Genomic DNA, 502,433 nt, shown 5'->3' on the forward strand with positions numbered 1-502,433 from the left:
GTCCTGCCTGTCATGCCGGAGACCCAGGTTTGATGTCCGGTGCCTGCCCATGCAAATCAACAACAACAACAAAAAGCAAAGAAGCCATTAGTAACCTCGGCAAAGGCAGTTAGTCTCCCTAGAATGGTGAGGGCAAAAGCCTAAGGGGGATCACTTTAAGAAAGAGATTAAAGAATATTCTACAAAACAACTGGTCCATGCTCTTCAAAACCAGCCACAGTGCCCAAAACAAAGCAATGGTAAGGAAGTGTTCAAGATAAAGGGCACAGCAACCGATACAATGCACATTTCTGATCCTGGATCAGAAAAAATTACAATAAAGAACATTTTTGTAGGTGCCAGACAAAATGGAATAAGCCCATTAATGCCCTCTCTTCCAAGGAGTACAACTAAAAATTCCAGATCAAAAACCGAAAAAAAAGCATCTGCTTGTGTACTCAAAAAAGTTGGAAAAAAAATTTAAATTTAAGAACAGGCAGATTGAAGGAGGATTCTCACTTAGAGAAGCAACCTGTACAGGGTGAGGTTCCCACTTGTTTTATTTTCCTATTTTCTCCTCCAGTGTGACTGGGGTGACTTCCCAACAGAGATTCAGGTGGATACCCAACAGAGATGTAGGAGTAGCTGACCGGCATCAAAAACTTATGAAAGAAAATCTGTCTTTCTGTCCACAAGACCAGGAAAAGGGGCCTCTGTGAACCAAAAAGTATGGGGAGTGGAGAGATTAGAGAGGAAAGGGGCAGAGAAGAGAGTCCCCTAACTCTGTCAGCCCGGGCTCAGCTGCGCATACATGGAACAGACACAAAGCAGCATTGCAAAGGCCTAACAAATTGATCTGACAATAGACCCACAACAACTCACATAAGGTAGGCCAGATCTCACCGTCTGAACTTAACCATGCTCAGTGCGTTGTGATCATAAATAATTTCACAGGGAAACTTGCACTTATATTTTTACCTACATTCTCGTGGAATCCTAAGCAAATTCAGAAGAAAGGTAGTGACATTCCAGTTTTCACCCCAGTTCAAGGGTATCGGCACTGCCACTGTTGCCAGTACTTGGCCTATTTCTCACGACCCAGGGCTGTGCCCAGCACTTGACTCTTCATTTCATCAGCACGGCAACTCCACAAGGTAACTACTATTATTGGCTTCAGTTTTATATATAAGGAAACTGAGGCAAAGCTACATTTTAAAAATCAATGTAATTCAACCGACCAATAAGCTAAATGAGAAACTCATACAACCATCTCATTAAACGCAGAAAAAGTTTTTGAGACTAGATGAAGTAAACTCATCAAAAAGTCCCATTTACCAGAGATTCACCTCTACAGGAACGGATGAAGTTTAAGGACATGTTTTTCTGGGGTACACAGCTTCGAGCCATTTCAAGGAACACTGGTGAAATCTGAATATGGTTTATATTTCCAATGTTAAATTTCCTGTATTTGATCACTAGACTATGTTTTGAAAGAGAATATCCTTGATTTTAGGAAATACACAAAGAAGTATTTGAGGTATAATGTCATGCAATGAACTTTCAAAGAGATAAGCAAAAGCAGCATGTATGTGTGGGAAAAATGTCAAAGCAAACTTGGTCAAAAGATAATAAGAAGTAATCACAGGTGAAAGGTATTGGAGAATACACTGAAATATTCTTGCCCCTTTCCTAAGTATGAACATTTTTCAAAGTTAAAGGGTTTTAGAAATAAATGATGGGAGGAAAGAAATTAGAGACTGTGAAAACAGATGATTTTGATAAGTTCTGCTATGAAATGAAGCAAAGAAATCTAACACTGGATGTGGCAAGAGACAGGACCCCAGGAGGTTTGAACTTTACCTTGAAAACAAGAAATAATATGGTCTGTGGTGAGGTGTTATGCAAATAGAATAATCTAATGGAGGAAAATTTTGAATAAAGTCAAAACGTTCCTACAATTAAATCTGAACTCTATATCATTAAGCCTCTGACCACTTCTCCAACATCATTTTCTACCCCTTCTCCCACCTCACAGGCATCCAACCCCAATGGCCTTTTTTGTTCTTTTTTTTCTGTCCATGGACCACAGCCTGCTCCTGCCTTCCCTGGGATCACTGAATTTGCTTCACCCTCTGTCTGGAACACTTTTCCAAGCTCTTGTAGAAACTAGCTGCTTCTCATCATTCTCCTCTCAGCTCAAATGCAACTCTTCAAAGAAGCCCTTCTTGAATACCCTACCCAGCCAATGCCACACAGCTTATTTTATTATTTTCATAGCTCTTACCATAATACATAATTATGTTGTGTGTTTTCTGGTCTGTTGTTCATCTCCCCTCAAGCACTTATTTGCTTTTACTTCCACTTTCCCAGCATATAACTGACATACTTTTGTTAAATCAGTTTTTGTTGAATGAAAAAAAATTTTTTTAAATACACTGGTCTGCTGGAGTCCAGATGGCTCCATATGGGTTCCACTCCATGTCCCTGAAACATTAGTTTCTTGCATAGGTTCCTGGTTACTCTCCTGTTCAAAACCTTTCAACGACTCTTACTGCCAACAAGTTGAGGTCTAAACTCAGCCTACCATGCAAAATCCACTAAGCTCTGGCTCCTGGCTAGCCTTACCTCTTTTTATCCTCTTCACACACCTGAAGACAGAATCACCCTGGAATTTTTGCTGCTTAAGAAATCTGTCCTTTACTACCCATATCTCTTCTCTACCTGAAAAGTCTTTCTACCACACCTCACTTCCCAGGCCAAAATCTAACCTTTATTTCATAAAGCTTCTACCATCAGAAAACTTCCAAATGGGAGCCCTTTCCTCCATGGATAGCCCCAAATACTGAATACTTGCTGAGTGCTCATTATGTGCCAGACACTGGGCAAGGTACTTTCCATTTCATCTCGGTTAAGCTGCACAGCAAACCTGAAGATAATGTGGTAAGGGCACATTAGCATCTGCAGTTTATGGATGGAGAAACTGAGGTCTAGAGAAGTGAAGGAATTAACTCCAAGCCACCGAATCAATGGCGCAGTCAGGATTCAAATCCATGTCTGTAGGCTTCCAGAGACCAAGCTTTTAATCACTGCCACAATTAACTATATGGCCTTTTGCTAATTAGCCATAGTTTCAGTTGACAATAACTACAGTTTGTGGATGCTTTTAGAACTAACAATATCATTTCAAGGATAAAGGGTATGAAACCTTGTCATGGTCACGTTTGTATCAACTTTGCCAAGTGGTGGTTGTCTGGTTGGCCAAGTGCTGTCCTGTCTGTTGCAATGAGGACATTTCATAAAATTAGATCATGATCAGGTCAGCTGCATCCACAGCTGACTCCATTTGTAATCAGCCAAAGGGGAGTGTCTTCTGCAATGAGTGATGCTCAGTCTAATCATTGGAAGCCTTTTAATGAGGGTTCAGAAGAGACAGGCTCTCTTCCTGCTTCAGCTGGTGAGCCTCTCCTGTGGAGTTCCTCCAGACCCTCCATCAGAATTGTCGGTTTCACAGCCTGCCCTGTGGATTTTGGACTCTGTGTTCCCACAGGCACATGAGACATGTCTATAAATTTTATATTTGCGAGTGTCCCCTGTTGATTCTGTTTTTCTAGAGAACCCTAACTAATAAATCTTGATACCAGGAGTGGCTCTTAAGAAACAGAATCTTAAAAGTGGGTTTTTATGAATGTTTTCTACTCTGACTGGACTCAAAGGCACTAAGTACTCTGATTCTCATAATCAGAATGACACTCCCAATCCACGGAGTGAGTTGGCAAAAGAGATAGTCAAAATATCACCATTCAGTTCTCCTAATGCTTCGCTTGTATGAAGCCAGGCTCTGGGGGATAATGTTCTTGACACCTTTACAGAGTTTTGTGGAAATAAGAGGTATAGAGATGTTGGCTGGTTGTTGTTAGATACACTGGCTACATTAAGGAGTGAAAGGGATGGGCTTAAGGTTTCAAACGAGAAGCTTAAGCACCGTCTGACAGATGTAGAAGTTTCTATGAGCATCCTGAAGGAAAGTCTTATTTCCCATAGCCATAGACTTGAGATCTTTGAAAATCAGACTCAGAATCTTATTGTTAGAGTAACAACTTTACAACACAAATTGAAATCTCAATGTTGCATTGTGTCTGCCGTTAAAGTGAGGGCATTGATTGGAAAGGAATAGGACCCTGAAAAATGGGATGGTGACATATGGATTGATAATGATGTCAGGGGTGAGGTTGAAACCCTAGGTTATGCTGAGTCTTCTCTAGATAACCCTGTAATAGTTTGCCCTGAGGTCATAACTGCCCCACCCCTCCAGCCTGCTTTGAGGAGTTGGCCACCCAACCTCCTCCTGAAGGGATTAGCCCTAGAGTAATTAATCCTTTTTCACCAGATGAAACTGCAAATGAAGGCCCTGAAGCAAATGGCTTGGAAGATATTTCTGATTCTTTTCATGACCACCCCTTATTTCTTCCAGACCTATAACTAGACTAAGTCCCAACAGGCCCCTAAAGGTGAGGTACAAAGTATCACACATGAGGAGATATGTTATATTCCAAAAGAACCGTGTGAGTTTTCTAATTTATATAGACTAGAAATCAGGGGAATATGTGTGGCAATGGATTCTAAGGGTGTGGGATAATGGTGGGAGAAATATATGGCTGGATCAGGCTGAATTTATTGATGTGGGCCCACTAAGCAGAGATTCGGCATTCGATGTTATAGCTCAAGGGGCTAGAAAAGGTATTAACAGTTTGTTTGGATGGTTGGTTGAAACATGGATCAAAAGATGGCCAGCATTACCTGAGCTTGAAATGCCAGAACTGCCCTGGTATAATGTAGATCAGGGGATCCAGAGACTTAGAGAGAGTGGAATGTTAGAGTGGATTTATCATGCAAAGCCTGCTCTTATACACCAGGAATGTCCGGAGGATGCACCTTTTACCAGAACAGTGAGAAATAAATTTGTGAGACTAGCACCATCATCCCTGAAGAGCTCTGTAGTTGCACTTCTCTGTAGGTCAGATATTACTGTGGGAATTGCTGTCACTGAGCTGGAATCCTTAAACACAGTGGGGATGACAGGATCCCGAGTTGGCAGAAGCCAGGTGGCAGCACTTAATCGCCAAAGACAGGGTAGACGTGGCTATTATAATAGACAGCAAACTCAAAGCAGGAGTCAAAATAATCTGACTTGCAGAGATTTGTGGCACTGGCTAGTAAATCATGGGGTACCTAGAAATACAAAAGTAGGGAAGTCTACCAAATTCTTGTTTGAGCAGTATAAACAAAAGAGTTCTAGGTCAAGTGAACAGAAGTCTAACCTGAATTACAAAACACAGAGTCTCGGCCCCTTAATCAATTTCCAGACTTGAGACAGTTTACACACCCAGAGCCTCTTGAATGAAGGGGAGGCCAGGTCCCTCTGGGGGAGTACCCTGTTACACTGCCACAAATTTATACTGTTAATCTTCCTTCAAGCCTTCCCCAAGGAGATCGATGGGACTTTTACCAGGGTAACTGTGCATTGGGGAAAAGGAAATGATCAGATATTTCAGGGATTATTAGACACTGGTTCAGAAGTGACATTAATTCCAGGGGGACCAAAATGTCACTCTGGTCCACCAGTCAGAGTGGAGCTTATGGAGGCCAGGTGATCAACAGAGTTTTAGCTCAGGTCAATCTCACAGTAGGTCCAGTGGGCCCGTGGACCCATTCTGTAGTTATTTCCCCAGTTCCAGAATGTATGATTGGTATAGACATACCGAGCAACTGGCAGAATCCCCACGTTGGCTCTCTAACTTGTGCAGTAAGGGCTATTATGGTGGGAAAGGCCAAGTGGAAGCCACTAGAACTGCCCCTACCAAGCAAAATAGTAAAACAGAAGCAATACCAGATTCCTGGAGGGATTGCAGAGATTACCGCCACTCTTAAGGACTTGAAGGATGCAGGGGTGGTGATTCCCAGCACATCCCCATTCAACTCTCCTATTTGGCCTGTGCAGAAAACAGATAAGTTTTGGAGGATGACAGTGGATTATCGTAAGCTCAACCAGGTGGTAACTCCAATTGCAGCTGCTATTCTGGATGTGGTATCATTGCTTGAGCAAATCATTTCATCCCCCGGTACCTGGTATGCAGCTATTGATCTGGCAAATGCTTTTTTCTCAATAGCTGTTAGTAAGGCCCACCAGAAACAGTCTGCCTTCAGCTGGCAAGGTCAGCAATATACTTTCACCGTCTTAGCTCAGGGGTATATCAACTCTCTAGCCTATGTCATAATCTTGTCCACAGGGACCTTGATCATTTCTCCCTCCCACAAAACACCACACAGGTCCATTATGTTAATGATATCGTGTTGATTGGACCTAGTGAGCAAGAAGTAGCAACTACTCTAGACTTACTGGTAAGGCATTTGCATGTCAGAGGATGGGAGATAAATCTAACAAAAATACAGGGGCCTTCCACCTCAGTGAAATTTCTAGATGTCCAGTGGTATGAGGCATGTTGAGATATCCCTTCTAAGGTGAAGGAAAGTTGCTGCATCTCGCCTCTCCTATGACCAAAAAAGAGGCACAATACCTAGTTAGTCTCTTCGGATTTTTGTGACAACATATTCCTCATTTGGGTGTGCTACTCCAGCCCATTTACCGAGTGACCAGAAAAGCTGCTAATTTTGAGCGGGGACCTGAACAAGAGGAGGCTCTGCGACAGGTCCAGGCTGCTGTACAAGCTGCTCTGCCACTTGGGTCGTATGATCCATCAGATCCAATGGTGCTGGAAGTGTCAGTGGCAAATAGAGATGCTGTCTGGAGCCTTTGGCAGACCCCTATAGGAGAATCACAATACAGACCCTTAGGATTTTGGAGCAAAGCCTTACCATCTGCTGCAGATAACTACTCTCCTTCCGAGAAACAGCTTTTGGCCTGCTACTGGGCCTTAGTCGAGACTGAACGCTTAACCATGGGCCACCAAGTTACCATGAAACCTGAGTTGCTATCATGAGCTGAGTGTTGTCTAACCCACCAAGCCATAAAGTTGGATGTGCACAGCAGCACTCTATTGTAAAATAGAAAAGGTATATATGAGATAGGGCCAGAGCAGGTCCTGAAGGCACAGGTAAGTTACATGAAGAAGTGGCCCGAATGCCCATGGTCTCCACTCCTGACACATTACCTTCTCTTTCCCAGACCAGAGCTATGACCTCTTGAGGAGTTCCTTACAGTGAACTGATTGAGGAAGAGAAAACTCGGGCCTGGTTTACAGATGGTTCAGCATGATATGCAGGTCCAAAAGTGGACAGCTGCAGCACTACAACCCCTTTCTGAAGTGTCCTTGAAGGTGAGTGGTGAGGGGAAATCCTCTCAGTGCACAGAACTTCAAGCAGTGCACTTGGTTGTTCATTTTGCTTGGAAGGAAAACTGGCCAGAGGTGCGTTTGTATACTGACTCATGGGCTGTTGCTAATGGTTTGGCTGGATGGTCAGAGACTTGGAAAGACGATATGTGGAAAATTGGTGACAAAGAGGTTTGGGGAAGAAGTATGTGGATAGACCTTTCTGAGTGGGCTAAAAACATAAAGATATTTGTGTCCCACGTGAATGCACACAAGAGGGTGACTTCAGCAGAGGAAGGTTTTAATAATCAAGTAGATAAGATGACCCGTTCTGTGGATACCAGTCAGCCTCTTTCCCCAGCAACTCCTGTCGTTGCCCAATGGGCTCATGAACAAAGTGGTCATGGTGGTAGGGATAGAGGTTATGCATGGGCTCAGCAACATGGACTTCCACTTACCAAGGCTGACTTGGCTACAGCCACTGCTGAGTGCCCAATCTGCCAGCAGCAGAGACCTACACTCAGCCCCCAATATGGCACCATTCTCTGAGGTGACCAGCCAGCTACATGGTGGCAGGTTGACTACATTGGACCACTCCTTCACAGAAGGGGCAGCGATTTGTTCTAACTGGAATAGACACATACTCTGGATATGGGTTTGCTTTCCCTGCATGCAATGCTTCTGCCAAAACTACCATCTGTGGGCTTACAGAATGTCTTCTGCTAAGACATTGCTTCTGATCAAGGAACACACTGCACAGCAAATGAAGTGTGGGAATGGGCACATGCTCATGGAATTCTCTGGTCTTACCATGTTCCCCATTATCCAGAAGCAGCTAGATTGATAGAACAGTGGAATGGCCTTTTGAAAACTCAATTATGGTGCCAACTAGGTGGCAATACCTTGGAAGCCTGGATTAATGTTCTCCAGGAAGCTGTATATGCTCTGAATCAGCATCTGCTGGATGGTGCTGTTTATCCCATAGCCAGGATCCATGGGTCCAGGAACCAAGGGGTGGAAATGGGAGTGGTACCACTCATTATTACCCCTAGTGATCCACTAGGAAAATTTTTGCTTCCTGTACCTGCGAGCCTGAGCTCTGCTGGTCTACAGGTTTTAGTTCCCAAAGGGGGAGTGCTTCCAACAGGAGAAACAGCAATGATTCCATTGAACTGGAATCTAAGACTGCCACCTGGTCACTTTGGGCTACTCATGCCCCTGTGTCAACAAGCCAAGAATGGGATTGCATCATTGTCTGGGGTAATTGACCCTGACTATCAGGGGGAAATAGGACTATAACTACACCATGGAGGCAAAGAAGAGTTTTCTTGGAATATAGGAGATCCCTTAGGGCATCTTTTAGTGCTACCATGCCCTGTGATTAAAATCAATGGAAAAATGCAACAACCCAATCCAGGCAGGACCACCAATGGGTCTGAAACTTCAGGAATGAAGGTTTGGGTCATCCCACCTGGCAAAGAACCATGGCCAGCTGACGTGCTTGCTGAAGGCAAAGGGAACATGGAATGGGTAGTGGAAGAAGGTAATCATAAATACAAACTACGACCACGTGATCAGTTACAGAAATGAAGACTGTGATGTTGTTTTGTTCCTGTTATACTATTTAAGTTGTAAGATATCAACTTTAAGAATGAATATTACTCAAGGACTTGCACCCTATTCTGGAGAGAGTTAATGTGTTTCCAGCTATATGCAGAACAGTTGAGTATTGTTAGGTGAATGAAAAAAAAATGTGTGTTTTAATTTTTTTTATTTAGAAATTAGGTACGGTTTAAGGTGATATATATAGCTGCCAGGTTGACAAGGGGTGGACTGTCATGGTCAGATTCATGTGTCAACTTGGCCAAGTGGTGGTACCTGTTTGTCTGGTTGGCCAAGTGCTGGCCTGTCTGTTGCCATGAAGACATTTCATAGAATTAGATCATGATCACGTCAGCTGCATTCACAGCTGATTCCATTTGTAATCAGCCAAGGGGAGCATCTTCTGCAATGAGTGATGCTCAGTCTGATCACTGGAAGCCTTTTAAGGGGGATTCAGAAGAAATAGGCTCTCTTCCTGCTTCGGCTGGCAAGCCTATCCTGTGGAGTTCGTCCAGACCCTCCATCAGAATCGTTGATTTCAAAGCCTGCCCTGTGGATTTTGGACTCTGCGTTTCTGCAGCCATGTGAGACACTTTTATAAATTTTATATTTGTGAGTGTTTCTTGTTGATTCTGTTTTTCTAGAGAACCCTAATACAAACCTCAATACACATTAGCTCTTGTCAGTCTATGGAACCCCTTACTGCTGTATGCCGTGTGTTTATTGTGCATCTGGAGTCTTCTCTCCCTTCCTGGGCTGTCATTCCCGCTCTGGGTCTACACACAGGACACTGGAGGGTTTATCAATCAAGGCTCCATCTGGGCCCATATATAATTTCACAAGAAACTTTCCGCTTACTTAGTTCTTTTACCTACATTCTCAGGGAATCCTAAACAATCTCCTGAGGTAGGTAGTGAGATCCCAGTTTCCACCCCAGTTCAGGGATATCAGCACTGTCACTGCTGCCAGTACTTGGCCTACTTCCCATGACCCAGGACCATGCCAAGCACTTGACTCTTCATTTCACCAGCATAGCAACTGTACAAGGTAGCTACTATTATTGGCCTCAGTTTTATATATAAGGAAACTGAGGCAGAGTTGGAAAAGCTGTCCAACTTCCTACAGCCTTTGAGGGTTGAGCTAGTATTTGAACCCAGGGGATCTGGCTCCTGAGTCCGTGCCTTTAACCACTCAGCCATATTGTTTTTCATCCTATAGATGCTGTGTTAGGCAGAATAATGGCACTCCCCCCGAAGATGTCCATGTCCTAATCCCTGGAATCTATAAATATGTTAGATTAAATGGCAAAGGGGCAGTAAAGAATCAGCTGAACTTGAGATGGGAAGATTACCCTGGATTATTTCGGTAAATCCAATGTAACCACAAGGAAGTGGAAGAGGGAATCAGAAGGTCAGATGCAATGCTGTCGGCTTTGAAGATGCAGGAAGGGCCACAAGCCAAGGAATGTGGGCAGCCTCTAGATACTGGAAAAGGCAAAGAAATATATCTTCCCCCAAAGCCTCCCAGAAGGAGCCTAGTCCTGCCAACACTTTCATTTTAGTACAATGAGACCCATGTCAGAGTTCTGAGTGCCAATAATGTAATAAATTCACGTTGTTTTAAGCCACAAACTTTGTGGCAATATGTTATAGAAGGTATAAGAAACAAATACAGATATGAAAACAACTTATATTTCTTTCCTGCTCAAAGATGACCAGTCTACAGGATCAAAAGACCCCTGCATCCCAAATAGTCTCCTTTTATCCCTGTCAGGAGATCCAGCCTGAGCCTACCCAGGGCTTTGTCTGGCTACAAGGTGAAAGCAGATATTTTATCCAGAAGGTCCAACGTTACTGCAAGTAAGAAACCAAGCTGGGAGAAAGCAACCCAGGCCTCACCAACTCCAGGGACTCCTCCCTGTGTCAGGTCCCACCTCCCTGCGGCAGAAGAGCAGAAATGCATTACCAGGAAATCAGGTCCTCCAGGAACAGTGGGGAATTTGGTTGTCCTAAGGAGCAACTGGGTTCAGGAAGTGCCTTTATTGAGGAAGTGAGTGGGAGAGTGCAGGAAAGAGAGAGAGAGATCAAATTTGCATTAGGGGAAGACAGGGTTTTAATTACTCCTTTTCTTAACCTCATTGTACCTTGAGGTATTTTAACATTACTCTCCCTGGCAGCTGGGATTGACTGATTGTCTCTTGGCATTCAGAAACCCTGATTAATGTAAAACTAACCAGTCGTTCTGAACTCTGGGGAATTAATCACTTAAATGTGGGAATTACTCAATAAACCATTCAAACACGCAATAAACCAAGCCATTAAAAATTAATCGCTCAACACCCTGGCCGTGTAAACAGGGCTAATAAGATCCTGGCAGCCTGGAAGGCGGAGGAGAAGGAAGAACGGGGAATACAACACCTCTCACCAGCCACCTCCTGGACACACCATTGTCCAGGCTGCGCATCACAGACCCTCAGAGTCAATGGTGTCTGGACCCTAGGAACCCGCACCCCAGCCCTCGGACAAGGTCAGGCAAGTGGCAGGCACATGAGAGAGACGCAGCCCTCACAGCTGTTGCCAAGAGTTGGCAAGGTTAGAGAGCCAGGACTTTCAGGAAGTATTTGTTCAGCATCTGTTACGGGCCAGGCCCTGTGCTGGGCTCTATGGATACAGTCAGGAACAAGACCACATGGTCTGTCCTCAGCAAGCTGACATCAGTGTATGTGTAGGGGTGTGTGTGTGTGTGTGTGTGTGTGTGTGTGTGTGTTAGAGGAAGGCAGAGCATATACCTGTTTTATAAAACATGGGCTATAAAGAAAAATAAAGCAAGAGAAGGAGGCATAAAATGAAGGGGGAGGAAAGAATTGGTATTTTGGATGGACTGGTCAGAAAAGGCTCTGTAAGGAAATGCCACTTGACCCCGAAACAGTGAGAGCAGGAAGCGCAAGACAGCTGGGGGAAGAGTCCCAGGCAGAGGTCCCAACAAATGCAAAAGCCCCGAAGTGGGAGCCTCCCTAGTGCAGAAAGAAGGTGGCCCAGAGCCAGAGGGAGAGGGAGAGGGAGTGAGGGCCAGGGAGGGGGTTGTTTTTTTAACTTGGGGTGGTGGTGATGAAAGGACAGCGAAGGGTGCTAAGCGCAGAGCCTGGGAGCTTGTTAAGAAATCGTAAAGACTTTGGCTTTTATCCTTAGGGAGATAAGTGTTGAGCTATTGAAGGTTTCAGAGCAGAGATGAGATGGTCCGCGTGATCCCCCCCGCCCCACCATGGTAAGAGGATCACGCTGGCTGCTGGGTTGATTGCAGATGACAGGAGCGGAGGTGGAATCAGGACGACAGTTAGAAGGCTGCTGCAATCATCGAGGCAGCCTTTTGTCGCCCGTACCCGGCCTGTCTCCCTGCCCAGCCAACAGCCCCCAGACCCGACTTTGGGCCTGGCCTTCCCCCATTTCAGTTCCTGTGGCGGGCATGGGATTTACTCCTTTCTGGGTCTCAGGGGCGTGTCCCGACGGCCCTAACTAATGTGATTGGTTCAGGGAAGAACCGTGTGACCAATTTAAGCCAATGAGGTGAGGCACCATTAACCAGGGGCTTCTGGGAAGCGAGCGGTTTTGTTCGTCACAGGAAGGTTGCCCCGGCCCTTCTGAGAAGCCGTGGGGTCCTCCCCCGAGAGTGTGGGCTTTAAGTCAGTAATGCCTCATTGTGTCCCCTCTCGCGCCCTCAGCAGATGTTCCTGCCTACCTGCCGTCTCAGAGTCTCTTCACACGCGTGCGGCCTGTGGCAGTTCACACGTGAGATAATAAGGAAGCAGTCGGGTCACCACAGGCTGCCGGGCGAAGACTCCCCCCCCCCCCCCCCCAGCCGTCCTCCTGCACACCCAGTCCCTGCCACGGAAGGAGGATGAAAGTTGATGTTTAAGAAACAAACAAAAAGCCTCGGGGAAGCCACTGGGAGGGAGATGAGGGAAGCAGAGCCCAAGGGAAAAGGCGGGGAGGACCACCGCGAGGGGGGCATCCACGTTCTCTCTTCTCACCTACATCACTCGGGATGGGCAGCAAATTTGAAAACCCAGGAGAGTTTCCATATAACACCTAAAATGCCAACACTGATAAAAGAAGAAACAGGAAAAGTGAGCAGACTAAACCATTAAAAAACTGAAACAATCACCAAAGATGCCACCACCCGAAGGACCTTAAGCCTGGATGGTTTTGTAGGTGAGTTCTTCCAAATCTGCTATCCCTATCTTATTAAAAAAGAAAGTAAGTTGCCAAACTGATTTTATGAGGCTTAATTTCAAAATTGGTTAAGGGCAGTATAAGCAAAGACAATCACAGGTCCATTTCACTTAGGAAAATATTCACAAAAATCCAAAATAAGATACTTGCCACCTAGGTCCAAGAGTGAATAAAAAGTTATCTGGCAAAGAGGTAACCTTGTGTTATGGTTAAGAACTCAGACTCACGTCAAAACCTCGGTTCAAACCCCAGCTCCATTCCTTACTAGCTGTTGTACTCTGTTAGTCCCAGGTAAAACAGGATGGTACCTGCGCCCTGGACCCCCCCCTACCTTAAGTATGTACATGCACAAGCACACACACGTGCGTGCACATGCAGAGCCTCTGCCACTCAGGATTGGTGCTCGGCATCGGTACAATGTGACCCCTAATTCAACAATCACTCTCATGGCTAACACTGTTGAGAGAAATGCTTCACCACAGCTCCTGCTCAACATCATAGAAGCAAGAAGGGACCCAAATCCAAATGCTCTGCTGGTTTTTAGTTTGTGCTGCTGCTGACATCAGTTGGTCTGAGCTTCAGGGAGGGTTTGAGCTGCAAAAGCACTTTGGTAATAGAAAAGACAGTCTTAACCAGCTTGTCAAATCTTAGCATGCATGAGATAGTTTCCTGCAAAATGAAGGATCATCCCCCAGAAGCATGGTGCATCCATTTTCCTGCTTCTTGTCATCCTCTAACCCGTAGTAGACGTACTCAGGAATTAGCTGAATTAGCAGAGTATTCACGGGAGCTCTACATGGCAACTGAGGGACATTTTGAAACACTGATTAATTCAAATGACTCATATTTGTATATACCTAGATCTAGATGTAATAAGCATAAAGCATGCTACCAGTTATTTATATTGGCCACTAGATGGGCATTGAATGCTAGAATTTTATTTTCAAGGGTAAATTTTTGTTTTAAAATTTTATTTATATTTTTCTTTCTACTTTCATAGATAACTGAATTTTAGGTGGAAGACATTTTGAAAACTTAAGAGATTCTGTTTGTAGTTGAAAGTTTAATTTTGTGCATTTGAACAAAATTACATTTTATTTTTTAACACTTTATGTCACTACTATTAGTAGAACAAAAACTACATAAACATCTTGAATAAAATTAGTTTTATGGAATTGAAGGCAAGAAAAATAATTTTATGGAATATATAGTTTATGAATTATATATGACTTTATTACTGATCCAAATATCTCAGACTCAACAGAATACCAAAATGTGCAACAGTAATTAAATTCTGTCATCTTGGGTGTCTCGTAGACTTAATCTTTATCAAGGCATATTTTTCGATAGGATGATAGAATGTATTTTAGTTAACAGTTTGTTAGCTTTCTTTGTAACTTTAAATACTTAGAATTAATATTTGTGTATTCATTTACACTTTTGCTTTGGCCCTGAAAATGTTAGTGTTGGCCTGACTAACTGTGTGACTTTGGGCAAATAAATTAGCTTCTCTGTGTCTAATAAATAGTGCCTAGCATATATCATTGTTATGAGGATTAAGGTAGTAAATATTTATAATGCACTTAGAACATAGCTTGGCGCATGAAAAAAGCTTCATAAGTTCTTTTAGAAGGTAGGGTTTAGCACAGAAGTGCCAGAATTATTTTGATAGATTCACAAAAGCCTTTGATCAAATTCAACATCTATTTATTAAAAAAAAAATCTTAAACAAGGAATTGAAGAGCATCTCCTTAAACTCTATAACTAAACCCTACAGTAAATGCCACCCCTGGCTGAGACTGCTAGCTTCAATCCTTTTAAGATTGGGACTAAGGCAAGAAACCCATTACTGTTCCTAATACCCGACATTGCACTGGAGACCCTGGCCAATGCAATGGGACAAGAAGAAATAAAATGTAAAGCAATTAGAAGAAGAGAGAGAAAACTATCATTGTTCACATTTAAGATAATATCATCATCTAAAAAAAATTCCAACAGAATCTGAGTGTGTTAAAAACACTTTAAAAATTAGTAGCATTCTTCTTCTATACTAGCCATCACCAACTAGAAAACAAGAAAATGAGATACCACTCCTGTTATCAGTAAAAATATAAAATATTTCACGATTGACCCAAATACGTGACTTATATGAAGAAAAATTAAAAATTACAAATAACAAAAAAGGAAACCTAAACATCATGTTAACATTTTAATATGCTAATTCTCCCCCAAAGTAATCTAGAAATTCAATGCAATTCCAATAATAATTACAGCTGGATCTTAAAAGTTGGTCAACTAATTCTAAAATTATATGGAAGAAGAAAAGGTCCACTAACAGCTTAATCTTGAAAAAGAAGAGCAAAGTATATAGCCTCCAAGGTATTAAGATATGTCATAGAGGTATGATAATAAAAATAAAAACAATTATGGCAGACAAACAAATGGAAGAGACAAGATAGCTCAGAAACAGAACCTCTTTACATGGAAAGTTGATGCATGATAAAGTTGATTCCTGAAACCAGAGAAAAAAGAATGAATGGACTGGGTTGAAGAGATGGGGTGGAACTGATTTACAGTGTGGCAAAAAATAAAGTTGAATGTTAACCTTACAGAGAAACACAGAACAGCATCCAGATGGAAAAGTCCCGAGTACAAAAAGCAAAACTGTAAAGCTAACTCTGAAGAAACTGTGGGAGAATCTTTTTGGTCTTGGTTTAGAAAGGATTTCCAAAAACAAAACAGACAGGGATGTAAGGGTAGTTCAGTGGTAAAATTTTCGCCAGCCATGTGGGAGACCCAGGTTCAATCCCCAGTCCATGCATTCCCCTCCCTGTCCTGCCCCCCCCCAAAAAAAACAGAAAACATTCACATACACACAATTTGTAAGGCATAAGAAAAGATAGCTTTAACAACTTAAAAATGATGGGTCTCTGTTCAATGAAAACTTAGGCAGATACAACTGAGAGATATCAAAATGGGAGAAGATCCTGGCAATGTCTAAAAGTACCAAGTAAGGAACTCTTAAAAAACAAGAAGAAGAAACAAAAGTGGGGAAGTGGTCAAAGGATTTGACTAGCTGATTTGGAGACCAGCATTCCAAGCAGCCAGCATGCATGTGAAGAAATACTTAACCTCACTGTTGTTCAGCAACGCAGAGTAGGTCCATGAGATATTTTACTCACATCAGATGAACAAAACTGGAGACCTGATAACAAGTGCTGGCAAAGACTAGAATAAAGGGAAGCCCCTGCCCTGCTGCCAAGTGGGACCTTCTGGAGGGTCACTGGATGGAGTTTGGTAAATTCCACGTGTATCTCAGTGACTTGGTACTCCCACTCATTGGTAGCCATTCCCAGAGAAACCACCAGGCCCAGGCCTCTGGCTGGAAATGACAAGGACACACCCCATGGCACTTTTTGAGGGATGCACCTAGGAGAGAGACTGAGAGGCAGAATGGATGCAACCCTTTCCAAAAAAGGAAAGTTTTGCTTTGTTAGTGGACATAATAGCAAATTAGACATACCACTAAAATGGTGTTGAGTGGGAATGGTGAGAAATAAAATGTGCCCCAAAACAGCACAGTTCTAGTAGTGTAGAGTCACACAAAAGCCCACCTATTGTATATAGACACACACATATTCCAGGACAGAGAATAGGCACATGTGCCCCCACTGGGAAGATATAAGAGCAGGAATTGGGAATGAAATATTTTTAAAAAGTGAAAAACAGTGCACTTGAGCAGACCAATGGAGAATCTCATGAAATTGCTTCACTGGGGGACAAAAATAGGATTTAAAACAAAAACTAGTTTTGGTTCTAAGCATGTGTGGAAGGAATGCAAGGCTGTCGCATGAGCTTCAATCGATCCAGGTAGAAATTAGGGCATCAGACAAACAAATCTCAAAACCGTACAGGAGTTTTCACGTTCTTTCTCATGCTCTTCTCTTCCCTGTCCACCTTTCCAGTGCTCAGCTTCCACCAGATGGGCTGTTACCCTTCCTCTGAGAGCCTGCACTGCACCACCACCCCCTCCAAGATGTCGTCTCCCCAGCATCGAGGGGTCCCCTGCCCCGCCCCACCCCTACCTATGCAAATTGCACATTTGCTGGCCCTGCTCCCTGGAGATGATGAGCTCTCCGAGGCACAGAGCCTGCCTCATCCTCACCCGCTCAGCTCTGTTTCCCCAGCACCTCACAGGTGGCAAATGTTTGAGGAGCAAAGTGGCGGTGTGCACTCAACATCCTGCAGCACTTTCACTGCATAATTCAGGAAGAGACAGAAGGCAAAGCAGGGGCTGATTAAGGCTGTTCAGATATGCTGCACATTTTCCAGAATTACGAACCAATACGACCTCTGCCTTCTAGGCAGAATCAGCCTAATTAGCTAATTCTTGGCGATCCTGGGAGAGAACCCAGGCGCCCCTATAGTGAAGACTCTGTGGGAAATAACTTGAATCATGAATTTTACTCAAGGGCTTGACAACACAGACAGCCTTAATGGCGGGGGGGTGGGGGGTGATTCCTCCCTCACCTCCATACTCTGCCCAATTCAGATTTGATAGCATTTCAGTCTCTTAGTTACTCCAGGTCCTACCTCATCTCTCCCGTAGCCACGTCAGACTTATTGCTTCCCCATCCCACCCACCCCCACTTCTGCTGGTACCTACACCATGCCATGCATTGTGCTAAGAGCTTTACATACAACGCATCATTTAATTCTTATGATTATCCAGAAAGCTGGGGATTTCTCTCCCCACTTTATAAGATGAGGAAACTGAAATTTGAGGAAGTTACACATAGCCCATTAAGGGGAGGAGACTAGAGCGATGCCTGGGCCCAAAGGCTTCTGGAATATTTTCTCATCCGCACACTACATTGTGCCCAGTGGGGAGAATGAGAGGCAGTCTGATTTTCTGATAAGTTTGAGAATTGCTATATACCTCGCCCTGGCCCCCTTAGAGACTCATTGTGCTCTGTGGCATACATTGTTTCCCACCCTCATTTGGTTACAGAACCATCCTTTCAGGGACCCTCGTGTCCAAAACATGTCTTAGAACTACTGATGTGGTGCTGGGTCTGCTCCAGAAGAGAGGCACTTAGTTCCTCACAATCATGATCCCATAGGAGAGACGGGTGGGTCCTAATACTACCGCCACTAAAGGGCCTGGGTGTGTTATCAGCATCTCTCAGATCTCCACAGCAGCCCGAGCAGGCTACCACTGCCATCCTGCTTTTAGAGGTGCAGAAACCAAGGCTCCAAGACATTGGGTCACTTGCCCAGGACCAACTGATAGGCAGGAGAGATTCAGGTCTCAGCCCCCAGTCTGGCAGTAAGTCTGCGCTCTGTCTGCTGAGCCACATGCCTTCTTAGGAGTAGGTGCTCCCAGTCTCCACTATGAGCACACTGCTGAGGAAGCACAAAGCCAGACCCAGAGCAGCATCAGTTGGCTGCACTCAGGCATTGGGTCCCGTGGTACAGATCAGAGCTCAGGGGCCACAGTCGGTGGCAGCAGTGGACTGTGCCATCCCTCTCAGCCCTCAGGGCTGTTCTCCTTGCCCCTGGAGTGCTGGTGATATGCAAAGACTATCATTTTGGAAATCCCCAGCTTGGAAGTTAAGTTAGCACTTGGAGAACAAAAAAATACTTCATAAACTGCCACCTAAACCTCCTTAATGACAGTGGCCTAAATCGGGGGCCAGCTGTCAGCTGTCAAAGAAGAACCCACCTCTAAGAGGTTAGAAGAGAGGTTAAGAAACATGCTGTCGACTTTTGGAGCCAAACAGACCTGGTGTGTTTGAACTCTGGATCAGCCACATGGTAACATACCTGTAGGTTGGAAAGTTCTGGCATCACCTGGGCCATGATCCCTACACACATCTCATTTTTTCTTGATATCAGTGTTGTGATGTATGTGTTTCTCCCCATCTATCCCAAATGAGATTGAAGGCAAAGCCAAGCGAAAAAACTGGATCAGAATCTCTTGAGATCTAACAAGGCTAACCCCAGGCAAGTTGTCCATCTATCTTGAGCCTAAGTTTCCTTTTCTGGGAAATAGGGAAGTGAGGTTTATCCCTTGGTGGGGGGGGCGGGGGGGAGTAAATGAGATGATACATATGTAAACAAGGCTCATTGAAGGCACCTGTCTATGCTATCACTACACCATCAACTCCAGCAGCACCCCCTCTCTGCTAGGGAACATTTAGGACAGAGGAGCCCCACCCCATAAAACACACCCACAAAGCCAACATTTTTCCTCCATTAAAAGGAAGCCCATCAAACTATCTCCTGCTCCTCTTCTCTCTTATCCTCCAGAAAACAAAACTTCTCCCAGGAGAGTCAGTCAGGGCATGCTCAGCAGCCAGGACTGCTGGGGGACAGGCAGGATCTGCTATCCCATTGCTGAGTTCAACATCTCCCCCATGGTGAGACACCCTGGGGAGAGAATCATTTCCCAGCAGCCTCCACTGAGCAGATTGAGCCGACTGATGGGCTCCCTCATCATCTAGGAGCTCAGCATTTAAAGGCCCCAAGAGGGTTTCTAGGGGTTCAGCTCTGGTAAGAAGAGGGCACCAGGGGAATGAGATCTGCACAATGCTGTACCCCATACCAGTTTGCTTGGTGCACGAACAGCCTTGGAATTGCCCAAGGTCATCCTGAGGATGAAAACAGTCACACGTTCAAACCCAACCTGCCATGTGCATGTATTACATGCACTATCTTGAACTTGGGAAAGAAAATCGCGACAGTATTTTGGAACGAAGGGCAGGTAAAGTCCTTATGAGGTCATCGGGTCCACATGGCCATCTCTGTACGTATCTAACTTAACTGACATGGGAGCATCACCCTCCTTTTTAATTTCAGTTTCACTGTCTGATTGGCGCCAAAGGGAATCTGTAATCCCAGCTCCCTGGTGTGTGCTACCACATTCCCTCTCCAAGAGTTTTCTTTTTTTATTGCTCCTAAATCTTTTCTGGTATAGCTAAAGCTTCCCTCTTAGTCCCAAGTAATGGAGGGAAGGGAAAACTAAAAATAGAAGGGAATTTACATTTGTGGAACACCTGTTATATTTTACTACATTCTTACTTAATCCTCACGAGAACCCTGCCAGGTAGAGCATTTACAGTTGAGGAAACAGGCTCAGAGAAGCCCACATTTGCACAGACTGAAGACTCCTTTTCCCAGCCTCCCTTAAAGCTAAGTATGATCCTGAAAATGGTCCATGAAATACAAAGGGGGAAGACTGAAGTTGTACCCATGACTTCTAGAAGATGTCCTTCATGGGAGAAAGTGCACCCTTCCTTGTTCCTTCCACCCTTTTGCTGAGTGAAATCCAGACACAGGGTGAGCTCCGAGAACCATCTCGAAGCATGAGTGACTCTGAGAATGGAAGCTATTGCATGGGAGAGTGAAGAGGAAGGAAGGCTGGACCTGACACTCTGCAACCCCATATCACCTCAGTGTTGACCACCTCTAGACTGCTTTAACGGAGAGTGAAATCAGCTTCTATATTGTGTAAACTTCTTATTTCAGGTTTTTGTACATTAATCCTAATCTGATACAGGGACCTCCTAGGTAATCCTCCTTTTGTAGACTTTATCAGCACCAGCATTCAAAGGGTCTAAGGGAATTGCTAGTGTTACTATCTAAGCACAGCCTCCCCAACCCCACAAAAGCAGTTCAGATTTCAAAAGTGCTGTTTTCTCCATCTGAGGTAAGAACTCTGTCCCACCTGTAAGAGCAACTCTCTAAGACTCTGAAGCTGCCTTCAACTTCCCCCATGATAGCGACATCAGCTTCTAACAACCAGAGATTCCCTTCCCATGAGAATTTATATTATACAACTCCATATAATAAGAAACAAGATACAACTACAACTAAAGGGGATATAATATAGCAAAGGGAAAATAGGGAAAAAATAAGGCCAAGAAGGCCTCTAAACTTGCTGCAATCTGACCAAGCTTCCTAGCAGCCAAAGCAAAGAGGGAAACGCAACTATTTCATAGTGACTGTTATTGCTCAATACCTATTTTCCAAGTTTCCAGGCCTGAAAGCCATTTCTCCTGTGAGGCCTAGAAGGCACAATGCAACTGATGGATAATGCCAGCAGCAGTCATGGTGGCAAACACAATAGAGTCTTGACATGAAATGTGTTTAATTCTTCCAACAATCCGGGGAACTGTTGTTTAATTGCCATCCCTATTTTACAGATGAGGAAACCACTACACTGATTTCTGGTTCTCCTTGACCTTCACCTCCCTGGGTGACTAGTGGTGATAGAATAGGGTTCTCTGTTTTCATCTTCTCTTTTATCTTCATCCCTACTGGGGAAATCTCCAAAACTGTGCCAACAAAGACCACTGCTAGGAGAGGAGAGCAGCTTATCTGTTAGGCAGACACTCTGTTAAGGAAATTGCCTTCATGAACTCCTAGGATGAAACAAGAAGCAGGGCCCTGGGGAAGGCCAAAGGATTGGAGTTTGAAGGGGGATGGAAATAGATAAGAAGGGACTCTCAGCCACCCATCCAAGGCTCAGAGGGAGCAGAAAAGCAATGTTTTGCACAAATTCCTGTTTTGCTCACGTGGTTATGAGAAGCCTGGGCTCTTTCCTCTACCTGATGTGACCTGAAAACCCTTACAGAAAGTTGAGGTCAAAACCACGTTACACAACGTTCAAGTAGTTCTTTTTCAAAGGGCATATGTTTCCACACATTTGATCAAACCAGCCAGAGTCCTGTGAAACCTACCTCTGAGCCTCAGTTTCCCTATTTGTCAAGAAGGGATAAAAACACATCTTCTAGAATGGTAGGAGGAAATGGGATAAGGTAGGTAAGGCACTGGGCAAGGATGCACATATACAGCAAGAGCCTAATAAGTGCTTCATTTGCCCTTATTAGCTGCACACTACTCCAGCATATAGAAGAAGGGGCACTGAGGGGGTTGAACTGGGATGACAGGCCCTGGCTCTGGGTCAGTGAGGGAGGGGTGCCAGAAAGTTGGTGAGGGGTGGGAATCCTAAGCCAAGGAAGCCTCAAGTCACGCATATCACAGATGGCAGAGAGATGGGTACCATGAACACATCTTGTTTCCAGTTGGAAGAAATCAGGTTGGGGGCGAGATCTTATTTTTTCCTTCTCTCTTCCTTGTGTGATGCGTTTCTGACACTAATCAGGGATCCATCCTCCTGGGAGCCAACAATAATGATTAATGGTGTTAAATATAGCCAGAGACTGCCGGGGCAAAATTAGGCACCATGCATAAAACATCACCCTCCTCGTTAGGCAGGCAAATCAGTGGCTCCAGGGCCTGGCACCCATGGACCATTGCCCACATTGGGGTGGCCTAATCCAGCTGGCGTCTTCGCCACATCACCATCCACAGAGAGGTGTCCACCAGAGATGCCTGCCATTCAGGTCATACCCACAGGTGCCCCTTCTGGACCTTGGAGCCATTATCACACCCCTGAGATGACTCAGAAGAAAGGAATCACTGTCAAGAGGTGATTCTTGTCCCAGCTCTTGTTCTTGCTAGCTGTGTGGTCCTGGGCAAGTCACTTCCCATCTCTGAGCCTCAGTTTCCACTTCTGTGAACAGGATTTGGTCTTTGTAACCAGAGGTAGAATAAAGGTATAGTGGGAGCCTGGCATATAAGTAGGTACTCAGAAAATGTTAATTCTTTCCCTCCCACAATCTCCTACATACCAAAAATAGTTGTGTGACCTAAAGCAAATGACTTAACCTCTCAGAATCTTGTAGTTTCTGACCTACAAAATAAAGGTAATGATGTCTACCCTATGGGGCATGGAAATGAATAAGGTAAGGAAGGTAAGCACATGACATGCTCAACACATCCATTCATTAGCCTTAGAGATATACTTAGTCCCTTCTAGATGCCAGGTGCTGTACTAGGTACTGGGGATACAGCAAAGCCTGAGACATTCTAGTCCCTGCTCTCACGGAGCTTTCAAGTAGTGGGGAAATAGGCAAAAATTAAATAGACAGATAAATACAAATTGTGAGCTATTTCCTAAAGGAAATATCTTGGGCTAAAATAAAATGTAAGAAGGCCTGGGAGGAGGCTGCTCCAAGGGGAGACCCATGAGAAGGAGCTGGCCCTTCTAGGGGTATGGGAGAAGTTATTTCCTTTCCAGAAATCATTTCTCCAGGCCTCCCCCCACCCTACATGAGTGTCTCTCCCTTCTACATCAGCAGGTCCCCACATTCTCAGGGGTGGCTGGGGGTGCCACAGGAGTGAGGGGACCAAAGGTTTTAATAACTCATTCCACTAGAGGCAGAGGTCTCCAAACTTTTGATTATGCACATGTCCCAATATATATTTGTTTATAATTATAAACATGCACTGCCTTCCTAATATTATGTACATCTTTAAACATACACAAAAATACACCTTTAGAGGAGTAGATGAGAACATAAATAGCAATGGAAGTTCTAATTCTGTCTCCCTGAACTCCCGCATCTTCTCACACACCCCTATAGGTACATGTACCCTATTTTGGTGACCATCGATCAAGAGAAGCCCACAGCCTCAGGGATGCCCAGGAGGTCAGTTGGCAGACACAGGTCCTGCCCCTCCCGCTGTAGATGCACCAGAAAGAAGGCAAAGTTTCCACCAGCGCAACCTGCTCCTCCACCCATGTTCCCTCAGACCATGGACTCTGAGTCACTCTCCTTTTGCATTTGGCCTTCTGCACGGCGGTGGCACACCGCGCCACGTTCCCATCCTCCCCTTGAGCCCACTTCTCCCTGTGGCACAGGCTGGGCTCCTCGGGTAGGTCAAGCCCTCCTGCTGGTCCTCCACCAGGAATTGCCCCACCCCCACCCCCACCCCTTCTTCCTCACCAGGCCAACCCAGCAGCTGTCCCTGTGAAGCACATAGAGAAAATGATCGCTGTATGGGGTAAATGGCTGAGGTGTGGCCCATGGCCAGGGGAGATCTCCCTGGGGGGCTCTGGCCATCCCTGGTCCCACCTGGCTGCTCTGAGGACTAATGGCATCAACACCTAGACATACCTGTATCCCGACTGGGAAACTCTGAGCTGGGGTAGCAGCTCCCCTAACCCCACCCCATCCCCAGCAGCCTATGCCCTGTCATGCCAGCTGTCATGGTCTGTTAAGATGCTGGGCTCCTTGAGGGCAGGACCATGTCTTGATTAGCCTGTGTCTGCAGTCTGAAGCCCAAAGCCTGTGCACATTATACACATGATAAATGTTTGTTAAACTGAACTGTGGGTGTGGAAGGAAAGCTAACACATGGGGGCGAGGAAGCCTTTGCCAACATGGGAAACCCAGAAAAGATAAGAAAAAAAGCCATTTCTAACTATATAACAAATCAGAACTTTTGCAGGGCAAATGATACCATAAACAAAGTTAACAGACAACTCGATATCTTTGGCAAAATAACTGCTGTGCAGAAGGCAAAAGAGGATTAACATCAACGCTCTACAGATTGCACTGACAAATTGACAAGAAGGGGACAAATGGCTCTCTGGAAAAACGAGCAAAGGATTCGCAAGTGGGTCCAAACGGCCAAACAGATGAAAAGCTGCACAGACATACTGCTGGTCAGGGAAATGCAAATTTCAAGTAACAATGAGATCTCACTTTGTACCTCTCAGCCTGCTCACAATTAACAAGACCAATAACACCTCTTGCTGGTGGGATGCAGGGAAAAGACTACTCTCAAATTACAGGTGCAAATGTGAAATGTTGCAGCCTCTGGGGAAATCAAGCAAGCAACAGCTATTAACATTAAAAGTACACAAACTTTTTGACCCAGCCATTCAATCCTAGAAAAACCTGAGGATGCATGTGCTAGGAGGTTTATCTCACTGCTGCTTAATGTGAACAAATGTGAAATTAAATGGATGCTATTCAATAGGGGAACAGTCAGCTAAATTACCATGCATCCACTCTGGAATATTAGACAGCCGCTGCAAAGAATGCATTTGAGCTACAGCCATCGGTGAAGGGTTTCCACAGGGCATTGTTGAATGAGAAAAGATCCAGGGATATAAAAATATCCATATTTGTTTGCATATGAATATAAGACCCAGGAAATATGAAAAGATCAATGATTACAGGGTGAGGGTGATGGGGATGACATCATTGAAGAAGGGTTAGGGGATAAAAGGAACAAAGAAAAATAATTGCCCAGAAATGTTTACTCTACCGTAACATTTGTGCATTTCTATAAAAGTGTTTGTCTATAAAAAGACATTTACATATGAATGTAAAGAAAATCCGTTTACATGTTCCCCTCCCTTTTATCCCTCTTGATTCCCTGCTCACTTTCATTCTGTCTCCCGCCCTTCTCTATCCAGACACTGCAGACAAGAAAAGCCAATGGATTCTGAGCAGGATGCCAAATACCTTACTTGCTTGGTACCCTTTATTCTCCAGAACACAGCCTCGAGTCACAAGGATAAAAAGGGCATCTGGCAGCCAAAAGAGGGAAGTGGCTTTGGTTAATAACTCTTATTTTATATCATTTTCATAAGCTGTCCGTTTACTAACCTCACTGCAGCAGATATACTCAAGGGTGACCTCTAATGACCCCACCCTCATTAGAGGGTGAGACCTGAAGTTTGAGGTGAGACCTGAAACTTGCATTGAATGAGTAGTCAGTGGCAAAGGTGATGGGGTGCCACCTGTGGACCTGTGGTTGTATCATTACAAAAGACCCATCTTGCCAGGCCGAAGAGATGCTCTCCTATTGGCCTTGGAGATGCAAACAGGCCATAGGGAGGGCAGAGGCAGGGGTGGTGGACCAGCTCTAGGAACTAAGGGTGGCCCCAGACAACTCACCAGACAAGAAACCAGGCCCTCAGTCCTACAGCCGAGGAAGCGCCCCTGCCCCCAACCTGAAAGGAATGTGGAAGGAGGTCTTCCCCACCCGAGCCTCCAGAGGAGAACGTAGCCCAGTCAACACCTCAAGTGCAGCCCATGAGGCCCCACGCCGAGAACACTGAGCCAGGCCTGGCTCCCAACCCCCAGAGATGATGAGATGGTATGTGTGGTTTTTGACCACTCAATATATATAAATTTGTTGCACAGCAATAGAAAACTAACATATGCATCAAATTAAGAAGAGAAGAGTATCTTGAGAAAAATATACCAAGAACTGTTAAAAACTCGCAAAATTGCTCTTAGGATGAAATACAGCAGATATAAACTAGCCAACTACTGTTTGGGGCCATTGTGAGTTAGAGGCAAAGGAAGCTACAGGCATCCCTGCCACAGTGGAAGTTTATCTAAGACCCAGAGGCACCAGGGAGGAGGTGAAGGGGTGGAGGGAGCAGTGACGAGTTGAGCGCTCACTCGCTGTAAGGAGTTCACCTGTGTTTACTCATTTAATCCTAGACAATTCAAAAGATAGATGCGCTTATCATCCCCTGGAACAGAAGGCAACAGTCCAAATCCTCTTACCAGAACTGCTAGCACACCGCAGAAGGAACCTTTCAGTCCATGTTGTTCTCTTTGAGTTTGTACCCGGGAGCCAGAGGCTGAAGGGAAATTGACAGTCCCACCAACAGCAGGCGCCACTTCCATTTTACAGGGGAAGGAACAGAGGTTCAAAGGTGACACAGCTCATCAGTGGCCCCACAAATGTTCTCATCGACTCTGCAGGCGCCCACTGTGTTTTGTCTGACAGCTGGTGCTCTAAAAGCCCTGTGCCAGCCCCCTGGGGCTCGGTCTCCCTCACCTGTGAAATGGGGAGAAGCAAGGTGCTTATCTCAGGAGAACAACGTGAGTTGAGGTATGCACAGCATTTAGAACAGGACCTCGCAGGGAAAAGTGCTCAGTTCCTTTCCAAACTTTCTATACTGCTCTCAGAAAAGAAAAAAAAAAGCATAAAAGTTCAATCTCTGAATAATTCTATTTCCGAACAGTAATAACTCCTGTGAAAGTGGGTTATTGCAAATAATTTTTCCAAGCATATGCTATTTCTTTTCACCTACAGTGGTCAATGTAACCAGCTTTCTGACATTTCTAGGAAGTGCTTCCTGAATCAGAGACGAGACATGCTATGAAATGGTTAAACAATTTGCCCCATCTACAGAACAAGAAGCAAAATGGAAGATGGACCCCTGTGCAGACCTAAAGGGAGACCCTAGTCCTGCCCCCAGGAACCCCATTTTTCTAGTTATTAATAGTTCTCAGGCCTCCAGCCAACTGGCCAAGACATCCCCTAGGTACCAGCCCAGGCCAAGAGCTAGTTCTCATTGCAGAATCCCAGGCCAGTGGGGCCCAACAGAAGCATCCCCCAGAAAACAGAGCTTCTCCTTGGAAAGGAAGTGAACAGAGGAGGAACTTGTCTGCTGAAGAAGCCTGAAGACGACACCTCCAGCAGCACTGCAGCTGGTTCTAGAACCCTAAAACCTACGAGAAACGAAGTACTCACCTATGGGACACACTAGGGGGACAGAGTTGCAGAAGCCAAAGAGCTAAAGGGCAGCAAGGATGGGACTCCTTTTCCTCTATTCTGAGCCAATTCAGTATAGGACACAACATTAAATAATGAATTTTTAAAATAATGAACACCTCTTCACAGAACACCTCCTATAATCCAATGCATGGGCCCAATTGAGATCACAGGACCCATAAAGGCCAGTACTTCACCCTGCCTGCCCAGCTCCATCCACACTTGGACACAGGCTGGCTCAGGCCTTGCTTCACACAGATCTGGTGTCAAAGGCTCTTGAAATATGTGCATTAGTAAAGTGCTCACGGTTTAAGGTTTTCAATGAACTTTCCCCTCCAGAAGCAGACTTACACAGATGGTCACTGCAGAATTGTCCACAAAGAAGGAAATGAAACAAAGCAGTCTACCCAACAATAGAAAATCAGTTAAGCCAGGCACCTCTGCACAATGGAATTCTATGCAGCCAGTAAAAGCATTTCATGAGTATTTATTCATATGAAAAGGCATTTAAATACTTTCAGTTAAAATGTAAATTATACTATTACATGCTACATTTAGGTCACATCAAATGCAGAGAAAAAGGATCAGAAGGTCATAGACCAAGGCAGTAGGCAACTGCAGCTGTCTCTGGGTAATGAGATTAAAGGGCTTTTTCTCCTTTTCCTTATCTCCACTTCCCAATTTTTTCCTACCATGAACAGATATTGCTTTTATAGTTGAACAGAAAAGATATAAAATATGTAATTTAACTTTTCAAACCAGAAAATTTGAAAAGCTCTTGTAATCCTCACATCCAGTAGCTAATGCAATGGCCTTACTAAGCTCACCCCTGACCTCCAAGTTGCCAAATTCAACTTGAGCTGTCTGCAGCATGGGGGGCCATTTCCTCCACTCTATCCTTCTAAAATTTTTCTTCTCTGGCTGGGCCCCAAGGGCCCAGGCATGCGCTTTCTGGGAGGGGAAGAATATGCCACCTGCAGTTATACATGAAAAGTGTGTATTCATTATATGCATTTTTCTGGGGAAGAATCTGAAAAATTCAGATCTTGAAGATGCCTATGATCCTTAAGAGGATGAGCCACTGTGCCAGCCCTCTAAGGCCCCCTTCCACCACCTGCCTCCTCTTCATTCCATCAGGCTCCTTCATTGGTGGCCCATTCTCCAGATCTTCCTTCCATCAGTATCTTTGGGGACCTGTCCTCTGCCCCCAACAGTCCCACCAGCCAGAGATGTGTCCTCAAGAGCACTGGTCCCCTTTGTCTTTGGGACCTCTGAGAAGTCAAAGAAAGTGATGTATCTTTCCATGGGGAGATGCACACACCAGGTTTGTATATGGATCCAGGTAATGGCAGCCCTCCTGAAGCCTACCCATGATTGGCCCCTGTACTGGGTTGAAGAGTGTCCCCCAAAAGCTCATGTCCACCCAGAACCCCAGAATGTGAGTTAATTTGGAAATGCTATCCAGCCAATCCTAAAGAACACCTAGGGCAGTATATAAGATTCCACAAGATTTCCATGCACTAGAGTAACTTTCCAGAAACCTACAACCTCCAGATGGGTCCCTGGTTCAGATAAGTCCTGAAACCTAGCCCAGCCTCCCCAGAACATCAGATAGTTCCATCTCCCTACCCCATATTAGTGACCCTTCCAATGTGAAAAATTTAGAATCGCCATAGCCCAAACAACCCAAAAGAGAGGGATGGAAAGATCAAAGGTGATGATGGGAGTTATACAGAGAAGATAGGATTTAACAAATGAATATGAATGTGAATCAGTAAATTAATACCTCCTTTAGTCTCCAGTATTTTAGAGCACCTAGAAGCAAAAACCTAAAATTGTGAAATTGTAACCCATGTTAAACTCTGAAATATGTTCTACAACTAATTGTTGTGCTGTGCTTTGAAATTTATAGCTTTTTTGTATATATGTTATTTTTCACAAAAAAGGAAAAAAAGTTTATTGTGATGATTAAAAAAATATTTAAGCCCTCTAGCCTCCAATATTCTGGAGCAGCTAAAAGGAAAAATATGAGAGGATTGTACGGTAGCCCATGACAAACTCTGGGATCTGTCCTGTAACTACTTGTTGAAGAGTGCTTTGAAAACTATTGCCTTTTTATTTCTTTGCTTTGTATATATGTTATGCTATATAAAAAAAATTTTTTTTTAAAATCTTATTTCCAGACTTGTAAAAAATAAATATGTGTAGAAAAAAAAAAAAGAGGAGAGGACACAGAGGTGACGGCCACATGAACACAAAGGCAGAGATTGGAGTGATGCTGTCACAAGCCAAGGAGCAGCCACAGCCACCAGAAACTGGAAGAGGCAAAGTCTCCCCTGGAGCTTCCGGGAGGACTGCACCCTGCTGGCACCGTGATTTCAGACTATTTCAACATTTCAGAGTTCAGATTTCAGACCTCGATTTCCAGCTTCTCTCCAGAACTATGATAGAATAAACTTCTTGTGTTTTAAGCCATCCAGTTTGTGGTTCTTTGTTACAGCAGCCCCAGGAAATTAATACAGCCCCCCCAATCCCGGAGAGCCCCTAGAGCCCAATTTAGAACTAGTCCTTCCTAAATCTGAATCTCCGAGCCAGCTCTGCCCAGACACTCCGGAGCTGTCCCATGGCGCTTCAACCTCAATCTGTCCCAAGTGCGGCTCAAGTCAGCCCTCCACAGCCACCCTGCTCTTTCTCTAATGCCCCCTCCTCCATTCAGGCCTGGCACCATTTACCCAGTCGCTGAAGCTAGCAATCTCAGCCACTACCAACTCACACCTCCCCTCCCCTCCCACATCCAATTAATAAAACAAAGTAAAAATTAGATTACTTCCAACACGCCTCCAGTCTGCTTTCAAGAGGGCTGTGTGGTTTGAAATTCTAATTTGCTTTCCAGGTCTTAAAATAATTTCAGAAGAGTCCCAGAGAAGCAGCCCTGCCCCCGGCCTACATCACCTGAGCAAGATTAGACAACGGGAGTCCAGGGCTAAGATGCGTCAGCAAAATAAGGAGGAAAGGACAGTGCACAGACACTGGGGGAATGGGAGCTACTCTGGCCCTGCACAGACTCTAGGTGCCTTCTAGGGCAAGACCCCAACCCTCTTTGAGCCTTAGTTTTCCCATCTGTAATATTAGATGGGAGCCATTGCAGGGACTGTCCAGGCTAAAGCCACTTCTTCGCTACTGCCAGTCTCTAAACCAGAGGGCCCTTATGCTTTTTGAGTTCATTGACTCTGGCAGATTCCCTAGTGCTCACTCATTGCCAGGTCCCCATTTCCAGACACTTACATGGAAGACTAACTTTCCAGCCCCAGGTGGGGCCATGTGACTATTTGTCCTATGAAACATGAGCAGGAGTGAGCACTGCTAGGCTAAGGCATTTAAAAGCTAGTGGGCTCTGAATTCTAGCCTTGGCAATTTTACTGTTATTTCAATAAGTCTCACAACTTCTGGGGGCCTCATATTTCCATCTGAGAATAAGTACCTATGAAGAGGTCGCAATCTCTTCTCAAGAATAACTCAGGAATACTGTGAACGTAAAATCAAATGATAAACATGAAAGCTTTGAAAATTAAGTCATCATGAAGAATATATAAATTCCTTTATTACCATGATTTTACTAAATAAAAACTTTCCAATTAAAGGGGGAAAAGCTAGTGGGCCACCCCCATAACCTGCCTCCTTTAGCGGTGACCACCATGGCCCCGTGTTGAGACGATGGAGCCACAGATCAAACCAGCCCTGGATCTCTGAGATACAACATGAAAGAGAGCTACCCAGCTCATGTCAGACTTTGCATGGCCAAGAAACAAACTTGGTTGTTTTAAGTCACTGAGATTTCAAGACTTATTTATTAAGGCAGCATAGCCTAGCCTAGTCTGACTAACACAAGCACCAGCTCCTTTTGAGGATTTGATTATAGGAATGTGAACAGAAAGCCAAAGGGGCTTTCCAAATTCACCCAGCTACAAAATAGCACAACAGCAAAGCAGACAGTGGGGCAAAGAGCTTAGACGTGGAGGGATGGGACTCCAAGATTGGCACAAGGTACAGAGAAGAGGTCAGGAAGGCTCCCCAGTGAGGTGAATGGCGAAGAGGCAAGAAGGAGCTGAGAGAAGGAAGATCCAAAAGAGGATCAGTAGGTGCCAATGTCCAAAGGAGATATCAAATACAGGGTTATGACTCAGTTAGTCCAGCTGGAATCTCAGTTGAAGGTGTGAGATGGGGGATGGAGAGGCAAAGAAAGGAGCCATACACAATGGGGGACCTCCGGGGCCAGAGGCCATTCCAGGAGACTGCCCACCTCACCTCCAAACAAAACAGCCTGAAAAGGGGTAGGCTGCCACAGACAGGACCTGCCAGAAATATGCCCAACTTCTCCAAAGCCTGATGAGGCCAGGATGCACCCCCACAGCAAAGCTTCAACTTTCAGATACATTCAGTGGGCACAAGGTGTGCCCAGGACAGCCCCTCCCCACATTTAGAGCAAGAGAGGCCTTTAGATGACTGGTCATCCCCTTTCCTTACATAGAGAAGATGGGGGGCTCAGAGTGGGGAAGCAACTTGCCTAAGGCCACACAGCACATTCACAGAATGATTTTATAACTAGAATGCAGATCTGTCCACCAAGAATGTGGTTCTTTCTTTTACTACCCTGCTTTTTGGGATTGCAGGGTCCTTGGGATTTCTATAAGGAAATGTTTTGCCAGAATTTGGCCATTTTCTGAATCAGGAGACCTGCCCAATAGTACCTTTTCAGCCAACTGGACATCAGTTCTATGGTTTTTTGTGCACAGAGGAAGGGGAAGCTGATCTGAGTCTTAGCAGGTGCTGAATTTACCAACCCTAATGGAGGGCCAATCCTGGGGTATGAGACCAGGAAACATTTCAGCCTTGCAGCCCCTCCAGGCTAGTGAGACACCACTGTGGAAGAGCAGCCCTTTGCACCAAAACTAGAAGAGTCCCAAGGCTCAGTTCCTGGATAAACCAGGAACTGCTCACCCAGCCGCCCAGAGCTGCCCAGCCATCTCAACACAGGGAGCAACTTGTGGCTTGCAGTTGGCAAATATATGTCCTTGTATCAATGCACATCTCAGGATAGAGCAGTTCCCCCTCTTCTCCAAAACCAGCTGAGACTGACAGAGCCTGGCTCCCATGCAGCTTCCGTCTTGTTTGTCAGGGCTGCTATGGCAAATACCACAACCAGGTTGGCTCACACAAGAGGCATTTGTTCTCTCATGGGGTTAGAGGCTGGAAGTCCAAAATTAAGGTGGTGGTGAGGCCGTACCTTCTCCAAAGTCCGCAGCCTTCTACTGATGGCAGGCCTCCTCACGTGGCAAACTGGATCCGGCTGCTTCCAACTTCTGGCTTCTACTGATTGACCGTGTCTGAATTTCCTCTTTCTAAGGCCTCCAGTCTGGAGAATAAGGCCCGTCTTGATCCAGTTTGGCCTCATCTAAATAGGTCTTCAATCCCCAACAGCCTCCAGAGCATCTGAGAGGCAGCACCACCAGCATGTCAAAGAAGGTCAGAGGAAGAGGCTCGGGCTTCCGATGGCCTATTCTGCCATTTCTCCCCCACAGCCAAGGCAGACGTCACTAATCAATCATTGGACCCTTCCCCACTGAGCCCGAGCACAGCCCAGAATCCCTCCTCACAGCGCCCCAGGGAGCCGCGGCCAACACATCAGAGTTGGCTCATGCAATGAGTGCCACTTCCCATGCCTGCTATCAGAGGCCAAGGAGCTCAGTTACGAGGGCTGCCTTCCACCTCTGGGCACGGATTTGCCTGGTGGGTGAGTGAAAGAATCAGAACACACTTAGAAGAGGGAATGATGCAGGCCTGGGCCCTGGGATAGAGACTTTCAAACAGCACTCTGCTGACCAGGAGAAGCTGCTGCTTGGGGAGCTGGCATTTCTAGGATATAAGCACCCAGTTATCACTCCAGAGGTGCTAAAACATTCCTTGAGAACCAGGATGACCTTCTGAGAGTTTCTGACCCAGTACAACATGCATACTATTTGCATTCTTTAAGGGATGGGCTTGTTCCGCCATGGTTAGGCTTAGAGACAGGAAACAAAGGATAGGGACAAATAGGTCCCCCCCAGAAGAAAAAGAGTAAAAAGTGAGATTGCTTTAGGGATTCATGCTAAAACCAGACCCATTAAAACCCTCACTAGTGAGCTGGGTACAGGAACATATATTGAAATTGCCAAGTTTGCAGATGGTGTTGAATCTGTGGGAGAGGGAAAATGAGGCCATCAGGAACACATGGCAGGAAGGAGGGAAAAGGAAGGCACGGAAAGGAAGCTGAGTTGCGTGCACAAATTCAGCAACTGTGGGAAAGCAGCCGTCCAAGCTCCTGCACTTGTCCACACACAAGGGAGTGGGCAGGGGGCCAAGACAGGAGCAAGGAGAGCTTAGAACCATGATAGAAGTCCTCACTGCTGGCTCCAGGCCCCAAACAATTCTAATTCATCACCCCAGAAGGGCTCTGGGAAGGACTCAGGTCTAAATCCATGATCATGATGATCTTCTAGGTCCACAGTGGTGCCTCTCAGAGAGACACATCTTGCCAAATTGTGATGGAAGGAGAAAGAATAAAGGTTGCTTGGGTCACCCTCTCGCTCAAGCTTCTGCCCACAACTCCAAAGCCTTCCATGGCTCCCCATGACCTTCAGGGCCAGGCCACAACACTAGGCTGGAGAGAAGTAGCAAAACGAAATGAGCCCAGCCTCTGGGGGCAAATCCTATCCCCATCACTTCCCAGGCTGTATGGCCAGGGACAATCACTTCCCCTCTCTGACATTCAGTGTCTTGACAGGTGTATTAGTTAGGGTTCTCTAGAGAAACAGAATCAACAGGGAACACTTGCAAATATAAAATTTATGAAAGTGTCTCACGTGACCGTAGAAACGCAGAGTCCAAAATCCGCAGGGCAAGCTGCGAAGCCGATGACTCTGATGGATGGCCTGGATGAACTCCACAGGAGAGGCTCACCAGCCAAAGCAGGAATGGAACCTGTCTCCTCTGAGTCCTCCTTAAAAGGCTTCCCATGATTGCATTTAGCATCACTAATTGCAGAAGACACTCCCCTTTGGCTGATTACAAATGGAATCAGCTGTGGATGTAGTTGATGTGATCATGACCTAATCCCATGAAATGTCCTCATTGCAACAGACAGGCCAGTGCTTGCCCAATCAGATGAACAGGTACCACAACTTGACCAAGTTGACACCTGTCCCTAACCATGACAGTCCACCCCTTGTCAACTTGGCACCTATATATATATATATATCACCTTAGACCATACTTAATCTCCAAATGAAAACAAATAAGCACACATTTTTTCTTTTACCTGACAATACTCAACTGTCCTGCATATAACTGGAAACACATTAAATCTCTCCAGAATAGGGTGCAAATCCTTGGGCAACATTCATTCTTAAACTTGATATCTTACAACTTAAATAGTATAACACGAACAAAACAGCATTACAGTCCTCGTTTCTGTAACTGATCACGTGGTCGAAGTTCATATTTATCACTACCTTCTTCCACTACCCATTCCATGTTCCCTTTCCCCTCAGCAAGCACTTCAGCTGGCCGTGGTTCTTTGCCTGGTGGGGTGACCCAAACCTTCATTCCTGAAGTCTCAGAGCCATTAGTGGTCCTGCCTGGATTGTGTTGTTGCAGTTTTCCATTGATTTTAATCACAGGGCATGGTAGTACTAATAGACGCCCCAGGGGATCTCCTATATTCCAAGAAAACTCTTCTTTACCTCCATTATGTAGTTGCAGTCCTACTTCCTTCTGATAGTCAGGGTCAATTACCCCAGACAATAATGTAATCCCCTTCTTGGTGTGTTGATCCAGAGGCATAAGTAGCCCAAAGTGACCAGGTGGCAATCTTAACTTCCAGTTCAGTGGTATCACTGTTGTTTCTCCTGGAGAAAGCATACCCTGTTTTGGAACTAAAACCTGTAGACCAGCAGAACTCAGGGTAGCAGGGACAGGAAGCAAAAATTTTCCTAGTGGATCACTAGGGGTAATAGTGAGTGGCACCACACCCACTTCCACCCCTTGGTTCCTGGATCCATGGATCCTGGCTATGGGAGAAACAGCACCATACAGTGGACGCTGATTCAGAGCATACACAGCTTCCTGGAGAACATTACCCCAGCCTTTCGAGTTTTTGCCACCTAGTTGGCACCGTAATTGAGTTTTCAAAAGGCCATTCCACTGCTCTATCAATCCAGCTGCTTCTGGATGATGGGGAACATGGTAAGACCAGAGAATTCCATGAGCATGTGCCCATTTCCGCACTTCATTTGCTGTGAAGTGTGTTCCTTGATCCGAAGCAATGCTATGTGGAATATCATGATGATGGATAAGGTATTCTGTAAGCCCACGGATAGTAGTTTTGGCAGAAGCATTGCATGCAGGGAAAGCAAACCCATATCCAGAGTATGTGTCTATTCCAGTTAGAACAAATCGCTGCCCCTTCCATGAAAGGAGTGGTCCAATGTAATCAACCTGCCACCGTGTAGCTGGCTGGTCACCTTGGGGAATGGTGCCATATCAGGGGCTGAGTGTGGGTCTCTGCTGCTGGCACATTGGGCACTCAGCAGTGGCTGTAGCCAAGTCAGCCTTGGTGAGTGGAAGTTCATGTTGCTGAGCCCATGCATAACCTCCATCCCTACCACCATGACCACTTTGTTCATGAGCCCATTGGGCAATGACAGGGGTTGTGGGGAAAGAGGCTGACTGGTATCCACAGAACGGGTCATCTTATCTACTTGATTATTAAAACCTTCCTCTGCTGAAGTCACCCTCTTGTGTGCATTCACGTGGGACACAAATATCTTTATGTTTTTAGCCCACTCAGAAAGGTCTATCCACATACTTCTTCCCCAAACCTCTTTGTCACCAATTTTCCACATATCGTCTTTCCAAGTCTCTGACCATCCAGCCAAACCATTAGCAACAGCCCATGAGTCAGTATACAAACGCACCTCTGGCCAGTTTTCCTTCCAAGCAAAATGAACAACCAAGTGCACTGCTTGAAGTTCTGTGCACTGAGAGGATTTCCCCTCACCACTCACCTTCAAGGACACTTCAGAAAGGGGTTGTAGTGCTGCAGCTGTCCACTTTTGGACCTGCATATCATGCTGAACCATCTGTAAACCAGGCCCAAGTTTTCTCTTCCTCAGTCAACTCACTGTAAGGAACTCCCCAAGAGGCCATAGCTCTGGTCTGGGAAAGAGAAGGTAATGTGGCAGCAGGAGTGGAAACCATGGGCATTTGGGCCACTTCTTCATGTAACTTACTTGTGCCTTCAGGACCTGCTCTGGCTCTATCTCGTATATACCATTTCCACTTTACAATAGAGTGCTGCTGTGCACGCCCAACTTTATGGCTTGGTGGGTCAGACAACACCCAACTCATGATAGGCAACTCAGGTCTCATGGTAACTTGGTGGCCCATGGTTAAGCATTCAGTCTCTACTAAGGCCCAGTAGCAGGCCAAAAGCTGTTTCTCAAAAGGAGAGTAGTTATCTGCAGCAGATGGTAAGGCTTTGCTCCAAAATCCTAAGGGTCTGCGTTGTGATTCTCCTATAGGGGCCTGCCAAAGGCTCCAGACAGCATCTCTATTTGCCACTGACACTTCCAGCACCATTGGATCTGCTGGATCATACGGCCCAAGTGGCAGAGCAGCTTGCACAGCAGCCTGGACCTGTCTCAGAGCCTCCTCTTGTTCAGGTCCCCACTCAAAATTAGCAGCTTTTCTGGTCACTCGATAAATGGGCCGGAGTAGCACACCCAAATGAGGAATATGTTGTCGCCAAAATCCAAAAAGACCAACTAGGCGTTGTGCCTCTTTTTTGGTTGTGGGAGGGGCCAGATGCAGCAATTTATCCTTCACCTTAGAAGGGATATCTCGACATGCCCCATGCCACTGGACACCTAGAAATTTTACTGAGGTGGAAGGCCCCTGTATTTTTGTTGGATTTATCTCCCATCCTCTGACACGCAAATGCCTTACCAGTAAATCTAGAGTAATTGCTACTTCTTGCTCACTAGGTCCAATCAACATGATATCATCAATATAATGGACCAGTGTGATGTCTTTTGGGAGGGAGAAACGATCAAGGTCTCTGCGAACAAGATTATGACATAGGGCTGGAGAATTGATATAGTGAAATTCTCCAATATACTGTGTAAGTATATTGCTGACCTTGCCAGCTGAAAGCAAACTGTTTCTGGTGGTCCTTACTAATAGCTATTGAGAAAAAAGCACTTGCCAGATCAATAGCTGCATACCAGGTACCAGGGGATGTATTGATTTGTTCAAGCAATGATACTACATCTGGAACAGCAGCTGCAATTGGAGTTACCACCTGGCTGAGTTTACGATAATCCACTGTCATTCTCCAAGACCCATCTGTTTTCTGCACAGGCCAAATAGGAGAGTTGAACAGGGGTGTGGTGGGAATCACCACCCCTGCATCCTTCAAGTCCTTAAGAGTGGCAATAATTTCTGCAATCCCTCCAGGAATATGGTATTGCTTCTGATTTACTATTTTGCTTGGTAGGTGCAGTTCTAGTGGCTTCCACTTGGCCTTTCCCACCATAATAGTCCTCACTGCACGAGTTAGAGAACCAACGTGGGGATTCTGCCAGTTGCTCAGTATGTCTATGCCAATTATATATTCTGGACCTGGGGAAATAACTACAGGATGGGTCCGGGGGCCCACTGGACCCACTGTGAGACGGACCTGAGCTAAAACTCCATTGATCACCTGGCCTCCATAAGGCCCCACTCTGACTGGTGGTCCAGAGTGACGTTTTGGGTCCCCTGGAATTAATGTCACTTCTGAACCAGTGTCTAATAATCCCCGAAATATCTGATCATTTTCTTTTCCCCAATGCACAGTTACCCTGGTAAAAGGCCATCGGTCTCCTTGGGGAAGACTTAGAGGAAGGTTAACAGTATAAATTTGTGGCAGTGTAACAGTTTTCTCCCCCATAGGGACCTGGCCTCCCCTTCATTCAAGGGGCTCAAGGTCTGTAAACTGTTTCAAGTCTGGATAAATAGGTACATGGGGTTTGGTCAAGCCAAAAGCTGGATAGCATTTCAAGAAAGAGTAGTCTTTGACCATGTTGAAAGTCTCATGATGAGGGCCTTAAGAGGTCATTAGGTTTAGCTATAGGAGGTCAGCAGGTGACCTTGACAAGAGACTGTAGCCATCCTAGTTCCAGCCTACAATGGTTTCTTTTCTGATGTCACCTCTGGCTCCACCTAAGCTTTTAGTGCCAACTATACAGCCCCAGCTGGTTGGTACCCCTGGCCATTGGCTCCTCTCTGTTCACTCCCCTCTAGAACCTCCCACCACTCCAGCCCCAACCCTCAGTTGATGAGCTTCTGGGTCACTTACATCCTAAGAGTCAACTCTCCCCCATTTCTGGCAGAGAAAATGAAGACCCAGAAGTAATCAGCAGAGGGAGGCAGCATCGGCTGCCCCTTCCCCCAGGGTCCTTGTCCCTGCCCCTGCTCAGACTTCCTGGCTCTGCCAGCCCTGGGTCTCTAATTTTCTGGGTGTCTTGCTTCTGGGGCCTCAGTTTCCCCACCTGTATTTTGAAGGAGTCAGACTCAACTCTGATAATCTTAACTCTGATCAGGTTAAATGCTCTTAACTAAGTGTGGAGAGGATGACCCAGGAAGCCAAGTCTGTGGGCCCATTCTCCTGAAACTCTCTGGAGGAAGCATTTCCCCAGCCCCTTCATGACAGTCTGTCCTCAAACCCAGGCTCCAGGGCTGATGTCTTCCACATATGCATGAGATAGATGAGAAGAGTAGAGGAGGCAGAGCCTGACATGGCAGGTGCATCTGTCTGGGTGAGAGGGGACATGTATCACCAATGATGGGAGCAAAGATACAGCAGCAAAACCCCAAGGGAGACAGCCCTCAGCCACCTTCCAGCAGCCTCTGAGGCCAGCTGCTTCCATCAGTACCTCTCCCATGGCTCAAAGCCTTGCACTCTCAACTGCCATTGAGGCAGGGACAGCTCTGACCTCATCCTCTCTACCCTTTGCTCACTGCACTCCAGGCTCCCGGGCTCCTTTCTGTTCCTCAAACACTCCTGGCATGTGTCTACCCCAGGACCTTTGCCATTTGCTGTTCCTTCTACCTGAACACCGTTCCTCTAGATAGCTGCACGTCTTGCTTCTTTATCACCCTGAGGTCTCTTCTCAGATGTCACCTTCTCAGGTGGCAAACCTGACCCCTTGGGAATTAAAGTTTCAAGCCTCCTGTGCTAGTATGAAACTGTTACGTACCCCCAGAAAAGCCATGTTCTTCTAATCCGATCTTGTGGGGGCAGACCTATGATTGGGTGGGACCTTTCAGTTACGTTCTTTCCATGAAGTTGTGACCCACCCACTTCCAGGTGGGTTCTTAATCCTTTTACGGAGCCTTGCATGAAGGGAATAAAAGACAGAAAACAGAGAAAGCGCCTAGAGCCATCACAGAGAGCTGAGAGATGACACCAACTGACAGACATTTAGAGATGCAGAGGCAGAGTGCCCCAGGAGACCGCAGAAGCTGAGAGAGCCATTTGAAACCTGGAACCAGGAGAGAAAAGCCAGCAGACATCACATTTGCCTTCCCATGTGACAGAGTAACCCCAGATATGACCAGCCTTTCTTGAATGAAGGTATCCTTTTGTTGATGCCTTTATCTGGACATTTTCATGGCTTAGAACTAATAAATCCCCCTAATAAAAGCCAATCCATTTCTGGTTATATTATGTTACAGCAGCTTTAGCAAACCAAAACATCTCCCTGAACACTTTCCAGTTTTCTTGTCCTCCTTCCCTGCTTATTTTTCCCCATTACACTTATTACCATCTGACATATTGTATGTTTTGTTTATTTGCAGCTTGTCTCCCCTCATATGTAAGTTCCATGAAGATGGGGACAATTGTCTGATGTTTATCAAGCACTTGTCATGTGCTGGGCTCTGTCTGGCCCTGGAGACACCGCAGTGGACAGGGCAGCTCACACCTCTGCCCCATGATAAGAACCAAAGTGCCCAGCTTGGCTGAGGACAAGGGTGCTATAGCAATTCCACCTACAGAGTGATTTGCCTCATCAACAAAATGAGGCAAAAATGCAGGACCCAGGACCAAATGCAGGAGGTAATTATTTGTAAAGCTGCCAAGTCCTGGGTCCTAGCATTCACCACCAGCCCCACCATGGCCAAGCGATCCCAGACTTTGGCCTCAGAGAACCCTGGGTTTTGGTTCCCCGCCTGCCCTCTGCATGTGCTTACCCATTGCCCTGGCCTGGAAGAGGGAGGGAAGGGCCACTTCTAGGGGTGTTGTAAGAACCGGGGTACTGAGGCAGTGCCCCTACTATCTCTGATTGTTCCCTGTTGTGACGCCCTCATCATGACCCTGCCATGTCAGCATCATCTCCCCACTTTACACATTAGAAAACGGAAGCTTAGAAAGCCTGTTAATTTCACAATAACCAGCATCTATTCCGCATAAGCCAAGCACTGCTCTACACACTCTCCATAGATTATCTCAGTTAAGCCTCATTAAGCCCAGGAGAGAGAGCCTCATATTATCACCCATTTTACAGAAAGGGAAACAAGGGCACAGAAAGGTCAAGAATGCTACCCCAAATCCCACAGCTGATGGGGAGCTGAAAGAAGTCCTGGCTGTCCCGTCCTCTTACCCACCAGGCTACTCTGCCTCCATGTTATGTAAAGCAACAAGGAGGGAACCCAGCACCCTAGAGCTCATTCCAGATGTGAAACTTATATTCTCTAACATATAATAAACATATATAAATATGGAAGTGGGGAGTCTTAGCTATCACCTACTCCTTGGCCTGGCTATTTCAGAAACAGCTATTTTATATTCGCACTCGCCAAGTAAGTGCTCCCCAGGCATTCTCACTACCCCTGTCCCCACATTTCACACGGAAGGAACCAGAGAGGGGAAACGACTTGCCTAAGCACAGACAGCAAGGCAAGACTGAACTGCAGCTAAAACCCAAGGGCCCTGACTCCCCGCCCAGTGCTCTCCTAACATCAGACGGGCCTGGCAGCCACCCCGCAGGCAGCCGGGAGCTGCTTGCACAGGGAAAGGCCCCACGTGCATCTCCTAAACACATAAAACAAGTCTCTAGGCTTCGTTATTAATGTCAATAATATCCCAGCAAGAAGGCATGCTCCCCACATCCCTCAGGGGCTTCGGGAGACTGCGTCTGTGGTGTGGGACGCAGCAAGGACAATAACCAATTGACTCTTATTAAAACTCCAATAATGGTGGTGTGATTGCGGCTTTGATAAGCGTGCTGCTCTGAGTGGGGGGTCAACCGCATTAGGAAAATGTAATTAGACTAATAAATTCCAGGCAATCCTTTTTTCCTCTCTCTTTGCTCCAAGGAGGAGCCACTCACGGAGGTCCCACGGTGGGCTCTGTGCCAAGGAAGGTGGGTCCTGAGACCGCCTGTGTCAAGCTGGAGAAGGACCTTCTCGGCCGGGGGACATGGAGCAGGGGGAACCAACCAGCTGCCTGTCAGACACGCCAGAGAACTGGAGATCCCCGGCAGCCTCTCCTGCTAAATACCACTGCCGAAAGGGAGCCTTCCGCCTCCTGCTACCCCATTCGGCCCCTTCTCCCTTGTCAAGCTCCATCTTGCACGAACTACTTGTTCACTGGCTCTGTGAGTTCAGAGCTGCCCTAACCACGTTGATTTTGGTCTCCACGAAGGAACGAGCGGGATCGGGGACTTATTAGAGGCTCCAGGGTGGTGCTTTGAGGTCCCCAAAGACCAGCCACTGGGGGTCAGAGTGGGGACAGATCTTACTAGAGGGCCCCAAGTCCCAGGCCCCCAAGTCCCAGGGCCCCAAATTCTGCCGTGCAAGCCCACCTTCTGGGGGTGAGGGGAACCTTACCAGGAAGGCGGTATTGAGGCCTCTTGGTTCCACACCCCAAAGACCCTCCCGCCCTTCACAGCTCCTGACTTGTCTTCGAAAATGCACTTTTGTTCCAACACATTCCATAAACTAGGGAACAGTCTGACCCTAATGCGAAGTTTGCATTTGCGTACACAGGGCTCTGTCCACAAGGAAGAGACGGTGAACCCAGAAAGCTGCGCCCCCTGAGCCAAGCAGGGTACACTCAGAAGGCACACACGGTGCCAGCACCCGACCTGGGGTCACCATGCCCAGTCCCCTCTACCTCCCAGCAACTCGCCTCTGTCACCCCACCACCCACCCTCCCCTTTCCTCCTTTATATTTTCTCCTCTGCCCTTTTTCTCTCTCTCTCCCTCACTGGGCGCAGGCAGAGCGGCACGCACCTCTACACACAAACTTCAGACATGTTTCAAGATTCAATGCCATGTGTGTTTTACTAGGTACGTATTTCTTAAAGCATCCAATACGTGACAATGTGCTACCACTTTAGGAATTCCCATCTTTTTGGCGTCACTGCTGTTTTTGAGTGTTGTGCCCCTGACCCCATTTTCACCAAAGTCCTGAGGTTTTTATTGCGCAATTTTGCAGCGTCTGATGATTTTTAGGGACGCATATGTCACGTCATAGCAGCACGGCTCTTTCATGGGCACAAACCGCCCTGAGAGGCAAGGGGAGTGCGATGGAGGAAGGAGAGGAACGTGGGGTCCAGGGCGGGCCAGGACGCACCAACGTCCCAGTAAGCCCGGGCTGGCCTCTGCGCTTGAGGTTTTAGGTCCACCGAGCACCTGCTCTCGGCCAGGCTCCATGCCAAGCACATCACAGACAAGGTCAAGGCAGGACAGCCGAGTGGCCAAGAGAACAGTCTTCAGAGTTAGAGCTCCTGGGTTCAAGTCCCGACTTTCCTCCTTCCTTCCTCCTGTGGGTCCTCAGCCAGGGACCTGGGCTCTGAGTCTCAGTTTGTCTGTCCACAAAGTGGGGATACAAGTCATGCCATGCCCCCCTGGCAGGCTGCTGTGGGGAGTAAAGAGATTGCACATGTGAGTCATTCACGCAGAGGGTTCTACACATGAAGCCCCGGGGAACTGGGAGATCAACCCTGGCCCACCGCTGCCCGCGGGCCTGAGCCGCGCCCCTGTCAAAGCCCACCCGTTCTCCCAGCTGCTCTTCCCAGCAGTCTCCCTGCCCAAGACCCCACATCTGCAGGATGAGAGTCCCCTCCCGCTTTGCTGGATCCCTCTGGAGGCTGCCCCCGGGACCGCAGACAACCCACCAGTGTTCTTGCCTCTGCGCCTCAGGGGAAGGGGCCCGGCCCTCCCTCCGGGTCTGTGAGCACCTGGACTCTGCCCCCAACACTCCACCCCTCCCTGCAGATGCCAGCACCGTGGGGACAGGGGAAGACTCTGCTATGACAAACTGCTGGTGGACAGACCACATTCCAAAGGTCCAGCTCCTCCCTGAGTCCCCCCACCCCAGGACACCCAACCTGTCCCTGGGCCAGGGGTGGACTCAAATGAGCCCTGCTTGAGCACCTCCTGTGTCAGGTACCACGCTAGATATTTTACATGCATGAACTCGTTTCATCCCCTGAGCTACTCCGCCAGTTTCCCTCACTTTAATGATGGGGAAACTAAGATTTCAGAGAGTCCAAGCAATGTATTTACCCAGGTCACAAAGGTAGGAAGCAGCAGAGCTGGGATTTGAAGCCATGCCCAGGCGCTGTGTTGGCACCAAGTCACACTTCCCTATGCTAAGTCAGGGGGTCTGGCCAGGTGTCCAGCTCAGCCTCTATCCTTGGACCTGTTAAATGATGGGGGCTAATGGGTGCTGGCCTCATACATGCTGCTGGGTTGTTTGAGAAGTGAAGAAAAGGATGAGATGCTTTGAGAATTAGAAAAAGAGATGGTGGAAGAACAAAAAAGTCTCCCCTGCTGCTCAGAGCTGCAGGAATCTAACTGGTATCCCAACACCCCAGTGTCCACCTGCCCAGTGAATGGGTGTCCTCCAGGAGAGAATGTCAGGGGATGGCTGGCCTCTGTTCCCCACTACACTTGTAATGACAGGAGCTGCTACCTACTGCCCAAGGCAGTCAGTTCCCCCACTGCATGTACCTCCAGCTGCTCAAGGTTGCAGAACTAAAAATCCATCCATCCTCTTAGGATTTCTTTGGGATAACATAGGACAAATCTCATCTTCCCTACTCATAGAGGTTACTATGCACCCTGCCTCCCCTTGCCCAAGTCGTCTCTTTTCTGGGCCAGATTTTTTACTGAATTCAACCTATCCACCTGCATACACAGAATAATGCTGAAGATAAAGGCAATACCAGGGACTAACATTAACAAACACAGTCAAAGCATAACGCTCTATCAGGGGTTGGCATACTATGCAGCTTGCCGCCTATTTTTATAGGACCTGCATGCCAAGAATGGTTTTTCCATTTTCAAATGACTGAAAAATATCAGAAAAAGAAGACGATTTCACAACATAAGAAAAGCATATGAAATTCAAATTCCATTGTTCATAAATAAAGTTTTATTGGCACATGGCCACACCCACTTATTTATGAATTGCATCTGGCTGCCTTCAAGTCACAATGGCAGGGTTGAGCAGCTTGACAGAAACCATCTGGCCCAAAACTGTCTACAATGTCTACTATCTGGCAATTCACGGCATCTTCCAAATCCTCACAATAACCTCCAAGGAGGTTCCCTACAAGAACCTTCCCTTACAGACCAAGAAGTAGAAGCACAGAGGTGTTAAGTAACTAATTCAAGGCCAACAGCTTCAGAGTGGTGGAGCCAGGATTCAAATACAGGCAATTTGACTCCAAAGTCTATGTCTTACCCCTACCCTATTCATCCTGGTCAGAGCCCAGAAAGCAACCCAGGGAGGCCATGTCCCTCCCCTGCTTAGAGTTCATCACCCAGTTTTTCTGTGCAGAGTGGGAATGACCTGATCTCCACTATGACCCCTAGATCTTCTTCTGACCCTTCTGATTCTTTTAGGTCTTTCCCAAGCCCACTCTTAAAGACCCTAAACTCCCTGTATACCAAAAAAATCGATCTGCAAGCACCCTCCAGACTGGGGACTGAGGCATTACCAAATGTGATAAAATTGTAAGGGGTCTCTAAAACATTACAAGAGCCAATAAACCTTCCACTTTGGCTGCCCCCTGGTTTCTGATAAACCTGTCCTCCCCTCACCCCCAACTTCCCAGAGGTAGAAAGCAGAAGTCCCTGGGCCTGTGGCCTGTGTTATGGAAAACACATGTCCATCCCCTACTTTCCTGTCTCTGAATATACGGAGCTCTGTTGCCATAGAAACCAGAGTAGGCTACATCTGCAGCAGGAAGGATTAAAGATAGACATTAGGAGATGTAAGTGATCTGGAAAGGGACAGCACAGATTCCTTACCCATGATTAAAGCTTCTCAAAAAGGCTTTGCCCCATTTATTAAGTCTGAGCTTAGTTGTACACTATAAATTACCAAACTCATTGATAACTACTAATCAATATTTCTAAAAGGCAAATATTTTATTTTTATTTATATGCATATTCATTGCAGCCCTATTCACTCAGCTAGATGAAACTCAAATAGCCCAGTTCAGGGATTGCAAGCAGCTGACCCACAGGCCAGGTTCAGTCCATGGAAATGTTTTTACCACCCTATGAAATCTCTTCAAAAATATAAACTAAATGGCTAACATTTTTAACATTTGGAATATTTTCCACCATAATTCAGATTTCTGGCATTAAAAAATGATAGGGGACTCCCAGGAAGACAGCTGAATAGAGGAGCTCGAGATTAGCCCTGCTCCAAGAAAAGTTAGAGAAGGGATGGAGGGTGACTGAGGCAGCAATTCATGAGTGTGGCTGACCTGGGAGAGCCTTCTGCACCACATGTGGCAGCCCTGGTTGCAGAGGCCAAGGAACTGAGAGGTAGAAAACTGGAGCCTGGCTGCAGGAGTGCATGTTTGGGAGCTCAGGACTAGGAAGTAAGCCAGACCGCGTTCCTTGGGCATGCTACCCTCACCACGCAGCCCTGTTACCAGTGACTCACCCCACACCCCACGCACCTGAACCCTGTCACCAACTCCCATTACCCACGCTCCAGGTGCCCCCACCCCACCAGCCCCTAGTGCATGCACCTGCCCCCCACCCCCACCCCAAGTGCAGCCCAACCCAGCTCTCCTGAAGGCTGTGTGCAGCGCATAAAGGCTACAGGCACTAACCTCCATATCCAGGTTACCCTGCCTACCCCACCCCACCCCCCACCATAGTGTCAACAGCATCATTCCATCCTACCCCACCCCCAACCAGCTCTGCACATCCCTTTACAGACCTCCCAGGCCCATACATGCGCACGGACCCCCAGTCACGTCATTCAGCTCTGGGAACCACACTTAACACCAGTCCTAGACTTGTGCATGCATACAGCCCTCAGCCTCATGTCCCAGCTCTGAGAAAGTGCCGACCTGCACAGTCAGGTCACATCTGCCCCCAATCCACAAAGGTGTAACAGCACCCTGGTGCCACAACTCTATGCATGCACACAAAGGGCCCTGTGCCTTAGACCAGTGCACACCAGGGTTACGCCCCCCAGACCACTGCACCCACACAGCTACATCCTCCCTGGCCGCTGGTCACCCACGTTCACAAGCATCAGCCTAACAACCCCAACCTGTGCCCATACCTGCCCTGAAACAAATCACTGAGTGCCCATCCCATGCCCTGCTCCCTGCTGTGCAGCCATCCCACAAACACAAGGCCTTAGAGTACTGAAAGAAATCAACTCCCAAAGTAAATCACTTAAGATATTTACATGCCACGAAGACAGCAGCAGATCACTAAGCATATCATAATGCAGACAGATATACCCTACCTAATGACCAAATTAAAACACCAGAGGAGACACAGACGCTGGAGCTACTAATCAAAGATGTTCATACAACTCTACTTAATAAAATAAGTGGGATAGCAAATGTCATAAAGGAGATCAAGAAGATAATAGAAGAGCACAAAGTGGAATTTTAAAGAATAAATAGAAAAATAGCAGATATCACAGAGATTAAAGGCCCAGTTGACCAAATAAAAAAATATACTAGAGGTGCAAAGCATGAGATTTGAAGAGACAGAAGAAAGAATAAGTGATGTAGAGGACAGGATAATTGACTTCAAAGATTCAAAACAGCAAATGGCAAAAAGATGGAAAAAAATTAAACTGGAACTCAGGGAAATAATAGACAAAACAAAGCATACACATATAAGAATCATTGGTGCCCAGAAGGAGAAGAGAGGAGTAAAAGGCTAAGAAGAGTGCTTGAGGATATAACGGGGGAAAACTTCCCAACCCTCATAAAGGACATAAATACACAAGTCAAAGAAGCCCAAAGATCTCCAAACAGAATAAATTCAAAAAGGCCTCTACCTAAGACACATATTAATCAGTCTGTCAAATGTTGAAGAAAAGCAGAAAATCCTGAAAGTGGCAAGAGAAAAACAATCTACTACATACATGGGAAATCAAATAAGACTGAGCTGAGACTACTCAACTAGCACCCTGGATGCAAGAAGGCAGTGGTAAGATATATTTAAGATCCTGAAAGAGAAAGACTTCCAGCCAAGAATTCTCTACCCAGCCAAATTGTCCTTCAAAATTGTGGGAGAGATTAAAGTTTTCACAGACAAAGAAATCCTGAAAGAATTTGTAAAAGAGACCAGCCCTACAAGAAATCCTAAAAAGAGTTCTGCCAGCTGAAAAAAAAAAAAAAAAGACAGGAAAGGGAGGCCTGAAGGAGGACACAGAATTGAAGAGTACCACTAAGGGTAATTTAAAGAATACAAAGAGAAAGAGGGAAAAGAATATATAGATCTGACAAATAAATTAAAAAGATAAGATGGTGATGAATATGCAAGTATGTGATGATATTGTGAATTACTGATTATATATGTAGAACGGAATGATCATATGTTAAGAATGTTTGCGTTTCTTTCTTATCATTTTTTTTAATTTAAAAATTTTTTAAAAGATGGTGGAATGAAGAAATGCTTTTACAGTAATAACTTCCCAATTTATGCCCTTTATAATGGATAAAGGGCATAAATATGCAAATCAAAGAAGCCCAATGAACTCCAAATAGAATAAATCCAAATAGGCCTTCCCCAAGACACATACAAATCAGTCTGTCAAATGTTAAAGAGAAGCAGAAAATCCTGAAAGCAGCAAGAGAAAAACAATGTATTACATATAAGGGAAATCAAATAAGACTGAGTTCAGACTACTCAACTGGCACCATGGAGGCGAGAAGGCAGTGGTATGATATATTTAAGATCCTGAAAGAGAAAGACTTCTGGCCAAGAATTCTTTTCCCAACCAAATTGTCTCTCAAAACTGAAGGAGAGATGCAAATTTCAGAGACAAACAAATGCTGAAAGAATTTCTCAACAAGAGACTGGTCCCAGGAAATACTAAAGGGAATTCTGCTAGGTGAAAAAAGAGACAGAAGAAGGAAGTCTGGAGGGAAGCACAGAACTGAAGAGTACTGTAAGGGTAACTTTAAGGATAAAAAGAAAAGCCAGGAAAAGAATACATAGATCTGACAAACAAAATCCAAAGGATAAGATGGTGGATTCAAGAAATGCCTTTACAGTAATAACTTTTAATATTAATAGACTGAACTTACCAATTACAAGATACAGATTGGCAGAATGGATTAAGAAACATAATCCAGTCTTTTTTTTCCTGCAGGACCCACGGAGGAGGCGGCCATAGCTCGGGGAGTACTTGGGCCATTGTCTGGTGCAGTTGAGGGGCATACCAGGTCTGGCTGAGCCATATCAGAGTTCAAGGTGAAAGGGAAGATGTTCCTTCTAGCTTATAGTGAAATGTGACAGGAAAGAGATAAGTCAAGAACTGAACTCTTGAATTCCGGAGAAGATGGCGGCTTAGTAAGACGCATGGATCTTAGTTCCTCCTCCAGAACAGCTACTAGGGGAGTAGAAACGATACAGAACAGCTCCCAGAGCCACGACAGAGATCAAAAAGACAGCGTACCCCATCCTGGAATGGCTGACTGGCTGAGAGAACCCGCTCTGGTGAGATCGCCGAGGGGCGCGGGTTTCACCGGGCGGTGTGGCAAGCGGCCGGAGTTCCTCCCTTCCCTCTTCCCGGGCCAGCTGGGAGAATTGGACAGGCGGTCCCCTCAAGCCGCGGCGGCTGGCACCCACACCACGCGCGGGCCCCTGGACCAACTGAGAGAATTGGATTGGAAATCCCCAGGCCGCAGAGAACGGTGACGGGGGTGGGGGGCCCTTCCAAACACGTGACTCCCCGGGAACGGTGCACTCTCCCGGGCGGGCCGCGGCAGCTGGCGCCCTCCCGCCACGCTTGGTGCCCCGGGCCGACTAGGAAATTCAGACAGGCATTCTCCCGGGCTGTGGCGGCCGGCGACCCTCCCTGCGTTCGGACCCTGGGCCGGCTGGCACTCTTCCAAGCCGCTTCGGCTGGCGAACTTTCCCGATGGCGAGAGTTTTCCAAAGTTAAAGGACGCACAGCACCTTTTACTGGTGGGACCCGCAGACAAACGTGTGCCACGAGCACCACCTACTGGGCAGGATAAGAAAAACAGAGCCCAGAGATTTCACAGAAAAATCTTCCAAATTGTTGGGTCCAGCACCCAGGGAAATCTGACTAAATGCCCAGACGCCAGCAGAAGATAACGGATCACGCTCAAAAAATTGAAAATATGACCCAGTCAAAGGAACAAACCAATAGTTCAAATGAGATACAGAAGCTGAGACAACTAATGCTGAATATACGAACAGAAATGGAAAACCTCTTCAAAAATCAAATCGATAAATTGAGGGAGGACATGAAGAAGACATGGGCTGAACAAAAAGAAGAAATAGAAAAACTGAAAAAACAAATCACAGAACTTATGGAAGTGAAGGATAAAGTAGAAAAGATGGAAAAAACAATGGATACCTACAATGATAGATTTAAGGAGACAGAAGATAGAATTAGTGATTTGGAGGATGGAACATCTGAATTCCAAAAACAAACAGAAACTATCGGGAAAAGAATGGAAAAATTTGAACAGGGCATCAGGGAACTCAAGGACAATATGAACCGCACAAATATACGTGTTGTGGGTGTCCCAGAAGGAGAAGAGAAGGGAAAAGGAGGAGAAAAACTAATGGAAGAAATTATCACTGAAAACTTCCCAACTCTTATGAAAGACCTAAAATTACAGATCCAAGAAGTGCAGTGTACCCCAAAGGGATTAGACCCAAATAGGTGTTCTCCAAGACACTTACTAGTTAGAATGTCAGAGGTCAAAGAGAAAGAGAGGATCTTGAGAGCAGCAAGAGAAAAACAATCCATCACATACAAGGGAAACCCAATAAGACTATGTGTAGATTTCTCAGCAGAAACCATGGAAGCCAGAAGACAGTGGGATGATATATTTAATTTACTAAAAGAGAAAAACTGCCAACCAAGACTCCTATATCCAGCAAAATTGTCCTTCAAAAATGAGGGAGAAATTAAAACATTCTCAGACAAAAAGTCACTGAGAGAATTTGTGACCAAGAGACCAGCTCTGCAAGAAATACTAAAGGGAGCACTAGAGTCAGATACGAAAAGACAGAAGAGAGAGATATGGAGAAGAGTGTAGAAAGAAGGAAAGTCAGATATGATATATATAATACAAAAGGCAAAATGGTAGAGGAAAATATTATCCAAACAGTAATAACACTAAATGTTAATGGACTGAATTCCCCAATCAAAAGACATAGATTGGCAGAATGGATTAAAAAACAGGATCCTTCTATATGCTGTCTACAGGAAACACATCTTAGACCCAAAGATAAACATAGGTTGAAAATGAAAGGTTGGGAAAAGATATTTCATGCAAATAACAACCAGAAAAGAGCAGGAGTGGCTATACTAATATCCAACAAATTAGACTTCAAATGTAAAACAGTTAAAAGAGACAAAGAAGGACACTATCTACTAATAAAAGGAACGATTCAACCAGAAGACATAACAATCATAAATATTTACGCACCGAACCAGAATGCCCCAAAATACGTGAGGAATATACTGCAAACACTGAAAAGGGAAATAGACACAAATACCATAACAGTTGGAGACTTCAATTCCCCACTCTCATCAATGGACAGAACATCTAGACAGAGGATCAATAAAGAAATAGAGAATCTGAATATTACTATAAATGAGCTAGACTTAACAGACATTTATAGGACATTACATCCCACAACAGCAGGATACACCTTTTTCTCAAGCACTCATGGATCATTCTCAAAGATAGACCATATGCTGGGTCACAAAGCAAGTCTTAACAAATTTAAAAAGACTGAAATCATACACAACACTTTCTCAGATCATAAAGAAATGAAGTTGGAAATCAATAATAGGCAGAGTGCCAGAAAATCCACAAATACGTGGAGGCTCAACAACACACTCTTAAACAACGAGTGGGTCAAAGAAGAAATTGCAAGAGAAATTAGTAAATACCTCGAGGCGAATGAAAATGAAAACACAACATATCAAAACTTATGGGACGCAGCAAAGGCAGTGCTAAGAGGGAAATTTATTGCCCTAAATGCCTATATCAGAAAAGAAGAAAAGGCAAAAATGCAGGAATTAACTGTCCACTTGGAAGAACTGGAGAAAGAACAGCAAACTAATCCCAAAGCAAGCAAAAGGAAAGAAATAGCAAAGATCAGAGCAGAAATAAATGAAATTGAAAACATGAAAACAATAGAGAAAATCAATAAGACCAGAAGTTGGTTCTATGAGAAAATCAATAAGATTGATGGGCCCTTAGCAAGATTGACAAAAAGAAGAAGAGAGAGGATGCAAATAAATAAGATCAGAAATGGAAGAGGAGACATAACTACTGACCTCACAGAAATAAAGGAGGTAATAACAGGATACTATGAACAACTTTACACTAATAAATACAACAATTTAGATGAAATGGACGGGTTCCTGGAAAGACATGAACAACCAACTTTGACTCAAGAAGAAATAGATGACCTCAACAAACCAATCACAAGTAAAGAAATTGAATCAGTCATTCAAAAGCTTCCTACAAAGAAAAGTCCAGGACCAGATGGCTTCACATGTGAATTCTATCAAACATTCCAGAAAGAATTAGTACCAACTCTCCTCAAACTCTTCAAAAAAATTGAAGTGGAGGGAAAACTACCTAATTCATTCTATGAAGCCAACATCACCCTCATACCAAAACCAGGCAAAGATATTACAAAAAAAGAAAACTATAGACCAATCTCTCTAATAAATATAGATGCAAAAATCCTCAATAAAATTCTAGCAACACATTAAAAGAATTATACATCATGACCAAGTAGGATTCATCCCAGGTATGCAAGGATGGTTCAACATAAGAAAATCAATTAATGTAATACACCACATCAACAAATCAAAGCAGAAAAATCACATGATCATCTCAATTGATGCAGAGAAGGCATTTGACAAGATTCAACATCCTTTCCTGTTGAAAACACTTCAAAAGATAGGAATACAAGGGAACTTCCTTAAAATGATAGAGGGAATATATGAAAAACCCACAGCTAATATCATCCTCAATGGGGAAAAATTGAAAACTTTCCCCCTAAGATCAGGAACAAGACAAGGATGTCCACTATCACCACTATTATTCAACATTGTGTTGGAGGTTCTAGCCAGAGCAATTAGACAAGAAAAAGAAATACAAGGCATCAAAATTGGAAAGGAAGAAGTAAAACTATCACTGTTTGCAGACAATATGATACTATACGTCGAAAACCCAGAAAAATCCACAACAAAACTACTAGAGCTAATAAATGAGTACAGCAAAGTAGCAGGTTACAAGATCAACATTCAAAAATCTGTAGCATTTCTATACACTAGTAATGAACAAGCTGAGGGGGAAATCAAGAAACGAATCCCATTTACAATTGCAACTAAAAGAATAAAATACCTAGGAATAAATTTAACTAAAGAGACAAAAAACCTATATAAAGAAAACTATAAAAAAACTGTTAAAAGAAATCACAGAAGACCTAAATAGATGGAGGGCATACCATGTTCATGGATTGGAAGACTAAATATAGTTAAGATGTCAATCCTACCTAAATTGATTTACAGATTCAATGCAATACCAATCAAAATCCCAACAACTTATTTTTCAGAAATAGAAAAAACAATAAGCAAATTTATCTGGAAGGGCAGGGTGCCCCGAATTGCTAAAAACCTCTTGAGGGAAAAAAACGAAGCTGGAGGTCTCGCGCTGCCTGACTTTAAGGCATATTATGAAGCCACAGTGGTCAAAACAGCATGGTATTGGCATAAAGATAGATATATCGACCAATGGAATCGAATAGAGTGCTCAGATATAGACCCTCTCATCTATGGATATTTGATCTTTGATAAGGCAGTCAAGCCAACTCACCTGGGACAGAACAGTCTCTTCAATAAATGGTGCCTAGAGAACTGGATATCCACATGCAAAAGAATGAAAGAGGACCCATATCTCACACCTTATACAAAAGTTAACTCAAAATGGATTAAAGATCTAAACATTAGGTCTAAGACCATAAAACAGTTAGAGGAAAATGTTGGGAGATATCTTATGAAACTTACAATTGGAGGCGGTTTTATGGACCTTAAACCTAAAGCAAGAGCACTGAAGAAGGAAATAAATAAATGGGAGCTCCTCAAAATTAAACACTTTTGTGCATCAAAGAACTTCATCAAGAAAGTAGAAAAGACAGCCTACACAATGGGAGACAATATTTGGAAATGACATATCAGACAAAGGTCTAGTATCCAGAATTTATAAAGAGATTGTTCAATCAACAACAAAAAGACAGCCAACCCAACTACAAAATGGGAAAAAGACTTGAACAGACACCTATCAGAAGAGGAAATACAAATGGCCAAAAGGCACATGAAGAGATGCTCAATGTCCCTGGCCATTAGAGAAATGCAAATCAAAACCACAATGAGATATCATCTCACACCCACCAGAATGGCCATTATCAACAAAACAGAAAATGACAAGTGCTGGAGAGGATGTGGAGAAAGAGGCACACTTATACACTGTTGGTGGGAATGTCAAATGGTGCAACCACTGTGGAAGGCAGTTTGGCAGTTCCTCAAAAATCTGAATATAGAATTGCCTTACGACCCAGCAATACCATTGCTGGGAATCTACTCAAAGGACTTAAGGGCAAAGACACAAACGGACATTTGCACACCAATGTTTATAGCAGCGTTATTTACAATTGCAAAGAGATGGAAACAGCCAAAATGTCCATCAACAGACGAGTGGCTAAACAAACTGTGGTATATACATACGATAGAATATTATGCAGCTGTAAGACAGGATAAACTTATAAAGCATGTAATAACATGGATGGACCTAGAGAACATTATGCTGAGTGAGTCTAACCAAAAACTAAAAGACAAATACTGTATGGTCCCACTGATGTGAACTGACATTCGAGAATAAACTTGGAATATGTCATTGGTAACAGAGTCCAGCAGGAGTTAGAAACAGGGTAAGATAATGGGTAATTGGAGCTGAAGGGATACAGACTGTGCAGCAGGACTAGATACAAAAACTCTAAAATGGACAACACAATAATACCTAATTGTAAAGCAATCATGTTAAAACACTGAATGAAGCTACATCTGAGCTATAGGTTTTTGTTGTTGTTGTTTTTTTTTGTTTTGTTTTTTGTTTTTACTATTATTATTACTTTTTTTCTCTATATTAACATTCTATATCTTTTTCTGTTGTGTCGCTAGTTCTTCTAAACCGATGCAAATATACTAAGAAATGATGATCATGCATCTATGTGATGATGTTAAGAATTACTGATTGCATATGTAGAATGGTATGATTTCTAAATGTTGGGTTAATTTCTTTTTTTTCTTTTTTCTGTTAATTAATAAAAAAAAAAAGAAACATAATCCAGCTATATGCTGCTTGCAAGGGACTCATCTTAGACAAAAGGATACAAATAGATTGAAAGTGAAAGGATGGAAAAAGATTTTCCATGCCAGCTGTAACCAAAAGAAAGCAGGGGTAGCTATACTAATATCAGACAAAAGAAATTTTAAACGTTAAGACATCATAAGAGACCAAGAAGGACACTATATACTAATTAAAGGAGATATAACAACCATAAATGTTTATGCTCCCAATCAAGGAGCTCCAAAGTACATGAGACAGACAGCGGCAAAACTGAAGGGAGTGATAGACGTTTCAACAATAATAGCAGGAGACTTCAAACATCACTCTCCTCTATAGATAGAACAACCAGACAGAAGACCAACTAGGAAATAGAGATGTTGAATAATTTGATAAATGAATTATACCTAACAGACATATATAGGTCATTGCACCCCAAAGCACAAGGATATACATTCTTCTCTAGTACTGATGGAACATTCTCCAGGATAGATCATATGCTGGGGCACAAAACAGGTCTTTATAAATTTTAAAACACTGAAATTATTCAAAGCACTGTCTCTGATCACAATGGGATGAAGCTGGATCTCAATAAATACCAAAGAATGAGAACATTCACAAATATATGGAGATTAAATAGCACACTCTTGAACAAACAGTGGGTCAAAGAAGAAATTGCTAGAAAAATTGGTAGCTATCTGGAGAATGATGAAAATGATAATGCAACTTATCAGAACTTACGGGATGTGGTAAAGGGCAAAGGCTGTGCTGAGAGGGACATTTATTGCCCTAAATACCTATATTTAAAAACAAGAAAGAGCAAAAATCAAGGACTAACAGCATACCTAGATGAACTTGAGAAAGAACAGCAAACTAACCCCAAAGCAAATAGAAGAAGAGAAATCACAAAGATTAAAGCAGAGAGATGGTGGGAGAACAATAGAACATGAATAGAAATGAAAGGGAGAACAATAGAAGAACAAAAGGAATCAATAAAACCAAAAGTTGGTTCTTTGAGAAAATCAATAAAATTGATGGGCCACCAGCAAGACTGACAAAGAAAAAAAGAGAGAGGATGCAAATAAACAAAATCAGATATAAGGGGTACATTACCACAGACCCTGGAGAAATAAAAGAAATCATAAGAGAATACTATGAACAACTATGTGCTGACAGACGAGACAACTTAGATGAAATGGACAAATTCTTGGAGACACACAAGCAAGCTATACTGATTCAGGAAGAAATAGAAGAACTCAACAAACCAGTCACAAGTAAAGAAATTCAAACAGTCATCAAAAATCTTCCTACAAAGAAAAGCCCAGGGCTTCAAGGGGAATTTTACCAAATATTCCAAAAAGAACTAACACCAATCCTGCTCAAACTTTTCCCAAAAAAAAAATGAGGAAAAAGGAACTCTACCTAACTCATTTTATGAAGGTAATATCATTTTAATACCAAAACTGGGTAAAGATGTCATAAGAAAGGAAAGCTACAGGCCAATCTCCCTAATGAACACTGATACAAAAATTCTCAAAAAATGTTAGCAAATCAAATGCAACAGCACATTAGAAGAGTTATACACCACGACCAAGTGGGGTTTATACCAGGAATGCAAGGATGGTTCAACACAAGAAAATCAATTAATGTAATACAGCACATTAACAAATAGAAAGGGAAAAATCACATGATCATCTTGACAGATGTTGAAAAAGCATCCAACAAAATTCAACATCCTTTTCTGATAAAAACACTCCAAAACATAGGTATCAAAGGTAACTACCTCAATATGATACAGGGAATATATGAAAAACCAATAGTCAGCATCATACTCAAAGGAAAGAGACTGAAATCTTTCCCCCTAAGATCAGGCACAAGACAAGGATGCCCACCGTCACTACTATTATTCAACATTGTGCTAAAAGTTCTAGCTAGCGCAATCAAGCAAGACAAATAAATAAAAGGCATCCAAATTGAAAAGGAAGAAGTAAAACTCTCATTTTCACATGATATGATATTATACTTAGAAGATCCTGAGAAATCTACAGCAAAGTTACTTGAGCTAATAAACATATTCAGCAAGGTAGCGAGATATAAAATTAATGTGCAAAAATCAGTAACACTTCTATACATGAGCCATGACCTAGCTGATGAATCAGTTAAGGAATAAATTCCATTCAAAATAGCAACTAAAAGAATCAAGTACTTAGGAATGAACTTAACTAGGGATGTAAAGCACTTATACACAGAAAACTACATAACATTGCTAAAAGAAATTAAAAAAGATCCAAAGGGATGGAAAGACATTCCCTGCTCATGGACAGGAAGGCTAAATATAGTTCAGATACCAATTCTATCCAAAATGATCTACAGATTCAACACAGTACCAATGAAAATGCCAACAACCTACTTTGAAGATTTGGAAGAGCTAACTATAAAATTCATCTGGAAGGAAAAGAGACCCCAAATAGCTAAAAGGATCCTAAAAAAAGAAGAACGAAGTGGGAGGATAAACACTCCCTGACTTTAAAATCTATTATAAAGCCACAGTGGTCAAAACAGCATGGTAGTGGCACAAATATAGAAGAATTGACCAATGGAATCAAATTGAGAGTGCAGAAATAGACCACCAAATCTATGGTCAACTGATTTTTTAAAAAGGCCCCCAAATCCTCTGAACTGGGACAAAATAGTCTTTTCAATAATTGGGCATGGAAGAACTGGATATCAAAAGCCAAAAGAATGAAAGAGGACCCCTATCTTACACCCTCAACAAAAAATTAACTCAAAGTGGATCAAACACCTAAATTTAAGAACTAGCACCATAAAGCTTCTAAAAGAAAATGTAGGAAAACATCTTCAAGACCTAGTCATAGGAGGTAGCTTCCTAAACTTTACACCCAAAGCACAAGCAACAGAAGAAAAAATAGATAAATGGGAACTCCTCAAAATCAAATGCTTCTGCATCTCAAAAGACTTTGTCAAAAAGATGAAGAGGCAGCCAACTCAAAGGGAGAAAATATTTGGAAATCACATATCAGACAAAGGTTTGATTTCCTGTATATACAGAGAAATCAGACAACTCAACTACAAAAGAACAAATAACCCAATTATAAAATGGGCTAAAGATATGAATAGGTGTTTTTCTGAAGAACAAATACAGATGGCTCAAAAGCACATGAAGAGATGCTCATTTTCACTGGCTATAAGGGAAATGCAGATCAAGACTACATTGAGATGCCACTTCACACCTATAAGAATGGCTGCTAGTAAACAAACAGGAAACTATAAATGTTGGAGAGGATGTGGAGAAACTGGGGCACTTATGCAGTGCTGGTGGAAATGTATAATTGTGCAGCCACTATGGAAGACTGTTTGGCAGTTCCTTAGGAAACTAAATATCGAGTTGCCCTATGAGCCAGCAACAGCATTACTTGGTATATACCCAGAAGAGCTGAAAGCAACAACACAAACAGACATCTGCACACCAATGTTCATAGTAGCATTATTCACAATCACCGAAAGATGGAAATAAACCAAATGCCCATCAACAGACGAGTGCATCAACAAAATGTGGTATATACATATGATGGAATATTATGCAGCAGTAAGGCAAAATGACATCCTGGAGCACATGACAAGATGGATGAGTCATGAGGACATAATGCTGAGTGAAGTTAGCCAGACACAAAAGAATAGATATTGTATGATTCCCAATGGGTCTATAAGTAATATTACCATATTGAAGATGAACAAGATTGAAAGGGTCATATAGACCTACTTGTCCCATTGATTAACTCTAGAAATATGAATGAGTTCTCACAAGAATTACTTCAAAGATATGATTCTTGTATAAAGAGTGTTTAAGTCCAGGGTACAGGGGAAAACAACTATTGCATGCTATGTGCTATATTCAAAAGGAAACCATCAGCACTACCACAGCAACAGCAGAGGTAAATACTGGGGTAGGTACAGGAATCAAGAGGAGGTTTAGATTTCCTATTTGGCAAGGGTGTGTTTATCAGTTTTCTTTCTCTTGGGAATGATGAAATTATCTAAAATTGAGAATGTTGATGGACTGTGGACTTTGGACCCTTTACATGATGCCTGATGAATGCAGGTGGCTGAAGGATGCACTGACGGAGAAGTAGATTGGTGAACGATGGTGTATACTTATGAACGATGTGAATGAACATGTGGGACAATTGGCGAGACAAAATAAGCCAGAAACAACAACAATGGTATGGTCACCTTTAGAAAATGCTTATAAGAAAACAGGGGCCTAGATTGTAAGCTTTTAGAGCAGATACATTAAGTCCAGAGTAGTGGTTATTATTTCTGGATTTTGAGAGGCTGTTTTATATATATATATATATATATATAATGTGGTAATTAGATTCAGTTGTCAACTTGGCCAGGTGAAGGTACCTAGTTTTGTTGCTGCGGACATGAGCCAATGATACGTGAACCTCATCTGTTGCTAATTACATCTGTAGTCGGCTAGGAGGTGGGCCTGCTGCAATGAATGACATTTGACTTAATTGGCTGGTGCTTAAATGAGAGAGCTCAATGCAGCACAGCCCAACCAGCTCAGCATACCTCATCTCAGCACTCATAGCTCAGCCCAGGCCTTTGGAGATGCAGAAAGAAATCACCCTGGGGAAAGCTGTTGGAACCTAGAGACCTGGAGAGAAGTCCAGCAGAGACCATCCTGTGCCCTCCCACGTAAGAAAGAACCTCAGCGGAAAGTTAGCTGCCTTTCCTTTGAAGAACCAACAAAATAAATCCCCTTTTATTAAAAGCCAATCCATCTCTGGTGTGTTGCATTCCAGCAGCTAGCAAACTAGAACATATAACATGATATTTAGAGATTAGAATGAAGCCAAATAGGTAGGGGTTAAAGTAATTCAGAACATAGGGGTAAGGAAGACAGTGTCTATATGTTGTAGCTTGCTAGCTGCTGGAATCCAATATACCAGAACCAGAATGGCTTTTAAAAGGGGAATTTAACGAGTTGCTAGTTTACAGTTCTAAGGCTGAGAAAATGTCCCAATTAAAACAAGTCTATAGAAATGTTCAATCACAGGCATCCAGGGAAAGATACCTTGATTCAAGAGGGTCAATGAAGCTCAGGGTTTCTCTCTCAAGCGGAAGGGCACATGGCAAACACAGTCAGAATTTCTCTCTCATCTGGAAAGGCACATAGTGAACACGGTCAGGGTTTCTCTCTCATCTGGAAGGGCACATGGTGAACACGGCATCATCTGCTAGCTTCTTCCCTGGCTTCCTGTTTCATGAAGCAACCCAGGAGGCATTTTCTTCTTCATCTCCAAAGGTTGCTGGCTGGTGGACTCTGTTTCTCGTGGCTATGTCGTTCTGCTCTGCTCTCTGAATCACTTGCATTCTCCAAAATGTTTCCTCTTTTATGGGACTCCAGAAACTAATCAAGACCCACCCAAATGGGTGGAGACATGCTGTCACCTAATCCAGTTTATCAACCACTCTTGATTAAATCACATCTCCAGGGAGATGATCAGATTACAGATTCAAACATACAGTATTGAGATTATTCTGCCTTTACGAAATGGGATTTAGATTAAAACATGGCTTTTCTAGGGTCCATACATCCTGTCAAGCCAGCACACTATATTTTAAAACCACATGTTCTCTTTGAGACCAATGGAAGAAAGGTTTATTTGGTCTGGAAATGAAATTTTCTGTAGTGTATAATCTAATTCAACCTATCTGTATAGCTCATTTGAACAATTGAAACACAGGGAGCACAGAATAAGAAAGAGGACCTTTATTCCTACACAGATTATTGTAATGCCTGGAAACATCCTAGAGTGTATTAACCAGATAATCAAAAAGTATTTGGCAAAGTCCCCTGAGGGATGGGAGAAAAATATAGAATTATTAAACCTTACCATCAGGGAATCCCCTGATACTGTGTCACACTTTAGGGACACCCAAATCAATTGGTCATGCAGCTTACTCCTGTGAAGTTTATGTAAGTAGTGGAGCTTAGACTACCTACAGGCATGCCTAAGAGTTACTTCGGGAGGACCTCTTTGGTTGCTCAGATGTGGCCTCGGACTCTCTAAGTCCAACTCTGCAAGTGAAATCATTGCCCTCCCCCCTATGTGGGACATGACATCCAGGCATGAAAGTCTCCCTGGCGATGTGGGAGATGACTCCCAGGAATGAATCCAGACCTGGCACCATGGGATCAACAATTCCATCCTGACCAAAAGGGGAAAAAGAAGTATAGTTAATAAAGTATCAGTGGCAGAGAGAGTTCAAATAGAGTCAAGAGGCCACTCTGGAGGTTGCTCTTACACAAGCTTCAGGTAGACCTTGCTACCTATCATAACCTGCTAACCCCCAACCAGGACCATTCCAGCCAATCCTAAAGAACACCTAGGGCAATATATAAGATTCCACAAGGGTTCCATGCACTAGAGTAACCTTCCAGAAACCTATAACCTCCAGATGGGTCCGTGGTCCAGATAAGTCCTGAAACCTAGTCCAGCCTCTCCAGGACATCAGATAGTTTCATCTCCCTACCCCATATTAGTGGCAGACCCTTCAAATGTGAAAAACTTAGAATCGCCATAGCCCAAACACCCCTAAAGAGAGAGATGGAAAGATAAAAGGTGATGGTAGAGTTATACAGAGAAGATAGGACTCAACAAATGAATATGAATGCTGAATCATTAAAGTGATATCTCTTTTAGTCTCCAGTATTTTAGAGCAGCTAGAAGTAAAAACCTAAAATTAAAAAAAATTATAACTCATGTCAAACTCTGAAATATATTCTATAGCTAATTGTGGTGCTGTGTTTGAAATTTATAGCTTTTTTGTAAATATGTTATTTTTCACAAAAAAAAGGGAAAAAAGTCAAAAGACGAGGGAAGGAAAGGCTGAGGAAAAAGAATTGGGGCAACAGTGTAGGGCAGGGTGCAGGCTGTCCCAAGACTTTACAGCTAATGATTCTCTAACAAAGACTAAAGAGTCTCAGCCAGTCCTGGGATCAAATCTTTTCTCTGCTCACTGTGTGACCTTGGCCAAGTGAATTAACCTCTCTGAGCCCATCTCTTCATCTGTATAGCAAAAGTGATGACAGCACCTATCTGGTGGGGTTGCTTGAAGGTTACATAAGACTCCAGCAAAAGACTTAGTACAGTATTGAGCACATAGTAATGGATCGACCAAAGCAATATATTCTTCCTAGAACTCGGCCTTCAAACTGCCATCGCTCCACTCCAACCAGACATACACACCCTCCCAAGGCCAAACTCCTCAGCCTGGTGTTCGGTTTTGTCTTCAGCCTGCAGCTCCCACCCCACCTCCCCATTCCCCGCTGGCGGAACATCAGCTGGTCTCCCTGTCCCCACTAAATCCAGCAGGCCCGGCCCAGCCTCTGTTCTGTGACCCTGCCCGTGCAGTGAGCTTCATTCAGAGCATCAGCCCCACCTCTCCTCCTCCTCTTCAAAGACAACCCAGCCAGACCCACTGTTTCCACAACCTGTTGCCCACGCAGGACCCTCTTTCCACCCTGAGTTCGGCTCACTCGTTTGCTCCAAGGGTGCTGGGCCTGCTCTTAAACATTCCCTACACTGACAGCCTCTGTCGCCAGGATCTGCAGGACAAGCTCAGCCATCTCTGAAACCCTCCTTTAGGGGATATTAGATGTGGTGCCAGTTAGAAAGGATTTATGTACCTTAGAAAAGCTAGACCTTAATCCTAATACAATCTTGTGAAGACAGCTGTTTCTTTTAAACCCTATTCAGTGCTGTATGCTGGGAACGTGATTAGGTTATCTCCAAAGCGCTGCAACTTACCCAATTGTGGGCATTAACCTTTGAGGGAGCTGTGACTCCACCCATTCCAGGTGGGTCTTGATTAGTTTACTGGAATCCTTTAAAAGAGGAAGAATTTTGGAGAGAGCTACACAAGAGCCCACTGAGAGCCCACACAGCCAGAGACCTTTAGAGGTGAAGAAGGAAAACGTCCCTCGGGGAGCTTCATGAAACAAGAAGCCTAGAGAGAAAGCTAGCAGGCACCGCCATGTCCGCCATGTACCTTTCCAATTAAGAGAGAAACCCTGAACTTCATTGGCCTTTCTTGAATGAAGGTAACCTCTTGTTGGTGCCTTAATTTGGACATTTTGATAGACTTTCACAGCCTTAGAACTATAAACTTATAATTTAATATATTCTCCCTTTTAAAAACTGTTCCATTTCTGGTATATCACACTACAGCAGCTAGCAAACTAGAACAGATGTTTTGCAGTCTCTGAGCACTCCACCCCCTTCTTTTGATCCCAGCACCCCCAAATTCCTTTCCAGAAATGACAGCCCCCCCCCCAAAAATATATATAGCCTTGGCAGGATTGTTGATATGGGCCCTGAACCCTGCCAGGCTGTGACTAAAGCCCAGCCTCTCTCTAGGGGGTTGGAATCCAAGTTCTGCAAGAGCCCTAAAAGCCAGCTTGGGGGCCCCACATCCTGGGAAGGGCTGGGAAGTACTTTGGGCAGATCTTGCTACCAAGAACCCAGACCTACTCAGGGTCTGTCTTTTCCAAGTTAGCCCTTCAGGCCAACCGTGAATTTTAAGAGCTTCCTTCTGATCAATTCCTTTTCTGCTGAAGCTGGCCAGAGCTTACTTCTGTTGCTTCCAAAAAAAAGAGCCCTAACTGATCCTCTGACTCTTTTAACACCTGCACCCCTGAACTGAACCTGCAGACACTCAATCCCATCTGAGAGACTCGAGGACAGCCTTTCTGCCTAAACAGAGAGGCTAGGGCCCTTAGTGCTTTCCAGAAAAGGACAACCCACTGACTGCTTAAGTTAGCACATTCCGTACCAGCAGTAAGAGAATGTGAGTAGAGAAGCCAAGCAGGGCACTGCCTTTGGTTTGAAAAATAATAATGAATAAAGGTAATGATGAAGTGTAACTGAGCAGATTACATATAAAGTTGGTATTTCTGCAGACACTTAAAAACCTAAGTAGGATAGATATGGTATATACAGATCTTCATTCAAATTTCAAAGGACAAAAGACTTACTACATGCCAAGAGTCTGATGGAAAAGATAGCCCGGTGGGCACAAATGAGCAGCACCCATGCGTGTAGGGACAAAGGAGTTCAAACCCACCCATCGGATGTGCTGGGAAGGCCTGAGCCATGAGATCAGGATGCATAGAAGTCAGCTCAGATTTCTAAGAAGAGGCTACTTAGCACACCCCTAGGCCAAGTCGCCAGCCTGGTCCCTGCCCTGTAACACAGCAATTGTCTCCCACTGGTCCCCCTACCTCAGCCTTACCCCTTACAGCCTCTCCTCAATCCAGTGCAACCTCCAGGGTCTCCCCACCCTTACTACTCTGACCTTACCTCCTACCATTCTCCTTGCTGATTCCCCAGCATGCCTTGCACACTCGTGCCTCAGGGACTTTGCACATGCTGTTTCCTCTGTGTGGATGCTCTCGTGGCTAGCCCCTCACTCCCTCTGGTCTCTGTGCAACCTGCCCTGACCACGCCCATCTCTGTATCCCCTTCCAGTTCATTTTCTTCATAGATTCCCAACCTGAAACTACATTATTTTCTGCTTATGGCTTATCTCCCCAGTTAGACTGGACGCTCCACGGTGGCAGGAATCTCATCTGTTTTGTTCAAGGCTGTCTCTAGCACCTAGAATGATACTTGGCACATATAAAGGACCCACAAGCAATAGTTACATGAATGAGTATGCGAACTCTGAAAGGAAAAAGGATGGCACCTCCAGGAATGCTGACTTCCTGGGCAATAAATGCAGCAGGCTCATTGAGGGTGTGGCCTCCGGGGACTGCCTGGGTTCAAACCCCAGCTCTATCTCATTCTGCCACCCCGCCCTCAGGTAAGCATTCCCTCTCTGGCCTTTTCTTTCCTCATCGGTAAAATGGGGGCTATGGCAGAGTAACTTGGGCAGAAAATAAGAACACATGTGTAAAGTGCCCTGGAGGACTGAGGAGAAAGGACAAAACATTAAATTTCCCCATCTGGGGAATTCCTGATATTCTCACAAGCAGTGGGAACAACCGATTCAATAGGCTGAGCCCTCAATCTTAGGGCTTGCCCTATGAACTTATTCCTGCAGAGGAGAGGTTTTATGCCTAAGAATCACCCCCAGAAAACCTCTTTTGCTGTTCAGATGTGGCCTCTCTCTCTGAGCCAACTCAGCAAGTAAAATCACTGCCTTCCCTGCTACATGGGACATGACTCTCAGGGGTATAAATCTCCCTGGTAACGTGGGACAGGACTCTCAGCAGTATAAATCTCCCTGCTACATGGGACAGGACTCTCAGGGGTATAAATCTCCCTGGTAACGTGGGACAGGACTCTCAGCGGTATAAATCTCCCTGCTACATGGGACATGACTCTCAGCGGTATAAATCTCCCTGCTACATGGTACATGACTCTCAGCGGTGTAAATCTCCCTGGTAACGTGGGACAGGACTCTCAGCGGTATAAATCTCCCTGCTACATGGGACATGACTCTCAGCGGTATAAATCTCCCTGCTACATGGGACATGACTCTCAGGGGTATAAATCTCCCTGGTAACATGGAACAGGACTCTCAGGGGTATAAATCTCCCTGCTACATGGGACATGACTCTCAGGGGTATAAATCTCCCTGGTAACGTGGGACATGACTCTCAGGGGTATAAATCTCCCTGGTAACGTGGGACAGGACTCTCAGCGGTATAAATCTCCCTGGTAACGTGGGACATGACTCTCAGCGGTATAAATCTCCCTGCTACATGGGACATGACTCTCAGGGGTATAAATCTCCCTGGTAACATGGAACAGGACTCTCAGGGGTATAAATCTCCCTGCTACATGGGACATGACTCTCAGGGGTATAAATCTCCCTGGTAACATGGGACAGGACTCTCAGCGGTATAAATCTCCCTGTTACATGGGACATGACTCTCAAGGGTATAAATCTCCCTGGTAACGTGGGACAGGACTCTCAGCGGTATAAATCTCCCTGGTAACATGGGACATGACTCTCAGGGGTATAAATCTCCCTGGTAACGTGGGACAGGACTCTCAGGGGTATAAATCTCCCTGCTACATGGGACATGACTCTCAGGGGTATAAGTCTCCCTGGTAACGTGGGACATGACTCTCAGGGGTATAAGTCTCCCTGGTAATGTGGGATATGACTCTCAGGGGTATAAATCTCCCTGGTAACGTGGGACAGGACTCTCAGCGGTATAAATCTCCCTGGTAACATGGGACATGACTCTCAGGGGTATAAATCTCCCTGGTAACGTGGGACAGGACTCCCAGAATGAGCCGGGACCCAGCATCATGGGGTTGAGAAGGCCTTTTTGACCATAAGGGGAAGAGAAAAATGAGACAAAATAAAGTCTCAGGGGCTGAGAGATTTCAAACAGAGCCAAGAGGTTATTCTGGAGGTTAATCTTATACATCATATAGAAATCCCTTTTTAGTTTGTGGTGTAACTGGGGAAGTAGCTCAAACTGTTGAGCTGTGTTCCAGTAGCCTTGGTTCTTGAAGATGATTGTATAACTATATAGCTTTTATAGTGTGACCAGGTGATTGTGAAAACCTTGTGTCTGATGCTCCTTTTATCCAGGTTATGGACAGATGGGTAAAAAATAAAGATAAAAAATAAATAAATAATAGTGGGAGATAAAGGGTAAAAACATGGGTAATTTGAAATGCCAGTGGTCAATGGGAGGGAAAGGTGAGGGGTATGGCATGTATGAGTTTTTTCTTTTTTCTTTTTATTTCTTTTTCTGGAGTGATGCAAATGTTCTAACAATGATCTTGGTGATGAACACACAACTGTGTGATGCTACTGTGAGCCATTGATTGTATGCTATGGATGGACTGTATGTGTGTGAAGATTTCTCAATAAAAATATTTTTTAAATGGGGGCTATGGGTTAGGGTTAGGGGTTAGGGGTTAGGAGTTAGGTTAGGGTTAGGGTTAGTGTGTGGGTCACTGGGAAGATAAAATGTGTCGGACACACAAGGTGATGAGGACGATGTTGACACACTGCCAGTACCCTACTACTGTCCCACCAGCACCCCACGACCCACGCAGTTTCTTGCTGCTCTGTAGTAAACTTCAGCTCGGCAGTAGAACCATCCAGAAGTCCTTCCTCTTTCATAGAGCACTTGAGCAGAAGGGATATGAGCCAGCATGAGGGCACATGGCCATGGTACAAGAGACCTGGGTTCAAGCCAGGCCCCACCACTCACACACTGTGCAATTTGGGACAACCACAATTCCACTCACTTGACATCCCCACACTCAATCAGGTGGGCACCAAGCACCCATCCCAGCCTCCTGGGGCCCCCGAGAGGCTCCAGATAGTTTCGGGGACAGCAAGGAGGTGGGGTGGGTCGCGACAAAACACCTCGCACGGTTAGTCATTGTCATAAATGCAGAGCGCCGCAAGGTCACATCTACAAGCTTGAGAGCCCAGAGCTCAGAGGGGGGCCCTCCAACACACGCCGGCAGCTCCCTGCTCTCTCCGGAGGCGTCAGCAGTGCCTGCAAAGCCTCAATTACAAGGGCAAGGGGTGTCACTGCTTTTTACATTTCGGTCACAATATCATCCAAGAGCCGAGTATTATACAGGGGAAATTATAGTAATTACTCCTCAGGAAGACTGGCTGCATGAACTTTGGCTGATAGGAAACCTGGGATGAGAGTTAGCTCCCTGGGAGTGGAGGGAGGTCTCCAGGGGGACCTCTGCCTCACTCAGGGACCTAAGGAGACAACGACACCAATTCAGACTTAACTGACTCCCACCTCTGGTCAAGCCAAGCAAGCAGGAAGCCTGGTGGCTAAGGGTACAGGGGTGGGTCAGACCCACTGGTTTTGCCCTCCCTGAGCCCCTCAAGAGCCAGACAGCATCCTCGGAGGCCAGTGGAGTAGAGGATATCATAAACAGGTGAAGAAATGGACACAGCATGTGCAGGGGGCAGAGTTCCACGTGCTGTGATGGAAGTAACAGGACGGTGTCCAGTATCCAGGTCACTGGGCCAGGGTTTAGGGCAGAACTTTCTGAGCTGAGACCTAAAGGATGGTGAGAACCAGCCATGACAGCGGCTTGGGCAAGCGACCCCTTTCCCTGGGCCTCCGTTTCCTCATCCGTTGAATGGGCATAATTATCTAGCCCACTTTCTGGGGTTATTTTAAGGATTTGATGAGTTAATAGACCCAAAGCACTTAGCACACTGAGTCTGGTGAACAGTTGGAGGTTGAGGGGTGGGAAGAGAGGAGCTGCTACCTCAGAGAGCTGCCTTAGGCCAGTCCTCGTCCCCAGGACTCAGTGGTGCCCGAACCCAAGTAAAAGCCCCTGCCTCATGGGTCTGGGCTCTAGTGTGGTACTTAGACAGTCATAGCGATGCCCTCACCTTCCCCCAGGCCCACCATCCCCAAGGACCAGGGCAGGAAGCAGTCATACCCCCAGGCCTCTGCAGAGCCCCAGGCTCACTGTACCTTCCTGCTGCTTTCTAAGAAGGAGGCGTCCTGTGCCTCTGGCTGGCCCCATTTTACCCTGGATCTGGACCCCAGCAGCAGCCCCTCCTGCCCCCCCAACCCATGCCCCTTGCGTCTAGAACCCTGCAACTTCACAGTCACCCACGGAGAGCTGTGTGGCCCTGGCTCCTGATTCAGAATCTCAGTCATGAGCCCTGGGACGCTTGTGACAAAAGACAGATCCCCAGCCCCGCCCAGGGGGCCAATTCTGCAGGTCTGAGGAAGGCCAGGTCTTCCCTGGGACACAGCGATCCTGCAGCCTGGGAACCACGAGTGGACCCACTCATCTAGCGCACTCACCCATGAGCTCACCCACAGATGGGATTACATCCCCTGCCTGAGCCCCCGAGCCCAGCACAGGGCCTGGCACACAGCAGGGGCTCAGCAGGATGCAACGCTCGTCCAAGAGCATGGAGAGAGATGGAGCCATTTCAATACCCACTCTGGTCCCCACCTGAGGCCACCACCAGCCCACTGTGCAGCCACCAAGCCAGACAGAGGGGTGACCTTCTCTGCACACAGCCTCCTGGCATAAATAGAGGGAGGGGAGGGGGAGAAATACCTGCCTCTGAACCTCAGTTTCCTCATCCTGAGAATGGGGCACTGAGTCAGCTCCCCTAAGGTTGGGAGGATTCAAGGCTTGCAGGATTTAGATTCTCCGAGGCAACGGCTCCTCAGACACCATCCAGCCAAGCCCCTCCCAGGGTCTCCTTTCTCCCACCTGAACAACAGCCCTGGCTCCTGCTTGCCTACCCCCAGCAACAGGATGCTCACCACCTCACTAGAAAATCCACCACATGGCTGACTGCCAGGAAGCTCTCATTTTTGAAGTTGACCTACATGGACCTTATTCCACTTGTGCCCTTTGGCCCTGCCCAATGGAAAGAAGGATGCCCTGGAAGGTGGGCTCCTTTGGCATCAACCTGGTACCAGCCCCGGCCTCATCCCTCAGCACGGGGTGGCCTGGGGCAAACGACCTCTCTAAGTTTCAGCTTCTGCATGTGTAAACTTGGGGAAATGATGCCATGCCCCAGTATTATGTCAGGGTGTTATAGGAGTGAATAAAATAAGGCAGGCTGACATCCCGACCAAACAGGGGAAAAGAAGTATCAGTGGCAGAGAGAGTTCAAATAGAGTCGAGAGGCTACTCTGGGGGTAGCTCTTATGCAAGCTTCAGGTAGACCTTGCTACCCACCATAACCTGCCAACCCCCAACCAGGACCATTCCAGCCAATCCTAAAGAACATATAGGGCAATTTATAAGATTCCACAATGGTTCCAGGCACTAGAGCAACTTTCCAGAAACCTATAACCTCCAGATGGGTCCCTCACTTTTCAGAAAAGTCCTGAAACCTAACCCAGCCTCTCCAGAATATCAGACAGTTCTGTCTCCCTACCCCATATTAGTGACATACCCTTCCAAAGCGAAAAAATTGAAATTGCCATAGCCCAAACACCCCTAAAGAGAGGGACGGAAAGATCAAAGATGATGGTGAAGTGATACAGAGAAGACAGGATTTAACAAATAAATATGAATGCTGAATCATTAAATTGCTCTCATTTAGTCTTTAGTATTTTACAGCAGCTAGAAGTAAAAACCTAAAATTCTGAAATTGTAACCCATCAAACTCTGAAATAAGTTCTACAGCTAATTGTGGTGCTGTGCTTTGAAATTATAGCTTTTGGTATATATGTTATTTTTCACAAAAAAAGAAGGAAAAAAAGTCGATTGTGATGATAAAGAAATATTGAATCCCTTGTATTAGGGTTCTGTAAAGAAACAGAATCAACAGGAGATATCCATAAACATAAAATTTATAAAAGTGTCTCACGTAACCGTAGGAACATAGAGTCTAAAGTCCACAGGGCAGGCTGTGAAGCCGACGACTCTGATGGAGGGTCTGGACAAACTCCACAGGAGAGGCTCGCCGGCCGAAGCAGGAAGAGAGCCTGTCTCTTCTGAATCCTCCTTAAAAGGCTTCCAGTGATTAGATTAAGCATCACTCATTAAAGAAGACACTCCCCTTTGGCTGATTACAAATGGAATCAGCTGTGGATGCAGCTGACATGATCATGATTTAATTCTGTGAAATGTCCTCATTGCAACAGACAGGCCAGCACTTGCCCAACCAGACAAACAGGTACCACCACCTGGCCAAGTTGACACACGAACCTGACCATGACATCCTCTAGCCTCCTATATTCTGGAGCAGCTAGAAGGAAAAATATGAGAGGATCATATTGTAGCCCATGACAAACTCTGGGATCTGTCCTGTAACCACTTGTTGAAGAATGCTTTCAAAACTATTGCTTTTTTATTTCTTTGCCCTGTATATATGCTATACTATACAATAAAAAAAAGCTATAAATAAATAAGGCAGTCTGAGTGCTGAGCCCAGGGCCGGGCATGTGACGCAGCTCTGCCCATCAGAGGCAGCTCGTCGTAGGAATACACGAGGGTAAAGGGATGGATTTTGTTTTCAGAACAGCTGCGAGGCCTCCCTCCACTTTTCTACTTCACTACTTCTCTCATGGGGGCTACGAAGGGGGGCAGGTTGGTTTGACAAGTGCAAACAAGGGAGCTGCCCGCACCCTAGAAAGCACCAGAGCTCCGCATTCCCAGCCCAATGTGCTCAGGCCACCAACCCAAGGAGGTTTCTCCAAGAGGCAGCTTTTCCCAGGTGGATTTGGCATCTGGCCCCCACCAGGCCCCCACCACCTGGACACAGGGTCCCAGAGTCAGGTGTCACCTTGGGTTGCTGTGCAGGGTCGTGGAGAGCACACAGAAGGCTGTGGCCATCTCCATGGTGGTCTAAGTGGAGGGCCAAGAAAGGGAGACGATGCTGGGCCTATTAACACACAAGGCCCCCCAGGGAGCTGGCCCCAGGGAGCTGGCCCTGGCACAGATGGAGGAAAAACAACTCAAGACATGTAGAATTTTTTCAAAGGAATATTCAGCTATGAAAACCCGGGCCCTTGTGCCACGCAGGGGCCTGGAAACCAAGTGGGGCTGGTGCCTGCTCGACCACGTGTAGGTGAGCCAAAGGAGGAGGCTGGATAAGTTCATAGGTATTAGGCTCCTGGGATGGGGCTGGACAGCGTCTAAAGAGGAGCCCCGGAGCCCACCCCTAGGATACGCAGGCTGGAGCTGCATGACTGCATCTGATAAGTTAAAGATCCTTTTGTTTTCTGGGGGAAGCCAACACCCCTGTCCATGGCCATCCAAGCATCAGAAAGAAACAATGTCCTAAAAGAAAATTCTGATTTTCAGGCTGACTTTGACACCACTATCCCTGGCCTTGCCCCAGATTCTTATTCCTCCAAGCTCTACTGAGAGCCAATTCGCTGCCAGGCATGGGGCTAGAAGAGTTCTCAGCCTCAGCACTATTGACATCCGGGACTGCCTACTTGTTTGTTGAAAACAGCTGGGTGTTTACCAGCATCCTGGGCCTCTGCCCAGTGGCAATAGCCGCCCTCCCGCACCCACTAGTGACAACCATGAATCTCTCCAGGTGTGCCAAGTGTTCCCTGAGGGGAACTGTCCCTGGTTGGAAACCACTGGAGTAGAGGGAAAAGCAATCAAGGAACAAGTCTGATTTTGCCACTCTCCGGCTTCAACCCTTCCCCAGTGCCCCGGGACCCTTGGAATGAATCCAAGCTCCATGGCCCGGCACTTGAGGCCTCTGTGACTTGGCTCCTCCATCTCAAGGCCCACCATGTCCCACCCCAAACTTGACTCTCTAACAACAGCAAAGCAGCCATCATGATTTCCTGATGCGGGGCCCTCTTTCCTCCTTCTGTCTATAAGGGTTTAAAGATTCCACTCAGATGTAACCTCTTCCAGGAAGGCTTCCCTGCTACCTCTTCCCCCAACCCCCACCGAGGTTAATAGCACACTCCATGGCCACCATATCTAACTCCATCACGCCACTAACAAAAGCATCCTGAGGGCAGGATGGTGCCCTAGACACCAACTTGCCCACTACAGTCTCATGGATTCTCTCAGCCTCCTTTCCCTCGGTTGAGAAGGGAAATCCAAGTTGAAAGTGATATTTTAAACTCCCAAGGCCTTATGGGGACAGGGGAACCAAAACCTCAGGGAAACACAAAGGGACCTACAGGACGGAGGACCACAGGTTCACACCCACGGTCAGCCACACTGGGCCAGGACCTGGACCACAGCTGCCCACCAACGAAAGGGCCCAGCCAGAGGCTCCCTCATGGTGGCACTGGTCATGGGGCTGGTTCCACCATGAGCTCAGCCTCCACCTTCCTGCCACATAACTCTGTGTCCCTCTTTTGTTATTTGGGCCGGGAACACATTGTCAAAAATAAGTTATCATGATAGAAAGCACTAGATGAATCTTGTGTCATTTAACCCTGGTGACCACCCTTTGAGGTTACCAGCCCCACTCAGCCAACAGGAAAGTGGAAAGCGGAGGCCACACAGATCAGCTGAAGGTCATCAGCTGGCAAGGCACAGGGCTCCATCTCAAACCAAGGCTTCCCATGGGCAGACCCCACCCCAAGTCTCCCCGACGACGCATTCTCATTTAGGGGAGAGGGAAAAGAGATTTAGGAGAAAAGATTCAGGAACATTTGCTTTTTTGCACCTTCCCCTGCCCAAAGCACCAGTGAGAACCCTGAGTCCTGGGGACCCTCTCCAGAGAAGTCTTCTGGTTAATAAGGAGCAAGGAAGGGAAAACCATAATCAACCTCCTATGGAAACTTCTCCAACCAGAAGAAGGCTTCGTGCCACCCTCCACGGAACAGAAATCACCAGTCTTGCTCCCAGGCTGGAGGCTGGAGGCCACTACTGGGACTGGGAAGGGCAGAGGGCGGCCACGACCCCTCCCTCTGGCATCTCAGCAATGGGGCTGGAGTACCAGGATTGCTCAGAGCTGCGGGCTCCAGGCCAGGGGGCTCCCAACACCCACAGGGGGACACAAGATCTGCCCCACCCCGAGTCTGCAAAAGGAGACCCAGGGGCGTCATCTCCTGGGGGGGTGCTTTCTGAAGACCCCACCCCCATCACCCTGTCTCCCGGTCACAGTACTGCTTGAGTTCTGAAATGTATGCATATGTTGGTTTGCCTGTTTATCTTCCATCTCCCCACTGGACCGAGTCCCCACGAGAGTCTGGATTCTGGTTGTCTCTGCCTCTTCCAGCCCTGGGACAGCAAATGGCCAGAGGGGATGTTCAAGAAGCTTGTGTTGGATTAGTTTTACCGACAAGAAGTCCAGGCTTGGAGTCCTAGAACACACTGTGCCCGCTCCGCCCCAGGCCAAACCTAAGCCTGTGTCTTCGCTTGTAAAATAGGGGTGACAGTGGCTGTGCCGTCTTTGTGCCAAATCCTAAAGGGGTATGGGAGCAGGAGGGACAGAGACGGGCCTGCACACACAGGCGCTGGCCCAGCTCAGCACCCAGGACCCCACCCAGCCCACATGGCAGCTGCCCTGACCAAGCCCCTCACCCCCATGTCTCTACACACCATGACACCCCAGCAGAAACGAAGCCACCAGCACCCCATTGTAGGCTTTTTCAACCCCAAACATTCCAGGGGGGCACATTCCAGAGGGCCAGGTCACTCCAGGCATAGAACCTCCATCCTGCCAGAGGCCTCAGTCAAGACACTTGGAACAGTGAGGCGCGCACCTCTGCGCCCCCTCTCCTAGGGGGACCCTAAAAGGGGAATAAGGACTCGGGGACCGTCCCTGGTCAGGGCGCGCTCTCAAACACACACACACCCTCGTCCACTGAGGCTGGACCCCACAGGGTGACTCCCGACACAGGGGAAGCCTGAGTCCCGGAGGTCGCCGACCAGCCCAGGTCCCGCAGCACAGCTGGGAGCCCTCGTGTGCTCTCCCCTCCACGGCCGCCTCTGGCCCAAAGGATCAGGTCGCCACAGAAAACCCCAGGCTTGGGAGTCACGGAGGGTAAAGACGTGGCGCCTCAGCCGCCAACCAGGCCAGAGTGGGCTCAGCAACTCAGGCAACGCCCGCCGCCAACTCCAACAGCTCTCCCACCCCATCCCACCCTGCTTGGCTCCAGGCAACTCCTGACACCCTGCGCAACTACTGCTAAACAACGCCCCCCAAACCGCAGGGCAGAGAGAAGGGGGTCCGGGACGAGATTACCTGCCGGGAAGTCAGCCAAGGCCTGTGGGAAGACTGAATCGCGGTGCCTCCTGGGCACAGGTGTGGGCCTTTGCACAGCTGAGGCTAAGGAGCACAAAGCAAGAGTCTGGGAGCCTGTGCACAGGCTTGTGGTTTTAAGGGGGCAGAGGGGGTGCTCCAAGGGGCAGGGGGCAGGGCAGACAGGGAGGGACAGGGAGCAGCCACTTTCCTTTCCCGGCCTGGCAGGCAGGAACCCCGCTACAGGTCCGCTATTTGATCCCAGAGTCCGAGGCTCCACCAGGACTCAGGCTCTGAAACACTCTCTCTGGGGCAGCGAATTTCCTCTCCACCCTCAGTCCCAGGAACTCAGCTATGTCTGACTCAAGCCAGACCTTTGTCAGCAAGGGCCACCGTACCAGCTTCCCTCATCACCAGGAGTCCGAGTGTGCCCCCAAGGTGCAGTCTTGCTCTGGGCACCTCGAGGAGGGTGAAGGTAAAGGGGGGCCTGCTAAAGCTGCGGCCCTCCAAGGAGGCAGGGGCATCTGGGATGCAGGTGACCTCAGGCGAGCGCTTCGGGCCCCCAAACTTTCCTGGCTCCTTGATGGTGAAAAGCCCAACCTGTGGCCTGTCTCCCAGATGCTGGGAGGTTAAAACAAGCGCTAGAGCACAGTAACATACTGATGGCAGCACGGGAATGAGCCCACATTCCCTTGGGGACGGCACTTGGTGACTATTTTTCCTGTTTAAAGACAAAGCTACAGAGTCCCAGCAAGATTGCAGAGGCTGGTCGCACAGCCCATGGCAAGAAGCAGGCTCAGAGCCATGGCTGGCTCAGGCTGGGTGGGTAAGTGAGGAAAGTAGAAACATGCATTTATTAAGCACCTACAGTGTGCCTGGCATAATACTGGGCCGTTTTGCCTCCAGGGTCTTTCCAAATGCCCTAAGGACCCCAAAGTTTAAATCCTACAGCCTCTCTGCTTTCCTTCCTCTGCAGCGAGGGACCCTCCCCCACCAGCCCAGCCACCTCCTGGGACGGGAATCTGGCTCGCTGAGAGATGGACATCCACAACCTTATTTAAAAGTCACTACTGCACGTAATTAGAGGCACTTACCCCCTCAGATTCATTTTTCTCCTCAGATCAGCTTTATAGCAAGTAATAACTCTAAATTCCTTAACAGATGGAAATTTCATCTGACTAATCATGGCCGTTTGACTTGCTGGGGTGCGGCGGTTCGGGGCTCAGACTGGCAAGGTACCAATCAAGAGGGCTGTCAGGGGGCTGGGCAAAGAGCCCAGAACCCAAGGCCACCTTGAAAGTCCACTCCTCTGGGGAAGCCATAGAGGGTGTCAGCACATTCCTGGGCCTTGGCAGTCACATCCCCACCTTCTGGGTCTGGAGATGCCTCTGTGCAGGGCACAAGACCCTCTTCCACTCTTATGACCTCCTGATCTCTAGACACATAATGGCTTGTGCCAGGGAAAACGGGGACACTCTGGCTTCACCACCCACTGTGCCCCACTCCATGCCAGCCCCGTGCCAGCACCCCATGCTCACCATCCTGCTCAGTCCTAGCTACAACCCCTTGGATGCATGTGAACATGCCCATTTCTCAAGCTAGGAAATAGGTGACAGAGAAGTCACAAGGCTGAGCCCTCATCCCAGCAATTTCAAGTTGGTGCCTCCCCTGTGCACTCACACAAGGGCTTTTAACCCTTCTAAGACCTGCATCCAATGCCATCACAGCTATAAAAAGCGGCCCCACAAAACTTTCAGAAACTCTTCAGCATTCTCAAGAAAAAATTGAAGTCCTTTAGCCTGGCCATCACAGAGTGACCACATTCAAGGCATTTATCCAAGACATAGGAAAACACATTACACAAAAAGCCTTGTCCATTCAAGAATGTTTGTAGCAGATTATTCATAACAGCCTAAAATTGGAAACATCAAGGTGAAAATGGACTATGGTTTTGCGTGTTCACATACACATGTATTGGCTTGCATCCAATCAGGAGAGAAAAACTACACAACAATTTTAATAGGGAAAGTTTCATATAAAGCAATATTAACTATAATATGAGATTGAATTAATAGAGGATTGGCTAAAAAGAAGTAAAGAGAATGCTAAAGAATATAAATATCGCAGGTACAAGGACAGCCACTACCCCTAGGGCAGAGACAGAACCTTGAGGAAGAGCTCCTCACCTTCAAGTTGAGATAGGAGTCCCCAAGAAAGAGCTCCCCAAGGCTGCAACAGAACCCTAAGGAAGCACCCCCAAGGGCTGAGTTAGAGCCCCCAGGGATGAGCCTCACCCCCACCCTGGGCTGTAACAGAGCCCCCAAGGACCAGCCCCCCACATCCCTCAGGCCTGAGACCCACACCTTGAGGAAGAGGGGCTGGCTGTGGCTCACAGCTTGGCAGAAACAATCTGGTGCCATTCCATTGGAACTTGCTAGAAATCCACCCTGTGGAATTTACCAGAAATTTTCCCTATCGTTTGCCAGAAAACCTGCTCACTGGAGGTGTCTCAACAGAGAAGCTCTACTACAAAACGGCCTGATAAGGGGTGCTGGGTGTCACTGCTGGCCACTGGGTGCCACTGGGCCCATGCACCGCTGGAGCTGGGTGCAGAGAAGCTGCATATGCTGCAGGAGCTGATGAGCCCTGGAACCAGGAAACTGAACTTCCTGCTGCAGGTCTCTCCAGCGCCTCTACTGGCAGAGCCTGGCATGCCGGCTGGCCAAGGGGAAAAATTTATAGGGCCCAGATCCATTTTCACCCATCAGGCAAAAAGGGAAAATTTGGAGCCAAGAGACAATAAATCAATAATCATAAAAGCCCACCCCTTTGACTTCTCAGTTTCCGCATGAACCTTCTACACATATTTGAACTCTGTACCTCACCACAACTATGTATTTCTACCTAAGAAGATATTGCTATCTTTCTTACAAATGAAGATGTCCCACACTTCCCCAAAATGAGACACCCAGTCCCAAGATTCATTCTGCCATTACTGACTATATCTGTCACTCCTTAAATTGAGTCACAGTCCCAAGGAATATTCTATTACCTAAAGTCTAAACTGTAAAGTTCATTTCCAAAATCTTGCACATAAAATAAAAATGATAAGGAGAAGAAAATGGTTAGTTGTTACACATGTTTATCCTAATTACTCATTCAGGAACTGGAAAATAACCTCGGGAGGGTCCATGGACCAGCTGGGCCCACTGTCAATCCAACTAAAACTAAACCTCCATCTGTCTCATGACCGTCGTTAACCTCCACTCTGACTGATGGCTAGAGTGGTATTTTAGGTCCTCGAGAATTGGTGCCAATTCAGAGCCAGTGTCTGATAATCCCAGAACTGTCTGGGTATTTCCTTTTCCCCAATTCACAGTCACTCTAGCAAATGTCCACAGGTCCCTTTAGATGAAGATTCACAGCATGTACTTGCCACAATGAGTAAGCTCCTTCCTCTAGGGGACACAGTCACCCCTATAATCAGGGACAGATGGCTCTGTGAACTGACTTAAGTCTGGAAACTGGACCTTCTATTTTGGCAACTCAAATTAGGTCTTAGCTTCCAGAGTAGAGCTTCGTATATTATACATATTGAGTAATGCTCTAGTATTTATTTTATTCTTAAGGACACTGGGACCATTTGGTCATCATCAAAGATCTCTATGGGCCAAAGCATTCAACTTGCCCCTTGTCATGGTCAGGTTCATGTGTCAACTTGGCCAGGTGGTGGTGCCTGTTTGTTTGGTTTGGCAAGTGCTGGCCTGTCTGTTGCTATGAGGACATTTCATAGAATTAAATCATGATCACGTTGGCTGCATCCACAGCTGATTCCATTTATAATCAGCCAAAGGGGAGTGTCTTCTTTAATGAGTGATGCTTAATCTAATCACTGGAAGCCTTTTAAGGAGGATTCAGAAGAGACAGGCTCTCTTCCTGCTTCCACCAGCAAGCCTCTCCCATGGACTTCGTCCAGACCCTCCATCAGAGTCTTCGGCTTCACAGCCTGCCCTGCAGATTTTGGACCCTACATTCCCATGGTTACATGAGACATTTTTATAAATTTTATATTTATCAATATTTCCTGTTGATTCTGTTTCTCTAGAGAACCCTAACTAATAAATCTTGATACCAGGAGTGGTTCTTAAGAAACAGAATCTTATAAATAGGTTTTTATGAATGGTTTTCTCCTCTGACTGGACTCAAAGGCACTAAGGACTCTGATTCCCATAATCAGAATGACACTCCCAATCCATGGGGTGAGTTGGCAAAAGAGATAGTCAAATTATCACCATTTGATTCTTCTAATGCTTCACTTGTACGAAACCAGGCTCTGGGGGATAATGTTTTTGACACCTTTACAGAATTTTGGGGAAACAGGAAGTATAGAGATATTGGCTGGTTGTTGTTATATATACTGTATATGTTAATGAGTGAAAGGGATGAGCTTAAGACTTCAAACAAGAAGCTTAAGTGCCGTCTGACAGATGTAGACATTTCTGTGAGTGTCCTGAAGGAAAATCTTATTTCCTGTAGCCGTAGAATTGAGATCTCTGAAAATCAGACTCAGAATCTTGTTGTTAGAGTAGCAACTTTACAACATAAACTGAAATCTCAATGCTGCATGGTGTCTGCCATTAAAGTGAGGGCATTGATTGGAAAGGAGTGGGACCCTGAAAAATAGGATGGTGATATATGGATTGATAATGATGTCGGTGGTGAGGTTGAAGCCCTAAATCCTGCTGAGTCTTCTCTAAATAACACTGTAATAGTCTGCTCTGAGAACACAGCTGCCCCACCTCCAGCCTGCCTTGAGGAGTTGGCCACCCAACTTCCTCCTGAAGGGATTAGCCCTAGAGTGATTAATCCTGTGTCACTAGATGAAACTGCAAATGAAGGCCCTGAAGCAAATGGCTTGGAAGAAACTTTTAATTCTTTTCATGACCCATCCTCACCACCCCTCATTTCTTTCAGACCTATAACTAGACTAAAGTCCCAATAGACCCCTAAAAGTGAGGTACAAAGTATCTCACATGAGGAGACACATTATATTCCAAAAGAACTATGTGAGTTTTCTAATTTATATAGACAGAAATCAGAGGAATATGTGTGGCAATGGATTTTAAGGGTGTGGGATAATGGTGGGGGGAATATAAGGCTGGATCAGGCTGAATTTATCAATGTGGGCCTACTAAGCAGAGATTCTGCATTCAATGTTATAGCTTGAGTGGTTAGAAAAGGTATTAATAGTTTGTTTGGATGGTTGGCTGAAACATGGATCAAAAGGTGGCCGACATTACCTGAGGTTGAAATGCCAGAACTGCCCTGGTATAATGTAGATGAGGGGATCCAGAGGCTTAGAGAGACTGGAATGTTAGAGTGAATTCATCATGGAACGCCTGCTCATATACCCCAGGAATGTCCGGAGGATGCATGTTTTACCAGAACAGTGAGAAATAAATTTGTAAGACTAGCACCATCATTCCTGAAGAGCTATGAAGTTGCACTTCTCTGTAAGTCAGATATTACTGTGGAAACTGCTGTCACTGAGCTGGAATCCTTAAACACAATGGGGATGACCAGATCCCAAGTTGGCAGAAGCCAGATGGCAGCACTTAATCGCCAAAGACAGGGTGGACATGGCTATTATAATAGACAGCAAACTCAAAGCAGGAGTCAAAATAATCTGACTTGCAGAGATTTGTGGCATTAGCTAGTAAATCATGGGGTACCTAGAAATACAATAGATGGGAAGTCTATAAGTTTTTGTTTGAGGTGTATAAACAAAAGAATTCTGGGTCAAGTGAACAGAAGTCTAACTTGAATTACAAAAAAAACAGTCATGTCCCCTTAATCAATTTCCAGACTTGAGACAGTTTACAGACCCATTTTGTAAAGGCAGCCATTTCTTCTAATCGCTATTCAGTATTGTATGTTTGAAACTTTAATTAGATCATCTCCCTGGAGATGTGATTTAATCAAGAGTGGTTGTTAAGCTGGATTAGGTAGAGGCATGTCTCCAACCATTTGGGTGGGTCTTGATTAGTTTCTGGAGTCCTATAAAAGAGGAAACATTTTGGAGAATGAGAGATTCAGAGAGAGCAGAGCAGAATGACATAGCCACAAGAAGCAGAGTCCACCAGCCAGTAACCTTTGGAGATGAAGAAGGAAAACGCCTCCTGGGGAGCTTCATGAATCAGGAAGCCAGGAGAAGAAGCTAGCAGATGATGCTGTGCTCACCATGTGCCCTTCCAGATGAGAGAGAAACTCTGACTGTGTTCACCCTGTGCCCTTCCACTTGAGAGAGAAACCCTGAACTTATTGGCCTTCTTGAACCAAGGCATCTTTCCCTGAATACCTTACATTGGACATTTCTATAGACTTGTTTTAATTGGGACACTTTCTCAGCCTTAGAACTGTAAACTAGTAACTCATTAAATTCCCCTTTTTAAAAGCCATCTGCTTCTGGTATATTGCATTCTGGCAGCTAGAAAACTAGAACCCCCCCATATCCCTGGCTTCCTTTACAGTAAATGTGTACATCTTGACTTTGTCAGTGACATGCTGCCTCCTGGCCTCTGCTGCTCTGAGATCTCATTATCCCTAGTGAAACCAGAGAGTCCATATTAAGTGAGGGAGCAAATATGGTCATCCCCAGCCTACAACAGAGAGCAGCCAAAGAGCATTTCAAGGATGCAGGCGCTCCCCATACAGTTGTGTTTCCCAAAGCCTTAGTGTAGGGACTGTCTTCTGGTCTTTCTCACATAGCATAGCAGAGGATATGGAGAGGTTGCACATGATACGTCCACATACCAAACATCCTTGTCTCCCTAACCTTTGGATTCCCTCTAACACATCACGGCTTATGAACCTTACTAACTATAGGCCACCATTGAGTCCAAGTTTCACCCAGCCAGGCAAGTAAGCTGTTAGAACCACCTCCACCTGTACAAGCTAATAATGAAATCCAGAATCCCTGGTAACTGCACCCATATCAATGAATTCAGCTCTCTCTAGTGTTGTTATATTCTACCTTCTTGGGTCTAATATCCCTAGAATCAACTCCAATATGTTCCCCAGTTTCTCCTGATTTTTTAGGAAAGTCTTGCAATTCTTTTGGAGTTTACTCCTAGGTATTGGTGTGTACCCCTCATCCTGTGATTGATTTGTGATGTGCCAAACAAGGCTCATCTAGAACCACAGTGATGCTGCACCTGAACTTTAGGGCGGTCACGAGGATTATGAGGACTACAGAGGAGGATGGATTCTTTTGAGGGCTCCTGAGTGCTTCAGACAGAAAATGACAAGCTCAGGTTCATTAACTCTCACCTCAAGTCAGAGAACTTCCGTGACAACCCTTAAAGAAGCTCTTATCTCTAGCAGCTCTAGTGGTAATACTGCCAAAAATCAAACAGTATTAACAGTCTGGGTTGCTGAATTACAACAGCAATTGAATTAACATCTTAACAAGCTTCTCATATGAAAATTAGCATATTAATTGAGAACAAATGGGGTCCTGAAATGTGGAATGAGAGTATCTGCTGGATCCAGATGAAACTGACCATATTCAACTCCAAGTCCCTCTGAACCTCCTCATCAGTGGAAGTAGCTTGGAAAAGCCCCTTGGAGGGCTGAGGTAGGCACCACAAGGAAGAGTTCCTCCCCAAGGCTGAGGTAGAACCCCACAAAAGAACCCCCACCCAAAGCAGATGAAGACCCCACCCTGACCCTGGGCTGAAGCAGAGCCCTGAAGGACCAGCCCCACACACCCCTCAGGCCTGGGACCCACACCTTGTGGGGGAGGGGCTGGCTGTGGCTCTACTGTGTGGCAGAAACAGTCTGGTTCCATCCCATTGGAACTTACTAGAAATCCATCCTGTGGAACTTACAAGAAATCTTCCCTGTCATTTGCCAGAAGACCTGCTTACTGGAGGTGTCTCAATAGAGACGCTCCACTACAAAACGGCCTGATAAGGGGTGCTGGGTGTCACTGCTGGCCACTGGGTGCCACGGAGCCTGTGCACCACTGGAGCTGGGTGCAGAGAAGCTTCATGGCTGCAGGAGCTGGTGAGCGCTGGAACCAGGAAGCTGAATTTCCTGCTGTCGGTCTCTCCAGCGCCTCTACTGGCAGAGCCTGGCATGCCAGCTGGCCAAGGGGAAAAATGTAAAGGGCCCAGATCCATTTTCACCAAGTAGGCAAAAAGGGAAAATTTGGAGCAGAGAGATGATAAATCAATAACCAGCTCTATGGAATACTACTCAGCAATGAAAAAGAGGGACTTACTGATATATGCAACCACATGGATTAATCTTACAGCTATTATGTTGAAAGAAGCCAGATGCAAAATGTCACATACTGTAAGTTTCATTTATACAAAGTTCAAGAACAGATAAGCTAATCTACAGTGACAGAGTCAAAAAATAGGTTTCCCAGGGTGAAGAGTGGATTTTACCTAAAAGGGGGCACAGGAAAACTTCCTGGGGTAATGGAAATATTCTCTCTCACCATTAGGGTGGTGGTATATGAGAACCAATGTTTGTGAAAAATCTTCAAACTGAATACTTAAAATCTGTGTATTTAAATGCAGGTAAATTATATCTCAGTTTTTAAAACATAGCTCCCAAATTTTGGTTTCAAATCCAGTCACTCTGTGTGGTTGTGAAAACCTTGAGTCTGATGCTCCCTTTATCTTGGGTATGGACAGATGAGTAAAAAAATAGGATAAAAAATAAATAATAGGGGGAACAAAGCTTAAAATATATTGGGTAGATGGAAATACTAGTAGTCAATGAAAGGGAGGGGTATGGTATGTATGAGTTTTTTCTTTTTCCTTTTTATTTCTTTTCTGGAGTGATGCAAATGTTCCAGGAAATATACAACTGTGTGATGAATGAGTCATTGATTGTACACCAAGTATGGAATGTTCATATGTTAAGAATGTTTGTGTTTGTATGTTGTTTTGTCAATAAAAATTTTTTTTAATTCTGTCACTGCACACTGCTAGCACACAACAAGCAAGCAACAAATATATTTTTTAATAAATAAATGGGTGCCTGAAAAACCCACGCTTTTTACTCCCCTCACCTCAACCCCTGACAGTTCATCAAATCACAGCTACCGTCCCACTCTTCTCGGTTCCCAGAGCTTCAGTGCTTAGTTCTGTCAAGATTTTATCACAGTGATGTCAACTTCAGAAAGCCAAAAATAGAGGGGACCAATGAGAACTGCAGTAACTAGCATGGTGCTGAGGATTGTATCCCTGGCACTGACTATTTTCAATACTCAAATATTCCCAACAACCTTTGCAGCGCTTACTGCTCTCCTCCCCATTTTACAGATGAGGAAACTGAGGTATAGTTGGTCTCAGCATCCACATTCTTAACCAGTTTGTCTCTGGAGTCAGATTGTCCTAGGCTCAAATCCCAGCTCCACCACTTACCCACTGTGGGTTTTCCACAAGACAGCCCATCACTCGGAGCCTTGCTCGACTCATCTTTGAAACAGGGATATTAATAAGTTCCTCTTGGGTTGTCATGATGGACAAGTGAATTTATTCCAATAGAAAGTTTAGCTCAGTGTCCAGCCCAGAGCAGACCCTCACCAAGGATGAACAACGGATGTCATTGATTCTAAGGTGCTCATATTTTCACATGTTCGGCATCTTATAATCAATGGCATCTCACAGTCTCCTTGGATGTGACAGCCCTGATACAGTTGTCACTGCCTAAGCAAGAGCAAAGCTGGCCAAGGCTGCTCATAGTATTGTCACATCCATGGTTAAATATAAAATAGTTCTTTCAGCAAGAATAAAACAAATGTAGGATGAGATAAGAAAGCATTGTGTCATACTAACTCGGCAGCTGCTTTTCTTTCTTAGTGGGACATAAATTAATGGTGTGGCTTACAGTTAATGGACTCCTAGATTTGATGAAATGTATATGGTATGATTAGCATGATTCGGTCTTTCCTACTGCAGAAGATTGGATTGTCCTTTATTTTTCCTGCCTCTCTATTAGAGAGTTAGACATTCACTTCTTTGCCATGTGTTTTTGCAGTGCCTCCCAACAGAGTAGGCAAAGTAAATTTCCCCACCCCACTGATGTGGGCTTGGCTGTGTAACTTACCTTGGACTGTGGCAGTAGGGACAATATGCCAGTTCAGAGATGAAGCTTTTAGAGATGGCACATGTTCCTACACAGCCATGAAAACAGCTCCTGCGTAGCCACTGGTACAAACAGAATGACAGTCATGTGAAGCTGACTTAAACCCAACCTGCTACCTGCAGCAGAGTGACCCCAGCCAACCCAACCACCTATGAGCAAGAGAAGTAAGCGCTTGATGTTGTAAGCCACTGAGATTTATGGGCTATTTGTCATGCAGCATTAACATAGTACCAATAGCTAATGCACTCACTAAACTAGGCATGTTTGAGGGCAAGAACCATAGTATATTTCCCTCTATATTCTCAGTATCTAAACTGGCACCAGGACATAGCAGGTATAAGTGGAACTCAGGAAGATACAATGGAAAAAGATAAGCTTTGGAGCAAGACGAACCTGGGCTCAAATCCCAGCTCTGTCACTTAAAAGTTTGGTGACCCTGAAAGAGGCCCAAGATGGCAGCTTAGTGAGGCGTGGAATTTAGTTCGTCCTCCAGAGCAGCTAGTAAATAGCCAGGAACAGTACAGAATGACTGCTGGGGCCACACCAGTGACAGGACACACAGCGTACACCAGTTTGGACAAGCTGGACCAGCTGTGAATCCACCCAAAACAGTGAGTCCCCCAAGCCACAGAGGCCGGTGCCCTCCCCCACAGGCACAGCAGCTTGGTTCCCTGAGGGGAAAAGAAAGAGACTTCACTAGCAGCAGGGGCTTAGCTCAACCATGCTCCAATTGCGGAATTAATTAACAAATTCTAACTACTGAAAATAGGCCTCCCAGCTCAGATAAACCTCAGACAAGAGCTAAAGGTACTAGGAGTTTTTGCCCCAGCAGAGAGGGGGCAAAGCTGATGGGGAAAAAATTAATAATAGTACAGAGGCTTTTTGGATTGGACAGCACCAACTACTTGAAAAGGACTGGACCCTAAAAAGAGGGGGAGGATACATAGAGCCTGGAGATACATAGAGCAACCTAGGCTCTTGATTAGCAAACTGGAGGAAAGGGGCCCTGCTCAGCAAAGGATTTTTTTTTTTTTTTTTGCTTTGTTTCTACTACTTAACAGCTCATTAGACAGAACTGCAAGGCTTCTCAGGCTCCAACTGCCCCGGGCAAGGGCGGAATTAAGCTTTCCTGAGAGACAAAGTGGCTGGTCAGGTGAAAGGAGTTACTTCCTTGAAGGCTGTGCCTTTTCCCGGGAGAGGGGTGGGGGCCAGCTCAGGTGGAATCCCTCCCTCAAGGAATTCAGACCCCTGGGTCTGGAAAACTGAAGCCATTAAAGCTAGACTATGACCTCTCCTCTGTCTCAACCATGCACTCAGCGGGGAGAGTCTGGTGAACTTAAAGGTACCGCATCATCTTATGCTGGTGGGACCCGCAGGCAGACAAGTGCCACATACCAGGCAGAATAGGAAAGGCACAAAGTTTAGAGGCTTCATAGGAAAGTCTTCCAACCTACTGTTTTCACCTCAGGGAAAACTGATGCAGGTGACTCTTTCCTCCTGAGAGGAGGCCAGTCTGGTCTGGGAAAATCTGACTGGGGTCTATAATGTCTAAATAGACCCTCCTTATAAAAAAAAAAAAAAAAGGCTCCACACAGACAAGGCAAGAAACAGAAAAACAAGAACTGAAAAATCCTGATCCATTAAACAAAACCTATGCTTGAGGTCTAGACAAAAAGAAGAAATCAAAAGTCTGAGAAAACAGATCACAGAACTTATGGGAATGAAAGGTACAGTAGAAGAGATGAAAAAAAAAAACAATGGAAACCTACAATGATAGATTTGAAGGGGGCAGAAGAAAGGATTAGTGAACTGGAGGACTGGACATCTGAAATCCAATATGCAAAAGAAAATATAGGGAAAAGAATGGAAAAATATGAGCAGGATCTCAGGGAATGACAACATGAAGCACACGAAGAAACATATTATGGGTGTCCCAGAAGGTGAAGAGAAGGGAAAAGGGGAGAAAACCAATGGAGAAAATTATCACTGAAAATTTCCCATCTCTTATGAAAGACATAAATTACAGTTCCAAGAAGTGCAGCTTACCCAAACAGAATAGATACAAATAGGCATACTCCAAGACACTTACTAATCAGAATGTCAGAAGTCAAAGAAAAAGAGAGAATTTTGAAAGCAGCAAGAGAAAAGCAATCCATCACACATCCAAGGGAAGCCCAATAAGACTATATGTAAATTTCTCAGCAGAAACCATGAAGGCGAGAAGACAGTGGCATGATATATTTAAGATTCTAAAAAAGAAAAACTGCTGACCAAGAATTCTATATCCAGCAAAATTGTCCTTCAAAAATGAGGGAGAAATTAAAACACTTTCAGACAAAAAAATCACTGAAAGAATTTGTGACCAAGAGACTGGCTCTGCAAGAAATACTAAAGGGAGCGCTACAGGCAGATAGGAAAAAGTAGGAGAGAGAGGTGTGGAGAAGAGTGTAGAAATGAAGACTATCCATAAAGGTAAAAAGAGGGAAAAAATGAGACATGATATATAAAATCCAAATGGCAGAAAGGTAGAAGAGAGTACTGCCTTTACAGTAATAACACTAAATGTTAGTGGTTAATGGATTAAATTCCCCAATGAAAAGACATAGACTGGCAGAATGGATTAAAAACCAGGATCCATCTGTATGCTGTCTACAGGAGACTCATTTTAGACCCAAGGACAAGCATAGGTTGAAAGTGAAAAGTTAAGAAAAAACATTTCATGCAAACAACAATCAGAAAAGAGCAGAAGTAGCAAGACTAATATCCAACAACTTAGACTTCAAGTGTAAAACAACTAAAAGAGACAAAGAGGGCAGTGCGACAGTGGCTCAGTGGCAGAATTCTCTCCTGCCATGCCAGAGACGCGGGTTCAATTCTGGTGCCTGCACATGAAAAAAAAAAAAGAGAGAGAGAGAGAGAGACAAAGAAGGACACTATGTATTAATAAAAGGAACAATTCAATAAGAAGACATCACAATCATAAATATTTATGCACTGAGTTAGAGTGCTCCAAAATACATGAGGCAAACATTGAAAAGAGAAATAGACACATCCTCCAAAATAGTTGGAGACTTCAATTCCCCACTGTTCTAGTTTGCTAGCTGACGGAATGCAACACACCAGAGATGGATTGGCTTTTAATAAAAGGGGATTTATTTTGTTGATTCTTCAGAGAAAGACAGCTAACTTTCCACTGAGGTTCTTTCTTATGTGGAATGCACAGGATGGTCTCTGCAGGTCTTCTCTCCAGGCCCCTGGGTTCCAGCAACTTTCCCTGGGGTGACTTCTTTCTGCATCTCCAAAGGCCTGGGCTGAGCTGCGAGTGCTGAGATGAGGAATGCCGAGCTGCTAAGCTGTGCTACATTGCGTTCTCTCCTTTAAGCACCAGCCAATTAAGTCAAACATCACTCATTGCAGCAGACACCCCTCCTAGCCAACTGCAGGTGTAATTGGCAACAGATGAGGTTCACGTACCCTTGGCTTATGTCCGCAGCAACAAGACTAGGTATGCTCACCTGGCCAAGTTGACAACTGAATCTAACTAACACACCCACTCTCATCAATGGACAGAACATCTAGACAGAGGATCAATAAAGAATTAGAGGATTTGAATAGTACAATAAATGAAGTAGACTTAGACATTTACAGAACATTACACCCCACAACAGCAGGATACACCTTTTTCTCAAGTGATCATGGCTCGTTCTCAATGATAAACAAAGCAAGTCTCAATAAATTTAAAAAGATTGAAATCATACAAGTCACTTTCTTGGATCATAATGGAAGGAAGTTGGAAACCAATAACAGGCAGAGGGCCAGAAAATTCACAAATATGTGGAGGCTCAACAACACACTCTTAAACAACCAGTGGGTCAAGGAAGAAATTACAAGAGAAATCAGTAAATATCTCAAGGCAAATGAAAATGAAAACACAACATATCAAAATTTATGGGATGTAGCAAATGCAGTGCAAAGAGGGAAATTTATTCCCTTAAATACCTATATCATAAAAGAAGAAAGAGCAAAAATCAAGGAATTAACTGTTCATTTGGAAGAACTAGAGAAAGAACAGCATACTAACCCCCAAAGCAAGCAAAGGGAAAGAAATAACGAAGATTAGAGCAGAAATAAATGAAATTGAGAACATGAAAACAATTAAGCAAATCAACAGAACCAGAAGTTGGTTCTTTGAGAAAATCCATAAAATTGATGGACCCTTAGCAAGGTTGACAAAAAGAAAAACAGAGAGGATGCAAATAAATAAAATCAGAAATGGAAGAGGAAACATAACCAGTAGCCCTGAAGAAATAAAGGAGGTAATGAGAGGCTATGATCAACTTTATGCTAATAAACTTGACAATGTAGATGAAATGGACAATTTCCTAGAAAGGCATGAACAACCAACATTGACTCAAGAAGAAATAGACGACCTCAATAAACCAATCACAAGTAAAGAGATTGAATCAGCCATCAAGAAGCTCCCACAAAAGAAAAGTCCAGGACCAGATGACTTCACATGTATTCTACCAAGCATTCAAGAAAGGATTAGTACCAATCGTGTTCAAACTCTTCAAAAAAATTGAAGAGGAAGGAAGGCTACCTAACTCATTCTATGAAGCCAACATCACCCTCATACCAAAGCCAGACAAAGATACTACAAGAAAAGAAAATTACAGACCAATCTCTCTAGTGAATATAGATGCAAAAATCCTCAACAACATTCTTTTATCTATGGTATGAACAGATGAGTAAAAAATATGGATAAAAAATGAAAAAATAATAGGGGAACAAAGGATAAAATAAATTGAGTAGATTGAAATACTAGTGGTCAATGAGAGGGAGAAGTAACGGATGTGGCATGTGTGAGTTTTTCTTTTTTCTTTTTTATTTCTTTTGCTGGAGAGATGCAAATGTTAAAAAAAAGATCATGGTAATGAATATACAACTATATGATGATATGGTGAGCCACTGACTGCACACCATGTACAGAATGTTTATGTATCAAGAATATTTGTATGTTTGTTTCTTGAGTACAATAAAAATATTTAAAAAAAAAAAAAAAAAGTTGGGTGACCCTGAGCAAGTTGTCTAGATTTCCTTAGCCTCAGTTTCCTCATCAGTAAAATGGGGAATCCCATATCACAGGAGTGTTGAGAAAAAAAGCAAAGTGTGTGCAGGGTCCTGGCTTAGTACCTTGCACCAGTAGACACTCCAGGCGCACACTGGTTCCCCTTTCCTTGGTAGATATTTGTGATCAAATATATGTCTGAGTCCCCTGCAACCCATTTCTGCATCCCAGAACCTGCTAGAAATATCTCTTCCAGATGTTCCTGGCACCTAGCATGCAAAATCTAATAGAGAGGGCATCCCTGGAATAGAAGGTCCAGCAGGAGCCAAGAGAGGCTGTTACCAAGCTGCTCCTAGCAGCCTCCAGGGTCCCCCTTTGCTAGGCTCTATTTCCAACCCTCCTGGCATCCAGGTGCCCGAATTCGTGTTGGCAGCTGTGCCTTATGGTAGAGAGCTGTGTTCTCCCAGAATTTTCCACCCCAGTTATCCTTGTGAAAAGGCAAGGGTAGAGAAGTCAGGAGAATGAGTAGGCTGCCCATGTGAACCAGGCAGGGGGACAGGGGTGGGCCAGGTCTCCTGGCAGGTGATCTACCAGTCAGGGGGCCTATAAACACAGGACATGCCAGCATGTCCCAGCACACCAGCTGTCCCAAGGTGTTGGGACAGAGTCCTCAGCAAAGAAGTCTGACTCTGCCTACTGTGTAACCTCAGGCAGTTCCCTTAACCTCTCTGTGCCTCCCTTTCCTTGTCCAATGAGAACAACCTAACAAGACTCTGTGGTTTGGAGTCACAGCTCTGCCTGAGAATCTAGTGGAAGCCTCTCAAGAAAAATGCATATACTTTTAGCAGGCAATCGGGACCCTGGAGCAGATACCCCCAGAGGAGCCGTCAGATGAGAACCTGAGAGCCCTGTGTTTTCTGGTGTGGCCCATCTCTCATTCAGTCCTTCTCCAATATCTCTTGACCAAGGAAGTCCCAGATAGCCAGGGAGACAAGCCTAGTGGACCGTCCTCATAAGCTTCTCTCTCTCCATGACCTGGGAATCATCTGGTTCCTGGCCTCCTCCATCCCTGCTCATAAATTAGCCCTTTGTTGCCATGGTTTTCCTGAGCTTTCTACAAAAGAGCATGTCCAGAAAGCAGCAGCAAATCAGATAATTGGCCAACCCTGGGCTGACAGGGTCCTCAGAGGTGACCTACACACACATACACACCCCAATCCCATGTCTTAGCTCCCACCCCAGCACACACTGTGGCTGCACCCTCTGCCCTCTGCCCTCTGTCCCTCTCCCCTCTGTACCTGCCATTCCCCTTCTGGCAAAGCCTTCAGTGCCTGCCAAGGCCAGTAAGGCTTCGGGGGCATAAGTGGCTAAAGTTGAGCAGCTGGAGAGCACAGGGACATGGACCCTGCCACACCCCCTGTATGTGCCCTGGAGGCTGCTGCTGTAGTATTACTGATGATGCTGCCTCGGTTTCGTTACATCTCACGCAGCGTTCAACATCTGCTGGGCACCAGGCAAAGGTCTTGCAGGAATTTAGTCCTTGCAATAAACCCACAAGGTCCATGTTATTTTCCCTGTCTGTTATTTATCCATGACTGTGTAACAAATTACCCCCAGAATTTAGTAACTTAAGACAACAAGACTTTATTATCTCCTGCAGCTTCTGAGGGTCAGGAATCCTGGAGTGGCTTAGCCAGGTGGTCTTGGATCTCCCAGGAAGTTGCAGCCAAGCCCACGCCAGCACTGTGGCCATTTCAGGGCTCCCAGGGGCCACAGGGGCACTTCCAGGCTCACTTATGGAGTTGGTGGCCTGCTTCAGAGCCTCCCTGGCTACTGGCCAGAGGCTGCAGTTCCTTGCCCTAGGCTTTGCCCCAGATTCTGCCTGAGACTCTCAGGACATGACAGCTGGCTTCCCCCAGAGCAGGCGATCAGAGAGAGAGAGCAAGAACAAGAGTCCAAGATATAAGTCACAGCATCTCTTAAAACCTAGCCTTGGAAGGGAAGCCCATCACTTCTGCCATATTCTATTGGTCACACAGACCAACCCTGGTACAGCATGGGAGGGGACTGGCTAAGGGTCTCAATACCAGGAGATGGGGTCATGGGGGCCACCTTGGAGGCTGGCTCTCACACCAACTCAGAGAGCTGACGTGAGTCACGCAAGGTCACGCAGCCATCATGTGATGGAGTAGAGGTGTGAATTCAGGACTGTTCAACTCCAGGGTCCATACCCATAACCATATATCTGCTCCCCTCCCCAGCCTCAGTTTCCCCAAATGTTAGAGGAGGGAGTTAGATTGGATAATCTTTAAGTGCTCTTCCATTTGGAAAGTTCAGCAGCTTAATAAGTCAGGTCCAGCCCTGGGACCTGGACTTCCAGCCACCAGGCCCTTATGCACTTCAATGTAGGAGTTCTCTAGCCCTGGTAGCTTTTCTTCTGGGTAAAGTTGCCTGGTGCAAGCCTCAAAGCATCTCAGGTCTCAGTTACCTCTTCTGGGGAACAGGAAGAAGGGAGGACATGAACAAGACCTGATGATGCCAAGTGCAATGACGATGGTGATGAAGATGACGATAATGAGGCCAGGGATGAAGATGATGATGGTCGTAGAGATGACGGTGGAGCTGATGATGAGAAAGAACATACTTCACGCACTTCCCGTGTGTCCGGCACCAAGCCTAGGACACGTTTGCATCGTTGTATTTCATTTTTACATTTTTGCCGCTCAATATGCGGCTCATGGACTAGCCGCAAGGGCATGACCTGGGCACGTGTCACAAAGGCAGAGTCCCCCCTCCGCACCCCGGTGACTGGTGCGCACGGCTGGGTTTGCGACGCGCTGTTTGCAGCTGGAAGGGGAAGAACCAGCTTTGTCCCTACCCTGCAGCAGACGAACGTGAGGCTTAGAGAAGTGTCCTGGCTTGGACCCGGTGAGCCCAGAATCAGGGTCCGTCCAGATCCTCACGCCAGGCTCCTCCCTCCACGGCCCAATTGGCTGGTGCGTCTGTCTGGGGCCTTGGGGGAGGCGAGGGTGCAGCCGGCCGGGGCCGGCCCCGTGGAAGCATCCTGCTGGGGATGCCCGCTCCACCGTGCAGCCCACAGCTGCTCAGCTGGCAGGGCCGCTGGCGGGCAGCCGAGAGGAGAAGCAGCCCGCCTGGTGAACGGTGACCTTGTTCCAAATTACTCCAGGGGAAGGACACTCCGAATCAAATGATAGCACTCGGAGCACTGGCACACAAACATTTCTGAAAGAGGAGGGGAAAATTAAGTCTTTGAAATAACATTAATCATGATAATGTTTTTGCGCCTTTTCCCTCCCTCAGTGCTTGCTGGATGTTCTTTCTCAAGGTAGGTTTAACCCTCGGGTGCTCCGGCCCTTGCAGAGTCCCCTGTGCCACGTGTTCTCCTTCCTTTGGCCAAGTCACTAGGGGCCACACCTTTTCCCACCTCTCACCTGCCCACCTGGGTCCAGGTGTCATTCCAAGGCAGAGTCAAAACTCGGGCACCAAGTAAGTGAAAAAAAGAAGGAAATGAACCAGACTTAGGATTCAATGACAATGCACTCTGATGATCACCTGACTTTAAAACCAAAAAGTCTCACACTCCAGGAACCCCCTCAGCCCGGGAAAACCAGGAAGGTTGGTGACCCTGAGTGGGATTCTTATAAACAGAATAAAACCCACTCTGTCCTGAGGGAGCAGCTGCTACTCAGGCTCAGGCTGAATGCTGGCACTTAGCGGGGAGGGGGAAATAACGGCAACAGGAGCTCACACACAAGGCCCTCACTTTATTCCAGGTGTGATTTTAGATGTTCTACATGGAATTAATTTAATTAATCCATACAATGACCCTATGAGGTAGGTACTACTATCAACCCCATTTTATAGATGGGAAACTGAGGCATACAGCACTTCCCTTAAGACTCACAGCTAGAATAAGAACGAATGAAAAAAATTAAAAGAAAAAAAAATAGAAAAATAAAGACTCACAGCTAGAAAGTGGCAGAGCCGGGATTTGAACCCCTTCAGGCTGGCTACTTGGAGTAGAATACCATGATACCCCGCCTTCACTTTTTCAAGAGAAATTGAGAAACCACCTGGTTTTTCAATGTTGGCTGATGATTAAGGAAAAATAATATTTATGTGCATAAACAAATGATACTTGGTGTTAACTCTCAACTGCCAGCTTATAATTGCTGCTCTTAGAGAATTTCAACAAGTCAGAAATCCGACTGAGTCCTCTGCCAGCCACACCACAGCCTCTGCTTTCTGATAGGAATGCAGATCTTACAACCGTAGTGTTTAGAGATGCAGAAAATCAGAGAGCATCAGAGCCCAATGGGAAGTTAGGGATGCCGGCACCCAGGCCCTCATTTCACAGATGCACCACTGATGTTCAGAGAGGTTAAACAGATCTCCTGAGGTCACACAGCAAGCCTATATCAGGGCCAGGATGGGAACACATACCTCCTCACTGGTCATTCTTCAAATCGAAGACAGAAGGGTCAATTTTGTCTCTCTCCACTGTATGTTTTTCTCCACACCTCCAACTTTGTCTTTCTGTCCGTCTGTCCAACCAGTCAGCCGACCAGCTTGGCCCAAGGTTTACCTGAAGAAATATGTCATGAGGGGCTGGAGCCACACACTTTAAGACTTCTTCCAAGTCTGCTTTCCTGGGTCTGTGCTCCCCAGGGAATGCAACGGGGCAGGTGTGAAGTTTTTCTGCCAGAGAGGGGGTTGGGGACTGAGAGGCCGCCAGGGATCCCAGAGGGAAGAGTGCAGAACGAGGCTGTGGAAAGCTGATGGGAGATTCAACATTGTAGCAGGAGACTGCGGGAACAGAAGGACTAAGAAGTCAGCCTGGCTGCGTAGAAAATCAGGCCTGTCCCAGGGAGGAGGGTGCAGGAGGGACACACCTATGCCCAGCCTCAGTTTCCCTTCTGAGACTGCAAAAGCTCTGGGAGGCAGGACCCAGCCCACCTGCTCCCTGCCTGGCGCAGCTTCCGGAATCAAGCAGGGAGGCACTAGTTTCCCCATCAGCAGCTTCAGTAAAAAATCAACAGTAAAAAATCAACAATGACAGCTGACCTTCTGTTCCATCATTGTTAGTATTCTTTGCTTTTTTTAATTACACCTCCTTTGTGGGTTTTTTTGTTTTTTTTTTTAAGTCCTGGAACCAAATTGGACCAGGCCAACCAAGAATTAATTTGTTGCATAATGGGGTGGTGTGTGAAACTGGGCATTTGGGCTCCAGCTGCCTAGAGAGGAGAGGAAGAGGCTGGGCTCAGCCCAGAGGCCAGAGCAGAGGCAGGTGGAAGGTGATGAGGGGTCACTGCTCAGCTTTTCAGCCTCTTTTGCTTTTCTTTTGGAGAGCCTCTGACATGGTTATTCTTCCTACAGCTGCCTATGAGCACCTATGGGACTCCTGCCCTGCTGGGGATTGGAGATGCACCCACGTGCAAGGCTCACATCCGAGGAACTTGCAGTCCATAGAGGCATTGAGGATCTTCAGATTCTGGAGGAGAAAAAAATGTGGGACCATTTATAGCTCAGGGTTGGCTCCAGAGGTCCCTCTCAGCCTGAGACTTAGTGCAAGGTTATGTCACTATCCCTAATTACATTTTATCAAAAGACTGCAGGAAGGAGTCAAAAATGACTCACATAGCTTTCAATGAGGCAGGCACTCCACAGGAATAGGCTCATTTAAACCTTAGAGTGCTAAGATTATGCCCATTTTAGAGGTAAGAAAACCAAGGTTCAAAGGAACATGCCTAAAACGAAGAAGCAACAAAGCTGTGACTCAAACTCAGACCCGAATGAGCCCCAACCCATTCTCCTGACCACCAGGCTGCCCACCCCACCCCAAAAGCCACTGTACACTGAGCACCCACCCGCCCCGTGGAGCTGGTAGCTGAGGGTCAGACTGCACTCCGGCCTGGAATGTCACAGACTAGAGACAGTGAGTGGGGGTCAAGGCATGTGCAGATGGCTGGGGGGACTGAGGGCCATGAACCTGGCCTGGGCAGGCTCCCTGCTCCTCCCCACCACCTGCCCATCTCCTCAATCCGCCAGTGGCCCTTTTTGTTCTCTTCCTTTCTTCTTGATCCTGTCACTGCCAGGAAAATGAATTTTCCCCTCTGTGGAACCAAGACTGAAGGAAGCAGCACTTTTGGATGTCAGCTTCTGCTTCAGGGTACAGACGGAGTTGGAACCCAGAGATCATGGGAGTCTTGGAGGGACACTGGGAGTCCCTTCTCAAGAAAATACAATTCTTTTTCTTATCATTTAAATAAGTCTTTTTGTTCAAAGTGGAGCAGGGCAAGAATCACCTCCCCACCACATATCCAGTGCTGTGCAGGATGCCCTTTGAGGGTTGTTCTGGAGAAGCCTTTCCTCTCTTCCAGAAGTGGTCAGGTCAGTTGATGTCCCAATGCCCCAAGCCAGGAGAGGCCCTCAGAGCAGCCAAAGAACCTGGCTCGGGTTTCCTCTTTCCTCTGCCAGGAAGGACAATGTATTAGTCTCCTAATACTGCTGGGATGCAAAACACCAGAAATGGAATGGCTTGTAAAAAGAGAATTTATTATGTTACAAGTTTACAGTTCTAAGGACATAAAAATATGCAAATTAAGGTACCACAAGAGGTTACCGTTACTCAAGAAAGGCTGACGCCATCCAGAACACCTCTGTCAGCTGGGAAGGCACATGGCTGGCATCCGCTCGTCCTTGTTCCTGGTTCTGTTGCTTCCAGCTTCTGATGCCAGTGGTTTCCTCTCTAAGCATCTGTGGGCCTTCACTTAGCTCCTCTTGCACACACCTGGGGTTCTGGCTTGCTTAGCCTCTCAGGGGAAGGCACATGGCAATGTCTGCTGGGCCCTCCCTGTGTCTAGGCATCTGCTCTCTCCATCAGTTCTCCAAGCATCTCCACACATCTGTGTCTCTGTCAGCTCTGAAGCAACTGCTCTCCAAGCATCTGCATCTGAAGTTTCTCCAGAATATCTCCCCTTTTAAAAGACTCTGGTAAACTAATCAAGATCCATTTTGACTGGGTGGAGACACCTCTCCATCAATCAAAAGGCCACACCTGGACATATCACATTTCCATGGGGATAATCTAATCAAAATTTCCACCCTGCAATACTGAATTACAAGAACTGGATCAGGATCAGCATGTGGCTTTCCTGCAGGTACATAATACTTTCAAACCAGCAAAGATACTATCCAGGGTGTCTTAGGGTCTCTCTCCCACTACCAGGTCAGCAAGTTCTCCCAAGCAGCAGCTGACCTTCCACTGGCCAGAAGGAGCAGCCAGGACTGTCGTCTCTCCTCCTCCCTCAGCCCAGCACACAGCTCTGCCCTGGTGTCAACACTGCCAAGGCACGCAGTGGTTGCCTTGGAGGGGAACATTCCCAGGAAAGGAAAGTCCACTGAATCCATTTCCTATCTGCCCAGGCTTGACTTTTCCAGTGTCCAACTCCAGTTTTCCTTTAAAATCAGGTCAACACGAAGTTCAATATATAACAGCCTCAGTAAACAGTCTGTACAAAACAACCTTTAAAAAGAACACAAACATTAAATTGAACAGTGGTTGTCTTGGAGAAGGGGGTGTGTGGCCAGTAACTTTCACCTTCTACTCTTCTGTATTATTTTAATTTTTCACTATAAGCAAATATTAATTTTCTAATAAGGAAAACAAAATAAATTATGCAAAAGCAGACAACAGCCAGAAGAGCTGATTCCTCTAGGGAACCCCCTAAAGAGTTTCCAGTCTTGGTTTGACAACCAAAGGTCTAGAAGAGGGGTGAGCAAACTGAAGCCCCATGGGCCACATTTGTAAATAGTTTCACCGAAATACAGCCGTACCCACTTGTTTATGTCTTGTGAAAAGGGCACTTTTCACACCACAGGAGATCGCATAGCCTGTAAAGCTGAAAAAATGTACTATTTGGCCCTTGACAGCAAAAGTTGGCCACACTTCTAGATGAGCATAACTTTTCAAAGTAAAATTAGGCAGTGCCCAGTACCAAGGCGGGAGCCTCTGCATTTACATGCTGGTCATCTGGGCATCACAGAATCTTGGGTCATTCAAGATTCAGAGGTCATCAGTCCATCCTCTGCCACCATTCCCCGTAGATGACTGTCCCGAATACCTACATAGAGTGATATACAACCACCCTTTGACAGGGGAAAGTCCTTCCTTAAGTCTAACCTAATCCTCGTACCACGGAACAGACCCTTGGCCCAACCCTAGCCCACTTTGTTGGGCCCCTATTGTCATTGGCTGCGGTTTGGGTTTCATTCATGCACCCTTCAAGTCAGCAAGACCTCAACCATAAGGATGATGGCGCTGTGAACAGCCAGCCCCACTCCTCCCCCTCTCTGGGCTCATGCCCCAGGTAGGCACACAAGCAGGGCTGACCAACAGGGTCCACCACGCCAGCATCATGAGGGAACTGATGACTTTGGAAGCAATTGCTACCACTTCTAGAGGAACGATTACTTTAGCGTGGCATAAATACCCATCCAGACCCATTCCGCAGGGGTAGATGAAAGTACAGGAGCATCTAGGCTGATTTATCTTGGCCAGAGGAAGCTGGAGAAATTCATTTCCCCCCTAAATGATCCTCTCCATCCAAGTCCTAAAGATTCTGTAATTTTCTAGCAAGGAAATGGATTTCCTCCTCTTCCCCGTGGCAGACGGTTTGCATTCTTATGCATGCCATCATCAAGGTGTTAATAGTAGGCTCTAGGCTGCAGCCCCCAACCCTTTCCTGGCTTGGGGAAGTAAAGCTAAGCCTCTACAGCATGCCAGGACCATGCACCCCTTCAGAGCTGGGTCCAGTCAGTCCTGTCTCTTCCTAGAGCCAGGACTGGGACCAAGACAGGAGTGACTGGCTGGCGGGCTCCAAAAGGGATTTGGTTGTCCAGGCCTAGAATCTGTTGAGAGTGCTTGACTCAGAGTCCCCTAATTGTATATTTGCTAGTCTGTCTTTCCCACTGGGGGTGACTTTGAAAACAGGTACTGTTCCAGATTTAACCCTATATCTCCAAGGCCTGGCTCTTTATTTGTGATAGAGTAAGTTCTTGCTGTTCATTGAATGAATAAATGGATAGATGGATGAATTAATGAATAAATGAATGACAAATGGATAGAAGGCTGGCTGGCTGGCTGGATGGATGGATGGCACCTTAGCCATTATTCAGTTAATTATGAATTCCTTTAGCGTAAGGACTATGATTTATTTATCTCCATAACCTCAGTGTCTGAGATGCCATGGGCAACCAATAAATGTTTGTTGAATTAATGTATTAGAGAATGAACAAAGTCACTGCCTAACCAGTCTTGAGGACAGGGCTTCCTGATGTAATCAAGACCAGACAAGACCAGACAGGCCCAATGAGAACTATAACCCTGAGTCCTACTCACTCCAGGCCCAGAGTGGGAGGCAGGATGCTACAGTCTGCTTTACAGACTCTTCCAGGAGGACATGGAGAATTCTATATCCATTGGCAGAAGGGAAACAAGTCAAGATGCTTCCAAAGGAGTTTTAGGGCTTTAGGCTTAAAATGTACTGTGGCATCCATCAAGAGGAGGGGGGTGGCATTCCCTGTTCAATGACTGAAAGAATAAATGTTGTTAAGATGCCAGTCCTACCGAAAGCAATTTACACATTTGATGCAATCCCAAGCAAAATTCCAACAACCTTCTTTGCAGAAAGGAAAAAGCCAATCATCAAATTTATATAGAAGGGTAAGGGGCCCCAAATAGCCAAAGCCTTCTTGAAAAAGAAGAATGGAGTCAGAGGACTCATGCTTCCCCATCTTAAAACTTATTATAAAGTCACAGTGATCAAAATAGCATGGGATTGGCACCAGAACATATATGTAGACCAATGGAATCAAAGAGAGCTCAGAAATCAACCCTTGTACTTATGGCCAATTGATTTTTGACAAGACAACAGAGACCACTCAATTGGGAAACAATAGTCTCTTCAACAAATGGTGCCGGGAAACTGGATCTCCATTTGCAAAAGAAGGAGGACACCCTACTGTGCTAGTTTGCTAGCTATCAGAATGCAATACACCAGAAACAGAATGACTTTTAAAAAGGGGAATTTAATAAGTTGCTAGTTTACAGTTCTAAGGCTGAGAAAATGTCCCAATTAAAACAAGTCTATAGAAATGTCCAATCTAAGGCATCCAGGAAAAGATACCTTGGTTCAAGAAGGCCAATGAAGTTCACGGTTTCTTTCTCAAGTGGAAGGGCACATGGCGAACACAGAGTTTCTCTCTCATCTGGAAGGGCACATGGTGAACATGGCATCATCTGCTAGCTTCTTCTCCTGGCTTCCTATTTCATGAAGCTCCCTGGGAGGCATTTTCCTTCATCTCCAAAGGTCACTGGCTGGTGGACTCTGCTTCTCGTGGCTATGTCATTCTATTCTGCTCTCCCTGAGTCTCTCATTCTCCAAAATGTTTCCTCTTTTATAGGACTCCAGAAACTTATCAAGACCCACCCAAATGGGTGGAGACATGTCATCACCTAATCCAGCTTAACAACCACTCTTGATTAAATCACATCTCCAAGGAGATGATCTGATTACAGTTTCAAACATGTCTTTTCTAGGGGACGTACATCTTTTCAAACCAGCATACCTATCTTATACCTTATACAAATGTCAACTCAAAATGGATGAAAAACTAAACATAAGAGCCAGAACTATCAGACTCCTAGGAGAAAACATAGGGAAGCTTCTTCAGGACTTTGTGCTAAGTAATGGTTTCTTAGGCTTTATATCCAAAACACACACAACAACAATAAAAATAGACAAATGGGAATTCATCAAAATATAAAACTTTTGTGCCTCAAAGGATTGAATCAGGAAAGTAAAATGACAACCTACACAATGGGAGGAAATATTTGGAAACCACATATCCAATAAAGGTTTAATATCCAGAATATGTAAAGAAATACCTCAACTTAATAAGACAAACAAACCAGTTGTAAAATGGGTAAAAGACTTAAATAGCTATCTCTCCAAAAAGAATATACAAATGGCCAAAAAGCACATGAAAAGATGTTCAACATCATTAGCATTAGAGAAATACAAATCAAAACCACAATCAGATACCATTTTATATCCATTAGTGGCTATTATTTTTTTTTAAAGGTAAATTACAAGTGTTGGAGAGAATATAGAGAAATATGAAACTTCATTCATGGCTAGTGGCAATGTAAAATGGTATAGCCACTGTGGAAGAGTTTAGAGGTTCTTCAGAAAGTCCAAGAAAGAATTATCATATGACCCAGCAATCCCACTTCTAGGTATATACCCAAAAGAACTGAAGCAACGACAAGGACAAATATTTGCACACTAATGCTCATGGTGGCATTATTCACAATTGTCAAAAGATGGAAGCAACCCAAGCATCCATCAGCTGATGAAAGAAATGTGGCATATGTATATATACAAAAAATATTACTCAGCCATTAGAAGAAATGAAGTTCTGATGCATGCAACAACATGGATGAACTGAGTGAAATAAGCCAGACACAAAAGGACAAATATTGTATGATTTCACAGATATGAAATAATTAGAATAAGAAAACTCAGAGTCAGAATTTAGAATATAGGTTACCAGGGGCTGAGATTGGGGTAGGAATGGAAAACTAATGCTTACAATACACAGACTTCCTATTTGGAATGATGGAAATGTTTTTGGTAATGGATGGTGATGATGGTAGCACAGCATTATGAACGTTGTGCACTAAAATATACATCTGAGTTAAAAGAGGAAATGTTAGGTTGTATATATAGTAATAGAATAAACAAATTTTTAGGAGGACTTGTGGGAAGATGGCTGACTAGAATGGCTCGAGATTAGCCCTGCTCCATGGAAAGGTTGGAAAGGGGATAGGAGGGCGACTGAGGCAACAATTCGGAAATGCAGCTGATGTAGGAGAGCCTTCTGCACCACATGCAGCAACCCTGGTTGCAGAGGCCAAGAAACTGAGAGGCAGAAAGCTGGGGCTTGGCATGGAGGTGTGGAGCCCACAAGAGTGCTCGGATGGGAGCCTGGGACTAGGAAGTAAGCCAGTCTGCATTTCTTGGGCACGCTACCCTCACCAGCACAGCTCTGTCACTGGAGACTCACCCCACACCCCATGCACCTGAACCCCATCAGCCTCTCCCATTCCCCGCACTCCAGGCACCCCCACCCCACCAGCCCCCAGTGCACGTACCTGCCCCACACCCCACCCCAAGTGCAGCCTAGCCCACTTCTCCTGCACCCCTCCTGAGAACTACCTCCCCCTCCCTGTTCCCTGCAGGCCATTGCCAGCACATAATGGCTGTGGACACTAACCTCCATACCCAGGCTACCCCCACCCCACCCTGCCCCACCCATAGTGTCGCAAAGCCTCACCCTGCCCCACCCCCCAGCTCTGCACATCTTTTTATGGAATTTCCAGGCCCATGCATGCGCACGGGCCCCCAATCATGTCATTCAGCTCTGGGAACTGCACTTTACAGCAGTCCTAGAACTGCACATGTGCACAGCCCTCAGCCTCACTTTCCACCTCTAAGAAAGTGCAAACCTGCGCAGCCAGGTCACATCTGCCCCCAATCCATGAAGGCATAACACCGACCTGCTGCCACAGCTCTACACATGTACACAACAGGCCCCGTGCCTTAGACCAGTGCATACCAGGGTAATGCCCCCCAGACTGGTAGACCCCCACAGCTGTATCCTCCCTGACCACTGGGCACCCATGTTCACAAATGTGCTGGTTTGAAATGATGTATGGACCCTAGAAAAGCCATGTTTTAATCCTAATCCCATTTTGTAAAGGCAGCTGTTTCTTCTAATCCTTATTCAGCATTGTATGTTTGAAACTGTAATTAGATCATCTCCCCGGCTGGATTAGGTGACAACACATCCCCACCCATTCAGGTGGGTCTTGATTAGTTTCTGAAGTGCTATAAAAGAGGAAACATTTTGGAGAATGAGAGATTCAGAGAGAGCAGAGAATGCTGCAGCACCACGAAGTAGAGAGTCCACCAGCCAGCAACCTTTGGAGATGAAGAAGGAAAATGCCTCCCAGGGTGCTACATGAAACCAGAAGCCAGGAGGAGAAGCTAGCAGATGACACCATGTTTCCTACGTGCCCTTCCAGCCAAGAGAGAAGTTCTGACTGTGTTCGCCATGTGCCCTTCCACTTGAGAGAGAAACCCTGAACTTCATCAGCCTTCTTGAACCAAGGTATCTTTCCCTGGATGCCTTTGATTAGACGTTTCAAAGACTTGTTTTAATTGGGATAATTTCTAGGCCTTAGAACTGTAAACTAGCACTTATTAAATTTCCCCTTTTAAAAGCCATTGCATTTCTGGTATGTTGCATTCCAGCAGCTAGTAAACAAAAACAGCCAGCATCAGCATAACATCCCTAACCTGCGCCCATACCTGTCCTGAAAAAAATCACCATACTGAGTGCTCCACCCTGTGTCCTGCTCCCCTGCTGTACAACCATCCCACAAACACACATCCTTAGACTACTGAAAGAAATCAACTCCCAAAGTAAATCAATCAAGATATTTACACGCCGTGAAGACAGCAGATCACTAAGCATATCACAATGCAAACAGATAGAGCGCTACCAATGACCAAATAAAACACCAGAGGAAACACAGAAGTTGGAACAACTAATCAAAGATGTTCATACAACTCTACTTAATCAAATTAGTGGGATAGCAAATGACATAAAGGAGATCAAGAAGACAATAGAAGAGTACAAAGTGGAATTTGAAAGAATGAATAGAAAAATAGCAGAAATCATGGAGATTAAAGACTCTGTTGACCAAATAAAAAACATACTAGAGGCACACAACACCAGATTTGAAGAGGCAGAAGAAAGAATAAGTGATATAGAGGACAGGTTAATTGACTTCAAAGACTCAAAACAGCAAATGGCAAAAAAAGATAGAGGGCAGGCCACGGTGGCTCAGCAGGTAAGAATGCTTGCCTGCCATGCCCGAGGACCTGGGTTCGATTCCCGGTGTTTGCCCATGTTAAAAAAAAAAAAAGAGAGAGATGGAAAAAAATTGAATTGGAATTCATGGAAATGATAGACAAAACAAAGCACACAAATATAACAATCATTGATATCCCAGAAGGAGAAGAGAGGATTAAAGGGCTAGAAAATGTAGTTGAGGATATAATGGGGGAAAACTTCCCAACCCTCATAAAGAACATAAATATATGTCAAAGAAGCCAAAAAAACTCCAGACAGAATAAATCCCAATAGGTCTTCCCCAAGGCACATAATAATCAGTCTATTAAATGTTGAAGAGAAGCAGAAAATCCTGAAACCAGCAAGAGAAAAACAATCTGCTATATACAAGGGAAACCAAACTCAACTGGCACCATGGAGGCGAGAAGGCAGTGCTGAGAGGGAAATTTATTGCCTTAAATGCCTATATTAAAAAACAAGAAAGGCTAAAAATTGAGGATTTAACAGCAAACCTGGAGGAACTTGAGAAAGAACAGCAAACTAACCCCAAAGCAAATAGGAGAAGAGAAATAACAAATATTAAAGCAGAGATAAATGAAAGGGAGAACAAAAGAACAATAGAAAGAATCAATAAAAGCAAAAGAAAATCAATAAAATTGATGAACCACTAGCAAGTCTGACAAAGAAAAAAAGAAAGAGGATACAAATAAACAAACTCAGAAATGAGAAGGGGTGTGTTACCACAGACCCTGAAGAAATCAAAGAAATCATAAGAGGATACTATGAACAACTATATGCCAACAAATTAGACAACTTAGACAAAATGGACAAAGTCCTGGAGACACACAAACAAGCTACATTGACTCAGAAAGATATAGAAGACCTCAACAAACCAATCACAAGTAAAGAGATTTGATCAGTCATCAAAAGTCTTCCTACAAAGAAAAGCCCAGGGCCAGATGGCTTCTCAGGAGAATTTTATCATCATTCCAGAAAGAACTAACACCAATCCTGCTCAAACTTTTCAAAAAAAATGAGGAAAAAGGAACTCGACCTAACTCATTTTATGAAGGTAACATCATTTTAATACCAAAACCAGGTAAAGATGATATAAGAAAGGAAAACTACAGGTCAATCTCCCTAACGAACATGGATGCAAAAAAAATCTCAATAAAATATTAGCAAATCAAATTCAACAACACATTAAAAGAATTATACACTATGACCAAGTGGGGTTTATACCAGGAATAAAGGATGATTCAACACAAGAAAATCAATTAATGTAATTACTGCACATTAACAAATCAAAAGGGAAAAATCACAATTATCTCGATTGATACTGAAAAAGCATTTGACAAAATTCAGCATCTTTTCCTGATAAAAACACTCCAAAAGATAGGAATCAAAGGTAATGACCTGAATATGATAAAGGGAATATATGAAAAACTAAAAGCATCGTACTTAATAGAGAGAGACTGAAATCTTCCCCCTAAGGTCAGGTACAAGACAAGGATGCCCACTGTCACCACTATTAATCAACATTGTGCTACAAGTTCTGGCTAGAGCAATCAGGCAGGGCAAAGAAATAAAGCACATCCAAATTGGAAAGGAGAAAGTAAAACTCTCATTATTTGCAGATGATATGATACTATAGTTGGAAGATTCTGAGAAATCTCTGGCAAAGTTACTTGAGCTAATAAATAAATTCATCAAGGTGGTGGGATATAAAATTAATGTGCAAAAATCAGCAACATTTCTATACACAAGCAATGACCTAGCTGAGGAGTCAGTTATGGAATAAATTCCATTCAAGATAGCAACTAAATGAATCAAGTACTTAAGAATGAACTTAACTAGGGACGTATAGGACTTGTACACAGAAAACTATATAATATTGCTAAAAGGAAACAAAGAAGATCCAAAGGGTTGGAAAGACATTCCCTGCTCATGGACAGGAAGGCTAAATATAGTTCAGATACCAATTCTATCCAAAATGATCTACAGATTCAACACAGTACCAATGAAAATTCCAACAACCTACTTTGAAGATTTGGAAAAGCTAACTATCAAATTCATCTGGAAGGGAAAGAAACCCTGAATAGCTAAAAAGATCCTAAAAAAGAACTAAGTAGGAGGATTAACACTCCCTGACTTTAAAACCTATTATAAAGCCACAGTGGTCAAAACAGCATGGTACTGGCACAAAGATAGAAGCATTGACCAATGGAATCAAATTGAGAGTGCAGAAATAGACCACCAAATCTATGGTCAACTGATTTTTGAAAAAGGCCCCTAAATCCTCTAAACTGGGACAAACTCGTCTTTTCAATAATTGGGCATGGAAGAACTGGATATTAAAAGCCAAAAGAATGAAAGTAGACCCCTATCTTACACCCTACACAAAAATTAACTCAAAGTGGATCAAACACCTAAATTTAAGAACTAGCACCATAAAGCTTCTAAAAGAAAATGTAGGAAAACATCTTCAAGATCTAGTAATAGGAGGTAGCTTCCTAAACTTTACACCCAAAGCACAACCAACAGAAGAAAAAATAGATAAATGGGAACTCCTCAAAATCAAATGCTTCTGCATCTCAAAAGACTTTGTCAAAAAGATGAAGAGGCAGCCAACTCAAAGGAGGAAAATATTTGGAAATCACGTATCAGACAAAGGTTTGATTTCCTGTATATACAGAGAAATCATACAACTCAACTACAAAAGAACAAACAACCCAATTATAAAATGGGCTAATGATGTGAATAGGTGTTTTTCTGAAGAGCAAATACAGATGGCTCAAAAGCACATGAAGAGATGCTCATTTTCATTGGCTATAAGGGAAATGCAGATCAAGACCACAATGAGATACCACTTCACACCTATAAGAACGGCTGCTAGTAAACAAACAGGAAACTATAAATGTTGGAGAGGATGTGGAGAAACTGGGACACTTATGCACTGCTGGTGAGAATGTGTAATGGTGCAGCCACTATGGAAGACTGCTTGGCGTTTCCGTAGGAAACTAAATATCAAGTTGTCCTATGACCCAGCAATAGCACTACTTGGTATATACCCAGAAGAGCTGAAAGCAACGACATGAACAGACATTTGCACACCAATGTCCATAGCAGCATTATTCACAATTGCCAAAAGATGGAAACAAACCAAATGCCCATCAGCAGACGAGTGCATCAACAAAATGTGTTATATACATACGATGGAATATCATGCAGCCATAAGGCAAAATGGCATCAAGCACATGACAAGATGGATGAGCCTTGAGGACATAATGCTGAGTGAAGTTAGCCAGACACAAAAGAATAGATACTGTATGAGTCCACTTTTATGACCAGCATAAAGGTATAATCAGAAACTTATAATATAGAAGATAAGGGACTTAGAGATACATAGAAACTAGAGATGGGTGAACCATTACTAATGAGATTGAACTCCAATGTAAGGGAATAGATAGGAGTGAAAGTGATTCGCTAGTAGGTCTAGAATTAATATTACCTTATTGAAGACGAACAAGATTGAAAGGGGTTGTACAGACCTACGTGTTCCACTGACTCACACTAGAAGTATGAAGAAGTTCTTGTAAGAATTATTTCAGAGATATGATTCTTGTATAAAGACTGTTTAAGTCCAGGGTACAGGGGAAAACTGCTATAGCGTGCTGTGAGCTATGTTCAAAAGGAAACCGTCAGCGCTACCACAGCAACAGCAGAGGTAAGTAATGGGGTAAGGGACAAGAGTTAAGAGGAGGTTTAGATTTTCTCCTTGGAGAGGGTGTGTTTATTGGTTTCCTGTCTCTTGGGAACAATGAAATCATCTAAATTTGAGAATGTTGATGGTCTGTAGACTTTGGGCCCTCTGCATGATGCCTGACAGAGAAGTAGACTGGAGAACGATGGAGAATAATTATGAATGATGGTTGTACTGCTACAAAAAGAAACAAAGTCATGGGCCTGCAATGATGTGAATGAACATGTGGGACGTTTGCTGAGAAAAAAAAAGCCAGAGACGAAAAACAACCATGGTATGGTCACCTTTAGAAAATGCTTATAAGAAAACAGGAGCATAGCTTGTAAGCTTTTACAGCAGACGCATTAAGTCCCGAGTGGTGATTATTATTTCTGGATTTTGAGAGACTTTTATATACATAACCTGATATTTAGAAATAAGAATGAAGCCGAACAGTTTGGAGTTAAAGTAATTCAGAACATAGGGGTAAGGAAGACAGTGTCTTTATTTCAGAACCACACATACTCTTTGAGACCAATGGAAGAAAGGTTTATTTGATCTGGCACTGAAATTTTTTGTAGTGCGTAATCCAATTCAACCTATCTGTATAGCTCATTTGAAAAATTCAAACACAGAAAGCACTGAATAAGAAAGAGATCCTTTAATCCTGTATACATTATTGTAATGCCTGGAAACATCCTAGAGTATATTAAGCAGATAATCAAAAAGTTTTGGCTAAGTCCCCTGAAGGAGGGGAGAAAGAATATGGTACTATTAAACCTTACCATCAGGGAATCCCCTTATACTGTGTCAAACTTTAGGGACACCCAAATCAATAGGCCATGCCCTCAATCAAGAGGCTTACTCTTGTGAAGCTTATGTAGGTAGCAGAGAAGCTTAGACTGCCTATAGGCATGCCTAAGAGTTACTCTGGAGGACCTCTGTTGTTGCTCAGATGTGGCCTCGGTCTCTCTAAGCCCAACTCTGCAAGTGAAATCATTGCCGTCCCCCTACATGGGACATGACATCCAGGGATGAAAGTCTCCCTGGCAACGTGGGCAATGACTCCCAGGGATGAATCCAGACCTGGCACTGTGTAATCAACAATTCTATCCTGACCAAAACAGGGGAAAGAAGTGTAATTAATAAAATATCAGTGGCAGAGAGAGTTCAAATAGAGTCGAGAGGCTACTCTGGAGGTTGCTCTTACACAAGTTTCAGGTAGACCTTGCTACCTATCATAACCTGCCAAACCCCAACCAAGACCATTCCAGCCAATCTTTAAGAACACCTAGGGCAATATATAAGTTTCCACAAGGGTTCCATGCACTAGAGTAACTTGCCTGAAGCCTACAGCCTCCAGATGGGTCCCTGGTCCAGATAAGTCCTCACACCTAGTCCAGCCTCTCCAGGACATCAGATAGTTCCATCTCCCTACCCCGTATTAGTGACAGACCCTTCCAATATGAAAAATTTAGAATTGCCGTAACCCAAACAACCCCAAAGAGAGTATGGAAAGATCAAAGGTGATTGTGGAATTATACATAGAAAATAGGACTTAACAAATGAATATGAATGCTGAATCATTAAATTGCTATCATTTAGTCTCCAGTATTTTAGAGCAGCTAGAAGTAAAACCTAAAATTGTGAAATGTAAACCATGTCAAAGTCTGAAATATGTTCTACAACTAATTGTGGTGCTGTGCTTGGAAATTTTTACCTTTTTTGTATGTATGTTATTGTTCACAAAGAAAGAAGGAAAAAAAGTTGATTGTGATGATAAAAATGTATTTAAACCCTCAAACCTCCTATATTCTAGAGCAGCTAGAAGGAAAAATACAAGAGAATCATATGGTAGCCATGACAAACTCTGGGTTCTATCCTGTAACCACTTGTTGAAGAGTGCTTTGAAAACTATTGCTTTTTTATTCTTTGCTTTGTATATATGTTATACTATACAATAAAAAAGTTAAAAAAAATTTTTTAAATCCATGGAACTGCACTATGAAAACAGTGAATCTTAAGTTAAATCATGGACTATAGGTAATGGTACAATAATAAAAATAGGTTTTCAGTTGCAACAGATGTGTCACACCAATGGCCAGTTTTTGGAGAATACAGCCAGTGAACGTGATGAGTCTCCCCTACTGCCCCATCATGGGCCCCATGCCCAAAAATAAGCTCGCTGTTTGTCCCAATCCCTAGATTTCCATCATCTTGATGGTCTTGGGGATGAACAAGGAAACCCTCTGGAGCCAGGGCAGACCTTTTTCTCTTTGTACCACAATTTGCAACATTGGTGCTATGATCCTGGACATGAGTTTCATGAAGGCAGGGATCTTTGTTTCACCCACTGCTGCATTCCCCAGTGCACATAGTTGGTGCCAAACATCTATCTATTGAGTGGAAGGATGGATGGACGCCCAGAGCTACCAGACTCGAGAAGCGACTTCAGTAGCTGCAAGGGGAGAGTCCCAGCTGCCTGGGCCCTGAGTCCGGGGGTGGGTTCTGCTGGGAGCCAAGTCCAAAGGTTGCCCCGTAGACCTCAGGGTGGCTCTTTGCCTGCACTAGTAGAAAATGGCTGCTGTTCACTCATCCCAGCTGCCCTTGGTTGGCTGAGTCCAGTCACTCTCAGCTCTTTACTGCCCATTAATCATCTGAGAACTGTTTAAATTACCTGATGCCTGCTCCCATCTTAGACCAATTAAATTAACTTCTGGGGTCCTGGGCTTGGCTAGAGTCTTGAAAGCTCCACCGGTGATTCTCACATGCAGCCGGGACTGAGGACCTGTCATCTAGATTCTAGAACAGTGGATTCCACAGCGGCAACCCTGGACCGGCAGCAGCAGCATCTGCATCACCTGGGGACGTGTTAGAAAGGCACATTCCTGGTCCCACCCCAGACATGATAAATCAGAAACTCTGTGGCTGGGGCCCTGCAGTCCATGTTTTAAGAAGCTCTCCAGTGACTGTGATGCACCTCGAGTGTGAGAGCCTCTGCCCTAGAAGTATGTCTCCAAAATCCCTCCAGGGAGGTCATCATTCACAGGGGTCCTGAAGGACCAGAAAGCAGCTTGCAGGAAAGCTGGATTGCTGTGGGCCTGGGGACTCAAAAGTAATGCTCCTGGGATGTCGATAATGATAGCGGGAAAATATGCTTGCCTAGCTGAGCTTAGCAGTCTACTCTTTGTACTTAGTTCCCAGGACATTAACGAGACCTTCTCAGTTCTGCTTACAGAAATGAGATGACAGAATAGCATCAAGAACACCCTGTGGCCCAGTGAGTCAGTGACTTCCTCCTCCAAATGCGAAGTCTGATATTACTGAGGGTCAGCCAAGAAAAGAGACACGAAGACCCTGCATGTAAGAGCTAGCACATCAATATCTAAATCTCATCACTGATGCTGGAGTACCAAGATGTGCTTAAGACAACAAAGATTGAGAAATTGCTTGTGCCTTCCTCACAAAGATCCAACATCACTGCTGATCTGAAGAGAATGAATTACATGGACATGACTTAGTTTTTAACCCCTACTCCCTTTCCTTTACCTACTAAAACCCTAACTGGTTTGAGGAAGATTCCTCCACTTCCTTGCTTGGATACTTGCAATAAATCACCTTCTCACTAAGAAAGATGTGTTTCCCTTCCTCGGGGCTGGAGCAGGTGAGCTTTGTCTTCAGCAGGCAGCCCAGCTTACAGGAACAAATGTGGCGACTGCAACAGGACTCAAGCTGCTTCGCGTAACCCCGATCCATGTCCCGTCAGCTGCAAGGCATCCCTGCTTGATTGCTCGGCTCCATGCCTAGCAGCTGCCCGGGATTTCCCTGGAGGACAGAGGACAGTGAGTCTGGGGGAGGCTTTCGCCGCTGACGGACACCAGGTGCTTTGCGGGAAGCCGATTTTGAGACTTCCTGTGTTAGGTAAGTGTTTGTTCTCTTCCTCACTTTATTCCTGTTAACTTGTTCATTTGCTTGTGCTGCAAGCTTGGATTGATCTGGGGCTTGTAAATGAGGACTGGAGCCCTACTATCTGTGACCCCAGACTGGTGGCACTCTGTCGGTTTTATATTTTGTGTTTTTGAATTGGGGAAGCCGTTTGTCATTGAAGAGCTCCAGTTTGCATGTTTTGTCTTCATGATTTCTGTTGGTATCCACCAGCTATGGGAAACTCTTAGGAAGAGCCAGCTGTGTCCCCTCTTGTGTGTGTTTTAATTACTGGTCTAAATTTGGAGGGGAACCACTTAAGAAAAACAAGTTAATTTTCTATTGTAATATTACATGGCCACCATATAAATTAGAGGATGGTGAGGAGGGGCCAATGAATGGAGTTCCAGGAAGATGGTGAAATAGGAAAGGTTTAGTTCATCCCTACTCCAAGGAACAGCTAGAGAAGTGCGGGAAGGCAACTGGGATGGCAAATCCAGGGTGTAAGTGACCCAGGAGGGTCTTCTATACCATATAGGGAAGCCTGGTTGCAAAAGTTGAAGAACTGAGACACAGAGAACCGGAGACCATCGAGCCCAGTGCAATCAGCCTAACGCACCCCTTTCCGACAGAAGTCGGGAGCCCTCAGGAGTGCACCGGCAGGGAGAAGGGGCTAGGAAGTAAGCCCAGCCGCGTTCCTTGAACATGCTACACTCATGCGCGCAGACCCGGCCCCGCAATCCATGACTCTCCCAACACCCCAAGCACCTAGACCCCGTCACCCACCCCCAACTACCGTGCTCCAAGCACCCCCGCCCTGACCCCCACTCCCCGCATCCGTGCACTCAGGGGCGCACACACACCTGCCCCAGCCCAACCCACCTCTCCTGTGCAAGCACACAGTCTCGTCACGCCCCTCCAGAGACCAGGGCACTGGCACCCAACCCCCTACCTCCACCTCCCCCTCCTTGCCCCCTGCAGGCAGTCACCAGCACATCCAGGCTGTGGGCACTCACATTCATACCCAGGCCACACCCACCCCCAACTATACATTCGCACAACGGCACCCCTGACCACTGCACACATGCATATCAGTGTTAAGCCCTCCCAGATATGCACATGCACACACTCATACCCCTGCCATGCCCCCAGCTCTGGGCAAGTGCTGATCTGCAGATCTGGGCCACGCCTGCCCCCAGCCTACACAGAAACAACTTCAGCATGGCCCACTGCCCCTCAGCTCTGCACATGCGCATGCCAGGGCCCCACTCCCTACACCTGCACACACCAGACCCCACCCCCTAGACCCATGCACAACAGGGCCCCGCCCCACAGACACACGCGCATGCACAGCCACACCCTCCCCACTGGGCGCCTACACATTGGTGCACTGACCTCTTTACCCCTACACCCCAGTCTTCTGTCCTGCAGATGTACACAACCTTGCCCGAGACAAGTGCCCTGCTCCCACCTGGCAGATGTTCATGTGCGCAATTGTGGCACATAGCTACCCCCACCCACCGCACTCATGCCAAGCCCCACCCACTTGACATTAATCCCCCCATGTCCCACAATCCCTGCCACCTGTACCCCGCCCCTACACATTCACACATCTGTGTCTCAGGCCCCCTGGACACCTCCCCCTACTCAAGGACACACTTGTGCCCTGCCCACCCTGTGCCCTGACTTCTGTGCCACCTGACCCACACCCTGATGCCCACGACCCCCATGCTCCCCATGCCCACCCACATCCTGCCCGGGCACCAGTGCCAGTGCATCTGCTCAGACCCCCATCTGCCTCTCACCACACCCTACTTCTGTGTCCCCCACGCCGCACCCTTCTCCTGTGCTCCAAGGCCTGCCTGGACTGCACCCCCAACCACAGCTCCAGCACTGCACCTCCAGAACCCCACACCTCAGGTTCACAGCACCAGTGTAGTGTCCCTGGTCCACGCCTATATCTGAGCCACAGTCATCCCTGCACTGTTGTGCCCCACATCCTGCTGTACATCCATCCCACAAATGCAAAGCTTTAGACTCCTGAAGAAAATAAACTTCCAAAGTAACCCTATCAAGATATTTACATGTCCTGTAGGCAACAGAAGATCACTAAGCATATCAAGATGCTGACAGAGAAATCCCAGCCTAATGACCAATTTAAAACATCGGAGGAGACACAGACTTTGGAACAACCAATCAAAGATGTTCACATAACTCTACTAAATAAAATAAATGGGATGGCTAATGACATAAAGGAGATCAAGAAGACACTAGAAGAGCATAAAGAGGAATTTGAAAGAATAAATAGAAAAATAGCAGATATCACAGACATTAAAGATGCTGTAAACCAAATAAAAAATATACCAGAGACACACAACAGCAGATTTGAAGAGGCAGAAGAAAGAATAGCAAACGAGAAGACAGGGCAACAGATTTCGAGCACACAAAAGAGCAAATAGCAAAAATGATGGAAAATTTTGAATTGGATATTAGGGAAATGATGGACAAAACAAAGCACACATATTAATAATCATCAGTGTCCCAGAAAAAGAAAAGGGCTAGGAAGATTAGCTGAGGATATAATGGGGGAAAACTTCCCAACCATTATAAAGGACATAAATATGCAAATCAAAGAAGCCCAATGAACTCCAAATAGAATAAATCCAAATAGGCCTTCCCCAAGACACATACAAACCAGTCTGTCAAATGTTAAAGAGAAGCAGAAAATCCTGAAAGCAGCAAGAGAAAAACAATGTACTACATATAAGGGAAATCAAATAAGACTGAGTTCAGACTACTCAACTGGCACCATGGAGGTGAGAAGGCAGTGGTATGATATATTTAAGATCCTGAAAGAGAAAGACTTCTAGCCAAGAATTCTTTTCCCAACCAAATTGTCTCTCAAAACTGAAGGAGAGATGCAAATTTCAGAGACAAACAAATGCTGAAAGAATTTCTCAACAAGAGACTGGTCCAGGAAATACTAAAGGGAATTCTGCTAGGTGAAAAAAAAGACAGAAGAAGGAAGTCTGGAGGGAAGCACAGAATTGAAGAGGACTGTAAAGGTAACTTTAAGGATAAAAAGAAAAGCCAGGAAAAGAATACATAGATCTGACAAACAAAATCCAAACGATAAGATGGTGGATTCAAGAAATGCCTTTACAGTAATAACTTTTTAATATTAATAGACTGAACTTACCAATTACAAGATACAGATTGGCAGAATGGATTAAGAAATATAATCCAGCTATATGCTGCTTACAAGAGACTGATCTTAGACACAAGGATACAAATGGATTGAAAGTGATAGGATGGGGAAAAAAATGTTCCACACAAGTTGTAACCAAAAGAAAACAGGAGTAGTTATACTAATATCAGACAAAATAGACTTTAAATGTAAAGACATCATAAGAGACAAAGAAAGACACTATATATTAATAAAAGAGGCAATTCACCAAGAAGAAATAACAATCATAAATGTTTATGCTCCCAATCAAGGAACTCCAAAGTATGAGACAAACATTGGCAAAACTGAAGGAAGTGATAGATGTTTCAACAATATAGTAGGAAACTTCAATACACCATTCTCCTCTATAGATAGAACAACCAGACACTGGATCAGCAAGGAAATAGAGAAGTTAAACAGTTTTATAAATTAATTAGACTAACAGACATATATAGGTCATTACACCCCAAAACACCAGGTTATACATTCTTCTCTAGTGCTCATGGAACATTCTCCAGGATAGATCATATGCTGGGGCATAAAACAGGTCGTTATAAATTTGAAAACGCTGAAATTATTCAAAGTACTTTCCTTGATCACAATGGAATGTAGCTGGAAATCAATAACCACCAAAGAACGAGAACGTTCACAAATATATGAAGATTAAATAACACAAGAGCTTAAACAACCAGTGGGTCAAAGAAGAAATTGCTAGAGAAATCGGTAGCTATCTGGAGATGAATGAAAACAAGAATACAACATATCAGAACTTATGGGATGTGGCAAAGGCATGCTGAGAGGAAAATTTATTTCCCTAAATGCCTAAATTTAAAAAGAAGAAAGAACAAAAATTGAGGACTAACTGCTCACCTGGAGGAACTTGAGAACAAACAACAAACTAAACCTAAAGCAAATAGAAGAAGAGAAATAACAAAGATTAAAGCAAAGTTAAATGAATGAGAGAACAAAAGAACAATAGAAAGAATCAATAAAACCAAAAGTTGGCTCTTTGAGAAAATCAATAAAATTGGTAGGCCATGGGTAGCCCACAGTGGCTCAGTGTCAGAGTTCTCACCTGCCATGCCAGAGACCTGGGTTCGATTCCCAGTGCCTGCCCATGTTAAAAAAAAAAATTGGCAGGCCACTAGCAAGGATGACAAAGAAAAAAAGACAGAGAATGCAAATAAACAAAAATCAGAAATAAGAGGGGCGTCATTACCACAGACCTTGAAGAAATAAAAAAAATCATAAGAGAATACTATGAACAACTATTTGCCAACAAACAACTTAGATGAAATGGAAAAATTCCTGGAAACACACGAACAAGCTACACTGACTCAAGAAGAAATAGAGGATCTCAACAAACCATTCACAAGTAAAGAGATTCAATCAGTCATTGAAAATCCACCTATAAAGAAAAGCCCAGGGCCAGATGGCTTCACAGGGAATTTCATCAATCATTCTAAAAAAAACTAACACCAATCCTGCTCAAACTTTTTCAAAAAACTGAGGAAAAAAGAACACTACCTAACTCATTTTATGAAGCTAACATCACTTTAACACCAAAACTGGGTAAAGATGCTACAAGAAAGGAAAATTACAGAACTATTTCCCTAATGAACATAGATGCAAAAATTCTCAACAAAATATTAGCAAATCAAATCCAACAGCACATTAAAAGAATTATACACCACGACCAAGTGGGGTTTATACCAGGAATGCAAGGATGGTTCAACACAAGAAAAGCAATTAATGTAATACAGCACATTAACAAAATGAAAGGGAAAATCACGTGATCATCTTGATTGATGCTGAAAAAGCAGTCGACAAAATTTAACATCTTTTTCTGATAAAAACACTTCAAAAGGTAAGAATCAAAGTTAACTTCTTCAATATGATAAAGGGCATATATGACAAACTGATAGCCAGCATCGTACTCAATGGAGAGAGATTGAAATCTTCCCCCCTAAGATTGGGAACAAGACAAGGATGCCCTCTATCACCACTATTATTTAACACTGTACTATAAGTTCTAGCTAGAGCAATCAGGCAGGAAAAAGAAATAAAAGGCATCCAAACTGTAAAGGAAGAAGTAAAACTCATTATTTGGAGATGACATGATTCTACACTTGGAAAATTCTGAGAATTCTACAACAAAGTTACTTGAGCTAATAAACAAATTCAGCAATGTGGCGAGAAATAAAATTTATATGCAAAAATCAGTAATGTTCACCTGCCATGCCAGAGATCTGGGTTCGATTCCCGGCGCCTGCCCTTGCAAAACAAATAAATAAATAAATAAATAATTTTTTAAAAAGCCAGTAATGTTTCCATACACAAGAAAGGACCCAATTGAGGAGTCAATTAAGGAAAAAAAATTACGTTCAAAATAGCAATTAAAAGAATGAAGTATCTAGGAATGAACTTAACTAAGGATGTAAAGGACTTGTACACAGAAAACAACATAACATTGCTAAAAGAAGTCAAAGAAAATCTAAATAGGTGGAAGGTTAAATGTAGTTAAGATGTCAATTCTACACAAATTGATCTATAGATTCAACTCAGTTCCAATCAAAATTCCAGCAATATACTTTGAAGGTTTGGAAAAGCTAGTTACCAAATTCATCAGGAAGGGAAAGAGACCCTGAAGAGCATCCTTAAAAAATGAAGAATGAAATGGGAGGATTAACATTTCCTGATTTAAAAACTATTATAAAGCCACATGGTCAAAACAGCATGGTACTGGCACAAAGATAGAAGTATCAAATCAAATCGACAGCACAGAAACATAACACCAAATCTATGGTCAACTGGTCCTCAACAAGGCCCCCAAATCCAATGACCTGGGACAAAACAGTCTTTCAATAAATGGGCATGGGAAAACTGGATATCAATAGCCAAAAGAATGAAAGAGGACCCTTACCTTACACCCTATGCAAAAATTAACTCAAAGTGGATCAAACATGTAAATATAAGAACAATTACCATAAAGCTCCTAGAAGAAACTGTAGGGAAATATCTTAAAGAAAAATAGATGAATGGGAACTCCTCAAAATCAAATGCTTTTGCACCTCAACAGATTGTCATAAAGGTGAAGAGGCAGCCCACTTAGTGGGAGAAAATATTTATAAATCACATATCAGATAAAGGTTTGATATCCTATATACATAAATAAATCATACAACTCAACAACAAAAGAACAAACAATCCAAATATAAAATGGGCTAACAATATAAATAGGCATTTTTCTGAAGAGCAAATATAGATGTCTAAAAAGCACATGAACAGATGCTCCTTTTCATCAGCTATAAGGGAAATGCAGATCAGGACTACAATGAGATATGACCTTATACCTATAAGAATGGCTAATATTAAACATACCAGAAGCTACAAATGTTGGAGAGGATGTGAAGAAATTAGAACACCTAAGCACTGCTGGTGGGAATGTACAATGATACAGCCAATATGGAAGACAGTTTGGCGGTTCCTTAGGAAACTAAATATCCAATTGCCCTATGTCCTGGCAATACTGCTACTCAGTATATACCTAGAAGAGCTGAAAGCAGTGACACAAACAGCCACTTTCACACCGAGGTTCATAACAGCATTATTCACAATCACCAAAAGATGGAAACAATCCAAGTGCCCATCAATAGATGAATGGATTAACAAAATGTGGTGTATACGTACAATGAATTATTAAGCAGCAGTAAGACAAAATGACATCCTGAAGCACATGACAAGATGGATGATCCTTGAGGACATAATGCTGAGTGAAATAAGCTATACACAAAAGTGCAGATGCTGTATGATTCCACTTTTATGACCTGGTAAAGGTAAAATCAGAGGCTTATAATACAGACTATAGGGGACTTAGAAATACACAGAAGGTAGAGGTGGGTGAATGGTTAGCTAATGAGGTTGTACTCAAATGTAAGGGAATAGGTAAAAGTGAAGGCAGTTCATTAGTAGGCCTATAACTAATACCAGCTGAAGGTGAACACGATTGAAAGGATTTTTATAGACTCATTGTCCCGCCGATTAATACTACAAATACAAATAAGTTCTTGTATGAACTACTTCAAAGGTATGAATCTTGTACAAAGAGGAGGGTGTATTTATTGGTTATCTTTCTCTTGGGAACAATGAAATTATCTAAAATTGAGAGTGTTGATGGACTGTTGACTTTGGACATTATACATGGTGCCTAATGAGTGGACGTGGCTGAAGGACGCACTGGCTGAAAAGTAGATTGGCAAACGATGGTGAATACATATGATCGAATATTGTGCTGCTACAAAAAGGGACAAAGCTGTGAGGCATGCAACATTGTGAGTGAAACTGTTTTAACACATTATGCAGCTAGATGTGTTTTGTAAAAGGATTAACAAATGAAATGAGATACCATAAGTCCTCACTTTTCTTGAGCTTTAGATGGATGCAGATATCAAAGAGAAATGTAGGGTGCATGGGTGGTTCAGTGGTAGAATGCTCACCATCCATGCGGGAGACCCGGGTTCGATTCCCAGACCATACACCCACCAAAAACAAGAGAGAGAGAGAAATGTAAAATATTGGGTTTAAAAGGCTCTGCTAGGGAATCTAAGAAAAAAAGACCCTTTAGAAAACATGTTGTTTCCTCCTCCTTCCCCTCCTGCTGCATCACCTCTAGCCCCACCTTACAAGGAGGAAAGGGCAGCAGGAGGCACAGTCGCCCCCTCCCACACCTGACGTGGTATGCAGTTTGGTCAGGGACCCGCTGCTTCCAGGGCGGGGCTATTTCCAATGGGACAAGTCCTACTAGGAATTGATGATCAGGAAGCTCTCATGGTTACATCTTAGTTCACACCCCATTTTCTACCTCTGACCTGCTCAATTGGAAAAACAACACTCCTGGCTATAGAGAGGACCCTGATCCTCTGAGGAGATTCTTTGTTTCAACTTTGCCACCCATACTCCTAATTGGGTGGATGTACCAGCACCATTAGATGTTCTGTTAACCCCTGAGGAGCAAAGAATGGTGCTGAATGGTCTTAGGTAAAGCGAGACGAGACACTGAGCTTTTGACAGAAGGAGCTCCCCTGAACCCCACTTTGCTTCCCCTGGAGAAGCTGTCCCTGAAGCTGGGACCCCAACGAGGCTGGAGAGCTTGCCCCTTTAGACCATTTCAAGGTATGCGTATTAGCTGGGTTAAAGAATGGGGTGTCAAAACAAAAGTCCCTTAATGAAATGCAGGAAGTGCACCAAGTGCCTACAGAAAATCCCTGAGTTTTCTTCGAGTCTTTTTTAAAATGTAATTTTATTGAGATATATTCACATCCCATATAATCAGACAATTGTACAATCAGTGGTTCACAGTATCATCTTACAGCTATGTATTCATCACCACAATCAATTTTTTTAACATTTTCATTAACCCCCCCAAAAAAAGTAAGAATAAAATAAAAAACAACACCCAGAACATCCCATATCCCTTATCTGCCCCACCCCCCCTGCATTGTTTATTTAGTTTTTGTCTTTATTTTCTTGTTCATCTATCCATACACTGGATAAAGGGAGGGTTAGTAAAGTTTTTTCACTATCACCATGGTCACACTGCAAATGCTATAAAGTTATACAATCATCTTTAAAGAATCAAGACTACTGGATCAAGGGTCAACAGTTTTAGGTATTTCCTTCTAGCTATTCTAATACACTAGAAACGTAAAAGGAATATCTGTATAATATGTAAGAATAACCTCCAGAATGACTTCTCGGCTCTATTTGATATCTCTTAGCTACTGAAACTTTATTTTGCTTCATTTCTTTTCCTTCTTTTGGTCAAAAAAGTCTTTCTCAATCACACAGTACCAAGGCCAGACTCATCCCAGGAAGTCATGTTCCACGTCGCCATGGAGATTTGTACACCCCTAGGAATCATGTCTCATGTAGGAGAGGGGCAGTGAGTTTACCTGCAGAGTTAGCTTAGACAATGAGGCCACATCTGAGCAACAAAAGAGGTCCAATGGAGGTGACCCTTAGGCATAATTATAAATAGGCTTAGATTTTCCTTTGCAGAATAAATTTCATTAAGGCAAGCCCCAAGATCGAGGACTTGGCCTATTAAATTGATAGTCCCCAATGCTTATGAGAATATCAGGAATACCCCAGGTGGGGAAGTTTAATATTCCCTCATTTTCCCCAGTCCCTCAAGGGTACTTTGCAAATACCTTTTTATTTTCTGCCCATTTCTTGAATGTATTGGGGCATCACACTAGCCTATACAAACCAACAGGATCTCACCTTCTGTTCAAGTTTCCAGTAATTATGGTGTTCAAATAAATTGACCATTCAAGTTAAATTAGATAGTGTGTTACAGAAAATATAAATTTGCATCAAATAAACATCTCTCCCTTTGGTCTTACATGGAAGTTGAAGTTTAGAACACTATCAATATAATCCTTTAGCTTTTAGTCTGATTTACCTTGGTCCTAACCAGATCAGCTTCATTCATATCTCTTATTGAAGATCAGACTTCAGAAAAGGCAGCTTTTTAAACAGTTGCTGTATGGGATAATGGTGACTTTCATAGCTGCAGAACTCTACCTCTGAGTCTCAAGTGTCATATAGATAACCGAAGTTTCAGAAAACAGCTAGATTATACCTACAGAGCTTAGTGCCTCAGAATTTAGAAGTAACTATTACAACTCAGGAATAGATGTGACTGCTGTAAGAGCTTACAATCTAGGACCCTGTATAATAGGCCTTCCCCTAATAACCTAGGCTCTCAATTTAAATGTGCAGAATTAGCACATTATAGTTAGTAAATATTAGTGAGGCGTTAGAGTATTTGTCTTTCCTTTTCTGACCTATTGCATTCAATATACTGTCCTTAAGATTCATTCATCTGGTTGCATGCCTCACAACTTCATTCCTTCTTGCAGCCACTTGATATTCCATTGTACAATCTATGCCACAGTTTGTCCTTCCATTCATCAGTGGCTGTATTCTTAGGCCACCTCCCTCCGTTGCAAATTGTGAATACTGCCACCATACACACCAGTGTGCAAATGTCCATTTAAGTCCCTGCTTTCAGTTTTTCTAAATATATACCTAATAACGGGGTTAGAGTATCATAAGGCAACCCTATGGAACCACTGCACTGTCCTCCAGGGGACTGCACCATTCTGCTTCCCTACCAGTGAACAGGTACTTCTCGCCACCTTTTCTCCAGCGCTAGTATCTTTCTGTTTATTTTTTAAACAGTTTTATTCACAGATCATGCAATCCATCCTAAGTAAACAATCAATGGTTCGGGGTATAATCACATAGTTATGCATTCACCACCAGAAACTACGTAAAGACATTTCCATTTCTTCTGCAAATAAAGAAGAATAAAAAATAAATAAAATAGAAAGGAGAAATAACAAGAATCCCATACACCTCTCTTACATCCCCCTCTTATTGACACCTAGCCTTGGTATATCGCCTTCGTTACTGTGAACTGTAGGCCCTAGTTTGCATTGACGTACTTTTTCCATATACCATCCCATTTTCAAAACCTTGCAATGTTGGCATTCGTTTGTTCTCCCTCATTAAAAACTTTCTTATATTTGTACATTTAATTGCCATCATTGTCCACTCCAGTTTTCACTGTTTAACAGGCCCCGTCTTTATCTTCGCTTTCCTTCGGGTATCATACGTGCCCCTTGCCTTCCTCTTTCAACCATACTCACACTCAGCTTTGTTCCGAGTATGAACAATCTTGTGCTGCCTTCCAATAGTATTGTGCTATCCATTTCTGGATCTAGAAAGAATCTTCGAAGTGCGTTGCAGGTACACTGATGCTGACCCTGAAAAACTTGATAATTCTAGAATCATTAACATGGCTTTCATCAGTCAAAGTACCCCAGACATCTGCCAAAAAGGCAAAAATTGGGATGCTGGTGTCTGTGTGAATAGAGGTAGCCTCTAAAGTTTACAGTAATTAAAAACCAAAGCACTAGAAGCACCTAAGACAGCAGACAGCTCTTCTATGGGGGACACAAAAAAGGAGGACAGAGAAAATAGAACTTCCGGAGAAGATGGCGGCTTAGTAAGACGCGCGGGTCTTAGTTCCTCCTCCAGAACAGCTACTAGAGAAGTAGAAATGATACAGAACAGCTCCCGGAGCCACAACAGAGACCAAGAAGACAGCATACCCCATTCTGGAACGGCTGACTGGCTGGGAGAACCCGCTCCGGTGAGATCGCCGAGGGGCGCGCACTTCCCCAGGCCGTGGTGGCAGGCGGCTGGAGTCCCTCCCTCCCTCCTTCCCGGGCCGGCTGGGAGAATTGGACAGGGGGATCCCCTCAAGCCACAGCGGCTGGCGCCCCCCCCCGGCGCAAGGCCCCCCAGACCAGCTGGGAGAATTGAATCGGAGATCCCCAAGCCGCGGAGAACGGCGACCGGGGTCCCTTCCAAACACGTGGCTTCCCGGTCCAGCTGGGAACAGTGGATAGGCACTCCCCCAAGCCGCGGCGGCCGGCGCCCCCCCACCATGCTTGGTGCCCCGGGCCGGCTGGGAAATTTGGACAGGCGCTCCCGCAAGCCGCGGAGGCCGGCAACCCTCCCCGCACGCGGATGCCTGGGCCGGCTGGGAGATTCGGATTGGCACTCCCCCAAGCCGCTTCGGCTGGCGACCCCCCCCCCCTACAGCGAGAGTTTTCCAAAGTTAAAGGAGCCACAGCATCTTTTACTGGTGGGACCCGCAGACAGATGAGCACCACGAGCGCCACCTACTGGGAAGGATAAGAAAAACAGAGCCCATATTTTCACAGAAAAATCTTTCAACCTGCTGGGTCTTACACCCAGGGAAATCTGATTAAATGCCCAGACGCCAGCAGAAGATAATGGATCACGCTCAGAAAATTGAAAATATGGCCCAGTCAAAGGAACAAACCAATAGTTCAAATGAGATACAGGAGCTGAGACAACTAATGCTGAATATACGAACAGAAATGGAAAACCTCTTCAAAAATCAAATCGATAAATTGAGGGAGGACATGAAGAAGACATGGGCTGAACAAAAAGAAGAAATAGAAAAACTGAAAAAACAAATCACAGAACTTATGGAAGTGAAGGACAAAGTAGAAAAGATGGAAAAAACAATGGATACCTACAATGGTAGATTTAAAGAGACAGAAGCTAGAATTAGTGAATTGGAGGATGGAACATCTGAATTCCAAAAAGAAACAGAAACTACAGGGAAAAGAATGGAAAAATTTGAACAGGGGATCAGGGAACTGAATGACAATATCAACCGCACAAATATACGTGTTGTGGGTGTCCCAGAAGGAGAAGAGAAGGGAAAAGGAGGAGAAAAACTAATGGAAGAAATTATCACTGAAAACTTCCCAACTCTTATGAAAGACCTAAAATTACAGATTCAAGAAGTGCAGCGCACCCCAAAGAGAATAGACCCAAATAGGCATTCTCCAAGACACTTACTAGTTAGAATGTCAGAGGTCAAAGAGAAAGAGAGGATCTTGAAAGCAGCAAGAGAAAAACAATCTATCACATACAAGGGAAAGCCAATAAGACTGTGTGTAGATTTCTCAGCAGAAACCATGGAAGCTAGAAGACAGTGGGATGACATATTTAAATTACTAAAAGAGAAAAACTGCCAACCAAGACTCCTATATCCAGCAAAATTGTCCTTCAAAAATGAGGGAGAAATTAAAACATTCTCAGACAAAAAGTCACGGAGAGAATTTGTGACCAAGAGACCAGCTCTGCAAGAAATACTAAAGGGAGCACTAGAGTCAGATGCGAAAAGACAGAAGAGAGAGGTATGGAGAAGAGTGTAGAAAGAAGGAAAATCAGATATGATATATATAATACAAAAGGCAAAATGGTAGAGGAAAATATTATCCAAACAGTAATAACACTAAATGTTAATGGACTGAATTCCCCAATCAAAAGACATAGACTGGCAGAATGGATTAAAAAACAGGATCCTTCTATATGCTGTCAACAGGAAACACACCTTACACCCAAAGATAAACATAGGTTGAAAGTGAAAGGTTGGGAAAAGATATTTCATGCAAATAACAACCAGAAAAGAGCAGGAGTAGCTATACTAATATCCAACAAATTAGACTTCAAATGTAAAACAGTTAAAAGAGACAAAGAAGGACATTATCTACTAATAAAAGGAACAATTAAACAAGAAGACATAACAATCATAAATATTTATGCACCGAACCACAATGCCCCAAAATACGTGAGGAATACACTGCAAACACTGAAAAGGGAAATAGACACATATACCATAATAGTTGGAGACTTCAATTCACCACTCTCATCAATGGACAGAACATCTAGACAGAGGATCAATAAAGAAATAGAGAATCTGAATATTACTATAAATGAGCTAGACTTAACAGACATTTATAGGACACTACATCCCACAACAGCAAGATACACCTTTTTCTCAAGTGCTCATGGATCATTCTCAAAGATAGACCATATGCTGGGTCACAAAGCAAGTCTTAACAAATTTAAAAAGATTGAAATCATGCACAACACTTTCTTGGATCATAAAGGAATGAAGTTGGAAATCAATAATAGACGGAGTGCCAGAAAATTCACAAATACGTGGAGGCTCAACAACACACTCTTAAACAACAAGTGGGTCAAAGAAGAAATTGCAAGAGAAATTAGTAAATACCTCAAGGCGAATGAAAACGAAAACACAACATATCCAAACCTATGGGACACAGCAAAGGCAGTGCTAAGAGGGAAATTTATTGCCCTAAATGCCTATATCAGAAAAGAAGAAAAGGCAAAAATTCAGGAATTAACTGTCCACTTGGAAGAACTGGAGAAAGAACAGCAAACTAACCCCAAAGCAAGCAAAAGGAAAGAAATAACAAAGATTAGAGCAGAAATAAATGAAATTGAAAACATGAAAACAATAGAGAAAATCAATAAGACCAGAAGTTGGTTCTATGAGAAAATCAATAAGATTGATGGGCCCTTAGCAAGATTGACAAAAAGAAGAAGAGAGAGGATGCAAATAAATAAGATCAGAAATGGAAGAGGAGACATAACCACTGACCTCACAGAAATAAAGGAGGTAATAACAGGATACTATGAACAACTTTATGCTAATAAATACAACAATTTAGATGAAATGGACGGGTTCCCGGAAAGACATGAACAACCAACTTTGATTCAAGAAGAAATAGATGACCTCAACAAACCAATCACAAGTAAAGAAATTGAATCAGTCATTCAAAAGCTTCCTAAAAAGAAAAGTCCAGGACCAGACGGCTTAACATGTGAATTTTATCAAACATTCCAGAAAGAATTAGTACCAACTCTCCTCAAACTCTTCAAAAAAATCGAAGTGGAGGGAAAGCTACCTAATTCATTCTATGAAGCCAACATCACCTTCATACCAAAACCAGGCAAAGATATTACAAAAAAAGAAAACTACAGGCCAATCTCTCTAATGAATATAAATGCAAAAACCCTCAACAAAATTCTAGCAAATCGAATCCAACAACACATTAAAAGAATTATACATCATGACCAAGTAGGATTCATCCCAGGTATGCAAGGATGGTTCAACATAAGAAAATCAAGTAATGTAATACACCATATCAACAAATCAAAGCAGAAAAATCACATGATCATCTCAATTGATGCAGAAAAGGCATTTGACAAGATTCAACATCCTTTCCTGTTGAAAACACTTCAAAAGATAGGAATACAAGGGAACGTCCTTAAAATGATAGAGGGAATATATGAAAAACCCACAGCTAATATCATCCTCAATGGGGAAAAATTGAAAACTTTCCCCCTAAGATCAGGAACAAGACAAGGATGTTCATTATCACCACTATTATTCAACATCATGTTGGAGGTTCTAGCCAGAGCAATTAGACAAGAAAAAGAAATACAAAGCATCAAAATTGGAAAGGAAGAAGGAAAACTATCACTGTTTGCAGACGATATGATACTATACGTCGAAAACCTGGAAAAATCCACAACAAAACTCCTAGAGCTAATAAATGAGTCCAGCAAAGTAGCAGGTTACAAGATCAACATTAAAAAATCTGTAGCATTTCTATACACTAGTAATGAACAAGCTGAGGGGGGAATCAAGAAACGAATCCCATTTACAATTGCAACTAAAAGAATAAAATACCTAGGAATAAATTTAACTAAAGAGACAAAAAACTTATACAAAGAAAACTACAAAAAACTGTTAAAAGAAATCTCAGAAGACCTAAATAGATGGAAGGGCATACCGTGTTCATGGATTGGAAGACTAAATATAGTTAAGATGTCAATCCTACCTAAATTGATTTACAGATTCAATGCAATACCAATCAAAATCCCAACAACTTATTTTTCAGAAATAGAAAAACCAATAAGCAAATTTATCTGGAAGGGCAGGGTGCCCCGAATTGCTAAAAGTATCTTGAGGGAAAAAAACGAAGCTGGAGGTCTCATGCTGCCGGACTTTAAGGCATATTATGAAGCCACAGTGGTCAAAACAGCATGGTATTGGCATAAAGATAGATATATCGACCAATGGAATTGAATAGAGTGCTCAGATATAGACCCTCTCATCTATGGACATTTGATCTTTGATAAGGCAGTCAAGCCAACTCATCTGGGACAGAACAGTCTCTTCAATAAATGGTGCCTAGAGAACTGGATATCCATATGCAAAAGAATGAAAGAAGACCCGTATCTCACACCCTATACAAAAGTTAACTCAAAATGGATCAAAGATCTAAACATTAGGTCTAAGACCATAAAACAGTTAGAGGAAAATGTAGGGAGATATCTTATGAAACTTACAATTGGAGGCAGTTTTATGGACCTTAAACCTAAAGCAAGAGCACTGAAGAAAGAAAGAAATAAATGGGAGCTCCTCAAAATTAAACACTTTTGGGTATCAAAGAACTTCATCAAGAAAGTAGAAAGACAGCCTACACAATGGGAGACAATATTTGGAAACGACACATCAGATAAAGATCTAGTATCCAGAATTTATAAAGAGATTGTCCAACTCAACAACAAAAAGACAGCCAACCCAACTACAAAATGGGAAAAAGACTTGAACAGACACCTCTCAGAAGAGGAAATACAAATGGCCAAAAGGCACATGAAGAGATGCTCAATGTCCCTGGCCATTAGAGAAATGCAAATCAAAACCACAATGAGATATCATCTCACACCCACCAGAATGGCCATTATCAACAAAACAGAAAATGACAAGTGCTGGAGAGGATGCGGAGAAAGAGGCACACTTATCCACTGTTGGTGGGAATGTCAAATGGTGCAACCACTGTGGAAGGCAGTTTGGCGGTTCCTCAAAAACTGAATATAGAATTGTCATACGACCCAGCAATACCATTGCTAGGTATCTACTCAAAGGACTTAAGGGCAAAGACACAAACGGACATTTGCACACCAATGTTTATAGCAGCGTTATTTACAATTGCAAAGAGATGGAAACAGCCAAAATGTCCATCAATAGATGAGTGGCTAAACAAAGTGTGGTATATACATACGATGGAATATTATGCAGCTTTAAGACAGAATAAACTTATGAAGCATGTAATAACATGGATGGACCTAGAGAACATTATGCTGAGTGAGTCTAGCCAAAAACTAAAGGACAAATACTGTATGGTCCCACTGATGTGAACCGACATTCGAGAATAAACTTGGAATATGTCACTGGTAACAGAGACCAGCAGGAGTTAGAAACAGGGTACGATAATGGGTAATTGGAGCTGAAGGGATACAGACTGTGCAACAGGACTAGATACAAAAACTCACAAATGGACAGCACAATAATACCTAATTGTAAAGTAATCATGTTAAAACACTGAATGAAGCTGCATCTGTGCTATAGGTTTTTTTGTTTGTTTGTCTGTTTGTGTCTTTTTTTTTACTATTATTATTATTTTTATTTTTTCTCTATATTAACATTCTATATCTTTTTCTGTTGTTTTGCTAGTTCTTTTCCTAAATCGATGCAAACGTACTAAGAAATGATGATCATGCATCTATGTGATGATGTTAAGAATTACTGATTGCATATGTCGAATGCAATGATTTCTAAATGTTGTGTTAATTTCTTTTTTTTCTTTAATTAATAAAAAAATAATAATAGGGGGAACAAAGGTTAAAATAAATTGAGTAGATTGAAATACTAATGATTAACGAGAGGGAGAGGTAAGGCTTATGGTATTGTGTTAGTTAGATTCAGTTGTCAACTTGGCCAGGTGAGCATACCTAGTCTTGTTGCTGCGGACATGAGCCAATGGTATGTGAACCTCATCTGTTGCTAATTACATCTGCAGTCAGCTAGGAGGCGTGTCTGCTGCAATGAGTGACGTTTGACTAATTGGCTGGTGCTTAAATGAGCTGTGCAATGTAGCACAGCTAAGCAGCTCAGCATTCCTCATCTCAGCACTAGCAGCTCAGCCCAGGCCTTTGGAAATGGAGAAAGAAATCACCCCGGGGAAAGTTGTTGGAACCCAGGGGCCTGGAGAGAAGACCAGCAGAGACCACCCTGTGCCTTCCACGTAAGAAAGAGCCTCAGTGGAAAGTTAGCTGCCTTTCCTCTGAAGAACCAACAAAATAAATCCCCTTTTATTAAAAGCCAATCCATCTCTGGTGTGTTGCATTCCGGCAGCTAGCAAACTAGAACAGGTATGTATGAGTTTTTTCTTTTTTCTTTCTTTTGCTGGAGAGATGCAAATGTTAAAAAAAATGATCATGGTGATGAACACACAACTATGTGATAATATTGTGAGCGACTGATTGTACAGCAGAATAGAATATTTGTATGTCAAATATGTTTTTATGTTTGTTAAGGTTTGACAATAAAAATATTTAAGGAAAAAAAAAAAGGAGGGCAGAGAAAAGATTTTAAAGGGACACTAAAGAAAAATCAGTGTGCCTGTTACAGAGAGGAAGGGCATTGGAAAAAGGAATACCCCAAGCTAGGAAAAAAGAAGGAGGAAGGAAAAATGGAGTTGATGGCCTGAGCCCTGAACCTGAGGATGCAGATTAGGGAGGCCTGAGAGCATCGAGGGCCCAGTCAGCGGCCATGCCTCCCACCCACCCCACTAAGAACCTCGGGTACAAATAAAGATGGGAAAGAAGCTTGTGGACTTCCTCACTGACATGGGAGCTACTTTTTCCACACTGAATCAACCATTAGCTTCCAAAACCAAAGAACAAATAATAATCATGGGGGTGAATGGATAAAACACTCTTGAGTATTTCTGCAGCCTCCGGATTATAAAATTGGGAAAGACTACATGCAGCATTAATTTTTGCATGTGCCTGAGTGTCCTTTGCTTTCATTGGGGAGAGACTTGTTGACTAAATTAAACACTCAAGTTGTGTTTTCTAAAGGAAAAGTGAGAATTCGAGTTTCTCCAGACAACGAGCTACATTTGCAAGCTGCACTCCTTAACAGTGATGAGATGACTGGAAACCACGTGCTGGCTAGCACTCTGGAACAAATAGGTCCAGAGGTATGGTTATGGGGAATTCCTGGCAAGGCCATCACTGTCTCTCCAGTAAGGACTGATCTCAAAGCAGGAATGAGTCAACCAAAGGTACAGCAATATCCTTGGTCTTTGCAGGCCAAAGGGCATTAAGCCAGGAACAGAAACTTTGAAGAAAAAATGGCCTCATCAAGTCCTGCCATTCTGCATATAATATACCAAGGCTTCCGGTCTTAAAGCCCAGCACTAATGAGTGTAGATTTGTCCAGGTCTCTGAGGGCTGTAAACAAGATTATAAAAGACATTTATCCAGTTGTCCCTAATCCTTACACTCTGTTGATAATTCTTACTGGAAACTTTAAGTGATGCTCTGTCCTGGATCTAAAAGATGCTTTCTTATGCATACCTGTACCCCTGAATCTCAGGAAACATTTGCTTTTGAGAGGGACGATCCTGATATTAAAATTAAAGGGCAATTAACATGGACAGTTTTACCATGGGGACTTAAAAACTCTCCCACCCTTTTTGGGGAAATCTTAGCAAAAGACTTGTGGGATTGACAATTGCACCAGGGCATCTTGCTCCAGTACAAGGATAATATTTTAACAACTAGTGAAATTTCAGAAGGCTCAGATGCAAATACAGTTAAGACTCTGAACTTTCTAAAGTCTAGAGGCCATAAAGTATTTCAGAAGAAGGCTCCTGCATCAAATATTTAGAATATTTAATCTCACAAGGATAGAGGGCCCTTCTTCCTCATAAATGTCAAGCTTTAATGAACAATTCAGCTCCTAAGACAAAAAGACAATTGCAGGCGTTCTTAGGAATGGCAGGCTTCTGCCACATTTGGACCCCCAATTTTAGACTTATTGCCAAATCTCTATGCAGTGTTGGGCAGGGCTCAGACAGAGAAGCCCTAGAATGGACTGCAGAATGCAATCAGGAGAGAAGCTGAGGACAATGCTCCAGCCTTGGGTTTGCCTGATGCCCCTTTGATTTGTTTGTACATGAAAAACAAATGATAAGGCTTGGTGTCCTCATCCAGGCTTTAAGGAGGCACTAATGACCAGTAGCTTATTTCTTAAGAAACTGGGCCTAGTAACTCAAGGATGGCCACTCTGCCTTCAGGCTGTAGCTGTCACTTGTGACATCCTACAGGAAGCTACAAAGTTTACTCTAGGTCAAGAAATTACAGTTACACCCCACATAGTGTACTTTCTCTGCTTGAAAAAAAAAATGAGATTCTGGTTAATAGCTGGCAGGTTGGGAAAACATCAGGCTGCTTTATTAGACAATCCTAATGTGAACCACTTAAGTTCTATAGTCCTGAATCAAGATACACTGCTACCAGAATTGGATGAACCTGTCTGCACAACTGCGTCAAGGTGATCAAGGAAGTGTTCTCCAGTTGCCCAGATTTGGGAGACAGCCCTCTGGAAGAACCAGACTTTGAAATGTTCATGGATAGAAGCAATGTCATGGACCATGGACATCAACGAGCAGGTTATGCCTTAGTAACCTTGGCAGAAGTGCTAGAAACCAAACCCCTGCCACCAGGTACCTCAGCCCAGAAAGCTGAATTTATGGCCCTAACTCAAGCCTTGACCATAGGACAAGGAAAAAGAATAAATGTTTATACTGATTTATAGTATATCTTCTCTATTGTGCATGCCCATGGGGCCATTTGGAAAGAAAGGGGACTCTTAATGACTAGCAATAAAGAAATTAAATATCCAGAAACTGCTAGCTTTGCTAGAAGTTGTGTCATGACCAATAGCAGTAGCTATGATGGACTTCCCTGGTGTCCAGTTCCAGACCCAGCTCTTCCAGGGTTTGGGACTAAGAAGCTCCAAGACCAAAGCACAAACTTAGGCACAGAGTCAGGGAAGAGTTTACTGAGGACTTACGAACAGGAGAGTGTCTCTGATGGCAACAGTCCAGAATGAAGGAACAGTACCCCACAATCAAATAAGAATCAACAGGGTCAATTATAGGAGCCCAAGACAAAGATAACAGGATTTCATGATTCAATGGGTTTTGTGATTAGAGTCAACATATGCCTGGAAGGATCTTTAGGATGTCATTCTAAGATAACAGTGCTTATGACAGCATCAATCCATAAACAGGGCAGATAATCATCAAAGAAGTTTCAGAAGGTCTGTTTAATGTTTAACTAGATAAATGACTTGACCATTATTTTCCCCTTGAAGGAGGCTGTTTTTCCTCTGGCCTGTGCTCTGGTCATGCAGGCTGCTGTGTGTTCATGCCTCATTCTTCTCCTAAGGGAGGGGGTCCCGAATCCTGAGCTGCTACAATCCACCCCCAAACAGCAGGCTACCCTGACCGTAGGACAACATTGCATTCATATACCACATACCACAGCAACAACAGATTAAATAGCAACAAGCTACTAATGCTCCATATAAAGAAAGCAGGACAATGAAGAGATGCCACCGGGGGGGGGGGGGGGGAGAGGGAATTAAATCAATTAGGCAGAGGATCAGTAGATAATTGATCAATACTATGTATGTGCTCCTGCATATTATTTAAAACCTGTATAACATTTTTAGAGTGATCGGGATATATCTATACAACACTAGACTTTTATCAGAGCGCAGATTCCAACTTGTGCCACCATTAAAATGTCCAAGGCCATCCTACTCTGCAACACCACTTTGTATCACTGGGTAGTTTCTACATTTTGCGGTGATATTGCCAGTTTAGATTCATTCAGTGCCTGGGCAGTGTGGTTAGCTAAGGCTGCCACATGGCGTTCAGAAATTCTGGCAGTCCTGCCAGGTGTAAAGATGGCTAATGGGTAGGGTCCATTTATCTCTATACCTAGCTTTAACCCTTTCCCAATTGCTGAGTACCTGCTATCAGGTACTCCATTGAGTCCAGTTATAGGGAAGATAGGGCCACTCAGTCTGCCCACACGTCCACAGCCATCCCTTAGGGGAGAGGTAAGCACACTGATAATACACTGTGGTCTTTAGAGGAATGCTGCCATTGGAAAAGGCTGCCATTTTTTTAATTTAACAGTGAAATTATGTAATTCTGAAGGTAGCCACCTGTTCTACTTTGCTGCCTGCTGGAATGCAATATACCAGAAATGGAATGGCTTTTAAAAAGGGGAATTTAATAAGTTGCTAGTTTACAGTTCTAAGGCCAAGATAATGTCCCAATTAAAGCAAGCCTATAGAAATGTCCAGTCAAACGCATCCATGGAAAGATTCCTTGGTTCAAGGCCACTGAAGTTCAGAGCTTCTCTCTCAAGTGAGAAGGCACATGGCAAACAGGGTCAGGGCTTCTCTCTCATCTGAAAAGGCATGTGGTGAACACAGCATCATCTGCTAATTTTCTCTCCTGGCTTCCTTTCATGAAGCTCCTCAGGAGGCATTTTCCTTCTTCATTTCACTGGCTGGTGGGCTCTCTGCTTCTCGTGGCTATGTTGTTCTGTTCTCTCAGAATCTCTAGCTTTCTCCAAAATGTTTCCTCTTTTATAGGATTCCAGTAAACTAATCAAGACCCACCCAAATGGGTGGAGACACACCTCCACCTAATCTAGCTTAACAACCACTCTTGATTAAATCACATCTCCAGGGGGATGATCTAATTATAGTTTCAAATATACAATATTGAATATGGATTAGAAGAAATGGCTGCCTTTAGAAAACGGGATTAGGATTAAAACATGGCTTTTCTAAGGTACATACATCCTTTCAAACCAGCACACCACCACACACCCTTGTCTCTTAAGAACTATTCCATGCAAATGGCGGTGGTGCCGTCTACTGTTATCGCCTCTGCTGTCAGCCATCCCAACCCATCATACAAAGAAAATCCTAACACAGGTCAGGCCTAATTTACTAACTCTCATTCCAGGGAAATAATTTAATCTCAAGACTCATTATAGGATGGGAAAGGATGTTCAATCTTGAAAGAGAAACCCTTTTCAATACTTACCGGTGCAGCCTGTTCCACACAAACCAATTGACCTGGTCAACAGTCCAGGGTAAGTCCACAGTGTTGGTCAATGGCAGGTCAGTGCAGACCTAGCACTGCGTCAGTGATGTGCATGAGTCACCACCGGGGCCCACTGAGGAAATGCATTTGCTATGATGGGGTGAAAAGAAAGATGTTTGTGGGGAAAAATGAGAGGTAAGTCCTATTGGTCTAACAAGGTACAAGCTAGAGTCCCATTGGTAGATAGTCAAGCACCAGGTAGGAGAGTATCGTGGGGAGGCTTTGGTGGAAAGGGAAGATCTATTCCCCTTATAATTTCTGTCTTCTACCACAATGTCACTAATTTAGGCATAAGTAAGGTCTACATAGTTATACACATTGTCCTGGGGGGACAGTTTGGTGATAAACATTTTAGTGGCATATTTTGTGGCCTTATACTGGGTGACTCCTATTCCCCATGGGCTAAGGATTCCTAAACAGTGTGGCTGCGCAGGCCGGCACCAAGGCCAAAAGGCCTCATTTTTCCCTGTTTGTATGGTCTGGGGCACAGGCAACAAGTTATTACTACTTCCCTGCTTAGACTGTAAGGTGGCTGGCCCCTTGTACTCTCAATGCTTGTGTTGGTCCATCAGCGAACATCTCCACTAGAGCTGGGGAAGCTGCTCAGGGTATGGAATTTAGGCAAGTGAAAGCCTGATAAAGTCTTTTAGATCATTGCTGTAAAGACTTTCTGTCATTTTAAAATTGTTCTTCAAAAGGCCATTCATTCTTTCTATGAGGACTGTGCCAGTGGGATTATAGGGGAGGTGAAATGTTCATATAACATCAAATCTATGGCCCAGGCTTGGGTCATTTGTCCAGTAAAGGGAGTTCCTTTATTACTGATCTATCTATCTGTATGGACACCTCATGTTCTAGCTTGCAAGCTGCTGGAATGTGATATACCAGAAATGGAACAGCTTTTGAAAAGGGATATTAAGTTGCTGGTTTACAGTTCTAAGCTTGCAAAAATGTCCAAATTAAAGCAAGGCTATAAAAATGCCCATTTAAGGCATCAAGGAAAGATACTTTTGTTCAAGGAGGCCAATGACATTCAGGGTTTCTCTCTCAACTGGAAAGGCACATGGAGAACATGGTGACATCTGCAAGCTTTTGCTTCAGGCTTCTTGTTTCATGAAGCTTCTCTGGGGCATTTTCCTTCTTTTTCTCTAAAGGTCTCTAGCTGCCTGGGCTCTCATGGTTCCTGTGGCTCTGTTGTGGCTCTCTCCAAAATGTTTCCTCTTTTAAAGGAGTCCAGTAAACTAATCAATACCCCACCTGGAGGGATGGACTTACATCTCCCTTTAATCAAAGGTTGAAACCCACAATTTGGTGAGTCACATCTCCATGGAGATAATCTAATCAAGTGTCCACCATAGAGTGCTCAATAGGGATTAAAAGAAATGGTTGCTTCCATAAGATGCAATCAGGATTAAAACATGGCTTTTCTAGGGTACATAATCCTCTCAAATCAATGCACCCTATAAAGGGCACTCAATTTTTCAAGACAGCAGATAGTGGCCAGTTGGTTAGCCTTCCTCATGGGGTAGGACAGCAAGTCTGGTAGCCGTGTCCACGGCAGTAAAAGCATACCTTGGCCCTTTCAAGAGCAGAAGGGTACTGATGTAGTCCATTTGCCACTGGGTCACAGGAACTTGCCAAGTGGTCAATATATCCCAAATGATGCAGTAGCCCCTGCAGTCACCACAGAGAGCAGTATGGGCACTCCCCGGTCACGTCAATTAGTTGCTGCCTGCTAACAGGGAGTTGGAACTGCTGGGCAAGACACCACAAGTCTGATACTCACTGTGTCTGCTCCTCCAGTGAAGTCACTCTGCAGCTTCTTGAGCCTCGGTGGTACAGCTTCAGATTCAGGCAAGTGCATCTGCTTTGATATTCCCCAATAGCCTGTTACTAGTATGTACAGGGGCATGATAGACAGTTACCCTGAGTTGCTGGCAGGGATTCCAGATGTCTTCCTACAGCTTTTTTTCCCACAAGGGGTAGCTTATGACTGTTCATTGTTCCTTCTTCCAAGTTGCCATCCATATAGTAAGGCCTCTGTATACTGCCCAACTGTCAGTACAAACAGTGCATCACCTGGTTCATGCATAATTACCATCTATATAGCTCTTAGCTCGGCCACTGACTCTCCTCACACTCTTGTGGTAATCCTCACTTGTCCAGAAGGGTAACTACCCTTCCTGACATGGATGTTGCAGTTCAGCCAGGATTTCCCCTGCTGATTCTCCCTTCCCAGAATTCATGTTTACTTCATCCAGTGACTTTTTGGTCTCCTGGCTTGCTTACCAAATGTCACAATCCAAACCCAGCTTTTTCAGGGTATAGAACTGAGCAGCTTCCAGGACCAAAGAACGAACTAGGCATAGAGTCAGACATAAGTTTATTGGGGACTTACAAACAGGAGAGGGTCTCTGGTGGCAACAGTGCAGAATGAAGGAACAGCACCCTACCATCAGGTGGGAATCAATAGGGTCAGTTATAGGAGCCCGAGACAAAGACAATGGATTTCATGATTCAGTGTGACTTTGTGATTAGAGTCAACATATGCCTGGAAGGATCTTTAGCGTATAATTCTAAGATAATAATGCTTATGACAGCATCAATCCATAAAAAGGGCAGAAAAATATCAAAGAAGTTTCAGAAGGTCTGTTTAATGTATAACTAGACAAGTGGCTTGACCATTATTTTCCCCTCCGAGGGCAGTCACACAGGTTGCCCATACTTAAGGCATCATTCTCCTCCTGAGGGAGGAGCTCCAGAACCCTGGTTGGCCACAGTGGACAACCAGAGATCTGACACTTACCTAGCAAAAGGAAGTCACAGAGCTGATTTAACAGTAAAAGAGGCTGCAAAGGTTCAGTTTGGTTTTTGGTTTTTGTGGGGGTTTTTTTTTTTTCCTTTTTTTGAGATTTAGTTTTAAGACTCAAAAGAACTGGCTCATATCCCATCTTTAGACCTTTCTCTTTCACCCTGGTCTATGAAGCAAAAGGCCTGGACTGAGCAGAAGAATGGGGATTCAGCACTAAGTCGAGAGAAGGATGGTTGCAGTTGGACTCAGGCCAAATCTTATCACCAGAAAAACTGGTTGGGCATGTATTCTCATACCTGCACCAAGGGATCCATTGTGGAAAGGAAGCTTTTGCAACATGGATCAAGAAACAAGTTGTAGGACCAAAAATGCAAGCAACTATCCATGAAATCATGAATAAATGTATGTTGTGTCAGAAGAATAGTGTGAAGACTAGTGGGCTTCCCTTGATGTTAAGGATGCAGCTCAGAGATTTGAGTCGGGAAAGGAATGGTAAATAGACTTTACAGTTATGTCACAAGCAGCAAGGAACTTTTGTTACCTGCTAGTGTCAGTTGATACTTTTTCAGAAGCTTTCACCACCTGAACTGAATGAGCCACTGAAGTCATCAGAGTTATGTGAAAAAAAAAAAAATACCAATATTTGTGGTTCCACTCACTATTCAAAGTGATGATGTCAGGGCCTTTGTTTCAAAAATAATCCACAAAGTTTCACAGGCACTTGGAATAAAGTGGAAATTACATGCATCATGGAGGTCACAGTCAACTGGAAAAACTAAAAATGAATCGCACTTTAAAGAAAACCATTGCCAAATTATGTCAAGAAACCAACCTCGCTTGGGACAAAGTATTGCCTAGTGCCCTCCTCTGAACTTCAGTTGCCCCTAGAAGTAGACTAGGCCTTAGTCCTTTTGAAATCCTATTTGGGAGACACTTCCTCAAAAATAAGATGGGAAATATGTTAATAAACTGTCTGCATGAAAAGTTACAAAGAGATGCATCATCTCCTTAAGGGAAACTATAAGTACAATTTTAGAATATGCTAATTCCAGACTTTCTTTTCCTAAGGATATGACCCTGCATTCTTACAAACCAGGGGAGCTAATATTAGTAAAAACTCGGAAGAACAAGTATCCTGAGGAACAACTTACCCCTAAATGGGAGGAACCCTATATTGTGCTATTGGCTACCCATTCTTCTTTGAAAACTTCAGGGTCTTAAGCCGTGGATCCGCCATTCTAGAGTGAAAAGAGCTGGTGTGAATGGAGGCAAAGTTGAACAAGACAGAACTTTTTTGTGTACCCCTACAGCAGATCTAAAATTGCTTTCTTGTAAATTGCCTAAAGTTATATAATGAATCACATATATATGTTCTTTGTTTTTTTTTTTTCCTTATTTTGGCAGTTATCTAGTAATGTGTTCCTTAAGTGGGCCACAGTAGTACCAGCTGTCCACCAGAGAAATGACTGTTGAGTTTGTGCATAACTGCCCACTGCCAGGAGCACAAGCTTACCTTGGGCTTGTTTTACCTTTCACCCTGCAAAACTGGTCTGATTGTTTAATTATAGTTTATCCTATGATCCCTCTCATTCCTATGCAGTGGGCCCTCCCTGAACCCAGCCTAAATTCTGAGAGGGACCCCTGGTGTATCTTCTACTTGACTTCAAAGTGTCCAAGAAAAGTACCTAGTTTCTAAATTGGAAGACTACCTCCAGGTGTCTCCCATGTACACTTCAACTCAAGATGGAAAAGGATGGTTGGTAGCGGAAAGTGGCATTTTGCATGGAAGGGCTTCTATGTGTGTTGAACAATGGAGAATTTCATCTCCACCAAGCTCAGTAGGATGCATATCCTCCTCCATGTGTGATAAAAATTGTCTTCTCTTGGAAAAAAATGAATGGCTTGGTATGAAGCCTCTAAATTCTTGGAGGTTGATTCCAAGTTTAGACTCTGAAAGAAAAGAGCTATCAGCCTACTTACCCCCTTCTGAAGCCAGCTGGCTCTGTGGGGATCTACTTCTGGCCCCAAAATTTGGCATGGAAAATGAACTATTGGATACCCCTTCCTGCCAGATCAAATGTTTAAAAATTTACCTGAAACCCCCAGTAATATCAAAGCCTCAGAAGATGGTCTAAGTTTACATTTAAATGCTATGCATCCAGGTAGAGTTAAGAGTTTTACATTGGTGGGCGTGGCCATTAACAATTTTCCTTTCAGAAGGAACAGCACTAGATGCTCTCCCACAAGTAATTGCTTTAGCCAATGTTACTGCCTGTTCTAGTTTGCTAGCAAATGGAATGTGATATACCAGAAACAGAACCGCTTATTTTTGCATGGGCAGGCACCGGGAATCGAACCTGGGTCTCTGGCACAGCAGGTAAGAACTCTGCCTGCTGAGCCACCACCCCAGAACAGGTTTTTAAAAGGGGAATTTAATAAGTTGCCAAGTTTACAGTTCTAAGGCCAAAAATGTCTCAACTAACGCAAGTCTATAGAAATGTCCAAATTAAGGCACCAGCAAGAGGTTACCTTCTACTCAAGAAAGGCCAATGAAGTTCAGAGTTTCTTTCTCAACTAGAAAGGTTCATGGCAAACATGGTGATGTCTGCTAGCTTTCTCTCCAGGCTTCTTGTCTCATGAAGCTTCCCCAGGGGCGTTTTCCTTCTTCATCTCCAACGGTCTCTGGCTGCATGGGCTCTGAAGGTTTTTGTTTCTAAAATATTTCCTCTTTTAAAAGATTCTGATAAATTAATCAAGACCCACCTGGAATGGGTGGAGTCACAAGTCTATGGAAGCCATCTAATCAAAAGTTACCACCCACAATTGGGTGGGTCACATCTCCATGGGAACAATCAAAAAGCTCCCAGCCAGCAATATTGAATGAGGATTAAAGGACATGGCTTTTCTGGAGTCTACTACAGATTCAAACCAGCACATTCCACCCTTTGGACCCCAAAAAGACATGTTCTTTCCAAATGCAAAATACATTCATTCCATCACGATATCAGAAATCCTTAAACCATTCAGTAACAAAATAAATACAATACAAATTTAAAACTAGTACAAAATCACATCAGAGTCTGTTACAGGCATGGTCTGTTCTAAGGCAAAATTCTCCTCTCGCTCTGAACCTGTAAACCTCAGAACAAGTTATTGGCTGCCAACATACAAAGGAGGGACAGTCATAGGATAAATACCCCATTTCCATAGGGAAATATTGGAAGAAATATAGGGGTCACTGGACCAAAGCAGTTTTGAAAACCTGTGGGCAAAGTCCATCAGATTTTGGTCTGAGAGTCATTTATCTTCAGGGCTTTAGAAAGCGGCAGTCCCATCCTTACCAAGGGCCTATGCAGCAGCTCACTCTCCCCAAATGCAACCTTGTGAGACACTGGGGAGACCCACCTTTTTCTCGGCTCCACCCTCTTCAAGCATCTGGGTGCACCCAGGCGCTGTCATCTCAGGGCACACGCTCAACCCCTCCATGTGGCGGCAGCCAGGCTCTCCCCAATTCCCAAGGAGTGTGTTGCACCCTCTCCAAGACCTGAGGCAGCACAACTTTTCCACTGCAATGAGGTGCTTTGGGACAACTTGACCCTCTTCACATACTTTGGTGGATCCACTCTCCTGGTCTGATGTTTTTTGACTTCAGACTTTAGCTTCCATAGTTCTGCCTCTGAAGTTGTTTTAACTTCACATTGTCCATTTTCTGAGCCCCCAAGTCCAAACAGGTAGTGGCTCTGTTTATACAGGTCCCACAGCACTCTTGTTAGCTTTCTGTGTAGTAAGCAAGGATCATGCCCATCAGACAACAGGAGTGTCATGGTGAGGTTCATGTGTCAACTTGGCCAGGTGGTGGTGCCCAGTTGTTGGCTCAGGCAAGCACTGGCCTGTCTGTTGCTATGAGGACATTTCATGGACTTAAATCATGACTACATTGGCTGCATCCACAGCCGATTGCATTGGTAATCAGGTACGGGGTGTGTCTTCTGCAATGACTGATTCTTAATCTAATCACCAGAAGGCTTTTAAGGAGGATTCAGAAGAGAGCATTACTCTTCCTTCTTCAGCCAACAAGACTCTCCTGCGGAGTTCATCCAGACCCTTCATCAGAGTTGCCAGCCTCACACCCTGCCCTACAGACCTTGGACTCTATATTCCCATGGTTATGTGAGACATAGTTGTAAATTTTATATCTATGGATATCTCCTACCAATGCCCTTTCTCTAGAGAACCCTAGCTAATACAGCTTGGTACCAAGAGTGGTTCTTAAAAAACAGAATCTTAAAAATGGGTTTTTATGATTAGTTTTCTACTCTGACTGGACTCAAAGGCACTAAAGACTCTGTTTTCTGTAATCAGAATGATACTGCCAATCCATGGGGTGAGCTGGCAAAAGACATAGTCAAAATATCACCACTGGATTCTTATAATACTTCGCTTATACAAAGCCAGACTCTGGGGGATAATGTTTTGACACCTTTACGGAGTTCTGTGAAAATAGGAGGTATAGAGATGTTGGCTGGTTGTTGCTATATATGCTGTATACACTGACGAGGGAAAGGGATGAGCTGAAGGCTTCAAATGAGAAGCTTATGTGCAATATGACAGATGCAAACGTTTCTGAGTGCCCTGAAGGAAAATCTTATTTCCTGTTGCCGCAGACTTGAGATCACTGAAAATCAGACCCAGAATCTCACTGTTAGAATAGCAACTTTACAATGTAGACTGAAATCTCAACCTTGCATACTGTCTTCCATTAAAGTGAGGGCATTGATTGGAAAGAAGTGAGACCCTGAAAAATGGGATGGTGACAGATGGATTGATAATGATGGTGGTGGAGAGGTTGAAACCCTAAGTAATGCTGAGTCTTCTCTAGATAACCCTGTAATAGTCTGCCCTGAGAACATAGCTGCCCTACCTCTAGCCCGCCCTGAGGAGTTGGCCAACCTCCACCTGAAGGGATTAACCCTAGAGTGATTAATCATGTTTCACCAGATGAAAGTGCAAATGAATGCCCTGAAGCAATTGGCTTAGAAGATACTTCTAATTCTTTTCATGACCCACCCCCCCCCAGCCCTTATTTCCTCAAGACCCATAACTTGACCAAAGTCCCAAAAGGCCCCAAAAGGTGAGTTACAAAGTGTCACCCATAAGGAGGCACATTATACTCCAAAAGAACAATATGAGTTTTCCAACTTATATAGATAGAAATCAGGGGAATATGTGTGACAATGGATTTTAAGGGAGTGGGATAATGGTGGAAGGAATATAAAGCTCAATCAGGCTGAATTTATTGATATGGGCTGACTAAGCAGAGATTCTGCATTCAATGTCATAGCTCGAGGGGTTAGAAAAGGATGGTTGGCTGAAACATGGATCTAAAGGTAGCCAACATTACCTGAGGTTGAAATGCCAGAACTGCCCTGGTATAATGTAGATGAGGGGATCTAACAGCTTAGAGAGATTGGAATGTTAGAGTAGATTTATCATGGAAAGCCTGCTCTTACACCCCAGGAATGTCTGGAGGATGCACCTTTTACCAGAACTGTGAGAAATAAATTTGTGAGACATCATCCCTGAAGAGCTCTGTAGTTGCACTTCTCTGTAGGTCAGATATTACTATGGGAACTGCTGTCACTGAGCTGGAATACTTAAACACAATGGGGATGATCAGATCCTGGGTTGGCAGAAGCCATGTGGAGCACTTAATCATCAAAGACAAGGTGGACGTGGCTATCATAATGGACAACACACTCAAAGCAGGAGTCAAAATAATCTGACTCACAGAGACCTGTGGCATTGACTAGTAGATCTTATGGTACCTAGAGGTACAATAGAAGGGCAGTCTACTAAATTCTTGTTTGAGCTATATAAGCAAAAGAGTTCTAGGTCAAGTGAACAGAAATCTAACTTGAATTACAAAAACAAAGAGTCACGGCCTCTTAATCAATTTCCAGACTTGAAACAGTTTACAGACCCAGAGCCCCTTGAATGAAGGGGAGACCAAGTCCCTTTGGGGCAGGACCCTGTTACACTGCCACAAATTTATACTGTTAATCTTCCTCCAAGCCTTCCCCAAGAAGACGGATGGGCCTTTTACCAGGGTCATTGTGCACTGGGGAAAAGGTAATGATCAGATATTTCGGGGATAATTAGACACTGGTTCAGAAGTGACATTAATTCCAGGGGACCCAAAACGTCACTCTGGACCACCAGTCATAGTGGGGGCTTATGGAGGTCAGGTGATTGATGGAGTCTTAGCTCACATTCATCTCACAGTGGGTCCAGTGGCTGCCTGTACTCATTCAGGAGTTATTTCCCCCATTCCAGAATGCATAATTGGAATAGGCATACTGAGAAATTGGCAGAATCCCCACATTGGCTCTCTAACTCATGGAGTGGGGGGCTATTATGTTAGAAAAGGCCAAACAGAGCCACAAGAATTGCCCTTACCTGGCAAAATAGTACATCAGAGGCAATACCATATTCCTGGAGGGATTGCAGAGATTACTGCCACTCTTAAGGACATGAAGGATGCAGGAGTGGTGAAGGATGCAGGAGAATGTCAACTCCCCTATTTGGCCTGTGCAGAAAACAGATGGGTCTTGGAGGATGACAGTGGATTGTCATAAATTAACCAGGTGGTAACTCCAATTGCAGCTGCTGTTCCAGATATGGTATCATTGCTTGAGCAAATCAATACATCCCCTGGTACCTGGTATGCAGCTATTGATCTGGCAAATGCTTTTTTCTCAATAGCTGTTAGTAAGGCCCACCAGAAACAGTTTGCTTTCAGCTGGCAAGGTCAGCAATATACTTTCACTGTCCTACCCCAGGGGTGTATCAACTCTCCAGCCCTGTCATAATCTTGTCCATTGGGACCTTGATCATTTCTCCCTTCCAAAAGACATCACACTGGTCCACTATATTAATGATATCATGTTGATTGGACCTGGTGAGCAGGAAGTAACAACTACTCTAGGTTTATTGGTAAGACATTTGCGTGTCAGAGGATGAGAGATAAATCCAACAAAAATTCAGTGGCCTTCCACCTCAGTAAAATTTCTAGGTGTCCAGTGGTGTGGGGCATGTTGAGATATCCCTTCTAAGTTGAAGATACGTTGCTGCATCTGGTCCCTCCTACAACCAAAAAAGAGGCACAATGCCTAGTTAGTCTTTTTGGATTTTAGCAAGAATATATTCCTCATTGAGTGTGCTACTCCAGCGCATTTATTGAGTGACCAGAAAAACAGCCAATTTTGAGTGGGGACCTGAACAAGAGGAGGCTCTGCAACAGGTCCAGGCTGCTGTACAAGCTGCTCTGCCACTTGGGCCATATGATCCAGCAGATCCAATGGTGCTGGAAGTGTCAGTGGCAAATAGAGATGCTGTCTGGAGACTTTGGCAGGACCCTATAGGAGAATCACCACACAGACCCTTAGGGTTTTGGAGCAAAGCCTTACCATCTGCTGCAGATAACTACTCTCCTTTTGCGAAACAGCTTTTGGTCTGCTCTGGGCCTTAATAGAAACTGAAGTTTAACCATGAGCCACCAAGTTACCATGAGACCTGAGCTGCCTATCATGAGCTGGGTGTTGTCTGACCCACCAAGCCGTAAAGATGGGAGTGTGCAGCAGCACTCCATTCTAAAATGGAAATAGAATTTATGGGATAGGGCCAAAGCAGATCCTGAAGGCCCGAATAAGTTACATGAGGAAGTGGACCAAATGCCCATGGTCTGCACTCCTGCCACATTACCTTCGCTTTCCCGGACCAGAGTTATAGCCCTTTGGGGAGTTCCTTACAGTGAACTGACTGAGGAAGAGAAATGTTGGGCCTGGTTTACAGATGGTTCTGCACGACATGCAGATACCACCTGTCATGGTTAGGGACAGGTGTCAACTTGGCCAAGTTGTGGTACCTGTTCATCTGATTGGGCAAGCGCTGGCCTGTCTGTTGCAATGAGGACATTTCATAGGATTAGGTCATGATCACGTCAGCTACATCCACAGCTGATTCCATTTGTAATCAGTCAAAGGGGAGTGTCTTCTGCAATTAGTGATGCTAAATGCAATCATGGGAAGCCTTTTAAGGAGGACTCAGAGGAGACAGGTTCCATTCCTGCTTTGGCTGGTGAGCCTCTCCTGTGGAGTTCATCCAGACCCTTCATCGTAGTCATTGGCTTCACAGCCTGCCCTGTGGATTTTGGACTCTGCATTCCTATGGTCACGTGAGACACTTTCATAAATTTTATATTTGCAAGTGTTCCCTGTTGATTCTGTTTCTCTAGAGAACCCTAACTAATACACCACCCAAATGTGTACAGCTGCAGCCTGACAACTCTTTTCCAGGATGTCCCTGAAGGACAGTGGTGAGAAGAAATCCTCCCAGTGGGCAGAACTTTGAGGAGTGCACCTGGTTGTTCATTGTGGTTGGAAGGGGAACTGGCCAGAGGTTCATTTGTATACTGATTCATGGGCTCTTACTAATGGTTTGGCTGGATGGTCAGGGACTTGGAAAGAGCATGATTGGAAAATTGGTGACAAAGAGGTCTGGGGAAGAGGTATGAGGCCTTTCTGAGTGGGCTAAAAACATAAAGATATTTGTGTCCCACGTGAATGCACACAAGAGGGTGACTTCAGCAGAGGAAGGTTTTAAAAATCAAGTGAATAAGATGACCCTTTCTGTGGATACCAGTCACCCTCTTTCCCCAGCAACTCCTGTCATTGCCCAATGGACTCATGAACAAAGTGGTCATGGTGGGAGGGATGGAGGTTATGCATGGGCTCAGCAACATGGACTTCCACTCACCAAGGCTGACCTGGCTACAGCCACTGCTGAGTGCCCAATCTGCCAGCAGCAGAGACCTACACTCAGCCCCCGATATGGCACCATTCCCCGAGGTGACCAGCCAGATACATGGTGGCAGGTTGATTACATTGGACCACTCCCTTCATGGAAGGGGCAGCGATTTGTTCTAACTGGAATAGACACATACTCTGGAGATGGGTTCGCTTTCCCTGAAAGCAATACTTCTGTCAAAACTACCATCAGTGGACTTACAGAAGGCCTTATCCATCATCACAGTATTCCACACAGCATTGCTTCTGATCAAGGAACCCATTTCATGGCAAATGACCTGTGGGAATGGGCACATGCTCGTGGAATTCTCTCATCTTACCATGTTCCCCATCATCCAGAGGCAACTGGATTAACAGAACATTGGAATGGCCTTTTGAAAACTCAATTATGGTGCCAACTAGGTGGCAATACCTAGCAGGGCTGGGGTGATGTTCTCCAGGAGGCTGTGCATGCTCTGAATCAGTGTCCCCAGTATGGTGCTGTTTCTCCTTTAGCCAGGATCCATGGGGTCCAGGAACCAAGGGGTAGAAATGGGAGTGGCACCACTCACCATTACACCTAGCAATCCACTAGGAAAATTTTTGCTTACAGTCCTGCGACTTTGAGCTCTGCTGGTCTACAGGTTTTAGTTCCAGAAGGGGGAATGTTTCCACCAGGAGAAACAACAATGATTCCCTTGAACTAGAATCTCATGCCCCTGGATCAGCAAGCCAAGAAGGGGATTACTTTACTGACTGGGGTGATTGACCCTGACTGTCAGGGGGAAATAGGACTGCAACTACACAATGAAGGTACAGATGAGTTTTCCTGGAACATAGGAGATTCCCTAGGGTATCTTTTAGTACTACCATGCCCTGTGATTAAAATCAATGGAAAACTGTAACAACCCAATCCAGGAAGGACTACCAATGGCTCTGAAACTTCAGGAATGAAGGTTTGGGTCACCCCACTAGGCAACCATGGCCATCTGAAGTGCTTGCTGAGGGTAAAGAACATGAAATGGGTAGTGGAAGGAGGTAGTGATAAATATGAACTATGATCACATGGTAAGTTACAGAAATGAGGACTGTAATGTTGTTTTGTTCATGTTATAGTAATTAAGTTATAAGACATCAAGTTTAAGAATGAATATTACCCAAATATTTGCACCCTATTCTGGGGAAATTTAATGCATTTCCAGTTGTACACAGGACAGTTGAGTATTGCTAGGTGAGGAAAAAATGTGTCCATTTGTTGTTTTCTATTTAGAGATTAAGTATGGTTAGAGGTGATGTGGATAGCTCCCAAGCTGACAAGGGGTAGACTATCATGGTCAAGTTCATGTATCAACTTGGCCAGATTGTGGTGCTCGGTCATCTGGTCAGGAAAGCACTGACCTGTCTGTTGCTATGAGGACATTTCACGGACTTAAATCATGATCACATTGGCTGCATCAACAGCTAATTGCCTTTGTAATCAGCTAAGGGGAGTATCTTCTGCAATGAGTGGTGCTTAATCTAATCACCTGAAGGCTTTTAAGGAGGATTCCTTAAAAGACATTTACTCTTCCTGCTTCAGCCAGAGAGCCTCTCCTACAGAGTTCATCCAGACCCTGTGAAGCTGGAGTCACCAGCTTCACAGCCTTCCCTAACAGACCTTGGACCCTTACATTCCCACGGTTGCCCAGCCAGCCTCTCCTGAGAGTTCACTGAGGAACTTCATTAGTTTGGCCAGCTTGTGGCCTGCCCTACAGACCTTGGACTCTACATTCCCATGCTTATGTAAGACACTTTTATAAATTTTATATCTATGGCTATCTCCTGCTGATTCTGTTTCTCTAGAGAACCCTAGCTAATACAAGGAATTTCCACAAATCCTTCCTGGATAGCTCCATCTCCAATCTTGGCTTTCTCTGAAATGGCTGACTGGTTACACATTTGGCCAAATCCTCATGTGAGGCATCGTTATCTGTGGTCTTCCTTCCTGGCAGCCCAGATTTTTCCAGAACATCAATTTATGGTTTCTTTGCACCCAAGCGTTCGGTTTTCAGTTTGTCTCTTTCCTGTCTCATTTCACTAGAAGCTGCAAGAAGAAACCAGGCTGCACTTTCCACATTTAATTTGGAAATCTCTTCTGCTAAATATCCAAGTTCATGGCTTTTAAAATCTACATCCCAGCCAAAGTCACTAGTCAATTTTAATAAATTATCTGCCAATTTAAAACAAGGATCACCTCCCTTCTAGTTTATAATAACATGTGCCTTATCTCTGTCTAAGGCCCTATCAGAAGTATCTTTAGAGTCCACATTTCTACCAACAGTCTCTTCAAAGCATTCTAAGCCTTCTCTATCAAGCTTCTCAAAACTCCTCCAAAATCTTCCCCTTATCCATTTAAAAAGTCATTCTAACATGTTTGATATCTGCAAACTGCAGCAGCACCCCACTCTTGGTACCAAAATCCGTTCTAGTTTGCTAGCTGCTGGAATGTGATATAACAGAAACAGAACAGCTTTTGAAGGGGGAATTTAATAAGTTGCAAGTTTACAGCTCTAAGGCCAAAAATGTCCCAATTAAAGCAAGTATATGGAAATGTCCAAATTAAGTACCAATAAAAGGTTACCTTCACTCAAGAAAGGCCAATGAAGTTCAGGGTTTCTCTCTCAACTGAAAAGGCACATGGCAAACATGTTGATGTCTGCTAGCTTCCTCTCCAGGCTTCTTGTTTCATGAAGCTCTCCCAGGGGCATTTTCCTTCTTCATCTCCAAAGGTCTCTAGCTGTGTGGTCTCTGATGGCTTTTGTGGCTCTAAAATGTTTCCTCTTTTAAAGGATCCCATTAAACTAATCAAGACCCACCTGGAATGGGTGGAGTCATAACTCCATGGAAGCCATCTAATCAAAACTTACCACCCACAATTGGGTGGGTCACATCTCCACAGGAACAATCAAAAAGCTCCCAGCCAACAATATTGGATGAGGATTATCTGGGGTCCACCAGAGGTTCAAACTGGCACACTGCCCAATTCATGTCAGAAACTAAACAGGGTTTAACCTTTTTAAACAAAGAAATGGCACAAATGAAAAAAGTTGTTCTCCAAAACAGAATGGCCTCAAATATTCTAACTGCAGCACAAGGGGACACATGTGCTTTATTTGGTATCATGTTGTACATACATCCCTGATGAGTATAACTGAGATTCTAGATCACATGCAGAATGATATAAAACATACAAAAGATTTAGGAAAACTTTTCTAAATCATTCAGATTCATTTTCCGAATGGCTAATGAGCCTTCCCTCTAAGTGGAGGACAGTACTTTTGAATACTGCTTTTGTTCTGCTCACCACATGCTTATCTTGCTGTTGCCTTTATTGCCTTCTGCAGATTTATATCTAAAGTATCCTCCATAGTGATATGAAAATTTTCTTTACCCATGATCAGCAGGAAGTAACTACAGAAGATGAGAACTTCACCCATTTCCTTTATATGAAGCATGCTCATAAAATATGTCTTTTTAAGAATAAGAAGCATAAAAATACAATGGGGGTATTGATAATGAGAAAATATGCTTGCCTAGCTGAACTTAGCAGTCTACCCTTCGTACTTACTTCCCAGGCCTTCTCAGTTCTGCTTACAGAATAGCATCAAGAACACCCTGTGGCCCAGTGAGTCAGTGGCTTCCTCCTCAATATGCAGAAGTCTGACATTTCTGAGGATCAACTAAGAAAGAGTCATGAAGACCCTGAAGGTAAAAGCTTGCATGCCAGTATCTAACTCTAATCACTGATGCTGGAGCAACAAGATGTGTTTAGGACAACACAGGATTGAAAAATTGCTCATGCCCTCCTCACAAAGACCCAGTGCCATCGCTGACCTGACAAGAATGAATCATATGGACATTACTTAGTTTTTGACCCCTACTCCTTTTCCATTACCTATAAAAACTCTTTCTCACATCCTCACTTTGAACAAGATTGGGGAAGATTCCTCTGCTTCCTTACTTGTATACTTGCAATAAGTCACCTTCAAAGAGAGACACGCTTCTCTTCCTTAGGGCTGGATCAGGTGAGCTTTGCCATCAGCAAAGAGCTGTGCTTACGGTACAAATAGCACAGTGGTGTCAACACTGGGGCTCTGGGATGGAGTCTGTATACTTCTTGAATATCAGTATTCCTGGGTGATTAATCTTCTTGCAATCACAGTTTCCAGAGATTGGGGTACCAATAATCCTTAAATATCAGTATTCCTGGGGTATTCACTTTCTGGGATGTCAATAATCCAGTATCAATATGCAGAGGCCAGCAGGACGGAAGCATTAGTCTCCAGAGATGAGGCCCTACTTCTTTAATAACAGGCCTGGCAGGGCACCATTTGTTTCTAGCATCTTTCTCTCTGATTCCTGTGGGATCCCTTCCCATGGTCCATTTTTCAATTGCTTTAGGGCTAGTTTCCAAGGCTCTTTCCTTGAGCCTCTGAGACTTGGAGGAGGAGACCCCCAAAGATGCCTCATCCTTTGCCCCCAGATCTTGGACAGGCTCTTAATGGGGCAGAAGAGAGTGAGTGATTGCCTGGCAAGATTGCAATTTTCTTCCCAGTCAATCCAACATTTTAAGATAATCCAATGAAAATGCTGGCTTCCCAAGGGTGGGTCCATCCCAGGAACAGGGAAGGCAAAGTCACTAGGGCCTGGAGGCCCAGCCCCCTGGTCCCAACAGAGGACACAGCCTAGAAATGGTTAGACCCATGAGACAAGACAGAAGAGGGAGAGAAACAAGAAGCAAAGGGGCCCTTATCAGAGAAATATGTTACACCTCCCCCCCCAGAAGTATCCAGGAGTCTCAGAGCAGAAGGGGGGTCACCAGAGGATACATCTGAAAAAATTTCCCTTCTTCTCTGGGTTTCAGTGACCTCACTTTTAAAATAATAGAACAGAACTGATGGTTCCTGAGGCCCCTCCCAGTCTAATCTATTCCATTTACGCAAACCTCCACCTTCACTCAGGAAAGGTATTGTGTCCATTCTAAAGATGGAATAGCTAAGGCCCAAAGAAGTGAAATGACTTGCCCAACATCATGTGATGTATCAGGGACAGAGGAGCACCTGCTCTCTAAAGAGAGAGAGAGGATGATAGGCTTGGAAGATTCAAATCCCATCTCTTTCCTTATAGCTTGTTACCCTGGACAAGCTATTTTCCTTCTCTGGTCCTTCGTTTCCTTCTCCATAAAGTGGCCCCTCGGAGGATCCTCTACACAGACAGGGACGGTTCTGAGCACTGTTCTGTGTCCTTCACATGCTGCCTCATTTGTTTCCTCAAAATCTGCTCATCCCCAGTTTGCGGAGGAGACTGGGACTTAGCGAAGTGAACCCACCCCACCCCTACCCCCCAGCAGAAGGTCCATCTGATTCTGGAATCTTTGCTGCATCAAACCACTGAAAGAGGCGCTTGGGCTTTGGGCCTGGGTGGCAGGGTTTGACTTTCTCCCTTCATCCAGTATCATGGTCCCATTTGGTTCCCTTCACAAGGACAGGGTTTCCCCTGATGCAAGTGCATCAGCCAAGGAGGCAGCAACTTTACATGGGCATCATTGGCCTCCCTCCTCCATAACCTAGGACACAAGAGCCCTGAGGGGGTCCCTCTGGCAAAAGAGACCCTCCCTCTCCAACATGGATAGAAGGAAAACGAACTGGCCCCCAAAGAGGATCCCAGCCGACTCCGTTCTGAGCCCCTTCTCTGAGCAGGCACCATGCTAGCCCTGCGCCGTCCTCAGAGGCTGGAGGGGCCCTTGTGAGGACTCAGCCCCACCCCCACCAGAAAGCCGCAACAAGTGCAGCCACATGCAGGGAGCAGGGCCCTGGGTCCCTCCCTGCACCTGGCAGAGGAAGCCAGCCCAGCCCTGAGATCACAGGTATGCACCTCGGGAACATTTGGGAAGAGAAGCCAGGGCCTTGGGGAAATTGCAGGCAGTGGCTGGACACTAGTGAAGGCAGCAGCAGCTGGGGGCAGGGAAAGGAAGCAGCCAGCAGGCGAGATAATTGTTTCATCTTGTCAGAAGGAAAGCCGGAGCGCTGCCTGCAGCCTGATAAGGAAGGTCTCCCTGGCCCAGGCCAGAGGCGTGCAGCCACCCCGGAGTTGGCTGGGGTGAGATAAAGTTATTAATTCACTAGTCAAGCCCTACTCAGTGGTTCAGAGCCATAATTTCCATCAAGGGGGTGGGGGCTGCATTGAGGGGTGGGAGAAGAGGGGACCACTGGGGCCCGGAGCTGAGGCAGCCAAATGCAGCTGGCACCTGGGGACTGGGGGCTTTAGGGACGTCCTTTAGTGGAGGAGGTGAGGAGAGGCTGGGGCGCTGGATTTCAACCACGATGGGTAGACCCCCGGCTCTAGTCCCACTGTTCCCATGCTTCTCTCTCTCTGCCTCTCCCATGCAGTAGGGATTAGGCATGTGTACCCCAGTATCAGACAAATGGGGACCATGTCCCAGCTCTGTCCCTCGGTGGCTGTGCAGCCTTGGGCGAGTTAACACACAACCTGAGTCTGGGTGTCTTCATCTGAGAAGGGGACATGGAAACACCATGACCAGAGGTTTTCCAGAGCTGAGATGGGATCACCCAGGTCAAGCCCCAAACCCAGTGCCCACCAGTGCCCGCCTGTGCCCGCCTGTGCCCACCAGTGCCCGCCTGTGCCCACCAGTGCCCTGATCAACAGATGAGCCTCAGTATATGAGACAAGAACGAACGAAAGGTGTTTACGACAAACAAAAAGCCTCTGCCACAAATACCCATTTAATGACTCTGATGGGAGGCCTGTGCCTTTAAGAAAGGAATCAATCCAACCCTCAGCCTGGCCGAGGAAAAGTCGCCATCCCTGGGCACATTAGGAGCCAGGATTGACAGGGACTGCAGAAGGTGTGATAGATGGAGGCCCTGACCCTGGCCTGGCCCCCACGGGCTGCTCCTTGCTTGGGCCTCAGACAAGGCTGGCGACTCTCCAGACCTTTCCTCGGGCTGCCAGGACCTTTTCCCAAAGGTGCTGCTGGGATCAAAATGTCCTTCCCAGACACACACTCACACATGCACATACCCAGGTCTGCCCGGCCCCAGATTCGGGGAGGGCGGCTCACAAACTCGAGCCACTTTAATGTTAGAAAAGCACCTACCATGTATTATGTGCCTGACCCCAGAGCTACTGAGGTAAAAGGGACACAGGGGCTGCCCCCAAGGGCCTCACAGTCCAGTCGGGGACCCAGGCTTGGAATAGGGAATTACTACTGGGGTGGGAGGGTGGGGGCATGAGGCAAGCCCAGGGAAAGTCAGGGAAGGCTTCTTGGAGGAGGTAGCCACTGTTCTGACCCTAAAAGGGAGGTAGATGTTGAGCAGGGGAGGGAGAGGGAAAAGCATTCTTGTCTGGGGGAACAGCATGAGAGAAGAAAGGCCAGAGGCACAAAAGAGCATGTATGTGTATGTGTGTGTGTGTGTGTGTGTGTGTGTGTGTGTGTGTGTGTGTGTGTATGTGTGTATGTGTGTGGGGGGTGGGGGCAAGGATCAGCAGCCATCCAGGGAGACTCAAGGGCCATCCAGGGGTGCCATGGTTAGAACTATTGCTTTGAGCAATAAGGAATCACCGAAGTGTTAGAGAGTCAGTTCTAGATAGTGTCTCTGGAGTGGGGCATCGGATAGAGGGAGGTAAGAAGGAGGCAAGGGATGGAGGAGAAGGGCTCCAGGGAGGCCTGCATTCAACCCAGATTTATTCCCGTTCTCCCCGGGGTTGTCCCTCTGGAAGCTGCACCCTCTCTGTCGTCGCCGACTCACAGAGCTGCACCGCCCGCTACCACCAACTTGGGCCTTCCCATCAGAGTGAGGGCACGACGCATGGAAGGGAGACTCGTCCCAACCCGATTCCCACCCACACTCGCTGTGTGGCCTGGGGCCGTTTGCTGGGTGCCCAGTTCTCATTTCCATAATTCCCTTTCTTTCCTGTAGCCTTGGCTATAAAAAGGAGGAAGGGTGGGTGTGGGCGGGAGGGAGACTTAAATTTACTAAGCGCCAAATCTGAGCAGCTGCTGCACTTCGTTTCTCTGTTGATCACTAGAAAATTCCCCGCTAAGGAATCTGCTGATTGACCTTGGGCTAACCACACCCACTCTCTGGGCCTCAGCTTCCCTACTCCAAAATGCCCTGGTTGGTGCTGGTTGCTTTTAAGGATTCTTCCAGATCTCGCATTCTGGGTAGTGAAGAGAATGAAGCCTCAGAGTCAAATTCCTGGCTCCATGCTTATTAAACTGGGATCTCAGGCAAGTCTCCCAAACCCTCCTGGCCTGGCGATCGTCTGGCCACACATGCTGAGAGTACAAGGAAGTGGTCTGCACCCAGCCGCCGGCATGGCCCTGGGCACACGGAGACCCCTTGGTATCTGCCGGTTCTGCTTCCAGACCCTACCGGGAACCCAGGGCCCACTCCAGCCCAGACCTGCTCCCGCCCAGCTCGGGGAGGTGGCTAAGGACCGGGGCGGTAGAAAGGGTCCTGGGCCATGTATCACATGGCGTTTGATGGAATATTCCTCCTCTAGGAATTGTGCTCCCAGACACTCCTCGCGCTCGCGTGGGTCTTTGAAGCCAAGCAGTGCACTGCATCCCAATGTGCGGCTTTTGAACACGCCAACGTTAATAGAGGTCACCGTTCCCGGGGAGGCGGGGCCTTTCCCAGAAATAAATCAACTGCTGGCGCCACCGGCCAACCGATCCATTTGCTCCGGTTTCCTTTCCGATTGGCCCACTGGGGCTGGGGGAGGTAGGGGGCAGGGAGGAGGACATCTGTCTGAAAGAGACCTGGAGAGGTCATCTGTCATCCTGTCCTGTCCACCACTGCCACCTAGAATCTGGCAGGATGCCAGTGAGCACTTACGGGGGTTTACTGGGTGCCAGGCCCAGCGCCAAGGGCCTAACGCAATCCATGTGTCCCTCTCAGGCCATCCTCACAGTAACCTAGAAAACCGAGGCCCAGAGAGGCTCAAATTCTTGCTCAAGTCACACTGTCAGAAAGGGACCTCACCGGGTAACAAACTCCCATTCATCCTAGCCCAAAATCTGACCTTACCCACCCCACAGGCTGCTTCGGATTTCTTGATTGTAGACCTACTAGGTGCAGTCCCTCCTGGCCCCCTCGCCTTCCTCCGCATCAGGAGGGGAGGCGCAGGCTGGTGGGGGTGGGGAGAGAAGGTGGTGGTGGAGGAGAGTCGGGAGAGAGGAGCGAGTCACAAGGCCTCAGCACAGACCCCCTGCCCTGCCCCAGCCTCCTGGCTACTTTCTAAAGACAGAAGATGTGTGGCCTGAAATATATACCCTGGGGTTGACAACCAGACAGGCCGGCACAGAATCCCTGCTCTGCCCCATTCTAGCTGTTTGGCCTTGGGCAAGTGACTTGACCTCTCTGAGCCTCAGTTTGAAAATATGCCTGCACCCCTGGTTTGAAAACACAGCCCCTCCAGCAGGGCCTCCACCCAGCCAGCTGATCTAGGCTGGCCGGGACCACTCAGCTCCTCTCCACAAGTCTCCTACCCTCCAGCAGGCTAGCCTAGGCATGTTTCCCTGGCAAAGACAGAAATGCAGGAGCAAGCAAGTGGAAAAGTGCAGGGCCAGACTAAGGCACGGGGAGAAAGACTGCCTGCTGTGTGACAGGAAGTAGAAGGTTGCATTGCAGAGGATACCCATACAGGAAAGGCTGGAAAACTGGGGCTCCTAAGGCAATCCATGTGTCCTGATAGCTATTGTTTATGAAGTCATCACCAGGTGGTGGGAGGAGTGCTGAGATTTTATCCTTGTTATCACATTTATTTCCAAAACCATTCCTACAGGATAAATGTGTACTATGATTAGCACCCATTTCCCAGTTAAGAAAACTTAAGAGGCTCATGGAAATAAGTGACTTACCCAAGTCCTCACAGCAAGCGGCAGGGCCAGAATTCCAGCCAGGTCTGCTCGGCTCGGAGCACGTGCTCTTAAGCACTGAGCAACCCCACCCCGGGCCCAGCTTCCTGGGGGAGGCGGAGGTGAGCAAGACAGCGACACTGCCGAGGCCAAGAGGCGCGGCGCGCTGAGGCTCCCACGGGAGTCAGGAGCCGGTTCCTTCCCCAGCCGGCTCCTGCTGACGCGGCGGGCAGGCCTGCTCACCGAGACGAAAGCCCCTTCGCAAACGAGGCAGCTCTGCTGACACAGAACAGGCTTCCTTTAGAGTCGGTCCTTCCAGAGGGGAGGAGATGGGGGACGTGGGTGGTGGGGTGAAGGCTGCGGGGCGGAGCTGGTCCCTGAGGGTGCCGGCAAGGAGCGAGTGGGAGAGGAGCCCACAAGCTTCATTTGCTGCGCCTGAGGCAGCCACAGGGGCTCCCTGATCTAGGGTTTAAGGGGCAAAGGCTGTGTGAGCTACTCAGGTACTAGAGATTATCCAGGCCAATGGCTTAAGGTATAGATGGGGAAACTGAGGTCCAGGGAGGGGCAAAGACTTAGCCACAGCCAGACGGAGGCCACCTACACCCTGGACCCGCCGGTGACCCACGCTCATCTTGCACCCACGTTGGATCCCCCCAAAGGGCTCCCATGGAAAAAGGGGCCCAGTAAAGGCAGGGGTCTGCCCAGGCCTCACGTTGCCTGGTTCTCAGATCTCCTGGGAAAGTCAGGCCTTGGGACATTCGGGACCCACTGAGCTCTTTCTGTGTCTTTTCTTCAAGGAGATTCAGCCGAACGTGGCGCGGATCGGCAAACACCATTCATCATGCCCGCGCTCCTGGAGCTCCGCTCTCTGAGACAGATAATGCCCCTTATCTCAACCTGGCGCGCAGGATGGGGGAGGCCTGGAATTATGATCCCCCCTTTCGTGATGAGGATTTGGAAGCACCAGCCTCCGCAGCTGTCAGCAAACAGCGCCAGTGGCAGAGATCGCATTTGCATAAGAAAATCTTACAAAGTGTGGCTGTGGGAAGCTCCGTGGAGCCCCTCACCAATGGAGAGGGCACTGGGGACACAGGCCATGAACTCCACGCGGTCCCAGCCGTGCCTCTGACCTGACTCGGAGGTGACCTTGAGCACGTCAGGCCATCCCGCTGGGCCTCCTTCTCCCCATCTGCTCACAGAGCATGTGGACACGATCAGGAATTTTCAAAGTGTGTTCCTTTGGGAACCCAGGGTTCCCCGGAGTGGACTCAGTGGCATCTTGAAGAGTAGGAAGAGAATGTGGAGCTCTGTCCCCAACACACAGCTGCACCAAACCACACCCACTTGTACCTGTTGGGATGGGAGTCCATGTAAGGTATCACTTCGCAAAGGGCTTCGCTATTGTAAAAAACTCCGCGGAAAGTGTAGACCAGATGAGCCATGAAGGCCTTCCCAGGAGTCAGAGGGAGCAGGGTGAGGTGGGGCAGAGATGAGGCAGAGGCCACATGATGGAGGGTGTGGCCAGGGTTGAAGGTGGTGCAGCCCCACCTGGGCAGAGTCTCCCACATCCCCCCATCTCTCTCCTTTCTTCCAACTCAGTGCCTCCTTCATGACTCCTTCCCTTGAAAACCCACCTGGGTTCTCAGGGCCCCTGTGGCAGGAGCATATGGTGAGGACAGGAGGTGGGGAAGGGGAAAGGGAGGTTTGGCGATCAGTTCCAGCTGCCTATCCTGACTCCACCCCTCCTAGCTGTGTGGCCTTGGGCAGGTGCCTTCACCTCTCTGAGTCTCCATTTTCTTCTCTATAAAATAGAGAAGGTAGTAGTAGCTCCCTCATGGAGTTCTGAGAATCAAGGAAGAAAAAGTAGGTTAGAGTGCTTAGCCCAGGGCCAGGAACAGAATAGATGCTCATTTTCAAAGACATGAAATAAGGGAAGCCCAGCTGGGGCTCTTCCACTCCAGAGGTTAAGTTGGTCATCTCCCAACTCCAACCACAATAAAGGCTGCATCCTTTTATTAGTTCCTTTAGTCATTCATTCAGCAATGACTTTTTAAAGTGCCTAACATGGACATAGTTGGCAGACCCTCAGCAGGGCAGGATGCCAACTGTCCCCCTGGGTTTGGGGTAGGGAAAGGGGCGGGCTGGGCAGAGATGCCGGTACTGGGCACCTCTTCAATGCCTCTGCGAATCCTCTAGACTCCCCTCTTCTCCAGCCTCTGCTGCATCCAGGCACTGGCTGACAGCTCTCTGGATGCTGACCTCTTGCTTCCTTCCCCGAGCCTTCTCTGAAGCTGCAGTGGGACTTACCCATGCACAGCCCAGAATGCAGGGGAGTCAACACCTTGACCAAGAAAGGCCAGGAGCCACTGGGTAAATGCTTTTCCCTCTGTTCCCCAGGTGGACAGTTCAGAGCATTCCTAAGGCTTTCCAGAAGGTTCTAGCGACATGGAGGACCAATTATCTGTGTCAAAAGCTATCCCAATAATGCTCCTTTCCTTCCCTGTTCTATTTCACTGGTGCTTCTCTCCTGCCTCTTGGGATCTGTACCAAACCTCGTCTCAGGGTCTGCTTTCAGGGTGGGGGTACCCAAGCTGAGACAGATCTGCTCCAAGGAACAGGTCCTTGCAGCAGCGAACCTATGCATGCTCCCTGTGAACGGCCTTTCGGGAGTGTTCAGGGGCTCTCCCGGGACTCCCGCTGTCAGCCCCAAGGCCGTCTATGGGGGGCTGTGTCTGGATCAGCTGCACCACCATCTGCCAGGCTGGAACCGGGCTGGGAGCACTTGCTGAACAGCTCCCCACCTCCGAGCCTGGGCAAGCTCTGGAGGAGACCACTGTCCCTGAAGAGAACATTCTACCGGCTTGAGTGGGATGGGGGAAGAGGATACAGGAGACAAGAAAGGTTTGAAGCAAGAGTTTGTTTATGTCTCGGGGACAACAAGAGGCCCCTCACCCTCACCTCCAAGGGCCCCACTCACCAGGAACAAATGGAAATTGGTGGGAAAGCCCTACAACCCCCCAGATCAGGCTTTCTACCCCCCACTCCCACGGCGAGGGATCTCACAGGGTCCAAAGTCCCAGGGCAACAGCCCAAGCGTGAAAAGGACAGAACAAGGAAAGGGCAAGGGGTGCTGCGGGCGCTCAAATCAGACAGGCCAGTGGAATCACAGCTCTGCCACCGTCCTGCTGTGTGACCTTGGGAGCTGACTCTACTCTCTGAGAAGCCCCCAAAGTATTGTAGTTAGGATCAAATGAAGCTAAGGATGGGGAGTGTTAGGGTGGTGCCTAGTACATAGTTAAGTACTCAGTAAATGTGGGTTTTGTACATTGTTATCTCTATAGGGTCAGGCGGGGCACAATTATACCCCTTTTGCAGATACAAAGCCCAAGGCTCAGAAAGGTTAAGTGACTTTTCCCGAGTCACACAGCTAGTAACAGGATTCACCCTGGTCTGTATGCTTCCAAAAACCTGACATCTGAACACTATACCCACATCACCTTCTCTACCCCCATAAATAGTTCTTTTAAGAAGAATCCCTAATAGGAAGTTTTCCTGAGTACATCAGATAATAGCTAACAAATCCCATAGCTTGGGAGATCACAGAACCCCCGCCCTGTCCCAGTCTCCCATCCCATAATCCAAACTCTGACCACATTCCCCAGACAACCAGGCCGATCCTAGAATTCCACGGGCGGACAGCACACCCCCTATTTGCATCCCCCATGAAGTGGGATGAACATAACTCGGGTGCAGTTCAAGTCCAAGCCCCCTCCCCAAGAAAGGGGGTCAGTGAGCTTACCTCTCCGAGCCTCCATTTCCTCAACTGCAAAAGGTGAATCATAACATAGAGCTGGTGTGAGGTCAAAACCCTGAACGCCCCTCCTGCTCTTGGCCAGTCTTGAAGACTCAAACCTCCCCTGGCCCCTCACCACCAGCACTCCTCCCGGGAGCAGGAATTTCAGGAGTGGGCTAACTGGGTCCAAAGCCCTGTCCTGCCTTCCCTGGCCGTGAAACCTTGGGTAGGGGCTTGTTTCCCTTCTCTGTGTCCAGTTTCTTCAACTATCAAAGAGGGATTTAAATAATAAAAAAAAAAGATGCACTAATACATGTAAATCAGTTAGATTAGGGCCTGGCACAAAGCAAGTGCTCAATAAATATTAGCTGCTCTTACTTGGGGCTCTCATCAAGGCTCCCCCCTGAATTCCCCTTCACATCCCTCTTCCCCAAGAAATCCGGGAAGCCAGGCCATCTCTGCTAACAGCCTTGGCTTCTGGCAGAAGGTGGAAGATAGAGAAGAAACCAAGAGGGTGAAAGGAAGCAAGAATTTCCACCCCGGACCAGCCAAGGAAGCCCCTGAGCCAAGCACAAGGGCCTCGAGATGGCAGGAGACCCTTAGGACAGGTGGGACTTCCATCTAGTGGGGGCCTAAGTCAGACGGAGCCTGTGCTGCTGCTCTCGGGGAGGCAGAGACCCCACGTTCCCTGCCTTGACACAGCATGGGATCAGAAGAAATGCCTGCCCGCGGCTTCCCAAGCAGGAGCGAAAACATTCTCCACGCAGGGAGCCACGGGCCCAGAAGAGCCCAAACAACCCGAGACGAGGAGACAGGCGAGGATTAAATGGAGCAAGGACTGACACCACCCGAGGCCAGAACACCGGGGATGCCAGCACCAGACACAATCCCAAGGGGAAAAGGGGCTGGGGACGGGCCTGAGCTCACGGATCGGTTTCCGCATCTGGCTAGAAAGGGAACTTGAACTAGAAATTAAGCGCGATTATAGAACAATAAAGGTTGTCGTTTTTGCACATTGCAGTTGGTGGACTGAGATACACATTACAACCTTTACATACAAAATGAGATCAATAGTATTTATAGATGTTTTAGTGTCCTAACCACTAAGCAAGTAGCAGAGAATGGGTTGGGTTAACAGCAGTAATTTACTGGCTTGCTTCCTCCCCTGGCCGGTCCCCTCTGGCGGGCTGGCAATCTTTGGGGCTCCTGGGCTTTTCCCCCACATGGCAATGCACATGGTGGCATCCTCTCCTTTCTTCTCCAGGTATTGCCGACGTCCAGCTTCTCACTGCTCCCTGTGGCTTCTCTTTCCACGTCCAGTTTCCTTTGCCTATAAGGACTTCAGCCCTTACTCAGTTTGGACACACCCTAATATCATCACAGTCCTGTTCATAAAGGGTTTCACACCCAGAGCGCAGCGATGGGAACATGATCACACCTTTTGTGGGGGACACAAGTCAATCCCCAACAATAAGTTTTCCCTACTACAAATAACAGCTGCAAACAACCTTATATATCATTCAATATCTGCACCTCCCATCATCTAGGGATGGATTCCTGGAAGTAAAATTGCTAGGAGTCAAGGACACAAACCATTCAAGGCTTTTAATACAATATAGAAGCACGCTACTCCAGAAAACTTGAGTGATTTCCACTCCACCAGCCAGGGATAATCAAACCCACCTCATGCCACACTGCCCAGCTTTGAGGCACATCCTTTTGGTTTTTTGAAAAAAAATCAAGTCTCATTGAATTTCTTAATTACTAGAGTGAGGTGCCATAGGGTGCTTGGAAAAAGTTAAAAGCATTAAGACTACACAGAACACTGTTGGGCATGTGTTTGTACCCAGGGTTTTTTATGTAAAACTCCCGCAATGAAGAGCTGGCTCTCCTCTCCTGGGAATACTCCCTCCCCCACCAGAGAGGACCATCCTGTCCCTGGACAGGTAGGTGAAGAGCTTGTGCTACTGACTTGGCTGCCCTTTCAGAACCAGTGAGGGTCCTCCCTACTCCCCCATGTAGTCTGTGGGTGCGCAAAAGTGGTGAAGGCTGAAGGCCTGAAGAGCACGTTCCAGAAGGATTTGGAAAGTTCCAGAAACAAATCATATATGGGAGACTGCGGAGGTTCCCTAACATCAGACACTAGGAAACAGGCATCGCAACAGCTCCTGAGGAAAGACACTGGACAAGGGTCGAGCGGCTTGCCGAGGTCCCACAACACAGTGAAGACCCGATGGACTCGGAGCCTGTACTCTTTACCGGCACCAGAAGCCTCCCTGCCAGGGGCCCCAGTCGGGAGCAGAAGACACAGGCGCCCCTCCTCCTCCCCTCTCCCTGCTTTGTGGGCTCCAGGAATCAGGTTTGGGGCTCCCACATGAGTCTCTGAGGTCTGAGATGGGAAATCCTGTTTCTCCAGCCCTCTGTAAGGCCTGACTTGGGAAAGGCTTGGAATACCCATTTCACAGATGAGGACACTGAGGCTCAGAGAGCAGCAAGACTTACCAGAGATCACCCAACCAGCAAGAGGCAGCCTTGATGTTAGAAGCCAGGTCCGATCCCACCTTGCGGTCTCCCCTGGACAACCCACGACCTCGGTGCAGACTGACCTCTCGCCACAAAGCAGGAGGAGGCAGGAGCCTTCCCCTAGGGGCCTGCGTGGCTGAGGAGGTGGGGAGGGCCTGGAGTTCTGGGCTTGGAAGCCGAATTTATCCGCGGGGAGAAACACCGCAGGGCGAGACCAGAAGCTCTCGCTCCTTCCCAGAGCTTGACGGAGGCAGAGGCAACAATTTATAAGCACCAAGGGACAACGGGGAACTATCTCTGCAGACAGCCGGCACTTCTAAAAGCAATTCAGCATCGTTTTCCTTCCTTTCCGCAGCCTTCCTCTCTCATGCCACAGTGCATTGATCTGCCCGCTCTCCTCCGCCCCAGCAGTACACACAGTGGCGGGCCCCCCACCAGCCTCCTGTGCCGCCCCGGGCCAGCACCCACCTGTGTAAACAGCAGTCCCCAGACCCGACACTGCAGGTGGGAATAGAAGACCCAAAGGACCCTAGCGCTTTGAAAGCACCCAGTAATGTTGGTTTCCTTCCTGAGGAAGAGCAGCCAAAGGCTCAGCATCCCCACAGTAAGCCATGTCTGTGGGTCCTCCTGGCGAGGCTCCCGGGAGACCCTCCGTGTGTCTTTGTCTCTCTGTCTCCCCTCGCTGTCGTCCCAGAACCCAGAGTCAGGAACATCAGGGCTCAAATTTCCTTGGGGATGGTTTCCTCCAAACTTTGTTCCCATTGTCCCCCAGGGCCTAAGCTGAGCCTGTCCTGTCCTCAGAGCTCAATGAAGAGCTGTTGAGTGACAGATTGACCAGCACGGAAGTGCCTGCCAAGACCCCCTCCTCCAGGAAGACTTCCTTGACTATTTTGGTTTGCTAAAGCTGCCAGAATGCAATATACCAAAAATAGGTTGGCTTTTACAATGGAGATTTATTAACTTCCAAATCATGGTCCTTAGGCCAAGAAAATGTCCTACTCAAGGCATCAACAGGATGATACCTGGACTCTGAAGGAAGGCTGCTGGCATCTGGCATACCTCTGTCACATGGGAAGGTATATGGCCAGCATCTGCTGGTCTTTCTTTCTGGGTTCCTTTGCTCTCAGCTCCTGGTTCCAGTGGTCCCCTCTCTGAGCTTCTATGGGTCCTCTCACAGCATCTCTGGGTTTTTTCTCTCTACACTCTCTCTGGGTGTTTCTCTCTGAGCTCTCTGGGCTTTTCCTGTGTCCCTTGTCCTCTCATAAAGGACTGCAGTAAAAAGGATTAAGACCCACCTTGAATGGGCTGGGTCACATCTTAATTGAAAAAACCTAACCAAAAGGTCCTGCTAAAATAGGTTTGCACCCACAGGAATGGATTGAAAGAAGATGGCCTTTTCTGGGGTACAGAACAGCTCCAAACCAGCACACTGACCCTGCCTGTGGGTTGGGGTGGGCGTCCTCCTCTGAGCTCCCACAACACCCAGAACTTTACAGTAGTTGTACAGCACAGGATCTGGGGTTCAAGGACAAGTGGTATAATCTCTCTCTGCCTCCATGTACTTACATGTAAAATGCAAATAATAATAATCATATCTGTTGTGTGAAATTGTAGCAAGGTATCGGGAGACCCGGCCAGGCCATGGCACAGTGCCAGGCACACTCGAGTGCCCGCAGACGCTGGTAGCTGCTATCGTGGTCACAGGAAACATGCAGTGCTGTCTCGTTGACTGACTTAGCCGACCCACCTATGGACTCAGCACCTGGAGGGAAGAAGGTCAGGTGTCTGCCCAGAACCCCTCAGATCCCCTTTAAAAAAAAAAGCTTTAAATAATTAACTTCTTTGCTTTTAATTGTGTAAAATTAACATTAAGTACACTGACAATGCTATGCAACTTTTACCAATATCTATTTCCATACTATTTTCATCATCCCAAATCAAAACTCACACTCATTTTGCAATAACTCCCCATCCTTCCCTCTCCCACCCTCACCCTCTTTGGAAACCACTATTCTGTGTTCTGTCTCTATTAGTTTGCGTATTCTAGCTATCATGTGAGAGAACTCACACAAAATTCATCTTTATGTGTCTAGCTTATTACACTCAACATGATATCTTCAAGGTCCATCCATGTAGCATGTACAATACTTCACTCCTTTTTACTGCTGAATAATATTCCATTGTGTGCTGGTTTGAAACTATTATGTACCCCAGAAAAGTCATGTTTTAATCCTGATCCAACCTTGTGGGAGCAGACCTATTGTTTAGGGTGGGAAACTTTGATTGGATTGTTTCCATGGAGATGTCTTTTGGTTAGATTACTTCCATGGAGATGTGACACACTCAATTGTGGGTGTGGCTTTTCAAGTAGATGGAGGTATAGCTCCGTCCATTAAGGTGGGTCTTGATTAGTTTACTGGAGTCTTTTAAAAGGGGAAACATTTTGGAGAAATCTCAGATCAGATGCTGGGAGAACAGTTGCTTCAGAGCTGACAGAGATAAGGATATGTGGAGATGCTTGGAGTGCCGACGGAGAGAGCAGTTGCCTAGGCATGAGCAGAGCCCAGCACATATCGCCATGTGCTTTCCCATGAGATGCTAAACAAGCCAGAACCCAAAGTTGTGTCCCAGAGGAGCTAACTGAAGCCCATAGAAGCTTTAGGAGGAAACCACTGGCATTAGAAGCTGGAAGCAATGGAACCAGGAATAAGGACCAGCAGACACCAGCCACATGCCTTCTCATATGATAGCCATTGGTCTTTCTTGAGTCAAGGTATCTTTTCCTGGATGCCTTAGCTTGGACATTTTTCTGACCTTAGAACCATAAACTTGTAATGTAATAAATCTTCTTTACAAATCCATTCCATTTCTGGTACATTGCATCCTGGCAGCTTTGGCAAATTAATGCACATTGTATGGATGGACCACTCTTTGTTTATCCATTCATCTGTTGATGGACACATGAGTTGCATCTACTTTTTGGCTGTTATGAATAATGCTACAATGAACATTGGTATATGAATGTCTATCTGAGTCCCTTTTCAGTGTTTTTGGGTATATACATAAGAGTGGAATTGCTGGGCCATATGATAATTCCATGTTTAATTTTCTGGGGAATCACCAAGCTGTTTTCCACACTGGCTGTACCATTTTCCACAAACAATGTCTGAGAGTTCCTGTTTCTCCATATCCTTGCCAATATCTGTTACTTTCACTTTTTTTAATAATACCTTCCTAGTGGGTGTGAAGTGGTATCTCATAATTTTAATTTGCATTTCTTTAATGACTGATGATGTTGAGCATGTTTTCATATACTTTTTGGCCATCTGAATATCTTCTTTAAAGAAAGGTGTATTCAAATCCTTGGCCCATTTTTTAACTCAGTTGTTAGTCTTTTCGTTGTTGAGTTGTTGGAATTCTTTATATATCCTTGATATTAAACCCTCATCATATATATATAGTCTTAAACTAATAACAACTAGTTCAACTATTACCAAGCTATTTTCAATAGTATACAAGCTCTCTGCGCCTAAATATTTCTGTCCTTCTCCCTTTACATTGTTATTGGCTCAGATTACACCTTTATACATTTATGCCCACTAACATAGATATAAAAGGTTATTTTACACATGTTAATTATATGGGGAGGGGGAGCAGTTACAAATCAAAAGTACAATAATATGGGATTTTATATTTACCCACATAGTTACCTTAACTAATGTTCTTTATTTCTCTTATGGCTTCAAGTAATAATCTCGTGTCCTTTTATTTCAGCCTGAAGGACTCCCTTTAGCATTTGCTTCAGGGAAGGTCTTCTGGTAATGAACTCTTTCAGCTTTTGTTTACTTATAAATGTCTTAATTTCTCCTTCACTTTTGGAAGATAATTCTGCTGATATAGAATCTTTGGTTGACAGTCTTTAATCCATTTGGGCTTCCCTTGTATGTGACAAGTCTCTTTTCTCTGGTCGCTGACAAAATTATCTGTCTTTGGATTTGGCAACTTTGAGTGTCTCAGTGTAGATCTCTTAGAATCTAACCTACTTGGAGTCCACTGAGCTCTGTGGATGTGTATATCCGTGTCTTTCATCAGATTTAGAAGGTTTGTGGCCATTATCTCTTTACATACTTATTCTTCCCTTTTCTCTCTGTCATACCCTTTTGGGATTCTCATGATACATATGTGAGTCCAACTGATAATGTCCCACAGATCCCTCGGGCTCTGTTAATTTTTTTTTTCATTTTTTCTTTCTGCTCCACACACTGGATAATTTTAATTGTCTTTTCTTCAAGTTCACTGATCTTTTCTTCTGCCTGTTCAAATTTTCTGTTGAAGTCATCTGAATGTTTTCATTTTAATTACTTCATAGCTCCAAAATTTCTGTTTAGCTATTTTTTTAATTTCCATCTCTTTATTTCGTTCAGGCAATGTTTTTCTAATTTCCTTCAGTCTTTTGTACAAGGATTCCTTTATCTCATTGAACATATTTAAAACAGTTGATTTAAAGTCTTTGAGTAATGGTTCTAATGGTTTAGATACCTCAGGGAACATGTTTGGCAAATGCTTTTTTCTGTGAATGTCTCTTTCTGTGTTTTGTAATTTTTTCTTGAGAACTGTACATACTGAGTATTGTGTTGTTATAACTCTAGAAACCTAGTTGTCCGACTCCTCTAGGGTTGCCAGGTTGTTTGTGGTTGTGGCTGTTGGACGGCTGGAACCATCAATCATGACTTTGCCAAAGATTTTTTGTGGTTGTTGTTTTCTCCCAAATGAGGAATGGAAAAAGAAACGAGAAAAAGGAAAAGGTACAGCCTTTTTTAACTCCTCTGCCACTTCTGCCTAAGGGGCTTGAAACAGTGGCCACCCTCAGAGCTCCCCCCACCGCCCCCAGTGATTTGAAGCAGGTGATCAATAGCAATAACTGGGGACCAAACCACACACCTCCAGATTTGGGAGGCCTAGATCCTTATAAGCCACTCTGGCCCCAGCAAGCTGTGCCAGGAGCCCAATTTCTGCACCCCCATTGCTGCCGTTGCAACACTGCACCTCCATTGCTGCACCCCTATTGCTGGGGTACGGGGTTGGGGTGGGGGTGGTGGTTGCCAGCTGCTGAGAGGGTGAAATTGACTGAAATTTACTGCAATTTACCAGCCTCTTCCTCCAGCTCTTCCTTGGATGCTGCACAGTGTTCCATCAGACTACAGAGTTCAAAAAGAATTGGTTCCGACAGCTCCTGCCAGCTCAATAGTTGTTTTGGTGGAGCATCTGATTCCTGCAGCTTCCTACTCACTCTCTTCCCACAATCCTCTCTTAAGATCCCTTTCAACATTTCTGTGGGCCTCTCCCTTGACTTTGGCTGGCTCCTGCAAAGGCTGCCCCAGCCACTCATGCTCAGAGCCTGCCCTCAGGCTGCTGGGGCCATTTTTCCCACATCTGCAGGGAGTAAAGTATCTGGGAGTCTACATCCCCCAGCTGCCCTTGGCTAGTGACTTACAAGTTCCATGAGTCAGGACCAACTCTGAGACTTGCCTGCGGGACCAGGCTGAGGCTCCCCATGGCTTTGCCTGAAACCACACTGGGCTGGGCTCTCCCTTAACCCTTACTCCCTCCCTGGGATTTCTCCTGGGAGCTCATATTGCACCCAATCCTTGTGTCAGGGTCTACTGCTTGGTAATCACATCTAAGATAGTGTCTGAGACCACATTTCCTTCCCTCCATCCCCATGCTCAGCCCAGAGTCCAGACATGGGGCTGCTTGGTCAATGTCGGTCAACTGTCAAGCTAAACGATGACATCGAGAAAAGATTTGGTGAGCCAGAGTAAGGAAGAATTCTGAGAGGGAGAAGGTGAAGCTGAAATGCCAGAGGGTCTCCCTGGACACATCTGACCCTGCCCTATCCATGCACAGCCCCCGCCCTCACCCAGACTGAGGAGCCATTTGCAGCCATAAACGTTCAATGGAGCCTATGGTCTTTAGCAAGGACCCTGAGCTGTATAAACAAAGCTGTAAAAGTCCAAGGCGAACCAGACTAGGATTCCAGAGGCAGCCCTGGGACATCCCAGCTGGGGGCAGGAGGAAGCACATGACTGTGCTGCAAAGTCTGGGATGGAAAGAAGAGGTGATTTAGCCCCAACCAATGAGTGCTTCCGTTTGTTTGCTTTGTAATCATTTGATCTGTAATGGTTGGATGGCAGCAGGCCCATGTCTGGATGGCACCAAATGGTTGGATGGTTTGTCTCTTCCAAAGACCATCAGTCCTCTCTGCCACGATGTCCACAACTCTGCTAGGTGTCAGAACTTCAGAACATTCTAGAAGGAAAAACCAAGTAAGTCCTGATAACTTCAGATAATGATCAGTTCTATAAGGATAGGATTGGGAAGGAGACCTACTTAGATTGGGGAGTCACCATGAGATGGCGCCTCAATAATGCCAGTACAAGGTCTTAGTGGGTGGCCGTAGATCCCTTTCCTGCTGACCACAAGGCCAGGTTCTCCAGCACAGGCCAATCCGCCCCCCTCACTGCCCTGGCCCAGCAGCTACCAGCAGTTCAGATACACCGGCTGGCCCAGCTTCCCCACCTCCAGGTGCTCCAGGAGCAAGCCAAGTCCAAGGTTCAAATCCTAGTGCTGCCATTTCCTAGCTGTGTGTCCCTCTGCAAGACTTCAATTCCCTGAGCCTGGTTTCCCGATCTGTGAAGTGGAGATAATGACAGTACCCGGTAGAGTCGTCGGAGAATTTGATAAGGCGCAGAGTACATGGGAAGCCCACAGGCAGGATTATCATTATCATTATTTCTCCCTCCTTACCATGGCCGGCAACATAAGTGGATTCAGTTGGTTGGGGGAGGGCTGAAGGCAAGGGTGGGGTCCCCAGGGACACTCCCTACAAAGATCTGGCTGAGACAGGAAGAGAAGTGGGCAAGAGAGAGAGGACGCTTGAGCAGGGGACGTGAGCCTGGAGGGCTTGAGGGGCTGGACAAAAATGAGCATGGAGACGGGAGGTTGCACAACCTCATTCAGGAGATGCCACAGAGGAACCTGGGTGCCAGGAAGGATGGTCCCTTCCAGCTCTGAGATGCTCAGATGTGTCCATCTGAAGTTGTCACAATTTGTTAGATGTGGGGGTCACCAAGGAGAGGAAGGCGTCCGATGGAACTGGGTCAAATCCTGCCTTTAGCCACTTAACAGCTGCAGGAAGTTGGCCGAAGCAACCTCGCCCTCTGAGCCTCAAGGCATCATCTGGAAAATGGGGGTAAATTTAAAATCCACCTCCCAGAGTGGTTGCAAGCATCAAATGAGATGCTGCGTTCAGTTAGCACTCACTATATGGAAGTTAATAACTTATCATAATTTCAAGATTCAGTAAATCTCAGATCAAGATTTTAATATTCGAAATATTTGTGAGTTGAAGCCTAAATTCGTACTAGAATGTCAGCCCTGTGAGGATAGGGGTTTGATCTTTTCCACCCATGGTTTTATCCTCCATACCTGGCACCCAGGGCCTGACACATAGAAGGTAGGCTATATATGTGTATTGGATAGATGAGTGAACGAATGAATTGGCAGGGCTGACCAATTGCCCAAATCAGAAACAAGGGTGCCATCCCTGACTCTCCCTCACCCTGCATCCAATCTCCTCCTGATAGTAGCTCTCCCACCCACTGCCACCCCACCTCCCTGTGCCTCCCTCCCCTGTGACACAGCCACCCGAGTTCATCTGGAATGCTGCCCTGACCTCCCAACTGGCCCCCCAACTTCCAGTCTTGCTCGTCCTCTCCCATCTTGAGAATTTCATTTGCAAAATGAAAAGAAGTTCATTAACCAAATCGGGGACATGCTGCCATAGGGCTGAGCCAGTACCAAGCACGAAAGAAAGCCTTATCTCGGTCACTTACAAAATTAACAACAAAGAACTTGGAGCTGAGGGATCCAAGTTAGACTGAACTTCCAGGCACTGCAGGCCACAGCACATCTGGTCCCCAAGAGGTCCTGGAGTGCTGAATGGACAGCCATTGAAATAGGGCCACAGGAGGGGATGGTTGAAGTGACCGGTGGTGGTCACTCACAGTCCTGGCCCCTGGCAGACTGCCTGCTAGCAGTCACGGTCACGCGCCATCACCTCTGCTCCCCTCCTCACCCCAGGACCCTCTGAACCCGAGCCCAGCCACTCCGCCTCATTAAGCAGCCAGCACAGGGCCCTGGGAAATGCCTTAATTAGGTGGCCACACTGGCTCACATAAATTAATTTGATAAAGATAATGGAGTTCAGCAGAGCAGAACTGACCAGGTTTCTGCGAACAGCTGCCTTGAGGCCTGAGTTCCAGGAATCTGGAGGGGAGAGGGGTGAAGGGGGTGGGTGCTGTCTCCAGGGCCATCTGTCCATCTCCCCGACACCGTGCATTTCATCCTCTAATCACCAGAAGGCCAAGAGCGGCTGGAGGACATGGGGGTTCGTCTTGTCCTACGGTTTACTGGGAACAAGCTGGGTGTCAATCCCAGCTCTGCTTGTGCTATGAGAGTCAAGCCACCTGACCTTGGGAACCTAAGTTTCCTCTTCTGTAAAGTGGGATGACAATCCTGCCTCCCAGCACCGATTAAATGAGATAGTAGATATGGAGCATTTGGCACAGGCCCAGAGTAAATAGTGAGCCCCCAATAAACGGTAGCAGTTATCTTTGTTATTAATATAAATGGACGCCCCCTCACTGAACCTTGGGTGTCCATTCGGAAAGAGGCACTTTTGGATAAACTATTAACTCTAGATTTTCAGAAGCTTGTGCTCATTCTCGGCTTTCTGCTCCCCTGGGGTTCAGAGAATTGGACAATGTATCTGGTAAGCAGCAGATATAGGATTTGAACCTGGTTCTCCTGACTCCAAAGCAAAACCCTTTCCGCCACACCATATGTTAAAGAAGGGCAGTTGTTCAGATGTGTGAAACTGCAAACAAATGGGTAGTACCAGGGTCTGAACACACCTGAAAATTCTGTTTTCCTTTGAATCCAGGTTTACTTAACAGCCAAATTGGTGGCAGAGGATAATTTAAACCACTTGAGTTCACACTGGGCACACATCATGGGGGCGGGGAGACTATTTAGGGGTCAGAAGACCTGGAGTTCAGACTTCCCTCTGCCACAACGGTCTGTGGCTCCTAAGCCAAGTCACACCCCTTCTCAGAGCCTCAGTTTCCCCATCTGTAAAGGGGAAGGATGGGCTCTGAATTCTAAACTCCTTCCAGGGCAGTTTGTGTCACAGATCCTGCTCAGAGCCACCCCGTCTTTGGTTTGGGGTTACTGAAAATTCCCTCCCGTGCATCCTGCAAACCAGCCCGGTGTCCCCCACAGGAGCTGAGTGTGCAGTATTGGTGGGGAGGAAGGACAGGTGCCTCTATCCTGAACACCGAAGCTCTCCTTGGGATGTAAATCCCCCGAGCCAGTGTACGTGACAACTGCTGATAAGCAAACAATGACAGTGCTGAGGCTTCCCCTCTTTCTGTAATCGAGAGAGACACATGGGGTGTCTAATTAGCCAAGTATTAGATAATTGGTGTAATCCGGTACTCTTCCTTTCTGATGGCCTCCGCCAGGCTGTCCCATTTCAAGCTTGAGCTGTGCTAATATCGGGCTGATAATTGTAATACCGAAAATGAAAAATCAAATCAGAGTCATCAGAGGCGCCCATTAAATTGATTTAGAGCTGGAGAGATTAATGGGATTCCCTGGCCTCTCCGCTTTCCCCGCTCCTCCCCCACCCGGCTCTGCCTCCCTCTGCCCCACAGAGCCTCGCCGAGCCCCTCCAGCCCCACCGCTCCGGCCTCTGACCTGCGCCCACCAACGCCCAGGGCCGCGGACCCAGCAGGGGCTCAATTGGTACGTGCTCCCTTCCCTCTCCCGTGAGGACAGCACAGCCTGGGCAACATCTACGTTTGATAAGATAATGGAATGGAGACAGTACAAAGTGGATCCCCTCAGTTCAAGTGGCGGAATTCAAGTTAAACTAACCTAAGGAAAGAAAACATTACTGGCTCCTAGGAAGTCCAGAGGGACGGGTGTCCCAGAGACGCCGAGAATTCAAAGGTGTCCCCGCAACCTCTTTTCTCTCTCCCCTGCCTCCTTCCCTCGCCCTGCAGCCGGGTGGCTCCCAGATCCCATGCCCCCTCCCATGGCTGGGGGCCTCAGGTGTTACTCTGATTGGCAGCTCCACAAGGTAAGCAGGACTCCAAAGGATCTTGCCACCAGGAGAGGAGGAGGCATGTTGCTATAGAAATACCCCCCCAAAAAACACAGTGCTTAGAACAGCCACCTTTAGATGACTCATGAATCGGGTAGACTGGGCTCAGGCAGGCGGTTCTTCTGCTCGACCCCATGCCGTCCAGGTCATGTCACCTGGGGCTTGGCCAGCTACACCCAAGATGTCTCATTTGGTGTGTGGGGCCTGGGCAGGGCCACCTGGGTGGGCTGGGCCTCCCCTTTTCCACGTTAACTCCCCATCACAGTAGCTGGATGCCTTACATGGCCATGCAGGGCTCCCCAAAGCAGAAAAGCAGAAGCTTCCAGACCTTCTTAAGGTTTAGGCTCAGAACTGGCACAGCACCACCTCTACCACATTCAGCACTGAAAGCAGTCACAGGGCCAGCTCAGACCCCACATGGCAGAAACAGACTCCATTTCTCAATGCAGGGAGGTAACAAGGCTCTGTGGCCCTCTTCAACCCCCCACCAGGGCTGGGCAGACAAAGCAGCAAGTGTACCTGCCCATGTCCATTCATCAGGGAATTAGGGGGAGCTTGGCCAGAGCTCCTTATGCCCGGGTTTGGGGCAGACGTGCCTTTTCTCCATGGAGGCCGGACTTTGCTTTCACAGGGAGCGACATCATTCCTAGGCAGGGCATCTGTTGCTATGGGAACCAGGACATTCTGGAGGCTCAGGTGACAGGTCCTTACCCATTCCTGGGGAAATCCAGTGCATCATGGGAAAAGGAGGGGCCCCTTGCTGGGAGAGAGAAGACCAGGGGGCATGCCAAAGTGGGTGCAGAGGCCACTGCTCTAGGGGCTCCTTAGGCTGCCAAAGGCTGGGTTTCTCATGGACCATCAACAGGGCGGGGCGGTCTGGAACCCAACTGACCTGTGTCTGAGTCCAGGGCCTCCAAAGACCAGTCATGTGGCCTTGGGCATGTTTCTTCCACTCTTTGTGCCTCAGTCTCCTCATCCCTAAAATGGGCTCCAAGGAGAAAATGAACTAACACATGTGGAGAGTCTAGTGTGGTACTTGGCACCCAGTAAGTGCTGAGTCATTGGGACCCATGAAAGCAGGTCCTACCGACCCTGTCCCCCATGGCCCGGGCCTGTTCCAAGGTCTGCAGTCACTGCCTTGAGGCTCCACCCCAATTCTTTACATCTTTGCACCCTGGTGCCCCATGCCCTCCCTCCCTGCTCAGTGCCCACAGCACTGGGGAGGGCTGGTCCCAGAGTTTTTCCCTGGTCTGACCGTGCCTTGGAAACCTCCAGCCGCTCTGAATATCTTCATTCCCGCCTGTTGGGCTCAAGCTGGCTCGGGGGTGGAGGTGGGGGGCTTGACACACACTTATTTCATTTTACACACATTGAGTTTGGGCCTCTTGAACCTCACATCCAGAGAAACATGCAAATGAATGCAAATGAGGCCCTGGTTTATGCAAAATAGCATGCAAATGCGTGTCCCTGGATTTGCCAAGGAAAAAAAGCCTGGTCACCTAATTTAACAGAAATAGCATGGGGAGGAGTGCATGCATGTCTGTCTCTCCAAGTTAGGTTCAGGCCAGAGAGAACAGACCTTCAGGAATGGGCCACAGCCCCCGCAGCCCCTGGACTCAAGAGCCCTCCACCCTGGGCTTGCCCAAAGAGCGCAGCCTCAAGAGCCACCCCACACACCTGCAGCTGAGCAGCCCCCACTCCAGAGGGGCCTTGGAAGGGGATGCCCCAAGGCCCTGCCCCACTGCGCTGACCCACCTACATGGAACCACGTGTCACTGAGGCAGGTCCATTTTTAATTGCCATCCCTACTCAAGGTAGCTGGCCTGGGGAATCCCTGTGGCCCGGCAGCCCCACCTCTGGGCATATGGCTGGAGAGTTGGCAGTGGGGACTCGAGCAGGGTTTGCATGCCCATGTTCATGGTGGCGGCTGAAGGACGGGGTGGCCCAGGTGTCCATCCACGGACAACTGGAGAAGCAAAGCGGAGTAGGCACGTACAGTGGAATATTACTCCACGTGAAGAGGGGTGACGTGCTGGCACATGCCACGACATGGATGACCCTCGAAGGCGTCAGGTTGAGGGAGGTGAACCGGACACAAAGGATCCGATTGTGTGTGACCCGCCTGATGTGAAATCTCGGCAACGGGTGGATTTCTGCAGTCAGGAGCTAGAAGGCAGGTTACCCGGCGCTGGCTGTGAGCGGGCTTGATGCCACTGAATTGTATATTTGTGTGCTGGGGTGGGGTGTGTGATTTGGGTTGGTATAAATGTTGCTAGAATAAAATTTAATAATAATAATTTAAAAAGAGAGAGAGAGAGACCACGGCCTGTACAGCACAGACAACGGATCCTAATGTAAACTCCAGACTGCAGTCAATAGTTTAAATGTGATAATGGCGTGTCATCGATTGTCACAAAGGTGCCACATGAATGCAAAGGGCTGGTAGTGAGCAAGCGCTTGGGAGCTCTGTCTTCTCAGCCTAATTGTTCTGTGGACAGACAACTTCTCTAATTAAAAAAACAAGCCAATAGCTGACACTGAGGGAGCAGCTTCCCTGCGCCAGACCCAATGCCGAGGACGATCATCTCCTTCCGTCCTCGCAGTGCCTGGGGCTAAGGGACCCACGTCATCAGCTTACAGAGGAAGACACAAATGCCCGCGAGGGGCTACACTAGGAATGGAGCCAAGTGAGGGACGCCACGTCCTGTGACCCCAAAGCGCCTGCGTTCTCTTCCCTGGTTCTGAGAACCTTCTCTTGGTAACCCTGCGTCCTCCAGAGGCTGGGGGCTCTGCTCCGCCAGGGCAGGGACCGTGTCTGCTCGTTTGCTGCCCTGGTCCCAGGGCCCAGCCCCAGGCCTGGCAGGCGGTGGCATTCGGCGGGCGCCCGCTGAATGAATGAACTGGGCACTCAGGGCAGTGCTTCCTCAACACAACCACGTTTTCTGCCAACTTACACCATCTACTCTCTGGACCCAGCCTGCAGGTGGGATGTGGATCCGACAGCACAGAATTTACTGCACTTTCCACTGATTTTCTAAAAGCGCTTGGTGGGTGGCACTGGGGTTTGTGCACTAAGCCGGCCGAACAGATAGAAGTTTCTGCACAGGCGGCAGGTTCTCTGCTGAAGGGGAGAGAAGTTGCGAAGGGCAGGGAACCAGGGTCAGGGCCCCTAAGCAGGAGCGTGGCTGAATTCAGACAGGGGCAGGGGTCTTGCAGGGGTTGAGGACAGTAGAGGGAGGACAGTCCCCCGGCCCCGAGCGGTTCTGAGCACTTTATGGGGCTTTATTCGTGTCACTCTCATCACAGCCCATGTAACATCCCCATTCCCTAGGAGGGGAAGCGAGGCCCGGCGGTGGCACAGCCTCCTGCGGCCTGCCGGGCACCTGGACACCTGTTAACACACAGGGTCCTCCCGGAGACAAAGGGGAGCGGTGGGGCCGTGCACCTGGTTTTATAATTGAGGAGAGGGATGGGGGCAGGCAGTGCGGGCCAAGGCTATGAGCATTGAGTCCCCCTCTCTGGCGTGGGAACCTGGGCAGGTGACTTACCTCCAGGAACCTCAGTTTCCTCATCTGTAAAGCAGGAATCTCAGCTTTTCAGGATCTCCCTCGGGGTATAACACACATAACACAGCATCTAGAGCCCGATGCCAGTCAGGCACATCTTTGGGTGGGAACTCAAAGGGGCGCGGGGCCTGCCATGTGGGGGCCACGCACCGACAGTGGCAGAGCTGGAACGCAAACCCAGGCCTCCAGCTCTGGGGGCCGGCGCTGTTGGGGACTCTGGAACTCACCCACAGGGGACCCCTTGCAGGGTGGGGAGGGGTTAAGGAGCAGACTCCTTCCCAGGTCAGGCTTCTGGTTTCTGTTGATAGGAAAAGATGACCAGAAATAGCCAGGGTAATTCTATTAATTTTCCTCCATTTACACATTCGTGCTACCTGCCACTTCCAGGGAAGGTGTAAATGAGGAGCTTCCAGTTGCTGGAAGCGCTGTAATTAGATCTGCCGTTGTTAAAACGTTTCTGTTGTGTGTTGTATTATTAGGCTTTTTTCCTGGTGGAGGGGCCTGTCACCCTGGGGCTCGCCAGGATTTATCTCCCACTTCAGCCAGCAGGATCTCTACCATCAGACGGGGGAATTCTCCGCAACAGGGATCTGTCTCCGCCATCAGACCAGCGTCCCCACCAGGGCAGAAGCTGTATCTTCCCCCATCTAGCTGGCGGGTTCCTGAGAGCTGGGATGGGGCGCCCCCATCAGTACGGGGTGCCTTAGGGACAGTACATGTCTCCCCTTTCAGACTAGTCGTTTCCCCATCAAACTAGGGTGTCACGGCTGTGACTCCTCCATCAGCCTGCGAGCACACCCAAGAGCAAGGATTTCTCCCCATCAGATCGGGAATGTCTTAGGTGGGCGGCTCCGTCTCCCTGGTTAGGCTGACGGCTCGGTGAGCGCTAAGGACCCCAGCGTGGTGACAGAAGCTCAGGTCCACCCACCTCCCCACCACCCTCAAGAGCCCACAGGCACCCACTTTGAGGTTTAAGAGAACGCAGGCATGGAGCCCAGGGGCCTCGTCATACCCACGGGCGACAGCACAGGCCCTTGGCTTGTGTGTGTCCAGGACAGTGCCACGGGCCAGCTGGGGGTGTAACATGGCTGTGGGAGGGGGCTGGTTCCCTCTCACAGGTGAAGAGACCTGTGTCCGGGGCCCTGATGCGGACAGCTGGGTATCATTCTGAGCCCAGGGTCGTGGGATCAGGCCCAGGTAGCTTGGGCTAGAGCACAGCCTCCACCCCACCCCTGGCCCTTCCAGGACCCAGACTTCCCCAGGGTGGCCGGTCCCCCCAAACCCCTCCCTGCCATGGGCCATATGCCCTCCAGCAAGTTCCTGTATCCTCGGACCCTCTGTTTCCTCATCTGCCTCCCTTTCTGGTGCATTTTGAGGATTCACTGAAATAATAGTTGGAGGAGTAGCAGCAACACTAGAAGATATAATAACAATAGCTGACACCCCACACCTGTTACGTGCTCACAGCCCTGCTGCAGGGAAGATGTTGCTAGACGACATGGACACAAAGGAGGTTGTCACTTGTCTAGGGCCACACAGTAAGTATACAATGAAGTCAGGATTCAAACCAAAAGCAGTGACTCCGAAGCCCACATCTGCTCTGCACCACCTCACTGCCTCCACGAAGCCCTCCTTGGTTGAATCTCCTTGGCCCCAGCATTGTTCATTCCAGGGACATTCCACTTAACGTCTGCACAGAGAAGGAGCTCAGTTGTGCATGGGGATCATTTGTTTGAGGTAAGCCTGAGGTTTATTTCATCCCTATACATCTTAATGAGCTGATAATCCCAACCCCATGGAAACAATGCCATTTGGTGTGTGTGTGTGTGTGTGTGTGTGTGTGTGTGTGTGTGTGTGTGTGTGTGTGTGTTTTACAAATGGGATTATACAACCTAGAACAAAGGCATCCCTACTCAGCTTTGGGTTTGAAATTGGACGTTTTTGCGTCTCTAGCAAGATTATTCTCCTGAAAGCCTAGTTTTGTTGGGGAAGAAAAGCTATTTTAGAATTAAAATAGCCACCCTAGTTCACCTATGCACCCAGTAGGGCAATGCATAGTGAATGTGTCTTCCTGCCAGCACCAGGGACTGTCCACCCAAGGTCCCCCCTCTGCCGACAAGGACAGGCACGGCTGGTGGGGTTGCCTAGAGGTGGGGAGTGGGCCATCAGCTAGAGACTCTCAATCAGCAGTTACACAGGTGAGGGCAAGGGGCAAAGGCACAAGGACTAAACACTTAGGCTGTCCGAGTTGAGTTGTCCGAGTTGAGTTGTGGCCTCCATGCCTCTCATGCCTGTAGTGCCCTCTCGCTCCCTCCACACCCACCACACACACCCCTCCAGCCTCCAGGCCATGCTGCCCCCAAGCCTCCCACTCTCAACTTGTGTTGACTGGCTGCTCTCCACCCAACAGTCCAATTCTTCTCCTGTCCTCCCTGGACCCACTCCCATCAGGTTTTTGCTCCCACTGCTCTGCCAGAATGCCACTCCTCAAGGTCACCAATGGCCTCCACATGGCTGGGTCCAAGGTCAGTGCTCAGCCTCATCTTACTCTCTCTCTGACACTCAGCCCAGCAGTCAACATCCTCTCCATTGGGCATCCAGGACACCAGACCCACCTGCTTCTCTGCCTTCTTGGCTGACCACTCCACTCCACAGGCTCCTTTGTGTTTCCACTTCATCTCCCAGACCCCCAATGTTGGCCTTCCTCCATACTCAGTTCTTTACAGCTTCTCCCCTACTCCCATCCTTGGTGATCTCTTCCTGGCTCATGGCTTTAGATTCCCCAAATATATGTCTCTAGCCTGGACTCAGCCCTTGACCTCCAAACTCATAGTCAGTTGTCTTCTCTACTTCCCTGCTTGGTTGTTCAGTGGCCACATAAACATTAACATACCCCAAACCCATTACCTAATCTTCCCCTAGAAAACCTGTTCTTCCCAGTCAACCCACCTCCATAAATGGCGGCTCTGCCCTGCCAGCTGCCCAGGCCAAACCCTTTGGGCCACCCTGGACTCTCCTCTCTGTCTGCTGCTCCATCAGCATCCCGCTGGGCTCTGCCATCAGGACACATCTAGAATCCGACCCAGTCTCATCACTCCACCACATCCACCCTGGTCCCCGCCACCAGCACTTCCCACCTGGCTTGTTGCAACAGCCTCCTCACTGGGCTCTCTGTCCCCACACTTCCATCCCCTGTCCTCACCGATTATGCTCAATTTCACAATCAAAAGTAATTGCTTTATAACGAAAGACAGATGGTGTTGCTCTTCTGCTCAGAATTCTCCAGTGGCTTCCCACGTCGCGGAGAAGAAGGCCGAGTCCCTGGGACTCAGGACCTCACCTCCTCCTCCAACCCCTCACGACCTCTGCTCCAGCCACGTCGCATGTGCTGTCCCCTCTGCCTGGAATGTTCTCCCGTCAATGCCTGCTCCTCCTGCAGGTCTTTATTCAGAAGTTGTCTGCTCACAGAGGTCTCCTTGGCACCCCCCTCCCCCCCATTTAACACTTTCTACCCCTCTTCCCCCAGCACAGCCCATCTGGCATATCTCTGCCTTTGGAATGGAGAGCAGGGGATGAGTGTTGTCCTCTTCACCACTGCCACCCAGCGCCTACTTGGCACACAATTGGCTTTCAGTAATACTGAATGAATGATCCTCAGTCCCCCCCATGGCAGGGACTGTCATTATCCCCTCTGAGACACAGAGAGGTTAAGGCGTTCGCCTAAGTTCATGCAGCCAGTAGGAGAGCATAGTTGAAACTCAGGTCTGTCTGTCGCCAGGTCTGGCTCCTGGGGGTAGCTGAGCCTTCAGACCCTGACATTTTCTGAGCAAGTTATTTAATGTCTGGGAGCCCCGAATCCCTGCCAGCAATGTGAGATCAACAAAAGTAGCTACTTAGAGAGAAGTAAATGGGCGAATGCATGCAAAGTGCCTTTGGTTATTATTATCTTATCAGTATCTCAGACGAGGCCCTCTTCGGTATTCAAGGCACATCCTCAGCGTGCCTCTGCAGCCGCTTCCAACCCCCCACCCCCTCAAATCCTCCCCTTCCTCTGGTGTCTGAGATGCAGGAGATGAGCTGTTGATTGATATGATAATTTTACTATCTTACGTAGCAAAGTCAGTCATCTTCAATGACGGATTTCACCGGGCCGTTAAGATCTCTTGGGTCCCCTTGAGCTGAGCTATCCTCAAATACCAACTCCTACACAAAAGGGGAATCTCCTAGTAAGTACTGTTGCCTCAAATCATCTAGAACAAGGGAGAGGCTTCGGTGATACAAGGGACAACACGAAGCCATGGAGCATCGAGGACCCTTACCTTACCTTCCCAAGGCTTGGCATGACTCCACCTTGGCAGCTCTGCAAAGCGCATCTTGCACGTTCTTGGGGATGAGGACACCGAGGCATGGGGGGAGGTCGGGGCTGGAAATCACCCAGTGGGCCTGCTGGGCCCCTAGAGCCCAGGCTCACTTGTTGTCCAGGCAGCCTCTGCTCCTGGGTCACTGTCCCAGGTAACATCTTGAGCATTTGACTAACGAGATAAATGTTTGCCCTGGGCATCCTGTCCATAGAGACAGGACATTCAATAATTAATCTGAGCAGTGAAAACTTTTAAAAAACACTGCAAATTATCCCATATAAGTATTCTCCTGGGCCAGGAGAGGTGGGTAGGGCAGTGATGATTCTTCCATTGAGATCAAATGGGAAACTGAGGCCCAGAGAAGATGGGTCATGTCTGGAATGGTATGTAGTGGATCCGTGTGGGAGCCAGGGCCTGCTGACTCCCCCCAGGGCTGTGACCCCTCCCGACCCACCCACCCCCACCCCCAGCCCTAAGGGTCCACACCGGGCCACAGGCTCACCAGAAAAGTCAACATCTGCTCACCTTGCATCTTGGCATAGGCTGCCTCTTCGACACCCCCCTCCTTGGCTATTCATGCCTGCTTCTGCCCTAGACCGCACACTTGCTCAGGACAGGGATGGCCACCCACTTGCTCACCTCCATGGCCCCAGCACCTAATATGGTGCCTGGCACGTAGTAGGAACTCCAGGGGGTTGTGAAATGAACAAATAAAAGGATGACGTCTCCAGTAGGCAAAATCCTACCAGGCTGGTGGGACCCTGCTGAAATGTCCTTCCCTTGGACATTTGTCTTCTTGGACATTCCTACTGGGTTCCTGGAGCTCCCCATTGAAACTCTTATCAAGCTGCGCAGTCGGGTCAAGCCGACAGGTCCACCTCCCTCTTGATGAACTCTGCCTGACTTGTTCCTGCATCCCTGGAAAAGATGGTCCCTAGATGTGAAAGGAAGGACAGACAGGAGGGTAAGTGGTGGCTAGATGGATACAAAGACAGATGACAGAGAAGTGGGTAGATGGGAAGATGGAGGAAATTTTATGGGTGATGGTTTTGAGTTTTGTTTTTCGCTCCCTGCAGGCAGCTCCAGAAATCTAGGGACAGAAAGCACTAGAAGAGGGAAGCCAGGCCCAAAGGCAGCCCCACTTGCCAATCCCACCTTCAGCCTGGGTCTGCCCCCACTGCCCAAAGGCCCCACCTGGAACCCATCCAATCCTCCCTCGGGGCCAGGGGCAGCCCCCTCCTCACCCCACCGCCTTCTGCAGCCTCCAGTTGCCTCCGGCCATGGTTCCAGCCCCCACCCCTCATCCAGCGTCTGGAGAAGGCTTCAGCCTTGCTTCCCTCTCTGGTTTGCACTGTTAGACGCCAGGGCCTCCTGCCCCACACTGTTCCAGAACCGGGGTGGGAGGCAGCCTCTTCTCTTGAAAGGAAGCCCCCAAGAGCCTCAAGCAGAAGACAACTTCCCGCAACATTGAAAATGAGTCGTCCAATCTGTGTCCACTCGTCCTGAGGGACTATTCAAGCTACCCTTCAAATGCGGATGCTATTGAGGAACAGAATTTTACATTTCATTTCATTTTAATTAATTTAAAATTAAATAACCATTTGTGGTTAATCGCTATGGTACTGGACAACCCAGGTCTAGAGCCCCTCCCTGCAGCAAAGTTCTGGTCCTTCCTTGTGTCTACCCTGAATCCTTCCTGCTGTGAGCAGAGTGTTGCTCCTAGGTCCAAACAACCCTTTCTAGCAACAACCCTTTCTAGCTGCTCTGTGTGCCTCGCTCTCTAAGCTCCATTACACCTCAAAAAGCCTCCATCCAAGTACAGACGTTACTCTTGCCTTTTATTCCAGCATCTCCCAGAACTCCAATATGTACAGACTTTATTTATACACACATAATATACACCATATATATACGTATTTATATATATTCACACACCAGCCCACACGCTCCCATCCACTCACACGCACGCACCCTCCTTGGAGCCCCCACAGGCCCAGAAGGGGGTGCTGGGCTTGGCAGGCAGTTGGGAGGTTTTGTGTTTTCTGCTTTTAAAAAGAAGGTCATTTCCTCCAGAGGTGTCTTTCCTCTCCCCAAACCCAAAATCCCTCCCCAAAACACTTGGAAAAAAAATTTTTTAAAAAGAAGACGAGGTTTTCCTTCACTCTGCCAAGGTAGTTGCTCGATGATGCAGACACTCTGCACAGCCCTGCACGGGTCTCTGGGGGCCACTGCACCCCATCCTCCCAGGGGTGCCCAGGCCGGTAGGAGCCCCGGCAGCAGCCGAGAGGCGGCGTGGCTGCAGCCGTGCCCTCGGCGCACCCCTGGGTGGGGTGGGGGGCTATAGCGTCAAGGGCACCTGCCAGATGAGGAGGGTGCTGTCCGTCTCCCCGCATGGGGCCGGCCTGGCGCTGCTGCTCGGGGCACAGCTGAAGTTGCGGTAGCCCTGCCCACCCGAGACGATGGCCACGGAGCAGATCTCCTTGCGGAGGGCGTCACGGGCGCAGGGCCGGCTGCGCACCCAGACGTCGGGGTCGTCGGCCATCTCGTAGATGGAGCCGTCCTCCTCGCTGTGCTCCAGCGCCGGGCCGTCAGCGGGCGCCGGCTCCCGCACGGAGAGCAGCGGGCCGGGGAGGTGGGCGGTGGAGCGCAGGCGGTACTGCAGCAGGGTGCCCTTCTTGCGGGTCAGCTCGCGGCCCACGTGGCTCTCGGGCGTGGGCGCCGGCTCCAGAGGCTGCCCGTCCTGCTTGTCCTCCTCGGGCTCCTCCTGCTCGCTCCGCAGGATGTCGGGGGCCAGGATGCTCATGGCCACAGCCAGGAAGGCCACAGGCCCGCAGTGCCCATTGAGTGAGACCATGCCTTTCCCTGCAGGAGAGGGGCCCAAAGGCCCAGCGGTCAGGGAAGGCACACACACGTCCCTCTCGGAGAACTTCCCAAGCATTTGTTCTGTGGTGTGGGAACGGGCCAGCTATGCTGGAACTCTCCCCAAAGGCCGTGGGTCTGGGGCGCGGGCAGTCCCTTCTCCAAGGCTACTCCTATAAAAACAACTTGGGGGTCTTGGTCTGAAAGTCCCTGAGATTCTCACATCTCCACACCTTTGCCCAGGCGTGGCCTCCTCCCAGAATGCTGTTCCCATCTGTCTACACCTCAACCTTCCAAAGCTCATCTCCTCCGCGGCAAATCCTGCCCTGCCCCCGCGCCCCTGGGGAGCCGACGCCCCTGCCCTGCGCCCCTGGGGAGCCGACGCCCCTCCCCTGCCCCACGCCCCTCCCCTGCCCCACGCCCCTCCCCTGCCCCACGCCCCTCCCCTGCCCCACGCCCCTCCCCTGCCCCACGCCCCTGGGGAGCCGACGCCCCTACCTCGCGCCCGTGCCCCTGGGGAGCCGACGCCCCTCCCCTGCCCCACGCCCCTCCCCTGCCCCGCGCCCCTGGGGAGCCGACACCCCTGCCCCGCGCCCGCGGAACACCCCCTCCCTTGAAGCACATGCTGCCTCAGAAGAGAATGCAAACATCTGCACCCTCTCCCCCACAGCCGCCTGGCCCCGACTGCCACATCCCCCACACGTGCCTCCGGAGCCTCACCTGTGATCTTGGGGATGCCTTCCAGCCGGGGCACAGGCAGCAGGACGATGACGCCCTGATCGGTGCCCACCCAGAGCAGTCCCTGGCAGATCAGGAGGCTGGTGACACACAGGTGCTTCTGGCCTACAGAAAAAGCAGCCGGCATGAGCACTGTCCCTTCAGGGGATGGCAGTGGGCTCTAGGTGGCACTGCCAGGTTAGGGGATGGCACAGTTTGGGCTCCTCCCAAATGGTAAGTGAGAAGCTGGGCATGTGTGGTTAAGACCTCAAGCCTGGGCGGCTAGCCTAGCTGGGTTCCCCGCCCCCAGCCATGAGACTTTGAGTTCCTCACTCCACCAGCCTCAGTTTCCTCATAGGTAAAATGGGACTGCTGTGAGGATGCAATGAGGTAATGACACAGAGCCTAGGACCTGGTCCGTATTCAGCCCTTGCCAGGCGTACAACCGGCCAGCTGGGGAGTGAAGCCAGGGAGGACCAGGAAGGTAGCAGCTTCCAGACAACGAGGGGTGAGCGAGGCCGATGCAGATGGGATTTGTGGGGAGAGGCCAGGGTGGAGCCAGGTCATGGCACAGGCTGGCAATGTATTGGCAGCACCTCTGCAGAACTTTCCTTCCAGCTTGGGCCTGGCATTCGGCACACCCTGCCCTTCCTGGGCTCGACAGCAGGTCAGACCATTCACTGCCGGGAACTAGTCTTCTTTCAATGTCTGTCTGGATGAAATTTCTCTGCTCTCCTCTTGGTGCTCTCTCTTCATTTTAGGATGAGTGCTGGCGGCAGGGAGGGTAGTGGGCCACACCCTGGAAGTGGGTCCCTCTGCACCTTACACTGTGGGCTGCAGGCATGCAGCCAGGACACAGGCTGTGGAGCCAGGCCACCGGGTTCCAACCCAGCTCTGCAACTTACCAGCAACATGACCCAGGGCCATTCTCTAAACTACCTGGTTTCCTCACTTGTAAAAGGGGACAATAACAATAATATCTCTTAGCAGTCAACAGACATAAAACTCTTCACCTGGGACCTTGCACACCAAGAAGCCTGACGTTCTGAGAGCCCGTCGTGCCCTGGGTGGGCAGTGGCCTGAGGCTGGGAGCAGAGGATGGAGGGGCCGAGTGCAGGCCACGGGCCCCGAGAGAGCCGGCTGCGCTCCCACAGATTGCACAAGCCCCTACTTCTCCAAAGGTCTACCTCGCTTCCTGTCCAAATCCTTCCACCCCTCTGAGGTGGGGTTTATTCTCTCCTCAAAGGAAATTCAAATCCATTCCACATGCATGGCAGGGACAATGCCCGTTATATCTGGAATGACACCTAGAGCAGTGGCTCCAAAACCAGGGCGGACACGAGCACCACCAGGAGGGCCAGCGACTCAGCTGGCTGGCCTGCGTCAGGTGGCCAGCCCACACCCAAGCTGAGGCCCCAGCACTGCACGTGTGGCAGGTTCACAGGTGACACCGATGCCACTAACTCAGGGACCACATTTGGAGAAAGGCTGCTTTGGAGTTTCCAGCATACTCAGACACCTGCTCTGGCCTGACACAAGCCCTGCAACACCTGACCACAGTCAGTCCCATGTTGCCTCGCCACTCTGAGCAAACTACTTAAATCCCATTTGTGTAGGGCTGTGAGGGGCACAGTCTCAGTCATGTTGTGACTTCATGTTCACCCCCCAAAGGAGGGTCACCATCTCGGGGTACACACGGCAGGGCCTGGTGCAGCGTGCAGACCATTCGGGGTCTGTTCCCTTGGCACTGGGACCATCCCCGAGCACCTGCTGTGAGCCAGACTGTGCTCAGCATGAAGGCTCAGCGGGAACCACACACAAACATCCTTCTCTTGAGGAGCAGGCATTCTAGAAATGTCTACACTAATGGAAACTTCACTACTGTCTAATCCAGTAGCCATCAGCCACATGTGGCCACCAAGCACATGAGACTGAGGGACTGTTTTTTTATTATATATTTGTTAAATTAACATGAATTTAAATAGCAGCTACTGTATGTATGAACAGTGCAGTCCTATTCATGGAATACAGTGAATTCCATTCAGAAATGAAAACAGGGCAGTGGGGCAGAGGGTGAGTGAGCTGGAGGATTCCTGGGTGTCTGCATCTCATTCTGCTTCCCCAAAGGTTGGGGGAGGTGGGTGGGTGTGAGGATCAAGGTCCAGGTGATGAGGAGGAGCCAGCCACACCAAGACCAGGGGGAGGGCCCAGGGGACAGCACGTGCAAAGGCCCTGTGACAAGAAGGTGTGTCCACACTGAAGGAGTGTGGCTCAGGGCAGTGGCAAACGCAGGATGGGCTGGGCGGGGGGAGGCGTGGGGCTTTGTGAGTCCCAATGAGGAGTGGGACTTCTTATTCCAAGGGCAATAAGAAGCTACTGGAAGTTCCAGCAGGAAAGTGATGTGGCCCGATGTTAGCAAACTAACTGCAGTGTGGTGAAGAACTGGGAGAAGCGGGGGCCAGGTAGGGGGAAATGCGGAGACCTGCAAGGCGGCTTCTGAGTTGTCAAGGTAGAAACGGTAGTGAGACGATGGGAAGCCAACACATTCAAGAGATGTTCTGAAGCAGAACCAACAGGCCTGCTGACAGACAGAGTGGGAGGAGAGAAAGAAGAGGAACCCAGGACAGCTCCTAGGTTTCTTGTCTTGAGCAGTTGGGCAGATGGCAGTGCCATCAACTGATTTGAAAAAGGAGCAGGTTTGGGGACTGAGATCAAACTCCCTTTTTGGTGTATTGTTTGAGATGCATATTAAACATCCAAGTGGGCAGTGGGATATATGATTCTGTAGACGTTAGGCAAGCTCAGAAAGTCACGTTCATATTGTATATTTGATGTGGAAATACAACCACACTGAAAAAAACCATTGAGTTAGTGACCTGATGACAGGGGCTATTTAACAAATGGTTTCTGAGTGTTCCGTGGAGCTGGGACTCTCTGCCACATCCGCACCAATTCAGAAAGCACAGCTCGGAGCAGCAATGCCGATCTGCAGTCCAGGAACGGGCCTCCCCGGAGAGGGCTCAGGGTGTGACCGGCAGGCACAAGAGGCCTCTGGCTGCGGGCTGGCTCCCGTCACCACCTCCCCCCCTCCTCAGCACTGGTCACACTCTAGAATTCCCTTATTCATCTCTGGGCTTGTATATTGTCTGCCTCCATGTAATAAAATATAAGCTTTATGAGGCTGGGGCCTTATTTTTTGACTCAGGGCTGATTTCCCAGCTTCTGGTACACAGTAGACACTCAAAAAAATATCTGTGAGTGAATGAATGAGTGCGTGAATGAATGAAGAAAGGTGAGAAAGGACGGAGGTGTTAATGTCACTTACTTGTTGGGCAAATTTGGACGAGTCACTTTCTTTTTCTCACCAATCAATAAGTATTATCCACATACGCTGCTCAATTTTATAATTATTAGAAACATCATATATACAATACATATACACAGACAGCTGAGCACAGCTCTCAGCCTATAGTACACAATCAATAAATGGAGGCTATTAGAATAATGTTTGGGGTTATTAAAAGGACCTAGATTCTAATGTCTTCAGATCAACTCCATCAGAGCTGTAAACTCACAAAAACAATAAAGCCAAGAGGGGAACAGTGGCAAATTTTCCATCCCACTGCCTCCCCTCCTTTGTCAAGGTCCCAGGGGCCTTGTACCCAGCAGGCGACTGGTCCAGAAGCTGCTGCATCCTCCCGGCCCCCTGAACGGCCAAACCCCAACAAATGGAAGGAAGGCAAGTGAGAAACCAAGAGAGATGCCGGAACTGAGAAATTACTTCATCTGCAGATCTCGTTCTGGGGCCCTCCCTTCTTCCCGCACCACCCCAAGGAAAAGAGTAAGACGCTTTTCACAAACAGTGCAAAAGAAAAAAAGAATTCTAATGGTGGATAAATATTTTATCACAGCGACTTAATGCAGCAGTGTTCAACTCACCCAAGCCATCTATCTGGAGATATACAACTTTAAAAAGCTCAGGCTCTCAGAGAACATTTTATTAATGACCTGTCTAGTTAAAAGGAGGAGGGAGTTTAGGTTAAAAAATGCATTAATACCAGTCGGGTACACCAGTGGAAGAGAGGGGTCCAGGGAAGGAAGCGTGATAAATTTTTAACATGCCCTAAAAAAGAATCCACACTTAGAGGAGGAACAAATTTATTACTAATTATACAATTATTTCATTTGGTGGTATGGGGGAAGAAAAATACTTAAAAGCCTTTTAAAAATATCTCTAATAAAGAATTAAAGAATCCCGCTCTATTGTTCTTCCACGAGGGCAGAACGTGGGTGAGCTTGAAGCTGCCCTCCGTGCCCCAGTCCCCACCACTCTGGCCCAAGCTGGTCCACCCCTCTAAGGTTTAGGGGATCCCCGTGGACCTGGCCTGGTGGGGCCACACCCGCTCCCCAGGATTGCTGACAAGCAAATGGCAGGCCTGAGGGGAGGAGGCCCAAGGCAGTAACTGCTGGGGACCTTCCAGAAAGCCCGAAACCAGGAACATCTCTCAGCCTATGCCCCAGATGTGTCCAGGGTCCAGGCCCAAGAGTCGGACCAGCAGAGGGGTAGCTGAGCTGCCCTGATGGCACTGATGCCGGAAGAAGGGCACTGATGCGGAAGGGGCAAGCAAGGAACCTCATGGAAGACACAGGGCCCACAGGCCAGGGCAAGGAGGGCCAGGGCAGGAGGCCGCGAGCCTGATGGTGGAGACGATGACAAGCCAATGGCACCATCACAGACTGTGACTTACGCTATCCCTGTGCTGCCTCACGAGACCCGCACAGCTCTGCGCAGCCAGGGCTTGGGGGGTAGAGGGCTCTCCCCTTGCTTCCTGTCACCGAGAGGGAAGCAGCCACATTGGGAATCCAGCAGGACTTGTCTAACTCCTGGTCTATGCTAACCAGCAGGACCAGGCTCCAACTCAAGTCGCATCCCGTGGTCTATAGGAGGGGAAACTGAGGCCCTGGAAAGGAGAGCAATCACCCAGGCTGGGCCACAAGTCTGTGTGAGAGCTGCAGATTATAGCTTGGGTTCAAGCTCTTATCAGCAGTGTGATCTTGGTCCAGTCACTTAACCTCCTGGGCCTCAGTTTACCTGGTTTTAAAACAATCATATCATGTTAAAAAAAATAAACATAAGGAATGCCATTCCTTCTCCAAAGGGTAATTGCAAAGAACAAAAAAGTTAATGATGTGAAAACGAGCTTTAAACCCACAGTTAAGTCAATGCCCTGTAGCGAGAGCTGCTGTTTTCCTCCCTGCAGCTGGGGGCTGCCCACAAAGCCGGCCTCTGACCACTTGAAAAACTTGATTCCTTCTCTCACTCTCCTCGGCCCCCATAACTTGAAATTCAGAAGATTAAAAGGTCCATAAGTTTATCCATTTTTTGGTTGTTGTTTCACTAACTTGAAATAATTTGGCCATCAGCATAAGTGTGGAAATATTTTTGTAATACAGAGAAATTTTAATTGTAGTTGAAATGAATTTGGCTTGTATAATAGAGAAACACAATGAAACTGAAGTTGAAAAAGTGGGGAGAGAAAGGGGAAAGGAGGGCAAGGCCCCAAGGGTTGGTCCCGCCAGGACTGGCCCTGCCCCAGGGGGAATGTGAGAAGTGCCACCCACCCTGTGCACCCGCTGCCCTCCCAGACCCCACCACACAACCCCACAAGCCAGCCCATGAGGTCAGCCCCGCATCTCATAGAGGGACAAAGGGCCATGCAAGAGACCACACAGCTGACACGTGGCCAAGCCAGGATTCCAGCCCATGCCTGACCCATCCTTGTTCCTGTTACCCAGCAGGGGACTCCAAAATAAGTCTGGCCTGGCGTGACCCCTGGGCCTGCCCCTGACTAGCTGCATGGCCTGGAACTAGCCATTTCACCCTGCTGAGCAAACCTCAGTTTCTGCACCTGTAAGATGGGGATAATCCCCACCTCATGGGGTCAAGGTGAGGAGGACACGAGACCTGAGCACCAAGCCCTGCAGCCTTGTTCGCCAGGGGGCCCATGCCAGGGGCGAGAATTACAGGTCATCTTCTTGCTGCTAACCTTGCAAGCCATCCCCCGCTCTGTGGTCACCAGTGCAGCACAGGGACATTCGTGCTCAGCCAGGAGAAAGCAGGAGCCAGGGTGACACCTGGGTCCCACAGCTCAGCTTAGGGACCAGACCTCCCAGTGAAACAGAGTCCCTGAGGCCCCCAAGGTGCTGGCTCGACAGGCAGGAAGACCAGCCCCCGCCTTGGCAAATGGCTGCTTCCAGCCTCCGGCATGACCCATCCACCAGGTTCTAGTAACAATCAGCTCCGGCCCCCAGCCTGTCACACTGGCTGTTTCCCGGGGCCCAGGGCCCTGTGCCTCCTGCCGCGGAGTCCAACCCTGCCTGCAGTGCTTGGGCAGGAGAACCACCACAGGCCTCCAGACTTCCCCGTCCTGGGTCAGCTTGCCTGGAAAGCTGGGCAGGGAGGGGAGGGGGGGAATGTAGGCTGATGCCTGCTGAACCCCAAGGGCTGCAGCAAAGCTGGTGAGGGTGAAAGGCAGGTGCCTGCCCTGGTCCCTCCCAGCACCACCCACAGGGACCTGGGGAGTGTCCTGGTAAGGACAGGGATGAGGGGAGCTGCAGGCTTATCCTTCCCCATCACACCTGTCCACCTCGTCTCACCAGCAGCTTGGCAAGGGGCACACAGCCCATGCGGATGCCAACCCCACCTCACAAATCAAGAGGGCATTCTCCATTCTTACAAAAACCTCTAAGGACAGAGACCCTTGGTTGGCCTTACCTCTTTCTTTTCACTCCATTCAGAAAGGAATTTGGGACAGAATTAGGGTTTGGGGCAACCTGAGGAGTGGGGCGGTGCAGACCAGCAGAGGACCAGGTTCCCACTCCCCACCCCATCCCCAGCCATTGAGCAGCTCCCCAATTGGGAGCGGGAACTGGGCTCGGAGCCACACTCACTGAGAGCCCCAGCCTGCAGGAGCAGTGAGGGCCCCAGCCTGCAGGGGCACTGAGGGCCCCAGCCTGCAGGAACACTGAGGGCCCCAGCCTGCAGGAACACCGAGGGCCCCAGCCTGCAGGAACACTGAGGGCCCCAGCCTGCAGGAACACTGAGAGCCCCAGCCTGCAGGAGCACTGAGAGCCCCAGCCTGCAGGAACACTGAGGGCCCCAGCCTGCAAGAACACTGAGGGCCCCAGCCTGCAGGAACACTGAGGGTCCCAGCCTGCAGGAACACTGAGGGTCCCAGCCTGCAGGAACACTGAGGGCCCCAGCCTGCAGGGGCACTGAGGGCCCCAGCCTGCAGGAACACTGAGGGCCCCAGCCTGCAGGAACACTGAGGGCCCCAGCCTGCAGGAACACTGAGGGCCCCAGCCTGCAGGAGCACTGAGGGCCCCAGCCAGCAGGAGCACTGAGAGCCCCAGCCTGCAGGAACACTGAGGGCCCCAGCCTGCAGGAACACTGAGAGCCCCAGCCTGCAGGAGCACTGAGAGCCCCAGCCTGCAGGAGCACTGAGAGCCCCAGCCTGCAGGAGCACTGAGAGCCCCAGCCTGCAGGAACACTGAGGGCCCCAGCCTGCAGGAGCACTGAGAGCCCCAGCCTGCAGGAACACTGAAGGCCCCAGCCTGCAGGAGCACTGAGGGCCCCAGCCTGCAGGAGCACTGAGAGCCCCAGCCTGCAGGAACACTGAGGGCCCCAGCCTGCAGGAACACTGAGGGCCCCAGCCTGCAGGAACACTGAGGGCCCCAGCCTGCAGGAGCACTGAGGGCCCCAGCCTGCAGGAACACTGAGGGCCCCAGCCTGCAGGAGCACTGAGGGCCCCAGCCTGCAGGAGCACTGAGGGCCCCAGCCTGCAGGAACACTGAGGGCCCCAGCCTGCAGGAACACTGAGGGCCCCAGCCTGCAGGAACACTGAGGGTCCCAGCCTGCAGGAACACTGAGGGCCCTGGGCCCATAGGAAAAGGGGTTTGGAGATACAGACAGTCGGGCCCCCCAACCACTGCCAGAGAAAAGTCCCTTCACCTGGCGGTTCAGGCCCTAGGCTGCACCAATCCCACCTTTCAGGGCAGGTTCAAGTCCTGGCCCCGCTGCCCCTGAGGAATGGCTTCCCTCTCAGAGCGCCAGCGAGGAGGCTAGGAACGCCACTATGAGGGTCACTGCGACAGCCCACCAGGATGCACCCCCTCCTGACCTCAGACGCACAGCAAGCACATCAGCTCCATCCCTCAGGCCCAAGGCCAGCCTCACAGCAGCCTCACCTGGCAGGAGGAAAGTGGTCCTGGTGGCAATGTTGATCTCCTGCAGATGTTCCAGGGTCTCAGTGTGGAAGAGGCGGATGGAGGAGCCGGAGGAGAAGGCCATCCAGACGCCGCTGCCCGCTTTCACCATGTGCGTCACGCTCACCGCCTCGTCCTGGTGCGCCTCGAAGCTTTGCTGCGGCACAGAGGGGGGTGTCGGTGCCAGGCTGGGGCCTGCAGGCTGAGCCTCTGGAAGTCAAGCTTTGCCCCCCATATTCCTGGCAGCCCTGGCCTACAATTCTTCTTTCTTGAGAGGAGCCTGCCTTCGAAGAAACCTGCATGTGGTTTGCTATTGCCTGAACTGCACTAGAGACAAGTTTTCTGTTCATCCTGGTTCTATCAGGAAACCACTGAAGAGACCTTGCTGGGGTTGCCAGTAAGGAGTTATAGACCCAATTACAGATGACAACCTGAGGCCCAAACTGACTTTCCAAAGTGATGGTCATCAACAAGTATCTAACCAACCAAGAGAAGGATGAATGGAGGAGGACAGCCGGACGGCAGGGGAGACTCCAAGAAGCTTTGTCTGCAGGCTTTTCCTTAAAACAGCACACACTCCTATACATACTTGCACACAATACAAGCACACACACCAATAGAGCCTCCTGCCTGACTCCTGCGGAAAGATCAAAAGCATTTCCTCCCTCTGAAAAAGCCAAACCACTCAAACTGAGAGGCCTGGGACCACAGAAGAATGTGCTGGAATTTGCAGCCAGCCAGCCCTGCATGTCGCGGTCAGAATTTAATTAAAAGAGAAGTCAGCAGCGAAATCAGGCTCATTTCTCCAGAGGCATAACAAGTTTTTCTCCAAGCCCAAAGGGGTTTGCCGAAGGCCTGTGCAAGCCTCCTAAGCCCAAAGAGGTAAGACAGGTGGGAGAAAGGGCCGGAATAAATCTGAACAACGGCAGAGCACTCAGTTAGCTCTGGGCTGCCGGTCAGTGGGTCCTGCCCTCAGGAACCCTCCCCATGCCAGGAACCTGAATGGAGAGAGCCAGGTCTTGGAGTTCTAGCTGGGCCTCTTGCCATTGAACCCAAGGCAGGGCAGGTCAAGAGAGAGAGGCTAGCCTCACTGGGTCCAGAGGGGGCTGAAGGAGCTGAGTACAACATCCCCAGGTAGGGGCAGGTAGTGGGAACACAGCACCCCGGGTGGGGGGTAGGCGGTGAGAGCACAGCATCCCAGATGGGGGCAAGCGGTGGGAGCACAGCATCCCCGGGTGGGGGCAGGCAGCAGGAGCACAGCATTCCCAGGTGGGGGCAGGTAGTGGGAGCATAGCATCCCTGGGTGGGGGTAGGCAGTGGGAGCACAGCACCCCAGATGGCGGCAGGTAGTGGGAGCACAGCACCCCGGGTGGGGGTAGGTAGTGGGAGCACAGCATCCCAGATGGGGGCTGGCGGCGGGAGCACAGCAACCCCAGGAGGTCGCAGCCCTCACTGCCCACTGTGCTGGGACAAGCCATGCTGTTCGTTTTGGTTTCCAAACACAGGGTGTTCTCTCATCTTGAGAGGAGCTCAGTTTGTTTGATCTGAGTTAATTGCTAGAGGAGGTAGTCAGCTCATCAAGCTCCTCTCTCTCCCTAGCCAAGGTGGGCAAAATGCTGCTCATCTGACACCCCAGGCCACAGCGTCCCATCTCACCTCGGGCCCCCTCCTCTAACCCCTAGCTGGTCTGGGGGGCCCAGGAGATGGGGCTGCCTTGCTCTCCAAAGGCCTCTATCCCCCTTAGCCCTAAAGAAGGCCCCCTGCCCACCTGCCAGCAGCACACCAGTGTCCCCTCTGCACTTCTGGAAGGCCTGGCATTTCTGCTCACTCAGTCCCACGGTCCAGGCCTGGCTCCTTGCCAGGTGCCACACTATGCCAGGAGGGTGTCAGGATTATATATGAGACCAGAGGTCTGCAAACAGCAGTCCTCAGCCAAATCCAGCCTGTTTTGGTAAATCAAGTTTTCCTGAAATACAGTCGCACCTCACAGAAAAGAATCCGTTCGAGTAACTCGGGAGCCTGCGCTCTGCCTGTGTGCCCTTGTCGGGACCTGTTTGGGGGCAAAAATCTGCAGAGAACTTGACTGAACTGCAGAGAACTTGACTGAACTGTACAGAACTTTACTTAGCAGGTTTGCTGGGGTGGCGGGCTGGATCCTGAAAGGGTGTGCTGTGACTGAAGGACATCGGTGTTCCGGGGAACCAGGGTTTCCAGGGGAGAGAAGAGAAAATCAAATGAAGGGTGAGCAAAGTATAGGGTGGAGCTCTATGGCCTTGGATTTGGACTTGGGGTGACAGGGTGAACTTAAGGGCTTTTTTCCCTGGCTCTGTCAACTGAAAACACTTGGAGCCAACAACACCCAGCAGCTTCTGCATCTCTAGGTCTTGGCTCCCCACTAAAAGAGCCCCCCCAGGACCCCTAGAGAAGCGGCCGGCTGGGGTGGGCTCAAAGGAAGGAAGCTCAAAGGGTTCCGAGGCCAGCACAAAGGTGCTCCTGTTGGCCACGCTTTGATTGTCTGGATTATAGCGCACCAAATTTTAAAAAGAATCTATGGATTTAAAGTGATAGGGTGGGGAGAGGGAAAACTGCTCTTTAAAGAAGAAGGTTAAAAAAAAATGACAACTGAAAAGTAGAACAGCATGAGACACCCCTAATTTTGCCCTCACCAAAGGGTCACTAAAGGATATCAGAAGAAAGTTTGCTGAGGACAGGATATTCACCGTCCCCAGGGGTCACCCACAGGTGACTTATTGGTTAACAAGGGGGAGCGGTGCCTTTACACTAGGGAGACTCCACAGTCGGGGATGGGGTGGGCCATTCCCGCCTCTGTAGGGGGGTGACGGGAGCTGACAGTGTCACCGAGGCAGATTCTGGCCAAACACTTGAATCTAACCAAGCAGTCAGCAATTCCAGACTGTGGGGTCTTTTCTAAGACATGGGCTGGGATCGTCTGAAAAAGTCAGTATCTTGTGGACAAAAAGAAAAAAAAGAAAAGCAGAAGGATGATTCTAGGCTCTAAAGAGACATGACAAACAGACCAAACATAACACATGATCCTAGGCTGGAGGGGGTTGGAGAAGCAGCTATAGATTTGGTGATGGTGGGGGCAGTGGGGGAGCAGCTGGGAAAATGTGCACATGGCTGGTACTTAGATAATACCAGGGTATTTTGGGGGGGGGGGACGGCGGGGGTTGCGCGGAATGCATGGTCCAGGACTCGAACCCAGGTCTCCCGTTTGGAAGGTGAGCATTCTACCACTGAACCACCCGTGCACCCCAACACCAGGGTACTGACGTGAAACTCCTGGCATGCTGATGTTATCGATGCTATGAAGGACAAAGATGCGCCCAAGCGTTCCGGGGTGTGGGGGACTGAACTGTGCACCCCCGTTTGAACGTGTTCTTGTCTTGGTCCACACTCTGGCGGGTGTGTGCCCACTGCAAATAGAATCTCTTCAAGGTGTCACTCCAGTTAGAGTGTGGCCCAACTGAATCAGGCTGGGCTTCAGTCCAGATTCCTCGAGTCCTCTATAAGCAGAGTGAAGAAGAGAGAAGCCACAGGAGCAGCCAAGCTGGAAGTCACCAGAACCCAGAGGAGAAAGGGGAAGACGCCGCCACGTGACGGCACAGCTAAGGACCGAGGAGAGCCGGCAGTCAGTCCAGAATGCTTCTGGGAGAAAGCATCACCTGCTGGCATCTCAATTTTGGACTTGTCCTAGCTTCAAAACATGAGCCAATAAATTTCCGCTGTTTAAGCCAACCCACTGTATGGCATTTGTTTTAGCAGCTGGGAAACTAAAACCAGGTGAAGGGTAATGAATGATGCTTGCAACTGGCTTTTAAATGGTTGAGGAAAAACAAACGTGCAGGTGTGTCTGTGTCTGTGTGTACACAATGTTAATATTTGGCTAACCAGGTAAAGAATACATGTGTGTTTTTTACAGTATAATATCAACTTTCTTGCAGTATGGAATTTTTCAAACTAAAAAGTTGGTGGCGGGGGAATGGGTGGGTAGGCAGTTAATTAAAAAAAAAACAGAAAGGCCAATCTCTCAATGGCCTGTAAACCCCCCTCACCCCCCCCCACACACACACACAAAGTTAAGAATTGCTGTGCAAAAGCCTCCTCATCACTAAGCACCTAAGAAACATCGAGGTGAGCAAAGGCATTGGGGTTTGCCTCTCATCACCCAACCACAGCCTAGATCAAGACACACAGGAAGTGCCATGGCAGAGAGCCATCCTGACTTGGCCATGCAACGAAGTTTTGCCTTTAAAACCAAAACTAAACTAAAATCCATTGGGTCTTCCTGGGGAAGGGGAAATAAAAAGCATCTCAAAATGGGAGGCATTTATATGCTCCTCATTAGTCCTACTAAATGTCCTTTTGTTTCTTCAGTTCAGAGGCCAGTATAGTGCTGCTTCTCCAGCACTGACCACTGAGAGTGGGCCAGGCTACCAGCCACCTGGAGCCTGAAAACACCTTTCCCATGAGTCCTCCCTCCTTCACCAGCTGCCCCAGCCTTGCCCTGAGACAAGCAGGTCTTACCGCCCTGGGACACCCCAAGCGCTGCCACGGCTCTGCACTGCTTCTGAGCACCTGCGGGCCTTGCTGAGTGCGTCCAAATGGTGCAAGTGTGGTCTGGCTCTCCCAGACCCCCACACCTCCCACTGGGCTTGACCAGAGGGGAGTTTCGGGCTGGGCTGTGACAGCTGAGACACCAGTTCCCAAGGCGCTGTGGCAGGGGTGAGCTGGCTTGGCCAATGCCACTGCCCTGCCCTCTGCTGTGCGTTAGGTGAGACGTGCAGGGAACACCTGTCCTCAGTTTCCACGCGTGAGTCCACACCCGACACTGTGGATAAGACTGAGGCAGCCTCTTGAAAGGTCAGTCTCCGAGATCAAGACAATGGGAAGGAAAGCCTGGACTGGTGCAGAGGGACCCGGAGACCCAGAGGAGCTGGGGGTCCCCAGGCTTGATTCAGACTCCTAGGCCCCAACTGACCATCAAAAAGACCGAAGCTGGCAGTTGAGGGCCTATATGATATTAATGTAATCAACCGATCTCCCCTCCTCACATGAACACATCTGTACGCACACACACACACACACACACACACACACACACACACACACGCCATTCTTGTGCCCACTCATCCACTCACCCTGCTCAGCAGCTGCGGCGGAGCTGGCCTGCCCTCCCCACCTCACTGCTCCAGCACCCACGCCACGCTGCCTGCTGCTCTCCTGGGCTACTGGTATGGTGGGTCTGTACCCCACAACCAAACATGTGCACGGGGGCCAACTGATCTTATCACCACAGGGTAAGACCCCCTTGTCCAGGGCTCCTCCCCTAAGCCAGGCTAGACTTGTACTGGCCACTGGCCTCATCTCACCACCTATACTACAAAGCTCCCTTCTCTCCCCAGGTATTCGGGTCTCTTGCCTCTAGTCGTGCCCCCTCTCCCACCCCCCAATCTCTGTCAGAGCCCAGAAGGCTCTGGCAGAGACCATATGCCATGTGCCAGGACTGGGCAGCTGTTCCTCTGGGGTCTTCCCTGCCCACCCCTGCTGCAGGGCTCAGAGGAGGACCAAGTGCCCAGGAAAAGATGGGGTAAGTATAGGAGAGCTTCGCGAAGGCAGGCACAGGACTCAGAGATAGGGGCTGGGCAGAAGGATGCAGACTGGCCCCTTCTGCATCTCCAGTGCCCCAATACGGTCCCTCAACCATGGTCCCTTGTCCAACTTTCCTCTCCTGTCCCTCTTTCCTCTTCCAATTTCATCACTGCTCTGAGTCATGATTCCACAGTGCTTGTTCCCTGAGCCAATGGCTTCAAACTTTTTTTAAAACCATGAAATCTTTTCATTAACCTAAATCATCCAGGGGAGACCAAATATTCCACAGAAGTAAGATCTGAGCTCATCCAAGTGAGGAGAGAGAAGTCTGGAGACCCACGCCTTAGCTATCTCCTGACCCACAAGACAGACTCTGAGATGTTTCCTTGAAGCCTCCAGAGCCCTCGAAGTAGTCTGTAGCCACAGCCCCAGCCACCCCACTTCCTGACCCCACGGCACTTCCAGGGAAGGGGAACCCTCTTCTGGATATCTAATCTCAATCCTTCCTGCTGCTTAAAAAATGCTCACCCTCCTTTTGAACTTTTCGCCAAAGCTTTCTTGTGGGAGGGAAGTCTCCACAATCTTTAGTACATCAATTTCTCAAGTTTTACTGGCTAATTTTAAATCTAAAAAAAAAGAACAAAATGACAACAATAGCAATGAAACACAAAAAATGTAAAACAAAACTGTTGAGCAGAGACACCCCATGGAGGGACGTGACCCCTGACCCCACACATTGGGGGGCCAAACATGGGTACTTCTGCCTGGCAGCTCCTGGGGACCGTGGGAACTGGGTAAATCTTTTGGCCGTCACACTAATCTGTATACCATTACCCAGGGAGCTCTGCGTTTGGATTTTGCTTTTGCAAATTCCCACCCGTTTCATGTCATAAATAAGATAGAAGACAGAAAACTAATACAGCCCAGCAATGCATTATTCATGGCACGTCACACTGCTATGATAGATTTACAACAGCTAATACATGCAAACTAAGTTTGGGCACTAAACGTGAAAATTAGGGGTGGGGAAGGGGGGTGTGGAGGGAGGGGGTTGGGCAAGGGGAAATCTGGGGACCGCTGGTGTCTGGGAACCTGGAGATGTTTCTTCTCTGGGGTGCTTAGAGACAAAAAGCATTAGTGCAGGTATGGAGGCCCGTGAGCTGGAGTCAGCAGGCAGTGGGATCATTACACGGTGCGCTCGATAAGTACCTCTCATCTGCTGGGCACCCAGCTCTGAAGGTGCTCGAATCCAGCCTCGGCCAACGGTCCTGTACACCCCTCCACAATTAAGCAGAAATGGCCCAGACAGAACCATTTCCCTAAGGGGATCCTCAGGGTGTCCTTCCCTTCCTCAGCCCTTTACCGAGCATCTACTATGCACCACAGGTCTGGTGTCAGCCCCAGGGCTGCAGCAATAACCACAGCAGCCAACAGGATGTCCTTGTCCTGCCCTACGAGCTTGAGTCTGGGGAATCCAATAATCGTCCCCAAAGCGTCAGCGTGCAGAGGTGCTGAGAGCTGAGAAGGACGGCACGGTACCATGTCGGCGGGTTGCAGAGGGTATGACCCAGTGTGGGGGAAAAGCCCGGGGGTTCGGACAGCTTTTCCCAGGAAGGGCAGGGAAGCCAGAATCTATGGGAGAGGGATTCCCCAATTACCCTCCCAACAGCCCTACGAGAAAGGAGGCAGGAGCCAGGCCTGGTGTCCAATCACGGCCCTGACTCCCCTTGCTCTGGCACATTTCAGGCAGAGCTGGGAGCCTCCCCCAGACCCGTGCTTCTGCAGCTCCACCAGGGAGGCTCAAAATCTGCTCAGCAGAGCCCTGTGGGGGAGAGGCATCGCTATGGAAACACCTCGAGGCGGGCATAAGGGGCACGGTCAGAGGTGTGGCCTGGTCCCATGGTGATACAGCCATCCCATCCTCCTCAAATGGCTTCGGAAGGTCCTTCCTAGAAGTCAAGTGGAAACCCTCCCCATCCCTGCTGAGCTGTGCACTGTCTAGGTAGGGTCCTCAGACTCTCTGACAGTCCCTTTACCCAGCTTCCTCCCACCCCACCTCTTCTGGGCATGATCTTTCCTGCTCCTGCTTCCTCAAAGCCATGATTCCTTCCTCCTGGGATTCTCTGACTGGCCCCAGCTGCTCTAAGCCTTGGCCCAGATTCCAACCTTACACCCAACACTCGCAGCACAGCATCACATGCTCCTTCCAACCTGCTCCACCACTCATGTTTCCAGAGGCAGCACCGTGGCATCCACACAGACGCTCCATGTACACTTTCTGGGGCTGCTCTGTATCTGGCCCTGCTGGGAGCTCCAGCAGGTAGGATGGACGAGGCCCTGTTTTCGGATGACAACCAATGAGGTAATTTCACAAACGCGGCATGTACTGTGATGACCACAAAGCTGGGGGTGAGATAAGAGTGTGACAGTGGGGACTTAGAAAGCAGTCAGGGCAGGCCTCATGGAGGAGGCGGCAGTTGAGCCAGGGCCTAAACGGCAAGAAGGAGCTGAACAAAGGAAGCTCATGGGGATCTTGTCCAGGCAGAGGGAATAGCAGAGACAAAAGGCCAGGCAGTGGGAAGGAGCTTGGCATGTCTAAGATTGGCCAACCTGGCTGGGGAGTAGTGGACCCAAGACCATGAGTCAAGGGTCCTGGCCCTAGCCCCCCTCTCCAGCCATGAAACAGGCAAAGCTGGGCTCTCCTTGGGGTGCTACAAGGATCCATCAGCATGATGCAGATTCACAGGCTGGCCCAGGCCCCCCCACCCCTCCCTGGCCCTCTGTCACCCTCCCATGAGCTGGGTGGTGGAGACTCCACCCTCACATTATTGGGGAGCAGGCCTGCCCAGCACCCAGACCACCCCGGCTCAGCAGAGTACACCCAGCAAGCCGCAGGCTGTCAGCCTGTCCCCAATAAGTTTTTTAAAATTAAGACGCAACAATCATCCCACAGCCAGCTTCCCCTCCAGCAACTGGTTAAAATGAACTCCAGACAACTGGATTAGACTTTGAAGGTGGCGATCTAGATAATGAACACGGAGGATGCAGTGTTGACACAGGCCCTGGTGAGCTACATTATTATTTAACAGGCCTCGCTGCTGCCTCCGCTGGGATGAAGGAGCTGAACAAGCAGCTGGCGGGCGAGCGTAAAACCCAGAGTCAGGCCACAGGCACCAGCTCCACAGGGGAAAAGATGAGCAAGGTTAGGGACCTGTGGGGTAAAGGACAGGGGCCAGGCCAAGTGGGTCCTGATGGAGACAGCCCAGGGTGGGCCCAATTCAGAGCCCCCACCCCACCCCCTGCCCAGAAGTGTACACGCCACTTATCGCCCCACACACCACTGACTTTCTGGCCTGTTCCTTGGCCCACTTACCTTCTCTGCCTAGAGCACCCTCCCCTGTTCCCTCTCTTCTTCCACCCATCATACCCACTCGCTTGCCCATGAGCTCAGGATCTTGTCCTCCAGGACACCTTCCCAGATGGGCCCTGCTCCTATACCATACTCCAGTTGTGTCCAGCACCCTTTTCCCTCCCCTAAGCCCCAGGCCTGGGCTTTCCCCATCCCAGGTCGCATCCCACTGGACCAAGTGACAGTCCTGGGTCTGTTCCCCTGCAGGAGACCCTTAGCTCCTGGAGAGCCAAAACTGGGTCTTACTCATTTCCCTACCTCCAGCACCTTATGTGAGGGCCTGGAAAGTAGGAGACACTCAGAACATCTATCTGTTCATGCACTATGACCACTTACTACCGAGGACTTGCTATGTGCCAACCTCACAAAACAAAGATGCACAGGGCACCATCCTGACTTGGAAGGGGTTCTGGTAGGAAGCTCAAGGACATAAACAAATGTGCATTCACAGAGTATACACAATAGGACAAAAAACTGTGGGGCATGATGCAGCCACAGAAGACTGAGCTAAGGGCACAGACTCTGTAGCCAGATGGCCGTGCTCAAATGCCAAACTCTGCCACCTCCTCACTGTGTGACCTTGGGCAAGTTACTCACCCTCTCTGTGTCTGTTTCCTCATGTGAACAATAATATTCATCTTAGGGTTACTGGAAGATGAAATGGATTAAGATATACAACGTACTTAAACCCTAAGCACTCAATAAATGTTGGTTGTTATTACTTCCCTGGGTGGGAAAAATCAGAAAACAGAAGCTAATGCTACCCCCTCTGTCTTCACCTTTGAGCCAGAGCCACCCTAGCAGGCCCTCAGGGAATACTCTCAAGTATCTCAGGTCTTCATCAGGGGCTTTCTCCAGCCTGGGGGAGAGAGACCCATCCAGCTGACAAGGGATTAAGGGATGGCCTTCCCTTAGCCTTTCCTTGGGGGTGCTCCCTCACCTGCCTGGCCGCGCAGGGAAGAGCGGGAAGATGCAGAGGTGAGCATGGAGTAGAAGCGGGTCAGGTGCTCATTAGCGGCAGCTGGCCAGAGCCTTCCCAGCCAGGCGGGCGCAGCGCGGGGCGGTTTCCTCTGGGTTCTGAGCAGTGGGAGCCGTGGCTTCATGAACTATGCATGGCGAGCACGCAGTTACCCTGCCCGGGATTGTGTGTACAGGAAGGCGAGCTGTTTGCAGCAACTTTCCCTGACTGTGGACCGGACGTGTGCTTGCCGCGCATCCCCTGCTGCACTGCGGGAACCTCCCTCCCACCCCTCCTCCTGCCGCCTCCCCCAGGTTGGGCCCCCTGGCAACCTCCCCAGTGCGCAGGGCAGGTGAGAGGCCATACTGATCCTCTTTAACATCGGTTGGTCCAGAATTAATCTGGAGTCACCGCAGCCTGGTGGCCACTCCGGCCTCCCGGATGGCTGGGCCAGAGCGAAGGTAAGGGGCAAGGCTAGGCAGGACCACAGGGCAGCAGGCGAGGGAAAAAACAAATGAGAGCTGGGTAGGGCCCAACAGCCCCATCCTTCCTTTTCCCATCTGCCTTTCCCACTCCAAGGATGGGTGTGGGAAAGAGGAGGCCTTCCTTCCAGCAGAGAGGGAGGGAGGCGACAGGAGGGCCCATGCCCACTGGCCACACCGACTCTACACGAGGAGCTTGACTTTGCAAATAAGCCTCACTGGGAGCAGCTAGGAGTCACGGTAACAAGTGCTCATGGCCCAGCTGCTGCCCACCAGGCCCGGGGTGGAGCAGCCCCTTCCCACAAACGCCCCCGTGGAGCCCCTCGGTCCTGCTGCAAGGCGCAGCATCAACCTGTCCTATCTCCTGAGGCCCAGGGAAGCCAGAGGACTGGTCCGCGGCCACGCAGCCAGGCAGGGGCAGGGTAGGGGGGACCCATCGGTGGTAGACTGGGCGGGGGCAGCCCTGAGGACTCTTCCCCTCTGGACAGTCTGGCCACGCCCCTGGGCCTCCAGGTTCTCCATGTTGGGCCCCCAGCCCCACACCCTCAGGCCCCCATTAGACTGGCGGTCCCCAAGGATGGGGCTGTGTCTCCCCCATTAGACTGGAGGTCCCCAGGGATGGGGCTGTGTCTCCCCATTAGCCTGGAGGCCCCACACCAGCAGGGGCTGAGTCTCCCTTCCTACTTGCTCTAACTCGGGCACTCGGTGCACAGGGCTAATGGCTGGGTGCATCTATTCACCCCATTTTCCTCTCAGGGCTGCGTCAGACTTGTGCCAGGTGACAGTAGCTGAGAAAGCTCAGAAGGGACAATGCCAGGAGGCTCAGGGGCCAGGACCACAGGAAGAGCAGGCAAAGGCGTCAAGGACAAAGCATCTGCTGTTTGTCACGGGACCCCAAAGACCCAGGAAAAGCTTGCTTGGCTTCCTCTTGGAGGGCTGAGGAGGTGGGAGGCCCTTGGAGGGGGCAGGCAGGGGGTGGGCAGTCCCAGGGTAGGGGGTAGTAGAGAAGCCCCCAAAGGGAACCAGGAGCTGAGGAAGGGTGTCTGTGGCTGCATCGGTTTGGGGTTGCCCTCCCCACTCAGCTCCACACACAGGATCAGAGAGTTGGCAGCCCTGGGGCAGCAGTTCCCGCTCCTGTTAGCACCTCACCTGCCTTGCCCCAGAGCCTATCCCACCTGGCCCAGTGAGACAAAGCTCTGGGCAGCCTCAGCGCCATCTCCCAGGCTCAGGGTGAGTACCGCTCAAGCAGCCCCTGCAGGCGGCACCCCAGGAACAGCCCAGAGGCACAAAGAGCCCCAACCCTCATCCCTATGAAAGACGATTACAGCTCAAAACTCGAACCTTTTTTACACTCTGTACCACCTCTCGACCCACAGGCTGAGGTCGCCAGTGCCAGGCTGTACCTCCCCTTCCCACACCCACATGGGTGCTGCGCAGAGCCTCAGAGAAGCCAGGCAGAGCCGGGGTCAGGTTTTCCCAGCACTGGCCCCGGCCAGGCACTGTGACTTTATCTCAGCGAATGAAAGGACTGCAGGGGAGGGACAAGGGAAAACCAATGTTCACGAAAGGGAGCCAGCACCGAGGCACCCAGGGGCGAGCGGCAGAGGGAACACCAGAGGCAGGTGTGCTCATTCCCAGAGACGGCAGCAGCTTCCACAAACCAACGGCAGGCAGGGCAGAGCGCTGGCTGCAAGCCTGGGAGCGGCACCGTGGGTTTCGTGTCTTACCCACCCAGCTCGGACCCAGCTCAGACCCCCTATGATTTCCCAACTCTAGAATGCCTCGTGGGGGGCGGCCTGGCTAACTGAGAAGTAGTCTGTTTGTAGCTGTGCAACAAAAGGCGAACCAAGTAGCAGACCAAGAGGGCTTCCTCGCTCGTGGGCACGCCTGGGGCCTCTCTGCTGGGACCAAGATCTAGACTGAAGCCCGCTCTGAACCTGGCAGCAGCTCATTCTAAATCTCTAAGCCAAACAAATCAGCTGACAGCCAACATCGTGAGAATGCCACTCAGGGAGTGGCTCCCAGCTCGCACGCCAGCCCCAGAGCGGACCCTGGAAGGTGCTGAGCCCAGAGGTAGTGCCTGACGGCGGGCCTGGGTCCATGCCGGGCCAGAAAGGAGGCGCCCACCAGAGACAGGGGCAGCGCCCCCTACGGGGCAGGGCAGGATGCGCTGCTCACTGCGCCAGCCTCTGGGACAGCTATGTCCACACTGGCCGCACCTGTGGCACAGCTGGGCTCTGTGGGTACGAGTCTGAGAACAGGGAGCTCCTTCCCCAGTGCCACCCCATAGACAGCGACAGATATACCTCAGGGTCCAGGTCACAGCCCAGAGTGATCCGAGACCCTTCCCCTTCTGCAGCCCTGGACTGCTTGTCAAGGGCTGGGAGGCCCAGCAAGGTGGGGCAATGGGCAGGGTCCAGAAGGGCTCTTGGGCCCCCTCTGCTTCCCAATAGACCCTGGCTGGATCAATCCCTGAGGCGCAGCTCCTGCCAAGAAGGGTCTGCAAGGGTGTCCAGACAGATGGCCCCACAGGCTAGAGCCAAGAGCCACGAGGCCAGCCAGTACCTGAGTCTGCAGAGTGGTGGCATCCAGGACGGTGACCCGGGGCCCACAGCTGGCCCACACAGCGTCCTCCAGGCTCAGCAGGGTGCGGACAGGCCCTGGCCCCACGGTCAGGCACACAGGAGGGCGCTCCAAGTCCCATGGGACGCCTCCTGGAGAGAGAGAAGGGGGATGCAGTTCAGGATGGAAGGGGGCGGCATGAGGGTCAGGGGCCCGGGCTCCTCTCACCCTTGGAACCGGCAGGGTCCCAACCCAGCAGTGGAGGGTCCAGCCGGGCTCAGCAGCACCCACTTGCCCCCTCCCATGGCCCATCTCCCATCTTCCAGCTGGATGGGTGGAGGGGGCTGTTCCATCTGCCTCCAGCTCCCACCATTTACGTTCTACCCCCTTGGGGACTGGTCCCCAGTTCATTCATTCATCCTTTCTTCCCTTCCTTCTCTCTCCCTCTTCCCCTCCCTCTCTCTCTCTCTCTCTCTCACTCACTCCCTATTTAGTAAGCACCTACTCTATTCCAGGCCATGTGCTGGGTGCTGAAGAGAGAAACAAATATGATGTGGGTTCTGCCCCAAGGAAATCCCCAAAGGTAGGAGAAATCAACAGGGTAATAAGGTGCCACATACAAATGGCCAGTGTGCAAATGGGGCCTTGAGAACTGCTGTAGCTGAAAGGACTAAGCACTGTGCAGGGGAAATCCAAGGAGCCTTCTCAGAAGAGGCAATACCCATGCAAGGCAAGGCCAGGCTAAGGAAGCAGCAGGATATAGTCCTGGACTAAGATTCAAGAGACACTGGGGTCTGCCCAGGTTCTGCTAGCAAACCTCTCTCCTTCTCAAGGCCTCGGTTTCCCCTTCTATAAAATGGGTACAAGGTGGTGGTGACAAGGTTGTCTCTGAGGGCTTTTCTGACACTGTAGCTTGCTTATCTAGACTGAATCTTGCCTTCCCACCTACTTCAAGATCTTCTCCTCCAGAGATGCCACCGCCACCAGGACAGAAAGGAGCAAGTTGTGGGAGGCAATCAATCCCATTCCACCATCCTAGGAGATGGACAGGCCAAGGGACCTGACCAGGCACTGAAAACGTTCTCCCTCCCCACACCCGAGATGCTCGGCTCCTCCAAGAACCATTCTCCGTGTTTTTCCAAGCCATAGTCATCAAAACCAATTTTCCTCTGACATCACGCCCAATGCCCCACAAAATCCCAGTGGTTGCCCTGCCTTGCCAGGGTGCCAGGTGGGAAAGGGGGTAGCGGAGAAAGCCAGGGCAGCCTAGGCTTGCCACACCCCAGAGACATGGCGGAGGCGGTGGAACTTGGGAGGCAGGATGGAGGGCCGGTCACCAGCTTGTCAGCTCCCTGTCATGCCCATCACCAGCCTCCACTGGGTCCCTGTAGGAAGGGCTCAGCAGCCCCAGCCCAGACCCTCCCTCCCTGAACCAACTTTTGGGCCAGGTACATGGATGGGGTGGCATGATGGGGCACAGCTGTCCCTAGAGCTAGAGAAGCCACCAGTGTAGACGACCAAAGTTGCCGCCCGGGGCGCGGGGTGGAGGAGCCCACAGAGGACAGTCCAGCTTGGCCCCTTCCCCAGGCCAGACTTGGTCCCAGCTTTCCCTCTCTCCCTCCCCTCCCCCACCTGTTGCTCTCTCCCCTTTCTACCTTGCTCGAAATTGGCAGGCTCCCAGCTCTGCTAATAAGGAGTCTCCTTTCCAAAACGTACAGGGTCTCTTTTCAGCCCACAAACATGAGCACATGGGAAGCAGGCTGGGCCAGGGTCCTGGCTGTGGCTCCTGAACTTCCGCATGAACAAGGGCAGCGACCCCACCTCTTTGAGCCTCAGATTCCTCATCCGTAAAATGGGCATGCTGACCAGTGTGCACATCTCCAGAAGTTGCAGAGATGAAACGCAATACTGCAGAACACTTAGCACAGTGCTGGCGCAGGTAGGGAGAACTGACAGCTGTTGCCATATAGCAGAGGCTGGTGACAAACACTCCTTTTCTATTTCCTTAACTCCCAACAAGCCTGGGCAGTGACTACTGTTCTTACAGCGAGAAAACCGAGACACAGAGAGGTTAGAGAATTTGTCCACGTCACACAGCTGGAAGTATTTGGTGCTCACCAGTTCTTGCTTGAGGTCATCTGCCACGTCGGCCTGCAGAAGCAAGCGGGCGTCAACTCCACTTGACAAGTGTGACAACGGAGACCCAGGGAGTTGAAAACTTGTACATAGCCACCCAAAGCGGGACCAACAAAGTGGGACTCAAACTCGGCTCTGCCTCTAGTTCAAGCCTCCTTTCCATCCCCTGCTGCCCTCTCAGAGTCCAGGAAAAAGGGGCTCTGGGGCTGGGACTGGGGGCCGAGAGGGATAAGTGACCAGGAGGTGGCCAGGCCTCCGCAAAGGATGCTGGCTCCCAGCAGGACACCAGTCAGGAAAATGTCAGGCTTTGGGCGCCCTCCAGTGGCCACAGATGAGTAGTGCTTTGTGGCCAGAAGCCACAGCTCCTGTGGCCACAGCTAAGGTGGGGCTGGGACCCCTCCCAGAGTGGAAACAGCTAAGAGATGACGGGACCACACACTAAACACTGGGAAATGGGGGCTCTGCCCATGGGCACAGGAGTGATGGCCACCGGAGCCCCTGCACCATCTCCTCTGCCCCTTTCTGGCACCAAGTGTCACATTGGCTGCCTGGGGCGGGGGCTTGTGTCGGCTACCTCCGAGGATTGCGTGTACACTAACCACCCCTCCTCCACTTGCTGGGAGTCTCGCAAAATCCTCAGAGAAGTCCTCACTCCAGAAGGGAATGATACACTGTGATAAACTTTATAAGACTGCTGCTATATCAAAAGGTACAGTGGACCAGAGTCAGGGATCCCTGTGCCCCGGGGGGTCCTGAACAAGAGCTCCCCCTTCTCACCTGCACCGGGGGACAGAACTTCTTCCTCTAGGTTCTTCCCAGCCCTCCCACGCCCTATCCTAAGATTTACAGATGCAACAGCCCCGTGCCCTGGGCGGGGCTGGAGCCTCCCCTGCCTGGTGGGGGCCTCATCACTTCCACGCCCCCGCTTGCCCTGCAGTGGCTCTGGGGAAGCACACACCTGTCCTGGAACACACGCACGCGCTCACACACCCACACCTGCTCCCTGCAAGATGGCCCATTCGCCTGGGCCGGCAGCGAAGGCCCTCTCTCCTCAAAGGTACCTTCAGGAGGCGAGAGTTCCTCCCTTGGCCCACAGGGGGAAACCAGCCACAACCAGAGGGCAGGGTCTCAAGTGAAAGTCATCAGGCTGAGAGGGGCCCAGAGATGGCCCCTGCCCGGGAAGTCATCTTAGTAAGTGGTGGTGGTGACACTGGTAACTGAGTAACGAGCACGAGTCCCTATCTCCCAGGCTCTGTTTAAGCACTTGTGTGAATTCGTGCACTTAACCTTTGCAGCCGTTCTGTGGCCTGAGGCTGACTTCATCCCTATTTCATAGGTAAGGAAACTGAGGCTCAGAGAGGCAAAGCCACAGGCTCAATCTCTCAAAGTCAGGACTCAGTCCCAGAAGCCTACCCTGCAGAACACCCTTCAACCACTCCATCATCTGCCTCTCCAAGAGGGTGGCCGTGGCCCGTGAGCCCAGAGGCCAGTCAAGACCCCATTCCCAAAGCCTGATAATGTTCCTTTGCTGCTCGGAGTCGGGGGATGGAGGAGGGGATCCAGCTAGCTCTGTTCAGACACAGGACTCAGCGCACAGAGCAGGGACTGGTCACCTGGCCCATCTCTGGCCCACAGCAGTCTGCTCTGTGGCTGGCACTGCCTGGGCATACCATACAATACATGAACGAAAGTTAGCTCATTCGTACAGTTAAATGAGTAAATGAAGGAATGAACGAGTGAACGAACGCAGGTAAGCAGACACTTTTGGGAGCCGCAGATTGACTGCCATGACCATATGTTCTTGGCCTCAGTTTCCCTGACTGTCAGCTGGGGATTGGACTCCAAGGCCCTTCCAGATCTGTGACTCGAGAACTAAGGTAAGTCCCCAAGTTAGTATCTGCCTGTTTTGCTTAAAATTTCTGGTCTTCCTCTTTTGCAATGATCTAATGTGTGGCCAGGAATGCCAATTTCATCTGGTATCAGCCTTGGCTAAATCCAGGCAGGACAGTGAGCCCATTACCAAGAACATCTACAAATACCTCACCTAATACCCTCTCCAAGCTGAGGATAAGGGGAACACCAGAGACGGGTCCTGCGTTGGGGAGACGTGCTCAAGGGCAGCACCCAGTTCCAGCGCTGCCTGCTGGGAGGGGGCAGGACATCTAAGGGGTATCCAAGGCCTCAGTGAGTCTGGAGGAGCGAGGCTGATGCCAGCCTCAAAACTGGGTCATGGGCAAGGCTGATGATTCCAGAACCCAGGAAGAAGCGATGGGAAGGAATCCCATATCCCGACACTGTGCAGCAGATACCGAGAGCCCCCCTTTCTGTGCAGGCTACCTCCGGAGGGTGCCAGGTGAGGCAAGACCTCACCCACACGTCTCTTGGGCTGAATTGAGCCGAAGGCCCAGAAGGTGCATCAGGAGAGGAGAGCGCAACCTCCTTCAGAGGGGCTCAGTGCTCAGCCAGCCTGCTTAATGCTTTCCTCTGCTTCTCATTGCTTCCGGACAAGTCCAAGGCCCACACAGTCCAGCCCTGTCTGCTCCCTCCAGGCTCCCCCTGGCTACTGACCAGCACAACAGCCTCCTTTTTTGGTTCCCCCACAGGCCAACCACCTCCTGCCTCCTGGACTTTGCATATACTGTTCCCTCTGCCAAGAACATCATTTTCCCAATTCTTCACTTCCCTGGACACTTTTCCTTCTTTGGGTGTTAGCTTAAGGATCCTGTTCCTTGCAGAAGACTTCGAGGACCATCCAGCCCGAGCCTGGCGGGTCAGACACTCACTTGACACCTCGTCCTTCCTTAGTAACCCTCATTCTACTCTTATGCCCACCTGCTTGCCTACCTGACTAATTCTGTCTCCTGTGGACTATAACGTCTGCAAGGGCAGGGCCCATGTCATGCTGCTCACCACGTATCCGTGGTGCATGGTAGGTGCTCAGCAAATGTTAGCAAGGCGAGAAAGCTGGTGGAGCATCACGACCTTCTCTTGCAGCCACACGGCTTCCAGTTTCACTTGGAGAAGCCAAAGCCCCCTCACATCTGGGAAGGGCTCTAGCCTGGAAGGCAGGATACTCGGGCTGTCCCTTCCCATCCAGAAAATGGGATGTAGCGTTCAAAGGTCTCCAGTGGCTCTTCTGGCTCTGACAGCTACCAGACTCCCACCCCAGGTGAACACAGCAGTTAGACCCGAAACACCTCACCTCCCGGTCCCAAGGACCCAAAGTCAGTAATCAAGAGGGAAAGGGACAAAGCAACCCAAACTGGGATCTGGGAGGGCTGGGAGTGTAGGCATGGCAGGACTCACAGAATTTGGTGGGAACCAGAGGGTGGGTGGTCCCTTGAGTGCCCCTTATCCAACTCTCCGCAGGTCTGAACCATATTTACATTCACATGTACGCTTGCGGTGATGGTGAAAGGGCTTTTTTTTTTCCCCTCTCTCTTCCCCCTTTAATTAAAAACTATAAATGCCTTATCAAAAGCTAATTAAAAATACCAACACAGTGCCAAGTGGCAAAAAAAAATACAGCTCAGTACAAATATCCGTTTATAACCCTGCAACAGGCTGTGATGACACAGCAATTAGAGCTGCATCGGAGGGAAAAGGGAAGGAAAAATCCACAACCATCAGCCACAGGGTAACAGATTCGACATCCCTTTCTGCGGGGACTGCGTGGTAGCTACACTCGACTCAGCCACAAAGGGACGGGGACCACAGCAGGCCACGAGGCTGCACACAACCAAGTCACCCCCTTAGCTGCAGGTCACTGTCTGGGAAGCAGAGGCAATTCTCAAGGGCTGTATTATGAATTAAACAAGATTATGGAAACACAGTAATCACTGGAACCCGTGCCTGGACCACAGAAGCTCCAACCCTGCCCACCCCTGTCCTGCAGACGTCAAAATTTGTGCCATTGAGAGCTCAATAAAACAGCAGAGGTTGAAATGCTCACCTCCACTGAGACTCACTGCCTGCCAGGCACCAGGCTTCCCTGCCTTCACTGGGTGGTTCCGCCCAGCAGTACCTAGAAGCAGCAGGTGCTGCCACTGTCCCCATTTCACAGCCAAGGGGACAAGGGTGCAAAGAGGAGAAGCTGCTTACCTGCAGGCACAGCATCATCAGGCCTCTAGGACCAGAGCCCCTGCTCTGATCCACTACAGTCTCCTGCCAGTGGAGCTGCTTGAGCAGAAGGGCATGCCCTGTTCTCAAAGAGATTCCCCTAAAGGGGGTCTGATCAGGCCTCGGGGAGCTCCAAGCCCTTCCCGCGTGGAGATTCCCTGACTTGTTTCTGAGCCGCCTCTGTGGCCTGCCTCCCACAACTGCTCTGGGTGCACCATCTGGCACACGTCAGTGCCCAGGGCTGCCCCACTCCCACACCCGGCCCCCATTCTCACCGCTGGTCCGAGGGTAGGCGGCGAGGGTCCCGTCCTGCAGGCCGGCAAACAGGTGGGAGGGGCTGTGCCGCAGGCAGAGGACAGGCTGCAGGCCAGGGCTCCTGCAGGCTGCTAGGCATTGAGTGCCTGTGTCCACACTGCCATAAACCAGGATGCTGCAGGAGAGGGCAGGCCAGCCATGACTCACTGGGCCCCCTGCCCACGGCTCGCAGCCCTCCCAAGAGCGAGCCCATGGCTCGCTGCCCTCCCCTGCCCCCAGCTCAGTCAGGCCTCCTGTGTGACCTTCAGGAGCTCAGAATTTTATGTGGGTGGTACTTAGAGGGCAGTGCCACCAGGCCTCTGTCACATGCAGGATGGAGAGAGAAGGCAGGTCAGTATAGTTTCAGAGAACTGTGCTTAAAGCCACCTAGTCACAAGTTCAAATAAAGACATGCTGCCTCCCAGCTGATGGACCTTGGGCCTTTGAGCCCCAGTTCCCTCTGTAAAGTGGGGCAATGCTGCCTCCCTCACTGGGTTGTTGTGCAGAGAAAAGGAGATGTGGCAGACAGTCTTGGCAGGGCACTGGGCATCCCTGCCAATGGAGCCTGGCACACAAGTGTTCCAGCAGCAGAGCCCATTTTCACCAACACTGGAAGTGGCCCAACTGCCCATCAGTGAATGAGTTCCCAAAACACAAACTGTAATGTATTCACACAATGGAATAGTATTTGGCCATGAAAAGGAATGAAGTTCTGATACATGCTACAGCGGGACAAATCTCAGAAAAACTCTGCTGAGTGAAAGAAACCAGTCACAAAAGGTCACACATTGTGTGACTCCACTGGTAGGAAAAGTCCAGAATAGGCAACTCCATACAGACAGAAGGCAGACTCGTAGTTACCAGTGGTGAGGGGAGGGGGCAGGGGGCAGTAACTGCCCCATGGGTCCAGGGTTTCCTTTGGGGTGATGAAAATGTTCTGGAATTAGACAGTGGTGATGTTTGCACAACATTGTAAATGTAATAAAAAGTCAAAGATGTGTGTACTTTAAAATTATTTACTTTTTTTTTTTAAAGTGTCTCCCAGGCTCCTCCTAGCCCGGGGCCTGACCTCAGGTTGGTTATGTGGGATGACAGCCTTCTACCACTCCTTTGCTTCCTCATGTGGAAATGGGGACCACAGCCTCCCCCCCACCCCACAGTGGGGCTGCCCTGAGCCTCCTGGCACTGTAAGCAGCACACAGTAGGGGCTCAGGAAACACGTCCTCCCTCCCCTGTCCACCCCAGGGCAGAAGATGCTGGGAGGACACGACCCAAGGTTCTCCATGAATCATCCACCCCCTCCCAGTTTCCCAGCATGAAGAGTCACTCCCACTCACATAGTAGATATCTATGGATCCGGGCAGGCTAAAGCTCTGGCTGTAGTCCGCCTTCCTGCGAGTATTTTGTGGACGTGCCAGCTCCAGGCATGTTACAGCGGGACGCTCCCACCCCCCATCTGCGGTGATCTCACTCTCAGAGAGGGGAACTGAGGCCGCAGGTAAGAGAAAACCGTGGGCTGGAGAGCTTGCATGTACAGAGGCTCAGGCAGCTCTCACAGCCACCCTGCGTGGTAGGATTAGAATCCCCACTTTACAGATGATAAACTGAGGCTCAGAGGGTTCAGGGCTGTGGCCAAAGACCCACAGTGAGGAACTGATGAGCCAAGATTCAAGCCCAAAGCCACTGACACCAAAACAAGCCCCATCCCTGGTGAGCCACACCACCTGGGGAGGGGGCTACCTTTGCTCCAAGCAGCCCCTGCACGGCCTGGGTTAAAGTGCAAGCATCCTGACCTTTGGCAGCTCTGGTCCCTACCTTCCTAGAGATACCCAACCAGGGCCAGAGAATGCTGGTGGGAGGCAAGCAGGGAACAAAAGCAAGAGGGACCTCCCACCTCAGCCTCTCCTCCCCAGGCCCCTCACCTGCCATCCTGGAGCCCAAGGCAGATGGTTGGATGCATGGTGGCCGCGGGGTCAGCAGCTGTCCGGCTCTCATCTGCGCTCTCGTCCTCCTCCTCCGGCTCTGGAATGTACTCCATGCAGAGCACAGGGGCCGCCAGGGGGAAGGACTTGACGATGCGGGGCGAAGGCCGGTTCAGGGAGAAGATCTCCACTTGGCCCCCTGAGCCCTCCTGCCCGCCCCCAACCTGGGAGCAGAGATCAGAAGGCCATCAGGGAACCCCTGGGAGCAGAAGTGGTGCTTAGCCCCTGCCTTCCCAGTGACCCCATCCCAAACTTCTACTTGCCCCTGGGGTGAGATGCCGGGAGGGGCGCCCCTTTCCCTGCCCACCCACATCCTGCAGTGTCTGAAGGTCACTTGTCCCCAGTTGCCATGGCAACAAATCAGCCACAGGACCCCAAGGAAATCAGGTAAGGAGCTAAGACGGATGAGATAGTCAGCTCTCTATGTCCTTGTCTTTAGGGTGAGATTCAACAAATAAATAGTGAACAGCTCCTCTATTTCTTTAACACAGCTTTGTCAGTCTTGTTTGCTGTTTTATTCCTAAGTCTAGCCCATGGTAGGCACTCAATATATGCTTGTTAGACGGATGAATGGATGGGTGGAAGGAAAGAAGTGAAAAAGAAAGGAGGGAGAGAAGGAAAGGAGGGAGGGAAGGAGGAAATATAGAAAGGTGAATGGGTAGATGGAAGAATGGATAGACAAGGAGTGGGTGGGTGGGTGGACAGAGGAGTGGGTGAAAGGAAGGAAAGAAGGAAGGCGGTATATGGAAAGAAGCATGGATAGACAGAGGAGTGGGTGATGGATACGGAGATGGGTAGACGGAAGGGTGGGTGGTAAGTGGACGGATGGGCGGATAATACACGATGTACTCGAGACTGGGGAAATGGTGAAGAACAAATCACCATCAGAAGGGATATTTGGGCTGAACAATGAAGAGTAAGTCAGAGTTTTCCTGACTGAGCAACTGGAGGTGGGAATAAGCAGGAAGAGTTAAAGAATGGCTTGAGTTAAAAAGTGCTTCTGGTCTCACCAAAGGCATCTTTTTGGACCTAGAGAAACTTTGCCAGGAACCCACAGTGCAAAAAGGTGAGCTGGAAGCTATAAGAGGCTGGCAGTCACAGCCCTGCCTCCTGACCCTGGAGTGAAGACCCCACCAGCCAGCTCTCTCCAAAGCTCTCTAGTCACTCCCTTCATAACACCCATGCTAACTTATTTGTTCTATGGTTTTCTGTTTGTCCCTCCCTCCTCACCCAAAGGTGAGCTCCATGGGAGCAGGGCCTTGCCTGCCTTGTCCCACTTGTACCTCCCAACTCCAAGCACAGTGCCTGGTACCAGAGTCCAGGAATACTTTGCTGGATGCAGGAACAGAAAGGGGCAGGGTGAAAGTAGGGCCAGCAGGCAGGCGGCTTTCTCCAGCAGCAATTCCCCCAAGTGCCACCTTCTCTGCGTCTTTCCTGAACCCCTGGCTGGGCACGGAGGTACTCACCCAGAGGTAGCCTTGTGGAAGAGAGGTGCTGACTGCTGAAAAGCCCAGAAGAGGACAGCTGACCGGGCTGTGGACCAGGGCTCCAAGCTGCAGAGATAGACAGCACACATACAGTTAAGTGTCAAGGTGCCTGAGATGCCAAAATTGGGCAGCAGGACCTATGTCTGACACCCCAGAGCAGTCCCTGTCCATCTGCAGCAGAACCACTTGATGTCAGGGTGGTGGTGGGTGGAGAATGGGATAATTCCTAGGTCCCTGTCCTGGCCATGAATGAGAATTCCTGAGGGCAGGGGTTGGTAAAGTGACATTTTGCAGGGTCTCCAAGCAGTTCCTACATGCTGGTGTTTGACCATCACTCTCCCAGAACCTTCTGGCTAGAAGGTGCCTGAACAATGCTCTGTGCCAGCCCAGGTCTTCCAAGCTGGACAGCTTCCAGATAAGATTTGTTGACAACCATTAATGCCTACCACGCTGCAAGGTCCACAGAAGGCCCAGGACTGGCCCTAGGCCACGGGGAAGGTAAGTGATGAGCCTGGCTGGAACCCAGCCTCCTTCCTTTTTTTCCTGCATTCCTCCAAAGGTGCACGAGGGAAAAGACCCTGGAGGTTCTCGTACTGCCCCACCCCAACTCAAGAACTTCGTGAGGATGAGCCTGGCAAGAACAAAGGCTACGAGTCATGGCCTTCTTTGGCAATCAGCCCAGATGCAGACAAACCCAATGTCACTGAGAGCCCCAGGCTGCGTACTTCCCCGGCACCTGCTGCCCCAATTCCATGCTAGGTGGCCTCTCTGAGGCCTGTTTCCTGAGCTAGACCCGCCAGTCTCTCTCTGGCCAGCATAGTACTGCAATGAGATGGCCTGGCGGGGCAATGCTGGAACCTCAGCTAGACTGAAGGAGAAAGACACTGAGTAGGGAAAGCTGGAAGGAGGCTAGAGGGAGGAATTGCAGCCCCCTCCCCAGACCCTTTGCCAGGCAGGCACTGCCCTCTGCTGGGGCAAATGGCACAGACCAGGCAGGTCCTGGCCCTGTTGGAATATTCTAGTAAAATTTCTAATGGCCACAGGGGAGGTGGCCCAAAGAGGTCTCCTCCATCCCACTCACAGAACAGTCAGCAAATTTGAAGCTCAGAGAGAGGATGTGATTGGCTCAAGATCATACAACAAGATAGTAGCAAAGTTTTGACTCTTGACCCAGTGGTCTTTCTACTTCCGATGAATTCTATCCAGAAGCCAAACTGCCATGCTGGAAGCTTCTGCACTCTGGGGTCCCGCTTGCCAGCAGCTTCCCTAAACCTGGCCTCCTGAGCACCCTCAGACCCCTGTTCCTGTCATTTTTTGCTTCCTGGTGGGCTGCATCCAGCTGCTGTGCTTAACTCTTTTGGCTAGGCTGTTGTACCTATCCTCACTCACAGAGGCAGGTGGGGAAAACCACAGTCCTGGCTCAGGTGTTTCCATGGCAACCACAGTGAACCCTGTTGTCAGCTGGAGTCAACAAAGCCTGGGTTTAAGACAATCACAAAAACTCAAAGAACTCCTTTGACAGGCAAGGCCCTGGGCCCAGAAGTCCAGCTCAGGCAGGAAGCTGATCCCACAGAAACCAGGGTGCTCCTGGGCAGAGGAGGGCGGCCCGCAGTGGGTGAGAGGAAGCAGGCTGCAGGTGCAGCCAACCTGGGCTCCAATTCCAGCTCTGCTGCTGCCAGCTGGGTGGCCGTCCCGAGAAACCTGGTTCCTTGTCTATAAAGGGGGGACTCTGATACTTCTCATCAAGACAGTCGTGGGTGCTAAAGGGACAGGCAGGGTGGGGCACTCAGCAGTAGCTAACACTTACCAAGAGTTTCCTGGGGGCTGTTCCAGCACTTTGTATTCATTAACTCATTTAATCGTCACAAAAACTCTATGATGGAGGGACCATTACAGGGGAGATAACTGGCCCAGAGTTGGGAGATAAGTGCCCCACAAAACGCAGTTTCAACTAATGGGGGTCAGTGTAGGTCTCAACCAAGGCTGCTGGGCAAGGGTACTGAGGCCCGAGCAAGCGCTGCCTGACCCGCTGCAGGGCTAGGCCACAGCTCCCATTTTGAGGCAGCTCATATGGCAGTGGCCCACCCCCCTCCCCAGCTGGGTCTCTAGGCTGGACCTCCGTCCATTCAGTAGCATGGGTGTGCATGGAGCCCTCCCAAGCCTACCGATTGTCCCCCAACAGGGATAGGCCTCCACTTGGATGGAGCCAGAAGTCCAGGAAGAATCTTCTGGCACCTTAGCAGACAAGCCTCAAAACCCTCCCAAACAGACCCCAGAGGCCTTCACTTCCTGAAGACAGAAATGTACTCAGAGATCTGCTTCCATCATTGGACTCTGAGTGCACTCCTCATGACAGGCTGATCACCTGACACAAACCCCATCACTGAGTGCTCATTATAACCCGTCTGGGAGGCACCGCAGCCACCGGTTTTACACACTGAAGACACGCCTGGGACACTGAGAACTGAAACAGGATTCTGACTCACACGGCTGGGACCTGGCAGAGTCAGGATTGAATCCCATGGCGGGGCAGCCTCTGAGCAGTGCTCCTTCCACTCTCCCAAGCAATTCCCTATGGTCTGAGGCCTCTGTGGGGTCCAGCCCAAGCAAGGGCCAGGAACAAGGCTGGCCAGCATCAGCACCAAGAAGGGAAATGTTCCTTCCTTCAGCCCCTGGAGCCCTTGTTTTCACTGAGGGAAAGAACCAACACACAGCCTCGCCCACTGACCTGGGAAGGCATGCTGGCCTCTCAGCCTCCTGGGAGAAACAGACTCAGCCCCTGGCCCTCCCCAAGCCACCCTTGGGGCCCCAGAGTTGCCTGCAAGTGGGATGGCCTGGGTGACAGTGGTGGACTAGAAGGAGGGGAGGCCCAAGCAGTGACCCACGAGCCCACATCTGCCCCACAGTAAATGGACGAGGTCTGGGCACTCCAGGCCCTAATTCAGTTGCTGCCAGGGTAGAGCTGACGGGCACATCTGCCTTAGGTGGGCAGCAGACACTGGCAGAGGGGTAGTGGGGTCCTGGGGCCCAACAAATGGGGAAGCACATTTCTGGAAGGTCCCTCAGGGGCTCTGCAGGCCCATTACCTGCTGCAACTCCCCATAGGCCCCTCTACTAATGCGGGGCCTATTCTGGAGCCAACAGCAGGGACCCAGATGGGACTAAGGGATGCTTCTAGCCTACAAGTCTCTGGCTCTTGCCCCCATGTGTGAAGAGGCAGAGGCCCCTGCCTGGGCAGGTGGTTTCTTCCAGGGAGGACTTGGAGGCAGCAGGTTTGACCTGTCAGGGCTCAGCCTGTGTCCAAATTCCCAAGAGACCGAAAGCCCTGGGAGAAGAAAGATCTATCCCCTACCACCCAAGTCACCCCAGCGGTCAGCCTTCTCCACTATGGCCAGACAAGCTCCAGGCAGGGCGAACAATCCCTATTCCAAGGGCTCTGGCCTCCTCTCCAGGGCCAGGCTGGAAAGGAGTGTGCAGGACTCAACAGGCCTCCCCATTAATCACTGAATAAGGACTGAGCCCCCAGAAAGACCGGGCTCCCCCCAGCTTTCTGGAAGTGAACAGGCTCCTGGCCCCCACTCTGAGCATGTGGGGAGTTCCAAAATGGGGGCATGCACAAGCCAAGCCCCCAGTGAGAGTGGGAAGGAGCAGGACGCTTCTGGGCTGACCGTGGATGAGTTGCTGCTCCTGGTCCAACTTCATTGTCCTCAACTGTGAGGGGTGACAACCACCCTGTTTCTGAGCGTGGCTGGGAGGACTCCCGGCACCCAGACGCCTTGTAGAAAGGCTTTGTTCCCATCGTGTCAGGACTGAACACTGTCAAGTCACATTGCTTCCATTGTAGTGCCAGCCTGGCAACTGTTCAGTGAGCGCTGGTCATGGCCAAGTCAGACCCAGCACTCGACTCTGGCCCGTGACTCAGCCTGTGGCACGGGAAGCACTGCACTCGTCATGACACCACCCTCCCAACGTCCAGCTACAAACCTGGAGCAGCCTTCCGCTCCCTTGCCATCAGCCCTCACCTCAGCCATTACTAACTTAGCCAGTCCTACCCCAAATACACCCCATCTCCCCCGCCCCACTTCCTCTACCAGGGCCAGGGCTAGGGAGAATTTAAGGGCTCACTAAAAAACTCAGGAGCTAAGAGAAATAAAATTTTAATGCACTTTGAAAAAAATCAAAACTAATGCAAAAAAGTCCATGATGAACAAATATTACAATGTTAAATAAAGACAACTCCCAACTCTATACTTACACCACCCTCGTCTCCCTTGTCTCATCCTAATCCTGGCCTTTAGTAACCAAAAAACAAACAAAAATGGGCCAAACCACAGGCCATAGTTTGCAAATTTCATTTTTTTAAAATACTGAATTAAAATATTATTTATGAGTGACCAGACTTCGACTAGAGATATGAATGAAGCTGATCTGGATAGGACTAAGGTAAATCAGAATACAGGGTAAAGAATAATAATCCATATTTTAAAACTTCAACTTCTGTGTGAGACTGTGCTGGTTTGAAAGGAAGTGTGCCCCCTAAGAAAAGCCATGTTTTAATGGAAGTCCCATTTTCATAAGGTAGAATAATCCCTATTCAATACTGTAGATTTGAAACTGTAATGAAATCATCTCCCTGGTTGATGTGATTTAGTTAAGAATGGTTGTTAAACTGGATTAGGGATGACATGTCTCCAACCATTTGAGTGGGTCTTGATTAGTTTCTGAAGTCCTATAAAAGAGGAAACATTTTGGAGAATGAGAGATTCAGAGAGACTCAGAAAGAGCAGAGAATGCTGCAGCACCAGGAAGCAGAAAATCCACCAGCCAGTGACCTTTGGAGATGAAGAAGGAAAACGCCTCCCGGGGAGCTTCATGAAACCGGAAGCCAGGAGAGAAAACTAGCAGATGACACTGTATTCACCATGTGCCCTTCCAGCTGAGAGAGAAGCCCTGACTGTGTTCGCCATGTGCCTTCTCACTTGAGAGAGAGAAACACTGAACTTCATCAGCCTTCTTGAACCAAGGTATCTTTCCCTGGATGCCTTTGATTGATCATTTCTTTAGACTTGTTTTAATTGGGACATTTTCTCGGCCTCAGAACTGTAAACTAGCAACTCATTAAATTCCCCTTATTAAAAGCCATTCCATTTCTGGTATATTGCATTCCAGCAGCCAGCAAACTAGAACAGAGACCAAAGGTAAAGATGTTTATTTGGTGCAAAATTTATATTTTTGGTAGTGCATTATCTAATTTAGCTTGTATGGTCAGTTTATTTGAATACCATAATCACATGAAATCTAGAATAGGGTGTGAGACCTTATTTGGTTTGTACAGGTTTGTGTGATGCCCTGATATATCCCAGAGTAATTTAGGCAGAGAATAAAAAAGTATTTGCAAATACTCCTTGGGGGCCTGGAGAGAAAGGAGGAAATGTTAAAATTCCCCATTTGAAGAATTTCTGATATTCTCACAAACAGTGGGGACAACCAAATCAACAGGCTGAGCCCTCAATCTTGGAGTTTGTGCCTATGAAACTTGTTCCTGCAAAGGATAGGCTAAACGTACTCAAAATTATGCCTAAGAGTTATCCCCAGAGAACCTCTTTTGTTGCTCAGATGTGGCCTCTCTCTCTCTGTAAGCTAACTCAGCAGGTGAACTCATTGCCCTCCTCACTACATGACTCCCAGGAGTGTAAATCCCCCTGGCAACGTGGGGCAGGATTCCCAGTTTGAGCTGGGAACTTGCATCACAGGATTGAGAAAGCCTTCTTGAACAAAAGGGGAAGAGAGAAATGAGACAAAATAAAGTGTCAGTGGCTCAGAGATTTCAAATAGAGCTGAGATGTTATCCTGGAGGTTATTCTTACGCATTATACAGATATCTGTTTTTAGTTCTATTGGAGTGGCTAGAGGGAAGTACCCAAAACTGCTGAACTGTATTCCAGTAGATTTGATTCTTGAAGACAACGGTATAATTACATAGCTTTTACAAAGCGACCATGTGATTGTGAAAACCTGTGTCTGATTTTCCTTCTATCCAGGGTATGGACAGATAAGTAAATGAATAAATAATGGGGAGAGAAGGGGTAAAAAAAAAATTGGGTAGATTGCAATACTAACGGTCAATGAGAGGGAGAGGTAAAGGGGGATGCATGAGTTTTCTTTCCTTCTTTTAATTTCTTTTTCTGGAGTGAGGCAAAAGTTCTAAAAATGATCATGGTGATGAATACACAACTGTGTGATACTGTGAGTCAATGATTGCATATTTTGGATGGACTGTATGTGTGTGAAGATATCTCAATACAAATCTATTTTTTTAATTATTTCACTTTATTATTGAGATTTTTGGTGCCTGCTTAAATTTTGTGCCCAAGAAGAGTGCCTCACGCGCCTCACCCTAGCCCCAGCTCTGGCCTCCAGCAGTGCTAAGTCCCGCCACATGGCAGCAGGACCTTCGTGCTGAGCTCTGAAGCGGTCTCTCAGTACTCCTTCTTGCCCTGCTTTGGCCCACAGTTCACTCTGCCACAGCAGCTAGAACGATCCAATGATGCTTCCAAAATATAAGCCAGGCCATGCCAGTCTCAGGCTTGAAACCACCCAGGGTTTTCCATTGGTCTGAGAATTAAATCCAAACTCTAGCCTGCCTGCGAGGCTGGCATGGTCCAGCTCAGCCTTCCTCTCTGCCCTCGCCGTCCACCTCCTCCTCCCCACTCACCGAGCCACAGCACACTGGTTCCCTGGTTTGTCCTCAAACAGGCTCACCCGATCTTCCCATCATAGCCTTTGTGTTAGTTCATCTACTTCGAATATTCTTCCGCCCTGAGTAGATCACAGGGCTGGATCCTTCTCGTCATGCAGCTATTATTCAAATGCCACCTCCTCTGAACCCCAAACCATGCGGCTCTCCATCTCTGTATCCGCTACAGCACTGATTTATTTTCTTTATAACACGCAGCCTCTTTTATGTTACTTCTGCTTGTGGGCTTATAACCTGCCTCTCTCAACCAGACTGAAAGCTACATGAGAATAGGGACCTTGTCTATCTTGGTCACCACTGTATTCCCAGTGATTGGCACAGGACTGGCGCACAGTAGGTACTCAACAATAATCTGTGGGCAAAGGAATGAATGAACTCACATGTCAAGGGTATGCTCTTTCAGATGTTAAGAGCCCGATTTATAGCTCAAACTGCATGTCTCTTGGGGCTGACTTCTCTGGGCCTAGATCCTGTCTCTTCTCACCTCTCCCCAGGGCTGAGATGACCTTAGGTCAGAGGGACATGGAGGTGTGAGCTCAGCCAGGACACCATCAACGGCCAGTGCAGGCTGCACATCCAAGTGCTTAAGACCACAGACACTGCAATTAGGCAAAGGAGCATGGAAATCCTTAGGCCCATCCCTCATTAGCTGTGTTGTTTTTAGAAAACTGTATCACCCATCTGAGCCTGAGCTCCCTTATCTATGAAACAGACATAAAGACAGCTTCAAAAGAGTTGTTTGCCACTGAATGAAGCTGAATGTGAGAATGATAGATGGAGGAAGGCTGGGGGCACAAATGAAATCAGAAAGAAAGATAGACGATAAAGACTGAGATGGTATAATCTAGGAATGCCTAGAGTGTATAATGATAATGACTAAACGTACAAATTTAAAAAATGTTTTTGCATGAGGAAGAACAAAGGAATGTCATTACTGCAGAGTGCTGAAAATAGATGGTAATTGATATTTTAAAATTTTACCTAATGTGTGAGACTTAAGCAAAAAATGTTTATTTGGTACAAAATTTATATTTTGACTAGCGCATTTCCTAATATAACTTATGTAGACAGCCTAATTGAACACCATAAGTACATGGAACCTTGAGTAGGACATTAGATTTTGTTGGTTTGTCCAGAGTGATATTCTCACAAGCAGTGGGGACAACCAAAGCAATAAGCTGAGCCCCCAATCTTGAGGTTTGTTCATATGAAACTTAACCCCACAAAGGATAGCTCAAGCCTACTTAAAATTAGGCCTAAGAGTCACCCCCAAGAGAACCTCTTTTGTTACTCAATTGCCTCTCTCTCAAGAGAGATGTGGCCTCTCTCTCAAGTCTACATAACAAGCAAACTCACCATCCTCCCCCTGTCTACGTGAGACATGACTCCCAGGGGTGTGGACTTTCCTGGCAACATGGGACAGAAATCCTAGAATGAGCTGAGACTCAGCATCAAGGGATTGAGAAATCCCCTAGAATGAGCTGAAACTCACCATCAATGGATTGAGAAAATCTTATCAACCAAAACGGGGAAGAGCGAAATGAGACAAAGTGCCAATGGCTGAGAGATTCCAAACAGAGTTGAGAGGTTATCCTGGAGGTTATTCTTATGCATTAAGTAGATTATCACCTTGTTAGTCAAGATGTAGTGGAGAGGCTGGAGGGAACTGCCTGAAAATGTAGAGCTGTGTTCCAGTAGCCATGTTTCTTGAAGATGATTGTATAATGATGTAGCTTTCACAATGTAACTGTGTGATTGTGAAAACCTTGTGTCTGATGCTCCTTTTACCTACCTTGTCAACAGATGAGTAGAACATATGAAATAAAAATAAATAATAGAGGGAACAAATGTTAAAATAAATTTAGTTTGAAATGCTGGTGATCAATGAAAGGGGGGTAAGGGGTATGGTATGTATAGATTTTTTTTCTGTTTTCATTTTATTTCTTTTTCTGAATAGATGCAAATGTTCCAAGAAATGATCATGATGATGAATATGCAACTATGTGATGATATTGTGAATTACTGATTATATATGTAGAACGGAATGCTCAAAATAGGAATGTTTGCATTTATTAGGTGTTTTTTGGTATTTTAAAAAATCAAATCAAATTAAAAAAAAATATATATATATATATATCTTGTTTTAATCGATATTAAAACAAGAGAATGTTGCAGAGCACCAGGGAAGGACAGAAGGTGCTTAGCAAATGGTAAGGCCAAGAGCTGAGGAGCGTCCTGTGATAAGGATTGCCACCTCCCACACTGCCACCCCACCCCACACCACCACCCCGAGCCAAAGCGGCTCTGGCCTGGCAGCAGCGAAAAGAGCCAGCTCAGTGAACTCCAGCCTGCCTTCTGAGCTGGAGCCAAGCCATCAACTGATGAGATCACTGCTATTTATTATCTGAAAAAATGGAATCTTCCATTCACTTGACCCCAGACATTGTTTACCCGCTTTTCTGGATGGGAAAGCTGACTCCTGGAGCACCAATAATGCTCAGCCAGCTCCAACCATAAGAAGTCAGGAAGCTGGAACTAGAACCTGGGCGAGGGGTGACCACAGCTACCTTCGCAGTCACCTCGGCAAGTCTGCACACTCACCTGCAAGCTGAGGGCCCGGGAGGAGAAGGCGGGGATGCAGCAGGCCAGGATGGGGCACCAGAATGGAGCTTTGCTCTTCTTATCCTCGTCTGGACACAGCCAGCCCGGCTGGTTCTCCTCCCCTACGACAAGAGAAGAAGAGGGTGAGGCTGGTCAGAATCCAAAGACCAACTGGGCAGTAAATGTCCTCCAAGCCCAAGCAGTTACTGCAGGGTTGAGGCCTGGCCTGCACAATGACCTGGACAGACCCAGCCAGCTGCTCCCCCATTCCCATTTTGGCCTGTCCAACACGAAATCCAGCCTCATGCCACAGATGCGGCCGAGGGGACCACAGGCAGAGAGTAAGGAAACCCAAGTCCAGTTTGATCAGCATCTACCTGAGCAAACCTGTGCAAACTACCCCAACTCTCTGAGTTGCAACCTCTTCACCTAGAGAACAGGTATGGTAAAAAATGCCTTCTTCCTGCAGCTGTTGGGAGAATGGATTGAAATAATAGACATGAAAGGATTTCAAATAACGTTAAAACACTGAATGGAAACATATAAATTGAAGGTGCTTTTATATTTGGTGGTGATGAGGAACAAGCTCTCTCTTGCTTCCTTTGAGGCTACTCTGAAATCTATGAAGGCATAAGACCTCCACAAGTGAATAAAAGCCCCAGGGGACTCACGTGAAAGTCCAGAAGCCCAAGTCCAAGCCCAAGCCCACGAACCCAAGTTTGAAGACACAGCTCTAAGGTGCATCTGCTAAGCCATGTTCTCTAAGATTTTCCCACAGCAGCTCCTTCCCTGGGGTCAGAGCTCCTTCCAGGTGCCGCCTCCTCCAGGAAGTCTTCCCTGACCACCTAGCTACAGCTGTCCCATTCCCTCAGGAATCACTCCAAAAGCACTGCCTTATTTTCCTCATAGCATTCATCACAGTCTAAGAATATGTTATTCATTTACTTGCTGGCAGTCTGTCTCCCACCTCTAGAATCAAGTTCAAAGCAACATCAGCATCTGTAGTGTAGGCCTTAAAATTAGGCCTAAGAGTCACCCCCAAGAGAACCTCTTTTGTTGCTCAGATGTGGCCTCTCTCTCCAGCCAACACAACAAGTAAACTCACCACCCTCCCCCTGTCTAAGTGGGACAAGACTCCCAGGGGTGTGGACCTTCTTGGCAACATGGGACAGAAATCCTAGAACGAGCTGAGACTCAGCATCAAGGGATTGAGAAAAACCCAAGAATGAGCTGAGACTCAGCATCATTACCATCTCCCTGGCACCTAGCACGCTGCCTGGCACAGGGTGGGCACTCAGGAAACAGCGGTTGAAAGAATGAATGAAAGAAATGAGTAATCAAGAAAATCACCATCTGTCCCAAAGAATTACCCTGCTAAGGAGACATTCCTTCTTTAGATTCCATGTGAGATTTACTAACAGGAGTCCCCACAGCAGGGGACAGGGCACACCTAAGACACTGCCTTCTACGTGTCTGAGGCCAGGCGCTGTGCTGACGGCTCCAGATCTATTACCCAGATTCATTTTCACGATGACTGAGCACAGTCAGAAAAGTTATTTTCACTTTACAGGAGGTGAACCTGATGCTTGGGGATTCAGCAACATGAGAAGGTCACAGTGAGGGCTGTGGGCAGAGCCCAGATTTGGACGTGGCTCTGACTCCAAGGACTGGATTCTTTGTACTCAACCAGCAGTCTTCTAGCAACTGACCCGCACTGATGCTGCTCTGTCACCAAGGCCCCTGGGCACGATCACATAAAATATAGGATTCTCTTATACCCACCTGTTACTAACAACTTGCCTTAGTGTGGTACAGTTGTTATAACTGATGAAAGCACATTTTTATAAGTATACTATTAATTATAATCCACGATTTAACTTAGGGTTTACCATTTGTGTTATGCAGTTCCATGGATTTATTTTTTATTTTATTCTAATAAGATAAATACAATCTAAAATTTCCCCATTTTAACCACTTTCAAATACATAATGCAATGCTGTAAATTATGTTCACAAGGTTGTGCTGCCATCACCACCGTCCATTACCAAAACTTTTCCATCACGCCAAAAAGAACCTCTCTGAACAATTTAAGCATTACCTCTCCATTCTTTACCCCTAGCCCATCCCCTGGTAACCTATATTCTAGATTCTGACTCTGTGAGTTCGCTTAATTCAAATTATTTCCTATTAGTGGGACCATACAATATTTGTCCTTTTGAGTCTAGTATAGTTCACTTAACATGATATCTTCACTGTTCATCCATGTTGTGCCATGTATCAGAACTTCATTCCTTTTTACAGTAAATAATATATCATTGTATTTATACACTACATTTTCTTTATCCAATCATCAGCTGATGGACACTTGGGTTACTTCCATCTTTTGGCAACCGTGAATAATGCCACCATGAACATCAGTGTACAAATACCTGTCCGTGTCCCTGCTTTCAATTCTTTGGAGTATACACCTAGCAGTGGGATTACTGGGGTATACGGTAATTCTTTATTTAACTTTCTAAGGACCTGTCAAACAGCCTTCCATGGTGGCTGGGACCATTCTACCTTCCCACCAGCAACGAGTGAGTGTTTCTATTTCTCCATTCTCTTTAACATCTGTGATTTTCCATTTTTTTAATAGTAGCCTTCCTAATGGGTATGTCATTATGGTTTTGATTTGCCTTTCCCTAATGGCTAATGAAAGCATCTTTTCATGTGCTTTTTGGCCATATGTATATCTTCTTGGGAGAAATATCTATTCAAGTTTTTTTTGCCCTATTTTAATTGGATTGTTTGATTTTCGTTGTTGAGTGGAAGGATTTCTTTACATATTGTTAAATGTTTTTTAGATATGTACTTTCCAATATTTCCTCCCATTGTGTAACTTGTAATTTTACTTGCATGATAAAGTCCTTTGAGGCCCCAAGTTTGTAATTTTGATGAGGTCCTATTTATTTTTCTTTTTTGTTGTTGTTCGTGCATTGGATGTGTAGACACCATTGCTGAACAATGTCCTGAAGATGCTTTCCTATATTTTCTTCTAGGGATTTGATAGTTCTGTCTTATATTTAAGTCTTTGATCTATTTTGAGTTGATTCTCATATATGGTGTAAGGATGGGTCCCTTTTCATTCTTTTGCAAATAATGATCCAGTTTTCCCAGCACCATTTGTTGATGAGACTATTCTTTCCCAATTGAGTGGTCTTTGCTCCTTTGTCAAAAATCACTTGGCTATAAATGTGATGGCTGATTTCCAAGGTCTCGATTGAATTCCGTCAGTCAATGTCTGTCCTTGTGCCAGCACCTTACTTTTTGATTACTGTGACTTTGTAATAAGTTTTGAGATTGGGAAGTATGAGTCCTCCAACTTTGTTCTTCTTTTTCAAAATGGCTTTGGCTGTTCCCTTCCATATAAATTTGATGATTGGCTTTGACATTTCTGCAAAGGAGATTGTTGAAATTTTGATCAGGATTGCACTGAATCTGTAAATAGCTTTGGGTAGAAGTGACATCTTAACAATAGGGAGTCTTTCAATTCAGAAACATGGAGTGTCTTTCCATTTATTTAGGTCTTCTTTGATTTCTTTCAGCAAAGTTTGTAGGTTTCTGAGCATAGCTCCTTTACATTCTTGATTAGATTTATTCCTAGATATTTGATTCTTTTAGTTGATATTGTAAATGAATTTTTTTCTTGATTTCTTTCCTGATTGTTAATTATTGGCATATAAAAACACCACTGATTTTTGGATTTTGATCTTGAACTCCACCACTTTACTGAATTAATTTATTAGCTCTAGGAGCTCTGTTGTGAATTTCTCAGGGTTTACTATATATAGAATTACGTCAGCTGCAAATAGGGAAAGTTTTACTTCTTCCTTTCCAATTCAGATGCCTTCTATTTATTTTTCTCGCCTAATTGCTCTTGCTAGAACTTTCAATACAATATTGAATAACAGTGATGACAGTGGGCATCCTTGTCTCGTTCCTATCTTAGAGAGAAAGCTTTCAGTCTTTCGCCATTAAATTCGATGCTGGCTGTGGGTTTTTCATAGATGACCTTTATTATGTTGAGGAAGTTTCCTTCTACTCCTAGTTTTCTAAGTGTTTTTGTCAAGAAAGGGTGCTGGATTTTGTCAAATGCCTTTTCTGTATCAACTGAGATGATCATGTGGTTTATTTTTTCCTTCATTCTGTTAATGTGGTGTATTACAGATATTAACTTTCATATGTTGACTTACCCTTGCACACCTGAGATAAATCCCACTTGATCATGCATATAATTTCTTTTAATATGATGTTGGATTTGGTTTGCTAGTATTTTGTTGAGGATCTCAGCATCTACAGTCATGAGACATTGGTCTGTAATTTTCTTTTCTTGTGGTATCTTTATTTGGCTTTGGGATGAATTAGGGAATGTCTCTCCCCTTCAGTTTTTTGAAAGAGTTTGAGCAGGGTTGGTATTCATTCTTTTTGGAATGTTCAGTAAAATTCCTCTGTGAAGCTATCTGGTCCTGGGCTCTTATTTTGGGGGAGGTTTTTTACTACTAATTCTATCTCTTTACTAGTTATTGATTTCTTGAGATCTTCTATTTCTTCTTGAATCAAAATAGGCAGTTTTTGTGTTTCTAGGAATTTGTCTATTTCATCTAGGTTATCCAATCTGTTGGCATATAGTTGTTCATAGTATCCTCTTACAGTCATTTCTATTTCAGTGGGGTTGGTAATAATGTCTCCCTTTTCATTTCTGATTTCAGTCATTTGTGTCCTCCATCTTCTTTTCATTTGTCAGTCTAGGTATGATTTGCCAATTTTATTGATCTTTTGAAAGAACCAACTTTTGTTTTGTTGATTTTCTCAATTGTTTTTTTTTTATTCTCTATTACATTTACCTCCACTATAATCTTTTATTTCTTTCCTTATGTGCACATTGGACTTAGTTTGCTCTTCTTTTTCTAGTTCTTCCAGTTTTGAGGCTCTTTGCTTTGAAATCTTTCTTCTTTTAAATGTAAGCATTTAGAGCTATAAATTTCCCTCTCAGCACTGCCTTTGCTGCATCCCACAAGTAAGGACAAGACATGTCCTTACTTTCCTTGTGATTTCTTCATTGGTTGTTTGTACGTTGTTTAATTTCCACATATTTGTTACTTTTCCATTTCTCCCTCTGCTACTGATTCCTAGTTTCATTCCACTGTGGTTGGAGAAAATACATTGTTGATTTCAATATTTTTTAATTTATTGAGACAGGTTTTCTGATCTAAGATATGGTCTATGTTGAACAATGACCTATGTGTCCTTGAAAGGAATGTATATTCTGTTGTTGTTGGGTAAAGTGTTCTAAATATCTACCTTAGTTCTAGTTGGTTTAGAGTATTGCTCAAGTCTTGTAGTTAGCCTCTAAGCACCTTCTGCTTAGAGGTGCTATACATATTAAAAGTGGTGTATTAAAGTCTTCAACTATTAATGTAGAACTCTCAATTTCTCCCTTGAATGCTGTCATTATTTGTTTTGTTTATTTCAGGGCTCTGCTATTAGGTGCATATGTATTTATAATTGTATGTATGTCTTCTTGTTGAATTGACTTCTTTATCAGTATATAATGATCTTTGTCCTTGTAACAGTTTTCGTTTTACAGTCTATTTTATCTGTTATTAGTCTAGCTACCCTGGCTTTCTTTTGGTTACTACTTGCATGGTATATATTTTCCATCCTTTTATTTTCAAACCTACTTATATCTTTGAATTTAAGGAAAGTCTTTTGTAGATAGCATATATTTGGGTCATGCTTTTTCAATCCATTCTGTCAATCTCTTCCTTTTGACTGAAGAGTTTAATCCATTTACATTTAAAGTCATAAATGATAATGCAGGACTTTCTTCTGCCATTTTGCCATTTAGTCTTTGTGAGTCTCATCTCTTCTGTGCCAGTTTGAAAGGATTATGTACCCTAGAAAAGCCATGTTTTAATCCTGATCCATCTTGTGGAGGTAGCCTATTCTTTTAGTACCTATTCAGTATTGATAGGTATTAAAAGTACAGTAGTTTTAAGCACTAATAATAGGAATTAAGTACTGATAGGTATTCAGTACTGAATAGGTATTAAAACTACAGTAGTTTTAAGTACTAATGATAGAAATTTAAAGTAATTTTGTACAATTATACAAAAGTAGAACTATTGTACAATAGTACAGTAGGTTGGAAATTGATTAGATTATCTCCACAGAGATGTGGTGTGCCCAATTGTGGGTATTAATCTTTGATTAGAGGGAGATGTGACTCCACTCATTTCAGGTGGGTCCTGATTAGTTTACAGGAATTCTTTAAAAGAGGAAACATTTTGGAGAGAGCAACCAAGCCATGAGAGCCACAAGAGCCCATGCAGCCAGAGACCTTTGGAGATGAAGAAGGAAAATGTCCCCAGGGGAGCTTCACGAAACAAGAAGCCTAGAGAGAAAGCTAGCAGATGCCACCATGTTCACCATGTACCTTTCCAGTTGAGAGAGAAACCCTGAACTTCATCAGCCTGTCCTGAGTGAAGGTAACCTCTTATTGGTGCCTAAATTTGGACATTTCTAGACTTGTTTAATTGGGACATCTTCATGGCCTTAGAATTGTAAACTTGCAACTTAATAAATTCCCCCATTTAAAAGCCATTTTGTTTCTTGAATATCACATTCTGGCAGCTTGCAAACTAGAGCACCTTCTTTGTCCCACAATTCTTCCATTAATGTATACTTTCATATTTATTTGATTTTTTGTGTATTGCCACAGTGAGTTCCTTCTCACTTTTATCTAGATACATTTTCCTTGTAGTTACCATGGGGTTAAAATTTAACATACTAAATATATAACAGTCATGCTTGATTTGATACCAATTTGACTTCAGTAGCATACACGATCAATGTATCCTTATGGCAAGAATAAAGTCTCTTTTCTCAGAGCCTCATTTTCCGGATTTGTCAAATGGGTATGTTAATCTCTGACTTGCTTTCATCAGCGAGATGCCATCAGGTCAAGCAATACAATGAGCTGAGCACAAGACTGGGCACATGGGAAGAAGGATCGCTACCAAAGCACATAGTGGGCATTTCTTAAATGCCATTGCCACCAGAGAAAATAGCGCCTGAGGGTCTCTGACAGAGTGAGGAGATGAATTGCGTGGCAGATATGGATACTCTTTGAACAGTTAAAGAGGCTCGCAAATGCCAGGCACTGCTTTTTTTTTTTTTTTTTTTTTAAAGAGAGAGGGAGGAAGGGAAGGAAAGACAGAGAAGGAAGGAAGGAAGGGAGGAAGAAAGGGAAACATTTTTAAACATTTTCTTGTTTTATTATATTTTGTTTGTTTGTTTGTTTTTTACATGGGCTGGGGCCGGGAATCGAACGGGGGTCCTCCGGCACGGCAGGCAAGCACTCTTGCCCGCTGAGCCACCGCGGCCCGCCCCAGGCACTGCTTTTTGAACAACTTCCTGCAGGCAGAGGCCCTGCTGTCTCCAGTGCACATGGCGCCCACTTGTCCTCTGAGCCGCAGAGAGGTTGAGCATCAAACTCGTTTCCCAGACCGCACAGAGGTGTCGTGCATGCCAGGCACCCACACCACCAGGTCCTGGAGACAGAGTCACATAAAAGCTGGTCCCTACCAAGGAGGAGATGCCAATATAAGGGGATCATCTGATAAAGGTCATGCCACGCAGGACGGGCATCACCACAAGGTGACTCTGGGTGCACAGCACACCACAGTTTACAACACTCTGCCCCACGTGCTTCCATTTCATCCTCACTACCACTGTGGGAGGTAGGTGTTCCCATCTCCATTCCACAGCTGGGTAAACAGAGGCTTGGGAAAGCTCAGGAAGGGCCCGGGAGCTACAGTGCCTAAACCCTGACGATAATAACGGAGTGGGTGCCATCCAGGGGGCGGCACCATCTCACTGACAAGTGTCCGATGGAGGGGGTCTGCACCCTGGCCTGCCATGCTGCATCTTGGACAAGCGCCCCTGGACAGCAAATAAAGATGGACAGGATTCAGAGAGCCTGTCCCTGCTCTCTAGGAGCTTACCATAGAGCAGACCCTCTCCTCTGCCAGGGAAGAGACCAGCCCACCTACCAGGCTTCCTGAGGCTCGGTCAGGGCACAGCCCCAGGCCTCCCCCTCATGACAGCACCCCAAACACATCTCCAAGTACTTTTCCTTTCCTCCTCTACCCCTCCACCCACTCACAGCCCATCAAGTCCTGGCAATTTATTTATTTATTTTTTTAATGATCTGACCTTCTCTTTCCAGATGGCGCCTTCCCTGCCTGCGACTGGGAACGTTAAAAGAAAATGGAGTTGTGGTTTCCCATCTGCTGCTGCCATTGTTCCCGTCACAAAACCGGAGCGGCTAAGACCGAATTAGAAGACTGAAAATTGAAAGCCCGCTTGGGATAAATGACATTAAGAACTGGCACTGATGGCAAAGACGTGATTTCCAGCTGACATTAAGTGGGGGCTTATTTAGCGCCTGACTCTGTTTACTGGCACCCCCTGCACACAAGTGCACCCAATGGGGCAGAGGGAACAGCCCAAGAATTGAGGGCATATCCCCTGCAGCTCCCCCTGAACCCTTGGAACATTCCCTCCAACTGCAGGTGGACAGACCTGGGGACAAATCCCAGCTCAGCCGCCAACTCACTCTGTAACCAGAGTGGGGTACTTGACCCCTCTGAGCCCGTGGCCTCATTTGGAAAGTGATTCCAACCATTTAGCACAGTGAGCACTGGTAGGAATTGATACAATGCCGAGCCTGTACATGAGAAATGGTTCCCCTTAGGGTCACGCTCTTTGCTCTCAGCAGCACACCTCTTCCTGCTATTGGGGGCAGCTGCCCTGCTTCTCCACCCAACCTGCCTCCCAAACTCCTACTGTGCTGAAGCCCATCACCACACCCTTACTGTCAAGCTGCCCCGTTTTGGACAATCCAGACCGCTCTCTCCTCTTTCCTGAATCAAGGCTGCCCTCAGGGCCCCTCCACACCACCTAGTACACAGGCAGCAGGGCCAGGTGGGACCTCGGCAAGCATCACCTCCAGCTGATCCCCTACAGAAAAAGACACTGGTGCCCAGAGAGACCAGATGAGGGGCCAGGGTCATCCTGCTGGGAAAAATCCCAGCTGGGGTCCAAGGCCAATGCCTGCGGCTTCTCCCACGAAGGAGCAGACCCTCCACTCTTAGCTGTGCCATTTGGACAGATTCCAGTGCCAACCTCTGAGGCTGCTACAAGGGTTAAAGGAGGTAAGGCTTAGAAAATGCTGACGTGCTGCCAGGGCCATGTTCATGACTCAAAAACTGGAATACTCGGGAGGTAGAAATGGCATTGCCAGCAGACTGAGAGCTGAGAAACTAAACCAGATCAGAGTAACAAAGGAAGTCCCCCAGGCCCTGCCTTTAGGCTCCCTGCTGTGACCTACATGGTAGTGGCCCTGTGAGCAGGGATTAGGCTGTGGCCTGCCAGGCCCAGGTCCTCACAGGTGGTGAGAAGCAGGAGGGCTGTAGCTCCAGGGCCAGGGTGGGCAAGGTCAGGGTTGCAAAGCTCTGAGAACTGCAGGAGTAAGGAATGGCAGGGAGGGAGCACCAGAAGCCCCCAACATACCTCTTCCTTCTGGAGCCTTCCATCTGGAACCCTTTTCCTGACCCTTTAAGAATCAGGAAACCATTGGTAACTCTGCTGTCAACTGTATGTGACCTTAGGTTGGTCCTTTCCCATCTGGGAAAGGACACACCTGCCCCCAGGAACTTTTCGCACGGCTCCTACATGCCAAGTGCTGGCTGTCCCAGGGGCTTTCCAGGAACCATCTCCCACATCCTCACAAGAGCCCTGGGAGGGAGGCACTATCTTTATCCTTATTTGTGGGTGGAGAATCCGAGGTATCTAGAATTTAAATAATTTGCCTGAGATCACTGCGCTGACAAGCAGCAGGGCTGGCAACTGACCCCAGGCAGTGAGGGTCCACTTGATTCAGTGCTAAGCCCCAGCCCTGACCACCTTGCAAACTTCCCTATCTGCCTAAAGTCACAAAATGTCAGGGGGGAAGGGCCCTTGCAGATGTCATCCAGCCCGGTCATTTCCACACGGGAGACCCGGGGTTCAGGATGGAGGTCTGCCTTTCCCATGACCACACTGCACGGTGGTGGCCAGGCTGAGCCTTGAACTGCATCCCCGGATTCCCCAGGGCGCCCACCCTTCCAAGGGGCAGAGCTACCTCACCCCCTCCTCTCATCCTCTCCCTTCTCACTGCTCGGTGGATTATGATGACACACTGAGAAAATGAGGTAGTCAAGGAGAGAAGATACAGGGGGTGGGGGGGTTAAAAATTAAAGGAATAGCATCCTTTGTGAATAAATGTTTTTAACATATTCTATTTCTAAGAGGTTCATATTATTTCCCCCCCACCAGGCACTGCAGACAAAAAAAAAAAAAAAAAAAAAAAACTGGCAAAATAAAAGAAACAAATTATTCAGGCCCCAGGGGAATCCAGGCATTCAAATAAGATTTCAAATGACTCCCCTTCCATTAAAACTTTTGCTGCAATGAAACTGCACAGAGATAAGGAGGCTGAGTGGGTTCACAGGCAGCACTGAAAACTGGGTCTACCCACATCAGTCAGCTCCTCCTCCTCCAGCGCCAAGCTCCACTCAACAAAGCCTCTCAGTTTCAAATGGGAGTTTTATCTGCCTTTACAGCAGGGGTACAAACAGTCTGGTGTGCAGGGCTGGGAGCAGGTAGCCCCAGGCCAAGCAGGGAAGCCACCCCAGGCTTTCTGCAGACCAGAATTCCTCCAGTTTTAGCTCGAAATCCTTAGGGGCTCTTTCCATCCTCCGATGGTGTCCCGGTCACCCAGAAACATCCAAAGCAGATGCTTGAGCAATGTCAAGAAGGGCTTGGTATGTGATTTTGAAATCTTGTGACTGATGCTCCCTTTACCCAGAGTGTGGACAGATGAGTAAGAAAATAAGGACAAAAAATAAATAAATAATGGGGGGGGTAAGAGGTAAAATAAATTGGGTAGATGGCAATACTAGTGGTCAATGAGAGGGAGAGGTAAGGGCTATGGGCTGGGATTCTTTTGTCTTTTTATTTCTTTTTCTGGAATGATGCAAATGTTCTAAAAATTATCATAGTGATGGATACACAACTATGTGATGCTACTGTGAGCCACTGACTATATACTTCGGATGGACTGTGTGCGTGTGAAGATAGCGCAATAAAAATATATTTTTAAAAAGGGTCTGGCTAAGTAGAAGCCTCTGACCCTGGCTCTTCCCCATGAGCTGTGCCACCCCACAGCTGCCCCTCCAATGCCCTCTCTGCAAGTGGCCAGAATGAGCCACTAAATGCCAATCAGATCACAACACTGTCCAGCTCTTGGTGCTACAATGAACAGCTCCACTGTGCCCAGAACAAATTCCTGACACCTCTTCCTGGCTTTCCAGAAAATCTACCCTTTACTACCACTGCCGCCTACCTCTCTCCCACTCATTCTCCAGCTTCTTTTTGTCCTCACCCAACAGCCTTTGCAATTGCCGCTCTCTACGCTTGGATCACTTCGCCTGGCTTCAGGTCTCCACGTGAATGTCACCTCCTCAGAGGCCCTCCCTGACAGGAGCCCCCAGCCCCAGTGACTGTCAGGTCACCCAGCTTTACCCCCTTCACAATGCCACCACGACTTCCTCCCGATTTGTTCCTTATATAAGGCCTGCCTGCCCCTCATAAATGACAAGTTACTCAAGAGCAGGAATCTTTCTGGTTTTGTCATTGCTGTTTTTCCCAGGCCTAAAGTTACTGTAGAGACTCAACAAATATTTTTTTTAATTAATGATAGCCAATGATGAAGATTGTAATTTATTCCCTCCCAAAATTTTTAAACCTACTAGAAATAAGTATTTGCCTATGAAAAGATCATAACAAAAAAAAATTAACAAATGAAACAAAAGAAGTCCCTGCTGTTGTCTGGAATCAGCAGATGGAGATGAAACTTATGTCATTACGAGCTCTGATCAGCAAGGACACAGGCCTTCCATTAAGTTTTAAAAGGGACAAATGAGGTAATTATAACCAACCAACGTGGCTTTGCAGATATCATCTTGCCAACTTGAGGAAGCAGAATGGACAGAGACACAGCATGGGCCACAGCCCAGGGTCTGGATCCTGGTTCTGCCCCTCCCTGCTGTGTGACCTCAGGCAAGTCACTGGCCCTCTCTGGGCCTCAGAATCCAAAGTTATAAAAAGAGGTTCACAACAGACTGACCTTTAGGATTATTGTTAATGTGAAATGAAAAAGATGTGCATAAAATACTAGGAAAGCCCTGTCCCACAGGAAGTACTCTGCAAATATAAATGTTCAGAACAGGAAAAATAAGAAAGAGGCCCTTGGTTGAGAATCATTTTAGTCCAGCCCCTACCCCATTTTAATTAATTTTAATTTTTATTGAGATATAATTCTATTCTCCTACCATAAAATTCAGTGTACAATTCACTGATTTTTTTCACAGAGTTGGGCCAACATCACCATTGTCACATTTTAGAACATTTTCATCACCTCCCAAAAAAGTCTATACCCATTAGCAGTCATTTCCCATTCCTCCCTTCCCCAGACCCATGACAACCGCTAATTTATTTTCTCCAAGCCCCTATCACCTTACAGAGAAACTGAGGCCCAGAGAGAGGAAATGACTTGTCCAGGGTCACTAGGTTGAACAGAGAACTCTGGCTCCAGTAATTTCTCTACCACCTCCTTCAGCTCAGAAGGCTCCCTCTGCCTGCACTGACTCCCATGGAGCCTCACGTGCACACCCCAGACCTCACCCCCCTGCACCCCTGCCCAAGGTGCTCTCCCCAAGCTTTACTCACGGAGTCCGATTTTGGCCAAGTGCAACCTGTTAACCCAGGAGATCTTGCTCAGGGGGTTGGGGGTGATGAAGACCACCATGAAGCTGATGGGGCGGCCAGACCTGTGATGACAGGAGCGAGATGAAGAGTGTGAGGCCCATACCAGGTCCTGGCTCCCCAAAAGCAATCATCAGGATAGCTGCTCAGTAAACGTTTGCTGTGTGGTCGCACAAATGAATGAAGAAGGAATGGAGTTAAACACAAGCTCAGGGCAGCCAGTTGCTGCTGCCACCTGCTGTCTCCTCTCTTTGGTGCAGCAGGGCCCCTTCCAAGTTGTTTGGGGCCTGTCCTCCACAGTGGGCCATCCCAGCCCCCCATGAGGAGGACATGGCCTGTGCCAGGAACCCCCCTGGTGTGTGGGGAGAATGGGGTTCAGGGAGCTGTGTGATGCCTCCCAGCAGGAAAAGAGCAGAGCCAGGCGAGAGCTCAAAGCTGCTGACCCCCACACCCAGTCCATGTCCTGCATCTTGGACCCACCGCCCTGCCTCAGATGGCCATGCTCCAACTGCCCACCCAAGGACCATAAGCTGGGCTCTGGGCCTTCACTCCGCCAGCCCAGGCTTCAGCCTGTCACATAACTCTGAGTCTCACCCACCTAATCTGTAAAATGGGGGTACCAGGAGTCACCTGACAGATCAGAAGGAAGGAGGACCTGATAGTTTCCAGATGTAAAGCCCAGGGTACAGGTGTGCCTGGTCCAGGCCAGCCCACCCACACCCCATCTCATCTAATTTCCGCATCTGCCAGACTGTCAATTCCTCCAAAGGCAGCTGAGAGTCTGCTGTGCACAAACTCCTGCACTGGGCCTTTGCGGGCAGGGATGGTGCTAGAGAGAGGTTGGGTCTATAGCAAGAAAAGCCAGGCTGGACCTAGGGACTTCGTGGTCTGATGTGAGTGAGAAGGGTGCAACACAATGGATATCGACCTACCCAGAAGGCTGGGCCTGCCCCAGGCATGAACAGGCCATCCATTCATTCAACACCCGTCACAAGCATCTTCTTGGAGCCAGGCGCTGAGCGAGCACAACCTGCACGGTGTGCACACCTACTCCTGCTCCCAGCACGGCAGTCTTGAAGACCAGGATGGCTCCAGGCACCCCCTCTCCAAACCCCTGCATCACTGGCAGCCAGGCAAGGCAGCAGACCCACCCTGCCCAGGCCCCTGGTCCACTCACTTGTCGGGTTTCCCAGGAAGCAGGAGCCTGAGGCGGCACTTGTTGGCTGAATGGATCTCCTCCTCCTTCACCCGCATCAGCCTCTGCAAGGCCAGGCACCAGTCTTGAGCCACGGTCATGTTCAGGTTCTAGAGTTGAGGGGGCCAATGAGGTCACAGCACAGCCTGGTGACTCCCCAGAGCCAGACCAACCCCTTCAACAATCACAGCACCTCCGGGAGAAGAACTGGGGAGAACCCCTGCAGCCTCAACCTGGGGCTCTTCATGAGCCACAAGCAGGAGGCTGAGTCCCATCCTCCAGGCCACGGGCGGGCTCTCAACCCTTGGTTCAGATCCCAACAGACACCCTTCCTTGGGGGCAGAGGGTAGACCCCACCCAGCCTTGTCTCCAATCTGGGGCAGAGAACAAAGAAGCTTCCACATTTAAGCTCCACTGAACCCAAACCCAGAAAGAGAGGCTGCCCACAGAAGTTAGGGGCATGTCAGGGAATACAGCAGTGGAAGGGAGCCCCCCACACACTCCGCCTTCTGAGCCTGGGCACCACCCACAAGGAGGACCTCAGAGCCCAGGAAGGCCAGGCCCAGTGTGCCCACCTGGTAGGTGCCGTGCAGCGTGCTGATGAGGAGGGTTATCTGCTCCACCACGGCCAGGTCCTTCTGCAGGTCCTGCAGCTCTTGGAAGAGGCGCGGAGGACCGAAGTACACCTTGTCTGTGCAGAGAAGGGACCCAACTCAGCTTCAGGGTCAGGGAAGGGAACAACAGGAGACCCAGCACCCACTCACTGCAACAACCAAGAGCTAACACCCCAGGGAGACAGTCCAAGAAATGAGGAAGGCAACGTCACAGTTCCTGCCCTGGCAGACCTCCCAAGTCAAGCTGAGGACTGATCATTCACAGGTCACATCTAATAACTATGATCCAGGCCACAGCCAACCTGCACAAAGGACGACAGGACACAGAAGACTGAGAGCTGGCAGTACCCAGAGGAGCTGAGGAACCTTCCCAGAGGCAGAAGTGGAGAGGGTGCTGCCGAGGGAGATAACGGCATATGCCAAGGCACATGGCTTGACAAAGAGCATGAACAGCCAGTGGTTCCCAGATGTCCGGGGGAGCTCCCATATGCCAGGTTCTATTTCAGATGCTGGCGATACAGCAGTGAACAGGACAGCGAGGAGTCCCTGCTCTTGGGGGGCTTATGAGCGGGGGGCGGGAGGGGGGGGGACAACGACACGGCCAGTTAAGGTGGTAGAAGGTGCTAGGGAGGAAGACATCAGGGCAATGAGACAGATGCCTGATGATGAGACAAATGGAGCACAGGCAGCAAGAGAAAGAGCAGGAGGGCCTGGCAGGACCAGACAGGGGAGTCTTTGAATGCCAGGCTAAAGGCCTTAAGGCTGTAAGGTAAGGTCTTACAGAAGCCTGGGCGAGGGGGAGGGGGGCAGGTGAGGGAGGGGCTGTCCTTATTTTGTGTTTTCATTTAGATGATTACCTAAAAACAGACATACATCCTGGGTTACATGGAAAACTATCCTACTGCCATGCTGCACCGCATGCCTTAGGGCTTCGGCGGACCCTGAGCAGGATTACTTTAATAGACCCCGAGTCTGAGCAAAGAACAAGAGCGGCTGGGGATAAGCAACACGCTCACACCAAAGGGCGCAGAAGGGCTCTGGGATAACGCAAACGGGGAAGCAGGTGGGGAATGCAAGACCCCCTGTGGTGCAAGCCCACAGAGCTCAAAGAACCTGCCCCATAACAGAACCACATCCGTATTGCAAGCAATTTGGCTTCAGCAAAACAACATCATCCATCACATTGAATTAATGTTGCTAATTTGAATTTTATTGTTTTTTAGTTTTATTTTTATTCAATTTGTGGATTTTGCTTGGGTTTTATGGTTGTTACAGGGCTCTAAGCATAAGGAGTTTATTAGGCCTAGTTTGATATTTCTACGTATTTGAATAACAATATAATAAAAAATCATTTAAGGCCAACTGGGGTTCAGCAAGAGTTTTTTCCTCCTTTGATAGGGGTCTGGCAGTATGTGACTGAAGTTTGAGGAACGCAGTTACAGAAAAAACAGTGGCTGAAAGAGGGGTCCCAGAGTCACAGCCTAGAGGGGTGGGAGGGAGGGAAAGGGGTCACGGTAGGCTAAGGTGCCCCTGAGGGAGGCAAGTGGGGTGACAAACCCCTCCCAGGGAGGCTCCTCTGAATAGTGAGTCAGGAATGCAAGACAGCCCTTCCTGCCTCAGAGATCTGGAAAAAAGACCAAGCATTCTGGAAGTGGGCACAGCTGTGCACTCCCACCGCAAGAGGGGGTGGTGCAATTGCCTCCTCGGAATTTCCAGAACTGGGGGCCACCCCAGGAGGAAACGTTCTGGGCTGGGTCACGCACAGAGCGCTGCCAGCAGGAACGGGGAAGTGAAACCTGAGGGCCTTCCCTGCCTGGGGAAAGCGCTTCTGGGCACAGCTCTCCATTCTGCCAGCCCTGCAGTTTAGCACCCTTCAGTGATTCAACGAGTGTCCATGAACACCCACTCTGCACCAAGCTCCGTGTGAGGACACAGTCAGGCTAAGGGGAAAGATAGCAAAGAATCACCAGAAAAGGTACACTGAGGGCACATGACAGGAGGACCTGGGCTAGTCTGAACTGAGGTCTGAGGAGGTGGCACTGGAGCCGGGACGAGTAGAGCAAACTGGACCAAAACAAGATGGCGGTGAGCACACTGGAAACAGGGCACAGGCTGGGAGAAGGCCCCGTGGCAGGAGGGCCCACAGCCCACCAGGAACTGAGGCCAGTGTGCACAAAGCACGAGCGTGACCTGAGGGTGGGGAGGCAGAGGGCAAGCCCCCAGGAAGGACGTAAGGCCCAGTACTTTCTCCTGAAAGCAATGGGAAACCACTGGCAGATTTGGCAGCTTGGGATTGGGGTGGGGAGGGGTTAGTGATACACACAGAACTGATCTTCATATTGAAGAATTGGCTCTGGAGACAGTTAGAGGACGGACAAGAAGGAAGCAAAGGTGGAGGAAGGACAGCAGTCGGGAGGGGGGTGTCAAAGGCAATGACTGTGCCCCACAGGGTAGATCTGGGGTACAAGCTTACACAGAGCTTGGGGCTGCAGCACCAGCTAGGCTCCAGGCCAATCCACCCAGGGCCTGCGGGTTCCCCGGCTGTGACGAGTGGGGGTGAGGGGCGGTGGGAGGGCGCTACTCACTCTGGGCCTGCGCTGCAGACGAAACCTTCTTGGTGCCCGAGTGCTGGATGAGCACGTTGTCCTTCTCGTAGGCCCCACCCTCCTGGCCCACCTCCACCACCTGCACCTGGGGCAGGGCCGTGTTCCACTTGACCACGTACTTGGGCCCCAGGGGCACGAGACTGCTGATCTCCAGCTGGCCCCTGCCAAGACAGAGGAAGAGGCCCTGGGGAACCCACACTATCCCCAGCCCCAGGGCTGCTTGTCAGCACGCCCGCTCAGCCAGGCACCACACAGCCCAGGCAGGAGAGTCAGGCCCAAACCAAGCCGTGCAGAGCAAGGAGCTCTCGTGGAGGCAGAAGCACAGGGGCACCCAGGGTCCTGTCCCAGATCCAGAATGACCACATGCCCCCAAGTCCCCTGAGCCACCTACCTGTGGTTGGCAGGCCTGAGGAAAGAGACAAGAAGGGAGGGGAGGTGGTTACTATTACTGCATGATTTCTACCGGGCTGAGAGCTGCTGTGGGCTGGGCATCAGAAACGGGAAGACAGATGGACAGCCTCCTTGGGGGGAGCCAGGGCAACACAGGCCAGGAGTGGACAGAGAGGACCACACTGAAGCCTCTTCCTAGCCAGGTACCAGTCTTCCTTCAGCTCTCATCCTTACAACAGCCTTGCTAGGAAGCTTGTGTTATCCTACACAAGGACACATGCTCCAAGGTTAAGTGACTCACCCCAAATCACCCAACTGATGCTCAAAACTGTGCCAGCAGCATCCCCATCACATTTTTTCACTATGTTTCACAGCTGGGCCACAGGAGGGCAAGGAGAGTGTCGGTTATATCCTTGGCACCTGCACAGTGCCGAGTAGGTACATGGACTTAAAAAGTACAGTATTCAGATGAACGAATGAGTGAGTGAATTAGTCACTCGGTCATAAGCACTGCTCACCCTGTCTACGACAGAGGTTCCCTTGCCTGAGTCCCCCTCAGAACATGAGCTGCTAGAGGCAGGGGCCAGATCTGGCTGAGAGCTGTGACCTGACACATAGCAAGGGCTCACAACTACTTGATGAGTTAGCAGATAGGTGGGCAGGTGGGTGGCGAGTGTGCGAGTCCCTGAACAGCCCAGCTTGCCCCCTTCCAGGATGCGTGGCCTGTAACCACGGGTGATTCCCAAGTTGGCTCCCGGGCCCCAAACAGGATGCCTGGGCTGACGCAGAGCAGCCCTGCCCCTCCCATGTGAGGGCACTGGGAGCCGGGACAGCCAGGCTGGGACTGACACCCCACCACAGAGACTGGTTTGCCTTGTTGGATCTCAGTTACTGTTGCCATTTACTTGTTTGTGTGAGTGATGTTTTTCAAAGTGTTGTTTAAACACCGAGAGCAGAGATTCTCCTCCACTCCTGTGGATAGCAGCCCTGCTGGAAAGGTCACAGCTGGAATTCTTGGGAAGCATTTGATAATGGGTCACAATTCCCAGAGTCCACAGGGAAAGCCGGGACACAAGGAGGGGACAGTGAGGCCGCAGAGCAGTAGCCCTGGCTAAGGGGCCAGGTCGGCCCAGCATTGTTGGGTTCTCCAAATTTCCCAGAGAAGCCGATTATCTCAGCCCCTCTGTGTGAACTCTCTGTACGAGGCCAATGTTTGACTCCCAAGGGCCTAGTCCAGCCCAAGTACCACCCACCTGCAGACTGGTCCAAAGAATCACTCCAACCCCAACCCCAGGGCCCCAACTCTTTCAGGCACAGCCCAACAACCTGGCTCCAGGCATCTCTATAACCTCTGGTCCAGACCCAGGGAGCAAGCTGCTGTGGACACAAGGTGTTTGGGTTGTGGGTAAAGGGGAAGACTCACACTGAGAAACACAGATCTGTTCAGAAGAAAATCAGATTGAATTAAAGCACCAGGATTTGCGTTGGACACAAAGAAGAATCTCATGAATTTCAAAGTGGTCAAAACCCAGGAGACTGCTCAGTTACCAACTGCAGACTTCCAGAACAGACAACTATTCTAGATAGTCTAGAGAGCTAGATACTTTCTAGCCCTGGCACCCAGGGACAGAGCAGGCCAAGAGGGAGAGAGGAAGAAGACTGGACAGCAAAGGCCTAAACTGAGCTCACGTGGGACCCGCACAGAGAGGCTAGTCGAGGGACTGGGACATGAGGACGGGATCCCTAGGAGGGGCGACTGCCCACAGCCAACCCGCCCCAGCCCTGGTCCACTTACTTGAAGTTGATGTTGGCACAGACCAGCATGTCATTGAGCAGGAAGACTCTACGTTCCTTGGACTTTATCAGCTGCCCGCGGTCCCCATACACAGTCTCTGTCAGTGTCTCACACAAGAGCAGCTGCCGCTGGCCAGAGGTCAACAGCTAAGGGAAGGGGGCACAAGATCAACTCCAGCACCACAGCCCATGCTGCTACACAAGCATCGCCTGTGCCAAAGACCCGCAATTCCCCTACGTGCAGAGAGGGAGACAGAGGCAGGGAGAGGCAGGGCCCCTTCCCTGCATCCATTAAGTGGCAAGATGCACTGGGGGAAGACTAGGGAACCACACATTGGGTTCTCTGCCCTGAGGAGGCCTCAGGTAACCCGACCCCCACCCTTCCAACCCCAGCAGCCAGCACCCCTTCCCAGGAGTGCAGCCATTAGTAGTCTCTTGCCTGTGACAATGCTGTGCGACTGCTACTGCCAGCCCTCCAAGCCTCAGTTTCCTCGGCTGACAAGTGGTTACAATAACTCCTCCCACACAACTCACATGAGATAATGGGCGATCAACTCTAGCTACATAAGTTAGGGGACCCAGAGCATGGGTCCCTTTGACCCTTGCTCAGAAGTTAAGAATTGCAAGATGACAGCAGAGCATTAAGCCAAGCATAGGGCCGTCTGAGCACAGGGCCCGGAGAGAGGCAAAGCCAGCCCTATATGCGGCTTACAGTGGACACTCCAGAGACAGCCACTGTCCTGCTCTTGCTCTCCATACCAGTCTTCAGGCCTGCAGAGGCACAGCCTTGTATGGGAGACGCCAGGCCTACGAGCAGGTCCCATCCCTGCACCCTGACTTACTGCACAGCCTTGGCCTGTCTTGCCTCTCAGATACTTGTGATGGGGCTGGAACAGATCTGCTGGTTAACAAGGTGACCCCCTAAGGGGGTCAAAGACCTTCCAACCTACGACATTTGGGCAGGCATTTATCAGTCTTCGGCTAGACACCAAGCACCCCTTCTTAGCACTGGAACCACCAACCCAACTAGGGGCCGACTGGGAAACATCTCTTTTCCTGAAGGGGATTTTTTCTTGGGGGGTAAGGGAGTGGAGGTATTCAACAAAATTATTTCCCAAAACCCATTACTCGCATGACAGCAATTATTTTTCCCTTCCCTCTCCATCCTTGCTGGGAAAAGGACAGGTGACCCCAAAACTTCTCAAGAGAATGCCCTGATGTTCTCCAAAGAACCATGCATCTCATCAACACACAACCAAAGTCCGAGTGGTACTGAATGCCTCTGTGGGCCGGGCACTGTGCTGGGCACTAAGTGTTTCCAGTCTCATTTAATCGGCTCAACAGTCCCTCACATTGCCAGGTGAGGAGATCAAATCAATGAGGGGCACGATTTGCCAAGGCCCACCACCACTTGCGTGGCAGCACCGAATGAAAGCCAGGCCCACGCAGGCCTCCCCAGCACACTCTCTACGCTCTCTGGCTGGGCGGGATAGGGACCCACAAACCTGAGGACTCGGGAGGTGGCCATAACATCTAAGGCAGGGTCCCCCCCACACAAGCTATTTCTACAAATTCCTGACAATACCGCACAGCAGAGTTCCCACAGCAAGCTGCCAAGTGTGTCATGACCCAAAATTTAGAAGAAGAAAGTTCTCTGGGCATCTGGCAATTATGCCCCTATCCCTCAAGTGAAAAAAAAGAAAAAGAAAGGAAGAAAGAAAAGAAAAAGAAAGGAAGGAAAAACAGATCTTCCACAAATATCCTCAGGACAGTCCTGAACAGGCACATTTTGAAACAGCCAACATAGTTCCGTTTTTGGTCCCACCCAGTCTCACTTCTGCTTCTCCCTGGTGAAGGCAAAAGGGAAACCACTGAACTGCTCTCAAAGCTGGCTGAGACTGTCCCGCGATGGTGGGAAGAGCGAGGCTCAGGGAGGAGGTAGGCCCTGGCTTCACAACAGCATCTAACACCTACTGAACTCGCCGTTCCTTCAGTAGATGGAGAAACTTGCCCAACAGCGAACACCTAACACCTGAACTCAAGTTGCCAGCATCAAGCCAGGGCTGCAGTGCTCCAGCATCCAGAGACACAATGGCTCCGCCCAGGGTCACTGCTGCAGGACACCCTTCTCCTGGGCAAACTCTTCCCACAGGGCAGGTGGGCTGCGCAGATGTCTCTGAGATGAAGCCAGAGAAACCCACTTGGTGACAGAAAAGGGGACTAAAGTGGGAGACAGAGGAAAAAACTTTCTGAGGGCGAAGACCATTAAACATTAGCAGGGTTGGGGTGACGTCTTTTTCTGGAGAAACATTTCAAACTAGAAGGCTTGTGTACAGCTGACTGAGGCAATCCTGCCTAGAGGCAGGAGATGGGAAAATGACCCCACCTTTCATGTAGGAAATCCTAGATGGAGCATCCCCCCAAGGGCGGGCTGTGTCTCCTGTCCATCTTTCTTCCCTAGCACTGTTCTCCTGGAGTGGGTGAATGAAACCCAGATGCCTTCAGGACCTCCAGGCACCAGGGGTGGGGAAGGGGAGGAGGGGACAGGTGCCATGGAGGAAAGTGGGCTACTTTACCAGCTCTTCTAATCCAAGACAAGCCAGAAGTCCAAATTTTATGAGGCATCACCCAATTTTTAGATGTAAGCAACTAATTCCATTTTCTTAAAAACATCCTGTGGACCCCAAAATACATCCATAGCCTGAAGTGGACTGCTGAAGCTGATAATTGCAGGGACCCTGAAGTTAACCTTGTCCCACCTGCTTTGCAGGCCTGTTAGATGGGGAATGAAGGTGGCAATGCAACGCAGAGCATATTGTATACACTAGAAAGTGTGGTACAGGTGGAGAGGGCTGTCATCAAGCCTGGCACCTCCTCCCTATACTATTAGAAAGTTCTCTCCTATGCAGCTGAAATCTCCCGCCCAAGAATGCTAGGTACTGACCTTAGGTCTGCTTTCTGAGTCATAGTGCCAGGAGGCTCCCAGTTTTATACCCCAGAAGATTTGGACACATTCCTCTGACCCCCCACCCCCATGCACACACAATGTCTCTTCCCAGTGTGGTCACCTCACACTGAACCTTTGCACTCCTGTGGGGTAAAAGGAGATAGGGACTGGGGTGCAGGGCCTCCCAGATCTGGGTATAGCTGTGGGTAGGTCATGTCGTGTTCTGGTAGGGACGCAGCGGATGTCTTCAAACACTGTCATTTTACCAGGATGGGCAGGTTTTTTGTTTTGTTTTGTTTTGTTTGCACTAGCCTTGTGTTTAAAAACAAGGGTTCTCTGTAGACTCACCTACAATATTTTTGAGTTTTTTGTTTTGCTTTTTTGTCTTTACTAGAATGTTCCTAAATTGCAATCCCAAAAGATGGCATGAAATTTTTGTCTTTCTTCTTTAAAAACAACAATAATAATAACTTCCACCACCAAGTATGAAGGAGTCAGAGGCCTTGTGGCCTCACAGCAGCCCTGGGAGTCAGGCACTCTTAAGCAATTCCTGCTTCAGAGGAAGCAAGAAAGTAAGGAAGCTCGGGGCGGCTTCCCTGAGGCTGCACGCTGAGAACGAGTGGCAAATCTGGATTCAGACCCAGACTCCAACCTGGAGCCCTTTCATTTAATCATAATACCAGGCCATCATTTCCACCATCTCCACCAGCAATTATACCGACAAACAAAATCAGCTTTTCAGTGTGGACAACCAAAGCTATAGGCTGAGCCCCTAGTCTTGGGGTTTGTTCATATGAAACTTAACCCTACACGGGATAGGTCAAGTCCACTTAAAATTAAGCCTAAGAGTCACCCCCAAGAGAACTTCTTTTGTTGCTCAGATGTGGCCTCTCTCTCCAGCCAACACAGCTAGCAGACTCACCACCCTCCCCCTTTCTACGTGGGACATGACTCCCAGGGGTGTGGATCTTCCTGGCAACATGGGACAGAAATCCCAGAATGAGCTGAGATTCAGCATCAAGGGATTGAGAAAAACTCTAGAATGAGCTGAGACCCAGCATCAAGGGATTGAGAAAATCTTCTCGACCAAAAGGGGGAAGAGTGAAATGAGACAAAGTGTCAATGGCTGAGAGATTCCAAACAGAGTCGAGAGGTTATCCTGGAGGTTATTTTTACACATTAAGTAGATATCACCTTGTTATCCAAGATGTAATGGAGAGGCTGGAGGGAACTGCCTGAAAATGTACAGCTGTGTCCCAGTAGCCATGTTTCTTGATGATGATTGTATAATGATATAGTTTTCAAAATGTGACTGTGTGATTGTGAAAACCTTGTGTCTGATGCTCTTTTTATCTACCTTGTCAACAGATGAGAGGGACATATGGAATAAAAATAAATAATAGGGGGAACAAATGTTAAAATAGATTTAGTTTGAAATGCTAGTGATCAATGAAAGGGATCAGTAAGGGGTATGGCCTGTAAAATTTTTTTTTTTCTGTTTGTTTTATTTTTCTGTTGTCTTTTTATTTCTTTTTCTGAATTGATGTTAATGTTCTGGGAAATGATCATGATGATGAATATGCAACTATGTGATGATATTGTGAATTGCTGAGTGTATGTGTTGGGAATGTTTGTTTCTTGTAATTTTTTTTAATTAATAAAACAATTTTTTACAAATCAGCTTTTATCCTAAAATAACACGACTGGTAACAAATGTGGGGTCCATCCTAGAATCTAATTCTCAAGGTGAAGTCTGTGGGCTCAGACAGAAAAGCAGGGTGTCTCCACCCTCAGGGAGCACTGCCATCTAGTGGGCAGCTGTGGGGCAGGCGGCACGCGTGACAGGTGAGAAAGGCCACGGAGCAGGTGAGGGCCGCAGGTGCAGAGGCTCACCTTGTTGAGACTGCTGCGGTCGCTGACGCTCTTGGTCAGCTGCTGGATCTCGGCCACCTGGTCGGCCAGGCGCTTCTGCTCGTTGAGCTTCTCGGCCAGTGTCTCCAGCTCGGTGAGGGCCAGCTGCAGTGAGAGCCTGTCGGGGTGGCCCCTGGGTGTGTTCTTCAGCATGTCCTGGGAGGGTCCAGAAAGCCAAGATTCAGGACTCCCGGCAGGCCCACCCCCGGCCTGGGGCCGAGACCTCCATGCCTCCCGCACAGACCCGATCTAAAAGGGGCCAGGCTTGCAGCCAAGCCAGGCTCAAGAAACAGCTAAAGCACCAGAAAAACAAAATGAAAGCATTCGCCAATCCCTAACTGAATGATAAGCCATGCTTAGAATGAAGCCCACTCTCGTGGCCTAGCAGGTTTGAGGACAGAGAGGAAGACGCCACTATGCTCCTCTGCCTGGCAGCCACCCTCCCAAGCGCCACGATGGGAGACCACCCTCTGTCCAAGGACTCGCAGCAACCTGGGATGCATCCCCAGCACTCAGGTTCCTGCAGGAGCACATCCAGAGGCTGGAGCCAGCACTGGCCGAGGTGAGCACACAGACTGCCTGTTTCCTCCAAGCTAGGATCCCCAGCCTCTGCTCCCGCAGCTCCCAGAGTTCCATGAGCTTCAGTCTCCCTTCCTCAGCCTGTGCTCAAACCACCACTGGTCACCAGGCATTTCAACCCAGAGGGAGGTGCAAAATACACTGTAGATGATAGGGGTCTGCTCACAGCAGGGAGTGGCTAGTGGAGGAGAGCCCGGGCCTCCTGCCTCCTGCCTCCCACCTCCCACCCCAAGAGCCTGCCCACTGCACCCAGGGATTAGGGGGCTGCGGGATCCCAGGTGATACCTGAAGCAGGAGGATGAACTGTGGAAACCTCTGGATGGGCTTCACCATCAGCCCGTAGAGTGTGACGCGGTCGGGGCTGCTCACTTGCCGCCTCTGTTGGGGATAAGGCCTTGTTGCCCTCTGCAGAGGACCAAGAACCCTCGGCTCTTCTCAGTACCAGCCCCCAGGACCCTGCTCAACCTCAGGACCGGAGAGAAAAGCTAAGGGAGGTTCCTAGGTCCCCTCCCACCACCAGTGCCCCTCCACCCTCCCACAGCCCATGCCCCCCCGGGACACTACAGCAGTCATTTTGAGGTCTCTGAACCAAAGACCTAAGCAGGAAGTTCAGCAATCTTTTCAAGAGGTCAACATTCTAGTAAGAGTCAAGTCAACCGTTCCCTCCACTTCTACTGAGAGCAGACAGGTCCAGCCAGAACGAGGGGAAGGAAAGAGGGCAAACCCTGCTGTCCTGTCTGCATCTGGACCCATGGCTCCGTCCACACCCCTGCTCCCAAGATCCCAGCCCCTGTGCCCTACAGCTTCTCTACTGGCCCCTACGTCCATTTGCCCCAGCTTAATACTCCCCCATGGCTCCTCAGTGCCTGGAATAGTTACCTGCTCTCCCCTGAGCTCGGAGGCCCAGAACTGCCCAAATAGAACTCAGCTGCCTCTCAGCCTTCTCCCCTGTGACTACCCCAGAAGGCACCCCAGGCTCCCAGAGCGCAAAAGACCATGCCGCCCCATCCTCCGACCCTGACATCTGCCTGCAATCCTTGCACCTGGAAACCCCCCTCCCCATCTCAACCTTTTACAATCCCACCCCCAAAGACCCACATCAGATGGACCCGGTACAGAAAGCCCCTCCCAACCCCATGTCCTCCCCTGTCAGAGACAGTGGGCTCCTGCACTGAGGCCACGTGCTGCCTGAGCTGCTCAGGCACCCAGCTCACCCTGCGTCCTCTGCCAGGTGAGGGGGCAGGCTCTCTCTGACTCTTCCAGGGAAATCAGGGGGAGCCTGGGTAGGGCTACATAAAGCAACACTATCTCTTTCCTGTAGAGGGTGTTGAAGTTTTTCAAAGCCCTTTAATCTCCAGTCTCCCACATGATCCCCAGTATACAAGTTTTTCTTACCCTTTTACTGACGAGGAAAAGGGACCAGCCCAGCGTGCTCTGAGCCACACCTGAAGACCAAACCCAGCCCACCAGCTCTACGGGGTTCACCTAGCAGCAAGACTGCACAGGAGTCCCCTACCACCTGCCAAGACTTGAGGATCCCAGGCTGCTTTAACTCTTTATAACCCTCCTCTGGGGGGAGAGGAAGGAACAATGTTTCTCCCTATGAGACCAGGGGGTACTTGAAAGGAAGGAAGGGGCCAAAGCGATGATAGGAGGTCCTGAAGCTGGAACTAAAATGCTCCTCCTTCCTGAGCAACCTCCCCCACCCACCCACCACCAGCAGCCAACGCCCTGTGGAAAGGGGGCCTGGACTATCCTCAGGGCTCACCTTGAGAAACTCGAGGAACGTGGGCTTGGTGAGACAGGCCTTCTTGATGATGGACATGGCGTTGGTGAAGTTGTTCACGTAGTCGCTGTACACGTCTAGCACCATGGACTTGGAGAACTGAAACAAGGTTCAGGCATGGCCCGGAGACTCTCATCAGTGCCAGGGAGGAGAGACGGCAGCTGGCATTACCACACTCGCACCAGGAGCCAGGATCTGTTCTGAGAGCCTGGCTTGGATGAGCTCAGCAAGCCCTTGAGTTGAGCAAAACTAACACCTCCATGGAAGGTGAGGAAACAGAGGTGAAAGGCCTGCCCAAGGGCACAGGTAGGAAGAGGTGGCACCAAGGGAAAGCCCAGGATTCCCCTCTATGTCTGGACCGAGAAGGCCTCTGCCTGTCCAGGTCTCTTTTCCCAATACAGCAGCTTGGGTCCATAGATCAAGAGAAGGAGGAGGCCAGGGAGGGACAGGGTGACCTTGCTTTTGCTACATCCATTTCCTCCCCACTTCCAGGAGATAAAATGCACCTCACCATTCCCGCTCAAGAACAGCCTTCCTGACCTCTCGCCAGTGCCACTGTGTCTTGGGTTGAATCACCCAAGGTAGAGCTGGTTTACCTGGAGTCAATCACTCTCTCATGCCCGAGCCCTTTGGACACATTGACCCGGGACATCAGATTTATTTAGTGGATCTATTTAGTGCTATGATTTTCAAAAAAAAAAAAACATTCTTTTCTTTTAAGCAGCAGAACCCCAAGGACCTAAAACAGATCAAAGTGGACTTAACACCCAGTCAACCCTCCCTCATTCATGAATCTCTGGGGCCCAGGAACTTTGGTTTGTAAACCACAGGTTCAGGGCATCCCCTCATTTCACAGATGGGAAACTAAGCCCCACAGAGGGCCCTAGGGACCTGCCAAATGTTTCAAATCAGAGCCCTGAGTCATGATGGAGAACACAGCCCCCCACACCATGAGCCTCCTCCTGGGGCCCAGAACATGGTCTGTGCAAGCGTCTCAAACAATGGTTTGCTCAGCAAGTGCTTGGTAAGAGGGTTCAGAATGGTGGGGCAACTGCCCGGAGGGGACTGGGAGACCCACACTCTCCTGGTGCTGTCTGCTGGGCAGAGCCACAAGAGACCGGGCTTCGCTGGTACAGGCCCTGGCAACCATCAACAAGGACATGCCAGATGTCTCAAAGTGTCACATCTACCCCCAGCTTAGGCTGGAGGCTGCAGAGGCCCTGCCTTTCTCTCATCCCAATGGCTTGGGCAAGGCGACCAGCCAGAAGTAGGGGGCTGGTCCAGATGCCCTCCAGAGGTCAGGCTGGCTGTAGTTCTACTTTAGTGGGCCGGGGAAGGAGAGTGGGTGAGGGTGGGGGTGTCCCGGCCTAGCCACACCTACTGAAGCCACAAAGAGGTCCCCAATCTTCTCTGTGGAGTCCCACTCGGCCACGCGGGAGGACAGCGCGATCTGGAACATGGAGTGGCAATGCAGGATCTCCTTCACGCGGAAGAACACGGCCTGGCACTTGCGGACACTCAGCACCTTGGGCTCCATCTCCATCAGGGGGTTGCGGTAATCCTGCAGGGCAGGCAGCGGTGAGCGTGCAGGGCTAGGACAGACACCCCCTTACTTCTCATGCTCCTACCATAAGGCTCTCCACGAATGTGACACTCCGCCACCACCCCCAAGGCCCTATGCTGTGTGTGTTAAGTTGAGCTGGGAAGAAGGGGGCCTCAGCTCCACAGATGCGGGGGCGAGGCTGGCCCATGTTTGGTTCTGCTTATGACTGAGCTAGTCTGTCTGGCCGAGTTGGATGCTTGGCTCCCAGACCTGACACCACACTCTCCAACAATTTTATCTGAGACAAGGTAATATTTTGGTCACTACCTGCCTGGTACCTGGCCTCCCTCTCCACAGATCCAAACTCGGGTATGGAGAAGGAGGGTGTTATTAGCACTCCCCACCCCATACTTCCCTTCCCAGGTGGCCTCACTCTGGACACCCACAACCCAGAAGATTTGCCATGTAAGGAATTCAAGCAATAAACCAGCTATTTAGCCACCCCTGGGCACCCTGCTGTTGAGCAAAGAGTGTGATCATACTTCCCATCTTGGGGACATCCAGGATGATGGGGAGACAGGGTCCCTGCCCCAAGGAGCCCCCCAAGTGCTGAGGATGACACAGCCTCTTCAGTCGTAAACATGATTGCATGCCCTCAATCCTCAGGGAAGCCCTCACTTCAAAGAAAATACAGTCACTCCCTTGAATAATAAGGTATCAGGAATCCTTGGTGTCCCCCATTTAGAGGTCCTGCTGTCCCCCTAAGACAGTGCTGACTTTTAACCCCTACCTTTTCAACCTCCCTACAGTCCCCAACACCCCTCGTCAAATGCCTCTCTGCAATTCTCCCTGGACCCAGGACCCCTGGCACTCAGACCTGGAGTATGCGCTTCAAAGACTCCACATAGCTGCCTTCGCTCTGCACAATTGATCCCAGAATGTGCCTCCGGACCACCTGCTCGGGCAGAAAAGCACAGTCAGTGCCCCTAAGACCCACCAGCCCTAGGCAAACACCTGCTGTGTGCAGAGCCCCAGGTGGGAGGAAGAGAGAGCAGCCGCAGACCCCCAGGAGCTGACTGGGCCTGGCTGGCCTGCATTTCCTTCCAGAGTCCCCATCCATTCCAGAGAAATGCATGCCCACCCCAGATGGCAGTGCCAGCTCCAAATAGGGAGGGAGGGCACCAGGACATCTCCTCCAAGCCACATCCCAAGTTGCCAGCCAGTCCCCCCCCACCCACCTCCAAGGATGTACATGAAGGTAGCAGGCCAGAGGGACTGCTGAGAACTAGACAAAGAGGAGGGAGGCTCCTCCCCAGCTCCTCTGACAGCAGCCAACAGGAAACTGGGAACAGTGTGGCCATATCAACCTGATTTTCAGAAGAGGCCAAAAATCAGGTTCCTCAGCAACTGAAAATCAGCAACTCTCTTCCACTATCAGGCCACACTTGTCCTCACAACTGAGGAAAGCGGGAATTTCTCACCCTGGTTCATGCCTGGGAAAGCCCAGATTGGGAAGGGAAACAAAAAATGTGACTCAGCCAAGGACGCTGAGCAAAGCCATCCCAATCTCCGGGCGACACTTTGGGAGAAGGAAGAGAGCATTCCTCCCAGGGGAGACTCATTTCTGGAGTGGGGGGCGGGGAGCATGGCAACTCCAAGACCCTGTGCAATGACAGGTGGACAGAGGTGGCGCCTGGCAGCTGCGCTTACCTACAGAGTCCTGACTGAGCATTATTCACTCAACGCTTTCAACCATTTTTTAAACTGTAGCCCCAATCTTCAAACAACATCTTAGTTTGAAAACAGTTAAATAGGAGCTGCTCTGGTTGCCATGGGGTGGGAGGCAAGAGCTCCAAATGCTGGGGCCCCACCACCCCCAGGCCAACAGCATGGCACCCATGGGTGCTGTTAGAGAGTCAGTGTAGCCGCACAGACTGGTGGAGAAGAGAACCCGGGAGGCCCCAGGCCAGCCCAGGCCAACAGCCTCCTGTCTGTCACTTACCTTTCAAGACCCAGGGTGGCTGGTCCTCTAGCCATCCCTTCCCCTGCAGCCCCCCACCCTTCTCCCCTCCCCACACACACCTGCTGCGGGCTCAGGCCTTCGGGCATGGGGCCCAGCTCTGGAGCTGGGGGCTTGATGTCTGTAACGCTGACCTCCAGGAGCCCCATGTCCTCCTCCTCCGAGTCACCTGAAAGTCAAACGGGCTGGTCATATAGCCAGGGCAGGGACAACACACCCCTGCTCAGGGTCCAGGGGCTGAAAACCACCTAGACCAGCTGCGGGCACCTCCTGGGGGATGGGCAACTCCTGCACCGCCTGTGGTTCAAGCCAACTCACCAGCTTGTTCATGTGTGTTCACCACTGCACCCCCAGAGCCCAGAATAATCCCTCAATAAATATACGGGAGGGAGGGAGGGAGCAGACGTGGAGGGAACATAAAGGGGCATCCTGCACTGGCCGGGCACTGAGAATCAGCTCTGCCCCGAGTCACAGTCCCTGCTCAGACCCGCCCACTTCTGGCTTGGTGAAGGCAGCCCGCCCATGTCCCATCACCAGGCACTAAAAATAGTTTTCTACTGGATGCCTAGAAGGGGGAAGAAAATAAGCCCCAGAAAGAATGGGCTGTTTAGTTCTGTGCTTCCACGTTTTAAAAAATATGCAAAAAGAACCAACACGAAAAAAACTCAACAGCTGTCTGACAAGGAACAGGGGTAGACCCGGGATGGAAGAGAGAACAAGACGGTCAGAGGCTTGGGCAGAGGAGATGTGCCAGGGAAAGAGGGAGGTCAGACCAAGTACAGAGACCAGTCCTTAGAGGGATCAGGACCCACTAGAGAGTGGTGCAGGCCCCTGGAGAAGACAGCCCGGCCGCACAGTGGACCTGAAACCCAGAGGCCTCCTTGGGCAGCAGGAAGTGGGTGCCGTGGGGAAGCCAGGCAGAAGTGACAGTGGCCCCAGGGGCAGAGGGAGCGGGGACACCCACGGGCAGGCCCTTACCTGAGCAGGAGACAGAAGAGGAAGAGGAGGAGGGACAGCGGATGACAGCATGGGGGTGGGGGTGGTGAAGGCCCTCCTGCCTGGCCCACATGGTGCCCCGGGCATCACTCCGCACCCACCCCAGCCGCCGGCTCCGCGGCTTCCTCTTCCCCCATGCGCCGCTGGGTAACATTCTTGGCTGGTGATTCGAGCCCTGCACAGCTATTAATAACATCTCTGGTGGGAGGGTCACTTTAGGGAAGGCTCTGAGTTAATGGGCGGGGTGGCAAAGGCCTGGGGAGAGCCTGCAGCCAGCCTGGGGGCAGGGAGGGTGGCCCAGCGACAGCTCCCAGCCAGCAGGCTGTCCACACTGCCTGTCTCCAAGCCACGCCACTAAGTTTGCAACAGCCACTTGCCCTCTCTCGCTGGCGAGCATGAACGTTTGCTGAGCACCCACCCACATATGCTAGGCACCATCCAGTCAGCGCTGCATTAAGTGCCTGGAGGTGGAGTTAGACCCATTTTACAAATGAGGCCCCTGAAGCTCTGAGAGGGGAAGATTTGTGAAAGGTCACACAGCCAGGAAACTCTAGGGCTGGGATTTGAGCTACCCTGCACCAAATGCCTCCATTTCTGGAATGCCCACCAAAACTAACAGCTGACAGGTGGAGCAAGGAGCTCTTTCAGGCTCTCTGCACGGCCCTGCCTCATCCTGACCATGAGACAAATGCCACGGTTAGCCCCATAATACAGATGAGGAAAGTGAGGCACAGAGAGATTGGAATACAGAACTTTTCAAGAGGGCACAGGTCTCAAAGTTCTCCCTGGCTTGAAAGCCCACGTTCCTTTTGCTGTGTGTGGAGGGTGGAAAGCAGGCAGTCCCCAAACAAGGACTCCTCCACTCCAAGGAAAACCGGCACCCCAGGATTTTGTCCACCCAAAGATCATGTTAGTCCACAGCATGGTATTTCTCTTCTCCTTGTCTGTTGCCCCCAAAGACATGTGCCACACATGGCAGGGGCTGTGTGTTGCTGGACTCTCTACCCCTGGTGCCTGGGACACACCAAGTGTCCAGCCTTGGGCACTATCTCTGGAGGGAGAGGCCAAAGCAAGGAGAGGGCACCTAAGGGGACTCCAAGGGGAGGGGACAGGACTCTGGTGAGTGGCAGGGCAAAGAAGATAGAGAAGGGAGGGGAGAGGGGGGTATTTGTGAGCAGGAGGGATGGAACCTGGTACAGGACCTTGGCCACACTGGCCAGAAGCAAGTAGGTCCTGGGGGTAGTTGCCTCACCCTTCTTAGTCTTCCTTCTCTCAGCATCAAGACAGCTTCTGATGACCCTGAGAGCTCTGCAGCTACACCCCTGGATCCTCCAGACCCATGGCTCCCAGGCTCAGGGAAGCTTTTGTTTGTGGATCCCTCGGCCTGGGACCCCCTCCTCTCCAACCTGCAGAGTTCACTCCTCACTTGCTTGACTCAGAGGTCTGCTCAGATGCCACCTGTACTAAGAGACCTCAGTTACAGAACACCCCCACTGGCCATCACTTCACTCCCCTTCCTCAGCTGGAACTTTTTTTTTTTTAACATGTGCGGCACCAGGAATTGAACCCGGGTCCTCTGGCATGGCGCATGGCAGGCAAGCATTCTTGCCTGCTGAGCCACTGTGGCCCGCCCCTCAGCTGGGACTTTTTCAGAGCCCCTATCACTAGGTTGTATTATATATCTACTTATGTTTTTGGTTTCCATCTCCCCCAACTAAAATATTAGGTCCTCAAGGGTTGAACTCTTACCTAAGTTCTTCATAGCTGTGTCCCAAGAATTTAGGACAGTTCTTAGCACATAGCAGATGCTTAATCAAACCTGTTGAATGAATGAGCCAACCAAATCTTGCCACAGGTTGCCTCAGTCTAAAACCCTCCAGTGACCCCCACTATCCTTAAGGTCAAGGGCAAAGGACCGACGAGGCAGACAGAGCCTGTGCAGACTCCACCCCGGCCCCAGTCAGACGACACTCTTCCTTTTCTTCCATGCCGTGTCCTCAGACAAGGCACTTCGCCTGCCTCCTCGCCTGCCAAGTGGGGCTTGCTTGAGAGCCCTCCACGCCTTGTATGGCACTTAGAAGTATTAAATGAGTGACTGTACAGTTCCTAGGAGGCTGCCTGACCCACAATAAGCACTCAATAAGTTCTGACTATCAAAATTATCACTTCTTACATGCTCACTTCCCCACCTCCAGCCTCTACATGCACTGGTTCTCTGCCCAGAGCCCCCACACCTGCCCGCTCCCCTCTGCCTAATGGACCTCAGACTCCTTTTCTTTCTGGTCACAGCTTAGACGCCCTCCATGACCTCCCTAGACCGTGTCAGATCCCATTCATCCACCTCATAGGCACTTCCTCCACACGTTCCGCGCGACCCCACTACAGCCCACTTTCGCTGTTCATGCCTGCCTGCCCACTGGAGCAGAGCTCCCGGGAGATACGCTGTTTCATCTCTCCTGGTGTCCCTCCACCCAGCCCGGGTGTGGCGCTCCCTTGGTGAACATTAACTACTTGCAGGATGGAGAGAAGAGGGGATACACGAAGGAAGGAGAGAAGAGGAACACCTGAAGTTGAGGTCAGGTGAGCGAGACAGCCACAATGAAGAGCGTGGGCAGGGAAGCTGAAGGGAGGGCCCCACCTGGCCTTGAAGAGATGGGCTCACCTGCCAGGGGAATGGGCAACAGGCTAGGGCCGGAGCACATGGGGCTCGGTCCCCAATGCCCACCACAAAGCAGCCAGGACACCCAAATGAAGTCCTCGCCCTGCAGTACTGCCAGGGCATGGAGGAGAGACGTGCCCCCCTCCCTCCCCTCCTGCCCCTGTCACAGAGCTGATTACCAGAGCTGATTGCCAGGGCCTCCCCAGCCCAGGCAGCAGCCTTACCAAGGGCATCTTTCCTGTGCAGAAAGGATACTTTTCGCATGACGGCGATCCTTGTCTTCTCCAGCCCATCCTTGGTCCCGCTCTTGGCGGCCTTCATGAGCTGAGTCATCTGAGCAAAGACAAAGGGGCTCATCAGACAAGCTGTGGGGGTCCTAGGCTGTAGGTACAGATACCACCTGGCCCATTTCTTCCCCAGGAGGTGAATGGCAAAGGCCAAAAGGGGTGGGGGGCAGTGCCACCCCGAGAGACCTCCTGGGAGGGGGTAGGAAGGTGCCTCCATGGGCCAGGGGAGGGCCTAACCTGCTTATTCCCCTTTAGGACAAAGTATGTGTGTAGGGATGACATTAAGGAGATGTGTGGCACTGGGGAAAGCTGGCAGCACAACCTGGGTTCCAATGCCAGCTCCGTCACCTGGCTCTGGGCAAGTTAATTGACCTCATGAGCTTCCTCATGCAAAGCCAAGGATGACAGCAGTACCTGCCACTTGCTTGATCCCATGAGGCCCTAACAAGCAAGGTCTGTGAAAGGGCTCAAACAGTAAAAGGTGCTACACAGATGGTGCTGCTACTATAGGGTGACTAGAAGGAGCTGAGCGCACCCCATCCTACCCACTGAACCCAAGTGAGAACCCCATCCCCTGCCCCCTGTCAGCCAGATTTCTGACCAAGCCACCACCCAGGAAAAGGGGCGAAAGGTGCATTTTTTCCAGAGCAGCGTAGAGCTTCCCTTTCAGGGGAGGGTCTGTGGACACTGTGGGGCAGCAAGCCAAGCAGAGCATGAGGCACGTGGAAAGCAGTGTGCCAGGGGGGCAGCAGGCACCTAGACGGGGGGCCCTGGGTCATCTTTCTGTCTGCCCAGCCCTCACCCCCAGCCCTGCCCTGGAATTGTTACCCAGCACACAACCAGCGCCATCCACTAGAACTTTCCACAACGATGGAAATGTTCAATGTCTGTGCTGTACACTACAGTAGCCACCAGCCACATGTGGCTGTAGGGTGCTTGAAATGTGGTTGGTGCCACCGAGGAACAGAATTCCCAATTCCATTTCATTTTAATTAATTTAATTGTGACGCACTGCATGGCTCATAATTGCCACCACGGTTATAGTAAAACCCTCTCCTTCCTGAACCTCTCTGTTGAGGCTGGGAGCACTGGGTGGGGTGGTCTCTGGTCTCACCATCCCACTCCTCCAAACAACCCCTAGGTCCCCAACTTAAGGGAACAAGGACTTCTTGGGTCTAAGCAAGGAAGACCTGCTGGGAGCTACTCAGGTGCCCTGGATGGGGAGGAGGAGTGGTGGCTTTTCAGGAACAAGGCCAGCTTTCTGGAAACAAGCAGCTGGCAGGAAAGGGAAGTCCCCAGCCCCTTCCTCCTTCTATATGTATAAGTCTAGAGTAGTGATTCTTGGCCTCTGGTGGGCAAGGACAGGAGTCACAGATGCCCTTAAGAAGCTAATGGGGCGGGCCGCGGTGGCTCAGCGGGCAAAGTGCTTGCCTGCCATGCCGGAGGACCTCGGTTCGATTCCCGGCCCCAGCCCATGTAAAAAACAAACAAACAAACAAAATACAATAAAACAAGAAAATGTTTAAAGATGTTTCCCTTTCTTCCTTCCATCCTTCCTTCCTTCTCTCTGTCTTTCCTTCCCTTCCTCCCTTAAAAAAAAAAAAAAAAAAAAAAAAAAAAAAAAGAAGCTAATGAAAGGGATGGATATTGATCCCAGAAGACAGAAAGTACAAAATAGATGTTCATTTTCTTCTAGGGTATACCTTCTCCTGGGGCGGTAGCACGGGGCTGGGCGGAAATCTGTTACAGAGCTCAGTTCCTGCCCTGGCAGAAAGCCATCAAAGGGGCTATCCTATGGACCCTCCAAAGTGGTCTTTGGGGAATCAATGGAGGGCCTTCTCTTGGTACTTTCCTTTGCAAATTAGAACAGGCCAATGCCCAGGAAGGCATCCCTGGGCCAAACATCACATCCAATAGTTCTTACGGTGCAGAGGCAGGGCCGGGCCCTTGCCCATGGCTGGGAGCTGTGGGATGTGCTTAGATTCCACCCTTCACCTGCTCCAGGTCCCTCTCAGGTCTCAGCCTCCTGAGAAGCTAATCCTGCCCCGTGCCCAAGTACAGGCTCACTTGGGAGATGTATGTAAAGTGCAAAGGACACCTCCTCCTCCTCCTGATGAAATGGCAGTGCTGCAGGACAGGGCGCACTTGGGCTTCAGCAACGAACAGACCCGGGTGTGAACCGCAGCTCTGTCCGTTACTTCACTCCTGGTCTCATTTGCCTCCCAGGGGGCTGTGGGGACTAGCAGTGAGGTAGGAAATAACAAGAGCCACCAGCTTTGGAGTCATGGCCACCCTGAGGGCCCCCATTTCACAGATGAGGAAATCAAGGCTCAGAGAGGCCAGGTGCCTACCTAGGATTCCATGGCAAGGAAGCAGCGAGACTGGGGTACAAAGCCAGGCCTGCAGGCATCCAAAAGCCCTGCACTGCACTTGAACACTACATGGAAGGCACTCAATAATGGTCACTGTCTTGAAGACTGAGTACTGTCTGAGAGGAAGGTGCTGTTTTCTCTAAAGACTTCCTCATCCTGGATCACTCTAACAGCTGGGAGGGGGAGGGGAAGCTGCCAACATCACCAACTCGTGCATTTTTCAAAGTGTACCCCGAACCCACAGGCCATGAGTAGACATGCAGATTCCTGGGCCTCATCCCAGACCTACCAGATCAGCACCTCTGGGAGTGAAGCACAGGGTCTGTGTTTTTGCAAAGCACCCAGGTGAGTCTGAGGGCACTAAAGTTTGAAACCTACATGGGAAGACTTGTAGACGGTTAGAATTTTACTTGGGGGTGGGAGGAGGAACAGAGGCAAGGAGGAGGAAAGGAACAAGCTGGCCTAAGGCATCAACCAGTCCCAGCACAAATGCAAAAGGAGGTCAGGTTCCAGGTATCAGGGGCAGCACAGCAACTCAGGGGCAGGTGCTGGAGACTGAGGTCCACCTTCTGTGGCCCCAGGAGCGCAGGAAAGGCCCCCTGAAGGTAGCTGTAGCTGGGAAATGACCCCATCAAGGACTTGGGAGGGACAGACAGACAATACCTTACAATCGTACTTGTGCTTCAGCTCCTGCATGTCTCTCCCCCCAACTCTTAAAGCCAAGATGTCTCTCTTAGTCCTGGCGTATCTCTCCTTTAGCCTAGTCAGGTCTGGAGAAAGCTGGAGCCCCCAAGCAGCCAGGCAGAAGGAGAGCAGGTGAGAGGAGCAGGTGGGACAGGGAGGAGACAAAACAAAGACAACAGAGGAAAAAGGAGACTTAGGTAAAGTTGTGGATGGACAATTCAGGGCAGGCAGGATTTGGAGCCTAGGGTTGACCAAGGCCCAAGCAGCAGTCCAGCCAGGCTCCTGCCTTGGATCTGTCCCAGCAGCATCCAACCCCACTGTGCCAGGCAACTGGGACTTGGCCTCTGTAGTAAAGAACTTCAGCTGATGGGGAAGAGAGTGGGGAGGGGAACAAGCCCAGGCCTCCCAACCTCAGGGAAGGGGGACGATACTCAAAGGATAAGGACTGTTTCCTCCCTTTTTCTGGGGCCCAGCTTAGGGCTTACAACATGGGAAGTTCTCAGTAAGTTTGTGGGATGAATGGATGGCAAGAGGATGGATGGGTGGAATTGATGACCAAGAAGATAAATGGATGAGCGGGCAAATGCACAGGAAGATAGATGGGTGACTGGCTAGCTTAGGCAGATGGATGGCTGAACAGGTATTTGGATGAACAAACAGATAAGTTGATGGACAGACAGACAGACAGGCAGGTAAATGGATGTCTGAGCAAATGGCTATATATTTGGGCAGATGGATGGATGGATGATCAGACAAGCAGATGACTGAAAGGATGATGAATACATGGATGGATGGAGGCATGGTGTGCTGGTAAATATTTAACCAGCTCTTCAAGAAAAGGAGCCCTGCTTTGTAGCATTTCCAAGGTGTGAATACTCCTTCCATGGCCAATTTCAAGCTACCAGCATGGTATCACTGCACATGGAGTTGAATGATGGAAATGTACACAACTGGCTCTCATGAACAGCACAAGCTGGCTTCAGCACACCAAGGGAGGAAGGGGAAAATGAATGGAGGAGTGGATGGAAGGAAGGAAGAATGACTGGTTTATAAACTGTGTGGGAGGATGGATGCATGGACAAACAGATAGATGTTCAAATTCATGTATTGACAAACAGTAATATGAAGTACACACAAACATAAGACGAAGCCAGGCACAACTTCTAGAGAAGTACTCAAGGTAGAGGGATCAAGTGTATGAGCTCTGGAGGCAGAGCTACATTCAAATCATGGCTCCCCACTTAATAAACAGAAAAGTCTCTTCGCCTCTCTGAGTTTCAGCTTCCTCACTAGTAAAGTGGTCATAACAATACCTACTTCACGGGGTTGCTGAAAAGATTAAGTGGACAATACATGTAAAACCCAGAGATTAGAAAGTACTCAAAAACTGGAGACATTATATCTCACAAATTGTAAGTGCTAAATATATGCTGAATGGATGGATAGTTGAATGGTTGGATGGATCACTGAATGGATGCGTGGGTAAGTGGGTGAGTGGATGGGTGGGTGGATGGATGGAAAGTTGGATGGAGGGATGGATGAGCAGGTGGATAGGTAGTTGGGTGGATGGATGTATGGATGGATGTATGGATGGACAGGTGGATGGATGGATGCGGTATCTTCTATTATCTTTTATGTGATAATGAGTACCAACCAACTCAAACACTTACTGGCTATATCACCCTAAGTACATCACTTAACTCCTCCGACCTTCAGTTACATAGGTCCTCTCATCAATAAAATAAGAATATTAATGCCAATAAGACCAAACATTCTAGGGTATTTGGAAAATAAAATGAAAATATTTTGTAAACAGTACTGCATTAGATAAATATTCACTCTTCCTATGCAAATAAATATTTCAGGACAGGGATTCTTCTAAGAGCTACCCAGACTCCCGAAAAATTGTGGAGTTTAGTATTTGAACTGAGTCCTGTTTCATCTATAAATAAATAAGATACCCCTTCTCCTTTCTAAGGATCAATAGAGGAAATATTATGCTCAGAGGTCGATTACTGAGTTGGCCAGATCAGAGCAGGGGACCAAACAGGCTGAGGTCAGAGCTGGCATTTCTGTATGAGCCCAAGGGTTCTGCCCAATTCTATAGCCAACTAGAACACAGTGGCCTTGACTATGAAGAGGCTATGATCAGACAGTGGAAGATGTCAATACAGCCCATCTCCACAACTGGAAAAACAATTTCATTGACCATGAATGGCAACCATCAGGATACTTGTTAACATAACAGGATGAGTTGCTGCTTTCACCTGAGTCAGGTACTTCTAACGAGGTACTTGGGCAGACCCCTCATCATTTTCTTAGGCAAGAATCTGCTAGCCTATAGCCGGCCCCTAAGACACATGAAGAAGGGGCTTCACCAGTTCTCTTGCAGCTGGGCAATGGAATTTCTAACCATGAGGACCTTTTCTCTGGCCATGATCAGATTCCAAGGACAGGCCAAAACACTCCCCCTGACACCTAACTGCCCCACAGCACAGACAACAAACACACAACCAAGTGGCGGTGGCCCAGAGACATGCAGCTGCCATGATGCCAGGCAGGGAGCAGGGGCACACAAGCAGCTCAGGAGGACCAAGGAACACAAACAGGGCTCAGCCAGGGTTCCCATGTAGAAATGGGTGCTCCTCTCTCTCCTTGGGAGTCTGCTGTTCAGGGACAGGCAGGTCTTGGATCATGGCCAGAGAAAAGGTCCTCATGGTTAGAAATTCCAAGACCTTTGCCACATTGTCTACTGAGGAAGAGTCCAAAGCCCCCAGCTTGAGGGTTTGAGGGACATTGGTTCAAAGGCAGCAGTTAGAGACCCCACTCCTGGGGCCAGGCCATTTGAGATCCAGCCCAGCATTCCTCAGAGTGTTTGATAGGCTCCCTGCTTTCCTAGGGGGCAGAGCACTGGCTAAAAAGCAGAGTTCTGGGCCCCACCCAAACTAAACTAAACTAAACTAAACCTGAACCCCTTGGAATGAGGTCCTGGCATCTGCAATTTCAACCAGCTAGCCAAATGATTCTAATGCCCCTGCAAATTCAAGGACCACTTCTCACTCCCAAATTCAGCTTCTCCATCCCTCCTTGCCTCTGAGAGATATCTCCAGTTCCCTCCCAGGCTCCAGTAAGGCAGGAGAATGAGAAAATGACCATGGAAGAGCCAGAGGGACAGCCAGAGGCTGCGAATAAAAGGCCAGCCCAGGGCTAAAGGGTCTTCTCTGGTCCCATCATCCAAAGTAGCCTGAGATGCAGAGTCCTGTCCACATAGTGAGAGGCTACACAGAGGGCTTGCTGGGTTCTAAAGAAAGGGCCCCTTGTCCCCTAAAGATATGCATGCTGCCCCTTCCAAAGTACATGATACAGAAAAAGGTCCATTCCTGGGCTTTTACCTGGGCCATTCCTTCCCCTTGGAATACCTGTCAACTCCAGACTCACCTTTCTCAGAAGAGTTCTCCACCTGGTCCCATTAGATCCCCAGCCCCATCAGGCTTGGGGCCAGCCAGCTGGTACCCAGATTCATCTTTATATAAAGGCATTTCTGTCTTGATTTCTGACACACTTTTCATTATCACTGTCTCCTCTTAGACCATAAAGGTTTGCCAAGCCCAGGGGTCTCCTTGTTCCAATATATCCTCATCAATCCTCAGATCTGAACTTGAAACACAGTAGGTGGCATAAATGCTTAACGTTTTTGGTAACAAGACATCAAGGCTGTTTTCCTTGGCCTAGACCATGGAGGATACTGGGCTTCAGGAGCAACCTCCTCAATTCCCCAGGCTTCCCACCAACTTGAGGAGCCCATCTTGACTTGAGGAAAGGCAGTCTAAAGACTCTGAGGCATGGGTGCTGCTCTGGTTAGTCTTCCCCGAGCCTCAGAAGCGGGAGGGGTTCTTGGAAATACTTGGAAGCCCCCCAGAGAAGGCTTGTGATGACTCCCAATAATCCCAGCCAAGACCTGGGGCCCTGCTGTTGTCCCTGGCAATGCCAGGGCCTGGCCATCAGGTAGCACTCTCCTGCCAGTACTGTTTGCGAAGGAGGCTGAAAGGGGCCAGGTCACATCCGTTTGGGCAGGTCCTAGAAGCTGCTCCCATGAAACCCCAAATCTCAATACAAACAGAATCTGCCTCCTGGTGGCTTTGATAGAACAATATGAGAGGAGCAAGGGTATCACAGGAAAGGAGAAACAATTTATCCTTCTTTCAGCTTCAGTGACTCCCTCCATGCAATAGGCAGAATGACCCCTGTCCCAGGGAGAAAGACTAGAAAAGGTTTGGGAAGAAGCCTTGGCTATAGCAGCCCGCACTTGTTCACTTCCCCAGGACAGAAAGGACCATGTAGGTCTGAGGATTGATCTGAGAGCACAACCTTTAGGGAAGGAAGACCAAGTTGATTTGCTCTAAGTGCCAACTTTAAACAATTGGTAGGGTGGCCTGGAGCCCTGTGTTGAGAAGGATTCTCAAGCCAGATCTGAACCCAACAGGATGAGCATCGTGATCATTGGAATCATCAATGAGCCACAAGAATGGTTCAGGGTAGGGTGAGGTAGGTACTGCGCCAGGCATTAACCACGTCCACTCCAGGTGTAGGACTTTCCACAACCAAACAGCAATGAGTGTGGATCAGCTCCTGTTGGGGGATTCCCAGGACCCCTCTTCCCTCTCTCACCATAGGATGACTGGGAATTACTTGTGTCTAGATACGAGTCCCAGGCCTGGCCCTCGTCGCACCTCTCCCTGTGGTGGTCGCAGGGCCCTGAATGGAGTAAGAGACATCCCTTGAGCGCCTCCTCACCTTGGGTTGGAAGGACACTCGGTGCTTGGCAGGCTCTACCTCTGGCTTGACTTCCTCCTCAGAGTCGTCGCTGTAGCTCTCGAACTCGCTGGAGCTCCAGCCTAGGTCCTCGGCCTCCTGAGGTGCTCCATCCCGGTGCACATCTTCATACAGCAGGTTCTTCTCGGCCCCTGCTGGCCCAGACGCAGAGCTGGTGAGCTGGAGGCCCTGAGGCCCAAACCAACCCAGCTGCATGCCTCAAACCCAGTGTTTGAAACCGGGCGGGCGGGAGGGAGGAGGGTGGGAGGGCAGGCAGGGGGCGGGGTGGGGTCATGAATGAGGCAAGGCCAATACCACAAGCACCTCACAGGCGGTGAATAACGTGAGAAAATGCAGAAAAGCACCAGAAATGTGTCTGGCACACAGCAAGCTCAGTCATATCTCCCTAAGTGCAGCAATGCTTTTCTGTGATGAGAGCTCATTCTGGGCCTTCTTGGCATTTGTGGCGGATAAGAAAGCCCTAGGGTCAAGTCTGGCCTCTGGCCTCATCCTTGGGGGTAAAATGGAGACTGTGGGGAGGGCTGAATGTGACCCAGAGGACAGGGTCACCAAGGACACCGGGCAGACCCTGGGCCCTCGGGAACCTTGCCCCAGAGCTGAGGTCCCGTGTGGGTCCAGGCTAGTCCAGTAGAGGGCACCCCTGGCTCAGAATCCGGGAGCATTTCATCCTTCCAAAGCCCCACCAGAGATGCCTTGGGCTGAAACTTGGAGATGAAGAGATAAGAGTCCACTGGTCTGGAAGGATAGGTTCCACCAGGGTCAAGAGGACTCTTGGGGACTTGGCCCAGTTGGATGTGAGACGCTGTTTTCAGGCTGAGGAGGGAAAAGCATGGTTGTAGAGCTTGGACACCAGGACATCAGGGTCCCATTCCAGCTCCACCACTGCTGTTTGGGAGACCCTGGGCAAATGCCCTCACTCCCGTGAGCTTCTATTCCTCGTCTGTTTACATGGAAATGAACTTCCGACCTCATAAAAGTGGGGTCAGACTCCAAAAAGTTTTCAAGCAGATGTCAACGCTTTGTCAACCCAAAAGACAGACGGCATTGAGAGGTGTTAAAAAAATAACAATAACCTGCCATACAGGAGCATAATGTGTGTGATCCACTTTCAAGTGTTCAGACAGAGTGAGAGAGAGAATGATAGAACAAATGCGACAAAAAGTTAAAATTCGGTAAATCTGGGTGTCTAGGGAAGGAGTATATTGCAATTCTCTGTATTATTTTTGTATTATTTTTGCAACTTTCCTGTGAGTTTGAAATTATCTCAAAAGAAAAATTAAAAGAAAGAAAAGAAAATTAAATATAATAAGCTGCCCAGAAATGTTGTGTAGGCACTTTGCCTTCACAGACCTCTCTGCAAAATGCTTATAACAAGCTGATAGCTTGAGGAAATAGAATATGCACACAAAACCCTTCACCAAGAACCTGGCACACAGCAAACGTTCAATGGAGCAACTGAGCAGCTCTGGGTGGACTTAGGTGCTAGCACACTCACCGGGAGCCCCCCACCTCAACCCCAGGAAAGCTGGGCCAGAGGAGGCTCAAGGAGACTATCAGTCAAAGAACAAACAGATCCACTGAGGCTTAACTGGAAGAGTCCCATCCCAGGATGAGGAGGGAGCACAAGGTTATTTTTATGTAAAAGATAATAGTGACTAATGTCTCCAAGGAGAGGAACAGCTGGCAAACAGGCTGTAAACTTGAAAGGGTTGGACTGATGGTCCCTGTATGGCAGTAGAGGTCCCACACCCCGTGACCGAAGTGGCAGAGTCCAGTTCTTGGAAGGACTGCAGCAGCGTCTCTATCTACCCCCAACCCCCACCCCACCCCACCCACCTCCATCTTCAGTGGAGGCTTCTCACTGGCCTCTCCCAGCAGCCCTGGTGGTCAGCAGGGTACAGACCATCACCCCCTCCTATCAGACAGATGCAAAAAGGAGGCCCAGAGAGATGTGACTGGTCCGAGGTCACACGGTGAGTCGGGGATATGGCTCCAGACTCCTGGGCCTCTGCTCCATCATTCACCATACTGCCCTCCCCTGACAATCACCCCAGAGTACCAGAAGGCCTGGGGCTCCTTTAGAAAGATCCTCTCTGTGGGTATAGCATCAACAGAATCCTGAATCTGGGAGAGTCCTGGATACCAAATCCTCAGCTTTCAGGGCCTCACAGTGACCCCCAAACTCTGCTTCAGTGTGCTTCGGGCTGGGGGCACACTGCAAAGCACTGAGCACCCATGCTCAGCTCCAACCCAATTACTCAGGGAACCTGTTCCATAATACATACAGATGCATCAACTGAAGCCCAGAGGGATTAAGCAGAGATTCTCTGGTGCAAACCTCCAACTCCCCAAAGTCCTGTGAGTTAGGGATGATAAACCCGCCGCCCCCCCCCCCCCCCATTTATATGAAGATTCTGAGGCCCAAAGACACAGAGCCCTGGGTCCTGACCAATGACAGGGCCAGGATCTTAACTCAAGGCCAGGTGCACTGCTGGCTGACCCTCTTCTCTGAGCTCCCCCTGAGGTCTGCCATGAATCTGTGGTCTGGAGCCCTTGGCAGGAGGTAACAGGAACAGCACCAACGCCAACAGCCTCGGTATGCTGAGCACCTTTGGAGGGCCAGGCCCTGAGCTGCTCACAGCCTTGTCTCATTCCATCCTCCCACAGCCCTGGTGGTGGATGTCGTCATCCTCAGTCTGCAGGCTGACAGCCGGGATGCAAACGCAGGCTGCAGGGCCACATGCTCTTAATGATCTCACTGTAAAACTCCAGCAAGGCAGGGCCAGGCCATGGTCTCCTGGGCCCTTGCAGGACACAGCACAATGGGGACAGCAGCAGGTGCCCAGGGAACACTCACGACCAAGGAATTAGTTATCAATTTGATTTTAAGTGGGGAAACAGCCCAACCAGGTTAAACAACTGCTGAGGCCCCTCAGCTGCTCAGACCTCCCAGCTCTGGAACCAACCTATGAGATTCCACTGCTCCTCAGCACACTGTACCTTTTCCCTACCTCTCCTAGCATTCAAATGAGTCACAAGATGGGGAATCCAGGAATGTGGCCTAGAGGCCCAGGGCCTTATCATGCTGTCTGCATGCCTCTACCATCAGATTGCGCTCTGCCCAAGAATGGTTCTGACCACCTCTATCAGACCAGGAGCTCCTCAACAGCAGGGATTGTGTCTCCCCAATTAGATGGAGAGGCCCTGAAAGTAGCAGAGTAGTATAGTAGGAAAAACAGAAGTAGGCGGATGTTGATTCAAACCCTGGCTGTGTGATCTGGGGACAGTGGCTTAACCTCTCTGATGTCACTGTCAACTGCAGTCATACACACCCCTGCCAATCTGACAGGATTGAAGGGACAGCAGGAGTAAATGTGCTTTATGTGTCATAAAAAAAAACACCAAACCCTCCCGGCTTAAGAGGCAGACCATTGGGCATGGGGTTTATAACCCTGCCTGGCCTCTACAGAGTGTCCCTTGTCTGTAAGATGAGGACACAAGACCCTCCCAAACCAAAGTTGTGGAACATACTATATGTGACAAAATATGAATAGTATGTATCCAACCGAAGATGGCTCTTACTGTTTCTTGTTACCAAATAGGCCTCCTCCCAGGGTAGTCCTCCCTCTTGCCAGACATGAAAGCCAGGCCCAGCTCCAGCGGGACCTGCCCCCTCCCACTCCTTCCCCTTTTCTATGTGAGTAAGTAGGGAATGACATGGTGGGGGGAGGCAGGTTTACAAGGCGGGGAGGGTTAAAGGGAGCCCCCCAAAACCCACCCAGCACGATCCTGACCAGTGAAAAGTTAAGTCAATGAAGACATTTCTACCCACCCCCACCCCTTCCCCTCTGCAGCCACAAACCTCCCCTGCCTACCTGTCCACCACACCCCTAGCCTCCTCCTACAGCAGGGTGATCTGCTGCCTTATCTGCTTTACTCTTCTGGTTTAACCATCTGCCCACTTTCTGACAGCCCTGTGGGGTCTGGACCATTACCCCAGTTTCCTGGGGGAGCAATCAAGGCTTGGAGCAATGCCATGACTTGCCCTGGGAACCACAGCTAGGAGGGACTCCACCTATGGAGCCCAGATCCTGCCCCCACCCCCCACCCCACCCGCGGGCCATGCCTTAGCCAGTCTCCCCATTGACTGAGCAGTTTTGAAAAGCACGAAGGAGGGGCACTGGGCTGGGTGGGGACAGGGAAGGAAATGGAAGAACTCCCCCATCCCTGCCTCTCCTCCCCTGTCCCTAGAGAAGTGGAAGAGAGGCCATACCAGGCTGATGGGCATCCAAGTTCTCGCAAGGAACGTCGTCGTAAATCACATCTTCTTCCAGGGCAGGGAAAGTGAACCGGTCGACTGTGAGTGAAGGAAGAGAAACAGCACAACAGGAATGGGGTCGGGAACGGCCAGGCGAGAGGCGGCAGCCAGGCTGACATCAGGCTGCACCAGCCTGCGGCTCCCTCCTGGAGGCCAACACCACGGTCAGCATGGTGCCAGCAGGCTCGCTGCAGCCAGGCTGGCCCAGAGCCACTGGGAGCCCCCACCAGCTGCTCCAAAGGACACTGCTTCCTCTTCTGCTCCCTGCCCCGCAGCTCCCACCGGGCATCCTTCAGCAACCAAGCAGAACTCCAGCTGCCTCCCTGCGGCCCACTGGCCTTCCATCCGGCTAACAGGCAGCTGCTCACAGCATCTGCAGGGAGCAGGGAGCAGCCTAGCACCTGAGTTCTGGCCTAGGAGCATATTCAAATACCCAGGCCTCCAGGACCAGCCCCACCCCCATGGAGTAGGGACCAAAGGAACCACTTTCCAGAGGCTGGCCAGTGAGTAAGAAGAGAATGACAGGGCGCTGGGGCAAATTTGGGGTTCAGGAAAAAAAACCTGAAGCTCAGCCAGCAGGGTCCTGGTCAATGAAAGGTTAAATACATGAGCACATTCTTCACCCCAGCATTTCCCTGGGCAGGCTGTAAGCAGGGCAGAGAGCATCCCTACCCTCTTAGCTGCTGCCCAGATGAAAAACTCAAGGAGTGAGCCCAATCCCTGGCCTCCGTAGGGAGGTAAGTGCCCCTGCTGAGCAGATTTGGACAACCAGTACCCACCTGTGGTTCCCAGTCCTTGCTGGAAGACAGCAGTATAGGACGCATGGCCAGATGGACTGGAAAAATCCCCATTGGCACTGACAGCTCTGTGATGCTTTCCGCCATCGGCTGTAGGGCCCAGAAGCCCTGAGAGGGTTATGCTTGGTGCCTTTCCCCTCCCCACCCCACTCCATCCCCTCTGCCTCCTAAACAGCTCAAACTGGTCCATGTCTCTCCATGTTCCTCATTCTGGGCAGCAGTATCTTTCTCCTGGATGACCATGACAGCCCCCCATCACTGGATTCCAGCACACTCCTGCCTTCTGTTCTACCCTGACCTATACCCCAGAGTGACAAGATTAAAACACAAAAGTGGACACAGCACTCCTCTTCCATGGCTCTCTGTTGCCTTTGGAATGAAGCTCAAACTTTTAAGCATGGTCTCCGAGGCCCTGCAATTACTAGTGAGATCCATAGCCTCCTTTTCCCGTTGGCCCTTAGATGCTGCCCTCCATCAGGATGTGTCCCCTCACCCCCCGGGCACAAGCCCAAGCTGGTTCCTCTACCAGGAACACACTTTCACAGCTCCCTCCCGCTTCACCTTCAGGACCTCACGCCAGCTCTCCTCCAGTCCACCTCCCCATCCTGACCCCTGGACACTGCAGGCCTGGCTGCATGTCCGGTTCTGCTCCCAAGGGGACCTCATTCTGGAATTCAGGCTACACCCACCTCCCAGTCATCTCGGCCTGTTGTAGGACTCCCATTAGTATTTGATGAACAAATGAGTGTGGCTGACTCCGGGATCGTGGTTTTCATCTGGGGTCAAACTTGCAATGCTCAAAGGATGGGCAGTGGCCCACCCACCCAGAGCGGCCACCAAGCTAACAGCAGTCCCTCCCAGGGAGGATGACCCCTGACTGTCTTGAGCCCACCTTAGCTCTCTTAGCCCACAGACCTGGCTAACACCTGGGTGGACAGCAAGGAAGTGCTGAGGGGGCACTTACTGCGACGGGAGCTCTTCCGTCTCCAGGTGGAACGCCGGGCCCGGGAGACAGCTGTGTCCACAGCATCTCCGTTGCTGACGACGGCCAGCACCCTGCAGGTTGGCAAACAGGGTCGGGGTGGTCAAGGGCATGGCTCCCGAGGCCTCTGTAGCTGCTCGCAGATCAGCAAGGCACAAATGGATCAGCCTGGGGCTGGGCGCCACTTGCCCACAAGGCCATCAATCAGGTGGGCTCTAGGAATCAACTAGCTGGGTCAGCATCGGACAAGTCTCTTCCCATCTCTCTTGCTGGTCTTTGGAAGGGAAGACCTGTTTCTCTATAAGAGCGTAAAGATCTACTGTCTCCATAGTGACAAGGAGCAAGCACAGTCTACACCCGAGGGCTGGCTCTTCCCTCCAGTGCAGGCTCGCTGGGCGCTGGGTGCTGGGCACTGGACAGTGCCACCTGCTCCCTACTCCCATATGAAGCTGGCAGCTGGAGATCCCAGCATGTCCTCGGGCTCTTGTGAGAAACAAGGACTTGCAAAGCTTAAAAAAAACACATATAATAAGGGGTATGGAAGGATTTGTGTCTTCTTTTTTATTTTTATTTTTTTTCCGGAGTCATGAAAATGTTTCAGAATTGATCATGGGGATGAATACACAACTATGTGATGATACCAGGACCAGTGATTGTCTATTTTGGACGGTGTATGATGTGTGAATATATCTCAATAAAACTGCATTTAAAAAAAAAGAAGACTACATACAGGGGTCAGAGCCGAATCCCCCCTTACCTTCATTCCTGCTCCCCATTGGTAGGTGGGCTGGACTTAGTGACTCACTTCCAGGGAACACACAACATCAGAAAGTTGGAGACGCCTAACAGACCCCTCCCTCAACAAGTGATGCAGGTCAACACCCCCAGTGCTGTTGCAATGGAACGAGAAGGGCCTCTCGCCTCTGCCATATGCTTTCCAAAAACCCCAACCCCTGTCCAGTGATGAGAAAAGCAGCCAACTACCCCAGGTTAGGAGATATTCTACAGGATACCTGGCCAGGACTGCTCAAGACGTTCAAGGACATCTCAAAATGCTTAACAGTCTCATAAAAACCAAGGACGGACTGAAAAACTGTCACCGATGGAGAAGGCTTTGGAGACATGATAATTAAGTACAATAGGGGACCCTGGATGGAATCCTGGGACAGAAAAAGGACATTAATGGAAAAACCTGTGAAACCTAAATAAAGCTGGGAATTTAGTTAACAGTGATGTGCCTGTGATGGGTCTCTAAGTGTTGACCAATGTACCATGGTCAAGTAAGAAACTGGGCAAGGGGTACACAGAACTCTGTATTATCTTTGCAACTTTTCTGTAAATCTAAAATTATCCCAAAATGAAAAGTTTATCTAAAACAAAAAGTCTAGGCTAAAAAAATAAGATGAAAATAAATTTTTAAGTGACCATTTATGCTAACCTAGTGGGTAGAAGCCTTAAAATTTCCAAGCAGTGGCGACTGTTGCCAATGAACTGATTTGAATTTCCTGGAAGTCCTTGGGGTGAAGTGGGGTGGGTGGATGAAGACCAGAACAGTGCAGGGGAGAAGGAAGGGGGAGCATGCCTCACCTTCCCCAAAAGGCCCAGAGGTGGACCCCAGCATTCCTCTCATGGCAGGCAAGAAGAATTTGCCCAAGATCACACTGCCAGATGGGAAAGCCAGACTGTGAACCCAGCTCACCTGACTCCAAATCTGTACTCTGACCACACCCCTGCCTGGCAGGTAACTGGGTCCAGGTGTCTGGGGTGGCAGAAATGTTCTCTCTCTAAGACAGTGGCCACTAGTCTCAAGTGACAACTGAGTACTTGAAAGATGGCTAGAATTTTAAACTGAACTGAATTTTAAATTTTATTTAATTTTTACTAATTGAATTTTAAATAGCCAAACACAGGTAGTTAGTGGCCACCACAGAACTGCACCAGTGTGAGCCACCTGCAGTGTTGGGAGAAGCAAGTCTCAGCTCATATTTTACTGTCAGAAATCAGCAGTGTCGCCCTGGGGTGAGGAAGACAGCACATTGCAGTCCTGGGGTAATGCTTTTCGCTGACGGGAAATAAAGGCCAAGAGGGACCAGGGCAGTTCTAGAGTAGGAAGCTGGGGGAAGGGAGCCGCCCGAGCCTGGCCCCTAACAGCTGCTTCTCCGGGCCACTACCTCCCCAAAGCAGCAACATGTTGAAGGTGTTGAGTCCAGCTGCTCCAAAAAGCTCAGACAGAACCAAAGTGTCCAGCAAAGGCACCGTTAGCTTGGAAAAGTATGGACTGAATGTCTCCCTGACACGGACCCTCCTTGCTTTGATACGTAACTATGACAATCAATCAGTGACCAATTTCATAGCACTTACTGTGGGTTGCTTGCTTTGCTTTACCCATATGTACATACCTAAATTCATAAGAACCCATACAAGGCAAGCGTTATTATTCTCATTCTATAGATAAGGAAACTGAAGTTCGGAAAGACTCAATCACCCAGGCATTCAGCTCAGTAGAGGGAGGTGGGCTTTAAAGCTCAGTCTTTCAACCAGACCACCTAGAGGTAGAGAATCTGCATTTAAAATTCACTTCTGCAGCAGATTCACTATGTCATAAGATCACTTATACTCTCTGGGCCTGTTTAGCCATCTGTTCTTTCAAAAGGAGGAGAGAAATGGCATTCAGCATGGAGTCAGAGACACAAGTCAAGTCTCTGTCCAAGTTCACAGAGTTCAGGCCTCCACCCAAGAAATATCAGCTCCAAGGCTGCAAAGCAGTTTAACCAAGAGAACACATGGGAAGGCCCTTTGTAAGCTCTAAAGGTGACATGGGGACATGGGTAGTCCTACTGGGTAAGGTCAGACAACTATAGAAAGGTTCTGGAAATACTTTCTGAGCATACTAAAAGTCAGGGGGGAGCGTGAAATACAATCCTCCCTGTCTTAGTTTGTCAGAGCTGCTGTAACAAAGTACTACAGCTAATTGACTTAAATGACAAGAAATTATGTTCTAGCAGTTTTGAAGGCTCAAATTTCAAAATGTCAGCAGGATCATACTTTTCCTGAAGTCTAGCATTCTGGAGTAGCTTGCCAGCAATCTATAACTCAGTCTCTGCCTCAGAGGGTGGTGGGACTGAGTCTGTCTCCTTCTGACTCCTTCTCCTCTGTGTCCAAATTTCCTCTGTAAAGAATTCCAGTCACACTGCATTGGCCTCACTTTAAGAGGCCTTCAAATATCCTACATGCAAATGGGTTCACATCTGCAGAACTGGGGATTAGAACTTGAGCATGTCTTTGTAGGGAACACGATCCAATCAATAGCACTCCTGGTTGTACATCATCAACCCGTGGTCAGCAGCCAGCGCCTTCACCCGTCCCGGCATTCAGAGTTGGGTAGCTGGGGGAGGGGGGGTCACATGGCATAGCAAATTCACCTTCACCCAACCCACCTCCATGGTAGGAACCCAGAAGGCAAGAAGAGGTCGGTGCCCCACAGGCAGACAGGTGCTCAGAAGCCTGGGCTGGAGCCCCACCCACCCCTCACCCTGCACTTTATTGAGCATCTACTCCATACCCAGACTCTGCTGCATGCATGAGGGATGCCCTCTTAAATGCAACAACTCTCCAGAGATACAGCCACTTTACAGATGAGAAAACCGAGATCAGAATGGTCAATAAAGCAGCTTGCTCCAAGTTACCTGACTAGCAAGTGGCAGAGGTGTGGAATGAAGTGAGCCTGTTTGCCTGCAAAGCCTGGCTCTCAACACCAGCTCTGCTGCCCCCCAGACTTAAGCACATGCCCCCCAGGGAGACAAGAAGGGGAAAGGGCCTCCCAGGCAAGGGAAGAGTGAGCAAAGCAGTGGTGGTCACAAGTGAAGGAGCAGGGTAGAGTTCAAGGTAAAGGTGGAAGGAGGTCATGGCAAGAAATGAAACTGGGGGGCCAGCGGGGTGGGGCCTCCTCCCTCCTTGCCCTTGCCTGCCTCCCAAGGCCTCAGAGTCACCCTGCACCCACACAGGAGAGTAGCCTCTCCCAGCTGCTGCCCAAGGAAACCACAAAGGACCCTTTCCAGCAGTATAGTCTAATTCTTCTTATGAGCAAACACTCCTTCTGAACTAAGACTCCAGATAATAAGAGTCATAAAACCCCTAACAGGCCAATTATCTCACCCTTATCTGAACTTCCTGCACTTCTAATGCATTTCAGCTTGCACAGCAGAGTAAGGACAGCAACTGAGATTACAACCATTCTCACAAGGTGAAGCTGCTGCAGCCTGACTGAGTGCAAGGGAAAGAAGTCGAACCCGTGGAAGGCAGAAGATGAGTAGCCCACCTAAAAAGCAGGCACGAGGAGGTGTGCTTCTCTCCACTCACCACAGGTAACTTAGTGAAAAGGTGATCCTGGACCCTCACCAAGTTTCATTGTAAACCAGACTTAGTTCAAATACACCAGGACACTGCCTGGCACGCTTCTGGTCTGTGGAGCTGGAAGCACCTTCTGTGCCCAGCTCCTCTCTCTCTGGAGAGAGTGCAGGCTGAGGAGGAGTGAGGCCTAGGGGGAAGCTGGGACTGGTGGGTCTTGGCCACCATCCACCTTAGCCCCTGGCATGCAGTCAGCACTCAAAGATGACTGACAGCACCCACCCATGCAGCTGCTGGTGTAGGCCTTAGTTTCTCAGGGAATCTCTAAGGACCACGGACTTCACAGGGTCCCTTCCCAGTGGCTGCATAGTGGGGCTGGCCAAGAAGAAGACCCCCCCAAACCAGAATCGGTCTGAGGATTCCTGGGCTAACCGGACCCACTCATTCAGAGCATTACTGGAGTCTTTTCCAGGACAAGGTAAGAAAAATATGAAAGAGGAAAGAATTCCACCCTTGGGGATTAGAAAGGAACAGAATAAAACCCCATCTGCAGCATAGGGTGGGGCTGTGACAGCAGGCTCAGAGTACCCCTCCCCTCTGGAAACATCCCCATACCATTTCCACACCCTCAAATGCAAGAGGCAAAAAAAAAGGCAAAAACATTAAACCCAGATTAAGCCGGCCGCCAGATTTCTTTTCCAGCCTGGCCACTTGCTCATTTGTAAGGCATGTTAAAGCTGGAAGGGACACTGGTGATCATCTAGACCGGCTGTCCACCAGTGGCACCCAGGGACCCCCTAAAAGATGTGGAATCCCTGACCCCTCCCCCAGAGGGTCTGACCCTCCGGCCTGGGATGAGCCCAGGAATCAATGCTTTAAAAGCTCCCCGAAGGCATGCAACCAGTGCTGAGGGCCAGGGACACAGGCTTGGTGAGGTGAGAAAGTGTACCTCAGAGGCAGATGGACCTGCGACAAAGCTGCAGCTCTGTTGCCTGGCTGCATGCTGAGGTCACTTAATATCTCAGAGCCACGGCTTCCTCTGATGCAGAAGGAGGGAAATAAGGGTTTCTATTCCAGTGATGAGGATTAAATGAAGTGATGCAGGTAAAGCACTTGGTATTTCTCTAGGCTTCACCTTCCAGATCCATAAAATGGGGCCATCACATCTCCCTCTTTGGCTTCTGGTCAGGAGTAATTAAAGAAGGCATGTAAGATACTTATCACAGGGCTTGGCACATGGTAAATACTGCACGTACACTACCTGCCTTTTCCCTACTTCCCTGAAGCACCCCCACCCCACCCCTTCTGTGCTCCTGATGCTCCCAGCAGCTCCTCCAGCCCACATAAGCTCTCGTCAAGCTACAGCGCAACCATCCCCTACATACAAAATGACCAGTCTGTGCCCTGTGCCCTGCCCTCCCACGTGGTCACAATCCCACTTTCTGAATGAGGTGCAGGGGTGAGGAGGGGCCCAGGGGAGTTTCAAGGTCACCCAGTAAACCATCTCAATGCACCACCCATCCATCCCCCCCCCAACAGATGCAGATTCAGACCCCAACCTCTGGCATTCTGTTCCATGGTCAGTGTGCCCTCTCCCTGACATCTCAGGGGCCTAGGCTCAGGGTCAGACCATGGGCACGTGCTGCACCTCCAGTAATAACGTATCAAGAGTCACGTGGGGTGTTGAAGGATACAGGTTCCCATGGGAAAACGCTCACAATATGTAATTAAGTAAAAAAGTGAGCCATGAAGCAGCACATACAATCAAACCCCAGGTCTATAAAAATGATGTATACTGGTATGCATGCCTCACAAAGAAGCTGGAAGGGACCCAGTAGAAGGGTGGTTTTTTGTCTATGGTTTTCTGTACTTCCTAATTTTTTAACAATAAAGTTTTATGGAAAGAAGAGAGAGGGTGACAGAAGGAGAGAGGAAGAGGAAGGAAGATGGATGAAGGAAAGAGATAAAACACATTCTAGGTAATCCTAAACAATGAACTGGGCAGTGTGGGTTCCCATGTACCCTGCAAGCACCCTTTGGGGCAGTGATCAGGAGCAGCTTGCCAACCTGACAGCTAATCCTTTACATCTCAGCTAATCCTCCAACAGCTCAAAACAATAGCTCCATCCATGGGTCTTATCTCACTTTGCAGAGAGGAAATTGAGGGTTAGCAGACAAAGTTCTAGGTCAGAGCTAATGGGTAGGTGGGGCAGGGTCCAAACCAGACCTATGTGGGCAAAGGCAGAACAGAGGGTCGGAAGACCGGTTCTGGAAGCAGACTGCCTGAGTTTAAACCCTGGCTCAGCCTCAATTTAGCTCTGTGACCTAGGCCAATGACACATCCCCTCTGCGCCTTTTTCTCATCTGTAAAATCGGGGTTATAATAGTGCCTGCCCCATTAGAGCCATGAGGAATAAATGAGACAAGACAGGTAGAGCTTCTAGAACCCAGCCTGGCACAGGCTAGGGCTGAGCACTAGCAGGCCAAGGGACCTGGCTACAGAGTGCACACACACACCAGGCACAGAAGAGTAACACACTGGCACAGAAAAGGATCTGTCCAGGTCACCCTGATGCTGGCCTGCTGCAGGCACTCGGTGAAGACGGGCTGGATGAAGAATGGAAGGGTGGAGGAAGCAGAGGGAATCTCAGGTAGTCAGCGGAGACTGGCCAGGGGCTGTGCCAGAGCAGGTTCCAGGCACACAGGGTGGGCAAACAGCCCCTGTCATGCACAAGTGGCTCCATCTCTCTGGAAATGTAAAACGGAGCCCATAAGAATTTCCTCTTTACAGGGTGATGAGATGTATTTCCTGTGGCTGCAGTAACAAATTACCACAAACTCAGTGATTTAGAACAACCCGAACATTCTATCTTATGGTTCTGAAGGTCAAAATGGGTCTCACTGGCTAAAGTCAAGGTGTCAGCAAAGCTATGTTTCTTCTGGGGGCTCTAACGCAGAATCCGTTTCCTTGCCTTTTCCAGCTTCTAGCGGCATCTGTCTGCCTTGGCTCTCCTGGCTTCTTCCTCCATCTGCAAAGCCAGCAGTGGAGCATCTTCCAATCTTCCTCTGATGCTGACCCTCCAGCCTTCCTCTTATAAGGACCCTGTGATTACACTGGGCCTGCCTGCATAATCCAGGATCATCCCAAGAGCCTTAACTCAATCACAGTTGCAAAGTCCCTTTTGCCATGTAATCAACATGCTCACAGGTTCCTGGTTGGACTGTGAAGGGAGGAGGGGGCAATTATTCTGCCTGCCATGGGTGTCATGAGGCTGAAAATGAGATGTGTGTGGACAGGGCTACATGAACTGTGAAGTCTGTGCACACACAGGCTATGAGCATTGCGCCACTTTTGTGTCAGGCAGGAGGGATACAAAGATCAATAAGGCAGAGTTCCTATCCCTGCAGAAGAGAGAGATGTCACAAGATACCTTAACGGGACATTCCATACAATGAACAGTACATGCGGACATTTTTCAGGGGTATGTGGCCTTTATACTGGAGATGCAAAGGGTCTGGGAGCCAAAGACCACAGAAGCCTTGCAAGCAGGGGTGGGAAAGGAGCAAAGGAGAAGAAATACAGCTTTGCCAATTATGGGCTGGTAAAGGGCCCGAGAGAAAGGTTTTCACAGAAATGGCCCCCATTACCCTCCTATGAAGGCCTTGGACAGGAGCCCCACTATGGGGAGAGCTGGTATCTGCCTGGTCTCAGGTCCCACACTGGCAGGGTGGAAATAAGATGCTACAAATGCTCAGAATTGCAGGAAAGGAGTGTTAAGACTGTTGTCCAGACTAGGGGTCTGCAACAATCGGGAAAACTATGAGGGATAATTGATTATTGACCTCCCCAAAAGGAATTTTCTCCAGGACCTAGGAGAGGTACTCCAATGGGCCTTATTGACCTGCCCCCACCAAGAGCCCCATGTCCCCCACTCACTAGCTTCAGAAGCTACAAGGCCACAACCAGGTATCAAGTGCACCAGGGATCCATCTCCATACTGTCTAAGCACGGCGCCCGTACCAGCCTCCCCCTGGCCTGATTCTGCCTTAACCTGATGTGTCCAGGGAGAGCCCTGGCCATTCCAGGAATCTGGCCGCCCCTTTCATCCCTCAGGCTCCAGGCTCAGGTGAGAGACACAGGCCAGGGGCAGCAAATTCCATCATGCCCAGATAGGACTAGGAAGTGGTAGTACAGGTAACCCCAGAAGGCCAATGAGAGTCTGCAGGGCTGCGGCCAGGAGCCAAAGCCCTGGAAATGCTGAAGCCTCGGGGGGCCTACTAGGAATGGCAAGAAAAACAAACTCCAGGGGAGCCAGAGTCCACAGGCTGGTGTGGCAGAGGTGAGAGGTGTGGGCCTGAGTCCAGGAAAAACACAAGAAGCCGGTGATCCTTGGCACACGTTTCCTAGCGACCACTGGGTGCTCAGGGCTGCTCTTTCATCCATGGCTCCCAGAGCGAGAGCTCAGCGTGCTAGCAAATGCACGGGCTTCCTGTCCATCGGGAAAGGGAAGGGTGCAAAGCTTCAATGGGTGGCTTTGGGGTCAGGCCCACCTAGCTCCAGCCCTGCCATGTACCAGGTCTACAAGATTCCAGGTAAACGTAAGTACAGGGAATCTTAAATACAGCATGAGATTTTGTTGGTTTGTCCAGACTAATGTGATGCTCTGATAAATCCCAGAGTAATTTGGACAGTGGGGGAATGGGGAGAAAGGGAGAAAGATTCAACTTCCCCATCGGAGAATTTCTGATACTTTCACAAGCAGTAGGGACAACAAATCAATCAATAGGCTGAGCCCTCAATCTTGGGATTCACCCCTATGAAATTTACTCCTGCAAAGGACAGACTAAGCCTACTTAAAATTAGGCCTAAGAGTCACCCCCAGAGAACCTCTTTTGTTGCTCAGATGTGTTCTCACAGTCTAAGCTGACATGGCAAGTAAACTATTGCCCTCCCCCGCCCCCCACATGGGACATAACTCCCAGAGGTATAAATCTCCCTAGCAATGTGAGACAGGAATCCTGGGATGAGGTGGTACCTGGCATCAAGGAATTGAGAAAACCTTCTTGACCAAAAGGGGGAAGAGAAAAATGAGAAAAAATAAAGTGTCAATGGCTGAGAGATTTCAAACAGAGTTGAGAGGTTATCCTGGAGGTTATTCTCACATATGATACAGAAATCCCTTTTCAGTTTATGGTGTACTGGAGTAGCTAAAAGGAAGTACTTGAAACTGTAGAGCTGTGTTTCAGTAGCCTTGTTTTTTGAAGATGATTGTATAATGAAATAGCTTTTACAATGTGACTGTGTCATTGTGAAAACCTGTGTCTGATATTCCCTTTATAAGGAATATGGACAGGTGAGTAAAAAATATAAATAGGGCAGGCAATGGTTGCAGAGTGGCGGAGTTCTCACCTGCCATACCAGAGACCTGGGTTCTATTCCCAGTCCCTGCCCACGCAAAAAATAATAATAATAATTTTAAAATAAAAAATACAGATTAAAAAATAAATAACAGGGGAAACAAAGGTTAAAATAAAGTGGGTAGATGGAAATATTAGTGGTCAACAAGAGGGAGGGGTAAGGGGTATGGCATGTATAAGTTTTTTCTTTTTTCTTTTTCCTTTTTATTACTTTTTCCAGAGTGATGCAAAATGTTCTAAAAAAAAAGATCATGGTGATGAATGCAAACTATGCGATGATATTGTGAGTCACTGAGTGTACACCATGTATGGAATGTTTGTATGTTAAGAATGTGCTTATATGTTGTTTTATCAATAAAAATATTTAAAAAAAAAAAAAGATCCCTAAACTCGCTAAGCCTTAATTCCCCACATGCAAAACGGGCATAATCAACCGTCCACATCTCATTGGGCTGTGTGTTAAATAAGCTCGTGGGCACATGGCATATGGCTTGGTACTGGCTGCCGAAACTGTCAGCAGCAACAGGGCAGGGGACTCTCACTGGGTGGTCTCGGGCTATTTGACCATCCAGGCACCCCTTCCTGCTGGCCTCTGCTTTGGCCCCTGCCAACTGCCAGGGTCAGACTCCAAGTTCAGCGGTCCTAGCTCCACACCACTGCTTTTCTCCTCATTTTCATCAAGACACTGAAAGTCACAGCCTTTTAGACCCCACTCGTCCTTCTAACCATCATTCCTTCCACAAGGATGTCTTCAGCGCTCATCCTGGACACAGCACTACTCCAAGTCCTGAGGATACGCAGCCAAAGATTAAAAAAAAATAAAAACCCCATCCCCATGGAGCTGATGGTAGGTGGGGGAGGCACACTATCCACCCACCCATGCTTACAAAACCTCTGTGTGGGGTGAGAGGCGAGGGGGTTCTTTTTGCTCTGCTCCCATTTTAAGGAAAGGAGCCTCACCCTGAATCAAACACTGGGCAGTGCCACAGCCTTGGCAGCCCCTCTTTGGCCACTCTGCTTGGCTCCCACAGGAGGTCTTTGGAACACTGCACCAACTGTTTGGAAAGCACAAGCCCTTGAGATCAGAGATTATCTCTCAACAGACAAAACTTGTGCTCCAGTAAACTCCCCCACTCACACACACACACGTACACACTCAGATCATTCACATGGAGCTGCTCACACTCTCCACCAGGAACCAAAGTATGAGGTCTGCCTCACAAGTAGAAGAGGGTTATTCTCCACCGAAGTCCTCTGCCACTCCTGGAAGCAGCAGAGGGGCTGAGCAACCGGCTCTAGGTCATATGGGTCTCAGTTCTAGTCTCTGTTCTGAACTGTACTATCTACATGTGACCTTGGGCAAACCACCTACGTCCCTGAGCCTCAACATCACCATCCGTAAAATGAGTAATGACAGTTGCTGCCTCCTAGAGATGTGATGAATAAACCAACCTCCATGCCTGTACACAGTAAACACCACTATCAACAGCAGCAGCATCACCATCATCATTACCATCATCACCATCATCACCATTATCATCATCATCACCATCATCATCGTCACCATCATCATCATCACCATCATCACCATCATCATCACCATTATCATCACCATCACCATCATCACCATCATCACCATCATCATCATCACCACCACCATCATCACCATCATCATCATCATCATCATCACCATCATCATCATCATCACCATCATCATCGTCACCATCATCACCATCATCACCATCATCATCATTACCATGACCATCATCACCATCATCACCATCATCATCATCACCATCATCATCATCGTCACCATCATCATCGTCACCATCATCACCATCATCACCATCATCATCATTACCATGACCATCATCACCATCATCACCATCATCATCATCACCATCATCATCATCGTCACCATCATCGTCGTCATCATCACCACCATCATCACCTCTCATGTCTCAGTGAGAGAGAATGCCCCACCAGTTAGCCAAGCACTGGGAAGGTTGCTTTTACCCAGCAGCAAGAGGAACGTGCTCCTTGTCATCACCACTCCTTGGTATTACTGAGCAAGGCACCCAGCCCTAAAATTGCCCCATGGGCCTGGGCCACAGCCCTTACCCAACACCAGCAGGTCTGGGGTAAACACCCATAGCCACCTGGCCATCGGCTCTTAGTGAGATAGCCAAGCAGGCCTGGCTCTGGGCCGGCAGATGAAGGGACAAGAAGTCTACATACCCAAAAGCCAGAGACTGACCCAATGCCCCACCCCTTCATCAGTACAGCTTCCAGATTGCCTGCCAAGGTCACCTGGACTGCCATCAGCCTCAGTCCTTGCAACCACCTACCTGTTAGGTGTGATTATATTTGTTGTGCAGAAGAGGGGAACGGGGTGGGGCTGCTGGCCCATGGTTGCGCAGCTAGTCGATGACTGCCTGATCCTAGGTCTGACTTCCAGGTATAGAGATGCTAGCTCCCTCCAAAACCAAATAGTAACCAGGACTCAGAATAATCACAGTGAATATATGCACCAGTCATTGGACTAAGCACTTTATATACCTCACAGAGCCCTGCAAGATGAGAATATTGATTGTCACCATTTTAACGATGAAGAAAATGAAGCTCAAGGACAGGAAGTCTTTTGCCCAGTGACACACAAGTTAGCAGTAGACCCAAGACTAATACCCAGCTCTGTGGGACTCAGAGTCCAAGCTCCCAGGCCCTCGAAGATCCAGCCCCACTCCCCACCTCGCCAGCCACACTCCTCCCTGCCCACTTACTGCTCACTTCCTCTGCGACTCCAGTTCACTACCTGTGCGTGGCGACCCGGACCCTGGCCTGCCTCATTTCCTCCCCAGCTGCAGCGGGAATGAGCATGAGGTCACTCTGAGGCCAAATCTCTGCCCAGCTCTGGGCAGTCACTCTATGTTATCAGGAGACTCCTGTCTCAGCAAGGACCAGGTAAGCAACAAAGCCGCAGGTCATTACCAAACCTCCGGACAAGGGCTGCAGAGCTACGCAGTGAGAAAAGGCAAAACATCTTCTGCTCTGAAGTTTGTTTTCTCAAAGCATCGCTTGTTTAGTGACTACCTTTGGGGCACTTTTTTTAATAAAGATTTTTCCCCTCTTTCTCTTGGATAACAAGGAGGAGGAAAGGGATCTGGATTGGTTATTCTTCCAGAGGACTCCAGAGTGGAAAATCACCACTCAGGGAAGCAGCCAGAACTGAAGTAAACAGACCCCCGAAAGGGAAGGCATGGAGCCTGGAACGATGTGTAGAGCGCTGGACAAGCAGCCAGGAGGCCAGGGCCCAGGGCCCCGGCGGGATCAGGGGCAAGTTGCAGCCCTTCAATCTCCACATATGTAAGATTGAGGGACTGGATTGGGGGTCTCTTAGGACGCCTCTCATAGCGCTGTCCTGTGGGGGGTCTGCCTGATGAGTAGAAAGGGGTTATTGTGCTCTGTTGGTGGTGAGATGCATCCCACACCAGCAATCCAGACCTGGGCACTGGATGCACAGGCCGATTCTGATTACTGTGATCCCACCCCCTAGGAAGTGTCCTAACTGGACTGACTGAGAACTTCACTCACGCCCTTAGAGACAGGCTGGGCACTCCACAGACCAGCCTCACAGCTTCCTCAAGAGTCTTCAAAGTGGATATTCTTATCTCCATCTCCCATGGGGAAACTGAGGTTCAGAGAGGCTCACAGACCACTAGGAAGGGGCTGAGTGGGTTATTTGAACCTCCAGAGTTCGCACGCATCCCCTGTGCCTCCAGACATGTCATTTGGTGTTTCTCGGTACCTACAAATACAAACAGGGCATTCCTGGGCACTGAGCGAAGCCCGGGAGGCCTCAGCTTCCATGGCCCCCAGGCCCTGAAGGCACAGTCCAGGTCAGAGGGGAGAGCAGACTGTCTGGAGCCACAAAGGGAACTGAGGCTAGAATCAGGGCCTGGACTGGGTGCCAGCCACAGTGCTAGGCGCCTCACCCAACAGTTCTGCCAGGGAAGAATCACAAGCCCGTTTTACAGGCGAGAAAACCGAAGCCCAGGGCGACTTCAATCTACCCACGGGCCAGGGGCCAGCGCTGGAAGAGGAGTAAGGCCCCGGCAACCACCCCAGAATCCAGGCTCCTGACCCTTAGAACGTCCTGCCTCTGAAGAGCTCCCAGGCCTAGAAGGGAAGAGCCTGCAGCAATACTAATCGAAGCGATGGTGGCAATGATGGTAAGAGCAACTGCCGCGATGACGACAGCCTGAGAAGTGTGCTGGACACTCCACGGCCATGTAGCTCTTAAGGACAACCCAATGGAGTGGGGTCTTCGATGTCAATCTTAGTTCATGGGACATGCAAAGACTGGCACCTGGAAGGTTCACATGACTTGTCCAGGATCGCACTGCTCACAAAGGGCAGAGCCAGGATTTGGAGCCAGTCCTGCTTTCCTGCTAGTGCACGGGCTGTGGGGCAAAACACAGGAAGAACTAACACAAGTTTTCGGGAGCAGACCCCTTCCTCCAGGCAAAGAAACCTGGCAAAATGCCTCTCCCCTAAGCCACGGATATGGCCCAAGACTTCTTGGCTCCCCTCTATCCTTTTCCCACAACCACTGCCAGGTCTCTCTTTTTCCAACCACCAAAGCAAAGGAAAGAGGGTCACTTACTGTGTCTGGGTCGGAGCAGCCGCTGGGTCTGGGTCTGCAAGAGAAGAGCAGAGGGAGAGTCTGGTCAGGCGGGAGGCTGGCCCCATGAGCTCAGCCCATTCCCGCCCCCTTTCCCAGCCACCCCGGGGGCACTAGAGACAGGGCCAGGCCAGCCTGGGTTCCTGCTGGGTTCCTGCCTCCCTTCCCCCAGGCCGGGCAAGAGCACCAGCCACTGTAGTCATTAAGCTCCTCTACCTGTCCTACCTGTACACCCCCCACCCGCATCGCCCACTTCCCAACTCCAACCAGAGCTAGCCCCCCCAGCCCCTACCCACAGCTTGTCAAGGAGCCCGTTGTACCCAAGCCTGTGGGAAGTTCCTGCTAATCCGGTCCCCAGAGCCTCTCCCAGATGACAGGCTCTAAGAGCCAGAAGCTGTCATTTAATAGCAGCCTTATCAAGGCCTTCCTCCCCACCCCCTTCACCCCCACCCCCACTCCCCAGCCAGCAGTTCCCCCTGGCAGCCAGGGGAGGGGACCTCGGGGAGGCTGGTCTCCTGGCTGGTGGAGATCCTCTGGGAGAAGCTACCAGAAAGGCCTCCAAAGGCACAGCTCTGGGCTGCAACTGTCTCCAAAGCAAATCCAGCCCAACCACTTCCATTTACAAGGTGCCAAAGCGGGCCAGATGTTGCAGGATGTTGCAGGAATGTTATGAATCTGGAATTCCCAGGGAGAGCTATGGAATGCAGCTTCTTCCCAATGGCTTCTCCCCTCCTGCTTTCCGGGGACAGCGGAAGGGGTTACCACGTCTCACTGGGAGTCGGGAGCTTAGAGAATGGCTTCGCCCTGCTCTCTGAACTCCCTCTAGCCCCAGAGGCTGGGAAACTGGGAAACAGGGTGGGGATGGTCTCCCAGAAAACCTCACCAGTGCATGGGGCGGAGTCAAAGAGGATCAGCGGAGGGTCTGCATCCTGCTGTGCAGCAGCGCTGGGGGCACCTGGGCCCGCACTGTTGTCCTCTTCGTCATCACTGTCATCAAATTCAAAGGCCTCTCCAGGGTCGTCCTCCGCCTGTGGGGAGGGGGCTGAGGTTCCGGGAACCAGCTGATCTCCTGAGAAAGGTGTGGGTAGGAAACAGGAGTTAGCCAGGCTACAGGGTGGAAGGGTTTGGTCAAGCTTGGAGGAGACTGGTCAGGGCTAGAACCTGGAACCCGGTGAGGAGCTGGGGGTCTGAGGGAGAGGAGTTCAGAGACCATTAAAGCCCTGTGAAGGCCAAATGGCCCTACTAAGCTCCTCATGGTGTCTGTGGTTGGGTTGGATGACTAAGCAGGTGGGCAATGCAAAGAGGGAGCAGGCCAGCCCCCATGTGAGTGTGTGCGTGCGCAGCTGCACCTGAATGTATGTCGTTCTTTTTCCAATTTATTTTTGTGAGCAAGGCGACTGCTTAAATACATCTGCACGTGTGCATATAGGCACACATGGTCATGTATATTGGTGAGTTTTGAACATGTGCAGATGAGATCATAGCACACATTCAAATAAAGTTTGGCATGCACATCGGAATAAGATACAGCTACCTGAAGAACACTGAGCTTGAAGCATGTCAGTTTACAGGTGTCAGGGCACAGACTGGTAGGAGCAGAGACAGGGCCCCAGCTCCCAGTGTAGAGGTCTTCCCCACCAGGCCTCGATCCCTGCCTCTCCCCTCCTGGGACAGCCCCTTCATGGCTGCATCCTCCTGTCAACCTTCAAAGCTTTACTCAAGCAATGAGGTCCTCCCCAGCCTCTTAGGCCCTTGAGTATTTCTTTTATCCATTCCACAGACTCATTAAGTAGTCACTTCCCATTCCCCGTTCCCCCTAGACCCTGGCAATGATTAATCTCTTTTCTGCCTCTATGGATTTGCCTATTCTGGCATTTCATATAAATGGAATCACACAATATATGGCCTTTTGTGTCACTTTTCTTTCACTTAGCATCATGTTTTCCAGGTTGATCCACATCATATAACAGGTATCAGTGCTTCCTTCCTTCTTCTGGCTGAATGATATTCCATTGTATGGCTAGACTACATTTTGTTGATCCAGTCATCAACTGATGGACACTTGGGCTGCTTCTACCTTTTGACTATTGTGCAAAGGTGCTATGAACGTTTATATACAAGTTTTTGCTTGAACACCTATTTTCAATGATTTGGGGTATGTACATAGGAGTAGAATTGCTCGGTCACATGTAGTTATTTACTTTGTACTTGCTTTTTCTGACTCCCCTACTGGCCTCGGCTCCCTAATCTGCACCCTGGGGACTAGTGAGGTTGATGTGAGCATTGGGAGGTTGAGCAGGGTTTTTATAGCTGCACTACTGACATTTGGGGCAGGGCAGTCCTGGCTGTGGGGGCTCTCTTGGCACTTGAAGATCTTTAGCAGCATCCTCTACCCAATGGGTGCCAGCAGGACCTCCCCACAACTGGGACATCTAAAAATGGCCCCTGGTGGCCAAAACTGTCCCTGGTTGAGAGTCCTTTGGTGCAGGTGTAACACTCAGCAGGAAGTACACATAAGTGCTACAACAGTAACACCTGTTGTTGAAAGTACTATACCCCTCCCAGCCTGAGATTCTTAATGACAGGATTGTCTAGTCCATCTCAAGGGCTAAATAAACATTAGATGATTGAGGAGTGGATGGATGAACATGGAACAGAGAGATGGAAGAAGGGATCAGCAAATGGACAGATTGATATATCTGATTCCAGCAATCTCTGTGAAGAGAAAAATCCAATCCCTCCCCCACCATGACCTGGGGGTTCCCAGAGGAAGACAATGAATTCAAGGGTCCCTTTCCTCAGCTGCTCTACTGCAGTAGAAGCCCAGAGCTTGCCCTTGCTCCCCAGGATAGGGAGTCCCCACCTTTCACTCAGGGATGAGGACCGGACAGAGCTGATTATGGCAGGGACCCAGGCCCACACCTGGGAGCTCAGATGCCATGAGACATCATCTCCTAGGTATACTCCTTTGCCCAAGCTCCTTCCCCAAGAGTGAAGAAGCAAACACCTACCAGGAACCTAAATTGTGCTCCACCTCCCCTCACTCCCTCTCCCATTAGTACAATGAGGTCATGTAGATTTTGAAAGGAAAAGTGTTGCATCACAACCCTATAACCCATAAGTTGTGGACCAGTCCGGAGCCCAGGGCTACCTGAGTCCGTGTTCTATTCTCTTTCCACTGAGCGCCACTACCTCCCAGAAGTAGACTGAGTCCCTGGATGCTCTGTCCAGTGATGAAGAATTATGGGATAAAATACAGGGATTCAGCGGAAAGGCGGATTCGGGGTTTTCAAATCACAGATATCAACCCATTAATGGTGATAAATTAGGGGATACCAAGTCAGTATTTTGTTTTGTTTTTTAATTGCTTATTTCAGGTTTTTAAAATCTTGTATTATACTATTAGTAAAATAACATTTGAGATCACATTTGACACTGCTTTTGCCCCTTTTATAGCTCTACATAAATACACAGATATAGATACATGATGTGTGTACAGAATCCTCTCCTGCTGTCCCCTTGCTCCCTCCACCCAGCCGCACTGGTCTCCCTGCCATTCCTTGAATGTGCCAGGCGTGTTCCCAACATTGTAATTTCCATTCCTGGGCCTCTCCCTCCTTCAGGTCTTTCCATTTCCCAGCGAAGCTGCCATGATCCTCCTTTTCACCACTGCACACACAGCTCTCCCTCTAAGCCTTGCCTACTTTATTGCTGTCATTGGCACTCACTGGCATGGGACATGCTGTATGTCTTACTTATTTATGTGGTCTGTCTCCCCCTAGAGAAAAGCCTCATGAGGGCAGGTGTTTTCATCGGCTTCATTCGGTGTTATACTTTCAACATCCAGAACACTGCCAAGCCTATAGTAGGCACCTAATAAGCACGTGGTGAACACACACATACACTCCCTGTCATCGTGTAAAATGTCGTTTCTTATTATGGGTTGTGTGTGTGTTTTTTAAGTTTGACAAATACTGGAATAGGACAGGAACCTTCCTTTCCAGGAAACTGGCATGTAGGAGACAAGGTCAGGGACAGAGACTTTTGTTCCTTGCTGCTCAAGAAATGTCTTCACTTTGAGAATATGCCTTGTGCATGATTCGTCTGAGTGCCCAGCTATTCAGTGAAACTGCCAGACCCACTGATTCCAAATCCATGAAAGTAGTGGAACTGCTTAGTGAACAGCCTTTGACTAAGAGGAAGGAGACTTATGACTGGTATCCAAATCACAACACTTATTTTGCCCTCATGGGGATACCCCGTTTTCATGGCCTCTACAGAGATGAGCATCAAGACTTGAGAGATGAGCAACTGTGACTAAAGAAGCTCTGTGGAAAAGGGAAAACAAGAAAAAGAGAAGAGAAAAGAGCAGCAAAAAGGAAATAGCGTTGGTATATCAAGAGAGAAAATTTCTTCTTCAATGACTGACAGCAGAAGAAAATGCATTTCTTGTTTCCCCACACTTCGGAGGATGTAAGCTTCCTGAATCGTAGGCTATTTGGGAGAACACAATCTCCACAGTGAAGTCCAGCCCAGTTCAATCGTGATTGCTTTCTTTAACACGCTCTAATTCTGCAAAAATGTTTTGGCCTTGGTTTCGTAATATGAGGTTTACCTAATTCTCTAAAGAAATGAATACATAAATTATTATTTAATGTCTTGTTTGGGGGTAAAGATGGGATACTGGAGCAGTGGAGGGGGGAATTCATTAAATGAGTATCCCGCAGTTTCAAAAAAAAAAAATACTGGAATAAATGGCCACAAGTCACTACTCACAATTTGGGGGAGTGGTGGGGGGAGGCAGTGTCAAATACCTGCCCATCCTGATTTAAGGGCTCTTAACCCTTCAGGGCCCTTTGCGCTTGAACAATGAATCTGCTGGGCAGGTGGGGTGGGGGTGGGAGATGCTTGCAGGGGCAGGGACATTGCCTTTACACCTGGATGGCATCATTACAGTGGCTGAGGTTTTAGTATCAGCCCACCTGGGCTAAGACTCCATCTCCCCCATTTACTAGCTGTATGAGGGTCAAGTTATTTCACCCCCGGAAGCTTCAGTTTCCTCATCCGTAAAATGAGGATAATAATAGATATGAGCTCACAGCATCATTGATGGAATGAATTAACACACATAAAGTACCTGGCGAGAAATAAAGTGCTCACTAAATGTTAGCCCTTCTTATGACAATGATTCTGTTTATCAGCAGCAGCATTACAGCCTTGAGTCATAACACAGACCTGGGCCCTGGGTGAGATGGGCAGTCCTTTCCCACTCACAGGACAGGCCCAGCCCCAGGTGACAACCCCATAGGCTGTGTCCAGGGGGCTCAGGTCACTTTGTAACTTTCCTTTTGAAAGTACAAATAGCTTAAGTTATACATGAGAACAGGTATTCACATGCCAATCAGCAGTTCCTGGCAGCCTCTGTGCCAGGAGGTTCAGGGGAAAATGAGATACGGCCATGGGTGTCAAGGAGCTCATTGCCAGGCAGCAGAGGCCAATATATGGCTAAAGACATAAAACTCCAGCCACCGCATGGAGGTGCAAGAGAGGAGGGGGCTGTGTGCTCAGTGGAACTTTGGGGATTACTTGGGCAGGAAGCAGTTGTAAATTAGAGCCTTAAAGGATGAGCAAACGTTTGACAGGTTCAGATGGAGGGAAGGTATTCCAGGAGGAGGTAATGGCAGAAGCAGAGAACAGCAAGTAGCCCAGTGGGGCTGAAGATGTGAGCAAGGACAAAGAGGGTCATGAGACATTTGAAAGGGTGTTTGAGGGAATCCTGTACTCAGGAATTTGAATTTTATTAGATATGGCAAGGGAAAGCTCTCAGAGAATCAGAAAGTGACAAACAGCCAGGTGATGCTAGCCAGGAAAATTAGATAGAGCTGGAATAATCAGTGTCCATCAAATGTTGATGGAATGGAACTGATTTGATTATAAAAAATCTTCATCCTCCCTGTCCAGGTTTGGCCACTTGGTGGGTAGGAGAAAGGGAGCAGGAGCCAGAGCGGGGGCAGCCTGGGACCCAAGGAGACAATCATGAGTCAGGAAATGCCTTTGTCTCCAAGAGCCCATCCCCAAAAGCAGCACTCCATCCACTCCTGAGATCTTTAGACCCAGGCAGTAAGACACGGCTTCTTATCAAAGGGAAATTCAGGAGGCCCACGCCTGGGTAATTGAGAGCTGAGCTGAGTGAGCCCCTCCCAACCATCTGGACAGGTGGGGTGACGGGAGCAGACCACTCATGTCTCTGATGTTCCTGGACATGCCTAGCCTTCAGGAGAGCCAACCAAGGGAGCTCAGGAGGTAGGGGACCCCAGAAAGCCACCCATCACCACCCACTGCCACGGAGAAGGCAGGTCCTCTATACAGATCCCACCCTCTGGAGGAAATGACTCACCTCAGCTCTACCCACTCTGCCCATTCTGTCCTGCCAACACCCTACGATGATAATACCTCCCATTCATTGATTGATTGCCACACATATATTTAAGCCTTGCGACAACACGGGAAAGGGTGCTATTACTACCCCACTTTTATGGATGATGAAACCGAGCCACAGAGACATTAAGTCATTGAAGATCACAGTATAAGTGGCAGGGCCAGGATTAAACTCAGATCAGGCTGGTGATGAAGCCCTCATTTCTAACCACTCTGCCCTTCTGCCTCCCCTAAAGGTCGGCAAGAGGAGGGGAAGCAGAGGCCAGGTGGGTGAGGCCTGGATTTTCCACGGCAGTGTCTCTGAGGCCCCACTGCTAAGACTGCCAGATAAAACATAGGACAATGAGCTGAATTTGAATTTCAAATAAACAACAAATAATTTTTGAGTATAAGTATATATTTTTCTCTTTTTGCTAAATCTGCACCCCTACATTGATAGACAATGCAACCTCAGTGGAAGGAGATGGATGACCCGAGACCCCAAACCTCAGTTCCCCAACCTCAATTCATAAGCTTCAGCCCCCAAGCTGGCTCTGCTCATCTCTGCAGGGGATCTTAGGGGAGAAAAATAAAGAATCAACCCTTGTCCAGAGCCTACTCTCTGAGGACATTTTAAAGGCAGAGAAGCTAAGGCAGAGGGGCAAAGCCTCTTGCCCAACGGCCAGCAGAGCCAGGAATCACAGCCAGGTCAGCCTGGCTCCAAAGTTAGTGTCCTCCCACTCCCCGGTAGCCACCGTGACCCCTTCCGAGGAAAAACAAGCAGGAGCAGGAAGTACCTGGGGGTACGGTACCGTTGGCAGGCTGTGGAGGGTTGGAGGAAGCCATCAGACAAGGTCCGGCTCAGTCCAGCACTGTCCCAGCCGCTCTCCTGTGAAAAGGCCAGAAATCCAGTTAGAGCTCAAGTTTGAAGTTTCAGCCATAGAGAGGGGCTACTGGCCCATAACCTGGGCTCTCCAGCCCACCAGTTCCTACACTCCTTTTCCCAGCACCTCCCAGAGCACAGGACAGCCCCAGGAAGGCCCGGCCTCCACCCTACATAAATCATTAACCCGCAGAAAAACCTGCAGCTGCAGAGCTGAACTCCCATCCTGCCTGAAAGTCGCAGCTGCCACCAAGCCTTTCTCTCGCCCAATGCCATGGGACTCCCAGAATCCTGCTGGGTCCAGCCAGAACCCACACCCCCATCTCCCCTCTGGCTTTGGGTGACACTCCTGCCCAGAGACCAGGATTGTGCACAGGCCCCGGATCCAGGGGCTGGATCACACACAAGCCATTGTGGACGTGGCTGGACACTTCCTCCTGCTGCGTAGTGGCCAAGGACTCCCTCGGAGCTGGCTGCTCTCATCAGCCCCCTCCTTTGGCCCCGCTAAAGGCCACTCTCTCTTTGTCTCTCCTTATCCTGCTCCACAGGATTAGCCAGCTGGCACAGGGCTGGGCTTTGGCACATGGGTGGAGGTGAAGCAAAGACCTGCAGGAGGCCCGTGGTGAAACTGAGAGCACACAGTTTTTACGCTGGAGGCAGCCACCACCCTCACCTCGCGGTGGGGTCTCACGCAATCAAGGGGCAGTGTCTCTGTGGGCTTCCTGGGCCCTGCAGCCAACCTTGCCAGATGACCTCTGCCAAGCAGTCAGGGAGAGTTCTCCCCACTCCCTACTGCCACCCCTGCCCCTAATTCTGAGTGAGGGTCTGTCCCCTGGTCTTCCCTCAAATCTAATCTATCCTGCCACACACTGCCTGTGTGTCTTTTTTCTTTCCCCTTCCTAAAATCTTTGTGTTTATTTATTAGCTTTTAAATTAAAGCATATCCACGTAAATGGAAATACTAACGACAACAAACATTTATACAGCACGTACTATATCTCAGACATTGTTCTAAGCACTTTACGAATATTTAACACATCATATTCAAATCATAGATGGGAAAAATGAGGCCCAGAAAGGTTAAGTAACTTGCCCTAGATCACATAGCTAATAAGTGGCAGAACTGGGGCTCAAACCCAGGCCCTGGGGCTCCAGAGCCTATGCTAATTAAGTAACCATTATGCTCTTGTGCCTCTTGATAGTCAAACAAGACAAAAGTGCACACAATGAAAAGCAAGTCTTCCTTCTCCTCAGCTACCCTAACCCACCCCCACCCCCAGGCCCACTATTTTCTTAAGAATCCTTCCAGAATTATCCCATGTATGTGGTCATTTGTATGTCTGTATAAATGCCTCATTTCATTCAGAAGGAAGCAAACTGTACCCACTGTGCTGTAACTGCTTATTTTCCTTAATGAATTTTCAGTGATCATTTCATAACAGTATATAGAAATAAACCTCGTTTTGTAATGGCTGCACAGTATTTATTAGCTTTACCACAATTTATTTAACCAACCCCTATCAGTAGACCTTGGCTGTTTCCAGTATCTTGTTCACATACAGCCTTGAGCATAGGGTCCAGTGAACCTGTAGGGCCCATTCCTGGAAATGGCTCTGCTGAGTCAAACTGGAGAGCTGCCATTTTCATCCTGAGTGATATTACAGATGGTCCCACTGAGTGTGTGATTGCACCTCTAGCCCCACACATAAATTCTCAAGACTAATGTTATCTTCAGCAAAGGGTTTGGGAACACAACCCAAAATGCCTGCAAACCCCTCAGCAAGCTCCTGCTGGTCCCGCCCATCTGTGGGCTCCCAACAGCTGCGTGGGTCTGCTCAGCCTTTCCCTGGGGGCACTTGTACCCAGCTGGGGAAGGGGGCAGCACAGAAACTTAGGCCCATTTTATCGCAGGGAAGGGGAGGCACTTCATCAGCCTCATGTGCAAACCACTCCTTAAATACCATTTGTTGATAATGATGAAAGAAGCTGCTACTTCCTCTTGGGGCCAAAATCCACCATCCATTCTTTCCAGACCAGAAAGTCTGGTGTCTCCCTTTATTCCTCCCCCATCAGAAACTGATTCCTGCCCTGTGTGCCAAGCCCAAGGCTTTCCCTAAAAAGGAAGGGACACACTACCCTTTACGCAACCTAGCTCTGTATGCATTGTTCCATATAATTCTCCTAAAACCCCATCTTACAGATGAAGAAATGGAGGTTCAGAAAAATTATGATATGTCCAAAGTCACAGAGGCAAGGAGACAAGGTAACAACGCTAAGATTCGAACCAGGGGGCTGGACCTCAAAGCCTCGTCTCTCTCTCTCTTAACACACAGCCGCCCTGGACTTCAGGGCAGGAACCTGGGAGGCCTCTGGTGCAGGCTAATCTGGGGCCACAAGATCCTTGGGGCTCAGAGAGCAAGAATACAGGCCAGCAAGCCTCACCCTCATCCACAGAATCAGTGAGCCTCTAGGGTACCATTTTGCATGCACTTGCCACTAAGTCCAGAAGAATGGGGGTAAGGGAGTGGGGATAATGGCTCAGGGATGCCCCTTACCACTACTAGAGACCCTCATGGCACAGCAGTTAAGAAAAAGTTCAGGCTCTAGAACGATACTGCCTGGGTTCCACCACCTTGTAGTTTAACCTTACCCTGGGGCCTCAGTGTGCTCATGTGAAAAATGGGGATCAAAAAGAATCTACCTCTACAAAGTTTATATTTTGGCTAGTGTAGTTCCTAATATAACGATAAGTATATGGAACCTTGAGTAGGGCATGAGATTTTGTAGGTTTGTCCAGAATGATGCCCTAATAAATCCCAGAGTGATTTGAATTGTGAATAAAAAAGTATTTGCAAAGTCCCTTTGGGGGAATGGTGAGAAAGGGGGAAAATTCAACTTCCCCAAGTGGAGAATTCTTGATATTCTCACAAGCAGAGGGGACAACAAAAGCAATAGGCTGAGCCCCCAATCCTGGGGTTTGTTCATATGAAACTTAACCCTGCAAAGGATAGGCTAAGCCTACTTAAAATTAGGCCTCAGAGTCACCCCAAAGAAACCCTCTTTTGTTGCTCAGATGTGGCCTCTCTCTCTCAGCCAACACAACAAGCAAACTCACTGCCCTCCCCTTCTCTACATGGGACATGACTCCTAGGGGTGTGGACCTTCCTAGTACAACGTGGGACAGAAATCCTAGAATGAGCTGGGACTCAGCATCAAGGGACTGAGAAAACCTTCTCAACTGAAAGGGGGAACAGTGAAATGAGACAAAATAAAATGTCAATGGCTGAGAGATTCCAGAGTGGAAAGGTTATCCTGGAGGTCATTTTTATGCATTAAATAGATATCACCTTTTTAGTTAAGGTGTAATGGCGAGGATAGAGGGAAGTGCCTGAAAATATAGAGTGTTCCAGTAGCCATGTTTCTTAAAGATGATTGTGTAATGATACAGCTTTTGCAATGTGACTGTGTGATTGTGAAAACCTTGTCTCTGATGTTCCTTTCATCTACTTCGTTGACTGATGAGTAAAACATATGAATTAAAAATAAATAAATAATAGGGGGAACAAATGTCAAAATAAATTTAGTAGATTGAAATGCGATCAATGAAAGGGAAGGGTAAGGGGTATGGTATGTATGAATTTTTTTCTGTTTTCTTTTTATTTCTTTTTCTCAATTGATGCAAATACTCTAAGAAATGATCATGATGATAAATATACAACTATGTGATGATATTGTGAATTACTGATTATATATATAGCATGGAATGATCATATGGTAAGAATGTTTATGTTTGTATGTTGGCATGTTTAATAAATAAAATAAATTTTTAAAAAAACATAGGATTGTACAACAAAAACAATGAATCCTATTGCAAATGAAACCATAGTTAATAGTATAGTTATAAAAATTTTCTTTCATGAATTGTAACAAATGTACCACACTAATGCAAGGTGTTAATAATAGAGTGGTATATAGGAACTCAGTATTTTATGTATGATTTTTCTGTAAGTTCACAATACTATAATAAAGAAAAACATGAAATTAAAAAAAAAGAGCCTACCTCATAATTTTAAAGTATTGGCAAAGTCCCTTGAGGTATGGGAGAAAAAATATGGAACTATTAAACTCTACCACAAGGGAACCTCCTGATACTGTGTCAAACATTAGCAACCCTGTCAACAGGCCAAGTCCTTGATCTTGAGGCTTGCTCTTGTGAAGCTTATTTATGCAGCAGAAAAGCTAAGCTTACCAATAGTTATGCCTAAGAGTTACTTCCAGAAAACCTCTTTTGTTGCTCACATGTGGCTCTCTCTCTCTAAACCCAACTTTGCAAGGAAAACCACTGCACTCCCCCCTACGTGGGACATGACATCCAGGGGTGAAAATCTCCCTGGCAACATGGGACATGACTCCCAGGCCTGAGCCTGGCCCAGGGATCAACAATGCATTCCTGGCCAAAAAGGGAAGAAGAAGAAATGTAACAAAATAAGGTATCAGTGGTTAAAAGAGTTTAAATAGAGTCAAGAGGTTATTCTGGAAGCTACTTTTAATGCACAGTTAAGCTAGATATTCCTAATTGCCAGTTTGCCAAACCCCAACCAAAACCATTCCTGTTAACTCTAAAGAACACTTAAGGCTCTATCTAAGATTCTACAAAAGTTTCACACACTAAGATTACTTTCCAGAAACCTACAACCTCTAGATGGTTCCTAGGCCAGATAAGTACTGAAATCCAGAAGGGCCAGCCTCTCCAGAACATCAACTAGTTCCATTCCCATCCCATATTGCTGATACCCCCTTCCAACATGAAAAACTTAGAATGGGTATAGCCCAAATACCCCTCAAGATTGGGTAGGAGTTAACAAATATGTATGACTGCTGAATCATTATATTGATATTTCTTTTAGTTTCCAGTGTCTTGGAGCAGCTAGAAGGAAAAACCTAAAAAATTGTGGAACTGTAACCCATACCAAACTCTGAAATCTGTCCTATAACTGCTTGTTACAATGCACATAAAAATTTATTGCTCTTTTGTATATATATATATATATATATATATATATATATATATATATATATATATATATATATATATCACAATAAAAACAATTTTTTAAGTATCTACCTCATAGGGTATTTGAAGTTAAATGCACACAATGCTGTTAGAAAGATCCCGGGCACACCCTGACCTATCGCTGTCATCAACACATCCTTGGTCCCCAAGCCCCAGCAATCAGCTCTATAAGGGACATAGGCCATTTCACAGGTGCTACAATCCAGGAGCCAGGCAATAGGTGTGAAAGTGCTAAGCAAACAGAGGAATTACTTGGCTATTTCCTTTTCTTTTCAAAGTCTTCCTTGAACTACACGTGGTCAGGAAATTTTCAAGGCGTGAGTTTGGTCCAAAAGAAATGCACAGTGATGGCCCTGAAATAGGGCCTCTCTCTGAAAAGAGATCCAGACCCTGCCTGCCAGAGGGTCTCTGGTGGTCAGGCTAGTGAAAGGGAGTCAGACTGAAAAGCAACAGCTACCCAGCAGAGTACAGAACATACACAAGAGGACTCAGGCTATGCTCTGAAAAAGTACAGGGAGGAAAAGACCTGGAAGAAAATTCACTAAAACACTGACAGCGCTATGCTTGGGTGGTAGGTTAGAGGAGATTTTTCTTTGGAAAATTGGGGATGGAATCGTGGTCCCCCTCAAAAGACATGGTTGGGACCCAACCTCTGGTCCTGTGGGTGTGACACATTTGTGAAAATGGCCTTTGAAGATGTTATCATATAAGGAGTGCCCAAACCGAATGATGGCTGAAGTCCTTCTGAGCAACCAGAAGCTGGAGAAGTTGACACAAGGCACGTTGCCATGTGTCAGAAAGGCCAAGGAACCCCAAGACTGCCAGCCAGCCAGAGGATACCAACCCTGGGAGGAAGCACACCTCCTAGCCTCTGAAACTGTGAGCCCATAGATTCCCAATGTTAAGCCAACCCAATAGATGGTATTTGTTTCAGCAGCTAAGAAATGAATATACGTGTCTTTCTACTTTTCAAGATTTTTCAGGTCTTCAGTACAGGAGGCAAAATAATGAGGAAAAACAAAAATAACCACTCTCATTTTTAAAAGATGATAACTACAAAACCACAATAGCTTGCTGGAGCCAGAAAGTACCTACCAGATGGTGCTGTCAGCCTCAATTTACAGATGTGGAAACTGAGGCTGAGGAGGGGAAGGGACTCCCCCTTTGCACTGTTGCACTGGAGAGGCTGTAACAGCACAGGGGTTAAAAAGATGAGATTTATCACCAGACCTAAGTTCAAATCCCCAGCCCTGTGCTTTGCCAGCAGTAAGAGTTAACGTGGTGGAGACTTGCATGGTGGGACTGGTACAGGCCCTGTGCTGAAGTGAAGATTACGTGGCATGTGCAAAGGCACTTCACATGGTACTCAGCACAAAGCAAGCTCCCGTGAACAGCGGCCACCAGTGCCAGCAGAGTGCTTGGGTGGGAGGTCACAGGAGCTTCCTCTCTTAGGGATCATCCTTTTAAAAACGGCCACCCCCGTGTGGAGAAGCATAGATCCAAGGGAACTGACCACCCCTCCACTCCAGCCTGCCCCAGCTGCTGGCTGGGGAAACCTCTCCGCATGGCTCCACAGCCAGCAGTGCCCATATTGGGAGCCGGGATGCAGGCCTGGCTGTCCACCGCAAAAAGCCACGCCCCCGGGTGCTGGGGGCAGTCACCCAGTCAGGCACCACGAATAACTACCTCGTCAGTGCAGCGCACTGCGGATCTGAGGGATGCTGGGAGCTGCAATCATCTCTCCCCCAGGTGCTGCCATCAGCTCCCCCAGCCCCGCGTGCCGGGAGCAGGTCCCCTATACCCTGCATGCCATCTTCCCAGCTGACCACTGCCGTGGGGGAAGGTTGGGCCTGAGGGGAGGAGGTGCCTCAGGAGAACTGCCTGCTGGGAAGAAGTGGTAAGTGCAGTCTGGCAAACTCCCTATCTGCCTAGGGTTTTTGTTTGTCTAAATAAATTTTATTAGCATTTTCTTTATTTTTTTATTTATATGTTTATATTTTTATTTTTTATTTCTTATTTTTCTATTTCTTCCTTTTTTTTTTTAATTTTCACTCCCTTCTGTGACCACCAGTCAGAATTGATTCCCAATACATCTTCAGGTGTCTCTTTCTGACTTTGGGGCCTACTGCTGAGGTGTGGTTTTTTGGGGGGACGTGGTGGTGGTGCATGGACCAGGAATCGAGCCTGGGTATCCCGCTTTGTGGGTAGGTATTCTGTCACTGATTTACCCATATACACCTGTGTAACTATTAATAAACCCTCAAGTAGAACTGTACCACCTACCTGAGATCTGGGCCTTGATTTGGTGGGGAATTACTGATAAACCAATATTGCAAGAGGGAATCTGCAATGCAAAACTGAAGTAAATACAAAACTTTAGATGAGTGACGGACACCAACTTGCAAAACAACCTTATTCAGATAATCAAATGCCCCGAACACAACAGAAAACCACAAAGCATGTGCAGATCCAGGCAAAAATGGCCCAGCAAAACAACCAAATCAAAATACTGGAGGGTACACAGAATACAGAACAACTACTTAAGGATATTTATAAAAAGTAAGTAAATGAAGGATATCAGGAAGACACTAGAAGAGTATAAAGAAGAATTGAAGATTAATAGCAAATCTCCCAGAGATGAAAGATATAGTAGGCCAAAATAGAAATATACTAGATCAACACAATAGCAGATTTAAAGAAGCAGAAGGAAGAATAAGTGAACTGGAGAACAGAACAATTGAACTAGAATGCACAAAAGAACATATGGCAAGAAAGATGGAAAAAATGGAACTGGATCTTAGGGAAATGATGGACCACAAAAGGCACACAGACTTAAATATCATTGGTGTCCCCAAAAGAGAAGAGAAGAGTAAAGGGCTGGGAAGGTTAGTTGAAAATATAATCAGGGAAAGCTTCCCAACCCTTATAAAAGACATAAAACATAAATCAAAGAGGCCCAAAGAACTCTAAATTGAATAAATCCAAATAGGCCAACTCCAAGGCACTTCCTAATCAAACAGTCAAATGCTGAAGGAAGCAGAAAGTCCTGAAAGCAGCATGAGAAAAGTGATCCACTGCATACAAGGGAAAACGTGTAAGACTGAGTTTGGACTACTCAGCAGGCACCATGGAAGCAAGAAGGCAGTGATATGATATATCTAAGACTCTGAACAAGAAACGCTTCCAGCCAAGAATTCTTGATCCAGCCAAGTCATCCTTCAAAATTGAAGGAGACACAAAGGAGAAGCTAAGCTTGCTCATAATTATGCCTAAGAGTCACCCCCAGAGAACCTCTTTTGATTGCTCAGATGTGGCTTCTTTTTCTAAGCCAACTCAGCAGGTGAACTCACCACCCTCCCCTCTACATGGGGACATGACTCCCAGGGGTGTAAATCTCCCTGGCAACATGGGACAGGACTGCTGGGGATGAGCTGGGACCTGGCATCATGGGATTGAGAAAGCCTTACTGACCAAAAGGGGGAAGAGACAGCTGAGAAAAAATAAAGTTTCAGTGGCTGAGAGATTTCAAATTGAGTCAAGAGGTTATTCTGGGGGTTATTCTTACACATTGTATAGATACCCCTTTTAGTTTATGATGTACTGGAGAGGCTAGAGAGAAGTACCCAAAACTGTTAAACAGTATTCCAGTAGCTTTGATTCTTGAAAATGATTGTATATATTTTCAAACTATATACAACTATATAGTTTTGAAACTATAGAAACTATATAACTTTTACAAGGTGACCATGTGATTGTGAAAACCTTGTGTCTGATGTTCCCTTTATCCAGGGTATGAACAGATGAGTAAAAAAAAAAAAAGGGCAAAAAATAAATAAATAATAGAGAGGGGGTAAGGGGTAAAGAAAAATTGGATAGATTGAAATATTAATGGTCAATTAGAGGGAGGATTAAGGGTTATGGGGTGTATGAATTTTTTCTTTTTTCTTTTCATTTCTTTTTCTGGAGTGATGCAAATGTTCTAAAAGTGATCATGGTGAATACGCAACTATGTGATGATATTGTGAGCCATTAATTGTATACTTTGGATAGACTGTGGGGGGGGGGAAGATACCTCAATAAAAATAATTTTTAACTGAAGGAGAGATAAAATCTTCAAAGACAAATACTGAGACAATTAGTCAACAAGTGGCCCTATAAGAAATACTAAAGGAGTCCTGTCCACTGAAAAAAAAAGACAGGAGAGGGAGGTCTGGAGAAGGGCACAGAATTGAAGAGTACCAGTAAGCGTAATCTGAAGGATAAAAAAGGGGGGGTATGGAGAATATATAAATCTGACAAATAAAAACTAAAGGATGAGATTTAAAACGGCCGCCAGACTGGATAGGCAGGCAAATTCCCAGAACAGTGCGCTGTGCAGCATGACTAGCAGGAGGTAGCTCTTTTCAGCTATGCTCAGCCAGGTGAGGTGCAAGAGAGCAAAGAAGGCCCCACTCCTGGAAGCTGGGTGTGCCCCTCAAAGGCCTCAGGCAGGTTGAGCTCAGTGACCCCAGGACACCCAAGAGCAGTCCAGAGCGTGTACTTCCCACTATCCTCAGCAGCCCTGCTCAGCAGAGCAAGTGACTTCCTGGCTCTCAGTCCCTTCAATCAATGCTTATCAGCCCCACTTCCCTCTGGGTCCAAAGTCCATCCAGCCCAGAGGTCCCATTAGGAAAGCCTCTTCCTGTCCTCAGTTGCCACACTCTCTGACCCTTCTCACTAGCCTGTGTGCCTCACCCAGTCCTGGGCCATCTCCCAACCTCCATCAATCTAACGGCCCCAGTTCCGCTGAGTTAAGTCCAGAGAAATACACCTGGAGGGTTCCTGAAAGTCAGGAGGCTGCAGAGGAGCCAGGAGTTCAAGGAGAGGGAAGGCTGGTTTCTCAGGCGAGCGGAGGGGGACAGGAGTCTAGGCAATTAGGAAGTCCCTGGGTAGTGCTGGCTGATATTCCGAAAACTGGGCAAGAAGCAGATGCCGGCATCCGAGTAGGCAGCCCCTGAAAGTCAGGAGGCTGCAGAGGAGCCAGGAGTTCAAGGAGAGGGAAGGCTGGTTTCTCAGGCGAGCGGAGGGGGACAGGAGTCTAGGCAATTAGGAAGTCCCTGGGTAGTGCTGGCTGATATTCCGGAAACTGGGCAAGAAGCAGATGCCGGCATCCGAGTGGGCAGCCTTGGTGGAGGAAGGATGGCTACCCCCCACCCATGCACAGAGGGCCACAAGGAAAGGGCTTCTGGCTTCAGAGGCACCTGTGTCTGACTCCTAGAAGCCAGAAAAAGAGGTGGGGTCCAGGGGAACAAGACCAGGTGCTTGGGCTGATCAGGAACCAGAGCTCCTCTGTGCCACGGCATCCTCCCAGAGGGTGGGGTACAAGACGTGCACTTGACCAGCCCATCCCCACAAAAAAGACCCGACCACGTCATTTTTGGTGCTCTTTATTTCTGTGTGAGCAAGATTTCCCTCTGGAATGCCCTCTAGCTGCATGGCCTCAGAAAGCCCACCCTCCACGCCTGTTTGCTCGCCTGTCAAATGGGTTGTAAAGGAAACGACGTTACACAATACAGTAGGTTCTTAATAAATGTTACTTCCCTTCCCAGAATTCCTGCAGCTCTGAGGCAGGAACATCCCATTTTGCAGACTACTAAACCAAGTCCAGGCTGCCTGACCACCAGAACGCCCTGTCTCTGTGACCCTTGGCGCGCCTGAGGTGTCACAATCATTGTCTTCAAAATGAGAAGAGCTGATGTCTACGCACCACCATGTTCCAGGCCCCACGCTGAGCATTCCACCGTTTTTTGCCTTGTATAATCCCCAGAGCAGATGAGGAAAGGGGGGTCTAGAGAGACTGAGTAACTTCTCACAGGGGTACTGAGAAGCAGAGTCCTTGGGTGGTACTCCTGCCCAGCCCCTCTCCTCCTCAGGGTTTCCCCGAGGTGGCAGACGCTCTTAACATCCTTTTCCCTTTACAGGGGAGAGGGGAGGGGGCTCTGAAAGGAGGCCCTGCCAGGCTGCAGGCAGGGGTGAGGCTTGGTCACTCCCACATACTGCCGTTACCTCATTCACCTCCTCGGTGGGCCCCTCCTCCACTCTCCCCATCCACGACCCCCAAGCAGGACGAGTGAGGAGCAGTGACCCTGCGGGCTGCTGCCTGGGAAGCTAGAGCCTGCTTGGAGAAGCTACTGGACCCATGGTGGGGGGATTGCCACCAGCCTGTCCCAGCCCCTCCTCCCCCTGTGCCCAGGCAGGGGTGGTAAGGAAGCTACCATGCTGTGCCCAGTGATCTGACCTGCGCTCATCTCTGAAGGGCCCCAACTCTCAGCCATAGCCCCGAGGCTGGAAGGGTTCACCCACTACATGATATGGTGACTGTGCTTCAGCTTCCCATCTACAGAGGGAGAGACAAAGCCCACCTCTTGGGGAAGTTACTATCAGCGTTACACTACTCCAGCGCACTCACCCCCTAGCCTTAGGGCATTTGCATCCTGGAACCAACCCTGAGGGGAGGCCTTCTTTTTACAGACGGGGAAGCTGAGGCTCAGAACAGGGAAGTGCCTTGCCCAAAGTCGGCCACGGAGGATGAGGTGGACACTGGATTTGAACTCGCATCTGTCTGACTCCGTACAACCCTAACAGAGCTCCATGGAGGTGAAGGACGAACCATGCCAGGCAGCAGAAGCAGCCATGGCAAAGGCAGAAAGGCAGGAAAGAGCTGGGGTTTTCCGGGACAGCTGGGTTATGCAGGGCCAAATGCAGGCGAGTGGGACCAGTTAGCCCGGAGGGGATGACGAAGAGGAAGGCAGGTGTTTCCCACCCCCCGCCCAATCCCAAGCCTCAGCGTGAGGGGCTCTGATTGCTCCCTACCACACAGGAGCTCAACTAAAGCCCCAAGGAGAGCAGGGTGGAGGCACCCAATGCTTCAGTCCCCAAATACCCCAGGTATTCCACGTGGCCACCCCAGGAGCACTAGGGACTCGGGAGTGCCCTCAGGCACAGTAAGACCACATGACCCTGTCCGGGGACTCACAGACCAGTGTCCAGGCTGTGAATCTCTCAGCCCCTCCGCGGCTCCAGCTCACCCTGTTTCCTCCCAGAGGGCAAGCGCTCCTCCACCAGCTTTCATGACACGAGTCATTCATTCTGCCCACCACTCAGCCAAAAGTTCACTGGCACCTCTGCCTGCCAGGCTGTGTGAGGGGCTGGGGACAGGAGGCTGGCGGGTGCAACGACACAAAAGGACCCTCTAGGAACATGGAAGTGGGGATGCCAAGGCCACATTTCTGACCAGGCAGTGTCCCCCTGTGCAGTCAGGGTAGGGGTTCAGCATCCTATAGGAGCCTGGGTTGGGGTGAGGTAGTGGCGCGGAGGCCTGCATTCATTCCAGATCAGAGACTAGCGCAGGGGCCCCGAGCTAACTACAAATCCATCTCCGCCACTTGCTTAGCTGTGGGATTACGGTAAGGAATAGATGAGGTGATAGATAGCGTCTGACATGGACAGGAGCTGCTCTTATCCTCATAACAAACAGAGGCCAGAAGGGCCTCTGGCACCTCGCTCTCCAACAAGACTGGCCAGGGGGCTAAACTACATTTAAAACCCTTTCTGCACCAAGAGCTCTCTGCCCTGGGCTCCCATAGGCCCTGCCAAGGACTGGCCACCCCAGAGGCCCCAGGAACCCGGGACAAGCCACCTGCCTCTCTGCTGGCTCCCCCAGACTCCCCTGCTGACCCTCCCGGACCCTGCAAATTGATTTCTGTGAGTAGAGAATTTGGGTGTTGGTCAAGGAGCTGCTTCCCCTGCTCAGGTCGGGACTGTCTCCTGCCCACGGCACCCCACGGGCTCTGGCATCACACGCAGGGCCGGGTTTCGGAACTGCTCTGGACCACTGATGCCCGAGCGCCTCCTGCTGCCGCTGTCTGAGCGGGGCAGCCACAGGGGTCCACTTGCCCGCCCCTTCCCTGCCTGCCGAGCATGTCTGCAGTTTACACATCTTTGGATGAAGGAACTGGGGCGCCTCCCCTCACCTGTATTGAGTTCAATGAGGAGACCCTGGGCTTGGAGCTGATGCCAGAATGGGACGAAAGCAGGGGTCTCGAAGGAGGGAAAGAGTGCTTCTTGCCTGGAGAAGGGATGCGAATGGAGGCTCAGAGGGTAGACTGTGGCAGACGGGATTTCCCCATCTTCCTGGGCTAGCAGTCAAGGCCACCAACAGTAGAGGAGAGCTCTACTAATAATTCCCAGAAAACACAAATAAGCGTCGCCACTCCTCTTTACAAAATAAATCTCACTGATATCACATCCCCTCTACCCATCACCCTATTTCTCTGTTCCCCTTTACAGCGAAACTCCTCAAAAGAGTGGCCTCTGTTGGCTCTCTAATTCTCAGCTGGGCCATCCCCGAGCAGACCTTTATCCCCCACCCGACAGCTCACTGAGGTTACCAGTGACACCCCCCCACCCCATGCCCAATCCGGCAGACGTGGTTTGCTCCTCATCCTACTGGACCTGGCGGCCACACCTGGCAGAGTCCATCACGCCCTTCTTGAACCACGCTCTGGCTCTCCCTCCAGCTCTGTCCCCTCTGCTTTGCCTTTTGCCTCATCTTCCAGACCTCCAATCCCTGGGATGACCCCAGGCCCAGCACTCAGACCTTGGCTCTACCTGCACTCCTCACTGGGTGGCCTCTTGTAGTCCTGTCAGTTTTAACGCCATCTACACGTTAGTGCCTCCAGCCTGACTTGCCCTCAAATCCCACACTCCTGCCCATCTGCCTGGCCTCTCCACTCAGTGCCCAATAGGGCATCTTGAACTTACCTGCAAGCCAAACTCCTGACCACCAACCCCCTCCAAAAGAAAAACCTACTCCTTTCAGTCTTCCCATCTCACCTGGCAGCTGCATCCTGCCAAGTGCTCAGGCCAAAGATTTTAGGGCCATCTTTGACTCCTCTCTTTTTCTCACATCCACATCTAATCCATCAGCAAACCCCTTAAAATATGTCTAAAATCTGACCACTTCTCACCACCTTCACAGCTACCACCCAGTCCAAATTGGACAATTAAAATAGCCCCTTAACAGCTCTCCTTGCTTCCACCTCTACCCCACCTCCTGCTTCCACCTTGAACCCCACCCCATACACTTTGTACTCAACACAGCAGCCAACCTACTCCTTTGCTCAAAAGCCCTCAAATGCTTTTCTACTTCATTCAGAGTGGAGACCAGTGTGCCCACCTTGGCTGGCAGGACCCTATGGGGCATGTCCCCCACTCCCTCCCTAACTTCAAACCCCACCTCTCTCCCCCTAGCTTATTGTGCTCTAGCTACAGCAACTGCCCTGCAGTTCATCAAACATCCCAAGTATGTGCCCACCTCAGGGCCTTTGCACTTGCTATTCTCTCCGCCTGGAATACTTTTTCCCCAGATATCCACTCCACTGGTTCCCTCACCTTCAGGGCTCAGCTCGAATGCCACCTTTTCAGGAGCCTTCCTCCAACAATTTTTTTGTACTAAAAATTTTTAGTACATAAAAATAGTACATACCTAATCCCATCATACTCTTTCCCTGACCCTGCTCTCCTTGGCTTCCTAGCATTTATCACCCCTGACAGCTACATATTTTAGTTATTTGTTTATGGTCAGTCGCCTCCTACTAGAAGCGGGACTCCACAAAAGCAGGGACATTATCGTGTTTGTTCATCATTCTAGCCACAGCCCTGGAACAGTTCCTGGTACATATAGGTGACCTCAAGGAACACGTGCAGAAGGAGGAAGCCCTGGTCCCCGGTCAGCCCTCTGCGACAGCACCATCACCTCCTTCAGAGGACAGCAGCCAAGGCCATGGGCACCCCTCCTGGGACTGTGCACCCCCCATCTAAATCAGTCTGCAGCAGGTCAGCTCCTCCCAGAAGTTCACAAACAGATCTGCGGCCAAGCTGCACAAGAGGCAGCTCCCCAAAACCAGTGTGGGAAAGTCTGGGGCCAGTGCCAGGGAATAATCAGAAAAAGAGGGGTTGGGCAGGGTGGGAGGAAGGACTTGGACTATTTTTAAAAACTCGCTCCCAAAAAGACCACATTCTTCCCCTGCTGAGTCAGAAGCACACAGCCAGGGGCGAGGGGACAGGATCCAAGGGTCCCAACGTCAGGAGCTCCCGGCAGACAGGTGCACACACACACCGGGCAGGTGTGAGGACACTGGCACAGATTTGGCTTTCCAGGGAAGGAGTGGGCAGCTTCAAGCTTTGGCAACAGAGGGAAAAGTTGGCACTGGTGCCCCAGGTTGGCAGGCCATGAAGGGGAGAAGAAGCCTCTCTACCAAAACCACAAGGGTACAATCTGGCTTCAAACTCTGTCCTTCAGGCCCAAGCTCTGCCTCTGTCATGGGAAGTGGCTGTCCAATGTGTCACACAAGGAAGCTCTGGGCAGGAAAGAAATAATCTTTGCAAAACTCAGAGCTAAAAACAGCTCAGCCCAGCCAACCAGGCGGGCAAGGTGAGGCAGGCAGGCAGCACCGAGGTCCCAGGAAATGCAGGCCCTGCATCCAGTGCCAGGCAGCACGGAGGGCTCTTTGCCACATGGCCCAGCAGGATAGCTCTGGCTGACCTCTCAATAGCAAAAGCACGAGCACTCAAGATTCAAACCACTCCTCTCAGAGATGTACTGCCCTTCCCTGGGAAAGAGGCTGCGTGTTCTTCCAGCTGTTCTTGATACCCAGTGAGGCGCAGTAGCTCCTCTAATCCTCGCGCCAGCCCAGTGAAGGGGTGGGACCATCCCAAGGCGGGGCAGGGTCAGCCCAGTTCTACAGGAGGAAACTGAGGCTCAGAGAAGAAGAACTTGTCCAAAGTTGAGGAACCCCAGTTTATCCGATTCCAAAGTCCACGGTCTTTCCCTTATACCAGGATGCCTCTCACCATCAGGCCAAAGAACCAACCCACAGTCTCTTGCCTGGATCCTTTGGAGTTGATTTCACTCATCAGAGAAGATGCCACCTGGGACTAGGGGAAGAGAGCAGGGGACATGAGGAACGATGAGGTGGAGGGAATGGGAAGGGATGGCTTCTACCATGAAATGGACTTGCCCTGTATCCCTATGTCCTGCAGTGGAGTCAAACCCAGCACCAGGACCTACTGAGGGAGCTGTTTCAACCACCCATACTCTTTATTACCAACTTTAGCAAGAACCAAACTAATGGTTGTTGACCTTGTAGTTGGACTGGAGAGGAACCAGATAACCCAAGTGGGTGCACTCCCTGGAACGTACAAAGAATTCCTGAGTTTCCTCCAGGTGTTCCTCCTGCCCTTGGCCTTGACATCACACTGGGTGCTGTGAGCTGTGAGCTCACCTGCCTATATCCTGCCAGTGGAAAATGGGGGCTCATTCTACTCCGGGCTGCCTCCTGCTCTGAAGCAGTCACTCTACAGGAGTTCCCTGTGTGGGTCCCTTTTGCCACCATAATGCCCTGGTTATGATTTTCAGGACAGTGAGTTTTGCAATTAAACCTGCCTGGGTCTTGGCTCTTCCACTCACTCACTGAAACACTAACACTTTATTTCACTGCTCTTATCCCTGGCTTCCTCTTCTGTATAACAAAAATGATAAGACAGACTGCCCATCGCATAGGACTTTCACAAGGATTCATGAGATAATAATTAACTTGGAGTGCCTAGCTGAGAGTCTGCAATACAGTGGTGCTCAATAAATGTTTGTTGAATGAATAAATGACCATCTTCTACTAAGTGGACAGCAGCAGTAGTGTATGTACAAGAAAGGATGATGTTTCAGGATAGAGTTAACATCCTAGGGTCCTCCCCATTACTCCCTCCCCTTGAAAGCCTCTCCTGCAGTGCTTGACCATGCAACCTCCCCAAGTGGGGAAGGGGCAGCCACCGAAGTGCTTGGAGACAGCCACCGCCTCTGCCTGAGAATCAGGGCTGGTGATTAGGCCCTGAGACTAACAGAGGTGTAAGCTCACCACAGCCTCCACCCAGCCCCTGCCCCTTTCAAGGTCAACATTCCAAGACAGTGTTGGTCATAGTCAAAGACAGGGTGGACCCAAAACAAGACAGTGGATGCTGAGTTCCTTAGTTGGTGCGAATGCCGCAATGACCAGAGCCCTGTGCGTAGCGCCAAGGAGACAGTCCAATTCCTTGTATCTGGGAGGTCAAGCAAAGAACGGCGCCTCAGAGCAGTTTGCATAGCCAGCCCCCTTAAGTTAAGCACTCAGGCCGGAAAAGCAGCCCCTGGAGAGTTGCAAGTAACAGGTTTCCATTTCACTGCTCCAACTTAAATATATTCTGCTAAATCTAAGGACAGCACTGCCCCTCCAAGTAGTAAATTTATAACAACCCATCGTCATTTCCCACGGCCATCACTCATGCTATATAGAGCATCTGCAAGCAGCCTGCAGGAAGAGGCCAGCGGACTGGGAAGGTGGGATTCAGGGTCTCCTTCCCTGCAAGTTGCCAGCACACATAAAGGTACTTAAAAAGCCAGATGGGCAAGAGGCATGCAAGGATATCTGGACACTCCCGACCAAGACTGAGCCTTTGCCAGGTACATCCAAGGGTCTGTCCTAAGGCCAGAATCTTTACTGAGAAGTGAGACAACAGTTCCAAATTAGGATGCAAACCAGGGAGTGAGTTTCACATACCATCTGCATTAGAACTGAGGTCTTATGGCCCCAGTCCGACTCCAGGGACTTTTCACCTTGGCAGCATTCAAAGGGCAAGACAGGAAAGCCAGTCTTCAGCTCTCTGGTTCCCTCTGCCAGGCAATGACCCTCCTTCATCATTCAACAAAAATCTACTGAGCACTCTGTGCACCGGGCACCACACAAAGCTCTGGGGATTGACCGATGGCAAGACAGCCTTGGTCCCTGTCCTCCTGCATGTCGCAGTCCTAAACAGTTACTCAGATCCATGCATCCTAAAGAAGCAGGCAGGAGAGAAAAGACGTGGAAATCACATAGCAGACAAAGGTTTGATTTCCTGTATATACAAAGAAATCATACAACTCAACTACAAAAGAACAAACAACCCAATTATAAAATGGGCTAAAGATATGAACAGGCATTTTTCTGAAGAGCAAATACAGATGGCTCAAAAGCACATGAAGAGATGTTCATTTTCACTGGCTATAAGGGAAATGCAAATCAAGACTACAAGACATCACCTCACACCTATGAGAATGGCTGCTATTAAACAAACTGGATACTATAAATGTTGGAGAGGAAATGTTGGAGAGGCTGTGAAGAAACTGGGACAATTATGCATTGCTGGTGGAAATGTACAATGGTGCAGCCACTATGGAAGACTGTTTGGTGGTTCCTTAGAAAACTAAATACCAAACTGTCCTAGGACCCAGCACTAGCACTACTTGGTATAAATCCAGAAGAGCTGAAAGCAACGACACACACAGACATTTATACACCGATATTCATAGCAGCATTATTCACAATCATGAAAAGATGGAAACAAACCATATGCCCATCAACAGAGGAGTAGAACAACAAAATACAGTATATACATACGATAAAATATTATGCAGCAGTAAGACAAAATGACATCCTGAAGCACATGACAAGATGGATGAACCTTGAGGACATAACACTGAGTGAAATTAACCAACCACAAAAGGACAGATACTATATGAGTCCACTTTAATGACCAGCATAAAAGTATAATCAGAGACTTATAATAAAGAATACAGGGGACTTAGAGATACATAGAAGCTAGAGATGGGTGAACCGTTAGCTAATGAGGTTAAACTCCAAGGTAAGGGAATAGATAGGAGCGAAGGTGATTCTCTAGTGGGTCTAGAAGTAATATTGCCATACTGAATATGAACTAGATTGAAAGGGGTGGTATAGACCTACGTGTTCCATTGACTCACATTAGAAGTATGAATGAGTTCTTGGAAGAATTACTTCAAAGCTATGATTCTTGTATAAAAAGTGTTTAAGTCCAGGGTACAGGGGGAAAACTGCTGTTGCATGCTGTGAGCTATGTTCAAAAGGAAACCATCAGCACTACCATAGCAACAGCAGAGGTAAATAAAGAGGTAAGGGACAAGAGTTAAGGGGAGGTTTAGATCTCCTATTTGGTGAGGGTGTATTTATTGGTTTTCTGTCTCTTGGGTACAAAGAAATTATCTAAAATTGAGAACATTGATGGACTGTAGACTTTAGGCCCTCTACATGATGCCCAGTGAATGCAGGTGGCTGAAGGATGCACTGACAGGGAAGCAGAATGACGAATGATGGTGTATACTTATGAATGAAGATTGCGCTGCTACAAAAAGGAACAATGTTGTGAGGCATGCAACAACGTGAATGAACATGTGGGACATTTGGTGAGACAAAATAAGCCAGAAACAAAAGAACAACAATGGTATGGTCTCCTTTAGAAAATGCTTATGAGAAAACAGGGGCCTAGATTACAAGCTTTTAGAGTAGGCACATTAAATTTGGAGTAGTGATTATTATTTCTGGATTTTGAGAGGTTGTTTTATATATATAACCTGATATTTAGAGATAAGAATGAAGCCGAACAGGTTGGGGTTAAAGTAATTCAGAACATAAGGGTAAGGAAGACAGTGTCTATATTTTAGGACCCCACATACTCTTTGAGACCAATGGAAGAAAGGTTTATTTGATCTGGAACTGAAATTTTCTGTAGTGCATAATGTAATTCAACCTATCTATATAGCTCATTTGAACAACTGAAACACAGGAAGCACAGAATAAGAAAGAGGTCCTTTAATCCTGTATAGATTATTGTAGTGCCTGGAAACATCCTAGAGTGTATTAACCAGATAATCAAAAAGTATTGGCAAAGTCCCCTGAGGGAGGGGAGAAAGACTATGGAATTATTCAACCTCACTATCAGGGAATCCTCTGTGTCAAACTTCAGGGACACCCAAATCAATAGGCCATGCCCTCGATCATGAGGCTTACTCTTGTGAAGCTTATGTAGGTAGCAGAGAAGCTTAAACTACCTACAGGCATGCCTAAGAGTTACTTCTGGAGGACCTCTGCTGTTGCTCAGATGTGGCCTCAGTCTCTCTAAGCCCAACTCTGCAAGTGAAATCATTGCCCTTCCCCCTACATGGGACATGACATCCAGGGGAGAAAGTCTCCCTGGAGATATGGGAGATGAATCCAGATCTGGAACTGCGGAATCAACAATTCTATCCTGACCAAAAGGGGGAAAAGAAGTGTAATTAATAAAGTATCAGTGGCAGAGAGAGTTCAAATAGAGTAGAGGCTACTCTGGAGGTTGCTCTTATGCAAGCTTCAGGTAGACCTTGCTACCCATCATAACCTGCCAACCCCCAACGAGGACCATTCCAGCCAATCCTAAAGAACACCTAGGTCAATTTATAAGATTCCACAAGGGTTCTAGGCACTAGAGTAACTTGCCAGAAACCTACAACCTCCAGATGGGTCCCTGGTCCAGATAAGTCCTGACACCTAGCCCAGCCTCTCCAGAACATCAGATAGTTCCATTTCCCTACCCCATATTAGTGACAGACCCTTCCAATATCAAAAATTTGAATTGCCATAGCCCAAACAACCCCAATGAGAGGTATGGAAAGATCAAAGGTGATGGTGAAATTATACATAGAAGATAGGACTTAACAAATGAATATGAATGCTGAATCATTAAATTGATATCTCTTTTAGTCTCCAATATTTTAGAGCACCTAGAAGTAAAAACCTAAAATTGTGAAATTGTAAACCATGTCAAAGTATGAAATATGTTCTACAACTAATTGTGGTGCTGTGCTTGGAAATTTATAGCTTTTTTGTATATATGTTACTGTTCACAAAAAAAAAAGATAGAAAAAAAAGACGATTGTGATGATAAAAAGTATGTAAACCCTCTAGCCTCCTATATCCTGGAGTAGCTAGAAGGAAAAATCTGAGAGGATTGTATGGCAGCCCATGACAAACTCTGGGATCTGTTCTGTAACTACTTTTTGAAGAGTGCTTTGAAAACTATTGCTTTTTTATTTCTTTGCTTTGTATATATGTTACACAATTTTAAAAAGTTTTTAAAAAAGATTTTATTTATGGTCTAATATATGAGCTATTCAGGGAAATATCCACATGCTCTTGAGAAGAACTTGTATTTTGTAATTGTTGGGTGGAGTGTTGTACATATGTCTCTTAGATGTAATTTGTTTATACTGTTGTTCAGGTCTTCCATTTACTTGTTAATCTTCTGTCTTGATGTTTTATCCACCACTGAACATGGTATACTGAAGTCTTTAACTATTATTGTAGAATGAACTATTTCTCCCTTCAATTCCATGAGTTTTGCTTTAAATATTTTGGGGGGCTATGCATTAGATGTGTATGCTACCCTTTTTTTGTCCCTTGTAACCTTTCTGGTGAAGTGTATTTTGTGTGACAATAATATAGCCGTGTAATAGCAAAAAAAAAAAAAAAAAAAAAAAAAAAAAGGAAGCAGCAGGCAGGAGCTAGGAGGTGAGGAAAAATACCAGAACTGAACTCAGACTGAGGTAGATGGTCGAACACTCCAGCTCAACTCTCCCAGGTTCAACACACAACATTTGATGACCCATCCAAAATGAGAACAAGTGGACTTCAGGACATGGTCAATTCTGCCTGGGGCTCTAACCCACGGCTCTGTGGCCTTGGGCAAGTCACACAGCAGCTCTGGCCTCCAAGGCTTTTCCATCTGCAAACATATCTGGATTTTGTGCCAAACCACATTATTTACTGCCCAGGGAATATGGGAGTCAGGGAATATTTTTACTTCTTTTGGGGGGGGGGGTGGGAGCGGGTAAGAAGAGAGGAAATCTTGGATTCAAAAATCTCCACCCCCATCTTGATTTACACAGTTACAGCCTTTCTGCTCCATCTAAGGCAGTGGTTTCCAACAAGGAGAAATCTCGCCCCACCCCCACCCCTGAAGGGGACATTTGGCAATGTTCAGAGATGTCTTTGGTTGTCACGACTGGAGCAGGGGGTGCTACCTGCATCTAATGGGTAGAAGCCAGGGGTGCTGCTAAACATCCGATGATGCACAGGATAAGTGCCCACAACAAAGAATCATTTGGCCCAAATGTAGTAGTATCAAGGTTGGGCAAGAATGATCTGAGGGCATCTGGCCGGGTCCTCTGAGGCTCTTAAGCAGATACTGGCCTATTAACACAGGGTAGTGTTTCAGTAATCAGTCCCAGAGATACAAGGTCCAAAATCACTGCAACTAGTTTCCGTGGCAGACAAAAGCTGGGTTACAAGTCTCTAAAGGAACCACAATATGCCACGGTTACTTGTTTTTGTTAGATCTCCCTACCAGACTGTGGGGGCAAAGACCAGGTCCTAGTTCCCTCTGCATCTCCACCACCTGGCCAAGCAGCTCGGGACAGGGGGGTGCGGTGTTAGGTGCAACCTCTTGAAAATGGAGGGGAGGCACATCAAAGGTCAGGGGTCTTACTTGCCCTGCGTCCCTGAACCTGGCCTCCGGCTCGGCTCTACCCTCCGCAGTCACAAAGCATTCTACCCACTGGGCAGCAGGCAAGACCCCACTGTCACAGCGGTCAGCAAGACAGATAAGGTCTCTGCCTCGGGAGTACAGTCCGGAAGTGGGGAAGTACCAACAACAAATAGCAGCCAGAGGGTCCTGTGGTGGGGGTTAAGGGTGCTGTGGGAACTGCTGGGGGAGACTCTGACTCTAGATAGGGACGGTGGGGGGGGGCATATCCATCAGTTTATGTTCCTTGAAACAACACTAGCATGAACAGTTTTCATCTTGATATCCCCCAAAATGTGCATGCCTGGCACATGGCAGCCACGAGAAAATGTAAACAAGAAAGAAAAAGGAAGAAGGCAGAAAGGTGACCTTCGCTGAGAGTCACATGCTCATGGGCCGCCCTGCTCCTCTTCTCATTCATTCATCTGACGAGCACTGTTGACTGAGTACAATCCATGCCTCAGGTACTGGACACCCAAAAAAAGGCAACAACTCCTTGAGTTGCCCAATGCCACTGCAAAGTGAATGCCAAGATCAACCTAACAACTAACATTCATTAGCTGCTTGCTAAGTGCCATGCGCTATTCCAAGCCCTTTATTCCTATAATTACTTTAACCCTTACATCAACCCTATAAGGAAGGGACTATTATCTCCATTTTACAGATTAGGAAATGAGGCGCAGAGAGGTTAAGAAAACTGCTCAAGGTCACAATCAGTGAGGGGAAGGAATGGATGCAGAGCCTGTGCTTTGAGCCCCTACAGTATTGCCTCTTAAAGCCCTGGCCACTAGCAGCCTGGTCCACTGGGCTCTTACTCGGTCTGGGAAACACTCAGGTGAACAGACGGGACCACGAAGATCCCACTCATGGGGAACTGGTGGAGAGGGTCCCTGTGGGACAATACATCAGGTGGAGAAGTTAGAGGGTAAGCAGACCCCAGTGGGACCCCAGGGAGTGTTCTAGTTGCAGCACCCCTAAAAGCCTCAATAAGCAGCCCCAGTGGATACCAGCTGGAAGCCAACAGGTTAACTCTGTCTGGGCACTGTAATCAGGAACCTCCTCCAGGCTGAGGATGGGCACATTTTCCTGTTATCACCTGGGCTTCACCAAGGCTAATCTGGCCAACCTCCCCCGGGGAAATGCACATGGATAAAGGCACCCTGAGATTCAAGCCCCAAGGTGCTGACCAGCACCTAAACCAGTGCTGTGGCCCCCTCCTGTGGGCAAGGTGCGGATGGCATCACCCCAAGGCTGTAATGACTTGGATGGACAGGACCCATTCCCCTCCTAATCAGTCTCCTTGATCTGAGCTGGAGGCTGCTAATTACAGCTGATAGCCCAGCCATTGCTTTCTTTTCAAGCATTCTTTATTTTTCCACAATCAGACACTCTCAGAAGAGGGAGGGATCTTTGAGATGCTGAAATCTAAACTGTCAGCCAGAGCAGGAATTCCTCCTTGAGAATAGGGGTGGAGGGTTGGATGGGTGGGTCAGAGCGTAAGCTTTGGACTCAGGCAACCCTGACTCTAAGATCTGGCTCTAAAATGAAGGTGTGCAACTTGAGTCAAGTAAACTTCCCTCCCTAAGCCTCTGTCGTTAACTGAAAACCATGTGGAACAGCATCCTGTGACCCAATTAAATTATACTCATTCATTCATTCACTCAACCTACATTTACTAAGCACCCCATGCGTCAGATGCTGTTCGAGATGCTGGAGATACATCAGCGCACAAAAAAGAAAAAGGCTCTCTGCCCTGGTGGCACATACTGAGCCTCGCCCCATGGCTGGCTCAGAGTGGGTGTTTCATAAACGTCCCATCCCTTTCCAGGGTGTGAATCAGTGTTCCACATCACACTCTCATACTTTGGTAGAAGACTCACTGACCCACATTAGGAAGGTCCCTATCTGCCTCACACCCCACCCCCTCTTGGTCCTGGGTGCACCCAACAAGGCTCCTCTCCCCTGTACAGCATCTGCTCAGCTGTCCGTCCTTCCATTTGCTCTTCCTAGCTGGACATTTCCAGTCCCCTTACCAGCCACATGCCACGGCTTCTAGACCCCTCCCCATATCAATTTCACCACCCCACTAAGGTGTTCCAGGTTACCCCTGTCTCTCTTATTGGTTCAGCAAACACCCCTTGGGTGCCTACTACATGCCAGAGGTGGACTAGCCCAGGGCGGGCATCCCTTGGGTTGCATTTCCTCCCTGCAAAGGTCAGGGCACACATAGGTATGCAACAGCCTCAACTCACTATCAGAGCACCAACTCACATCACAATTTACACAGAAAATCAGCGCTGTCTCCCCAGAAGTAGTCTCAGCACTTTCCTGCTAAGAAGTGTGAAATCAAAGTGACAATAACTCACATGGAATCTCAGCTATGGCTTTCACTAGTTGGACATAAAATAATGCTTGCTATCATTTTTGCATTTCTATTACAAACCAGGTGCCATATGCAGCACTTTTCCTGTTATTTCATGTGATTCTCCCAGCACTGCAAGGCGGAGATCCAGGACCTCATTTGACTCCCTAACTCAAGTTAGAGGCTTCTGGAGAACAGTAGCTGGGTCTGTCTGCTACACTAACCCCAACGTGTAGCACCACACCTGGCACTTAATAGGTCTTCAATAAATGTCAGTTGAAGCGAATGAGAAAACTGAAGTTCAGAGAGGTGAAGCAAGTTGCCCCAGGTTACACAGCTAGGGAATAGAGTGGGCTAGCTGAAGGATGGACTCAGGTCTGTCCTACTCCACTGCACTCTGCCTCTCTTTGATCCTTCCCGCATTCTTCTGTGGTCCAGAAACGGCCTAATAGGAGCTCTCCCAAGACAGATTTCATAGGCCTGAGGCACTGTGCCCCTCCAGGCCCCAAGATAATACATGGAGGAGTTACATGGGGCCTTATTAGGGAAAGGAAAGAAAAGGAAAAATAAAGCTGCCTGGCAGAAGTAGGGCCAGCATGTGTGAGTCATGTGCCCCAGAATATTCCTTTCATAGCTGGCACCAGGGCACGCCAGGGAGCCAGGCAACCCCCGGGAACTAGTCTAGGAGGCTACAGGTGCCGCAATGGGGTCGGGTGGGACTCGGACTGGGGTCAGCCTGGCTCTGCCACCAACAATGTGGGTACCTTTTTGGCAAGTCACTTCCCCAGCTGAGGTTCTGTGACAAAAGAGAGAGGAAGGCAAAGGGCCACTTCAAGGCTGCCTGTGACTGCAGGGCCATGGGGAGAGCAGGACCAAGTAAAAGCCAGTATCTCCCACACTCTCCAGCAAAACTGAGCCTACATCCCACTCCACACGGTGGAGCTGATGCCCCATTCAGCCCTGTCTCCAGGTACCCACAGAGCCACCCCACGGTACTCCCGGGCTAGAGCATCACCAGGGGAAGCTGTCCTCACTCACCCTTCAGACCCACCGGTCGCTTTCAGCCTTATAGATCTTTTTACCATGGGTCTGGGGAAGAGACGTCAACTTACCAAACTTCGTGCTAGGAACTTTGCAAATTCCATCTCACTTCATCCTCACAATGGCGCTGTGAAGTAAGTTATTAGCCCTCTCTTTCAGAGGGCTGAGCACGGTGAAGGCACCTGCCCAAGGATCACACAACTAATAAGTACAAGAACCAGAATATGAACCCAAGTCCTGAGTCCCTGACCTGTGCTCATATCTTGCTCGTGTGTCAGCCCCCAGAGGACAGAACAGTGGCTCAGCCCTGAGGTCCTCACTGTGCCCCACATACAGTCTTCAATGCTTATTTGACTGACTGGTGGTCACTCCCAAATCCCAGCTCAGGCCAAGGAGGGCCTCACACACCACAGCATCACTGCACACAGTCTCCTGAGCCGGTTCCCTGTTTCCTAGGGACTCCAAACCAGCCTGTCTAGCGTGTTCCAATTTAGCAAAAGTGAAGCCAGAAAGCAAACCTCAGCCTCTCTGACACACGCAGCATCCTGGTGTGTCCCCAATAGTAGCAAACCACTAGAAATCAGGTGCAGCTGGGAAGACCTGGTGGCAAAAGCACGGACCTACGAAGGAAACAGCCCTGGACTGGTTCCAAGCCCAGATCCACCACTCAGCTATGCAAACCTGAGCAGGCCTCCTGCTCTCCCTATGCTTTCGGTTCCTCCTCTCCTATAAAACAGACACAGCAGGCCCTGCCTGCTGGACTGCACTGGAAATTAAATATGATCAGAGCAACAAGCCTGCCCAGCACAGAGCAGGCCCCTTTCTCATCCTGGAGGGCACCTGCAGATCTAGACCATCATCTGGGATGGGGGCCCTGAGCCTCGCAGTCCCTCAGGCAGCCAGCCCAAACAGATTCGCTGGATTACTCAGTTTCATATTTACCTTTGCAATCCAAATCTCGCAGGACATCATACATGCCCTGGTCACCCAGCCCTGAGAATTCAAACTGAACAGGATCACAGGTGGGGGTGGAGGGGCACTGAGTCCAGGCCAGGCATCAGAGACCCAGTGTCTCCAGAACACCCAGACACAGCTTGGCTGGGGGAGGGCTGTCCTCACCCCCTAGTTGCCCTGTGGACCAAATGTCGCCAGCCAATCCTTCACCTCTGTTGCAACCTGTTCTGAAAACTGACAAACTCCAGTCACATAAGAATCCAATTTCGTGGGATCCCAGAAAAAAGGGAGGCATGTGAGGGAGAACAAAAGGTAGAGCCTGAGTTTCAAAAGAAGAGGCTCACCCACCCGCCCCAGCCACAATGATCTGCAAGGGCAAGATCTTCCTTGGCCTGGAAGCCATTCCCACCTCATCTGCCCGAAAACTCCCACCTATGTTTTGAGCTTTAGCACAAGCTGACCTCTGGGGAGTCTTCCATGGTACCCACTAGGAGAGCCAGACACTCGTCCCTCTGAGCACTCGTCACTCTGACTGGAAGTTATCTGGTTAGTCTGCTGACTCCCCCACTCAGCTGTGAGCTCCTTGAAGTCAGGGACAACGCCTTTCACTTCTGTCTCCCCAATACCCAGCATAGTCCTCAGCACATGGTAGAGACTCAAGAAATGATGGATGGATGGATGGGTGGATGGATGGATGGATGGATGGATGGATGGATGGATGGATGGATGGATGGGTGGATGGATGGAAGGATGGATGGATGGATGGATGGAAGGGTGGATGGATGGATGGATGGGTGGATGGGTGGATGGATGGATGGATGGATGGATGGATGGATGGATGGATGGATGGATGGAAGGATGGATGGAAGGATGGATGGATGGATGGATGGATGGATGGATGGATGGATGGATAGATGGATGGGCAGATGAAAAGATAACTAGATAAATAAATAAACAAATGACAGGGGTCAATAAATAGCAGCCAGAGGCTGCTGGGCTCAGGGCTCTATTTCAGTCTGGAATTTACAGGAGTTCAGCTTATCCAGGAATCCAGCTTTGCCGTAGGTACTTAGTCTAACCCAACCACTTTCTAGATACATGTTTCCCACACCTGACCAAGCATCCTGACGCAATCACCATCTGTCAGGCTGTAGAATAGATGACATCACATCCGAGACTTCATCTGGCCTCAAAATCATGTTCTTAATGCCTCCCCTGGTGCCCGGGCTCTTGTAGGCCTCAGTAATTGTGGAATGAATGGCAAACAAATGAACAAAAGACCCAGAGAGATTGTTAAACATGGAGTTTCCAGGGTCCCAGCCGAAATGTGCTGACTCAAGAGTCTCTAAGAGCAAGGCTCAAGAATTCCTATTTTGTTCAAAAGCTTCCTGGCAACTCTGATAATCAGCCAGGTTTGGCATATGAGCTTGTAGGGAAGAGGAATTAGCCAGCTACTGAAGCCTGTGTGTGACCATGGACATGGGCTGGGCAACTCAGAGCAGGGCTGGACCCATCCACCAACCCTTTCTGCCTCCTCCCAGCCTTCACCCAATCTGTTATTGCATTTTTCAGCCTAGAGTCCTACAGCCTTTTTCAAAGTGTGGTCCTTGAACTACTGACTTCAGAACCACCTGATAGGCAGGATGGGAGGGAAGGAGGACATGGTGGGGGGGGGGGGTTCTTTTCAAAAGGCAGAGATCCCAACTAACAGGATTAGAATTCCTTGGAGTGAGGCCTAAGAATCTGCCTTTATAGCAGTTTGTCTGGGAAGCTCTGACTCGTCCGTTCCCCATGGAGCCAAGGTCACCAACTTGTGACAGGCCACTGCACACATACCTACACTTCTGGGAAATTCAGGTTCCTGATAGGGAAAGGAAGGAAGAGTCTAAGAAACCCAGAAAACCTAACCAAAGCAGACCACATGTGCTTGCTTATTCCTCCTTCACTTAGTTGACAGAATATCACCCTGAGGGAACCGACTGACCACTAAGCCCAGCCCCTCGTTTTACAGATAAGGAAACTGAGGCCCAGAGAGGGCTGTAGCTCACCCAAGGTCATCAGGTGAGTCGGTGCCAGAGCCAGACTAAAAGCCAGGTGCCTGAGCCCTGGCTATCTTCCCTCTCCACACTTCCTGTCTCCAAACAACACGGCTCCAGGAAGGACCTTCATCCGGGACAGCTGCTGCGCCCTTGGACATCTCAGCCAGTTCTGCTGCCCCCAAAGGCACTGAGGCTCCAATTACATGAGCTCCACCTACCTCGGAGGAAGGCTTCTGCTGCCTCCATGGATGGGGAAAAGCAACTCATGTTCCAGAGAGGAGGGGGCATTGGAGAACAAGAAGAACGTAAATGGACTGGGGGATTTGGTCCTGCTGACCCCCATCCACATGGACTGTCACGGCTGAGTGGGGATGTTTCCCCTCAAACCTCCACAATCACACCACAGTGTTTAAATGGTCCTGAGAAACCACCGACACCAGCGTTTCTCAACTGGTATATTTGGGGGAACACTTGTTAACTGAAATAAGCTGACAGATGCTCACTGAAAAGAAATAAAGTACTCAGTGGTCAAAAGAGTATAGAATTGGGCAGGCCATCGTGGCTCAGCAGGCAGAGCTCTCACCTGCCATGCTGGGGACCTGGGTTCGATTCCCGGTGCCTGCCCATGCCCAAAAATAAAGTATAGAAGCCAGAATAGAATAGGTTCCCCTCCTGGAGGTTAGCAATATTCAGCATGGTGAAGACACTGGGAAGTCCTCAAATTCTGTTCAAATGTGACACCGATGAAGAAACTCAGAAGCTAAGAGGAGTCGCACGCCCTGCCCAAACTCCCCCAGCCATGAAGTGGGCAGGGCAGGACTGGAATACACAGCCTTGCCTCCACACCCTGCACTCACAGCCAACGTGCTTAGTATTCGGTGAAATGATTCCTTCTGAGCACAGCTGCTGCATTTATTATCATTGTTATTTTTCCTGTTTTCTTGACGGGGGAAGAGAGGGTGGGCAGCAGTAGGGTCCAGGCAGGGAGTCAGGCCCAAAAAAGTGTCCAGAGGCTGAGGCTGAGGACCTGGCTCCCTGCATCTCTTCTCTTCCCAGGTCTGCCACCATCAGCCGTGTGACCCTGGGCAGGGCACAGTCCCTCCCCGGGACCGGGACATCCCATATGTAAAATGAGGAGCTTGGGCATTAGCCTCCCAGGGGTTGCCCAAGCCAGTGCCTCCTTGCCCCCAGTCCCAAGCCCCTACTCTGTGAATAGCTGGACCCAGCCTCCCGGGTGCCCCAGGAGAAGGTGGACTAAGCACTGCTTATGGCCCCCACCCTCACCCTTTTGGGGTTTTCAGATCCAACCCTTATCACCATTCTCAAGGGCAGACGGACTGGGTGGCTCCAGCTGGGCCCCAGAGAAGCAGTTCTGCAGGGAGCTCTGTGTGAGGTGTGTGAGGTGTGTGAGGTGAGGCTGTGAGGTGAGAGCCTTGCAAGGCTTGCTTGGGGGCAGTCCCCACCACACTCATCCCCACAATATCTCTGCTCCTTGAAGTCCAGTGCTTCAAGGAGGTAACTCTGTTAGCAGTGACCCCTGGGGATGTTAGTCAGCCTCTCATGTCTCGGCTCTGCATGTAAAATGGAGCTAATAAACCTCTCTGGAAAATGTGAGATAATTAACATATGGGGTGCCTGGCACACAGGGGTCCCCAAGGCTCTGGGGTGAAACTAAGGAGTCAGACTAAACCAGGGCATCCCAAAGAGGGGTGGACAGAAAGCTGGAGCCCCATGAGGAAATCTGCAACGGAGGGACCAATGCTTGGCTGAAGAGAGTTTGGCAGGAACCAGGGGGTTTTTGGGCCATGGGGGCCCCAAGGTTAGACAGATCAGGCCTCAAGTTCTGGTTCTGCTAGCAAACAGCTGGGTGATGTAGAAAAATTGCTCATCCTCTATGCCCTCATTGCCTCATCTGTAAAAGAAAGACAATAACTACACGCTCTCACAAGACTGACATGTAGAACTGAAAGGAGATAATTCGGGTTCCTGGCACACTCGAGATCCTGAGTGAACACTGGTTACTATTCAGTCCATTGGTGGGGGGAGGGGGTCATGTTTAATATCATCCCTACTTTTCAGGCAAGGCAACCAAGACTCAGAGAGGCAAGAAACCTGCCCAATATGATGGTGCTTGAAAGGGGCAGGGCTCTGGGAACTGTTCCCTGTCTCTTATGGCCCCACAACCGGCCTCTGCCTGGCATCTGGGAAAATATGCTGTCCTCCCCTGCAGGGACTGCTTCCCTCGCAGGCCTCGTGTGGCCTGTATTAATCAAATCCTGGGCCGGAGCCACAGATTTTTCCAATCACATGCCAGGCAGGAGGCAGATGTCCGGGAACCTGTTTGAACAACCCGAGCTGCTCCAGGGAGTGCCCCGCTCCCCATTCCCAGCAGAAGCCCAGCCCTGCCCACGTGGAAGCACCAACTGTTCTCTGAAACTGCAAAAGGGCAACATTTAAGGTCACAGGGGACTTGCAGATGGTGACGCTTGACTGGAGCCTCTGGTGAGCCTCTTCCTGGGGCTACTTCCACCTGCTCCCATCCTTTAGGCCGATTGTTTCACTAGAGGGACTCATCCCAGCCTGGGGGCCCTAATGGACTATGTGACCTCAAACAAGGAGCTTAACCTCTCTGAGTCTCAGGTGCCTTTGTGGAAAAGAGAAATGAGCAGTCTGCCAAGTACTGGGGAAGCAGCAGGTTCACACAATGATGTAGGAATCAGAGAGCCAATAACAGCCTTGAAGTTTTCCCCAGAGTCTTCCATTCAACCTGTTCTCCATGCAGGACAAAAGTTCTGATTCTGTCACTCCCTGGTTCCGAACACTTGACAGCCTCCCACTGGCCTCCCAGATCAAGTGTAAGCTCTTAGCAAATCATACAGAGCTCTTCACCCTCATTCTCCACGGCTCCCTCCAACTATGCGCTCGCCCCCAGCCTTCATACGTGGCTACAATGCTTCCCTCTTCTTGACCCAACTCTGCCTCTTCCACTGCTCTCGGCCTAGAGGTGCCCCCCTGGAACGTCTTTTCTGAGCCCCTTTGCCTGGGTTAGGCACCATCCCAGTCCGACAGTAATACTCAGCTCCTTCAGTTGGTTACCAGCCCACTTGCCCCACCAGGCTGAGGATTACCAGTTACTCATCTTGGAATCTCTAGTCTTTAGTAGAGGGACCAGCACATAGTAGGTACTCAGTAAACATGTGCTTGAAAGAGATGAATGCAAGGATGGACAAATGCAAATGCAGGCATTCCCAGATCTCAACTTCAGGCTTTCTCTTACCCAATGACCTCCAAGTTTGAATCTCCAGTCCAGAATGCTCCTGCCGCCTTAGGCTTGTGGCCAGCCTCTCAGTGTGAACCTGTCCCAAACTGAATTCTTGGTTTCCCCCAAAACCATGCTCCCTACCCCATCTTAGCCATCTCGCTTCATGACACCACCACCCATCCCGATACTCAAAAGAAGAATCTAGAGTTACGCTTAACTTTCCCTCTTTCCCTCATTCCCTGAGTAGGATCCATTAGCAAATCCAATTGATTCTATATGCAAACTGTATCTGGAATCCAACCATCTCTGTCTAACTCCACTGCCAGTCTCAAACCTAATCCAACCACCCTCACCTTTCCACCCCTGCCCCCTACGGCCAAGTCTCCCAGGAGTGACTCAGTGAGATGGGATGCCTGCAGCACATTTAGCAGTGATGCCAAGCACCCACTAAGCATGGTCTACGCATGTGCCAGCAATTCCCATTTTTCCAAACTGGCATTGCAGTCGTTGGCTTGTCTTCTCCCCTGTATCTGAGGGTGCAGGTTCATCTTCCTCATCTTTGAGTGGGGTCCTTCATCCCACGGCTCTGGTCAGGTGCTCACACCTAACAGGCAAGGAGTCAAGTATTTCTTTTTTACTAAATCATCTAGAGATAGGCAAATTTCTTAACTGAAGCGATTATTAATAGCTAGAATCTGGAGATTACATTTAATAAAAGTATGTGAAATGTCGTTAGGGTCTTCAGCTTAATTGCCCCTGGTCAGAAAGGCTTCTGGGGCCACTACCCGCTAACAAATTTTGCACCATCACCACCTTCCACCACCACCACTCCCGCCCCCCTTTCCGGCCCCCCCCCCCAAAACTTCACATCACATCAGGCTGTTTCCTTCACAGGACTTACTGTCTAGCACACAAGCTGCTTTATTAACTTGTTTGATCTGTTTATCGTTTGCCTCCACTGGTATCACACAAGATCCACGCGATCGAGGCTGTGGGCTGCCTGCTTGACGGTGTACAGCGATATTGCTGAGCTCTCACAGGGACCAGAAGCAGTTCAGAGCACCCTACTTGCACTGTTTCATTAAGTCCTCACTCACGCCCTCCAACATAGCTGCTGGTATCTTCCTCAGTTACAGATAAGGAGACTGAGATACAGGTAAGCCAAGTGGTCTGCCCAAGGTCCTGTGTAGGAAGTGGTAGGAGCGGGCTGGAGCTCCACTGCAGAACCCAACACGGGTCCGGCATTTCGTGGGCCCTTCAGAAGCACTGGCCGAACATATGAAGGAATGAGTGAACGAATGCTAGAACCACAACACCGAGGGAGGCTGTCTTTCAGTGGTGGAACAAAGGGTGATTTTCATTTTCTTCTCTCTGCATTTTCCATGTTTTCTTCAATGGTCATGCAATTCACGTATAATTTAAAGTAAAATAAACCTTATTTTAGAAAAATTCAAAGGTTCTGAATAATGTCTGGGTTCAGGAATATTTTTCTTCAATTTCTCGAGATTCTTATTCCCCCTACTTAATTTAAGCCATTGTTTTTCTAGGGAAATTGAATAAAAACCCCACATTTTTAAAGCTCACTCCAAGTCTGCCCACTTCAAACAATGAAGAGAGGGAAGTAGGGAGGGCTTGTGCCTGCTCTGGATGCTAATGACGGAATCCAGGGGTGCATACCAATCAGGCTACACCAGGCAGGGGACCTAGAGGCACCCACAGGGCCCCAAGGGGAAAAAAAAAAAATAGAGTGATCCAAACACAGAAAAGCAGCCCTGCCTGGGGCCCAGCCGCTGTCCTGGGCAGGGGCCAGCCCAAACTGCCTGCAGTCCCCCAGACTGGGGATGAAGGTGGCAGCAGCAGCAGTGGGGTCAGGGCTGCGACCACTCCCTCCACTGACAGGCCAATGCCGAGACAAAGCCCCCAGAAGGAAGTCAGCACCAGCTCTCATCCATGCCACAGCCAAGAGGTCAGTTGTCCTTCCCTAACCCCCCTCCCCCTGCTGATAGGTACCACTGCCCCGGTCAGCAAGACACTGCCCGGTCAAGCCCTGGGAAAAGTGGCATTGTTCTGGGAAGCAGGGTCGAGAGCTGGAGCTCTAGAGCAAGCATCTAAGCTTCCCACGTTGCTTCTACCCCTCCCAACTGCACGACCCTGGGCAAGGGAGATAAAGTGCCTGGGCCTGGGACCATCTCTGACAAAATGTAGATAATGATAGAACCCACCTTTCGGGATGGCTGAGGCCTAAAGAAGCTCCTGCAAACCACATCATAGCAGAATGCCGACAGCTCTTAGAGTATGAACCATTATTATTAGCTCTCTCCATGAATATGGGCCATTATTATTAGCTCTTTCCTGACTCCAGGCCTTGGGGACCTCTGTGGACACTGGAGTTTTATTCTCAGCCTTGACTCTGAGCCACAGGGTGGGTGAACCCAGCTATGACCGGGCTAGGCCTTGACAACACTGGGAGGAAAACATACACATTAACTTCAAGCTCAGAATGGCAAAATGCATTGAGATTCCAGATATATGGCAGATCTTCTCTCCCTGCCCACCTTAACAGGAAAATGGAGTTATAAGAGGGGAGAAAGGGGTTGTAGAAAGAGTTCAGGAGTTGCAGAAAGAGCTCAGAGTCTGCCTGGGTCTGAATCCTGCCACTTAGAAGCTGTGTGTTCTTGGATAAGTCACTTAACCTCTCTGAAACTCGGTTTACTCCTCTATAAGATAGGATCATAGCACCTACTCAGGATAGCTTTGGAAATCAAATGAAGTAATGCATAAATGGTGGGTAGAGGTAGCCGGGGTAAACAAAAACACCAGATGACCTATATCTCACTTGTTTTTATCTTAGGCTTTACTGGTATTATTGGGGAGGATGGAAGGGCAGCAATTGCCTCCCCAGTTCTGTCCTATTTGGCCTGATAGTAAAATGGAAATCTTTTTTTTTTTTTTTTTTGAGAATCCTCCTATACATGTAGGAGCCAGAAGGGCAGCAAGCTTTGGGGGGACAGTGGGAAACTACCAAGGAATTTCGAAGATTTGCAGGAAGGGGGTTGAGCCACAGAGTATAGAAGCAATCCCACTGGCTTCTAAATGGCTATAGCAGGTGAGGTTTGGCAGGGTTCCGATGATGGTACCCAGTGGTCACTGCACCCTCCGACTTGAAGTTAGTTCAACATTTCCCCTCTTCTAACACAAGCCCTGGAGACTTTCGATTCACTTGACACCTGAGCCAATCTGAAGTCCTAACTGCTCAGGCCTCTGAGCCCTTGTACATGCTGTTCCCTCTACTCAGATCTTCCCCACTGTATGTAACCATGCTCATCTCCATCTCCAGATATCGCAGACTGTACAAGGGCTATGGCCTGTCCATTCAGCAGTCTGACTCCACTCTCTCACATTGTCCCTGAATCCATATGGAAGGGTCCTGCCCACTGTAGGCTAAGCTATACCCAGACAGCACCTACCATATATATTTGGACATCATACCTTCCACCAGCCCTAAGCTATTTGACTTGTCCACAGCTTGTTTTCAGGTACCACCACTGCTTCACCTCCCAGATGCATGCATCATCCTGAGTATGGTTATTTAATCACCAGCAGAGCAGGTACTTAATTAATTGAATCTCTTCACATCCCATTCCCTCTCTTCTTGGTGCACGGTAATAACTCAGCTTCTGGGTGGAGAGTTCATTCAAGGGCAAGATACAACCCTACCACCCCCACAAGAGATTGGGCCCCACAAATGCCCCTTTCACTCTACATCCACGAGGACCCAAAAATCAGTACTGGAGTAGGGTCACATCAACTTATCAGTTCTAGGAGAGGGGCTGTGACTGCGTGGCTCACTGGGAGGTGCTGGTAAATGCTGGCCAATAATCGGTTCTCCAGGGAATACAAGCCCTGATTGATAGTGGCTCCCAGTTTCCACAGTATAAATACCAACACTGTGGCCATTTTCAAGCTACCAACATGACATCATTGAACAGGCAGGTCCTTATATACGTTGTGTACATAAACAAGGGAGGCAAATAACCTCAGGCACATAGGTAATAGAACAGTGCAGCAAAATAATTAGGAAGTAATACACTTTGAGTATTTATTATCTTTGTTTTTAATATAACTTATTTACCTATAAATCTACACAACTATTCTTTATAATGGCTGAGTTTAACAACCACCTTGCAAAATTCCTAAAATTTAGCAATCAGCTCTCGTTGTTGGCACCCACTGACTCCAGCACACCTCAGCCCAGGGCCCAGCCCAGACCTTATAAGGACCCCTGGGAACTCTAGCAACCCAGGACCCAGAAGAAATATGGCTCTTATGCCCTCCACTGAGACTAAGAGAGACAAAGGCACTCTCCAGGGATATACAGCGAGGAAGGAGCTAAGCTGCAGACAAGGTGGCAGGCTGGGCTGCTAAGAGAACTTGGCCACACTCTGTACTTTATGAGTCTGATTCCTTCCTTTCACTGGACTTCAGGTCCCTTGAGGGCATGGACAGAGTCTCATTCACCATGGCTGAGCTAGGCAACAAGAAGAGACTGGCACTGAAGACATGTTTGCAGAAGAAAGCAGGGATGTGCCATCAGGGAGACCCAGGCTTGAGTCCTGGATCCTTGGCTGACTAGCTATGCCTTACGTAGTCATTTAAATGTGGTGCATCTCATTTTCCTCATCTGGGAAATGGGTATGAACCCATCTTCCCTGCCTGATTGATAATGGATACAAAAGTACAACACAAATCCAAGTTACTATGATCTTATCATATATATCACCTACTTTATCTTTTCAAAATGTATCTAACCAAGAAAATTACATTCTTTTCACTCTGCTCCTTCCCACTGTTGAAGAAAAGGTATCACATATATGAAGAGCTAGCCCAGCACCTGGTACTTAACAGATACTACAAATGTCTATTAATTTACTATTTACCTAATTAATAGTAGACCTTCCTCTTACACTAAACTAGTACCTGGGTCCCAAGGGGTCTACCAGCTTTCTCCCCCTCCTAAGTAAGAACCAAGCTAGTGTACGTGCACTTATTCAGCCACTATTTATTGAACACTGCCTCAGCTGATGACCAAGGACAGATCTGGTCCCTGCTCTCGAAGGCTTACAGTCCACTGGGAGATGCGAACCAGCCACCCCCACCAAGGTCAGGGCCCTGACAGAAAGTTCTAAGAGTATCATGAACAAAGATTCCTGAACAGAAGGAAAGGAAGCAACCCCTACGAGAGAACCAAAAGGGGTGAAGGATGGGACCAACTTTCTGGAGAGACAGAACCGGAAGGGAGCAAGGGGAGTGGGGGCCCTCGGGAGGGCCAGTGTGATGAGGGAGAAGGAGAATAGGTCAGCAGCAAGGGGGAGGAGCCGTGAGGAGGTTCTGAGTTTCACCCTACAGCTGGAGGAAGGGAAGCACAGCCTGACCCCACAGTCACAGGAAGCTCGGAGATTGCTAGTCTGTGCCCTCCTTTCTGGTCTGTTCACTCTTCTGGAACACTGGACACTGTTGGAGCACAGTGCTGGGTAGAGGACAGACAGACCGGTGATGGACAGATGCAGCAGCTCAGGGCCATTCGGGCGGGGTCTGCAAGGAAGGACTATGCATTTTAATGAGCCTGCACAACCTGCCCTCTCTCTCCAGAATCCCAGAAGCAGCAGATGGTGCTGCAGGCAGGTGGGGCTTAGCTGCCCTACTTGAATCCCGAGGGAAGGTCAAGGGCTTTGAGGCAGCCACTCAGCGGCGGGGCAGGTGGGAAGGGCTACCCACACCCCACCACCTCCCCACTGAGGGCTAAGGCACGGCCAGAAGGCTCTCTCGGCCAAGGGAAGACTGCTGACCCACTGCCCCCGGGGGCCCACCCCCAGGAACTCAGGCTCTCTGTGTGGTCTCCCTGGAGAAGGAGAAAGTGCCCCCATACCTTCCTACATCAGCCTGGCTCCCTCTCGACCACCCCAAGGGCCCAGGAGGCTGGTCTCCATATTCAACAGGGCCCACCCCTGACACACATCCCTGCTCAGGGAGCGCCTGTCCCAATGGCACTGCCTGACCCTGGGCACCAGCTCTTCCCACACCACCTCCTCCCCAGGGCAGGTCTTGTTCTGCCTCCGGGCAGGGGTCCAGGGTGGGAGAGGCTGACCCAGAACAGAGGCTACAAGAACCCAGTACAGAGGCTACAGGAGCATATTCCCTAACTTTGCGCAATCCAAGGTCAATGCAGGGGGAGGAGTCCACCGCCTTGGGAAGGTCTGAAGCCCTGGTGACAGCTGGGGAAAGTGAGGCACGGGCTGGGGGTGGGGATTTCCAATGTGTCCTTATTCGAGCCCCCACGAGGTCAAACGCACACAAACACACATACACATGTACATACACACACGTGCTGACACACAAAGGCCAGTCAGAAGCCACGCAGAGGGATACCCAAGGGACCCAGAGGCGCAGGCCAGGGGTACACACACTTACACCAGTGACACAAGATGAGACACACACAGAGAAAAGATCCAGGCTCCCAGGGACACACACACGGCGAGACAACTGCTACTAGAGACACACACTCCACACCAGACCCAATGGCTCCCCGGGACTGAGGGAAGACCCGGGCTCCCCGCCTCACACCCAGGGATGCAGAGATGCAGACACACAACCACTCACAGCGGCTCCCAGGGAGCCACCCAGAGTCTCGCAGACGCCAGCGGCTCCCAGAGACCGTCTCACGCCGGGAGACGCACAAAGATCACGCAAAAGCACAGACACGCGCAGAGGGGCGAGCCGCGGGGACACCCGCACCGAGACGCCCGCCCGGGCAAGCCGCCGGCGCCCGGGGTGACCCCGCGAGACACACGGTCACCCTCAGAGGCCGCGGCCGGGGACCCCCGCGACCCCGCCCGACCCGCGCCGGCCTGGCCCGCACTCACCGGCTTCGGCCGCCTCGGGCCCGCGCCTTTGTTGTCCGCGCCGCTCACAAAGGCGCCGGTCGGCGCGACGAGCTCCGCTGGCCGCCGCGGGCGCCCATGGCCGGGACGGCGCCCCGCGCCCCGCGCCCGAGCGGCCCGGCCTCGCCGCCGTCGCCGCCCGAGCCAATGGCCGCGCCGCGCGCGCCGCCCGCGAGGTCGCGGCCCGGCCGGGAGTGCGCCCGCCGCCCGCCTCGGAGCGGCCTGGTCCAGCCGCCGCGCACGGCGCGACGCGGCGCCACCCCCGCCCGCCGGCTCCGCGTCCCGCCGCCGCCCGGTCCCGGGTCGCCGCGGCTGAAGTCACCGCTTAACCCCTTGTGGCCGGGGCCGCAGCCGCCGCGTCCCTCCCTGCGCCGGCCGCGTGCCCACCCCTCAACAGTCGCCCGGCTGGGAGGCTTCGGGCCCTCCCGCTGGCCCTGCCGGGGTCACACCGAAGGGGAGGGGGCTGGGCCCGCTTACCAAAACCTCCACAATACAGTGGAGAAACTGAGGCCCGCGGAGGCGGGGCCTCGCTCCAGGACGCGCAGAAACCTCCTCGCTCCCTCAACTCCCTGTGTCCCTTCCCACTTTCCTGTTTCTCCCACCACAGCCTCCCGGGCACCACTTTCTCCCTTGAAAAGATCTCCTGCTCTGGCTGCTTGCTTCTCCTCCCTCATTCCAGCACTTTGCTGTGATTCCCTAGAAGGGTGAGAGATTCCTGGGAGGCGGCAGCGGCTGAATCTGAACCACGGAAAACCCCAGATATGCCACCTGCCACCCCGCCCAGTCTCCTCAGGGGTGAGCCCTCCTGCCCCTGGGACGTAGCTCCTCCAGAACTTCCCAAAATAACCCAGCTTGCATCCTGACCTCCAGCAATAACCACAGTTAGGGTCCAGGCAGCCATAGGGGGTCGGATTTGACTTTTGTCTCACTGAATCCTGGGGGCAACTCTATGCTGCAGCCCCGTTTTCCAGATAGAAAACTGAGCCTCAGAGTTGTAACTTGCCAAAGCTCACCCAGCAAGATCCTAGCAGGGTCTGTCTCCCCCCACCCGCCTTCTTGCCTCCAAAGCAGCCAAACACTAGTTTCTCCCTCTCAGAACTCTAAAGAGAGCCTCTGGATGTGATGCAGTTAATTACGGTTATCAGGTCATTAATTAAGATTATACCTGTTGTTATTAAGCACTCCCTGCTACCTCTCTATTTGCAGTGAAATTCACACTCTGCCTTATCAGCAATTACTCCTGGCTTAATAATAATGAGTTCTGCAGCTTCCAAAGGGTATACAGGTGTGGAATGAAATTTTTGTCAGCCTATGTTCATTCCTTCACTACAGCCAACAAAAACAGTTTTTTACTACTCCCTATTTTTCAGGCACCAGCCACAGGAGCTAGGAATCAAAGAAGGACCCGACAGACCCCAGCCCTGCCCCCTCAGTTCTCATAGTCTTGGAGAGACAAATAGGCAAGCCACCCGAGTGTGACCACACACAGGCCTGGCTCTCTGGAATCATCTTATTCATTGACTGGCTTGCTTGTTTACTGTCCATCCCCACACAAGAACAGAAGCTCCATAGAGCTTGCATTCCCAGGCCTGGTAGAACACTAGGCTCATAGTCAGCAGCCGGTAAATATTTATTGAGCACTTACTATATGCCAGACTTGTTTCAGGCACACGGGGGACATCAGGGAATAACACCATCACAGCCCCTGCCCAGGTGGAACTTCCATTCCAAGGGTGAATAAATGTTGGCCATGAGAGCAGAGAGGAAAGTTTCTGGAATGCCAGCAGAGCAAGAAAAACATATCTTCAGATGTCAATCGAATGACTCAGCGCTCAGAGCACTGAGCCTTGGACCAGGATTGAGACGCTTGGTTCCTTGCTCACATCGACAGAGCCAAGTGCATTCGCAGTCTTTCCAAATCTAACCCAACTCTCCTTGGCTGCCTTATTTTCCTTCCAGGCCTGAGCCTTTCTGAGTCCTCCAGCCTGGGATGCCCGCCCCTTCTTTGGGTTGGACTGTCTTACCCTTCCTTCCCAGAACTAAGACAAGGTCCCAGATCTCCAGGAAACCTCCCTACATGGCTCCCTCCCCTGGCCACGGTCTCCTCTAAGCAACCCGCACTTAGTACTTTTGTTAGGTATTGGCTCTGCCTCCATACTCATTTCAGCTGTCCCCAGCTGGAGGGCAACTCTGATCTAGGCTGGTGGACAGGGACAGGGTCCCAGGGCCCCACTGTGCCCCCAGGGCCCAGCACAGACTAGGACAACCCTCGACCTTGCAGGATTATAATGGATTCCAAGTGGACACCCTCAAATCTTGATCATCAGAACGAAATCTCTGGATCCAGGCTTGCAAACCATCGGCTTGAGAACGAATCAAGTGCATGAAAACATTTTGTTTTGCTCATAGTGGTTTTCGTTGTTGTTAATTGGTTGCCAACATTTAACAATTGGGAGACTTCCCATAAAAAGCCAGATTTCTGGCTCCTCTTGGTAGTTCTAAAGATCCAGCAGAGCCAAACCTGTGTCTCCCACGTCCCATCCCCCACCCCACCCCCACACTCTGTGGGCCCCAAGGACAGTGGCCCCTCAGACACAGCTGAGTTCTTCCCTTGCCACCATCCCTCCAGGACTGTGTCACCCAACTGAGTTTGAGGCCCCTCTGCTGTGAATTAGTGTTTGGATTTCATTTTCTCTCTACACTCTACTTTCACAAGAAAGAATTCCAACATAGAACTTATACTCAAGAATAAATAAAACTGCAGCTCTCACCTTCCAGGCCAGGGCCCAGCCCAAGCCATATTCTCCTGCATTCTAGCTCTTTCCACCGTCTAGCTCTCTCAACCCCTCATCTCTCATGCCTCCCCAACTTTGCATGCTGAGCATCATGGCATAAAACGACTACACAAGGTGTTTCTCACCACGGGGCCTTAGCTCGTGCCATTTCTTCTGCCAGGAATGCCCTTTACTGCTCCATTCTCCAGATAGTCTATGGTTGATGGTTTTTTCATGCTCTTAACTTAGCAGCTTCCCAAGGAACTCTTTGCTGGTGTCCCCAGGCTGGACACCTGTGCTCTCACAGCATCCTGCGCTCCCCCAGCCAGTGCACCAAACCTACCATATTGTAGGGGGTGTTTTCCCGCATCTTTCCCCCTGATCATGAGCCCCATAGGGGCTGGGCCTCTGCTGTCTCCTCCGCGGTGGTATCCCCAGCACCTGGTGCATAGCCTGGTACACAGCGTAGGAACGAGACAAATATTTGCTGAGTTGGTAAATGAATGAGCTTCGACAACCACAAAAGAAACAAAAAGGATTTCTGGGAACATTTCCATGTCCCAGAACATTCAATTAACCAGAATTATCCACTCACTGAGCATTCTGGCGAGTGCAGGATTTATTGTGTAAGCATAATAATTAATGATATGTTACATCTGGATGGGACTCAGGAATCTGCTCTCCCTTGCCTCCACCATTGACCTAGGAAGGAGGGAGGAAGGGAGTGCAAGGATGGTATTTTCCATTTGCTAGAGAGGCTAAGTGATTTGTCCACACTGAGGACTTGTCCAGAGTTGCAAAGCAAGCTGGTGACAAAGCCACCACTTCCCTGCCTGCCCCCTTTCCTGTGGCCCAGCCCCATAGTGGGTCAGAAAGGAAGTGCAAAGATGGAAATGGTGACTCTCCAAGCCCAGATACCACCTTCACCCGAGGCAGTATGAATGGAGACCTTGCAGGAAGTAGTTAGTCCTTATTTTTTTATTATCAGAACCAATTTAAAGCATGCTATTATCCAAGACAGGCCAGGTCAGGTGTTCATTACAAATGAGCAGAGTGATAGTCTGCCTTGCCAAAATGAAGCCCTTTTTCCATAGTACTCCCGCCCCTGGTCAATCAGACGGCATTTTGAGTGGGGAATGCAAGCTAAGGCCTGTGTTTGTGGGGAGGCAAGCTGAGGTCAAAGGCACAGTTCCGGGCAGAGGTGTCGCCAGAGCCCAGGTGCAGAGGGAAGCCTGGCTTCCTTAAACTGCCACTTCGTGAGCCCGCACATTAGGGAGAGAACAGTCTGAGCAGCTCATTCTCTTTAGGGATATAGCCACAAGGTCCTACCAAAAGGACTTTGCCAGCTCAAGTTTGGTAGGCTAGAAATGGGCACGATGCAGGTTTCTGAACCTGTTTCCCATCCGAGCTCTCCTCTGAAGCCTGAGCAAAGCCCTCAACCCCTTCCACTTATCTCCTTTGGCTGTAAAGCAGGAAGAATCACCCTTTTGCCCTGTTCTATCTCACAGCATTTTTTTAAAACATTCATTCATTCATTCATTCATTTTGCATAGGCAGGCACTGGGAATCAAACCTGGGTCTCCAGCATGGCAGGCGAGAACTCTGCCGCTGTGCCACCATTTCCTGCTATTGTTTATGAGAGGTATCCTATTGCAGTAGTGGCCAGGAGTTGAGGCTCTCAGGCTTCTCATTGTTGGAGAAGGGAATTACAAATTTAGAAACAGAGAAGACAGGAATGAACCCCATGCTGTTGACACTGGGTTTGGAGATGTCTTTGCCAACTCATAGCTCTGTACTCCAAGAGGGCCGGGAGCAGGGATGCTCCAATAGCAGTGAGCACACTTAGAATCAAGATTTTGGTTTCTAAATACCTTCTCCACTAAAAGGAACCAGAGTTCCTTGGAGAAATGGGTGATTCCAGGGAAAGAACAAGTTGAGCCCAAAACATTGTTGTACCGGAAAGTAACAAATTGTTCAAAGAATGATAGGGACACACCAAAAGAACACAAAAACTAATCCAAAGAAGCTTCCATTAGCCAAACTGAGTGCAATTGAGTATCAAATAAATAATTATTAAAACATTATTATGATAATATTATAATAACATTATTATAACAGTTTATATTCCATTGAATAAAATAGAAACTAAAAATCCACACTAATATAAATAAATGAATGAATAAATTGAAAGTTAGAATTGGCTGTTTATATAGTCTCAAAGAACTTCCCCACAACATATTTATTAACCACGAAGGGGAAAAGAGTAACTTTACAGCAAAGAAGCCTGACAAATACCACCATACCCAAGTGGTCAAATTTAACATGACCAATAATGGGATATTTGGACACCACGTGTCTTCTCATGTGATACACTGAAAAAGACACACCATCACTCATGGTGTTCCTGCCAAAGATGCTTAAAGCATATAATCACGAACGAACATCGAACAAACCCAAATAGAAGAACATTCCTCTAAATGTCTTCAAAAATACCAAAATCATGAAAGTCAGGGAAAGACTGAGGAAGTATTCCTAACTGAAGGAAACTGAAGAGGTTTAATAACTAAATATAACATGTGATTCTAAACTACAATTCATTCTTGCTATTCATGGTAGTTATGTTCTATAAAGTCAACATGGACCCTGAATTAGCAAACACTGAATCATTGCTTGTCGGGGAAACACAGGGTTAAGTTCCTGCAGATCTCAGTGACAGCAATCTCATCAGCCAGTCAATACATAACCTTGTTTTATGTGTTTCTGTTTAAAGACACCTTATTTAATAGACCTTGTCGATTCAATTGCATTGAATTCATGGCCAACAGCACTGTAACTCGTGCCTTACACGGCACTATAGCTCAAAGCTCATATAAGCATTGTAACTCAAAGCTTATCAAATACACTTATTTTCTTGTAAAGCAGTACATCATAGCCTTCATGCACTTTGAAACACGAGACAGCACTTCAGCACTATGCTTGAGGACCATTTTAAACAGTGAAATCACCAATGAAAAGCACAGCACTAAATTTAATATGTAGCAAACACTTGCTTATAGTAGGAGAGCTGAAACAAGTTGGCAGAGAGAGTGTTGCCTTGTTTGACATGCATGTCAGGAGACTCAAATTTTTTACTCTCTGTGCATGGTGTCTGTAAATGATGACAAAAGTGCCATGAGTAGTGAGTTGACAAGGAGGCAAATTCTCAAGTAAGGGATACATGAATAATGACTATGAATCCTTTCGCTATAAGGTATTATTGCGACAGTTGATAAAACTTGAGGAAGGGCTGAAGATTAGATGGTATAAATGTACCATGTGAATGTCCTGATTTTGATGGTTTGATTATGGTTCTGTAGGACAATTACCTTGCTTGTGAGAAATACATGGAAGTAGGGGCTGGCAGTGATTTGTACTATACTTGCAACTTTTCTGTATGTTTGAAATTGTTTCTAAAGTTAGATGGCCTGGGTTTGATCTAAGGCAAGTTATTTAACTCTGAGAGTCAGCTGCATCATCTGTAAAATGAGGGTGAAAGTAATAATACTATACGGAGATGTTTAGAGATTAAATGAAATCATATATGTGGACTATTTAGTACAGAACTGGGCTCATATACATAGTCCAAAATTCTGAAGAGCTGTGTAATTTTTCTTTTTGCAATTCCTGTTGCCTGGAAAAATGTGGAATAAGGCTGCAAACTCTAGCACCAAGGGGGCCAAGGAGGGAACGGAATCGGCCCAGCAGGTTGGGTGAACAGTGAAAACTGATACTAAACCTCGGGGTTGGTGACACAACAGGGAGTAGGGGTCCCCTGGAGGTCTAGAAATACATGCTCCAGGTCGACGGAGCAACCACCACTAATTCTAGGAGATGTATTGCCATGCCCAATTTCTCTAGATCTTTCCATTTTTCTCCAAGAGAAACCAGAGATTGAGATTTCTATATGAAATCTCCTGATCTCAAAATTTTTTAAATATTCTATTTTTAATTGTAGCACAATATATGTAACATAAAAATCATTTAAACCATTTTAAGTGGGCAGTTCTTTGGCATTAAATACATTGACAGGACTGTTGTAACTTCACCACGGTCTAGTTTTAGACTATTTTCATCATCCCAAACAAAAATCATGCTCACTTAGCAATAACTCCCCATTCCCTTCTTCCCCCACTCCTGGTAACCACTACTGTGCTTTCTGTCTCTGTGAATTTGCTTATTCTGAGTAGTTTATATAAAATAAATTACACGGTATTTGTTCTTTTGTGTCTGGTTTACTTCACTCAACATTATGTTTCATGTTTCATCCGCATTATTGCATGTACCAGCACTTCACTTTCCTATGACAGTAGATACACCACATTTTGTTTATCCCTTCATCTGCTGATGAACACTTACATTGCTTCCACCTTTCAGTTATTGTGAATAATGCTGAGACGAACATTGGTGAACTAATGTCTTTCCAAGTCCCTGTTTCCAATTGTTTTGGGTATGAAGCTAGAGTGGAATTGCTGTCGTATTCCACGTTTAATTTTCTGAGGAACTGCCAAATCCTCGACAGTGGTTGCCCCATTTTAAACTCCCACCAACATGTATGAGAGTTCCTATTTCTCCCCATCCTGGTCACAACTTTCAATGGTTATGAAGTGGTGTCTCACTGTCGTTTTAATTTGCATTTCTCTAGTAGCCACTGGTGTTGAGCATCTTTTCACATATTTTGCCATTTGAGTATCTTGAAGAAATGTCTACTCAAATCCTTGACCTATTTTTCAGTTGATTTTTTTAGTTGTTGTTGAGTCATGGGAGATCTTTGTCTATTCTGCATATTAAACCCTTATCAGATAAATGGTTTGCAAATATTTTCTCCCATCCTGTAGGTTGTCTTTTCACTTTCTTGGTAATGTTCTTTGATACACAGAAGTTTTTAATTTTGATGAAGTTCATTTTATCTTTTTCTTCTGCTGCTCTTGCTTTTACTGAAAAGTCTAAAAATCCATTACCTGCTACAAAGTTCTGAAGATATTTCCCTAGGTTTTCTTGTAACAGTTTTAGAGATTTAGCTCTTATATTTAGGTTACTCCTCCATTTTGAATTAATTTTTGTATACGGTGAGAGGTAGGGGTCCACACCCAATCCTTTGCTTGTGGATTTCTGATTATCCTATCACCAGTTGTTGAAGAGAGTCTTCTTTCCCCGTTGAATGAACTTGGCACTCTTGTTGAAAATCAACTGATCATAGATGTGTGGATTTATCCCTGAGCTGTCAATTCTATTCCATTGGTCTAAATGTCTATCTTTATCCCCATACCACACTGTTTTAATTACTGAGGGCTTGTAGTCAGTTTTGAAATCAGGAAGTGTGAGTCCTCCAACTTTGCTCTTCTTTTTCAAGATTGTTTTGGCTACTCAGGGCCTGTTGCAATTCCACATAAAATTGAGGCTAAGATTTTCCATTTGTGCAAAACAGCTGCTAGAATTTTGATAGGGGTTGAACTGAATTTGTAGTTTGCTTTAATCAGTATTGACATCTAAACAATTTTAAGTCTTCCAATCCATGAACACAGGAAGTCTTTCCATTTATTTAGGTCTTCTTTAATTTCTTTCAGCAGTGTTTTATAGTTTTCAGTGTATGAGTCTTTCATTACCTTGGTTAAATTTATTCATAGGTATTTTATTCTTTTAGGTAGAATTGTTTTTTAATTTCCTTTTCAAATTGTTCATTAGTAGTGTATAGAAACCCACTGGCTTCTACATGTTTATCTTTTATCCCGCTACTTTGCTGAATCCATTTATTAGTTCTAGGAGCTTTCTTATGGATTCTTTAGAATTTTCTGTATACAGTATCATGTCCTCTGTGAATTCAGGTAATTTTATTTTTTCCTTTCCAACTTGGATTCCTTTCATTTCTTTCTCTTGCCTGATTGCTCTGACTAGAACTTCCAGTACAATGTTGACTAAGAGTGGTGACAGTGGGCATCCTTGTCTTGTTACTGATCTTTGGGGGAAAGCCTTCAGTCTTTCACCATTGAGTATGCTACTTGCTGTGGTTTTTCATAAACGCCCCTTATCACATTAAATAAATACCCTTCTATTCCTTGTTTTCTGAGTGTTTTTATTGTGAAATGATGCTGATTTTGTCAAGTACTTTTTCTGCATTGATTGAGATGATCATGCATTTTTTCCTTCATTCTATTAATGTGATACATTACAATAATTGATTTTTTTGTTGTTGAACCATCCTTGCATTCCTGGAGTAAATCCCACTCGGTCATAGTGTGAAATCCTTTTAATATACTGTTGGATTCAATTTGCTGGTATTTGTTGGGGATTTTTGCATCTGTATTTGTAAGGAATATTGGTTTGTAATTTTTCTTTCTTGTGCTGTTTTTGTTTGGCTTTGGTATCAGGGTAATGCTGTCTTCATAGAATGAGTTAGGAAGTACTGCCTCCTCTTCTGTTTTGGGGAAGAGTTTGAGAAAGATTCGTGCCAAATCTTCTTTAAATGTTCAGTACAATTCAGCTGTGAAACCGTCCAGTCCTGGATTTCTCTTTAGCCCAGCATTCTGCTTTAGTCTTCCTAGTCTTTTAATTACGAATTCAATCTCTTTACTTTTATATGTCTGTTGAGATTTTCGATTTCCTCTTGCATCAGATTAGGTCGTTTGTATATTTCAAGGAATTTGTCCATTCCATCCAGGTTTTCTAATTTGTTGGCATACAATTGTTCATTGAACCCTCCTATAATCCTTTTCATTTCTGTAATATCAGTAGTAATGTTCCCACTTTCATTCCTCTCCTTTTAGTTATTTATGTTCTTTCTCTCTTTTTTCTTTGTCAGTCCAGCTAAAGGTTTGTCAACTTTATTGATCTTTTAAAAAAAAAACTTTTGGTTTTGTTGAATCTCTCATTTTTTTTCTGTTCTCCATTCAATTTATCTCTGCTCTAATCTTTACCATTTTCTTCTTTCTACTAACTTTGGGTTCAGTTTGCTGTTCTTATTCTAGTTTCTTTAGGTGTACAGTTAGGGTATTGATTTCTTATCTTTCATTTTAAATGTAGGTATTTAGAGCTATAATTTTCCTTCTGAGCACTGCCTCCCATAAGTTTTGGCATGTTATGTTTCCATTTTTCTTTTCTGAAGCTATTTCCTAATTACCCTTGTGATTTCTTCTTTGACCCATTGGTTGTTTAATAATGTGTTCTTTAATTTCCACATATTTGTAAATTTTCCAGTTTTCCTCCTGTTATTGATTTCTAGTCTTATTCTTTTGTGGTTCAAAGTAATATTTTGTATGATTTCAATATTTTTAAATTTGTTAAGATTGATTTGTGGACTAACATGTACTCTATGCTGTATAATGTTCAGTCTGCACTGGAGAAGAATGTGCATCCTGCTACTGTTGGGTGAACTGTTCTGTATATATCATTAGGTCTAATTGGTTAATAGTGTTGTTCAAGTCCTCTGTTTCTTTATTGATCTTCTGTTTAGATGTTCTATCGATTGGTAAAAGTGGTCTCTTGAGGTCTCCAACTATTATGGTGGAACTATCTATTTCTCCCTTCAAGTCTGTCAATGCCTGCATTGTATATTTGGGGGCTGTCTTGTAAGGTTATTTCAAATTTTAAGTGACCTAATGTTTGTGAGCCGACAGCATCAGGAGAAGTTCTGAAAGCTTGTCCTGAACACCTAGAACTGTGTGAACACCCCTAGTGGCCAGCTGAAAAAGCAACCAACCACTGTCCACACCTCTTCCAAAGAGTCTGGGCTGGACACACCAGGACGTCACCCCAACACACACCAATAGGCCCCCATGGCTGCTGCTCACTGGACGAGAGGGTGAGCACCAGACCAAAACGGAGCCAATCAGCAACTTCCTTCCAGGAATTTGGAATTGGAGAAGCAAGAGACTGATTTGGTCAAATGACCATGGACGTGGAGCCTGGAAAATGGTGCAGAACTGGGACCAGCGTTCACCGCAACAAACCACAGTCACATTCAAACTGAGGTTCACCTGGGTGGGGGTTGGAGGTCAGAAAGGCCATAGGCAAGCAAAAAAGGCAAAACTGCCGAGAAATGTGGAGAAAAAAGGAGTGAGGTAGGGCCCCTGCCTCCCTGGAACAACCAGCTCAATAGTCACAATAAAATAATAGCAACAATAACAGTGATGTTACTCTAGCGCTCTCTAGACCAGGCTCTGTGCTGTCCTCACAGCAACCCTGTTCTGTGGGTGAGGAAACTGAGGCACAGAGACTTTCCCTCCTAGCCTTGAATATCCATGAGAGTGACTTGCTGTGTCCCTACACAGAGACCCCCTTCACTGTACTCACCTGAGTGGATTTTATTTATTTATTTATTTATTTATTTATTTATATATTTATTATTACTTTTTGCATGGGCAGGCACCAGGAATTGAACCCAGGTCTCCTGGCATGGCAGGCGAGAATTCTGCCACTGAGCCACCATCGCACTGCCCTTTTTTTTTTTTCATTTCGCCTGAGTGGATTTTTAGGCCTTGAAAGCAAAGAAGCAAAAAGATGGACTAATATTCAGGTGGCAGCCACGTCCCTGGTTACTGTTTTGCTGCAGGATGAGGCTGGATTCCTAAGTGCCCTGCAAGGAGGCCAACTAAGCCAGGAGGTCACCCCAGGGTCCTGCTTTAGCCTTTTTGTATCTCCTAAAAGGAAAACGTGGAGGGGGCAAGGGGGAAAGTCACATCCTGGGGGGAATGTGGGCCAGGGACCCAGACCCCACAGGCCCTGCGTGCCAGCTGATCTGCACCAAAAATGGCTGCAACCCGTCCTCAAGGCTCTCTGCAGTCTCCACTGGGGATAAGCAGGCCTGCGATTGTCTGCTGTGCCAAGGGGAGGTTGGATTTCTCTGCCTGGGGCCTGGCCAAGGAGCCAGAAAGGACAAGGAGACTAGGTCTTTGCTTCCTGGCGTCGGGTTACTGCCCCTACACAGGACTCAGAGCATGAGGCAAGGCTCCCAGGCATGGGGGTGCTGGTCAGCTGACAGTGGACAGGGGCCAGGGCCCGTTCTAGAAGCTGCCAACCCATAAGGATGGAGGAGATGTAGCCCTGGCTGCTGGGAGGAGGAGCATGGAGAGAGCCTGGGGGACACTGAGTTTCTAGCCATGCCGAGCAGACCAGGCCGGGCCGGGCACCAGAGGCAGGACAGCAGGTCTCCAGGAGGAGCCTGGGAAAAGGGAAGCGCTTGCAGCTGCCATCTCAGACTGCAGGGAAACTCCAGGGAACCTCAGGCCCCACCCGCGCAGGCTGTGGCCGAGGGCCTGGCCATGGCTGCGGCCTGGCACCAGCCCCAGAAGCCGTCAGCGTGCCCGGGTTTCACCGCCCAGGGCTAGGAGGCTCCATAAGCTCCCTGGTCACCCAGATGAAAGGCGCTTTCTAAGAGTCATAAAACCATCCCCACTCAGAACAATGGGCCCTTCTCCAGCTGTGTCCTTCACATAAACTCCCATTAGCAATGCACCAGAAGCTGCGGGCAGGAGTTTTATAGACTGGCCTTTTGGACCAGCCCCAATGCTCATTAACACTTCCCCCCTCCCCTCCTTGGAGGCTGCGTAAAATCACTCCCATTGACATAGGCCTACTGCATGCTAGGCCATGTGGAGTCTTGAATCTTGTGAGAAAGGAAGGAACTGAAGCTCAGAGAGGTTGAGTTGTGTACCCACAGTCACACGGCGGCAAGTGGCAGAGCTGGGGTTTAAATTCAGCTGATGCTCCTTCCCCCATACCATGTGACCTCAAGTTAGGATCCACCACGCCCTTTCCTGGGGAACCCAAGAGGTTAAGCTGAACAGCTTTACTAAGTTTGTTCCTGAAAACAATCTTCTGAGACGTCAAAGCCTTCGCCAGGGTGGCTCTGTTGAGCTACCCAGCCGAGGCACAGAGGGGTGGGTCACTGCAGAAGGGAAAACCAGCACATCAGGAACATAACATGTAGGGGGACCAAGCCTCTCCCCTCAGATGCAGCCCAGCATCCCTTTCCATGCCTCACACCACCCCTGTTGCTCCTTAGAAGGCTGAGCTGAGAATGATGACCCCCTCGTGGAATGCTCTCAGTGATAAGCCCTGCTCTGTTCTTGTATTATCCCATTTACTGTTGCAAGAATGCTTGAGGGGGGCTGCTTTCAAGATCCCCTTCTGCACGTGAGGAACTGGGGCACAGAGGGGCACAGCACCCCACCATGCCTCCCCGAAACTTCATGCCATGGGTTCAAGAAACATTCCACCCAACTCACTCAATCCCACAGTCCCAACTCACAACTCTGGATGTCACCTAGATACATGGGTAGTGACAACAGTATCCTTTCTTGATTGAGTACCTTCTAAGTACCAGACCTCTTACCATCTCCTGTCCACACAGCTCACAATGTCAACATGGCCATGGAGGAAGCTGAGACTTAGAAAGGGAAACCGTCCTACCTATCATCCCACAGAGCTGGGAAGTGGATGTGACTGAGTTTGAACCTACTTCTGACTGGTTCCAGAGCCAGGACACCTTCCAAGTAAGCTGGCATGAGAGTTGAAACAGGCCATCCAATAAAGCCTGGGCATGCATTCAACAAACACTCTTAAGTGCCTAGGATGTACTTGGCCCCATTCCAGGAGCTGGAGGTACAGCAGTAAACAAGAGCGACATATCTAGACCTGGGGAGACACCAGGGACCCCCTGATCATTTCTGAACCTCTCCAAGCTCCCAGTCGAGGGTCTCCCACCTATGCTGCCCTCAGCTGCCCCACCTCCCCTCAGTTTCTGGGAGTTTCCAGGCATCCTGCACGAGGCCCAGCCAAGGCAATCTACAGCTTTTCATCCTGTGGCTCATAACTGCTCAAAGACGCTTCACAACCAACTCTTAACTGGGCAAGCCAGACAGGCGGCTCAGGCTTCCCCCAAAGAGCTCTGAGACCCACACACCCCAGCCGCCAGGGGGCAGGGCCCGCACCCTCGCCCCATCATTGAAGTGATTTGTTCATGGGCTGCCCCACCCTGGAAAGCCAGTTGGCTTGGGGCCTGCCCCCCTGTCGCCATGCCCTTGTTACTTTCTTTTGTCACCCAGAACAACTCAGGGACACAGCCAGATCTGGCATTATTCAATGCCGGGTAACCTGTTAGGTGATCTTCATCATCTTCATCATCATCACCATCATCACCATCATCACGGCTAACATTTATTGAGTATTTACTACATGCCAGGGCCTGGGCAACACTTTACCTGAATTATCTCATTGACGCTTCACAATAACCCCATGTCGTAGGTGCTATTATGATCCCCATCAGCAGATGAGGAAACTGATAAATAGAGAAGTTATGTCCATAGCCAAAGGTGCTATACAGTTTGTTAAATAGTCTGTTGCTCCCAGGATACTATAATTTCTCTGAGGGTAGGTCCATGTCTGTTTTGTATGGAATTGCATCTCCAGAATACAGTGCCTGGATCAGAGTGGACCCTCAATAAATCTTTGAATGGATGGATGGATGGGTGGATGGGTGGGTGGGTGGAAGGATGGTTAAAGGGAAGGATGAATGGATGGATCACTGGATAGGTGAATGGTTAGATGGATAGAAGAGAGGGTGGACGGTAAATGGATGATGGATATGAATGGATACACAAAAGGATGGATGGATGATGGTCAAACAAATGTCTGGATGATGGGTGAATGTCATTGAAAAGGAAGAGGAAAAGAACTCTAGAGCAAGTCCTCCTCCACTCCCAGTCACCCGTTCCCTCAGTGAAGCCGGAAATCAGCTCAATGCAGCTCCTCTGCTAATTGGAAAACCCAGGCAATATTCCAGGGAGAGCAGAGGAATTTGTTGGTTTTTATAAGAGGCATGGAAAAAGGGAGTATCATGTGGGTGATGAACTTTGAGATAGCTTTATAAATGCAGCAGCCTGTAGCATGTGATCCAGCATTTTCCCCCTTCCCAGAAACAACCACATTGCCAGAGAACTTAATCTTTTCAATCCCAAACCGCTTTTCGTTTGGGAAGCCATAAAATGCATGGGGCGTGGCATGAATTGGGGACAGTCATAAAATGTTAAAATGTGCCCAGTGTAGTAAGGTCCCTGGCCCATGGCTCTGGGACTTGGACTGGGAGCAGTGCTGTGCAAAGTCAACCCCAACCAGTTCCCTGGGTGGTAGGAAAACCACAGAGCTACGGAGCCTGGAGCTTTACGGGGTTTGTTCCCCATAGTGAATTTAAGAGATCTCACACTAACCCACAAACCTTCCCGCCTGGTGTTCTGATTAGGAGTTGAGCCAGTCAGCTGGATTCTGGGCAAGATTAGGGAGGAGCAGACCGCCCCATCTCCCCGGCCAGAGCCTGTGGCTACCAGTGTCTCATGGGGGAAGCAGGCCTCTGGAACGAAGAATAGAGGCATGTGGCCCAGTTTTTAATTTCTAGAACAACTTTTAGAAAGAGAGGGAGAGAAAAGACCAGAAAGCCCAGGGTTGTCCCTAACCCACTTAGAGGCACTGCTGATCTGATTGGGATGTGTCATTAAGGTCCCGCACAACAAAACGGGGTGCTCTGCCATCACCATCCCAAAATCTGGTTTCTTTGCCAGAAACCGACTGACTGCAAGTGACAGCTGGGGTTGGCATTGGTGCCAGGGACGCTCCTTTCCTTTTACTGAGCACCTACTACGCAACACGCAGCCTCCCACGTGCTCTGCCAGGGATACGCATTTTAGCTCCATAAGCTCTTTGCAAGTTCAGTATTATTAACTTCTTTTAAGGATGCATAAACTAAGACCAGTGACTTGCCCAAATTGAAACCAGCAGAATAGACAGAGCTGGTATTTGAACTCAGAACTGATCCCAAAGTTCATATTTTTTCCTGTGACAGCAAGGTGGAAAGGGCCTCAGGAAGCCTCTCTCCCACCCAAGTTGGGCAAATGTTGGTCTCCTGAATTTAGTTCAAAAATTGACCACAAGGGGTAGGAGCAAGCTTACATGGTATCACTCCAGCTTTGCCAGTCAAATGAGCACCTTCCCGCACACTCCTGCACCCCTGGGTGAGGTGGCCATGCGGGGAGGAGGAAGCTCGAGAGCTGGCAGGAGCCCCGAGGGCACCAGGGGGGCATGTCCATTGGAGGATCCAGAGAGTTTCAGAGCCAGAAGAGCCCTAAGGGATGCTCTAAGCCTATGCCCTTCTTTCACAGAGCGGGAAACTGAGGCCTGGAGAGGGCAAAGGACTTGCATAAGGGCACACCGGGTAGAAGAACAGCGTGGGGAGCAGAGGCAACTGCCAGGCTCCCAGATCCAGGTCCCCACCCCCACCTCCACTCATCTCAGACAAGCCAGGACATTGGAGCCCCTTTTATCAGATGCAACAAACGCTTATCAGATATAATTACAACACTGCCCAGGGGAAGAGACAAAGGAGGGAGGGTTACATGGGGAGGGAGGGGGGTGGGCAGGGGTGCTACCTAACCCCGCTGACTCCCTCCCTCATTCTCTCTCTCTCTCTCTCTCTCTGCTGGGGCATGGGTGATTTGTTTGTAGTACCTGGGCTGGGCTAGGCCAGGTGGAAGGTTCAGGATTACCTGTAGGGCAGGTCCCAGTGTGGCCTGTTGAGCGCCCTCTGTTCCTGGTCCCCTTGGAACAGGGCTGCCTGTGTCCCTGTCAGGGATAAAAGGATGTCTGTCCCATTCCCCTGGAGTACAAAGTGGGAGGGGGCCAAGGCAGGGGAGCAAAACAGTCACCTGCCAGGATCCACCTACTTAGCTCCCAGGGACCTGCTCCCATGAGTCTCACCTCCTTGAATCCAAAAGGCCTGTGTCCCCAAACCCACCTCCTCACACCAGGCCTGGTGCCCTGGGAGTCCCCACCCCCCAGGTGGGGGGCACACACCTGTGATATGATGTGCTCTGGAGACACTCAGGCCAGGTTTGAATCCCTGCTTCCCACTTCCTGGTCCTGTGACCTTGAGCACGTGCCTGAGCCGCCCTGAGTCTCAGCTTCCCCACTGTAAAGCATGGCTTGTGCTCCTGCATCACAAGGTGATGGCGAGGATTAAATGTCAGGACTCTCCCCATCACAAAGGGACCGAAGACGCCGCTTGGGTAATTACCTCTCTTCATGCTAACTCTCTACGCACGTTTACTGCCCTGGTTTTTAAAGGCATTCTCAGTCGTGAGTACAATTCGCAGCCCTTGGTAAGAACAGAAGGAAGAAATTATCAGCCCCTGCACCCAGATGGGGCAACCCCGGCCCTGAAAGGTTGTGTGGCTTGTGCATGATTCCATAATATTCAGAGGCAGAAACAAGACCAGAACTCATGGCTCCTGCATCGGACCAAAGCCCAGCCCAGCCCAGAGGCACTGAGTGGGAAGGGCGTGAATTCAGGAGTCAACCAAGTTGGGCCCAGGTCTTGGCTGGGCCATGACCCTGGACAGTGACCTTGGGTGATGTGAGCTTTCAACTTTCTGACTGATCATTTTAGTGCTGTTGACCAACTGTGTGACCCTGGGAAAGTGACTTCACCTCTCTGTGCCTTGGTTTCCTCTTCTGGCCAATGCCCAATAAATGGAAAAGTGGTCGATGTTGCTGTCGTTATTTATTATTGTTATTGTTAAGAGGAGAACGTGAGGACAGAACAGGCTCATTTCAGTTAACTCTTGCACGTATGACTGCCCCAGAGTCAGGGAAAGGAGAGATCAGAGACTTTGCTCAGCTTCCGGGTAGTGAGGAGGTGGATGGCCCCCCCGCCCCGAAACCTCCAAAGTCCCGCTAACTGAAGACACCCAGCAGGAAGGACCGCTGGCATCACCGCTAGGAGGACCTCAGCCCTTGGCGGGGGGGGTGCAGGGAGAAGAGAGGTGGTGGCCCCCAGCTGAGCCTCGGGAGACCCCAATTCAGGGACAGAAAACTGGGGGAAGACCCACCTTGGCCACCCCTGACATTTTCTGCCCCAGTCCCTTTTTGGAAGGAGATGGGCAAAGTTTCCCTGGAGGAGAAACCACAGAGAGGAGCATGCAGCCTGGGCGTGGAGCCCGCTGTTAGGGTCTAGGAAGGAGGCTCTGCTCTGCCGTCTCTTAGCTGTGCCGCTGCAGGCAGGTGGCCTCACATCCCTAAGCCTCCGTCCCTTGGCTACCGGGATAATTGTGTGGGGATTGCAATTCCCAGGCTGTGGTGGCCACGCAGTGGGAAGACGGACATGGAATGCTTTGTAAATTGTCAAGCGAAAAAAAACCTGTCAAGCACCTTGGGATGAGGCACTGCCTTTGTTAATCACCAAGGGACCCTTAATAGAATGGCAAGGTAGGACTTGGCATAGCAGAAGCCACTCCAGAGGGTGATCACGGAAAAAAGACACGGGACCCAGGCCCCTCCTGCTCCTTCTGCCACACCCACCCTCCCTCGTGGCCTCCCTGTGCCCAAGTGGGCTCCGTGGAAACCCCTGACAAAGGCGTTAAGGGTCAAGATCCTGGGCAAGCTACTTTTCAGCCTCCTTCTGCTGCACCCCTGGGAGTCCTCAGCCTTTTGTCCTGGAGTCTGGCAGCTGGGGGGCTCTGTGAGGCTTAGGGGGATCTGCCAAGGAGCTGAAGCAGGTAAAGGGAGAAAATATTTGACAGTGATTATTTGTGGCCCCAGGTCCCCAGGAGGTCAGCCAGCAAGAGGGACCCACCATCATCTAAATATTCTTACAACCTGCCCAGCAGGGCCCCATCCTATTAACGTCTCACCGTCATACCGAGGCCGTAAGGTGGGGGGAGGCGAGAGCTGGGGCAGACCCTGAGACCAGATGCTTCTGGGTTCAAACCTCAGCTCCCGCTCTTGGAACTGAGAACTCTTGAGTAAATTATTTAACCTCCCTGTGTCTCTTTCCTCAGCTATAAGATAGGAATGGCGATAAGAATACTCCCCTCACAAGGTGTTGGGGATTGAATGAGTTAACACGTGTAACATGCTCTGTTAGCAGAGTGCCGGCTGCAAAGCACCCAGCAAATCCCATCTCATCCTCCAGACATTTGCCAGGCAAACGAAAGAGGCTGCGTCCAAGAGCAGTGAGCTCTCCATCACCAAAGAGATTCAAGCCGTGGTGGCCTGACAACCGCCTGTCAGGAACTCGTGGCCAGGATTGCCCAGGTGACCTTCAAAATGCCTTCTGATCATGAACCCATAAAATCACGCCCTGTGATATTGCATATGCAGCATTCCTCCCCTGAATGTGGCTGGGATAGGATGGGACCGGAGGGGGTGACCAGGGTGAGGAAGGAACAGAGAAGGAGACAGAAGCAGGCACTGAGAAGCAGTGGAAGAAGCACTGGGCGGGGAGTCACCAGGCTTGGTTCTGCCTCTCAGCCCCTGCTCTATCCCTGATTCACTCTGTGACCTTGAGTGCCTCCCTCCCTGCCAAGCCTCAGTTTTCCCATCTGTAAAATGACATGGTTGAACTGGGGGCTCTTTGAAGCCATATCCAGTTAGATTGATGGTTGTATGACCTTCTTAGGGTCATAGAAGGGAGCAGGGGAAAGTTTCCACCCCACTCCCTTGCAATGCTCCCTCTGCCATCCTCAGCAGCCCCCCCACTTTGCCCTCATCCCCTCCCCACCCCGACGACGTGGCCACAAGGGTCAGTGTCCCCTCATCTGCCAAGGTCCCAGCTGCATCCTCACCACGCCCCTCACGGCGTCCCCAAGCCCTGCCGCCACCCGGGAGGGAGCAGGGTGTCCCTGGGCCTGGAGCCCAAGGGTGTCGACAGCAGAGACTCTGCCCCCACCCCCACCCCTAGTGACCTTAAAGGCTCTTCCTCCAGCTCAGCGAGGGACAGAGGTGTTTAAACAAGAAGCTGACCTGGATTCCGGGCAGTCCTCTTCCCCTCGGGGCAGAGAGTGCAGCTGAGGAGGGGCAGGCCAGCTGGTGGGGAAGGGTCCGGGCCAGCACTGCAGCAGGCGGGTGGGCAGGAGCCCAGGGCTGTAGTGCACTGGATCCCTGGCCAGGCGGGCAGAAGACCCGAGCATGTGAGTCACTCACTTACCAGACCTGCCGTGCAGGCGGGCAGAGGCCAGGCGGGCAGGACAGGGGGCGGCCCCTGGCAGCCCATGAGAAAGGACGCGATTGAGTCAGGCTGGGCCGGGCTGGGCCCGGCTGGGAGGACCAGGAAGTTGGCAAGGGTGAGAAAGGGAGGAGGAGTACGAAGGAAGGAGGTGCCACTAAAGGGGATGACGAGCAGAATGGGCTGAGCGCCGACAGCTGCCCGCTGGGTCTGGGAAGGGGCACAAGGCTTGGGCACTGGGAGAGCCGGAAGTTCAACCATGGGCCGGGACCCTTTCAACCAGAGTGGCTGAGAAAGAACCTGGTTTTGAAGTTGGGAAAACCAGCTTCGGGGCTGAATGCCCATCCTTTCCAGATGTGTGACCTCACACCAGTGACCTCATTTCTCTGAGTCTCCATTTCCTCCTGCTGAACCGAGGTAATAACAGTCCCACCTGGCAAGGTTGTTGGGAAAACAAATGAGACCTTAGGAAAGGACAATCACAAGGTTGTCGGGAGAATGGATGAGACCTTAGGAAAGGATTTGGTACAATTCCTGGCTTCTGGGGACTCACCAATAATCGGTGGGTTTACATCAATGCCTGTCCTGCAGGAACCAGCACACGCCGGCCTTATTTGTGCTCTTATTGCCAAAGTGAATCACCCCTCGGCTTTAGCCAAACATCTTCCAAGTATCTGGACATCAGGGAAGTCATTTAACCACTAATGCATGCCCTTACCAGGTGGAGGAGAGACCAGGATGGCCCTCCAAGGTGAGTCAGCCCCTGGCCGCAAAACGTGACCAGAGGTCTGTCCCTGCACGCTTGCATTTCATGGCAAAGCCTGGCCCAGGGCCTGTTCCGCTTTCTGCTACAACACCAGCAACTGAACCTCAAGACCTGAGATCAGGGTTGGCATACTGTGGCCCGAGGGCCAAATCAGGCCCACCACCTACTTTTATAAATAAAGTTTTATTAGAACACATCCATGCCCATTTGTTTACTCATTTCCATGGTTGCTTTTGAGATACAAAGGCAGAATAATGACAGGGGCTATATAGCCCCCAAAGCCAAAAATATTTGACTATCTGGCCCTTTATGGAGAAAGTTTGCAGACCCGTCTTAGCTGATAAGAATAAAGACAAGCCTGGCTATTGGCTCTTACGTGCTAAAAATAATCTCTCTATATATAATTTTGTATAAGCCTCACACCCAGGTTTCCCCTGTTGTGCAGAGAGGGAAACGGAAGCTTACTGAGAGGTGAAGTAGCTTGCCCAAGGCCACACTGACTATGGTAGATAGATATTTTGAGTTCAGGGCTGCCCAAATCTAAGACTCTGACTCCGCGCGTCACCCAGGTGGGCACCCCAGGCCTGCGGGAGGGCCTCGCTGGATTGAAAGCTTCTGCAAACGGGACCCTAAACACAAGCCTGATTGGCCAGATTCCCACCAGGACCCTTGGTCAGCAGAGTCAGGCCACCCGGGTTTGAGACCTGGCTCCACCATTCACCCGCTGGGAAATGAATATGCAATCGGTGTCCTACTGGCAATGGTGCCAGCTGAGCCCGATCCAGGGTCGAGAGTCTCAAAACTAAAAGAATTTAGAGACAAGAGGGCCAGTTTACTCAAAAAGAAGTTTATTAAAAAGAGAGAGTACATGTTAGAGAGGTTAACGTGGGACATGCCCAAGGGAGGGACAAGCACTGAGTGGAGTGGGCTAGCTTATTTTAGAGGTCCCTCCTTTTAGTAGCAGGTTTCCATAGTAACCTTTGAATATTAGGTGTCTTCTTTGTTCTAAGAGAGAGCTAGCAGAAATCATGGTTTGCGGTCACATACCTAAAATTCGTCTTTGGGCAAATGGTTAACAATCTTTATAACCCTATGCTTTCTATTATTAAAAAGAGTTTGCTTTGGGCCCAGAATTTTATAAGCTTTTACGGTTTGGGGAGGTTTGGGGGCTTCAGGGAAATTTTTGTCCTGGGCTGTTTGCAGTAGCTCTGTAGTAGTTCCTTTGGAGCCAGATAAGAAACAAGGGACTTGGAGTTGTCTGCTAACTCCTTCAGAGCTGAATAGGAAACCAGGGACTTACAGTTGTCCTGTTTCATCCTGCTTGAGTCAGACCGCCCAAGTTTGAGACCTGGCTCCACCATTCGCCAGCTGGGAAACGGGAATGCAAAGAGGGTGAGAAAATGCCTGAAGAGCTCCCAAAACAACACCGGGCAGGCAGGAAGCTCCCCACCCCCACACCACCGCCCATCACCATCAGGCTGGAAGGGTGAGCAGGGGAGCGCGATGGGACGCGGCCCCTCCGCCTGCACAGGCAGCAGCCCCTTCCGAGCGCCTGGCTTCCAGCCTTACTGGTAGGGATGGGAAATGGGAAACGGTTTGGCCTTACCTCAAAGAGTTAAACACACAGTTACCATATGACCTGGCAATGCCACTCCTAGGAATAGACCCAAAAGAAAGGAAGGCAGGGACTCAGAACAGGCTTGCACCCCGATGCTCACAGAGCTTTCTTCATGAGCATCAAAGGCGGAAACAACCCAGGATCCCGTCACCAGACGAAAGGATAGACAAAACGTGGCATCTCCGTATGATGAAACATTCTTCAGCCGGGAGAAGGAATGAAGTTCTGATCCATGCCACAGCTGCAGCCACGTCAAAGAACCTCAAAACATTACGCAAGTGACAGAAGCCAGACCCAGGACAGATATTGTATGATTCTACTTATATGGATTATCTAGGAAAAAACAATTCATAGAGATAGAAAGTAGATTAGTACAGTTTCTGTTTGGGGGGGTACGTGGCAATACCTGGTGGTGATGGTAGCCCTACATTGTGAATGTAACTAATGTGCTAAATGATACACTTAAAAAATGATTAAAATGGGGACAGGCCACAGTGGCTCCACAGGCAGAGTTCTTGCCTGCCATGCCGGAGACCTGGGTTCAATTCCCAGTGCCAACTCATGCAAAAAAAAAATATATATATATATTAAAATGGATAATTTTATGTTGTATATGTTACCACAATAAAATTTTAAAAAAATAAATAAAAGGTCCTGGCATGAGTTGAGAGAGATATTTCCCAGGGCCTTGCAAGGAAGGGTGCTTTCCCCCCACCCCCACTCCCATCCCCCCACGCCCACTCCCACCTCCCCACCCCACTCCCAACCCCCCACCTCCCTGGCCCTCCCTGCTGCTCCGACTCATAGCCCTGGTGAGGGGAGAGTCTGGGGAGGCTGCCCTCTCCTTTCCAGAGCCCCATGCCAGAGGGCCACAGCCTTTCCATCTCACCCACCCAGAAGGCCTGACCTGGACCTTCCACTCCCAGAAGTTGCAATGGCGAAGGTCAGGGGTCAGGGAGAGGAGCACGGGAGGGGCCAGAGTCACCTTTTGTGCTCTTCTTTGGAAAACTGGACCAGGCCCCCCTGACTTCCGAAGGGAGGAAACGCCTCTGGAATCTCTTCTCCTGGCCTCTCCCCACCCCACCCCCACTCCCACAAGGCCCAGGTGGCGGGGGAGGGGCCGAAGGTTAGTTGAGAAGGAGCCACAGGTTCAGAAAAAAAAAAGAAACATCAATATATCCACTTTCTTTTTTCCCTAAACTGTCAGGTCATTCCAAGCGGTGAGGGGAAGCTCGCTTTTCTGTGCTCCATAAAATATGTGGGTGTCCAAGCAACCTTCCGCTAGGTAAGGCTGCAGGGCAGCAGTGCTACCCACCGGAGAAAGTACATTGATTTCAAGCAGTCTGGAAGCACCTGTTTACCAACAGTGGCCAAGCTCGTTCCACAGCCACTTAGTTATCTGTGAAGACAGTTTCCCGGAGCGCCCCTGCTCGCCAGGCCTTTGCCAGCCTAGTTTGTTTTGCCATCTGTGCTGGGCTTAAAAGCGGAAAAATATCAGACTTCTTACAAATAGAGTTTAACCTTTGATTTAGAAATAGTATCTGAGTTCTACTGTGTGTGTACAACCTCGGCCCCTCTCCTCTCTACAGCACCCTTAGAGGGCCAGGGGGGTCCTTTCTACCCTGAATCCACGCCTCTGCTGTATACACTCAGCACCCAAAGATGCTCAGTGAATATCTGCTGAGTGAATGAGTCTTTCAAGCTGTTCTAGACCAGCCTTTCTAACCTCGGCACCCAGGCATGTTGGGCTGGTTAATTCTTTGTGGTGGGGGGTTGTATTGTGCATTGAAGGATTTTAACCGCACCCCTGGCTCCTACCCACTAGAAGCCAGGAGCACCCCTCTCCCAGTTGTGTGAACCAGAATTGCCTCCAGACATTTGCGAAACGTCCCCTGCGGGGAGCAACATCATCCCAGACAAGGGCCCCTGCTCTACCAAGGTCAGTCTCATGTGATCCCTGCATCAACTTTCTGGCTAGTATTAGCCAGTTTATCAGTAAGAAAACTGAGGCTTGAGGGTATCAAGAGATACGTCCCACATCAAACAGCTGGCTAGTGGCCAATGCACACAAGCCGGAACTAGAAAGGACACAGGTGATTCTGATGTAGGGCCTGAGGGATGAGGGGGGAGGCTGGGGCAGAGGCGGGGCCTGGGCCCGAGGCCACCTGCACAAAAGCCTCAGAGGCTGTGAAGCACCTACTGCCTGCCAGGCTCGCCTCTCCCAACTCTGGCCACTGACCACCAAGCTGGGAGGGATCCCTAGCCAGGTCAAGATGTCAGCTTGACCAGGGCCTGGCTGACTTTTAGAGGCTCTCCCATGTGGATCTCAAAATCAAAGAGCCACAAAATGCAAAACCCACCTGCTGAAATTATAATAGCACCTTTCTAAAGAGATTGAATCTTCTCATTGAAAACTCCCAGTGGGGTACATAAAAGTCAAAATGTTTCCACTTTGGGGTACCCCTGTTTAAGTTTCATATTGAGGGCAAGGCTGCCCAACCTCATTTCTTTCCTGAGAACCATTCCCCACTCCAAGGGATGGATCCAGCAACCATATTTACTCCGTGTGACCCTCACCTGGTTGTAGCTGATTGATTGGCCTTGGTATGCACACCTGATAATCAAATACTCTGTTTCAGAAATGCAAAACTGGGACTCTGCTGGAGGCTGCAACTCAGAAGCTGTGGGAAGCCATCCTCTGCCATGTGCTCAGAGAGGCCAAGAAATCCAGTCCCAGATGCAAAGAAAGAGGCAGAAATGAGTGACCCTGGGAGGAGAGGCAGGCAGGTCCTGCCCGGTTCCCAGCACCCGTCCAGCTCTGGTGCCAGCCCCCTCATGAGGCCCAGCCACCCCTCCTCTGGAGACAGCCCTGAATCCTCCAATCCCTTCCTTTCTTGGCTTAAACCTGGTCAAACAAGGCTCTGCATTTGCAAATGAAAGGCTCTGGAATGGACCCCAGGGGTCTCTCCTTCCTGGGAGTTATGTCCTCTGCCCAAGGTCAGCCAAAACCCTGGTGCCCAAATACCCCAAGCCTCTCTTTCTGACCCATTATCATCCTCTGCACATTTATCTTAAAAACTGCTTAAGTCAGATCCACAGTCATCGCGGTAGAAAACCCTTCTTCACCTTCTCCTGTTTCTCCATTTTATTTTTGTTTTTCCCTTATCAGCATCTCCCAGCTCAATCTTTCTCCCAAAGTCAGCAGTCTTCCATCCAAAAGGTTCCTTGCTAATATTAAAACCAGGATCTGTTCTCAGAAGGTGAATGCACTCCCCACTTTCAGGACCGTGCCATAGGCTTACAGGCATTTCCTAGAGCAGTTCCAGAAGTTTTGGGTCTCAGGCCCTGAGACCAGGTGAAGCGGAGCCTCATGGGAACAACAGTCTCTCACATGGACAAGCTCTCTGTTCTAGTTGGCCAGCTGCCGGAATGCAACACACCAGAAACAGATTGGCTTTTAATAAAAGGGGATATATTTTCTTAGTTCTTCAGAGGAAAGGCAGCTAACTTTCCACTGAGGTTCTTTCTTACGTGGGAAGGCACAGGATAGTCTCTGCTGGCCTTCTCTCCAGGCCCCTGGGTTCCAACAACTTTCCCCAGGTGACTTCTTTCTGCATCTCCAAAGGCCTGGGCTGAGCTGTGAGTTCTGAGATGAGGAATGCTGAGCTGCTTGGGCTGCAGTACATTGGGCTGTCTCATTTAAGCACCAGCCAATTAAGTCAAATATCATTCGCTGCAGCAGGCAAGCCTCCTAGCTGACTGCAGATGTAAATCAGCAACAGATGAGGTTCACGTACCATTGGCTCATGTCTGCAGCAACAGAACTAGGTGCCTTCACCTGGCCAAGTTGACAACTGAATCTAACTACCACACCCTCATCTGGTGAGAACCAAGTCAGAAGATCAACATTTGTGTCATACACCCCATTTTTCAAACTCTACAGTTCAGTTAGGGAAATGCTGCCAATACACCAGCTGCTGGAGAAAGATTATTTGACTTTATGCTCATCAACTAGACTATATAATCATCCAGGAACTAGAGGAAGCTCTTTATGTAAATCATCTTATTTAAGCTGCCAAACCGAGGGCTCAGAGAGGTTGAGTAACTCACCAAAGGTCACACAGCTAGTAAGTGGGAGAGTTGGTACTTGATTCTAGGTCCTTCAATTTCCAGGGCCCAACCTTTTAACCACTATTCCATATGGATTTGCCTCCAGACAGGAGCCATGCTAAGGGGATTAAGCTCAGAAACTGAAATCAGTTCCATAACCATTTATTTAGCAAAGATAGATAAAACCCAGTTCTGACTCTTGAGGGTGCCACTGTGTAAAGGAGACAGATACGTAACAAGGATTGAATGGAGCATTGCGTATATTATTACCATCAAAGTCTAGAAAGATGAAAGACCTGTCCAAGAACACTCCCTCATCATATGGCAGACACGCGTGATACCTGCTAATAGAGTAACACGACAGAGGAGTAATGAATCTGGCTGGGCAGGATTAGTGTTGGGTGGCACAAACTGGGCAACAGAGGGGAGTTTAATAGGAAGACTATTTGCCAAAGAAACTAACAAGGGAGGGGGCAGTGCTAGGGCCAATGAAACAAGGAGCCATTTACACCCCTAGACTGAAATAGAAAGGGCAGGGGAAGGAGAGGCCACCCGAATGGGGAGTCAGAGAGGGCTGCATGGAGAGGAACTCTCAGGAGCTGTGACCTTTGGTAAAGGAACCCCAAAAATGCAGCACACATAGGACAGCCTCTGAAGGCATACAGCCAGGTAGAGAGAGGATCTGGAGGAATAAATGGAAGAAGTTCAGGGTAAAAAGAAAGGAAAACCGACTTTTGTTAAGAGGCAGTGCCTGAGAGGGTTTTGAAGGGTGGCTAAGAGTTCAATAAGAAGGTAGGTGGAGGGTGATCCAAAAACCTGCAGAGTTGCAGATGCAGGTTGAAGGAAGACTTGAGTAGTGCTTTGTAGATGGCAAACCATGATGGCATCTCAAAACAGTAGATGAAGACTTCTGCCCAGATCAAGGACATCTCCTGGGAACAGCTCTAATGTCCCTGTGTGATGGAGAAATCTAGAAGAGCCCTGGGCATGGGCTACACCAGTGGGAGCCTGCTAATTTCAAGCCAAAATGTGCCTTAGTGACCGACAAAAGGTCCAAACCAGAGGATCAAACTCTTCTCTATTCACATTGGTTCCAAAGAGTTGTGAGGGCCACGGTGGCTCAGCAGGTAAGAATGCTTGCCTGCCATGCCCGAGGACCTGGGTTCGATTCCCGGTGCCTACCTATATTAAAAAAAAAAAAAAAAATCCAAAGAGTTGTGAGCTTGATTCTTAATCATTATGTGGCTTTTTGGCACCTCACCATCAGGCTGAGAACAGAGTCTGTTCATCTGGGCAATGAATTCTGAGGCTCCCTGAGGTGGCAACAGGGAACCCTTCAGGACAAATGTTCAGATTTGTCCTCTTCACCAACTCCCATGTGAGCAACCAGGAAGGAAAATCGTTTTCATGGGGAAAAATAGGACTCCAATGATGAAAGTCAGTCCTTTCCTTGAAACCAGCCAAAATATCATTAGCAAGCTCTAAACAGAGCTTCTAAATCCTCAAAGCACCAAGAAGGGAATGATTTTAGCAATGTAGGAAAAGTGCATATGTCTAGAAATCTCAACCATGGATCAGATCTGAGGGAAAGAATTTGCAAGACTCAAAAGAAATTGTAAAGCTCCTGCCTATATAAATAACCTAATGAGTACAACTGAACTATAGATCTATCAAAACAGATGGGACAGCAAAGTGTGTATTGAGACAGGCCTGGACCTCCAGGCTGCCTCTGGTGTGACTGCATTAGGAATTACTATTATAAAGGCATGCAAGTCTCCAAGGCTGAGACCTCTTGAAAGCTGGACTTGACAACATCGCTGTGATGTGACCCAGTCCTTGAAGAATGTTGATTGATATTTCCCTGTGGTTCTGGGGTGCCTGTGACCTCAGTGTAGACTCTTTTGCCTATCTTCGGGTGATTTGAGGATACTACTGGATGAGGAACTCCAGGTCTCCAGAAGACCACCTGGGTTGATCAGGAGATTGGCCAACGTCCTCGATTATCCCAGTGCTGGACAGCTTTGGGGAGATGGCCTGCTGGGCAGGTATCAGGATGAGGCTGGCAAACCCAGTGTGTTCAGCAAGTTAGGCCTATGCAGACCATTGGATGGCACAAATATGCCTGTTACTACCATGCTGTGGTGGTATCTCTGATTACTAATTTGAGGAATGAATTAAAAGCTAGGCCTGTTTCTGGAGTGATCATGAAAGGGAGAAAGAGTCAAAGTCATGTCCAGAAGTAGGACCACCAGGAACCCCTAGAGCTGACTATGCGGCCCAGCACATGGAAATCCTCAGGCAAAAAACAAGACACATCTTTACAGCAATAGTGATGATTTTGGTGATCCCAAAAAGTTCTTAGGAAATTGCTTCTATTGTGGCTATTCCAATCATGGACCCAAACACCAAGAGTCCTCACCAATGGGCTCAATGGAGAACCTCAGGCCTATATAAAATCTCGTCACTCAGAGAAGCCACCCTGCCACTGCTTGAAGCTTTATAAATGAGTCTGACAACATTAAACTTTGTTCTGCTTTTATTTTGGGATTCAGCAGCAATGATTTTCTAAATAACTGGATTTGGATCTTGTCAGAAAGTTCTTCTGGGAGGACTTATAACTGTGTAAATGAAGGCCAGTGTGGCATTTCACCTGGCCATGCATATCATGCAAAGTTGTACTTAGGTGCAGCAGTAATGCCCTAGCATGTCCTGGCTGTCCTGTTTGGTGATGAACCAGGTAATCACAGAGAGAAAGGGGTCTAGCTGTTGATCATTCAGATGACAGATGGGCATCTAGATCCCCATATTCACCCCCAAGATGGAGCTCTGGATCCTTAAGCAGCAGCACCTCCCCCTCTGCATGGTCCTAAGAGTGAGTCCTTAGACCATGGCATCACCAATGGTGAGTCCTCTTCCCAGGCTGGTGCTACTCACCGCAGCGACTTCCTTGTTGCTGACACAAAAAAATGTTCACCTGGTGGGGAGAACCCACCTCCTAGATAATCTGTAACACTGCTCTAATAATTAGGGTGTCCTCTGAATATGAATGTCAATGGACCCATTTGTTGTGGGACTGAGTTGATTGTCCGGCTTTATCATCACACTGTGGTCAGGCAGGTCTGTCCAATGGTGGCACCATGGACAATAACATGGGGCTGTAATCACTGAAGGCTTTGTTGGGAGCCACCAGTATGACAATGCAGGAGGCTGCTCAGAGCTTCAGGTCTTGAAGGCAAAGTATCTTAGGCTGGGAAGGTTTTATCAGAGAAATCTAGCACCTGTTCATGTATCTTGGCTGTCTTCCCAATCTCCTACTTTGTCATCCATCAGGACAAATAAGTCCTGAATGTCCGAGATGTAGACTTCAACTTTTTTCCAGGGTAGGGAAAATTGTATACAAATGTTAGGATGCTTAGAGAGAAGATAATGGGGATATACAATTCTACCACCTGATGATTCCGTGAAGGCACCCATAACAATTGTACCTCTTTATCCTGGTCCACCACAGAGGTCAAGAATGTGTTTCTCATTATCTGATGCTTCTTTATTGAATTCTGAGAGGATATGACATCTCAGAGAACTCCCAAGTTAGCATAGTTTGAGTCGTAGGTTGTTTGACAGCCCTCATAGAGTGGACTCAGTAAACACTGGTAACTTTATACAGCTGGCCGGTCTAGAGCACCCATCTGCCTCCAGGGTGAGTTGTAAACCCTAGGTATTCAGGGTTACCCAACAGAATTTGTCTAGCTAAATCTGAAGACTTGGTACTCCTGATGCTGAGAAGGAGTATACTGTCCTAACTGCAGTGCTATAACAGAGGGTGGTTTTTTGTATCAAAATGGCAACAGACTAGGTCAGGACTCCTTTAGGACCTAGAATGTTGTTCTGACAGCACAAGTCACACTAGAAAACAAGCACTAGGAGTCGTTTTCCTTGTCAGATTTTCTGCATTTTGTAGTGAATGGGGGTCCTCACCTTAAGTGAACTTCATAAGCTGAGTTCAGAAAGATGGTCTCCAAAATGAACAACCTGAATCCTGCAGGATACACATTCTCGTAGTCCATAAATACCCATTGTTTATGAAAAAAAAAAAGTAGGTGGAAAGGGAGTGGAGAGAGAAAGCTATTACAAATAAAAAAAATCACATGTGCAAGAATTTCAGGGTCAAACGGTTCTTGGATTTAAATCATAGCTCCAGTGTTTACTAGCTGGGTGTCCGACTATGATGTTTAATGGTTTGTTTCCTTGTCTATTAGATGAGCATAATAATAAAGACTCCATAAAGTTATTAAGAGAATTAGAGAAAATGTCAAGTAATGTACTTAGCACAATGTTTGGAAGACATGCAGTAAATGATCACAAAATCATTTACGTAGTGTGTGTGTGGCATTAAAAGCAGGGAGCCACTGTTGGCATGTTCAGGGAGCCACTGTTGGCATGTGTATATATATATATATATATATATATGCAAGTGGCAAAAACTCAGCAAACCAAGAGGGCCTTAAAGGTCATTCTAGGGAGCGCTGTCTTCCTGCTCTATGGCATCCTCTTTGCTGATGCCCCCCCATGCACGAGAATTCCTGGGGAAATTTATTGAGACTACAGATGCTTGCACTCCACCCTTGGGGATTTTATCTGAGGCCAAGAACTTGGCCTGGAGAACCATGGGTGGGGACAATGGGGATCCATTAGAGGGCTGGGAGCAGAGGTCTGGCCTAGCCTAGGCAGCCTCTAGGGTGTACCACCTGATATCACATGTTGATCTGTGGCTGCTGCAACTAAGGCACCAAGGTTTAAACTTTAATTTACATTAATTTGCACTTCAATAGCCACATCTATCTAGCAGCTACCATATTGGACAGTACTGCTTAGGGCGATCGAAGTCCATGGCTGAAGGGAGAACAGGAGTGCCACCGCCTACAGAGGCAGAGGGGGTACTGGAAGCAGGGAATCCAAGTCGAGGCTCAGGCTCTTCTATTTTGGTTTCCAATCTCCTAAGGTACCTGCTTAGAGACTTGAAAGTATAAAATGTCAAGGCACATGAACCACGCAGGGCTGCGGGGAGAAGAGAGGGAGTGGGGGTCCCAAGTCCCCTACCCTGCACTCCCACCCCCACCCTATCTTCCTTATCCCATCTTTGCAGACAAGAATGAGGCCACAGTCCTTTCTCCAGGTTGGTCTGCCAATGCATCTAGAGACAGACACCATTGTTCCCATTTGCTACCAGGCAGCTGGGCTGGGCCTTTAGCAACAAGACAAACACTGTCATGTGGGGCCCAGCCCACACTGTGGACAAGGTCTGTAATTACAGCAAGGACCAATCAAACAAATCCCGGAATCCAGCCTGCCCTTAGCAAGGCATGTGACCTCGGGCAAGTCACTTGACCCCTCTGACCTCCAGTCAGTCCTCTGTAAAATAGGGATAAGGATGCTCAACTCTCAGGGCTGTTGTAAGGAGTAAATGAGCTCATTTATCTAAAGCACTCAGCCCGCAGCCTTAGAAGGTTTCCTACATATAGGGCTGGCGGGGGCTGTTATTATAATTCTTATTATATTATCCTAGAAAAACCTTCAGACTCCATAGGGTAGGCTGAAACTTACCTTTGTATCGCTTAAGTTTTAATCAGCAAATTAATTTCTTTCCTCCAAAGCATTTATCATAATTTGTAATTATGTTATGTACCTATGTGTTTGCTTAGATTTTATCTGTGCAGCGAAAGTAGGCGCTTGCCTGCTGATTCGTGGGTATCCTCAGCCCAAGGCCTGGCATATAGTGGGGGCTGGAATGAATGAGTAAATTTAATGGTTCAAACCATACTGGAGAGATGGAGAGAGCCTTACTTAAGAAAGAGAAACTGACCACTGTGGGAGGTCCATTTGCATACTAATTACAGTCAGGCAGATGGTAAACCATTCTGATCTGTCACTTAAATAGATCAGCTGACCCCTCCATGTGGCTGAGTCAATTCAATAGATATGGGTAGGAGGTTAAACTCTTTGAAGATCAAGATTTCAACAGCCCCATCTACACTGGACTCTCCTGGGTTAGAGGGAAGGCAGGAGAGTCTAAGTGGAACAGAGATGGGGAAACACGCTTTAGGGGCCAGTGCTCTAAGGAAAAGGAGATCTGTGCCAGCTCCATCCCAGTCACGTGGCCACCAAAATTCACCCTCCTCTATTACAGTTTTATTATTAGTATCACCAGTTTGCAGATGAGAAAAGTGAGGTTCAGAGAGAGTTGAGAGTCTTGCCCGTGAGCACACAGAGAGAAACAGGCAGAGTCACCATTTGAAGCTTCTACTTTTTTCAGGGTGGGGCTTCATTTGGGCAAATATCAGCCCATCAGGGACCCATCCCAGGCTGAGGTCTCAACAGCAAAGTCCAGGTGCTGGCAAAACCCGTTTCTCAGGGGCTAGGTGACACTGTGATTTGGGGTGATCCTGCCAGTTACCTGGGCATGGAAAGGAGGACCCAGCCCCTCCATCCCTCCTGTAAAAGATACTCAGAGTATTAGAGCCCAGTCCAGGGAAACTGAGGCAGGTACCCAGGTGCTTAGGACAAACAAGGTAAGGCATGGAGGCTTTAAGGGTCCTCAGAACCCGCCTTCCCCTTCACTGGTAGGATGGGGCTGCTGAGCCACAGTCCAGGACAGCACTGAGGGGGGCCAGGCCAGAAGCATCGGCCAGAGCTACCACTCCGCACAACTGGAGGGAACACCATGCATCACAGCCCATGCACATGGGGCTCCCTGGGTCCTGCAAAGATCAGCCTGAGCGGCTGGATGTGGTAACCTTGGGGACCCCAGCTGTGCAAAACCAAGGCCACCCCTGAGTCCTGCAAACAGCAAAAGCCAATTTCCTGAAAAATACCCCCTCCTGGGCATTTCCCTTCCAGACCTCCCCTCCCCCCACTCCTGCGCTCTCTGGAACCTGCAGGTCCAGACACCTGCCAGCAGCTGTGCTCCAAGTGTTCAAAGTGGCTTCTCCATTTCATTGGTAACAGAGACCATCAGGAGATAGAAATAGGGTAAGATATTGGGTAATTGGGGCTGAAGGGATACAGATTGTGCAACAGGACTGAAGGGATACTGATTGTGCAACAGGAAAAACTCAGAAATGGATAGCACAATACTACCTAACAGTAATACAATAATGTTAGTACACTGAATGAGCTGAATGTGAGAATGATAGAGGGAGGAGGCATGGGGGCACAAATGAAATCCAAAGGAAAGATAGATGATAAAGACTGAGATGGTATAATCTAGGAATGCCTAGAGTGTATAATGATAGTGACTAAATGTACAAATTTAAAAATGTTTTTGCATGAGGAAGAACAAATGAATGTTATTACTGCAGGGTGTTGAAAATAGATGGTAATTAATATTTTAAAATTTTAACTTATGTGTGAGACTAAAGCAAAGAATGTTTATTTGGTACAAAATTTATATTTTGACTAGTGCAGTTCCTAATATAACTTATGTGGACAGCTTAATTAAACACCATAAGTACATGGAACCTTGAGTAAGGTATAAGATTTTGTAGGTTTGTCCAAAGTGATGCCCCAATAAATCCCAGAGTGATTTGAACAGTGAGTAGAAAAGTATTTGCAAAGTCCCCTTGGGGGAATGGTGAGAAAGGGGGAAAATTCAACTTCCCCAAGTTGAATTCTTGATATTCTCACAAGCAGTGGGGACAACCAAAGCAATAAGCTAAACCCCCAATCTTGGAGTTTGTTCATATGAAACTTAACCCCTCAAAGGATAGGTCAAGCCTACTTAAAATTAGGTCTAAGAGTCACCCCCAGAGACTTTTTTTGTTGCTCAGATGTGGCCTCTCTCTCCAGCCAACACAAGAAGCAAACTCACCACCCTCCCCTTGTCTACGTGGGACATGACTTCCAGGGGTGTGGACCTTCCTGGCAACGTGGGACAGAAATCCTAGAATGAGCTGAGACTCAGCATCAAGGGATTGAGAAAACCTTCTCAACCAAAAGGGGGAAGAGTGAAATGAGACAAAATAAAGCGTCAATGGCTGAGAGATTCCAAACAGAGTCGAGAGGTTATCCTAGAGGTTATTCTTACGCATTAAGTAGATACCACCTTGTTACTCAAGATGTAATGGAGAGGCTGGAGGGAACTGCCTGAAAATGTAGAGCTGTGTTCCAGTAGCCATGTTTCTTGAAGATGATTGTACAATGATATAGCTTTCACAATGTGACTGTGTGATTGTGAAAATCTTGTGTCTGATGCTCCTTTTATCTACCTTATCAACAGATGAGTAGAACATATGAAATAAAAATAAATAATAGGGGGAACAAATGTTAAAATAAATTGGGTAGAGGGAAATACTAATGGTCAATGAGAGGGAGAGGTAAGGAATATGGTATGTATGAGTTTTTTCTTTTTATTTCTTTTTCCAGAGTGATGTAAATGTTCTGAGAAATGATTATAGTGATGAACATACAATTATGTGACAATATTGTGAGCCATCGATTGCACACAAAGTATGGAATGTTCATACATTAAGAATATTCGTGTTGTATACGGATTGGTTTTATTTAAAAAAAAAAAAGTGGCTTCTCCAAAAACTTCCTCTTTGGGTATCATCAGGCTCAAGATCACAGATTAGACCATAAAGGAAGGAAATTTTTAAAAAGTTAAGTGATTTCTGTTGTCAAGAAACTTTGTTGGTTGGGCCCAAAGACACTCCACTCTCCATTTTCCAGAGAAATATCAGCAAGTGAGTGACTCCCACAGCCACTGGTCCCTGGGGCCAGACCCCTCCGTGACCCAGGGGCATGCAGAGGCCAAGGGAGGGCGGGAAGGAGAGATGGACAGTCTGGCCCGGCCTGGGCCTCTGCTAGGTGCTAGGGTGGTGGGAAGGAGGGACAGGTGATCGCGGCCGCAGGTAGAGGTGAGCCCCTCCGTCTCAGAGCAGTCAGGAGCATGAGTGGGGGTGGGGACAGGGACGTCCATGTAACTTCAATGTCCTCATCCCCAAACGGGGATGGCGGTGCCTTCTCACTGGGTCACTGCGAAGATTAATGAAGAGTGGAGAGTGCTTGGTACATGATGGGCGCCCATTCCTAGGAGGGGCTGCTCTTGCCCCTGTAAGTCCCCAGCCTGCTTTGAAGCCCAGTCCTGTGCCCTTTCCCTGCATCACTGTGCCTTCCATGGGCCCCCGGCCCAATGCCCACCTGTCATCTAACATGGCACCCTCACAGCACAACAGGGGATGGCGGCAGAGGCCTTGGGGATTGTTTCATTTTATAACATCAGGGGACATTTTCGGAAACCTCACTCGGCTCCCTTTCGTAGCACGTAGTTGTTCCTCAATCAATGGACCTATTTTCATTATTACTTCTACTAGCATTGCTTCTGTCATTTTCGTTTATTTTTGCTTCTCTGCTGGCTTGAGGTCTAAAGCAGAAAACAATAGCTAACCATTGTAGAGTTCTGGCACCACAGAAGGCATGAACGCTGTTCACCAAATATGCCAGGCTCTCTCCTTCTTGGGCTGTAGGTTGGCACTTCCCGACCCGTTGGTGGGTGAGGGCACTGGGCAGTGGTCTGAAGTGCTGTGGTCTCATAAGGGCTGGGCCTGCAGTCGCTAGTGAAAGACGCTTCTGGGTCTGTCTTTTCTCTGGCACAGTGGCCAGGAAGACACCACCTGGGACGCTCCGTGCGAACCTCAGGGGCCACACCACTGCCCACCTGCCACAGCAATAGATGGACATTTGCGGTTTCAGGCCTCCGGTATGTGGGTGTTGTTACTCCTGCAGCATAACTGGGCCTAGTCCCCACGGTACGCCCCAGGCCAGGCACTGTGCTGAGGACTCTATGTGCATTTTACTTAGTTCTCGTATCAGTCCTCTGGGGAACAGGCTGTTACCACACTCACCTCCCAGCCAAGGCCATTCTCCCAGAGGGGAAGTGATGCAACCAAGAGCATTAAGGTCTAAGTGACCGTACCAATTAATTACCATTTAATTATTGTTGTAGAATAAACCAACCCCCTAAAACCAGCAAATATCAATAAGAGCCCCTGGATCTACAGGGCAATAAATCATGTGATTCTCCATGAATGTGCCGTCAGCAGCCAGCCTGGGGCCGGCTGGCCCAAGATGGCCCTCCCTGGGACACTCTCCTCCCCAGCACTCACTCCCCCCAGGCTCACCTCATCTGTTGGTCGCAAAGGTCCGAGGGAGAGAATGTGGAAGTGGGCCAGGCCCTCGAGGACCAGGCTTAGAGGTCACTCGACCACACTCCCACCACATTCTCTTCAGCGAAGCTAAAGTCTAAGTTACCAAAACTTTTGCAACTTCTGACACCAACTGCAATTCCAGTCAGTGCTGACTCTAACTGCCAGGAGTTGGGGCGGACCCCGTAGGTTCAGGGTGGCCCTCTCCAGGGCTGCCCTTCAGGAACCAGCCCCAAGGTCAGGGGTCCCCAGGCCCCCTGCACTTTTGACCAGCTGCCTACAAATCCAGGCTTCCCATGTTCTACAATACGTTGGGAAAATCTCAGAACTCACCGGAAGCGCTTACACTTTTGATTGCAGTTTTATTATAGTAAAAGGACAGAAAGAAGAATCCAAAAATGGGTGAGGTATGGAACGCTCTCAAATGCAGCTTCCGTGTCCTCTCCACATGGAGCCAGAACACGTCACCCTCCTGGCACCACAGTGTCATGGCCAATCACAGAAGCTCCCCAAAGGAGCCTCAAGGGCCCAGGTTTTATATGGGGTCCCCTTACCTGGGCAAGATAGGTGGGTCCAGTGCCCAGTGGTTGAACTCCTCTCCAGTTCCAGAGGTGGGGGAGGCTGGGTGATGTGGCTCAAAGCCCCCAACCGCTTATCATGTGGTTGGTTCTCCAGATATGGCCGACCAACCCCCAACCCTAAGGCCACAGGTGTGGCCAGCTCACACCACCCTCTTCTTAGTATTTGAGCTATCAGGTATGGTCTGGGGCCACTGTGAATAACAAGACACTCCCATGGGGGACATTCCAAGGATGGAGAAACAGAAATTGGGGGCAAGAGACCAGCCAAGTTTTTCACCATGCTACCAGCAGATACAGTAAGTAGAAAACTAGATTCCACATGATGGGAGAAATGAAGTACGGTGACCATTTTTGTGAGTTGCACAGAGGTCGGCCTGCCTCTTCACTGTTAACGCTTTCCTGTTCCTGGTCTTGTAACCAAGAAATCAGGATTTAAGGGAATATTTTGATTACTGAGTCATTATATAGATATTCCTTTTTGCTTTCTGGTATAGTGGAATAAACGAGGGAAATTCCTGAAATTTCTAAATTGGATTCCAGCTGCCTTGATCTCTGATAATAATTGCACAGCTCTTATCTGCTGTCCCTGTGATTGTAAAACCCTTGTGACTAACCTTCATTTGTACTCAGTTATCCAGTTTTTCAACTTTAGAGTCTCGTAATCACTAATGTTTATCAATGAAGGCTCTTGGGTCACCCCAGAACTAACCTACCTCAAGTTCAAAGTTATCTTGATAACAGAGACTGGATCTAACCAAAGTGGGCCTGCCTGACATGTGCAACAGCTTAGACTTTAGCCTACAAGTCACCTGTACCTCATTCCGCCATTTCTTACATACATTCTGTGACTCAATCTGCACATGCTCAATAATTGGATCACCTCTAATTACAGCATCTGGGGCCACTGGGTTCATTATCTTAAAACTGCCCATCTCTTTCTCTTATAAAACTATCAGAACTACTGCATTTCGGAGAGACAGATTTTGGACCCCTAGGCCATCTGCTTTCCTACTATGCACCTAGTAATAAACACTCTCTTTGAAACCTCAGTGTCTCAGGGATTAGTTATTGAGTACATTGGGCAAAAGAATCCACAGCCAGACATAACTACTGACCCTACAGAAATAAAGGAGGTAATGAGAGGATACGATGAGCAACTATATGCTAATAAACGAGACACCGTAGATGAAATGGACAACTTCCTAGAAAGGCATGAACAACTAACATTGACTCAAGAAGAAATAGATGACCTCAATAAACCAATCATAAGATTGAATTAGTCATCAAGAAGCTCCAAAAAAAAGAAAAGTCCAGGACCAGATAGCTTTACATGTGAATTCTACCAAGCATTCAAGAAAGAATTACTACTAATCCTGCTCAAACTCTTCAAAAAACTTGAAGAGGAGGGAAGGCTACCTAACTCATTCTCTGAAGCCAACATCACTCTCATACAAGATACTACCAGAAAAGAAAATTACAGACCGATCTCTCTAATGAATATAGACATAAAAATCCTCAACAAAATTCTTGAAAATTGAATATAGCAGCACATTAAAAGAATTATACACCATGACCACGTGGAATTTATTCCAGGTACGTAAGGATGGTTCAACATAAGAAAATCAATTATGCGTCATTGATACATAATACACCGTATCAACAAATCAAAGCAGAAAAACCCATGATCACCTCAATTGATGTAGAAAAGGCATATGACAAAATTCAATATCCTTTCTTGCTGAAAACACTTCAAAAGATAGGAATAGAAGGGAACTTCCCCAACAAAGGGAATATATGAAATACCCACAGCTAACATTATCCTCAATGGGGAAAAACTGAAAGCTTTCCTCCTAAGATCACGAACAAGACAAGGATGTCCACTCACACCATTGTTATTCAAGATTGTGCTGAAAGTTCTAGCCAGAGCAATTAGACAAGAAAAATAAATAAACGGCATCCAAATTGGAAAGAAAGAAGTAAAACTCTCACTGTTTGCAGATGATATATATCGAAAACCTGGAAAAATCCACAGCAAAGCTACTAGAGCTAACAAATGAGTACAGCAAAGTGGCAGATCACAAGATCAACACCCAAAAATCTATAGTGTTTCTATATACTAGCAATGAGCAATCTGAGGGAGAAGTCAAGAAAAAAAATTCCATTTACAATTGTGACCAAAAGAATAAAATATTTAGGAATTAATTTAACTAAGGATCAAGAGACCTGTACCCAGAAAATGACAAGAAATTGCTAAAAGAAATCATGGAAGTCCTAAATAAATGGAAAGGCATACTGTGTACATGGATTGGAAGATTAAATATAGTTAAGATGTCAATTCTACCCAAATTGATTTATAGATTCAAAACAATACCAATTAAAATTCCAAAAACTTACTTTTCAGAAATAGACTAACCAATAACTAAATTTATCTGGAAGGGCATGTTTACTGAAGATGAATGTATGATGATATAGCTTTTGCAATGTCATTATGTGATTGTGAAAAGAAAAAAGATCACTTTGGAACTGGGTAGCTTGGATTCAAATTCCACCTGTCTCTGATGGTGGAATTGCACAGAGAAGATAGGATTTAACAAATGAATATGGTGCTGAATCATTAAATTGATATCTCTTTTAGTCTCCAGTATTTTAGAGCACCTAGAAGTAAAAACCTAAAATTGTGGAATTGTTACCCATGTCAAACTCTGAAATATGTTCGACAACTAATTGTGGTGCTGTGCTTTGAATTTATTGTTTTGCATATATGTTATTTTTCACAAAAAAGAAAGAAAAAAATTGATTGTTGGAATAAAAAAATATTAAGCCTTCTAGCCTCCTATACTCTGGAGCTACAAGAAGGAAAAATCTGAAATGATGGTATGATAGCCCATGAAACTCTGGGATATGTCTTGTAACTACTCGTCGAAGAGTGCTTTGAAAACTATTGCTTTTTTATTTCTTTGCTTTGTATATATGTTATACTATACATGAAAAAAGTTAAAAAAAAAAAAAAACAGCATGGTACTGGCATAAAAATAGATATGCTGACCAATAGAATCAAATAAGGTGTTCAGATATAGGGCCTCTCATCTATGGTCAAATGATCATTGATAAGGCAGTCAAGCCAACTCACCTGGGACAGAACAGTCTCCTCAATAAATGGTGCATTTATAAAATTTGTAACAGGAGGCATCTTCCTAGATCCTACACCCAAAGCACAAGCATTGAAGAAAGAAAGAGATAAATGGGAATTCCTCAAAATTAAATACTTTTGTTCATCAAAGAACTTTGTTAAGAAAGTAAAAAGGCAGTCTTTGCAATGGGAGACAATATTTGGAAATCACATATCAGATAATGGTCTAGCATCCAGAATATATAAAGAGATTGTTCAACTCAATAACAAAAAGACAAATAACCCAATTACAAAATGGGTAAAAGACATGAACAGATACTTCTGAGAACAGATACTTCTCAGAAGAGGAAATACAAATGATTTAAAGACTCATGAAAAGATGCTCAACCTCACTGGCTGTTAGGGAAACGCAAATCAAAACCACAATGAGACATCATCTTACACTCACTAGGATGGCCATTATCAAAAAAATAGAAAACAACAAGTGCTAGAGAGGATGTGGAGAAAGAGGCACACTTATCTACTGTTGGTGGGTATGTAAAATGGTACAACCACTGTGGAAGGCAATTTGGTGGTTCCTCAGGAAGCTAAGTATAGAACTGCCATATGATCCAGCAATACCATTGCTAGGTGTCCATCAGAGGAACTGAGGGCAAGGACAGAAACAGACATTTGCACACCAGTGTTTATAGCAGCATTATTTATAATTGCCAAGAGATGGAAACAGCCTAAATGTCCATCAACAGATGAGTGGCTAAAGAAGCTGTGGTATATATACATGATGTAATATTACACAGCTGTAAGACAGAATAAAGTCACGAAACATGTAACAACATAGATGGAACTTGAGGACATTATGCTGAGTGAAATTAGCCAGAAACAAAAGGACAAATACTGTATCGTCTCACTGATACAAGTTAGCATTAATGAGTGAACATGGAGAATTTCAGTTAAGAGCGCAGGTTATCAGGAGATAGAAATAGGGCAGAGATTGGGTAATTGGTGCTGAGGGAATACAGATTGTGCAACAGGGCTGATTGTACAAATTCAGAAAGGGATGGCACAATACTATCCGATTGTAGCACAATAATATAAGTACACTGAATGAAGCTGAATGTGAGTTTGATAGAGGGAAAAGAGCTGGGCACACATATGAAACCAGAGGGAAATATAGAGGATAAAGGCTGAAATGGTATAATTTAGGAATGCCTAGAGTATCAATGATAGTGATTAAATGTACAAACTAAAAAATGCTTTTGCATGAGGAAGATCAAAGGAATGTCAGTATTGCAGGGTGCTGAAAATAGATTGTATATGGGAAAAAGTACTATCAATGCAAGCTAGGGTCTACAGGCAACGATAACATCATAATATGCTTCCTATTAATGTAACAAAGGCATTATGCCAAAACTAAATGTCAACAGGCAGAGGGATGGGGAAAGGAGTATGGATTTTTTGTGGAAGAAAAGGAAATGTCCTCAGATAGAGTTTGGTGGCGAAGGCATGCCTGTACACTTAGGCTGGGTTGTATGATGTGTGAATAAAACTATTTACAAATGAACAGAGAGAAACCAGTGCTAGAGAAAATGCAGAGAAAGATCTATCTATTCACTGTCGGTAGGGAAATGAGAGGCGCAGCTCCTTGGAGGGCAGTGTGGTGGTCCCACAGGAAGCTAGGGAGGAGGTTGCCATATGATCCTGAAACCCCCTTGCTCCGTATATACCTGGAGATGCTGAGCATGGGGACACAAATGGTGTCTGGTGGCAGTGTTTGTGACAATGAGTGGAGGTGGGCTAAGGGTACAACCATGGAGGAATGGAAGGGGGAACTGTGGTGTATACATACAATGGACTAGTGAGCAGCCCTAAGAAGGAATGAAGTTGTGAGGCAACTAGATGAATGAACCTTAAGAGCTGTAGGTTGAATGAAATGGCAGGAACAAAAAGAGAAATATTATCATGCCTCATTCATATGGACTAACTATGATATACAAATTGGGTGAACTAAAGTTGAGAGCATGCGGTATCAGGTTGGGACGTATTGTAAAGGGTCCTAGATTGTAAGCTCTTACAGCAGTCACATATATTCACAAGTCGTACTGTTATTTCTAAATTCTGAGATACTGAGCTGATTGCTAATAACCTGGTTGTTCCCAGAAACTTTGGGTATTTATGTGACACATGACACTCAGAAGTTAGAGCTCTGAAGCTATGAAACTCAGCAGTACCTGAGACAGGGACTATTTAAAAATTTGAAAAAGTGAAAAAAAAAGGTTGAAAAAGTGATCAGACATCAAATAGAGATATGAATGAAGCTGTTCTAGACAGGACTAAGGTAAATCAGAATACATGGGTAAAGGATAATATTGTTCATATTTTAAAACTTCAGTTGGGTGAGACTAAAGGGAGAGGTGTTTATTTGGTGCATAATTTATATTTTGGGTAATGCATTTCCTAATTTAACTTGTATGGTCAGTTTAGTTGAACACCATAAGTACATGGAATCTTGAAAAGAGCATGAGATTTTATTGGTTTGCCCAGGTTAATGTGATGCCCCAATAAATCCCAGAATGATTTGGACAGTGAATAAAGAAGTATTTGCAAAGCCCCCTTGGGGGAATGGGGAGAAAGGGGGAAATATTCAACTTCCCCATTTGCAGAATTTCTGATATTCTCGCAAGCAGTGCAGACAACCAAATCAATAGGCCAAGCCCTTGATCTTGGGGTTTGTCCTATGAAACTTATCCCTGCAAAGGACAGGCTAAGCCTACTTAAAATTAGGCCTAAGAGTCACCCACAGAGAACGTCTTTTGTTGCTCAGATGTGGCATCTTTCTCTGAGCCAACACAACAAATGAATTCACTGCCCTCCCCACCTACATGGGATAGAAATCCTGGGATGAGCCAGGAACCAGCATCAAGGGATTGAGAAAACCTTCTTGATCAAAAGGGGGAAGAGGAAAATGAGACAAAATAAAGTGTCAGTGGCTGAGAGATTCCCAACAGAGTCAAGAAGTTATCCTGGAGGTTATTGTTACACATTCTATAAATCTCCCTTTTTTAGTTTATGGTGTATTGGAGTGGCTAGAACACACTGTAGAGCTGTGTTCCAGTGGCCTTGTTTCTTGAAGATGATTTTTATAATGATATAGCTTTTACAATATGACAGTGTGATTGTAAAAATTTTGTGTCTGATGCCCCTTTAATCTAGGGTATGGACAGATGAGTTAAAAATATGGATTAAAATATTAACAAATAATAGTGGAAACAAAGGTTAGAATAAATTGAGTAGATTGGAATACTGGTGGTCAATGAGAGGAAGGGATAAGGGATGTGGCGTGTGTGATTTTTTTTCTTTTTTATTTCTTTTTCTGGAGTGAGGCAAATGATCATGGTGCTGACTAAACAACTATATGATGGTATTATAAGGCACATACATGTACATCATGTATGGAATGTTTGCATGTCAAGAATGTTTGTATTCTTGTTTAGTTTTTACAGCACAATATTAAAATAGAATCCACAGCCTTTGTCCAGTAAGAGTCCCAGCAGCCATGCCCACCATAGACAGCGTCTGGGTGGGACGCCCGCCTCTGCCCTTTCCCACGCACGGCCCTGACGTTTTCTGCGGCAGCCTCACCTACTGGAAGGTTTAGGGGGCTCCTCCTTCATATGTATTCCACGCGGTTATGAGGCTCTGCTGTCTCTGCCTGCCAAGCTCAAGGCCACCCCGGGAATTAAATGTGTACTCACAGAAACAGAAGGTAAATGAGGCAGGCGCTGGAGCCAACGACCCGGAGGAGCCAGGGATGGGCAGAAGAGGCCATGCCCGGCCACAGCGCTGTCCTCAGAGGAGTGTCCGCCTGGAGTCGGCAGTGGGCCGCAGCTGCGGGGCCGTGGTGCAGAGGCCCGAGGGGCAGGGGCTTCAAGAGGAGGGCTCTGGAGCCACGTGACGCCCCTGCAGCTGTGCACTGAGGGGCACTGTCCCTCCAAGGGCCGACTCAGCTCATGGCCTCCCGCCTCCCCACCAGAGGCAGCCTCTGGCCGCAGGTCCATGAAATCTCGCAATAAGCTTCACTTCTCTTATCTGTGAACGGGATGCTGCCCCTCATACTTGTTCTGGGAGTCAGTGAAGTTCCATATGGGAAGGGCTAGTGCCCAGTGGACACTCTGCAGGGCAGCTGCCCATCTGGCCCCCCACCGGAGTGTAGCCCCACCTCTCTACTCAGACATGCGGCTCGGAGTCGGGCCACCCCACCAAGACTCATGGCGTTAGCCTAGAGAACGTGCTCTTGTATTTTCGCTTAACTAAGGCTTGCATAGAAACCAATTTGGTTTCAAACGTTAATAACAGCAAGAGTTGAACATACACACACATGCACAACAGGCTTATAAGGTTTCCAATCCTTCCAGCATCCCCACGAGGCAAGTGAGGCTGAGAGGTTAAGTCACTTGCTCAATGTCACACAGCTGGTGGGAGGCAGAGTCAGGATTCAAAACCAGATTGTCTGGCTCCAAAATGTGGGGTCTTCCCCCACATCTAATTTAAGTGGGTGGAGATGTTGATCCGCCAGCTCAAGAGAGGAGACAGGTCCTATTGTCCCCATTATGTGATGGAGAGGCTGTGATGCACATAGGGGAGGCAGTGGTCCAAGCTCTGCTCCCCCATTTGCCGTCACCCCCACCCCCAGGTTAGCTGTAAAGCTGCTCTGGCTACAGCCCTTCCCGCCCTGTTGCCTCCCCCTCCCCACTGCAGAGTAGTCTGGGTTTCTACGGGGAAGGGGTGGGGATGGCCTGGACTCCCACTTCCTGCCCACCAGCTGTCACCATCTCTGCACAATCAGGAGGAAACCTCAGGGCCGACAAGTTTCTAAACCACCTGGCATCCCAGCGCTGACCAAGACCCTCACCATCTCCTCCAAGGAAGAGTCAAGCAGTGACTCTGCGCCCACCCCCAGGGGCAGCAACAGCTCCAGAGGAGCAGGGGTTGCCCCAGGACTAAGGAGGGAGCAACCTTCCCTCAGGCCTCATAATCAGTGGGGATGAGACAGGTGAAAATTGGAGCTTGGTCACTTGCATTGTCATCAACTAATAAAATAATTATAAAGGGAAATGATAACATAGCACAGGCTGACCATTGTTTTAGCGCTTTATACATATGAACTTATTTAATTCTCGCAGTAGCCCTATGAGGGAGCTAAAATTATCCCCATTTAACAGATCAGAAAACTGAGGCACAGAGGAGGGTTTGGGTTAAGCACGTCTCACAATCATCTTATTAAATATTCACGCACATGTGCACGTACACACAAGAGGTGTTATTATAGCCAGCATATAGAAGAGAAAATTGAGGGTCAGATGGGAAGTCACAAAGCTCAAGGTCACAAAGCTCTGAGTGTCTGGGCGCAAGTTCCGGGCATTTAGCCACTAAGGACTTGGTCCTGGAGAACCGGGAAAGCCTCACCTTTTCCCCAGGCCTCCTGAGGACAGAGGGCAGGAAGCAGGCAAAGGCCTCTGGAGAGAATCGTGGTACCAGGGCGCCCTCTGCTGTCCATATTTTTTAAAGGCCAAAAGGAGTTTGCTCGTCTTTGCTTCTTTCTAGTCAAGACATTCCTGAGCCTCTCCTCAGTGCCACCCACCTGGCACTGGGGATCCTGGGATGTATTAGGTACTGTGCCTGCCCTGGTGGGCTCACAGTGCCCCCTGGGGGAAATGGGCCATTTATGAGAGGGGTTTACAGGGCTGAGGAGGAATCCCTGACCTAGTCTGGGCAGTTCAGGAAGGCCTCCTGGAGGAGGTGACCTCTGAGCTGCATCTTAAAGAATAAGAAAGCATTAGCCAGATTAGAAGTGGAGAAGGGATGGGGTGAAACACATATGTAAAGGTGCATACAGAGGAGAAGAAGAATTCGAGTCAGTGGAGAGCTGGGCTGAGCAGGTAGAAGCAAAGCCATAAATTCCCAGCAGAGTCAGCTAGAAAAGGTGGAGAAAGAGAGCTAGTGCTGGGTAGGAGCCAGGATACTTGATAGCATCCACCTCAGTTGGGAACTTGTTAGAAATGTAGATTATTAAATAAGCCTTCAAGGCGGTGCTAAAGTTTAAGCACCTGCAGGCTCTGCTCTCTTAATTCACACTTAAGAAACCCAATTCCCTCTGCATGCTGTAATCCCCTTCAAAACTCAGGTGATGAAAAACAGTTCGTCAGTTTTTCAAAAAGTTAAACCTAGACTTACCATATGACCCAGCAATTGCATTCCTACGTATATACCAAAAAGAATTGAGAACAGGGACTTGGACAGGTACTTGTGCACCAATGCTCACAGCAGCATTAGTCACAGTAGCTATAAAAGCTGGAATCCACCCAAGTGTCCATCAACAGGTAAAATGTGATCTCACCGTACAACAGAATATTATTCTGCCATAACAAGGAATAAAGTTCTGATCCATGCACAACATGGATGAACCCTGGAAACATGCCAAGTGAAGCAAGCCAGACACAAAAAGCCAAATCTTTTATGATCCCAGTTATATGAGCCATCTAGAATAAGCAAATTCATAGTGACAGAAAGTAAATTAGAGGGTACCAGGGACTGGCGGGAAGGCAGAAGGGAGAAGTATTACTTAAAGGGGACCGGCTTTCTGTTTGGGATGATGAATACATTTGGTAATGGGAGGTGAGGATGGTAGCACCACATTGTAAATGTAATTGATGACACCGCATTGAACATATAAAAATAATTTAAGATGGCAAATTTTGTTTTATATATATACATATATATAGAAACACCCCAATAAAACTGGAATACACACAGATGGTGAGCTTCAGAAAAGGAACACTGGATGGAGGGACTTTGGGTATCCCATGTCTTTATGTTGTGGTTTTGTGGGTTCCTAGTAGCAAGTGTTAGTTGATTGTACAGAGAATCTCCCTACAGCCATCCTACTATCCTCACAACAAGCCCCAGCGGCAGTAGTAGCCCCACCTAAAGACAAGGAGTGATGAGACCTGGTCCAATGTCACATGGCAAAAATTAACCGGGGCTATAGACCCAGAACCTGCACCCTTAGCCACAGCGCCCACTTCCTTGGCCCTGGGTGGGGCACAATGGGTGAGCTGGAGCCTCTTTCCTTCCCCCTTCTTGGTTTTCTTATCTGTAAAAGGATGGGGCAACAAAAGGATCTGAAACCCACTTCCAACTGTAAAAATGCTATGAAGCCTAGGGCCTGGAGACTGGTAGCCATTCCATTCTTTGGTTCACCACGCGCACAGTCAGGGGAGATGGGATTACACCACTTATAAGGAACTGGGGAGTAGGCCAGATAGAGGTAAATGCAGGGAGAAAAATACAGCTGAGAAGGTGGTGGGGTGTGGGGGTCAGGGTCATTTTGCTTGAGCTTCACTGATAAAGTGACATTGGAACAGAGACCTGCAGGCAGTGAGATCTTTGGGGAGCCAAGAGACCTTTGGGGAAAGGTTGTCCCAGGCAGAAGGGACAGCAAGGGCAAAAGCTGTGAGGATGGAAGGAGCCTGGTCTGCAAAAGGATCAGCAAGGAGGCCAGTGTGGCTGGAATAGAGAGAGCCAAGGGAGGTATAGGGAAAACTGGTATTAAACTCGACAATTTAGCGGTTGTCTGACCAGCTTACCCCTTGCCACATTTCATGGTCTTTACGGCATTATATGGCTCTGCAAATTGTAGAGAACTGATAGCCATGCAAATAACTCTTGCATAGAAATGTAAATTGTGAGATCGCATCTCCCACACTGATTAGTGGCTATCCACCAGCATGGCCAGTTTTGCTTGTATCTGTACATTCATCCCAGCGTTCCATATCTAACATCAGTGTTAGGTGCTTGGAATTCTCCTTTGAAATGATTGTAACATCTTTCTGATTTCCCCATTATTAAATGAGTTAAATAAACTCTTTGACATAGTTCATTTTACCCTTTAGTGCAATATATCCTTTAGCAGGAGGCAGTGGGAAAGGGAAGGGCAGGTCATAGTGGGCCATTGTAAGGCTTTTACTCGGTTAAGCGTGAGAGACATTGGAGGGTCCAGGGTGACATGTTCTAACTTACCTTTTAAAAAGCTCCCTTGGCTGCTGCATGGAGAATAGACGGAGGGAGGCAAAGGTGGAAGTGTGGAGACCAGGGAGAGTCTTGCAATAAATCCAGGAAAGAGGTCACAGTGGCTGGGACCTGGGTGGAAGGCAGTGGAGGGGCGAGAAACTGTTGGAATCGGAATATATTTTGAAGGTTGAGTCAACAAGGTTGCATAAAGATGGTGGGAAGAAGAGGCAGCAAAGGATAATTCCAAGGAACACCCGGAAGCTGGGCATTGACATGTTCCAAGATTTGGGTTTGGGGACGTGACAAGTGTTTGAGATGTCCAGGAGACATTCAAGTAGAAATGTCGAGTGGGTGAGGGCTGTGAGCATCCGGACTGGAGACATAATTTGGTGGTTGACCTGCACAGAGATGGAGTTAAAGCCAAGAGCTCAGGTGAGAACAACTAAGGTTGCATTTAACTAGAATTTGGATTTTGCCAGCTGCCTACGTTTGATAGGCTGATGAACAGATGGATGGATGAAATGAAAAGAAGGGAAGGAAGAGAGGATCTAATTCAAATCTTTTAAAAAAATCAGGACTTTGCAGAATAAACCAAAACATCAGATCATCCATTCAAAACCCAAAGGAGAAAACAGTCTCAATCAGATCAGCTCAGGCTGGCCAACGATTTCTGGGATCTGGCTCACCTTTCTCAGCTAATATTAGGCAAGTAAAAAGAGACCTAACTTCTTTTCTTTTTGTTACTTGTTCAAAGCAATCTCCATTCGTCTTTTCCCATGGTCACTGCATCCTCTGCAAACCTGGGTAAGATTCTCTCAATCTTGTTCCGACACTTCTTATGTAGATTTGTTTATAAGGCGTTTGCAAGGGGCTGGGTGTGTGTGACATGCCGGCACTGCAAATGAAAGACATTGAATTTAGTAAACATCCTTTCTTTAAAAACCACTGTATGTGTGTTTCTGTAGTCTCCCCCAGGTATCTTTTAAGAAAACATCAAACTTTCTAAGAACGTTTGAGCCAGTTCAGCACGCAGCAAGGAATCATTAAGTGATTGCTCAGGGTCCCTTCTATTTTTCTCCTTCTAGGATAGGCACCGTCCTGTCTCTCCAAGCCGCCTGTATGTTATATGTTATATGTAACATATAGTATAACCTAACATTAATTTGCCCTCACATCTGCCACTGGGTAGACCATTATCCCATTTGATATTGCTTTTTTGGATAGCCCAATAACATACGGCCATTAGGAAACTTGCCTTGCTGCAGTTCTCCTCTGCATCCTTGTCCAGGATGAAAATGGAGAGTTTGCATTCATTGGGCAGGGCCAACGGCTGGCACCTCACAACTCAGAGAGGGTAAGTGACTGGCCTGAGGTCACACAGCCATCTAGAGCTAAGCCAGGTTCAGATCCCAAACCCACCCTCCTTCTTCCTCTTTAGAATTAGAAATTTCTTCCCTAACCAAGATATTACCTACATGCTATCACTTTCCACCGTCCTGGAGGAGACCTGATGATTCCCTCCCCCTAATCCTCCCCACCTCCCAAGACAACTTGTGACCATGAAAACTGAAGTCCAAGTCCATCTCTGAGGCCGCCTCTGCAAGTTGGCTTCAGTGTAATAACCAAAGCCGCCCATCTGGTTCTGGCCGCTTGGCTCTGTTGCCCCTCCCCACCCCTCACCCCCACCCTCCAATCCCTGAGCCTTTGCTGCCACAGCTGAAAACAATTCTTTCCATTAACTCAATGGTTCTCAACTGGGGTGGGGGTGGGGTGGCGGGGGGGCCACCCCAGGGGACATCTGGCAATGTCTGGAGACATTTTTGTTGTCCTGACTGGGGGGAGGTGCTACTGGCATCTAGTGGGTGGAGGCCGAGGATGCTGCTAAACATGCTACAATGCCCAGGACAGCCCCCCACGCCCCACCCCCCAAAAGCAAAAAAAGTTCTCTGGTCCCAAATGTCAATAGCATCCAAGAAGAAACCTTGCATTAAACCCAACACATCACCAAAGAGTTGCTTGCACACCCAGGAAAGATGGTAATTTTCAGGAGCTAATGGGGAAGGAAATTCTACAGCCAAGAAAACAGGGCAGCATGTCATGGATGGCAGGAAGCTTATGGGGTTTATCCACAGTCAGAGGGAAAAAAAATCCCTATCCTTGCATTTAAACCCTAGCCTTCGGGGTGGGGAAGGCCACCGGGCATTGTCCCCTACTGATCACATCTCAGGGTCATGAATGGGAAGCATGTGGCTGGAAAGGGCAAGTGGGGCCAACCATCCCTCTTCTAAGGAGTCTTCGCCAAGTCACTTGTACCTAGCACTGGGCTAGGCCCACTGCAGTTTACAGACATGACAAAGTGCCGGGATTGACCCAGCTACCTGGAGGAGGCAACAGCTGGAGAGCAAATAGCACAGAGTTTGGAGCCTAGAACACTCACCAGCCTTGTGATTGGAGACATCTTCTCAGCTCTCTGTTTGGTGAAGTCATAAGCTAGTCAAATGACAGAGTGTTAGAGCACCGTGAGCCTGCTTCATCGTAAAAAGCGTGTTAATACACTGGGTGTAGGGCAGGTGCTGCTCAGGGCTGCAGGGATCCTAAGTCTCTTTCCTAACATTGCCATCAATTGACTATGTGACCTTAGACCAGTCACCTCCCCTCTCTGGGCCTCAACTTATTTTTTTTCTTGTGGTATGTGAGCACTGGATTGGCAGACCTGTAAGGGGCTTTCCAGGCCTATAGTCCGAGGTTTGATTCCTTGGAGATCCTTCCTGGTTTGAAGACTTTAAACAGTACCTTAAATTGCCGCTGACTCACATATTTATGCTCCAGGCCAAACCTCTCCCCAGATTCTGAGAACCAGCTGCCTACTGGACATCCCTCCCGGATGTCCCACAGCATCTCACAATCAACATGCCCCTAATGGAGCTTCTAAGCAGCCCCCACCTTCCAACCTGCTCCCCTTCCTCCCCCATCCCAACCTCATCCTACCACCATTGCTTAGGCTAAAACTTGTAGAATCATCCTTTTGTCTGTCTCCCGCACCCCACAACCGATTGGGCAGTGAATTCTGTCGGCTCCACCTTCAAAATATATCCTGAATACAACCATTTCTCTCCATCTTCCCTGCCAACATCCTTATCCAAACCATGCTCCCTTCTCATCTAGAGTTTTGATTCATCTCCTCACTGACTCCTTTGTCCCCTTTACAATGCAGCAGCCAAAATGGTCCACTAAAAAACTAAGGCAGCCCATGGCCCTCTGATCAGTGCTCTCCAGCGCCTCCCATGTCACTCGAGGTAAAAGTCAAAGCCCTACATCATCCACTGCACCAACCCTTTGCTCTCCCACGCCATCTCCCCTTCTCTCCCTCCCTCATTCCACTCCAGCCACACCTATCTCCTTGCAAAAGACATGCTCCTGCCTCAGGGCCTTTGCACCAGCTTTCTCACCTCCACCCAGTGTTCTTTCCCCCAGGTATCCACCTGGCTCACAGAATACTACCTTCCCAGTAAAGTCTTCCCTGCCCACCCTATTTGCAATTGCAACCCTTCCAACCCAACACTCCTTCTCCCCCACCATTGCATTCTTCCCCAACAGGCCTCTCAGTTTACATACTTATTTTGTTTCATGTCTGTTTCCACCCACCTACTCCACCCCCACACTAGAATGGGAACTTTGGAAGGGGATGATCTTTCTTTCTTGTCCACTGTGGTATCTCCTCCAGTGCCTGGAACAGTGTCGGGCACAGTCACTGCTAAGTGAATACTGTTGAAGGAATAACTGCACTTCCTAAAGGTGATTCCTTGGAGGAATGATGTGCCAGGGCAGGTGTCCAAAGGAAAGCAAGGTCAAATTCTGAGAGTCACCATAATTCTGAAGATATGCTTTATTTCAATCTTGTTCTTTCTCTACCTTTCTCTCCCCCAATCTCTACCTCCCAATGGGGGGGAAATTGCGATTGGGGCCACCTCTCCTCTGTTTGTGAGAATGTGCTGGATTTATGTCCCAGATCTGGGCCTTGGGCAAATACACACATGAATAAATCAGATGAGCTCTTGCCTCCCTCTCCTGACGGGGACAGGCATGGCATGGTTGGGACACACACACACACACACACACACACACACGTTAGCTCCAGCCCTCCCCCACCCCATCTGCCCCTCCCAGAACTGGGCAGCTCCAGCTGGACGAGAACTGGAAGTCTTTTGGCTCTGAAGCCCTGGAAGCCTACACCTCCACTCTCTTACCCCCTGCTCCCCTACCTCCTCACACCCAGCCCAGCCCAGGACCAGGCACAGAGCTAGCCTGGGATCCAGTGAGTGCCAGCCTAGGAGAGCAGAGGGAAGGAGCAGGAGGGAGAGAAGGGACTGGGAGAAATTCCCGGAGTGGGGGAAAGTTTCTGTATGGTGACAGGGTGCAGCACACACCTCCGTAGGCATTTATGCCTGAAGACTAAGACTGCTGCATCTCACTAGAGGTAAAATATGTCTCAATGAAAAACGCTTAAGGAAAAAAGGGAGTGGAGAGCAAAAGACTTCAATTTTAAAAAAAAGAGAGAAATAGCAGTACAAAAGGTGAACTCCACAGCTAGCCCAAAGAAAGTGGAAGGTAGAAAAAGGTGTTTCCAAAAGGAGCTAAAACTTCTTGCAATGAGACAATAAATATAAAATTCACATTTGGGAGCCTGAAATTTTCATCAGTCCTTACAGATTGTGGCCAAACTCACATGCACCTGTGAATGTACACACACTCACACACACTCTCTTAAACTGCAGAATAACAACTCAGCCACAGGGGTGAGGGCTTGGGGGGCGGGGGGCGGTGTTGGGAGTAGGCAGCTCTGGACCAAATTCCCTGTAATCACAGTCTGGGACTGCCACAGCCAAAAGCAAAGCCCTTGGCTCTTCTAAGGCATTTGCCGCTTTCATTAGGCTTTGGATACTCCTCAGGATGGAAGGGGTTCCCTAAAGTTCCCCTTACCCAACTCCTTCTCTCCGATCAGACAGGATCATTTCAAAACCCAGATCCCCCATTCTGCGCCTAAGGAAAATGCAGACAAGCATAAAAGCTAAACCTGTCTGGTGAGGAGGACCTGGGTTCAAATCCTAACTCCCCAGACACCAGCTGGGAAACTGAGAGATGCTTAAACTAAAACTGCCTCCGAGTTTCATCATCTGTAAAATGGGAATGAGGAATATTATCTTCATTATCATCAGTGTTGGCATCCAGGCTTGACCACAGACCTAACATAAGAATCCAAGCATCAGTTCGCCGTCTGAGCGTCCCAGGGACGAGGTAAAGCATCTAGCTCCCAAGAGGAACTAAAATAATATTCAGCACCCATCAGTCTCCAGAAAAAAACAAAAGAATGGTAATACTAATTAGGATGGGTTTTTTTTTTCAAAACAGATGGCCTTTGTATGTGAGTTTTCCAGACCCAAAGTGGCCAGTCTTAGCATTTAGATCCCTAGAAGGCAGGAACTAAATTGAATTACAAAAGCCAAGACCCAGCGCTGAGGCTTCACTACTGCTCTAAAGGTTACCACCCAAACCCAATAAGCCAAAACTGCTAACTGTGTGTTTCACTTGTAAAGAGAGAAAGACCACCCAAGCGAAAACTTGACTGTGCCACGACCACCAGCTGGCCAGGCCAGGGGGCGCAGGGTGGCAGAGAAGGACACTGCATGGTCCCCGAGGGTCAGCTTCCAGCTTTTCAGCGTGGACAAGGGAGTCACGGCAGTCATGCAAATTGAGCATGGAAAACCAGCCCACCTGCGAGGGCCGAATGGGTCCATGCTCTGGACACAGTTGGTTACCACAAGCCCCACTGTCATCCATCAGGAAAGTGTCTAGTTTGGTTAAAGTAAGGGTTTGGGTCCGTTGGGGTAAAACCCAGCAGTTGCTTTTGCAGCTCCTACCAAGTGCTGCAATGGCAGGGGGCAGGGGGGGTGTGTGTGTATATTTTTATATTTTGCATTGGATGACCTGCTTCCTTTTTTTTTCTCACTCCTTTCCTATATTTTTCAACTTTTCCTCGGTGAACCTCTGTCATGTTTTTTGGTTTTCTGGTTTTTTTTTTTGGCATGGGCAGGCACCGGGAATTGAACCCGGGTCTCTGGCATGGCGGGTGCAAACTCTGCCACTGCACCACCATTGCTTGCCCCTGTCATGTTTTTTATATTTAGAAAATGCTTTCACGAAATACATCATAGCAAGACCGGTTACGTTCACCGCTATTTCATCCAGTGATGATGGCACGACTGACATCAAATGAGCCCTCCCAGCAGAAACGACCACAAAACTGGACAGGTACATGAAGCCACGTTTTCAGGCATTGACCCGCCCGAGCCTGGGGCCCCGGAGAGGAGGGAAACTCACAGGGTGAACCCCCCACCCCCGCTGTTGCCCACCCCCATTTCCTGGGGACAGTTTCCCAACCACCGCACAGTGGGCTGTAGCCCAAGCAGGCACTGGGGTGGTGCTGAGCCGGGGCAGCAGAAAGGACTGAAACCCAGGGTGCCAGAGAAGAGGGTGCTGGACAGAAGGGGGCCCCTGAAGTCTGAGTGGGGGTCCGCTGTGAGTCCTTGGCTGAGGCTGGGCTGCAAACTCACTCTGCGAGATGAGCCCAAGCTGAGCAAGGAGCCACTTCTTGCGGGTTGAGAGTGAAACAGACAGGGGCGGGGGTGGGGGTGGGGATGGGGGGGGTCCCGCAGCACTGGGGGTGTTCTGCCTTCTGGCCCTACTCAAATTCCCGCAACACCTTTTTACCCTAACCATCCAGCTAAGACACCAGAAAGTCCAACCTTAGGGGAGAAGGGCTGCACCCTCCAGCAAGGTCTACGCGAGGTTTGCCCTGAGACTACCAAAACCCAAGTCCCAAACAGGCCCCCAGGAGCCTCAGGGGGACAGCCTTTGGGGTCATAATCCTGCCCTGTTAGAAGGACTAGCGAGCCACCTTGCTTTCCCCAGATCTGCCTTCACAAAGCATAAAGCCAAACAGATCAGCCAAATACTTTGGAAACTAAATAACATATTTTGAAATAATCCATGAGTCAAAGAAGAAATCACAAGGGAAATCCGGGAATATTGCAACCAGAAAGATAATGAAACACACATCATATCAAAATTTGTGAGACTCAGCTAAAGCAGTGCTTATGGGAAAATGTATAGCTTTAAACGGTTATAGTAGAAGAGAATAATTATATTAGGAATCATTACACTAAGAAGCCAGAAAAAGAGCAGCAAAAGTACAGTATGGTTATATTTAAAGACACAATGTCAAGTGTTGGCAAAGATGAGGAACAAGTTAGCACTCTCATAATTTTCTGCTGAGAATGTAAAATGGTAAAACCCCTTTGGAAAACAGTTTGCAATTTCTTATAAAGTTAGACATAATACTTATTATAAGATCCAGCAATCCCACTCCTAGATATTTATCTGGGAGAAATGATAACATCTAGCTACGTAAAGGCCTTTACACAAATGTTTGCAGCAGGTTTATTCATAATAGCCCCAAATTAAAAAGAATTGTGAATGCCCATCAAGAGGAGGGTGGGTAAAAAAAAAAAAGTGGTATATCCACACATCGTGGAAACTCAGAGATTTCAAAAGGAATAAATTACTGATAAACAGATCATCAGGTTTGTATCTCAAAAACATCCTACTGAGCAGAAAAAGCCAGACACAAAGTAATACATACAGCACGAATCCATGTATATGGGGTTCTAGAGCAGCAAAACTGAGTTTGTCGAGAGGTTCTAGGAGCCCCCCTTCCTGGGGTGTCAGAAAAGTTCTAGGTGGATTGGGGGGAGGCCACGTGGGAGGGCAGGATACGGGATTAATAAATGAATGAATGAATGAGCACTCAATTGCCACACCACACGTCAGATGCTTTAGAGATAGCTCATTTAGTCTTTGCATTTTACTGAAGGGAGAAGTGAGACACAGAAAAGGCTGAGGGGTTGTGAATCGGGAGCTGACTCTGAACCCGCAGGCAGCTCCAGAACCAAAGGCTTAACCACCATTCGCGAGTGAATGAATGAAGCCTGTGGGTTGGAGCCAATGCTTTCGGTTTTGGACTTTCCCTGAGTTTTGAAATTCTATGGGGTAAAGATGAGTGCCAAGGGATTCGGAGGGTGGGGGTGGGGGATAGTTATTAAGAATCAAGAGGTAAAAAGAAAAGGAATCAATTCCAAAGAAGGAGTGAGTAACAGGTGATTTTCATTAGAGAAGATGGAAGGGGTCTCATAAACCAGAGAGAACAGTTGCTGGGGAGAACCTTCCAGCAACTGCTCCTCCCTCTGCCCACCCCTCGTTCTGAGCTCTCATGGGTAATTAACCATCTGTGCTCCGGGCTTGCTCTCACACCCAGGCCTCCCCCGGCAAGCCTCTGGGCGGCCGTAAAATGGGGATAAGAAGAGTACCCAGTTTACAGGATCACCATGAGACTTAAATGAATTAAAATGTACAAAAGTCACAGAACCTGCATAGGGCACATGCTAAGGGCCACATCTCTCGCCTTTGGGCTGCAGCACGCTCAGCACGTATTGAGGGAAGTTGCCTGCAAGCATTAGGAACTAAAAGCACAGGGCGGACCGAATGCGGTGCTGTGGCGCGCTGCTCACACCACCTCTACTCTTTTGGTGTGCAGTTTGCATCCAGAGCCTTAAAAATATGCATGCCCTTTACCCCAGTAATTCCACTTCTGGGAATCTAGCCTGAAAAAAATACTCCTAAATACAAAAAAGCTCTGTAATTTGTTTAGTCACTGATTCAGAAACTGTTTTCAAAGCACGCATGAAGTGGTTTGGAAAGAAGCCTTTCTTTAATGCAAGGCGTGGTAGGGGTTCGTGGCCAGGTTGAAAGAGACCTGAGTTTCAAGTGGCGGTTTGGGTTTCAAGGCGATCCCAAGGGTCCTAGCTGTGGGTCCCATGGTTGCTAGCTGGAAAAGCCCCGATGACCGACACCCCTTCCCCTGCCCGTCTTCCTACAAGCCACCCTGGAGGCACCCGGGGAAGCCAGCTTCTTACATGTGGGAGTTTTGCCTGAAGTATCCTTCTTGGCCCCTGGCCCGGCCAGGTTGGCAGCCAGAGAGCTGGATCAGCCCAGCAAGTTCGAACTTGGTGGATCGCCAGAGGCCCCTCCCCCTCACGCCACCACCCACGCAGCCCCCGGGTGCCAGGACCCAGATCATCCTGAGCCCAGCTGGGCAGGAGGAAGGAGGTGGCTCAGGGCAAACTGGTCGGGCTGCAGAGCAGCCTGGAGACAATCCCTGGAACCCCCATCCAGAGAGGGGAGCTCTTCTCATCCAGAGAGAGAACTAGCAGAGGTTTCCTGGGTCGCCAGGGGAAACTGTGATATGGCTGCAGGAGAGGCACAAGGCTCTGGCATCCTGCAAGCCTGGATTGAATCTGGCTCTGCCACTTGCTGTGTGACTTCTGGCAACTTAGCTCACTTCTCTGAGTACCAGTTTCTTCACCCACAAAATAGCAAAGATAACAATAATACCTGCCCCTCATTTGTTGGGAAGATTAGGCAGGAGTCTACGAAATATTTGTTTGTGGGTGCAGTACAGAGTAGAGCGGCTCCCGCAGGGCTCCCAAAGGCTGCCTGGAGTCCCAAGACACGTAATTTGTGAACACATCTGGGAGGGATTCGGTACTTTGAATATGATTGTGAGAAATGATTTGTTGTTACTCTAGAAGCAGTAGAGTGTGTAGTTGAAGTTGGTGACTCTGACACCACATGGACCTAGGTTCCACTCCCACATTACTAGTTGTTCAAACTTGAACTAGTTACTTAACCTCTGAGGGTCTCAGTTTCCTTATCTGTAAACCAAAGTGAGCCCTGGGTCAGGAGGTGGTTGTGAGCATTAAATGCAAAAATTCAAGGAAAGCCCAAGGCCTGTTCCTAAGAGTTGTCATTGCTATCATCATCATCATCATCATCATCATCATCATCATCATCATCATCACTGGCAAATCAGAGAAGGTTTCTGGGAAGAGGTGACCTTAGAAGGGGTTTTGAAGGATGAACAAGAATTTGATGGATGGAGAAGATAGGCTTAAGGCCCAAGGGCTTGCTACAGGATGGTGTTTTGGGGTGTGTTTGGTCTGGGTAAGGTTACTCTTTGAGGACGGCTGGGTTGTGGGGTAGATGGTTGGTTGGCAGTCTGATGGAGCTGGTAAGGGTCTGAAGATAACAGAAACTGCCCACCAGAATGTAAGTGCTACACAGTCAGGATCTTTGTTACGTCTAACTTTTTATCAAGCTATAACGTACATACATAGAAAAGCACTGCATATCGTAAACGTGCAGCTGGATGAATTTTCACTAACCAAATACATCCAAGTAACCAGCACCCAGATCCACCATCCAAAATCAGCCCCAGAAAAAAACCAAAAAATAAAAAATAAATCAGCCTCAGAATCCTACCCCAGGATTCCTTCCAGTCACTGCCCACCCCCCTCCCGCAAAAAGTAACTACTTTCCTGATTTCTAGAAGCATAGATTGATTCAGGGCAGGGGTTTGCAGCTTCTGGTCCTCTGATGGACTGTAAGTCCTTAGAACAGTGCCAGGCACGAGGCAGGAGCCTAAGAAATACATGTTTGTGGGTGCAGAGCCAAGAAGAGCAGCTTCGTAGGCTGGGGGCCGTGTGGGCAGGGCGGCCCCACCTTCTAAAGGCAGCCGAGCATCCCGGAGAGACTCGGCTTAGATATTGGTCAGCCCTGGGTTTGTCTCCTAGCTCTGCCTCTCCCTGAAAGTCCTCTCAGCCTCAATTTCCGTGCAGTAAAGAGAAACGATAATACTTTGCTTGCAGGTCAGGTGTCTATGGCAAGTCATCATTATAGAGTCTGAGCAGCCTCGTCCCACTCCTTGCCCTTCTCATCTCCCTTCCTGCCACACCGATCTCCCCTGCCCAGAGGCACAAAAGCTGCCAGCTACTTCCCAAAAGCTTCATCTGGGATGCCTTTCCAGTACCCTGGCGCCTGCCTTAAGCGCAGCTTCCCTTCCCTCTAGAGCAGGTTGGCAAGCGCTCTCTGCAGAGGGCCAGGTGGCATTTGTGAGCCAAGAGGCAAACTCGAGGATATTATGTGGGTACTGATAGAATGTGGTAGAAAACAAATTTCCACAAATGATTTATTGTTTTCTCGATAAATCCCAAAATAGAATTTTTTGTAACACAGGTCCACAAATGGACCCAAAATTCTTTTGGGGGAGATGACATTTTGCTTCATTGGGATTCAAATGTAAAAGCCATGCTTAACTCGCTGGCTGTACGAAAACAGGTGGTGGGCTGAATTTCACTTTATAGGGGCAGCTCCTCTTTCTGAAGGTCTTAGGACTACTTTTCACAAACTCCTAAATTTTGTTGCAAAATGTGAACTGCTGGATCTGTTCATCCAAGTTCTGCTGCAGATTAGCTTTATTGCCTTCGACCTTCCTGTTGTCACTTGCCAAGTATTTACTGAGCAGCTACTGTGTCCCTGGAGCCAGGCTTAGGCCTTGGGGACAGCAGAAAACAAGGCAGGCCTTGAGTCCTCCTTCTTGAAGCTTCCAATCTAGTGGAGGGAGATGGAAAAGTTAAAAGGCTAGCCATGTGACCTTCCCGAGCCTCAGTTTCCCCTCCTATAAATGGGCATAACGATCTGGTACCCATCTTCTCCCCAGGTGGTTGTGATACACAAATGAGATGACAAACATTTTTAAACTTTAAAGCATCATTCACAAGTGAGCAAGGACCTTTCACTTGTATTATTTTTAGCTGCCTTTTCTTGTCTAAAATGAGATTTTGACGCACGGCCTTTGGGTCCCCTGCAGTTGGCAGGGGTGGGCAGGGAGTGGTGAAGGGACATCAGTTTATGGAGGAACCTAGGACTAATCCTGCCTGTGTTTCTGCGGCCAGTGTCCGTTCTGGCCCTTTCTCCCTCTGCTGCATCTTCCGCTTCAACTGGGGCCCAGCAGTGCTGGAATCCTTGGCTTCAAAGAGCAGCGTGGCCGGTGGCCTCCGAAGGCAAGTATTTAAGTTCACATTTGAAGTCTCCCTTCCAGGTCCTCTGGGCTGGGTCTCCCCCTCGCCCTAGGAGCCCCCTCCTTCTGTAATTGCTGAGCCCAGAGGGTCGCCTGACTCCCTGCAGACCCAAGCCCCTGGCCTCCAGGACATTCCTGTACTAAGGAAGCTCCCTTCCCAGGACCTGTGCCCTCCAGGGAAAAAGGTCCCAGGCTGGGGAGAGGCCGGGTTATGCTGCAGGGGGTCTCCAGGTGGCCCAGCCAGCCCCAATCCTACAGGGAACATGAAGACATAAAGCAGAGAGGTGGCAAAGGGCTTGTGGTTAAAAGCTTGTGTGGTGGGTGGGGGAGGGGCGAATGGCGAGGGGGGAGGGGTAGATGGGAACTCTGTACTGTCTGCTCAACTTTTCTGTAAACATAAAACTGCTCTAAAAAATAAAGTCTACTAATTATGAAAAAAAAAAAAAAAGCCCAGGGTCAATGGAGGAAACATAGTCTTTTCAACAAATGGTGCTGGAGCACCACAGGCAAAAACCGAAACACCCACAGGCAGGAACTGAAATTGAAGGAAACGTCACACCTTCCACTGAAATGAACTTAAAATGGATCACAGATTTAAATATAAAACCACAAAACTTTTAGGAGAAAACAGGACAAAGAATGAAGGTTCTTAGACATGACAACAAAAGCACAATCCATAAAAGAAAAAAATTTATAAAATAGACTTCATCAAAATTCAAAATATTTGCTAAACCAAAAAAATCCCTGTTAAGAGAATGAAAACAAAAGCTACAGACTGGGAGAATAGGTTTCTCCCATATATTTCACAAAGGACTAGTATCCACAGTAGCTGAACAGTTTTTTAAGAATACATAACTAGAAAAACGGGAAAAAGCTACAAAAAGACATTTCACCAAAAAGGATATAAAGAAGGCAGGTAAGGACACAGAAAGGTGTTCAACAATACGAGTTAATAGGGAAATGCCAGTGAAGACCCCATGTGACATCAACACACACCTATTATAACAGCTAAAATAAAGCAAGAGCGACAATACCCAATGTTGACAAGGCTGTGGAGAAACTGGGTTTCTCATACATCGCTGGTGGGAATGTAAAAGAGCATGTACAACCACCATGGAAAATATTTGGGGAATATTCTTCAAAGAACTAAGCATGCACAGCCCACCCAACAATCACACTCTCGGGCACATATTCCACAGAAACAAAAATTGATGTTCACACAAAAAGCGGTACACAAATGGTTGTAACAGTTTTATTGGTAATAGACAAAACCTGAGAACCACCAAGACGTCCTTCGAGATATTGATACACAACAGTTTAAATGGGTCTCAAGGACACTTGGCTAAGTGGAAATAAAAAGGCCAGTTTCCAAGGTCACGGATCCTGTAAGATTCCAGTTCTACAATGTCCTCAAAATGACAAAAACATAGTAATGGAGAACAGATCAGTGGTTGCAAGGACTTGGGATGGGGTGGTGGGGTGCATGTGATTATGAAGTGGGGGCAGCGCCTGGGGTATCTTCGTGATGATAAGGGACAGTTCTGTACCCGCGATTGCAGTGGGGTAACTGGTCACACAAATCCACACGAGATAAAATGACTTAGAACAATACATGCATACTGGACCAGTGTCAAATTCCTGGGTTTGATATTGTACTATTTGTTCCGTAAGATGTAACCATTGGGTGAAGCAGGGTGCAGGCGACACGGGGCCTCCCTGTACTCTCTTTGCAACCTCCTATGACCCTATAATTACTTCAAAATTAAAAGTTAAAGAAACAACAAAATAAAAGCCCAGGTTTGGAAGTCACCCAGAATTGGGCCCAAATCCCAGCTCCACCACTAACTGGCTTTGTGCAGATTATATCCTGTCTCTGCTCATTTCCCCCTCTGTAACATGTAACACTAACGTGAGCACAAACCAAGATAACAACATAAAGTGCCTGGCACATGGTAAGCGCTCAACAGATGCTTATTCTTATTATTTAAAATGACTGAAGTGAGGTGTCAGGGAGCTGAGGCCCCCCTCCGTGGAAGTCTTATTTGAAGACAATTTACAAGGTTCTGTTATTTTTTGAGCTTTTGGGACAGCCGAGTCCCTGGCAGCAGGAGGGAGTTACCCAGGGTCACCAGCTGCCCGTGGCACTGGGAGATTTGGACCAAGTCCCCTTGGCTCCTAAGCCTGGGCCTTCTCTGCTTTACTGCTGTTGTCCCCACCCCACCCACTCCCAGCTGTGTGAGCAGAGGCATCCATACACTCCCATCCTGCACACTCCCTGTGTCATGCCAAGAGTTCAGTGATACACCAAATAGTCACAGCGAATAGAAGTTCCTCTTTCTGGGGCTCCTTCTGCCACAGGCACTGGACTCAAGTCCTTGACTTCGCACAACAGTTGGTAACATTATTGCCCTGATGGGATCACTGAGGTCCAGAGAGGCCCAGGAAGTGGCCCAAGGTCACAGTGTGTGTAGGGCAGAACTGAGATTCTAGCCAAGGTCTGTGGATCCAGGGGCTAGCCTCCTAAGGGCTAAAATAATAGCACATGCTGTGTGCTGGGCACTATCCTAAGACCAACTCACTTGGGCTCAGAATGAGGCTGGCTTGTAGATGCTATTGTCATCGTTACCATGGACAGAGGATGGAAGTGAGGCCCAGAGAGGCCACTGTCTTGCCCAAGAGCACACAGCAAGTGGCAGAGCTGAAATCTGAACTCAGGCAGACCAGCCTCAGAGTCTATGCCTCCATTACCCTTGCATGCCATCTCTCACACCAGTGCACCTTTATCTGCCTCCCCGGTAGGATCCTGCCTGCAGTGATGAGGTCACCATGTTCACCACTGCTCCATGCGCCATTTGGAAACTCCCTCCCTGTCAGACGAGATGCCCAGATGTTCTGACACCCTGTTTCGGACACAAAGCATTAGGTAGTGATGGTATGGGAGGAGACTGCTTCTGTGTCCAGCCAAGTTCCTTCTATTTTCCCTAGGCGGAAAAGAGGAACAAGTCCAAGTCTCAAGCTAATGAGTTTGGTAATAAATGTACTCTTTTGAAAAAAAATGCGTGCATAATAATAGTTATTTAAACTACTCAGAAGATAAAAAAAATAATGAGTGGTTTAATTGTCTGAGTGGCTTCTGGGAGAGCGGATGGGACCAAGCCACAGAATCGAGAAAGTCAACATAAGATCCTCCTGCACTTCCTTCAGACTGGGAGACACAGCAGCTTCCCTGGGTCTTCATTTTCTTATTCCTCAAAAGAGGGGATTGGATTTCAGCTAGAGAATGATGTTCTCCAATGGCGCAAACTATCAGACCGAGAAATGACTGTGTTTCATACTTACGCACTAGACATGACAGACCGAGACCAACTTCTCACCGGCAAGCCTCATCTCCTTTGGTGCCGACTTCCTGCTCTCCCAGCCCCATAGCCACACCAGTGTTTGCTGACGGGTTGCACACCTGGTCACACGCTCAAAGCCAAGAATTCTCCATGGGTCGAGTCCAGACCTGCATGAGCCAATGCATACAATTTAGACAGGCTTGCTTTCCTGTCTGATTTCCCTTCACAGAGGATTTTTCTAGACAAACTACTCTTCCATCAGACAACGGAGAATGTCCGAGCTGGGAAGGGTGCCAGAGAGCATCGAATCCTGGCTTCTCAAGCCAATGATGTCTGTGAACTGCCTTCTCCATTTGTTTAAGAGCTACGTAACACCTGAGCTATTATCAAATGTCTTTATTTAAATCAACACTTATTTTAAACTGAATTGAATCATTTTAAAAGGAAACCCTGCATCGTTATTGAAAGCATGGATTTGATTGCTAGCTATATACATACATACACATATATATTTCTAATATGCACTAAAATAAATATATACAAATTGGAATTTTTTTCTTTCTTTCTTTCTTTTTTGTTTTTGGTATGCTATATGGCGGGGGTCACATTTCATTCTTTTTCCATGGGAGTATACCATTATTGCAGCATAATTTGTTAAATTCTTGGTGTTTGTTTTTCAGAAGCACATAGGCCAGGAATCGAACCTGGGTCTCCTGCATGGCAATGAGAATTCTACCACTGAACTACACTTACACCCCTACAAATTGGAATTTTTTTTACTATTCATCTGTGTGCCAGCCAAAGCCACCTCCGTATGCCATATGCGCATCTACACAGCATGTCCACAGAGCATGTCCACATACTGCCTCCAGAGAGCACATCCACAAAGCATGCCCTCCAAGCACAATGACGGAGCACATTAATGGAACATGCCCATGATGCCTGTCCGTGATGCATGTCCACGGCACACATCTACCGTGCACATCCACGGAGAATGTCCATAATGGAGGCAACACTGCATATCCTCCCTTGGAGCATGCCCATGAGGCATATCACGCTGCAGGTCCAAGATGCGTGTCCACAGAGTACAACCACAGTGCAAATCCACAGAACACATGTATGGAGCACATCCACAATGCACGGTCACAGAAAACATCCATGGAGCACATTAACAGTGTATGTCCAAGGCGTGTGTCTATAGAGCATACCCACAGAGTGTGTCAATGATGCATGTGTACAATGCACATCCATGGAGTGTGTCGATGATGCATGTACATAGAGTACACCCACAGAGTGAGTCAATGATGCATTGCACATTGCACAGCAGCAGTGCCTGTCCATCGTGTGCATCCACGAGGCAATCCACAGAGCATGTCCATGAAGCAGGTACACAGAACACATCCACAGAGCATGTTTTGGGGCATGTCCAGGGAGCATGTCTGAGGTGCACATCTATGGAGCACAGACCCATTCCTTCATTTTGCAGTATGGATGCCCAGGGTCCGAGACAGTTACCCACAGCCTAAGCCTCACATCACTGGTTCATATTCTGGGAAGAGGTTGAGGTCTTGGGGTTGAGAGGCAGTGCAGTGTGCCATAAAGAATGTGGGTTTCGATCACAGAGCTCCAATCACCATCTTGGAACTTACTCTCTGAAAAATCACGAACCAATACTTATCCTCTATGAGTTTCAGTTTCCTCAACTCTAAAAGAGGGAGAAGAATACCTACTCCACATGCCTGTTACAAAGTATGTGCTGTATCTGCACAGAGCACATTGCATAGTGCAGCACATTCAGAAGCACTTGGTGTAGTTTCATTCTCTTCCTCCTTTTCCACTTAGCCCAAAGAGACATAATACATTCATACCTTAGGGCCTTTGCACATGCTGTCCCCACTGCCCGAACTGCTCTTTCCCCAGATCTTTTTTTTTTTTTAAGTTTTAAACTTTTTTTATGGTAACATAAATACAACACCAAGTTTCCCATTTTAACCACTTTCATGTATAAAATTCAGTACTATTAGTCACATTCACAGTGTTGTGCTACCATCACCATCATCCATTACCAAAACTTTTTCATCACCGAAAACAGAAACTCTGTACTCATTCAGCAATAACTTCCTATTTCTCCCTCCTACAACTCCTGGTAACTCATACTCTGCTTTCTGTCTCTAAGAATTTGCTTTTTCAAGGTATGTTATGTGCCTGAAATCATACAAAATTTGTCCTTTGGTGCCTGACTTACTTTACTCAACATGTCTCCAAGGTTCATCTATGTTGTAGCAGGCATCAGAACCTCATTCCTTTTTACGGTTGGATAATATTCAATGGCGTGTATATGCCAGGCTTGTTTACCCAGCCATCTGCTGATGGACATGTGAGTTGCTTCCACCTTTCGGAATACTGTGAACACTGCTACTATGAACACTGGTGTACAGTATCTGTTCAAGCTCCTGCTTTCAATTCTTTTGGGTATATATCTAGAAGTTTCTCCCAGATTTTCCATGGCTTGCTCATCTCATCATTCAGCTCCGCATCTAGTACAGTGTGTCGCATAGCAGGGACTCCATAAATAGTGGAATGAATGGATGAACTTATTAGTGGTATCAAAGTCCTCCAATATATTGCTCTTTCTGCTGCTCAAAGCAAATATGAGTTATAATACTCCTTCCCAATGATAGTCCTGTTATTATAATGATAAATAAATGGGAAATAGCAAATAAAGCCCCTATGAGCTGATAAATATCTTGCTGTACGGATAGCTATCGTAGGCTGATGTTTCTAAGGTAAGTGTTTTGATGCCACACACAATTGTGGCTAGGACCAATGAAAGTGCATGTAGACACACATTTTTTTTCTTTCTGCAAACCTAAAGTAAAAGTCACAGTGACTACAGAAGTCAGCCTCTTACCACTCTTCCATACAGAAAGCACCATGCCAAGGTAGCAGCTAGTATATGTTAAAAACTGGCACAGGATAGAAAGTTTGGAGCCATCCTCTACCATCACTGTTTCCTACTAAAATCACAAAGGCAGGAGAGTGGACTGTTGCTTGGGATACATCCTCAAACTTTCTTAATTTGGCCATGCTTCCTGGCATCCTGTGACCATTTATGGTAAGGTATTAGGAATTATGTCCCCCAACCAGAGTTCCTATGGCATCTCTGTGCCTCTCCCTATGTTATTTCCTTGCCTGGATACTAATTCTTCTTTTCCTTCGGCCTCCCTCTCTAAAACCTCTCCAAAGCATGGTTTTGCTCAGGCTCTTGCCCCCACTTTCTCTTGACCCCACCTGCTCTTGAGAGCCTTCCAATGTTACCCTATTTATTTTTGGGGGGTCCTTGGGGAGTGTCCCTTATCCTCACAGACCGAGGCCTTGCCTCTACGTGCACCTGCAATTATCTCCCTTTATCTGCTCTTGATCCTTTGGTGATGTCCCAGACAGGGTCCTCCTTCACCCATGATGCAGCCTTCTAGGTCAACTTTCGGTTTTATTAATTCTTTCTCTTGTTCTTGGTTCTCCAATTCATTTAATTCTGCTTTAATCTTTGTTATTTTTCTTCTTCTCTTTGCTTTGGGGTTAGTTTTCTATTCTTTCTCCAGTTATTCCAGATAAACAGTTAAGTCCTTGATTTTTGCTCTTTCTTCGTTTTTTAATATAGGCATTTAGGGCAATAAATTTTGGGATGTCTTTGCAGCATCCCATAAGTTCTGATATTTTGTGTTCTCCTTTTCATTCATCTCAAGATATGTACCGATTTCTCTAACAATTTCTTCTTGGACCCACTGGTTGTTATTTAGTCACCATGCATTTGTGAAAGTTCTGGTTCTTTGGTGGTCACTGATTTACAGTTTCATTCCATGGGGATCAGAGAAAGTGCTTTGCATAATATTTTAAAATTTATAAAGACGTGTTTATGCGCCCCAGCATTTGCTCTCTCCTGGAAAATGTTCCATGAGCTATAGAGAAGATTGTATATCCTGGCGTTTTGGGGTATAACAACCTATATATATATATATATATCTGCTAGGTCTAATTCATTTATCAAATTGTTTAAGTTCTCTATTTCCTTGTTGATTCTCTGCCTGGTTGTTCTATCTATAGAGGAGAGTGGCGTATTGAAGTATCCCACTATAACTGTTGAAATACCTATGATTCCTTTCAGTTTTGTCAATTTTTGCATCATGTACTTTGGAGCTCTTGGATTGGGAGCATAAACATTTATGATTATTATCTCTTCTTGGTGAATTATCTCTTTTATTAATATATAATGTCCTTTTTCTCTTATGATGTCTTTACATTTAAAGCCTACTTTGTCTAATATTGGTATAACTATTCCTGCTTTCTTTTGATTACAACTTGCAAGGAACATCTTTTTCCATCCTTTCACTTTCAATTTATTTGCATCCTTGGGTCTAAGACGAGTCTCTTGTAAACAGAATATAGATGGATCATATTTCTTGATCCATTCTGCCAATCTGTATCTTTTAATTGTAAGTTTAGTCCTTCCACATTCAAAGTTATTACTGCAAAAGCAGTTCTTGAATCCACCATCTTATCCTTTGGTTTTTATTTGTCAGATCTATATATTCTTTCCCCTTTTTCTCTTTTTATCCTTTAAGTTACCCTTACTGTACTCCCCAATTCTGTGCTGTCCTCCAGACTTCCCTCTCCTGTCTTTTTTTTTTTTTTCAACTGGCAGAACTCCCTTTAGTATTCCTTGTAGGGTCGGTCTCTTGCTGACAAATTCTTTCAGGATGTGTTTGTCTGTGAACCTTCCTCAGTCTTGAAGGACAATTTGGGTGGTGTATTAGTTAGGGTTCTCTAGAGAAACAGAATCAACAGGGAACCCTTGCAAATATAAAATTTATAAAAGTGTCTCACATGACCGCAGGAACGCAGAGTCCAAATCCACAGGGCAGGCTGTGAAGCCGACAACTCCGATGGAGGGTCTGGATGAACTCCGCAGGAGAGGCTCACCAGCCAAAGCAGGAATGGGGCCTGTCTCCTCTGAGTCCTCCTTAAAAGGCTTCCGGTGATTAGATTTAGCATCACTAATTGTAGAAGACACTCCCCTTTGGCTGATTACAAATGGAATCAGCTGTGGATGCAGCTGACATGATCATGATCTAATCCTAGGAAATGTCCTCATTGCAACAGACAGGCCAGTACTTGCCCAATCAGATAAAACAGCTACCACAACTTGCCCAAGTCGACACATGTCCCTAACCATGACAGTCCACCCCTTGTCAACTTGGCACCTATATATATATCACCTTAAACCATACTTAATTTCCAAATGAAAACAAATACACATTTTTTTCTTTTACCTGACAATACTCAACTGTCCTGCATATAACTGGAAATCCATTAAATCTCTCCAGAATAGGGTGCAAATCCTTAGGCAATATTCATTCTTAAACTTATATCATACAACTTAAACAGTATAACATGAACAAAACAGCATTACAGTCCTCGTTTCTGTAACTGATCACGTGGTTGAAGTTCATATTTATCACTACCTTCTTCCACTACCCATTCCATGTTCCCTTTCCCCTCAGCAAGCACTTCAGCTGGCCGTGGTTCTTTGCCTGGTGGGGTGACTCAACCCTTCATTCCTGAAGTTTCAGAGCCATTAGTAGTCCTGCCTGTACTGTGTTGTTGCAGTTTTCCATTGATTTTAATCACAGGGCATGGTAGTACTAATAGACGCCCTAGGGGATCTCCTATATTCCAAGAAAACTCTTCTTTACTCCATTATGTAGTTGCAGTTCTACTTCTTTCTGATAGTCAGGGTCAATTACCCCAGACAATAATGTAATCCCCTTCTTGGCTTGTTGATCCAGAGGCATAAGTAGCCCAAAGTGACCAGGTGGCAATCTTAACTTCCAGTTCAGTGGTATCATTATTGTTTCTCCTGGAGGAAGCACACCCCATTTTGGAACTAAAACCTGTAGACCAGCAGAACTCAGGGTAGCAGGGACAGGAAGCAAAAAATTTCCTAGTGGATCACTAGGGGTAATAGTGAGTGGTACCACTCCCATTTCCACCCCTTGGTTCCTGGATCCATGGATTCTGGCTATGGGAGAAACAGCACTATACAGCGGACACTGATTCCAAGCATACACAGCTTCCTGGAGAACATTACCCCAGCCTTTCAAGTTTTTGCCACCTAGTTGGCACCGTAATTGAGTTTTCAAAAGGCCATTCCACCATTCTATCAATCTAGCTGCTTCTGGATGATGGGGAACATGGTAAGACCAGAGAATTCCATGAACATGTGCCCATTTCCGCACTTCATTTGCTGTGAAGTGTGTTCCTTGATCCGAAGCAATGCTATGCGGAATACCATGACGATGGATAAGGCATTCTATAAGCCCACGGATGGTAGTTTTGGCAGAAGCATTGTGTGCAGGGAAAGCAAACCCATATCCAGAGTATGTGTCTATTCCAGTTAGAACAAATCACTGCCCTTTCCATGAAGGGAGTGGTCCAATGTAATCAACCTGCCACCATGTAGCTGGCTAGTCACCTCGGGGAATGGTGCCATATCGGGGGCTGAGTGTGGGTCTCTGCTGCTGGCAGATTGAGCACTCAGCAGTGGCTGTAGCCAGGTCAGCCTTGATGAGTGGAAGTCCATGTTGCTGAGCCCATGCATAACCTCCATCCCTACCACCATGACCACTTTGTTCATGAGCCCATTGGGCAATGACAGGAGTTGCTGGGGAAAGAGGCTGACTGGTATCCACAGAACGGGTCATCTTATCCACTTGATTATTAAAATCGTCCTCTGCTGAAGTCACCCTCTGGTGTGCATTCACATGGGACACAAATATCTTCATGTTTTTAGCCCACTCAGAAAGGTCTATCCACATACTTCTTCCCCAGACCTCTCTGTCACCAATTTTCCAATTATGGTCTTTCCAAGTCCCTGACCATCCAGCCAAACCATTAGCAACAGTCCATGAGTCAGTATACAAACGCACCTCTGGCCAGTTTTCCTTCCAAGCAAAATGAACAACCAGGTGCACTGCTCAAAGTTCTGCCCACTGGGAGGATTTCCCCTCACCACTGTCCTTCAAGGACACCCCAGAAAGAGGTTGTAATGCTGCAGCTGTCCACTTTCAGGTGGTACCTGCATATCGTGCTGAACCATCTGTAAACCAGGCCCGAGTTTTCTCTTCCTCAGTCAATTCACTGTAAGGAACTCCCCAAGAGGCCATAGCTCTGGTCTGGGAAAGAGAAGGTAATGTGGCAGCAGGAGTGGAAACCATTGGCATTTGTGCTACTTCTTCACGTAACTTACTTGTGCCTTCAGGACCTGCTCTGGCTCTATCTCGTATATACCATTTCCACTTTACAATAGAGTGCTGCTGTGCACGCCCAACTTTATGGCTTGGTGGGTCAGAAAACACCCAACTCATGATAGGCAACTCAGGTCTCATGGTAACTTGGTGGCCCATGGTTAAGCGTTTAGTCTCTACTAAGGCCCAGTAGCAGGCCAAAAGCTGTTTCTCAAAAGGAGAGTAGTTATCTGCAGCAGATGGTAAGGCTTTGCTCCAAAATCCTAAGGGTCTGCATTGTGATTCTCCCATAGGGACCTGCCAAAGGCTCCAGACAGCATCTCCATTTGCCACTGACACTTCCAGCACCATTGGATCTGCTGGATCATACGGCCCAAGTGGCAGAGCAGCTTGCACAGCAGCCTGGACCTGTCGCAGAGCCTCCTCTTGTTCAGGTTCCCACTCAAAATTAGCAGCTTTTCTGGTCACTCGATAAATGGGCCGGAGTAGTACACCCAAATGAGGGATATGTGGTCGCCAAAATCCAAAAAGACCAACTAGGCATTGTGCCTCTTTTTTGGTTGTGGGAGGGGCCAGATGCAGCAACTTATCCTTCACCTTAGAAGGGATATCTCGACATGCCCCACAGCACTGGACACCTAGAAATTTTACTGAGGTGGAAAGCCCCTGTATTTTTGTTGGATTTATCTCCCATCCTCTGACACGCAAATGCCTTACCAGTAAATCTAGAGTAGTTGCTACTTCTTGCTCACTAAGTCCAATCAACATGATATCATCAATATAATGGACCAGTGTGATGTCTTGTGGGAGGCAGAAATGATCAAGACTTCTGTGAACAAGATTATGACATAGGGCTGGAGAGTTGATATACCTCTGAGGTAGGACAGTGAAAGTATATTGCTGACCTTGCCAGCTGAAAGCAAACTGTTTCTGGTGGGCCTTACTAATAGCTATTGAGAAAAAAGCATTTGCCAGATCAATAGCTGCATACCAGGTACCAGGGGATGTATTGATTTGCTCAAGCAATGATACCACATTAGGAACAACAACTGCAATTGGAGTTACTACCTGGTTGAGCTTATGATAATCCACTGTCATTCTCCAAGACCCATCTGTTTTCTGCACAGGCCAAATATGAGAGTTGAACGGGGATGTGGTGGGAATCACCACCCCTGCATCTTTCAAGTCCTTTAGAGTGGCAGTAATCTCTGCAATCCCTCCAGGAATATGGTATTGCTTCTGATTTACTATTTTGCTATGTAGGGTCAGTTCTAGTGACTTCCACTTGGCCTTTCTCCCCATAATAGCCCTCACTGCACGAGTTAGAGAGCCAATGTGGGGAATTCTGCCAGTTGCTCAGTATGTCTATGCCAATTATACATTCCAGAACTGGGGAAATAACTACAGGATGGGTCCGGGGGCCCACTAGACCCACGGTGAGACGGACCTGAGCTAAAACTCCATTGACCACCTGGCCTCCATAAGCCCCCACTCTGACTGGTGGTCTAGAGTGACATGTTGGGTCCCCTGGAATTAATGTCACTTCTGAACCAGTGTCTAATAATCCTGATCATTTCCTTTTCCCCAATGCACAGTTACCCTGGTAAAAGGCCTTCGGTCTCCTTGGGGAAGACTTGGAGGAAGATTAACAGTACAAATTTGTGGCAGTGTAACAGGTTTCTCCCCCAAAGGGACGTGGCCTCCCCTTCATTCAGGGGGCTCTGGGTCTGTAAACTGTTTCAAGTCTGGAAATTGATTATGGGGCCGTGACTCTGTTTTTTGTAACTCAGGTTAGACTTCTGTTCACTTGGCCTAGAACTGTTTTGTTTATACAGCTCCAACAAGAATTTGGTAGACTGCCCTTCTATTGTATTTCTAGGCACCCCATGGTTTACTAGCCAATGCCACAAATCTCTGCGTGCCATATAATTTTGATGCCTTCTTTGAGTTTGCTGTCTATTATAATAGCCACGTCTACCCTGTCTTTGGTGATTTAGTGCTGCCACCTGGCTTCTGCCAACTCGGGATCCTGTCATCCCCACTGTGTTTAAGGATTCCAGCTCAGTGACAGCAGTCCCTACAGTAATATCTGACCTACAGAGAAGTGCAACCACAGAGCTCTTTAGGGATGATGGTGCCAGTCTCACAAATTTATTTCTCACTGTTCTGGTAAAAGATGCATCCTCTGGGCATTCCTGGGGTGTAAGAGCAGGCTTTGTATGATAAATCCACTCTAACATTCCAATCTCTCTAAGCCTCTGGATCCCCTCATCTACATTATACCAGGGAAGTTATGGCATTTCAACCTCAGGTAATGTTGGCCACCTTTTGATCCATGTTTCAACCAACCACCCAAACAAGCTGTTAACACCTTTTCTAACTGCTCGAGCTATAACATTGAATGCAGAATCTCTGCTTAGTGGGCTCATATCAATAAATTCAGCCTGATCCAGCCTTATATTCCTCCCACCATTATCCCACACCCTTAGAATCCATTGCCGCACATATTCCCCTGATTTCTGCCTATATAAATTGGAAAACTCACACAGATATTCTGGAGTATAATGTACCTCCTCATGTGTGACACTTTGTACCTCACCTTTAGGGGCCTGTTGGGACTTTAGCCTAGTTATAGGTCTAGAAGAAATGAGGGGTGGTGGGGGTGGGTCATGAAAAGAATTAGAAATATCTTCCAAGCCATTTGCTTCAGGGCCTTCATTTGCAGTTTCATCTGGTGAAACAGGATTAATAACTCTAGGGCTAATCCCTTCAGGAGGAGGTTAGGTGGCCAATTCCTCAAGGCAGGCTGGAGGTGGGGCGGCTATGTCCTCAGGGCAGACTATTACAGGGTTATCTAGAGAAGACTCAGCATGGCCTAGGGTTTCAACTTCGCCCCCAACATCATTATCAATCCATATGTCACCATCCCATTTTTCAGGGTCCCACTCCTTTCCAATCAATGCCCTCACTTTAACGGCAGACACCATGCAAGACTGAGATTTCAGTTTACGTTGTAAAGTTGCTACTCTAACAATAAGATTCTGAGTCTTATCTTCAGAGATCTCAAGTCTATGGCTATAGGAAATAAGATTTTCCTTCAGGATACTCATAGAAACGTCTACATCTTTCAGACGGCGCTTCTCGTTTGAAGCCTTAAGCCCATCCCTTTCACCCCTTAATGTAGCCAGTGTATCTAACAACAACCAACCAACGTCTCTATGACTCTTATTTCTACGAAACTCTGTAAAGGTGTCAAAAACATTATCCCCCAGAGTCTGGCTTCATACAAGCAAAGTATCAGGAGAATCGAATGATGATATTTTGACTATCTCCTTTGCCAACTCACTCCATGGATTGGGAGTGTCATTATGATTACAGGAATCAGAGTCCTTAGTGTCTCTGAGTCCAGTCAGAGTAGAAAACCATTCATAAAAACCCATTTTTAAGATTCTGTTTCTTAAGAACCCCACTCCTGGTACCAAGATGTATTAGTTAGGGTTCTCTAGAGAAACAGAATCAACAGGGAACACTTGCAAATATAAAATTTATAAAAGTATCTCACATGACCGCAGGAACACAGAGTCCAAATCCACAGGGTAGGCTGTGAAGCCGACGACTCCGATGGAGGGTCTGGATGAACTCCGCAGGAGAGGCTCACCAGCCGAAGCAGGAATGGGACCTGTCTCCTCTGAGTCCTCCTTAAAAGGCTTCCTGTGATTAGATTTATCATCACTAATTGTAGAAGACACTCCCCTTTGGCTGATTACAAATGGAATCAGCTGTGGATGCAGCTGACATGATCATGACCTAATCCTAGGAAATGTCCTCATTGCAACAGACAGGCCAGTACTTGCCCAATCAGATAAAGCAGCTACCACAACTTGCCCAAGTCAACACATGTCCCTAACCATGACAGGTGAGCACAGAATTTTTTTTTTTTTACATGGGCAGGCACCGGGAATCAAACCTGGGTCCTCTGGCATGGCAGGCGAGTATTCTTGCCTGCTGAGCCACCGTGGCCCAGGCACAGAATTCTTGACTGGAAGTCTTTCTCTTTTAGCATCTTAAATATATCACACCACTGCCTTCTAACCTCCATGGTGCCAGTTGAGTAGTCTGAACTCAGTCTTACGTGGTTTCCTTGTATGAAATAGATTGTTTTTCTCTTGCCACTTTCAGAATTTTCTGCTTCTCTTCAACTTTTAACAAGAATGTGTCTTGGAGTAGGCCTATTTGGATTTATTCTATTGGGGGTCATTGGGTTTCTTTGATTTGCATATTTATGTCTTTTATAAGGGTTGGGAAGTTTCCCCCCACTATCTACTCAACTAGACTTCCTAGCCCTTTACTCTTCTCTTCTCCTTCTGGGACACTGATGATTTTTACATTTGTGTGCTTCATGTTGTCCATCATTTCCCTGAGTTCCAATTCAAATTTCTCCATCTTTTCTGCCATTTGATATTTTGTGCATTCAAATTCAATTGTACTGTCCTCTAGTTTGTTTATTATTTCTTCTGCCTTTTCGAATCGGCTGTTGTGTGTCTTTAGTATATATTTTTATTTGGTCTACAGTATTTTCCATCTCTGTGATATCTGCTATTTTTTATAAATATCCTTTCAAATTCTTCTTTATACTTTTCTAGTGTCTTTTTAATATCCTTTATGTTATTAGCCAACCCACTGAATTTATTTAGTAGAGTTGTATGAACATCTTGGTTAGTTGTGCCAAAGTCTGTGTCTCCTCTGGTGTTTTAATTTGGTCATTAGACTGGTCCAGGTTATATCTGTCTTCATTGTGATATGCTCTATGATTTTCTGCTGACTTTGAGGCATTTAATTATCTTGATAGGATTACCTTGGAAGTTGATTTCCCTCAGTTGTCTAAGATTTTGTATTTGTGGGGCAGGTATTGGGCGGGGTGTGGGACATGGGATGGGGCTCAGTGGTGTGGTGGTAGGGGTGCAGGGGGACACAGAGGCAGGACATAGTGGAAAGCTGATCAAGGGGGTGTGGCTGTGTAGGTATGTGGGGTGTGGGGGAGTCAGGGTGTAGGTGAATGTATGTGCAGAGCATAGGGTGGTCAGGTTGCAGGGGTTGGGGGTGCTTGGGTCGGGGGCAGGCCCACAGACTGCATTGGGAGGGGTGGAGTATGGGTGTACAGGTAAGCAGGATGGGGGGATGGAGGTGCCTGTATGGAACACAAGATGGGCTGGGCACAGGGGTGGGGGATTGGGAAGTGTATGCTTGGGTCAGGTGCATGAGGCATGGGGTCAGGGCTGGGGGTTCGGGGCCTGGGTCACAGTTGGGGGGCAGCACATGTGGGTGTGTGGGCATGGGGAAATCAAGGGGCATGACTTGGTTTATTCCCTCATACCTGTCTGTCTGTCCATGCACTCCTGAGGGCTCTGGGCCTCTGTATGGAAAGGGGAGCAGCAATAAGCTCTTTGCACTAGTTGGATGGTTTCAATGAGCAGGCAAAGCTAGTTTACTGGCTTCCAGGTTCCCCAACGGAGCTCTGGGCTGCATTGCTGAGGAGACTGATATCCCAAGCTAGCTGCAGGGGCAGGCACTTAACTGGGCATGGCTTCTTGTCCCTGGTGGAATCCCAATGGAGCCCCCTCACCCAGTTCTCTGTGTCTTAATTCCTCAGCTTTTTCATCCAGGACCTCCCTATAGAATGTAGAAGACCCTCTCAGGTCATTTCAGCCCTGGAATTGCTGTCCTGGCCATTTTTCAGTCACTTCTCTAGCTGTTCCTTGGGGCAGGAATGAACTCAGACTCCTCTTGACTATATTTGAAATCTCTCAGCCACTGAAACTTTATCTCATTTCTCTCTTTCCCCTTTTGGTCAAGAACGCTTTCTCAATTCCATGAAGTCAGGGCTAGGGTCATCCCCGGGAGTCCTGTCCCACGTTGCCAAGAAGATTTACACCCCTGGGAGTCATGTCCCACATAGTGGGGAGGGCAGTGATTTCACCCGTGGAGCTGGCTTAGCGAGAGAGAGCATATCTTAGCAACAAATGAGATTCTCTGGGGGTCAGGGGTGATTTTTAGGCATAATTATAGGTAGGTTTAGCTTCCACTTTGCAGGAATAAGTTTCATGAAGGCAAGCCCCTAGATGAAGGGTCTATCCTATCAAATTGGCAGTCCCCAGCGCTTACAAGAATATCAGGTCTTCCCCAAGTGGGGGAGTTTAACATTTCCACCCTTTGCCCCAGTCCCTCAAGGGAACTTTGCAAATACTTTCTACTCTTCTAGAAGCCCAGCTAGCTCTGGGATTTATTGGGGTATCACACTAACCTGTACAAAACAACAAGATTTCATCTCCCATTCATAGTTCCATGTAAGTATGATATTCAAATAAGCTGACCATACAAGTAAAATTAGACAGTGTGCTACGAAAAATATAAATTTTGCACCAAATAAATATCTCTTCCTTTGGTCTCACACAGAAGTTGAAATTTTAAAATATAGTCAATATTCTTTACACTTAAGTCTGATCTACCTTAGTCCTACCCAGATCAGCTTCATTCATATCTGTAACTGAAGTCTGATCGCTTTTTCAGTGTTTTTAACAGTTGCTATGAGGGGTAATGTTGACTTTCATAGTTACAGAACCCTAGCTCTGAGTATCAGGTGTCACACAAATACCCAAAGTTCCAGGGAATGATCAGGTTATACACAAATTGCTCAGCCTCTTAGAATTTAGAAATAAATTACAACTCCTGAATAAATGTGACTGCTGTAAGAGTTTACAGTCTAGGACTCTTTACAATAGGCCCCAGCCTGATAACCCGTGCTCTCGACTACAATTCTCAGAGTATGCACATTGTAGTTAGTCCATATTAATGAAACATTATAATGTTTGCCTTTTTGCTTCTGGTTTATTTCACTCAATTACTGTCATCAGGGTTCATTCACCTAGTTGCATGCCTCATACAAAGGCTGTATTTTAAGATGGTGCCTCTGCTTTGAGACTCAAATCCCACAGGACCACATGTTATCCACTCCAAAGACACCCCCTCTGTTTCCAGCTTCAGAACTGAGACTTCTGTAGGGATAGCAAGGTAAAGGGTAAGAAGAAGGGGCTCCAGGAGAAGGGGACATTTAAGGAAATGAGGGAGGGCATGGAGAGAGGAGGCAGAGAGAGGGTTAGTAGGGGGCAGCTGACCAGGGTACAGGGAAGGCTTGAAGGGAGCCTCCAAAATCAATGATAATACATTTTTGCCTTCAAAAATAGACCAAAACATATGTGAATATTATGTTATTTTCTTTATATTATCATAGTTTACCTTTATATTGTTATTTTATATTATAGCTCAGTAAACAACAAAACATTGTCATTGTTGATTCACTAACAGGTTCTCAGTAAAGATGTACTAATGATTTCATAGTAGGAAAACTGAGGCACAAAGAGTGGGCTCTGCCACTACCTTGCCAACTTTCCCCAGAGAGGGTTGAACTAGAGAGGTGGCAGGAGGCTGTGTTGACCTAAAGACACACTTAAACTGCTGCTAAGGTTCTTTCAGATGGGAACAATGCTTTACAGTTGAGGAAGCCCTTTCAGTGCCCATTTAATGTGCAGCAGGAACTAGTGCCCCTACTTGAGACCTGAAGAGTCCATACCCTGGAGACGTGACAGTGGCCACTAGATAGTCCAGGCATATGACACTGTTGGAACTCACCATTGGTTTAATTTCTTCATTTTTCAAAAGGTGTTGCATGGCGCTGCTTGAAATGCAATGTTTCCTTGCCACCAGGCCACCTGCATATTAAATAAGTTGTACTACACTCCTTCTTGCCTTGTCATTAAACTTCCAAACAATGACATGACTCGACAGCTGCGCCCCAAAACCTTGGTTCTTCTTGTCCATTCAAACCCTCGTGTTCCTTTCAGCAGAAAGTCACCTGACCACAAGGCTCCTTTTCGTGATCAATGCTGGGTGAACATCTGTAAGTCCCGTGATTTGTCTGTCCTTTTGTTTCTTTCTCTAGTCTCAAAGCTATATATCCGTATCTCTCACCGACAAGGGAAAATGGCATCTCTGCAGAATATAGCTTTTATTTGCAAGCATGGATGAAGGATAGTTTTACAAATTGACCAGAGAGCTATTAGATTAGAATCCAATTCTACAAATTGTGGGTCTATCACTGTTCAGGAATGCAACTTGAATGCAAACATTTGTGCAGAATTAGGGGGGATGTTGGTTAGAAACTAAAATGCAGACTGTGATGAAATTGATTTCTATTTTGTTTTTCCTGGGTTTAAACATTTGGATTTAACTCCCAAGGTGTGTCAGTTTCCATTTCAAATTTCTTCTGGTCTTGCCTCTATTTCAGTAGGAATAGTGAGATTGGCCAGGGGCAAAATTGTGAAGTGGTTGTAGGTGCACTGGCTGTCAAGAGCTGGGCAGAGTAGAGGCTCAGTGAATATTTGTTGAATCTCCTTGATTCCTAGATTTCATTAGGCCAGCTAGGTGTGTCCTGATTGTCCTGCGTCCTGTACCTCCTGGAACTAGATCACAAACAGTGTCCGCACAGCATGAACAACGAAGCTTTCCTCGAGAAACGATGGTAGGAATTGGAGCAGCACTTATCAGACATAAAAAGCATTTGGGGAATATTGTTAAAAATGCAGATTCTGATTCGGTAGGTCTGGGACCAGGCCTGGGCGTCAGTGCTTCTAGCAAGTCCCCAGTGGACACAGATGCCACCAGTCTAGAGACCACACCAAGGTTTCTAGAACTTATCTGTTCAATACCTGGAACCACGCCAATGAGCTGTGTGACCTTACCGGTCGCAGAGCCTCACTGGGCTTCAGTTCTTCCTTTGGAAACTATTTCGGTTAAGAAACAGATATTGACAGCTCACAGCATTCAGGCTGTCCTGGGTGCTTACTAGAAAAACAAAGATGAATAAATCACAAGTGTAGCCCAAGAGGGGCTCATAGACTATAACCTTTGAGGGGCTCATTAGACTGTATAGGACTAGTGATAACATTTAAAGACCTTTTGGACTCCAAAATTTCATGACTCAGTGGCAGAAATAGTTATTGGATAGTCATCTCCCAGAAAACATCTCTCTCCAAATTCTGTAACACAGACATCCCTCCATCCAACAACAGTTCCCAGAATCAGGAACCACAATACCCCAAAGTAAACTCAAGAGAAATTTTTGTCCAAACTCTATCCCACCATTTTATCGATGGGAGAAACTGGAGCCCAGAAACAGAAAGCATGAGGCCCAGATCAAAGCACTGGTTTTCCAGCTGGCCTTTCAAAGGCAGTGCTGTCCAAAAGAAAGAGGAGAGCCACAAACTATTAAATCTGTAATTTTAATTTTTTTAGTAAAAAGAAACAGGTGAAATTCATTTTAATACATTATCCAACATATTCAAAATATCATCATTTCAGCATGTAATCAATATAAGCGAGATATCTGATTCTTTTTTTTAATTGTTACTAAGTCTTCGAAATCCAGTGTGTGTTTTATGCTTACAGAACGTCTCAGTCCAGACTAGCTCCATCAAGGTGCACATGTGGCTGGTGGCTGCCGTGTTCACAGTATCATCCTGTCCTGACCCAACCACACACCCCACATACCATTAGGCCAGTAGAATCATTCCATGATCAGTGGTTTCATTTTAAAAAACAGAGGTCCAGAAAATTAATCATCTGAGGGCGAGCATTCTGCGGCCAAATTGAATAGAATCACCCTTCTCAGAGGGACTTTAAATGCAGCCTAATCTAATTTGACATACGATTTCACCCAAAATCACTGAGACGAGACAGCCTGCCCGGCAATGGCAGGCTGGCAGCTGGGACCACATGTCCATAGTCAGCCCTGCGTGTGAAGTGCTCAGGGCAACCTTAGGCTCCTAGTAAATGCCAGAGAAATCTCAGCCACTTTCCTTGCCTTCCTGTCTCCAGGCTTGACACCTAAAACTCTTCTGCTCCCTGAGAAGTTGCTTAAAGCGAGATAAAATTCAGGGCCCGTTTTGTAAAAGGAAATGTCACTTCCAGCTTGCCTGGGTAGGTGCGCCTCGCTGGTGGTCTGTTACTTAAGCTGCAGCGCGACACACCTAACTGATGAATGCCTGCAGCACACCCATTTCGGCTGGGAGAGTCACACCGGCTTTCCCCAGGAGATTAGTGGTGCGGAATTGAGGCATGTCTTCGCAAAATTACTTTTGTCATCTGACAAGTAGGGCCAGTTCCTGGGTATTACACTTAAGGTGCTTTTCTCTGCTAGCGCGACCTCAAGAAAAACCAGTTTCAGGAGCACCACACCTAGGATCATATGATGCAATCTGATATTAGTGCCTCATTGCATCAGTGTTTCTGACGCATGTGTCTTTTACCCTGGCTGAAACCTAAAGGTATTACTGTCAGTACTGTTCCTAATTGGGCACACAGGGCCCTGGGAGAATAAACACCCAGCCAACCACGGCAGCCTGACAAGCATCAGCATACCATTTCCGGAAGGGGATCTGATGGCATATCAAGGTGAAATTATTTTCTGGTGGTTCTACTTATGTTTTATCTCAAAGTATCAAAGTTGAATACTTTGTTTTCAAAGTTTTTTTCCTAACTCGTTTTAAACGCAGGTCTTATTAAGGAGAGACTTTCAGAGGGGCTTCTATTCCTTGCCTTGACCTTTCTGAAAATCTCTGAAATTAACCAGTCGATTTCTCATTTCCAGAATTCTTTTACGTAAGTACTGTTGGCTCCCTGGACACACAGACTTTTAGCTTTGATCAAGTTGCTTAGATATTCGCTGCCTTCTCTATCCTGCTTCTTGCCGTAGAGACTAATGAAGAAATGAACTGCAAAAATCCTAGAACTTCCACCTTCAGGAAGTTGCCTAAAGAAGGCAGCATGTCTATGAAAAAAGGAAGCAGGTGAAAATCTTTGGTAGGAGACCAAGTGATTAAATTGAGATCTAATGTAGAAGGGGAGAAACTATAGAAGAAAGCAAGCCCCTCCCAATAAGCCAAGGAGTTCTAACAAAATCAATCCTGAAAGTGGCTTCCTAGTTCTCTGTTAGCTAGCCCCTGCCTACCTCTTCAGCCCTAGACACCTTGCTCTTTTTACCCCAGTCCCACTGGACATTTTTTTCCTCCCAGGAGGTATCTTCTCTCAAGATCCCTGGGTTTTGTGTGTTCTGTTCCCTCCAGCTCCTCTGGAATCCTCCTCTCCTTTTCAGCCGTGACGGGTCTTATTTGTCTTTCAAGTCTCTTAGCTTATCTTCCCACAGGACGGCCTTCCCTGACCCCTGAACTAGGCTGAATTCCATTGCGAACATGTTCCCACAGAAGAATCATTTTGTAACGCTTATCGCATTTGTAATCACTTGTTTAATTCTGTATCTTTCCCCTTAGACTATGTTCCACTAAAGAAGAAACCTTGTTCTCTCAGCCTGGAAGCCCCTCCCCCCCGCCAGCACTGTGTGTCTCGCGTACTTCGGGGCCTCAGTAAATATTTGTCAAAAAGATGAAAAATCTTCAACAGAACTAGCTTCCAGTGCATCGACGGCCCTCAAAGTAATTAATTCACTAGTATAGCAAACCTTTATGTAACTCTACCATGTAACAGAACCTTTGCTACTTACTGGGGACACCTCCACAAGCAAACAAAACATAGCTTCTCTTTGCACAGGAGAAACTTACTCAAATTGTATTCATCTCTCATTCCAATCACTCAAGTAGGGCTCGTTCCTTGTTGGCTGAGGCGTGAGTAAAAGTAACTATTTTCCGACGCGTGTCCTCAGGTGACCTGTCTAGACGTGCCTGGGAAAAACAACCTAACATTCTCCTAAGCCCCAAAGAAATCTCTGACGCGCAGGACACGCTGCTGGGAAGGCCCGGGGCGCGCTGCGAAGCAGGGGAAAGGCGCAGTACCCAGCACAGCGGAGCCCGGCGGCGTGGCACCCCACGCCCGGCGCAGGCTCGGGTGGGCTGGGCGGCCCGGCGGGCGGGGGCGGAGGCGGGGCGGGGTGTGGGTGGACGGTGCACGTGGTCCGCCGGCCCGCAGGGGGCGCGCGCGCCCCGGGCTCCGCGCCGCTCGCCCCGCCGCGCGCTCGCTTGCCGCCCCGCCGCACATGTGTTTCTGTTTTGTATTGTAGCATTTGTTCTGGAAGCTCGTATTTACATTTTAAGTGTATCTGGTGAGTGGGCAGGAACCCTCGTCTGGGCCGGAAAAAAAAAATAACCCTCCGGTTCGTCTTTTAGTTGGTCCTCTTCCTTTTTCTCTCCGGTTTCTCATCAGTTTGACCAGGTAAGGACTGAAAATCGACAGCGATCAGTTTGCGGGTTCTGGGAAAGTTTTTTTTTTTTTTTCCCCCAGGCTTTTTTTTTTTTTTTTAAAGGAGAAAAGGTGGGGGGGGGGAACCTGGGGAAGGGGGGGTTGGGGGATTGAATGAATAAAAAGGGGAAGGAAGGCGGATCCACGTGGTTTAATCGGAGACAGACAGAGATCCCATTGTTCAAAATCAATAAAAAAAAAAAAAAAAGCAGACTGGGCGAAAGCGAAGGGACGCTGGGGGAAACTAGCAGCGGAGCTGGGCTACTTTGTAAACCGGGCCGGGGAGATCGGGCCCGGCTGCACGTTCAGGGAGGGGCCCGGGAGAGAGTTGGGCATAATTAAAGATTTTATTTTTCGTGTCTGCGCGAGCAGGTTTTGGGGGCTGGGGGCCGGCTTTATTCAGGGCTCTTTCACCCCCATCTGGCAGGGGGCAGCCCACCCCAAGAGACGCGGCCAATTAGAGCCCGAGGCCGGAACCCCTGGGCTGGGATCGAAGAGGGCTCAGATCAGCGGGGGCGTGGGGGGGCCCTGGGGGGGGGGGGCTCGGAGAGAATTCCATTTAATTGAGTGGGCTCGGGGAAGGGGACGCCGAGACAAAAGTAGCAGGTGGGGTGGCCGGGAGAACCTCCTTTACAAACCGAGGGGCCAAAAGGGGAGCTCTGAAGTGTCCCGAAGCATCCTCTAGATTTAGGGAATCGGGGGCTCCCTCTTCTATCCCATTACTTTTGGGGGGATCCGGTTGCAATTGTGACGCGATGTTAACTTGAGCATGGGCCGGGGGGGTCTCCATTTTTTTCTTTTACGCGGATTGCAATTTGGGATCGCAATTTGGGATCTTGGCTCTGGCGCGGGATTCCCCGGAGGAGCCGGGCCGGAGCCGAGGGAGGGGCGCAATTTCCTCTCCCAACTCGCCCCCTCTCCGCCCACCCCGCGGCCGCCACTTTGGGGAGGGCAGGGGAGGAAGTGGAGGCCGGGTGGCTCGTCTCCGCTCCCCTCCCCCCGCGCAGTTTATAACCCGTCCATTGTGCGCCGCTGCCCCGTGTCTCCCTCCAGCAGCGACGATGCCCAGGAAGAAGGTGGCGGCGGCGGCCTGGGAGGAGCCGAGCTCGGGCAACGGCACGGCCCGCGCCGGGCCCAGGAAGCGCGGCGGCCCAGCGGGCAGGAAGCGCGAGCGGCCCGAGCGCTGCAGTAGTAGCAGCGGCGGCGGCAGCAGCGGCGACGAGGACGGCCTGGAGCTCGACGGGGCCCCCGGCGGGGGCAAGCGCGCGGCGCGGCCGGCGGCAGGGAAGACGGGCGGCGCGGCCGTGATCATCACCGAGCCCGAGCACACCAAGGAGCGCGTCGTGAGTGCGGCCGCCCGCGGCGGGGGCCGGGGGCCGGGGCCGAGGGTGGCACTTCCCGCCGTGGATGGAGCTGCTTTCGGGGGGGGGAATGGATGGGGACGGGGGTGCTCGCGAGCCTGAGGGGACGGCGGGGCGACGCTGCGCGGCTCTTGGCCGGGGACGGCCTTGTGCTCCCTCCGGGCGGTCGGGCCGGCGCAGGCCGCGGGCTGAATCATCGCTGCCGCCGCCGCCGCACAACAAAAGGGCTCTGACCGGGGGCGGGCGCCGGCCGCGGCCTATCCAGACCCCGCCGCCCGCCCGCGCGCGAGCCGTTGGCCGTTGGGGCGCGCGCCTCGGGCTCCCCGCTGCGGGGGAGGGGCGGCCGGAGCCCGCGCGCCGCTCGCGCGAGGGGGTCATGGCCCCGCCCCCGGCGCCGCTCCGAGCCGACTCCTTCCTCCTCTCCCCTCCCCCTCCTCGCCCCGGCAATGGGGACTTTGGTAAGTTCCCTCTGGTCCCAAGAGGGTTCGGACGGGCCCGAGGAGCGGCGAGTGGCACCGCCAGCCCCCGGCAGCCTCCAGTCCCCCGTCGATCTGCCCCGGCGCCGCGGGGGAGGGGGCCGTCGGCGCCCTGCGGGGAGCGACCGTTTGCGCCCAGGCTTTGAGGTTCCCGCCGCCTCGGCTCCGGCGCCCCGGGGAGGCGGGGCCTGACCGCCGCCGCGCATGCCCCGTGTGGCCCTGCGCCGGCTCGCCCCGCTGTGAAGGTGGGGGCCGCCAGCACCGGGAGCGAGGTGCGAGAGCGCATGCTCGAAAGAGCCCTCCTCCCGGAGGTCAGGGAAGCCCCCTGGCTGAAAGGTGTTGGGGCTTTGTTTGCTGCTTTCGGCCTGGGGGTGCCGGCTGCTGGCGTGGCCTTTCTTGAAAGACCCTCACCCCTCCCACCCTAGAAAAGAAGCTTGTTCCAGGGCCAGAATGGGCTTGGATGTGCTCATTAGTCAGCCTTCAAAGCTTAAGGTCGTGACCGATTCAGCATAGGTGCCTGCAAACCTCTCCCGCCAGAGCCGGAGTTCTCAACCTGAAGTCTGTGCCACTCCCCCCTGGCCCCAGAACTGTTTGCAAGTTTGATGTGGCATGACATGTTTTTTGGAGAAAGGGTCAAAGTTTGTGCCAGGTTCTTTGATACTCCCTAATCTGATAAGAGTAAGACCTTTCATGTAGAGTCTCGACTCTGACAGAATGGAGAGGTTCTCCCCATAAGTACCGTCACAAGGGTGTTTAAGGGTGAACAGGACCAGAGTTTTCTCCCCTAGAGGAACTCAGTGTATTAAATGCTCAAAAATAATAGATTTTCTACATCTACTTTAGAGGAGAAAACTGGGGCACAGAGAGCTTGAGGGCCTTGTCCAAGATCATGTGGAACTGGATTTCCAAATGGCTCAGGCTTTCTGATGTCATCCTTTCATGCTTTTTGCAAATTGTATGTGTGAAAGTGCCTTTTGCCCTCCCAGTGAAAGGGCAGCACAAGCTTGATGGAGCAGTGGGAAGTGAAAGAGGGTGGAAGACCTTATCTTGCTGTCATATCAGGTGGTGTTCCTGGGGTCTTGGACCAGGCTAGTGCCAGGGAAATGGCCACAGTGCTGAGATATTGGAACACAGGAACTGCTTTTGCAAGAGTCTAAATCTTTGCTTCCTAATCACGGTGTGTTAAAAGACCAGATGGGTTCTCCTGTATTCTATTTTCAATGAGTTTCCAAAAGCAAAATTCTGTTTGAATATGAGTTTTCTCACCCCATGCTGACATTCACCAAGGAACTTAGTCACAAGCAGGGGAGGGGAGGGCAGGGAGACCAGGCTCTGCAGCCCACCTGCCTTTCCCTCCACCAGCACCCCCTTGCTGGGAGACTTCATTGCCCAGCATGAATAGAAACAGTCCATTGCAATTTATACTTATTTTTTGTTTGAATGGAATTTGTATCTTTTAAATTTCTGGGGTGTGTGTGCGTGCGTGTGTGCGCAACCCATGTCCAGCCCCTTGAAAAAGGAAGAGGTCACGTTAAGCACTTTCTTTTGGGCTGGTCAACATGCTATCTTAGGGAATTGCACAGCTAGAGGCTTGAGCATCAAGAAGACTATGTGAAGTTTCAAAAAATAGTGCTCTTTCATGCCCTGTGGAAAATGTGCACCCCGGATTCCAAGTTTTAAGTTTTTCATTAGCGCATATAGAGTTTGGGTCCAGAGTCTGGCTGGCCCCAGCAGCCCCTTGCCTTTCCCTGGACCCAGGCAGGCTACTGCCCCCTGTCCTGGTTTGGCCTCCTGCCAGGGATTCCTGGCCCCAGGTTCCTGGTCTCCAGGGGAAGCTCAAGGTCTCCCCCTGTTGTGCAGTTCCTGGGGATCCTGTCTGCTGCCACAGGCCGTGGTCAGTAATCCTTAGCTTGCTTCAGAAAGAGCCTTTTTTTCTGAGAATTTTGCAAGCCTTGCCACTGTTCTGTTCCGGCTGCTTGAAGGAGGTTTGTGTGAGAGCAGCTGCAAAGAGTTGTCTACAACCACCACTCTGCCTTCCTGAACCCAAAGCTGCAGATGTTGGGCTTGTGAAAGAGGAGCCAGAGCCTTTATTGTTGAGGGGTAAAATTGTCTGGAGTTAAAACTGTGTAGTTTTTTTTTTAACTTTGTTATGATTTCAGTTTCAGGAGATATTCTCTCCAAAGACCTGAGGTTTACGTATAGTTGTGTCAGCTAGACATTTTATGGTTTCTTGGGCTAGTATAGCCTGAATTCACTGTGAACCTCATGTCGCTGTAGGTAGAGTAAAGCAGGCAGCCTTGGCTGAATCTTAGAAAACAGCTGAGTGTCACAGGTTAAAAATTGTCTGTGTCTTGGTGATTTTTCCTGTCTTGGGTTGCCACGGTTTTGTAGACCCTGAGACAAATCTGTCCAGTCTGGAAGGACCAAATAAATCTAGCTGTGAAAAGTGAGCTCGAAGTCTGTTTGAGCTGATAGCCCATTAGGGAATTTGTTGTTGCCTGCCTTTCTCTGAACGGCTTTCCCTCATCGGAGAGCAGCAGTCTGCTAAATGGATGGCTGTTAAAAGGTTGATTTTCAGCCTCATCAACATGCTCCCTGCACTTGGGCAATAATTCAAAAGCTGTTTTGAACCAGAAATCCCATTGTGTTGTTTGAAGAAGCTGGGTGCATTTTTCTGCCATTGCTGTTCTGTCTCGGCCCAGGCTTGTGGGACCAGGTTATCGGGAGACAGCAAGATGAAATGAAATGCACTCGTCTTGTTTCAAGCTTTTCTGCTCCATGGCTTTTAGACACAAGCAGTTTTGCAGACACTGAATTCATCCAGAAAAACCAATCTCTTGTCCCATCAATGAAAGCAGATTAAGCCTGTTGGTCCTTCCACCCCTGGCCTCCACTCACCGGAAATCCCTGTGGATGGAGCCAGGCAAGGAAGAACTGACATTGGCTATGATTGAAAGGGTGTTAAGTTCCATTCCTTATTTTAACTTTTTTTCATAAAAGGTAGAGGGAAGAAGTAAATTATAGACATAATTGCAAGCAAATAATTGTGTAGAAAATACCTGTGAAGTACAGTCAGTTATTGCCACCTAAAGCTGAAGGAACTCAGACCCATGACAAGAACTTGAGGGAGACGGTGGTTGGCGCTTTTCGTAGGCATCAGGTAACCAGCCAATGCTGGGTGGGTCCCAAGGCATTCCACAAGCACCTTTTGTCAAAAGGCTGGGTTTTTGCATACGTTCTTAGCTGGCTCAATGGACCAGTACAAACCCTCAGCCGCTCATGCCAACGCTGACATCTTCATGTCCCAGAGGAAGCTTTGAGGAGAGCCCCCTCGTGCCTAGGGAGAGGGCAGCAAGTCTGGACAGTCCGGAGGAAGCCCGAGCCTTCTGCCTGTGGCGCTTAGTCTGTGGATGCCCTTATTGAATGCATCTGGTGATAAGTGGTTTAACCGTCACCTCAGCCTGCCTGAGAGGGATCAGGGCGCTGCCTGGGAGAGCTCATAGCACTCATTCCAGCTCCTTTTTTCCTTTTCTAACCTAGCAGCTCATCCCACAGTACCTTCGTTCTCTTCCCCTGTGTCTGCTGCCCTCTCCACACAGACCTGGGGAAGAATGGAGAGCAAGTCAGTGCCACGGGCCTCTCTTTCCATGGGAAAATTCACAGACCCTTCTGCCTGCTCTTCGTTCATCTTCGAGTCTTTCCCAGTAAACCTTTAGGGTATTCCAGCCAGGCTTGCCAGTTAAACAAAGAAGGGGAGATAACCAGAGGAAACTAGGCTCCCATTCATGTAATCTGAGTCTGTGGGTGCTGCAGGGGTTGGGCTACCCCCCATTCAGGTCGTTCTCTAAATAATTTAAAAGTGGCACAGTCATTCTCCATTCCTGTGCTATTTTGTCTCCCCTTTTCCTGCTGACTGCAGGATGTGTTCCTGTAGATGAGCCATCTTCCTCCTGCCACATAAACATGGCAGAGCAGAGATGTGTGGCAGCTCTGCTGTGAGGGAGGTCTGGAAAAGGTCTGGATTGTGTGAAGTTCTGTAGGAAATGGAAGTCATTCATGGTGTAAATGTGTTCATCTTAAAAATTCATGAGCTGTATTGTCCAGAGGTTCTGAGCCAGAGCAGTTGCCACAAAGAGGTTAGGGTGATTGGATTTAGAGCTTCGAAATTCCTTTTTTCTTAAAGCCTTCCAAGAACAGTTCTGTAAAACAGAAGGAAACCTATTCTTTCCTTTTAATGTCCTAGGATGATGGTGTTGAAAAGGATGCAAGCGGAAGAGTAAGTTCTGCCAACACAGAACTGAGAATTGAATCTTTGGCTCTCAGTTTACTTTAACAAATATATATTTGGGGGCAGTGCAGTGGTGGCTCAGTGGCAGAATTCTTGCCTGCCATGCCAGAGCCCCAGCTTCGTTTCCTGGGGCCTGCCCATGCTAAAAAAAATGAGTAAAAATGTTTATTTGGATATATTAAAAAATAAAGGGAAATGGTGAGAATATTCTAACAAGTGTCATCCAAAATTTGGTCGATAGTCTTTTTAGATGGCACACAGTCACCCTGACGGTCTGAGCGTCTGTGGCCTGTTGGGAGACTAAGATGAGAATCAAGATCCACTGACTGCAAGCTCTAGCCTCTTACTTGCACCACCAGCCCTGGGCACCATGATTCCTGCCTCCATCCCAGGCCACTACCCCACCCTCACTGAAGTCATGTTCTCCCTTTTCTTCCCTCCCTCCAGTGTAGAAATTGAACGCAGATTTCTGGTTCTTAATGTTTTGCCTCCTGATCCCACGGAAACATGCTTGGCACAGTGGGCAGCCAATGGAGGGATGAGGGGAAAGCGGACTGGCATGATTGCTATTCAGAAAGGATGTGGGGCTCCCAAGGTCTGAAATCATGTGTGGAATGCTGCCCTCGAAGTCGGGAGATGTTGGCTTGGCCGCGACATACTCTCTAGGTGACATGGCCGGCTATTCACAGATAGCCGTGGAAGTCAGTCTACAGAATGGAGGGAAGGAACGCAATTTGGCTTCTATTTTAGGGTTTTACAAAAGAAGTTTTAGAGAGCAATCAAGGGATAAAAAGGAACTCTGAGTGTAACAAACGAGTGGCAGGGGGCAGGTTTGGGATTGCACATGTGCAGTTGTGGAGATTGCATGGAAGTCTCTATGCCCTGCCTAGAGCTACCAGGTGACAGGACTAACAATGAAATATTTTTCTTTTGTTTTCCTACTGTTATTGAAGAGCTTTGGAAAGCCAGAAGGAGTGTTAAAAGCTAATTCTTTTTTCCTCTCTGTCTCTGTAGAAACTTGAAGGGTCTAAGTGCAAAGGGCAGCTTTTGATATTTGGGGCAACCAACTGGGACTTGATTGGTCGAAAAGAAGTGCCTAAACAACAAGGTATGAGAAATGGTTTTTGAAAATATAAGTAGCTACTATGTATTGAGTGCTGCCTATGTGCTTGGGTGCCTTATTTTTAGGATCCAGTGTAGTTCTGGTGTCCACCGTCAGGTAGGTATTCTTTTCACTTAAAAGAGGAAAGTGGGATGCAAGGAGGTCGAGTGACTTACATGAGGCCACATGGTCACTCAGTGACAGAGTGACCACTGAGTGACTGGAGCTGGGTGTCAACGTGGCCTGCTGGGATCCTCACTTCACAATTCTGCATTTAAAAAACCAATCCCCAGAGGGTGCAAGCGTAGTTCAGTGGTAAAATTCTTACCTGCTATGTGGGAGACCCACTTCCCAAATTAACAAACAAACAAGCAAGCAAACAAAAAACCAAATAAACAAAAATTCAACAAATGGTACTGCAATAAGGGGATATTCACATGGAAAAAGAATGAAATGTGACCCCTACCGTACAGCATACCAAAAAAAAAAAAACCCAATCCCCTTTTGATTAAACAGAAGAGTAATAAGTTAGAAGCTAAAGTAGACAGTCTTCTTCCCCTGTCACTTATTTCCATTAAAATCTAGAGGCTGGTCCTGCAAAATGATGCCAAAGTGTCCTAGTATTAGACATTTCAGAATAGCCCACCTAAAGCTCTTACTTTGCAAGCTGCCAAATTCAGACCGTGGAGAGAGGGGGCAGCAGAGAGGTCCCAAGAACAAACTTTTTGCCCCTAAATAGCTTTTAGAGAATTGGTACCTTTCCTCAGAGAATATGAACCCATTGGAGGAAAGTAAGGCTGGCACATTGCCATACTTTATGACTTTATGGCCTCTTGATTCCATTTGGAAAGATTCCCAAAGTACTTTCCAACATTGCCTTGCCCAGTGAACAAATATTTGCACACCGACACTCCCTAGTGCCTCAAAGTAGGGACAGTGAAGATCATCTTATTCCGTGAAAACAGCTGGAGTTTTGCCAGCAGAGTTAGAATTGGGTCTGAGCCACAGGTAGACGCTCTCCCTATGGGGAAAGTCTTCAGGACCAAACCATTAGGGCCAGAGTTGGCACAGGTTCACCTCCTGGTCTGCAGTGACGTAAGTCCACATGTGGGGTGGCTTCTTTGCCAGTCCTGTGCATGTTGCATCATTTCTCAGAGTTGCTCCTGAGATGATTAAAGACACTTGGGCCCAGAGGGAAAGTAAATTTCCAGAAGGAAGCAAGTGGCAGAACCTGGGTTGGAGCCCTTGCTCTCAGTTTATTTCATTGCATCTTGGGGACATGAAATGTAGGATGGAGTGGAGCTGCTTGGGGTGACAGCCAGACTTGACCTCACCCAGGCTGACACCACCATCACTTTGGCCTCCCCACAACTCTGAGAGTAGACGAGGTGGAGAAGCCAGCTGGAGTTAAAACAGACTCTTGGGCTCTGGTTGAATGAATTTTCCCCCTAATGAGGCTCATTTCAAAAAGCCCTTTATTGTGTTTGCCTATTTCCATATTTGCTTTTTTCTCTCTCTCAATCAAGTTTTATTACTTTATAACTTAGAAAATATTTTAAATATCTGAAGGCCTTCCACGACATTCCCTGCTATCCTAAAGGGAAGGGAAGGAAGGATGTTTTCCCATGGGTGCCAAACATAAAGAGCGAGTCCCCCTTTGCACACCCATCTTTTTCCACCCTTGGAGTGTGCCTTGTCAGCCAGGGCTGGGAGAGTCATCTGCCCCGGAACCTTGCCAGGTGAGAAGCTACATGGTGGCTCCTGCAGCCTCTCCCTGTGAGGAACAGGCCCCAGGAATCTGGAGGCATGGCCCAGCCGTAGAGCCCAGGATGCTGCTAGATGCTTTGTTTGACCCAGATCACCACGACAGGGTTCCTTTGGCAGTCAGGGGAGCTCCTGTTCCTCAGGCCAGTGGCATTTGGGATGTTGAGATGGGGCAGCTGCAGGGAAAAATGCTAGGGCAGTTCAGTGAGCATCTCCCTGCACCTAGGAGCTGCAGTCACCTTGAGCACGTTTACATCCGGTGTCCCAGGTGCTGGGCCTTGTTTCAGCTTGTGTTGAGTAAGAATGCCATGCTTTAATCAGGCTACAATGCACAGAACGTAGTTTCCTAAAAAAGTTTTAAGATCATTTCTGAAGGTGTGGTCATTTTTGGCTTGATCTTTCCTTCTATGAACTGTTGATTTTTCTTTTTACCTTTTAGTAGTAGAACAGCAGCTGCAGGTGGAGAGGCTCAGGTGTGTTGCTGTTGTGAGGTGTGTGATTTGGAGCCTGCTGAGGTGGCCTGGGGAGGCCTTTCCTTTTCTGTGAATGGCCCTTTGCGACTAAACTGGTGTCCCGGCCTCCACTGCTGGTGGGGATTCATGTTGAACAGTTTACAGATAGCTCTTTTTGGAGCCGGGGTAATTATTGATGGAGGAATCGTAGTGTTGATCCCGTATGACACACGGTTTGGCCTGGAAACACTTGTGTATTTTGGTGCTGGAGAACTCCAAACTGAAAACATTAAATAAAAAATACCAATTGTTATCTATGTCCATGTCCACTCACAGGGTGAAGGGTAGGGGGTTGTACAGGAGGGGACTGACAGCTTCTTCCTCCCCCCACAGTCCTTCTCGTAATCCAAAGTGTTTGCTGTGTGCCAGGCATTGGTGGGCACTGTGCGGAAGGGGAACCGTGGCCCTGCCCCGCAGGTTGCTTATTATAAAATGGAAGGGCAGAGGAGTAGAGGAGGAAAGTACCATGCTAGGATACATGGGATGCTGGAGTAGGGGCAAGCCACAGGTAAAAAGGGGGGAGATTTCTAAGTCAGATTGGGCAGGCAGTGCTTCCCAGGGGAAGGGGTGCTTACCCTAACTTTGAAGAACAAGTAAGAGGCAGGGAATTAACTCGGGAAAGGTGGTGCATAGGCAGATGGCACAGCCTGCAGCACAGTGGGCACCTGAGAAGGGAGTGGGTGTGGCACATGGGGATGGGCAGAGACATTAGCAGGGGCCCTTCTGGAAGGGCCTGAGGCATGTGCCAGCAAGGTGACCCACTCAAGGTCAAGGGGTAGGGCTGCTAAGTCACAGCTTGAAAAGACCATTCCTGTGTAGGAGAGCTGTAGGAAAGGTGAGGAGAGCCCCATGAAAGCTCTGGTGATGGTGGAGAGTGAGGTTAGGATCAGGGGAGAGCTGTAAGTTCCAGGCTGAGGTAGGTGGGGTTTTCTGGGTAGGTCCCTGCTTAAAGGGTTGGCAGCTCACCCTGATGGGGCTGCAGGACGGAGAGCACCTCTGCCTTTGGACGGTTTGGAACAAGGTCCCTGGGCATGAGCATGTGGAGATGCCCATGGGTCTAAGGCTCACCAGGGCTCTGGGCCAAGAGGTAGAGATGGAGGACTATCAGTGTAAAGATAGCCACAGGTGCCAGGCCTGGAGACCGCTTACTTTCTGGTGTCTAAGCGGTATCGCAGGGAATCGAGGTGCAGGCTTTCTCCTCTTCCAGCCTCCTGAATTCCAGGCTGATTTGGCACCCTGAGGGGCACCTGTTATGCTTTAAGAAAAGGGGCCCTTTTTGGCTAGTGACTGCTTTTTGGGGTGCTCCTTGTCAACCCATTACTGCTGCTTGGGTTTGTGATGTGCATTCTTGTTCTCTTTGCAGCTGCTTACCGCAATCTTGGTCAGAATTTGTGGGGCCCCCATAGATATGGGTGCCTGTCGGGGGTCCGGGTGCGGACAGTGGTTTCGGGTTCATGTGCTGCTCACAGTCTCCTCATCACCACGGAAGGGAAGCTGTGGAGCTGGGGTAAGTACCACTCTTGGGCTGGAGCCCAGTTAATAAGCAGTAGAACTGTCCCCCATGGAGTTGACTTCCTTTCTCTGTTTGCCTGGCAAAGAGACTCGCGCCTTCTCTCTCAAGCTCCTTTATCTGCAGCCTACATGTTCTATTTTCCTAATTCCCAGCTAGGCTCTTCTGTGCTGTACAAATCAATCATCTTGCTCCACCTTTTCTGACACTTTCGCCTGTACATAGTTCTCTCATTCTTTGAATCCTCTTCCTGAACATTCTGAGTGATTTTATGGTACCTAAAATTGAATCCCCATCTTGCTTCACAGTACAGTGTTACGTTAGACCTCTGCTCTTGCACAGGCTCTTATAATTGCCGCTTCGTATCATAAGCTGCTCTTGCGTCTCTTGCCATCACCATGTAGCCCTGTTTATCTGTTTCTGAGGTTCATGGCTTTGCAGGTCTCGTCCTGTCTTGTGCCTATTTTGTCTATTTCTTCCTCTGTTTCTCCAGATACTTTAGTTGGTTTTACTGAATTGATTTGCTTTCCCTTCTTGCTGTTTTTCCTTGCTTAGGGATTTAAGATGGTTTCCCTCTCTTTGCTGTTTGCATCCTTTCTGTCTGTTGACCTCTGCAGAGGGCTTTTGTATCACTACCTGTTTCCTCTTCCAGATCATTCATACAGATATTGACTAAGGTCCAATTTATCCCCAGGCCCTTCTGTTAGCTCTTGGACCCTTCTTCCAGCTGGGTACGTTGGCATTTGTCCCCTCCCTTTGTTTCTGTTCCTTTGGCTAGCTTTTAGTCCATATGACTGCATTTTTATTTTGGTCTGTTTTTTTGTAATTTCATGAGCTTCTGTACCAAAGTCCAAATATATTAACATCTGTTGTCTACCCTGCACTCTGCTAATTTTATAAATCTGTTGAAAAAAGCGAAGAAGTTTGTCCGCAAATTTATACTTTATAGTCTCCTGATGATGTGCTGATGTTACCGCGGTTAGTTCTCTCCCAGTTGTCATAGAGGTGTGTGCACCGCCTACTAAGTGCCCCAATATGTGTCCAGCATTTGGTGTCAGAGTTCCCAAACTTAAAATATCTTCTCATTTCTTTACGGAGTTTGACTTACCTGCTGGTTCTGAAAATGTCCTGTGTGCTGACCCTGTGGGCAGGGAGGGCTTTCTGAAAGGCTGCTCACCTAACCTGCCCCCAGGACAGGACAGAGAGGCGTGTCCCCACGAGCGGAAGGCGGTGCTGCTGCAGGGGGTGCTGGGCCCGCCGGGATGCCCCCAGCCCGCCTTTGAGGCTCTTGTTCACCCTCCGTAAGCCGCAGTGCTGCGGCCGGGGGGAGGTGTCTGGGACGGTTTTCCTCCTAGCAATTCCCTAACTCCTCAAGGCTTCTCCATGTTGACTGCGGCTCACCTTTATGGCTCCGCTCTCAGTATCGCTCATGATCTAAAGGTGAGGAATGAAGTGAATCCTTTTTTGGCCTTGTAAAATCTCCAGAAGTCTCCCAAAGTGCTGGGTTACAAGTGTAGTTGTTCTGCCTGAAGGATTTTTGAGTTGCCTGTTGAATATTTTGGAACTTTTGTGACCTGTGTTGAGAACTAGGTAAGCTTTAGCCCTTCTTTGGCTCCCCCGGTTTGTTTTGTCTTGTTTCTGAACCAGTGAGGTGGTCCTGTAGGCCCGTGTGCTGCTCCAGAGCAGGGAGGAGTTTCCTCAGGCCCTCTCCCTGTGTCCACGCGGGGTGCGCTGTGGCCACGTTCAGCACAGCTCCAGGGAGCTGTAGTTGGGAGCAGGCCCTGTCTGCGGCCTGCGGAGGTTGGTCCGGAGGAGGGGTGAGCTCACTGACAGGGCAGGTGAAGTAAGAGCAAGAGGGAGGTCCTCCACGTCCTCCACAGGTACCCAGAGCACTCAGGCAATTAAATTCTTGTGAGGTGTGTGTCAAAAATTCTTGTTTTAGAATCCTTCTCAGATGGAAGGGTCTGAGGGGACTGTTGTCTCAGACCACAGGGAAAGTGGGAAGTGCTGAGTGTCTGTGAGCTCTCCAGGTGGTGGAGGACATCCGGGCCTTTCTTCCACTGGCCTTGGTGGCAGAGAAATGTGGAAAGTGCACACGGGCGGGTCCCCACTGCTGCCCAGGAGATAGAGCAGGTGAGGGAGGTGCAGCTGCTGGCGGCCTGCCCGTGGGGCGGCCCCCAGGGACAATGCTGTGTCTCTTACCCTGGCCACTCGATCCCGCTCGGGCAGTCATACCTTTCTTTCACCCGTATCACTGCGGTCAGGTTTGCAGGGCACCTTCGAGGAGACACAGATTTGTCTCTGTTGGAGGGTGGTTGTGCTTGCCCCTACAAGGCTGCTCTGCCACCTGCTCTCCTTCCCACTTTATTTTGCGCCTGATCTGCAGGTCGAAATGAGAAGGGACAGCTGGGACATGGTGATACCAAGAGAGTTGAAGCCCCCAAACTCATTGAGGGACTCAGCCACGAGGTGATTGTGTCTGCAGCGTGTGGGCGGAACCACACATTGGCCCTGACAGGTAAGGAGGTGGCTGACGTCCTCCAGATATAGCAAGAGGCCAAGTGTCCTGCCTTGTGGAGGTGGGGGAGGTGGAGTCGCCCCTGAGACTCTTGGCCAAGATCAGAAAGATGTCCCCTAGAACCTGGTGTGGCTTTTGAGGGCATTGAGGGCATCTCCCTTAGGCCCAGGAACCCTCTCTGGAAGTCTGAGACTGGGAGCTGTTTCTCTGCACAGTTTCTGGTGTGAAATGGTTTTGTCCTGCAGTATGTGCTCTGCTACCTTTTAGAACACACTGTCTCACTTTCATTCTTCTTGGCAAATGAGCTATGTTCTTATTATTTTGGTGCCTTAGATTCCAAATCTAGTTCAAAACGTTCGGTACTTTTTCCCCCCTTTTTAACGTTGCCCTTTCCTCCCAGAGACGGGCTCTGTGTTTGCATTTGGAGAGAACAAGATGGGGCAACTGGGACTCGGCAATCAGACAGACGCGGTGCCCAGCCCTGCGCAGGTAGGAACTTGCCACCCCACCTTTTAGTCCTGACAGCTTTGTTTCTCTTTGATTTTGAGTTTGATTTTTAGAGGTGGGGCTGCACCCATCTCTCCATCCTTTGTGTTGATTTGACCCCATGTGAAGAGACTCCACATGTGCTGAGTGGAGTTTATGTGCTGTCATCTTTAGAACAGATTCAGTTTGTTATAACAGTTGTGAAGCTTCCTGAAACCAATTTTTCTTGCTGAATGGAAAAAGTCTGTCAGAGAGAGCCTTGTTTTCAGCCTGTACAAGTCTCTATTTTCCAGAGAAAGTGAAAAAACTTTATAGATGGATGTGATTTGTCATTATATGGAATTACTTTGTCTTGACCTTGTACAAAGTCTCATGTCAGGTGCTCGGGACACAAATAGGAGCTAGGTAGGGTCTTGTTCCTGAGAAACTTTACAAATAAGAGGTGAGATTTATGCCTAAAAAACAACCTAATATAAAGCAGTAGAATGCCAAGTGCCTAATTAGTGCTTTAGAAAATGAAGGGAGGTTCTTGGGCTTTTTGGTTTTAAAAAGATATAAGATGGTGAATGGCCAAGCTTATCTGTGGTTTGGAGGCTCCGTGAAATGCATCATGATGGGCGAGCGCTGATGGGAGAGGCTGTGCTTCATGCCTGCAGGCTCCGCTTTTCATCCCAGACCTCCAGCACTGCTGTTAGCTCATGTCCTTGGGTTCTTGTCCCAAGGGCTTTTCCAAACTGACTGATTGATTTTGGGGCTTTCCCAAATTGATTAGTTTGCAATAGCAAGTGCTCTAAGTACTTCCTTACATTTGTTTCCAAATCCGGTTACTCTGGCCCTTTGCTGTCTTCTTTTCTAGCTCCCAACTTTGAACCCTTCTATTTCTAGTTGACAACTTTGGTAAAGATAATGTGAAAAAGTTTATTTCCCTGGTCGGAATAACACTTTAAAAAAGGAAAGAGGAAAGCTTTTACAAATTTGGGGTGATGTTGAAACTAAAGTGAGGTTCAGGGCTTAGTGTCCACGTCTGTCTATTTTATCTCAGCCTCGCGTCCGTGGCCGGGCCGTGCTGTGGGCAGGCCGGGGCCTCGGGGAGTCGCCGTCACCTTCACCTTCTACTCTGTACTAGAAAGATGGGGTCAGGAGGGTGTTTCTTTATATGTTTTCCAAGCTTTATATTATCATAATACCCTCAGTTTTTGCCTTAAGAATTGTTGAGTCCATTATATTTCCTCTGTAACCGAGTGGTTGTTTCACACAACCTACAGGAGGGGTGGAGACTGTATGAATCTTAAATCTGCGTCTACTGTCTTTGTCTTTTCAGATAATGTACAACGGCCAGCCAATTACCAAAATGGCCTGTGGGGCTGAATTCAGTATGATAATGGACTGCAAAGGAAACCTCTATTCCTTTGGGTGCCCTGAGTATGGTCAGCTGGGTAAGGAAGTACACTTTTGTAAAGCTCTGTAATCTAACTGTATATTTAGAGTCAGAAACCAGTGTGCGGCTTGCACACACGTTAGAAATGTGGGTAATTGATGTGGGATAATAGCCTTTATCCGTTAAATGGATCTCACATTTAGTGGACCAGCATGTTATAACTCACAGGGTCATAGAAAATTATAATGCCATGCCTCAGTGAAGAGTCAGGACTGAAGTCTGACAAAGTCTTTTTTTTCTTCTGATGTGTGAATTCATTTACATAAAAGGATTTCAAAGTTGTAAAAAGAAAATCAAACCACATTCATTCAGTTGCCCACTTAAAGATTTGCCTTTATCGAAAGTGAGAGAATTACACAAGATGAAGAATGTTCTGAAAAACCTAGCCTGGTTGATTATTTCAGGTACGTGAAATGAGGAGCCACTATTTATAGAAGTGACAGGGATCCCTCCCCATTTTCCATCCAATGGAATGTACACATCCAAAAATGTCTTTACGTAGATCCCATTGAGTAGGGGAAAAAACAAAACTCAGAAACCAAATCTCAGTAAGTGGGAAATGTCTTCTGATTCTAAATTTGCAAGGTCTCCATTTTCTTTTCCCATCTGACACTGAAATGTTTTTTCCCTCTCTGGCCTCCTCCCACCACCCTGGCCCCTTACTCGCAGTCTTGCTGAGTAGGAGGTGAGGAGTGGGCGCCCTCTGCTGGTTCCTTCGTTGCATCTACTTGCCAGTTAGCGGCAGCCCCCAGTTTCTGGGTTGCTGGGTCTTGACGTCATTAAAAGCAAGCAGATGGAAAACTGTATAAATAGAATGAGGAGCATCTCACTGGCCTCAGACTTTTAGGGAACAGTGACTTTGTGAAACTAAATATACCTCAAGCCAGAAGTGAATAAGTAAGAACAGCCTCTTACGTGCACACTCAGGGTTGGTTGGTTGCCAGGAAGTTGTCAGAGACTGTTGGAGAAACCGTTTCCATGGCCACAGGCACTCACATTGTCCCCACCCCTGGGCAAAACAGCGGAAGTACGTTTCTGTTCTACTTCCTAAACCATGTGCAGCTCCCCTGCTGCCTTTTGCTTCCCCAGATCCACAGACAGGCAACTGATCATAGCATGTGGATTTTCATTCTGAAAAAATTAAATGATCTCATAATTATTGTAATAACTAACAATTTATTGAGCAATTACTGGGTGTATAGTAGCCATTTAAGTACTTTATACAGATTCTCATCTGTTCAATTCAGACTCATTTAAAGGTAGTTAGATTTATTTCTATGAAATCAGTCACTCTTAACTTGCCAGCCTACTCTAAAATGTTTTTAAATCTCATTGTCTAATTCCAGAGAGATCCTTTTAGAATGAGAACATAGCTGTGAATTGGAAGTACTGTCCTCTCTCTCCCCTCATCTTTCTCATTGCCTTTACTGGGTTAAGCAAGGTAACAATGCAAATGTGCCATTCGACTGTGTATTTTAACAAGCTGGTTCCCTCTCTAGATCAGGGAATCCTCCCTGCTCCTAGTTTGCTAGAGGAGTTGCTGCCCCAACTTTGGGGGAAAAGCAGATGAACGTAGGTCCTTTAAAGGAGGTCAGACGATGCTCTCTGCCTCCTCCACCATCTAGGGTCTGAGCCCACCTACTGCAGCAGACAAGCTCACTCTTGCATCTCGTGGGCTACATGCCGCTGCCTCTGACTGCCGGCTCTGTGGTCTCTGTAGGACACAACTCCGACGGGAAGTTCATTGCGCGGGCGCAGCGGATAGAGTATGACTGCGAGCTGGTCCCCCGGCGAGTGGCCATCTTCATCGAGAAGACAAAAGATGGACAGATTTTGCCAGTCCCAAATGTGGTTGTGCGAGATGTGGCCTGTGGTGCCAATCACACGGTAAGGCTCAAGGTTTTCTGAGATTTTTGCTCAGACTTCCTGAGTCACACCGGTATAGAGGGTGTGGTGCTATTTATGCATGAGCATCCCAACGTTTGGCTTTGGCCAGGAAGTGATATCTGGGGTGTCCTGGACCTCGTGGCTCCCTCAGAGGGCTTTAGACCTTTAAGTGGGCTTCCATGGTACAGTTCCCTTAACACCGGAATGTTAGCTCCCTCCATGACATCTGCTGCAAACACATGTAAAGATATAGACATTTTGGTGCTGCTCCCCCCACCCCCTGAACATACCCACAAAATGGGATCACAAGGTAGGTACTTTTCTGCTTTTGGCTTTTACTGGTTCCCCAGTGACCAGGTGGAGGTTAATATGTATGTGGGTGGTGGAAGTCCAAAGAAAAAGCCAAGATGGGTAGTTTTCTTCTCATCCTTTGTTCCTGTCTAAAGTTTAATCAATATTGTAAAGTGAAATGGAATGCATAGCCCTACATTCTGGAAATAGAACCCTCTTGCTTGTGAGGAGGGAAAGGAAAAGACTTGTGATGAAGAAAAACTCTGCTAAGGATGGAGAATGAAGTTACCAGGTAGAGAAAGTGGCAGACTTGGCTTTGTACTGAGTGTATCATTTTGTTCTTCCTGATCCTGTCACATCCCCCCTCTGCCCCCACCATTGGAGACAGGGATCGATTATTTTTCATGTTTCTGTTCCTTTGCCATTAACTGTTGCATCAGGTTTTCCGTAACAGAAACCACGGCCCATCCTTTTGGGTGGCTGTTTGTCACAACCCCGTGTTTTCTCTCTTCTGCAGCTGGTCCTGGACTCCCAGAAGCGTGTCTTCTCCTGGGGCTTTGGAGGCTATGGACGGCTGGGCCACGCAGAGCAGAAGGACGAGATGGTCCCCCGCCTGGTGAAGCTATTTGACTTCCCTGGTCGTGGGGCATCCCAGATCTACGCTGGCTATACCTGCTCCTTTGCCGTCAGTGAAGTGGGTTAGTGGTTTCTTGCCCTAATTGTCCTTTGGGGTGGAGAGGTCCAGAATCGAGTCGTGGTTTTTTCCACTCCCTCAGATCAGCGATCAGGACCGTGTAGCCATTCTCCTGGTCTCTGACTGTGATCCTTGATTTACTTCCACATGTTTAAATTGAATGCTCATGTAAACTCTTCACCCATGCCACATGTTTGTCCCAGCAGATTCTTGCCCTTCACAGTGATGTTACTGAAAGTTAGAATTCAACTCTTTTCAGACATGTGGTCACAAGGAGAATATGATTTTTCCTTCCAGGTGGTCTGTTTTTCTGGGGGGCCACCAACACCTCTCGTGAGTCCACCATGTACCCAAAAGCAGTGCAGGATCTCTGCGGCTGGAAAATCCGAAGCCTGGCGTGCGGGTACGTAAAACTGTGCTGCTGAGCAACATTCCCTTCCCTCACCGCGGGTGTTGGGAGGGCCCTACTCCTGCTGACAGCCCTTCCATCCCTGCCAAGAAGGGCTGGAACCTGTCCTGAGGGTAAACAGACCAGGACCCTATCAAGGCATCAGACACACTGGATCCCCAAGTCCCAGAAGTGCAGGGAGAGGTCAGAGGGCTGGGAGGTGCTGCGGTGGCCCACTTCACTGCCTGCACAGAAAGGAAATCATTATGGAGATTCTTTCTTCTACAGAGGCTTAGTGTACTGTGCTTATGTTGCAGGTTCAAAAGTGTATTTAGTTGGAGATACAGTGGGATTTTAGGTATTTTGATGTATTGGGAAGAAGAACTTCTTGAGAAGGGGTTTGGCCAGGTTGGGGAGCAGTGTGGTGTGGGGGGCAGGCAGTACAGCTTTACCTTGCTGAAATCTTTAGCCTCCCCCAGATAGTTTGTGAAGACCCACTCCCTTTGGAATAAGCTCTTATTCAATCTCTTCTCCTTTCCCCAGTGTTTGTTCATTCAGTGGTGACTTGCCATCAGGAGCCTTCTAGAAACTGGGGGGTGGGGGGGAGCTAGCAAGGTCGCATGGCCCTTTGGCTCCAAGGGTGCTGCTGTATTTATTGACATGTTTATCGACCTACATGGCACGGATAGTCCTTATGAGTCCATAGAAAGCCTTTTGGTCCCTTGGTTGTGTTTGTTATTTGGGAATGAGTTCCTTGTGGCAGTTTCAATGGGATCTACCCTATCTTTAAAGCCAGTACCTACGCACCCCCCCTCCCCCCACCCCTCCTGAGCAGGTAGCTCCTCTGGACACATCTCTGGTTGAGGGGGGGGGACGACGACGAGGGAGGGCCCGGCAGTAATGGCCTGAGCCTGTTTCCAGGAAGAGCAGCATCATCGTGGCAGCAGATGAGAGCACAATCAGCTGGGGCCCGTCTCCGACCTTCGGGGAGCTGGTGAGTAGGTGCTTCACCTTGAGAGAGGAAAACTGGACTGGGTTCCGGTGGCTCTGGGCCTCGGTCTGTTGGCTTCCCAAACCTGCCTCCTAAAAATACACTGAAGAAAACATGTCTTGCTTTTATTTTTTTGCCCTTATTTTTGCCTTTTTGCATTAAGAGCTGTGGCATTCCATATTCTGTGGGACTATCAGCTTTCAAAGATAGTCCTGTCCTGGCCAAATAATTGTGAAAGCTATTTCTGTCCACATTATAGAGAATGGGGTTTGGACAGTTTGGGATCCAGTTCCCTTCCCTGCCTTGGTTTTTTTTGTTTTTTGGTTTTTGGTTTTTTTTGGCATTTGCGGGCTCTGGGAATTAAACCCAGGTCTCCAGCATGGCAAGCGAGAATTCTGCCACTGAGTTACCATTGTACCGCCCCCTGCCTTAGATTTCGTAAGCCGTATTTGGGTTATAGTTGTGGTAATGCAGTGACAGGAAGGGGGATGGTTTCTTTTCCTCCCTTACCCAGGAGATGAAGTTATCAGGAGGCGTGCGTGATTTTAAGCTGCACAGCTAACAGTTGGTGCCAGGGCCAGTAGCTAGCCCATGTTGGAACTTCCTGGTTTTCCCTGAGCCTTTGACCTCAGCTGGCAGCATTAGGTCATTTGTGCTCCAGACAGCAATTTGCTGTCAGACCAGCCTCTTAGGTGATTTGGAACTTCCCTCAATTTTCCTCAATGGAATTTAAATCTGTTCTCTGTTTTTATCTCAGTTACTTGAGTAATGAGGGTAGAACCAGTGGATCTCGGTTTCTCCCATATACTTGGCCATCACCCGACCGAGTGTCTCTGAGTCTGAGGTTCCGGTATTTGCTAAACACCTTCCGACTTTTTTACCAAGGAGAAGAGCTTGGCCAGGTAGCTTACTTCCAAAGGAAGCCAGCAGAGCCTTTGTCCTGACAGTCTGCCTTCTTCAGTCACTGTTGGATCTTGGGCTTGGCTCTTGGTTGTTTGTTCTAAGATGAATAGTTTAGTTTGCTATTTCTTGAAGAAAGTGTGGTCTGTCTGTTTTCCTTCCCTGCTTTGGGTAGGAGCTTATGCTGTTGGTGGGCAGGTGGAGAAAGCAGGCCTTTGTTATCTCTTGGGTCCTTTCTGGGACTGCTGGGCTGAGCGCTCCTTTCCCCTGCGCTCTGCACATGCTTTCAGTCTCGTGGCTTCAGAGGGACCCCTCAAGGGGCGGTCCCATTCCAAATCTTGAAGGAGGCTGAGAATCTGGCCAGGTTTTTATGGATTGCTCTTAATAGGACAGATACATCTTGTGGGCCTGTCACTGAAGTAGACTTAGTCCTTGTAAGTATGAGTTTTGAAACTAAAGGGGATAGAAGAAAAAAATATTGAGGCAGGTTTTTCAGGGATGTGCGATAGCATGGCACCTGGGAGGAACCACACTGCACAGAGGCATAGATGGGTCATGGTGAAATGAAAGATGAAGTGGGGAAGATGGACAGGCTTTGGAGGGGAAGGATGTCCATCTCTTTCACCTGTGGTCCCTGTTGCCCATACTCTGGCACTCGGCAGCCCTTGACCAGTTCTGTCAGTCTCTGAAGGGGGCTCTTGTATCTTGGAACTATTAAGGCATATACAAGCACTTTCTGTTTCTGTGAGTTTGTTTATTGCATAGATAATTTCCTATAAGTGAAATCATGTTACATTTGTCCTTTTATGCCTGGCTTATTTCACTTAGCATCATGTTTTCAAGGTTCTTCTATTTCACAACATGTGCCAGAAGTTTATTCGTTTTTATCCACTGTATAGCTATTCTGTTACTATCGTTTGGCTGTTATAAATAATGCTGCTATGAACATTGGTGTACAAGTGTGTGTTTGAATCCCCATCTCAGTTTCTTTGGCTATATACACATAGGAGTGGAATTGCTTGATCATACAGTAATTGTGTCTAATTTTCTGAGGAACTGTTGGGCCAAACTTGTCCATAGCAGCTGCATTATTTTATATTTCCCCCAACAATGTACAAGGATTCCTATCTCTTCTCCTCATCCTTGTCAACACTTACTTTCTGATTTTTAAATAATAGCCATTCTAGTGGGTATGAAGTGGTATCTCATTGTGGTTTTGATTGCATTTTCCAAATGATTGATGAGAGTGTCTTTCCATGTGCTTGTTGGTCGTTTGAATGTCTTCTTTAGAGAAATGTCTATTTAAGTCCTTGGCCTACTTTTTAACTGGGTTGTCTTTTTGTTGCTAAGTTTCAGGAGTTCTTTATATTCTGAATCTTGAACCCTTATCAGATAAATGGTTTCCACATGTTTTCTCCCATTCTATTGGTTGTCCTTTCACTTCTTGATGAAAAGTCCAGTGCATCTAAGCTGATAAAAGTTCAGTTTATTTTTCCTTTAGTTGCTCATATTTCTGGTGTCTTATCTAAGAATCCATTGCCTAATGCAAGATCCTGAAGATTTCTTCCTATGAGTTGTGTGGTTTTAGCTCTTATATTTAGGTCACTGATCCATTTTGAGTAAATTTTTGTAAATGTTACAAGGTAGGAGTCCAATTTCATCCTCTTGCATGTGGCTATTCAGTTTTCCCAATACCATTTGTTAAAAAATGGTTCTCTCCCCCACTGAATGGGCTTGGTACCCTTGTCAAAAATCAGTTAGCAAAAAAAAAAATCAGCCATAAATGTATAAGCTTGTTTCTGGACTCTGAATTCAATTTATTAGTCTATATGTCTGTTCTTGTGCCAGTATCATATTGTTTTGACTTTTGTAGTTTTGTAGTTTAACTTTTAAATTTGGGAAGTATGAGTGCTCCAACTTGGTTCTTCTTTTTCAAGATGGTCTTGGCTATTCAGAGCCCCTTGTTGTTCTGTATGAATTTGACGATCAGCTTTTCCACCTGCGTAAGCAGGCTGCTGAAATTGTGATGAGGATTGCATTGATGCTGCTAAATGTTTTGGGCAGTATCAACTCTTAACGGTAGGATGTGGCAGCGGTTTTTATGCATAAATGTTGGTAGTCCTGTGTGGCCCTCATGTCTGAGAATGGCTGGGCTTGGGGAGTCACAGAGAGGGCAGCAATCATTGCCAGCTCCTAGTTAGTGAGATGTCTGGAAACACTGCTACCATTCCCTTTCTTGGTCTGCCAGATCACCCCATTCTTGGGCATGTCTCCTCTGTTTGCTTCACCAGGGCTACGGAGATCACAAGCCCAAATCCTCCACTGCGGCCCAAGAGGTGAAGACGCTGGATGGGATCTTCACAGAGCAGGTGAGCTCTGTGCCAGTGACAAGTGAAAGGCACCGGTAGCAGAGACAAACGGCTGCACAGGAGAGAGAAAATGTGCATGCCTACTTGCACCTTATTCCTCATACTTCTGGTCTTTGTAGCCCATTTGAGTCATGTTTCAAATCTCCTTCACCAGCTTTCCTGTTGCCTTACACTAGAGTTGGCTGGCAGGAACAGCTATCACCAGGAAAAAGAGCAGGTGCAGAGGCATGCTGGCCAGTGGGTATGGTAGCTGTCCCCTCTCTTGATTGGGTTGTTCCCATAGTGCAGCTGCAGAGCAGATTCACTCCTGGGCAAATGCAGACTCCTGTCTGTACATTGTACCTTCTCCCAAGACTCTGATATGCATCATTAGGCCATGGGGTGGAAGCATTGAATGGAAACTGCTTGGGGCAGATGGTGGGGCGAGGGCCCTGCTGTTAGAGTAACCGGGCTGCCAGCCCTTGTCTGCCAGGACACAGATGCAACGTTGCACTCTCACTCAGGTGGGACTGCGGCCAGAGCCATTCTGCTGGAGAGGTAGCTGGAACAGTCGGCCGGAGCCCCATGGCCCCCAGCAGTTCTGCCAACAGCAATGATGTTGAGAAACCATGCTCAGTGAGCCGCTTCCATCTGGGTCTCCTGTAGCAGCAGGAAAGGAAGAGGGTGGCTGGTAGGGTCTTTGGGGGTGGGGGTGGGGCAGGTTATAGTGAGACCAGCTGCCTTCAGTAAAGGCTGTACAGTTCTCCACTCCTCCCCACACTGGCCTGATGGGCCAGCATAGCTTATCAGCATTCTTTCCTCTCTTTTTTATGCTTGTCTGCTCCAGACTTGACAGTGGGGCTAAGAGGAACCTGAGACGCCCCTCACACATCCACTGCTGATTTATTTGTTCCCTTAGGTTGCCATGGGCTACTCGCACTCCTTGGTTATAGCGAGAGATGAAAGTGAAACCGAGAAGGAGAAGATCAAGAAACTGCCAGAGTATAACCCCCGAACCCTCTGATTCTCCCTCCCGGAGTCTTCCTCCAACTCCACACCTCGCGGCAGCTGTCATTTCCATGTGCACTGGGACGGGAAGTCAGACGAGGGATTTAAAAAAGCAAACGTCGACTGAAGGTGCATTTTTGTTAGACTCCCTGAGGTTCCGTTTTATAAGTGATTCAACGTTAACTACCTTTTTCTGTATGCTTTCCAAAGTTTTTTTTTTCTTCTCTTAATGTTTAATTAAAATATTTGCTCATAGTTGATTTACCATTCCTATGAAAGAGGCAGAAACTTTGAGCAATCTAGGTTCTTTTTTTAAAAGTTGTTTTTTAATTTTTTTCCCTCCTAAATACACTTCCCAAAAGGCCCCTTTCCAGATGTTCTTAGCATTGTGAACCGAATGGGTGCTACGTGGGAGAGGAATCACCATTGACTCAGAAAAAAATGTCCCCTCTGGGGTCCAGCAGCAGCTAGACAGAGACGGTCCCTGGTCGTTAATCTCCATCTGGTCACGCTTGCGTGCTTTGAAAGCACCCGGGCCGCTTCTTTCCCACTTGTTCTTGTCATCTGTCTGAGGCTGGGGGATGTTGTGTTTCCCCCTTGGCTGCTTGTTAGCCACAGCCTTTGGCTGAGACCTTAATTGAATCTGCCATTTCCCTCCTGGTGGGGGCTTTGGGATCTGTGTTTAGCCATTTCTTATATCTACTTTATTAGCTGTAATAGAAGTCCAAATGAAAATCAGGTGATCGTGGAACCAGTGAGGACTTGGGGGCTGGAGCAGTGGTGGGGGACGTTTGTCTCTCCTGAAAGTTCCCGCTTTGGGGGCGGTCCCTCGATGAGCCAGGGCCCAGTTGCTGGCACTCTCCCCTGGAGACAGACCAGCCAGCAGCAGGAAGACATAAATTTTGAAGTCCTTGCAAAGGTGGGATCAGCCCTTTGTCCCACCAGCCACTGTCCCCTTTGTGCTTCTGTCCTTATTCACCGCTGGCTGGGCCCTGCCTGGAACAGGCCCTTCCTATTTCTGAGACTTGGGTTTACTGCTGTTGTAACCCAGCTCTCTTTTGTTGCGTTTGGTTGGCTCTGGTACCAAATAGTTGGGATCACTGAAGAAGTCCCCTTTCCCGCGCATCTCAGCGCAGGGGCTGTGACTGTCGCCCCGACTCCCCACGAAGTGCCCTCTGCCTGAGCACGCTGCCTGCGTTGCGCTGCTCCGCGTGAGTTACGAGGTGCCTTTCCCGGAACCCTCCTCTCGCTTGGATCCAAGAGTGATGATAGCTCTTGGTTTTGAGAGGGTCTGGACTGGTTTGGGTGCTTTAAAATAGATTTTTAGTTCAGTGGTGCTTATGGGGGAGATGGGGATAGAAGTTAATGTGTGAGATTTGGGTGGATGGGAAAGCTGAATATTGGTCTTTTAAGGTTTTTTTGCTTTTGCTATTGTTACCACTTGTCATTGTCTTGATGTTAAAATGCCAAAAAAATGATCTAGTTGTCGTTGCTTTTTCCCTACTCTCCCCACCCCAGCCACTCCTTCACAGTGACTTCTGCCTTTGCGGGGCATATAGCAGTATCTGTCTTGGCCAGTCATAATGCCTTGCCTAAGGAGATTGGCCAGCACTTCTAAGATTTAGTCGAATTTCAAGCTCATCTCTACTGCCCTCTGTCCAATCAGTCATCCAGGGGACGAGCTTCTGCATCTTCAGAGCTTCTGCTAAACTAGCCTAATGCATCCAAATCACTCAACCACCATTTCCGACTCAAGCTTCCATCTGTGGAACCTAATCAGTTTCCCTGGACTGGTCTCTTGCCTGGCTTGTGGCTCAGGCTTACATTCAGTGTCCCCTTGAGGTCCCCCTTGAGTTGTATGGTCACCAAGTGGTTTGGAATTGAAGGAACCGAGGGTTGAGGAAGCAAGAGCCAGGGTCCTGGCCTTTTGCAGGAACTGTCCTTAGCTAAGCCGGGTCTTAGATCTTCCAGTGGACTGCTCTGAACACAGCAAGCAGCCGGTATATTCTAGAACCTGCTGCCACCCTTGCCAGGGACTGGAACAGGAAAGGGTGTCCCTTCCAAGAGAAGATGCTCCATTCCCACCGTCACTCCTTCTGGCTTGGAATTTAAAAATGAACCTTGTAATGGGCAGAATCTTTTAAAAGAAGGAGTTTGGGGTGAGAGCTCCAACACTCCTAGAGAAAGGTACAAAGAGGCCCAGGCTGTGAAAGGGCTTTGTGGCTGGCCCCCTCCATGTCTGCCATGTCTCCCAGCTCAGGAAGGAGAATTGGAAAGATGAGGGTTAGAGTGAAGGGGAAGCCACAAGGAGGTTGTGGCTTGGTCGAAGGTGCCTGGTTTAGTGCTGTACTTGTCTTATTTTTTTTTTATATATATATATATATATTTCTGGGAGTAAACATTTTAAATAAATGACATCGTTTACTCTGTTTTGGCTTTTGTGTCTGATTTTTTAGTGAAATGTGAAGAAGTAGCAGCTCCATTTCCTTGCTCCCTTGCAGATGTCCTACCTCCCAGTCACTGCTTACCTACTCCCAGGTTCTGGCACCCACAGAACATGTGTCAGGGGATCCCTGGGCATTTTAGCTCAACAGATTTAAACCAGAAAGGAGTTGGGAGACAGGAAGCAAGTGGAGCTAACTGGGGTCACTGCCTCTGTTGCCCAACTCTAAAATGGGGTTTCAAGTATTGATATCACTGGGGTGTTGAGAGGATAAATGAGATTGGGCACAGAGAGCATCCAGAACAATGATTTGCACAATTTGTATGTTCAATAAAATGTACACCCCTCTGCCCCATCCCCATCCTCTTGTCAGGAGAACCTGCCCACATGCGTGAACTGTGCTCCTTTTTGGGCCAGGCCCTTACCTGCAGTGTGCAAGCTGCCCACTGGGGGGCACCGAGAGTCCAGTCCTGTGTCAGATGCCACCAGGCAGTTGCTACCTCTACCCACCTTAAGTTTTTGCTTTTCGGCTGCTGCTCCAGGCAGACTTGGCCCAGGTCTAGATAGGACCTTCTCTGCCAGTCACCTGCCTCCTGGACCCCCTTTATGAGCCTTGGAGGGCTGGAGGGCTGGTGGTTTTATGTGTGTTCTCTCATTAGTCCTCACAGCAGGTATTGCCCTAAATTGCCTAATTTAGAGAGGCGGAAATGGTCCTACACAGCCAGCGAGGGTCCCACAGCCTGTTAGTGGCAGAAGCAGCAGCATGCCGCTGCGGTCTGCACATGTAATAGGTGCCATCTCCCCATCAGCCACCTTGATGGCCTGGAACTGCCCTTCAGTTGGAGGGGAACCAGCTTCCTGTCCCAGAGGAACCCCCAGTTGGGAGGGGGAACCTGGCCTGGCTCAGAACAAGTGAGTTGGACTGACAGATCTTTCTGGCTGACACTTAATGAGTACCTACTAACTATAAGGTGTGTTAAACTGACTCTTGGGAGGTAGGGCCCATTATTTACTCCCATTTGGAGGAAGAGAGTGAGGATAGAGGTGAAATGTCCTTTTCTGAGGCTGCAGTGGTGGCCACTGGGGAAGCCCACATTCAGAGCTGCCTCAGTAACAACGTACCTCCACCACCCCAGCCTCTGGGAACCTGCCCCAGCCTCATAAGCTGCTTTAACCTGCATTATAGAAAAGAAGCTCAGTAGGGAAAGGGTGTCAGGCCTGGAGCTCAGGGGCAGTTTGGTTGGTGGCTGTAGGATGGGAGATAAAGGGTAGAGGGTAGAGAAGGAAGGTTCTGCAAGCCGTAGCTCTGGGGGTGGGGAGCTCATCTGCAAAGCTGGTGCTGTCTTGCTGGCAAAAGGACCCAGAAATGTCCTGAGCCTGGGTCTGAAGCCCACTGTCCACCAGTGGTGGGGCAGGCCTGAATGTCCCTCCCCACCCCCAAATGTTGGGAGGGCGGGGACCTGTGGGAGGGTCATGCAGGACCACGGTACCCAGAGGATGACAGCACTGGAGAGGAGGGACCTCGGAGCCATCTCAACCTGTGGCTGACACTGGATGATAACCAGGGAGCTTTGCCATTCCTGCTGGAATCGAGTGGGAGCTAGAGACCCCTGCCATCATGCAATTCGCAGCTGTGGGGACAGAGACTAACAGACCTATTGCATGCTTTAAAAGGTGGGGGCTTGCGGCAGGGGCACGCCAGGCCTCTGGGAAGCCCTGAAGGAAAGAATTTGGTGCATTTGAAGAACCGTCGATGGCCAGTGGGAGGCGGGGAGGACTGCTCCCACAGCCCTCAATTACTCCTCACCCCATGCTGGCCCCCATACCCTTCTTCCCACCCCACCCCCACCCCCTGGGTCTGCAGTGCTGCCTCAAGCCAGAGAGTGGTTTGGGCATGGCACACCAGTTGCCCTTAGGACCAGGGGAATGAATGAACTGAGCAGGCTCTGGAAACTTTCTTCCCCTGCAACAAAAAAATGGATCGTTTCCATCTTTAATGAAGAAGAGTCCCTAGCATTGACCTAGATGCTTTGATTCCATGCAGCAATCTCAGGGGAGGGCTAAAGTTTTCCCGGATTGACCATGGAGCCCTGAGTCCAGCTTTGGTGTTTTGCTCACTTTAGACAGATAGTCTCCCTGCTTCAGTAGGAGGAAGGGGACAATGCAAACAATGGCAAGTGACTGCTGACCTTGGCACCTGGGAGAGATCGTGGGGAGGGTAGAGACTGGTGATTTGGAGGCCCTGGGAGCCCAGGGTTGCCAAATATCCTGCTTTGTCAGGAGCTGGAAAACTAGATTCAACGTTAAAATTATCTCCATTGTTGTGACTAGTTCAGAGAAATTTCCAACATGGTAGAGGCCAGGGTCAACCTAGCTCCCTGCCTGGTCTAGTTGTTTGCAAACAAGGCTCTTAAGGGCACCTCTGGCAGGTGTCCATCATGGGTGGGACCCTGGGAGCAGCAGGAGAGAATGGCCTGCTGTGGTATCCCCAGGGACTTTACGGGTGGGGAGAATGCAGAGTTGGTGTCCTTGCAAATCCCTGGGTGAGGGGGCTACCCTCAGCTACCATTTGGCACAGAAGATGGTGAGGTCCCCAGGACAATTCTCTGTAGGTGGCAGGACGGGATGGTGGGTAATCCTTGTCTCCTCAGGGGTCCCCAACCTCTTTTCCCTGGAACTGGAGTTCCACTCCTCGAAGTCTCATGATCCTTAATTTCCTATGGGTTTTCCAGAACGATTTGTGGAAATACAAATAGGCCCCACCAAGTGGCAACCTTGACTCTAGTTGGCTGATGTGTCCCTTCACAGGTTTAATTAAGATTAACTTGGGCATGCTCTGTGCCAGGGCCTCAGGCTGACCTAGGGGACACAACAGTGAATACTACAGTTAGTTCCCTGTGGGGTGCCCTAAAACCCCATACACCTGAGGAGTAAACTAGGCCCGGAGGTAGCTGCTCACCACCAAAGCAGAGGTAGTGGGTCCTGGGTTAACCTGGATCTGACTCCAGAGACCATGCCCCTATAACTCCCAGCTACCCTCTATCCCTCATGTTTCTACCACACTCCTTGGTTCCTGCTCCCTGGAATAACCTGAGTAAGAAAATCAGCAGTTGAAAGAGCTGGGGCTCTGGATCCCATCTCTGCTTTGTCATAGCTTTGTGACCTTGGGCACATCACTTCCCCTCCCTGGATAGTTCTTGTTTGGGAAATGGGGATAGTTTAAACAACCTTACGAGACTGTTGAGGTGACTTAGATGAACTGCTTTGCACAGTGCCCGGGAGAGCTGGCCCGGATGCGTGTGTATTGCGCACACAGGTGTTGCATGTGCACCCCATTCTCACCCTGGGGAAACACGATCTCCATTCGACAGATGGGGCCCCAGCAGCATGTGACAGGTCTTCCCTGGGCTGTGGATCCTGCAGGACCTCAGAGCAGGGAGCCCTACAGAACTGGCTGTGGCTGGGCCTCTAGCGGAAAGGCACTCCTCCCCCCCCTGCCGCCGCAGCAGCCCAAGGGTCTGGGACCTGCTATGGGATGCAAACCAATCAGTTCCCCTCTCAGGGTCCTGCTGGAGGGCTAGAGAGTGTTGGGGGAAGGGGCAGGGGTGGATAAACCTTCCCAAAGAATCATTTGGTTTACTAGCATCTCTGTGCTATTTTCACAGGGGTGGGCATACAGGTGGAAATAGGAAGCTTTGGGTGGGGTCCTGGAGTGGGTACTTAACCTTTTAAAATATTTTTATTGAGAAATCTTCACACAATACAGTCCATCCATAATATACAATAAGTGGCTCACAATATCATATTTGTGTATTCATCACCATGATCATTTTTAGAACATTTGTGTCACTCCACAAGAAAAAACTCATTTCATAACGCTTACCCCTCCCTCTCTGATCACAAGTATTTCAATCTACCCCAATTTTTTTTACCCCTTACCTTCCTTTATCTACCTACCTACCTACCTACCTACCTATTGGCATGGACAGGCTCCAGGAATCGAACCCAGGTCTCCAGCATGGCAGGCAAGAATTCTGCCACTGAGCCACCATTGCACCGCTCCCCCACCCCCATTTTATATATATATATTACTAATCTGTCTATACCCTGGATGAAAGAAGCATCAGGCACAAGGTTTTCACAATCACACGGTTATGCTGTAAAAGCTGTAGAGTTATACATCTCTTAAAGAATCAAGGCTACCGAAGTAACAGTTCAACGGTTTCAGGTTCTTCCCTCCAGCCACTCCAATACACCATAGACTAAAAAGGGATGTTTAAATAATGTATAAGACTAACCTCCAGGATAACCTCTGGACTCTGGACTCTCAGCCACTGATACTTTGTCACATTTCTCTCTACCCCTTTTGGTCGAGAAGTCCTTCTCATTCCATGATGCCAGGTCCCGGCTCATCCTGGGGGTCCTGTCCCACGTTACCAGGGAGATTCACACCCCTAGGAGTCATGTCCCATGTAGGGGGGGGAGGGCAATGCGTTCACCTGCCAAGTTAGCTTAAAGAGAGGCCACATCAGAGCACAGGAGAGGTTCTCTGGGGGTGACTTTTAGGCATAATTATAAGTAGGCTCAGCTTCTCCTTTGCAGGAATAAGTTTCATAGGACCAAACCCCAGGATCGAGGGCTCAGCCTATTGAATTGGTTGTTCCCACTGCTTATAAGAATTTCAGGAGTTCCCCAAATGGGGAAGTTTAACATTTCCTTGCTTCCCAGTCCCCCAAAGGGACTTTGCAAACTTATTTCCTGACCAAATTATATAGTGTGATATATTGGGGCATGGCACTAACCTTCTGGGTAACTTAATCATAACAACCAGCAGCCCCAGCTTGCCCTTGGCTGGATCTTGCCTTCTAGAGACCCTGCACCCCCATACTCTAAGGATAGCAAGCCTCTACCTGCTGAAGCCAGCTGCTTAAGGCATGGCACCATTCCCCTCTCAGGCCTGCCTCCCGCAGCTCCTACCAGGCCCAGTGAGGGGTAGAGGAAGGATTCACTCTCCATGCTGGAGTCTGTCCCCTTCAGCTCCAGAGTCTAGCAGCTTTTCTGATTTTTAAAGAATTGGAATGCAAGTCTAATCACTTCCTTCTGCAAAGCACCTAGCTGAGAAGGGGACCACCACCTCAACATTTACCCCACATGGTGGTTTGGAGCTATGTACCCCAGAGAAGTTGTTCTTAAACTTAATCTATTCCTGGGAATGGGAACCCTTGCTTGGCGAGTTCCTTCAGAAAGAAGGTGGCCAAGAATAGGCCTTCATGTTTTCACTGAGGGCCTTCACAGGAAGGGTCAGAGAAGGAGGGAGCAACTGGCATCTGAAAGCCAACAACCTGGAAGAGGAAGGTAAGGCCGGGACAGACCATCACGTGCACTGCCAGGAGACAGAGGAGCCAAGGACCAGGGATAACGGGCAGTCAGCCCTGCAACTCCAGTCTTCAGGAAGAAGCCATCACCTTGATTTGATCTTCTCTTGGCCTCAAAACCATGAGCTAGTAAATTCCCGTTGTTGAAGTCAACCCATGGCATGGGTTGAGGAAGCAAATGCTTTAGCAATGAAGAAACTAGAACACCCTAGTTCCCGCCCCTGCACAAGTAGGGCAGCATGGCACAGGTGTGTCCCAGCTTGCTTACATTTTATTCTAAACTGTCACCCCTTCCCCCAAACAAGGAGACTGCTGCCAAAATGCATTCAGAATAGCCAGACCTTTATATTTAAGTAATCATGTCAAGCTGATGACAGTTATCCATCTTCTTTACCCCAAGGGGTTCAAATTGGCAGGTGTTTGCCACCCCCTTGGATACCGAGGGACAGTAGGGGTAAACAGGGTAAAGGGGTGTCGGTGCCTTGACAGGTCCCCCAATTGCAGAAGAAACTAGAATCCAGTTGTAAGGTGATATCCTGGGGCACAGCTGGCAGCTCTGGGGCCTGGATCTAGGGCAGCATCTTCCACCACTTGAAGGCAAAGGGCACCCGGCGGATGTTGGCACAGGCGCAGAAGTCCCCAACATCGGTTAGGTAGCAGTCAAAGTCATTGATGAAGGTGCACTTGAAGCCCAGGGGCTCCAGCAGGTGGCAGACCTTTTCTTCCAGGCAGCAGGTACCCTTGATTTGGGGCCCAAAAGGCTTAGGGATCCCCAGGTTCTTGCCCATCACAATCATATGTAGCTGTTGGGAGACAGGAACCAGAGCCATGAGGAAAGCCCCTCTCCCCTCCAAGGCAGGCAAGCCATGGGGTTAACCACAAGGGAAAACCTAGCTGCCTCTACCTTGTATCAAGCTACCACCCCAGAAATAGCAGCACACAGCACTGTTTTCCAGGTCTGTGCTCATGCAGGCATCACTAATCAATCTCAGCTCAATGCAACTCACTAACATTCCAATGCTGCCCAATGTGTTTCTCAAAACCAAAGTCCTTGGCCTGGACAAGGCCTGGCTTTGCCAACTCACCCAGTTTCCTCTTCCTCTAATTCTGTTCTTCTGGCCTTTCAGTCTTCGATAAAAGCCACCTCTGTGGGGATGTACTTCCACCCCCAGGTGACAGATACACTTCTGACCATCTGTTACAGCTCCAACATCTCTTCCTCAAAGCAGCTCCACTCCCTAAACCCACACCTATTTACGCAGGCAGGGGCTAATGCCCAAAGGGCCACACTAATCTTGAGCAGTTATAAAGCATCTGTGTGGGATCCGGGAGTGCAAGGCCTTGTGACCCTAGGGCCCAGGAAACAGGTCTGCGAGTGTAAGGAAAGGATGAGCTCAAATGTCTGTTTTAAGTGCCTGTGTGACAGATCCTGACTGTTATAGGAGGAAGTTCCAGGTATCACAGCTGAAATGAGCCCACAGGGATCTCTGGTATTCCTTTTCTAGTTTCTCACCTGCCAATTCAGACTCTAAACAGGGATAGAATATTACTTGAAATGTTTGAACACCTTCACGTGCCGGACACTGCCCTGGACCCCAGGAATCCATAGACAGGAAGACACTACCCTCAGCTTAGCCTTGACTCAGTGGCAGCTCAGCATCCTCATCAGTAGCCTGTACCCTTTAGGATGGGGGTTAGCTGGCTGGTGCCCCTAAAGCCACTGACACAGGGCCCGGCCCTCAGGGCCCGCCCAGCTCACATACTCCCTGATGGGGTAGAAGGCAGAGGGCTTCCATCCCAATTCCTCAGGCACTGTCACCTGCTGTGCCCCCTCCTCAGTAGCCCAGGACCATGCACATGAGGGTACCAGCTGGCGTGGGCTGAACGGGCCCTCCCCAGGCAGGGGTGTCTCACCATGTCAGGGAAGTAGGGCCTTGCCAAGGGCTTCCCGGTCTGCTGGTTGGAGGGAATGTTCATCAGGGGCTCCAGGCAGAAGAGCTGGGGGATGTGGATGATGTCCGTCTCCGCCAGACCCAGCTCCCTCTTCAGGATGTCACGGTTCAGGTGAATGCACTTCTGTGGGTTGGGAAGGGGGCCGGGAGAGAAACTGGTTCATCAGAAACTGAGAAACCCATTTTCTTCCATTCTGAAGACTGGTCTAAAGGAGCCACCACTCCAAGTCACACCATACCTGTGTGCTGGAAATCTGACCGATCACACCCACTCTTCCTGATAAAGTAGGCACAAGTCCCTTTTACCAAGGGCAAGTGGTGGGCTCAGAGAAGTAGCCTAGTCCCAACAGACCAGCATCTCACAGCTAGGCCATGTTGAAGCAGCTACTAGTTCTAACTTTACTGTACCAAGTGGCCCCTTTGACACTCAGTCCTACTTGGAGCTGGGGACCTGGGTGATGGCAAGGAACTAGTTGGCTGGAAGTGTGCTTTTCTTGCTGCTACTCCTTGGGCACTTCCCTGATCAGACCAGCCAAAGCTCAACTCCTAGCACTTTACTAGATTCCGAAGAAGTATTTGGGCCAATGACTACCATACCTCACAGATGGTCATGGGGGTCTCCAAGGGCTCAGAAATGCCCTTTTGGCCAGGAACCTACCAGTGTCTACCCAGTCATGCCAGGCCATCTTCCTTATCTGTTCTTTTGTTGTTTTTTTTTTTTAAAAAAAAAAACACGCAAAGGTTAGGGTCCCAGAGCACTTTGATACTGGATGGTGCTTGGCAAGGAACAAAAAGGACCCAGTAATCAAAGCTATTTGCTGTTGCCACACGTGACCTTGGGCAAGTCATTGCCCTTCTCCATCACTTGGAATGGAGTGATGGACCACTTCATCTAGGAACGTGGATCTCCAATGCTCAGAGCTTCTTAGAGAAGAAGAAAAAGAACAGTCCTCTGCGAGGAAGATGCTGGACAGTTTCAGGTTGTACAGTGAGTTGAGAATGAACTCGGGATAAAACCCAGTTCCAAATTCCTCGGCTTAGGCTAGTGATTTTACTAAGCTTCCCTAGACACAGGATAAGTTTATTTCATATGATCACTTCCAGGATTATGGGGAGGTATCATGCTCGGTGCCTGGACTGTAGTCATTGTTCAAATAGGAACCACTGATTAGGTTGTCAGTGTCTTTCCTCTGGCCTTCAATAGGTGGGGTCAGGATGGGTGGACTTATTCCCATCATTTCTATACCTTCTCTTCCTTCCCTGGAGTCTAGAACTGTGGCCTTGGCCTTCCTTGGTTAGAGCCTTGGAAAGTTATGGTATCACCATACTTTTTGGTCTCTTCCAAGAATAAGGTGCTTCTTGCTGCACCTTCAGCTGCAGAGACCCAGCTCCTCTCAACCCCCTAGTCTAACACTGAGACTCAGGCCTGCCCCAGCCCCAGGTCTGGGCCTGTGTTTTGACTCACTGCCCCAGTAGGAATGGGTTGGTGCCTTCCTGACAGGCCCCACAGTGCCACGTCTCTTTTCATTGGAGAAGGTTCCCTACATCCTCGCCTCCTACCTCCACATAGTCATTCTGCTTTCTCAGACGTTCATCAGCCAGAAGTTGATCAATGGTTTTGGCCTCCCTTCCTGTAGGAGGAAGAAGAGGGCGGGAAGGCCTGGGGGTCAGAGAGCCGGCAATGTTGTCCAGGACTGGGCAGACTTAGGTTCTTGGCACAGCCCAGCTCTGCCCCAACCTGATGTATTCTTGGACCCGTGGGCAGCCTGGCTAGTTTCCAGGGACCTGTGTAGGTCTAACATCTTACATTCGGACACTGACCAGGGTCTATGCTAAGAAGCCCCAGACCAGAAGAGCCTGGGTAGGCTTTCACAGCCACTGGCCAACTCTGTCCCTGGCATGAGGAGACATAGCCCATGTTATACTTTGGGGGACGCAGCCTGGAACACCTGTGCAGGCAGCAACACCCACATACCCCTTGGCAGCAGGTTACCTCTATGCTATACTCGCCTCTAACTGACCAGGTTACCTTGTTCCCCGGTTTGCTAATCCTTAGGGCAGAGATGCCCAAGTAGTTGTCAGCTCTGAACTCATAAAGCACCTAGTGTAGTCCTGGCACCTGGCTTATGCTCAGTAAGTGACACCTTCCAGATACTTCTATGACCGTAAGAATGTTGGGCCTCTATCCCCAAAGGGTTGAAGAAGACCAGAATAGGGTCGACATTCTGCATCTCTTATCAGCTCCCAGGTGAGTCTTATGCCATGGACCCCAGACCACAGTAGCTAGGGTGTTGGGACTGTCCTAACCCACCCCCCAACCTCTGTGTCCCTACATTTAGAAGTGTCAAGGCACCAGTCACACTGGTCTCTTGTTCATTTAGTTCTTCTTTAATGTGACCAAGTGACCCCTGAAGTCCCCAGACCCTGGTACCTGACCCACATTCCCTGAATAAATTCAATACTAGCATTGGAAAAATTTAAAACAAAACAAAACAAAAAAAAAACACAAGATCATCCACATGCTAATGAAGGCCCCTTCACCTTGTGGGGTTGGCCCCACCACCATCCCAGAACTTCTAGTCTAGTGAGAACATCTTAATACTGCCAAAACTGCCCTGTCATAGAAGAAAATGTTCTCATGTGGTAATTCCAACTGTTTTTATACTTCCCTGGAAGCCCTTCCACCGAGAGGAATGAAGTAATTTAAGAAGGGCACCTGGGGAAAAAAGGGCCTCACCTCCTGCTCCATTGGGAGGGTGGTTCCCTTACCATTAGAAAGGAGCTGGTCGACCCTAACCTCTTCAAACAGAATCGCGTCCCCGTAGCCCTCCTTTTGTTTCTCCTGGAACAGGTTATAACAGGAGCTTGGGCTGGCCAGGAGCAGCCGGAAGCCCTGTGAGACCAAGAACTCCACTCAGAGGCTGGCTTTGCCAGAGCCACCTTCAAGGGTCTCCAACACAAGAGTGGGATGGACGTACCCTTCCCCGGCCCCCAACAGACCTTTCTGCCCTCACTCTCATTGTCTTCAACAGGGATGAAGCACATGAACTCGTCTATGTGGCCTATCATTAGCCAGTCTGAGAAGAGTTCCACTGGGGCCTGAACTTGCTGGGCGTAGAGGAAGTCCTGGAGCTTCTTACTCATGTCCCGGCCCCCCGTGCTGGAAAGGAGATACAAAGACTAGCCCCCTAGCTAGTCTGTGGCTGCTCGCCACATGGGGGTATCGGGCTGCCACCAGCTGTTCTAACCACTGGACCAGCACGGCTAGCCCGTAGAGGCTGCGTGGTTACAAGGAGCCTGACCTAGGTCAGGACTGGGCCAAGCTGTTGTAGATGGAGATTGAGCACTGGAAAAAGCATCTCCCATTTTGAATGGGAATGGCTACCAAGAAGCAAGGGACAGTAGGTCCACTGAGTTTTGCATGTTTCCAATGAAACCTAAGAATCCTCAAAGAACAGATAGCTAGTCTGCCTTTCCAACTTTAATCTTGAATATGCTGATTTTATAGTTTAAGTGGTCTCGAGGGAACTAAGATGGGGCCAGGTAAGCTGTGGGGGTCTCTTTAGTTTCAAGACAGCCAGCTACCACCTGGCCTCTGGCCATACCTGGGGTAAAAGCTGCTGCCAATGAGGACCCTGCCCAGGGGATAGTCTTTCCCTTGGACCTTGACAGGTGGGGACACCACCAGGTTTCCGATGGAGTCCAAGCTGGCCACCCTGCTGTCCTTGACGTTTTGGATCACATAGCCGGTGCCAGGGCTCTGCAAGGACAGCCAGCCAGGGGCGGGGGAGGGGTCAGGTGGGTGGGTCTCAGCCCCGGCCTAGTCTGCCCCGCCGACCCACCACACCCTGTCTTTCCTCGGGTAGATCCCTGCATCCCCTTCCCCCAGGAGCCTCGGGGCCCTAGCTCTTCTGATGGTGATCACACCACGTCCAGATGAGCAAAACCGAGCCCCACACCAGTGAGTAACTCATGGAGAGCTCTTCGAACTTGGCAACTCGAGGGGTGTCGAGGACCAAGGAGACGGTCTTATGAGGAGCCTGGGAGTAGCAGAAGGCTATCTCATCCTGGAAGAGACAAAAAACACGCTGCCCATCGGCTCACTCCACCGGCAGCTGGCCTGCCCGTGTTGGGCTCACTGGCCACACAGGTCACTATACAAGGGCCTCCTCCAGAGAAAGGTACCACGAGCACCCCCCTCCCCTCCCCCTTCTGCCTGCCAATTCCTGCTCAGCCTTTGAGACTCAGACTCCAAGGTTTTGAAAAAGAAAAAAAAAAAAAAAAGGAAATAAAATAAATAAAACTGAGCCCCCCAGATTCTTCTATCTTCTGCACTCAATCCATGATCAAGCCTTCTTGATTTTATCTCGATGACATACTCAGAATCACCCAGGTGTAGCACATTAGGGGAGGCCACTGGGATCTTTTGCCTGTACTATGCAAGGGTCGTCCAACCAGTGTTCCCTCTTCTATCTTGCCCCTCCTGAGATCTGTTCTCTGTATCTCAATTAGAGGGATCTTTTAAAAACCTAAGTCATAAATAACGTCTAGTGTCTTTCCCACCATCTTTAGATTTCTTTCTATTTCTTGCGTTGGCTTAAAAGGGCCCTAATGTATCATCTAGCCTCTGCCTACCTTCTGACCTTAGTTTGCTATGACCTGGTCATACTAACCCCTTCTGCTCCTCAGGTCTCCCCAGTGCCCTCCCCACTGTGGTCTTCATACCAGCCATTTCTCAGGCCTGGAGAACCTCTTCTCTTAGCCCTTCCCACCTATGGCCGGCTCCCCATTTCCTCAAATGGAATTTGAAGCCTTTCCTGACCGCTCAAACGCAGCTGTCTGGTAACTCATAACTTCTTGCTTTGTTTTTCCACAGCCAAGTTCTATCTTAGCCAGAACAGGAGTGCTATCTGTTCTGTTTTTATCTCTAATACTTAGAATGGCACTCAGCCTACAACAATTGCTTAAGTGTTTGTGGAGAAGAGGGGTCAGAACTCAAGGCTAACTGGACTCTGGGTTTAGTGCTCCACTGGGGTTGGGATGGTGACCCAGCTCCGACAGCCTCCAGCCAAAGGCATCAGGCCCTGTGGGTGCTTCGGGAGGACGTGCTGGTGTTCTGTGGCCTCAAACACTTTTATGCTTTGGAACTGGAGGAAGGTTAGATGCTAAGCCCAATTAGACTCTAGGACTTGGGCAAATTGCTTTATCTGAGCCTCCACCAATGCCCTGAAACTCGAGATACCTCTATTTAGGCTTATGTTTTCTGTAAGCATTAAATGGAAGTCTGCAAAGCTCACTGAATGTGGTATGTGGTGTATGCTGAGTCTCCCCTGTCCCCTCCATAGTGGTTGGATTTCCCCAGGTGGGCTATTACCTGGAGCCACCTGCCCAAGCGATTGGGGTCCTCATAGACAGATGCCACCTGGCTGTTACTCTTTTCGCTCAGCTCCATCACCGTGTCCACGAAACCCTGGAGCTGTAGCTCTCTGCCATGGGAGACAAGATGACCCTGGGATGGTCTTCGAGGCTCCCCCTGTGTCCCAGGGGGAAGGGGTACCTCTTTTTGGTTAGGAGAACTTGTTTCCCTCCATGCCTCATGCAGTGGCAGGTCAAGAAGTGTCAGTGTCAACCCTTGGTCTTGTGGCTCAGGACCCTACTCTATTTTTATCCTGTGGTCACATTTGACCTGTGCCCTCTACACCCTGTCTTGGGGGATTTGGGCCACCCTAAGATATGGGCTGATTCTTCTGTCTCCAAAGGGAAGCAACCAGGAACCCCCTTGAGACAGTCTCCAAGCCGTTTATAGTTGTGTATGTGGCAAGGGGAAGGTCTTGAATCCTGGGATCTCTGTGCCATTAGACATAGCACCAGGCTTAGGGGCCCACGATGAATACACTTCCTTATTGAAGATAAGCAGAGTGATGTTTGAGACTGCCATGAAGACCACCCATTTTATAAGTTAGATTCTCAAGAGTTGAATATCAGCAAGGTCACTACTGGGAAAGTCAAAGATTCCTGTCCTGTTGTAAGTTCAAAGCTTGCATCTCTATTTTATGCTGCTGTTTAAATGCACTTAGTTCTCAGGTCTATACAATCAAGGCTACAGAAAGCTGGACAGTCCTGAGAAGGTCTAGAGCAGTCTCAGGATATGAAGAAGAACAGGGGGTTTAGGTGACAGTGGGAAGAGTGCTACCCTATCCCGCACCTGCAGGCATCAAGACTGGAGAAAGTCTATTTTAAGCCCCTGTATTTGGTCTGTCACAGACACAAGGGCTTTACCCTGTTTACACAGAGCCCACCAGGTCCTGTCTGTTCTGGCTCCTTCCTTCCTTCTCCTGTGTCCCCTATTTGTATCTGTTCTCTCTGGCTTGCTGTCCCTGAAACACACTGCTGCCCTTACTCCTCCATCTTCTTTTCTTGTTTTATAGCATTTGATACTACCCAAGATCATGTGAGCTGCCCCTCGAGAACAGGGGGAGGGACTGTCTACTTACTTCTGTGTCTCTAGCACTGTGATTATTCAAATGTATACTGCTCAACTGTCTTGGAAATGGTCCGGGCAGCTCAGGTAGAAAGATTTCTCCTTCCTGCTGAGAAGGGTTCTCAAGTTCTAATCACTGTCATCTCTATCTTCCCCTTTCACCCTCAGACAGGAGAGGTTACAAGATAGGAAAGTTACCTGGCACAGGCAGCCCTGAGGGTTTCTTACCTGCACACATACACCTCTAGAGGCATCTGGGTGCTGGGAGTAAAGATGCAAGGAGCCACCCGGAATACGACAGTGTCTTTATACACAAGAGTCTCCGGAATTGACTGCGGTATAAAACGAGGTCTCATCAGTGAGCCGACTCCTGACCCCACACCGCCCCCGTCCTGTGCTCTTCAGACTAGCCCACTTCTGGGCCCTCCCCTGACCTCCAGCAGAGCTGCCTTCTAAAGGTGCCCTGGAACTTCAGCTCCACCCAATGCCTCGTCTCCCTCTGCCCGGGTGTGGGAGAGGTTTCTTTTCCACCCATCCCCTGGTCCAAGGGCTCCTTTGCTTGGGGGGATGTACCGGGTCTTGAGACTCTTCCACAAGAGAAGCAGAGTAGGAAATCAGGCCTGAGAAGTCAGCAGACGGGAACTCCACGGCTTCAACATAGAAGGTCTCCTTCAAGCGGTTCTCAGGAAGGGGCAGAGGGTAGGTCTGCTGATCGGGCCCCAGCACCAGTTCAAAGGTACTAGAGTTGTCCTCTAGGAAAGAGAGGAGAAACAGACCAACTACTGAAGTTGCCTGGAGCTGGAAGGAACAGACGACCTTGGTGTCAGGTCACCACACCTGATGACCGAGGGAACGGACCAGTTCACTCTTTACACCAACAGCCTGGCTGAGTGTTCTCCCAGCTCCAGGAGAGCAGGAACGAAACCGGTTTATCTGAGCTTCTGTTCTTGTATTTGGGACTCAGTAGACAGATGTTCATCTACAAACTAAGGCCATGATGCCACCCCCTTGTACACACTGTCAACTCCTACACCTTGAAACCTGCCTGGAAAAACCTCAGCTTTGGCTAAACCAAGTCTATGGAGATGTGCCTGGACTCTACCATCCCAGCCCCCTCTAGGCATTAGCGCCACATTTCCCTTACAGGCAAATTCCTTCTGTCATCTACTTAGGCTGTGCTTACCCATTTCAATCTGTCTATCCCTACTGTTTTGTTGAAACTGTATCAAGGTCACTGCTCAGAATCACTTTGAAAACTACAATTTAATCACTGGACTTGGCATCTTAGTCTATGGGGCACTCTTTGCCATAGTCACTCCCTTCTGGAAAGGCTCCTTTTACTTTGTTTCTGGAAGCTTCTTCTCCAGTTTTTATTTTTCTCTGGCAATTCCTTCTTGTGTTGCTTCTAAACTAGTTGTACTCAAACTTTAGCCTATCTCAGAATCACCCTGAGAGTCTGTTCAAACACTGTGCTGTTGTTTCTCCTGCCCCAGTTTCTAAGAGTGTCTTTCCTTGATAAAGAAAACAGGTAGGCAGCTATGATACACTCAGTGAATGCAGCACCTTTAGCAGGCCCCAGGAATCACTGGTGTCTTGGGCAAACTCCAATGACCATACTCACAGCCCAGCCTCTCTGACTTGTCCACCCTTGGTGGGCCTCAGAGGGCTGTACGGCCCTAGACCCACGTGTGTCTAAGACTCTTTCTGGTCCCCATATAGAACCACAAACAACCTGAGCCGACTTTTCTCCAGCCTGTCCACTGGGTACTTCCAAGACCCTATGGTCTGTAAAAGAGATGAGGTAGAGGGCTGAGCCCAGGTAAGGGAGCAGCTAAGCCATGCTCTCCAGTGTTAGGTGCAGAGCTATGGTCCTTTCTTGGGAACAGCCATCTAAGTACCACAGGCCTCCCTAATTGCCCAGCTGAGGTTTCAAAAGGTAGTTTACTGGCATATGTCCCCAGAAGCAAAGAATTAAATCTCAGTTTAGGAGGATATTAGAGTGCTGAATAATAAAACAGTTTAAGGAAGTGACGACTTGTTCAAGGATACTTTGCTGGCATCACACATGTCCACATCCTAAACCAGCAAGCCTCTATGGCTTCTTCTTGAAGACGGATCAGGTATGGTATGGAGCCTGGAATATAGGTGCAATTGTAGCAGCTATTTTAACTTCTCGGCCTCTAGATTCTGGTAACTTAATATAGGGGAGTCTCTTTTAAGAATGAAGATAGATTTTTTTGGTAGGAGTTGTTGGGAAAAGATATCAGCTGTGTAAAACAACAGCCACAATTTCGGATGACCTTTATTTCTTTTTCAGTTCTGACAATCCAACCAGATGGGCACTATGGCTTCCATTTTACAGTTGGAGAAAGTGGCTCAGAAGTATGTAACTCTCCCAAATATACAGACTCAGGCTACGGTAAAGGTGACAGCCAATGAATCCCAGGGCCACCAGTAGACCCTAACCTGCAGCTCCAGGTTTCCAGTAGGCTTCTGCTGGGGACCCCACTGGAGAAAACACAAGTCACAACTTGCCCCAGCATTTTGAAAGAGCAGACAAAGCTAGAACTGGTGCAAGGACACTTACTTTGGGGCTGGTAGACTCTTGCCTTCTCTGATTCTTCCTTGGAGGTGTGGAGAACCAGTCGGTGTTTCTGTAAGAAGCAGCTAGGGCCTTGGACACTCAGCGTCATCTGGGACATATTCTTTATTTCTGGGTAAGAGACAAGGCAAAGCATCAGGGACTTCTGGAGCCTGGTGCTCCAGGCACAGTGGGAGAAGCCACAAGGATGGGTGGGACCTATATACTGGATCGTCAAGAACCCTCCCTGTGCTTCCCCCTCTGGCCAGGCTGCCTGGACTGAGTCAGAGCCCTACTATGGCTCCCTACATGGTCACAGGCAAACCCGGCATTCCTGTTATTCTTAGTGGGGATGGCATTTGCCCTGTATGACTATAAAGAATAGATGGTCCTTCAAAGTGCCTAGAACAGTTGGCACAGTCAGTGTTCAATGAGGGTTTGCCCTCGTCTAGGTGTATAAGTCAGACCAGATCTATGATTCCTGCCCCAAGCTACAAGAAGGCTTTAAAAAGAAGCTTGTACCCCGCTTTATATCTTTACTAGGTCTTCTCAACCACCTCGTGACGCTGAGCAGATCATCTTTTTACTGGTGACAAAAGACCACAGCAGGCATTCTCTGACACCAGAGCCCGTGGGCTTGCCTTGGGGCCATGGGGGCTCTTCCTACCCTGTTATAACAGCTTCAAGTCGTGATGAAAGACTTGATAACCCCCAGGGGGACGGGCAGCCTGGAAGTGGTGTACACCGAGTGGAAGGCCAGTAAGCCCACAGGGAAGGCAGAGCCCAGGTAGAAAAGCTGGACGCAGCTCCGGCTGGGTGGCCGATTCTCTCTCACCCTCTGCAGTAAGTGACTTTGGGGTCTTCGTGACCGCGAGCTGGCCGGCAGAGGCAAGGTTGCAGTTCACAAGCAGGATGGCACCCCAACCACTGGCGCCCCAGACCCATTTTTTCTGCAAATGTCCCAGAAAAACAGGAATGTTTGCTCAAGGAGAAGCCAGGTGAGCTTGTACCTCTCACATGTCACCCTACACGAAGGTGGGGTGGGTGCAGAGGCAAGCCTATCTCCAGGGCAGCAGGAGCCACTAGAACAGAATTTGCAAACTCAAGCACCTGTAGAAACAGGAAAGTGACATTGGGTAGGTGGGCCAAGAGGAAAGGGGAAAAGGCTCAATTGCTGGTTATTTACCTTGTTTTCAGCATTAGGGAAGTAAGGGATAAGGCAAAGTAGAGGAGGCAGGTCCCACCTGAAGGTGGCATCTACCTTCTGCTCTGGCTAGCTATGTGGCCAGACCAGAATGCGTACTTAGTGTCACCCGACATCCTAGTTTTCCAAAAGGGTTAGAAGTTGGACTAATGCTGCAACTAACTTGATTTCAGAAATATCATGAAGGCAAAGAATGGGTCTCTGGGCTGGCTCCGGCTCAAGGGCCTGGGTCAACTCCCTTCCTCTGGCAGCCTCACCTTAACGTGTGGGTCACTTGGCGCCTCAACTTGACCACTGCGATAGATGTCCACATCCAGGGAGACCTCTGAAATTAAGGGAAAGATGTCTCAGCCCCCTAGATGTAGCCTTGAAGTTATATGCACCTGGGGCTTCCCAAGGCCAGTAGCAGGGTCACCTAATCTTTTGGGCATGCTAAGGTCTTACATGAAGAAAGTTATCTCCAAGACCAGCTTCTCACAAGCAGGCCTGGAGAGACCCAAGTGTTCACTGTCTACCCCAGCCTCCTAGGAATTCAAAAGCTAGTCCACCGTGGTTGCCATTACCACTTCATGCCTCTTAGCCTCTGTCCAGCCATTCCAACCCAGAAGGCTGGAGTTCCCAACCCTCCAGAAAGCCCTCTGCACTCAAATCTGCACGCATGGCAATCCCCAAGCCCATTTAGAGCTTAAGGATCCAGGCTTCTGCCCAAGTGTCATCAGAGCGGCTATCCTACCTAGGCCCCTAGTACCTTAACACACAACCCTCGTTCTTCCCTGTTCACATCTGACCCCGTATGGATTTTCCCTGGCTTTACTTTGTTCATAGCTCTTGTCATCTGACTTGCTATTTCCCAACTGGACCGTTGGGGCCATGAGAGCAGCCCTTGTTTGTGGCAGTATCCTCAGCACCCAGATGCTCAGGACCTGGGGGCCTGCTGTGGACCAGGCACAGTTCTGGGGCCCAGGGACATAGCAATGTTCAAGGCAGAGGAGGCCCCACCTTCTTTGAACTTACACTGGTGTGTACCTGTGTAGCCCAGACAGGGGGTGGATATGTAATTAAGGCATTATTATGTCCAGTGGAAACAAGTGCCTTGGGAAACAGGGAAGGGAAATGGAGAGGGAATGTTAGTTTTAGACCTGTGATCATAGATGTCTTCAAATTTAAAAATTGAACAGAGACCTAAAGAAACTATTTGGATTAAAATATGGGATTAAAAACAATTAGAACAGAAAGTTAAAGGGTCAGAGGCCAGTATGTCTAAAACAGAATGCACAAGGGAAAGAGCAATAGGTCATAAGGTTAAAGGCTGTGTAGACTAGATCATATGGGGTCTCATGCATAGTAACAACTTTGGCTTCAGTCCAAGACAGAATTGGGAAACTTTGAACCAAAGAGACCTCATCTGATCTCTTCTCCAAAAGGTGCTTTTCTGACTGCTGAATAAAGACTGGGACTGTAGGAAGGCAAGGTGGCGGCCAGGAACCCCTCTGGGGTCTTGCACAGTGATCCAGGCAAGAGATCATGGTGGTTTGGACCAGGACGAGAACGCTGGGAGGGGCATGGCGCTAGATTCCAGCTACATTTAAGTTAATGCCAAGATGTGCAGGTTGGCATTGGGTAAGAGTCATGGTAACGACAGGCCACTGGCCTGAACAGCTAGAAGGATAACGATACTGCTATGGGGAAGAAAAACGGGTTTTTGAAGGAAGAGAGAATCAGTTTAATTTAGGATTAATAGATCAAGTTGTAGATGTCTGTTAGGTACCCAAGAAGTGATATTGGGTAGGTAGGCATCTGAGTCTGGTTTATAGAAGAGGGACAGGTTTGTAGAAACTGGCTAGGAACAGTTTTGGGAGCTGTCAGTCCATAGATATGTTTTAAGCTGTACCGCTAGCTTCTTGGACCCTGGAAGGCCAACAGGTGGAGGTCTTCATGGAACCACCAAGGGGTTCTGAGAAGAACAAGCCAGTTAGGTAGGAAGAAAACCTAGTAAAGGATATTTCCAGTGATAGGTGTCAAGAAAGGATAACCAGTTTAATCAAATGCTCCTGGCAGGTCAACGTAGAAGACAACAGAGTTGACCACTGGACTTAACAGAAGTTGTTGGTAAGGACAATGCTAGTGGTAAGTGTCTGATTTGAGTAGGTTCAAGAGAAAGGGAGAAGTTGAAGTACAGCAAGAACTCAGGTTTAAGAGAGATGAGGGCTGATTCGTGTACTCATAGGAATGATCTGGAAGAGAAGGAATGGACAAAGGCTTCCTCCTTTAATAAAGAGAATTATTAGATACTCTTGAATTATTGAATGAGAAAGGATTCTCATGGGAGAAGTTTAACCCTGGATCAGCATATCAACTATTGTAACAGAGGAGGCAGAAAGTAGGAACCACACACAGAGAGCAGGAAGACAGGGAAACTGTGGAGGTTCTGGTTGCTTCTATCCTCAGATTAAGTCAACAGTCACAAGTGAGGATGAGGAAGAAGTGACTGAGCTTGGAGGAAGGAATGTGAGAGCGGATATTTTGAGTGAATCCGTAGACTACCCATAAGAAGGGTCTTGTGAAGGGAAAGCCCTCTTTTACTCCACTGGCTTTTGCAAGTCTACCCCCTCTTCTCCCCAGAGGTGGGCTGCGCCCCAGCTCCTGGTGAGAGCACCACTCACCAATGCCAGTGAGGTAGAGCTCAGCTGTAGCCACGGGGTCCTCTTCATCGGGCTGATAGTAGGAGACCAAAACCTGTGGAGACAGCATCGGGAGCCCACCCAGAAGGCACAGGGCAGGGTCACGAGCAAGCCCTGGGCCATACATCCGGCTTTGAATCGTGTTTGATCATGGGACCTTGGTCTCGCATTACAGCTTCTGAACTTCCAGCATCTCTCCATGAGTTGGTGCAGAGGCCACATTTCACATTACTTAGGACTGAGGGCCACTCCCACGAATGTTTCTCACATGCCATGGCCACTCCAAGTGCTTCCACAGCCCTTGCAGGTGGAACCTATTCCCTCAAAGGCAGTGAGATCAAGGAACTTGCCCTATGTCATTTAGCCAGAGAGCTGTAGAGCAGGGATTTAAGATCAGGGTGGCCCTGCTCTAGATGCCAAGCTTTTACCTGGGTTAAACGTCCTCTCTACCTTTTCCCACCCTACCATTGTCCTACTCATTCCCCTCTTGAGGGGGGCATGGGGGAAATGGGGCCTCCAGTGGGCTAATTCTTCCCAAAGTGGGACACACTGGCAGGAGCTAGAAACGAACTCAAATATCTCTTGCGCCCTGAACCAGCCTCTGCTTCCAGAGGTGCCTTCTAGTTGGAGACCTGTCCAGCCCGACCATGAGGCTTCATCATGAATCAGAGAAGCCATCGGCTGGGGCCATGTTCACCTGTGTGATCTGCCACCTGTTCCTAAATGGAGCTTTAGTCCTCTAGGCTCAATCACCCTACTCTATAGGCTGAGCCCTGGGTAAAGACCTGCTCGGAGGGAGCCTGGGCTCAGCGGGGGCACATTGCAGCCTCAGTTCTTGTCTATACAGTGGCTCAGTTATGCTACCTTGTAAGGTTAACCCTGCCTCAGGCAGGAGTACCACCCCCCTCCAACTGCCAGCAGACAGAATCCCAGCAGGTCCTGGTGGATGAGCCTCCCTATCCTCAAAACATCGTGCTTGATTCAGTGGTGTGCACCCTCAGTTTCACATTGGAATCACCTGGAGAGCTTGCTGCCTGGGCTGCACTCCTGGGCCTTAATTGGTAAGGGATGTACACTGGGTGTAGCCTCACAGAGCTCTCCTGGTGGTTCTATTCTGCATGAGGTTGAGCACCAGCACCTGCTCTAAATGAGTGATCTGCTTTCAGCCACCACCACCTGACCTACGAGGAGACTAACTGCTTGTTCTCCAAGCTGGAAGAAGTCATGCTACAGGGGCCTCATTGAGCTACAGCTGGCCCAGAAGAATAAGCAGACATGGGCTCAAATCCGGGATGATGCCACTCAAGCTTTGCTATTTAGGGCTAGAGCTAATAGGGTGCCTCAGTTTCCCTATATGTAAAGTGGGGGTCAGTGTCTACCTCATGGAACATGAACACAGAAAGCATACATTTAAGAGGCATTAGTGCAAAGTTCATTAAGACTCCTGCATCTGGAAGAATAGCCTTGGCCAAAAAGACCATTTGAGTTGACTGCTAAGACCTTTTAAACCAGACTTTAAAAGCGAGGCATAGCTGTTAGGAGCACATGTGAGGGAGACACACAAGCTTGAGAGTAAATCCAGTTCTGCACTGGCACAGGCCAGGCATGTCCTTCCTCGGTGTCTCGATTCCTTTATCTGCAAAATGGGATCAGGCAGTGCCCACCTTACAGGTTTGTTGCAAACAAGGAGGGAGATCAAACGTGCAAGCAATTAGCACCCCCTTTTGACGGGCTCAGGAAATACCAGCTACTGGAATGAGACCCAACCTGCTGCTTTGGGAAAACCCCCCTTGCCACCTGCCAGGCTCACCATGTCCCCATCTGTGGCAGTGCTTGGTGAGACCATCTTCACCAGCACGTCCATGGGATCAGACAGGAGCCACCTGGTCACGGACACCTCTTCGCTGGTCTTCACTGGGACCGTGTCGTGGACATTGATCAAGACCCCCAGAGATCCATTGATGGTGAAGGACTTGCACTTCTGTGGGGCACACCTGATTTATCCCAAAGGGAAAAGCTTTAAGGCCCAAGAGTCTCTGCTCTCAGCTGAGAGCACCCGTAGCTTGGCAGGGGTGGCCCCCAACGCTGCTTTCATCTTAGGGTATTGGGGCAAACACCTGCTCAACAGGGTAGTTTGGGCCCCTGACGTGGCTGCTGCCTTCCTCCCCCAAGCCCCTGCTCTGGGCACCCTGGGGTCCTCCCACTGACCAGCTCAGACCCCATCCTCCCATCAACATCTTAGAAGTTCCCAAAGCTACACTTTATTTATAGGCCCTCAATTTCCAATGAGGGGAGAGCCATCTGCAAGCCCCAAGAAATGGCTGTAGGGAAAAAAGAGCATGGAATGAGGCTCAGGAGGTCTGGGCTGTGACCTCCGGGAAGGGAGTCACCCACATACTTAGACGCCACTGACTTGATCCTCACAGCTGCCTTCACGAGTTAACATCACCCCCATTTCACAGATAAGGGGGCTGAGAAATGTCCAGTCACCGACTGCTCTAAGGACCTAAAGCCAATACCGGGCAGAGACAGGATCCTGAAGCATAAGGGCTGGGAGGCCCTTTAGACACCTTGAGTGGAGATGGGACGGTGAGATGCAGAGAAGGGAAGTAACCCCAACACCTACCCAACCCAGGAGCAGCCCCAGAGGGGAAGCCAGACACCAGCCTATCTGTCCAGGCCCACCCCCTGACAGCAGGTGCCCACACTTCCAGGCAGAGCCCCCAGCCTCTTACCCACTGAGATCCAAGGAGATTTCTGTGCCCAGGATGCAAATGGCATGAGCAGGTGTGTCCAGGGACAGGTGGATAATGCCCTGGAAAGACATGGCATACCTTCGAGATTGACTGCCCTCCAGCCTGCACACCAACCCTCACCCAGCACGGCAGCTCAGGCAACCCAGGCAGGGGTCTGCCCTGCCCTCCCTGGTTATGGGCTCAGGGCTCCTCCTGCCCCGCCCCTTGTTAAGGAAGGGGTGGGGAAGGGGCTGCAGCAGCTGTCCATGTGTGATTGATTTTCTCTATTAAGACTTCCTAATAGCTGGGGAAGGGGAGGTGCAAGGGAGCAGGCCAGAGGTCAGAGCCCCTCATTGCTAGTGATTAGGCAGCTAGTTACTTCCCAGGAGGCCTTCTTCAGACCCAGGAGGCTTGGGCAAGCCTCTTAGGTCTCCAGCCTTCAGCTGGGGGCAAGAGGGGCTCTGGGAAGCTGGTCTGCTGCAGGACCAGCTGGAAGATATCAGGAGCAAATCCCTGTAGGAACCCGGCAGTGGTAAGGGGGCCCAGGTGCAGCATCTGTGGGCTCAGTGCCTTGGTCCTGGGGGTGTGTCTGATGAGAGGAGCCCACAGAGTGCTGGCCCTGTGGGCTTGGGACACTTAGCTGGGGAGCTTGTTAAGGCTGTGCATGGCTGGGCCTGGCAGGTCTGGGGTATGGGCCAGGCACCTGCATCCCATCCTCAGGTGATTAGGGTGAGCTCAGAGAAGTCAGGAGCTCACACTACTTGTTCACAGCTGCGTCACCACCACCCAGCAGGGATACAGCCGATGTTCGTGGGATGGATGAATAAAGGGGCCTTCTGGGTGAGCCGAGTCCACCCGCTCTTCTCCATCTCTGCTGAATCCCCAGAGCAAAGAAATGGGAGATTTGCTAGGACACAAGGGACTTACCATGCTATTTTGAAATGTTGTTCTTTTTTTATTAAAGTTTTGTTGATACTTATTTTGGAATAGTAACACAGTCACATAGTTCTCTAGAAAAGTGAAACGGGAACCACCCCCAAAATCTCCCTCCTTCCCAGTCCCTCCCCAGCTCAGTTCCCTTAATGAAGGCAGCTGGTACAATAGGTTTCTAATGCAGAGCGTGTATCTTTCCAAATGATCTGTACCACCAAGCAAACATGTGTCTGTCCTCTCTTCCTTTTTCCTTTTTTATTGTAATGGTAGTATATGCTACATAGTATTTCACACCTTGTTTTTTTCACTTGCTACAACTTGGAGAGAAGTTCCCATCAGCACATAAAGAATCCTTTTTTTAAGGTGGTGTGGTATCAGCATAGAGCCCTACCGTAATACATGTAACCAGTCCCACTTATGAAGCATTTGGGGCTTCATAACTTGGGTTCATTCTTATGTCCTGACACAGGTTGCCGATGCCACAATGAGTAACCTCTGTGTGATATACAGAGGGGTTTAGGCTGGGTACTGAGTGATGAGCTGCTCTCTCGGTCAGGCTTTTTAAAAATCCCCTCCATGGAAGTTTTAAGTGCACAGTGTAGCTGTCAGGAATGGCTGTGTGTATATTCTGGTAAGACTCACTGCAAAGTGCTCGCCCCCACCCGTCTGCCTTCCCTCCTGCCCGCCTGCCCTCCTGTCTTCTCAGGTAGGCGCCCGCTGGACGTGGGGCTGGAGGGAGGGGGTTGTCTGGCTTGGGAGGGGCCACGTGGGCAGGGCTCTGGGTTCTGGGCTCTCCCTCCTCCCACCCCCGCCTCATGCCGGGGGTCCATCCTGCACTGGGGAGGGCCCCTCCACCCCCACCGAGGGAAAGGGAGTAGAACCCTCGGTCTCATGGATTTAGGGAATTAGAGACATCTAGAGTGGATTCTGTCAACCATTGAACATCTGAAAAGACCAAGTTAGAGTCCTTGAGTGCAAGATACACCTGAAGGAATGAAAAAAAGAGGCCAGAGCAACATCCCTGGATTCCAGGTGGCCGGAACCATGAATCAGTTTCTTTGGGGCCTCCATTAGGGCAAATCAGCTGTGTTTTATTTGACTTCCCCCACTCCACATCACCCCACTTTTCAGTTTTATTTACCAATTTAAGAAATTTGCACTCTATACCTAACAAAGAGTAACTCCCCCTTCCTTCCTCTCCCCATCTCTGGTGACCTCAAATCTATTTTCTGTCTCTGTGAATTTGCTCTCTCTAGATATTTTATATATGTGAAATCATACAATGTTTATCTTGATGAGTCTTGCTTGTTTCACTCAGCATAGTGTTTTCAAGGCTCATCCACACAGCAGCACATCTCAGAAACTTCATTCCTTCTCACCACTGAATAATATTCTATTTTCTATACGCACACCATTTTGTTGATTCATTCATCTGTTGATGGACACATGGGTTGCTTCCACCTTTTAGCCATTGTGAATAATGCTAAGATGAACACTGGTGTGCAAGTATCTATTTGAGTCCCTTGATTACTTTTCTGGCTGCTAAAACAAATACCATACAATGGATCAGCTTAACAGCAGGAATGTATTGGCTTGTGATTTCAGAGGCTAGAAGGCTTGCTTTCTCCCAGGCTCAGTATCTCCTGGTTGGCTGGCAATCTTTGGAATTCCATGGCTTTTCCTTTATATGGAAATGCATACGATGGCATCTTCTCCTCTTCTAGGTTCCATTGACTCTCAGCTTCAGGCTGCTCTCCATGGCTTCTCTTCTGTGTCCAATTTACATTGTTTAGAAGGAATTCAGCAATATTTGATTAATGCTCACCCTCATTCAATTTGGGCACTCCTTAACTAATAACATTTTCAAAGGTCTTATTTACAATTGGGTTCACACCACAGGACAAGTAGTTGGGACCTAAACATACCTTTTGTGGGGGATATGAATCCATCCCCAACAATCCCAGCTTTTAATTTATTTGGGTAATTACCTAGGAGCAAAAGTGCCAGGTCACATGGTAATTGTTTATGTCTTTTTAGGGACTGCCATACTGCTTTCCACAGTGTCTGCACCATTTTTCATCCCCACCACTGATGCAGGGAGGTTCCAATTTCTCTGCATCCTTTTCAACACTTGTATTTGCCATTTTCAAAATAATAGCCATCCACGTGAGAGTGAAGTCGTATCTCATTGTGGTTTTTATTTGTTGTTGTTGTTATTGTTGTTGTTGTTGTTTGACATGGGCAGGCTCTGGGAATCGAACCCAGGTCTCCAGCATGGCAGGCGAGAATCCTGCCACTGAGCCACCATTGCACTGCCCTCTCACTGTGTCTTGATTTGCATTTTCCTATTAGTTAATGATGTTGAGCATCTTTTTGTGTGCTTATGAGCCATTTGTATATAATCTTTGGAAAAATGTCTACTTAAGTTCTTTGCCCATTTTCAACTTGGATTGTTTGTCCTTTGTTATTGAGTTGTAAGAGTTCGTTATTTTTTCTGGATACTAAACCCTTATCAAATATATGATTTCTTTCTTTTCTTTTTTTTTTTTTTTTTGGAACATTTGCATCTATTCAGAAAAAGAAATAAAAAGAAAACAGAAAAAAAATCCATATATACCATACCCCTTACCCCTCCCTTTCATTGATCACTAGCATTTCAAACTAAATTTATTTTAACACTTGTTCCCCTTATTATTTATTTTTATTCTGTATGTTCTACTCACATGTTGACAAGGTAGATAAAAGGAGCATCAGACACAAGGTTTTCACAATCACACAGTCACATTGTGAAAGCTATATCATTGTATGATCATCTTCAAGAAGCATGGCTACTGGAACACAGCTCTACATTTTCAGGCAGTTCCCTCCAGTCTCTCTGTTACATCTTGACTAACAAGGTGATACCTACTTAATGTGTAAGAATAACCTCCAGGATAACCTCTCAACTGTGTTTGGAATCTCTCAGCCATTGACACTTTATTTTGTCTCATTTCACTCTTCCCCCTTTTGGTCGAGAAGGTTTTCTCAATCCCTTGATGCTGAATCTCAGCTCATTCTAGGATTTCTGTCCCACGTTGCCGGGAAGGCCCACATCCCTGGGAGTCATGTCCCACGTAGACAGGGGGAGGGTGGTGAGTTTGCTTGTTGTGTTGGCTGGAGAGAGAGGCCACATCTGAGCAACAAAAGAGGCTCTCTTGGGGGTGACTCTTAGGCCTAATTTTAAGTAGGCTTGACCTATCCTTTGTGGGGTTAAGTTTCATATGAACAAACCCAAAGACTGGGGGCTCAGCCTATAGCTTTGGTTGTCCACACTGCTTGTGAGAATATCAAGAATTCAACTTCCCCAAGTCGAATTTTCCCCCTTTCTCACATTCCCCAAAGGGGACTTTACAAATACTTTTTTATTCACTGTTCAAATCACTCTGGGATTTATCGGGGCATCACTCTGGACAAACCAACAAAATCTCATGTCCTACTCAAGGTTCCATATACTTACGGTGTTCAATTAAGCTGTCTACATAAGTTATATTAGGAAATGCACTAGTCAAAATATAAATTTTGTACCAAACAAACATTTTTTGCTTTAGTCTCACACATAAGTTGAAATTTTAAAATATTATCATCTATTTTCAGTACCCTGCAGTAATGACATTCTTTTGTTCTTCCTCATGCAAAAACATTTTTCAAATCTGTGCATTTAGTCACTATCATTATACACTCTAGGCATTCCTAGATTATACCATCTCAGTCTTTATCGTCTATCTTTCTTTCTGATTTCATTTGTACCCCCAGCCCTCCTCCCTCTATCATTCTCACATTCAGCTTCATTCAGTGTTTTAACATAATTGTATTATAGTTAGGTAGCATTGTGCTGTCCATTTCTGAGTTTTTACATTCAGTCTTGTTGCACAATCTGTATCTCTTCAGTTCCAATTACCCAATATCTACCCTATTTTTATCTCCTGATGGTCTCTGTTACCAATGAAATTCTCCAAGTTTATTCACTAATGTCAGTTCATATCAGTGAGACCATACAGTATTTGTCCTTTTGCTTCTGGCTAATCTCACTCAGCATAATGTCCTTAAGGTCCATCCATGTTGTTACATACTTCATAACTTTATTCTGTCTTATGGCTGCATAATATTCTATCATATGTACATACCACAGTTTGCTTAGCCACTCGTCTGTTGATGGACATTTTGGCTGTTTCCATCTCTTCGCAATTATAAATAATGCTGCTATAACCATTGGTGTGAAAATGTCCGTTTGTGTTCTTGTCCTCATGTTCTCTGAGTAGATACCTAGCAATGGTATTGCTGGGTCATATGGCAATTCTATATTCAGCTTTTTGAGGAACCGCCAAACTGCCTTCCACAGTGGTTGTACCATTTGACATTCCCACCAACAGTGGGTAAGTGTGCCTCTTTCTTCACATCCTCTCCAGAACTTGTCATTTTCTGTTTTATTGATAATGGCCATTCTGGTGGGTGTGAGATGATATCTCATTGTGGTTTTGCTTTGTGTTTCTCTAATAGCCAGGGAAGTTGAGCATCTCTTCATGTGCCTTTTGGCCATTTGTGTTTTCTCTTCTGAGAAGTGTCTGTTCAAGTCTTTTGCCCATTTTATAATTGGGTTGGCTGTCTTTTTGTTGTTGAGTTGAATAATCTCTTTATAAACTCTGGATACTAAACCTTTATCTGATATGTCATTTCCAAATATTGTCTACCATTGCGTAGTGGAGACAGAGGAGAGGTTGTAGGCTGCTTTTAATGGCTTAAAATTACCAAGCCCTGGTGTCTGAATTCCTTGTGGGAGGGATTCCACCTGAGTTGGGCTTCACCCCTCCCCTGGAGAAGGCACAGGCTCCAGACAAGCCCTCAAACGAGCTTGTTTCTGCCTACGCCTTGGGCAGTTGCAGCCTGAGAAGCCCTGCCACTGTATCCAAAGGCAGTTAAGCCTTTGTAGAAACATAGCCACAAAAACCTCTGCTTCCTTTTTTTTTTTTTTTCCTTTTTCCGTCTGCCCTGCCTCCTTGGTGCCGGGGCAAAAATGAGCAACCTCCACTTTGATCAGGGTCACCTGAGCTGGGGGCGTATTTTTAGTAGTCAGAATTTGTTAATTAATTACATGATTGGCATTTGGTTGGGCTCAGCCCCTGCTTCTGGTAAAGTCCCTTTCCTTTCCCCTCTGGGCGGCAGCCTGTGGGGGAGGGGCACCGGCCACCGCGGCTTGGGGGACTCACGGTTCTGGGGGGTCTCACATCTGGTTCAGCTGGTCCAGACTGGGGTACACTGTGTGTCCGGTCACTAACGTGGCCCCAGGGGCTGTTCTGTACTGTTTCTGGTTATTTAGTAGTTGTTCTGGAGGACGAACTGAATCATGCACCTTGCTAAGCTGCCATCTTGGCCTGATTCCTCCAGATACATGATTTCTAAATATCCTCTTCCATTCTGTAGGTTGTCTTTTCACTTTCTTGATAATGTCCTTTGATGAATGAAAGGTTTTTATTTTTCTATTTTTAAAATATTTTTATTGACAAATTTTCATACAATACAGTTCATACATGGTGAACAATCACTGGCTCACAATGTCATCACATAATTGTGTATTCATCACCATGACCATTTTTAGAACATTTGCATCACTCCAGAAAAAGAAATAAAAAAGAAAAAACTCATATATCCCATACCCTTTATCCTCCCTCTCATTGACCACTAGTATTTTAATCCACCCAATTTATTTTACCCCTTATTCCCCCATTATTTATTTTTTACCTTTTTTTTTTTTTTTTTTACTCATTTGTCCATGTTCTCTATAAAAGGAGCATCAGACACAAGGTTCTCACAATCACCTAGTCACATTGGAAAAGCTCTATCGGGCAGGCCATGGTGACTCAGCAGGAAGAGTTCTCGCCTGCCATGCTGGAGATCTGGGTTCAATTTCCAGTGCCTGCCCATGAAAAAAAGAAGAAAAAAAAAAGCTATGTCATTATACAATCGTCTTCAAGAATCAAGGCTACTGCAACACAGCTCAATAGTTTCAGGTACGTCCCTCCTGCCAGTCCAATACATCATCAACTAAAAAGGGATAAGAATAACCTCCAGGATCACCTCTTGACTCTGTTTTTAATTTGTCTGATTTCCCTCTTCTACCTTTTGACCAAGAAGGCTCTCTTATTCCCACGATGCTGGGTTCTGGCTCATCCTGGGAGTTCCGTCCCACATTGCAGGGAAGATTTATATCCCTGGGGGTCATGTCCCACATAGCAGGGAAGGCAGTGAGTTTATCTGCCAAGTTGGCTTAAAGAGAGAGGCCACATATGAGCAACAAAAGAGGTTCTCTGGGGGTGACTCTTAGGCCTACGTTTAAGTAGGCATAGCCTATCTTTTCCAGGAATAAGTTTCATAGGGGTGAACCCCAAGATCAAGGGGTCAGTCTATTGATCTGGTTGTTCCCACCGCTTGTGAGAATATCAGGAATTCTCCAAATATCTCCCTCATTTTTGAAAGAGAGTTTTGCCAGATAAAGGATTCTTGGGTGGCACTTTTTTTTCTTTAGCAGTTTAAACATGGTATCCCACAGCCTCTTGCCTCCATAGTTTCTGATGAGAAATCAGCACTTGATCTTTTTGAGGTTCCCTTTTTTGTGGCATGTTGCTGCTCTCTTATGGCTTTTAGAATTCTCTCTATCTTTGGAATTCAACAGTCTGATTATAATATGCTACAGCATGGGTCTAATTGTGTTTATCCTGTTTGGAATTTGTTGGGCACCTTGGATGTGCATATTCATGTCTTTCATTAAAATTTGGGAAGTTTTAGGCCATTATTTCCTTGAATATTCTCTCTGCCCCTTTCTCTTTTTCTTCTCCTTCTGGGACTCCCACAATGCATATATTGAGACACTTGATGGTGTCCCATAAGTTCTTCAGGCACTGTTTACTTTTCTTCATTCTTTCTTCTTTCTGCTCCTCGAGCTGCATGATTTCAATAGTCTAATCTGCAAGTTCACTAATTCTTTCTTTGGCTAGCTCCAATCTTCTACTGAACCCCTCTATGGAATTTTAAATTTGTGTTAGATTGTTTCTTCAGCTCCATCTGATTCCTTTTAATAATTTTCATTTCTCTACTGATATTGTTTATGTTTACCTATCATTTTCATAATTTCCTTTAGCTCTTTGTCCATGTCATTCTTTATTTTTTGAGTATATTTATGACTATTTTTTTTTGCATGGGTATTTATGACCATTTTTTAAGTCTTTGTCTGGTATATCCCAGGTCTAATCCTCTTTATTGATGATTTCTAATGCTTTTATCTTCTCCTTTGCCTTGGACATTGCTTCATGTTTCTTTTTATGTTTTGTAACCTTCTGTTGAAACCTGGACATCTTGATATTTTAAATATGTTATCACTGAAATTTAGACTCTGTGGGATCTGTTCCTTAAACTTATATCTATGTTGTGTTATGACTGAGTTTCCTTGAATGCCAGGTGCTAATGAAAAAAAGGAAGCAGGGTGCACAGGTGATTCAGTGGTACAATGTTCGCCTTCCATGTGGGAGACCCGGGTTCATTTCCCTAAAAAAAAAGCATTTTTCCCAGTCTTTGCAGATTGACCAGTGTATCATTTATTCTCCTTCAGGGCTTATCCATACAATGAGTTTAGAAAACAGCTCCAGGCTAAAATGGAGTGGCCTCCCTGTTCCTTCCTGCACATGAGTCTTGTCTTAGGCAAGCACAAGTGGCCCTAGGAATTACACTATCCATGCAGCTCCAAATGTCCCCCTTTCTTAGGAAACAGTTTTCTTATGGTCCTGTATATCCTACAGCCAGCCATCCTTTGTGCCGGACAGCACAACCTGACTGTTCTCATACAGCATTCTGCAGGAGAGCTCAGTGAGTAGCCTTCTACATATAGGACAAATTCTGGGATTGGTGAGTCCCTCAAGCCACCACAGGATAGATTGGGTCAGATACACATGTTCTCAGTATGTGCATGTTTTAGTTTGTTAAAGCTACTGGGATACATACCAGAAATGGAATGGTTTTTAAAATGGAAATTTATTAAGTTATAAGTTTATAGTTCTAAGGCCATAAAAATGTCCAAACTAAAGCATCCAGAGAAAGATACCTTGACTCAAGAATAGATGATGGCATCCAAACACATCTGTCAGCTGGGAAGCCATGTGGACGGCGTCTGCTGTCCTTTGGTTTCTGGTTTCAGACAGCTTCCCTGGAGGCATTTTCTTTCTGCATCTCCAAATGTCTGTCTGTGTTAGCTTTGAAGCAACTGTTCTCCAAGCATCTGAGCTTCCTCCAAATGTTTCCCTTTTTAATGGACTCCAATGAACTAGTTAAGACCCACCTTGAACGGGCAAAATCACTTCTCCATCCAATCAAAAGGTCACATCCACAATTGGGCATGCCACATCTCCATGGAAGTAATCCAATCAAAGTTTTAACCCTAAACTATGGTCTGCCCCCCACAAGACTGTATTAGGAAAGACAAGCATGGCTTTTCTGGGGGTACATTACATTTCAAACCAGCACAGTGCACAAGGGCTACTGTGCTCATTTTGGAACCAGAAACAGGGATCTACCTTGGAAGCTCAGGCTGGCTCCTTGTCAAGCCAGGGAGTGGTAGGGAAGGGCCAGTGAGGGTACCACAAGATCCAATCAGTTTTGTTGTTGTTAGAATTATCTGACAAAGGCTATAAAACAGCCATGATAAAAATACTTCAACAAACAATTATAAACACATTTGAACAAATGAAAAAATTAAAAAACCCTCAGCAAAGAAATAGAAAAAGTCAAGAAAGACCAAATGGAAATTTTATAAGTGAAAAATACAATAACCAAAACAAAAGGTTTAGTGGATAAGCTCAATAGGAAAATTGAGAAAAGAATCAGTGACATGGAAAACAGAACAATAAAACATGGTACATCCTGGATAAACCTTGAAAACATGCGGTGCTGTTTTTTTGTACCCCACAAAAGCTATGTCCTTTAAATCTTCGTTCAGTATTGCTGGGTGGGATCTTTTTTTATTGTTTCCATGGAGAAGGGACCCACCCAATTATGGATGGCAACTTTTGATTAGGTGGTTTCCATGGAGATGTGTCTCAACCCATTCAAGGTGGGGTTGCTTACTGGAGCCCTTTAAGAAGAAATCATTTTGGAAAAAGCTTTAGAACCACCAGAGCCAACAGAGCCCACACAGCTAGAGGCCTTGTGTAGATGCATAAAGAAAATGCCCCTGGAGAGCCATTGAAGAAGCCTGGAGAGAAAGCTAGCAGAGACACCATGTGCCTTTCCAGCTGAGAGAGAAACCCCGAATGTCATTTGCCTTCTTGAACCAAGATATCTTTCCCTGGATGCCTTAGTTTGCACATTTTTATAGTCTTGTCTTAATTTGAACATTTTCATGGCCTTAGAAATGTAACCTGCAACTTAATAAATTCCCCTTTTTAAAAGCCATTCCATCTCTGGTATATTACATTCTGGCAACTTTTACAAACTAAAACACATACATGCTAAGTGAAAGAAGCCAGTGACATATTCTATGATTTCGTTTATATGAAAGTCCCAAGCAAAGGAAGTTGTAGAGATGGAAAGATTATTGCCTAGGGCTAGGAAGTTACGGGAAAATAGTTAGTGACTGTTAATGGGTTCAGGGTTTCTTTTAGGGGTGATAAAATTTTTTACCTAAAGAGTTGTCAACTCACTCCAATACAGGTGTTGGGGTCACCCACAAAAGCACGACTCCCACAGGCTCTGATGGAAAGATGTTTTACTCACAGAGAAAGGTCAGCTTCATTAGTGGGCATCAGTTCCCCATGGCCAGTGGGTCTCAATCCCAGGCCAACTTAGGGGGATGTTCTACACACAGCACCTCTTTCTTGTGTTACGTGCTGCAATGGGGGAATCCCACGCCTCTCCTGCCAGGGACAGATACACCCCTAGTGTATAGGCTGAATGTCTCTAAGCATGCCCACCAGAAAAAGACTGCCGCCAGTGAATGTTTACCTATACTTGGGACAATAGGAGAGGTAATGTACCGACAGTTCCCTCCTTCTTCTGGGGGATTGTGTCTGATCTCACCAGGCTGATATACCTGGTCCTGGGCACAGGATGTACTTGTGTGACCCAGGGAAATGTAGCAGGTCACTCTCGGACTGTCCCTACCACAAAAATAGTCTAAAATGGATTGTGGTGATGGTTGTACCATTCTGTGACTATACCAAAGGCTATTAAATTATACACTTAAAGCAGATGAATAGGATGGTGTGTGAATTATAGTTCAATCAAATGTTGCTATAAAAAATTGTGGGCTACAGCAAAAGCACTGATGAAATGAAATTTAGAGCGCTAAACACATACATATGTTAGAAAAAAGAAAAGTCCTCAAATCAATAATCAGAATTCCTACATCAAGAACATCGAAAAAGAAGAGCAAAATAAATGCAAAGCATGCAGAGGGAATGAAATAATAAAGATTAGAAATCAATGAAATTGAAAATAGAAAAATTGAGAAAATCAATGAAACTAAGCTGGTTCTTTGGAAGATCAATAAAATTGCAAGTCTCTAGTAAGACAAAGAAAAAAAAAGAGATGACGTAAATTACCATATCAGTAATAAAACAGAGACCATCACCACAGGGGCCTGGACATATAAGAAGAAGGGAATTCTGTAAACAATTCTATCACATGAATTTGACAACCCAATATGGGCCTGTTCCATGAAGAACATAAACTACAGCTCAATCAATATGAGATAGATCATTTGAACAGCCCTATTAAATTAAGGAAATGTAATTCATAATCTAAAAATTCTCAAAAAAGAAATCTTCAAGCCCACATGGTTTTCCTGGAGAAACTGAATCACTCATTCAATGCTGGTGGAAAAGTAAAATGGTAACAGCCTGGGTAAGTTGACAGTTTTTAAATTAAGTTAATCGTGCAACAATTACCTGACCCAGCAACTGAAATCCTGGGCACTTGCCTCGGAGGTGAAGACTTATGTTGCACAAAAAACCTGTTCACTAATGTATGTTGCATAAAAAACCTGTTCACTAATGTTTCTAGCTTTAGGAATAATATCCCTAAATTGGAAACCACTCAGATTGTTTAACCCGTAAATGATTAAATTGTGGTACATCCATACTAAGGCATGCTATTCAGAAAGACAACTGAACTATTCATATTTGCAACAACCTGCATCAATTTCCAGTGAATTATACTAAATGGAAAAAAAGCCAACCCCAAAGCATTACATACTTTAATAAACTATTCCATTTATTTAAATTGTCAAAATTATAGAGATGGAGAACAGATTAGTGGTTTCCAGGGGTTGGGAGAGAGGGGCAGTAGGAGGGAAGTAGGTGTGGCTATAAAAGGGCAATTTGAGGGATCCATTGAGATGGAAAGGCTCTATATCTTGATTATGTCAATTTCAATATCCTAGTTATAATGTTGAACTAAAGCTTTCTAAGATGTCACCACTGGTGGAACTGGATAGAAAATAGATGGAATCTTTTTATTATTTCTCACAACTGCAGGTGAATCTATAATGATCTCGAAATAAAAAGTTTAATTAAAAAACAAAAAGTATATTTTCTTTGTTATAGGCCTGAAGTAAGTTAAAGGGTTAGACTGAAATTTTAGACACAGTTTGTTTATTTCCTACATGATTTCCATTTCCTTTTATCCTTGCCTCCTGGAAGTAAGTGGCAATTCCAGTGTCTTCTTACCTCTGGTTACAAAACTGAACAAAATTTGCATTAAACTTACAAAAACCATTTGAGAAAGCCAAAGCAAGGCAGTTTTTCTATTCTCACCACCTTTAGGAGAAAAATTTGAAAAACAACTCTTCTACTCACCTCTGGTAAAGAATGGGTTCAAGAGTTTCAATTTGAAATTATAAAATTTTGAGAAAGATATTTGCTATCCACAACAGTAAAAAATTATATAGTATACATTAAAGTACTATACACTATGATACATAATTAATGTAACCTGCCAAATTTTTTAATCACTATTTAATTAAAAAAAAAAAAACCCTTAAAGTGAGTCTTGGTCTGCACATTCTCTATAAGAAAAACTCCCTGCTTTACCCAGAAGAAAAAAAAATACTATTTGAAAATAATGATTCCAAAGAAAAATATTTCACTTAGGAGAAATCGGGAATTCACTGTGTCATTTAGTTTCTTCTTTTTTTCTATTCTTTCCCAACATTTCTACCCTTTTCCTTCTCTTAGCTGACACCAAGCTATTTCCTTTTGCTAGTTGTTCGCTATCTCCAGTTAACCCACATTTCTTTGTGTTAGCTTTTGACTGCTTTCCTTCTTCCTGCACTTCCCCTCCAGATTCCTTTTTGCTGATTTTGGGCTATTCCTCTTTACATACAGGAAAAAGTTCTGCAGCTGGAAGAAGGCTTTCTTTCTTGTCTGCCATTCTGTCTAGCCATTGGAACTTCCTTATTCAGCTTAAGTGTCCACATTTTGATGAAACCATCACTTGATGCTGCAACAACAACATGAGGCTTTGGAATTTAAAAACTGAGTCTGTCTTTTACCCTATTTTCATGAGCTTTAAATTCACAGAGGCATGTTAACGAGTCACGGTTGGAAAACCTTGCAACTTCTTTATCTCCCGCCACAGCAAGGGTAGCCTCTGAAAGATATACAAGAGAAGAAATTCTCTTCTCATCTGTGATGGTGCCACTAATGGTGCCACTAATGCAGGACCGAGTTGTTAGGTGTCTATTTTATTCATTATGACAACTATGTATTTCTCTCTTTCTGGGGACCATTCAACCATGTGAGCATTTTGTTTTACATTTTTTTAATGAATGCTGATCTTCCTTCCACCAGATTCCATATTCTTTACATTTGAAGTCTAATTTGTTGGATATTAGTATAGCCACTCCTGCTCTTTTCTGGTTGTTATTTGCATGAAATATCTTTTCCCAACCTTTCACTTTTAACCTATATTTATCTTTGGGTCTAAGATGTGTTTCCTGTAGACAGCATATAGAAGGATCCTGTTTTTTAATCCATTCTGCCAGTCTATGTCTTTTGATTGGGGAATTCAGTCCATTTAGTGTTATTACTGTTTGGATAATATTTTCCTCTACCATTTTGCCTTTTGTATTATGTACATCATATCTGATTTTCCTTCTTTCTACACTCTTCTCCATATCTCTCTCTTCTGTCTTTTTGTATCTGACTCTAGTGCTCCCTTTAGTATTTCTTGCAGAGCTGGTCTCTTGGTCACAAATTCTCTCAGTGACTTTTTGTCTGAGAATGTTTTAATTTCTCCCTCATTTTTGAAGGACAATTTTGCTGGATATAGAAACCTTGGTTGGCAGTTTTTCTCTTTTAGTAATTTAAATATACCATCCCACTGTCTTCTAGCTTCCATGGTTTCTGCTGAGAAATCTACACATAGTCTTATTGGGTTTCCCTTGTATGTGATGGATTGTTTTTCTCTTGCTGCTTTCAAGATCCTCTCTTTCTCTTTGACCTCTGACATTCTAACTAGTAAGTGTCTTGGGGAACGCCTATTTGGGTCTATTCTCTTTGGGGTGCGCTGCACTTCTTGGATCTGTAATTTTAGGTCTTTCATAAGAGTTGGAAAATTTTCAGTGATAATTTCTTCCATTAGTTTTTCTCCTCCTTTTCCCTTCTCTTCTCCTTCTGGGACACCCACAACACGTATATTTGTGCAGTTCATATTGTCCTTCAGTTCCCTGATCCCCTGTTCAAATTTTTCCATTCTTTTCCCGATAGTTTCTGTTTCTTTTTGGAATTCAGATGTTCCATCCTCCAAATCACTAATTCTATCTTCTGTCTCTTTAAATCTATCATTGTAGGTATTCATTGTTTTTTCCATCTTTTCTACTTTGTCCTTCACTTCCATAAGTTCTGTGATTTGTTTTTTCAGTTTTTCTATTTCTTCTTTTTGTTCAGCCCATGTCTTCTTCATGTCCTCCCTCAATTTATCGATTTGGTTTTTGAAGAGGTTTTCCATTTCTGTTCGTATATTCAGCATTAGTTGTCTCAGCTTCTGTATCTCATTTGAACTATTGGTTTGTTCCTTTGACTGGGCCATATTTTCAATTTTCTGAGCGTGATCTGTTATCTTCTGCTGGCGTCTGGCCATTTAGTCAGATTTCCCTGGGTGTGGGACCCAGCAGGTTGAAAGATTTTTCTGTGAAATCTCTGGGTTCTGTTTTTCTTATCCTGCCCGGTAGGTGGTGCTCGTTTGTCTGCGGGTCCCACCAGTAAAAGGTGCTGTGGGTCCTTTAACTTTGGAAAACTCTCGCTGTGGGGGAGGTTCGCCAGCTGAAGCGGCTTGGAAGAGTGCCAATCCGAATCTCCCAGCCGGCCCGGGGATCTGAATGCAGGGAGGGTTGCCAGCCGCTGCAGCCCGGGAGAGCGCCCATCCGAATCTCCTAGCCGGCCCGGGGCGCCAAGCATGGCGGGAGGGCTCCAGCCACCGCGGCCCGGGGGAGTGCACCGTTCCCAGCCAGACCGGGAAGCCACATGTTTGGAAGGGACCCCGGTCACCGTTCTCCATGGCCTGGGGATCTCCGATCCAATTCCCCCAGTTGGTCTGGGGGACCGCGTGTGGGGGGGGGGTGCCAGCCGCCACGGCTTGAGGGGACCGCCTGTCCAATTCTCCCAGCCGGCCCGGGAAGGAGGGAGGGAGGGAGGGAGGGAGGGACTCCAGCTGCCTGCTGCCCCGGCCCGGGGAAGCGCGCGCCCCTCGGCGATCTCGCCGGAGCGGGTTCTCCCAGCCAGTCAGCCATTCCAGAATGGGGTACGCTGTCTTCTTGATCTCTGTCGTGGCTCCGGGAGCTGTTCTGTATCATTTCTACTCCCCTAGTAGCTGTTCTGGAGGAGGAACTAAGACCCGCGCGTCTTACTAAGCCACCATCTTCTCTGGAAGTCCAGATTCCATGTTCTTTAATGTCTTATCTGTACGTTATCTGTCTTATCTGGCCAACTTGCCAGAGGAGTGAATAGAGAGGAAGGTCACATGCCCTTTGTGAACTTTTATAGACGTGAGGCATTCCCATTTCTTTACATCCCAGACACCTATTAGCCCGCCTTCTGCCCCGCTGATTAAGTGCCTGTGGCCATAGAATTTAGGTGACTTATCGTGCCACTGTGATGAACAGAGCCCCACGCTCAACTTCTTTTTCATATCGTATGTGCAAATCGTCTCACCTTTGCTCCCAGCGATGACAAAGCTACTATTTACAGCCACTGCTGGCAAGAGGCAGTGTGGTGTGGGGGGGTGAAGCCATCCATGGGAGTTCATTTCTGCTGGGGGCTGCCAATCTCCTCTGGCTTCCCCTGCACATGGAACCCTAAAAGGACCTGCTTGTAGCAACCAGCTCCCAGCTCCATTCAGGAATGCATGTACCTCTCCAGTGAGCACTCCATCCTACTGCTTTTACCAGGCCTTTTTCTTGACTTGGCACTCATCCTGTTATTGCAAGCCTTTAACTGGTTTTTGGAATCCTGAGAAAGCTGTTTCTGCCAGTTCTTGCTGGTTTGTTCAGAGCTTCTGTTGGGAGGCAGAGCCCTGAAGTGTCTCATCCCACCATCTTGATCAGGGCAGGCCTCTTGATGATTGATTTTGCTTGTTGAAAATTTAAAATATTAACATGATTCCTAAATTCAAAATCATACAAAAACATATATTCAGAAAAATGTCACTCCTTCCTTGCTTCCACCCCTTGACCAACTCCCCACCACCACCCCTAGGCAACCACTCTCACTACTTTCTGGTTTACCCTTCCCATGTTTCTTTTTACAAAAATAAACGCTACAGAACTTCATCAAGAAAGTAGAAAGGCAGCCTACACAATGGGAGACAATATTTGGAAACGACATATCAGATAAAGATCTAGTATCCAGAATTTAAAAAGATATTGTTCAACTCAACAACAAAAAGACAGCCAATCCAATTACAAAATGGGGAAAAGACTTGAACAGACACCTCTCAGAAGAGGAAATACAAATGGCCAAAAGGCACATGAAGAGATGCTCAATGTCCCTGGCCATTAGAGAAATGCAAATCAAAACCACAATGAGATATCATCTCACACCCACCATAATGGCCATTACCAACAAAACAGAAAATGACAAGTGCTGGAGAGGATGTGGAGAAAGAGGCACACTTATTCACTGTTGGTGGGAATGTCAAATGGTGCAACCACTGTGGAAGGCGGTTTGGTGGTTCCTCAAAAAGCTGAATATAGAATTGCCATATGACCCAGCAATACCATTGCTAGGTATCTACTCAGAGGACATAAGGGCAAAGACACAAACAGACATTTGCACACCAATGTTTATAGCAGCATTATTTACAACTGCAAGGAGATGGAAACAGCCAAAATGTCCATCAACAGACGAGTGGCTAAACAAACTGTGGTATATACATATGATGGAATATTATGCAGCTTTAAGACAGAATAAATTTATGAAGCATGTAATAACATGGATGGACCTAGAGAACATTATGCTGAGTGAAACTAGTCAAAACTAAAGGACAAATACTGTATGGTCTCATTGATATGAACTGACACTGGTGAATAAACTTGTAGTATTTTGTTCGTAACAGAGACCACCAGGAGATAGAAATAGGGTAAGGTATTGGGTAATTGGAGCTGAAGGGATATAGACTGTGCAACAGGACTGGATACAAAAACTCAGAAATGGACAGCACAATACTACCTAACTGTAATATAATTATGTGAAAACACTGAATGAAGCTGCATGTGAGAAAGATAGAGGGAGGAGGGCTGGGAACATAAATGAAATCAGAAAGAAAGATGGATGTTAAAGATTGGGATGGTGTGATCTTGGAATGCCTAGAGTGTATAATAACAGTGAAATGTACAAGGTGCAATTTAAAAAATGTTGTTGCATGGGGGGGGAACAGAGGAGTGTCATTATTGCAGGGTACTGAAAATAGATGGTAATTAATATTTTAAAATGTCACCTTCTGTGTGAGACTTAAGCAAAAAATGTTTATTAGTTACAAAATTTATATTTTGACTAGTGCATTTCCTAATATGACTTATGTAGATAGTTTGATTGAACGCCATAAGTACTTGGAATCTCAGGTAGGACATGAGATTTTGCTGGTTTGTCCAGAGTGATGCCCTGATGAATCCCAGAGTGATTCGATCAGTGAGTGGAAAAGTATCTGCAAAGCCCCCTTCGGGGAGTGGTGAGAACGGGGAGAAATTCAACTTCCCCAAGTTGAATTCTTGATATTCTCACAAGCAGTGTGGACAACCAAAGCTATAGGCAGAGCCCCCAGTCTTGGGGTTTGTTCATATGAAACTTAACCCCAAAAAGAATAGGTCAAGTCTACTTAAAATTTAGGCCTAAGAGTCACCCCCAAGAGAGCCTCTTTTGTTGCTCAGATGTGGCCCCTCTCTCCAGTCAACACAACGAGCAGTCTCACCACCCTACCCCTCTCTACGTGGGACATGACTCCCAGGGGTGTGGACCTTCCTGGCAACGTGGGACAGAGATCTTGGAATGAACGGAGACTCAGCATCAAGGGATTGAGAAAAACCCTAGAATGAGCTGAGACTTGGCATGAAGGGATTGAGAAAACCTTCTCGACCAGAAGGGGGAAGAGGGAAATGAGACAGTGTCAGTGGCTGAGAGATTCCAAACAGAGCCCAGAGGTTGTCCTGGAGGTTATTCTTATGCATCAAGTAGATATCATCTTGTTATTCAAGATGTAATGGAGAGGCTGGAGGGAACTGCCTGAAAATGTAGAGCTGTGTTCCAGTAACCATGTTTCTTGAGGATGATTGAATAATGATACAGCTTTCACAATATGACTGTGTGATTGTGAAAACCTTGTGTCTGATGCTCCTTTTATCTACCTTGTCAACAAAGGAGTAGAACATATGGAATAAAAATAAATAAATAAATAATAGGGGGAACAAATGCTAAAATAAATTTAGTTTAAAAGCTAATGATCAATGAAAGCAAGGGGTAAGGGGTATGGTAGGTATAGTCTTTTTTTTTTTCTTTCCTGTGTTTGTTTCATTTCTTTTTCTAGTGTCTTTTTATTTCTTTTTCTGAATTAATGCAAATGTTCTAAGAAATTATGAATATGCAACTAAGTGATGATATTGTGAATTACTGATTATGTATGTTGTTTTATTTTGTTTCTTTATTTTTTAATTAATAAATAAATTTAAAAAAAATAAATGCTACATACATATAGTTTTATTTCTTCTTCCTTCTTTTTGCAAAATATAGAAAACTTGGTATGTTCTTGTACACTTTGCTTTTTTCACTTAACTGTGTTTCTGGAAATCATTCATCATCAGGTCAAAAAAAAAGGCCATTCCTCTTTTTTCTTTTTTAATAGCTGCTATTTAAAAAACACCTATTTTTTTTTTAAATAGCTGCAGTAATTCGGAGGATGTACCACATGTTATTCAATCAATATTCTGTGTATGGGCATGTCCTGGTCAGGTTCATGTGTCAACTTGGCCAAGTGGTGGTACCTGTTTGTCTGGTTGGGCAAGTGCTGGTCTGTCTGTTGTGATGAGGACATTTCATAAAATTAAATCATGATCATGTCAGCTGCATCCACAGCTGATTCCATTTGTAATCAGCCAAAGGGGCATGTCTTCTGCAATGAGTAATGCTTAATCTGATCACTGAAAGCCTTTTAAGGAGAATTCAGAAAAGATAGGCTCTTCTTGTTTCGGCTGGCAAGCCTCTCCTGTGGAGTTCATCCAGACCCTCCATCGAAATCGTCAGCTTCACAGCCTGCCCTGCAGAGTCTGGACTCTGCGTTCCTGCAGTCACTTGAGACACTTTTATAAATTTTATATTTGCGAGTGTTCCCTATTGACTCTGTTTCTCTAGAGAACCCTAACTAATACAGGGCATTTGGGTCGTTGTCAGTGTTTTGTAATTATAAACAATGTTACAATAACTAATCTCACAGGTGTGGATTGTCATATTGTTGGGGGGAGAGCATCCTCAGGGTAGCTTTCTAGCAATGGAATTGCTGGAACAAAGGGTACACGCATGTGCAGTTTTGCTGGGGATATGACTCTTTTGATTTCCCTCCAGCAATGCCCTCTCCTGCTCTTTGGACCCTTGGATCCCGGTTACTTGCATTTGCGCTCAGAAGCATGTGCTGGGCGCCCCTTTCCGTTCCCCTCCTGTTTCCAGGCCTGTGTGGTCTGCCAGCACACACTTCCAGCCCTGAGCCCCGTGCCCATCCCACCTCGAGTGGGGCTCCAGGGCGCTCTCCCATCGGGGTCCTGCACCTGGTTTCTGAGCATCTTCACTTCCCTCCCCATCTGCTCTGCTTCTGGTTTCAGACCTCATTGTCACTTCCACTCTGCACAGTGCTTCCCTCTTAAAGGTGGATAGTTACTAAGTTAGAAATGCTTCCTTCTAGCTGTGGGGATTTCCCATCAGTCCTGGAGTAACTGAGCACAGACAAAATGAGGCATTTCATTTCTCACTTTGCTTGGGAAAATAATGTAATGTTCCAGCAAGTCTCAGAGGAACATATTTGGTGTTCTTAGTCATAAGGCAGCTTTATCTGGACTGCTGCATAGCTCACATATGTAGTTAATGTAGAAAGTTCTCTCTCTGCTACTTAGTGAAGGTTTCTCATTACTGTTGGGTAACCAAGAGTCCTGGGGCCATGTTAGGTCCCTGTTTGAATGCTGTGGGATATGCTGCCTAGACCCCCACTTTAGGGTTGGCAGGAGTGGTTTTGTTTGGGGTTTGGCAAACCATGGTAAATAGTAATATCCAGCTGAAGCATGGGTAAGAGTAACCTCCAGAATAGCCTCTCCACTCTATTTGAACTCTCCCAGCCACTGATACTTCATTTTGTTACAATTCTTTTGCCCATTGGTCAGGAAGGCATTGTTGATCCCGTGGTGCCAGGGCCAGGCTCATCCCTGGGAGTCATGTCCCACTTCTCCAGGGAGACTTTCACCCTGGATGTCATGTCCCACATAGGGGGAGGGTAATGATTTTCCTTGCAGAGTTGGGCTTAGAGAGAGAGAGAGGCCACATCTGAGCAATGAAAGAGGCCCTCTGAAGAAACTTGAAGGTGTAACTATAGAGTTACTCCGCTGTATAAATAAGCTTCACAAGAGCAAGCCTCAAGTTCAAGGACTTGACCTACTGACTTGGGAATCCCTAATGTTTGAGACAGTATTAGGGGATTCCCTGGTGGTAAAGTTTAATAGTTCCATATTTTTTCTCCCACAGGATGGGTCTTAATCCTATTACTGGAGTTCTTTCTTTACAATCAGAGTGAAATTTAGACAGATGGAGAGAAGGCCATAGGAACCAAGCAACTGAAGTTCAGTGGAACCCAGAAGAGAAGGAATAGGCCAGAAGGGCTGCCATGTACATTGCCATGTGACACAGGAGCCCAGGACAGAGGATCACCAGCAGACAGTCCCAGAGTGCCAGTTAATTTGGGGGAAGAAAACATCACTTTAGTGATGCCTTGATTTTGATGTCTCCAAGCCTCAAAACTATGAGCCAATAAATTCCCATTGCTTATACTGGCCCATTGCATAGTATCTGCTTTGGCAGCCAGGCAGTGAAAATAGCTAATATGGAACAAGTCTTCACAGAAGTGATTAAGTTTAGAATCTGGAGACAGGGAGACCATCCAGGGTCAGGCTCTAAGTTCAACCACGAGTGTTCTTGTAAGAGAGAGGCAGGAGGAGTTTTGACACCAGAAGAAGAGGAGAATTGTTATGAGGTGGCTACAAACCAAGGTGCGCCGACAGCCGTGGCAGCTGGAAGAGGCAGAAAACAGGTTCTCTCTGGGCAGCTCTGCAGGGAACGTGGCCCTGCTGATGCTAGGTTTGTGGCAATTTTGTAGCAGCTGTAGGAAACTGACGTGTGACTTCAAGGGGGAGGTGGGTGCATTTGCTGGTGTGTTGGGAGGGGAAGGAGCGAGGCTATGGGGAGCAGGAAAGTTCTCTCTTAACTGTCTCTGGGCTCTGTGCTGCTGGCAGGGCTTTCTCTCCTTGGGCTTCTGGAGCTCTTTCAGAGATGCCCCCACATACCCACAACTGGCTGGGGAATGCTCATCTCACCTGAATTTCCTTTCATGTGAGGGGCTGCTTTATCTATCAGCTGTCTCTCCTCTTCTGCAGCCATAGGAATCCAGCAACACCTTCAGCTTTTGTCTGCTGAGGCTCGTTTGTTGCTCAAGAAGCCCCTTTGGTCAAGTTTTGGGATGATCTTTCACCAACTTCCCCCTTCTGGTCCACAAGAAACACTCATGCATCTTTTGCCACCTTGAACTCTGGGGTGCAGCTGATTCCCACCTCTTTGGAGAAGCACATTTTGACCCAGGTTTTGTGGATCACAGGAACCCACTCACCCCAGTGAGCAGAGCAAAGGGTTTTTGATGTCTGTTTTCCCACCACCATGTATTCTCCATGACCTACATGAAAAACAGGTACCTCTGGGCATTGCAGCTCAGACTCTGTGGGTCCAAAATCCAATCTCAGTTGTGAAGATCCAGAGTCCCAAGTGTTATTTTCACAGAGGAACCTAAGCTTCTAGATGAGTCAGGCTTCTCCAGATAAACAGAACTGCCTGTATATATATATATATATATATATATATATAAAAGAGATTTATTATGATGAATTGGTTCACATGACCATGGGGGCCAGCAAGTCCAAATTCTGTAGGGTAAGCCATAAGCTGGAGATTCTTATGAAAATGATTCCAAAGTCTGGCAAATCTGTAATAACCAGGGGAGGCTGGATGACTGAAGTTGAGGCAGAAATTCTTCTGATTTCAGAAACCTTCCATTCTAGCTTTTAAGACCTCTAAATGACTGGATAAGACTTCCCACATTGCTGGGGGCAGTCTTCTTTGTTGATTGTAGCTGCAATCAGCCATAGATGCAATCAGCTGATTGATTATAGATGAAAATCCAGCCACGAAATGCCCTCACAGTAACAATCAGGCAAGTGCTTGCTTGACTCAACAACTGGACGTGGTAATTTGGCCAATTTGGCCCATGGAATTAACCATCACAGCCCCTATGGACCCCTATGTCAGGTCCATAAAAGACAATAAAAAAGACACAATGGGGACCAGCTGGGATGGCTTAAAACAGTCAGTCTAATTACATCATTCCACAAAATCCACAGTTCCTGCTTTGTGCCATGCCCGGTGTAGGTAGCCCGAGGGACACTCATGGACCAGACAGACAAGACCACTTTATGGGGCTTTTCAGCTCATGACATGGAAATGACAAATGGGAGTGACAAAAAAGAAATGCATGGTCCTGAGTGGATTTAGCCGCCCAGTCCTTTTGGATCCCTTGGGTTCCTGCATGACCTGTTGGTTGCCTTTTTCTCAAAGGCCAATTTGAATGGCAATAAAATTCTTAGGTTTCACCTTTTCCCTCCAGACTTCAAGGATGTCACTCTGTGGTCTACCAGAGGAGCAGTCTGAGGCTTCTGAGGCCAGTGGGACTTTGCTCCTATGACAGAACTCTCTTCTCCTGCCTATATGCCCCTGTCATTCAGTCTGTTTTTTATCATTCGATTTTTCAGTATGGAATATGCATGCAGAGGAGTGTATCTTGTACACATACACATCCCACACGCTAAAATAAATAATCAAATAACACCCAGAGACCTCAGGATATTGCACCTGGCTGGGTGTTTGGGAATTGATTTGCAATGTAGCATGGAAGAAGGATGTGCCCCCAAACTCAAGGGATTCACTTCCCCTCCCCACCCCACTCTCAATCTCTTTCTCTTCCTGGGAAGACTCCATGGAAAGCTCAGAACCAACTTGGCTCAGATTACACAAGATTTTATAGACTCACTATATGCTTGGGAACAAAAGATACATGCATTATTATATTAGCATGTGTGCCTTTAACATGTCCTGGTAGCACTTTAAAGTTTGTACCTTTCAATTCATGATGAATGAATGAATGATAGGAATGACATCTTGACCTCTAGTACAAAGTGGTTAAAAAACTTTATTGCAGCTTCTTGCAGTCAGAACTGCATTTGCAATGTAGGACCATCTTGGGATCTTCAGAGGGTGGGTGCGGGGGTGGGAGCCCAGGAGAAGGAAGCAAGCCCCCTTTTGGAGGGTTGGCCATCCCCAAGGAGACAGGATGTCCTGAGCTTTGCTCTGCCACACTGCAGGTGATCAGGAGCCTTCCGGCCAGGAAGCTGGAGGTGGGGGTTGGGGAGGGGAGGGGGCAGAGGGACGCTGGGAGGGCACAAGCTCAGGGCACCATGTGCCACCACTTGAAGGAGAAGGGCTTCCGGCGCACGTTGGTGCCGCAGTGGACCTCTCCGTGCAGCATATGGTAGTCATAGAAGTCGTCAATGAAGGTGCAGTGGAGGCCCAGTGGCTCCAGCAGGGACCGCACCTCCTCCTCCAGGCAGCAGCGGCCGTGGATGATGGGCCCGAAGGGCTTGGGGATGCCCAGGTGCTTGCCCAGCACCAGCATGTTCACCTGCAAAGCAGCGGGGTCCCCGGTCACAAGGAGCAGCCTGCCGCTGGCGTCACTCCCCTTCTGACCTTGGGAAATAACAACCCCACTGTGCAGATGAGGAAACAGACCCAGAGGGGTAAGTGGGTTGCCAAAGGCCATTCAGCTGGTCTCAGACTTATACCCAAGTCTGTGGACTCCAGGGTTTGTGCTCTTAACACCCTCTGCCCCCAGCTGCCATCTTCTGGCGAACTCTAGTCCCAGTTTAAGTGCCTGCCCTCTGTTGAATGGATGAGAAAATGACCTCCTCTGTTGTGTGCACTTTCTGTATAATACAATTTATGTAAATGTCTCTGCTTCCTCCATTACAGTGGGAGGTGGCCTGGGAGGGGGAAGATGAGGATTTGGGCTCCAGGCCCAAGTGGGTTTGAATCTCAGTCTCACTCCTCAACTGCTGTGTGACCTTACGCAAGGCATGTAAGCTCTCTGAGCCCAATCCGCAACATGAGCCCCCAAACGGTTTCCATGGCTGTGACAGCGAGATAAAAACCTATCTGCAAAGAATCATGCCTGGCACATAGTAGGTGCTTATTAGATGTAGCTCCCTGGAGGCCCAGTCAGGATCCCTGGGTCATGAGTGATTGAATGGGTGTCTCGTTCTCTGCTGCTGTCAGACACAGCACATAGTGGGTGCCTTGCCTTGTGAATGTCCCTACTTGTTCCATGCTCACTGATCAATTTGTTTGAGATGGCTCATCCCCTTCTTTCCTGAGCTTGGCAGCCTGGCTGGGCTAAACCTGAGAGGGAAGATGCCTCAGGTTAAGGAACTTTATTCAGGGGGCAGGAGCAGGGTGCCATCTTCTCCCTTGTTTTGGCCAAGGAACTCTGCTTGAAACAAAATCTTTTGCAGAGCCTCAATGCATGAAGCAGAGAAAAGCTGGACCACTGGATTTAAGGCCCTGCCTTGGAACCCCAGGGCCCTGGGGAACCCATTTGAAAACCACTGTAACAGGGACTGCTGGCTCCTTCCAAAATTGTAACTCTCAGTCCCATAGACAGGAACGGGTGACTGAGGGACCCCAGTAGAACTGGGTGAAGCTTCTCCCTGGCCACTGGGTATTATTTGGAGAGAGGCAATAACGGCAGAGGGAGAGTAAAAATACAATGAGTGACTTCCAGGTAGGGCCAGTGGGTCACAGCCACAAGTTCCCAACCAAGGTGGGCCTTTACCAGCGCCACCTCTTCCGAGAGGCCTTCCTGGATCACTCGATCTAAAAGCAGTGGCCCGTATTTATTTCCTTTGTGAGGCTTAACACTACCTGAAAGCACCCTGTTTGCTGTCTGGCTCCCTCCCCGTCAGGGCAGTTGGAAGGGGGCAGTGCCACGTGGTGTTGAGACCCCTGGCTTGGAAGCCAGACTCCTCAGTTGAGTGATCTCCTGTGAGAGACCTCCCCACCCCCGTGCCCCACTGGAAAGGGGCAGTGGTGATAGCACCCAACTCCTGGGGCTGCCACGAGGTACCTGGAAGGTGCTCGGTAAACTGTAAAGGGGTGTATGAACCCCAGCCTCCCTGCCCTGGCCCTGCAGCCTGGCTGGCCTCTCTGACCAGGCTGCCTCCCTGCTGTGCCCCTGGGGTTTGCAGACCACTCACAAAGGTGAGCTGGCCGTGGCCACTGCCTCCTCACCATGTTTGGAAAAAGGGCCTCCGCCTTAAGGAGCTTTCTGGAGTTTTCCTTGATTCTGAAGAGCTGGGGCAGGTCGATGATGTCGCCCTCCTCCAGGCCCAGCTCCCGCTTCAGCACCTCCCGGTTCCAGTCGATGCAGCTCTGGGGGGTGCGGGGGGGGCGAGGCCAGGGCCAAAGCAAGGTGTGAGGGTGTGGCGGGGGGCGCTGTTAGGGGGCCGTGCTGCTGCAGGGGTATTGCTGAGGAGGCTACTAGAGACTGCTGAGCGTGCTGCTAGGGGAGCTCATAGGGGGAATTGGGGGGGTGTTGGGGGGACTGCTGGGGGAACTGGGAGGGTATTGGAGAGGACTGCTGGGGGGACTGGGTGGTGTTGGGGAGACTGCTGGGACGAATTGGGGGGTATTGGAGAGGACTGCTGGGAGGGGCTCAGGGGTGCTGGGGGGACTGCTGGGGGAACTAGGGGTTGCGGGGGGGACTGGGGGTGCTGGGGGACTACTGGGAGAAAATGGAGGTGCTGGGGGGATATGGGGGGCTATTGGAGAGGACTTCTGGGGGCACTGGGTGTGCTGGGGAGACTGCTGGGAAGAACTGGGGGTATTGGAGAGGACTGCTGGGGGGAACTGGGGAGCATTCCCTTGTGGTGATGCAAGGAAAAGAGCTTTCTGTCTCAAACACATATGCATTTAGCCAGGTCCTAGGATGCTACCACGACTTCTGGGGCAGCCTCTAATTGCAGGGGGAAGGGGCTGGACTGGCGGTGTGGGGTCTGCCTGGGGTGTGGCAACTCCTGGGCCCCCAGTCTATACCTCTACATATGAGTTTTCTTTTTGCAATGTCTTGTTCGATAGAATGTCCTTGATTTTCTGTTTTTTTCCTGCCATGGAGAAAGAGGGAAAAAAATGCAAAGGAATTCAGGAGTTGATCTCTCTCTTCCTGGTAGGTGCAGTGGGGATTCAGTTTACCCGTCTGTAAAATGGGGGCAGCTAAAATTCCAAACAGACAAATATGCTGTGAGCATCTGGGAAGAAACACTTTTGAATGCCTTAGATAAAATACTTCATCAGTGTAAGTTCTCATTAAAAGCATTGCTCTCACTTCCTTATATCCTCTTATCTCCAAATATATTTTTGCTTACAGAGGTGGAAACAGATATTAGGTTAAAACCCTCAGTCATGGAGACGTCTCAACCTCTGACCCTGGCTCGTGACTGTGTTTCACTCCGCCCTCCAGCCAGAATGAACTTCTTTCAGGTCCTCAGACACATCTTGCTTTTCATGCCTCTGAGCCTTTGAATTCACTGTTCACTCTGTCTGGGATATCTCCCTCCCCCTCTACCCATCGCCCCATTTGTCTGGCCAACTTCTTGCTCCCACTTGGTTTCCACCTCCTCCAGGAAACCTTCCCCAGATACACCCCAAAGCCCCTGTGTTATAGTCATTTTCTTTACATCCCTCTGGACCACTGTGTCCCCAGCATTTAGCCCAGCACTGGTGCCAAACACACAGTAGGTGCTCAGTAAATAGTCTGTCCCTGAGTGATTCCATCTGGCAACAAGAGACCACATGCAGGCAGAGGAAGATTCCAGAAGCGAGACGGAAGAGAAGGCACGGCCAACTTACTCTTGATGCCTTCGAACAGCAGAGCCTCCCCGTGGCCCTCCTGCTGCTGCTGTTGGAACAGTTTGTAGCAGGACCTGGGGCTGGCCAAGAGCAGCCGGAAGCCCTGGAGGCAGGAAACACTGGGGTCAGAAGTCAGCTTTGCCCCTGAGGCTCCTAAGGACAGGGTAAGGGGAGGATGGACCTGGTCCCAGGCTGGCCACCTCCTCGATTCCCCTCCCCCGGGAAGAGGGAGAAAAATAGAATCAGGTATGTAATGTTGGGCATCCCCTGCAGAGCTCAGAGCTGTGACTGGAAACCCAAGAAGGACACATAGGGCCTCCTCCAGGCAGTCCCCCAGACTGCACCTTCCTGTCTGGCGCTGGAACGAAGCTCAGGAACTCATCCACGTGGCCCACAAACAGCCAGTCAGAGTACAGCTTCACAGGGGCCTGCACCTGCTGGGCACCAAGGAAGTCCTGCAGGACCTGATGCATCTCCCGGCTCTGAGTGCTGCCATCACAGGGTTAAGGGAGTGTTACAGGGGTCAGCAGGGAGGTTGTGGGGGTATGGGGATCAAAGGGGTCTGGATTCTCTTTCAGCTAGGGAAGGGTTTCAGGAGGCTGGGATGGCTTCTCATTTTTGTTATTTGTGGAATTTAGGAACTGTCAGCCCTGTTTTATTGGGGGGAAACTGAGGCACAGTGACTAAAGTACATAGACCAAGAGGTTAGCCTGAGAAAACTTAATGCTGGTGTTGTGGGATTTGGAGTGCGTCTGACCCATGTTCTTGATCCCTTGCTAGCTGCGTAGCCTTGGGGACACTCCTTTGCCTCTCGGAGACTCCTTCCCCTACTGGCCTGGCCTATAAGGCCTACATCATCTAGCCCTTGCCTTCTTCTCTTCCTCTTGCTCAGTCTGTTCTAGCCACCCTGGCCACCTAGAATATACCGTGCACTTTCCTGCCTCAGTGCCCACTTTCCTGCCCCAGGGCCTTTGCACGTGCTCTTTCAGCTGCCTAAATGCTCTGCCCCCCGATCTCCATGTCCTTTCCATTAGGCTACCCCTCCAGAGAGCAACCCCCACACACTGGTCACTCCAACTAAAGCAATCCCCTCTGCCTCTCCCCATCCTCTTAAGTTGTATTCTTAAATATTTGAAATTATTCATGTGTCCGCCATGAGAACAGCGGCACAGGCCTGTGTCTAGCATGTTCACGGCTGCATCTCCAGCTTGTAGCTCAGTTACTGTGCATAGTTAGGTGCTCAGTACATCTTCACTGTCCGAGAGGGTGGAAGCAGCAGACCCGGGATTTGAACTTGGGTTAACTGGGCTGCAAAGCCTGGGTTCCGTGCCCTGTACTTCTTAGCTTCTCTCACACTTTTTTCAGCTTGCTGAGCCCTCTTTAGCTGGGGGTGGGCAGGGGAGCTTCGGCTCTGCCCTCTGCTTTTCCATGGCAACCTGGGGCTGGCTTCCCTCCTCTCTCCATCACCTCCTCACCTGGGGTAACTGCTGTCCCCAATGAGAATCCTGCCCAGCGGGTATTTCTTCTCCCCGACAATGACTGGGGGGCTCACTTCGAGGTTCCCAAAAGAGTCAAGGCCGGTGACCATTCCTGTTTGGGGCCTCCGAGTCACATAGCCAAAATCTGGACCCTAACATGGGAGAAGCATATGCCAAGAGTTAGAGAAATGAATCCCTGGGTGAAGAGAGGGTGGGGTGACAAGTACAGAGATTAATTTGGTCGCAAGAAGGAATTCACTGTCAGTGGCAAGCACATAGGGGCTGCTGTTAATTTTTGTGGAAAGCTGAAGGAATGTTGAATCAGAGGACAAGAAAAAGGCGTCACCGTCATCGTGTGCCTAATGCATGCCAGCTGCTGTGCAAACCTTAACTTGGGTGTAACAGCCAAAAGCACAGGATATCACTTCCATCCTCCCTTTGCAGATGAAGAAACTAAGCTCACAGTGGAGACACTCGGGTCCCCTGGCCAGTTTGAGGAGGAACTGGGCTTTGAGCTGTCTCTACAGCAGGCACTCTTGGTCCACGCTGCAGCTTCCCTGATCTGGGGCTGCACCATCTCTGCGTGGATCTTCCTGAGAAGAGCCTGGTCTGGTTCTTACAGGGGCCCCCTCCCTGCCCTCCCTGCTCTAGCTCTCTCCCCACTGCCATACATTCTCAACATGCAGTCAGCCACAGGGACCTTTTTATAATGCCAGGTCATAGTCCTTCCCTGTTTAAGACCCTACAATGATCCTCCCTTTGCAAAGATTCCAAAACAAAGTCCTTCCAGTGATCAGCAAGTCCGCGTGATCTCTCCCCATCTTGTCACCTCTCTGACTTTATCCCCCGCATTCTCTGCTTACTCTTCCACTCCAGCCCCTCCAGCCTCCTTACCATTGCTTGAACACACCAGGCAGGCTTCTACCCCAGGGCCTTTGCACTGGTGGTTTCCTCTACCTGGAACAATCTTCCCCCAGACATCGACATAGACAACTCCTTCACCTCCTTCGAGTTTTTGCTCAAATGTCACCTTCTCAATGGGATCTACCCTGGCCATCCTACTTCAAATTGAAAACACACCCCACCAGCACCACCACAACCATTCTGGCACCAGTGGGCACTTCGAGTCTGCTCTCTTCTTTGTTTTTCTATAGCTCTTGACATTGCCTTTTAACATACTTTATTTGTTATATTTATTGTTTGTTGTCTGTTTCTATCTGCTAGAATGGCAACTCCGTGAAGGCAGCGACCTTTGTTTTGTTCACTGATATATTCCAAGCACCTAGACCAGGGTCTGGCAAGAATAGGTACTCATTGAATGTTTGATGAATGAATGATAAATTCATACTAATCCCTCCCTGGCAGTTGGCCTGGGAGGGGACTGGCAGAGGCTTGGACTCCTGCAGGCAGATCAAGGGTTTCTATTTTCTGACATGGCAAATCCCCAAGAATGGGAAGAGCCCCAGATGCCGCTGCTAGTGAGACAGTTTTGAGCCACAGAGTTAGGTGTTGCCTTTTCAGTTCTCCTCCAATCTTTCAGATTCCTCAAAAATTTAAGTCAAAGAATGGTGCAAATACATACTTCATCCTTACTGTGCTCCCATTTTACTGTGCTCAGGAAACAACCCCCAGGCTCAGAGGGTTTGCAGTCATTTGTATCGAGCTGTATTTAATAGCACTACTTTAATTCTGGTTAATTTCACGGTTGCCTTCAGTTACGGTAAATGCTACAGGTTTTCATTTTCAATGGCAATATGTAGTTTACTGACATTATCTTAAAGAATGAACACCTACTGTGTATCCAGCCTTATGTAAGGTGCCTGGCTTACAGGGACGGGCAAACAGCCTCGGCCCCTGCCCTCCTCATGTTTCCAGTCTAGCAAGGAGGAAGGCAGGAAACAGGTCAATGAGCAAGTCAATGACTGTGCCAAAATACTCTGGATGAAACCAGTCGGGTGCTGTGGTTGAGAATACTAGGGGTGGGCGGTGGGGACTCCTTCAGTGGCCAGAAAGGTCTCCCGGTGGAGGGTGTTGAAGCCGAGAACTGAAGGTTGAAAAGCAGCCAGCCATGTGACTGGAGGCGGAGCATTCCAGACTGAGGGGATGGCCTGTGCAAAGGCCCTGCGGTGAGTAAAAAGTTGGGCTCATTTTAAGAATGGGAAGGAGGTCAGTGGAGCTGGACTGAACCACAGAGAGAGCTGGGAAATAGGATGGAGGTCTAAGCATGGTGATGACGTTGACTTTTAATCTGAGGGATTTGAGTTAGAATGCTGCAGGCATCCTTGTCTAAGGGACCACTGCCAACCAACCCCCTTCATCCAAAGCTCTCTGTGGAAAGGTGAAGACCCCTGTGCTGAGCTGGCAGGCTGGCTGGCATTTTAATTTAGGGCTTGAAAGGTTTGTATTGTGGCATCAGAAAAATTGGACTTTTGTTGAACTTGCAGTACCAAGTAGGAGACAAGACCACCGAACAAGGTAGGGCTGAAGCCAGCAGCAGCAGCTGGCTCATCAGTCCCATGGCTCTGAAGCAAGATTGACCTGATCCCATGACAGAGCAGACACCATGAACCCCACAAACCTCTGTATCCCCAGTGCTCAGCAAAGGGCTTGGCTGGGAGTAAGGAAACTTGGGACGAGTTGTTGGGTTAGTTTTAAAGCATCCGTTTGGGTAGGTGATGGTGGACAGTTAGTCCTATGTGCCAAACTTGCCTAGGCTGCAGTGCCCAGGTATTTAATCACACTGAATCTAGGTGTTGCTCTGAAGGTATGTTGCAGAGGTGGTTAACAAACTTTGCACTTCACGCTCTATTCCTGCTTTCCCCAGGCACCTGGGGTTGCCCAGCTATGAGGGCTTGGGAGAGCAGGCCTGGGGTCAGCCTGGGAAAGCAGGGAGGCATGGGGTTAAGGCTGTACTTAAGGAGTCATTGGGCCTGGTTTGAAGTCCAACTTCTCTACTCCCTTTCGGTGTGACCTTGGAAAAGTTGCTACCCCTCTCTGAGCCTATTTCCTCATCTTTAAAATAGGCCTGTTAATTGCATCTACATAAAAGTTTGTCAGACGAATTAAATGAGTCATTGCATGTAACTATTTAGCAATGTGCCTAACACGGAATGCATGCAGAATGCATCAATAAGTGTAGCAATTACTATTATTATTATTATTCTGTGCTGAACCTGCTGCCAGGCTAGTTAAGCCTGACTCATCCCAACCCCAGTTCCCCCCCATACACACGGAGAAGTCCCACCTAGGAAGCTCCACTCTGACCCAGAAAATGACATATTCCACATGCAGCCCCTGCAAGCCAAACCCAAAAGACAGAGCCTCTAAGTGACCCTGGGAAAGACACCAGACCTGGTTCCACCTCCACCTCGCAGCAATTGCCTAAGCCTGAGCCTCTGCAGGGTCACTTTGAGGACGAGGTGAGATCATGGGCAGACAAGGCTTTGGAAAACGAAGCGCAGCTAGATCTTATCGCAGCGATAGCCGAATGAAGAAGCCCCACCCACAGGATCCTGGTGAGTAAAGGAGGCAGCCCACCCTCCGGAGCTGGGACGCTCAGCCCAGGGGGCGGGTGGGGGAGCCAGGCGAATGAGGGAGGGGGGCTAAGGATTGGGCAGCGGGTGGTCTCCCGCCACCGTCCCCCACCCCCGCAGGTACCAGCACACGTTGGATGGGGAACTCCTTCAGGCCTCTGTTCCTTGGGGAGTCGAAGACCACGGGCAGCGTCTTAGATGGGGCTTGGATGTAGCCGATCTCCATTTCATCCTGTGCGGGGTGGGCGGAGACACGTGCTTACCCCGCTGCCTGGCTCCAGGGCCTGGGACCACCCACCCTCCCTCACCCCTGCGGTCAAGAGAAAACCCATGTGAAATGTTCAAGCCCCGAGAAGAGCGCAGAGCTCACTGCCTGTGCTTGCCCAGCACACAGCACGCTGTGAAGCCCCAGGGATGCCCTTCACGCCCCCTGCTGCCCTGCACCCTGGGCTGGGTGCCGGCGGCCCACGGACGATGAGACCCCCGCCCTGGCCTCAAGGAACCTGTTTCTCAAGGCGAGAGAGCCAAGGAGCAGGGCAGTGACCTCTCCAGTGTCAGGGGGTTCACGGGAGGGAAGTCCAGGGGTTATAGGAACCCGGAGGCTGGGTAGGTGGTGTGACCAGTCAGAAACAACTTCCTGGAAGGAGGGCTGCCAAGCTCCAAGCTGAGGCCTGGGGGGTGAGTAAGGGGAACCTGCTGACTCTCCTCAGCCAGTAAGACCCCGGCTGAGCATGTGGGGTGGAGCATGCAGGGCTGGCACTCAGAGATGAATCTGATACAAATTCTGCTCCAGGGGCCTTGTGTTCTGGCAGGCAGGTGTGATACTGAATATCTTCTATGAGGTTGAACCATACGAAATTGCCGTGTGGGTAAGTAAAAAGTGGTGGCATATCGGCAATTTCATATGGTTCGACCTAACTAAAGATAGAATCACAAGAAAGGAAGACAGAATGTTATTGGGGAGGGGGAGAAAGAGAGGTGCATTTCTGCTGGTGGCTTGGGGAGCTTAAGGAGAGGGAGCATTGGAGTTGGGGTTGCAGAGAGGCCACTTGTGGGCCGGGTTGGCCTTCAGCCTCCTGAGCTTTGGTCACTGACCAAGGCCGTCTGAGAGGTGCAGGCAGATAGGCAGGCGGGTGGGCCTGTGGAGCCCGTGGTATATGTCCGCGGAATCACCGATCTGAACCCCTCATGCAGGAACACTTGGAAGCTCCCAACTCCCCGCCTGTCTGAAGAAGGGATGGCCAGCAAGGTACCCGGCTGAGCCTCAGGATCCCAGGTCCCCCTGGGTTCCTCGACCCTTGAGGGGGGGGTTCATCCCTTTGCACCCCAGTCCCCCCATCCTACAGGACCACGTGCCTGCATCCACTGGTCGTCATTGTTCTCCTCCTCGGGGCACACGATCAGCTTGCACTTGGCTTTCTTGGCCAGAGCACTCACTGACTTCAGGAAGTCATCATTTTCAAAAATCCTAGAAAAAGCAGAAAGGAAGCTCCCCAGTGTTCTTTACTCAGTGGCCAGTGGTCTTGCCTCCAGCAACCCCTGAGGCCTGGATGGCATGGGAGAGGCTTGCACTCAGTGCTCAGGGGTTCGTCCTGCCTCTGCTATTAGCAAACACCAGCTCATCCCAAGCATGTACCCATCCATGAGGCAGGGGTGCCCCCTTCCACTGAGGACGAGACTGCCCGAGGTCTGGTCCCCTGGGGACAGCACTAGGGTTTGAACCCAGCCTGTGTCCTAACCACTAAATTGGGCTCTCATTCCTGCCCCTGCAGCAATCAGAGGCTTTGGGAGAGTCCCCCAGTACCCCACACACTTATCAGGGACTCTCAGACTACAGGATGGTGGCCTAAGGGTATCCCCAGAGACAAGATGCTGCAGCTTGAAGGTCAGCCAGGAACATGCACTTTAACAAGTTCCAGAAGTTTCTGACGCAGGAGGTTCATGGAGCACACTCTGAGAAGCCCCAAAGGCCTGGCTGAGGGGCGACGCAGCAACCTCTCTGGGCCACCAGGAGCTGACGCTGGGCTTAGCCTGCACTGGGACAGGATAACACAGAACCTCGCCTCTTCGCAGTTCCAACGAGCCGCAAGCTCTCACGCAGGACAGGGCAGCGATAGCGATTTTTTTGCATTCATGCTGTGTGTGCAGGGGCTGCAGCCAGAGCCCCAGCGTTCCTGGGCCTCTCACCTGCACACATACACCTCCTGTGGGGGCTGCGTGTTGGGGGTCATGATCCAGGGGGCCACACGGAAGACCACGCTGTCTTGGAAAAGCAGGACTTCGGGCAGCTCCTGGGGGTGGGGGGAGGGGGGAGAGGCCATCACAGCAGCCAGGGCCTGACACCCACCTCTTCCTGGTGGCTATGGGGGACCCCCTCCCCAGCAGGGCTCTGCAACCCCTCCCCAGCCGGGCCACCGCTCAGGCCCCCCACCCTGGCCATAGCCTTGCCCTACCAGGTTGGAGGTGTCCAGCAGGGAGGCAGTGAGGGAAATGAGCCCTGGGAAGCCGGCGTCTGGGAAAGCGAGGCCCTCCACATAGAAGTCGGCCTTGTGCCGGCCTCCCGGCAGCTTCAGGGAGTGAGACGGTTGCTCAGGTCCCAGAACCAACTCGTACTTGGAGATCAAGCTGCCCCCTAGGAGGGGATGGGGAGGCTCAGTCTGGC

The 502,433-nt window shown here is 47.9% G+C and overlaps 4 protein-coding genes, 2 long non-coding RNA genes and 2 pseudogenes across 25 annotated transcripts in view; 4 read left to right on the forward strand and 4 right to left on the reverse strand.

Moving 5' to 3' along the window:
* The first annotated feature begins 12,504 nt into the window (after positions 1–12,504).
* On the forward strand, positions 12,505–30,052 carry LOC143664380 (uncharacterized). Its single transcript, XR_013166407.1, has 2 exons — positions 12,505–13,117; positions 29,761–30,052. It is a non-coding gene; the product is annotated as an uncharacterized LOC143664380 (long non-coding RNA).
* Positions 30,053–182,843: 152,791 nt separating this feature from the next.
* ARHGEF10L (Rho guanine nucleotide exchange factor 10 like) lies at positions 182,844–417,240 on the reverse strand. Of its 18 annotated transcripts, XM_077151086.1 has the most exons (30): positions 416,958–417,240; positions 397,986–398,151; positions 295,108–295,199; positions 288,777–288,962; positions 287,876–287,909; positions 273,430–273,521; positions 272,448–272,573; positions 271,624–271,707; positions 267,312–267,484; positions 262,497–262,613; positions 259,399–259,507; positions 255,582–255,688; positions 254,377–254,454; positions 253,338–253,517; positions 251,939–252,055; positions 250,456–250,548; positions 249,574–249,747; positions 244,735–244,880; positions 242,529–242,710; positions 239,905–240,020; positions 239,312–239,439; positions 238,099–238,199; positions 225,223–225,344; positions 215,844–215,930; positions 214,318–214,541; positions 212,377–212,531; positions 205,850–205,998; positions 192,805–192,979; positions 184,561–184,683; positions 182,844–183,843 (listed from the first exon to the last, which is right to left on the reverse strand). In XM_077151086.1, the coding sequence occupies exons 3-30, from the start codon at positions 295,154–295,156 to the stop codon at positions 183,320–183,322; spliced, it is 3,951 nt and encodes a 1,316-aa protein (XP_077007201.1). In that variant the 5' UTR covers positions 295,157–295,199; positions 397,986–398,151; positions 416,958–417,240; the 3' UTR covers positions 182,844–183,319. The 18 variants fall into 18 exon arrangements, with proteins under 18 accessions (XP_077007201.1, XP_077007205.1, XP_077007202.1 ...); XM_077151090.1 differs by lacking the exons at positions 397,986–398,151; positions 416,958–417,240 and adding an exon at positions 354,127–354,225; XM_077151087.1 differs by lacking the exons at positions 397,986–398,151; positions 416,958–417,240 and adding an exon at positions 353,943–354,119.
* On the forward strand, positions 291,959–292,279 carry LOC143674837 (small ribosomal subunit protein mS33 pseudogene; annotated as a pseudogene).
* On the forward strand, positions 415,645–417,231 carry LOC143674839 (uncharacterized). Its single transcript, XR_013171231.1, has 3 exons — positions 415,645–415,794; positions 416,670–416,831; positions 417,059–417,231. It is a non-coding gene; the product is annotated as an uncharacterized LOC143674839 (long non-coding RNA).
* A 134-nt stretch (positions 417,241–417,374) lies between the features above and the next one.
* On the forward strand, positions 417,375–443,982 carry RCC2 (regulator of chromosome condensation 2). 2 transcript variants are annotated; one of them, XM_077151104.1, is made up of 13 exons: positions 417,375–417,564; positions 418,645–418,934; positions 424,731–424,824; positions 428,458–428,601; positions 430,991–431,122; positions 431,523–431,611; positions 432,930–433,044; positions 434,767–434,933; positions 435,742–435,922; positions 436,216–436,321; positions 437,228–437,300; positions 440,489–440,566; positions 441,465–443,982. In XM_077151104.1, the coding sequence occupies exons 2-13, from the start codon at positions 418,653–418,655 to the stop codon at positions 441,567–441,569; spliced, it is 1,566 nt and encodes a 521-aa protein (XP_077007219.1). In that variant the 5' UTR covers positions 417,375–417,564; positions 418,645–418,652; the 3' UTR covers positions 441,570–443,982. The 2 variants fall into 2 exon arrangements, with proteins under 2 accessions (XP_077007219.1, XP_077007220.1); XM_077151105.1 differs by having other exon boundaries at positions 417,413–417,564; positions 418,648–418,934.
* Positions 443,983–449,940: 5,958 nt separating this feature from the next.
* PADI6 (peptidyl arginine deiminase 6) lies at positions 449,941–467,097 on the reverse strand. The gene is made up of 16 exons (XM_077138006.1): positions 467,006–467,097; positions 466,081–466,264; positions 464,253–464,325; positions 461,847–461,914; positions 461,221–461,335; positions 460,392–460,517; positions 458,378–458,556; positions 458,033–458,136; positions 456,698–456,809; positions 455,283–455,390; positions 454,929–455,083; positions 454,324–454,483; positions 454,093–454,216; positions 452,884–452,954; positions 451,286–451,447; positions 449,941–450,174 (listed from the first exon to the last, which is right to left on the reverse strand). The coding sequence occupies exons 1-16, from the start codon at positions 467,095–467,097 to the stop codon at positions 449,941–449,943; spliced, it is 2,067 nt and encodes a 688-aa protein (XP_076994121.1).
* Positions 467,098–480,130: 13,033 nt separating this feature from the next.
* On the reverse strand, positions 480,131–483,351 carry LOC143658601 (p21-activated protein kinase-interacting protein 1-like; annotated as a pseudogene).
* Positions 483,352–490,988: 7,637 nt separating this feature from the next.
* Positions 490,989–502,433, reverse strand: part of PADI4 (peptidyl arginine deiminase 4) — a 31,160-nt gene continuing 19,715 nt past the window's right edge. For both annotated transcript variants that reach the window (XM_077151107.1, XM_077151106.1), the window contains 10 exons: positions 502,225–502,403; positions 501,959–502,062; positions 501,128–501,239; positions 499,896–500,003; positions 496,236–496,390; positions 495,105–495,249; positions 494,761–494,863; positions 493,948–494,015; positions 493,144–493,284; positions 490,989–491,482 (listed from right to left, as the gene is read on the reverse strand). In XM_077151107.1, coding sequence (XP_077007222.1) covers positions 491,249–491,482; positions 493,144–493,284; positions 493,948–494,015; positions 494,761–494,863; positions 495,105–495,249; positions 496,236–496,390; positions 499,896–500,003; positions 501,128–501,239; positions 501,959–502,062; positions 502,225–502,403 — 1,349 coding nt within the window. In that variant the 3' untranslated portion in view covers positions 490,989–491,248. The remainder of the gene's footprint in view (positions 491,483–493,143; positions 493,285–493,947; positions 494,016–494,760; positions 494,864–495,104; positions 495,250–496,235; positions 496,391–499,895; positions 500,004–501,127; positions 501,240–501,958; positions 502,063–502,224; positions 502,404–502,433) is intronic.

Source organism: Tamandua tetradactyla, chromosome 2 (assembly GCF_023851605.1).
Source record: "Tamandua tetradactyla isolate mTamTet1 chromosome 2, mTamTet1.pri, whole genome shotgun sequence".
Lineage (NCBI taxonomy): Eukaryota > Metazoa > Chordata > Mammalia > Pilosa > Myrmecophagidae > Tamandua > Tamandua tetradactyla.

Excerpts from the sequence above, each read along its gene's own strand:
- ARHGEF10L (XM_077151086.1), bottom strand. The coding sequence starts at position 295,156 with ATGGCTTCCTCCAACCCTCCACAGCCTGCCAACGGTACCGTACCCCCA. Across the intron at positions 287,910-288,776 it reads TGACTCCGCCCCATGCACTG|ACCCAGACCCAGCGGCTGCT; the intron begins GTGAGGTTTTCT and ends CTTCTCTTGCAG. Across the intron at positions 240,021-242,528 it reads GTCTGCAGCGCAGGCCCAGA|ACAAGGTGTACTTCGGTCCT; the intron begins GTGAGTAGCGCC and ends TTCTCTGCACAG.
- RCC2 (XM_077151104.1), top strand. The coding sequence starts at position 418,653 with ATGCCCAGGAAGAAGGTGGCGGCGGCGGCCTGGGAGGAGCCGAGCTCG. Across the intron at positions 431,123-431,522 it reads CCACACATTGGCCCTGACAG|AGACGGGCTCTGTGTTTGCA; the intron begins GTAAGGAGGTGG and ends CTTTCCTCCCAG. Across the intron at positions 433,045-434,766 it reads CCCTGAGTATGGTCAGCTGG|GACACAACTCCGACGGGAAG; the intron begins GTAAGGAAGTAC and ends TGGTCTCTGTAG.
- PADI6 (XM_077138006.1), bottom strand. The coding sequence starts at position 467,097 with ATGTCTTTCCAGGGCATTATCCACCTGTCCCTGGACACACCTGCTCAT. Across the intron at positions 455,391-456,697 it reads GCTTGGGCAGGTGGCTCCAG|GATGAGATAGCCTTCTGCTA; the intron begins GTAATAGCCCAC and ends TGTCTCTTCCAG. Across the intron at positions 452,955-454,092 it reads CGACCAGCTCCTTTCTAATG|GAAGGGAGGCCAAAACCATT; the intron begins GTAAGGGAACCA and ends TTCCTCCTACAG.